General features: G+C 42.4%; 4 protein-coding genes across 6 annotated transcripts; 1 reads left to right on the forward strand and 3 right to left on the reverse strand.

Moving 5' to 3' along the window:
- Window positions 1-14,990: 14,990 nt before the first annotated feature.
- Window positions 14,991-98,662, forward strand: Efr3a (EFR3 homolog A). 3 transcript variants are annotated; one of them, XM_038343354.1, is made up of 24 exons: window positions 14,991-15,196; window positions 40,111-40,253; window positions 43,838-43,914; window positions 47,583-47,710; window positions 48,847-48,997; window positions 53,782-53,903; window positions 62,131-62,280; window positions 64,499-64,636; window positions 68,278-68,356; window positions 69,782-69,917; window positions 71,676-71,837; window positions 72,446-72,560; window positions 73,736-73,787; window positions 75,515-75,687; window positions 76,105-76,180; window positions 77,444-77,605; window positions 78,040-78,171; window positions 80,859-80,926; window positions 81,790-81,917; window positions 87,699-87,790; window positions 92,108-92,156; window positions 92,996-93,099; window positions 93,547-93,596; window positions 96,070-98,662. In XM_038343354.1, the coding sequence occupies exons 2-24, from the start codon at window positions 40,163-40,165 to the stop codon at window positions 96,173-96,175; spliced, it is 2,541 nt and encodes an 846-aa protein (XP_038199282.1). In that variant the 5' UTR covers window positions 14,991-15,196; window positions 40,111-40,162; the 3' UTR covers window positions 96,176-98,662. The 3 variants fall into 3 exon arrangements, with proteins under 3 accessions (XP_038199282.1, XP_038199283.1, XP_038199284.1); XM_038343355.1 differs by lacking the exon at window positions 40,111-40,253; XM_038343356.1 differs by lacking the exons at window positions 14,991-15,196; window positions 40,111-40,253 and having other exon boundaries at window positions 43,850-43,982.
- Window positions 98,663-100,490: 1,828 nt separating this feature from the next.
- Oc90 (otoconin 90) lies at window positions 100,491-129,497 on the reverse strand. The gene is made up of 15 exons (XM_038343683.1): window positions 129,394-129,497; window positions 125,640-125,732; window positions 119,324-119,386; window positions 118,411-118,467; window positions 116,436-116,610; window positions 113,275-113,387; window positions 112,336-112,464; window positions 112,149-112,190; window positions 110,797-110,847; window positions 110,268-110,315; window positions 108,159-108,212; window positions 106,706-106,822; window positions 105,445-105,616; window positions 102,487-102,593; window positions 100,491-100,708 (listed from the first exon to the last, which is right to left on the reverse strand). The coding sequence occupies exons 2-15, from the start codon at window positions 125,683-125,685 to the stop codon at window positions 100,491-100,493; spliced, it is 1,392 nt and encodes a 463-aa protein (XP_038199611.1). The 5' UTR covers window positions 125,686-125,732; window positions 129,394-129,497.
- A 3,562-nt stretch (window positions 129,498-133,059) lies between these two features.
- Hhla1 (HERV-H LTR-associating 1) lies at window positions 133,060-169,684 on the reverse strand. The gene is made up of 17 exons (XM_038341207.1): window positions 169,606-169,684; window positions 168,517-168,576; window positions 166,868-166,924; window positions 166,104-166,163; window positions 165,263-165,343; window positions 160,649-160,732; window positions 160,469-160,552; window positions 153,602-153,685; window positions 152,898-152,954; window positions 152,713-152,799; window positions 150,206-150,443; window positions 147,228-147,481; window positions 144,358-144,426; window positions 143,976-144,050; window positions 140,039-140,195; window positions 134,601-134,683; window positions 133,060-133,103 (listed from the first exon to the last, which is right to left on the reverse strand). The coding sequence occupies exons 1-17, from the start codon at window positions 169,682-169,684 to the stop codon at window positions 133,060-133,062; spliced, it is 1,653 nt and encodes a 550-aa protein (XP_038197135.1).
- A 21,666-nt stretch (window positions 169,685-191,350) lies between these two features.
- Window positions 191,351-462,340, reverse strand: Kcnq3 (potassium voltage-gated channel subfamily Q member 3). Its single transcript, XM_038342986.2, has 15 exons — window positions 461,952-462,340; window positions 228,168-228,258; window positions 227,140-227,266; window positions 225,456-225,628; window positions 222,479-222,634; window positions 221,035-221,145; window positions 218,920-219,015; window positions 217,861-217,955; window positions 213,924-213,950; window positions 201,966-202,168; window positions 200,956-201,058; window positions 198,976-199,107; window positions 196,844-196,942; window positions 193,872-193,956; window positions 191,351-192,085 (listed from the first exon to the last, which is right to left on the reverse strand). Exons 1-15 carry the CDS (start codon window positions 462,338-462,340, stop codon window positions 191,351-191,353), a joined length of 2,622 nt encoding a protein of 873 aa, XP_038198914.1.
- Window positions 462,341-541,279: the final 78,939 nt, after the last annotated feature.

Below are 541,279 nucleotides of genomic sequence, written 5' to 3' on the forward strand. Positions count from 1 at the left end.
ATGGGGGCGGGGGGGAACAATCCCAACTGTTGTGAGGTTGAGAATTGAAGGTAAAATCTTCATATGAGAAGGGAAGTTACACTTGGAAGCTCACCTGTTTGTTTGTTTTTTTTTTTTTTTTTTTTTTTTTTTTTTTTTTTTTTTTTTTTTTTTTTTGGTTTTTCGAGACAGGGTTTCCCTGTAGCTTCTAGAGCCTGTCCTGGAACTAGCTCTTGTAGACCAGGCTGGCCTCGAACTCACAGAGATCCGCCTGCCTCTGCCTCCCGAGTGCTGGGATTAAAGGCGTGCGCCACCACCGCCCGGCTCACCTGTTTTCTATTATAAGTCCCTGACAGATCCTGGTGAGTCACTGTTTATCAAAATGCATAAGTCAAGCAGGTTGGAGGGCAAATTGAGCAGAGAAGGAGTTACTCAGCTCTCAGCCTGAGACCATGAGCCTTTCCTTGTTTTCCCATAACATCTTAGGCAAAACTGCTCACCCTCATTGCTGTAATCAACTTTTAGCTTTCTGTACCACTAGTTCACAATCTGAGCTAAGGCATGGGGCCAATGTCTCTCTAGAAGAAAGTGTTATATGGCCCATTGCCCTTAGGGAGAATTTTACTAGCAGATGTCCATCTCAGAATGATGGTATCCAGTGTGTTCGTCGCCCCAGGAAGATGTGCAAATGTGTGTCAGTGCACAGACATGTGTGTATGAGCATGTGTGTGCAAATAAGACATCAGTGCCTTACTTAGTCATTCTCCATCTTGGATTTTGAGACAGGTCTCTCAATGGGACCTGGAGCCTACCAATGTGACTTGGCTGACTAGTCAGCAAACCTCCCAAGGATTCTCCTGGCTCTGCCACCCTTAGTGCCGAGGATATAGATATGTACCACCGCAACGGCCTTGCACAATGTGCTGGGGGTTCAAACTCAGATACTCACACACTAAGCCACTCTCTGACTGAGACATCACTTGAACCTCAGCCCAAGATCCTTTGTTAAAATGCTCCTCCTCAGATGACAAGAATATTCATGCAATAACATGATAAAGTTTAATATTAATTCACATTTATTTTTAAACAATTTAACACGAATTTTACGGTAGACTGTTATTCAAAATCAGTAACAGTTCATTTAAGAAAAATTCCACTTACTAAGTAACATGCCACCCACTTTGCAATATGCCATTTTGGAATTTAAGCTCAAATGAAAACTCCAAGTGGTCGTGTAATTGAAGGACTTCAAGTTCTGCTTCTTACTCATGCTCCATCACCATTTATTTCAAATCCACTTTTAAATTGCAGGGATATGTTGTGCCACAGAGTGTGAAGACAGAAGTGCGTCAGAATGGCACTTTGAACAATTCAGAACCCCCGTGAACTGGCTCTCAGAAGCAGCATGTTCCCATGTATAGTAAAGCCTCACGCCTTCTTTCCCTCACCTGTCTTCCCCTCCCTTCACTTCCCTTTCTCTTTCCTGTTTCCTTCCCTCCCCTCTTCTCCTTTTCTCTTCTCTATTTCTTCCCTCTTTGCTCTTCTTTCCAAGACTGGGACTAGATGCAATGTCTTAGCTCAAGCAATCAGTCATCTTGCCTCAGCTTGCTGAGCATGTAGGAATGTGTCACTGAAACCAGCTAAGGTCCAATTTTATAACTGGGAGTTCTTTAAAGTAATTTCCATATGGAACAGTAAATTAAAGGCTAAGCATTGGAAATATGCTAATTACACATAACATCTTAAGACTCGACAATAACCTTAGAAATTCATTAGAACCATTTAAACAAAAGTCTTTGCCGGAGAATATTTTATTGCTTCCACTGTTTACAGCAGTCAGCACAAAGTCATAATAAAAGGGCAGGCAGAGTTTAAATGGTTTTGTTATTACTGTCAGGTTCTCTGCAAGTTGTGTACTGCTTTGTAGGCTGCATCTGAAACTGACCTGCCTACTGGCAGCCTAGAGAAGCCATCCAAGCCCTATGGAATAAATAGTTCTCTGTAATTAAATATCTTTTTCCCAGAATACTTTTAGGTAGCTTTATAGCACTTACAGTTTGTAATTATATGTTTGTTCATGTACTTGTTTAATGTCTGCCTAAACACATTGCAGTCACTGTGAATTAGTGACTCTTGTGTCCTGGCACCCAGCCGGGTACTTTAATGTGTACTCAGTACCATTTCTTAAGATTTGATTGTAAACATGTGTGTGTGTTTTGTGTACACACATGCACACATGCATGCACATGTCTTTGCACATGCCTGTGTGCGGCACATCACGCCCATCTGCACTCTATGCGCCGCCATACAGTTCATGAGCTGGGCAAGGAGCTGGAGATTAAAACACACAAAAACATACAGAGACACGGGTCATTCTTGATGCCAAAATGCCCCAAGAATGCTCCCCTTTATTGTGTCCAGGGGCAGCTTAAATAGGAATAGCCATGCCCCAGTCAAATACCAGAAACTATGCCCCTGCCATCAGGAACTCCTGAGGGTCTCATGCTCAGAGCAGCTGTAGGCACTCAGATAAGGGGAAAACAAGTTGTTTACAAAAAATTCAGAATATGGAGGTTCACAGCTCCCAACATGTGTGCATGTGGGAGGGAGAGAGGGAGAGAGAGAGAGAGAGAGAGAGAGAGAGAGAGAGAGAGAGAGAGAGAGAGAGAGAGAGAGAGACTGAACAGATGAATCCCATTGCAAGTATAGGATCAGAAGATAACATTCAGGAGTTGGCCCTTTTTACTGTCAGATTTGGGGATCAAACTCAGGTTATCAGTCACACATCAAACACCTTTCCCACTGAGCCATCTCTCTGGCCCCCAACTATTTTGAATGGATGGATGGATGGATGAATGAGAGTGTTTAGTTAGCACTGGCCATGGTGGTGAAAGATCAACTTGTTATTTTTAAAATGTCACAAGAAGCCATGCCATGCAACAGGGCTCCCATGGGAGGTTTATGGGAAGAGGAGAGAGAAGTGGGCAGAAAAGGGTGCAAAGAGGGGGTACATGGGGGACAGAAAGGGTGGCAGAGACCCATCCCTGGGGACAAGAGTGGCAGAAGAGAAAAAGGGAGAGAAAAAGAGAGAAGAGAAAAGAAGAAAGGGAAAAGGAAGTGGGAGAGGGAGAGAAAGAGAGAGAGAAAGAGAGGGGGGAGGTGGCAAGGCACACTTTTTAAAGGGAATGTAGCAAATGTGCACAGGAGATGCTCTTAGTGGCTGCAGCTGAGGATGTATCCTGTCAGGACCCGAAGGACAGGCCAATGCAGACAGATACCTGAATACTAACATTCCTCCCTTTTGTTTATTATGAAAAGGTGAGGAATTAGAATGGGGTAGCGGGTAAGCCGGGTATGAGGACATTGTGTTCTCAGGACTGCTTCATGCTGACCTGGGAGTGTCACAATTTGGGGGGAACCTGAGAAATCTGGGGTGCTGGCCACATCCTGGGGTATCTGGCTATTTTCACTTCACTGTCCAGGCTCTGAGGAACTGTCAGCTGCAGCTTGGACCTCGCAAAGTACTGTCTGAGGTAGATTCAAGTCGACTGCCTGGATCTTAAATAACCTGATCCTTTCCCATTACCACAGCATCACCTGGACAGCCTCTTTCTATCAAATCAACAGGTGGTTGATTACTGAGGGCAGTCATTGTATGACAAAGTTCCCAAGGATGAGGCAAAGAAAGATTGAGTGGGCACAGTAAGTGTGGTAGAAAAAGAAGATGCAAGGCCTGAATGCACTGGCCTCCCAGGGATCCACAGAGGATCAGACTGAGTGGGCACATGCTGTTTCGTACGTCATTATGCAAGAACAGGGCCAAGGGCTCTAAGCCCAAGAGAGACACAGTCACCTGGTACAAGGATTTCGAGAAAAGCCAGAAAGAAGGAAATAACTGTGCTCGAGAAAGGAAGCCTCATGTCCAGGGGAATGGTCAGAGGTGGATAACGCTGCCAGAGACCCAGTTGTTGGTATTGAATGGAAGACAAAACCATCAACGAACGAGAAAGCAGATTTGTTGCAGGTGGAAGAGAGATCAGAAAGCAGTATCTAGCAGATATTTGAGCCAAATCTCACTGCAAAGGCAGACGAGTTTAGAAGCCCTTAAATCATACACTGAGGGCAAAAATTGGAGTTATAGACGATGCCAAAGTTCCCATGAGTGAGGCAGAGATGTGAGACCCAAACGTCTGTAATTCCTAGCATCCCAGGAATTCAGAAAGGGTCGATTTTGAGAAGGCACAGGCTGCTCAGTGATTCATCAAAAACAAAGCAGAAGCCAAGGGCTCCAAGCCCTAGAGAGTTGTGGTTGCCTGGTACCAGGATTTAATGAAGACAAAAGGCTAAAAATTATGCTTGAGAGACCAGTGCTCACCCGTGGGAAATGGCCAGAGGTGGAAAAGAGAGGGCTCACCAATCATGCAGGTGTTGGATGGAGGGGCCCAGTGATCTGTTAGTTGGAAAAGCGAAGCTGTCCTGTGTGGACCAGGTTCCAGGGTCCTGGTGTGCCTCAAACTACAGGCAGACAGAAGGAAGATCTGGCCAAATTTCATCACATAAGGCCCAGATCGGTAGACACAAATGTATGAAACATGATGAATGGTTGCTGTTTTCCAACGTGAGTCTCAGCATGACTTGTTTGATAGCATTGTTGTGGCAGTAAGTGATGTGCCAGGGTGCTTGTCCTAAACCTATACTGTTCAGTTCTTCTGACTTAGGGCTATGGTTAACAAAGCCAAGTTCAAACTGGGTTGATATTTTGAGGGGCTACCTTCTGAGCATCTTTTGTTTGATGAACTGATGGAGAGATTAACAAGGGAGTTATGTGAGGAAGAGATCCTTCTGCTAATATCTTTGATACACCTCCATTTTATAATCCCAGCCTTTTGAATTTTTGGAGATTCTGCCCATAACTCACATACCCTTATAATAAATTCTCTTCCTTTTTAATGCCAAGTTTTAAGTTAGCTTAAAATGACTGCTAGTAAATATAAATGAAAGCTGTTTAGATGTAGTTTTTTTCAATCTAGACTGTCTTATTTTGATAGGTAATAAATAATGGTTCTTAGATCTGCTAATTCCATCAACATTAGGTTGGTTTTTTTTTTCTCCGTATTTAGCCTATGAAAATTTTAGTCTTGTAATACATTTCATTTACTACTTCGCACAGGGTTTCTCCTCAGTTATGAAATGACAGGCTTGATTAAATCTTTTTGGAAGGAATAAACAGCTTAGTAATGTAGTCCATATTTTAAGACCTAATCAAAAAGAACGTAGACTTACCTATGATGCTACAGAGTATTTTTCTATAACACTAGTCAAAGTTTAGGGTTTTTCACATTTAAGTATTCTTCTGAGATTAGCTGTGCAAATTATTATCAGAAAACATTGTTTTTCATGAATTTTATCAAATAGGAAGTCAAATATTTAGGCTTATCAAAGTTTAGCAGGGTGTGTGTGTGTGTGTGTGTGTGTGTGTGTGAGAGAGAGAGAGAGAGAGAGAGAGAGAGAGAGAGAGAGAGAGAGAGAGAGAGAGAGAGAGAGAGAGAGAGTGTTGTTCCTCACTTACCATCCACCTTGTTTTATGAGTCAGGGTCTCTCAGTGAAGAACAAACCAAGTGATGAATGGACGCTTGAAAGAAATCCCACACTAGCTCAGAAATGAGAAATAGATAGTTCTTTATTTAGGGGTAAACTCACAAATCAGAATTCTCTACTTGAACGGTGGACAGAGATCGAATCCCGTAATCCAACAATCCGAACAGCATCTGGCAAAAAGAAGGAAGAAAAAAGGGGCAGACACAGGCTCTGCAACACATATATAGTATAAGAGGCAACGCGCTCCAGTAGGTGGGTAACCATAAGCTGCAAGTCTTTCTACAGCATCTCAGTGACCTGGAATTTTCCCAATAGGCTAGGCTGACTGACCATCCTCCTTTCTTTACCTCCCCCACGCTGAACTTACAAGTGTGCATCAGCTCTCTCATGTGGGCTGTATAGTCAGAACTCAGGTTCTGTGTGAAGCTCTGTATTGATTGACTCGTCTTCTCAGTCCCTATACTTCAGAGTTTTAACATACTTTATATCTGCTCACATTCATAGCATCCTGGGCTTTTGATTATGTCTTTTGCCTAATTGAATTTTCAACCATGTCTCTCAATGTCAGTTGGAAGCATTTTCAGATGGTGAGAGCTAGTTTCTGCATGAATCAATCATACCAATGCTCTCAGCTCTGATTACATTTTATTGCTATTATTTCCCACTTCTTGTAGTCCAAACAGACCCTGATTCAGAGGCATATTTCTACTATTCACCTCATCATGTACACAAAAAAGCTTTTTGTTTTAATGCTGGATTATACTGTAGCCCTTTGAAAAACCAATGTAAGAGACAGTTAGGAATACAGAGTTTTGCTAAAATTAAGTAACCTATCATCATACTTATAAGGACAACTTCATGAACTGAGGGGCAATTAAGGCATAGGGATAGCTACTACTATGCAGACACTTGAACTTCTCCAAGGCTTACAACTCTCAACTGCAATCAAATGCCAGGAAAACTAAATATAAAAAGAAAAGAAAAAAATCTACGAATAAAATAAATCATATTTATTTATTTACTTGTTTGTTTGTTTGTTTGTTACTTGTTAACATGAGGCCTTGCGATGTTTCTTAGCCTGGTCTCAAACTCTTAGGGTCAAATTGTCTTTTCGTCTCAGCGCCCCAAGTAGCTTGTACTAAATGTGTGCCATCATACCTGACCAATTCTTGTGTTTCTAAAACAAACGTCTAAATTGAAAATCTAGGTCACAAAAAGAGCCACAGAACACTCAAAGTGCTGTTCATAGCCTTGCCTGCTGTTATTCTAATCATAACAGTGGTATACAAATAGGATCCCTCACAATGACTTCAACCATCTTCTTATGAGATATTATTTTACTTTTTCATGTTTCTATGTAAGTCAACTTCTCTTCTCTCCCATGTCATTGGATATGTATAGGACATGGTTGTAACTGGATTTCTACTAAAGCGTGTAGTTCTTGGCTTTTTGTCTACCCAATTTCCCAGACAAATGTGATTAATTATAATAACATATAACCATAATTGTAGTGCCTTGAGGCAAATTAAATAGGCAACTTTTCTACCCTATATCCAAGTGATATTCAAGACCAGAGTATCACAAAGGACAAAAATTACATGTTCTCCTGGAGGCGGTATCTTAAAATTTATTTTTCAGACAAAGGAGAGCATAAATTTAAGTAGAATTTATGAGAAAACAATGGTGAAGGGTCACAACTTTGTATTTCTACCTCATGCCCGCAGGAGAGACTAATGAACACTTATTGTGATTGTTATTCAGCTTCTAGCCTATAAAAGAAGAATCAATATGAAACCTACTAGTATTCTTTAAGGAATTAGAAACCAGTGACAAGCATGCTTTTTTTCTCTGCAGGACCTGGGTATTCCTTCTATAGTAGTGATTGACTGCCAGAGAGTCAATTGTCTCTTTGTCTATACAGACTTCATCTACATCTCCTTTTGGTCACATTTGCTCTTCAGTTAACTGTGGTTAAGAGCTGAGGTTTTGGGACAGAGAGATACAAACTCAAATTTCAAGGCTACTCCTCACTTATAGGAGGACTTTCTGAGACCCTTGTTTAATCTCTACAAGGTTTGGGTCTTTCACAACAATGTTGAGGACAGGATTGTGCATACAACCATGAGGAGTAAAGTTGGGCTGTTCCACTAGCGTCTCACCTTCTTCTGATCCTTCCCTTGTGTGTACTTTTTATTCTTATGCCCTTTAAGGTCATTTGTACTCTCTTTTTCTCTCTCCCTCTATTTATTTCTCTTTCTTTTCCACTATTCTTCAATATTTCTTAAGTACTTAATGGATCCACGATAGGGAATAAAACAATAAATAAGATGTGACTCCAATAAATAAGACGTGACCTTTACTGCCTAGAATGCCATTGTATTTTTAAAGGGTTGTTTTCTCTCCTTTTTAGCAAATTTATTCCACCCTGTGTTAAATGCTAAAGCTAGTTAGCATTTTAGTAAATAGCAATGAGAGATAATGATTCCTTCTAATTGTTGAAAATGATAGTGTTTCTAAGGAAGGCTTTCCAGCTGTTTTGTCTGGTTTAATCAAGAACTTTTAACCTTATTATCTCAGGATTTTGTTCCCTCTCCACTGTGGTTTTCTGTATAAGGAATAGATGACTGGGATGTTGGCTTCCTATATGATCAAGGGTGTGTGCCTTGCACAATGTCCAGGTTGACTCAGAAATTCTGGGTAATGAATAGAAGCCTGCCATTTACATTTGGACTCAGGAGTAATTTCCAGGTATTCTGACTAACGCATGAGTAAGAAAATTGTTCTTGAATTCAGAGGTCTGTAGTCTCAACATGGAAAAGTGTAATCACCCACAGAAACAGCCTCATGTGGTACAGGATTTGTTCTTCAGGTCTTTGCAATGGCAACTGATCTCAATCTTAGTCATATAAACACCCGGGAAAGTTAAAGCCTTTCAATCAGGCTATGTAGATTAAATGTTATCTGAAAGCCTTGGGATTGAGATCCTAATATTGATATTTTGGACCATTTACATGGTGATTCCAACAATCGATACAATCAAGATTGAGAACTACTGCCTTGAAAACCAAGGAAATATTCCTTCATACTGACATTGAGAAAAATTAAGCCCAAAGAGATTAAAAGTATAAAAGGAGCAGACAGGATGTCCTCCAAAAACCGTGATTCACTAACACTGACTAGTTAGTTAGGTTTCTAAAACCAGGCATGGTTTTCCTCTTGTCCAGTTAGAGAGAAGTTGGTTACCACCAAGGTACGTGTGCCACCACTATGCATGTGGGGGTATTGTGCCATGCTGGTGCACCATAGCTGGGTAGGACTGTTGGCTACCTCCCTCTCTTTGGAAGCTTGTGTGGTACTTCCTGATATTATGAAATCTAGGCTTCAGGAAGTGGGAACTCAAGTCATTTCTACAGCTGCTAATTTACCAAACCAGAATAATCACTAACAGCAATCTATAAACATTTGTCCTTCTACCCACAGCTAAGTATAGTATTCACAACTCATCAAAAAAGCTTTTCTTTCCAATAGACAGAAATCACCACAAAACCCCCACCAATCAACAGGCAGAGTAGTGGAACCCAAACCCAATTTGGAGACATCTACAAAATATTCTCATATCTATAGCTCAGGGAACTTAGCAAAAGTTTGTAAGAACCAAGTAGTTAGGGCCTTTGCTGACATTGCATTGCCTAGAAACATCACAAACTATACATCTAAAATCTCACCAACATGTCTGCCCAAATATGAGCTCAGCAAGGAGACACCAATAAACATGCCAAATTCAATGGAGACAAGACCATTAAACCCTCAACTCTATCCAAAGAATGACAGGCAACTGAGGAAAGTTGGGACTAGGGGAGGTAGGTGATCCTCCCCGGGGAAGAGCACACTGACTAGTTGTTCATTGCCAAATAGTCAACCCTGAGAACATATATGCGTACAAGTAACATTATATGAACTCAACAACTTATATCTAGAAATACATATGCATATACAAATGCATATAAGCATGCAATAACAACTAATGGAAAAAAGAAGCCATGAATTAGAAAGCAAGCAAGAAGGAGTATATGGGGATGTTTGGACAGAGGAAAAGTGAGGAAGAAATGTTGTAATTAAAATACAATCTCAAGGGAATGGAGAGATGACTCAGTAGTTAAGAGCACGGGCTTCTGTTCCAGAAGTTTTGAGTTCAATACCCAGCATCCACCTGGTGGCTCACATCCATCTATAATGCGATCTGATGCTCTCTTCTGGCATGCAGGTGTACATGAAATTATAGCACTCATATGCATAAAATAAATTTTAAAAAGGACAATCTCAAAAATAAACAAAGCAACAAACAAACAAACAAGACCAGGTAAGTGGAAGACACAACTCAAACACAGGGATTGTAAGTCCCAATCCACATATGTGTGCCTCCTAAGAACTGGAAGGCTGTATCATTAAACAATGGGGGAATACATAGAATGAAACTTTCAAATGAGGAAAGTTATTGATGTAAATATTTATTTTGAAAAATGACTAGACAATGAGGACATCAGATTACATCATTATGACCTTTGGGAAAGATGTATTCAAAGACTCACACTTATCTCTGATAACTTGCAAATTTGTTTGCAGTTGCCAGGGAAGCACTAAGATGCTCACTAATTAAAAATGAATCATCCCAGGGCAGGTTTCAGAACCTGGCGCACATACTGGACTAAACTTGGAGCAAGGCTATTTTGAGCAACAGCGGCTAAAAGTTAATGCCCTGATAGGATTTGGATCTTTTAATTATTTTCTGAGGAGGAATAAGACACCAAGGGAAAAAGGACTTCTATTTTTAATGGCCTATATCCTGAAAGCATACCAGTAAATATAGAAAAGAAAGTGTTCCTCTACTGAAGTACTAATGAATGTTTTTCTTGATTTGATGCTGTTTTTGAAGACTATAAATATAATAAAAGGGCCTTATTATTAATGGTTTATGTGCAGATTGCCTTTAGCAAATGTCTCAGGTCTTCCCAGCATAGAATTATAAAGAAGAGTGTGCTTAGCCCAAATTCTTTTGCTTCTTCACCCCATTCACACTTGCAGCCCCACTGTAGCTCTTCCCAATATCCTCCCCAGTTATTTCTGGAGTTTCTGCTATCTCCGTGTGTCACAGAAGCCTAGGGGCTTTTGAAAGATCCACTGAAGTATGGTCATAAGAAGTACCTTAAGATCAATTTATGACTCTTGGTATGTCTCTTTGAAATGATTGATTCCATTATAAATACCAATGTGGTTTTGTATGTTCACCACTTATACAAGCGTTACTGTACTATAAATATCAATGATCTTTAGTCATGTCATTCATTTCTATATTTTTCAGAATAAGCAATGTTGCTGATATTCATAATATCATGAACAACCCCACCACATTTTATAAGCGATGAACATTTGAGTTGCCTGCACACCCCACTCATCCCATGGACACAATGAACCTGCTTTCCAATAAACCTATGTACTCTACTAAGAACTTTCCAGGGTATGTGCCCAGGAGGATGATTATTAGGTTTAGAGCATTCTTAATTACGTTACCTACTCATAGGAGCATGGAAGGATGAACAAAAGTTTCCTAGAATAAAGGGTGCAGGAAAAGTTATCGACTGGGAAAACATTGACAAAAACAAAAGGAACAGTGCTATTGCATGGTGGGATCTTGGCTTGTACTTCATCAGGGCCAGGAGAGAGATGAGCCTGGGATGTGGTGATAGAAATCAGATTTTTAAAGGCCTCCTATATTCCTGCAGTCAGTGAAGGAAAGGGATTTGGGTGCCGAGCTATATTGAGTTTTAAGCAAGACAGAGTTATTATGAGATTTAGATGTAATATGTGTGTGCTCTGCCTGCTCGGCACCCTGACAAAAACATGACCTCAAACTCCAGCGGCTCATACACTACAAGGGCGTGTGTCCTTTCCTGAAGAGGGATCAATAAGTTCTCTCAATGATTGCTACACCCACACTCTGTGCCTGGACAAATGCTGAACAGAGCCAGTGTGGATGGGAATGCCTAGCTTTCCAGTCCTGCTTGCTGAGATTTGGTTTCAGGAGAGGTATCATGCCTCAGAGGTGATGAGTAGGGAAAGGTGTCTGCAAAAGGAAACAGGAAAGCAGTTCAGGAGTGGCTAATCATTTGCTCTTAGTTCTTATACTCCAAGAAATGGTAATGGAGTCGTTGTCAGCAGTGTGCGGTGAGGCAGACATTGGACCCAGAGGGCTTTAAAACCAAAACACTGCTCTATGGGAAGAGGGCTACCTAAATCCTACATGCTCTCACTAGGAAAAAGGTATGTAATTCCAAAGGTTATGAAATTCTGCTTCCTGTCTTTCAGCTGTCCTTGCTCAGAATCCTTGGTTGCTGACTTCACTTCTGGCAACAATACAAAAGCTAAGGGGATGAAAAGACAAAGACATCATGGGCCAGGCTCTCAGGGCATTGGGTTTTGTATCTTTTTCTGGTAATATAAGTAGAGATGTCTGCTTTTGGAAATACTACCTTCTAGGGCACAGTGTCCTCTGGTTCTCTGGTTCGTTCTCTCTCTCTCTCTCTCTCTCTCTCTCTCTCTCTCTCTCTCTCTCTCTCTCTCTCTCTCTCTCTCCCCCTTTCCATGTCATCCTTCTCAGAGGATTCTTTCCAACTTCAGTCTCTGGGGCAATGATTTCCAAATATTCCTTCCTGAGCTCTTTAGAATGGGAACTGTCTACCCGGTGTACCCAGCTGCCCTCAGCTCTTTTCACTTAGATGTCTCCCTTGGGTTACTTTTCAAGCTCAGTATGGATCACATCCTTTCCCCACACTTCTCCACAGCAGCGTTCCTTTCCAATTTTCCAACTGCTCTCCTGGAGCCACGAGTTTCCTTGTTCCAACCTTGGAGTTACATAACTAACAGATGCCTCTCCACCGCTTCCAACTCAGCAGCCAACAAATCCTGGGGATTTTTTTTCAGAATCAAGATCTGGGCTCTTTCTCTTTTCACAGCTGCCACCAATGCTAAGATCTGAGATTCTTTTCTGTACCAGTATTGATGCCTTCTAAATGACTGATCATCACCAAGATTTCTCTACCAGGCATCCGGTCTACTCCTCAGAGATCCCCGTTACTGGTGCTATTACTCTGGTAAACAGCACAGAGTGGTTCGTAAAAAGAATAAATCCAAAGTTTGAGTGCAAAGTTGCTTTTTAACTGTTTTTTATCTTTATTGTATGTGAACTATAGAATAAATAAGACCATACTTTCATATCTATAGGGATTATTCTAGGATCCCCCTTGAATACAGAATTGCTCAGATTTCAGATCCATTATGTAAGATTTTATTACATTTGCATGTAAACTACAAACATTTTTCCTTATACTTTAAATTATCTCTAGATTACTTATAACACCAAGTACAATATAAATGTTATGTGAACAGTTGCCACATTGTTTTGGAAAAATGATGACCACAATTCTTTGTGCTCATTACAGATAAAAAAGTTTTTTTTATGTGTATTTTTCAATTCTGTGCTGGATAAGTCTGAGGATATGGAACTAGAAGAGGCAACTGTATGTTCTTTACTTAAAGAATTGTTGAATTAATGTGCTCTAGCTCATGACTGTCTGCCAGGCAGGGATATAGGTGTTATGGTATTCCTATTTATAAATATGAACAGATTTTTTTCTATTTCTTTAAGGCTATGTAGCCCAGAGGTAGAATATCAGTGATTTAACAGTATCATGACTATTGTAATAGAAAGGTATAGCAGCATAGGCAAACAAAGATACTATAAATGTCTTGGGGGGACAAGTGGGACTAGGAAAGAATTTAGAGGTCATAAAACATACCACAGTTCATTGGAGTCTGTCTTAGTTACTTTTTCTGTTACCATGATAAGCAGTCTGATAAAAAGCAACTTAAGGTAGAAAGGATTTTTTTGTTCTCTGTTTCTTTAAATATAGGGTCTCATTGGGCAGCCCTTCCTGGCCTGAAACTTAATATATAGACCAAACCTGGCCTTGAACTCGTAGAGATTAGCCCGTCCATGGCTGAAATTATAGGCATGCACCATCATATTGAACCTCAGAGAAAGGGTTTACTCTGGCTCACTGTTCAAGGTTGCAATCCATCATGTTGGGAAAGGCACAGCAGTAGGAGTAGGTGGCATTGCCAGGAGGCAGGGTGATGGTGCATTCTGTTCTTGAGCTGTCCCTTCACACTTACACGGTCTATGTCTCCCCATCCCAGCTAACCTAATATAATCCTTCATGGGCATACCCAGAGGCCTGGCCCCAAGGACTGATTCTGTCTAACTGACAACACTGCTACCACGGAACCTATTTTAGTATGGACCACATCCTTGATGGTTTGTCCCTCTCTTGTCTCTTACACCTACGTCTTTTTCAGGGGTTTCTATGACTCACTCTTAATTGCTTCTACCTTCTCTATATCCTCCAAGGTCTTAGGTAAATCAAATTCTGCTTACTTCCAAGTTGACCCAAAGATTAATTACCCTCAAATTTTTCTGGCTACTTCATTTTCTTTATCTCCTTCTCTCAGGACTTCACAATCTCATTTCTTAAGCAGAAAGTTGGCACTACACTCCAGGATATAGGTCTCCAAATGTAAGTGCATATTTACATCATCTCATGTGCCATTCAGCAGCATTAGCTCAGGACTAACAGAATTCAGTGATGGAATCCTACATCTCCTGAACCACTTGGAAAACGTAGTGTTAGACTTCTGGGCATGCTTGTATTTCTCCAAAAGGACTGTGTGCAGCCAACAGTGGCTAGCCAATGTTGCGAGTACTACCTAAACTGCTGGACATTCTGACTCTCGGGTTGGACCAGTTTTGGGATTCCTAATAGACCCATCAAGAAGAATATTAATGATACCCAGCGTTAAGAACAGGGCTAACTAAGTGTTCAGAACACTCTCTAAAGGAGGAGACCAAGTACTGAGGACTGGCTGACTTTGAAAGCTACCAGAAGCCCCAGAGGGAGTGACATTTTCTGTCCTCTGAGAAAACGCTCAGCCGCCACCCCAGATAACCCTAGTGCATCTCAAAGGCATTAGGCTTTCAGAAACTGCCAGATGGAAGCTCTGCCAGTTAAAAAGCTCTGAACAGGATCCTGGGCGAAGTTACTACACCCAAGACCATCGTCTTTACCCTCACAATTCTAAGGTGATGCACCGTAAGCAGGCCTAAGCCAAAGTAAGACAGATCACCAGAAGTGAAACGAAAAGGAACCTCGGAGATGATACACGGAGCCTTCTCACTTTCCACCCTGTATATGCTGGTGCAGCAGTAGAGTAGAGCAGTCAGGACCCGGGGGCGGAGCTTGGGCGCCTCGGGGGCGGGACCTCCCGGTGGCGACGCGCTGACGTCACCGGCGTGGGTCGGCCCAGCGCGTCGTCGACGGGACGCGGAGCGCGGCCGGTGGTTTCTGTGGCCGGTCGGCGTTCGCTCGCTCGGCTCTTCGCCCCCCGCCCCGACGAGGCGTCCGTGGCCGGGCTTCCGCAGTCATGCTGCGGTCGGCGAGGCTCGCGCGACTCCTCTGAGTCCGGGAACGGCGGCGAGCACGGCGGGCTCGGGTCGCCATGCCTACCCGTGAGTGTAGAGGGCCGGGCCGGGCGGGGAGCGCCTCCAGGAAGCGCCGGTCAGCCGGCCAGCCCCGAGTTAGTTTCGCTTCACTTCAGCGTCCCCTGGGCGGGGTCCGGGGGATCCCAGTGCGCACTCGGGGAAACTGAGGCGGAGCGTTAGGGGAACTGATGGCGGCCCGTGGTGACAGCGTGCTAACGGGGATCCGTGCGACCCGGGCAGCCCGAGCTAATCCCGGAGGCCCAGAGTGACTGGAGAGCATTATGGCCCTGAGGTCGAAGCCTGTGCTGTCTTAGCGGGTCTGAGGAACCGACTGGAACCCTCCCTACGGCCATAGGCCGGGGTGCCCCCAAGTGTGTCAACCTGATTACCCCTCCACTGTCTTCAAACGCAAGTTTGGTTTGCCTGCTTAGCGTGGGACCCGGGCTCTGCTAATAGCAAGTGTCCTAGCTGTCCTCTAGGGATGCTGGGTTTGAGATGACCAGGTAGTGAAGGCTTTGAGAGAGACACTGTACTACGAGGTACTACAGTGCTACCAGTGACCCAGATCCTCGCAGTGAGCCTTTAAACCCAGTGGCCCACATGGATTACGTGCAAACCGGGTGGCTGATCCCCGACCGAGAGGCAGCATAATGCTGGTGATGGATTTGAGATTCTTTGCAAGTAGGGCCCCTTGAAGTGTGTCCTGATGCACAATCTTTACAGACTTGTGAATGTTTTTCTCGGAATTCCTAACTAGTTCTGCCTGACTTGGTTTCTGTTAGACATACCGAGTGTGTGATTTCTAGACAGTTTCAAATGTCCAGTTTTTTTCTACTGTTGGGAGAAAAAATCTTAAGAATAGAATTATTTACTTCATAGTTGTGTCAAATCTTTGAGATCTTAATCACTTTTAACCCCTCAAACACCAAGTGGGTTTTATTTTCACATTATTGTGCATTTCTTACTTTATTTTTCTACTTGATTGATTCAGCCTGGAGGAATACACACTGCCTTTGAGTTCATGGCCATTATTGTCAGTTTCTTATTTCTAATTTCATGTTCAGCTATTCAAATATTTGAAATTGACACCGTAATAGTCTTTCTGAGAAAAGCAGAAAGGAGAAGGATAAACGAGTTGTCTCAAAAGATGAGACGTCATGGGGGATCGTCTGGGTAAAATGTCCATCCACATTCTGTAAAATTTTCAACCTTTAGCTATGTGTTAATGCTATGTAGTTTTCTAGATAGGATGCTGGAAACTTGTAGTATTAGGATGCTTGGTTTATTTACTCTGTCCAGTGTAACTCAGGTGTCAAATTGCATCCCATGAGCAGAAGGTCAAGGGAAAGGTTTTAGTTATGTGTTAATATTAGGTAGATTCCTTAGAGAGGATGCTGAAAACTTGTAGTATCAAGATGCTTGATTTATTTACTCTGTCCAGTGAGTTTGATGAATTCAGGTGTCAGATTGCCTCCCATCAAGGAAAATGTTTATGTATCATTCATATTTGTTGCTGTGCATCTCCTGTAATTGAGGAGAGACTGATGTGGATAAGGATACAGATCTGAAAGAGTAGCTCTTCTTTTTTTTCTCTCTTGATGCTCAGAGCCCTCAAGATGTCTGTGATAGTTTGGTGGGCAGGAGTCTAGAGTAGACTGATAACATACTAAGTTTATAATAAGCAGACACTTCAACACAGTGTATGATGAATGCTTTTAGGAAAAAAAATGAGGTCTCATAATGTTTTTTTAAAAGATGTTAAGTGCGGGGGCTTATTGGCATGTTCAGCCGGTTAACCTTTAAGAGTTTTATGAAAAAGCAAATGCTTTTCTACAAAATTGAAGGTGTTGAAGAGGGTCACTTTAGGCTCTTGGGTTCTAGATTTCCACAAGCAGCTCATAGATAAATAATTCTACTGCTGGTATTTATTATTCACTCTCAATTGAAATGGCATTGATAGTAGAAGCCAGCTTCACATGCTGGAGCCATGCTGGCCAAGCAATGAATGTGGTTTCGTGAGCCAAGGACTCCTTGAGAAAGCAACTGGAAGGATGTCTGCCAGGAAGGTGCCAACATGAAACAGCTCTTTTTCTTGTCATTCTGTGTTTAGTCTGTTGTTGGCTGACTTTTCAAATCTAGATTTAATAGACTTTAATTTAAGATTTTAATTAAGTAGACTTAAATTTATTTATTTATTTATTTATTTATTTATTTTGGTTTTTCGAGACAGGGTTTCTCTGCAGCTTTAGAGCCTGTCCTGGAGCTAGCTCTTGTAGACCAGGCTGGTCTCGAACTCACAGAGATCCGCCTGCCTCTGCCTCCCAAGTGCTGGGATTAAAGGCGTGCGCCACCACCGCCCAGCTAGACTTAAATTTAATAGCTTTTAATTTTAAAGGGTTTGAGTTGGAAGGAACATTGGGGTTTCTTAGTTCTTTTTGTTTGTTTTGTTTATTTTTGAATATCAGGAGACTAAGACAGATTTTTTTCTTTAAATCATTATTTTATTTTCTTTTTAGACAGTGGCTCATTATGTAACCCAGGCGAGCCTAGAACTTGTGATCTTCTAAAGGGTTGTAGAAGTTTACTACCATGTGTGGGGTTTAGTGAATTTTGATGGCTTCCATGAGGTCATAAATGGAGTAAAACCAGTACCTAAACACAGATCTGGCCTCTTTAACCAGTGTCCACATTGAACACAGATAGTGTTTATTTCCCTTAGCTAAATAAAGTTGAACAAACTGTTTTATTTGTTTGCTTCAGTTACATTAAGACAAAAATGAAAACTTTACCAAAATTCTATGAAAATATCTGTAAGCTTAGAGAGATAACCTCATCATTTGCTTTGATTTAAGTCTTGCCACAGGAATCTGGGAAGAAAGCTTTACATTGTGCCTGTGTGCTAAGTAGATGCTCTGTTGTAAAGGCATGGATTTACATTAGCAAATTGCTTATATGGAAGGGGCTTCCATGTTTATCCACATCTCATGCATGAAAACAGGTCCAAAAAAACATGCTCTTCTATGTGAGAAATGGTTATGTATTGGCTGGGGGAATGTAAACACTGAACTGTTGTTTGCTATTAAACTGTGCTTTCAGTGTGACTAATGCTTTCTTTTGGCATTTAGACATCAGCATTGTTATCTAGTTAGGTTAGTTAGACTGTGGTAATATGGACATCTCCCTGTTCTTGGATAAGGCTAATTATATTTAACTGTTTTTCAGTGTCTTACAGAAGAAGTGCCAAATGAAGCCTGAAGGATAGTTGATAGCTGAAGTAATTTTTCTTAGAAACAAATTACATGTATTAACTTTGTGTTACTGTGACAGGCCTGAGGAAGAAACAACTTGAGGAAAGATTTAATTAGTCTCTTGACTTCAGAGGTGCCAGTTCAAAGTCCACTGAATCCATTGCTGTGAGGCCTGCGAAAGGATAGAAACAGCATGGCCAGCAAGCATGGCAAAGGAACAGGAGACAGGCATAGAGGAAGCATCCAGGGATGAGATGTACCCTTCAGAGGCCCACCCCTCAGTTACCTGCTTCTGCCTCTCAGTAATTCATTCAGTTGTGCCTTCATTGGTGGATTAATTTTATTATTTACTTTAGTACATTCATGTTCTGTTTGCCACATTAAAACTCACAGCTAGCAACCAAGCCTGTGGTTGGTGGTTAGTGTTGCCAATTTAACAGACTCTAGAATCAACTAGAGGACATACCACTGGGCATACTCCTGAGGGGATTATCTTCATCAGGCTGTTGGGATAGAAATACCAGTCCACTGTAGGTGGCATCATTTCTTGGGCAGGGGATCCTGACTTGATAAAATCAAGAAAGCTTTCTGAGCATAGCATGGCTTGATCACTCCCTGCTTTCTATGCCCATATTCCCAAATATTGCTTATAAACGTTCTTTTTACATTTAAAGGGGGATATGATATAGATATAAATAATTTACATTGATATAAATCTTGGTTTACTGATACTAATTTAAGGTCAATTTTGTTATATGCATATTTCTAATCTTGATTAAAGTATTGTGATTGTGTAGTTCATTTAAAAATGTAATATATAATTAGAAAATATAGGTTGTTAGTGGATAGTCAAGCTTGTAGTCATGTTAGATTTTCTAGATATATAGAGATATATTTCAGATAGGCATTCTTCATATCTTTCAAAGACTACAGAATATGGCTTTTTAAATGTTTTAATAACTTAGGGCTTTTCATGACAATGAGACATGTCTGCTCCAGGCAGCATCAATCTACTTCAAGAGGAAGATGAGCATCGAAGAGGCTCTTTAGCCATTTGGGCAAGAAAGTGCTCTTGCCTAGACTGTTCCATAAACTGGACATAAAAACCCACTACAAAAGATGACTACAAAACTTGCCTAAAGGTGAGATGATCCTTCGAGGTTTCTGATTCGTAAAAGAGTCTATGAGACATTCTACAGGATACAAAAAAAAGTGACTGAACTGTCTTTAAAATTTCCTGCTTCATGAAAAAGTCTGCAGGATACTATGGGCCTAAAGGCCAAAGATGGATGCCCCAACTGTACAAAAAAACTTTGGGTGACTGTTCAGACAGTGAGATGTCTCTGTCATTTCTAGAGATTTGGAAGTTGCTTACAATGTACTTCCTGTTTACTTAGGTAATATTATATCCTTCTGGAGTCTTTGATGGAGTTGAAGAATGGATAGTTATAGTTTTCCTTTGTTGTGATAAAAGATAAAATAGATATAAATATTGTAACTAATTCTTGCTTGATAACTGTTTTGTTATATATAATTTTACTATTTAAAATTAAAGTAAAAGCCTTTCTTTTTTGTTTAAACAGAAAAAGGGGAAATATGTAGGAGATTTTTCTGTTTGTGTGTTGCTTTCATTGGTTAAATAAAGAGACTGCCTTGGCCTTTTGTTAGGGCAGCCCTTAGGTAGATGGAGTAGACAGAACAGAATGCTGGGAAGAAGGGAAGTGTGGCAGACGCCATGCTTCTCCTGCCCAAGACGGATGCTGGTTAGACTCATGCCAGTAAGCCACAGTCAAGTGGCAATACACACTATTGGAAATGGGTTAGACCAGTATGGGAGAGTTGGCTAAGAAGAGGCTAGATATAATGGGCCAGGCAGTAATTAAATTAATACAATTTCTTTGTGGTTATGTGGTTATTTTGGGGTTAAGCTAGCCAGGTGGCAGGCTCCCCTCTGCCCTGACAAAAAGCAAGCCTGCCACTCCTACTACAGCATACAATGTATCAGTCACTTCAGTCTCAGACACTTGTTGCTTTGAGTTTTCTGTCATGGAGGACTAATCTCTTGAACTCTGAGCCAGAATAAACCCTTAAGTTGCTTTGTCAGACTATTTTATTACAGCAATAAGAAAAGACACTGAGAAAGAAAACTTTTAACAAAGGTCAGTGATCATTTAAACCATAACCACTTGCAAACTTATGCATTCATATTACTGCCTTTGGAACCTTTGTGTTCATTCATATTTATTCATATTATTGTTAGTCCATTTTCCTCCCTCATATTTTACCTTCTTTCTCTCCAGCCTTGTTCCTTCACCCAGAGTCGTAGCTGGAGTTTTGTATTTTTTTTTCTTTTTCCTCTCACAGTGATCTTTGCCTTGATGCAGCTTAGGAGATCTTGTGTTTCTTTAGTTTTTACACAGAGTCTCTCTGGGTATCCCTGGCTGGCCTGGAACTCGCTTTGTAGACTTGGGTGGGTTCACACTCAGAGATCACCCGTCTCTGCCTCCCAAGTACTGGGATTAAAGGTGTGCATCACCACACCACACAGAATTTTTGCTTCAGTTAGTCCCATTCATGAGTAAGCAGAGCTGTTTTAAAGATTATGTAAATGATAAGACTAGAGGAAAGGGGAGCCAGAAATGGAATGGTGTAATGTGCCATTATAATGCAGAGAAGCAATTAAGGACTGAAAATACACTCTGGCTGTCACAGTCACATTTACATTACTATTTGTAGACATACTAGCAATTTCTAACTTACTGGCTTTTTATAAAGACATGTCATAGTCTTCCTGTATGTTTTTTGATGTGTTAGACTATACTGGTATCTGCCCTTTATACTGTAAATGAGAGATTTTTAGCCTTTGCACCATTGATATCTTGGACGAGCTATTTTAGTGGTGGTGGCTAAAGGAGGGAGTGGTAGCAGGGACCTATCCTATGTTTTATAAAATATTTAGCGATGTATTTGGCTTTTATCTACTAAAGCCAGTAGCAGCATCTACTTCTTTCCTAGGAATCCTAAAATTGTAAGGAAAAAAAATTATCAGACACCACCATATATTCCCCTGGAGGACAACATTAAAATTATAACTTATTAAGAACTGCTCTAGTTCTGAATATTTAAGTATTACAGATCAAGCTGTGCTCAGAGCCTGTCCTGCTTTCATACCATTAGGATGGATGCTCAGTCAGCCTGCTCCCCAGAGATGTGTTCTCTGTCCCGAGAGAGGCTCAAACAGCCTCTAGGCCTGATCTAGTCAGCAGTGATCTATTTGAACTTGACCCTGGAATTGACTCTGATCTGGGTCCTTCAGCAAGCAGAATGGGTAGCATTTCTTTTCCAGTATCTCATTCTTTTCACCAGAATTTTGGATGATTTATACATCTTCCAAGCCATCTGAATCGCTGGGCAGATGAGGCTAGTTTTCTGGGGGAACTTGGTTTGTTTCTACTTTAATTTTGAACGGGCAACTTAAAAACAAAACAACTGAAGTTAGGTTCCTCTGGTTTTCTAGGGCAATCATGATGATGATGATGATGATGATGATGATGATTTATTTTTACCAGTTGTCCCTTACCTACCCACGTACATAAAAGGACAGAAAGCCATTTGTGATTTAGGAGTGAAACATTTTTTTTTCATGTGTGTGTATGTGTGTGTCAAATGAAGAGATATCATTGTTGAACATGGAATGGAATTCCTCTGACATGGAATGATCCAGTGTTCACCTTTGTTTCTGTAGTACTGTGTTGGGCTACAGTGGGCAAACCCAATTCTCCATAGGATATTTATTTCTCCTTAGTTCAGTTACTCTTCTTTTCTTTTAGGAACTAGGTAACCCAAATCTTGATTTTAGTAAAGAAGGTACCGTTACTCATGTATTTTCAGAGTATCTCTAAGTCACAGTGTTCTTGTCTGAATAGCATTTTGGTTAGAGGCTTCATTTTTGTCTGTCTGTCTGTCTGTCTGTCGGTCTCTCTCTTGCTCTCTCTCTCTCTCTCTCACACACACACACACATTGTGTGTTTTAATTATCTTTTAAAAATTTTATTCTCTCATATATTACATTCTGACCTCAGTTCCCTTCCTTCTTCTCCCAGTTCCTCCGCCACCACCTCCCCTCTTCCCCAGATCCACTCCTCCCCTGCTTCCCTTCAGAAAAGGGCAGGCCTCCCAGTGATAGCAATCAACATGGCATATTAAGTTGCAATAAGACTAGGTACCTCCCTTCATATTAAGGCTGGATGAGGTAACCCAATAGAAGGAGAAGGGTCCCAAAAGCAGGCAAAAGAATCAGAAACATCCCCTGTTCCCACTGTTAGGAGTCCCACAAGAAGACTAAGCTACTTTTATGGCATTAACTTTGTCTCCTGGGACTTTCTGCAGGAAAGTATTACCCCATTATTCTGTGGTAGTAGGGATATTTTTATTGAACTGTTGTTGAAAAGGAGTTTCAAGCATTTTCAGAAGTAAAATACATGAAAGGCCCAGGTAGACCACCAGCCACTTCAGCAAAGATGGACAAGAAGATAGGACAGCAGTTTATCCAGGTTAAAGATCTTACAAGTTTTGCTAAGTGAACCCTATTGAGAATGTAATGAAAGTTTTGATGATTCTTACTTAGAAAAATGCAGACTCTTACCCCAGACATTCAGTATAATCTGAAGTGACTTACACAGCTAGATTCACTAGAAAAATCAAAGCAGATCACCATGGGAGTGAAGACCATTAGTACTTGACAAAAATATACCATTCTAAGTATTCTGCTTTTGCTGTCTTCTGATTTTTACATGTTTTTTCCTTTAACTTTTCTTTGCTTATCAAATCTTGTAGTTATATGCTTGAATCCTCAGCATGCCTTTGTAAAGTTAATATGCATGAAGAATTCTAGCTCAGTCATGGACTCCCCTAAGATAAGAATTGAGGGTAGAACAGAGAGAATTTTGAGCTGTAGGATATTCAATCTAGTTGGCAAAGGGGCAGCTGAACCCAGGAAAATCTAGTGTGCAATCCAGCTAGGTCATATTTTGTCCTTAGAATCCAGGCCATCTGAATCCTGGGAGTGTGCTCACTCCATACATCATAGTCCTCCACGAAAGAAATAAGAGGTGAGGAAATAAGAATGCTAGAAATCATGACTAATGAAGGGGCCAAGACAGCTTATTAAATTATAAAAATGACAGCATTACTAATATAACTGAAAGCAAAATACTACCAGCCTTTTGTAGTTAAGCATACACACTTGCACTTACGATAAAAGAGTATCATGATTGATAAAGATTTGGGGGAAACATGGGTCCATTTCATTAATAAAAGAATGCAGATTAAAAGCCAAAGCCAATTTTGATCTGATATTTTGTCAGAAGCCTCTAATAATAACCTGCAGTGGAAGTGTTCAAAACAAATTGTTGGAGGAAGCTACTTGTTGGTTCCTGGCTGCTTAGCCCTGAAATAATCACACAGAAACTATATTAATCAAATCACTGCTTCGCACATTAGCTCTAGCTTCTTATTGGCTAACTCTTTTTTTAAAATATTTATTTATTTATTTATTATGTATACAATATTCTGTCTGTGTGTATGCCTGCTGACCAGAAGAGGGCACCAGACCCCATCACAGATGGTTGTGAGCCACCATGTGGTTGCTGGGAATTGAACTCAGGACCTTTGGAGGAGCAGGCAATGCTCTTAACCTCTGAGCCATCTCTCCAGCCCTTATTGGCTAACTCTTACATATTAATTTAACCCATTTCTATGAATCTGTGTATCGCCATGTGTCAGTGGCTTACTGGCAGTTTCGGCACATCTGACTCTGGTGGCGGCTCCATGGCTTCTCTCTGACTCCACCCTTCTTTCTCCCAGCATACAGCCTAGCTTTCCTCGCCTATTTCTGTTCTTCCCCTACATAGGCTCAAAGCAGTTCTTTATTCATTAACCAATAAAAGCAATACATAGATAGAAGGATCTCCCATACCAACAAATGGCCACAGTGCAGATCTATTTGGAAAGCAGATTAAAAATATATTATCAACTGATCTCGGGTTTCAAAAATTTCAGTTCTAGGAATCTATTCTTAAGAAGCAATTGAAGCAAAGCACATCAAGTTATTTTTGCACCCCAATGTTTTGTCATAGTAATATTTATAAAAAGTGAAAAGCAGAAAACTGTTCATTAATAGAGAATTGGTGCATATTGTTACTAGAAAGCATTTAAACAAAATATTATGCATTTTTTAAAAAAAGGTGCTCAAGAAGCCAGGATGTAATAATCCCAGCTCTTGGGAGGCTGAGTTAGAGTTTGAGGCAACCCTTGCCTCCATAATAAGATCCTTTCTCTAATAAACAAGCTAGACTAAAATAATACCATGAAGACACATATATAGTGTTTTGTCCCATAGCACAGACTGACCTGAAACTAGCAGTCCTTCTGCCTCAGCTTCCTGAATGTCGGGATACAGGTATGTGCTAGTATGCCTGGCAAATCCATTTTCTTAATTTGTGTTTTCCAGATTTTCTATAGTTAGAATTCTGTAATTAGAAAAAAGTAGATGCTTAAGATTACAGATTTAATACAACTTAAAAAAAAAAAAACTAAAACAAGACATTTAACTACTGAACAGGTTCTTCCTGCAGTCTAAAGATTAGAACTTTGAAAAACCAATCACATGGTGCTAACTATATAGGAAAGTAGTGTCTGGTATCTGATTGCTGTCAGATGCTCCGAAATGTAAGCTTCTGGGAATGCTTTGCCAAGTTTAGTGCAGTGTGTTGGTGAATAGGATCACAAGAACAAAGCACATTTATCGCTTGTCTTTTCTGTGTGAGGTGCTGTGTGATTTATTAAGTGGTAGTTTCAGTCTTGAAATCCTGAAGAGGTGAGATGAGTCACTGTGGGGGAGTTCATTTTATGGGAAGTTGATAGGTTTTTGTAGCATCTGTGGAATGATTGTCTTCTGCAGAGTGAATACAGTTTTAGGCAGGTGGGATCACAAAGTGAATGTTGGCAGTTCCTACTGTGATTAATGTCAGCCCTGTCAAAACTCTTTTGTCGCTTATGCCAGGTTCACTCAGCTCTTGAGATGAACTAGCTCTTGAGGATGTTCTTGTGCAAATCGAAGCCAATAATATTTTTCTTCTTTCCATGGGAGGAGTCCCATTCCTCCTTGGCATGTTCATCTCTTACTCTCTAACTTCGGATGTTATTGGTTGGCATAATTCTAAGTTTTATTGAAAAAAGGAACCACTGCTTTGGTTTTTTTCCTGTTGTACCTCCGAATCAAATTTGTCTATTCTAAAATTAGTCGTTAAACCTTTTTGCCCCACAGCCTCCAAGAGGAGTTCTCTCTAACTGCCACTATCCCCTCCTTACTTGATGAGTTATCCAGCTGTACCTTTTCTTCTCACCACCTGCACAACAGTAGTTTTCTGGATAATGCTAAGTATTCTTCATACTACTGTTCTCTAATGGGCATTTTGAACAGCTGTCTTGATAATACACCACCGTGTTCTCTGTGCTGTGGTTGCAAGTTAACTTTAAATGGCTCTCACTCCTGCTGAGCAGACAGATGAAGTACAAGGTACCACGTTTGTCATTATGATTGTTTGAATCTCAAAAACATGCAAAATGTACCTGATGAGCAGAGATCTCAGAGAACTGAGCAGAATGGCCCTTTTATGACATCTAACTTAAACTGATTGATTTTAGGAACTTAGGTAAAAGTATTTTTATTAGATATTTTGACTCATAACTGAGAGATGACAATATCTCTTAGGAATTTATAGATGCAATATTGTATTTATGTAATGGTTTGGTTTTAGATTTAGAAATATTTGTCAACATATTAGGACCAGCATGTTGGCAGCAAATCTTATCTTGACACCTATTTCAGCTTGATGAAAGTGGACATCTGGAGAGAACAGGCATTCAAGACACATGCATAGCTATTGAGCTTCCAGGTCTGAGTCCATAAAGTTTTCATGTGTTCTAGCTGGCCTGTGTAAATTTCAGAAGTCCAGTTTCTCCAATATGCAGTACTGATGAGAAGCAGATAGGTAACTTGTCCACTCTATATTATCTTTCCCTTTACTCCATCCTAAAATGTTGTTTGGCTTTAAAGGATGAAGTATACTTAGCACAGTGCACACACTTAGCCTTGTTATAACACATCAGCTTCACAAAATGGAACAATTTAGATCGCAGAAAGAGATTATAGAAAGATGGGCCAGTTATATTCATAGGAATTTTATTTACAAAAGTTCATTCCCTTGGTCTGGCAGAGGGTGCTTGTTTCTTTTAACCCTTATTGAAGGGTAGAGGAAGGGAAGCTTGAGAAGCCTTTGGAACAAAGGTTTTCAAAATGCCTTCCATGTGGGTGTAATATGGTTGTTGTCTGGTAAAGGTACTGAAGAAACTAAGCAGGTGGCCCACCCAGCTTCAGTTGGATAGCTTTATTCTTATCTCACTTGTGTGTTTAATTTCAGTAGGAAAGTGACATTGGCTACTTTTAAATAGTGAATAGAAAATATAAGATGTTTTAGAGTAAAAAAGCTCAGGAACTCTGAGGCAAAACCCAAAGCAATTTAGCTGATGGTGACTCACCCTTTTGGTCTAACAGTCTCCAGGACTGAATGTATTATAGCTCCTCCTTGTAGTTATTTCTGTCACAGACGATGTCAGTATTCTATTGGACTCACAGATGTTCTCTTTCAATTTTGTTTTTCTGGTAAATACGTTAGGGACATGTTTACTTAGTATTTTAATGCCTACATTTGCAAGGCACTACCAAGGTGGAAAATATAGAGTAGGATGAAGTGGTCTCTAACTTCAGAAAGGTTTTATCATTTATTGAAAGGCATGCATATAGTTATAATAAAGAAGGATATATATTGGGAGCAGTGAGACCCCAGATCCTGAATTTCTTGTAATCCCCTGATCTGAGTGCCTACAGCTGTTATGAGCACGAGACCTTCAGGAGTTCCTTATGGCAGAGTGGTTTCTGGTGGGTTTGGCGGGGGCGTGGCTATCTCTATATAATCTGCCCCTGAACACAATAAAGGGGGCATTCTTGGGGAATTCAAGGATGACCCGTGTTGCTGTCTCTCTGTCTGTGTGTGTCTGTGTATTTTAACCTCCAGCCCCTTGCCCGAAGCTCGGTAACTGGGTAATAGCGCACAAAGCGCAGACACGGGGGTGCGGTGCGCGGCATATATATACATATACACACACACACATATATAAGGATATATCTATCCTTGAGGATGGGGCTCTTGGAGATAAGAGGAGAAAGTGCTCTTGACACTAACAGGAAGATGAATAGATAATACTTTCAAAAGCCAGAGTGCCTTAAATGATATGACAGAAATAGTGAGCACAGCAAAAAGGCTGCTTAGGGGTAAATACTTGAAGCATTTCATATGAGTGGAAAAGAACGGTTAATTGAAAAAAGATTTAAGTCCTAGAAAATGTGAAGCTTAAAGGGTTGTGTGTGTGTGTGTGTGTGTGTGTGTAAATGTATACCAAGACACACACATGGGAGAGGGGGATTTAGTAATTCTGTCTTTTGTTCAACACATTTTTATTCAAAGCCCACTCTGTGTCACTTTTCTTAGACAAGATAGTGCTATCTTCATACTGACCATTTGGATGTCATCACAGCTGCTGTCTTTGTTGGGGAAGCACAGTCTAATGGGGAAGAAAGGTGTTGAGCAAATTTGTACTGACCAGATAGAGAGTTAGATGAGGGCACTTAAACTTGTTTCCTCTGCCAATCAGTCCATCTTTATGGTAGCATTTGAATAGTTCAGAGTAGCAAGAAATAGAAGTAGTGACATTCTTTTCCATTCTGATCTGATGGTATGACAATAAAGAAAACTTACGGAGCATCAGGGAAGGTATTTTAAAATTGTTTTGAACTTCAAAGCAATTGTCATATTTCAGGTCCAGTACATAGAATCCTATACTTCTGTTCTTAACTCTCTTGTCACTGCTTCCTATCTGGGAGAAGGGACTGTCAAGTTATAATCAGTGAGTAAATGCAAACTGACAATTGTACAGTTTGCAAACTGAAGTTTGGGCACCTCAGTGTATGTAATCTAAAATGAAGAATATAGAACCAGACTATTAGTAGCTTATCCCATTGCTGCCTTGCTCAAGTCTCATTGCAGTATGTATTTGTGAAAGAATTGAGTGGTTTTCTGGCAGCAGATGATTGTTTGCATATAATAAAGTTCTTGAGGACATGCTTATTTCAAAGACAGAAGTGAGGAGCATTTAGAGACTCGAGAGCATCATTCAGCTGTTGGGTTTTATTAACATTTTTTTCCCGTTATACTGCTAATGCTGTTCTCTTTTTCTTCCTGGTGTGTTCCTTGGTGTGGTGTGATTATCAGGCCCTGTTTGCTCTTTAACTCTTTTAGGAATATTCTTTCTAGTAGGCCTTCCCTGATAGGTACAGAAGCATATAGATCAAAGGTGGAAAAAAATCACAGTAAAGCTTTGTACAGTGTTTCACAGAACACCAGAGAGGGCTGAATGTTATTACGTGTAGTTTAGCTTTTGTGCTTTTCCAAAATTGCAGTTGATTCAACCACTTTGTCATTTCTATCTAAAATTGCACTGTGACTCAGTGTTTTTAAGTGAGTACTTAATGGTATTTGCACAGAGGTGCGATAATTTTCTATGATCTTTTCCATTTTTAAGAGTAAACCTATTATTTATGAGTATGAAAATTTAAAAGTGCCACAAATACATTGTTTTCTAGATTCTTTGTGTATAATGCCACAGAAAATAGATTGGTTTGCCTTTATTCCACCTTAGACTTGAGATAATTTAATAATACCTTGAAATCTTATGTAGTATAAGATGTTAGTTTTATGATAGTTCAAAAGTATTGATTAGAAAGTTTCTCATTATATTCTTTTTTTTTTTTTTTTTTTGGTTTTTCGAGACAGGGTTTCTCTGTAGCTTTGGATCCTGTCCTGGAACTAGCTCTTGTAGACCAGGCTGACCTCCAACTCACAGAGATCCCCCTGCCTCTGCCTCCCGAGTGCTGGGATTAAAGGCGTGCGCCACTGCCGCCCGGCCTCATTATATTCTTGGAAGTGTTCTTAGATAATATTTTTTACTAATTCTTAGAAAACGTCATATGTTGTATCTTGATCATATTTACCCCCATGCCTCCTCCAACCCATCTCTTCCCAAAACCCTGCCACCACTTGCCACTTGGTGGTGTTGTCATAGTTGTTATTTTTCTCCTCTTTTAGAAGAGACTGTCTCAGAGCAGTTGTCCTGGTCTTCTAGCTCATGTGGTCTTTTCACCTACTCTTCTTCCATGATCTTCCTTGAGCCCCAAGTTTAGCAGTTATTTTGTAAATGTATTGATTAGCCTGGCACTGGGGTTTTTATTGGATAACCTTACTTTCTTGGAAAGACCATTAATTGTCATAATTTCAATTAGACTACACCCAACACTTCTCCCCCAGCCTTATATATAATATTTGTAAAGTAGCCATAAAATAATATAGTTCCCATAGCTTTTTCAAACATCCTTAGTATGATTTATCCCTTTTACTTCTCTCTTCCTATGTGCTGCCATTCCTTCCTCATCCTCAGATAAGTTTCCATTTTTATACTCACTTCGTACTTCAGAGCAATGTGTCCTGAGTTTTGATCAACATACAAATCAATCGTTTGTATATTTTATTGCCACAGTGTGTTTGTGATAAAAGAATATGTCCAAATTTAGAGCTTTTGAACTTCTGACTTCATCTTCTGACAGATCAAATGTATGACTATTGTGGTTTCAATGAAACCATAGGCTCACAGGGAGTGGCACTATTAGGTGATATGGTCTTGTTGGAGTGAGTGTGATGTTGTTGGAGGAAGTGTGTCTCTGGGGGTAGGCTTTGAGCTTAGATGCTCAAGCCAGGCTCAGTGGGGCAGTCTCTTCCTGCTGCCTGCAGATCCAGCTTCTTCTACAGCACTATGAGTGCCTGTGTGCTACTGTGCTTCTCACCATGATAAGAATGGACTAAACCTCTGAAACTGTAAGCCAGTCCCAATAAAATGTTTTCCATTATAAGAATTGCTGTGGTAATGATGTCTGTTCACAGCAGTAGAAACCCTAACTAAGACAGAAGTTGTTACCAGGGACTGGAGTATTCCTGTGATTAGCTGAATGCTTTATGTGAAGCTTAATGGGCCATGCTAGTAGGAGCATGAAATACAGTGGTGTTGAGGGGGATTTGAACTGTGGGGGCTCAAAAGTTTAAGAGGAGAAAAATATTAGTATGTGGCCTATAGTTCATTCTTGTAATATTTTGGCAAAATATGTGGCTGCTTTCTGCTGTTGTACAAAAATCTGCCTGAGGCTAAATTGGAGACTTAGGAATTAACAATTTTGGCAGAGGAAGTTTCCAGGCAACCTAATATTGACTATGTTGATTGGTTATTAGTGGCCACACTTGTGCGATTTATAATGAAAAGGAGGAAACTGAGCAAGTAAAAATACAAAATGTACAAATTGAGGAGAAAAAGGGCATCAGGAAGTGGAATGGAGCTAAATCTTTTACTTAAGGAAATAAACAGATTAAAGAAAAGCCTGACCTTAAATGGAATAAAGGGATTGATGACCCGAGGCTAAGACTGTACCCAGCTAAGCAAACAATTTGTGAAAAGGAATTAAAGAAAAATTTAGGTCCAGGTGTGATGGTACACAGCTTTGTTAATCCCAGCACTTAGGAGGCAGAGGTCTGCAGAACTCTTGAGTTCAAGGTCAGCAGGGCCTGCAGAGCTAGTTTTAGGACAGCCAAGCCCAGCAAGCAATGGAACTTGACAGCTTTAGCCTCTTGGTTCTGGCTTTAAAGTCACAGATACAAGAAAGCGATTATGTACTCTTCCTCAGTGACTAAGGAAAGATACCAAGATCAGGCATGTGTCAGGGATGTCCCTGCATGAAGGCCAAAAGAGACCATTGCATGAAGTTGTGAATGTGAAACCTGGATTACCTTGGAGACCCCAAGGTGTTGGATATGCTAGAGTCATGGGGTACCTACTGAGGAGAGCTGCCAACTGGAGTGGAACCAGGACAAGAGAAAGAAGTTTGTTATTGTCAACAAAGCTGAATGGAGTTGGAAATCTGAAGAATGCCTTGATATTAGACATAGAGATGCAGAGTTTGGAGTTTGCCTTGATGGTTTTTGGTCTTGCTTTGATCCAGTATTTTCTTACTATATTTCATTTTAGAACAGTACAGTATATCCTGTGCTATTATATACTGGAAACATGTGATCTGCGTTTTCATTTTGATTTTACAGGGGATTACATTTAGAGATTCCATGAGTCACAGAAGAGACTTTGAACTTCAGACTTTTAAACAAGTTTGAGACTGTTAATAGACTATAGGAACTTTTGAAGTTGAACTAGTGCATTTTACATTATGATACGACTACAAGCCCATGGTGGCCAGGGAGTGAAATAAGGAGGTTTGAATAAAAATGGCCCCAAAGTCCCATAGGGAGTGGCACTGTTAGGAGGTGTGGTCTTGTAGTAGGTTCAGTGTTGTTGGAGGAGATTTTTCACTGGGGGCTTTGAGTTCTCAGATGATCAAGCCAGGCCAGTGACTTAACTGTTTCTTCCTGTTGCCCATGGATCAAACTATAGAACTCCCAGCTCCCTCTCTTGCACCATGTCTGCCTGCATGCCACTATGCTTCCTGCCTTGCTGATAATGGACTAAATTTTTGAACTGTAAACTAGTCCCAATTGAATGTTTTCCTTTATAAGAGTTGCTGTGGTCATAGTGTCTCTTCACAGCAATAAAAAAACTAAGTAAGGCAGCTGTGAAAGACTTTGAAGACTGGTGATGTAACTCAGTGATAGGTCTTGCCTAGCGTGGACAAGGTCCTGCGTTCAGTCTCTAGCACCAAGAGAGGGGGGGAAGAGAGGTGAGAAGAAGGAAAATATTCAGGTTTCTGTGTTTGAGTTGGAAGTTTGGCAGAATATATCAAGCACTAAACTTTGAAGTTTGAAATTATATTTTTATTGAACTTTTCTTTTATCCCCAGCCTGTTCAACAAATCGTGTGCTATGTTTTTTCCTTTTCTAATTAAAATTTAAGTAATGGAGACATTATTTAAAATGTATATTTTATTTAGACTCATGATTGGAATAATACAATACAGTTTAGACTGACATTTTAATCATTTCAATTAAAAGGAAAAGCTTTTAGCATATGGCAGAGATGCTGTGGGTGTTCTAGAAGAATCAGTGTTGTTGGTATATTAAATGTATTTCTTCTAAGAATAATTTTGGAATTTACAAACACTCCCAGAGATTTAACACTTTTGTTACATTATGACTAACAAGGAAATAAAATGTTGAAATTTAAATAGTTCGGCAATTAGAAATCTGTTTTGAATTTTGCCCAAATACTCATATTTTACTTGTCAAATATTCAGAGGATGTGTGATTTAAAATAACCTAACCTAGCCTCGTCATTATGGCTAGACTCATGAGACTCATGAGTCGTCATGAGAAAGACTCGCATTACTTCTGTGTAAGGTCCCTTATGCTCATAGCCAGGAAGTGTTGTTTTCCTTCAGTTCAAGGGTTCTTACTCGAAGGTATTCTTCCTTGGCTCATTTAACTGGATACTCTACTTTTTTATTTTATTTTTTTAAGTGCACAACTACGGGGTAACCTAGCTAAACTCCTAGTAATGGGGGATATGGAGCATGAACCAGCCATCTCTTGTAACCAGACAAGACTTCCAGTGGAGGGATTGGGACATCAACCCAACCACAAAACCTTAGACCTATAATTTGTCTTGCCTGCAAGTTGTGCTGTGTAAAGGTAGTGCAGAAATTGTGGGAGTGGCCAGAGGGAGCTCATCCCTGACAAGGAGAGCCAGGACCCAGAGACAGAATAACCCAGATACTTAGGAAAGAACCAAACATGAATGGTGGTAGTGGTGGTGGGGGGGGGGGGGGACACAGAATACAGCAAAACTCCATGATATGATTTTGGTCTTTTGTTTTTCGAGACAGCATTTCTCTGTGTAACAGCCCTCACTGTCGTGGAATTAGCTCTGTAGACCAGGCTGGCCTTGAATTCACAGAGATTTGCCTGCCCCTGATGAAATGATTCCTAATTATATTCTGCTATACTCATATTAGACAGGAGCCTAGCATAATTATCACGAGAGGCTTTATCCAGCAACTGATGGAAACAGATGTTGAGACTCAAAGCCAAACATTAGGTGGAGCTCAGGGAGTCCTGCAGAAGAAAGAGAGGAAAGATGGTAGGAGCCAGAGGGATCAAGTATACCACAAAAACCTCCTATAAAACCAACTAACCTGGGCTCACAGGGGCTCACAGAGACTGAAGTGACAATCAGAGAGCCTGCATGTGACTGGCCTAGGCCCTCTACATATGTTATGGTAGTGTAGCTTGGTGTTCTTGTGGGACTCCTAACAGTGTGAGCAGAGGGCTCTCTGATTTTTTTTTTTTTGCCTACTTTCAGGATCCTTTTCCTCCTACTGAGTTGCCCTGCCCAGCCTTGATATGAGGGGAGGTACCTAGGCTATTTGTAACTTGATAAGGCAATGTTTGGTTGGTATCCCTGAAAGGCCTGCCCTTTTCTGAAGGGAAGCTAAAGGAGGAGTAGATGGAAGAAGTGGGGGTGGCTAGGAGGCGAAGAGGGAGGGGAAACTGTAGTTAGTATGTAATATATAAGAGAATAGATTTAAAAAATATCTGCAGAAGAACTCAACCCTGATTTTGCTTTATACTCAGGTCTTCATTATGGACAGTAGAATAGCAGCACATTAATACTACACATATATTTGCAAAGTCACTATAAATATGTATAAGGAAATACATATTTTAATGAATATGTATTTTAATGAATAGCTTTTACAAAACATAATTTGAAAAATTAGCCATAAAATGTACCTGGGTTTAACATGCAGAAAGACATTTTAAGAATTTTCCTCAAAAATTCATTTGTTTATTTATTCATCCATTTATTTATTTATCTATTTATTTATTTTACATCTCAACTGGCAGTTTTCTCTTCCTCCTCTCCTTCCAGCCCCTCCTCCATGCCCTCAATCCACTCCTCCATTTCTGTTTAGGAAGAGCAAGTCTCTCATGAGTATCACCAAAACATGATATATCATGCAGTAAGACTTAATACATGGACTTGCCATGTATTAAGGCTAGGTGAGGTGACCCAGTATGAGGAGTAGAGTCCCAAAAGCCAGTAAAAGAGTTGGAGATAGCCCATTTCCACTATTAGGATTCCCACGAGAGGACCAAGCTATACAACTGTAGCATATATGCAAAATTCCTATTCAGCTGGCTCTTCCTGATTCATAAAAAATGTTATTTCAAATTGGTTTTTCATGATGAACCAGTGTAGAGTTGTAATTTTTAGTTTTTTAAAATAATAATAAAATAATTACTATTATTATTATGTTGTTTTTTCTGTGACAGGATCTCACTCTGTGTAGATCTGGCTGTCCAGAACTCATTCTGTAGACCAGGCTGGCTTTTAACTCTCAGAGATCCATATCCCTCTTCTGGGATGAAAGACATTTGACAGTGTGCCAGGCTAGCTTTTATATAATAGGAATCATTTCTATACACCTACCTTGTGGTACCTTCCAGAGCTTGACAGTAAGACCTTATTGCTCAAGGTACCACATGGTGATTTTAAGCTGGTACTGACCTGGAATCTTCTTCCCCATTGGCTAGCTTTCATGGTGCTGGAAGGTGCTATGCGTGCTACCAGGGGAGAAAGTAATAACCAATCCTACTCAGCTTTGAACCCTGCCAACTACAATAATATCCATTTTGGAAAGATATGCCATGATATAATAGTGCCATGAATGCCCTATATCTTATTATTTTGTGATTATAAAATCAAAGCCTTTTATTGTGGCACAGTGATGCAAAATGAAATTTTTTTTTTTTTTTTTTGGTTTTTCGAGACAGGGTTTCTCTGCAGCTTTAGAGCCTGTCCTGGAGCTAGCTCTTGCAGACCAGGCTGGTCTCGAACTCACAGAGATCTGCCTGCCTCTGCCTCCCAAGTGCTGGGATTAAAGGCGTTCGCCACCACCGCCCGGCTTTGCAAAATGAAATTTAATGCTCTTCACCCAGTGCCAAACACTACAGATTACATTTGAACTCATATATTTATTTTGGTTTAAATTTATTATTAAATTTACTATGTTTTTATTATAAATTATTAAATTTATTATGGTTTAAAAATAACTGAAGCTTTTATAATCATCAGTTTTAACTTTTTTTCCAGATACTCAGTAGTTTTATGCGTTTTGTTTGTAGCTGATTAAAAATAAAAATAACAATGTCTATTCAAGTTAAAACATCAATGAGAACTCTGCATTTTCAGAATTTTAATTTTCTCTCAGAGACAGGAAAAATGTATAGCAGCATAGTTATTTCTAAATGTGTATTCTCTCAAAATCTTTCACCCTGGAGTTTTAAGAAGCTGAATAAGCCACATCCTACCCTCAAGGACTTTATTGACCTCTGGGAAAAACAGATCAATACATTAAACAGATGATGGTACTGTGGCAGAGAAAAGTGGCCTCTGCCCAACTTCAGGTGCAGATGAAGGACTTGCTCGAGAAATAATGCTGGGCAGAGGCTCCAGGTGAGCTAGTGAGGAAGGAGCAGCTAGAGCAGACCTACCCTCATGGTCACAGTGGCTGGTTTGCCTTCCCCAAGGTGACATTGAGAAGAGACTGCACAAGGCAGCTAGCTCTATGCCTATGCAGTGGTAGTGATAGACTGAAGACTCCTTTAAGAAATCTGTAACAAAGACTAAGAAATGTATTTAAGTTTCCTTCACCCAAACTCCAAAACTCTGACAGTGTTTTGTACTCTTTATGGAAAAATGCTGCATGAAGACTTGAAGTCATGTGCTTTATGTCATGTAGTTTTAGAAACAAACACCAATATTAATATGGCATTGATTATAAGGTAGATTTGTATCTATATGTAATGACTATTCAAAATGAAAAGGGTTCCATGGAGACTTCTTAAGAACCTGAATGGTCTTAACTAATAAGGCACAAACCAATGGTTTATTAGGGTCCATGTTGAGCTTATTGATTTGCACTTTCCAACCTTGCCCGTTACCTCTCTCCACTTATTGCAAATTGACTTATTTATTATTTTAGGAGACAGAACTAAAAGAGTGATTTCTGAGAGTTCAAATAAAATAGGTTGTGTTATTCTTTAGAAGTTAGGATTATTCAGTGTTTTATTGCTCTTGACATTGGGTACCTCTGTTTATGATTATTTTTAAAATGTCAAGTACGTATACTATACAACACAGTTAAATGTAGATATCAATCCAGATATAGGGTTTATATTATTTCCTTTAAACACAGATTTTCTAGTGCCCAATATTTTTGTTTGTTTTACTTAGATTACAACAATATAGGGGAAGGTTGTTGGATATTGATAAATAGCAGACTGACTAAAGAAGAAAAGCTAACTTTAAAAAAAAAAAATGCCTGGTGTCTGTCTCAGAATAGTTTGGGGAAGCAACCATTCAGGAGTTGTGTCCCTGCTACCCTATCATAGAGCAAAGCATTGCAGTGCCCTGGAGGCCGTCTTCTAAACAGAGTTGGTGCTTTGGTTCATTCATTGCACTAGTGTCCTTTCCACCTAAAAATTTATGTGTCTGGGAATAAAATCCTAGTGGTGAAATTGAGACCTAAAGGAGAGGTGGTGCATAATTACATGTGGAAAGACCTGTAATAAAATACTCCTCTAATGGATTAACATCCTTTTAAAAGGAACACACTCCTGAAGGTAAGACTGTTTCTTCCCTCTCCTTTGACCTTCATCACTAGACTACACCACATTCTTTCCATATTTCCTTAGGAGTGGGAGTGTTCCTTTCAAGGCCGTGACTCTTTAGAACAGCGTTTTGTTTTTCCTGGGACTACACTTGCCTGCATGCTTCTTCTTTTTCTGTGCAGTTGTGTTTCACTGCCTCACTAATCCTTGTAGTTTGCTCCCGCTTGTTCTTCACTGAGCCCTTGCTGCTCCTGTTGAAGTGCAGGGTCCTTACTTGACTTCACTTGAGCCACAAGTGTTTTCTTTCTGCTCTTAGTTTCTGTGGCACTCATGACTGTGTGGCTCTTTTGACACTGGATATCTTTTGTCCTTAAATGTTCATGTCTCAGTTTAAAACTTAGGTTTTAATTACTGTGTCAAGTGGGTGGCTACCTTTTTAATTTTCACAGCTCTTATTTTAATGTAGGATTGTCTTACATATGGGGCATGTGTTTTGAGTGCAGTCATAGAACTAGAGAGCAAGAGGTGTACTGGAAAAAGACATGGGTGAATACGACTGTAAGATTGCTGTTTTGATTACATAAGGCAAACATCTTGTTCTGACAGTAAGCTAATGACTAACTTAAGCAGTCTCTTCTAAAAGGTTTCAGTACCACAGCAGTGGGAATCTTAAGCTGTTGAAGTTTTTGAAACTTCCAGCAAAACATTTATCTCTTTTCACCTAGGTTATTAATTTTATCATCCAAATTAGTCAGTTGGCAGAGTCACTTGATTATTGGAGGAACTTTATTGTCTGGTATTTGTTTGGAAATACTTGGTGGGGAGAAACTTTCTTTATTAATGTATTTAAAATTTAGTTAACTCTTTGTCCTTGTTCATTTGGTGAATAACATTTTTGTCAATGTCTACTCTATGCCAGAATATTCAACATGAGTTTGAGGGATAGATGTTCTCCTGGTAAAGACAGACGTACATATAAATAAGTGCAATGGTCTAGGTGTTGTGATGAAAATAGAGCACAGTGGGCAGATCGGTGATCATGGCTCTTACTGTTGAAAAGTATGAGTTGGGCTGGCAAGAAGGCTCAGTGAGTAAAGTACTTGATATCCTGATTCTTTTTTTTTTTTTTAAATCATCTTATTTTAAATTCTGGGTATGTGTTCATGTGGGGCTGTATATGCATAAGTGCAAGTGTCCAAGGAGGACAGAGACATTGGATCCCATGGAACAACTGAAGTTAGAGACAGTTGTGAGCTGCCTAATGTGGGTGCAAGGAATGAAACTCAGGCATTCTGGAAGAACAGTATAAACTCTTAACCTCTAAGCCACCTCACTAGTCCTGATGTCCTAAGTTTGATCCTAAGAATCAATGAGAAAAAAACAAAAAACCAGATGTGGTATGCAGAGACAGGAAGATAATAGGGATTTGTAGGAGTTTTGTGGTGGCATCCAGACCAGTGAAAGACCTGGTCGCAAAAGAAAAAAGAAAAACAAAACAAAAACAAAAACGCTGTAGAGGTAGACAACTCCATAGTAACAACTGGAACTGTCCTCTGGCCTCCACATGCATGGACATATAGGTGGACCTACATACATATACCCCCATATATGCACATGAACACATACCACGACAACCTTTAAATGTTTCAGTAAATTCCTAATGTATTATATAAGAATTGAAAATACCTGATATATAAAGGTTTCAATACTGTTTAACAACATAACAGCAAAACCAAAAATGTTTTAATTTTATCCTGCTGGAAATTGTTAACATGAGAAGTAGTTAGTAGTTTTCTTTTTCACTCCCTTAGTCTCAGATTGTCCCCAAATATGTCCACAGGCTACCAGAATATGCTGCCCAGCCCTGTTTTGTTATGTGTTTGTTATTGCTGTTGTGTTTTATTTGTTTATTTATAGGGTGTGTGTGTGTGTGTGTGTGTTCCCTTAAGTAGATATGTGGGAGTGTGATATGTTCATAGAGGACAGAAGAGGACATCTAGTGCCCTCTCTATCATATTGTTCCTATTCCTCTGAGGCAGGGTCTCTCTCTGATCTCAGGCTGTCTCGGGTGGGTGACTCTTCCGTAGGAGCTGGGCTTACAGGCAAGTGCAGGATACCCAACTTTTTATGTAGGTGCTCTTATTTTAAACAGCAAGCAACATTAACTGCTTGCAGAGCCATCTCTCCAGCATTCTGTTTCTGTTTTGAATCATAATCTCCCATTTCCAATGTTCTTGAGTTTCATTTCCTGTTAGTATAGTTATTCCTCTGGAGCCTTCTAAACATATACTAATGAAAATAATGGCTTTTAAAAATTATTTTTCTTATTTTTGAGATGTTATATATTCCCTCTTTTCCTCCCTCCAAAGCCTCCAATATGCCTCTCCTTGCTCTTATTTCTTTATGTGCCAAATTGTATTAATCAAGGAATTAATATTTTTAGACTTCCATTTACATGACATTTTTGTTTTGTTGTTGGTTGTTTATATGCATATTCTCTTTGCTTTTACAGTTAGTGTCCTGGAAAAGTTCAAATAAAACTTTACTAGAGCTTCATTGAGTTTGTTGGAAGGAATTAGAAGCTAGAATCAGTAAGAGGAAGGACTTTTAAGGAAAAAGAATACAAGTAGGATAATTTTCTTACTTAAACTCTAGAAATACATAGTTTTATTAAAGTAGCAACACAAATCTTTTAAGATCTTATTTAAGGCTAATTGGTCTTAGCAGAATTTGATAGGGATATTATCAAGTTCTGGGTAGTTTTGTATTTAATGTCAGCAAGAGCTTAGATAAGCCCCAGCACTCTCCTCTCTGTTAATTAATTAGCAGTAAAGTGAACCAGATACTTCCTCAACAGCAGGCCACAGGATCACAAAGCAGGAAGATGAACTAGAAAACAGTCTTGCAACATGAAGGACTATGTTCAGGTGCCTGCAGCCGAGCTGGAGAAACCTTATGAATTTACTTCACCAAGAGAGTCATCCACATGTCTTTACCTGAGTAGGTCGAGTGATTTTTTTCTTATATGTTCTTGCCATGTTTATGAATACAGTATTCTCTTATTTGAATATTTAGAATAATTCTGTAATTTTTATTGACACATTTTTACTATATATTGCTTTTAATGTAATTGAGTAAGTTGAAATTTTTGACCTAATTTTCTATGTCTTTGTGTGTGTATGTGTGTGTGTGTGTGTGTGTGTGTGTGTGTATACGTCATCTCTATAAATAGAAAGTGCTTGCTTGTTTAGAGCTTCTCTGATGGTCTCAGTGATAATTCATTTCCTAAAGTGGCAGTGCATTCTCCACCTGTGAGGTACACGTGTCACTGCAGTAAGATCTGTAGACAGCTGACGCATTTCATTTTCAAATCCGTACTTGAATTAGTGTGGAAGTTTCTCTGTGAAGCCGTCAGGTCTGGGCTGGGATTCCAGTGCCCTCCACTCTCAAGAGCTCTGCATTTTGAGGCTGTCAGCTGCTATGAGCCTTGGTAGAGGAGTGAGTGATCATGCTGTAAGGTCCTGTGGACAGTGCTGACCAGGTCGTGTTTGGAACATAGCAGTCACCCTTCTTTGTTCCTACTTGTTATTGGAAGTTGTCAACCCTATATGTCATGTGCTGATGATTAATTTACAGCAAAGTGAGGATCAGGCTTATTATTTGCAGCCCAAATTCAAATTCACCTTTCAGGTTCTCTCATCACCAGTGTATACTATCAGAAAGTGCCTCTGTAAGCAAAGTTAGCTTGCTGAGAATCTCACAGGTAATACCACAATAAGTATGATACTTAAGGCACTAAAACCTGTGTGCAGCTGTATTGCCAGTCCTTTGTCATGAGAAGTTGAGTTCACTGTGTCTGATTTCCATTAGAACTGGTAGTGTGTGCCCCAGTCTTCTCACCAGATTGTTAGCTTCATCATAGTCCCTCAGTGTCTGGTGCTGACATGTGCACATTAGATTTTACTTTGTTTATTAGAAAAGAATTTTTGCTTTGTCTTAATTTCGCTGTCTGTACCCTCTCTTACCAGTACTCAAATGATTTTATTGTTTTGGGGTTCAAGTATTATTCAAATATTTTTTATGTTAATCTAAAATTTCGCTTTGTAGTATTTGGAATTTTTTTAGTAGAAAAACCTTTTGAACAGTGGATAACATTTGCTATTATCAAATATACCAAGTAGTATGTATTGCTGAGCTGTTTTTATGACAGTTTATAAATTCCTCAAAAGATACACTTCTTACATTTCTTGTATCTGTGGTGTAGGGAAGAGCTCAGAGTTCTAATTTTATTTTTTTTATTTTATTTTATTTTATTTTTTTTTTTTTTTGGTTTTTCGAGACAGGGTTTCTCTGTGGCTTTGGAGCCTGTCCTGGAACTAGCTCTTGTAGACCAGGCTGGTCTCGAACTCACAGAGATCCGCCTGCCTCTGCCTCCCAAGTGCTGGGATTAAAGGCGTGCGCCACCACCGCCCAGCTTCAGAGTTCTAATTTTAGATAGTACATTCATCCAGCCATTACTGTTGGCCAAGTTACTGATTTCTTTTGCTACAGAATTTTTAACTTTAAAATTTTTATGTTTTTATTTTAAGTATATCTATGTGTTTGCCTCTGTGTGTGTGTGTGTGTGTGTGTGCGCCTGTGTGTGTGTGTGCCTTATGTGCATGCCCAGTACCCATGGAGACCAGAAGAGGATGTTGTGTCCCTAGGACTGGAGTTACAGATGATTTTGAGCCACCAGATAGGTGCTGGGAATGAAACATGGGTCCTCTAGCTAGAAGAATAGCCAATTGTCTGAGCCACTAAATCATCTCTCTAGCCCCACCCTTACAGATTCTTGCCTCTATGAAGTAGTGATGATAATCAAGTCTTGTTTGCTAGGAATGTTGAGTAATATATATATATCCACAGTGCCTTCTGATTGTAAAGGCTAAGAGATGATAATCAACAGCTCTAGACTGTTTCATCGTTGCTTTGATGGTCTCACTTTACTGCAGACCTGAACTCAAGCTTTATACTGATTTTTTGACCTGTGCTGAACACCAAGTTGACATTTGGTAAATAGCACATACCTCATAAAGAATTTGAGATAAGCTAAGCGGTGGTGGTGCCTGCCTTTAATCCCAGTACTCGGGAAGCAGGTCTCCGTGAGTTTAAGGCCAGCCTGGTCTACAGAGTTTCAAAGACAGGCTCCAACAACAACAACAACAAAAAAGTTCTTCAAAAAATTGCAGAGGTTCTACTTACTAAGTAACTTTTCTTCTATTTCAAGTGTTCTCCTGTATCTTGACATAGTTTCCAAACCCAAGTAAATGCAGTGACATAGACTTCCCACCGCAGCTCATAAATCAGGGGAATTCTTTTATCTCAGGGCCACTATTCTTATGAAGTTATTGGTATTCAGGGTAAGAAAACTGATTGATCCATCCAATTCACAGTTCTTTCCAAGTAGCTGACGTGGCCTTACCCAGGACATGTATCTATTCATAGAAGAATTGGCGTGAAGTCTCCTAGGTCATTTAGGCCTTTTTCTGTTTATTAGTCTTATTTCTATGAAAGGTTTATAAGACAGACGTATTGTTTATTTGTTGCAGATTCTCCAATCTTTGTTTCATTTGCTTTGTAGTTTTAAAGTTCATCTATTTTTGACATATTTTCACAGTCTAGAATATATTCTTTTAAAAATTAAACTATTTTAGAATATGTTAAGTTTGTGAAGTATAAAGAATGGTTAGTAACAGGGAGGATATAGGTTTGAAGGATATTATAAAACATTAGGGCATTTTTATATATTTAATCAATTATCAATGAACTCCTGAAAGCATCAGTGTAATGATATTGATAAAAATGAGCTATAAATACCATCCCTGTGTTGGAGCCACAGAACGAGACTAGGAAACCTGCTAGAAAGTCGTGGGGAAAGGTACAGGTAGATGTGACTTCTTAACTAGGTGACAGAAGTAGAAAGCACAGCAGCAAAGGCATTGTTGAGGTAGAGGCACACAGTCATTCAACAGGTATCTCAGTGCCTACTGTGTCTTGTTCCAGTTGCTTGAGATTTATCGTTGAGCAAAAGAATAATTTCTGCCTTCATCTGAGCTTGTATCCTGGTGAAGGGGGGCTAATGATAACCAATAAGCACACTGGCAAGTTATTTTAGTATGTTAGGTGGTAAGTTCTTTTAGCAAAAGGAAGTAGAAAAGAGTAAGGGTTGTTCTAGGCAGAGGAAACAGGAGAGGCTCCTCACTTGCTGGAGTAGTAGGGTCACTGTTATTACTGTAGTAAAGAGCAGATGAGACATAAAGGTAGAGAATGAAGGTAAAGGCAGATATGACCCATGAATTTACTTAACAGAACAAATTTGTGTTGGGGGGCAGTTGCTTATTGTTCATGCAGTCTTAGCCAACTGCTGTTTTTTGAAGAGGGAGAAAAGTTAATTAACTTCCTTATTTTTGAATTTGCATGCCTTTTCACTTCTTGGCAATTTAAACTTATCTTTAAATGGACAGTGAGTATTTGGAAACATGAATTACTGGGTCATTTTACAATATTAATCTTTATACTCTTTTATTTTTTTAAAAAAACAGGAGTGTGTTGCTGCTGCTCCGCTTTGCGTCCTCGCTACAAACGCCTGGTGGACAACATATTCCCTGAAGATCCAAAAGTAATTTGATCTCCATCTACTGATCCTTCTCTTTGCTGACCCATTCTGCCCCTGCTGACCTCCCTAAGGTTTCCCTCATTTCATTTCTCTTTCATCCCCACGTCTTATCACGTGAACTGTTATACTGTTCTTAGTTTTCACATGACTCTTACTCATGTCTCTTTTTAGATTTTAGCTACAAAGCTGAAATGGTAGATACATGGTGTCCTTTTTCATTTAGATAGTTTAGTAACACTTATCAAACATTAGGGATTGTGTGCCATATAGTGTCTACTCAGGATGCAACTGTAAACAGAGAATGGTTTCTGCATTCAATAAGCATATAGATAGAATACCAGCAATTTTAGTATACTGAGGAAAATGTGATAAAGAAATGAAGTGCAGGATGTAGCTTGAATAGATCAGAATGATGGCCATTTTGGGATTAGGAGAAGAAGGCAAAGGAAATGAAGTCTAACCTAGATCCAAAGAGCAATTAGGAATAGGCTTTTTCTTCTCCTCCTCCTCCTCTTCCTCCTTCTCCTCCTCCTCCCCCCCCCCCTCTCTCTGGAAGACAATTGGGATATTGAGAGATATAGAGACAAACTGCCTTTTTCTTAAGTAGTGTTGACACAAGTTAGAGTCATCTAGAAAGAGGGGACCTCAATTAAGAGAATGCCTCCACCATATTGGCTGGGCAAGCCTGTTGAACATTTTTTTAATTGATGATAGATGTGGGAGGCCCAGCTCACAGTTGGCATTGCCACCTAGGCTGGTGGTCCTGGATGGCATAAGACATGCTGAATAAACCACAAGAAGCAAGCCAGTATAAGCAGTACTCCATCATGACCTCTGTGCCAGTCCTGCCTCTAGGATCCTTCCTGCTTTGAGTTCTTGCCCTAACTTCCCAAGATGATAGACTACAAGCTGTAACCCTGTCCTTTCTAAGTTACTATTGGTCATAGAATTTTATCCCAAAAGCAGAAGCCCTGATTAGGGCACTAAATATGGTGCTGTATGATTATGTACTCACAATATTTGTGTGGCTAAGGCCAGAGGAATGTCAGTTTGAGGCCAGCCTGGGCTACATAAGGAAACCCTGCTTCAAAAAGCCAAAATAACCCCCACAACTTGATTTTTTTTTCCACTTAATAGATTAATTGAAATATGTACGAGAGGCTGATAGCTTTCAGGAAGACTGGGTTTGCTGGACAATGCTTACCTTTCCTAAGGCTCCTTAGGTCTCTGCTAAATGGACATAAAATGTTATGCAAATTGAGTTCCAGAAAATTATTTAATTTTCTGTAATCAACTATCTTTTGATTATGTTAACATTAATTTAGGGTTGCTATGTCCTACTTTTGATTAAAACCTACTTAAGTGATCATTTGTATATTGGAAGCTATCCATAAATACTATTGGCCGTCAGTTGTCATCTGTGAGTTATTTAAAAAAAACAAACCTGTAACATGGTAATTGTTTTTAAGGAGTCTGATTGACTCATATTAGACATATAAAATATTAAGTCATGATAAATAAATTAGTGAATAAAGTGCAGGTAGTAATAGTGTTGCCTCTAATTCAAGAAAGTATCATGTTATGCTGGCATTCTCTGGAGGAAGTAAGTTCTGTAAACATTGAAGGATGCCCTCATCTAGAGAAATGGAGATTAGTGTCTCCCTTATAAGTAAAAAGACAGGAAAAATGCATGAAAACTTAGGTATGTTCAAGGTAAAGACAAATTGATCAACTATCCAAATGAAGGTTCTTATTGCCTAGCTATAGGGTATAGCGGATAGTTAAATTGTCAGCCACAAATAGACTGGATATTCAGATTATTGTATTCCCAAGAAGTGTGGGATACATAGTTTTTAAAGCCCAGGTAGAGCTCAGAGTAAGGAGGAACATGAAAACAGGCGAAGGTGTTTATGTCACACTCTTACTGTTATTACCTATTGAGTTCTGAATACTTGGAATGGGGCAGACAATAGGTAAAATGAGAAATGGTTATGAAAAGGATATTTTGTCCTAGGTTCAAATACTATTTGTTTAAATAGCAATCCTCTGTAAAATAGATTTTAAAGTCAGTTTCTGTGAACTTTACATGCATGTAGTAAACACTACTTAGTTGTCGTGTTTGTTATTTCATTGAGCACAAGCATCTTGTAATACATTCAGAATGATTCAGAGCATAGATGCTTAGGTGCAGAAGTGTTTGTGTCCCAGTCCTTGCCTTTAAGGAGTTGAATGAGAGAAATAAATGTTTTCCTATAATTAGCATGTGGCATTTTATGGAAGCCATAGTAGGGCCTGTCTCAGTTCTCATGAACTTTGTTACACTGAGCAAATGCAGTTCTTTGCCAAGCATGGCTTCTGTGATGTTTGTCATAGTGCCTGGCATGTAGTTGGCACTCACTCAGTATTTGTCTTATGAATGAGATGATAGTATGCTAAAGTACAACAGGGAAGATAAGCACCATGAGCTAAAAGATGTTCCTTACAATAGAAACATCCCACCCCATCTCCAGAGAGTTTGTGGAGGGCCTGTTTGAGAAAGTGTGTGAATGGTGTTTAAATAAAGCTGAGAGCTAGAGGAAAGGACCTCTACTACTAGGCGATGAGCCGAGTGGAAGAAGCCATGACCAGCAGAATTGCAATCTGAATGCAGAGTAGCAGGTTTTAGCAAAACAAAGTACAAAATATGCTTGTGTGTCTTCACTGAAGAGGCAGCCAGATGCTGTCAAGTAGCCAGATAAGAGAACATAGCAAAATGATTAATTGTAGATTAATCATCTAACCTATCTTCCCATCTCCCTTTTCACCCCATCCAATAGATATAAGCATAGTTACTTAGACTATACCTGGCAAGAAATTGAGGGTGATGGTTGACTCACTTACATTTAAGAAGGATCATTGAGCTGGGTATAGTGGTGCCCACCTTTAGTACCAGTATTTGAAGGCAGAGGCAGGCAGATTTCAGTGAGTTCAAGGCATGCCTGGTCTAGGTGGTGCCTAACACAACACTCAGGGCTATGTAGAGACCCTGTCTCAAAAAACAAACAAGAGAACCCTTGGAATCATCTTTAGAAGATAAAGACTTATTAACACACATTTGAAATGTGTTGTTGATAATAATTAAACACAATTCTGAATATGTTTTAATTGATAAATTACAACAGATTTTTATGATACTAGCAAATTTTGAATAGTTTCGAAAGCTGTTTGTAGAGGTTTACTAGGCAAGCTTTGGGTTCAGTCCTCAGCTCTGGAGATGAGGAGAAAGCTATATGTATGTTCACTGTTGTAGATATAAAGTACAAACTACATATAACATTCAGTGCATTTAAATTGAAGCAAGTTTTGTTTGAAAAATTTTTAGTAAAACATTTTATTGTCTTACATACTGCCAGCTACTTCTCTATAAATGAAAGTTCTAGAGGCAGTTATTGTTTTTGAAGGTCCTTTAAGCGCTTTGCCTTAGTGGGATATTTCTTTAGCTTTTAAAATGTCCTGATCACATAGATTTTAATATTAGCACCAAAGAGTTTATACCCAGAAAGTTTTAGTAGAAATGTGGACTAATTTACAGTCCTCAAAGAAGAGATGTAAATCAGGCAACACTTTGAATGAACAAATGAATAAATAAATAAGAAAATTATTTATTGTGTATTTCTTGTTATTGTTTTCAGGATGGCCTTGTTAAAGCTGATATGGAGAAACTGACATTTTATGCAGTGTCTGCACCAGAGAAGCTTGATCGAATAGGTGCCTATTTGGCAGAAAGGCTGAGCAGGGATGTTGTCAGGCATCGTTCTGGGTAAGAATACTAAGTACTGCTAATAATCTCTTATCTTTGGAACTTGTAAATTTTTGCACCAGGTAGTCAGGCAAAAACAATATACAGAGGATAAAACCTTACAACAATATGCAAAGAAAAGCATGAGACCCTATAGTTGCTGCAGCTTCTTTATCCTGTGATCATGTTTTATGCAGGGACTCGTTTTATGAACCATTACTGCTAGCTATAGCATGTATCAGTTTTGTTAACTTCTAGTGGGAAATAGTTTTAAAGGTGTGATACTGTGTTTAAAAATCTGTGTCCAAATTGAAAACAAACCAAGATCCTGTTGTCAGGTGGTTTTGACACACCTTCAGCCTTTGCTTTTAGAGGAATGAGAGTGAGCTGTGTCAGGCTGAGATCGTGGAGTTCCAGAACACGGAAGCATTCCTGTGCCTGTTGATAAAGGAGTCCCATCTTAACCATTCTCTACTTAGAAAAGTTAGAGTTTTGCAGTTTGTATTGAAAATACTTCCTATTGTGACATTTTATCACCCTGTTTTTTTAGAGTACTCTGTTCTTCAAGTGACACATTGGCTTGTTGTACCTCTGCTTTGTCACTTCTTAGGACATGTCAGTGGTTTTGTACAGGTAGTTTGATAGTCGATCATTAAAAGTTAACTAAAATGGAATCTAATTTTTATTATATAAAATCTTTTAAACTTGTTGATTTATAAAGTGAATTTTATTGAGATATTCCCTTATATTGCTTTGTTGTTGCTGGCATTATATCTAGGAGTATAATTTATAAATATTCTATTTACAAGTATAAGTAAAATATGTTGGAGATAGAGAGATGAATTGTTGCAATAAATATTTAGAATATATACAAATAAATATGGTTAAAAGCATGGAAAATGTTCATGGTGTCCAAGGCAGATTACACAAAGGTAGTGTCATGGTAGCTTGATGTTTTCAGGAGGAAGTGGAGTAGTGCAGTCTAGCTTTGGGGTACTTCTCCTTTAGGACTTGTATATCTAAAACTAGACTTTACTTAGTTTACTTTGCCTTTCTATGTTCTGTGCATCTAATTAAGCCTAATTATTCTGGTGAAAACAATTTAGAGGATTTAAGAGTGCTGGACATTTTTGACATTGTTTTTTTCTTGAATTTAGATATGTTCTAATAGCTATGGAAGCATTGGACCAGCTTCTTATGGCCTGCCATTCTCAGAGCATCAAGCCATTTGTAGAAAGCTTCCTTCATATGGTAGCAAAGCTCCTGGAATCAGGGGAACCAAAGCTTCAAGTTCTTGGAACAAATTCTGTAAGCTAAGCTATTGTTTTCTTACTAAGTTTAATCAGTGCATCTAGAATTAATCTCTTAGAATGACTATTTGATCAAAGGCAATTTCCCAGTCTGGGCATTTGGACAACTAGTACAGAAGGCAGTGATTAACACACACTGTCTCTGGTATTGTTTGTTGCTCTTCATAGAATCTGCGATTATTAATCTATCATCGTGGAACACCTGCCTCCTAATGAGTCTATTCCTGTCAGTTTTATTTTCTCTGACTTAGCCATTACAGTGCTTAATTTGTATACTACTGTTTTACTTTACTGCTTTCCCAAAAGCAAGAGCTTTATTGAGCAATGTCTGATTTATCATTAACAGTTATGCAATTATCATATGTCTCAATTACGCTGCTTACCTTTTATCACCAGGGTGGAAAACCTATGTCTACACATAGACTTGTAAACCAATGTGCATAATAGCCAAAAAGTGAAAAAAAACTCCTTATGTCCATGTTTAGATGAATAGATAAATTAGAATGTAGTGTGGTGTTTTATTGTGGATTTGTTTTATTGTTGTTGTTGTTGCTTTTTTGTTTGTTTGTTTCCCTTAAAGCTTCTTGGCATTATAGGCTTTCTGCGTGTCTCTAGATAAATGTCTATCCAAATCTTATTTTTAAAATTTAGTTACCTTTTAAAATTCTTCATCTGTTCTTAATACAAGTATTTTATCAGATATGTGACTTGCAGTATTTTTTCCCTAGTTCTTTAGTTTGTTTTATACTTTATTGATGGTTTGCTTTGAGTCACTGAAGTTTTTATTTTATTTTTTTATTTTTTAAAATATTTATTTTATTATGTAAACAATATTCTGCCTGTATGCCTGCAGGCCAGAAGAGGGCACCAGACTCCTTTTACAGATGGTTGTGAGCCACCATGTGGTTGCTGGGAATTGAACTCAGGACCTTTGGAAGAGCAGGCAATGCTCTTAACCTCTGAGCCATCTCTCCAGCCCCTCACTGAAGTTTTTAATTTTGATGAAGTTTAGATTTTTTTCTTTTTTTCTTATGTGCTTTTAATATTCTTTATAAGAAATTATTGCCTAATCCATGGTCTTGGATTTGCCCCTAAGATTTCTTCTATGGCTTTTATAGTTCAGTTCTGTTATCTACTTCAAGTTATTTTGCATATGATTGCATTTAAGTTAGGGGTTCTATATTATGTGAATATTCACTTAGATAGCCCACTGTTGTTTGTTGACTATATACTCTTTTTCTCCCTAGTACTTGGCTATGAAACCAACATTTGTGTTTACCTCCTTAACACTTCTGAATTGTTTCTACTCACTACATTTTTTAAAAACATAGTTTTTAAATAAAAATGGAAAATAGCATGCTGTGATAATGAAAATAAGTGAAGTTTTAGTCTTTCATTTCTGCTTTCATTTTATATTTTCAGTCTTTCTGAGGAAGCTTTAAGTTATTCAGCCTATGTGAATATTTTGCATTCCCACCCATAGTGTCCTAAAATCTACCAGAATTACATGACTTGTTGTTTAGACATGGTCTTAATTACTGTTCTGTTGATGTCAAGAGACACTGTGACTAAGGTAGTTTATAGAGAAGAAAGCATTTAATTGGGGGCTTTCTTACAGTTTTAGAGGTTAGTCCATGATTATCATGGCAGGAAGCTAACAGGCATGGCTGTGGAGCAGTAGCTGAGACCTTTATATCCTGATCCACAGGCAACAGACCTGGGCTTTTGAAACATCAAAGCTCACCCCAAGTTACACACCTCCTCCAACAAGGCCACACCTCAAACAAAGCTATACTACCTAATCTTTCCCAACAGTTCCTCTAACCAGGGACTAAGCATTCAAACATGAGTCTGTGGGGAACCATTCTCATTCAAACCACAACAGGTATAATTTCAGATAAAAGAAGAGGTGATGTAGGTTGGGACTCACACTGTGGATCTTTGTCCAGTTGGCCTTGTTTGTGGTGCATGTGCTAGCCTTGTAGTCTTGGCAGCTTAGCTAACCTTTATCTCAGTTGCTCATCAGTTCTAGTTTGATGAGGTCTCTGGGTGTATGTGAAGCTCCCAAAGCATGGCATATCAGTACAAAAGTTAGGGTATGTAATAGTATAATTCATTCAGAACCCCATCATGATTTTGTCCTTTTGTCTCAGGGATATATAGTGGGTATTTCCAGATGCAATTGGTGATGTGGTGGGTTTAGTTTCGAGCATGATAGCTCCTAGAGGTTTCTCCTATTTCTTTTACAATTAGATGAGAAGTTTAGAGGAAATGGCTTAATAGCTAGGGGGAGGGCCATAGTGTGCATTCCCAGAAGTTTCTTTACTTGTAGCCAGCAATGCCATTAGTATTACTTTAATGAGTCATTTGGGCAAAAGACAAAAACCCTCGTAACCCACCTTTAGTGTGTATTAAATCAAATCATCTTCAAAGTCTAATTTTAATTTTGGAGTAGTGTTGAGTATGTTATATCATCAAATATGATGGACATTGATTTATTATTTTTAATATTTATTCATGGTATTTGTATATTTTATTCTAATTTGTAGCATTTATCTCTTTATGATAATGACCCAGTATGGCAATTATAGACAAAATTTACTTAGGTTTTCCTTTTTGTCAGAAATTGTGCTAGGGAAAAAAAGACATGAAGTTGGGAGTGGGTATAGGGGAGAATTAAGGGTGTATCTCGGAGGAGTGAATGGAGAATGTGATTAAAATATATCTAATTCATATAAAATTCTCAAAGAATTAATAAAATTTATTAATCACTTTAAATCAAAAAAGAAATTGTATCAGAAACTTATTCTTACTCCTTTTTTGCTGTAAATAACTTCAAAAATAAGTATAGATATTTAATTACACCCATATATACATTGTTTCAAAAAATGTTTTAAAATATTCATAAAATAATTTTAAATAGATACACTTTAAACATTCCTAATCAGAAATGCTTCATAACCTTCAACTTTTTGAGCTCTGTGTTAGAATTTTCAGATTAAGGATGTTCAATGGCAAAGTTGAATAAATACTGCATGCATTCAGTGTAAATATTCTGAGATCTGAAACATTCAGGTTCCAAAGCTGAGTAAAGAATAACTTTGTGATCAGGCCTGGAGAGATGGGCTAGTGGATAATAATACATACTGCACAAGAAAGAGGACCGAAGTTCAAATCCCTAGAGCCCATATAACAGGCCTGATAGGGTCTCACGTATGCCTGAAATCACAGTGCTGGACAGGGCTATAATAGGAGGCTTTTTCTGTGGCTTGCTGGCTGCCAGCCTTGCTCCAAATTTAGTGAAAGAGTCTGCCTGCAGAGAACAAACAGAGGGTGATAGAATACCACACCCACACAGATACTCTCCCCTGTATCTGTGTGTACACGCATGGTTTCATTTACATACACTCATACACAAACAGGAAAAAAACTAGAGCATTGTTTGTTAAAAATAATAAGTACATAATAGTTATAAATGTCAACACTTTGCAACATTGGTTCAAGTTTATTTTGTTTGTTCTTTTAGATAATATGGTATATACTAGGCTCTTTAAATATATTACAAAATTTAGTTCAAATTTGGAAATAATATTCCTGTTTTATGTGTGAGGAATTCCAGTTAACTTGTCAATGCACAAAAAGAATGTGGTACCCGTAGGAGGAGTCAGTTCTAGCTCTTGCTCCAGAGCTTGTGTTTATATAGCCTGTGCTATAAAAGTGCCCCATCAGTTTTGTATATTGTGCCTCAGGGAAAGTGTAGATCATTTTCATGTTTTTGCTTGGTTGACCCTTGCCACTATTTCATCCCTCATCTCTAATCTTGATTTTTTTTAAATGCTGTTGAAAGGACATGCTTCCTCCCTGTCTCTCCTCCCATGTTTGACATGGTTTGTTATACAGTGGAGACAGAAGTTTAGGTCTAATCCAGGAGACGGGAACAATGCTCAATATCCTGCAGTCTCTGGAGAAGGTCCTGCAGCAGAAGCTTTATCCAGCCCCTAATTTTAACAGTGTTTAGAATGAGAAACCCTACATCTAAAGTACAGCTGCTACTACCTTGATTATGCCTTTTGAAACACATCTATTTCCTGTTTTAAATTTTATGATTTATCTGCTTCAGTTTTTTTATTACTGCGTGGTATATGTATGTGTAGAGGCATATGAATATATGTGCATGAGTTTCCACACCCATGCATGTGCAGGAGAGAGCTAGACATAACTATCTTTCTCTAGTCTCCACCTCATTTTAGAATTAGCACAAGAGAACTTCAGGCTTGCAGAATTAGAATGTCTGTGAGTGGCCTCATGTTTTATATTCAGTTCTTTATACTCAAGGGCAATTGGAGCTGCCTGCAATAAATGGTTACTTAGATTGTATTTGTAACTTTCAATAAATAGTGAAAGATTGGAAGTTTATCTTCTGAAACGTCTCCCTTACATTTAAGGAAGGTCTGAGTGTCCGTTTTTATTTCCAATCTCTTCTGTTAAAAAAGTATTATATTTATAATAGCAAATTTGAAAAATGAAAAAAGTATAAAAGTAAATTTCTCAGGAAATTAACCAGGTTACAAGGCTCTATTGATTTAGAAAGTTGTATTATCAGTTTCCCAAAAGTTCATTATTACAAAATTTGTTCTGTACATATGCAGTATGTGGTGTTCCATGTGTTCCATTTGCTTATTTGGATGTTGCTTGTTAGTGTAATAGATAAGGAGGATAAATGTGTTTACACACTTTTAAAAAGTGACATATATTGTTTGTATTGTTATTTTTGTTTTTTAGTTTGTCAAATTTGCAAATATTGAAGAAGATACACCATCCTATCATAGACGTTATGACTTCTTTGTATCTCGATTCAGTGCCATGTGTCATTCCTGTCATAATGATCCAGAAATACGAACTGAGTATGTACTGTTTTACTTCATGACTTCTCTTAAGTAATTAATAGTACAAGTTTTTGGATATTGTGCTTCTATACTAGATAATGATTATCAAAAGGCGTGAGAGATGCTCATGAAATAGTTTTCTGTTGTGGTTAGAACACAGAGCATTCGGCTGAAGTTGCAAGATGAGAGTGGTTGGTTGAAATTCAGAATCTTTACTTTTGCCACGAATGTCCCCATCCATCCTGCCTCGGTTTCTGTCATCCTTTCATTTTCTCCTGTTTTCTCTGTCTCAGCCAAATGGATCTCCTTGCTGTCTCTTTAACACGTGAGGCATGCTACTCTTAAGGGCATTTTAAAAGATAAGTTCTCAGTCTAGGGCAGTTCCAGGGACTCCTGACTCAGCATATTTGGGGTTTTCATCACTTTACTCAAGATTCTCCCATCCTACCTCCTAGTTATTCCTTATCTCTTCATTTTTTTATTCTGATTTTTGTTTGTTTTTAATACAGGACCTCAATGCAATCCTGGTCATTCTGGAACTTGTTGTGTAGACCAGGTTAGCCACAAACTCAGAGTGATCCTGTCTCTGCCTTCTGAGTGCTGGGATTAAAGATGTGCACCACCACTCCTACCCAACTTCTTCTTTTTTCCTTCTTCTTATTAGAGAGCAGTGCAGGAGGGCGAGGGCTTTGTTCTGAGGACGTCTATATCACTAAGCACTTCTACAAGTGTCCTGCTCATAATGGACTCTCATTATGTACTTGTACTTTTTGAATGAATATTACTGAATTTTTGTCACTTTGAGGTTGTCCAGACAGCTGAGATGCACAATAAAAAAGTTTATAGTTTCAATTAGTAAAAATCTAGACTGTGATCTCAAATATAGGTCATTTCTATATAGAAACAAAAAGCTTTTAGTTAAAGTAAAATGATGTTGATAAATGATACTAGTTTGAGCATTACTGGTAACCTAATTCAGAATGATTGTGGGAATTAGGTAATGAAGAGTCATTATATTCTCTTTGAAGCAAGCAGTGTACAAAATTGTAATCAGGAATTTGCAGGCCCCCAGCTGCACAGTGAAAGCAAGAATGGAGTTATCTGTCTTTGAAGAAGGGAGGCTGAGGAGAGACTTAACAGTTGTTTTTTCAGATGTGATTTGCCTAACTCTGTAATTAATTCTCCCTCAATGTGATCTAGGGTATTTGGAGTCTTACTGTATATCACTATGTGATATCTTAGAGGGATACTGTAATTGCCATATACCTTCCTGGCCATATCATCAGTACTAAAATGTTATTTCCTAAGGGACATTTTAATAGTGACTTTGAATGTTTTTGATAATAATATAAGAAAATGTATTTGAGTGAGAAATTCAAATGCAAGATTACCTTATTTTTAGGTATTTATTGCCCCCTAGTGGAAAACCTTGTCTTGGTCATACCTTCAGATTTTCTAATTTTAATATCAATATTTTAAGTATGCACATAAGATGTTATTAAATTAATTAAAAATTTTCTTACTGTATTTATATAATTTCCCCCTCCTCTCTCTTCCCTCCAGTTTCCCTCCACCCCTCAAAATCATTGCCTATTTTCTCTTCTCTGCCTCCTTTTTTGTTTTGCGGTGTTTTGTTTGTTTGTTTAGGTTTGGTTTTTTTTTTTTGGTTTTTCAAGAAAGGGTTTCTCTGTGTAGCCCTGGCTATCCTGGAACTTGCTCTGTAGACCAGGCTGCCCTCCACCTCACAGAGATCCACCTACTTCTGCCTCCTGAGTGCTGGGTTTAAAACCATGCACCACCACTGCTCAGCAAGGCCTCTTTTCTTTAATTGTGATTGTTTTATATTTGTGTGTGTGTGTGTGTGTGTGTGTGTACACAACCTGCTGAGTCCATTTAAGGTTGATTATGTGTATTTTTTTAAGACTGACTAATCGGGGTAATCATCTTCCTTTCAGCCTTCATTAAGTGACTGTAGCTCTTAAAAGATGGGACCCTGTACATACTGACATTAACTGGTGCTGTCATTGCTCAGGTCTTCTTTAGGAAGCCATATTGTGATTTCATAGGTACAGCGTCCCTGTGTAATATTGAAGACACAATTTAATAGCAGGCATCCTGGCTCCTGGATCCTGGATCCTGGCTCCTCTGTCTCTTATCATTTTTGCACCCCCTCTTCTGTGATGTTCCTTAAGCCTTAGGTGTTGGAATTATGCTGTAGATTTTTTAAAAATATTTTATATGCACATGTAAGTGTTTGTAATACTTTTTCATACTTCTGGATCTTTCATGTGTGTGTGTGTGGGGGGGGGTATCTTAAGTTCTACATTGCCAACTTTTTTATTTCAATTGCTGTGAAACAAATGAGTAAATTAATATTCTTGAAGGTAGGCATACTTTTTTATTGTTACTTGAATAAATGTCTATTTGTTCAGGTTATTTACGTTTCCTTTCAGGTTCTAGCTTAGGTTCTTATTTTTTAATCCCTTTACATTTTAGTAAAACCCAGTCATACGGAATCTTCAGACTTTGGCAGTAGGAGATAAGGCTGAGAACTATCATCTTCTCCCCCTCCTTACATACCCAGCTTTAATTTCTTTCTCAAAAACAAAAACAAATAAATACAACAAAACCCCCTAAAAGCAAGAAAACTTAAAATGACACCAAAACAAAAAACTTCACCAAGCTGTAATCAAATCCAAACACACACATGCAGACACACACACACACACACACACACACACACACACACCAATGACAACAACAACGACAACAACAAAAAACAAACTGTGGAGTCCTTTATATATTGGTCAACTGCTTCTGGGCAAGAGGCTTGTACTGGAGAGTTTGATATGCTCAGTATCACTCTATTGGAAAAAAAAAACGATTTTCCCTCTCCCTGCAGGTATAATTGACAGTTTAGTTAACTTTTACCCTAGGGGCTAAGTTTTCTTCCAATCCATCCATGCATTTGTTCATTTTTCAAGAATATAACAAAATAATATATAAGGTAAAACAAAAACTATCATATCAAAGTTGGACAAAACAAACCAACAGAAGGAAAAGAGCCCAAGAGAAGGCACAAGTATCAGAGATTCCACTTACTAACACACTTAGGAATCCCATAAAAACTCTAAATTGAAAATTATAGTATATAGGCATAGGTCCTGGTACATACCTGTGCAAACCCTGTGCTTGCTGCTTCAGTCTAAATTCCTGTGACCTTTGTTCAGTTGATTTAGAGGGACTTGTTGTTTTGGTATCTGTAGATGAAAGTTTCTGTCCTGCCTGGTCCCACAGCCATTCAGTCACAAAGAAACACACAGAGGTCTATATTAATTATAAGCTGTTTGGCCTGTTAGCTCAAACTTATTAACTAGCTCTTATAACTTAAATTAACCTGTAATTTTTCACCTATGTTTAGCCATGTGACCTGGTACCTTTTCTCAGTAAGGCATTCTCATCTTGCTTCCTCTGCTTCTGGATGATGCCTGACTCTCTGCCTTTCCTCTTCCCATAATATTCCTAGTCCAGTTGTCCTGCCTATACTTCCTGCCTGGCTACTGGCCAATCAGTATTTTATTAAACCAATGAGAAATCTTTACAGTGTACAAGAGCATTATCCCATAGCATTTCCCCCTTTTTTTTTCTTTTCAAAACAAAACCCTGAATCTAATGGTCTTTGTTTAGCTTTTTTCCTGACCATTTTTAATAACAGCTTGTAACCAACATGCTGAGCAAAGACAAACATCCATTATCCATGTTTTGGGAATGTGGGCATAGTTTTCTAGGCTACTGGTAATCATATGGGAACCTAAAGAAAATTTAAGATTATGAGCAAATCCTGACTGGAGTATTCTGTGAGGCTGGATCATCTCAACCAGCTGTCTTGAAGCTGTTCTGGATGCAGAACTCAGAAGAAACTTCAACAGAGGCACTCTGAGACATTGAATCATCTGCTTCTACTGGAGATTTTTTATGGGGGGGGTTCTTTCTTGATCAAACCTGATTTTTTCTTAACCCAGAATGAATTCACAGTCTCTTATTTCCTATGAAAATAAAAGCAGAACCTCTTTCTAAAGTAACATAACTTTTGACTTAAATTTTGAAGATATTTTTAAAATATATAATTTGGTTTAATCCAGCAGCATTTATAATCAAATGTCTTTTAGCAGCTGTTTCTCCTTCCTTAGCCATCAAACAATTCCAAGACAACACAATAACATAAGTATCCAGGCTCTCTGTATTTTCCATCCACGTGGCTGCTGATACAGGGTTTTTCTGTGGCTGACCTGCAACTCACTCTGTAGACCAGGCTGGCCTTGAACTCACAGAGATCTGCCTGCCTCTACCTCCCAAGCGCTGGGATTAGCCAGCACTCCCAACTATTTTTTCTTTTTTTAAAGGACTTTCTCTAGCCTTTTTCTTTCTCTGCCAAAGCTAAGTATATTTTTAAACACACTGTAAACCATTTAGAGGGTTTTTTGGGTTTTTTTTGTTGTTGTTGTTGTTTTTGGTCTGAATCTCTTTACTGTATATCTCTATCTTTTTCTGAGCACATGAGTCTTTAATCTGCTAGCAGCATGACTAGGATTAAAGCTGTGGCTTTGGCAACTGGCTCTGTCCCATTCCATAGCTTTCTGTGAGTCTAGCTTCATGGCAGAGGTACTGGCAGGAGCCATGTTTATTGCCACAACTTTGTATAGTTTTCAAGGTCCATGCCACTACCAAGAAGCCTGCACAGGCTGCTCATAAACACCATTGAAGTGTTTGGTGGCAGGGCTTTTTAAAAGAGCTGCAAGATTTTGTCACTAATGCTGAGTCAGGAAGCCCTTCTTAAAGGAACTGTGCCTCTGTCTGTCTCTAGCAAACAGAGCCCAACAGACAATGATGCTACCAATAAGCCTTGCTTGACTCTGTTCTTTTGCGTCTAGAATCTTTTCCCAAGTTCTCACAAGTTTTATGTGGATGTAGTTGCTGAACATTGGGTGCCATTTGTAGATGGAAATTTCTGTCCTGCCTGGTCCCATAGCCATTCAGTTCCAAAGAAGCAAAGAGACTTATATTAATTATAAACTGTTTTGGCTTGTTAGCTCAGGCTTATTATTAGCTAGCTCTTACAACTTAAATTAACCCATAATTCTTATTTATGTTTAGCCATGTGGCTTGGTACCTTTTCTTAGTAAAACATTCTCATCTTGCTTCCTCTGCGTCTGGCTGATGACTGTCTCTGCCTTTCCTCTTTTCATAATGTTCCTAGTTTGGTTGCCTTGCCTATACTTCCTGTCTGGCTACTGGCCAATCAGCATTTTATTAAACCAGTATGAATGACAAATCTTTACATTGTACAAGAGCTTTATCCCACAGCAGATGTCCTTCATCCCTTCTGGCTCTTATATTCTTTCCACTTTTTCTGAGGGGTTACCTGAGCTTTCAGGGGAGGAATATGATCAAGACACATCATTTAGGGCTATGTGTTCCAAGGTCTCTCACTCTTTACTTGTTATATAAGTGTAATAAAATATCACTAGGAGTCATTTTATCACTATATTTTTGTTTTGTTTCCTTTTTAGAAAAAAAGGCATTATTATTTGGTTTTATTCTAGGTGCCTGAGCTATCTAGTTTCAGGTTCTTGCAGTGTTGGGTATGGGTTCCATCTCATGGAGTAGGCCTTAAGTCAAATCTGTTATTGGTTGTTTATTCCACAAGCTTTGTGCCACCATTGCCCTAGCATATCTAGCAAGTAGTACACTATTGTAAATAAGGGGTTGATGGCTGCATTAATCCTTTCGTGATGTATTTCTTAACAGAAATGTTGCCACTTGTTTATTTATCACAATTCAATACAATTTCTCTACAACTTTCAGCTATCATGGGCATCCTCCTCCTCCTCATCATCATCATAGTGACTGACATACAAACAGTGTATCCTTGTTGGTTCTTTACTGTGAGGCAGTTCTTGTTCAGACATGTTATGTGAATTATCATTCAACTAACTATTCCTAACATTCTTAAGCTTACATTATACAAATGTTCAAATTTACTCATGGAAAAAGTACATTGTTTTGGGGATCAAGACTAGAACGTACTACTCAGAAGAGGTGTTAGATCTGGATTAAATGCTAACTGTGTAGGTTAAGTGGCTTTTGGTCATCACCAACATGCACTAATACCCTATAACAGAGTCACTACCATCTCCTGCTCCTCTTAGGCTACTGTCCTTTATATAACCTTGAACTTCTCTTTTTCACCCAGAGAGTGGCATCAGGTATGTATAGCAGACACGCTTTATAATGGTGTTTGCTTACTTGTGATATCTTAGTTAGGGTTTGCATTACTACAGAGAAGCACTATGACCAAAACCAAGTTGGGAAGGAAGGATTTTATTCACCTTAAACTTCCATATTGCAGTTCATCAGGGCAGGAACCTGGAGGCAGAAGCTGATGCAGAGGCCATGGAGGAGTGCTATATTGACTTGCTTCCTATGGCTTGCTCAACCTGCTTTCTTATAGAACAGGCCAGGGATGGCACTACCCACATGGGCTAGGTCTTCTCACATTGATCACTAATTAAGAAAATGTTTTGTAGCTGTATCTAATGGAGACATTTTCTCATTTGAGGCTCCTTCCTCTCTGATGACTCTAGCGTGTGTCAAGTTGACTTAAAATCATCCAGTAAATGTGATTGGTGTAGTAACCCTAACCCTAACCCTTCTCTATAAAGTAAGGAAGCCTGTATAGACAGAGCTTTGAAATAGGCAGAATTTGTCTTTAAATTTTCCACTTCACTTCCTGCTCAGTGTCTTATTCCTGTCACCTCCAGTGTCCCCAGTTTGCTGCTCTTGAGTGCCTTGTAATATCCCCATGGGTTTGTAAAGTATTGCCACTCCCTCCTCAACATGTTCCCTTCTTTAAACATATTTATATTTCTGGGGGACAGTGTTAGGTGGGCTGACTAGTACTGTAATCGGTGATCATTTCAGGTGGCAGAAAGAAAGGGAGCAATTGATATTAGGATAAAAGAGGTAATTTAAGGAGAAGAAATACCTTGTAAGAAAGATGGGAAAATTCTACTTGAGACTTTGTGTCCTTCTTGGAGGCTATGAGAATCTAGTCACTTCTCTTTCTTGAACCTACAATTTTCTTTTTGCCAAGAAGCGTGAAGACGACCATGAGGAAATTGGGCTTATGAATTGTGATGGGAGTTTAGGGCAACACTGGTAAATTACAGGTCCTGTGTGCATGTTTGTAAACACAAGTTTTAAATGAAGAAGCTTCCCTTTCTGAGAGGTGAGAGGTTCTTGGAGCACAGTGGGCAGAGTGGGCAGAAGCACAATGCTCACTAGGGGGAGTGAGTACTCAGTTTTGAGCCCTCAAAACAGTAGTTTATTACCATCGTGTTAGAAGAAGCTAGGCTTCTGATTGCCTTTTTATTAGCAAATAAGACGTCTAATAGATATTTCTATAGTTTACAGACTTTTAAACTTCGCTGATGTATAAAGATGGTGTTGAAAGTCTCTTGAATATATCTTTCAGTGTTCACCTTAGATTTTTTTCTCTTTTTAAAACCGTCTTATTTTACATACCAATCCCAGTTTTTTCTCCCTCCTTTTCTCGACCCTACCCCCCCATCCACTCCTCAGAGAGGGTAAGCCCCTCCCCCCATGGGGAGTCAGCAAAGTCTATCACATCACTTGAGGCAGGACCAAGGGCCCCTGTATCTAGGCTGAGCAAGGTATTACTCCATAGGGAATGGGCTCCAAAAAGCCTGTTCATGCACTAGGGATAAATACTGATTCCACTGCCAGTGACCACACAAACTGCCCAAGCCACATAACCGTTACCCACATTCAGAGTTGTAATCAGATTGATAACTACCTTAATTGTCATCGTAGAACCTTCATCCAGTAATTATGGAAGCAGATGCAGAGATCCACAGCTAAGCATTGGGCCGAATTCCTGGAGTCCAGTCATAGAGAGGGAGGAGTGATATTATAAGTAAAGGGACCAAGACCATGGTGGGTAAACCCACAGAAACAGCTGACCCGAGCAAATGGGAGCTTACTGACTTTAAACTGACAACTGGGGAACCGGCATAAGATTTTTGAGATTTTTTACACTATTACACGTTACATTAAAACATTTTATGGTTGAGAGAGCAATATTGACATACATTCTCCTAGGTAAACAAACAGACTTGTTTAAATATCTATTTTCATGGGTCTTTTTCCCCCCTCATCCTTATAGGATCCGTATTGCTGGGATAAGAGGTATTCAAGGTGTGGTTCGAAAAACAGTTAATGATGAACTTCGGGCTACCATTTGGGAACCACAGCATATGGATAAAATTGTTCCGTCCCTTCTGTTTAACATGCAGAAGATAGAAGAAGTTGACAGGTACTGTATAAAGATACTAAAGCTGGGGATGGAGAGATGGCTTAGCAGTTAAGGGGGCATACTCTTCTTGCAAAGGACCTGAGTTCTGTTCTAAGCACCCATTTTGGGCAGCTTGCAGGTGCCTGTAGCTACAGTTCAAGGGGGATCCATCATGGGCATCTGCATTCACGTGCACATACCCATACATGCACACAGACATTTACATGTAATCAAAAATAAAAATCTTTTCAAAAAGATATTAAAGGCTGTGTTGCACTGTATATGTATATATTCATGTGCTTGTTAGGATAAGAATGTTTGGTTTCTATCATTATATAAATGTAGTCTCATAATGTTGCATGAGTTTAAAAATATGTACCTTTCTCGAAATATATGAATTTGTAATTATCATATTAGCATTGGGAGTCACAGTTCCTTATTCATACACTTAGGACTTCATTCTCTACTAGAATACATTTAAACTTTGAGCTGGTGAAATGGCTCACAAGATAAAGGTGCTTGTGACCCAAGCTGATGATCTGAGTTCAATCCCTGAGATGCACATTTAGAAGGAAAACTGACCCCCACAAGTTGTCCTCCAACTTCCACACTTGTGCTGTAGCATGTACACAAACACATACAGGCAAGCACACTACCTAAATAAATGTGATAAATTTTTTAATGAACAAATGTATTTGTTGGTTACTATTAGACATGTAAATTAACTTTAATTAGTACTGCCTAAATTTAACCATGAGAAGCAGAAATTATAGCTGAACTTCTATTGCTCCTTTCAGATCCAATATGCTTTCTCATAGGGAGTCTAAAATAATAATAATAATAATAGCTATTAATTGTATTTTATTGAAAATAATTTTTATACAATATATTCTGATCATAGTTTGCCCTCCCTCATCTCCTCCCAGGTCCTTCTTAATTCCCCACTCATATAACCCCATGCTTTCTTTCTGTCTCTCTTTAGAAAACAGACAAACGAACCAGAATAAAACAAAACAAACATAAAACAAAAGCAAAGGAAAAGCTTGTGAAACACAAAAAAGCTTGTGATACACAAACATGCGCACACACATACATACACAAAAGCCATAAAAACACAACATCAGAAACCATAATATATAAGCAAAGACCAATAAGGTGAAAAATACCCAAATAGCAGCACACACCTTAATTCCAGCATTCGGGAGGCAGAGGCAGGTGGATCTCTGTGTTTGGGGCCAGCCTGATCTACACAGAGAAACCCTATCTCAAAAAACAAAAAATGAAAAGAAAAGGAAAACAAAACAACAAAAAAACAACTTAAGCATAAGCATTATGAGACAGAAAAAAAAATCTTCAAAAGTACCATTGAGTACTCCTGGGCATGGGGCCTGCCCTTAAGTGTGGTTTTTATACCCAGGGAAACTCCACTGGGGGAAAAGTTTTCCTTTGTGTGTTGTTGACACTTGGAGAGATAGCTTTTGGGTTAGGGATAGGGGCTATGTCTGCTTGCCCCACTCGGCATTCCATTCTTTTCATTTGTTCCCAGTTATAGTTAAATAGAGGATGGCTATAGATATTTTTTCTGGACCTAGTGCTCACTAGGATATATATTGCTATGGATGTTGATGTTTTGAGACATTCTATGAAAATGAGCTGTTGAATTTTGTTGTTGCTTTTTTTTTTTTTTTTTTTTTTGGTTTTTCGAGACAGGGTTTCTCTGTGGCTTTGGAGCCTGTCCTGGAACTAGCTCTTGTAGACCAGGCTGGTCTCGAACTCACAGAGATCCGCCTGCCTCTGCCTCCCGAGTGCTGGGATTAAAGGCGTGCGCCACCACCGCCCGGCTGTTGTTGCTTTTTTTTTTTTTTTTTTTTTTTTTTTTGAGATAGGGTTTCAGTTACTTATTGTATGATGTAGACCAAGTTGGCCTTGAACTTCCAAAGATCCTCCTGCTTCTGTCCAAGTGCTGGGATTAAAGGTGGGTACTACCACACCCAGTCTGAGTATTTTATTGGCATAAAAGATATTCTTTCTAGCTGAATTTAGACACTTCTTTTGGAAGATTATATGCTTAACTCTTGTGATACTAAATTCATGAACATTAGAATTAAACTTTAATATTAAAATTATTTGAGAGTAAAGCAAAATGTCTTTTTAACATTTCTGAGAAGTAAAGTGCTTTCTTTTATCCTTTAGAACTAAAATAAGAATCGTGACTCTGACCTTTTTTATTTCTCTTTAGTCGCCTAGGTCCGCCTTCCTCGCCCTCTGTAGCTGACAAAGAAGAGAACCCTGCAGTGCTGGCTGAGAGCTGTTTCAGAGAATTGCTGGGCAGAGCAACTTTCGGAAATATGAATAATGCTGTTAGGCCAGTTTTTGCGTGAGTTCTTCTATTTTCCTAGTTATCTGTGACTTTGCTATGTAGTAGTTGTATAAATTTCTTATGAAGGATAAAGACTTTCCAATTAAATTTTTTCACTTATAGTACCAAATAATGGCTTTTTACATGTCAAGTAACATTGTGAAGGTAGCATTGGGCATTCTATTTTCCTTTTTTTCCTTTAATTAATTATATTATTAAATTTAATGTTGTGTACACATGTGCATTGAGAAATTAGACAGTGCCAGCATGTGACACACATTGTTTCCCTTCCTTCCTTCCTTCCTTCCTTCCTTCCTTCCTTCCTTCCTTCCTCCCTTCCTTCCTTCCTTCCTCCCTTCCTCCCTTCCTCCCTTCCTCCCTCCCTCCCTCCCTCCCTCCCTCCCTCCCTCCCTCCTTCCCTTCCTCCAGTTCTAGAAATTAAACCTAGCACTTTCCCAGGAGCTGTTTCTCTGCCCCCAGCTTTTTTTTTTTACCTTGGCTGGGAGTTTTTGATTCTGTTCACTTTACTGAATGAATTTCGTCTTTTACTCAAAATCTAATAAAGTTAAGAATATTGAAGGCCCCACTGGTCCCCTTACATGTTGTCTTCCAGGTTCTTATGAGTAGTAAACTTCTTTGAATAATCAGTATCTTGCAGGCAGGGCTTCCAAGTCTTGTGCCCCTTACTCCATCATTGGATGGTAATTCAGTCTGCTATAATAAGTATGCTGGCCTTTTTTTAAATTGAGCTTTCCTTTTTAAAGTTCACCATCATCTTCTTTTCACCCTCTGATTATAATAATGGACTTAACATGTGCATGTATATTTTGTGTGTAACATGCATAATTCTTTACTTAGGGCAGGTGTTTTTACTACATGATTCTAAGTTAACTTTTAAAGCAAGAATCATTAAGTCACAAAAAATTTATTAAAAATCAAGAGTATCCAGATGAAGAGCAGAAAGAGGGAGAACATGAGCAAGGAAGTCAGGACCACGAGGAGTGCGTACACAATGGGAGCTCACCAAGGCCAGCTGTACAGGGACTGATGGAGCATGTGATCAAACCGCACTCTCTGAATGTGGCTGACAATGAGGGCGGACTGAGAAGCCAATGATAATGACACCGGGTTTTGATTCTACTGCATGTACTGGCTTTTGGGAGCCTAGACCTGGATGGAGTGGGGAGGTACTTGGACTTCCCACAGGGCTGGGCACCCTGACTTCTCTTAGGACTGGAGAGGGAGGGGGAGGAGAAGTGGGTGAAGTGGGAGCAAAATGAGAGGAGGTGGAAATTTTTAAGAAAGAAAGAAAACAATAATAATAATAAAGAGTTATATGTGAAATGTTCCAACAGTGGATGAGAACTTGTCATTAGAGTGTTTATTTCCATTGTTTACAATAAAATAAAATAAATGTTCACAGAAAAAAAAGAGTATCTTCAGCTCATCAAAACAACATGTGGTCTTCTCTATCACAGTGGCCTTATGGAAATGCTACTAAAAAGTAACATAATTATGTTACCTACATTAAAAGGGAATTATTTTTACTTAAATCCAAATATTTAGGCTTCATTATAGAATTTGAGCTAGCTAGCCTGTAAGTCAGATTTTACCACATTAACTGTACTTGAACAATTTAAAGTAGGCTTGTGTCCCTCCACTTTAATTTTAAGTTTTTCACATAATATATTTTCATCATGCTTTTTCCTTCTAGATTCTCTTGACCTTTGTACCCACCCAACTTTATGTTCTTTCTCTTTCTTTCAATATAAAGCAAAAAAAAAAAAAGAAAAAGAAAGAGAGAGAAAAAAAAGAACTCCCACAAAAATCAAAACAATCTGAAGATGAGTAAGACAAAAAAACGTATCCAAACAAAGCAGAATGGAATTTAAAATCTACAAAAATACCACTGTTTGTTTTTTGCTGACCAGCTACTCCTGTGCATGGGTTCTGTCCTACAGTGTGGTTTGAGAGCCCCAGTGAGACTCCTTTGAAGAAAACTACAGAGAGCTTCTTGGTTAAGGGTGGGCTCTGTGCCCACATCTCCCACCCAGTGATGGGACCCTGTCTGGCTTGAACCTTTCCAGGTCTAGTACATGCTGCTGCAGTCTCTGAGTTCATGTGTGCATTAATCCTGTTGTATCGGGAAGACGTGGTTTCCTTGTGTCTAGAAGACAGTCTTTTTGGAGCCATTCATCACTTCTAGCTTCAACAGCCTTTCTGCCACTCTTTCATAGATCTCTGAGCTCTGGGGAAAGTAGTATGATGAAGATGGTGTCATCTATCACTTACAGCTTTAATAGCCTTTCTGCCTCATCTGGCAAGCCTTGTGGGGGAGTAGTTTGATAAAGACTTCTCATTAGGACTGGATGCTCTAAAGTTTCTGATTTTCTGCATATTTTCCCGTCTTTGTCTCTGTGTTTATTCCCATGTACTGTAAGAAGTTTCCTTGATGTGGATTGAGCAAAGGCACTGATCTATAAGTACAGCAGCATGTTGCGTAACAAAATAATAGTAGTAGGTTTTCCCCCAGACCACATTAGCAGTGTCAGGTATGGGTTCCATCTCATAGAATGGGACCTTAGTCTGGTCAAAAGGTTTCTGGTGACTTCCATATTGTTAGTTGTGCTCTCATGCACCAGTAGATTTTGCAGGTAGCTCTCTATTGCAGGTCTCAAGGTTTGTAGCTAGGTGATAATGATGATCATCTTTTTCCTTTGATAATGTAGAGTACCTTGAATGCTAGTCAGTAGTGATGAAGCTTTTAGTTAAATTCCATCTTGACTTTCTCCATGTTCGATGACCTAAGTAAGTGTTGCCTTCATCAACATGGCCTTGCCCTGTCTAGTAGCTATTTAATTAATTAACTGGATATTGTCTACAGTAAGGTACTGTGTAATTTGGAAATATATGAAAAATATCACCAGATAGGTGAAAGATATGCACAATAATTATAGATTATGAGAAAAGGTCAAAAAGTCATCTGTCATTTAAAAACAGGAAATTCATAGCTATCTTGAGTTTGGAGTAATGTTTTTTAAGTTAGATGTAGGTAAATATAAAAAAACTACTTTGGTGATTTTATTTCCAAAGTATATTTTAGTTCACCATTGAAATAGGCTTTTTTATTTCAATTGTTACTTGATCCATAAAGAAAATGAAAGATTCCCTAAGAATTTGAAATAGCACATTTTCCTTCAACAGTGAGTACAAGACAGCTGGCATGCTGGCTGCAGTGAGGGTAGTGTGAAATGAGATGAGAAAGAATGAACACCAGAGAAATCCCAACATTTAAGTCTTTAGGTGATTATTGGCAATCTTACCTGAAAGTTGTAAAATAGCAAGAATTGCCATTTGAAAATGTTAATGGTCATTGTGTTAGTTGTTAGAGGAATAAAGTCCTATATTAGAAGGTTTCAGGCCTATGTGAGTCACGAACACCATGGACACTTAGTATACTAACAATCAAAGTATACTGTTTAATCACTCTTTGCACTACTGTATGGCCAAGCTTAGCAGTTAGAAATGTGTGCCATAGTTAGGAACGTGGAACCCTTGATTTTCGTTTAGAAAGTTTTCTGATTTTTATATTGTTGAAGGTTTTCAAAGAAGGTGTTATTAAAAGCCAAGAGTTCTTAATTTCTAATTGTTATTTACAGGCATTTAGATCATCACAAGCTATGGGATCCTAATGAATTTGCAGTTCACTGCTTTAAGATTATAATGTATTCTATTCAGGTAAGGTTTAATGAACTGCTTGTCTATTAAATAAGTAACGATTATTCTGTATAGATGTGCATATCACCAAACAAGTGGAAAACTAGGATACAAAGCATGGTTTTTGTTTTGTCTTTGTTTTGTTGGTTTTCTGAGGTAGGGTCTCATTCTGAGGCTCTGAGTATCCTAAAACTCACTATGTAGGCCGGGATAACCTTGAACTCAGAGATCAGCCTGCCTCTATCTCCTAAGTGCTGAAATCAGAGGCCTACACCACCGTAGCTGGCATATGGCATGTTCTTATTTATATTTTTTTCTCATTTACTGCTTGTTTTCTTACTTGCCAAGATGAAACATATCTAATAAGAGGATTAGATAATTTTATTGTGGCACTTTTAGTGCAGTTATGTAACTCACATATTGTGTGCTTCTATTATACAGTTGAGCTGGCATTGGTGTTCCTTTGTTATAGCTTCTGTTCTTTATAGAATCTTAGGAGCACTGTCTTCTACAAAGGACCACTTTTGGTTTTTCTCACCTTAAAATCTGAAAAGATTTGACTAGTTCTTAATTCAAATGTTATTTTATGTCTTCAGTTTTGATTCTTTGACCATGCATTCTTTTTAATATATTAAACTGTTTTTAGCTAATCCCTTGTAAGTAGGATGAACATGGGTCCTAATTTCCCTAGGAAAGCCTTAATGTGTATAGTTGTTAAAAATATCCTCACCCTCAGTTACAGAAGTGTCCTGGTCAGCCAGTAAATTAAATACTTTTAAACAAGGCAGACTTAGCTGCATGTGCTTCATGAGTGTGCAGTTTCCCAGGTAAGAAGTTCAGTTCTAGGTTGTGCTGGTAGTAATAGTACTGATGGTGTGTGTGTGTGTGTGTGTGTGTGTGTGTGTGTGTGTGTGTGTGTGTGTGTTGAATGTAGGCACATGTGTGCCATGGCATGCATGTAGAGGTCAGAGGACAACTCTCAATAATCAGTTCTTAATCTTTCACTTCTTGAGGCAGTATCTCTCTCGCTCTATCTCTTGCCTCTCTCCTTCTTCATGCATATATTTGCATTTCATGAATGCTCAATATCCAGAGAATCTAGAGGTAGACCTCAGATCCATTACAAACAGCTGTGAGCTCCCATGTGGTTACTGGGAGCCATACTCTGGAAGAGCAGCCAGTGCACTTAATCCCCGAGCCATATTTTAAAACACCCCTGCTCCCATCACCACCAACTTAAATACAGTATTTGGTAATTTGCTTTCTTTACTCAAGATGTCATAAATAGTTTCCAATATCACTGTTCTTAAAGGAGTGCTTTGGGTGGGGGAGCTACATATTATAAATATCAGTTCTCTATAATGAATACGATGTACCTTTTCATTCTTACAGATATGCCATGTACAGTTTTTGCTAACACATCTTTGTGCTATATGCTTCCCTTAGGCTCAGTATTCTCACCATGTGATCCAGGAAATTCTTGGACACCTTGACTCTTGTAAGAAGGATTCTCCACGGGTTCGAGCAGGTATCATTCAGGTTCTGTTGGAGGCTGTTGCTATTGCTGCTAAAGGTTCCATAGGTGAGTATCAATAAAACACAAAAGGAATGCATTAATAATATGAAGTGTTTTCCCAGTAGTTGTCTGTGAAGTACCCTTTAAGATTTCTCTACATATTTTCAAATGTTCTGTAATTTGAGTGTATATAATCAAATTTTCCTTCTTTTTTTCTCCCCTCTTTCATTTCCTTTCTCTTGTACTTCTTTTATAAAGGGTTTAAAATATGATTTATATACTGAACATTGGGTGAATACAGATTTCAAAAGTGATATAAGTTGAACAATTGAACAGTTTTTCTTTTTTAAATGTTGCTAAGTATCAACTCAGGGCTGTGCACATCCCAGATAAGTGTACTACTACTGAGTCACATCCCAGCTGTCTTTATCGTTTGAGATGACATTTTACTAAACATTCCAGGCTGGCCTTCATCTCACTATGTTGCTCATGTCGGCCTTCAGCTTGAGACTTTCCTGCCCCAGCCTCTGGAGTAGCTGGGCTTTCAGGACCACACTACTACACCTGATTCAGGTTCAGATTTCCTAGTCCGAAAGTCCAAAATCTAAAATGCTTCAATGTTGAAATATTCTCAGTGCTGACATGTCTTGGAAGTGGACTCCACTTGTTTTAATGTAGGAACACTAAAAACTTCTTACCATCTTTGTGTATCAGAAGTATAGGAAATACTGATGAATTTGGTGTTTGTATTTGAATACTGCCTATAAACTATTTTTGTATACATAGTTATTATCAACACACACAGAAACATATACACATGTGTGCAAACATTACAACAAACATTACTGCAAATAATACCGAACATTTGTGACCGCAGCCATTTCGACGAAGGGCTTCTTCCAAATTTACTTTATGTAGACAATTCTGCATAATTCTCAGTTATAAAGAGACTTTTATCACATGTAGCCTGAGACAATCAGGAATCAGAAAACTGCAGGAATGTGGATTAACAAAAGCAGAATGCTGTGTGGCCCATTTTGCTAGAATGTGTGGGAGAAATGAAAGAAGTATCTTTAAAGTTACAGTGCAAGCAAGTCATTCTGCAGTTCATGAAAGCTTCAAAGACTGATTAGAGATGTACTGCAGTGTAGAACCGGCTGGGAAGAATTGCTGTCATTGTCTTAAGTGTGATGGAAAAAACTCGACCTTGGGCAGCATGCCTGGGAAGCTGGTAGATTGTAGGGGGTAGCAAAGGGAAGAGAACAAGCTCAGTATCTTGCTGTTTCATGCACATGTGGTTAGGGAAATGAGGGAATATGATAGAGATACAGGGGCCAAAAGTACAAAACAGATGGGTCACCAAAATGTCTGGATTATATAGGGAAGAGTCTCTTGGGGGAAGGGCAGCCCATCCCCTGGGCTGGAGAGGTCAGGGTAGAGGGTGGGATATGCTAATCATACCCTGTAACAGATAGACTGAGAGATGCTGGGAGAACCTGGCATCCATTCTTTTTTAATAAGTTAAATAGGTACCTCAGCCATTGTTCTTGGGTTTGAAACTAACAGGTAGAAAGATTGGGATAGTCCATTATGCAGATTGTACCAAAGCCAAACAAACAGCAACTTCCTCACAGATATCCAAATTATGCTTGTAGTGTGACTGTGAGACCTTATTGTTTAGTTATATAACCAAAAGAAAAATGAAGTGGATAGCTCATAAATTATTAGGTACTGTTAACAGAAAAAGAAAGTAACTATAAAGTCTGTTTGGAATTTTGAGAGCTGTTCTTGAGGTTACATCCTCACAAAGATGGTCTTTCACAGGGCCAACAGTGCTGGAAGTCTTCAACACCCTGTTGAAACACCTGCGACTCAGTGTGGAGCTGGAAGCCAATGACAGCCAGCAGGGGTCTGAGGGCAGCATCACCTTAAGTTCCAAGGACAATGATGAGAAGATTGTGCAGAACGCTATCATCCAGACAATAGGTCAGTGTGTCAGTCTGCAAGCCGCTGTGTGGTGATAGGGAAAATGCTCTTGCATAAGCTGTTTGGCGTGGGCAGTGCACTTGCCAAAGTGGAGTGATGGTCTAGACCTCTAGAAATTGTGTTTGAAGGAAACAAATATAAGAACACAGTTCTTTACCTGTTTATATTGATTGTCCACATTTTATGCAGTTCTTTGATTTGTTTTGGTCTTCTCCCCCAACTCTTTATGTACACAAGTTTGTACATGAATATGTGTAACTATATATGTATAAAAGAAGAGTATTCATATACATGCTTTTTTAAAAATAAATTGACTGGACATAGTAAGTGTATATGTCATGGTCTTTTACTACTAAATTTTTTTATTGGAAAAATTTTTCATACAGTATATTCTGATCATCAGAAAACCCAAGTTCAATTCCCAGCACCCACTAACAACCATATGTAACTTTAAATGCCCTCCTTAGGTACCAGGCATGCAAGTGGTACCCAGACATACATGTAGGCAAAATGCATATACACAGAAAATAATTTTTAAAATAGTTTTGGAGTTATGTGGAAAATTTGCCACTTTTCAATCTGTGAAATTTGTTGCCATGTATTTATAGGATTTTTTGGAAGTAACTTACCAGACTATCAGAGGTCAGAGATCATGATGTTCATCATGGGAAAAGTGCCTGTTTTTGGAACATCAACTCATACTTTGGATATCAGTCAACTAGGGTATGTTCTCAGATGTAACTATTGGATTACATGTTTTTAACTCAAGAAAATGTTGGTGTTTTAAAACTTCAGTAATAAAAAGCAACATTGTTTTCTTTGGTACTAGATAATTAGGCTGTTAAATCAGTGCTTATATACTTACATATTTGGATAATTTTTAACTTACAAATTCTCAAGTTTTTTAACTCTTTTATTAATGATGTGGAAGATTTGTTTGGCTTGTGCATTGTGTGTGTCTGCACATTTGTAGGGTGAAATTTCAAGCTTCTTGAAAGCCTTTAAAACATTGTTAATGAATCAGGAATAATGACTTGGGATGGTAATGTTCCCTCTTTATAGATTTGATTTGGTAATATGCTAAAATATTAGCTAATGTGTTAAAATGATCTCATGTCTTATAAATATATGTAACAATTGGATTTTCATCAAAGAAAAGTCTTTAAACTTTTAAGGAGATGTAAATACTGAGTACCGGATTGGATTACTGCATATTTATACATGTTTAGCATACCATAGCCTTCATTCAGTATAGTCAAATAAGTGCAAAAAAGGCACTGTCAGCTGGAGAAAGTAGGGTAGGACTATAAGTGTCATGGGTGAACATGCTTTCTTAGCAGTAGGTGGGTGAGAGTGGTGGCGGAAGAACTAATAAATAGAAAAGGGGTTGTTATCAATGGCACAAAGAGTAAAAGTCAACTAAAGGATATTTTCTTCTTATAATAATTATTATAGTTCTATCCTTTTATGATGAAGAATATGAGAAATTGATATGTGTGTGCAAAATATGATATACAGATATATGAACTTAGCATTTCCATCTCCAAATGTAATCCCTGTAATTATTGTGTTCACAGAGGACAGTTGACATTTCCATACATTCTTGGGTCACCACGTCTTGTACTTGGAGGATTTAATCTTTGTATCAGCACATTAATTTGTTCTAGAATACCCAGTAACTTGACTTTTCTTGTTTAATTTTTTAAACAATTATCTATTTTAATAAATATGAAATTTATTTTGGTGTATAAAGTGAGTCATGGCATAAGCAGTTATAAAAATAAATTAAATATTTAGCCAATAAGAATAAAGTTTTTAAGTCAGAAAAAGATATTTATGTAGATGAAGTTAATATAAATAAATGTAAATTAGTAATGCCAATACTTCATATATTTCAGAGATTTGGGAACCAGGAGGATTCAGATAATGTTGCTGAGATCTTTGCTTATGGTAAGGAGTTTGATAGAAGTGAGGGGAGCATCCCTTAAATACTGAAAAGAGTGTGTCACCGCCAGCTTCAGACTGCTGCTTTTCTCTGTGATTTGTTCACTTGAGTATTTCTCCCTTTATACTCTGCCATTCTTCACTATTCAGTGCTCGCCTGTCCTGTCATTTTGTTTGATCTTTATTATGATCAAGCTCACAGAAGGCAAAAACAACTTACATCTTGTAGGTAGAGATACGTAGGCTCAAAGAAGTTAGATGGAAAGAATTGAAGAGATCCAGGGTCACTGAGCTACACAATCGAATTCAGATAGGAAAACCCATAGTGCCTTCTACATACTCTTCAGACAGTGGCTTCTTGTTAGAGATTACTTGTCATTTTAGATAAGAGTGGGAATAGATACAGAAAAGAAAAAACACAACAGAGGTCCTCTGGTACTATATGCTAAATACACTAATTTTTTTCTTTCTTACATTTTAATTACACAATTTGCCCCCTCCCCTCCTTCTCTGCTTGTTTTCAAATTCTTAAATTATTATTGTTATATATGTATGCAAATATGCGCGTAACTGCAACTTGCTGAGTCCATTTATTGTTGGTTTTCGGTATGACAATTTAGGGGCTCATCTCTGAGGAAGATTATTCTCTCTCTCTCAGCGGTCTTTAATTCCCTGTTGCTCTTCTTCTGGGGGTGCAGCTTTGTGAGATTTCCCCTATCCATGTTAGTGTGTCATCTGGTGTTGCCATTCTTCGGGTCTTGATAAAGACACTCCATTTTTCTTTAACTCCTGGGATCATGTCACGGACAGAGTAGAGACTGGGTCTTTGAAATGTGTACCCTTCCAGCCAGTACGTTCTAAGTTCATTTGAGAGACCTTTTTTGTAAGTGTTATTGCACTCTTTGTTTCATACTTAGGTACAGAAGAATCTGGTTTCAGTTTTAATTCTCTTCCTGGTGCTTGTATAGGATTTTAAATTGAGCTACAGCAATATTTATCAGTTCTTTCCTACCTGTCCTTTTTATTTGTTGTGTCTTACTTAAAATAACATCTTTATATTCCAATGACATAAACACTGTTCACTCACTTTCCTTATAAAATTTTCTAATGTTTGGCTCTAATTCTTTATAGAAAACAAATTTTATAAATATTAATATACCACCATACTTTTTATACTAATTATACCATAAGTCAGCTTTGTGCATTCTTCTATGGTGGCTTTTAAATGTTTAATAGTACTTAAGTATATTCTCCTTCAAAATTTAAAAATTGGAGAAGTTTAAATATTACCATGAATGTCAAATTAAGTAGCAAAATACAATTTTCCAAACTGTAAATGTATTACTGTTCCCAGTGGTTTTCTACAGGGTCAGACTTCACCTGCTCTCCCTGTATCTGTCCCATGTCCTTGTATGATACACCCTGCCCATGCCCTGGCTTTCTGTAAGGGGGAGAGTAGCCTCCCCACAGAGTGTGGTCAGGGCAGAGTTGACAGGCATGCAGTTGAGCCTCACGTGGGACCACATACCAGATTTGTGATGGTCATCTTATTCTTGTTATAAATAATGCTCTTAAAACGCTAACGTCCTGCTACCATACAGATTTCCTTTATAAATTTCATTAGACTTTTGCCCATAGTTCATTAAATTTATGATTAAAAAAAAATAACGTGAGAATTTTGCCTAAGAAGGACTCATGAGAACATCGTTTGTTGATTTTCCCCTTGTAATCAGGTGACTTCTGGATACAAGGCCAAGACAATTGTTACTGCTCTGCCTGGGTCGTTTCTGGACCCTCTATTATCGCCATCGCTCATGGAAGATTATGAGCTGAGGCAGTTAGTCTTGGAAGTAATGCACAACCTCATGGATCGCCACGACAATAGGGCAAAGCTCCGCGGCATCAGGTGACTCGCTGTGCTTCCTGAGAGCTTTTGGTTTTCTCAGTCACCGTGCTGAATTGTGCTTGTGTGCGTGCATGTGTCTGTGTGGGGTGTTTAATTGGTATCAAAATGATTTTTTAATATATTTTAAAAGAACATGATGGACTGTCATTCAGTGTGCTCTACAGAGTGCTAATCTAGAAATTATTACTTATATTAATTAAAAACTGTTTTGTTTTAGTTTTACTTTAAGCCTAAGAATGGCACTATGAATGAAGATGATATAATTCTTAGTTAAGCATGGTAATCCAGTAATATCATTTCATACAAACATTTAAAATGTAGATGTGACCAACTGAGTTCAAATATAATCCTCCACAAAATACAAGGTCTTATAGCCAAACGTGCTATTCATTTAAAATTGTTGATATATTCTTTCAGAATTATACCAGATGTGGCTGACTTGAAGATAAAAAGAGAAAAAATTTGTAGACAAGATACAAGCTTCATGAAAAAGGTAAAGTCATCATTTTAAAGAGTGTCTAAAATGTATCTTATAGCCCTTTAAATGTCAGACGGTTCTGTATTGATCTGTGGGCTTAAAAAGAAGCCATAGAATTTGGAGCGAAAGACCTCTCACTGCCAACTTCAGCCTGCCTTGTATGACCACAGTCCCAACCATGACTCCTTGAGCCTGTATTTGGATGTAAGATTGCTAGGCTGCACAGTTGTTTTGAATTTCCCCATTTGAGGGGAATTCCTGCCCTGCCCTCCTTGTGAACCAAATATGCATACTGTTTTTTCTTTAGCAGCTTTTATGTAGACAGAACTGTACTGGAGTTTGTTGCTTGTTAGGTGTTTTTCTGTATAATGTTTGGGAAATGAGTTAAGCATTATGTCTGCCTTTAACACATGGGTAAATTTAGGAAACTGGTGTCCTGTAAATTGATCAGGCTTCTTGTGTATTTTACTAGTCATGCAAAGCTTGAGCAGGACATTTCATTCTATCACCATCTTTAGTGTTTCTCTCTTTGTCATTATATTGATGCTGTGCTTCAATTTAACATTGATTAATTAATCAGATTCCTTCAGTAAACATAATTCTTTTGGGTTCATCTTTATTGTATTCCAGAAACAGGGATGTAAGTTTTATTTGTTTTATTTCTTGGTTTTGAGTATTTCTCAGTATTACCTATTTATCAAATTTGTCCCAAATAGCTAAGGAACTTTTAACTATGAATGAGTTTTGAAAGCTCAGTTGATAATTTGTAGAGATTTATTATAGTATATGGTGGTCATAAATATCCTTAAACACTAAATCTGGATTCATTTTTTGTTTGTTTCAATAGTCATAGAAGCAATGCTTCTTTCCACTAGACTTCAGCTTCCGTTATCCAGTTTTGTTAATTTTTGTATGTTGAATGAAAAGAACAATAAATCGTATGTTTTTTTATATTTAATTTTTTCAGTTTAGTGGTGTTTTGGTAAAATTCATCTTATCTGTATTGCTTTACAATGTGTGTTGTAATATAATGCAAGTTATTTGTTGGCAGTTATTTGGGCTGGTTCCTGTTGGGCTTCCTCAAATAATGATGCTGCAACCATGCTTGTGCGTGCATTATGCTGTATAATACCCATTTCCCTGTGGCAGTCCCTGTCAGGGATTCTTGAGAAATAACTACAAATGATGCAAATGCAACACACTTCACTTTGTGCAGTCATTGCTCTTTTTTATGCTACATTGTTAACATACAGAAGTATCTTTTTCTGTATCTTTCAGAATGGGCAGCAGCTATATAGGCACATATATCTGGGCTGCAAAGAGGAAGACAACGTTCAGAAAAACTATGAGCTCCTTTATACATCCCTGGCTCTTATAACTATTGAATTAGCCAATGAAGAGGTGGTTATTGACCTCATTCGATTGGCCATTGCTTTACAGGTATGCTTTATAACGTTCCACTAAAGAAAAAATTCTTTTCAGTGAATTAAATATCATTTATAGAGAGGTATGATATTCAAGAACATGAATTTTGAGTAGCAGGGTTTTTGGTTGCATATTCAATTAAAGTGATCAACTCTGTGCTAAGAGCCATTCAAGACCTTTCAGCAGATGATGAAAACAGCAGTCCTGTACCTTTACTTTCGTCCAGTGGATAGGGTGGTCACTAAAATAATTATTATAGGTGTGGCATTGTTTAGTTGGAGTTAAATGTTATATAATAAAAGGACAACATGTAGTACGCGTGCGCACACACACATGCGTGTGTGTTTTTTTTCAGCTATCCAAACTTTCTTCAGTTTTCCAGTGTAATCACTAAGAATATGCTGATGGAGTATGAGACCCTGATCTTTCACATTTATTTTCTACTGAAGGACAGCGCGATTATCAATGAAGATAACCTGCCAATGTTTCATCGGTGTGGAATCATGGCACTGGTTGCAGCATATCTCAACTTTGTGAGTCAGATGATAGCCGTTCCAGCATTCTGCCAGCATGTTAGCAAGGTGAGAGACTTAGGAAAGTTCCTAGCCTGAGTTTTGTGTAAAATCAGCTAATTTCTGAATAGTCATTTTTTTCTAACACACACACACACACACACACACACACACATACTTATATATACACACATATATATTAATCATTATATGTAATTAAGGTAAATATATAATTAAGATAATTCTGCAAAATAAGATTAAGATAATTCTGCAGAAACATGAGGTTATAAATCAAAAGTACAGTTGATATTGTCTATTTTGGTTGTTACAGATTTTGAGGTCTTTGTTGAATAGAATACAGTTTTCTTCTCTCCTTTCCACTGAGCAGTTGTGACTTGTTGTCTTAAGCTTTCTTCAGTTAAATGTTGTTTGTTTATGTTGTATAAGGCAGAGCTGGGGTTGAAGATTAATGCTCTTTTTTGTAATTTTATTACCTTTCAGCGATGTTTAATTTTCTTCAGTGGTAATTCCAGTTACTAACATGATCTCATACATATTTCAGAGTCCTTAATGTGGCAGAAATATGCCACAATTGAAAGCCTTTGTCAAAGAACCCTGTTTTCATGAGATCTTAAAGTACATCATGCTAAAATGTAGGTTTTGGGTGCATTCTTAAGAGCAAAACTCATTCATTTAAAACTCACTTATGCATTGTGTATTGTCAGAATGGTGCAGACCCTTTATTGTGACACCCTCCACCGCACTCCAGGGCACTGAGCTCTGAGCACTACTGAGCACACAGTGGGGAGCTTGTGAGGGTTTTATTTTTTTTTTTTTATTTTTATTTTTCCCAGATAAATTCTTTATTCATAGACCACAAATGAGAAACAAATATTGAAGGCCATGACCAGGGAATAAAGCAATAGTAATGTTCTTTCTTTTGCTGAAATGGTGTTTTAATTTCACTTTTTGATCATAAACTTGATGGCCCAATTCTCACTGAGTGGTCTACATAATACAGAGGATGTTTTTTTTTTTCTTTTTTTTTCTTTTTTTTTTTTTATTAAAGATTTCAATCTCCTCCCCCTTCCCTCCCCTCCCTTCCACCCATACCCCCACCACTCCACCCCTCTCCAAGACAAAGAGCCATCAGGGTTCCCTTCACTATGTTAAGTCCAAGGTCCTCCCAGCTCCCCCTAAGTCCAGGAAGGTGAGCAACCAAACTGACAAGGCTCACAGTGAGCCCGTCCATGCTGTAGAGTTCACATTCATTGCCGTTGTCCTTGGTTTCTCAGTCCTCCTCCACCGTCAGCCAAGTTCAGAGAGCCCGGTTTGGTCCCCTGTTCCATCAGTCCCATTCCAACTGGACTTGGTGGTCTCCCGTTAGATCTGTCCCACCGTCTCAATGGGTAAACGCACTCCTCACGGTCCTGACTTCCTTGCTCATAATCTCCCTCCTTTTGCTCCTCATCGGGACCTTGGGATCTCAGTCCGGTGCTCCTATGTGGGGCTCTGTCATTTTCTCCATCCAATGCCAGGTGAAGGTTCAATGGTGATATGCAAGATATTCATGAGTATGGCAATAGGATCTGGACATTTCTGGCACCCTCTCCTCAGCTGCCCAAGGACCTAGCTGGGGGCGTCTTCCTGGACACCTGGGAACCCCTCTAGAGTCAAGTCTCTGCCAACCCTAGAATGGCTCCCTTAATTAAGATATATAATTCCTTGTTCTCATATCCACTTTTCCTATATCCCAACAATCCTATTCCCCCAAGCTCTTCCCATCCTCCACTTCACACTTTTCTCTCCCCATTCCCCCCTCCCCCCATTCCACCCCACCCCCATGTTCCCATTTTTTTGTCTGGCAATCTTGTCTACTTCCAGAATCCAGGAGGATAACTATATGTTTTTCTTTGGGTTCACCTTCTTATATAGCTTCTCTAGGATTTTTTACGAATTATAGGCTCGATGTCCTTTATTTATGGCTAGAAACCAATTATGAGTGAGTACATCCCATGTTCATCTTTTTGGGCCTGGGTTACCTCACTCAGGATGGTGTTTTCTATTTGCATCCATTTGCATGCAAAATTCAAGATGTCATTGTTTTTTACCGCCGAGTAGTACTCTAATATGTATATATTCCACACTTTCTTCATCCATTCTTCCACTGAAGGGCATCTAGGTTGTTTCCAGGTTCTGGCTATTACAAATAATGCTGCTATAAACATAGTTGAACAATTGCTTTTGTAATATGATTGGGCATCTCTTGGGTAAATTCCCAAGAGTGGGATTGCTGGGTCCTGGGGTAGGTTGATCCCAAATTTCCTGAGAAACCTCCACACTGCTTTCCAAAGCGGTTGCACAAGTTTGCATTCCCACCAGCAATGGATGAGTGTACCCCTTACTCCACATCCTCTCCAGCAAAGGCTATCATTGGTGTTTTTGATTTAGAGATCTGCATTGCTCTGCTACTTGAGAAAATGTGTGCTCTGTTTCTTTGTAGGGTGTTTTAGCAAATATAACACATCATTTTTTACTGCCTCGTATACTTGATTATTAAACTTTTAATAGCTGTTGAATTTTTAGTATCGTGTGAAAACAGAAGGAACTTAGTTTGAATTCAAAGGTACATTCGTGGTGTTTCATGTAAAGGTTTCTTTTTGGTTTTGCTCTTAGTTATTTTGTAAATGTTCACGACAAGGTCTTAAGAAAAGGATTTTTAATTTCAATTTTGTTTTGTGTTTGCTTGCTTTCAGGTTATTGAAACTCGAACTATGGAAGCCCCTTATTTTCTACCAGAGCATATTTTCAGAGATAAGTGCATGTATGCTCATTCTTTATAATTGATGGAAAGGTTGACCATAGAGAGACGAGTCAATAATAATTACACAGGAGTAGCTATTGTTCTAGGTTTATAATTATAGTAATTGTGTCATTACTGGCATCTAATCATGTAACCTTTTCTCTTACATCATACTTTGGCTCTATAGTTGTAGACGTGCATATAGTCCTGAAAATGCAAAGTTTATCCCCCCTTTTAAAATGTGATATTTCTCAATTATGACATTTTGCTCTGTGTACTCATGTAAATGAGCTCTCTTGTAACAGTATAGTTTTCTTATTGAAGATTTCCGGTAACATAACAACATGTAAAATTGTGGTACAGAAACAAAAGCAAATTCATTTGCTGTACCTTCTTCCTGCTATTCCACGGGGAAAATAAATGCACGCTGATAACCCTTTACTCACACTTTGGGCTCTAAGACAGAAGCTCAGGATTGAAAGCCCAGGATAATGGCCACAGTGAGAAAAGAGCAGGCCCCCCCTTGTGACTGGCGTGGGTTGTCTGTCACCATGCTGGCCCTGGGCTTTACATTCACACTCAGCTCAGCTGTGTTTTCTCTCATTACATTTTGCTTCGTGTGAAAATTAGAGACTGAGTCTAGTGTTCTTCGTCTTATAATGTCCAATAATGTCCACACATCAGCAGAGTGGCAGGGCTAAGTTTACTAGTGAAGTCTGACTGGGGAAAGAGCCCTAACAACCAAGACTTGGTTACAAAGCGCATAGGCTTGTCTTTCATCCCCAAGTGACTTGTACTTCCGTCTAAAATATTGAGGCCTTTACTGTAGAAGTTGTTGCTCAGGAACCAATATCTAATGATTGTTGTTTTTATCAATTTGACAGGCTTCCGAAATCGTTAGAGAAACACGACAAAAGTTTATATTTTCTGACCAACAAAATTGCAGAGTCCCTTGGTGGAAGCGGGTACAGTGTGGAGAGGCTCTCAGTTCCTTATGTGCCACAGGCGACAGGTATGTTCAGTAAACGTCCTGCCATGCAATGAGGAGTGAAGGTTAGGTTTGTGGCTATACTAATATACCATGGCTTACTTTTTAAAGGTGACTTTGTATTGTATGTGTGTAAGTGTTGTGCCTCCATGTGTATCATGTTTGTACAGTGCTCATGCTGTCAAGAAGGCAGCTTTGGAACCTCTGGACCCTTTGTGGGTGCCGGGAACGGAGCTCAGGCCCTCTGCAGAGCAGTTAGTGCTTTTACCATGAGCCAACTCCCAGCCCCTCATTAGTTGTTTTGATTTTGTTTGTTTGTTTATTTTTCTTTTTTTAAAGCTATTTTAAATGTTTTCTACTTTTAAATACTGTTTTAGAAACCTTTCTTTAAAGCTGTAGATATAATAGGAACGACTGATAGGAATATTTACCATAAGGGAATCAAGAGGTCAGCTTTCCTGTTATTTTTAATCTATTATTCATGTATTTTAACTTTAATATTTTTTTTTTTTTTTTTTTTTTTTGGTTTTTCGAGACAGGGTTTCTCTGCAGCTTTTTTTTAGAGCCTGGCCTGGAACTAGCTCTTGTAGACCAGGCTGGCCTCGAACTCACAGAGATCCGCCTGCCTCTGCCTCCCGAGTGCTGGGATTAAAGGCGTGCGCCACCACCGCCCGGCAACTTTAATATTTCTTAAACAGCGAAGCAAAGTGAAATCTTTTGTCATTGAATAATACTGTTGCATATTTGTCATTTGGAAGACGGCAGACCATTTCTGAAAAGTAACCTGCCAATTTCTTGTATATTAATTAATGTGTATTTTTTCTGTTTTTAAAAATAATGCCATTGTATTTGAAGACAAATTGCATGATATCTAGCATTTAATTAAAGATTAAAAATCAGTTTTATTCACTCCGATATTCAGTTAATGTATATATATATGAATGTTACCTTGGTGGAAGAAATAGTTTCCTTTTAAGATAGATATCTCTATTATATAAAAAGAACTATTTGATTCCAGTCAGATAATTTTATGTATTAATTACCAAAAGTAGTATAATCTTTATATATAGCTTTTACCAATCTGAAGCTAACCTGGGCTGCATAGCAAGTTTTGCCCAGCCTAGGCTGCATAGTAAGAACTTCGCCCCAAAAAAAGTAACAAAATAACAACAACAAAACATAAATAAATAAACCACCTCAGAATTCTGTGATTTAGTTTTGTTTCTTTTGGGGGGTGGTAAGCATTTAAAATATTAAACAGTTATACTTTGGATTTAGCTATCTTTTTTTCAGTCCCAAAGCCTCCTAAACCCAGGCAGAAATACAAAGGTAACTCCACCTGGTGTAGTGTAGCCTGCCCTGTCCCAAGCCTGCCCTTCCTGTAGGAAAACCACTCCCTGGATGTTTAGAAAATGGAGCCGTAGGCTGTGTCTTCTCCTGCCTGTCATTAGCTGTTAACTCTGTTCTATGTCCTTATCCCTTATGTACTCTATTCCTCTCTCCTTCTCCCTGTTGACTTCTCTGTAGTTTGCAGTGAGAATTACAATGTGTATTTTCACGTGTGCCTTGGCTCTTTTTAAATCCTTCTCCGTCAGACAAGCTCCATTCTTTTCCTCAGTGTCTCTTTATCCCAAGCTAGGAGGAGTCTGAATATTTCAGGGCATAATTAATTATATGTCTGGATAGAAATTTCTAAGTGCAAGTAAACTTTTTTTGATTTATAAGGAATGATGTTTTTAAATTAGTCTGTTGTAGGAGTCCTAAGAGTGTTATTTTATGTGGTAGTCGGTTATACCTAGTTATTACCTTTTTTTTCCTGTGTAATAGCTTTCTACTGTTGAATTTTTAAAATTATGAGCAGTTAAGAACAATAAAACAAAAGTAAAAGCAAAATATAGGACTGGAGAGACGGCTCAGAGGTTAAGAGCACTGGCTGCTCTTCTAGAGGTCCTGATTTCAATTCCCAACAACCACCTAGTGACCCATAACCATCTCTAATGATATCTGGTGCCCTCTTCTGATATGCAGGTGTACATGCAGGCAGAACACTATATACATAATAAATAAATCTTTTTTTAAAAAGCAAAATTTATTTAGTGTGTTGGCTAGCATGCACCACCCACCAGCACTATAATATTAGCTCCATTTATCATATTTTGTGCCTAGCATTGAGATCACTGTTTATATTCCTATTTAATCCTTACACTAGCTTAATGAAGAATGTAGCATTTTCTTCTCTGTGCATGAGGATAGTGAGGTTGATAATAAGTAATTTGATTAAATGGCACACTAAGTTTAACTGTCTCTGTGCTCTTTTAAATACTTAATAATTTATTTGATTTCACAATTTTCAATGAGATCAAAGATTTCGCATGCATTCAGAATGATTGATGTCAGCTGTGAACAATAATCAACAACTTTCCTTCATTTGAGTCTTATGACTGTGAGACTAACCCATGTACCACTCCAAGACCTACAGCAAGGGATATAGCTCAGTGGTAAAGCATTTGAATGCAAAGTGATGTAGATCACATTTTTATTTCTCTGTTTATTGAGAGAATGAAAAAATGAAAGTACTAAGACATTAGCAGAAGGCCGGATATGGTGTCGTATGCTAGTAATCCAGCACCCAAAAGGTCAGGTAGGAGGACTGCTAGTTTGGATTGCTTCTTAACTGATCAGTCCTACTGTATGTTAGACATTGAAGGAGGTGATAATGGGAAGAAGTTAAGGTGTGGTCACTGTTTTCAAGGGTTATATTCTCATGACCAAGCCAGATGAACAAATGAAACAGCTAGTTCTAGAGAAAGAATGGTGATCTGCCTGAAATTGATGAACCACTGGTGTCTGAGCAAGTATTAGCTAAGCATGTATTGCACTTTTTTTTTTAAACAAGCTAGAGTTTGATTGAATAGTGAATGCATCAGTGTGTACTAAATACCACTGTACAGTGAGTACTCAGTGCTTTGTCTGGAATAGCGGTAACTGTCCCATGAAGTAATTCATGAGTAGCTCCAGTTTTCCAGCTTTGTGCATGCAGAAGCCAGAGCAAGCTAGCTAGGTTGAGGTTCTGATTTTCATAAAGCAAGGTTTCAGTATTCCTTTTTTAAGTATGGTTTCTCTTGAACCACAAAGCATAGGTGGTTGAAGGACTTTGTTAATATTATAAATGTAGGGCAGAAGTTTGAATCATTTATAATTAGGTTCTAGTATGACAAGCAGTGGGGCTCTTGTAGAATTTCTTTTTTTTTTTCTTTTTTTGGTTTTTCGAGACAGGGTTTACTCTGCAGCTTTTTTAGAGCCTGTCCTGGAGCTAGCTCTTGTAGACCAGGCTGGCCTCGAACTCACAGAGATCCGCCTGCCTCTGACTCCCGAGTGCTGGGATTAAAGGCATGCGCCACCACCTCCCAGCTCTTGTAGAATTTCTTAAAGGGGATGATTAGGATGTGGAATGAAATCACAGTGCATGGTTGCTAAATTCTGAAGTAACTCTGTGCTTACTGGTGCTCTAAACAAAGGCTTCCCTAATGAGGCTGCTTGTGAAGGTGTCTTGACATTGCTCTCATTGGGTAATTAGACAGTCAACCCAATGTGTGCAGCCTCTTCAATATCTCTCTGTCTTATACATACATCATAATTATGTATTTGCAGTGACACAGAAATCTTAGGGAGCTATGCATTGGTCAGTAGGCTTATATGGCTGTTTATAAATCATAACTAGGATGGAAAGTTCTGTACTTCAGAAACAGTTCTACTAGGGTCCTTAGAAAGACACATTAGAAGGTTATTCCTGGTACTTCTGTAACGATGTATTAGAAGTTGGAGATACTAAATTGACATTCAGAAGAGAAGCCATGGTGCTGAGTCCTGGTGAGCTTCACTGGTATTTGTAGAGTGCCTCCCGGGGTGCCTGCTATAGCCCAGAGTATTATTGGCCAAGGAGATCCCTCGGTGAGAGTAGAACACGGCCCACTTTGGCTATTATTACCACTTGTGTCATCTGCAGCACAGAGCAAGCATTGTGAGCTGTGCTTTCCACACCCTCTCCCTTGTGGAGTTCGGAGTGAGAAAGGCAAAGAAGAACACTCCCCTGGTTCTGGAAGTCAGAGAGAGGGACTCTGTTCTGCAGGACCGAGGTGTTCAGATCAGTAGGCAACTGTTTTTATTTATTTATTTATTAAAAATTTCCGCCTCCTCCCCGCCTCCCATTTACCCCCCTCCCTCCTCCACTCCCCCTCTCTCTTCTGTCCAGAGAGCAGTAAGGGTTCCCTGCCCTGTGGGAAGTCCAAGTTCCTCCCCCCTCCTGAAAAAGCATGAGATAAAACCGGTCTCCCTGAACATGGCAGACAATGAGGGCTGCTGAGAAGCCAAGGACAATGACACGGGATTTGGACCCTACTACACATACTGGCTTTAGGGGGGCCTGGCCTGTTTGGATGCTTACCTTCCTAGACCTGGATCGAGTAGGCAACTGTTTTATAGTGTTTTCTTGAGAATGAGCACTTCCAAAAAGCTACAGTGTCACAGTGTCTGATAGTTGGCGTGATCCATTTTAGCAGGGGTTGGATAAGCCTCTGATTCTGTGCACTGGGATGCATGCTGCTCTCTCCTTATATAACCATGGTTATTAGCTATTTTTCTAGTCTGTACTTTCCTATCACTGCTTAAAAGAAGCATACAGAAGGTCCATAGTTATGTGAAAACCTTTCAACCTTATATCTGTAATCATGATAAAGAAATAACACCAGAGCAAGATGCCATCTTATCACCTCTTAGGTTTGCTTCTACCACAGAAGTAAAAGATGACAAGTCTCCAAAGTGCCCAGAAATGAGCCTTTACACATTGATGGCTCGCATGATTTATGATACTGTAAATTATTATAGCCACTTTGGAAAACACGATTGAGATTTTTTTTCTCATAGTACTGAAAATATAACTACCAAATGGTGTCTCAGTCCTACTTGTGAGCACTCCCAGAGTCATTGAAATCAGTGTTTGCGATATCTGCACACATGTTCCCTGCAGCGTTGAGTACTCACAAACATACAGTAACAGCTGAGGTGCCAGCAGCCTGACAGTGATGTGCATTCACAGTGCAGTACAACTGAAAAACAAACAGTTTTCACATCTGTATCAGCATGGGTGAATCTAGGGGACATTTGGGGGGCATGACAAATACTATATGACTACCTCCAATCACACAGGAAAATTAAATTCTGATGTTTTACTGCACAACAAGGTGACTATCATTAGAAACTTCATTTATTTCAGATTAGCTAAAAGAGGACTTAAAGCTGGCAAGATGGCTCAGCAGATAATTGCACTTGCTGCCAAGCCTGATGACCTGAGTTCCTTATGCAGAATGTACACGGTAGAAGGACAGAACTGGTTCCTTTAAGTTGTGCTCTGATCTCCTTATGTGCACCACAGTGTAGGTATTGGCACATAGGCACACACACTTAATACAAGATAATTTTAAAATTAAATTGGAAGATTCTAAGTGTTCTTACTACAAAGCGATGGTATGTTTTTAAGGATGGTTGTGCTGTTCAACCTTTGATGATTCCACATTGTATACAGGTCCAACATTGTACTGCACCCTAGGAATGAACAAAAGCAATTACTTTGCAATTTAAGTAAAATAGGTTGAAAGCTGAGAACACACTGCTTTAAATGTTTAGAAAGAACATAAACCCCAAACTCAGCTTTCTAAATTTTCTTGCAGTTTTAAATATTTACATGTCTAAAATGCAGCATAACATTTCTGACTAACAAATAATAGAAGAAAACAATTTTTATTTCAGATGAAGATCGTCTTTCTAGAAGAAAAAGTATTGTGGATACTGTATCTATTCAGGTGGACATTTTATCCAACAGTGTGCCTTCTGATGATGTGGTAAGTTGCTGGAAGCTTATGATGGAGAACTGTCTTAATGTAGCCATTATTTTAAAAAAATATTTCACTACACCTATAAATGGAAGAAACTACAAATCTAAATTACTTCCAAGTCAACTAGATTACTAGTAGAAATTAATATAATTTAATTTTTGTGAACTCATTTCAACTGTCTATCAAGATGCATAATACTAATATCTTATTAGAATTTTGCATTGGAATTCTGTATGACAGAAAGACTTTCAAACAGAAGCAAAGTTGTTTGTTTTGTTTTACTTTAAGTATGATATGTTATGCATGACCTCTTCAGTTCTTTAAATCCTGTTTATTTTATTTTAAATTATGAAGTATAAAGTACAGAAGCAGAAGGATCTGTGTACTTCCACAAGGCCAAATCCTCTCCTCAAAAGTTCCTGTGTAAGGAAAAATTGCCACTTTGATCATTAGCTTTTATGAATTTGACAAACCGTCTCAGCAAACTATTCAAGGACTGTGTCTGCTCACACTGTCATGCCCTTGATGTTTCCCTCCTGCTTCAGAAGAGCACAGGAGAGTACTCTGCTGAGTCCTAGAAAGAAACATCAGCCAGTACTCTCAGCGTTTGAATCTCACAAAGGAGTTTTGATAGCCATCTAAAAGTGATAAATGCTAGCCTGCCAACTCAGCCTCCTCTTTGCGATTCATATGTTGTTTTCCTGCCCAGCTATTTCATTATTGCTCATGGATAAAATATAAATAATTAAAGGACTATCCAAACAAGAAAGTAGCAAATTGAGTTGTCTGAATTCATGTTCTCTCATTCCCTTAGCTTCTAACCCTTATCAGTTCATTTGTAATTTCTTAGTGTGCAGGGAACAAGCAGCTTAGACTTTCTTTGCTATTCAACTCTATTATACAGAATTCTTTGATCTTATGGATCACTTGTTAGTGGCGCTCAAGAGCATTGAAGAGGGCTCGGGAGGTAGCTTAGTGAGTGAAGTGCTTATGCATGCAGGAGGCCATACCTTCTGGATCCCCAGCACCTACATAAAAAAACAGGTACTAAGATGTGGAAATCCTGGAGGCTCCTGATAGTCTAGCCCAGGGGAAACATAAAATTCAGTGAGGAGACCTTATCTCCTGGATCACAGGAGATGACTAGGTGAATAAAGCCAGGTATGTATGAAGAATGCAGTTGGGTTCTCTGGTACCTCATAAAAGCCAGTAGATGTGGCATCCACCGGTAATTCTAGCATTTAGAAGGCAGAGACAGGAGCTCTAGGGCAAGTTTGCAAACTTGAAATGATGAAATCAGGATTTACCAAGAGACCCTATTATATAAGGTGGAAAGTGACCAAGGAAGATAGCTGACATCAACTTTGAGCTTCCACACCTGCACACCAGTGACCCCTACACACTTAGGGAATTCTCCATACACATGTGCACACATAAATATGCAGAACAAAAGGGGTAGTGCTGTTCTGATAGAAACTTGCCTAAGATATCGAGGGAATGAAAGAAGGATAGATGATATACAGAAAAGTTGGAATTGGGTAGGCTGTGTACTCACTGATGGAGCAGTACTAATACCAACCAGGCAACAACCCAGAACCTCAGCCATCAGCTAGGGGCGCATTCTCAAATTGTGGTCCTCTAGAAGAAAGAAACTGCAGTTACTAGTTTTTTCACATACTGCCAGTTTCCTGAGCCTGACCCAAAGAAGGCCAGTTCCCAGGGGTCTGAGGCATTGGTCCTTGTGGGCAGTATGCGGTCACTCAGGACTTCATCCATTCCTTACGTATGCACTCAGGGCTTCCTCTGCTCCCCCATACTGAAGATAGAGGAACAATTGAGGAAGACATCCCAGTATCAACTTTTGGCCTCCTCATGCTTGTACTCTCCATCCATGCACACACAGAATTACGTGAAAAGGTTAGAACTATCATCCCCAAATCCACCTCATTCTTCAAAGCCACTTTAGTATATACACTTCTTATTGGTAAAGAGAGATCTTGCTAACTCTTTCAGTGAGTATGATTTTAGTCTTGCTACCCTTTTAATAAAGAATTTGCCGAGAGCCTTGGCTTCTAGGCTTAATGTTAATCAAGAATACAGGATGTTTTAATGTTGTGATTTTTATAGGTCTTTTTGCTTATTTTTTTGTTTTAAAATTAATGTGTTTGATACTTGAGACTGTTGTAAAGAATCAGTCTGTGTTGTTGGGGTTTCTGTCCTGCCTGGTTTCTGTCTTCCCACCAGGTCCCACAGCCGTTTAGCCCCAAAGAAATCACACAGAGGTCTATATTAATGATAAACTGATTGGCCCATTAGCTCAGGCTTCTTATTAACTTATAACTTATATTAGCCCATTATTCTAGTATATGTTAGCCACATGGCTCGGTACCTTTTTCAGCGGGGCAAGTCATATCTTCCTTCTTCCATGTCTGGGCAGGACTGGGGAGGAATGGGTTTCCTCCTTCCCAGAATTCTCCTGTTCTCATTTACCCACCTATACTTCCTGCCTAGCTACTGGCCAGTCAGCATTCACTTAAAACATAATTGACAGAATATAGACAATTGTCCTTCACCAAGTCTGTTATAAAGTAAGCTGAAAAATATATACATGAAGACACTATAAAGATTCTCAAAGTTCATTAATACATTAGCTTCTCAAAGGCAGTATTGTATAAGTCTGTCACATACATCACACACTGGATGTTTGATAAGTACAATTTAATGCCATATTTAGTTGAGCACATTTGAGTTTCAAACTCACTGGAATATACTTTTGTGTATTAGTTGTTCAAATGCCAAAAGATATTCCGTTATTGCCTTATAGATGAAACTAAGTATATATAGCGAGGGCAGGAGAAATCCATATAAGTTAGCTATTTTCCAGTTACCGTTAAATATTTCAGCATTCATCATAAAAGTTATTATAGCAAGAATACCTGCATTCTAACTTTTCTCATGTTCTCTGTCCTGTACTATATATATTTTGTTGTTGTTGTTGTTGTTAAATATGAAGCTATTTATCCCAGTCTAAGAACAGTGAGTCTTGTTTACTTTGTTAAAATGCTAGTGCTAGATTGCTCATAGGTGCAAATGACTAGCCAGAGCCTAATCTTGTATATCTGCTCCAAATATCTAGAATGCAACTGAAGATTCCAAAGTTTAATCTGACTTCAACTAGAAATGTGACCCTCGATAGCAAAGCTGAGGTAGCGGACTCTTGCTGCTTGACTTCCAGCTAAAGCCTTTGTTAAGAGACGCTAAGGTGCAGAACATACAGTCTTGCTTTCGTTAGTCTTGCTGCCTTAGACTTAGCAAAAGACGCCCATGAGCTAAAATTAGGGATGACCGAAGTGCCAGGCAAGTACTCATTGCTTAACTTTCATTCAGAGATACTATAGTAACCATTTATTACTCTTTGTGAAAATGTTTTCCTGCCTCTTAAAGTACCACTGCCCAATTGTCCCAAAATGCTAATCTTTTAAAATCATAAAACATTTAATTTTATAGCTTTGTACATATTTCAGAGCAAGAGATCTGAGATCTGAGAGCCCCAGATAAAGGGTATTTATAGGAAATACAAAACTGGTGGTTACTTTAGAAAATCCAGAATATGGTTGCTTTAGGGTGAACACTTCTCAATATAGTAATTCCTTGAAATCTTCATTTATTCTTTTGTGTGTGAATGTTTTGCCTGCATGTATACCTGGCACCAGAGGAGTGTCAGATCCCCTGGAACAAAAGTTAAGGACAAATATGGGCCACCACATGGGTGCTGGGATACTAACTCTGGCCCTCTACAAGAGCAGCAAATACTCTTAACCACTGAGCCATCTCTGAAGCCTATTCTTTTAACCATTTAAAATCTTAGGTTATTTAATGCTTGACTTGTATGCTATCCACAGTAATAAAATGATAAAGGGTCTTTAATGGTTAGTTATTATTTACCACATAGCAAAAAAATGTATTTGTAATCTCAGCCTTGATTGTTTCAAAGTGCCTTCCTCCTACCAAGCACAAATCAGTCACTGTATCATGTGGCATATCCATACCCTGGAGGCCGTGCCTCATTCAAGGGTGAGAGGTGCTGCCTCCTCTGCCAGGCTAACACCCATCTATGTGCCAGTCAGGAAGCCACTGCAGGAGGCCATTGTTATGGCCAGGGAAGAAGTGCAGAACTTCTGCTGTTTGGAGTATAATCTCAGCTCTAGCCAGTCAAAAGAAGGAAAAAAATATTAGTGAAAATGTTTAAGTGACTTGTATATTGGTAAGAATATTAATTATATTTACTTTTCTTACTCTTTGTTCTCCTTACACTCTGTTTAGGTTAGCAACACTGAAGAAATCACCTTTGAAGCACTGAAGAAAGCAATTGGTGAGCTGTTGAGAACTGTTTAGCTCTCCTAAAATCTCATCTTTACCTTGGTACTTTTTTAGTTAATAGAAAAAGCAAATAAAGCATGAAAAGAAAGAAAAGGAAAAAGATCATTGGTCTCTATATAAGTGGGTCATTTATTTAAATACATTGTTTATACTTTTTAGATTGTCTCAGATGTATGTACACATAAGCAAACATGGTGGTATAAACAAGGTAGACATTTGTTTTTTACTATCTAACATGTCCAGACCATCATGGCCTTCAGTTTAAAAAAAAAAAAAAAAAAAAAAAAAAACTTGCCTTTCTGTTAAAAGACTCTGAGACACACTGGCTCTAAACAAGTCAGCTGTATTTTAGTTTTTTATCCATTGGGATCTAGATGCAGTTTAACAATATTTTAGTGCTTATGTATGTACAAGGGCGGCCACATAGTTAGGCAAAAAAGAAGTATTCAGAAAAGCCCTGGTAGTCTTTTGATTTCTGTTGAGTTGCTGTCCTCTCTTGTATATGTAGGTATGTATGTGTGTGTGTATGCGTTTTTGTATTATGTGTATATCTTTATCTATGTGTGTTTGTTGTGTTTATTTAGTAAGAGGCTGGAGTTCTATGAAAGTAGGCATTGTGGTGTGGAATTTTAACTATTAGATTTAAATTTTCCCCCAAATATTTGTGTTATCTAGTATCCAGTGAAACATTTAAGGAATGTTGTGTACTTTGCCTTTTTCACTATAGAAGTCACTCTTCAATCATTCTTCTGTGGGGGACTACAGAGCATTGGTTCCCGTGGCCTTTGGCATGATTTTATGACACTCTTTCTCTAACTGGTCCTTACACAGATACCAATGGAATGGAAGAACAGGAAAAGGAAAAGAGACGTCTTGTGATAGAGAAGTTCCAGAAAGCACCTTTTGAAGAAATAGCAGCACAGTGTGAATCCAAAGTGAGTGAGTTGACAGACAGTGGGTGGGGAATGACTTTTTGGAGCTTATTCTGGCCACTGGCTTTAGGCATATTGTGACTCCAGCCTCTAACAGCAGAGCTATTGCCTAAAGAATTTCTTTATATGATGGTGATGGTGATGGTAATGGAAATAGCAGATCCTAAGCTGGGTGAATGACAGTCATTGCTGTGGTATTTTGTTCTGTTTTGGTTTGTTTGTATCCAATGGTTTTGATAATTTTACTGTGGATATTTTTTGTGTGTTTCAACTTGTGATTATAGAACTTGCAAAGGGTGAGTGCTGGGAGAAGACCTACATTAAAGTCCAATAGACACTGCAGATTAGAGTATTCAAACAGTCTCATGTCAGCCTCATAGTCACAGTTGTTCTTCATATATGGGTGTCTGGAAAACAAGAAATCCTTACCATTGTTATTCTCCTTTGCAGGCAAACTTGCTTCATGATAGACTTGCTCAAATACTGGAGCTTACCATACGGTAAGGGCTTTGTCAGCACAGAAGTAGTAACACAGAAACTAGAAGCTGTGCATGGCTGTGCATGTATAATAACTGCTTTGTACTGAGCATAAAGAAGATCCGACTGGCAACCCTTTGTCTCAGTCCTCCTCTGTTTGGAGTCTGAACAGTCTCTTGTCCAGTTATCTCCTGGCATTTCTAGCTTTCTCTTAAACCATCTCTTCCTTCGTGCTGGCCTGATGCGTGACTAGGATTTCTAATGTTATGTTTAACTGGAGATCGTTCATATTTAACTATTTTCACACACTCCATCTACAGTTTGCCATGCTTCCATCCAGAGCAGTTACACTGCTACTGAGATGGATCCTTCGCTTTCCTTAAGCTTTCCCATGTACTTTCTGGTTATTAGGAGAATTTTATTTCAGAGTATATAGTATCTCACTGCTGCCCGTCATTCTGAGTTTATCTCTCCTTAAGTAATTCAGTCTAAGAAGGACGAAGGCTCCCTTAAGCCCTCTGTACAGGAGGAGCTGCCACAAGGTCTCCCACTGACATCAGTGTGGAAATCGGCCCAGTAGAGGACACACACAGAGCCTTGCTTCTGGAGTTTTGTTTTCTCCTTCAGCTAAATCCTTTATCTTTTAACTTGACTAATTCTCTTTTTTTTTCTTCAAGTTTATATCTTATGATTAAAAGAGACTGGTAACCATTCTTGTCCACTTGACTTGTTTTTATTCTACTTTGTCTTCCACTATCATATGTGAGACACTTTTTTAAAAAAATCAGTTTCACTTATTATTCTGGATGTTTCCTCACCACTTTACTGTTTCAAAGGAGAGAATTGTTCATTTATAAAAATTCAGAAAAGGACTAAATTATAAAATGTATTGGAGACTTTTATGACTATGAGACTACTTCTTGTACATATTATTAATTAGTGAAAGTACCCATAACCATAGAATACTAATTAACACAGATTAAGAAATAACTGTACATCTGAGATATACTTATTTATATACAGAGAAAAATCACACCTTCTTCTTTTAACATTTACTTAATTTTGTATATATATGGCACATGTAGCAGGGGGGCGGTTCAGTGTTGGCTCTCTTTCAAGTGTTGATATCTCCCACCATGTAGGATCTCAGGCTTGAACTCAGGTCATCAAGCATAGAGACAGATACCTTTTCCCACCATGCCATTTGCCTGCCTCATACCTTATTCACCATGGCTTGGGTACGGAAGAGAAAAAAAAGGAGAATTGCAAAGCAACTGTAAAATGAACGCAGAAGCAGACACAGCCAGTTACTGCACCCTGTACGAAGGGCGTCAGAGATTACTGGAGAGTGCACGTGTTGGAGTAGAGACACACTGGCTCCCGCCCTGTTTCCTGCCTGTGTTTTCTGGGATCTTGCTGACTGTTCTCTTTAAACTCTGATCACTATAAACTTTAACATTCTTATTCAAGTATTAAAGCATAACAGTCAAGGAAATACAAATGCAAATATTTGCACAATGTAGAAGATTGAAATAGTGTCGGTAGCTTTAATGGTCACTGAGAGTGCACAAAAGAGGCTTCCTGTTGTGCCTCCGGCCAGCCTCCCTGCTGCCACTCCCTCATTGTCATCCCATCACCAGCAGCTGTCCTGGTCTCTGTCGTGTCCTATTGCTGCTTCTTTAACTTGATGAAAATATTTGTTGTCTTTATCACACTGTGATTTACCTGTGTATATGTCAGTTTTTATCAACACACACAGCAGATGTGTTCAGAGGTGTGTGTGCATGTGTGCATGTGCATGAATGTGATCTTTGTTAGCTAAAAGAGTTGAGTATTAAATAATGGATTGTTAAAAAGTTTTTGCCCTATGTGACAAAAGTGGATTAATGAGTTTATTTATTTAAAGAAACCAAAATGGATGCCACAGAGATGTTTATCACTAACAGTAGCTCAGAAATTAAAAACAGTAATGGGAACAGGTTCCTTCTTGCCTCCAGGTTAGCAAGCACTGCTTCCATCCCTTAAACCACCATAAATTTCTAGTATTGTCACTGTCCATACTAAGAGTAAAACTGTGAACTTTTACTTATAAGTCTCTAGGCCAAAGATATATATAAAAATAGACTAGTGAGCATGATTAATAATAATGAAAATGAATCTATATTTGTCCAGGAGATAAAATATCTCTATGGGACAGAATACCACACTACCATAAGAGTGATATGTGTGAAGAAGCAGGTTTTTTTTAACTTGTGAATCAAAATAGCCCATAAAATGCACAGTATAATAATAGCATTATAAAATACACATACACAAACAAAATCTGTTTTGGACTTGAAATAGCCAGAATCCCTCTTTTGCTTATACTGTGTCAACAGCAGCCAGCGCCTCCCCTACATCAAGCCCTTCCATGAAGCAACTTTACTTGGCTGTTTGCAGGCAGTGGTTGAATACTGTAAATGCACCTGCTGATAGCACCATGTTCTTCTTTTACAGCCCTCCTCCCAGTCCATCTGGAACACTGACCATTACTTCTGGGCATGCTCAATACCAGTCCGTTCCAGTCTATGAGATGAAGTTTCCAGATCTGTGTGTGTATTGACTGACTCAATGAAAACTACAGCATTTAAAAGAATCTTAAAGCCTGAAAAACAAGGCCAAGATAGTTTTCAGGATTTGCATAATGCTTACTGACATGTCCTGAAATGTGATGGCATTTATCTCTGACCATATACATGTCATTCTGTGTCAAAAGTTTAGGAACTCTGATTGAGAGTACTTCTGAAGGTAAACATGCCACGTTAATTTGTTTTGAGGTTTCTGTTAGCGCTTAAGATTGAACATGTATTGCTTTCACGTTATGCCGTTGTTAAATAGTATGTTTTAAACTTTGCACAAACATGATTTTAAAAAAAAAAAGATTGAAACTGTATGAAGTGTCTGCTGATTTCTTAAGCATCTCCACAACCGCTTGCTTTTGTTTTGTTTTCTTCAAGAGTAAATTTCTTCCTAATTCTAGGGTTGCAAATTCTTTCATGCTTTCTAAATCCATGCTTCAGAGGACTGTGTAGCCCTCTCCCTTCAGTCCTCAGTAGTAAATGTGGCAGGTATTCCTATGGTAGCAGCGGTAGGAAAATCTCCTCAATACTTGCCAGGCCTTACTGGTCTTGGGATACTGTGTTTTCTGCTTCAAGTTGAGCCCTTGAGCCCCGTAGAGCTCACTCTTGGAGCACCAAAAGGTGCAGTGTTTTTCACGTATAATGTGTTAGTTTACAGACTGCACTTTGAAACTATAGTTGTATTTTGCTGTGACGCCATTAATTAAATGAAATATATATTTACTATAGAAAAGAAAGAAATTTAAAACAGCTGTTCACCTGTGCAGAGCCTATACATTTCACTTTCTTTTAAATGAATGAATTTTCATTTTTATATTGTACATTGTTTTAGGTTTTCATAGTAAAATATTTCCCCAGTGAACCTTTTAATTTGTAAGATTTGAACCAAAACTTGTGTGTGTGTCTATTGAAGATGAGTTACATACATTCAAAACAGTGCATGTGTTCTTGCTAAGGTCACTTAGCAGGAGTGTGAGACTGCAAGGACAGTGTGTGCTGCACATGCTACTGAACACCACCTCATGGTGAAAGTAAACCTTCTGCAATTAGAAAATTCTCTTAGCAGTTTTTAAAATCATTTCATGTAAGTCTACTTTTTCCATGTTCAGTTTCTTTTTACATAAAACAGTATTCCTATCAAAAATAATAGCCCAAAAATAATTTGGCTTTAGTTCAGTTTTGTTTTTAATGAAATGAAAAACTGGACGTTTTAAATGTGTGTTTGTGGTTATTTGGACACCATTCTTACGAACAGGAATGAACAAGAAAGGAAATGAACTTAGAATGTCATACCCAAAATTTTGAATATTTACAGCAGAGTAAAAATATCTTGGAGATGGGTCCATTTGCTAAAACCTCTGACAGAACAGTCCAGGCTGCTGCTGAGGGCAGACTCACCAGACCTTGTCCTCAGAGGGACAGTGCAGCTGCCGCTGGAGGACCAGAGCCTGCTCCAGCTGTCACTGCCTGGTGGACTCCCTCACACTTAACGTAACCTGTCACCAGTTAATATTAAGCTTCGTGCATTTTTGTTTCCCTTCTTTCTTCTGTATTTTAAAAGAAGGCTATTTTTGACTACATTTAAAATCTAAACAGGGGGACATGCAAAAACAATCATCATCCACTTGGATGTCATTTTATAAATTAACACTGTGTGCTTTTGTATGGAAAATATATAATTTAATAGTATAAGAAAAAGATATATTCACTTGCATTCATGCAAAACACAAGCTTTGCTCTATAAAGTTTTGCATTTCATAGTGATTTTAAAAAGGCATGCTTTGCATGTAAAGGAAAACCATTGCAGTCTTTTGTTTTGGTTTTTAATCAACCTTTTTCTTGGTTTTTGTAAGCTGTTGGTTTGGGTTTTGTTACTCTTAAACCACAGTACACGTCTGCATCTAGTAGGTCCAGTAAACTGGTCTTGTTGACGAGGGTTCCCAAAACATCCCGATGGATGTTTCTCTGTCTCACTCTTCCACATTTGCAGGGATTGCCCTTAGGCAGGTGTGCAAGCTGTGCTGCAGCTAGTTCAGGAACTGAATCTTTAGGACTTGCTAAGCTCTATATTGGTATATTTTGTCAGGTACGTGATACTCAAATTGTTTATTATCTTTCTTGTCATATACAGCTGGTTATATTCTTCTGTGTGACACTGAACAGTTCATTTAAATGTCCCTCCTATGCTTGTGATGTCTGTGGCTGCTTATATAGTTTCACTGAACTTTACCTAATCTTTCATAGTCTTTCTCTCATGTCCTTTCCTCTTTCTCCTCTCCCTCCCCCAACCCTCCTTTAGAACTCATTATCCTTTAGAGTAAAGCCACCTTCAACCAGCAGTTTAGCTCCCCACTCCCACAAATGGAGCTCATTTGTCTCACTAATGCTGACACATGTATTGATGTAATTAAGTTTTTTAAATGTAAAATTTCATTGTGCAATCAAATGTAAACAATAAAACAGAAATTGCATCTTTTGTGCATAAACGCATTTTTATTATAGCATTACATATATGGAATTAAGCTTTTTCAACATTGGACTTGGAAAAAGTCAAGATGCTGGGAAGATTCCTCATCAGAACCATAGCTTACGAGTATGAAGAGAAACTAGGTTAAGCCTTCTGGGTGCTTCGCATAGTTGCCATCAGATTGCTTTCTCCACCTCCTTGCTCTCTAAATTATACAGTCTCTCTTAACAAATGCAGCTGTTCTCCAGTATCTTATGCCACCCTGGCTTTAGTCTATACCTGCAGAGCTGGGCGCTGTAGCCAGCTGTAGCTCATGGGCTTCTTGGATTAGTCACTAGGATACAGTGACGAGGAACTTGGGTTCTGGTTCAGATCTAACCCAAGCTCCAGGCTAAGCAGTCATAGATAAGTGGTATCAGTCATCTGTGGAATGAGAACAGTGGGATCTGCACTCAGAGCCTAGCTGAGAGGGTGAATGAAACACTGTCATCCCTGCGTTATAGACTAAGCCCCCTAGCAAATATTAATAGCCATCCTTGGGGCCTAGTGTTCCCTGAAACCACTTCCAAAAGTAATACCTGCAGAGAAGCCCTGTCACAGGCTGTGCCTTGGGGAAGCAGAGCCACTGCCTTCCTAATGCAGCAATAGACTGCTGTGTAGACTTAGGACAGTCATTCCACATCTCTGACCGCGTTCCCACTGATATACTGAGAGCACAATACAAATGCTGCCCCAGACTTTCCATTATGACTGATCCCGTCTTCTGACATCCAATATGAATTAGCGAAAAGCAGAGTCAGGTGCAGAAATAAACTGCATCTTTGTTGCGCTGTATTCAGCCCGTTAGCTTACACTTGAGCTAGAGGCAGCGTCACGTCTAGGCCTCCCCGTGCCATCCTGTGGCAAAGCCTATGTACAAGTGATTCCAGAACACCCTGCAAGAGGATGCACAGTGAAATGGAGGAACCATCACTGGTGCCTGGAGAGATCTGCCCTTGACATTCTAGTCTCAACTTCAGAGCTCCCTGCTTATGACCTGAAAGTAGGGAATGCTTTACTATCTGATGGTTGTCCATGACCAAGAGCGGCCCTCTAGCTTTTTCCAACACCCAGATACCGTTTCATGAGCACTGGTCTCTTTGGAAAAGTCATGTAGAATTCAGGAAATGCAGAAATCAGACATGAAGGCTCCACTTCCATGGTTGCTCCATGGAAGGAAGTGTAAGGGGGGTTTAGAGGATATGAAGTCAGGCAAGGGCCTTAGTCATCTTTTTAAGAAAAGACCAGGGCCGGGGTAGTGATGTAGTTTCTCGTGGCGGCTGTGCCGCATGACTGCTCTCCTAACACTGGTAGCAAGTGTGTCTGACCCACAGAGAAGCAGCGTGTCTTCATGAGTCATTGACAATCGCATGTAGTTAAACTCGTGAACGAAAGAAAAGGGAATTTGTAGATCTTACGAAATAGAGCCCTTTCCTGTGTTATTCCTGTCCTCTCACCTTTGCGAGCTGCTCACGCACCCGTATATCTACAGAGCCAGTTCTTAAATACGACACAGGCCATAAGGCATGGAGACTTTATTGAGCTTCCCTAGTGAGCTACAGGAAGAAGAGAAGTCCTGCCATCTGCTTGCTTTCTCCCGTCACATTTGTTTGTGATCTGACAAGTTCCAGGAGGCTGATGGGTAAGGAGCTGACTGTGCCTGCTCCCTTGGAGCTTCTGCTAAGGCTCCTATGGACAGAAGACCTCATGCAGCTCACAACTACTTTCTTGCAGCATCTTATCAAGTGGCCTTGCCCCCAAGGGAATAGGAGGTTTCTCCAAAAATCTGCCGCTTAGGCTGTGGCTTCCTCACTATTCTCCTCAGAACTGGAGCCTGCAGAAGAGGCCAAGTTTCCTCCGATCATGCCATCCTCACAGGATACAGGTTTGCCCCGGCACTCTCGTAGGTCTGGTGACTTAAGGCTTTGATTAAAGGAGGCAGAGGCCATGCACTCGGCTGCCATCTGGTCACAGGCACAGAGTAGCTTCTCACAGAGGCTCTGCCCCACACCTTAGCAACAGCAGAGGAACAGATGTGAGACACCCATGCCATTCCCTTTTCCAGCCCCTGTCTTGCACAGCCCTTCTGGTGTCCGGAATGCAATGTTCCTAATGGTCTAGCCTATTTCCCTTGTTCCTAATGGTCTAGCCTATTCTCTCAATCTCACCTTACCACTTCTCTTAACCTCCCCCCAATTCTCTGCTCTTCACTGCTGTCTCCACCATAAAAATCCTCAACTAACACCCCAAGACAAGCTGCACTGCCTATCGGCCATATTACATGACTTCAGAGTGACCACTGCCTGTTTTCTTTCCTGGCTGTGAGCAATTTGATACAAGAAACACACACATTTGTTATAGTTTGAATCTTAAATGTCCCTCCTCACCACCACCAGAAGCTTGTTTTAAAGGTCTGGTCTGGTTTCCAGCTATGGGATTTAAGGTGATTAGATCCTGAAGTCAGTTAATTAGTACATTGATAGGTTTGTAATTCCATGGTATTAGGGGGTGGTAAAAAATAAGGTAGTGGGGCTAAACTAGAAGAAATAGGTGTGTGAGTGTGAGTGCACAATCCGTAAGGGTAGATCTCATCCATGGCCTGGTCTTTGATCCCTCCATCCATCTCCCGGCCCTCTTCCTCTCAACCTCCATGACATGAGTAGCTTTGCCAAGATATTCTGCCTCTTCATGTGCTCTTAGCAGTCGGGACAAAATAACCATAGACTGAACCCCTAAACCAAACTAAATCTTTCTCTTTTTTTGTTAAAAGTTGATTATTCTCAGGTATTTGGTCACAATCATTTTTGCAGTACCCAATGAAGGGTTTGGGTTTTTTTGTTTGTTTGTTTTTGTTTTTGGATAAGTTTCCACTTATCACTGAGTTGGTGAATAAAATGTTGTGCCATTAGTTATGACACAAAAAAGGGTGTCATGGAGGTCGAAGTGCTGTGCATGACATATAGAATCAGCAAGGAACACAGTAGGTCCATCCAGTTGCTTTCCCAGTTAAAAATGAGGAGAAATGCCTTTCAGAGCACTAGCAAAGCCCCATGGGGTATTTTTTCTTTCTGAACTACAGAGCAGTCCAGCAGCAGCAAACCACTGCTGAGCAAAGTGTCCCCTTGACCCAGTTTTAAGGATGTTTTTCCGTGTGCTCAGGGCTGATACTCACAGGGGATCGTGCTGTTTCACATTGTCTCTATAGGATACTTCACAGCCATGGGTTTCTACCATGGGGAGGAGTGGAGCTGTGGGCGAGACCCACCCTTTAGCCAGAGCCATTCCTCCCTGTCTCTTTGGGTGATCAAATCCAGAACAGGTCTGCTTATTAGAAGAAGGCAGAATACTTTAAAAGCCACTGGAGAACTAAGAGGAAGTTCCAGGTCTGAGGCAATGCTGTTTTCCACCGTAGAACCCAACTCTCCCACTTCCTTCTGCCTGTCGGACTGTGAACACATTTGTTTCTTCTGTGAACTAGAAAAAGTAATGGGTCTGCCTCCTAGAGTCAGTAGGAGGATTACCTGTGCCTTTCAAGGGCTTAAAACATCCCACAGCTTGGGCTCATTAAGCACAGGCTACTGAGATCATTAATCAGCTGCGATGCTTAAGCAGCTGGCTCTGGCTCTTGACCATGAGCCTCTCATTTGTGGAAAGGAATGTAAAGGCTCGTCTTGAAGAGCATGAGACCATAGTACAGATGGAGATACACTAGGAGTAGTATCTGGAGCCCAGATCCAGCCAGAATGTGGACATGAGAGCAGAAGAAGTCTAGGCAGCCCCCACACTTACACTTGGGTGTGTGGTCCTCGCATACCACAGACGACCGAGAACGACTCCCATGCAGGCAGCCCAGTGGTCTCACCTGCTCCAAACAGCAGTGATAGGACAAACAGCACCTAAGACCAAGGACCTTCCATTAGGTCTTCTTTCTCCATTCTGAATGGGGTACAAAGATTTGCCAAGGTCTCTTCTAGAATAAGGCTGCCTACTACACACGCTGAAGGCTGTTCAGGTTTTGTCCAATGCCAAGAGGCTGCCTTCCAACATAACATCAACCCAACTACGTATACCTGGATTTCTATATTTTCTTTTATTTTTATTATGACTCTTGATGGCAAGTATACTCATCTTGGCACCTTTCCATGAAATAGGGGTAGATGCTTCCTCAGGAAGGGTGCCTTTTAGGCTAGCCACAAATGTTCCTTGTCGATACAGTGACCCTACTGCACCCAACCTTTTATTAATAGAATGCTTAGCTTCACACCCATAGGTCACCACTTTAGCCCTCAACCAGAGAAAATATGGGAGCCATGAAGACCTATATGCAGCACAGGGCCTAGCACAGAGTAGGGCCCCAGCACAGAACGAGTCAGTGTCCTGTGTTCAGATCTACAAGTCAGGATATCCTTTGCCAGATGATATCCATAGAACACTCGTGAAGGCCCCAGTCAATATAGATTTACCGTCATTCCCTGGTGCTCCATTTTTAGCTATCCACAGATCTTTAAAACCTATTGGATAGCTAAGGGGAAGTTCCAGGTCTAAGAAGTAAGGTCCGCTTCCTTCTGCCATTCTGATTGTGGGCATAGGTTGTTTCCCCTGAGAAGTAGAAGTAATGGAGGTGCCTCCTAGGATTGGTGTAAGGATTAACCATGTTCTCCCTTCTGGAGACCACAGCCCAACCAAGGGTTGTAATCTTGTAATCTGTCTTACTCATACAACATCTTTATCAATTTTGTTGCCAGGCCATAAGAATAATCCCGCCTCACACACACACATGTTACCAAGTAGCTGAGGTCAATGTCTGTCCCATTTTCAGCTGTCACTCCAGGGGAACCATGCTGTCTAACCTGTGTATTTCCCATAGTTATAGGGCGGGGTGGAAAATGAGCACACTAGCTGCAATCTAAAGTCAGCGTCTTTGGGACTCATAAGTGAGTCACATATTCATGCTAATCACCTGTGCATGACTTACAGAATACATGGCAGTAAGATTCTGTTCTTGCAGACATGACACAGCTATGACAAACTGCCATTCAGGGTTTACAACTGTAGCTTTGAGCTTTAATTTCTTCCTGCAATGTCAGAAAGCCATACTACCTTGTTGTCCAGATCACTCCCATTTCACATTTTTGATAAAATATTGTCAGTGATCAGGAGGCACCTCCAAAATTGCCTCCACTTTTCCCCATGGGAATTAATGGGACATCGAGACTGCTGTTGGTAATGTCCCTGTCTTCGTCATCTCCCTGAAGAGTTCTGTGTACTCTCGAATCTTGGCATTAGTCAAGCTTTCTCATTAATGGAGGACAGAGGGCATGTAGTGGAACCTCATTACATAAACACACCTTTACCTCCATCGCAACTTTAACTGCTAGAAAGAAAATTTTAGTAGAGTCATCTGGTGGGAGGTTCTTTTCGGGGTTGCCCTTGCATTCCTCCATTGACAGCCTGAATGACTCTTCAGTAGACAAAGAATAAAGTGCTAAGATGGGGGTAGCTGGGTAGATGGGTGGGTGAGTAATATAAATAATCAGTCTTCTAGAGCCTATCAACTGCTCTTAGAATATTCTTTCAGCTCAAGGTGCATCCTCTGTAATTGCCTATTTTATCTATGTACATTTGTCTAATTGTCTATCTCTTTCATTATGCCATCTTCTATTGGACATAAGAGGATTTTCATTTCTGTTTTGTTTAGCCATAATCATTTTTGTATATCTACTACTTGCTTGATGCTTGGCACATGGCCAAGCCTCAAGAGTTGTGGACTGAATGCGTCTGTAGGTGAATGGATGTATATATGAAGACAAGGAAATTCCCCCAAAGAGTGATGTTTATAAAATTAGCAAAAATACTCAAAAGTTGTTTTTGAAAAGATAGCTTAAATTTTGCCTTTTTCTGAGTTAACCTAATGCAGATCCCTATTCTCTATGTGGGCCATTGCACAGAGTTCATCTGGAGTCATCTAGAGTCATCTAACGTGTGTTAGCAAGCCAGTCCTAGGACACAGGGTAGGCTGTACTGGCAATGAAACTTTGAGAGATCTGGCTTAGAGGCATCAAACCATGAAAAAACCCAGAGTGAACTAACCTGGGCTCATGGGGGCTCACAGAGACTGAATCAACTACCAGGGAGCTCGCAGGGAGCTGACCTAGGCACTCTGCATATATGTTACAGCTGTGTAGCTTGATCCTCTTTTGGGACTCCAAACAGTGGGAACAGGGGCTGTCTATGACTTTTTTTTTACTGACTTTGGGGACCCCACTCCTCATACTGGGTCACCTTACCTAGATTTAATACACGGGGAAGTGCTTCGTTTTGCTGCAACTTGATATGTCATGTTCTGTTGATATCCATGGGAGACCTGCCTCCCTACCCCACCCCCCCGAACAGAAATGGAGGAGGAGTGGACTGGGGAGTGGAAAGAGAGGAGGGTTGGGGATAGGGACTGGGAAGAGAGGAGGGAGGGGAAACTGTTGCTGGGATGTACGATAAATAAATAACATTGAAGAATGGAGAAAAATACTGGCCTAGCTCAGTTAGACTTGTCCCTTTCCTAGATGAATGACTGACCTCAGCTGCTCACCAGGAAAGCAGGGTTGTAATGTTAACCTGCCACGCTGAGTGGAAACAGGTGTCCAGAGCCAGCTCTTCGGGAAACTTGAATGAAAGTCCAATGCGGATGAGGACCCCAACATATGCTAGCAACCTCACTGCTGTTTGCGGACCACCTTTCCCTGTCCATACCTGTCCAGGGTATCCCTTGGCTCGCCTCTTCCTTCTCTTCCACAGTAGCAGCCATAAGATTCAAATTCCTCCGGGCAGCGGGACGTTAGACAGAAGAGCATCTCTCCAAGCTGCAGCAGGGCCTGCATGCTATCCCCATCACCCAGATGCAGGAAGGCCAATCTGTCACAGGCTAGTTAAGAACACAGAATTTCAGGAGAGCTAGGACGGAGTTCCAAAGATGAGCAGTGTTCCGATTGTACGAGAGCTACTTTGGGAGAACCCTGTACCCCCAGTATTCTCTGCCTCTTTTTCTTTTCTTTCTTTCTTTCTTTCTTTTTTTTTTTTGTTTGTTTTTGTTTTTCGAGACAGGGTTTCTCTGTAGCTTTGGAGCCTGTCCTGGAACTAGCTCTTGTAGATCAGGCTGGCCTCAAACTCACAGAGATCCGCCTGCCTCTGCCTCCCAAGTGCTGGGATTAAAGGGGTGCACCACCACCGCCTGGCCTCTGCCTCTTTTTCTTCATTTTAGAGAACAAGTCTTCTACAGCCTGACTTCTGACACTCCACTGAATTCCTTATTAAATCCCCACAAAGAATGGGGCTCGTCAGAACTGAAGATGCTCTGTGGGCCACACTCTATTGTTTAGAAGAGTCTAGAAGTCTGAAGGGTTGGAGCTGTCCTCTTAGGCTTTGGGGATATATCATGTTAGTGTATCTGGTGGCCTTGTCTTTCTGGCTTTTCTCATTCTGTCTCTATCTCTCTCTTTCTCCTCATACCCCTCTTCCTCTGCCTACAACTGTCAAATGCATTCTACACTGCTCTCCAGTGGACATCATAGGAGGTTTGCTGGGCTGTGTCCCACTGGTGGGGCTCTTCCCAGGTGCAGTGCCTTTAGAAAGGCATCCAAGGGGGACGAGAAAGGATAATCGTTAATACCCAAAGGCTTCGTCTTTCTAGTTAGTCATGTACACACAATGTGGATTGTATCCAACTCCTGGCTTCTATGCCAGTGGAAGCAAGTGATGAGAGGAGATCCAGGGACCAGAACCTCCTGATTCCTGCCCAGCCTCAGCCTCATTGCAGCTAAAGGGCAAAGGGAAGTTTTGAACACTCGAGCCTCAGAGCTTATCTAGTAAAGGGGTTTGGTGGTAATGCCTTCTAGCTGCACCAACAGGAAAGGTCACAATCTATAAGGTACCCTAAAAGACTTTGTTAGTGGCTAGTTGTAAGATTCCAAGGGAAGGGAGGCCAGATCCTCCTGGATGCTGGCTCCTCACCTACCTTTTCCAGTTGTCTCCTGAGAACCATTGCCAGCAGGTGATACTTCCAATCTCAATGATTTAATGCCAGCAGGGATGTGGGTTGCACCTTCAGCTATGGCAACAATCTCTGCAGATCCTGAAAACACACAACTTGATTGTTCAGAGTTAAGGAGTCACTCGGAAACGTTTGCAGATGAGCACATGGCCAAGGTCAAACGCAGTCAGAGACTCTCAGAGCACAGAACACGTAAGGCAAGTGCACCTCGCAATTGTGTTTGCAGACACAGACACAGGTTTTTAGAGACTTCTGAATCCTGCGTGAGTATTTCTGAGCTTCCAGATTTAACACTTCCAGGAGCCTGGGGTAGACCACCTGCATGTCAGCTAATGGACGAGAGCTGTGGCCATTTTTCGGGCCTGTTCACAATTGCACACATCTAGATGCCTACAGAAAGCCAAGAGGCAAAGAGACTGGTGGGGAAAGTAGAGCACCACATGGCAAGCAGAACTCTCACTTAAGTCCTTATACCTTGATTTTCTTGTTGAAATACTGTGGCTGCTTCTCACCGTATTCACGATTATGCCAAGGTCTGTCCTAAATCTTTCCACACTGACTGATTGCATCCTTTGTCCAGTAAAGCTGCTCGGGACAAGGTGTGGTGGTTTGAATGAGAATGGCCACCACAGGCTCATGTTTGAATACATGTAACTATTTGGGGAGGATTTGAAGATGTAGTCTTTAAGAGGAGATGCGTCCCTGGGGACAGACTTCAGTGTGTCAAAAGACTGGCACCATTCCCAGTGAGCTCTGTTACCTGCTTGCTGTTTGAAGTGTGAGCTCTCAGCTGTTGCTCTAGCTGCCTACCCCCTGCTACTTCCATTCTGCCATCAAGGACTCTAGCCCTCTGAAATAGTAAGCCCCAAATAAATCATTCCTTCTATAAGTTTTCTTGAGTATGGCATTATAATACATGAGGCTACCAGAAAATACCTTAAATCTTCAAAATACATGTTTTTAACTAATGAAATGATAAGTAATTTCAGATGGGAAACTAAATGTAATTTCACAATCATGAAACCTTTAACTGAGAACTTCTCATTGCTTTCTGCTAATGTGTCTTTTAATTCCACGTGTGTACTGTATGGGGGAACATAGAGACGTGTTGTGTTCAGTTCTTTCATCTGTTTGGTGCTTGTCTGAGGCACATTTGGTATGTGTTTCTTTCACATTCTTTTTTTTTTTTTCAAGTAACAAAATTTATTTGGTCAAAAGACATGCATTTCAAGTTAATGAATCAATGAAATCCCTACAATGTGTTCTATACAGCAAACAAACCTGGTTTTGGCAAACACGTCATGGGCTGAGTCTCAATTCTGAATCAAAATCTTGTGGGCAGTAAGTTTTTCCTGCTCAAAGCCGATCGTTGCACTTTCTTATATATACAAAGGTAGGAAGGGCCAACTGTGCTCACCTGGAGATGATGTAGTCCTAGCAGCTTCCACACCTTGAAGATCTTGGACAGATTCTGCCCCTAAGAGAAGACAGACAGAACAAGTGTCAACCTTAGCCTATGTGCCTGGGTCTCCAGAGGCATCGCACTGGGCCCAGTGTGACCCTCCTCCCACTCTTGAGATTTTCTAGGGAAGCTAATGCTATCAGGGTCACTAGGGAACCAAAGGAGCCTCCAAATGTGTTTGGAAAATGCAGCAACAGTTTGCATAGCAGAGGAATTTTAAGAAATGTGGTGAGACTATGGATTCTGCAGAATTTGGAAGGGAAAAATATTGAAGAAGAAACATGTTTTTAAACAGAGCAGCAATTCCAGAGTGGTGGAATTGCTTGTTGCTTGTGGTTCTTGAAGAGCAGTTGAGCCATGGGTTTTTGTGAAATGAGTCCTTCTTAACTCTTATAAAGTTCCTACTGTGTTCCAGACGATATGACAACAAGGGCTTTGTTTTCCTGACATACTTTTTTTTCCTTTTTTAAATTTTTTTATTTATTAAAAATTTCCTCCTCCTCCCTGCCTCCCAATTACCCCCTCCCTCCTCCACTGCCCCTCCCTCTCCTGTCCAAAGAGCAGAAAGGGTTCCCTGACCTATGGGAAGTCCAAGTTCCTCCCCACTCCATCCAGGTCTAGGAAGGTGAGCATCCAAACAGGCCAGGCCCCCCCAAAGCCAATATGTGTAGTAGGGTCCAAATCCCGTGTCATTGTCCTTGGCTTCTCAGCAGCTCTCATTGTCCGCCATGTTCAGGGAGACTGGTTTTATCTCATGCTTTTTCAGTCCCAGTCCAGCTGGGCTTGGTAAGCTCTGAATAGATCAACCCCACCATCTCAGTGGGTGGGAGCACTCCTCACAGTCCAGACTTCCTTGTTCATGTTTTCCCTCCTTCTGCTCCTCATTTAGACCTTGAGCTCTCAGTTTGGTGCACCAATGTGTGGCTCTGTCTTTATCTCCATCCATCTCCAGATGAAGGAAGGTTCCCTCACGGTCCTGACTTTCTTTCTCATGTTCTTCCTCCTTCTGCTTCTCGTCAGGACTTTGGGAACTCAGTCCCGTGCTCCAATGTGGGGCTCTGTCTCTAGCTCCATCCATCGCCAGATGAAGGTTCCGTCCAGATGGAACTCCACTGCGCCGGCTTTCCTGACATACTTAATGGCAGCTCACAAATCAGTGTGTCCTGCTTACCCTCTCACAGAGACGAGGAAACAGGAATACAGGAGAGTTAAGACACTCCTCTAAAGTTATAAAGTTAGATAGGATGCAAAGCCAAGTCAGGTTGAGACTCAGGCACTATGCTAAGTTCACATTTCACTTCCCACTGTACCATCATGAAGAGAGATGGTGACTGTACCAGTCTCAGGAAAGGGTTACCACTGACATCAACTTAACATACTCATGGGTCAAGACAATGGCAGTGTTGTATAAAACTCAGGCTTTGAAGCTAACTGATGTGAACACAGTTGCCACATCAAAGGAACGTCTGGACTATCCTCAGCTGTGCCTGCCTGCTCTTTTCAAAGCAAAGCCTACCAGCTCAGACCCAAGGAGTTCTGAACTGACACATTCTGGGTGAGTGATCCCACCTTCAGCGCTTCTCTTTCATGGGATAATAACAGGACTGCCAGGAGAAGGGAGAATCTGGAGCATGTGTCTAATGCCTGCACACTGGAGACCTTCGGTGATGGTCCATCAACTGTGATCCACGCACTTAACCATTCTTAGTAACTAGCAAATAATTACTGTCAGTTACTTACACTCATTAATAAGCTCATGCTAATTACCATGAGCATGTCCAGTTAAGTCAGGCTCACCAATTGAAATTTGGCCTAGATAGTTTCAGGTTTGATGGTAAAATGGTTGCATTGAATTCAGAGGTGAGGCTAAGCCACTAAGTTTTTCTGGCTGAATGTTATAAAATGTTAAGATTCCTGTGCCTCAGTGTCCTACATATTCTGTAAATGGGCACCACACTTCCCCTGGGGCCCTGTTCAGTAGTAGCCACGGGAAAAGAGCACTTGTATTTAGGCAGCATCTCCACCCTGCCCACCACTGCCCTCTTGGGTGTTCCTTCTACTTACTTGTCCTGGAGAGTGTTGTCAGTCTGTCGGCTCTCAGCTCAGCAACCACTGTAGAAAGAAGATAACACTGTATCATGGATCAGGCTAAGCACCAGAGCCAATCCCATGATCAGGGAAACAGACTGGGAGTAAGGGTGAAGGAAAGGGGAAATAGCGGGTTCTCGGAAGGAGGGCCCTGTAGGGTGATGGCACCAAGATCCAGGCACGCATTTAGTATGCCCAATAAATATGGATTTTAGAGGAGCGATACATAATTTCCTGGCATATGGATATCCCAAGCAAGATTTGGAGGGCTCATTGAAACATATGTGTTGCTCATCTGGACAAGTTTCAGCATCGTGCTTTTGATCCTCCAGAGATGGAGACAGAGAGGCAAGAGAAAGCCGAAGGAATAGAAAAGGGCCCCTTGCTCAGGAAGGATCAGGGCCTCGGGGATTACTCAGTTCCACAATAAAGCAGACAGTATGTCATCGAACCAGTATGGAGTGGTGCAGATGAGGCAAGGGTGCTTGGGTCACATTACACTTACCTTCTCCAGAGAGGGCTATCTGACTGGTGTCTGTGGGCTTCTCTGGAACCCCTGGGGAAAGAGAGCCTGCAACAGCACTGGCACCTCAATACACCTCTCAAAATAAAACCTCGGGGGCTCTAAGGTGACCAGGCAGAGTACTACAGGGCCAAGGAAGAAAGGGCCTAAGTAAGGTGTCACCATGCAAGAATTCTCCATTTTAGCTGAGGGTTCCTTTCTCTCACACTTCTCCAGGAGCATAGGCTGCCCAACACTGCCAACTCAGGAAGAATCGCAGCCACTGCTGGGTTCTGGTGGAGGAAGAGGGCTATCTGGGATACAAGGTGAGGATGGTGACGGGGTATGGACCCCGAAGGTGCCCCAAAGTAAAAAGACCCTTACTAAGAAGGCAAAGCTGGAAGAACAAAAACGCTAGGAGTACTGAGTATAGAGGATACACAGAGACACATGTATGTACACAATCCTTATACACACCACCACATTCATACAAGTGTACCCAGATACCCAGGCATACATTGAACTCACACCTATTCATCCACCTTCTACGGCCATGTTCACATGCATGTGATATCTTCATAGTTATGCACTCTCCCACACATATGCCCACACACAGATACACCAACAGCAACACCAACACACACACACGCACACTTCAATTTTCTCCTTAACAAAATTACACAGTTCATTCTAGGAGACCTAAGTCTGAGGAAAGGATAGACAAGATGCCGAAGTGATGTGGGATCCATCCCAGGGACCTAAATGTATTGGCATCGAGAGAGCACAGACACTCTGATGAACAAGGAACGGAAGCCATAAATTTGACTCTCATTTTTTCCTAAGAATCACATTTTAGAGTAAGAATTTTGGCTTATTAAGAGCTCCCCAAAGACTCATAGGATAAACGACCTCTCCTACTGAATCACCTCAGCCAGGCTGTGCCTCTTTAGGCTCTGGGTAGGTAAAGAGGAAATGGAAGGAAGAAGAAGCCTGGTCCATACCAGGGAGGCTTTGGTAGCCAGGAACACAAAGAGTGGGAACCTAATTTATCTGAGCTTAAAATGCTACCCCAGTCCTTAGTGTACCAGACCTCTGACTACACAGAGAGAAAGAACTTGGGATCTACACCCTTGTTGTATTAAATTCACATCCACCCAGTAGCAGGGGTAGAGTTGGCACTAGGACCTTTCCATACTGGGTATTTGTACTGGTCTCCTAGCAAAGGGAGGCAGAGTCGGTGTCAACAATGGCTTCAGTCTCTGAGAGTCAGGCCATTGGCGGATGTGCCTGTGCCAGCTGCCACCATTGTAGGTCCTCTCTAGTTCAGAAAGAACCAGCTGTGTTGGGAACTTTACCTCCAGATAGCAGTGTCATTGGGGTTTTCGTATTAGTTGTCTCTGCAAGGAAACACACAGGGAGGCGTATAGAGAGGTTGACAGGCTGTCCTTAACATTTGAAGACACCTGGCGATACGTGGTCCCATTGCAGCTCCTGCCCCAGCTCAGCCCCACCCACTGTAGGGCACAGTCCTCATCGTCCCACCTGGAGTTTGAGCCAGGCAGAAGGAAGCATCCAGAAAATTCAGGGAAGAGTTGATACCAGACTGAGCCAAGCACTCAACAGCAACCTTGTCACAGGTACACAGTAGGCGCTCACAAGGATCCTCAGACTCTGTGTATACAGCAGGGACAGAACAAAGGTAGAAAGATCAAACTTGGAATCCCAAGGGGCAATGGTGGCCCCACAGGTCTCCTGATCTACCTTGTCAAAACTTGCTCCCCCCGGCAATTTTCTAACGATAGTGACACCTCTTTGGTTCAGTGGAAGCAACTTGGGAGTCCTCCACACACTATGTGTCTCACATGCCTACCTCACCAAGATATACTCTTTCATTCTTCTATGCCTTTGCCTATCTAACTTCTCCCAGGACTACCCAGACATGTGAAATGATATTCCTAGAGTCACAGGGTAGACAAGGTGCTTAGGCAGGAATGTGAGCTTATCTACTTGTCTGTTACAAAGACCAGCCTCCCCGACCTTGACCACTCACTTCTACGTCTATCTCCACACATGACAAAGAGTTCTTACTACGCCAGTCACTGTGGTAACCATTTCTCAAGCAGGCTTAATTTAACTCCCATAACATCTCTTTGAAGGAGGTCTTCCTCCTCCCCATTCTGTGGCTGAGAAGCTAAGGAATCATTCCATTGTTACATGGTGCATAAATAGCAAACTATTTGCCACGTGCAAGCTTCTACAGTCACCACAAGTATAAATAAATTATAAATCCGATGATACTCCAATAAAACATCCTTCAGTAATAAAAAAACACTCATTGCACATTAACTATGTGTGAATCACAAACTCATCAATCAACTACTAACAATGATATTGCTAATGGCCTTGGCAGTGTTAGTGGATCCCACATGGACCACAAGGGTCCTTTCATGCCTCTGCTCAAGGAGGGCTAAAAATGCTCACCGCATGTGATCTGTTTGTTGATGCAGTCCACATCTGCACTGAGCTTGGCAGGGTCCTGGAGACAGTCCATCTCAACAGCCTCCTCATAGCACCTACGATGCTGGAAGCAGCAGCTGCGGCAGGTCAGGCAGGATCGAGGGAGACCATGGTTAGGGCAGAGGCAGGCAAGCAGTCCAGGATCATCCTGATGTCCGGATGGTACCCGGTAGTGATCTTTTTCAAAACACACACATCCCATGCCATCTGCTCTATCTTACATGTTTCAGATGGAAGTGGGCATCACTCCTGCCAGACAAGCAGGTTTTTGTGGCCAGCCACACGGCCCGATTTGAGATGGAGGACATGGTGTGAAAAGAGCTCAGGAACGGTAAAGAGGGGCTTGTACTGGTCCTTGTCTGGGCACTGTCGTTGGATGTTACCTTTGCTGTTGTCAGCACATTCTACACCTATTTGAGTCAACGTTAACAGCAGTAGCAGTCTCTCTGCTTCTGCCTGGGTCGTTCTACTTGACCTCACACAGGAGCTGTCTTCTCTGAGGGAGCCCCAACTCCATTACTCACTTAATTTAACCAGTGATGACAAAGTCAAGACCATTTTTTTTAGTACTCACATCTCAAAACAAAGACACCAACACTGGAAGTCAGGTATGAAACTGCTTATCTATAATTCCTGCACTGGAGAGGCAGGAAGATCACAAGTTTAAGGCCATGCTCGGTTGGAGAAGAAACTGTGCTGCAAGAAAGAGGAAGAGGGTAAGAGGGAAGAGAAAAATAGGAGGAAGAGAAGAAGAAAAGAGGGATACGGTAATGATGAGGAGGAGACAGTGGTGGATTAACCGTCAAATGATTGGGGTTAAGGTGAGAGAGACTCCAGCAGCTATCCAGAAAACAGAAAGAGGCAGGTCATCACACAGTGAGCCAGAGGGCCCTTCACTTTTTGAATGTGGATCTCTGTGTGAGATGCACTTGGTCTCTTACAGGTGGTTTTTAATTTCAGGGTGACACTCTCACTAGAAGGTTAATGGGCTCTCACAGTGAGGACAGGGTCAGCTGGGAACATTGCAACAAACAAAACGTATAAAAGTTAGATGACCATGGATACCTTTTCTTTTTCCGTCCTACCTAAGGAAGATTCCTAGGATTTAAGAAAACATCTATTTCAATAAACAACAACGGGCATTTTGCAAATCTAGTGTGTAAGTTCAAAGAGGAAATAATCTATCTATCTGTCTTCCAGGGTGTTTGGAAACCCCATTGAACAAAGCGTATAGAGTAACTGAAATTAGATTTAGCCCACCATTCCACCGGTGTAGGGACACATGTCCTTTGATAATTCGTTCTGGGTGGGAGACAGTGATGAATGACTCCTTAATTTATTTGCTTTCTAGTTTTCTTGGATGTTCTAAGAATTAAGAGAAAATGCATAGGGGACTTGACAGGAAAATGTGTCCCTAGGAAAAGCCCTGGCCTCACAGACCCTGAGTAACCAGCCCTTTTCCACCTCTGTATCGATTATCTGACTCTGGTCCCTAAAATGGAAAACTAGCCCTGATGTCCAGAGGCAACTTATATCCTCTCCTGTAGGTTTGACAGTGGGGATAATATGCTGTTTAATTGCAAAGCTATTATTCTTCGTCAACCCAGAATGTATCCTTTTCAACTCATCTGTTTTTAAGCTCGGAAAAGGAGTTGGAGGTTGATCACCTCCTCAGTCACTGGTTCTGGGAGCACAAAGAAAGGGCATGGTTCTCTCTCTCCTCGGAGGACAATGAGTGGACTCCAGAGACAGACACTGTGCTCACACTTGCCTGTGTAGCAGAAGCAAGAAAGAGAAGCTCAGAGGTTTGAAAAACGAACCCAAAGACAGCTGAAGAGGGTGTCCTTTGCGGAGAAATGCCAGGGACAGTGTGAACTGCCTAATATGGGAATTACATAGAGATTCTTTCCTACCTTCCCTGAACCTACATAGATGAGAAAATGCACATGTCTCATGGCACTGGGTTAGGGACACAGGATAATGCCAATGGAATAGGGTATTAATCATAGAGTAGAGTTGAGATTCAGATTCAATATTCTACATTTGAGTGTTTTCTGTTGCTGATGCTGTTGCTATGGTTACAGCCACTGTTACTACTGCATTAGCCCGGCTCTTTCTGTGTTGTGGCTGCTGCTATTGCTACTATTACTCTGGTATTATTACACTAAGTATTGATCCTATTGCATCTACCTTTCAACAGCCATTGCTACTCCCATCCCTACTATTACTACTCCTATGAGCCCAGTCTTGCTTCCATGGTTACTGATACTCTTGAACTTCATAACCAGGAACACTCACAATGCCTTCAACTTATATTTAGTCATTTAATCTGAAATAGTGACTATGAAGTAGGCATTGCAATTACCTCCATTTTTAAGGTAAAGAAAATGGAAAGAATACATATAAGCAACGTCAGTAAGGAGCGGAGAACAGGAATTGCTGAGTCATAGGTAAAAGTCCTTGAATTTGAACACACAGCAACAGCTTTCCCGAGTCATTCAATAACTTAGTTGGCCCTCCTATCCCTGTACCTCTTGACCACACCTTTGATTAAGCTTGTTTAATGTTTTAGGTTTACAATGTCATTACCAGTCTTGCTACTTTGTTTCAGAGTGCACTTTCCTTGCCTGTAGGAATGAAGCACATCTTCAGTGGCCATGCACATTTTCTTGTGTTCCACACGAAGGCATGAGAAATGTTATGGTTACCTTAAGTTTAACATCATGGGTTGTTGTTCATTTTTACTGATGGTTGAATGGCAACCTCTGTAATTGCTTTTCCTCTAATGGGCAGAATGGCACTGGATAAAGCTGGTCTCCACCTACATGTATCCTGAGTTGATAGGGCTAGGTTGGGCTCCAAGAATCTGCATTATAACAAGGACCTTAGTGGTTTTCATGCAGGGAACCCCATCTTGGAGCAAGCCCACACTTAATTTTTACCATGACAGAGCCTTTTGGTAACCACTTACAACCACAACACTGGTTACACTGCACTGTGGTGCCAGTTACCTTACAGGAGGTAACAGAATTATATCTCCCCTGAGTCTCTTCTTCCAGGTCACTGTCTTTATTCATTTAAGGTGTCGCCAGGCTGCAACGAGCTCGCCTGTGGTTCCTACTCACCTATCAGACTCATCCACAGGAAGCCCTTCCATCTCAAACCTGCAGGCACAGCCATAGTCTTCGAAGTCGCGGGGGCAGAGGCCGGTCACACACCTCATACTGTTCACAAACTGGAGCAGCAGAGGAAAGTTGGTGAAGACAGCCTGCAGCCAGGTGAAGTGGGAGCCTAGGCAGTCTGTGGGTGGGGAAAGAAGGTCCTGGTATGTAGAAGGAAGCGGCGGGGCTGCGTCCCGCCACCCGGCCACCGGCTAGCTTTACACCCGAAATAATTACACGAAAACTGTATTCTTTTAAAACACTGCCTGGCCCATAGTTTCAGCCTCTTATTGGCTAATTCTCACATCTTCCTTTAACCCATATTTAGTAATCTGTGTAGCACCACGAGGTGTGGCTTACCAGGAGAGATCTTAACCTGCGCCCATCTCGGAGAGGAGAAGCATGGAGACTCACTATGGTGACTGCCTGAAGCATCTCCCCACTCCTGCTACCCAGCATTCTGTTCTGTCTACTCCGCCTACCTAATTTTCTGTCTCTTAAAGGGCCAAGGCAGTTTTCTTTATTAATTAACCAATGAAAGTAACATAGACAGATAACTCTCCTCCATCACTGGTAGGTGCTGGGAACTCTGGTGGAAGTGACTGTCACTCAGAGTGCACAGGACTACAGAAGGAACTGATGGGATAGAGATATGGTCTGTAAGAACCAGGCTCACTTTCCTGTTTTGGTTTCCTCTTACCTCATTCAAACTTCCCTTCTTTTCTCATGTTTTGTTTCCACGAGGTCTCACCCGTAAATGAAGAATGATTCAATGTTGTTGAAAAAGCTTTCTAAAATTGATGTGTACACGAATTCTTACATAGATGTGCATTTTCATTCAAAGACCTCTAGGGTAGCTACTCTGAGTCATAGGCACCATGCTCAGCCTCTTCTAACCAAACAGCAGACTCCAGCAACTTTGCCAACATCAGTATATATAGCACTATTTGATTGGCACTGTCCATATTTGATAGTAGCAACCCTCATGGTAGCCCAATAGTTGTATACTTGATGTGAAACACACATGGATTGCTTGACAATCTTTCAAATATTGAAGATTCACATGTACTTGTTAGTTGGGGAGACAAAACCAAACCATATTGGTATAAGGAACTAAGGTCTAGGCATGAAGAACGTTTCCCTTCTAGCTTTGAGCCTTGAGCAACCCACTTAACTCCCATGGGCTCAGCATCTTCGCTTATGTAACAGGGATACCATGCTCTTCCCAGAAGTTCTATAGTTAGGACATGGAAGTAAGGAAAATGAAGGCATATAATTACTCTCTGATAAACCTTGAACAACATCACTACCTTTTTAGGAGTCCAAATACCTGCTGGCAGTTGGCTGAGGAGGGCAGAGAGATCAGAGAAAGAGAACAAGACCCTAGTGATTTCTTCTACCTTCCTACACCCACTCCATCCTGACACTCAAGGATAAAATGCATTTCATGTTGTAGAATTTTGCTAAATGATGCAAAGATGTGTTGCATTTGTTTGTGTTGCAGAATATTTGTTGAATTATGTAAAGATGTGCTGCTGTTTTACCCTGCCTGCCTAAAGTACCTGATTGGTCTAATAAAAAGCTGAATAGTCAATAACCAAGGAGAAGGTGTAGGCAGAACTTCTGTGCAGGAAGAGTAAGGAGGAGGAAGAATTCGGGATCAGAGAAGAAAGACAAAGAAACACCAGGAAGATGCCAGGGGCTAGCCAACCAGACATAGAGGAAGCAGAGAAGTAGTAAATACAGAATGGAAAAAAAAGCCCCAAGGCAAACAAAATGTAGATAAATAGAAATGGGTTAAATTAAGTTAAAGGGGCTAGTGGGACATGCCTAAGCTAAGGCCGAGAATTCATAATTAATACTAAGTCTCCATGTCTTTATTTGAGAGTTGGTTGGTGACCCAAAGGGAAGTACAACAACAATTTCAGATTTCACTTACCAAAAATTTCAGCCACACTTTCCACATTTTTAAACACCCCATTGAAGAACGTGATATCTAAATGGAAGGAAGACAAACATGAATTAAAGAGTCTTGGCTTGGCCTCTGTTTCTCTTCCTATCCAGAGATGGCAAACCTTTTATCTTCTTCTAAGAACAAATTTGACCTTAAGCTAACTGTCTGGTAACATCGGTTACCATGGAAACCAATACAGATGAAAGGTGAGCAATATTCCTAGGCAACATTGTTCAGTTATTAAAAACAAAAAGCAATGACTTCTGGGTGGTACAGCATGTTTAAACTGAGAGGCGCTATGAAGGAGAAATGCGTGGCACCAAGTCACTGTGCCTGTGGACATACTACTTAGGGTGTCCAGTAGGGAAATGTACTGAGAGTTATCTCACTGACAGGGACCCAGTGTTCTCTTCCCCACAGAACAATCATTGGACCAGAACTCTCAATGTGTCATCCGTCACTTTCTTACCAGAAAGCCTAGAGAGCATTTTTAAGCTAGTTTTCTTCTTTTGTGATTATAATTACATAATTGCTCTCTTCCCTCTCATCCTTCCTTGTTCTGTTTCAAATTCAAGGCCACTTTTTTTTATTAGTTGTCACACACAAGCACTGTGTCGTAACGCTAAGATTTAGCCCCCACGTTAACCCTCAATGTTAGCACATTTACTTTCTTTCCTGGTTCCCTGTTTCCACTGAAATCCGGCTCAAGTGAGAGATTGCTAGAGCAAGAGACATCAGGAGAGAGGCTGGAGAGATGCTTGGGGTACCACCTGCATGACTCCTTGCAGATACTAAAACAGTTAGGATGTTCTATGTTCAGAAGGGTTTTCTCTTCCAATATCCTAAACAACTTTTTTTTTTCTTCTTAGATTTTGGGCAAAGGTCAAAGGATTCTTACTGATATTTTTTGACAGTCCTGGAGGAAATTCCTGGGGATTTGGGGTGTCCAGAGCATGCCCCCCTGCAAGTAAGTCAGAGATAAAGAGAACAAAGTTAGCACAAGCATCCACTGCTTCTCCCTGGGCTAAGGCTAAGGAGGTAATCAATTAGGAAGACAATGAGGATACCCCCAAATTCAATCCCATACCGGTTTTTATAATACAGGTGCTGCACTCAACCTAGGTGGATCTCAGGAAATAAAGAGGTGTCATGGCTACCCCTGGTGTTTCCTAGTGATTGCCCTTAGCAGTGGCATTCTGATAAGGAAGGAAGAGACCTGGTCACTGGTTAATTGTCCTTACATGAAAGGCTCCAGTGTTATTTAGACTGACGGTTGCTTGGAGAATCCTTGAGATAAAGTACCAACAGAAAGAAGTGGAGGCATGGAAGAGACATCAGCTACCGAGGATCTCATAATTAGGACCAAGCTATCCCCTTACTATTAGTATCCAAATTTCTTTGGTACCGAGCCAGCAAACATTTTGATCAAACCAATCTGATGTAAGACTGGCCCAGTTTTCAGCCGATTTTGAAGACATCACATAAAAGCCTTACCTTGAACCATGCTACCTAGGGGTATAACAGAATGGAGTGGGCACCATCTTATCCATCCCAACATGGAAGAAACATGAAAAACCTAGATCAGCAAGCTGGAATGTGATTGGCCACAGACCCATCCTCTGAAACTTCCTGTTCCAATTTTACCTCTTGCACGAGTACTATATTCTCCTTCTCCCTATTTCAATATTTGTTATTCTTTGAAGATTTCATACACTTTTAACTACTGGGCCATCTCTTTAGTCCCTGTCACATCTTTGTCTTTCTTCAAGTTGACAGTGATGCAGTTAGGCCTGCCAGTTTGTCACTGTTTGGAAATCCCACTCATCTGAAAGCTGTAAGACTCAACCCTCAGAGAAGCATGGAAGATTCAGTCTGTTCAGGAGATGCCCTGGCTGACCCTTTGCTTGATTCTTGTCCGGACCCTTGCTTGGATCAGAAAAGGCTTCCCAGCCTTCCCAACCTTACATGATTGGCGCTGGGATTTGGGATGTGTTAGGTGCATAGAGAGGATTATCTTGCACATATATAAGATGTTTAAACAGTGTCCCATTGAATGACAGATGTACCCAGCTAGTAGGACTCTGTGTGTGTGTGTGTGTGTGTGTGTGTGTGTGTGTGTGTAAAAGTATTACCAACAAAAGAGCAAGTCTCTCTCTCTCTCTCTCTCTCTCTCTCTCTCTCTCTCTCTCTCTCTCTCTCTCTCTCTCTCTCCCTTCTCTGGAAGTGCTGCAGATCAAACACTCAGACCTCTGAAAAGCTACTACACCACTGAGCTACATCCCCAGTCCTGCCCTTTCCACTCCTTTTCTTTCAAGATTGCCTAAATTGTGCCCACAATGCCTCTCTTTCAGCATTCTTTTTGTATAGCGGGGATTGCAGGTGTGAGCCACCATGCCCAACTGGCCCTCTTCTCCTGATAACCCTTGACCAAGATTTGAGGGCTGCTGCTTCCGTTGTTTTCTTATTTAGTCTTAAAAGCCTGGCTGAGAGGGTGACTGGAGATTGTTCTGAGTCAGCAGTCCTGTGGCTTTAGACATATTTTACCCTCCCTAGCCTGCCTAGACATATTTTCCCCTTTAAGGACAGAACGGGAGCTAGAGAATTTCCATGGACTTTTCCAGATCAAAGGTCATTGACTTCAAGTTTCTGCCTGTTCCACCTGCTGATGGGGCTGTGAATGGACCGCACGTGTGTGTGTGTGTGGGGGGGGTGCTGTAGGCACCAGCAGAGCATCTGTCTTCTAGGCTAGATGAGTGGTTTCCATGGAGAGCAGATTCCTTCCTGTCTGGGACTGATGGCGTTTGGGCGTGGGCAGGACCCTGCTTAACACAGACTTGAGGGGCAGGAGAGATGCTCAGGGCTTCCTTTCCATTTAAATTCTCCTCCTGGACCTTGAGCAAATTCCTTAGCACAGAAGCATTTGGCACAACTGCCAAACCTGCTGCTCACTCCTGCCGAGACTGTGGAACGCTGACGACAATTGCTGACATCTTTCCTGCGTCTTCTGCGCAAGTAGAGTGGCCTTCCTCCCCAGGGAGCAGGAAATAGCTACTTCCCAGACAGGTTAGTCAGGCTTGTGACCCTCCTCCAACCCACCCACATAGCTTTAAGGATCTTGACACCCACACAATTGCGCCACCAACTTTAAAAACCCTCCTAGATGTTAGAATATTTGTCCTAGACACTAATTTAGATCATGAAGGAAGTGCAGCCAGATAGGGGCAGGCACTGGGGATGGGGGTAGGAGAGAGGACAAAGGTAGATTAGAGGTAGAACACAATTGATGCTGATTCAGGTGAGCTGAGCAAGTGCGGTCCTGTCAGGAGTAGAGACGATGCTGTGGTTTGTATTGTCTGTTTCCCCAGGGCTGCAGGCTGCACGTCATCATTACCACTTTATAGACAATACATATGTAGCTGGGCCATGAGACAATGCTGGTCCAGCACACAAAGTTTCTCTTGATCTGTCCCATCATGCCCTGCCGTACCCTTTATTCCCCTGCAGTGCTGAAGCACCAAAGGTCATGTGCTACTTACCTTAGCTTATGCTGTATCTGGACTTGAGCTCCCTGCTCTGGGTTGGTTGTCCTTGTCTTGTTTCCTACTTAAACTTGAAATTCACAAAGCCTGATTGAATCCTAACCTGGACTGGGTAACAGCTTACACAGACAGCCTTCCCTTGTTGTGTATCTCCTCCATGCTGGAATAATCTATTTATGCAACTATTTCTGCAGTATCCTAGGGACTTATTGAAAACATGTACAGTTACATATCATATATACAATCAAATTTTGCTGCCAATTTGAACTTTTTTTTTTTTTTTTTTTTTTTTTTTTTTTTTGGTTTTTCGAGACAGGGTTTCTCTGTGGCTTTGGTGCCTGTCCTGGAACTAGCTCTTGTAGACCAGGCTGGCCTCGAACTCACAGAGATCCGCCTGTTGCTGCCAATTTGAATTCTTTGTGTAAGAAAACATTCCAATCTTAGACTACTGGTTCAAATTTAAAATAATGTGTTTTGCAATCTCTAGAATACAAACTTGTATATTTTTTAAAAAGTTCTCTATTCTCCCAAATACATATATTCAAAGATATATTGAATATATAAATATATATTATATGTATAATTATATAAAGCATTTAAATATAAACACATATCTGTGTGATGGATGTTATGTATGTGAGGAGAACACGCAGGCCCCAGTATATTTGTTGCTGAATGAATGAATAAATGAATGAATGAATGAATGAATATACAGCAATGGATTTTTTTAAAAGACAGTTTCTCTGAGTAGCCCTGGCTGAGCTTGAACTCAGAGATCTACCTGTTTCTGCCTCCCAAGTACTGTGATTAAAAGTGTGTGCCACCACTGCCCAGCTGGTGGCTCTTTATTTGGGGGAGGGAATAGAGAACTCTTTTTCTAGAAGAAAGGTTTATTTTTCCTATGTGAATATTTGCCTTTATATGCACTGCCTATGTGTAGAGGCCTCGAAGATCAGAGAGGGCAACTGGATTCTCTGGAGCTGGAGTTACAGACAGTTGTGAATCACCGTATCAGTGTTGGGAACTGAACACTCTGCAAAGTGACCAGTGCTCTTAACCATGGAGCTGTCTCTCCAGCCCCCCAATCTATAACTTAAATTAGTTTTCCTCAGGTACTTTTCCATAGAAATGGAAGACCAACACGGGAAAATAAGCTGTTTTGAAATTTTACTTCAGTGACCTCCAGGGCAGACACAGATGGGATCTCTTGGAAAGAGGCAGCTCAGCTTCCTGAGGGCCCTATGGCATCTGCTCTCCCCATTCCTCCTCATCCCTCACTCTCCCTCTAGCTTCTTCCAGCCCGAGAAAGTGGAGGCAGGTATACCACCATAGGCCACGTTCCCCAGGACACAGGACTCCTCAGGTGGACTCCACCTAGATGACCTTGCCAGGGTCTCTTCAGACCAATCTGCAGCCCAGAATGTATGCACAACTCCCCACTCTCCTTTGCTCCAGAGCTGGCCTTCCCTGCTTGTGGCTCCACTCCTTGTGGGCATTTCTTCGGAAGAAACATTTGGGCCCTTGGTAAGGTCTTCGCCTCTGTTTCTCAGGAGACATAGACTAATACATATTTCTCAAGTCTCTAGGCAGAAGCCTCTGAAACATCCCTTTGCCTTCTAGGATCTGGCAAGATGGTTGGATATCGGCAAGATGGCCAGACCCTGTAATACCGGGATTCTGGATAGAACACATTCAAATCCACACACCCACACACAAATTTGTGCATTGGCATTTTGGGTTTCTGTAACCATATTGTTTTCTAAGTCAAGTATTATGTTTGAGAGTAAAAATCTCCTAGGGTAAAACAAAAATATTAGTCAAATGATTACTAATAATAGAGGATATCAGTTTTACTTTATTATTGAAATGGAGCAGTCAAAGAAGGTAAAGGAAAGCAAGAATGACAGGAGAAGATATTTCTTGGTTATAATTTTATAAGGAAAGTATATAAATGGTGCACATCAAAGAACTGTCTTTGAGCAAAAAGAAATTTGCTCCCTAGGAAGAAGGAAGTATTAGCTAACAAACAGAATAAGCTTTTAAAAACCAGGAAGTGCTTGAAGAGGAGGAAATGACAGAGGAGTGAAGTTTCTGGGTTTTTGTTGTTGTTTTTTCTGTCTTTTTATTTTGTTATTGGTTTGTTTGTTTTTGTTTGTTTAATATTCTTATTTGCATTTTTTAATTTTTATTATTTCTTTTTAAGTTTTCCTTTGGGAGGTGCTGCAAGGGTGAAGGGCAGACACAGAGGGACTGGGAAATGAGTGGGATTGGGGTGCATGATGTGAAATTTCCAAAGAATCAATAAAAAAAAATTGCGTTTTCAAAAACTATGAGGGAAGTCGAATCCTGACAAGAATATACGATCTGGAAAAGCATATGGACAGAGGTGATAAGTGAACAGCTGGCCAGTTCTGTCCCAGAGGGAAGGCCTGTGTTCAGGTGAGAAGCCGGAGTCCCCTCTCAAATATTAGCTTGCCATTCCCCACTTTTATGCTTCTGCTCCAGATGCGAGCTTATGCGTTCTGCTGCTATCTCGGGTCTTGGCCAACATAAATGACACACATGATCAACAAATGATGCCACTGTCCCTGCTGTTTGAAGAGATGCCCGAGGAGTCTCTAAGAGGCAGTGTGTAGGTTGGGTGTGTCTCTGAACACGAGAAGAGGAGGAACAAAGAGCAAGGCACCCAGATCAGTGAATGATAGGAGATACCGTGGAGGAAGGAAAGCAATGGGTTTGCATGTGTGAATGAGCAAAAAGTTTGAGTGTCTTCCATTTAGATGGAAGTGGTGTAAGGATGTAAGGTTGGAAGTGTTGGCTCTCGGTGGTGCCTATGCCCACTGAGGTGAAAAGAATGTTGTTTGTGTTGAGAAGGCCAATGTGGCCCAAGGAGTTAGCAAATGGGAGGGGTGTGGTGCGCAGTAGCTCACCATCCAAGGAGAAAAATCTGCACTCCCAGATGGAGGGATCTTGCCAATAAGATGTTTTGCATTGAGCCCATCTCTCCTCCATTCTGCACCCCCTCCTAAACTTCTAAGTTCTGGACAGAGTTTTCTTTTTAAATTAGGTTTTTTTTTACATATAATATTTTTATCATATTTTCCTTCCCCCCAGATCCTCCCCACATCTCTACGCACCAACTCCAGGTTGTTTCTCTTTCTCAAAAAAGAACATAAAACAACAACAACAACAAAAATGGCAAAACAAACATGTGAAAAAAACCAGTAAGACAAAATCTGAAAAGAAAACGAGAAGCATACAGAGAAACATGGAGCCTGCTTTGTACTGGTTAGCTACTTCTGGGAATGGGCCCTGCCCTGGAGTGGCTGATATGCTCAGTAACACTAAATTGGAGAAACCCATTTTTTTTCCTCTTCTGGCAAAAACCAGTTACACAGCTTTTTGGTTAATGCAAACAGCTTTTTGGTTAATGCAAACAGCTTTTTGGTTAATGCCAACTTTCCCTCCTCTGTGCTAAGATTTTATAAACAGGGTTTTTAATAGTTAACATTAATGCTGTAACTTAATATTGGTGTTCAAGCTCCATCACTCATTAGGCACAGGCATAAAGAGGAACTAATATGCAAGACATGTAGATGCTGACAAGGCTTTTCTGCATCTGTGTGACGTTATCAAATGCTAAACTGGAAATACTGCACCAGTAGCGTTACTCACCAACACAGGGGACCAGCAGCATACAAACCGTGAGCAGCGTGATCATTGTGGGAGAGCAAAGGGCAAGGTTTGGGCGTAGACTAGAGCAGCTCCCTGGGAGAGAGGCCAGCAGAACATGACAAGGATGCTTTAAAAAATACTGTATAAGACCCACCGTAAGCTCCTCGCCCGCTTTGCGCCAGAGGCCCAAAGTCTGAAAGTATTTCTGTCCCAGCTTCAATACTAACTAGCACTTTTGACGTGAAGAGATAGTGTTTCCTCATGGAAACTCAGCTTACCCAGCAGTAACATGGAAAATTAGCTGTGTTCTCCCCAAAGACACGGCAGTGTCTTGTTCCTTCACGCATTTATTCCACAGGCATTTACTGCAGACATAGCATGAGGGAGGGAGGTGGGTTTGAACCCTACCAACACCACTCCAGAGATAAATAAACCAGGGGACCACATGGGGGAGCTGCCTGCCAACAAATGGTCCTCTCCTGGAGCAGCTGCACCTTTCGTCCTTAGTTTTTGAGCACTTGAATCATCTGATTGCAGTCCTAGGATGTCAGTGGATATCCTCAAGGGTTGCAAGGGACAAAGGAATAAGGTAAGGAATGAGAGTCCTGGAATCCCATCACATTTTCTTGCGTTCAGATCGCCAAGTATTTAACTTGAATAGGCACTCTAGTGCCCAACAACAGTATGTTAACAGGAGAAAGGAGACCAGAGGGATTTTGAAATACTTTTCTCCCTAGTTATAATTCCCTAAGCAGTGGAAAATGATTGGTTGACTTGTGCTTATTCTGTTTTGGATCCTGATTTAAGGGCATTGTATGAACAACGATGCAGCATAACCCAGACTATCCCAGTAGCACACATAGGGTTGTAGATATTGTGCATTGCACAAGGGTGCTTGGCCAACAGGGCATATGGAAGCCCTTAACCTACTAAGCTAGATTCAAGTGTGCCTCTGCAGAGCCATCAACCTAGGAGAAGGGGCACTTTCTATGATGTGTTCTTCTAGAGGCAAAGGCGGTGCTCCACACATTAGCGGTTGTCATGCTGGAATCACCCTGTCTAGGAACTCAGTTTAGTATGGAGAGTCCTGAGTGAGAAGACCTTGTGGCTCTAAGATCAATGCTGTATGAACCTGCCTCTAGCATGGTCTCGCTCTCTCTCTCTCTCTCTCTCTCTCTCTCTCTCTCTCTCTCTCTCTCTCTCTTTTCCTCTTTTTTTCTTTTTTCTTTTTCTTTTTTTTTTTTTTTTTTTTTGGTTTTTCGAGACAGGGTTTCCCTGTAGTTTCTAGAGTAGCAAGGTCTCTTGTGGCTGCAAAATGAATGTGTTTTGAATGAAAGAAAATCCTGATCGGACTAAGCTGTTGTGTGATTTTCCTTCAGCATAATGCTCTACTTGCAATCATTTAGAACAGATGAGCTCTCAACATCAGACAAGCTCTGCAGACTCAGTTCTGACTGCCTTCTTTTCAGGCTGAAGCCATATTGAAATTAATTGTGAGACAAGTCTCCCAAAGAATTGTGCTAAGCTCTAGGACCTCCACTAGTGTGCAGGAAATGCCTTTCATGGCCTGGAGGCCCCCTTTTAAGTCAAACTCCCAAGAAAGAGGCCACAGACCCTTGCTAATCCAGTTGCCACCTAGCGCTTTATGGCATCTGATGGTTACTGTTCCCATTATCCAGGAGAGAAGACTGTAATGGGGACTTGGAAAGACCATGCATGGGCATCATCCAGTCTAATTGCATGTTTTGCAATGAAGCCTTTGAAGCTTGGAGGCTGACGAATTATGGTAAAATGTCCCACTTCCCCATGTACCTGACTCCTAGCCAATACTGCTACAGTGGTAGAGCCTGCTGGTTAGCTCCTGCGGGGCCCAAGTGAGTTAGCCCTCTACCCTCAGGCTGTGATAACTGAAGAACCTGAGCAGCTCCATAGCACCAGAGATTGAGATTGCAGCAGCTGACTGCACTGCAACAGATGGCTCGTGCTGATCTCTGTCCTGTTTGTATGGGAGCCCCTCTTTGGGAAATACAGTTGAGGGTCTAGTTAAAACCTCTGACCCAGGTGACAAGAGTATACTTCCCCAGCTGGCCATCAGCTCAATCTACATAGGAAGAGGGCCACTTGACTACTACCTCCTAGGACAGCAGTTATCAACCTGCAGATTGGGACTTTTGGGGGCTTAAATGACCCTTTCGTGGGGCCACCTAAGACCATTGCAACATAGAGATATTTACGAGTCATAACAGTAGCAAAATCACAGTTATGAAGTAGCAACAAAATTCACTTTGTGGTTGGGGGGGGGGGGCTCACCACAGCATGAGGAACTGTATTAAAGGACTGCAGTATTAGGAAGGTTGAGAACTGTTGGGTTCTAGTACCTAGGATGTATTTATGGTAACGCAAATGAGAAAAGCACCTGACCATAAGCAGGATTCCACCATAATTCTAGTTTAAGAAAGAAGTTATCTGAGAGGAGAGTGGGGCTGGCAGAGTGGTTTGCTTTGTACAGAGTTTCAGTTGGGGAATTAAAAAACATTCTGGAAGTGAACAGTGGAGAATATGATACAAAAAAAATTGCTTCACACAGCTGTCCTTTGAAAATTGATAAGATGGTGAATACATGTATATTTATATTTATATAATGTTATGTATTCCCTATACAAAGTTTTAACTAGGTTATGAACTTGAGAATCTTGCTCCTTGCCTTTATTGGATCATTATGTCAGGTGCTCCACTGAGTATGCTCCATACACTGTCAAGAAACTAAATCCTAAGACCAAAAAAAAAAAAAAAAAAAAAAAAAAAAAAAAAACATGTCTCCCTTTCTCGATAGAGTGTGAGGCTCAGTTAGGTCTTAAGTTACTCAATTGCTTTTAAAAGAGGCACAGGCACAGGGGAAGCAACATGACTGCCAGTGTCCATGTTTTATACCACTGACCAATCTAGCCGAAGTCTTTGCTTTGTGGATATCACCTTTACTCAGCTCCCTGGTCAGCCACATGATCCAAAATAAATAAGCAGCCTTGTGATTATTGCTACAATTCAGTCAGGAGGCCTGTCTTGTTCCTCAAGGTTGCTCTTGGCAGGCATCTCATGGATCATCCTGCTTACAAGGCTACCTCCTGACAGCTAACCCCGGCCACTAGACCATCTCTTGGAGCCACATCAAGCTGACTGGGCTAAAGTAGTCAGGTTCTGGGGCTGAATAGATGGCGCTTATTCTCCTATGCATGGATTCTTAAGGGATTCATGAAGTTGACCCAGGAGGGTCTTGTTATGAACCATAAGGCTGGAGCTTTGTGCTCAGGACCACCCACCCACATGAGGTTCCCTGTACAGTTTTTGACCCCTACACTTGTGGGACCCTTGCTGGAGTGGGGTGTGTGGTAGGAAGGTTGGGCAGGAGATTTCCAAGTGCATTTTAGCAAGTGCTGCCCACTTGACACTGTGTCTCCTCCTACAAGGACCCAGAGTGCCTTTGGTATTCCTATAACATCCAGAACTCACACAGCATTAAATACCCAGCCCTTCTTCCCTTTCCACTCTTTTCCCCCCTCCCTTTATTTCTCCTTTTTGTCTACCCACTTATCCCTCCATCTATTTCTCTTTTATTTCCTCTTCCCTTCTCGTCCTTCTTCTACTCATTCTCCCTGTCTTTCTCTATCCATTTCTCCCATCTCCCTGCCTCCCCATCCTCCCCCATCTCTTCCTTTTTCTCTATCTCTTTACACCATCGCAAGAAGTAGGTACCTACCGTGAAGTGAAGCTTCACTCAACGGCTATCGAATGATCCAATAATGCTTGGCTTTGAGCAAATGGGAACAGTATTTTATAGCGCAGGCAAAGCCCCCTAGTCATGTGAGCACATCCCTCCACTCACACCAAGAGCTTTTCATGCACTCTGGCAGGTGAGCTGCATCAGAGGGAGGGGGTATCATAATGCTATGTCTTGGCACAGGTGAAGGCTCCATATTAAACAGTCCCGTCTTGAGCCCCACGGGGAGACCCAAGCTCTAATTAAAGGACAATGGCTGCCCTGTTCCACACACCCCACCCCACTGCCATGTCTCACAGACTCCCTGATTATGTCTAAGGGTCACAAGGGAACATAGAGGATGAAAAATATTGAAAGTCACAGACTCCCTTGCTAGGAAAAAGGCAGGCTTTGTCTTCCCTAAATATTGCTATGAGAATATCTTAGGTGACTCTTCAAAAGTCCGTGCTTAGACATGGGAATTTGATTTTTCTTTCCATTATGGTTTTTTTTTTTTGTCCAAGTTTTGGGATGCAGTGAAGTGAAGCTTTAAAATTAAGCACCCTAGGTTCTGCTGCTAGCCCTACTTAGCTCCATCTTGGCTTCCATGTCTGTACATGGAGGTCACCCTACTGGACCTCTTCAGAGTCCTCTCTCTTCTTCAGGATCCTATGTAAAGCGTTTCCTCTCCAACAGTGTGCCACTGGTGTTTGCCAGGACTTGTCCTTCCCCCTTCAGCCACCACACCAGGCTGTTTGTGTAATCTTAGGAGGGGAGAATTGCAAGTGCATGGGACTCAAGCAAGCGTTTTAGACATATTTGTCCCTGCTCACACGTGCTGTTCTTTTAGGCACAGATCAAGTCAGCCAGGCCACGAACCCTCTGAGCTTCTTGTTCCAGCTTTGCCTCTTGAAGGAACAGAACCGGTCAGATTACTATATCAGGGGTCAGTGGAGCCTTCCCAGCAGAGTCCACTGGAATCTCCACAGATGGAGCTGTCCTGGTATGCTGGAGCTTCTGCCTGTAATTGTCATTAGGTCATGTCGGTGCACTGAGGACTGGAGCTACCCAGGCTTCAGTATTTTTTCACAAACCCAGAAGAGTCACTGTTGCAGGGTGAAGGCCTGCTTGTTTGTCCCAGCCGCCCGGCTAGTTTAGCCCCGAAATAACCACACAGAAATTGTATTAATTAAATCACTGTTTGGCCCATTATCTCTAGCCTCTTATTGGCTAACTCTTATATCTTGATTTAACCCATTTTTATTAATCTGTATATTGCCACATGGCAGTGGCTTACTGGGAAAGATTTTAACCCGCGGCGTCCATCTTAGGCGGAGGATCTATGACTTTTCTTTCTCTACCCTTTTTTCTCCCAGCATTTAGTTCTGTTCCCCCCAACACACATACCTAAGTTCTGCCCTATCAAAAGGCCAAGGCAGTTTCTTTATTTATTCACCAATGAAAGCAACACATAAACAAAAGGACCTCCTATACCAAGCCACCATTGCTAAAGTTCCCAAGTCAGTGGGGCATGTGTCTCAATACAGTCAACCCCGTGTTCTCAGCATCTCAAGAGCATAGCTATGGTAAGATGCTAAGGAATTAGCAACCTTAACAGGAGGGTAGTTCTAGACATTTGCAATGGATTTAAAGATTTTCCACCATAACCTCCTCATGTTATAGCCCTGAACAGGCCTCAAAGATGCCCAACATTTGAGGTTTTTCAAGGTTCAGTCATAGTTGGTCATTATTCCTAATGAATGGAGTAGTTGAATCCACCTGGGCTCTCCTCGAGAAAACAACCACCTTCATCTAGCGATGGATGAAGATAGAGACAGAGCCCCACATTGGAGCACTGGAGTGAGCTCTCAAGGTCCAAATGAGGAGCAGGAGGGAGAACATGAGCAAGGAAGTCAGGACCGCGAGGGGTGCACCCACCCACTGAGATGGTGGGGCTGATCTAATGGGAGCTCACCAAGGCCAGCTGGACTGGGACTGAAAAAGCATTGGATAAAACCTGACTCCCTGAACATGGCGGACAATGAGGGCTGCTGAGAAGCCAAGGACAATGGCACTGGGTTTTGATCCTACTGCATGTACTGGCTTTTGTGGGGCCTAGCCTGTTTGGATGCTCACCTTCCTAGACATGGATGGAGGGGGGAGAACCTTGGACTTCCCACAAGGCAGGGAACCCTTACTACTCTTTGGACTGGAGAGGGAGGGGGAAGGGAGTGGGGGGAGGAGGAGGGAAATGGGAGGCAAGGAGGAGGCAGAAATTTTTAATAAAAACAACAACAACAACAACAATAAAGAAATGAAAAGGAAAAAAAGAAAACAGCCAGGTAGTGGTGGTACATGCCTTTAATCCCAGCACTTGGGAGGCAGAGGCAAACAAACCTCTGAGTTCAAGGTCAGCCTGGTCTACAGAGGGAGATCCAGGACAGCCAGAGGTACACAGAGAAACAACCTTATCACGGAAATAAAACGGAAGGAAGGAAGGAAGGAAGGAAGGAAGGAAGGAAGGAAGGAAGGAAGGAAGAAAGGAAGGAAGGAAGGAAGGAAAAAAAAACGACTTCATATGTTAGACTGAGCCACCAGCCCATCTAAGGTGATGAGTTGCTTTCTGGCGAGCTTTGGCCATCCTTTTGTTATGAGACAGTTTCACCAGAGGACAAAGAGACACCCCTAAAGAACAGACAGCCTGTGGTGCTTGCCAGCTGGCAAGCGTGTGAGGAACTTGCCCAAATCATGCATCCCCAAGCTTCATCACTCTGCTTTTTCTGCATATAAATAGTAGTTTTGTTAGCAAAACCAGTGAGAAATAAAACTACAAAAGTCAGAAAGAAAGATTGACATGTTTAGGGACTCCCCTGGGTCCTGAGACTATGGCCTAAGTCTTTGATGGATTAGATCTTTTGTTTAGCAGGTGTTGGGGGCCGACATGCTGGGTTTTAAGCTCAGAATGTTGCTGCTAACATTGTGTCGCTTGTGTTCAGGCCTGTTACACTTTACAGCCAAACTTTGTCCATAAGAAAGGTCCGAGCCAATTAACTTACACATAATAAAAGGGACATCTCTTTGACTTCTATTGAGGTGATCATCCTTTTTGCCCCTAGAAAATTGGCTGTATTTTTCTCATCTTCGCAGACTCAATGGTCATTCCTTGGGAGAGAATCTTGAAGCTGCAGTGTGACAAGCCTGATTAGTTGTGTACAGTCAAGAATTCACCACCAGCACAGCACTGGAGTAGAGTCAGGCCTTTTCAATTTATCCTCTTGTTGTCATCCAAAAGTCCCAAGTTTGAGTCACCTTCAGGAATTTGCACAGGTAGCTATGCTGAACTGCTGTGTGCAGTTCACACTAAAATGGATCCTCTCCCCAAGTACTCCTGGGATCTGAATTGCTGCAGGCATAATGGTAGGTTCTTGAACCTAAATCATAGGTTTCCCTTGCTCCGAAGCAACAGAGAAGCCTGGTGTTACTCCACTGATCGCGAAACCTCTGCCTTTAGTGCTTGACACAGACTGACAGGAGAGAAAAACTTGATGCAGAGGCCCCCTTCCCTCTACAGATGACCTGCGGGGGGCATGGCTGGATTCTGAAAACACAGTCGAGCCAGAACAAAGCCAGGGTGAAGGCTTGGTGCCAGAAGTCACTGGGAGGTGCTCACACGGATTTGCAGACATTCTCAAGGCATTTTTGCTTCAAGGCTGAAAGAGCAAGAAGGGCATCAGGACACTGAGACTGCAACAGGACCAGAGACACAAAAATCGAATAGTACCAGCCATTTCATTGTTCAGGTTCCTCCTGAGGGCAGGTGCACAACAAATACATACTAAGGGACTCCTGTGAGAGCCCCTTGCCAGAGTGGAAGAAGGAACAGCCTTGATTTTTTTTTTTTTCTGTTCTTTGTTTTGTTTTGTTTTGTTTGTTTGTTCTACTTTCAGCCCAGATGCTGATTTTCTGGTACCCAACTGTCTCCAAGTCATCTCCCCAGGTTGCCTTGTGATCATTTAAACTCATTATCATGTTGATCACTAAGCATAGCCTGCTGTCTATTTAGAAGTTGCATCCGGGGAGGGAGGAGAGATGAGATGTTGGATAATGTGCTGATAGGCTGTCCTAGTCTATGCCCATACACCAAGGCAAGGGATTTCTGCCCTTGACGCCGGAACCCTCACCCCACTCTCTGGCTTTTACAGTGTGGAGTGAAGGTGGTGGTAGAAGTAGGAAAGGAGAGAATGAGATGATGGTTGCACATCAGAAATAAGCGACTCGTGTTTGAGGTAGAAATATTAAAGGAAAAAAGAAGAGAAATTGGTGGAGGGCACAGAAGAAAGCAGGGGAGAAAGGAATATTGATTTTTCTGAAAGGTTCTGAATGAAACATTGTAAACAAAGAACAGGGAAAGACTGACAGACAGACATCTGAGAAGTGAAAAATAGTGGGAGCTTAAAAGAGCCAGAGGAGGGTCTAGAAAACCTTGTCACTGATCCTGTGCATCTCATTGGTCCATAAAGAAAGATTTGGTGGCTAGACCTTGTTTGTTAAAGATAACACATTTCAAGATTAGGCCATGTGAACACCTGGCTCATATCAGAAGGGGTTTTCCAAAGATGTAATATAATGCCATGGTTTTCAAAAGGCCAGAGCTCCTTGACCAGAGAGAGTCAAGGTCAATGAAATGATGGGATAGTTTAGTGTTGGTGCTGGGAATGGACAGACCAGTCTAGTCCCCCACCCCTTTTATGTAGGATTGGAAGAGATTTGTGGCATTTCTGTGCATAACTAGGCATCAGGACAAGGATGGAGGGACATGGGTTCACCTCTAGGACGTCAAGTCCTCTGTGCGCTAAATTATTTGCATATGCTTTGGTTGAGAATTCCAGTGTTTGTGTGGGGGTTTTTCTTCTGTTTCATTTTTGTTTGTCTTTTTTAGCTTGCACGGGAACTCAGAAGCCAAGGGATTGATTTGGGTTCACACAGAGGCAGTAGCGTGTGTCAGTTGGCCCCACAGCTTTCTAGACTCCTTGTAAACACTAAGGGGCTGACTGAACACAACAAGTCCATTATTGAACTGATAATGGCTCCATGAGCTACAGCAGTCTTCCGGACCTGGCCAAAGTGAGACAAGCTGTGAGCGTCCCAGACCCTCCTGTCAGATGTTCTCACGGCTGAGCTACCACACCAGCAAGCCGAGTACTCACTGTGAGAGTGGGACACCCTCTTCACTCTCCGACAGATCAGCGTCGAATTCCTCAGGAACCAGGAATAGTAGTCCAGGCAATACCTAAAGGTTAAATCAGAGCTGGGGGTAGTCACTCTCCTGTGAGGACTGCGAGAAGACAGCCAGGATCAAAAAGAGTTAATTACATAAATACAAACAGGACCCTTTATTTACAACAAGGAACCCTCTATTTATCTCTATAGACTATGGGGAAAACACAGAGAAGTATACTTGTTAGGAAAGAGCTCAGCCTTTTGGGGCCAATGAGGTTTATTTTTATCTTTTATCTTAGATCTCTACAGTTTATTAGGATGTGTGAGGTTAGGCTGAGTACTTAGTTCTCTACGCCTTAGTTTCTTACTGTGTAAGTACAAGGCAATAACACACGATTAAGTGAAATAACAGGTGTGAAGTTCCTGAACCATACTAATGTGTAAATGTTCTGGAAGTGAGGACACTCTTTTGTATTTGTGAGAGAGAGTAGAAGAACCCTATTGCTAGCCATACAGCAAATGCTTTGCAAACTGATCCACAGCTTCTTATCTGAGGCACTAAGTGCTGATTCAGAATTCTGCAGTGGAGAGATCATGAGCTTGTTACGAAGACAGGTTTCAGCCTGGACTTTCACTGTCTTGTTGTGATGCATCTGGCATCTGAGGTGGTTGAGCCAGGCATGTCGGAATTGAACCCCGGACTTCTTAAAGAATAAGTAGGTGCTTTTAATCACCTATACCCCGAGTGGTGTGGATTTTATCCTAGGTACTCCAACCTGTGCTAGAAAACACGATCATTCCAATAGTCAGAAAGACCAATATTTGAGTCAGGACCCCGCCAGGAAAGCAGAAATAACTAGGTGCTTTAATAAAGCAAATTCACACCTGAAGTTGGTTCCAAACAGGTTAGAAGAGAAGAAAGTAACAAAGTCAAGAAGAGGTACGCTTATGTCTGCTGTACGGTTACTGACCCAGAGAGCCAGGAGCAAGTAAGCCATGAGCACAGGAGGAAAGAGAAGTCTGAGTTTTGGTGTGGAGCTCTTATAAAGGCTGGAACCTCAGAAGAGACACCTGTATCTAGAATGCAGAAAGATAGAGAAACTTCCTGCCTTCTCCACTCTGCAGGGTCTTTCATTGCATGAACAAACCCAAAACTAGATGGCTAGGCATTCTGGGAAATGTAGTTTGCACAAGCCAGATTGTTACATTTAAAGCTGATCAAAGACAGAGCGGGGGGGGGGGGGGGAGGGGGGAGCATCACAATGATGGACACAGCAGTATCACTCTCCTTATAAACCTGGGCCAGTTCAAGGTGACACTTCAAGAAGAGAGAAATATATCAAACCTGACCAACTCAGCAGAGTTTAGCACAGTACCTAAGCATTTGGTTGCCATAGCCACAACATGGCAAGTGTGCCAGAGAAGGGAATCTGTGCAGCAAGTGCAAGATAGCAATGCACCAGTCACAGCACAGTCATTAGCCCAGCAGCACAGTGTTCCTGGTGCTGGTGAGAGCACCGGGCACATTGTCTCATGTCATCTTCACAACACTGTGACTATAGTAAGAGGGTTGCAGCCTTTCTCTATGATCCAAGCTCTTGGAAAGATGTGACATGTGGCTTGGAATATGAGCAAGAAGGACGAAGTTCACTATGGGGTATATCAAGTAAGGTTCAGAGAGGTATGTGAGTGGTCCCTCAACACCAACACCACATTGCTGGTAAGTTGTAGAACCTAATTTTAAACTGCAGCCTGCCTAACTTACAGCCCAATCTTAAGAAGGGCACAGACAATTAAATGGCAATTTGGGGGCCCTTGGCTCATACCCTAGTCTCAATCCTTCTCAGCTAGCATGAATGTGCATGCAGTAGATTTTCTAACAATTTTTACAAGTCTTATACTGTTTCCAGCACGCTAAGGATGTCAAATTACCCCCAAAGAATGGTCTGCCTTAGAATATGATACTACCAAATGAAATATTGGGCCACCTGAGGTGCCTGGTGAATCTTCGAAAAGGGACAGAACTTCCATTGTCATGTAACCTAGTCTCAAAAGGCCAAGGTTGCCATTTGGGTCCTTAATTCACGTGGTTTGTTGGTTGAATGGAAAGTTTCTGCCCATAATGAGGAAAGATAACATGGCTATACCCAAACTTGGGTCAAAACATGTGGGTTCCTCCCGCAAGAAGTATAGCAAGGCAACTCAATAGTAGATAAGCAATGATTTTTAGGGAATAGATTCAAGGTTGTGTTAACAATTTTGTTTGCTGATTACTTGGAGGATACTTTTCTCATACAGAAAAGGTTAAACCAGTGGTTTTCAACCTTCCTAATGCTGTGACCCTTTAATACAGTTCCTCATGTTGTGGTGAGCCCCAACCATAAAATTATCTTGTTACTATTTCTTAATTATAAATTTGCTATTGTATGAACTGTAACATAAATTTTTTTTTAGAGATAGAGGCTTGTCAAAGAGATTGTGACCCACAGATTGAGAACCCCTGGGCTTAATGCTCAGGAAGGAGAAGCCAAAGTGAAGGTGGTCTGCTTTTCTTGTCTTTGGGCTTTGGTATCAGCACCTGCTTCAGTGCCTTTAGAATGAGCAGAACTGTAAGAAGCATGCATCAATATGTTCCTTCCTCACATTAGAAGTCACAGATACTGACCAGTCCTGGCAATATTAGAATTTGTCAGCCATTAGAAGTGAGAGGGACATAGTTTCTGTCATCCTACAAGCTGGGAAGGCTTGTCCCCAGGATTGTTCTGGGGACTCTAGATTGGAAGTCTCAACAGAAGACTACATGAGGGGAGAGTGTTTAGGGAAAAAAGGGAGATTGGGGAACTAGAGTATTAGAGATGACAGAATGAAAGATTGTCAAAGGTTCTTTATGTTCTATTTCTTCTAAATAAGGGAACAGTTTAGAAAGACACCTGAAACTCTATGACAAGACTTGAGGGGAATTGATTTATAAGCAACAATGTGGGTCATTTTGAATAGGGATAAAGGCCAGCATCAGGGGCCTACCATAGCTGCTGCAGAAATATCTAGTATCTAAGAAGTCTTAAAATGCTTAGGCTGCCTTCCATTACATCTTTGCATATGGTATTTCATTGTTTTCTGGAGTGACTGCTTTAATTTTCTATGCTCATAACTTCTGTTTCTCCATCATACCCTATATGGTCCCCTTCTTGGATTCTATAGCATTCGATTCTGGATCTCTTATAGTACTTGTCATATAGGTTTGAAATTTCTCTCTTCATACTACCAACTTCTCCACTAAATAGATTTCAAATCTCAAAAGTACTATTAGTCAAAAAAGCATACCAAGTTACATTATCCTCCCACGTTGGTATTCTTGTACTATATTTAATGTTTTATAGGAGTTTATGGGATAGTATAGGACAGTGTGAAAGGCCTGGTGAGCAGCAGCTTTATTCCTATAAATTAACCCAGAATTCTCCAGTTTTCCATGGGAACTTCTTCTTTTCCCTCTGATGTGAGATGTGATTTCTTTCTTTCTTTCTTTTTTTCTTTCTTTCATTCTTTTTTTCTTTCTTTCTTTCTTTCTTTCTCTCTTTCTCTCTTTTCTTTCCTTCTTTTTCCTTCCTTCCTTCCTTCCTTCCTTCCTTCCTTCCTTCCTTCCTTCCTTTCTTTCTAGAAAGCCAGGTTTTTTGTATATGTATGCATGTACGTGTGTGTGTGTGTGTGTGTGTGTGTGTATGTGTGTGTTTTCATGCAAAAGAATTTTGGAACCAGCATGACAGACATTTCTAAGCTGCCTAACATAGGTGCTGGATTCTGAATTCAGGTCGTCTAGAAGAGCATGAAGGTGCTTACCTGCTGAACCACTTCTCTAGTCCCTTATGGATATTTTCAGTTGTGATTTATGTCACGGGAGTGTGACTAATATGCTCTTGCTTGGATACATGGCTTAGTCCTATCACTTTCATTTTATTTTAACTTTGATTTACAACTATTACACCCCCAGCTATGACCCAGTTTCTGGATCTATTTATGATTCATCTTCACAACTCCTAATAAAATGCATGACTGGCAAATCATAGAGACTCAACACCTTCAGTCAGTGAGAGAAGAATCTATTGGAGTGGGCTGGCTCTGGATAATACAGAAAGTATTAGTTTGAAGATTTTCCTTTTCCTCACTGTGAAGAAACACCCTTTCCTTGCTTATTCACACCACTGGGTCTGTGAACTTGCTTATTATCCTCTCTAGATAAATCAAACACCTAAGCATATTGAGACATTCTAGATCAAATCTAAAAGTAGATGAAGGGGAAAGGGTGCAAACCTGGGCTTGAGGCTCAGTTGCAGTGGGTAATGGAGATTTAAAAAAATGAAGGACATCTTAGTAAGTTTTTTTTTGTTTTGTTTTTTTGTTTTTTTGTTTTTTGTTTTTTTGTTTTTCGAGACAGGGTTTCCCTGTAGTTTCTAGAGCCTGTCCTGGAACTAGCTCTTGTAGACCAGGCTGGCCTCGAACTCAGAGATCCGCCTGCCTCTGCCTCCCAAGTGCTGGGATTAAAGGCGTGCGCCACCACCGCCCGGCTCTTAGTAAGTTTTTAAGATTAACATTAAGGAATTGAGAAATTAGTCCCCATCTTACTGGGGAATCCTATACATTTCTCTGTTCGCATTTGCCTCTGGATTTCACAACCACGGATACATCTCAGAATCATCTTCTATTGGTATTGAATGGCAGGAGCATATCAATGTCCCTATCATCTTAAGGAAGTGTGGCGGACCTTCTGATTTTATTTTTACAACCATCTCATCTGGCAGGCGACAGCTGGTGTGAATTAAAGGACCTAATTTAGATAAGCAAATGTTTTGATTACATTTTCCTAGAAAATTTCATCAGGTGGAGGACACTGACATTCAAAGTCCACGGTAGAAATTCTACCAGATATACTGTGACTCATCTCTGTTGAACCCAAACTCAACCCAACTCACCTGCCCTCAACTCATCTCATCATCTCATTTAACCTTACTTAACCTGGGCCATCTAAGCACAACTCATCTCTCCTGTGCCCAACTCGCCTTATCCAAAATCATTTCACCTCAACATAGCTCAATTCATGCGATTCAGTTCAACCTAATCAGTTAATCTCAGGTTCACCTGACTCTTCTCACTTCATCTCAGATAAAATCAGCTCAGTGTAGCTCAGCTCAAGTGCATTTACAAGATTCCGCACTTGGCTTTGAGAATGTAGAGATGAACAAAGCTCCGTCATAGATCGCAAGGATATAAACGTTTAGTAAGGGCACACTGTAGAGTACACTCCTTTTGGTCACCTATCACCTGCCTGGGAATATTTCGTGCCTGGCTAGCTAATAATTAACAGGGAGACCACACACAATAAGAAGTCTATAACTAAAGGGTGTGCAGAGGACTCACTGTCTCAGGTTACCTCATGGCTTCTGAACTGAGATCTCTCTTTCGACTGGCACAGAGGCATTGCTGGAAGAAGCGACAGAGCTCCATCAGGCATGGGTTGAGTTTCTTCATGGTCAGGGGCAGGGGAGCTTCTGTAATGGCCCCGTCTTTGAGGAGTGGCTGAGGACACCCTGGAACATGCAATCTCAGACATGTGAAATTAATAAGAGCTCAGCAAGCATTTTTCCCTAAGATAAGGCTGTGACAGGTGAGTTCAGTCTATCCCTTAATTCAGGTAGGTTGGAAACAGACATTCTAGAGAGTGTGGTTTCCTTATTGCTCAGTGAAACTACTGTGGGAACTTCAGGAGAAAGAGAATGATGAGAAGTGGGTTTCTAAGGGAGACCAGGCCTGATTTCTCTGAGGAGCATGCTTTAGAGAGGCATCCCAAGTGTGGGAACAGAGATGCACTGGGAGAAGGGCATCTCTGGTGTAGAGGATATCTTACTATCTTGCAAGGGGGTAGCTGATTGGGGAGAATGGGAAATGCTTTAAATACAGAGGATATGTTGTGAGTGTGTGTGTGTGTGTGTGTGTGTGTGCGTGTGCATGTGTGTGTATGTACATAGATATGCACATGTGCACAACCTGTGTAAGGAGGAAAGAAAGTATTATTGTTAGTACTGATTGTCATCTTGAAAGGATGTCAAATCACCTAGACTGGATTAATGGAGATGCAATGACCCATCTTAAGTGTGCGTGGCTCCACTCTGTGGGGTGACATACTGGACTGAATAAAAAGCAGATAGCATTCTGAGCACCAGGACTTACCTCCCTCTGTTTCCCAACTGTAGACATGAGCACCTGCTCCAAGTTCCCACTGCCATGGCTTCCCTGCCATGGTGGACTGTACCCTTGAACTGTGGGCCCAGACAAACCTCTTTCTTTAAGATAGTTTTGTGAGGTATTTTGTTCCAACAATAAGAAGCTAATACAGAAGGGAATGGTACGATCAAACATGAAGCTAGCAAGCCAGGTCTCTGGACAACCAGTGCTGAGTGCGCCTCCTTGAGGATGAGGTTGATCATGTATCACACAACCAGCTTTGCATTATTGTTTAGTATGTGGCTTTTGGGAAAAGAAGACAAACATTAAGCCAACAAGAAAATAGAGTTCTTAAAGATCTCATCCTATCTGGTCTCCTAAAACTGAATCCAGAGCCTGCACCCAGGTACCCTTACAAGAGAAATGAGGAGACTCAGACCCAGCATGCAGAGCAACTGGGAGGAGTCAGTAAATCCTTCTGCATGGAGCATATGACAATGTTCCTGCTATAAAACAGTTACAAATAATAGCTATTATTGTTGGTTTAGTTATTGAATTTTTTGAGAGTCTACTATGCACCAGACACCAACAGACTAGTAATGCAGCAAGAAACAAGAAGGATCAGAGTCCTCCTCTCACGGGGCTTCTCACCCAGTACTGAATTATATTAGGATGTTACAATCACCCAGGAGGGGCCACCCATCACCATCAAGCAAAATGACCCAATGTCTAGAAATGAGCAGACAGGAACAGTGGCTTCTCTTTATTGTAGCTCTGATTGTTGCCTAGAAAATACTCTGGGGAGTATTTGGCTTTATTGGAGAATGAAGTTTCTGATTTGATTATATATATATATATATATATATATATATATATATATATATATAGAGAGAGAGAGAGAGAGAGAGAGAGAGAGCCTCATGGAGTTCAGGTTTGCCTAAAACTTGCTGTACAATTGAGCTAATTTAGAACTCCTGATACTTCTGCCTCAACCCTCTGATTTGTAGGATCACAGGCATACATACACCATCATGCCCAATTATGTGGTACTGGATATTGAACACAGAGTTTCATGCATGGTAGGCAAGCACTCTGCCAATCAAGTCATCCCACAGCCCAGGAATGGAACTCTTGAACTGTTCTCCCATTGAGGAATATTTTATAGCCCTAAAGGGGTACATGTTAACTGATACTAATATATGACTGCTGTCTGAGAACACTGCAGATAGCTCCTGTTCTTAGCTATGTAAATGACCATTGTCTGACAAGTGCACTGTTGATTTTTGCACCATTTTAAATAAAAGAATTATTGCTATAGATTATCATTTGTCAAGCTTGTGTGAAATCGCTTCCCTGTATTGGCTTGTAAATCTCAGTTTCTGCATCGGTAGAGATTTAAGACCTCTTTTTTGTTTCCTTATCAGTTACTGAGTTGAAGAACATCATTAATGTACTGACTTGGTTATATTATAAATTTTATAAGACTTTTAAAGACTTTTTTGTGGTTTTAAGGATGGAACCCAGGTCTCCATGCATGCTAGACAAGTGACCTACAACTGAGCCTAAACCCAGTCTGGGAATTTTTAAATTATAATTTATCAGTAATATTTAGCAAGTAGAGAGAGGGTTAATAAAACTAAGGACTTTTAAAATATATAGAAACAAAATATTTTTCCCACAGGTCTACTGAAACGTTAACTGTCCCCACACCATGTATCACTGCCAGACTTCAATCAATATTTCATTTAGCATCTACTATGAACCAGGTACTTTCCGATGTCACAGAGTAGGGAGTGAATGATTCTGCAGAGAACTGACTCCAGGTCCATACTCATAAAAATCACATTTCCACTATATAATCAGCATCCTTAAGGACTGATTTCCACATACCACAAATATTTTGGATGAGCAAAATAATATACTCAAAGATGTCAGATCCTCTTTATTTTATGCAGTGACTACTTCATGGGACAGATTATAGACAAAGGATGAAAATGGTACATATTAGGTAGGTAGGCATAGAGTGATCTATCAGACAGGTATTGAAGAAATATCAGCAGAAATGACCAGGGATATATAGACAGATGATATATGATGGACAAGTGGATAGGTGGAAGGACAGATGGATAGAGACAGCGATATAGATACAGCTATAAATGTAAATATAGATGTGTGCATAGTTAAATTGTATTCTAGAACACAACCTGACTATTGTTGGCACCACCTTTGGATGTCCTAGGAGACAGAGACACAATTTCTTGGTAACACAATTGGGTCTTTGTCTGAAAGGCCCATTCACCATTCACTGGATGTTGTGAAGGCTGAAGTTGGTCTGACAATATATGAAACAAGAGACTGTTCAGGCTCCAGCAAGTTAATAATGTCCTGTTGACATATGACTGACCAGCATTTTAACAGTCAGGAAGCTTTTATAGAAAGCTATTCAGGAGGGGGCGGGGCCTGAGGACCTGACCAACTTTGAAGGTCTTACTTTGTCTCAATTTCATTCATAGGGAGCTGACAGCACAGAAAAGAGAAGAGTGTGACAGCCAAAAACTGAGAAAAGAAATTCAAGTCTTGGGAGTTCTGGAAATGCTAGCCTAGGAAGTCTCTGCTTTTCAAACCATGGGAATGGAGTGTTCAGGAATGTGGCCAGCAGGGCATCCTTTAAAACACAGCCACAGTGAGTCACATCCAGTAAATGCAGCTTGGACTTTGGAGTCATCATTTACATCTTCTTCCCTCCCTGCTCAGTTAACAGCCAGACAACCAGCTTATCACAAGAACAGCTTCTGTTTGCAAAGGGATCAGCACAGTTCCCTAGATGTTTGCTCAGTGAACATTGACCAGATTAAATAACATAGAGCTTTAAAATCCCAAGTCAGTCCAGTACACATTATCTTATACAAAACCATGCAGACAGGAATAAGGAGAATAGATGTTTTTAGTGCTCACAGTAATTGCAGTTGTTCTTGCTCAAAATCGGGTGAATGAATCCTGGATACCACACCTCACAAAAGAAGATGAGCTGAGATTTGCATCCTAGCAGTCTGAGTCTACATTTATCAAACAAGCCTATTTATTAGACTGTACAACCTCGTGCAAGAAAATGCAAGCTTAAGCAGTGACTGGGCATTTCTACTCACTTGAGACTTGATGGGCTGCTGGGACCAGGGCTGCCTCTGACACAGGGGTGAAGGGCCGCTCTGCAGGGACAGCATCTGCAAAAAGCAAGAGGAAGATTCTCCAAAACTAAAATGAGATGACCTTGGGCTACTACACATTGAATCAGAGAATCCCAGCACTCTGAAGATAAGAGTTCTTAAAGGAAATGACAGCCAAAGGGACAGGAATCACACAAATGCACAGAGCACCAAGACAATGAAACCACTTCTTCGAGCTTCTTTTCCTCTAATCAAGTTCGGTGACAGCATACTTACAGGTTCTCTTGTCCCACTGTGCCCCTTCCTCCTAGGCTATGCTTTCCTTCATGGTATGGAGTGTCTTGGCTTGGCCATGCAGTCTTACCTGTCTGGGAGTCTCTAGGGGCTGGTGCCTTGGTTGGACTTGGAGTCTGCGTTCCAGCGGTGAGTGTTCCTGAGAGGAAAGGCGAGAGGTGAGCATGCATTTTTCCATTGGGAGCCCAGTCTGAAGAAGATGTTCCACGTCTCACCAGCGCTGCTGACGAGTGAGCTGATGTCAATCAGGATGTTGAAGGTGCAGGGATGAATAAGAAATGTAGCCACAATCATATTCCTCTTGGAGTATGTAAGGGAAGTGGATGAGTCCCATCAGTAGCTGGTGAAGTGTGACAGGGCCATTGGGAACTTTCCAATATCCGTACGATTTGGTGGCACCACAAGGGACAGTGATGGCACTGAACATGGAAGTGTATGGCTATGAGCCCTCTAAGACAAAGTAAACACAACTTGCTTGTTGTTAATCTGAGTCTTGGTATACACATGAGTCTGTCCATATTCCTGATAATTCACCTCTCAATAATTTTAATAATAATGTAGGCTTTCAGTTCAATATCTATTTTCCATGCTCATAAAGTCTTGGTTTTAGGACCACTTCAGGACCTGACCCATGCAAGTCTGGCCTATGGCAAGCTAGCAAAGCAGCTCTCTATTCTAGAAGGTGAGGGAGAGATACGATTAAATTGGCAGCTCCATTCTGTGGATGAATGAAAAGAGCAAGGCTGGGCTACAACCTGGCCCAGTAGATAGGCACCTAATTCAATTCAGCAGATGCCATTGCTGACTGCAATGAGGAACATAGAGTTAACGAGGATAGGCCTCCTAGGCTGAGCAAAAGGCCCATGCATAGACCTGGAGGAGTGAGCAACCGGGACTCTTCTGTGGCTGGACTCCAGAAAATCAAGTAAAAAGTGAGGGGGCTGCGGGGAACCCATGTTCCAGCCTACATTTCTGTAATGCGGTCCACTATTTGTGACCACTCTTCTGCGTGGACTGGGAGTCTTGTGGTGTCCAATTCAGCATGGCTGTCATCCCATGGACGTCCATGTGAGTTGCAAAGATGACTACTACTGTCATCCATAAACAGTCCATAACTGCCAGGATCCCTCAGCACCAAAGGAAATCTGGACATTTTCTCAGGGTGGGGGAAACATCATTTTTTGATTTCTCTTCAGGTATTGATTAGGCTGTAGCCTCCAGTAAAAGGTTACAAGTAATGGTTACTTCCTTGATGGATTTCTATTTAAACCTCGAGCAACCTGAGCCACATCCTATTTGTCTATGACTATTGTCTAACTTGATTCAAAGGCTTTGGGATCACAGAATATTGAACTGTAAGGGACTGGAGACATGGGACTCCTGTAGATGGCAGGGCCAGCTGAGAAGAGTTGCAGGGAGAAATAGCTGTCCAATGTCACAGACTGAGCCGACTGCTTGCAGATGTCACAGCTCTGACAACTTTTACCCAACAGACAAGAAAATGGGAACTTGGAGGGAGAAGAAAAATTTCTGTGATGAACGTGTGTGGTAAAGGCAAGATTTCAGTCCAGCTGTGTCTGAGACTGAGAGAGAACTGAGGTCCATGGTGACTGATGCCCCACTGATCGACGCAAAGTGATTTTTGCTTTAATCTTCCTCCACACTAGTGCAAATGACGGACAGAGCTCGCATCATCGCACCAGGTGTTTATGGGATTAGAGGCATCCAAGTGATCTTTCCCGGATCTCAGTATACAGCTGAAATGTTTGTGTCTGAAGTCTGTTAAATTTCAAGTGCTCTGTTCTATCCCTGTATTTTGTAAGAAAGGCAATCATCTGACAAACTTAATATGACTGCCTCTTTCAGAGAAGCCTGAAGCTGACGACCTAAGACTTTAGGGAGAACATATTTTAGAGGGGAGAGTGTCGAGTTCACAGTTATGAAAATTCCAGCTGTGACGCATGTGACAGCCTATTAACCACAATGGGCGTGGAAGAAGGTTTCTGACCACCCATAAATACCAGAGGAAAGGATTTTTAAAATGAATAGTTAGAAACAAATTTTGTTTGTGAGAAGAGAAATTATGAACAATTCCTGAATATTAAGTAAAGAAAATGAAAATCAGGGTGACTAAAGCCCCCAAATATGATCTGGGAACTGTAAGGTTAGATATAAGGTTAAAATATAAATATATTTTGCTTTGTTTCCATTTTCTGATGTTTCATTATATACACATAGGCATGAACATACATGGATACATATGCAATACAACAACTTATCAAATTTGATAAATTCTCTTTTATAGCTCAAGCTCTCCTCATAACTTGATGGCATAAATCTATATTTATGTATAATTAACAATCATCTTACATTGCATCAAATATGCATGCTGTATATGTAATCAACATAGCGCCATTAATGCTATGCAACAAAGGCAGTTAACCTGTCTGGAGGATTGATTTCTCATGGTACTGCCCATTTGCTTAAGGGGCAATGATACAAAGCAAAAAAAAAAAACAAGGGAAGTGAGTTTACAGAAAGCTAAAATGGAAAATGCTAGGGACATAGAAAGAGAACAGGAAAGGGGTAGAGGAAGTGGGAATAATGAAGAGTGGTAGACAGGCAAATATTGTCAAAACATGTTCTATCCAATATGGCAATGTTATAACGGAACCCTTTATCTTGTACAATTAATGTGGGAAAAAAAGAGGCAGGTGGGAGAATCCTGTGAAGAAGGAGCATTCATTTATTTATTCATAAAAGAGAATAAAGGATTGGAATAGAGAAAGGAAGGAAACTTTGCTTTATCTTTATCATTATTTATTAAATCACTTACTATTTTTTCCTACTTTCAGCATGTGTATTAGAGTTTGAAACTTTAGAAAGATGTTCAAGCCATTTTCAAGCATAATTGCCAAGGAGGTGATTGTTATCTCTCACCTGAGGCTCTGCCGGGCTGTGCTAGTTTGCTGGGTGTGGTCAGTAGCCCAGAAGGATGCAAAGGGCTCCCTGTGCTCCTGGGATGCTGGGCATCTGCAGGTGAGGCTGATGTGGAGGAAAGGCTTGCCCAGAATGGCCCGTTTGCCCAGGGTGGCCCTTTAGATGTGCTATCATTCGTAGTCTGGGACATAGACACTGATTCTGTAGGATCCCATGTCTGTCTGCTTGTCACCCATGGTGTTCTGGTCATGTTCCTCGTAGCTGTGTGTTGAAAGTGACAATCATTAGCATTGCTGTTCTTGATCTCTTTGATCATGTATAAGACTGCAGACATAAAATTCTCTCGAAGGGCAATTGCAATTTGTATATATAAAACACAGACAATTCAGATGCTTATATTTTACTGTGGACTGGAATAAGTAGATTAAACTGAATTTTGCTTTCTTTGGCAGCAAATCAAAAGAAGCATCTGGGCTGGAGAGATGGACTGCTGGTTAAGAACACTTGCTGGTTTTGCAGACCAGGATTTGTTCCTAGAACCACATGGTGGCTCAGAATCTTCTATATCTCCAACTCCTGGAAATCAGAAGACCTCTTCTGGCCTCTGCAGACACTGTATGCATGTGTTGTAGATACATACCTGCAGGACACAGTTACTCATGCATACACATAACATAAAAACAAACAAATCAATCTTTGAACAAAAGAGAAACAAAACTTCTCTAAACCCCTTGGACTCTCAGAAAGTGAGAACATGTGACTGAGGATGAGGGGACCCTATCTCAAACATAAGAAATATATTTCTAATCATGTGATAGGCTGAGAAGATTGTTTGAGGCTCGGAGACCTGGAGGCATTGGTTGCCCTTGTTTTCTTCATACTGTGAAGCATGTTACTTAACACATTTTACTTCTGCTGCTTTTGTGTTCTAGTTTGCAGTGTTGGAGGTGGAATTCAGGTTTTTGCACATTATATGTATTGTTTTAAATGTGAATGTGCTTGAACAGTTGTTCCCCAGCTGATGGTACTACTTTAGAAGGTTATGGAACATTAGCTGCTACCTAACTGTAGATCAGTTGCTTCCTGTTCTGCCACCTTGCCTCCCCCTCTATGGTGGAATGTATCTCTTTGGACCATACACCAAACAGTGCTCTTCCTCCCTTCCATTGCTTCTTGCACTTAGTCATAATAACAAAGAAAGTAGCTAATACACCAAGCCAGTGATTGCCATTGAGATACATCCTCAGTCCTTCTTTTTAGCCTTGGCATTAAATTGGGAATAATAATAAATAATAATAATAATAATAATAATAATAATAATAATAATAATAATAATAATAATTCACAGAGCTTTCCTTAGTTAAAAAAATCTTCCCTAATTCTTTTATTAAAAATGTTAGCGTCATATGTTTGTTCCCATGGGAGAAAGTTAAAAATCTTTCCTCTCAAAGTTTATAAAACTAATACCAGTAGATAATTTCACAGCTGGGAGTTAAGTGGAGCACAATTTCCTCCTTAAAAGTATTCAGACATTTCATCTAGAACACGAGTTGTCCTCTCATGGATTTGAATGTTTTTGTTCTCACTAAAGTTCTGTGATTTTTCTTTTATCAATTGGTGTTTTCCTTTGAGGACCATGCTAGGTGTTTTATTACCTTTTTTACCTCTAGCAATCATCTATTTTTATGTTATATTGGAATATTTTACAATTTTGTGTAGTTTTCATGATGTAAGTTACCATATTAAACTTTTGAAGTTGCTGGAGTTGAATGTTAGTTTCCGCGCACCACGCCCCCGTGTCTGAGCTCGGTGCGCTGGCACCCAGTTACCGAGCTTCAGGCAAGGGGCTGGAGGTTAAAATACACAGACACACAGACAGCAACACGGATCATCCTTGAATTCCCCAAGAATGCCCCTTTATTGTGTTCAGGGGCAGATTATATAGAGATAGCCACGCCCCAGCCAAACCCACCAGAAACCACTCTCTTGCCATCAGGAACGCCTGAAGGTCTCGTGCTCAGAGCAGCTGTAGGCACTCAGATCAGGGGATTACAAGAAATTCAGGATCTGGGGTCTCACTGCTCCCAACAGTTAGTCCTCTCCACTGTGGAGACACACCCTTTGTGTAGCCTGCCTGCCTCCTTTTAATCCTTGCCTCCTTGGGAAAGGCAAGGATGAAAAGGATGCCCTAGTTGGGCTCAAGCACAAAAGAGCTCAGTGTAAGCTGGATCATGACTATAGTGTTTCTCCCTCCTGTCTCTGAGCAGGAGAGAGAAAGAGGAAATTTTAAGAGCCATTTTTGAACAATCTTCTGGCAGGAAGCAATGGTGTCCTTTGATAGGTGAGTGAATTAAAGACTTATGATGATTCCGATCGATTGTTAGGATAGATAAAGCTGACTCTCACTGAAAGAGATCACTCCAGATAGGAAACAACAGGTCTTTGTGCCTTTTGTGTTTGGTGACCATACTATTGATATTGCACAAAATGAGGTAGGATTGATTAGGAAAATTCTTGACCAGCCACTGCTAGCATCATTTTATGCTAGGGTGGAGTCACTAACATTTTTGGTATCAATATCCAGCCAGGTGCTGTAGATTAACCAATCTATGTCATGAAATGCCAACCTAACCATTTTCTGTGAATTTCCAGAGAAAGACATCAGCTTACTTTGTTGAAATAAACATGTCTTATTCCAGCAAATACTATCATTATGTAAGATATTGTAAGTGGGGGAGGCTGGGTTAAGGGTATCGGAGAACTCTTGGTATTATTTTCTGGGCCTTCTTATTTCAATATGGAACTCTGTTAATAAAAATTCTAGAAGTCTATATCACCAGTGCAATTTCCCATCCTTGGCTGACCTTTCTGAACACTGTTTACACTAAGGTGGTGGGAAGAGTTATATGGAAGTATTTTAGTTATGTGTGTGAGATTAAAGAAGTCAGAAGGGAGCCATAGCAGAGGAGAGGGAAAACTGAGAAGCCATCTTACCTGAGGTTGATTGTGTGGCTATGGTCCCAACAGGAAGCTCTGGAAACATCTCTTTGGTTTTTGTCACCTCTTTCTCTGAAGGAGTACTTGTCTTTGTCCAGGGGAAGGTCTTCAGGTGAGATACCCACTGTGTGCTCCAGTGTTCAGGATATGACCTTGAAAGTGACTGCCGGCTTTGGGTGGTGAACTTTGGAGTCCCGACTATTCCACCGGTAGTTGCACCTCAGAGGAAATAGACAATGGCAGCTTTAATTTGCTTGCCACTTTGGGCAAGTAGAACTGTTGAGTCACCAAAAGACAACTAATCAGCAACTCTATAGACTGCAGATTTCATATTACTGGGTACAGCATCAGACGTCGCCAGAGGATGTTCTCATAACTCCACAGAAGTTGTATGATAAACCAGTGTGAACAGATGTAAAGTGGTCAGAGCTAAAAGTGCCAGACTTTGACTGTCTCTCTTGATGAGACCTGGGGGTTTGTCAGAGTCCCTTTGTGACTTTGCAGCCCCTCAGCTGCTCCAGAACTCTGGTACTTGTCTCTTCAAGAGGCTCATGCTATCTGCCTTGCGAGTACATGGAGACTGAGGTCGCACCAAGAAAGCAGGGCTTTGCAGAAGAAACTACTTAAGAGACTGACCCTCAGCAAGACAGACTTGCAGGGTTTTTTGAGAGAAATCTCTCTAGTGCACCTGTTCATCCTACAAGGAATAAGAGAAAGAGGCACAAATGTTAAGTTTGGGAAAGCTAGGCTGAGTAGGTAAGTAAGAGGTACACGCTGTTCCTCCTTCTGGGTGGAGAAGGTCTGATCTTCAGTTTCTGTTGGATTTTGCTTACTAATTGCCCTTTGACAGGTACTGCATATAGGGACTTAACTAGGCGGTTGCAGGAGATGACCCCAAATCCTCCTTTCTTCTACCCTATTTTACATCTAGACCTCAAACACCTCATGCCACCTAAGCCTTGATCCCAAGAGTCAGACATGGGCTGGATCCTTTCGGCCCAGTTGTCACTTACACGGGAAAGGGACTCTCAGATATGTCAAGAGTATTGCTAAAATGTACGTATTTTTTTTTCTTTCCTTGAGCATTTGTTCTTACTGGAAGAGCACTAAAGAGAGACCTGACTGAGATTGGGGATGAGAAGCTGAGATTGAGTTAGTCCTCAGCTCTGTCCTCAGAAGCAAGCAGGAAAGGTGACTTGTGGCATGCTTAGTTCATCTCACAAAGTGAGCCTTCTTCCACAGCACGACCTAGACATGCCCTGGATTATCACATATCAAAGAAGCCCACCACAGTGAAATTGAAACATCATTGACTGTGTTTATCAGTTCAACTGTGGAGACGCTGAGGAAAAGACGACTGGATACAGATGCCACATGAATCACTGAGGCATAAGGCAGTCGGTGGGACAACAGGAGGTTGTCTGCCTTCAAGGTCCATTCACTGAGGAGATACACACATAAATGTCACTGGATACAACCTAGAGTAACACAGAGTCCAGATGATATACAGATACTGGGTTGAAGCACAAAAGTTGGATTTGGGTTGCGTATCTTTAGGACATGAGATTGTAGCATCTGGAATGGAAACCTAAGCACCTTCCGAGCTGTGAAACACAGCTAAGTGGAATAGAACCTCTACTCAAGAGATGACAGAATGAACAAATTTGCACGGAATGGTGTTAAAATGTTTTTCTGTTACCAACATGGGCATTTGATTTCAAACTGAACCTAGCAGAGGAATCATGGAAAAAATAACAAATGTATGAAGAAATGTGTTCTCTCTAATCACTACTGCTGACTTTTTGGGTTCTTTCAGGTAAGGGATATAATCCAACTCACATCCGAGCACCATTGCTCTTGTGGCTGCTAGGGGTGGATAATTTAAAGGGACACAAGAGTGTGACAAAACACACTTGGTCAGAGGTTATTCTGGGAGATGATGAGGGCTTGAAACAGACAGACGCATCAGGTGGACTCAGAGGTGGAGCCAGAATCCAGATGCTACTTGTGGGGAAGAAAGAGATAGCAGTGGCTCCAACACAGCACCTGGTGGTACAGGAGACAGATAGGTAGTTGTTGAAAGTGAAGGATGGGAAGGGCCTGGGAATTACAGGGATCAATGACTCTAGAATAAGGATCGAATTTCCCATAGCTTCAAGAGCCCACAGCTAGCGCAGAAAACAATGTGTAATGCAATAGGGTGGAGAGAGGATTGTGGGAGTAAAGAGACAGGTATTCCTCACTGGGGAGAAAGGAGACAGCAGCTACTCAGTCCCAGCTGTTTGTTGTCAGTGAGAGGAAGATCCACGGAGGCCAATATTTTCTCCTCAAGTACCCCAGAAATCCATTTTGAAATCAAAGAGAAAAATCCTCTGATTTTAGCACCATCTAATTGAATAAGATTCCTGAAGGCAACATCTCTTCTCTAGAGGATCTGAGTAACGTGGGGTGTAGGGGTGCTCTGGCCTCTATAATAGTTTATACTTACCCAAAGCTTGGGAAACACCACTGGTAAATGTGTAGTTGATAACAGGGGATTTCTCCACCATCTCCCAGAAGTCAGAGAGCGCCCTTCCTGAAAAAAGTTACACCACGGAGAAGGAAGCTTGGCTTTGACTGCTGGAGCGTGAAGCTCAATGCTCAGCCATAGAGCTTCCGGTCACTGCTACTCACCTGACTTCCCCGCCATCACACAGATGAAGACACAGTCGGATGCATTGGTTTGACTCACTGTAAGACAAACGGGCACAAAACCAGGTTACAGTTTCTAGGGCCAGCTCTAAGACTATAAAACTGTTTCTGTCTGCCTGGTCCCCCACTCAGCATAGCATCATTGAACCCTCATCACCATCCTCTATGGAAGATGTAAGCACATGTCTGTAGGCCTTTAACAGAGCATCCCCTGGGACAAGTGTGTTTAGGAATTCAGAAGTTGTATGTTGTTGAATGTCTCCTCGAATGTCTGTACCATGCTGACAGAAGATCAGCAAACAGGGAAGCTGCAGCAATGGCACTCATCTAAGCCATTATTCACTCAACAAAATGTTTGACCCTTTGCACTTTGAAGAAAATAGTTACCTTCCCTAAATCTGTCTTTTTGTCTCAAAGGGGGGAGGGCAACTTACAGCCACTGCTAGAGTCCACTGATACCCTCCCTATGTGGATTTTTGTATTTGTCCTTCAATTTTAAGGGCTCTGGGAAGAACCCTGTTTGAATGATGGATTCATCAAAGACTGGTGTTAGAAACCAAACCACACCTAAAGGTTCCTGCAGCCTGACCCATGATAGGGTCTGGGATGCGGAAACCTATCAGGCTTGGCTCGATTCCTTGAGGAGTGCCAGAGTGCAAACCTGCCAGGAACTGCAAGATACACACCCGAGAGGATGGAGGTTGACTTAAAAATCTCAGTGAGGTAGCTAGTAGAATTCCCAAGGATGTCCACCAGCAAAGCTGTGAAATCTGCAAGACAAATTAGAGACGCTCCCTGGATTCGGATGCAAAGACACAAGAGCAAAGAGATTGCATTTGGATTTTTCTTTTAATTCAGAGTAGGCTTTGCAAGTATAATTTAAGTTAATCTGTTAAAGACTATTGGTATTTACACACAGAAAAAAATGCTAATTCAAAAAAACAGTAAAAGTAAATGCAAGCAAAAAATTTTAGGGTCCATTTTTACAATCTAACTCTTTCTCTGTTAATATCCAAGAGCTACCAAAGCTCTTCATTGCTTCATCTAACTATAGTAGACTGTCAAACCTATTCAAAAGGAATCAGGCCCAAAGACATGTGAGGTCACTTTCCATAAAGTTGGAATTTGAAAATGCAGTCATTTTTAATGTTGGGTTGTTAAATACAGACATCAAAATAAATAAGACCTTAATAAAACATCATCAGGAATGTCTCCTTTTGTCCACTTTATTTAGAGCATGGAAGGAAGTCTAAGTGACTCTTTATAACACTTTAGCTTGAAGAACTGTTGAACACTTTCTCTCTTAGCAAGATTTGAATGGGATCCACAACCAGCACGATGAACACCTCTAATCAGTAAAGTTTCCTTTTTTAGACCTAAAGATGAGTTTGCCACATTCTCCTCCACTAACTCATGGCTCTTTGGGACCCAGAAGTTTTTGGTTCCCTCTTAAGAGGCACGCTGTTGTACAAACCTCAGTGATTTCTATACAGGAAGCTCCTGGAGCCCACTGGATAATTTCCTATCATGCCCGATACAGATTCTCCTTTTACTCAGCATGAGGATTGTGAGTTGCTTGCAAGAGCAACCTGACTTGAAGACACATACACTGTAGATGTAGACTAATACCCTTGGCTAATCAGAAGTTGGCATAGCAGGCCAACACTAGCAGGAGGTAGGCAATGCTGTGTGTGAGCCTGAGCTACAATGTGACATTACATGCTTGTGTGGTCACATGGTTACCCTAGCTGGGGAATGGCCATGTTGTATACTTCTGCAGGGGTTGACACCACTCAGTCGGTGCAGAAGGCTGGTGACCATGGGCCTCTTTATATTGTAGAGCCAGATGATGTGTACTATCTCATTATGCATTCAACTATTCCCTGCTACATCTCAAAACTCTCCTTCATTAATTTACTTCTCTAATACATATCATAATGTCTACAGTGTGCCAGATGCCTGCTAGATACTGGAGATTTTTGTGAGATATACAGCATAAGCTAAAATTTAAGGGGACTCAGTTACATGGTTCAGCATGTAAAGGCATTTGTCACCAAACCTGTTAACATGTGCTTGATGTTCAAGACCCACATGGTGGGAGAAGAGAACCTATTCCTGAAAGTTGTCCTCTGGCCTCCACATGTATGCTACGGCACACTGCTGTTGTAGGTACACGCCCCCTCCAATAAATAAATGTAAATGTATATTTAAACATACTTTAAAGTTTTTGAAAAAGGAAGACTCACAACCTGAGTGAAAAAATGCAAAGTTGGAATCACGATTTTCATTGCACAGAAACAGGGATCTGGATCCAGATGCTAAGGATGGGTCCTGATTCTGCCAAAGACTTAACAGAAATGGTGGTACCTGCTCTGAGTCCTATGCTATATTACAGATCTTGGATTTGAGTTGAGATTTGTCTTCAGCCAAAAGTCCTTTGCTCCCAAAGATTCCCACCACCACTCATACAACTCAGGATCTTCTGCTTACTTCCTCTTTGAAACTATGTTTACAACTCTTTCTCTGGGCTTGAAAGAAATTCAATTATTGTTCCTTTAAAGATATTCTTTGTTCCTAAAGAAATTTAATTTACTAATTTACTATCAATGCTTAGAGAGGGATCATGTCTAAGTCCCTTTATATGTAAATAAAAATACAGGAGCAATTTTTATGTCTACCAAATTAAGACAGTCTTTTAATATTTAGAGTGAACAAGGCTAGGGTACAAACATATCTCTGGGCATTGTTGAAAAGAATGTAGATGCCTGAAAGATTTCTAGAAGTTTTAGCAAATTGAATCACAACAAGATTTATTTCCCTGTCAGTCAACAATTCCATTTCAAGGGCTCTATCCTAGAGAGATAATTGGGTTAGTGCTTCAAGCGATTCTGCACAGGTGCTCATCACAGCCCTATTTATAATAGTAAAGTTTGTCAGGATTAGGAGACAGGTAAGTAAGCCATCACCCTGTGATGTGGGATTCCCCTCTGTATGCTATGAATATGCTTTATTGCCATTGGTTATTAAAGAAGTTGTTTCAGTCAATGGTTTAGTAGAGTTAAGTCAGGCGGGAAATCTAAACAGAGATATAGAGAGAAACTGGTGGCGTCAAAGAGATATATGTATGGAGATATATTTCAGATGGATAGGCATTTTTCAAACCTTTCAAAGACTAACAGACTGTGACATTTAAATGTTTAGGAACTTAGTCTTTTCTCAACAATGAGACACATCTGCTCATGGCAGCACCAATCTACTTCAAGAGGATGAAGTGCATCAAAGAGGTTCCTTATGGGGATTGCTGGTCATTTGCGCTTGCCTGGACTGCTTGATGGTATGCTGTATGAACTGGACATGCAGAACCCACAGAAAAATGACTAGTAAACTTGCCTAAAGGTGGGACAGTCCTTCAGGGTTCCTGCTTCATGAAAGAGTTTGCCAGACATTCTGCAGAACACAGAAGAAAGTGACTGACAAACTGCCACTAGAGGCAAAACAGTCTTTCAAATTTCCTGCTTCATGGAAAAGTTTGCCAGATACTACGGGCCTGTAGGCTGAAGATGGGTGCCCCAATGTCACAGAAGAACTTTGGGTGACTGTCCAAACAGTGAGATATCTCTGTTTATTCTAGAGTTTTGGAAATTGCTTACAATGCACTTTCTGTTTACTTAGGTAATATATCCTTCTGGGGTCTTTGATAGATATAATTCTTTGATAGTTATAATTCTAGTTTTCCTTAGTTCTGATAATAAATAAAGTAGATATAAATATTGTAACTGTAATTCTTGCTTGATACCTGTTTTGTTATATGTAATTTTACTATGTTAAAGTTAAAACCTTCCTTTTTATTTAGATATAAAAGGAAAGATGATGTGAAATTCCCTTTTGTATGCCACGAATATGTTTTATTACCAATGGCTATTAAAGAAGCTGTTTTAGACAATAGTTTAGAAGAGTAAAGTCAGACAGGAAATCTGAACAGAGATATAGAGATGAAGTAATTGGAGTCGATGTCATATAGCTGCCAGAGGAGACAGATGCCCCCGGAAACTTACCAGTAAACCATGAGCCTCATGGTAAAATATAAAACAATAGAAATAGGTTAATTTAAAATGTAGGAGTTAGCTAGAAATATGCATAAGCTATTGGCCAAACAGAGTTGTAATTAATATAGTTTCTGTGTTATTATTCAGGTCTGGACAGCTGGGAAATAAACAAGCAGTCTCTGCCTACAGCCCCTGGCTTTCAGTGAACGATGTGTATACATTTGAAGGACTGGGAATATTTCTATATATACTGCAGTTGAATGGATTTTAAGACATATTGTAAAATAATCCTTACCAACTGTACATCTGATGGAGGACCAGAGCATTGATACGCCCTCAAAGAAGCCCTAAATAGAATAACATTATCAAACTCCTCCTCTCAAGACTCGGGAATCTATTTTGATAACTATTGTTGAGAGCTAGAGGTGGTAGACCATGCCTTGGAAACAATGCTTTTCTGAACAAAGCAGAACTGATACACATGAACTCTCAGAGACTGTGACATGACCTGCACAGAGTCAAACTAGATGAGGCCCACCCACTGAGAAGGGGAAGTGAATACAAAGTCCCATCTCTAGGAAAGAAGCTGTTAATAATTGATTCCTTCTGGGAAAGGGAAAAGCAGTTTTCTTCAATCGAGTGTCATTAGGTACATCAACCATATTCCAGAGTACACCCCATGCCCAGAAATAATTGTCCAAAAACAAACAGCAACAGCAACAACAACAAAAATGAATTCTATGTCTGTTTGTTTTTATGTGTTTTTATTTTGGAGGGTTTTTTTGTAGTTTGTTGGTTTGATTTTCTTTTTCTTTCTTTTTTGAGATAGAGAGAGGATGATGTTGGAAGGATAGGAAGATGAGGAGGTTTTGGGAGGAATTGAAAAGGGCTGAAAAATATGATCAAAACATATTGTACAAAAATAGTTTAACAAAAACTGCATAGAGTTAGAACATAAATTTTAAAAAATACACACTCCAGCTGGGCAGTGGTGGCGCACGCCTTTAATCCCAGCACTCGGGAGGCAGAGGCAGACGGATCTCTGTGAGTTGGAGGTCAGCCTGGTCTATAAGAACTAGTTCCAGGACAGGCTCCAAAATGATAGCAAAACCCTGTCTTGTAAAACCAAAACTAACCAACTAACCAATTAACTAACTAACTAACTAAATAAATAAACACTTACTTTAGTCAGAGAATGTAAAATTTGGGGAGGGGGCAAGTTTTGTTGTTGTTTGCTTGTTTATTTTTTTAATATCACAATTACCTCTTCAAGCCTTCATTGCAGGGGTGAGGCCATAGCACTAAATTCTGCACAATGGAATATGGATGGTTTTTTCACTATAAGTGTATAGCAAGTGAGTATGCCTTTCTTTACACTTTTGTCTTATGGCTGGAGTGTGGTAGTAAACTAACTTGCATCCTGAGAACAAAGGCAATACCTTACAGAAGGTGGAGCAACAAGTTAGAAGGAACTTGGGTCTCTATATTTATAGATGGCATAGGTATTTCAAATATTTCCAAAACTTACTAGTATAAAAATATATTAAAAAGTTAAGTAGAAAATGGAAATAGGAAAGGAAATACTCTGTTCTTTTGTAATCTCTATTATAAAAAGTAGCCAGAGGAATCCTTTTATAGATATGGTATAAACCTTGCCATTATTCTTCTGCATGGGAGAATCATACTATATCACTAAGTTCCTGAGTTATTGTCCTTATGATCTACCCGCTGCCAGGTATACACAGTGCCTTCATTTCCTCTCTGTTCCTATACTCTATGTTCCACTAGAACAGAATGGGCCCTCTCTGCTTAGGCCAGGAAGAGCACTTAGGTAATAGTAGATTCTCAATAAAGAATTGTTTCAAGATTTTTTTAAAACCTAACAAACATACAGTACTTTTGGATTATAAAAGTAATACATTCCAAATATTGCAAAGCCATGTTAATGAATACTCTTCCATTTTGAAACATTCCAATCATCTGTCAGAAGGAATAGCCCTTCTAGTGTTCAAATATGTACATATTTTATCATTGATAACACTGTATGCTGTATACTACTTTGAATGTCTTTTCCTATTGAAAATTCTTGGGAACATTATTTTCGTCTTGAGGACAACATCTGGCCAGACATACTCATTTGTGCATTATGTGTGGCTACTTCACAATGTTTCCTGGTGATAGATATTCATGTTTTCCCATGATTTTGCCACATAAACAATGGTAATGAACACCCATCTATGAATAACAGATTTCTCTATAGTAAACAGACAAGAAGTGCGCACACCATTAAGTGTCATAAATATTACTGTTTTATCTTACTATGAGGAAAAAATTACTCCTTTAGCAGGTCCTACACCTCACCTGGGCAGTACAATAGAGCCATTCCTGTTGGCAGAGATGTGGGTGAGTCAGCCCCGAAGTTGAGAGCATGGAAGAGCTATCTCCATTTCTCCTCTGTCTCATTGCATCATGGGTGGGAAGGCGATAACCCCCCCATTAATGCCTGGAGCAGGTGAGAGAGCTGTCCCTGCCCACCACCAGCTGCAGCACTCAGGAAAGTGGACCCTGCCCCTCACCTGCGCAAAACAGTGGAGATGATCCTGTTGGTAGAAATGTGAGTTAGCCAACACTGGGAGCATGGGAGAGATGTCCCCACTACTCATCTGTCATGTGGCAGCATGGGCAGAGGAAAGAGATCCCTACCCCCACATCAATGCCTGAGGCAGATGGAAGAGCTGGCCTTGAGGTCGTAAGAGCGGGAGAGCTGTCCCTGCCCCTCATCAGCTGCAACACTGGAGAGAAGCCTATACACCTCACCTGGGCAACACAGTAGTGCTGGCCCTGAAGGTCTAGGTATGGGAGAACTGACATTGAGGATATAAAAGCAGGAGAAATGGTCCTGCCCTTTGCTCATCACAAGGGGTGAATTAGTTAGGGCAATGCTGGAACGCTCATTCTGGTGGTATAGACAGGGAGAGCTGGTGGGTTGACCAATCCTGCAACTACCCAGGCCCAGAACCAGAGTTATGTGTTGGCTCACCCCAAAATCCACCCCATCTGTGATCTCCTGGAACATGACGATAGGAGGGAGGTATCAGTCCTTCCAACCCAGGACTGTAAGATCTCCATGACATAGGGCAACAAGATGACCAGGATGAGTCCCAGTGAGGACACAGTATCAGTTGTGGCAGAGACCAGGGACCTCAGACCTGACGAATACTTCTTTGGAATGAACGCCTGCTTGTAAAAGTCTATGCATAAAGGGGTTTACTGCATGGCACTGTATCACACTGCAGCTTCCACAGCAAGTTTTTCCCCCTTTTCCTCCCCCTCTTCTTCTCTTAAATTTTATTTTGTTTTATTTTGGGGCTGGGAAGGGAGACGGGTGAGATCAGGAGGCATGACACGAAGACATGATATGAAAGACACAAAGAATAAATAAATATACTCCTAAAATGGCACAATCAAAATTGGAAAAGCTACAAGAGTATGGCGGGCTCTACCTACCTGATAAATCATTGGTCCTATTGTTCAAACAGTAGCAGTACCTGGTTGGGAATTTGGCTGGGTCAACTGTCTTCGGGTTAGAAACTGTGAAAAGAAAATATTTCCTCAGTACCAAGACACTTTGACTGGCCCTGAGCCCCTCACCCAGCACATCACCGCAGGAGAACCGTTATCACTTACTGTTGTAGATGGCCACAGAAACCTTGTGAAAGGCAAAGGAGCTATAAGAAGTGATGCTAAGCACGGAGAAGAATTGCTTGTTGTCTGTTGAGGAGGGAGAGAAAGAAGCACAAACGCTTGCTGATATAGCCTTAAATAAATCAATACTAGCAATGCCTGTGATCTCAGCTCTGGGAGGCAGAGGGAGGAGGGTTCTGTGTTTGTGACAGTCAGAGCTATATAGTAAGACTTTGTCGTGGAAAGCAAACAGAAGAGTATGTGTGAGGGACAGTGAATATGAGCAGGGTGTAGGATGTATTTATATGAAAATGTCATAAACAGACATCTAGACCAGTGGAACAAATAGAAGACCCAAACAAGAGTACCTGCAACTACAGTGACATGATACGTCTTAGTTAGGATTTCTTTTGCTGTTATCAAACACCATGATCAAAATCAACTTGGAAAGGGCTTATTTACTCTTACAGTCAGTAAGATATAGTCCATCATCCAAGTAAGTCGGGGCAAGAATCGAGGCAGTAGCCTGGAGGAAGAAACAGAAGCAGAGGCCATGGAGGAGTACTGCTTACTGGCTTGCTCACTCAAAGCTTTCTCAGTCTGCTTTTGTATAGCACACGGGGTCACTAGACCACAGTTTGCACCACCTACAAGGAGTTAGACTCAATCATCAGTCAAGGATATGTACCACAGACTTGTTTATAGATCAGTCTAGTGGAGGCATTACCTCGATTGAGGTTTACTCTCCCAAAATGACCCTAGCTTGCGTCAAGTTGAAATAAAACTAGCTAGTATATGATATTTGACAAATATGCTAAAAACATACATCAGAGAAAAGATAGTATTCTCAATGAGTGGCGCTGAAAACCAGGATGTCTCCATGCAGAAGGATGAAATTAGACCCTTAACTGTCATCTTGTATAAAAATTTACTCCAAGTGGAGCAAAGATCTCAACTTGAAACCTAAAAGATTAAAATTGTTAGAAGAAAATATAGCCAGTGCTCTACAAGATATAGATGTAGAAAGGGTATTTCTGAATAGGACTCAATTTGTACAGTAATTAAAGACACAATTGACAACTGGTACATCATAAAACTAAAAAGCTCTGGACAGCTAAGGAAACAATCAATCAAGTGAAGGAAAAACATACAGATGGGGGGGGGAATCTTTGTTAGCTATGTATATTACAATGGACTAATATTGAGAATATATGAAGAATTTTAAAAATATCAAAGAGTTAAGAAAGCAAATAACCGCCGGGCCGTGGTGGCGCACGCCTTTAATCCCAGCACTCGGGAGGCAGAGGCAGGTGGATCTCTGTGAGTTCGAGACCAGCCTGGTCTACAAGAGCTAGTACCAGGACAGGCTCTAAAGCTGCAGAGAAACCCTGTCTCGAAAAACCAAAAAAAAAAAAAAAAAAAAAAAGAAAGCAAATAACCCGATTAGATGATGGGCTGTGGATCTGAACAGAGAGTTCTCAATAGAGGAAATAAAAATGTCTAGTAAATAACTCAAAAGTGTTCATCATCCTTAGCAATTATGGAAGTGTAACTGAAACAATTTTGAGATTTCATTTCATCACAGTCAGAATGGCTAGGATCAACAAAACAATTCTCAACAAATATAAGCCACTTTCTTATTGGAGGAAAGAGAGAAAATTGTAAATGAACTTTCTAAGGAACACTATGTGTTGGAAGGAAATGTAGAACCAATGGATACATCTGCAACAAAACTCCTGTGCCTAAGGCCCAGGGAACATTGCAGGAGAGGAGGCAAAAAGATTGTAAGAGCTAGGGGACCAGGAAGTCTGCAGTGAGAATGCTTCTCCTAGATATGACAGGAAAGCTATACCTACAATAGCAACAATATGGCTCTTTCAACAGGACCAGAACAATTACAATATTAATAGACATGCTAAGAAGGAAAGGAGAAACCTCATGGGGATCTACCCCTAGACAAAGAACTATAGGAACTAATGACTCCTGAGAGAGGGAGAACTAACCTAAGGGATGAGGCTCCTAACTGGTTATCGAATACAAAGTCATCTCTGAAATCATGTACACACAAGTTACAATACATTGACTCAGCAGATTATCTATCAGTTATGTGTCTGTCTATCTATCTATCTATCTGTAATATAACAATCAAGGAAGACAAGATATTCACTGAGAGAGAGAGAGAGAGAGAGACAGAGACAAAGACAGAGACAGATATGAATTGGAGGAAAAAAGGAAAGGAAGAAAGAAGTAATATGATTATATTTTAGTAAAAATGTTTGAATAAAATGTCATAAAACATTATTTTATGTAATATCTAAAATCATTAATAAAAACAAGAAAAACAAACATAAAAGAAAATGAAAAAAAAAGTGAAGAAGCTGGGCGTGGTGGCACATGCCATTAGTCCCAGCACTTGGGAGGCAGAGGCAGGCAGATCATATATGAGTTTGAGGCCATCCTGGTCTACAAAGTAAGTTCCAGGTCAGCGAGGGATACTATACAGAAAAAAACTTTGTATTGAAAATCAAAAAAGAAAAGGAAAGGGAAAAAGTTAAGAAGAAAAGAAAAACAGTATTTTGTAAGAAAATAGAATAGCAATAGAGCAGATGAGTGATAAAATAAATACCAGTAAAGAAAAAATGAATATGAACTAAAACAATAACCAGCAGGGCACAGTATCCCCAAAAGTACAAAAGTAGTATGCATAACTTGGTGGTAACTAACAGCTCTCTAATCAGATACAAGGCCTACCCAACAAGAGGGAAATCACACCTGGTACTGGAAACCAGGGTAATTACACAGGGCTAGAACAGTTATGGATCTTGAAGGAGAACCTACACCCACCACTTTACTGAGCTAGTACAGGAAACTATATTATAAACATCTCTCCTTGTACCCACAGGTAAGTATAGGTCTCACTTCTCATCAAAGAAATGTCTTCTTGCAACAGACAGGGCTCATTACAGAAAACCACAACTAATCCAAATGTAGAGAACAAGTGACTACCTGGTTCTCAACCCCAACTGATAATCATAGATAAATACAGATCACAGGCTTAGGGACTGTAGGGGAAGAAGTGGTGGAAAGATTGTAAGAGGCAGGGAACTATGAAGCTTGCTGTAAGATGCTGTCTCCTAGAAATGTCAAAGAAAGTACACCCATGAAGTCTCATCAGCATGGCTTCCTAAACAAGATGTGAACAAGGAAAACCCCAATAAACATAATAACACGAATTAGGAATCTACAGGCAAACAAGGAATGCTGACAGTAGGAGAAATAGTCTTCCCCAGGGAAGAGTCCTCAAATTGGTTTTCTAACACCAAGTGGCAAACCCTGAAATCACATCCATATAAGTAACATAATATGGGCTGAGCAGTGGTATTTACATATTTAGGGGATATATACATATATATCTAATAGCAATTAAAGAAATAGAAGATGCCAATCTGAGAAAGGGTAGTAGGATTTGCATTGGAAGGATTGGAGGGAGGAAAAGGATGGGGGAGTAATGTAATATAATTATGGTTTAATTTTGAAAAGTAAATTAAAAAGAGATAAAGTTAAATCACAAAAACTTACTCTAACAGTAGTTGTCATTGAACTATCTGGTCTACCTGGAAACTCCAGCAAACTCTAAGTGAGTATCTTGGGTATAGTAATTTCTCCAAGTTATTGCAACAGATTTTCACATACTTAGAACCATGAAAATAAGAGTTGTAGAGGCCTGGGAATATGGTATCCAGAATTCTTAATTGTTTTAATAAGTGCCACCAAGTTTCTTTTACTAGTACATAATGTGCAAACCTAGGTAATGCTATTCACATAGTCTTCAATGTTGAACTGGCATTCTCTAGTCCTTTACTCTACTCAGTATTCATTGCCTGTTTATTCTCTTTATTGCTTAAGAATTATGTTTATTTCATTCTTTTTATTCTCCCTCCACCAGAATATAGATGCCCAGGGCAAGAGCTTTTATTTGTTTTGTTCCTTGCTTTACATTCAAAATGTAGGATACTGACTATCTGGCATGTCGTAGGTGGTTCAAAAACATTTACCAAGCACTAGTAAAACAAACTATAAATAATAAAGAAAGTAAAGATAAACCAGAGATTCTTCATGTTCTGCTGCCATTTCAAAAGAATCTAAAAGATTCTTTCAATTCTCGTTAAAATAAATTCATGGATTACCAATTATTAAATATCTTCTGTCTATAAGTTATTTTACTAGAAGCTAAAGAAAATAGTAAGAAGGTGAATTAGTGCAATAATGTAAACCTCAGGACTTTTGTCTTAAAACAATATATATTAAGTTATATAACTTAATAAATGTTCTTTCTTAGGATGATAGCTTGTGACTGCAAATGACAGATCTGCACATTTATTATGCTGGCTCTGCAGTTTGATTTCAGAATGCTCTCAGACCTCCTGCTTTATGTTGATGGGTTTGTTGTCATCATGGGTTCATCGTGTCATCAAATGGGGCAATATGCTCTCCACTTTGAACACAGAGACAATGAGACACAGTAGTAGGATGTGTCCTGCCAGGTCACAGGCAGACTAGAAAATAAGCCAATATAAGAGAAGCTCTGGTCCAGATGGTATTGAAATGGGCGGTTACCTTTTAAAGCTCTACTGAGCATCCCATTCACGAGCTCCGTCAAGTTGAACGCAGACAGATCAACTGACCTTGCTGGGAGTTCTGGAAGAGAATCAAAAACATCTCTGGTGGGATTTTTCTCAGCTGCAGAAACAGTTTCTCATTTCCAAAATTGGATCAGAACTTCTTCAGGCGCATGCTGAACACAGACCAAATGCCAGACACAAGGAGCTCAGAGGTAAGCAGCAACTCATGCCAGGAGCTCAGTAGGTGATAGTCAATGGCACGTACTGTGACTCTCATGGCACTTGTTTTCAGTGACTGTTTTATCTCTGCATTTGGGGAGAGCAGGAATTGACAGACTACCTCTCATCCGTAATGGGAGGGCCAAGGCCATCCTGAGAGTTCTCAGCACCTCTGATTTTGGAAATTGTGTTCTGGTGCATACACAGACCCAAGCCTGGCAGGGCACTGGCATCTACTAAAATATTAGTAAATTTTAAAGTTCCACAATTCCAGTGTATGGGTTTCATCATCAGAAATGCATATTTAATATAGCCCAGACATCAGTACAGAACAATGAAGTCCGGCAGGAATTGGTGTGTACAGCTGTATGGAGAAAGGCTGCCAGTTTTCAAATGTTCTCACCTCCTAGCTGTTACTTCATAGAAACATTAGTTGAGGAGGCTGACAGAGTGGTTGAAGGTCCTCTTTATAGTATTAAAAACATTGTTTCCAAGGTTTACCTCATGCTGAGATGGTGTTACCCCTGCTGTGTTGATTGGGAGTTCTTTTACAAAAGTGGAAATATTGCTTAGCAGTCTAGATTCCCATAGCCCAGCAAGGTTAGTGGAAGACTCACCAGTAGTTGCAAGAACCTGTACCCCCTTTACCAGCTTCTCTTCTCCTTTGTAGACAGACTCTGGAAAAAGAAAACCTTTTATGACACAATGGAAGTCTCTGTTTCCAGCTCCAGGGGTATAAAGAAGGCTTGGTGTGACTCTCAGGCTCAACAGAATAAGGTAATTAAGAGACCCTGAGGAAGGAAGAGCTTCGGTCTTCCTGCGCTTATCGCTAATTCAGTTTCAGTTCTTAGTCTGCCGACTGGCTATGGTTTAGAGAACAATATACTCATAAATAAATACCTAAATGCAGAGTGTCTAATATACCTATCTCATTAACTGAGTCAGGAAACTGGGCTTCAGAAAAGAAACTGGCCTGACTTTGCACACCAAGCTGTGGGGCAATGGGCTGAGAACTCACTTCCCAGAACTGCAGTGCAATGGAGCTCCATAAACATCAGCCTGCTGCCTATGAGTTTCTGGCTTCATGAAGCTTCCTGACTGTGACTTCGGAAAGGAGGAGACTTACGAACAATGGCAGTAAGTGCTGAGAGAACCTCTAATAGGGTACTAACCAGGCCAGAGGGGAGGGAAAGGCCTCTTTGAGGCAGTGGCTGACCTGGAGGACTAGAGGATGGATAATCACACTACTCATGTTGCTATCACTGTTGCAAAGATGACTCGTCACGTAAATTAATATGGAAAATGCAGAAGAATAAAGGTATAGAATCTGAAAATGTGCCCGCCGTTCCTGAGTTGGTGTGACTAGGGCTGGCCTCTGTACCTGCTGTGTAAAGGAAGGATCCATGTTTCTCGTTCTTGAGACCCAAGTTTCCAGACTCTGAAACAGAAGCTTCCATTAGTGACATAGTACCCGAGGGCACCCTCTCACACAGTATGTAACATCCTTAAAGATCATCTTGTCTATCACACCTTTGAAGGACGGAGAGACAAAGACCATGAGAATTTAAGTGAGGGAACCAAGTTCCACAGCAGACAGAATTCAACATAAAACCAAAACACAGGCAGATGAGATCTTCGGTAGGACAACTTTGGGATGATTTTCATCTTGATTCAGATTTCATTATAGTAAGAAGATATAATATGAGATCAATTCCTTTACTGTATTTTAAAAATTTATTCTGTGACAGTTTCATACATGTGTGTATGTCCTGGTCATACTCGTACTTCTATCTCTCTAATCCTCCTCCTACTCCTTCCTCTTATGCTGGTTGTCAAGTCTTTCACATCTTTTTTGTTTGTTTGTTTTGTGCTCCACTTGGCTTAATCAGGGCCAATCAGTAGAGCATGGAGCATGGTCAACTTCTGCTGGCTATATCTTTTCTTTCTTTCTTTCTTTCTTTCTTTCTTTCTTTCTTTCTTTCTCTCTCCTTCCTTTCCTCCATCCCTGTCTTCCTCCCTCTTTCTTTCATTCCTTCCTTTTGATATTGTGCTGGTTGATATTTTTAATATAACATTTTATTAATTCTTTGAGAATTTCATACATTCATATAATGTATATTCATACCCACATCCACACCCCCTTCTCCTAACTCCCACTCCTCTGTTAGGTAGCAGTCTCCTTCGAGATTAAAGCATTCTGTCCTGCAGACAAGTTTATTAAGACAGGAAGTAAAGAATTCAGAAGAGCGTTAGGAAATCCCTTTCACTGTCTGGACTCTCTAGCTTCCTCCCTCTCCAGGACAATATAACAGTAAAGACTACTGAGAGACATTTTCAGACAAGCCCACCTCGCTGGCAGAAGCAGAGACCAGCCGAATTGCCTGGAAGAAGACAACACCTATTATGCTATCACCTTATATTACTTCTGATTTCCTTTGATGTTGGAATTAATCTCAATCAAAAGGGAGAAAATTAGAGGCTCAAGCAGAATGAGTATTTGTGAGAATTTATCACATTCATACACAAAGTTCATACACAAAGTTCATACACAAAGTTCATACAGCTGGTGGCTTTGGAGAAAGAGAAGAGGTTTCTTGAGGAAGCATTTTAACTGCCTGTACATTTTGTGCCATTTGCCATTTGAAGCATTGGACGCTCTCCCCAAAAGTAAAATTTAGAAAATAAAGAGAAACGTCCATTCTCCATAAAAGCCCAAACACATACTGGAGAAGTTATCTTGCTTTTCTTTTACATTCGGAACAGATGTACATGTCTGGCTGCTCTGTGGAGGGTTTTACAAGGCACGTTTCATAGGTGGTTCAGTTTCATAGCAGAAACCAGGGAAGGTAGAGTTGAGTGAGCTATTTCAAAGGTGATGATGTTAAACAACAGTACTTCCATTATAACCTCTTATCCTCTGACGGAATACCATGGTGTGTGCACTTAGAAAGATCCCCAGATGGAAAGATCCAGAGAGTTCTGGGAATCTTCTAGAGGTGAGTGAACTGAGAGGCACAATTCCCCATTTACCTGTTGTAGGTAGGAGAGCCATTCCCTTATCTTTCTTGCCTTCTCCTTTGAGACCAGATGCTAAAATTAAAAAGTTAAAAAAATAGGTTTCACCAGAGAAGTGACAATGTAGACACATTACATAGGATTTAGTCTGAGTTACATATTTCTCCATATGAGAGAACTGTTATCTAGTATTGTGGTATGATCTATTCAAAATCCCCCCATGTGTTTTGTTCATTTAATCGTTAGTCATCGCATATTTACCAAAGATAAATACGATCGAGACTGTTACTCAGCATCAGAATTTGTTAGCTACTGTGTGTGTTGGAGAGGCAGATATGAAAGAAGCAAACAGTAAAAAGGGTAATAATTATAAATGTGAATGCAGATGACAGGGAGCCCGATCACATCTCAGCCACATGGAAGTGCGCCCTGGGTGGGGGGGGGGGGAGGGGTGGCATGGTGAACTGAAATCTGAGGCTGAACAGTATCTGGGTAGGACCTAAGTGGCTGAGGCCTGTTCCACACACAGAAAATACCATGTGTCCCAGTCTACATCATCCATGAGTGTTTCTCTATAGAGCTAGCTAAAGGTCAAGGTGTTGGAGCCTAAAGAAAGAAAGAGGTGGGTATTTACGGGAGTTGGTGAAGATGAAGTGAGCAAGGTCACATGGAGTACACAGAGGACTTGGAATGGTATCCAAGGAGAGTAAGTCATCCCTGACCTTGTAGGGAATAAGTCTGGGAATCATGAAGGAATACTAAAGTGATGTAATCATATATATATATATATATATATATATATATATATATGAATCACATGGGCTGACAGGTAGCGAATGGAAGAAAAGGAGAATTAATGAGCTAATTCAGAATATTTCCTTGGTGGGAGAGCAAACAAAGCATGGTGATGTGAGCAGTGCGCTAGAGGAGTAGAGCCTTCTATGACACGCGAGCACATGATTGTGTGTTTTGATGTTTAGATCCAACGTGTTTTGATCAAAGCGCTTAAGATTCTGCACGAAAATATTGCTGCTGGGATTATTCAAGCACAATAATACCCTCCTGCAACACACAAACACAGACACTAGGACGTGAACGGCCCACCTGTATTCCAGAGAGAAAGGATACAGGTGAGGCCCATGCACAGTCTCACCGGAGGGCAATGCAGCAGGAAGCTCAGCATGCCGGGAAGCTCTTTCCACCTATAGCAAAACACCAAGCACTTAGAGGAAGCCAGGCTTGCTTGTTAGCACTCTGGTGTGGAATCTGCTCTGTGAACAGTGCTGGGGAAGTCACCAGCACACCATCTCGTCAGGAATCACGTCAGTTTGTGCAGAGATAACAAATAGACACCACGGTTTCTTTGGCTTAAATTTGAAACAAAGCTCTCTTTAAAATTAATCTCCATGTTTGATTATGGAGAGAGAGCCCTGGCCCATGAAGTTACTAAAGAACTGCAATTAGTGGACTCTCTACCATCACGTAGTTTTCTACCTAGTAATCTGCTAGTTGTGGCCTGCTTAGCTGTGGTTGTAGTGGGAGGGGATAGCTGGTGGGTTAGGTACCACCGCTCCTGTGCTTGGGCGGAAAGGGATAGGCTTGTTTATAGTTAGAGTCTGTGTCTGAATCATGCCTCTCTGTGACTGAAGGGCATGTGGTAGTATGGGTAAGGTTTGCATGTACATTCAGAGGGGCATTCGCACAGTTTCTGAGATAAGAAATAGCCTCAAAAGATAAAATATTACCTCTAAATGTTACTATTAATATATTAAATGCTACCATTATGAATGGAGGTGACTATTATAACTTGTTGGACTTTGTGGATTCTGTGGTAGCCATCTTGGAGAGTTTATTCTGTAGCATGACAGCTAAGGCAGACAACAATATAGCATGGTTGCTCATGTAGAACATAATAGACTAATCATAATGACAAAAATGTTTTGAGCACTTTCTGTGCGCCACATGCCACCCAAAACATTGATGTACATTTTCTCTCATTGAAGCAAAATCTGACCAGCATTCTCTTCAGCTTAGGGGCATGAGGATGATGGATAGGGAATGAAATACAGTGAACTAAGTGCTCCAGGACCTAGATTATTACATGGCAACGTTTCTGTGCCCTGCTGACCTTTGTATATAAAATGGACAGTTCAAAGTTTATTCTGAAGGTTACATAGGACCATGAGATCCAGGGCCTAGTGCAATTCTTGGTCTAGAATGGTGCCTAAGGATATTATCTGTTCCCCATCCCATTATCTTCTGCTCTTTACCTCTCCCTTTCCTCTTCTGCATTACCACAACCGTAGAGCCACCAAAATGATGAGCAAATACAAGTTCACATCAGGAAAAGTCACTGCAGTTCTACAATAGTTGCACATATCCTGTTGATTACCGATCATATCAAAAATGTCCTTTTACTAAAAGTAAGTATGTTACACTTCTTGACCTTAAGACCACAACTCCTGTTGATTTAGCTCATGGAGGAAGAAGTTAATTTTCCTTTAATTTAGGGTTCCATTAATCTCCATTCCTGGATCAACTACATATTAGGAGGACAGTACACAGAAGCAGATGAAAACAGAGGGAGCACAGTTAAACTGAGTTTGAGACAAATAACAAGTATTATTTTTAAAAAAATATTTATTTACTTATTATGTATACAATATTCTGTCTGTGTGTATACCTGTAAGCCAGAAGAGGGCACCAGACCCCATTACAGATGGTTGTAAGCCACCATGTGGTTGCTGGGAATTGAACTCAGGACCTTTGGAAGAGCAGGCAATGCTCTTAACCTCTGAGCCATCTCTCCAGCCCAACGAGTATTATTTTAGTGTTTCTCATTCAGTGCTCAAGATAAGCCTGGCTTGGACAGGCAGGCAGAGGGTTCTTGAAAGAAGTGCACAGTTTACACAGTAGATGGACTGGACTTGAACTGATCACTTCTGCCCTCTTCAGTCTTCCTTTGCACACCGGGGCTACTGTAGGGCAATTAAGGGCACCGGTAGGGAACACGTGACCAGTCAGGTGCACTCCATTTGACTCTTGAGCTGAGCTTTGTAACCTGGATCTAACTGGACCTTCCCTCCACCCAAAGAAACGGAGACTATGACAAAGGTATTTCAAAGCATGGTGTCTACACTCGTCATTTCAAAGTGTAGTGTTTGGCCTTCATATGCTTGTGTAGTTTTGCTTTCTATTAACTTCTTGTTCTATTGAACTCTTATCTGAAAAGGTATAAGGGATGACTAAGATTCTTCTGTATTTAGTAAAAGTTAATTTGTTGCTTAGAAGGTGATCTATTTTAGAAAAAATTCCATGGCTCTGTTTCTATTGGGTGGAATGTTCCATAGTTACCTGTGAAATCTATTTGCTCTATGGTACTCTTTACCTCTGGGGTTTCCTTCCTGGTTTTTATTTGAATACCTACATGTAGATGAGTGCAGGCTGTTGAAATCACCACGATTACTATATCGAGATCTTTTACATCTTTTAAGTATTTGTTTTTATAAAATTAAAAATGTTAATGTCTGATACATATGTTTTTATGATTATATTTTCTTGATGAAGTATGTCTTTTAGTAATATATAGCATCCTTCTTTATCTCCTCTAAAGAAAGAGAAATCGTGGCATCTAGAGCTAGACTTCTTGAACTTAGTCCCTGGTTCTGCCATTTTTTAGCTGTGTAGGTTATTAAAACTCTTTGTTTCTCAGTTTCTTTCCTCAGAGCTGTGATGAGCATTAAAAAAATATTCTCTGTATGATTCAGTAGACAACATCTCGCAGAGATAGAACTACCTAGCTGTCCAACCAGTGATGTGATGTTCAAGAACATTGGTACTTTAATAATTTTACCTGTGTGATAGATTTATAGTTTTAAGGTTGTATCTTATAAAATCTATATCAGCTATCAAATATTTTTCTTTAAACTATTCTCATTACTCACCACATTCCCCATGGCCATTATGATATCTAAGAACCACTGCTCCTTTAGTGAAACTTGCACAGAAACAGAGCAGCAGTTTTAATGACAAGAGTAAGGTCCCGAGGGATTAAGCCACCTGAAGACATGGCTCTTTGGCAAACATTTTGCTTTGAGCTGAAAGTTATTGAGAATTGAGAGATACAGGAAGTAACTTTTTCAAAGATTCCTGTCTCTGAAACAATGCACCCATTTCCAATAAATGAATTCTGCCATAAATCCCACATCTAGGGGTACTTTCATAGCCATGAAAACTGGCAATGAGTTGAGCCTGCACAAGCAGCTCTCTAAAGTAAGCCTTGTCTTCAGCTTGCTTCCTCTTACCTTCTCATTGCACACTACCTCTAGAAGCTCAAACGACCTTTGCTTTGAATATATTAATTACCTCTTCATCATGGTACTGACCTCTCACTAAAAGAGCACGTGAGTCTCTGGCTCTAGTTGCCTCTTTGGGGTTTTTATTTCATTTCTGGGAGGACTGACATAAGCAGATGAAGTACTCCACTTTATTTAATCTAATTTGTGTTAGCTCAATTTGCAGAGCCCCAGGTGTTGATACTAAGAAGCAAAGTACTGACTGGGAGACTGTCCTCCATTTACTAAGCCTCCATGTTTGGATACAATATCTGTATGTGTTATTATTTTAAATATTAGACAGGTAACACCTTTTATATACTATGAAGACCAAAAGACTGGAGGTGGAGTCCTTACTCATTTTGTGGCCAAATGGCTTCTAAAAGGAGAGCCACGTGGCTCATGTCTATAAACTCAGCCTTCAGGTGGTAGAGGTAGGAGAATCATTATAGGTTCAGAACCAACCTAGGTTACATAGCAAGTTCAGACAAGACTGGAATACAGTGTGAGACCCTGTTTCAAACATATACAAAAATAAAAATAAAAATTAAGCCCCAAACAAATCAAACTTAACCCAACCCAACCCAACCCAACAACATAACACTAAATAAGAGAGCTGGAAATTCATTCCTACCTGCAAAATATCTCCCTAGACTGCCATGAAAACTTCTTCTTCTTTTTTTTTTTTTTTTTTGGTTTTTCGAGACAGGGTTTCCCTGTAGTTTCTAGAGCCTGTCCTGGAACTAGCTCTTGTAGACCAGGCTGGCCTCGAACTCAGAGATCCGCCTGCCTCTGCCTCCCGAGTGCTGGGATTAAAGGCATGCGCCACCACCGCCCGGCTGCCATGAAAACTTCTAATGATGAAAACCAAATTGATGACTTCCAAGCATTTTAATGGATAAAAAGGCCAGAAACCCAAAAACTCTCCAGGAGACATATATAAAAGGTTAAAGCAGATAAAAAGGTTATTAGGACAGATGAAATAGGCTATTGAGTCAAGATCTGCCCAAGAGTCTCATAACGTTAAACCACAATACTTCCTTATTTTTTCAACAACAGCTCTGATGTTGGTGGCATGAGCAGTAAGAACTAAACTTGGAGAGTCTTAGTCATCAATGCATTGCTTCCAGTGAACAAGGATCACAAATCACCCATGTTTAGTTTGAATGGACAAGCAAGTCTACCTTTCCCACTGCATCGTGAGGGACTGAAGATGCCTGTTTACTGCCGAAATTACAGTGAGTCATAGGAAAGAAAAACTCACACAAATATCCAACAGGCATGAGCATCCACAATGATTGTGAGCTATTTAATTCTCCATACATTTTCACGGTTATTTGCTCATCTGATCTCTAGCTCAGCACCAGCTCCCTCGTCTTGGAGAGCAAGTAGAGGCTGAGTAAATAATTGCTTGAGGCCATTAAAACAATGATAACAGGCATGGGTTTAATCTCAGACAGCTACCTCTACAGCCTGTAGAGCAACTCAAAAAGATGTGAGTCGGTCTTTTCAAAATATCTAATGAAGAGCAAAAGTCTCCTGTCAGGACTGTCACATATGATAATCCACTGGTTTTCAAACGCACCCTCCCATTAATTTTTATTATTCATATTCTGGAGTTTGAAAAAACTGAAGCTTAGGCAGTAGCCATTTCAAGGCACGCAGACCAGAAAGCAAGGAATTGTGTGTTTGCTGTCGGTGTCCATGAGGGATTTAAGTTTGACTTGAAACAGAAATTAAAACTTGTCAGCAGCTACCTTGTTGTTAATACTTCTTGGGGGCATTCTTCCTTTATGGCTTCAATTTCTTGTATTGAAGACCATGTTTTCTTTATCTCAGAAGTGAGGACAATCTATCTCACTGGCTCAGGAATGCTTTAAGATTCTAATCAATACCATAAAGGAAATGGGAAGCAACAGATTGGGATCAAAGAACAGAGTCTTTGCTCAACACGGTGGAGATGAGGCAGAAAGGGCTCTCCTAGCACTCAGCCTCCAGGAACCAGAATACAAGAATTATAGCATTCCATTGCTGGCTTCCAGCTTTCGAGGTTAGGAGACCAAAGGCAGCTTAAAATATCTATAGTATATGACTCACCGGTCTCCTGAGCAGGATGAATGACTTCAAAGAGCTTAGACAGCCAAGGAGATTAACAGTGAGGTCAGAATGGCGGGGTTTATATGAGTTCTTAGTGAAAGATACAGGGGGTGGGGATAGGAAAAGGCTTCATAACTCTGCTTTAAATTCTCTGGGGGGAAAAAGGAATAATAATCCTCCCCAAACCTCTGGGCAGTGAGAGGATCATCTCCATCAGAGAAAAAAGCCTGTGTGATAAGCTGAACGGAATCTGTGAGCTGGATGACAAAGCCGCGATTCAACCCGGGATGGGAAAACTTCCCTGACAGCAATTACTGGGTGAGGGGCGGGGGCGTGGATAGCACTGAAGGAAGCAGGTGATGAGTCCCTCTTCCTGTCCTGGATGTCTTTGGGCCCAGCATCAACTGGCACATAGCCATCAGACTTCTGTAGAAGAGGCCAGGCTGAGGTCAAGGTTGCCAGAACCCTAGAGCAGGAAAGTCAAGCCAGCCAACTGCCCCTGTGCACAAGACTTTTAAACTCAGGAAAGAGATCAAGTTTTAATGAGTTTTGGGGGGAAAAATCAAAAGAGTAGCTTTTGACATTAAAAACTACATAGACAAATTTCAGGACTGATGGCTTGTGTGGGATAAAACCACTATATGATATAGATTTCCCTAGATCCAGAACTATCCCAGTAAGCAAGTGAGGGTCCAGGTCTACAGGCCTGATGTCTCTATTTGGGGAGATTGTTGGTTCCCTCAAGGTCACTTGGTTGACCTACAGAATAGAGATCACAAGTGTGGCTATTGTGTGGAATTGTTGTATAGACATAAGGGTCATACAAATCGTCACAGTGGTTTTTATTAGAAATTACCCACTGACAGCTTAGGAAGTCTGCATTTCTGATCTTTTGGTTGTTTCCTATGAAACACAATGCCTGTGCTCATAACAGTCCCAAGAGAGGAAGCAAGAACAAAAGCCACAGCCACTTCTGTGTTTCCATGGCTGTGTGACTTTGGGTAATTCACTTAACCTCTACGCCCCATTTCTTCATACTTGAAAGTGCGTTGATGGTTAACTCTCTCTAAACTAGACATTCATATAATGCATGTAAAACAGATCCACTGTATTGACTCCTAGTACCCTGAGATGATCTACTCACTTCAATGGAGCTCATATCCAAGATCGTAGCTCCTAGCACCATCTCTGGTCCAGTTTTATCTAACCTGAACCCCAGGTCGAAATGACACTAGGCCAGTGCTTCTCAATCTGTGGGGTCATGACCCCTTTGGGGGGTCACATATCAGATATCCTGCATATCAGATATTTGCATTATGATTCATAACAGTGGAAAAATTAGAGTTATGAAGTAGCAATGAAATAATTTTAGGGTTGGGGGTCAGCACAACATGAGGCACTGTGGTAAAGGGTTGCAGCATCAGGAAGGTGAGAACCATTGCTCTCAGCTGTTCGTGGTCTGTTCATCTGACTCAGACAGAGTTTTGCTGTTTGGTTGCAGAGGCATCACACAGCGTCGGGAAGTGCTTACTTACAAGCTATGTTACTGAACATTTAGGTAACGGAGGCTCTAACGCTCCATTTTAGCTTTCCTAAATTATGAAGGAAAAGAGGAATTCATTCGCAAAGGAAAGTCAAACCAGGGAGAGGGAAGAATCTACCTTCCTCTCCATTATGTCTGTGAATATCTCGCAATGTATAGAAAAACAGGAAACTGAGGTCAGACATGTAAATTTAGCTGAGACATCTTGATACTTTCCTGTGGGGAGGTAAGGTTTCAGGCCTGGCAGAATTCTTTCTCCCTAAGTCCATTCCTTTAATTATTAAATTTTCCTTTAGTTATTAAAGTTTAATAGGTGAAAGGTAGAAGGTTTTGTGTCTTTCTCTCTGGAGGACAGTTTCAGTTCCATCCTGCATATCCGCTAAACACAACGCCCAGGTGAAATAAAGGCGAGCGTATGATAGTTGAGGTGAGGGGCATAAGTATCTTTAGAATTCTGCCTTTCACAGGGGCTTCCACAGGGGAGCGTAGTGACTGTGGTTCAACACCCCAAATGACAGCTAAATCGAACATCTAATGCTTGCTGTTTTATGAACAAACAAACCCAACAAGTAGAGAAGAACTGATAAAAAAGAAATATGCTTATTTACAATTTTGGTGAAAACTAGGAAGAGAAAAAAATTCTCAGTTTCTCTCTACTTTTTCTATATAAAAGGCTGCAGTTTATAGAAAAGATGAAACAGAAGCCATATATAGCTTCAGCTGTGAGACAAGTTAGCAGAATCTTTCTCTGGCAGTTCCTGTTTGGCTGCCAGGGTTTCAGGTTGTAGTCACCTCAGCATGGATTGCCTAGAGAAAGTTTCTGTGTGTGAGTGCATGCATTCCTGTGTGTGTGTGTGACATGTTCGACTATGTCTTCACCCGTCACTCTCCACCTTATAAACTCATCCTCATGAGCATGAAGATATGCTGTATTTTTTGAATAAAACAAATGTCTCCTTGTGTCCTCGCATCCCTTACAGCTCTCCATCTCTTCCTTGTCCTTCCTGGTGACAACTCTCAGATGGGCTCCATTTACTCAGACCCTTCAACCCTCTACTTCTTCTAACTCAAGTCACAGCAAACAGAAATGACCCCAGCATGGGTCCCAGGACTTCCAAGTGGCTGCTTGTCTTCTCACACGTTTCAGCAGCACTCGGTCCTACTGACTTCCCTTGAGATACCCAGAGCTTGATTTGCTCAACGGTTCACGCTCTTGGCTTTCTTTAGTCAGGTGTTCACAGTCAGTCCACTTTGCTCGTTCCTCCTCATCGTCTTACTCTCAAACCATAGATAGCTTCTTTTGTTCTCTGTGCTTGGTTGCTAGGTGACTCTACCATGTCTTATGGTTTTATAGGATTTTCATGAGAAATTGAAAAATGATAAACTATATAGAGAAACATTGGTATATCTTTGGCCCTGAACACTCTTCTTAACTTTGCATTCTTTGTGTGAATTTAAACACACATGTGCCATGATATGCACAGGGAAACCAGAGACATCTCAGGTGTCTGTCTTTGCCTTCTCCCTTGTTTAAAACAGGGTTTCTTGTTGCTCTTGTTCTTTCTCCACCAAGCATTCTAAACTAGGTGGCCTGTGTGCTTCTGGGGATACTTCTGTCTCTGCCTTCCATTTTCCTTGAGAAATTCTGGGAGTACAGATATGTGATATTATGTTTAGTTTCATATGGGTTCTGGAGACTGTAACTCAGTGAGTCTAACTTGATGCTTTCCTAGCAAGTACTGAACCCATTGAACCATTTCTCTAGTCCTTATAGTCCTCAGCTGCTCTAAGTACGCACAGTTTTCATATGAATTGTTGCCAACATGATACTGTTCCTGACTAACATCCATGTTTCTATTTTGATCCCTTCAGGCATTTTCAGTAGAGTAGCCACAGAAGCCATTTTCAATATAAATAACATCTCATCATCATCGGCTCAAAGTCTTGCACCGAATCCCTGCTGACTCAGAATAAAAGCAGCTAACAGCCTACCAGCCCTCTATGACTTGACCCCTGTTACTTCAATTTCCCCCCATTGTCCTCCTGCCGCTGCTAATTCCCTTAGCCTTGAACTCATCTGAGACTGATCTGGCCAGAACCAGAAGACCATCTGCCACGAATGTTTTCAGACCTGAGGTCAGGCCAGGATCCAGGACAATCATACTTTTCTTAGGAAAGATATCTTACAGGTCCCCAGTGTGGGGATGTCAGTGCTCATTGTAGGAATACAATCTTGGACACAATAGCAGATTCCCAGGAGCATCTAGGATGGGAAGCTATGAAAGGGCTACTGCTCCATTTATGCAGATGGAAAGGGATTTTCTCAGGGTTATAATTTTTCAGGTCTATCTAAGATGCACTTGATACTCATGGGACAGAGTTTTGTTGGGGAATGAGCACATGGCAGCAAGGTGCATGATGTTCCCATAGCCACAAGCTGTCCATAGGTCCTTCCCTTGCAGCTAGATGCTGACCTAGATTAACAGCATCAGTGACGGCCCTTTTTCCAAGAGACTCCAGGCACTAGGTACCCTTCTGTTAAGAATGGCAGTCAGCTTGCCTAAAGCTGTCCTACACCGCCCTTTGACTCTCGGAGTGGTTTTGTTTTCTTTGTGCAAGCAGGATTTGAAACTGGACTTGTGTACAACATATTGATACTGCCTGCCCCATAAACATTCTGCCTGCCTTCCAGTTCACTGGCAGTTTAAGTATAGTTCCTCATCCTCTCCACCTTCATTGACCGTGTCTCCCCACTTCTCTACCTAATGTCGCAGCACCTTGGAGTTCATTCAGCTGTAGCATGAGTAACTCGAGAGTGCCCCTTAACATCCAAGGACAACCTTCAGCCAGCAAAGGTTAGACGCTAGCAGGCTCCTGGGTGTACCTGGAACAATTATTTGGTCCAATTCATATAACTTCTCAGAGGGCGCTCTATAAACAAAACCCAGTAGGTTGCAAAGATTAGTTCCCTGGGACCTGTAAGGGTAGGAGTGCTAAGGTTTGTGTTTAAAGGTACTTCATTGTTTCTAGCTTTGGGAAATTCTGTTGTTCCATGGTAAAATCCTGGCCTAATCTTTAAACACAATCCCTGTATTAACATCTTAACTTCAAAAGAGCCAGGCACAGCGGCGCATGTGTGTAACTGGGGACAGGACATGCCAGCTAGCCAATCTAGCCAAGACCTGTGAGTGCCAGGTTCAATGAAAGAGCTGTCTTAAAACTACTGTCATGAGCAATTGAGAAAACCACCTGACATCAACCTTTGTCCTCCACATACATGTACACATGCACCTACACAACACACACACACACACACACACACACACACACACACACTCACACACCTTAACTTCTCTAATAATACGGTGACTTGTTTCTTCCGAGTCAGTCCCAGATTGATACAACCACACACGTTCAAGTTGCTGGAGAAGCGAAAGGAAGAGGCTGAGTGAGCAGGCTTCATTCATGGATGTTAACTGGTGTAGTCCATATCTAGTTTCTCAGATGGTTCTTCAGGTGAAAGTTCTTCATGAATTCATGCCCAACAATCCAAGTTCTGGAATCAGCCATCTTGAGTTCAGATTTTGGTTCTGCCTCAGTGACATTGGGTGAATGATGAAACTTTCAGCATCAGTGTTCCAATTTACAAAATGGGCTGGATAAAACAGTTCCATACTCAAGAAGGTTTGCCGTGGCCGGGCGGTGGTGGCGCACGCCTTTAATCCCAGCACTCGGGAGGCAGAGGCAGGTGGATCTCTGTGAGTTTGAGACCAACCTGGTCTACAAGACCTAGCTCCAGGACAGGTTCTAAAGCTGCAGAGAAACCCTGTCTCAAAAAAAAAAAAAAAAAAAGAAGGTTTGCCGTGCAGATGAGATGAGAAAACAAAATGCCTATGTTCCAGAAGAGCTTGGTGGATAGCAGTTCTTAGTCCCACTATGTCTGACAGCACTAAGTTTTGGAGAGGCTTTTAAATAAAAGTCCAGCTCCAGAGATGAAACAAGACCCTTTGTAATGGGGCTTCTTGTGTTAGCCAAGTTCATTCTGTGGGGTAAGCAAAGAACTGACTTTGCTCATCAGGATGCTCTTCCGCCCACCTGCTCCATCCTCTTCTGTTAGTCTTTCTGCATCTACTCTCCTGTCCATCTCTTATACCCTTTATGACACAGTGCTCTTATGAGAAATAGGAATCCAACCATGCTATTTTTATCAGTCTTCTATAGCACTGATATCTCATCAGGGGTTCTCAACCTGTGGGTCATGACCCCTTTGGAGGGTGTGTTGTTGGAGCCTGTTCATTTGTTCCTGCTCAGCACCAAAATAACCACACAGAACCTACTAATTAAATTGCTCCTTGGCCTATTAGCACTAGCTTCTTTTTTAAATGTTAAAATCTTAAGTTTTATTTCTGAATTGCATAATTTTCTTTACAATTCTTTCACTATTTCATATATTTTGTGAATCCTCTTAATTTCACATACATAGGAACAATATAATATGCAATAGTAATATATAACAACTTATCTTTGGTTGGTATAATAGTGCCTTTATCATTACAAAAGAAGCCTCTGGTTTTATTCTTTTCTATATCTTAAAGCATATTCTGTATCATAAATTAAGCATTATTTGTAATAGCCAGAACCTGGAAACAACCTAGATGCCCCTCAATGGAAGAATAGAAGAATGGATAAAGAAAGTGTGGAACATATACACATTAGAGTACTACTCAGTGGTAAAAAACAATGACATCTTGAATTTTGCATGCAAATGGATGAAAATAGAAAACACTATCCTGAGTGAGATAACCCAGACCCCCCAAAATGAATATGGTATGTACTCACTCATTAGTGGACTCTAGCCATAAACAAAGGACATTGAGCCTATAGTTCATGATCCTAGAGAAGCCAAATAATAAGGTGTATCCAAAGAAAAACATATATAGATCCTCCTGGAAAATGGAAGCAGACAAGTTGGGAGCATGGGAATAGGGATGGGGGAAAGGGGAGGGGGGAGAGAGTAAGGAGAAGGGAAGGATTGGGGAGAGCTTGGGAGAGTGGGAGGGTTGAGATGGAGGAGGGGCGGGTATAGGAGCAAGGAAGAAGATATCTCAATTAAGGAAGCTATTTTAGGGTCAGCAAGAAACTTGGCTTTAGAGGGGATCCCAGGTGTCCACAGGGATGTCCCCAGCTAGGTCCTTGGGCAGCAGAGAAGAGGGTGCCTGAAATGGCCTTGTCACATAGTCATACAGATGAATATCTCAAATATCACCATAGAACCTTCGTCAGGCAATGGATGGAAACAGAGACAGAGACCCACATGGGAGCACTGGACCGAGCTCCCAAGGTCCAGTTAAAGAGCAGAAGGAGGGAGAAGTTGAGCAAGGAAGTCAGGACTGCGAGGGGTTGGTCCACCCACTTAGACAGTGTACCTGATCTAATGGGAGCTCACCAAATCCAGCTGGACTGGGACTGAATGAGCATGTGATCAAACCGGACTCTCTGAATGTGGCTGACAATGGGGGCTGACTGAGAAGCCATTAATAATGACACTGGGAATTGTTTCTACTGCATGTACTGGCTTTTTGGGATCCTAGTTTGTTTGGATGCACACCTTTCTAGGCCTGGATGGAGTGGGGAGGGCCTTGGACTTCCCGAAGGGCAAAGTACCCTACACTCTCTTAGGACTGGAGGGGGAGGAAGGAGGGTGAGTGGGGAAGCAGGAGGAGAATGGGAGGAGGGGAGGAAGTGGAAATTTTGAATGAAAAAAAGTCTTGTAGTGTCTCTTTTTGTGTTAGATCTGTTTTCATCCCCTTTTTATTGATTTTTATTGAGTGCTACATTTTTCTCTGCTCCCCTCCCTGCCTTTTTCTCCCCTTCAACCCTCCTCCATGGTCCTCATGCTCCCAATTTACTCAGGAGATCTTGTCTTTTTCTATTTCCCATGTAGATCCATGTATGTCTCTCTTAGGGTCCTCACTGTTGTCTAGGTTCTCTGGGATTGTGATTTGTGGGCTGGTTTTCTTTGCTTTATGTTGAAAAACCACTTATGAGTGAGTATATGTGATAATTGTGTTTCTGTGTCTGGGTTACCTCACTCAAAATGATGTTTTCTGCTCCATCCATTTGCCTGCAAAATTCAAAATTTCATTATTTTTTTCTGCTGTGTAGTACTCCATTGTGTAAATGTACCACAATTTCCTTATCCATTCTTTAGTCGAGGGGCATTTAGGTTGTTTCCACGTTCTGGCTATGGCAAACAATGCTGCTATGAACATAGTTGAGCATATATCCTTGTGGCACGATTGATATGTATACCACCAATAAGAAGACAATTCTTGCCAAATTCTGCAAAATAATTGCTGTCATGCATATTTTTGTAACTTTAGTCACTTCTAGGGGAACATTTTAGCATTAACACCAGTTCTTCAGGCTGAGCTCTACTGAAGACTACAAATCCCAATATCCATTGCAGGTTTGTCAATACCATGGGACAAAATCTGGCCAATGAAAACGTGACTAGAAAGAACTAGTCATTGAATGCCAGGCAGTTAGAGGATGGTATGACTCTTTCATTTTCTCCTTTCCTGGCTGGGCTTGGTGGCTGGAGATAACTGGGTTTATTCCATGCTAGAATAAGTATAGTCCGTGTTAGAAGTATCCTAAATCTTTGAATCACTCGTAAGCATTGAGACAGTCGACAGTGGAATTCCATTTGGACCAGAAATAGATCTTTGCTGTGTTTGGCCATGAGTATTTGTAGGGTTTCTCTGCAGCACCAACAGTGCCTTTGACCCTCAGTAATTCAGCCCTAGAAGAGCCATTCCGAAGCATTTCTGAGACACTTTTCACAGAATCATTGGAACATCTGCTTATTAATAAGTGGTGCAATCTTTATTGATCTTGAGATAGAACATAAAAAATCAGGTAAGAATTGTTTGCATAATATATATATATATATGGAAATCAACCCATTAAAGTTGTCAAATATTGGACAGAATCAGAATATAAATTACACATACAGTTTAAAAATTACAGGAAACCATATTATAAAGAGCACTAAAGGGCACTTGTGGAATAGTTGTGTTCCCGTGTAAGCCAGAATGTGGAGAGCCTACTCATAGCACAGAGACAAATCCAGGGAGCAAGGCACCAGAATTCTATGCCATCAAAGGGGGTGAAAGAAAAATACAAGCTAAAATCAAATACAGTTGTTCATATCATTGGAAACCTCAATTTGTTCTTCCACAGTAGGTGTTTCCCATCACTGCTACATTAGGAAGGGGGGAGGGATAAAATTCATAGCCCATCAGCATGGGAGAGATTGTTTTTCTCTCTTTAAAACAGGAAGGACTGGCAAATCTGAAAATGTGCATCCATCCTAAATAGGCTTTTCGGAACCTGGCACAGGTTCTCTCTCTAACAGTTTACACCTGCTGTTTGATTGAAGGGCTGTCCAAATCCTCTGCTTAGCCCCCAGGGAGGGCCGAGGCTTGAAGCTGATCTCCCATTCCCTGGAACTGGATTCAGAGGGGGGTAAAGAACGTCCCTGTTAGGAGATCCATTTGGTGTCCATGCAGATTCCTGTTCTCTTAATATTGAGAAATGGAGACACAATTGATTTGCCCGTTTGCCTTCTCAGAGAACACGTTCTAAAGGCTAGTTTGTGTCTGCACAATATTTCAGAGCCCTAAAATAAAGATGCAGTCTAGAGGCAGAAGATGACAGCCGGCTGACACTGGGGCACATTTGAGCTCATTCAGATAAACACAGTGACAGAGGATCTGGGGGGGGGGGGGGACACAGAACAAAGGGTGTTTTGTGGGAATATCTGTGGCCACCAAACTCCAAGGGCTAATGGACTCCAATGTGAACCCTGTGAATAATTTATGTGGCATCATTTTCTGCCTCTGACAGCTGAATTGTGAAAACATTCAAAGGACCTGCTGCCTAGCAGCGGGCAGCTGACACAGTCACCTTTCTTCTCTTGGGAGCTTGGGTGGGCGCAGGATCATTTCGCTGAAAAGCTGACTGCACAGAGGAGGGAAATGTCTTCTTGGGGACCATGAAGACTGACCGGGGACCAGTTCTGTTGCCTGGGAGAATTGGTGTAGAGGCAGGGATAGGATAAGCTTCTGAGGTTCATGGTTTTGTGTAAAATCCAGGATCTTTCTTTTGTAATATGTGACATCTAGGCAGCTGTCTTTCTCTCAGCTTCAATTTCTGTGCAACCAATAACAGCCCCCAAGTGGGTTTGCATTAAGGATGCCACATGCAGGCAATATAGCGAAGTTGTATCTCATGCCTGCAACTTCTAAGAACTTAGTGAGAACCGTTCTCCTATCCCAGACCTCAGTTTTGTGGACAGAGTTAGAGAACAGAGCCTTGAAACCAAACTTTTGTTTTTTAGAACTCTTAGGTTTCCAATTTTAGTTGGTGTATTCCTAAGTACTCGGCTAGGTGTGGTTAATTAACTTAAACCATTCTTAGGTTACATTGATCTGTTTTGTTTTGCATTTTTTTTACTATGATAAAAATTACTAATTTTCCTAGCACTTACTTCAATCCAAGAGGAATGCTGTTAAGAAGAAAAAAGACTCAGGCAGAATGACAATTGTTAAAATAATGCAGTCAAAGAAATCCATCCAATAATGTGCCACTTTTCTCTTCGATTCCTTCAGGAGCTTTGGATCAGCCAACACAGGATCACTAACACAGCCTGTCTTACCAATGGGTTTCATCCAAATTCTGGCGGAACACTGTCAAATTCTGGCAAATCTAACCACAGCCCAAGTGGACACTCTAGCGATCTGCACATGAGTCATGAAGACCAGTTTATTCCCTAAGGTGTTATCACAGTTATACAGACATGCTATATTTTAATCAGAACTGATTGTAGGAAGTTTTTGACAAGGGCCCAAAGTGTCTGCCTATGAAATGGCAAGCATGGGGATCCCCCGGGGTAAAGGGAGAAGAACCAGGCATGCTCAGATGAAACCAAGATACTCTGGTACACAGCGTCACCTTTGGTAGAACTGGAAGCTTGTGGCATGTCAGATTCCCAAAGAAATCAGGTCCTACGTAAATCACATCTATAGAGAAGTCTCATTCATTGGACCTCTCTCTGACGATACAACTCAAGGTATGAGTGGAGCTGAATGAGTCCATGGGATGGATAAATCTTGTGTCCAATCTTGGCACAATAAGAGACATGGGGGACAGTAGTCATGGACATGGTTGAAAGGGTATTCTTCTGTCTTTACCTAACTATACTCAACAACACAAGGTTTCTCTGGGTCCTTTGATGATGAGATATTCAGAAGAAGGGACATCTTCAGGACTTGGAAACATCAGTCCTATTCTAGAGTCCCCTAGGGTGATGCTCTCAAAAATTATTTCTGGTTCAGCTGTTTCTCAAGAGAGGCAGGAAATTGTCATTTATCTTCTGGGGTCAACATCTGGACCAGGGTAAGGAGACCAGAGATCTCGGTTCACTCCGCTACTTCATCTTTATTTTCAATATCATGAGACCTGGTTAAGGTCCCTGTCCTCTGAGCATTTATGCCCTGTCCTAAAAAAATATGGGTGACCAAGGTCTTGCTCTGAGCATTTTACAGTCTGTGAAATTGTATCTCCTCAATTCTGTGCAAGTACATCTGATCCTAGAGGGATCAGAGATATGAGACCACGGAAGTCTGAAATCACATCCAAAGGGAAGAATCAGAACAAGTTCGGAGCCTTTTCCTGAAGATGTCCCATTCACGGAAAGGGTGCTACTGGTAGCCATCAGGCCACAATTGACTTTCCTTTCATATTTAATTAGTTTCTCTTTGTCTATATCTCCTATAAGTAGTTTTGAAAAGAGAATATGGCTACATCTGGCACTCTGTTCAACAGCACTTTCAGCACATACCTACCGAGAACCAGCATTCCTAATGCTCCTTCCAGTATTCCTTAACTTCTACATTGTGATGGGGGAAAAAAAAACCAATCATGCTGCAGACAGGTACATGGTTAAAGAGCAACTGAAAAAAAAAATGCCTGGTTTTATCATGCAATAATTTGAATTATATCTCCACCAGCTTCTTTTTTTTCTAAAAAAATATTTTCTGTTGTAAACATAAGAGTCCATAGGTAATATTAGTAATCAGTGTTATGGAGTGTACACATACTGTAAAAACAGACACGGATAATCATGGACAGTTTGGTACAGTCCAGTTACTGTACTAAGGGCTTTATACAGAGTTGATTGTCTCAAGTGAAATTGGAAATAGAATGAAATAGTTCTGAATGTCTCAAAACTCAAATTTTTATACAAGTCATCTCAATATCCTTTCATTTGTTTGATGCTATCATCATCACTCCATGGTTTCAAAACCTATGAAAGCTTCACAAGTATTCTAGTCTCTAACATTGCTGAAGCTGGCAACTACTGAGCTGCTATCTGCTGCCATGTTTAGGGTACAGACGGCTCAGTTATGAACAGGGTAAAAGCAGCATGAGAATTTTGAATTTCTTTTGGATGCAGAAAGCATATGTAGGTTAAAGTTCATGCTGGCAACAGCATGCTTTTCAAGACAAGTGAAGATAAATTCTTAAAGATACCCCCAAACTCTAAAGCAATGAAAATATCAGTGGTCCTGGGTGCCTTGGGAACATATTCATGAGAACCGAAGAGGGTCTATTCAATGCAGCATCATCTGCGGTAGCAATGTATTGTGGGAATCAGGGTCTATGCGGCAGCCTTGTCAAAAGTAAAGTTGACTTCCGAGGTCATTTCTTCTCTTTCCTTCAAGGATTTTGATCTGCAGGTTCTCCCTGGCAAAGTGACTTCCTTCTTTTCGAATAGATGTTATGCCATGACCTGTACCAAGGCATTTTTGGTCAATATGGTGAAACAGATGCCTCAGCTACTTGCCAGGCCTCCAGTGCAGCAGGGATATGGAGGCTAGTTTCTCCAGGAACCTTTCTCAGAGCCCACACGTTTACATCACGTATTTGGTGTTATAGAGTCCGAAATGATGAACCCAAAAGTAAATTTCCCATTCAATGATCTCTGCCTTCCCTGAGGCGACAGGATCATCATCATTTTGGTTCAGTGCTTTTGCTTCCAGTTTCTTCTGTGTTGAACTTCCAATTCTCCCCCCCCCCCCCTGGGAGGCATTCTTATTAGTGGACAGTTGTCTGCAGATACAAAATCAGGTAGGAAAAGTCTAAAAGGATCATTTCTTATAACAGAAACCAGATTCCTGGTCTCTGCATTTCTGTTGCACAATCCTTGGTGTTCAGTGGTACCTCATAAATCTTGCTAAATGAATAACCAAGTGAATACTTATTTATTACACTCTCAGAGTAGCATAAAATTATGAGAATTATTTTGGCAAATTGTGAGTAGATTCTTCTATGCCGTGTTTTCAAAGGGTGCTTACGCTTGAGTTAGGATGTCTAGGAACTGCTTTGTACAGAAAAGACATAATATGCATAATTGTTGGTTAATTAGTTTGGTTTTACCTATATACTTTGGTATTTTCTATTTACTTCATCAAAACAAGATTTCAAAACATCAGTGTCATATTTAGTAAGTCTGAATTCTAAGTTTTAAAAATAGTTATTGAGGAGTTTTCTCAATTCAATATTTTCTTTTTCTCCCACAATTTCAGTTTTTGTATGTTTTTAGCATTTACCTGTATAATAATATTTAATAATCAAACTTATACTTAAACTGACTTTTATTCAGCCCAATATAATTACCTTTTAACTAGCATTGATTCCTCTCATTCATTTTTATCTTGCTAAGATACATCCCCCAAATGTGTGTGTGTGTGTGTGTGTGTGTGTGTGTTGTGCCATGCTAAGAATCAAAGCCAGAACTTTCTGTACGGTAGGCAAGTACTCTACCACTGAGCTATACCTCCAGCCCTACTTCTTAAAAATTTAAATGTACTATATTTTAAAGCATTGCAGCCAAATACATAAAATGAGACTATCCTTTTACCTGAGAAAACTATTTCCAGTTCTTGTGATGGAATTGCCTTGTCGGTATTTCTAGGTTTCTGCAAAAACTGCTGGGATTTCCTCAGCAAGCTGCAGAGTTACTTGTATGATTTTTGGTACATGTTATCCAATGCTTTAGGATTATTCTGTCATTAGATTATTTTTTTTCTTGATTTACAAAAGATCTTCATGGGACATACACCATCATTTCAGTCTCAGGACTAGAACTTCTGCATCCTCAGTGCTAGCCATGGTGACCAGGCAATGTACCAACAGGTTTAGATGAGTAGGTTGTGTTCGCTGGTCTAGAATTCTATAAAAGAATATCACGGTAGAAGGACTCCAGATCATCTTCTTCCTGTTTGTTCTCTTAGATGGGCTCTCCACAGCAGTCCTTTACACACTATGTATTTGGCTGTGCCTATCTGATACAGACAATTGACATCTGCTAAGCTGATAATCAATACAAAACTAATTTCTGCCCCTCTGATTTTGAATCAGGAAAACAAGACTGCTTACTTATAAGCTTGCTTGCAAAATAAATGCAAGCTTCTGTTCACAGAATTCTTGACCAAGAACTCCACTGAACTCCTGAAGAAATGCATCCACGTGTAACATATTGATGCTAGGAAGTTCTGAAGGAATGTGAATACGTTAGGAAAAAAAATCACATGGTAATATTTTTCTCTAACTTCCGCCCCAATCTCATGCACATAAAGAAGGGTAGCATATATTTGGTGCTAGAGAGTACAGCTATTTCTGATGGAAAAAATTCTAGGAAAGTCAGATTCAAGAACCAAGTCCCTTGGAAGAGGTGTAAGTTTTTTTTATAGCCCCAGTGGCACCACTGAAGTCACACTGAAAGAACTGGAAAGACAGGGCCACAGCCTTTGTCTTTCAGATTGTCAGAAAGTCAGTTTGCAAACCACAAGGGTTTGCATCCTATGTGTGTGACTATATTAATATATTGCCTGCCATGAACTTAAAGGTCATTACCCATATATCCATTCATGATACCATCCATGAAAGCTATTCCTTACCATTCTCAGTGCTTGCCATAGTTTGTGGAATTGAAAGATTGGGATTTAAGTACCTATACCATAGGACAAGCTTTCATCATTACTTATTCTCAGCAGTTTGTACAGGACCAATCTCAGCATGTGGGTTGAAAGAAATCAATTGCTGAGGATCTATACCCAGCACTGGGCAAGACCTAGGATCAGGAGTTTATGAGACCATCAGCCAGATGTCTGCCATGGTATCTATGGATCTTGACAACACAACAACAGCATTGGCATATAAACACATATTTAGGGTATTTTTTATCACCTTAATGGTCACCATGGCAATGATTTAAAACCAGTGTTTTGATACATGAGAAGACTGAGACACTAGTAATGTGGCGCAGTGATCTAGCAAGAGTAGCCAAAGTCCAACCTTTTTGATCAGAGGTTTGCAGCATGTAGCAATACCTCCCAGGAGGCCACAGGGTGGCTTGTGCTTAGCATCCATCCTCCTGCAGTAGGGCAGGGATCTCTAGGCTGTTGGCTGACACTCTAGCAGCTCTTTTGATTTTGGGTGGTTCTAGTATTTTCATTTTAAAAATCTGGGGGGCGGGGAGTAAAAGTGAATGATTCTGGGATTTCTCCCTATTTGCATATTCATAACTAGTGTGTATTCCCCACCCTGGATCCCACTTACAAAGCATCACGTGACCGTGCTTTGCACTCAAAATAGATATCCTCCTCTCTTTGAATAAGAGTGGAGATTATATCTCATGGATAAAGAGTGCTGGTGTCTCGGCACGACTTCTGCATCCCAGTGTGCAAATGGGATAGTGGGAGGGGAAACTCAGGCAAGGAGTGAGTCATCTCCAGGCAGAGGCTTTGAGTCCTTACTCTACACATGACAACCAAGTGTCTCTAGGAATGTCACTTGGCTTGTGCCCAAATGTCCCGCTTTTAAATAGAGGACTTGGAAAGATAATCGCTCTTGATTCTAATTTCCACTTTGGATTCAAGTACATAGGCAGAAGAGTGGGTTGGAATCTTATTTTGAAGACGTGAAATACAACTCCTGCCTAGAGGGGGCACCCCACTTCTGGTAAATTTCATTATCTTTGGCTACATAAATTGGGAACTATTTTTCTGTGTTTGTGGTATATATGTAAGACTTCTCCTCAACAACCCAAAACACGTGTGATGTTATATTTTGGATCACCAACATCTTACAGATGAGGAAACTGAGGCAAAGTACTGTAAAACACTAGACCATGTCCCTTCGGGAGTGTTTAAATAATTTTACCAGCCTTCCATTAGTGAAACAATTTCCAAAATCTTGGCTTTGGGTGTTGATTTACTATCTTGTTCCTGTCCTCCTGTTTGCTCAGTAGACAGCCTCATTGGAATGCACTGTATGTTTTAGTTGAGAAAATTATTTCCTTGCTTAAGAAAACAGTTGATTTAACTGGAGCATTTTTACACAAAGGGGAAGTGAGCCTAGAAATAACTTAAACTCTGCTCTCAGTTTATCCAAATCAAAACCCAAACCAGCCAACCAAACAAATAGCACAGCTCACCAATAAGTCTCCCTGTACTTGTTCGATCATGATTGAAAGTAAGAAGAGCAGATAAATGTGTATCTAGAAGAGACTAACAGTGCCGTTTATATAGTGTCAAGTCATGCAAACCATGCTGAAAAGGAAGCGACTCTGTTGCAGTGACACAGGGAGGAAGAAGGCTGTGAGAAGCCCCTGCTTGTAGGGGGGGCCACCGCGCACATGCATGCGCTTGGCACAGCCACTTACACCATTGTAAGTGCTAGGCGTGAGAGTAAGTGAGCTGTACAAAGTCTGTCTACAGTACCAGGAGTCATCCAGTGACCCCTTCTAAGTGGGCTTGTTGGAAGGGGTCCATATGGAATCCGAAATGCCATCCCCAGTGGATGACATAGGCATGGAACCACTAGGCGTGAAGGGGTCTGTGTCTGTGTCCGTCTCCCCCTCAGCCAAGTACCTCTTCTCTCTCATCCAGCTCGATCCCCCACTGGGGCCAAACATATAATCATCTCTGTCCTGGGAGATGCTGAAGCCACTTGGAGACCGCTCCAGCTCCTCGTGGTTGACGGACATGAGGGACAGAGGCGTGTCACTGTCCCTAGTGATGCTGCGTCTCTGGCGGGGTGAGATGCGGTCCGAATAGGGGCCTTGCAGTTCTGTCTGCGAGTGGTAGCCCACACACGAGTCCAGAAGAGTCAAGATGGGCAGAACTGTGGGCCTCTCTGCATATGTACTTCCCGAGGAGGGAAGGGTGGGCTGAGCCTTTGTCGAACTGGGTCCCCCTTGGCTCAGGTTCACGGGGTCACGTGAAAAATACCCATAGGGGCTGACTCTGTCGATGGGCACCTGGTGGAAGCTGTAGGGTGGGTCTGGGGGGCCTGTCTCTGAGTAGTTGCAGATGATGGTTTTCAAATCAGAATACCTGTTGTCCTCTTTCTTCTCCCCTTCTGCTGGGGAGGAGGCCCCCTTCGTCGGATAGTACTCCGTGACCTGGACCTGCAGGCGTTCCATGTGCTGCATGTGCATGTCCACAAGGAAGTCCAGTTTCTTCCCCATGTCGTGAACCTGGAAAACATAAGCACCTGGATTCACTGCTCCTCAGGGAATGAGGATCACCGTCCCTTAGCCATTGCTTCTCAGAAGCGATGCTTTGCAGATCTCAATAATAACAGCAGCGCTAAATGACTCCATGATGTCTGCTAGAAGGTCTCATGAATATATCAACACCCATGCAGAAATACACAGACAAGAGGTCACCTGGAGTCAAAGACCATAATCCCACAGACAGGCTGAGATTAAGTAAGTGTTCCAGGCTTTCATTGTCCTCCCCTGGAAGAGGCGATACTACTAACTCAGTGAAGGAGTGGAGTTCTTGTTTTTTGAGGCTTTCCTCATATGCAAGCATATGGTTATTAGTGTCTGTTATTTAATACCTGATAGGGCAAGTTCTGGAGGCCAGTGTCAGCACTGATGGAGTTTTACAAACCTAGAGACCCAATAGGGGACCTCAGGCAATGATGGAAGCTGCTTCTGCTTTGGTTATGGCATTCTTAAGTTTGAATGTTTATCAGCACGAATGTACAAGTGTGTGCGCATCTATGTGTAATAGAGATGTTTCTTCCCTGATGATTAACATTTGTGCATATACACAACTGTGTGCATTGTTGCATGTGATATTCCCCCTCAGATAGCTCAGTTCACCAAATCAGGTAAGGAAATAACCTCATTGGAAAGATGAGGTTGTGAGAGTTGGGACAGGTCACAGATAAGGTTCATCTAAGCCATAGGTTTAAGGGACACTTTGGCAGAAGCTATGCAACTTTATTTTATGTACTTTACTGACTTACTTAATTGTCACAACCTTACAATGTGAAGGCTGTTGTAATGTCTACTTCACAGGTGATGAAGCAGTGACCAGAGAGATGACAATTTGTGAAAGGTCATAGAGCCAGTACATGTGAGAACAGGGATTATAGATTAAAATTAAAAAATAAGAAGCAAGAGGCCAATCACTGAGATTTTCTTCCATTTACCCTACATGGATCTAGTCTTAGGGGATGGATAAAAGGATTGATAAGAGTCCTGGAGGGAAATGATAGAGTCATTTATCTAGTGAACTACAGAAATGAACTACATGGGGTATAGTGTAGTAAGCCTCTCTTGGTACTCCGAATGGCCCTTCCCATAACTTGGCCCCCTGCTAGGCCACCTCATGAAGGTTACCCACAGATTGGGATTAGAGCAAAAGAGAACAGAAAGGAACATGAAACGATGGGCAGAGAGCTAATATCTGTTAAGGGGCGACCATGAAGCATGCGGTGGACAGCCTTGACCAGCTGTTGACTATTCACTGCACACAGCTAACATTCTAAGTAATTCCCACGAGTCAACTCATTTACTCCTCACGCCAACTTTATGATGTATTTAATTCCCTGTTTGACAGACAAGCAAACCAGAGGTTCAAAACAGCAATTAACTTGCAGCTGATCATCCAGCCAGTAAAAGCAAAACTAGGGAATTAATTTCCATAGTTTTTATACTGGTAGGTGATATTTCTTATGCCTTATCTCCATATGAATAAAATGGAATCTGAAAATAAGTTCTATGGAGCTGGAAGGATGGCTCAGCAATTAAGAGCAAGTGTTGTTGTTATGCATGACCTGGGTTCACTTCCCAGGATCCACATGGTGGCTAATAAGCATCTATAACTCTAGTTCCAGGGACCTCTGCAGGAATCAGTCATGCACGTGATACATATACATATATTCAGGCAAAACACTATATACATAAAATAATAAATAAATATAAAAAAGAAAATAAGTTTACATATTATCGCTTTGGTGAGGCTTACCTGTCTTTCAACTTTTACAAACTTCCCCATCATGCTTTGGTCTTCAGTTTCTGATGTGGCTGCCCTGGCTACATATGGTTCATTCCTAAGGAAAAACCAAAATTCCATAAGATCACTGCATCCATTTTCACCATGAAAAGTCAGTCTAAGTTGGGGGACCATGGTTCTCACACATGCTGACAAAGGGGGGTTATTTTGACATGCTTAGTCAGGACTATGGGTCACATGCTTACCTTCCCTGCAGGGAGATATGAAAACAAACAGGAAGTTGTGGTAAAGGAGGCTTTGCTGTGTTGAGGTTTATCAAGTATCTAAAAATGCCTAGAGTGTTTATTCCTTTAAATTAAATTCCTTTACCTTTCAATCTCAGAGCTTTTACCCTGTGGGGATGAAGGAGCAACTGTCTCATCTCTGAAATTATGTGGAGTTTGGACACACATTTCATCTGGTCCATTTTGTTTAGAATGGCAAACACCAACTGAATCCGGAAAACATTGCTGGAATGATGTTGGCAGGAACCAGGAATGAGGGGAAGGTTGTATTTTCTCTTTATGTACAGTTATGAGCTGCATAAATTCTAGTTCATTCCGTTATGTTTATACCATGTGGAGATGGGATGTTTCAGAGACACTTTCTGTTGCTAAAATTCATTCGAGTTGGACTTTCTCCTGACAGCTGATTTTTTTTGCTCTCCTATGCTGTTGTCTCTAAGTTATTTCTTCATCTGAACAGTCTTCAACTGAAGCAAATTTCAAAAATTAGTGGCCTCGTGCTACATCCAGCCCACTGTGTTTTATTTTATTTTATTTTATTTTATTTTTTTTTTGGTTTTTCGAGACAGAGTTTCTCTGTAGTTTTAGAGCCTGTCCTGGAACTAGCTCTTGTAGACCAGGCTGGTCTCGAACTCACAGAGATTCGCCTGCCTCTGCCTCCCGAGTGCTGGGATTAAAGGCGTGCGCCACCGCCGCCCGGCTTTTTTTTTTTTTTTACTTTTTGAGACAGGGTTTCTCTGTAGCTTTGGAGCCTGTCCTGGAACTAGCTCTTGTAGACCAGGCTGGTCTCGAACTCACAAAGATCCACCTGCCTCTGCCTCCCGAGTGCTGGGATTAAAGGCGTGCGCCACCACCGCCCGGCCCATTGTGTTTTATTTGTCCTGCATAGGCACATTCAATTTGATGTTTAATTAAAATTCATTAGTGAGCATGGGAAAATTTTGAGTGTCCTTTCACCTATTTTTCTGGGCAAATGTTTGGTTACATTACAAATTCTCATGAGACAAGTTTCTAATAGTTACAATCTTCTGTCAAAACCAGACACTTTCTCTTACTAGTTTTATGACTTCAGGAATTAATATCTCTTTGTGTCACTATTATGTGGGATTTCCCTCTGTATGCTTTGACTACCATTAACGAATAAAGAAACTGCTTTGGTCCTATAACAGGGCAGAACCTAGCTAGGTGGGGAAAACTAAACTGAATGCTGGGTGGAAGAAGGCGGAGTCAGAGAGAAGCCATGGAGCCGCTGCAGGAGACAGATGACAGATACACTGAAGCTTTGCTGGTAGGCCATGACGTTGTGGTGATGCACAGATTAATAGAGATAGGTTAAATTAAGATATAAGAGTTAGCAAATAGGAAGCTAGCACTAATGGGCCAAGCAGTGATTTAATTAATTTTCTGTGTGATTATTTTCAGGTCTAAGCAGTTGGGCAGCTTGGAAACAAGTGGTCTCCTCCCTCCAACATCACTCTTATTATATATGATATGAGTGATGTAAAGAGCCCGCCTTGGAGGTCTGCTAGAACACTACATGTGAGAATTCATAGGAAATGGGCCACATAAATATTAATTTTCTTTGTTTTCAGACAGGATCTCCTTTCTACCCCAGGTTACTCTCAAACTCAAGATCTTTCCCATGCCCATTTTTCAAGAGCCAGGACTACAGGTGTGATCTACCGCACTGGACTCTGAAAAACCTCTTAAAATATCCCCAAACACCATCTCAAAAATGAGGAAATTGTTAGTTGACTCTAGTTTTTCATGCCTGCAATCCCAAAGAAGAAGGACTGGAGTGGGTTTAAGACCAGTATGGGATACGTAGTTTGAGGCCAGTTTATGTTATGTAGTGAGACACTGTCCCCAAAACAAAAGTCAAACTAATACCTCCAAAGACTCCAAATTAATTAACTAATTAAATTATCTAAAAGATATTTATTTAAAAATTGATGATATGAAATCAGGGCTCTCTTTGTTAACATTAGCTACAACAGAACATTGGAACAGTTAGTCCCACTAGGAAAATCAGCAGCCTTGGGTCCTGCTATTCCTTTTTTCATGCCAAGCCCAAGGCTGAAGACACCTTCTTTCACCCCAAAAAGCTTCCTTCTAAGAAGAAAGTGCACAATAGTTCATCACTCACTTGTCTTGTTTGCCTTAAAGATGTTTTGGGGAAAAGAGGTGCAAATGCAAAAAATTGACTTTACAAAGAACAATACTTGCTCAAAAATTTAAAACATATTTTGCAGTGAGAATTCTCTGATTTACAGTGCTGTTAGAGGCCCTGGCATCTGAATGCCTTCTCTCACTTTTGGAAGGGATATCAGTTGACCCTCAGGGCACTGTACAGGAGAACGCGAATGAGCTGACAAAGAATGCTTATGCTCCACTAACATAACTGTTTCAACAAAACTCATGGATTTCTTCTTGCTTTATAGCCAGAAAACTGGTTATTTCCTATTCTAAAAACCATAAAAATAAGTATCATTTATGTGTTCTTGGAATAGGAGCAGGAAGTTATCTGCCCAGAGGATTTTCAAATGGTCACAACTTGAATCAGCCTTCCAACTCTCTGTTTATTTCATTTGAGGGAGGGCAACTACACCCATGTAAAAGACCCAGGCTGGGACTGGGGGATAGATAAACTGCACAGGCCTTGTGCTCAACAGTTCAACAGTTCAAAACCACATGCCCCACCTTGGAGACTGCTGGGATGGGTAGGTAAATGCTGAGCCTTTTTGAGACTTCTTATGTTTCGGAGTGGATGGAGGTCCAGGAGTGAAAATCATATCTATTCTGAAAGAAGAAGAAGAAAAAACAAAACAAAACAAGGAGAGATTAGATGACCCAAAGTTTTGTTGTTATAAGAACATAAATTCTTACATTTCTTAATTCAAATGTGGGTTTGGAATGTGTAGGAAAGGGAGGAAAGTCAGAGGATGAGACAGAGTGAGAACAAAAGGAGAGAAATTGCCAGACAGGTTATTGATATCTTCTTCACTCTGGGGGTGCAATGTCTTCTTCAGTTTGGGGTGCAAGAGCATTTTCTCATCCCTGGGAGAGCAGAGTGAGACAATCTACAGAGTTGGAGTGAGGGCTATGTCTTATTTCTTACCCCAAATGCCACACATATACTCCAAGCCTACCTAATCTTCCAGTTCTTTTATTCATCCCCAAACTACCTAATTAGAGCAGTTTAACTGTCAGACTCCAGGCTCCATTTTCAGCAGTACAGACCTCCAGCGCTATGCATGGAAGGATGGTTTAACACTAGCTCTGGCACCCTGCTACCATTTCTGTTCAACACCCTACTCAACAGAAAGATGTTGTTCATCGTGATGTGTGTGGGGCAGGGAGAGAGGTGGGGCTATAAGGATGACCACTAAGATACATTCAGGAATAGTCTTGGGCCACATTTTCCACTGGCAACTCAGCTTCATTTCCAACAGATACCGAAGGCATCATGGGTAGTCAGCCCTCCTTTCTGTCAGACCTACTGAAGTATATAGATGGTGGGGATTATGCAATTCATCATCTTGGCAGACAACCTCTAACCATAATCTCCAGAAACACATTTTTTGATAACTATCAAAAATCACAACAGCGTAGCTGTCTATTCTGTAAACACTAAAACTGACTGATATTTTTGGAGTTTTGGCTATTGTTGGCAGCATGCTGTCTTCCTTTGTCTCTCAGACAGCCTTACTTGTGCAGTTGATAGCATGGATGAATGAAAATTTGTTTAAACATCATACATTTGGTCAGCAGGCATTGAACCCCAATTTTCTATCTACTTTTCTGTGAGAGGCAAAGAAAAGTCATGAATAAACATACGTACAGCCTCATTGGTACAGTTCTCTAACTAAGTCAGGAGGTCACTCTAGTGAGGGGATATTGATTGGATGAGGAAGAGGAAGCCCAAGTCACCTTGAATTGTGTCAGTTTCTTTTCAGGTCTCTCATATGATGGAATAACATCATGCATGCCATGTGTATTTCTGAGACAGCACGTGTCCACTTTTGTGTTAACACCACACAATACACACACAGCACATTAGTTCATATGATTGCTGGGTCCAGGCAAAGTTCATCTTCTAGTCTTGTGATGATGCATCATTGACATACATATATTGACGCTGTGCTTTCAATTTCTCGAAAGGAAAATTTTGGCTTAGGTTTTGACTCTACCATCTTTGGTTTCCCCCATCATTATTAGGGCACTTGTTATGTGATAATTACCTCATAGGATCCTAATGGCATATATATATATATGAAAAGTGCCTAGGAGTTCAATAAAATTGTGGTATGGTTCCAATTTTTCTGTATTTTCACTATTATGTATAACACTTAAAATTTTAACACGTGGTTGAAATTTTATACTTATAATAAATTAGTTGAACTGTCTAGATGACCTGAGTTTTATTGTTATCCAGAGCACCACAGCAGGAAAAAGTTGGACAGATGCACATCTTCTTCTCTCCATGAAGCCCATCAGGGAGTTGATACTGGCCATGCCAATGCCTCTGGGCTTCTCTGCATCATTGAAACACAGGACTAAATAGAACATAGTAACAATCATCTCCTTTGGAGGGGACAGAAGCCCCTGGTCACCATGGTCTCATTATTCTCTCTACCTTGCCAAGCCTGAGTCTGAGAGTAAAATTTATTGGCCCATACACCCACAATGCTCAGTGGGCACTCCCATTCGTGAAGTTTCTCTGATGTATTTTGGATTACTTCTGAATGCCTGTCTCTTAAAACTTTATGGTCATCTCACATGGATTCCCGAGCAGCTGAGTGAGCACAGGCCCTTCCATTCGAACATATTACCTCGTCTGAAGGTACTTTATCCTGGAAAGCATGTCAAGATGTCCTGCGGAATACTGCTCAATCACATCTTTCACATCATAAGGCCTCAAGGTCTCCTTGAACTTTTTTTTATATAGGCGGAATTGGAGAATTCTGTGAGGCAAAAGAGAGACATTTTTTTTCCACAGAGGGAAGACAGCGAGGGAAACCAGAATACACATCTAGCAACCACCAGAGGTGGTAGGAGAAAAGAAGGAAGGGGAAGCTCCTGCATGGCAGAGTGCTGGCCTTCAGCTCTGGTTCTGTCCCTTTGTGTCAATTAGGCTGGCTAGTGCCACTTCTTCAATCATTTGAGCAATTAGAAAAATGGAAGTAATAACAGCTTTGAACAGTTGCTGAACATTCATTACCTAAGAGATACTAAGTATCACTCCTTATGATTAGTCTTTTAATCAATCTAAAGAGGAGCAACCATGGCTCTGAGAATGCCCCGTCTCATAGGTCAGGCTGCCAGACCTGGATCAGGGCCAGGCTTCCGTGTCAATAAGGCTCTTGGTTGCTGTCTCTGCTACACTGCTTTTTAACTGAGGGTGGCTAATGCCTGTCCTTCTCGATAACTACTTGTCAAATTTCTCACTTTCACTGTGGCAGAAACGACTCAGGAAGGACTGGTTTATTTTCGCTCATAGTTTTATGTGAATGTTTGGTGGGGTAGGTGTGGAGGAGAAAACAGATCTAATTGGTACCATCCAGAGCCTAAGGTGGCTGGGTCACATCACAGATCAGAAAACAGAGAGCTCAAGACAGAGCAGGGATAAAGCTATAACTTCTTCAAGGGCCACCCCTATACCATAGACGGAACTTTTGCCTAGCTAAGCCCATGTCAATCTTCCAAAACTGTACCACTTACAGGGGACCAGGTCTGAAAATGCCTGGACTTTCTACTCTCAAATCATAATAGTAGCTAGGCATGGCATTATATGTCTGTGATCCCAGCACTTAAGTGTAGAGACAGAAGGATCAGGAGTTCAAGGCCACCCTTGACTACACAGTGAACTTGAGGTGAGCCAGGACTACATGAAACTCAATCTCAAAATCCCCAAACAGACCAATGAACAAACCAGGTCAAACCAGAACAGCGGCTTCTAATTGTTTTGCTTTGGGCTCCTTAGAAAGGTTCTGTTCTGTGAGTCTGTGCAAGTTCATTATAACATGGGGACTCCTTCAAATACCTCTCCCTGCAAATCAATAACACTCTTAAAGGCTGCTGTCCTCTGAGGACTCCAGCCTTGTGTGCATAGTGCCAATCTAAGCTTACAGTCACTTGTAGTTTCAGGAGGTCCTGCCTTTGCCAGGCTCTTCCAGTCCCCATTGGCATATGTCTCTTGAGTGGCACAGTTCAAGTACATTTTGTCTTAAACCACAGCTGCAGCTACTAAAGACAATTTGGTCATATAGACTAGTTTCCTCATCACAACACAGAATTTAAACTTGCCCTTTACCTAGCTCCCCTGAAGCAGAGCCACTGAATGGTGGTGGCTTGGAGGTCAGATCTGCCTATTGCCTGTGCTTGACCAGAATGTTCTAACGGAACCCAGTCAATGCTCCCTCACTTAAGACACATGTGGTTTTACATGCTAAGATGGCAACACTGAATTCTTGAGATGAAGAACAAGGGATCACAAAACCAATAATACTGGCTATGTGTGTGTGTGTGTGTGTGTGTGTGTGTGTGTGTATGTATATGTATATATAATATATTTCATATACATGTAAAAGAGTTACCATCTCTTGAATTAAGACATCTGAAAGATGGTAAAATTTTGTGTGCAGAGATGGGAGCAAGAGTATCTCAGCAGAGCACCCTCTGGATCAGTTTGATAAACTGGGCTTTTTTTGGGGGGGATGGAATTGATCAGTCAGCAACAAATGTAACAGATGCATCTACCTAACTGCCTTTCTGTCTTATATGTAACTGTAGTTGGGGAGAGGTGCCATTACCTGACAGCTCGGATGGCAGCCTTCAGGGTGGGGATCATGTCTTCAATGAGGAAGTCATTCCCATAGCCCCTGTCTTCTGCCATGGGATCGCCTGTCCCAGCATCTGTGAGGGAGACATATATGTTAATTTAATACATCATAAATGGAAAATATGAAAGACCACGGTGGAACCAGAATCTCCAGTACATATATTAGTCACCCCACATTGTGGACCCCAACTGTGACACCATTTATCCTTCCTTGGCATCCCCACTTTGAGGTACAGAAGTTTGAGTCAGAGCTATGACTAGGTCAGAACCGGCTTGGAGGAGAAGGCCAGCAAGCAATTCTGGTGGTGTCTGCAGGTGTGGGTGATCACATGAGCAGCCAAAAATACAGGTGTGGTCCTCAGACTCAGACACACCTGAGTTAAAATTCTTGTCCTGTCAGTAACACTGCTTGTGACCTGGGGAGGCCACTTTCTGACCATTTTGAAACTTGGAGGTGTCAGAGAGGCAGGGACAACAGGATGAGTGTCAAGGGTTTGGTGGATTCAAACACCTAGAACAACATTTTCCTTCTTGTCTTCCCTTCTGCTAAGTGAGAGAGGTGCTTGAGGCCATCGTTCCCATAGTACCCAACACACACGGTATTACTTCTGACCCTCTTCTCCATCCCTGGGGGGGGGGGGGTATGCATCTTTCCAGATGGCTGTACCTGTTTCTCTGCATCCTTCTTGTTGCCCTCATCATGGTTTCCCTTTCAAGGCACAGTGCGGATCCTAAGACTCCTTGAAAAGGTTTGCACTGGAGCGCAGAGGTGACGATAGCCTAACCCACTGGGAAGCTTCCTCACTTATGAGTCATGAACTATGTCACTGATGCATTCAGCCCACGAGAGACAAAGTGAGACAAGAAGTTGGTTGAGGGCGGGATGGGAGAGATTGCTTTGTGGATGCGGGAGATCTTTAGTGGAGGGAAGGTGAGGAAGGAGACGGACGAGGGGGTGAGAGAGAGATAGAAGGATGTTACCTTCAGAACTCTGCCAGAAAGCGTAGGCTTTCATGCGAAAGGCGGTGCGGAAACGCTCTTTATTGTTTAAGCCCACGGGTTTTGGTTCTTTAGAAGGGCTTTCTTCTATGGCATCTACATTCAGAGGGGTAAATAGCTTTCCTTTAGTATTGCTACCACGAGGATTAGAAAGGCGAACCCGATCCAAGAGACCCAGCTTTTGGCTACAAAATAAGCAAAAGTGAACAATTTTCCTCCTTCAGTGCAGGTTCTTGTAACTTCCCACCCCTCCACAAAGACTCACATTCCCTTCTGAGGATGTAGGGGAATTGTGCGCCTAGGGAGCCAACCTGAGGATGCAGGGGAACTGTGTGCCTAGGAGCCAACCTCAGGATGTATGGGAACTGTGTGCGTAGGGAGCCAACCTGAGGATGCAGGGGTACTTTGCACTTAGGAAGCCAACCTGAGGGTGCGTGGGAACTGTGCACCTTGGGAGCTAACCAGATACAGCAGATAGTAATTTAATAGGGCAGGAACTCATATCTTAATTTTAGCTCAGAGTTTTTACAACTGATTACACTGTGAGAAAATTTCCAGTGTCCCCAGATTTCCATCTATGCTTATTTGGAACCTAAACCTGGGGCAAGATACACAGCAGTATCCTTTACCAAAGCAACTTCAAGGACCTGCAGACAACCACTCTAAAAATTACACTATAGCCGGGCGGTGATGGCGCATGCCTTTAATCCCAGCACTCGGGAGGCAGAGGCAGGCGGATCTTTGAGTTCGAGGCCAGCCTGGTCTACAAGAGCTAGTTCTAGGACAGGCTCTAGAAACTACAGGGAAACCCTGTCTCGAAAAACCAAAAAAAATTAATTACCCTATAGTTGGGTGGGGGTATAAAGTGAGAGCAGGAGGGTACACTCACTTACATGTTTCATAATTGTTTACTGGTTATCTTTATTAGTCTTTACAATACCTAATTGATTAAACCTCATTTTAGTATGCATGTATAGGAAAAAGACAGAACAATAGGATTCACTATTATCTGCAGTTGCTTGGAATGGACCTTCCATGGGCAAGACTGAGTTACTTCTTTCTTCATGCTCTTCTCTATACCAGTAACTTCCCTTTTCTCTTTATAGTGATGCGCACAGGCAAATTCTCATCACACATAAATGAACCAAACATAAACGAATGACATAAATTACACAAAGCAGGGACTTTTTAACCTGCTTTCCACAAACAGATTCCTCTGATAGAACCTAGGGGGTTCATGAGCCTTGATGGGAAAAGAACACTTTTAAATCACTAACTTCCAATCAAAACTTAGCATCACTTTCCATCATTAATGTAACAAACTCATCCCTGATCCAATATGGTGAGCACATTTAACCTGGAACCAGGTATGAAGACCATAAGGTTCACTACAGAGAAGCTCTTGCTTGACTCCATCTCAACACTGGATTTCATAAGCTTTGTTTCAGTACAATGTTTCTCCTCTAACTATACATTACATCAAATATTTTGGGTTTATTTACGCTGTGTGTATGCAACCATGTGTGCCACTGTGTACATGTAGAGGTCAGAGGACAATATGAAGGAATTAGCTCTCTCCTTCTACAGCATAGGTCCTGGAGGTCAAATGCAAGGCACCAGGCTTGTTGGCACATGCCTTTGGCTTCTGAGCCACCTGACCATTTGCAGCATATGTGTTCTGCTCTACATCCCACTTCCCAAGATGCACAACAAGCTTTTCTTGTTTGCCAGTGCCCTTTCTTGCCATGTCAGTCAACCTCATTATTACATGCTTTTTAAACTATAGCTAACCATGCCTTCATGGAAATTCAGGGCTCTGATCCCCCAAAGGCATGTGGTTTCCTCTGTCTGATGTTTAACACATTTATGAAGACTGTGCATTTCCATATCAGTTTTTGCCACAAAGTCATAAAGTAGAAACAGCCCCTACTTGGCACTTGTGGATAGCTGGCCTACCTCAGGATGAACTTCAGGTCAAAATGAGGCTGGGTGGATACAACTTGATAACCCATGTGACTGACGTAGGACATATAACTGCATTTTTTCTGGTTGCCAGATTCCTTATGAGCAAGATGGTGAACTTCTATTTTCATTCACAGGGCTTATTATATGTTAAATGTGATAATGCATGGAAAGTACTTATCCCCATCTATGATACAGGAAGCCTCCACTAAGCACTGGCTGTCATCGCTATATTGGAAAATAATCCTCTTCCCGTAGATGCATTAGAAGGCTGATGACATGTGTGGAAAGGATCAATATAATTCCCTGGGGCATAAAGGCAGGGTTTGGTGTTTTAGTTTAAAAATGTATATGAAGTGAGATGAGCTTAGGGGATTTATTTATATAGCATTTTATATTTACTTAATGCTTGTCTCCAAGCTCACTCTGCCTTGGTAAAAGCTAAAATGTGAAGATCTTAAATATAGATCAACTAAATGAGGACAAAATTAATGACGCCTCTTTGTCCTGACTTGAAATTTCATCATGACCTCTGATCTTCAGAAGGATAAGAAGAAGATCCTCTTCTGCTAGCAGTTCTGAGATTTAGGATTCATTTTCTTGGAAGCCAGATGCTTCACTGCTATTCCTGAGAGTCTGAATTGCTTTGGCCACAGTCATTTAACAGCCCACTGGTCACGGATAACACTTCAGACTGTCTCAGGAATCCGGATACACTGGCACAGAAGCCTCAGCCCCCGCACCTAAGAGGCTTACAAAATTCTTCCTCTAGCAAAGAGGATGCTCAGCTTACTTCTTAATTGGGTTGCCTGAAATCCAAGACCCCACAGGAAAATGAAATGAAAAGCAAAGCTGGTAACTGAAACTCAACACTCATCTCTGCCCTTCTGCATATGGACCCCCAGTGCATACATAATCCAGGCCCTGTTCTTAGAGGAGAGTGGAGAAGCTGCTGACAGCAATTTCCTGGGAAAGCAAGAGTCCCTGATTACATGCAGACAAATAATCTCCACGCCTGGATTTGAAAAACTGGAAATAGATCAAGTGGGGATGGAAATGTAACATCAAGGTTGTCTCTTGGCAGATACAAGTCCTGGATTCCAACAACTGATTGTAAAACCCAGGGAACTCTGTCCCGCTCAGTGTCACACAGCTATCTGGTATTCAGATCTTTGATGAGATCTAATGTCTTCCTGGAGAACCACCATCTCTTCTTACTTCTGAATTACCATTACTCTCATCTGAAACTTTGCCTAGCTCCTGAGTATTAACCTCCAGGATGATATTTCAGCACATCCAGATGTTCAAAACAACATCCACATTCAGTATTCCCCTGGCATGCGCTAAGACTGTCTCCATCCATGGTATTTGGCCCCTGTCATTCAAAGTTTGACTCACTGATGACACATCTGCTAAATAAGATGTTCTCAGAGTTCACCGACAGCATCTAGAGAGAGTTTGGGTAAACAATAACAACGTGGGGAACTCTACTGGCCTCTTGGGGATAGAGGCAAAGGACGGAGTGCAAGACAAAGGACAGAACCCACAACAAAGAATTATCTGTCCCACTGATGGTGCTGGAGGTGATAAACCTGCAAACAAGCTTTGAGGCTGAGATGACCTTGTCCAGTTGCAAATTCAACATCAGCAAGTGCTGGCACATCACCAGGACTAAAAACATTTTTTTATTCTGTTGAATAAAGGAATAAATAAAAAATTGATTTTCTTGCTCATAACATACATATAGCTTCAGTAGAATGAGGGTGTGCTATGTTGTGGAAGGAGGGTAGATGTTGGAATGAGATAAATGGTTCAAATCTGCTCATCAGTGACTAGTTCAACTGGGGTAAGTCATAAGCTCAGTGAACCACGTTCCTCTGTAAAATGAAGCTAATGTATTTTTCTAATTCAGGAAAGTGTGTTCAACACCTTGTGAGTTCTAGGCTCCCCTGATAACTTGCTGAGTGTACACTGGTGACTAAGCTGAACCTGGATGTGGTTCCAATCTGGTTATGACAGATCAAGAAGACATGTCATAAATTGTGTGCATCACTAGAATGCACTGGAGGAGAACAAGGACAAAACTAGGAAGTCAATGAGAAAGGCACTGAAACCTTTACATGCAAGAGATGATGATGGTGTGGACGAGGTGGCCATAGGGGAAAGGAGACAGCGCTTGGACACCATGTGGAGAACTAGCAATTGTCTTTCCTGGGGAATTCTGGACAGGTGTGAGGGGAACCACGCCTGGCATTTAGAGGTACATGTGGGAGAATGATGATGTTCACTTTCAAGTGGGAAATGACTTGGATGTTGAGAGGAAACACAAAATGGAGTTTCACATGTGCTCTAGCTTTCAAAAGACTGACAGGCATCTTGACAAGGAGGCAGATCAGGATTGTGTCTATTTTATTTGTTGTTCTATCCTCAGGTGCTAAATGGTTCCTGGTACAGAGGACAATCTTTTGATTCACGGAATAAGAGGATAAATAGATCTATGATGGGTAAAAGTGTATGGTGTCAACCAAAAGGAGAGTTTTTTTTTTTTTAAAAAAATCATTCATTATGTGTGGTATATGTGTTAGGGTGACATGGGGACACAGGAGGTTGTGTTGGGTAACAAAGAGACTCAAGTGGTTATGTTGGGGTCGCATGTGGAATAGGAGTTAAGTTGGGGTAACATGAAGACACAGAATACAAAAAGAGGAGTCAATTCTAACTCCCATAATTACTGCCTAATTCTAGTACCTGGTTATTTTGAGTCCAAAATACAAAGGACTATGGATCTGCAGGGACCCAGGCAGATGGGTTCAGAATATTGTCACTGTATGGTTCTCTGCTGTTGTGTTTTCATCTCAGCTAAGTTTCCCAGTCTTCACTGGTATGCTGTTATAATGAATACTATCATTGTAAAAGTGTCCACTTCAAGTCTCACACCTTGATTCTGATAGTTCCTGTCGCGCACAAGCTCATCACGCTCTTGTGTAGAAGGAGTGGGATGGAAAACATAGGCCCACATCTCTCTAGGGCACCAAGTCGGTGTGGGATACTATTAAAGCCTATTCAGATCTGCTAAAATTACTCAGTGCTAATGATAAATTATTTAAGTTCTGATTGTCAGCATTCCTTCTGCTACTCATTTTCCTGCATAAAGGCAGACTTTGGGAGACAGGGCAACCCAATTCTCTACTTAGCAGCGAGTCTATCATCTCTAGTTCCCTTAGCTGTTTGGAGCAAAAGGACTGTCAGTTAAGCAGTCAGCCAAAACACCCTCATACCATGGCCAGACATCTTGAACTGCCCATGGATGAACTTAAAAACTACATGACAAGACTCAGGGTCATCCAGGGCTGTTTTAAATAGTTTATATCATTAGCCATGACTCACTCACAGAGGTGCTGACAAGGCAAGGCTATGATTGGGCTAAAACTACTGACTGTGATTAATCCAAGAATGGACTTTCAGGCTATATAAACAAGATGTTCAAGCTTCCTGAGCAAGTGACCAGGAGGGAGTCTCTGAGGACTGACCCGTCTGTTGTCGTCACATTTGGTCCAATGAGGGGCTTCTAGCTGTGGGCTGAGCTGGTAACACAAAGCACACAGCAGAGACAGTACTGAGGTAGTGATGGCACAGGCAGCAGGAAGATCGTGGCCAAAGCAGCACAGGCTAAGAAAGGAGCAAGACAGTGAGGAGACTCCCAGCTGAAGAAGACACAGATGAGTTTGAGCGCGCCAGTGTGAAGGAAAAGCTGCTGGGGTAGAGGATGGTGAGAGAGAGTGGGGAGCTGAGAACCGACAATGGGTAAAGCAGGGAGGAGGCAGAGAAGGAAAAACTGCCAGTCCTGGTCACCTACAGGGTTCCAGAGAACAGCTGAATCTTTAGGATCAAAGATTTCAAACAGACACCTCTCAGGCAGAGATAGGTAACACTGGTTGCTGTCAACCCTGAAGAATCCCCATAGCTAGCCCTTCCTGGAAGGTTCAACAGCCACTATACTAAAGGAATGGAGAATATTGACTTCATAGGATCACACAAGAGTGGTGACACTTGTAGGACCCAATGGTCCCAATACCAGAAGCCTCATGAATCTTCAGTATCAGAGGGTTCCACGCACAGCTACTCTCATCTACCTATTGTTCAACACTCATTGATATCACACACCAAATACCCAGGGAAACAAGAGACACCAAAGACTAACATCTTTGGCCACAGTTTCTATCTGAGTAGAGGAAAAGAATTTTATCCATATGATTGCAACAATAGAAGTCTGAATTGTCTCTTCGTCCAAATAAGTCCAAGACCTAAACTATGCCTATGAGTGTGATTTTTTTTTTACAGATGTAACCATATTTAAGTCATTCTGGAACAGGGCACATCCTTATTCCAATGAGTAGTATCTTTATAATAAAAATAAAATGGAGATTTGGCACAGATTTACTCAGAAAAAAAAATCTGTGAGAAGGTAGAGGCATGGATTGGAATGCCGGAAAACTAAGAATTGCCAGTGACCACGAGAAGCTAGGAAGAGAAGGACCATGCTCAAAAGTCTTTGGAGGGAGCACGGTCCGGGTGACATCTTGAGGTCAGACTTCCCAGCCTCTTGAACTACAGTAAATTTCAGTTCTTTAAATCATTCACTCATCCAGTTCATGGTAATTTGTTATGGCTTGCTAACGACACTAATATATCTATCAGTGACAGCTGGATGGCTGAATAACTATTGCCTTCAGACTTGTGGAACCAGGAGAGCTGTGCCAAGTTCTGCTGTCTTAAGGAATGAAGAGATCATGGGGAGAGACAATACATGAGGCATGTATAGAGAAGAACCTCCTTTTCCACATTTTCACAGACATAAAAATGGGGTTTCCATGCTCTTTGAAGAACCCAGAAGAATTCAATTAGTTTCCTCCCATGGGAGAAGGATCATAAGTGTGAATGGATACTGTTCAGCATTGTTTGATGGAGTAGCTTACATTTTAATGATCACTGTCCTTATGTGATTTTCCTCCAGCTTTCCTTGAATCATGATGCCACCAAGGCCATGACACCCACATCCTTACTGTGGTGGCTGGGGCAGTGTCTAGTTTGTCCCAGTGTTGCTCTCAAAGCCAGACTCGGTGGGGTGTATTATGAAATGTCAGGCCCAGAGTCAGCACTTCAATAAAACCGATGTATTGATTCCTCTCTAACATCTATGTCCCAACCTAATCAGTATTCACTGTAAAGGTGTGTTATAAATAGCCATGATGCCCCAATTATTTCTCAGGAAAAATGGAGGCAAAGCCTCTACAACATGTCAGGGATCACTCGGGATACACCACTTTGGCCCAAATCTCACTTCAGCACCTCTAATATTGGGCTGCTTGAGATAGTGTTGTTGGTCCAGACAGCAGGACAAAATACTAATTGTATGGGGTCATACTCAAACCTCTTGTTTTGCACTGGGTAGCAATTGTCTCATCAGCAAAATTAGGGGATTGGTTAACTGCTATCAAAATTCCTCTTCCCTTTCCCAATCACTGGGAAAGTCTGGACGGACTTTCTTGCCAACAGCACGCCTAACTATGAGTTGAATTTCATGTGGTGATGTCAGGGTGAGAGCTAAAGAATGAATGGCAGCACCGGGCTGAATGCTCTGTTTTTGCACAGCGGGTTCTGGCTCCGTGCCTTTTCGGGCCTCTATAGCCTCCTCTTCTGGCAAGGGCTTCAGCTCTGTGAGCCAAGACAGGGTAAAGGAAAACAAACAAGCAAAGGGACACCTGAAGTGACCAAGGAAGCAACTGCAAGGATTGGTTAGCACTGTGCTTGGGACCAGGACCTGTGGATGTAAACCATCTGAGTCCAAGCCCTTCTTTGTGTATTTCTATTTACAGACACTCTACAAAGATGTTATCTCTTTGAATCTCAGTTATTATGTATAAAATGAGGATTAAAAACAGTTTTATTTAGATCATAGGGTGGCTGTGAGGTTTGATGTACACAGAACCCTACCTGGAAGACAATATTCATTCTTTCTAAGTTAGAGTCATTACTTTAAATCCTTTGATACAAAGAATAATCTTCTGCTAAATGAGAATGACATAATCACCAGGCAAGAGAAAAGGAAGGTTTCTTGGATGACGTTTTTGTTCTTCAAAGACAAATACACATTCTGAAGGATGTTATTCAGAGTAAATTGTTTGAAAATACAAATTGAACAATGGGGTTCAAGCAAGCAGTTGTCAACATAGTTATCTGTTCTTAGAATTTAGAACTTCTAGTTTCTTTCACAAAGACATCCTAATTACCAGCAGGATGCTTGACGCCTATATGCTGAACACTTTACAATTGATGGTTAAAGTGGTGGCCAGAACATAAAATACTAGTCTCTCCCAACACACCGTAGAATAAATGAAGTTTAGTAAGGCTTAATATTGATGTTCCTTGGTACAATATTATTACTAAGACTTTGAAATAAATTGATGGACTTTATGACTATCATAGAGAGTGACTGTTTTTTCCTATTCGCTATGCATTTACCATTAATGGGAAAGGGAAACACCCTATTACATCCAGGAATTTATTTTCTCTATTTTCTCACTTCACCCAAGTGAATGTGATGGAGTTCGTGATCTTTAGTAGTTTACTTCACTCTAACTTGTAGAAACATACAACAGGGATTGGCCAGCAGTAGTCCCTATTCTCTACGGAAAGAAATTGTCCAAGGTATGAATATATGACAAATTGGGTCAACTTGTAGGGTTCTCTGTGTTTTTCTCTGGCTCATGGGTATTAAGTCTAAATAGGAAAGAAGAAAACATATCTTATTTTGGATTTATTAGCTTACACAGATTAATCAGTACATGGAAAGTCAGCTGTGAGAGTGAACTCATCCTGGAATGATCGGAGATAAAATATGAAAGAGAAATACAGAAAGTTCTCTTTATCCTAGTTCCCAGAGGCCTCTGACCCTCCCTCAATGGATATGTCAGCTATTACATTTCTTTTCTAGGTTAAAGGAGTGTAAATTGACTTTATGATACTTGTATAATATAGACTTTGTCCATTAATTCATTCACCCACTACCCATACTTTCATTCACTGACCATTCATACATCCTCTATCCATCGATTTATCTATTGGTTCATTAATTTATCCATCTTATATCTACCCTCTTACCCATCTACATTTAGTAAGGCTTAATATTCATGTTCCTTGGTGCAATATTATTACTAAAACTTTGAAATTAATGGATGGACTTTATGACTATCATAGAGAATGACTGTTTTTTTTTCTACTTGCTATTCATTTACCATTAATGGGAGGGGGAAATAGTCTATCTTTCACTGTGTGTGTACATAAAGGGGACCAGATTTTCAGGTTATGTTTAGGTGACTCAGAGGTATCCAGTCGATGAGAAAAAGTAGTTAAGAAACAAGTATATTTGGTAATCATTTGTACTGTGAAGGACACTGAAGCAGAATCAAAGGAAAAGACACTGATAGAGTGAGAGTCAAGAGTCAAAGAAGGTCACTTTTGGCAAGGGACATCAGGCGGAATCCCAAGAGAAACTGACAAGAGAGTCACATGAAGTCATATGAGAGGAGTTCTTGGACGATGGAGACCGCTCTATACCAGATCATGTGTCCGCTGGGTTAACTGAGCTCACTTTGTATCCAGGAACACCGAGGGAGGGCATTAACGACCTATGCTTTAGGGAGACTCCTTCCTAACAGGGTGGAAGGAGGATGAAAGCCCTACTCTGGCTATTTCTGTGTTGATGACATTGCAAGATGTGTGAGCACTTCAGATCAACTCCTTGAAAGTGACATGGAGATAAAATAGATTAGTATTTATCCACTCATCAAATATTTATGGGGTACATTTATATTTCAGGCATAGATTTAGCTTCAATACTATGTGTGTGCATAATATAATCTCTATATGCATACTTATATGATTTATTATGAAAGTTCTGAATCCCAACCAAGACCATCACAATGGATATATTCAAACCAGATGGGAAGAGATGGGAGGAGCCAACTGCTTCCAATTTTTTAAGAGTCGTGCAGCACGGCATACTAAGTGTTCACCTATCTGTGAGCCAATCACAGGAGTTGTCTCTTTTCATTTGGGTTAATCACAGGATTGTACACACCAAGAAAGAAGCATAACATTATCAGAGGCAACCATAGTCAGTCAACTATATGAACTCAGCTGGGCTTATGTTCTACAAGCAAGTCCACGTGAATCAAAACAATCAAGAAAGCCCCAAATAAACAATCATTTTGTAAGCAGGCAAGAATGTGAGTCCCTACCAATAAGATGACTAAATGATTCCCCTGCTTACCCTTAAGACTATATCTGGATCTGGAAAGAAACAGGAAACAGCTGTTTCCTCAAGATGTCAAAGCAACCTGTGGGCTGTTTGTTCGAGGAGGAAGCAATAGAATGAACTTCAGACCTCACCCTGACTATATGGAGTTAACCATAAAGTAAGAGTGGAAAGCCAATAGACAAGCCGATCAGTGAACAGGAGTAAACTTTCATTTAAAGCATTGGCTTATGTTTGAGCATTTCATTGTCACCTTGTACCCTTCCTTCTTGGATGAAGGAAGTGAAGGCACCCTTCCTCAAGATCCTTGTCTCCTACGCCAGGCTGTGTATTTACATTTGCTCCCTTCATCTCCCTCACCAGTCTACCAGCCCTGCCTGATGACTGTTCAAATAGTGGATAAAGAGGATTGAAAGGCTTCTATCACCAACTATAATCTTCTCTGAGGAGGATGAGCCATCAAACACCTAAGTTCAAACCTAAAAATTTAGGGAATAGATTTTCCTTTGCACCTTGACAGAGAGGAGAGTTCTTGCAAAGGCACAAACATGTTGGTAGCTGTCTTTCAAAGAACCTCTTTCCTACACCCAGAGAAGCACCCTTAGAAAAGACTCGCATGCACCGATTTGATCCCCAATTTAACCGGAACCAGAAAATTAAATACGTATTTGGAATAATATACAGTACTTCTAACCATGATTTCACCTACAGTTAACTACAGTTCAAAGATGCTAAATGGAAAGGTACAGAAAGCACCCCATAAGTTTAAACCAAGTACTATTCTGAGGAGTGTGTTGATATCTCTTATCATTTCACACATTTTGCCAAAGTAAATCATCTTGCTTTATAGCCTAGATCAGGGTCCAGATGCTGGACACCTCCTACAGAGGGGTAAGAAGTTGAGAAAAGCAGTCCTACATAACCCTGAACCTCTTCTCACCTCTGCTGCTACTGTAGTGCACATGACTTACTAGAAACCCTCATGGTTATGGGGATCACGAACTGCAGTCTCTGTTTGTTTTCTGAAGTGTCATCTGTGCCGTGAGCCCAAGACACAAATAGAGAAAAGTACAATGGTAAACTTTTTAAAATATGCGCATTGATGTTGTGCCTTCATGTATGTCAATGGGAGGGTGTCAGATGTTGGAGTTACAGACAGTTGCTAACTGATGTTTGGGGGCTGGGAACTGAACCCTGGTCTTCTGGAAGAGTAATCAGTACCCTTGACCACTGAGTCATCTCTCCAGCACCAGTGGCAAAGATTTTCAGATTTAGATCTGACTTAAAATTTTGGTTTTGCTGCCAAATTGTATGAATCTGAAGGGGTAGGTGAACCTTTCTGAGTCCCAGTCTACTTATCTCCAAAGGAGAATAATAGGGCTTATCTCACATGATAATTGTAAGGATCAAGTGTGATAACCTGCTCAGAGCCCAGCTTGAGGAGACAGACATTCACTATGCAGCTGTTGCTGTTATTCATATTAAGTTATTCTTAACTTAATATGGCACGGAAATGGTAGAGGAAACTGTGTTCAGCAACAGAGTAAGCATCACAGACTAGCTAGGACCAACATCATTATCTAGCAGTTTTCCCCCATGCATAACTGAACCCTTTCCCCAAAACAATGGTGAAAGGAAGGGTTTCATAATCAGAAATGTACCTGGCTGCTGCTTCCAGCTGCTCTTTCCTATAGAACGGGGAGAAAAAGAAAAAAATGTAAATGACATGAAATGGTTGCCTCTTGCCCCACAGTCTGCCTCAGCATTCACTCAGAAGGTAGAACAGGACAAATGGAATCAAGAAATATTCTGGCACAAGATGGTGGGTGTGGAAGGGAACCAAAGAATGAGGCAGGTTTTGTCATGTGCCCCATGCTCCTGTGCTCCTCAGTTTGCCTTAGTTGCTCATTCATTGAGAAAACAGATGAGTGCCTACTCAACCCCAGGATTCATTGCTTGGCTCATAAGACTTCTTTTTTGGTAGAGACGGATCAGGAAATCAAGACTGCCAATAGTAGTTGCTGTACTCCCACCCTCTCTGCCATCATGGTCAATAGCATTACCAGGGTGCTTGGTGACTGGACAGTAAACTATTTCATGTCTCTTCTCTTACCAGATACTACTTTAAGTGTTATTTATGGATTTGTCAATTAATCCTTATAATAACTCTAAGAGGTAAATACCATTATATCATTTTTCTGTTGAGAAGGTTGAGGGACAAAGAAGTTTAAAAATTGCCTGTGCTTTAATCCCAGCACTCGGGAGGCAGAGGCAGGCGGATCTCTGTGAGTTCAAGACCAGCCTGGTCTACAAGAGTTAGTTCCAGGACAGGCTCCAAAGCTACAGAGAAACTCTGTCTCGAAAAAACCAAAAAAAAAAAAAATGCCTGTGGTCTTAGACGTGAAGCAGTAGAGTTCATATCTTACCCTAGGCAGAGCATCTCCAGAGAAAGCCCTATAGTGACAGGGCCCGCTGAACATGCTGGCTACATATTCCCCACTCTGAGTCTGCTCAGTTCTGCCTAGAATCCCCTACCCATTTTCTCTACTTGGAGCAGTCTTGCTCATCCAACAAGTCCACTGGGGCTGGGCCTCAATTCAGACAGGGTGTTCTCGCTATGGTGTTACTCACAGTGGTTTCCTAAGACTATAATTTCAGAGATCAGTGTCTTTCTTTCCCTTTTGCTCGACTTGAATACATAGACATCACCGAGGCAGACTTAATTATTGTCGATTGAATCATAACCTGCCATGAATCAGGTACCAAGACAGACACTGTCATACATACACCTTACTTAGTTTCAAAGTTACAACACCAGTCCCTTCAGAAACAGGCATTGTTTAGACAAATAAGCCTTGACCCATCCTGTGGGATGCAGGTGAGGATGGATCAGAGCAACACTTACTTCTCTCTAAATAGTCATTTCTTCCCAGACACACAATGGAAGAACAAGAGCTTTGGGCAGAAGAACTTGGCTCCAATCTTTCTTCCAGCATGTACTTGCTGAATTTTATCAAGTATTAGGTATTAGTATGGGTGTTTTGTCTCTTCACTTATAAAAATGGCCACAGGAATGGAGAAAAAGAGGACCACGAAAAACCACAAACAAAGACATGATGTCTTTCTGACATAACAAAATTGCTCTGGAGTTAGCGTGTTGAATGATGCCCAACTTTGAGACTATAGTCAGAATCACTATACTGTCTTATCCTCTTTTAGGTAGTGAAATGTATCTCAATAAAATTATTATTAAAGAAGAAGTAAATAAAAGGAAAAAAAATCTTTTGGGAGGTAGGTGAGGACACATTAGTGTACCTGCTTTTTTCTCTGTCATTAGCATATGGTGTGGGTTGGCATTCAGGGACATTCTTTTCCCAAAGGACTGTCTCATTTCAGAGTGGTTGCTAAGTGAGTTTCTCTAGTGACTTTGTACTTTGTCCTTGAAAAACAAAACAAGAAAGAAATGTTCCCTCTTAGTTTAAAAGCCATTCCCATATCACAGCAGCTGTCTGCAGCACAATGTAGCCTTCAAGTGTCTGACAGTCAGGACAATGTTGTATTTATAATAAATCAACCAAAAAGAATAGGCCCATTGCCAAGGCCTTGGGATGCACAGCTAATGAAAATCATCGTGGCTCTACATTTGGTCTGGGTACACATGTTCTTGGATTTGAGCCCAAGGTCATTCTGTTATTTTAAAGGGGGATACTGGCCCATTTTAGGAAGGCTCTGATTTATGATGTCCCTGCTCCTAATCAATAATAGCAGCAGTAGAGGTTTAGAAACACAATTAGCAACATCCGAGCAAGTAAGTTTAATTAAGTTAGAAGATACAGTGAGTAACTCAGACTTACTCCTTTAATTATTCATCTATTGCTCTTACCTCTCCCACAGTTATCAGTCCCCTTTATCTTTCTCAGACCCTCTCTCTTTTCTCCCTTCTTAGCGCTTTTTACCTTGGCTCATGCCATCAGACCTTCCTGGGAAGCGAACGCCCAATGAATGTGAGGCAGGGAAGGTTTTCTGGGGATGGACTTACAGTTCTCAAAGGTCATGGTCTGATTTCACATTTTATGCTATTTCTGATTACTGATTGTAAAAGTTTTAAATAAAGCAATGGAGCACATAAATCCAGGTCCATTCTATTCCCTTAAATCTTTAAAAATAGATTGATAAATGTGTGTGTGTGTGTGCGTGCGTGTGTGCATGCACATGTATGTGGAAGACAGTTCTTTCCTTCTACATGGGTATTACACTCATGTCATCAGGCTTAGTAATAAATGCCTTTAGTCACTGAGCCATCTTGTTGGCTAAACTTCCTTAAATCCTTAGTACAATATGGTGGTGAGAGTGGATGGATCAATAGAAGCCGTATTCATAAACCAGTCATAGATCTTATACTGAGCATGTGAGAGTGTGTGAGAGAGTCACGTAGGTGTTGGGAGAGGCACTTACCAACTGTTGGGTTGTTCACTGAAATGGCAGGTACTTGTTTATGCAACATACTTCAGTCAACATATCTCAGAGTAGACCCTACCCATGGATGAGCTAACTGTGCCTTTACCTTCTCTCCTAAGTCTGGGGTTCTAAAAGTCTAGCATCTGCCTATATCCAGAACTCTAGACTCAGACCATAGCACCAAAACACTGAAAAGGAAGAGCCTGCTTTAGAATCCAGGCAGCAAGGAAAGACTATCAAAATGTCCAATAACTCTGAGTCCTAGGTCACTGATCGGTAAGTAGAACCTAATATCATCAACCATTCATCTTGCTACTCAGTGTTCACAATGAACCCTTATGATAGAATGAAACCACGGTTCCTGGTCAAGATGGGTTTGCCACAATTTTTTTTTTATCATTGCTGAAGGTGTATGTTGGCTCTCTGTGTTCAAAACAATGCCTCCAACTCTAATACATCCCTACATTTGTGACCACTGACTGATCTCAGAGGACCTGTTAGGATGAAATGAAACACAGACTTGGATATTTGGGATGCAATGGACATCACTGCATGTTAAGCTACTTCCTCTTCTCCTGATGCTAGCTATGGGAAGAGGCTATTCACCTCCATGGGCCTTTAGTTCAGCTTTCCAGCTATGAGACCATGAAATACCATTAATAGGTTTCCGGAGGATCCTATGTCACCTTTGCCCTTCTTCCCTCTGTTGAAGTGGTCTGTGAGTGTATGCTATGGTCAGTGAAGGAATCACCCCACTGTTGGATAGCTGCTTGTGCTGGCTTCAATTTCCTCTGTCCCCTGACTCTGTTCATACAGCTATTTCCTAGTGCTGTGCTGTTTAGCCGTGCTGTTTACCTTTAGCTGCTCACTGGGACATCTAGGAGGCTTTGAAAACTAGTGATGTCTGGTTTTACTTCTGAGGATTCAGACTTAACTAGGTAAAGTATGGTTAATATCAAGATTTTGTTGCTTTGTTTGTTTCAAGATTTCCTATGATATTAATATGTGGTTCATATTAGGGGCCATACTGCATTGCCTTGGAAGATACTCTTTAGCAAACCATGAGATCATGACACAAAGAACAGACTGTGCTAAAGAAGGACAGACATATTCTGAGTAATCAGACAAATGACTACTTGCCTGAAAAATGGGAAAGAGACAACTGATTCATAAAATCTCCAGGTTGCCACCAGATCAATCCTATTGGGGTTGGTAGCATAATATCTCCAGGCAGCCTGAGGAGGAGAGAAAAGGGAACAGAATGACGTGGGTACCACATGAAACATTCACACAGCATCCTATGCCATTCAAACAACTGTTAAGCTCTTGACTCCTAAGAGTCTGAATGTCATCTAGTGAGGATTCAGAGAAGCAGAGGCTCTTGGCTTCCGATAGTTTCTTTGTAAAAATAAAAACTTGACCATCTTAGAACTACAGTTGGTGCTGTGGTGAGCTGGGACACCAAGAGATGAATTTGGATAGAGAGAAGAGGGTAGAAAAATCCCTGAAAGAAATGCTGACTATTCTTCCCAGAGAGCTCCTTGAGACTAATCAGTTAATTATATAAGAAAATAAAGTCTCTGTATTATTTCTGAGTTCCAGAGAGCTTGGAAGGTGGCTCTCATAGACTAATCTCCTGGGATGCTCTGATGGCCTGAGGTTTAAGGGCATAAAGGAATAAGCAGACTTCGGATACTGAGATAGGCTTAGAGACCAGACCATGTTGAATGCTACCTGCTGTGTCAGTTCCATAGACCTGCAAAAGTACCTAATGCAATGGATACAAGCTCTGGGTGAATGGCAATGCTCTCAGCACTCAGGAAGGCATGAAGGCATGGGGGATACACTAATTTCCTATTTACTAGGTCCCCTGCTCCCAACAGCCCATACAATCAAGATACAAACTTCCCTTGATGTCTAATAGGGAGTAATTATTCCTGTTTTATTCTGCTATTATTCTTCCTCCAATCTATGGTTGGAGGAGTAATGGTGGTAGATGGAGCCAAGTACCCAACATCTCCTGTGCAATGATTGTTGAGGGGTCAGAACAACTTGTGACATATTCAATAGTCTGTATGCTTTTGGTTTCTACCTCTCTCTCTCTCTCTCTCTCTCTCTCTCTCTCTCACACACACACACACACACACACACACACACACATCCGTGGAATCATCCTAGTTCACTACCAGGCACACAGACCTGGATGAGTTCGGCGGCTGGCTTCCTTCTCTTCTCAAAGTGCTTCTGCCGGTGCTGCTCCTGTACCTTGAGTGCCAGTCCTGAGCCCAGGATGCCCTGCAAGGAGACATCAAACCAGTGTCAGCTGCACCCGGTTCTCTCAGCATTCCAGCCTCCGTTCTGGGGAGAGGAGAATGTAGGGTTCAATGACACTCTGAAACCTGTGCTGTCATTTGAACTAAAATATCACCTACAGACTCATCATGTATTTGAAAACTTGGTCCTTAGCTGGTGGCCCTTTAGGAAGATTGTGGAACCTAGAGGAGCCTTACTGGAGGAATTAAGTCAATGGAGGTGGGTGCAGGTGTTTTGTAGCCTGGCCATATGGCTTGTTCAGTCTGCTTTCGCTCATGTGTTGTGAACAATTCCTTCCCTTTCCTGCTACCACACTTTCCTTGCCACAATGAACTGAACTGTATCTCCTTAAACTGTAAGAAAAAAAAAAACTTCCCCTACTTACACTACTTTTTGCCAAGTATTCGTAACAAGACAAGGGGTTTTTCAGTGCAATACGAGATGAAGGAGAAAAGGGAGAAAGCCTCTTTTCTTTTCCTGAAATAGGGAGTCTGGTTAAGTGAAACCAGCCTGAAGCCAAAAATGTCTGGCTTCCACTCTGATAGCCAGAGTCCAGCTGTGAGACCCTGGGCTTTCATAGGACCTTTGGTTAAGAATGCATACCTCACAATGATCTCAGGAAAAACTTAGATGATAAATAGGAATTGCTCCAGGAAGCGATGTGACACAGAATATGATACAATAATTGAATTTTAATATATTTTAGCTGCTTGAATTGTCCCTGTGGGCGTGTCCTATAGGCAGAGTTTTCAAGAATTGAATCTGCTTTGATTTACAGGTCAGATACCCATGTGGACTAAGTAGATAGACACACACATTTAATATGAAAGAGAATTAGAGATGGCACAGTACCCAGCCCATCCTGTGACAGTTTCAGAGATGAGAAAACAAGTTTAAGAAGATCATGGAAAAAGCTAACTAGCAGAGGAAAATACATGTAAGTTGGCTAATATAGGAGAAAGAAATTCTCCAGGATAGGAATGGGGATGGAGGAGCAGCAGAGGGGTTGTGGTTTAAGAATGCTGTCTTCAAGCTGCATAACAACTAGGCAGGCTTTAGAACTGGCCTGGATTGGGGTTCCTGACTCCCCATCCCAGGAACGTTTGAAGTTTGAAATGAAATTTATGCCCTGGCTATACTGAAGCACTCATGGGCAGCCCATATATGGTGGTTCTGTTGAATTTGTCCATATTAGATTTCATGGTCTAAGTTGATGAGGACAACTGACCAGGTCTCTTCCTCAAGAGGGCACCAGATCTCATTACAGATGGTTGGGATCCACCATATGGTTGCTGGGAATTTAACTCAGGATCTTTGGAAGAACAGGCAGTGCTCTTAACCATTGAGCCATCTCTCCAGCCCCCTAGGAATGTCTACTAACCTTTCATTGAGCCTCAGTTTTTAACTCATACTATTGGAATGAAGACTAAACGAGATGATGCCCAGGAAACATTTGGCATGATTTGGGCACACACTGATTCCAATGGGAGCCTCTCATTTTCACTCTCATTGCACCATTTCGGGGGGATCTCTCATAGGTCAAGAACTACTCTTGAGAGAAATGAAAATATTCAAAAATTAAAGCAGCAAGTGTCAGGTCGAAGAAAGGAAATCCAAATGTGAAATATCTGCTCTGTGTAAGGTTTTGGCTATCAACAGACGAAGACAGAACCCTTGGCCCCAACGACATCAGTCTTTGAGAGCAGACAGAGATGCAAACCAGCAAACGCAGAACAGGAGGGGTACTGACTCAGACTGGAGATAGTACTACTGGTTCTGGACCTTAGAAAACAAGGGGGCATTTGAAGGCACCACTCCCGGAGCAAGGTAGCAACACAAGCCACCATGGGGGAGGGGTGAGACAATCCATGCCTGAGGTAACAGCTGATGAAATGATAGGATGTGGAGCCAAGGATACAAAAGGGTGAAATCTGAGGCCGGGGATTTGAGCTGCGTCTAGGCAGTAAGGGGAACTTCCTGTCGCACACTAAAAGAACTTACGGCTGGAAGGGCAAAAAAGGAGACGCCGATCAAGGAAAAGGTGGCAGCAATCAGACGTCCTTCCCAGGTTTTAGGTGTCTTGTCTCCGTAGCCGATGGTGGCCAGCGTGATCTGAAAAGGAGAAGAGTTCAAACTGGGTGTCCCCAGGTCAGGGACATCAGTGAAAGTACATAGAGTCCCGCATCAGCTTCTGTGGTCTCTCTATCTCCTCTCCCTGTCTTCCGCATCAGCTTCTGCGGTCTCTCTATCTCTTCTCCCTGTCTTCTGCATCAGCTTCTGCGGTCTCTCTATCTCTTCTCCCTGTCTTCTGCATCAGCTTCTGTGGTCTCTCTATCTCTTCTCCCTGTCTTCTGCATCAGCTTCTGTGGTCTCTCTATCTCTTCTCCCTGTCTTCTGCATCAGCTTCTGCGGTCTCTCTATCTCTTCTCCCTGTCTTCTGCATCAGCTTCTGTGGTCTCTCTATCTCTTCTCCCTGTCTTCTGCATCAGCTTCTGTGGTCTCTCTATCTCTTCTCCCTGTCTTCTGCATCAGCTTCTGTGGTCTCTCTATCTCTTCTCCCTGTCTCTATCTCATATGTGTCTGTATGTGTGTCTGTGTGTATACAGTTGCTCCTCTATCACCTTGGGTTCTACATCTTTGGATTTAACCAACTATGCTTCAAAATATTTGACTAAAAAACAAATGATAGCACAATAAAAATAATGCAAATAAGAACTACAGCCCATCAACCATTTACACAGTATTTACATGTCATTAGGCACTAAAAGTAATTTAGAGATGATTCAAACACATAGGAGGATTGTGTGGTTGGTATGCAAATGTTAAACAACGTTTTCTGAAAGGGATGAGAATCTATATATTTTGACATTTTCAGAGAAGTGGAAGCAATTGAAATCAATTTCCTGTTACACCGAGGAATGAACATATTTGTGGATGTATGAATTTAAGCACAGCCATGTTATGAGTTGTGTTTGTGAGTTTATTTGTGTATGTCATCATGTGTATATGGCTCTCTGTTCATGTGTCTGTCCTGAGTAGTAGATTCCAGTGTGTGATTATGTATGTATCAAGACACAGTTCACTTCTATATATGTCTTCGGGTCTGTGTGTAATGCAAGTCTCTAATACTGTATCTATTTGTGTCCCATGGCTTGCCTGTTGACTGCCCATGACTAACAAGGCCAGGTCCCAGGAAACCATGCAAAAAGACTCTTCTGAGCTCTAGTTTCTTCAAGCTCTACAGAAAACTTCTCTAGTTGCCTTCATCATCAGTAGAAGTTTCCTGTCTCCTCTCTGTAGATTTGGAAGTGAAAGTGGTCCACCTTTGGATGCCAAATGAAGCTGACTGAGTTTGCCTACGCTCTGCCTTTCACCTCGCTATGCATCTAGCAGTCAAGATTCCAGGTAACCTCCCCAGGGCTGCCTTTCAACGAAAGTGACTCACCAGACCCCACCACAGGGCATCTGCATAGGTCTCAAACTCCTCTTTCATCGCCTCTCCTTGTGCGTCCACCTCTGGCACATCCTTCTCCACCAGGTAGACAAGAAATGAAGAAAGGATGAGTGTCAGGAAGCCGATGTACCAGGCAGTGATGAGTTCCTGGAAGAGTGAGCAACAGAGGGAATTGGTAGGAAGCCCTCAGGTGGTAGCCTGAGCTAGGCAGGCTGCAACTGGTCTGCGTGTTTACCAGCTTTCTTTTCTGAGTCTCCTCTCTCTGCAGTGGAAAACAGGACTAAGATTACAATCATTTCCACCAGTGACTAGAATGTTGCAGGCTTTGAGAGAAGAGGAAGATTCCACTGTAAGTGACCCAATGTCCCAACTCAGAAGGCTTTATGGAAACGTAAGTAACCAGGAGAAACTGGTTATTGCCATAGACAAGCTGAGAGTTGCTTGGCGGTCTTTATGTGTTACAGAATTGCAGTGAGCAGGGCAAAAGCTCACCTCCATGTATAGATTAGCAACAAAGGGCAGCTAATGTGGTCCAGAAGACAAAGCCACAGACAGGAACATACCCCTGCCAAGGTTTCACTGTATGATCCAAGGGAGAACTACATTCTGTTATCTATATATAATATCCTAATTTTCAAAATTAAAAAAAAAAAAAACTAGACCAAAGGGGCCTGAAATTATCCTGGACATCAATAGTGGAATTCAGAAAAAAAAAACAGTTATATATTGAGTGATCTTACATATTAGAATATATGAAAAGTAACACATAAAAGACATATGAGATCTGTGATTTCATGGGTAATGTCGTCACACAGTAAGATGTAAACAAGACAAGTGATTAAAAGGAAACATTAACGCAAGGAGAATAGAGAGGGCAAAGACAAGCCAATCACTGGAGTTTCAAAAGCCCTGAATGGATGGAAATGATTCCTGGGGGGTCTTTGATGCTTTAAGTGCTCTGATGCTCTCACATAGAGGCTAGCATGGTAGAGTGGGTAAGGAGAAGTAACATCTGTGGGTGAGCAGTTTGTGTTCTTCCTGAAGCATCTCAGAGAGCTGTTGTTGGCACAGCTGTCCCTCCCATGGCGGTCCATTGTCACCCTGCCGCCTTAGGTCATAGAGTCTCACTGACAGAGTTGCCTCTCTTATCACCTTGGCTCACATAGTCCCTGCTGACCATACTACCCTTGTCCCAAGGGCCCAATGAAGAGCCCCCACTCAACTACATTTACCTGTAACCTACATTATGGTATTTTCCAGGACAATTTTATTGCATTAGAGAGAGTGCTATGATCTGAATGGGAACTACCCTCCATAGGTTCAGGTCTGGGACACCTCTCTCCTAGGTGGTTGTGCTAATTTGGGAAGCTATGGAAACTTCAGGAGGTGGGACTTAGCTGGTAGAAATAGGTCACTAAGGGTGGGACTTTGAAAGTCTTCCTTGGTTCCAGATTCCGGGGTCTTAACCTTCAGTTCCTGCTGTGATGTGACCAGCCTTTATCACAAAGCCCTGCTGCCACAGCCTCAGGGGCTCTGCCAAACCTTCCCCACAATGGTGTACTGACACAGTACGTCAAAACGCATCTTTCCTTCCTCTCTGTTTCTCTCAGGTGTTGTGTAAGATTGGTGTCAGGGTAACAGGGAGAGTTCAGTGGTGTCTCTCATAGCTTCAGTGGTTTTCAACCCGTCTGCTTCTCTAACGCTGCTAGGTTTCTCGGCTCACAGCCTGGTCTTCCCCACAGCATCCTATGCATACTGCACTCCTGTAAGTTCACACACACAACGCAGGAGGTTCTCCTCTGAGCGTCTGCCCTGAAGGAGATAGGACAGCGGGAAGGGAGTTGCGTGTTCCTTCCCTAGGGGCTGGCTGAACACCTGCCTCTTGTTTTGCAGGCTACGGCAAGGAACCTTTGCCTCCCAGGCCCCTGCAAGCCGGAAGACTCATTGGTGGATTCTTTAGAAACAGCTGCTTGATCACGTGCAGCACACAGATCCACCAGCTGTGCTGGGTTATTAAGACGCGGTCTACTGGTTGACACTGGCAGCTAAAGTGGGCTCTTCAAGGGAACCCTGACTTTATCTAGTTTTTGCCAGAAGCTCTATGGCAGAGCCTGTTCCCTCACGTGCCAAGGATCCTAGCAGTTAGCCTTGGGATCAAGGAACCCGTGTCCAGTCAGTATTGGGAATCAAGGGAACAAATCCTTTCCCGTTTTTAAAAATGCTTTCTGGAGGATCTGTGAGGCCTTCCTTTCCTGGCTTGGTGACTCAGGGCTCAGTTTTCTGACACGTGAGACCTAGTTAGCATACCTGATGCTAGAAGCAGGAACCAGCATTATACATTAGGTTGGTGGAGACCCTGCGGCATATGTGCCCTGGGAGCAGTGATTGACCTGTTCTAACTATAGGATCAACTTGAAAAGTCTAACCCTAGCCACATGGGCTAGGTCTCTGTATTCCTGAGTGTCAGAGGAGTCAAGCACAGAACTTGGCCCAGAGTGCAAAGAATAAATTTTAAAAGACCCCAAAGTGACACAGAGTTCAGATCGAAATTAGTCTGTGCAACTCCCAAACCTTCCCCTCTTTTCCTTGTTACTTTGTGTGAGCTCTCTCTACCCTTTCAACCATGGGGAGGTACAGGCATTAACTCCGAGCTTTTGAATCCTCAGTGGTCATCCCCACTTTAGAAATGAGGAAACGGAAGGCCAGTGAGGGGTGAGTGATTTCACCAGTTATTTGCACATGGTGGAGTTGAGACCTAAGCCCAGGTCTGCCTGTGGTTCACATCTTCTCTGGACCACACCCACGTAAACTTCTCCTCCCACTTCCCCCTCTTTCTCCTTGCTGTTATCATTACCATTCAGTGTTGGAAGCATGACTACCTTCAGGGACACTATAGGAAGAGGTGACATAGAAAGGAACAGGTAGGAGAGAAGCCTGCATCACATCATAGCTTCTCCATCACACTTACTTTGCTGTGGGCACAGATAGCTGAGCCCAGGAGCTTCCAGGTGCCGCCCCTCCTATCCATCCGCAGCATGCGCAGGATCTGCAGGAAGCGCAGGCTTCGCAGGGAGGTGGCCAGGACATTGCCCTGGTTTCCCACAGCAACCACTGGCACAGAGGCAATCAGCACAAAGATGTCTGGGAAAGAGAGAAGACCATGGTAGGAAACAGGGAGGAGGTCATGAGGAGGAAAGACACCATCCCAAGCACTCGCTGTGTAGTGGTGGATGAACATGTGTCAAGCAGGGACTGACCTAAGCGGTTGTGTTGAATTTGACACCAATCACCAGTAATGGGTTCTGCTGTGAGTAATGAGAGACAGAAACTCCGAGCACAAATGACATCCCAGGAGTTAAGCAAAGACCCCATTAGACTTCAGCTCTGGTTCTAGACTCAGAAGTACGGTTCCTCAAAGTCCCTTGTGTGGCACTTGACATCAGATGAGTTGTGGAGAAGAGGGAATTGGGGTTGCTTGGGATAAAGAAGAAAAGCCAGATTTTTAGAGACTGTTTTCAGGTTTTTTTTTTTTTTCTGAGTAAGCAGGACATGAGATGGGAACTTGGCTGTGATTTATTGAGTGATTAGTGAAGGGGAACTGGATTCCTCTAGAACTGTTCTATTGGGGTGGTATGGTGGTTTAAATGAGAATGGACCCCCCACACACACTCTCATATATTTGATTGCTTGGCCCCAGTTAGAGGAATTGTTTGGAAAGGGTTAGGAAGTGTGGTCAGAGAAGCTGTGGCCTTGTTGGAGGGGGTGTGCCATGGGGGGAAGAGGGCTTTGAGCTCTCTCTTCCTCTCTCTCTCTCTCTCTCTCTCTCTCTCTCTCTCTCTCTGTGTGTGTGTGTGTGTGTGTGTGTGTCTGTCTCTGTCTGTCTGTCTCTGTCTCTCTGTCTCTGTCTCTGTCTGTCTCTGTCTGTCTCTGTCTGTCTGTCTTTCTGTCTCTGTCACTCTCTCTCTCTCCCTCCCTCCCTTCCTCCCTCCCTCCCTCCCTCCCTCCCTCCCTCCCTCCCTCCCTCCCTCCCTCTCTCTCTCTGACAGCTGCCTGCATATCAGAACATTAGCTCTTAGCTACTGCTCCAGCACCATGCACATCACAGTCTCTCCACCATGATGGTTACGGACTAACCTTCGGGAACTGTAAGCCAGCCCCAGCTAAATGCTTTCTTTAACAAGTCACCTTGGTCACAGTGTTTCATCACAGCGATAAAATGACAAATAAGACTGGTGGAATCTGCTGTTCACCGATTACGAGACTGGAAGGACTGTTTTATGAACTTTGGTGTCTATCTCTATAAGACAGGTAAAATGTGGTTGGAGCGAAGGACACTCTCAGTTATCAATGCTGTGGTACTTCCTATCCCTGATGGCCTGGAAGACACTGGTGATTAGAGCTTTATAGAGAGACTGAGTGTGCTACTAGTTTAGGTACTGGGAACACAAACTACCTGGTGCTCTATGGCTTCCTTACAACCCAAACGCTAGTAACCCCAGCCCCCAACCACTGAGACCCACTCTCCTTATCAGATCTCAAGAAACAGTCCCAGGAGATGGAGTTTCAACACCATCTGCATTCATACAACTTCCTTATAGAAACAGTGCAGGAAAGGACTGAGGCCACCACCAGACTCTATTGCCAAGGCTTACCCAACATGCACAGGGGCTTCCTGGCAAACTTCAGCCGTCCACGCCAGCCTTTGTATCGACAGCAACATCCGGCGGCCCAGATCCTCAAAGCAAACTCAGCTCCAAAGATGAAAATAGCAAATGTTTCCTGCACGAAAGAGCATATGGAGTGGGGTTAGCCAGTACCCAGTGTCAGGACCTCTGGGATCAGAGGACCTGGGTTTCTGCTGCTACTGCTCTGTGGTAAATGTGCTGGGGCCAGAGAAGGGAGAAGGACAGGTGGATCACTTCCATTCCGTCTTCAACTCGGCATGTTAACTATCCATGCCGAACTAACCCGCGTCTGTTTCTTTTCCGAAGATTCCATCCCAACCAATTATTTTGGTTTTTCGAGACAGGGTTTCCCTGTAGTTTCTAGAGCCTGTCCTGGATCTAGCTCTTGTAGACCAGGCTGGTCTCGAACTCAGAGATCCGCCTGCCTCTGCCTCCCGAGTGCTGGGGTTAAAGGCGTGCGCCACCACCGCCCGGCTCCAACCAATTATTTTGAAAGTCCCTTGAATTTATTAAAAATCCCGAGGGGGTAAGGTCAAACACAATCTGCCAATCTCCTCCAGGATGCTCAGACACTGGCATGACCAACTGGCCAACGATGCTCACCTTTGCTTTTGGGTCAGTCATTGCCTTGAGAGTTTCTTAGTATTGTCCTTAGTGTTTACATTTTGAGATATCAAAGGGGGCTCAGGGTTTAGGATGGAGTATGGCTTTAGGTGAACATTTGGAGGGCCATAAAGCTATATCTTATCATTTGATACATGATGGTTTTGGCTTGGACTTGTATGCCCGCCCCTTGTTTCTGTCAAGAACGGTGAATCATCATGAGGAAGGCTACACCTACTTTACACCTGGCCAAGCAAGGGAACCATTGCTTTTCCTTGGACCTAAACCTGGCTAGAGATAGTAGGATACTAGTTTCTGAGGTTGACTCCCTACAGCTGAAAGTGACTTAAAGCTTCCATCCCCAAGGACTATGCCAATGGCCCAGAGCTCACCAGCAGCAAAAGCCAGTCTCCAGACACAGTCTCGTACTCCTTGAAGGTGGTAAGCACGGCCAGAATCAAGCATCCCAGGACAATCAGGAACCTAGAGGGATGGAGGAAAGAAGAAAGGAGCTTTAGTCCTGGCTGGTCCAGCAGGTCATGGCAGAAAATGTCAGCCAGTACACTGGGCAGTGTCACACGCTTTATAGGGTACCGCGTTTATTTCCCACATCACCCCAGGAGGTGGATAAGATGATGAACAAGGTTGAAGAGGTTAAGCAAGGTGCACATTGTTACTTAATCAGCTTCTTGAGGGAATCAGCTACTTAGCTCTTTTTGACTTTTTGGTGTCTTGAAACACATTTTCTGATCAATATACCTGATGATCTGCCTAGAAATTTAACCACAATCACCAGCCCCTTGAGTGTGTTAGGCCTTTTATTTGAAATGAAGAACTCCAAAATTCTACCCACTTTGTGGCCCAAATCCTCTTCTCAGGGGATAATGGGGGTGTTGGTGGTAGTGATATTGATGATATCAACACCATCACCCCTCACTACATTTGGTCAGCGTCTGCCTCCTATTACCTAGTTCATCCTTAAAGTGACGCTCAAGGCCAATATGACCATTCTCCCTCTGCAGGATGACCAACATGGTGTAAAATGTTAAATGCTTGGCCCTACAGCACAAAACACCAACCCAGCTCTGAGAGATTTGCCTTTAGTTGGGATTGAACAGGGAAGTGTATTCTGAGGCTGGGTTGGTGCACAAAGATACATTTGGTGTTCCAGAGCTGAACTCATGTGACAGAAGTAGAAGCCTTTCCTCAGGCTGTAGCCTTCTTCCTCTATTTCTCATTGGGTGTGCACGTAAACCTGGGGATGACTCCACAAGACACACATGGCTATTCCCAGTGACTCCATCCCTCGAATGATCACTTCATTCGAGTACAAGCAGACCCCAAGACTCATTCCTTCTCTGCTTGCTTTGTTATAGTCATGCCTGTGACTCTGTCACATTGCATGGGTCCCCATCTACTCAGACTAAAGCTAGACTACCCTTTGCTGGCCTGTGAGGGTTACACGTGACAAAGTGCTGCTGTGGCTCATGGCGTCTGACCTCTGCTCCCAGTTCCTGATAACATGAAAGTAGGACTTGCCCTACAACACCAAGAATTGGTCATCAACATCCAGAAAGAAGCATAGTCCTCCCAATCCTCAATTGATGCTCCGTGAAGCCTCAGCATAGGGCCCAATTATACCACTGATGCTCAGAAACTGTGAGCTACAGAGAGAAATGGTATCATTACAATCCACCAAGATAGTGGCAATTTGTGAGACAGAGTGATAGAAAATTCAGTGTGGGATGGGAATCTGCCACGGGCATCTAACTTTCAGAGTTGGATGACCATGTTGTCTGGGTTGCTTGGACTGTCAAACTCCACTCCTGGGCAGCAGAGAATGTACCAGCTCCTGTCTGTACCCAGTGACGACCTCAGGGCTCAGCACTCTAAGTAACCCACAGCTGTTTAAAGAAGGCATCAAAGTGACTTCAGTAATTCCTTGTTGCTGGCATCAAAGATACAAAACACACACACTTTTTAACAAAAACATGAGCACATAAATGCACACATACACAGGTACAGGTACATATGTACACACACATACAGGTTATTGGATTGGTAGAATACTCATCTAGCATATATCAATTTCTGGTTTCAATCCTTAGTAATACACACGTGCACACACACACATACACACACACACACACACACACAATATCTACGTATAACAGCGTCCCTTTATCTGTGGTTACTTTTTGTGGTTTTACTCATTCATTGTTAGCCTACTCTGAAATTACTAAATGCCAACTCTCGAAATCAGCCATGGATGGATACTAAATTATTTCATTACAATTTATCACTGTAAGTGTTCTACTTTATGTTGGTTATTGCCATTAATCTTCTACTGTGTTTACTTTGTAAATTAACCATTATCATTGGCAAGCAGTATATATAGAAAAATATAGTATGAATAGTTTGGTTTTATCTTCCATTTGGGCATTCACAGGGCATCCTTGCACATACCAACTATGGACAGTGGAGGCATCTGATTCTACATCTGTGGACAGAGTAAGCTGAACAAGGGCAGTGGTCAGGGATTGATGTCCTGGCTGGCAATACCAGAGGGATGAGGAGTTGACAAGAGGCTCCTGAAAGAGAATCCTCCTGCAGGGTGATGGGAAGAGTAAGAGGACCACACTGAGGATCTTGTTGCTAGGGAAATACTGAAAACTGATGTTAGGAAGCTGTGGAGTGGCCTCAGGCCTGAGAAGATGAGAAGCTTCATGTGGATCTGATGCACTTGAGGTCCAAGTGAAATTCCACATTTTGTCAATAAAAATCTAAGTTCAAAGTTTATGAGAGGATGATATCCTGAATAGCCTGGGAGAGGAGGTGAAGTACTTCAGCTTTATCTCACACCATGCAGTTTGAACCTAGTTCTTATCAGCCCATAGCATGCAGAACCTGGACCCTGCCAGCAGGGGGCAGCCAACCACCACAAACTGGTTATGCACGTCCTTCCTCACCAGTGTTATTGGGATCTACTTTCTAAAACTGGAGAAAGACCAGTAATTTATGAAATGGAAATCATCTAGGAAGCCCTTCTAACCTTGAGGAGAGAAGACATTTTTTTCAGCTTCTTGAAAATTTCAAAATGCCTTTAAAAGAACTCAATTTCAGCAGGCAGTCTCTATGACGGAGGCCAGATGTATCTGGGCAGCAACAGTCCTTCCCTCCACTTTCCTTTCTGTCTTGTGCACTCTGGGTGCCTCACGGAGCCCACTTCTCGCTCCCTCTTTTGCCCTTTGTCAATGTGGGCTCCCTTTCCATAGCCCTGACTGCCCCTCCCCTTCCCTCTTACTACCCCACTCATCCCAATGTCTCTTCCTCCACTTTTTCTCTTCCCTCCCACCTTCCACTCTGTGATCACACCCTCTCCCTCCCCTCTGGTCTTCAGGCTCAGAAGGAGAGATTTTGACAGAGTTCCCCATGGAGGTCCCCGAGGGTCTTTCTGTCTACAGTACTAGGCTGTGATTGGGAGCAATGCTGGTCAGTGTCAAGGCGACCCTCGTGCCCACTGTCTCGTCCATGTGTCTCCCTCAGAAGTCTTTTCTCATCCTCTATTATCCTTCAGCCAAGGTGGAGCTGGAGGAGTCTGGTGGAGTCATAGAAGGGTCACCCTTCTAAACTGTACGGCTCCAGTGATCAGTATAAGGCCCAGTGCGTCCTGTGTAGGTCTGCTCAGTGCCAGATCTCCTCCAGGCAGCACAGAGGACACAGACCACTTCTCAGACATGGAGGTGAAGGAAGACTTGCTGCGACTCTGAGCTAAAGAGGTGGAAAATGTCCATACTTATGTCACCATCCCTATGTAGTATTCTTTATTGAAGCTCAGATCAGTCACCTCCTCTATCATGATGTCCCTCCTTTCCTCAGCAAACTACTGGACGATCATTTATTACGCACTAGGAGTTGAGAGCGGGCCATACTTGTCTCTCAAGAGCTTATATTTTATTTCTTGCTTTCCAAACAGTAGTGTGTATGTGTGTGTGTGTGGGGGGGGGGAACCTTCTGATCTTTCACAAAGGATTCTGTTTTTAATCATTATCTCATGCATTCTCTGACATGGGCTGACCACTCTAGGTTCTGGGCATCCAATGCACATCTTAGACTGTTCTAATAAAGTAAAGCCCCTATGATTTCTTTTTGGGAGCAAAGCTCGTGGCACAAGGCAATAGTTAAAGAAACTTTCTGTTTTAGTTCTATTTCAAGCTCTGCTGTCTACCCTCTTTATAAGCTTTGGGAAGCTCTTTCCTTTCTCCATGTCTGTGTGGCTACATCTGCATTGCATGTAATTAAAAGGGAATGGTACAAAAGGTCTTTCTGGGTTGTTTTTTTTTTAAAAAAAAAAAAACAGGATGGAAGAATCTGAGTTCAGATATCAGTTGTGCTCCACTGCTCCATGAGGGATGGTTTCATCATTTAGAAATGGTAATGGCACAGGCTCCCAATTCAGCGCCGCTTTGAGAAGTCAATGAGAGGATGCTCTTAGACCACATAGGGTCATGCTTGGCACATCGTGTAGACCTGACATGTGCTAGCTTCAGCAGGAGTGAATTCTAGCTTGCATGGGTCATGCTAGTAACTGGTTGCCACATGGCTGACAGACTCACTTGCTAGCTCATCATGACTCCACATTACTTATTTAAAATTAGAAAATCGACTCAAAGTTAGAAGAAATGCCAGGAAGACTGTATTTCAGTTCCATCACACACTGCCTTATCCACATCAGTCAGAATCACACTTTTGCTCTTTCTAAGGAGCTTTCTGGATGCATCCAACCTTCCAATAAGCATGCTATCTTTTTGGATGGTGGAGATTCCTGCCTGGCGATAAGCTTTCTTCAGACCAGGCAGCTCTCTGTCTTCTTCTGCACTAGTAAAGCCAGATGAAATAACACCAATTTCATTAGCATGCCACCAAAAATATCTTTCACCCAGTTCACAGTTGACACCTCCATATAAAGCCAGGGTTGTCCTGGTTCTGGCACATCACATTGTTACTCCCTGTGGGACAGTGATAGATGCCCTTAGCTAGGTACTTCCAGCTCCCCATTGTCCCTACTGCATTGCTTACAGAATATGAAGTTTCATATCAACAAAGCAATTTCATTTGGCCCCCAAATTTGCACTCCAGGCTACCAGATGCCACAGAAAAATTCAGGGTTATATTTTAAGGATCTTCTGCAGGCTGCAAGCACCTGCTATGTTTCCTTGAAAACAAAGGAGAAGATTAAAGGCTGTGCAGCAGAGCTGTAGCAAGTAGACCCTAAGATGCCCTCGGAATAGATTCAGCCTAATAACACCCTTGGGGAATTCCCACTGCTTAAAAGAGGCCAGAACTTGTTTCTAGTGGGTAGGATATGGTAAGGAGATAGGATGCTATTTTTTGTCATTCGCTTACTACAGACTGTGAATTTCATCTTGCTGTAGACTTTGCTTTCATGAAGCAAGCTTTTGTGTTTGAGACACCTGCATGGTATTGAAATAAAAATGCCAGTCACCTAACAGTTGGTAAATAAGGAACCCTTCAGAAATGGGCTTCTTCAGACAGTCACTAAGGGGGCTTTGGTAGAGAGAGCTTTCTTTAGCTGAGTCTCCGCAGGCTGATGACATGATTCTGGGAATCATATTTGAACTCGTAAAACAGAGGGAGGGAGGGAGGGAGGGAGGGAGGGAGGGAGGGAGGGAGGGAGGGAGGGAGGGAGGGAGGAAGAAGAGGAAGGAATTAGGGAAGGAGAGGAAGAGGAAGAGGAGGAACAAAGGGAGGAAGGAGAAGGAGAGAAAAGAGCTTATTTCTCATGTGTGATACCATGCTTTGGGGGAGATTGTTATGCCACAAAAGACAGAAGTATAGGCTTATTAGGGGATAGATCTTGGCCCAGCTACAAGAAAACTTTGAATAGACTGTAATTTCTTGAAATCTCACTTCCTTATCCATGAAACAGGAGTAGCAAACAAAGGGACCTCTGCTGTCTGAACACTCTACCAAACTCTTGGCATGTGGGAGAGCTCACACTGCATAAAAACTTCTCATAACTTAAAGGTACCTTCCTACTAGGAGCTCAGGCTAGTGTGATTGACAATTGTCATGGGAGCGACATGGCTTTGCATATCAGCATCTGCTACTTCAGCAGACTCATTGAGTAGCTCAGTCAAAGCCATTGTCACAGTAAAAAGGCTAATCTTACACCGTGCAGGATTGTATGGTGGTTGATAGAAATTATGAGAGAGCTGATGATGGACTGATTGAATGAGAGAGGGTCACTATACACATCCCAGGTTGGCCTTAAACTCACAATCCTACCTGAGTGAGGTAATTTTGGACCTGTGATACCACAACTGGCTGAGGGAGATTTGAAATACAATATAATTAGCAAAGGATGCTCTTGAACGGAAAAAACTGAAGACAAACCAACTGGTCCTTGAAAGGCCTCAAACCTCACACAGTCCCTTGTAGCAGCTCCTCTTTCTAACTCTACAACCAAAACACCAAGAGAGTCATTGAAAGGTGAGGAATTGTTGATTTTAGTATGAAGTTTCGGAAGGTTGGGTCATGGCTGTTTGGCCTTATGCACTTGGGCAGAACATCATGCACGTGTGTCCTAGAGAAGATCTGTTTACTACAGGGTAGCAGAGACGTGAAAAAGGAACACGGGATGGGCCAAAGACAAGATGCAGACTCAGTGACCTAATTTCTCCAACTAGACCCCACCTCTTACATCATACCACTATCAAATAATGTCATCGTATTATGCATCCATTAACGGATTAGTTCCCTCTGGAAGGGAGCCTCATCGTGTAGTTTTCTCTGGTGATGCCCCTATAAAGGCATTTAGAGAAACACTCCTCGCCTAGACGTGTGCTGCTCCACTAGGCTCTCTACATTTAAGTTTATCAACTTAACGATTAAAATTAACCATTGCAATCCCTCCTCTCAGAGGACTGAAATAATGAAACGTGGCCTTTCACAGTCGTGTGGCTGCTGGTAGCGTGCCTATGCCCCAGAAGATACCCCACACCTGTGCACACGGTCAGCACTAATTGGACTCCAGGTTAATTAACAATAATAATAGGAGAAGATGAAATGAACCTGGAAAGGGGGTGGGTTGTGGGTTCTGAGGGAATCAGTATGAGCTAGAAGGAGGTAGATATGAACAAAATACATTGCATATTATGTGTGGAGTTTTCAAAGAACAAATAAAAACAATATTAAAAAAATAATACCCTTAAATATACTTCCAGTTAACACTAAATTCAGTATTTGCCAATTTCAAAAAATAGAACACAAATACAATTCTAATCCATATTTCAACTTTGAGATACAGAAGATAATTTTACATTGCAATCACATATTTTTAAGATAAAATACTTATGAGACATTTCACCTTTTTTGTTTCATGTGAATTTCCAGTCCCCTTGTGCAATCATTCCCTTGAAGTAGAGTTCACAGAGTTCTGGGGTAAGGACTAATCTTTACTCTTCCCTCACTGGACAATCAGGGTACTAAATGACAATAACTCAAAAGTGTCAACATGTCAAAGTGCCTAGAATTTGGCACTTATAGAATAGGGCACTAATCAAATACTAGTTTCTTTTTTCTTGCATTCATAAAAGGTATTCCAAACATTGATTTAACAGTATATAAAATACTGTTGTCATTTAAAACTTCTGTGTTTTTGGAAAGGGGAAGAAATAGCGCATAAATAACAAGTCCTGGCTAATCCTAACTCTACATCCACATCGATGTCCTATGCACAGGCATATAAACTAGTGCAGATTTTGACCATCTGAATTCACAGGTAGCAAATGATGCTCCTCAGATCAGATCTAGCCTGCTGTTTTGTTTCTGTAAATCAAGTTTTATTGGGTCACAGCCATGCTCATTTGTTAATGCACAGCAGCAGAACTGAGTAGCTGCAATGGAGACCTTCTGGCCCACAGTGCTGAAAGTATCATTTCAGTTCTCCAAGAACATAACATATTCATAACAGCCAATGAATAGCATCATCTCGAGCAATTTATATGTCTGATGATAGACAGAAAAAAAAACGATAAAAATAAGAATCTTAATCCTAAAACATCCTTGCTAACCAAAGAACACTTTAAAAAATTGACTATATGAATAAACCAGGGATATTAATGTTTTGTGAAGAACTCATTGAAAAAAAAGGAATATGAAGCCAGGCAGTGGTGGCGCACGCCTTTAATCCCAGCACTCGGGAGGCAGAGGCAGGCGGATCTCTGAGTTCGAGGCCAGCCTGGTCTACAAGAGCTAGTTCCAGGACAGGTTCTAGAAACTACAGGGAAACCCTGTCTCGAAAAACCAAAAAAAAAAAAAAAAAAAAAAGGAATATGAATGATGGACAAAGATTAAGTCAGGTTCTGTACTAGAAACATCTGTTTAAACATCATGGTATGTCACCATTTTGAATTATTTGTTCTTCTTCATGTCTCCTTTTCCCACTTCCTCCTCCTTCTCTATACCCAACTCTTCCTCCTCCTTCCCCTACCCAATTTCTCTCCTCCTTCTCTTCCCTCTCCTCTTCCTTCTGTGGGCCTGGAATTGAACCCAGAGCATCCTTAGCCTTAGGCAATTGCTCTACCACCAAGCAGCTTCCCTCCCCCCCCCTACATAAAGGAACTGGATGGGTTAAGGAGCAAGGATGCTGGAGATCACTCAGAAGCCTAGAATGATTCAAGGGTGATGTGATGGTGGCTTGACAAGAGCACTAGGCATCCTAAGTGAGAGCTGTGCCTCATTATATGAGAATGGTAGGAACTGGAAGATACAAAAGCCTTCATCAGATACATATTTTTCTCGTCTTTACATCTCTAGAAGGAGAGTTAGCACAAATGGCTAACAGAGCTTAACCAGAACTTTCTCCTTCATAGTTATAATGCCTTAGAGTTGACAGTGTGTGAAAGATGCTGACATATAGGTTAGTGTCATTTGGGAGTTCTCCAAAGCTGATGTCTCAATGCACTGACTGAAAACAACTACTTCTAGCATCTGCTAATTTATATGTTCTCCAGACACTGTTTTATTGTAATGATAAAGATAATAATTCTATTCATCATAATGATTGTTAAAACGTGCCAAGGACTAACTTAATATCTTAAGTTATACCTAATTTAAGGTACATTCATTTTCATAACAATTCTTGGAGGCCTTCAAAAGAAATGTGAGGGGTTGGAGGAGCAGAGAAATTAAAGTATCTAGCCAAAGTTACACAACAACCATTAATGAGGTCAGAATTTAATCTCAGTTCCTGTCTGCCTCCCAGTTTATTCTCCCAATTATAAATAATTTGTAAGTGGGCATGCCTTTGTCAGCAAACTGGAAGGAAAGTGGAACTTCCTGAGTGTCTACTGCTTGGTATTACAGATTTTACAGCCATTAACTCCAAATATACTTACAAGGCAGCACTTCATGCTGCTCCAGATGAAGATTCAGAAGACAGTGGGGGGCTGGACCTGCGACTCTGGCATAGCCAATCCAACTCTGAATCCCTAGTCTTTCCATGATGGAAATTCCCCGGAACGTTTGGTGGATCATGAAGAAATTTGCCTTAATGCTCAAGATGGTATACTGCTAGTCCCATCCAGACACAAGCCTAGGGCAACAGTGGTGAGTCCAGACACTGTTGTTTTATTTTAAAAGTATTAATGAGGGGACAAAACGCTCAAGAAGTGACTTGGGCCTGAATCCCAGCTACTTGAGAGGTTGAAGCTGGAGGATCCCAAGTCCAAGGTCTGCTCAACTACAGAGCTAGCTCAAGGGAGCCTGTGGGACTTAGGAAGGTTCTGTCTAAAAAGAAAAGGTTAAAAAGATATGAAATGGGAGGGGCGCGTTGGGGTGGATGAAAGAGTTGGATGAAGAAAATGGGAACAGCAGACATAATCATATTTCACTGCATAAAAGTATAAAATTAAAATTCCCTTTAAATTAAAGGGAAAATTTATAAAAGGCAATCAATCCATGAGGTTGGATGAAAAACCCTCAACCCACTGTCATCAAGACCAGAGGTTACAAGATATTTCATAGGAAACATTGTACCATTGAGATGGAGAGGGGCTGTGGAGTGCTCAGTGAGATAGAGCGGCAATAGATGCATGTCTTCTTTGCAAGTGTCTGTAAAACATAACAAGGTGTCAAAAACAAAAGACAAGGCATCACTTAAAAATCTGTAGCCAAAAAGCAAAGTCCAGTTAACTCTGAAAACAAAACATTCTTTGCTTCATGCTAGACAGTATTTCTGGAGGTCGAGATCTCTTTCCTGTTAGAGTGATGTCAAATCTAAAGAAAAAGGTTCATTCAACACCGTATAGTACCTACTATGAACATTTAGGCAGCACTATATACATATAAGTCAGGAATAAAGGAAGTAGCACACCCTACAGGGAAATCAGTAGACTCATAGTCAGGGTCTGCCTTTGATCCTTGCTTTTCTGCCTCAAGTCAGTGTGAAACAGAATGGGCTATTTGATTTCTCTTAGCCTTAGGGGCCATAGTTTCAAAGTGGCAATAGCACTCTTTGTCTATTCTATGAGACCACAGTAGAGATCGATGGTTGAGGATGTGAAGCCCCTGGTAGATGCTGAGGAAAGAAAAGATATTAACAACATGGTTGAACGACAGAATCAGCATGACTGCAGGCATTGGACACAGTCCTGTATCCTGGAAGATCGTAGCAGAGGTCATACAGGTTGGCTACATCTACAAGTATCCGGGGGTAAAAGTCACCCCGGGTCCTGAAGGGATCTGCTGCTCTTCCCTGGGCCTACGAAGAGGTTTTAAGAGTATGAGAAGGTAGAACAGGGAAACGGGAAGTAAGCAGGTGTTTTGCCTCTCCTGTAATGGAGTATCTAAAATAGAAAGAGGGGAGGCTGGAGAGATGGCTTAGCGGTTTAGAGCACTGACTGCTCTTCCAGAAGTCCTAAGTTCAATTCCCAGCAACCACATGGTGGCTCACAGCCATTTATAATGAGAATTGGTGCCCCCTTCTGGTGTGCAGGCATACATGGAAGGAATGCTGTATACATAATGAATAAATAAATCTTAAAAAAATAAAATAGAAAGAGGGCAGGTACCTAACAAGTTGAGAGTAGGTTCAGCATTTTCTCTCTAGATTTTGTCATCACACAGAGCAGGATCTCCCAAGGGAGTGGTAGGCTTTGCAGCATCTAGTCTAGAGCACCTGCTCTGGGTCGCTCTGGTTCGGGTGGCCTCCTAGTCCTCTGCACAGGCTCCAGCAGCCTCTCCCCATTCTTCTCACTTCGGGCCAAAAGAATTCTATCTGCCGACAAATTCCTAGTTACTGTACTAGTCTACAGACAACTTGATCCTCTGCATGTCTAAGCCTTTGGATTTAAACACTCAATTTATGAAAGACATTGGAAAGAAAAAAAAACAGAAGCAAAAAATCTGAGAAGCATCAGATTGAAGCCTAAACCCAATAAATCAACTACTTTCATTTTCCTCTGTCCTTTTTCCAGCCCAAGGACAGAATCATACATAATTTTAACAAATCTGTATTGTCACAACATTGCACTTGGCATTTTGTCTAATGAAAGAATAAACATTCTTCTGCTTGACAATAAAATATTCAGAACAATCATGTTTAATGAAAGAGCTGCATTTGGTGACATCAGAGCCCTAAATATGCATAACCATTGCCTCATTGCCAGATACTGAGGCAGCACTCATCTCTCTGCTCAGATGACTACTGAAATGGAAAATTCTGTGCATCTAGATCGTCTTTGTTAAAGGCCGAGTCTTTCTGAGAAAGCCCTGCAACGTCTCTCTGAACTTAAGGTCCTAGCAAAACAGCTGTGCTTAGGTTGTGGTCTCACAAGGCTGACTGACAGATTTTAAGACTGTGATTGTGGTGAACTGGAGTGTTGCGGATCCAGAGCTGAATTATCTTGGGCTGTCTTCAGTCCCCTTAAGAGTCATTCATCACCCACTACTGCGACTGACCTAATATTTTTGTTCCTATCAGATAAACCTCCACTAGCTCAACACTAGCTTCCACCAGCTCCAAATCTAAGAAAGCCATCAGATATCATCTGGAACCTAGAGCTGAGATTTCTCTGCTTAGCTTTAACTTGCTTACCTGACACACGTTTTTACAATGCCTTGATTTACGAATTTCTCTTGTTTTGTATCTCTCAAAACATCTTGAACCCTGTCCCAAATTGGCACATGTATTTGAGGAAACCTGAGTGTGTTTTCTGGTCTGTGACTACACATCTTACAATAAATATACATAATGAACCATCTCTTACTCTCTTTGAGGTGAGAGTTAGGTTTTATGTCAACATCTTTAAACATTTGTGATGGCTAACACAGATGATTAACTTGACATGATTTAAAGTCACCTGGGGATAAGCCTATGAGAATGCCTGTGAAGGATTATTTAGATAAGCCTGACTGGGGTGTGGGAGGCCACAGAAGTGGGTCTGTTCCACCTTGACCAATGGTCAGAGAATTAAAGCCGATTCCTGCTCCTTTGAGGATATGACAGGAGATGTGACCCAGGGAGGGGCTGCCTACAAGATGCTTAGTCTAAGGTGTACTTGTCGCATGTCCTGCCTAAACAACAGAATACTTAACTCAGGATATAGTTGTTTGATGCTTCAGGTATTTCCGCAGGTAATTGCTCTGTTTTTTCTTTGTATCACGTTAAAGCAGTCTTTTGCCTTCTTCTCCCCCCATTTCGGATTGGTGTATAAAAAAATATAGAAAATAAACATGGACAAATTCAGTACTCACTGGATTGCCCTCCTGGTTCTATTATGCTGCATCTCTGTTACTTTTCTTCTTTATATCTCTGTTCCTCCTGCCTAATATTCCTAATCCTCACGCCTCCACCATGGAACATGCTGGACCCCATCACTGAGGTGGCAAGACTTACCCACCATGTAGGCAGCACCACTGTATAGTCGGTGATCCTAGACTGCATGAAAAGGAGAAACTGAGCTGAACAGAGCTATCCTCTCCCTCTGCTTCCTGACTGTGTATGATGGGATGTGATATGACCAGCTGTCTCTGACTCCTGCTGCTGTGACTCCACCACATTTGGATTCTACTCTGGAACTAAGAAACAAAATAAAACCCTTCCTTCCCCCAGTTATTCTTGACTAAATGTCACAGGAATAAGACACATAACTAATATGACACGCAGATTCTTGATGTATTTTTGCCAGACTGCTCATCTAAAGGATTGCCCAACCCTCCATTGTTCATGAGAATAGATTAGAAAGCTGTTTCCCCCTCAGTTCCATCGGGATTGGCTGTTCACACTATTAAACATCTTACTGGCTTAGTTAATATACAATGGCACCTGAAAATTGCATTTTAATCAGAAAGAAAAAATGTCTCCCACCAAAGGAGTAAAGATTTCTTAAGAACCTTCCTCCGTGGAACAGAGGATCTGAAAGAAAGGGGAGAAGGACTTCTCAGTAGTTCTGAAGTTATCTAATGTAAGCCATTCCTTTCTCTACCTACATAGCAACCAACTCGGGCTCCAGCCTTTCCAACAGTGCCGGCTAAAGACAGGTGGGTAAAACGCTGGCATGTGCCTGGCATGGTACTTTTCTTACCACACTCTGTAGACTTATTCAGGCATAAGTAATTGGTCCTCTCAGATGTAGCCCAAAGGTACACCTATTTAATATTACATTATCCTGTTTGCTCCTTCCTGCAAATGGTGGTACTGCTTCTTTTTGTACCTGGGCACAACCTAAGACCTGGTTCTCTCGATTTTGTTTTTTGTTTTCGTTTTTTTTCCCAGCAAGGCCCAAGCACGGTGTGCTATTTTTCCATTTTTTTTTCAATTGAAAAATTCACAGGGATGGAAACATTTAGTAGTTTCAAATTTTCAAAGTGGAAGGAGACTTAAAAACACACACGTGTATATCATATAGTCATTAGCATGGTCGAGGGGACATCTGTCTGCCCAGCTGTGCTTCTGAAGACAATGGCCATCACTGACAATTCTTTAAGTAATTTCCTTCACTCTCTGGCCTTTGTTTCATATTCCATCACCCAGTCTTTCACCTAGTAGGTTTACCAAGTACTGCAGCCATTATCAAGGGATAGAAGTGGCAGAGAATCAGTCCTGCACTCAAAATACTTATGACCATACAAGAAAGTCAACTATGTCTAATATAGAATTGTTGACCCAGTCCTGACTGGTTAGGCAGTCATCAGTCACAAATAAATACATAGAGGTCTACATTAATTATAAACTGATTGGCCTATTATCTCAGGCTTCTTATTAACTCGTATTAACTTATATTAGCCCATAATACTTGTCTGTGTTAGCCATATGACTTGGTACCGTTTTTGGTGAGACAGTCACATCTTGCTTGGTCCGTGTCTGGCTTCTTCTCTGTCTGGGTGATGACTGCAGACTGAAACTTCCTTCTTCCCAGAATTCCCATTGTCCCACCTCTTCTTCATGCCTGGTTGACCTACCTATATGTCCTGCCTGGTTACTGGCCAATCAGTGTTAAAATACAAGTGACAGGGTACAGATCATTGTCCCATAGCATTTGTTGACTGAGGTTTCTGTCAACAGCCATTTAGTCCCAAATAAACACATAAAGACTGAAACTTCCCTCTTCCAAGAACTCTCATTGACTGGCCTCTACTTCCTGCCTGGTCACCTGCCTATACTTTCTGCCTGGCTACTGGCCAATCAGCATTTATTTAAAATAAAAGTGACAGGGTACTGACCATTGTCCCACAGCACAGAGTGCCCAGTGGACTTGGCTCCTATGACTGATCCCAGAAAGATGGTAAATCGCATCTAACTAAGTTTCTGAAGGCTACCATCTTCCAATGACATTGCATTTTTAGATGTGAGGGTCCTTTCTATGATCTACCTTTAAGGCTAGACAGAAGTGGGGGAAAGCAAGAAGGTCACTCAGCAGTCACTGTTGAGACCTCAAGGTGCTTCAAGCATGTCATACTATATCCTATATACCCTACTTCTTGAACAGTATCATACTTGTGAACTTAGGCAGTCTTCAGAGAAAAGGGATTTCAGGAAGGGCAGCAGGTTGCTTATGTTTTGATACATGGAGAAGAAAAGAGGGAATGGAACAGTAGAGTCAGACAATATAACCACAGGCAAAATCTCTAGAGGCATACTGGACAGTTGGTTATGAGATTTAATATCCTTTCTGAATGCAAAGTGGGTATAAAGGAGTAACCTCTTAGAGAAATTGAAAGTGTAATCCCAAACTGCTTACACATAAAATTCTTAAACAGTGCCTAGTGTCTTCAGCTCAAATTTGTCCCATGTTCTTCATTAGCAATCACTTTTGCATGTGGACCAGGCTTGGACCTTTAATTACATTAGGGCACATGATTTGCTTCAAGCTATTGGAAAGAAGGCAGACAAGAGTAGAGTCCAAACCATCCCCCGGAGTTCAATTACTTGGGCTATGATGAGCAGCAAGCAGACAACCTCTTTCTCAGGGACCATTTATCTGCATGGCAAGGAAGATGGGGTACTTATGGGTGTTCTGTCTTCTATACACACTGGACCTGTTTTCTCTGAGGGCAGTGGGCAGGTGGGTTTTGGATTCACTGACCTCTCTATAAGGCACTCTCCTCACCCTCTACCCTCTTGCTACCCTCTGAGCCTTTCTTTTCTTCTGTCTTACAGCATTTGTCAGAGTACTTGGGAAGGATATTGGTACCAACCACTTGCAAAATGTCCTCACCTCTGCTTCCATTAGGCAAGAAAAAAAATGCTTGTTTCAAAAGAAACCTGCCTGATTTGGCTATCATGTTCCAGCATTGTCTTTATCGTTGAGCCACAGAATAATGCTTGATATAATGTCAAAAGTACTTGTTTCAGCTCGATTCCTGTGAAAAATACCTTGACAAAAAGTAACTTACAGAAGAAAGGGTTTATCTGGCTTATGATTCTAGGTTACATCCCATTATTGTGGGGAAGTCAAGGCAGAGCACCACATTCCTGGATAAGAGCAGAGAAAGTATAAACTCATGGATCCTTGGTTACTTTCTTGTGTCCCCAACAAGTTTTATCCTCTCTTACACTGCTCAGCACTCCCGGCTTAGGGAATTGTGTCACCCATAGTGGGCTGGGATTTCTTACATCGATTAACAGTCAAGACAATCCCCACAGACAGGCTCACAAGCCAACCTGATCAAGATAATTCTTCATTAAGGACTCCTTCCACAGGTGGTTCTAGGTTGTGTCAAGTTGATAGTTAAAACCAATCAGTACAGTAGGATATATATTTGTATGTATTTGTCCTGCCTCAATGTAAGGGTGTGATTTTATTTTATTTTACATCTCTTCCAAAGGCTTACCAACTAACAAGGACCCACTTGTGGTATATAATGAGGACTTTGATATTCAAGGTATCATTGTTTCTTAGAAAAGTGGTTTGAGAAGCTAAGTATAGATTAAGGTCACTTGGGAGTCTTAACAAAGCAATGATGGCCCTCTCTCCACGTGTTCAACTCTGTACACTGACCTCATACAAACTCTAATAGATGTAAGTGTCATATATGGTGGTACATGTCTTTAATACCAGCAGTCAGAAGGCTGAAGAAGAAAGATCATGAGTTTGTGGTTAGCCTGGGTTAATTAATGAGATGCTCCCCAAACCAAACAGCCAACAGCACTTCAGAAAAATAAAATACAAAAAGCATGAGTAAAATCAGGCTTCGGTAGAAAGCTATGCATTTCTCAGATGATAACATTCCAGATTATTTTTTCTTTGAGCTTTCATACACTGTTCATTGTAAAGAACTGGGTGGCAACTCAGAGCTAATTCTAGCATGCTAATTCTGTTCTGTTTACCTGCCTTTTGTCCCTCGACTCCTTGTGAAAATCCAAGTCTGCCCTCATTTCTTATTCACTATTACTCATTTATGAGTGTGTCTTTTTTCCAGACAGCCCAATGAATCCTTCACAACATCACTCCCCCAGCTCGACCGATGATTCTAAGAAAATCATTTCTTTGCTAGAATCAAAGGTTCACCTTAAAAACGATCTTTTGACAAAAGTTGCACTTGTTTCTACATGGTTATCAAGAATAAGGAGAAGAACAGCATTCAAACCTACCTGAAACTATTTGGTCTCAAGATGCACTCTTGACAATACAGTCACCCCTCGGTATTCACAGGGGACTGATTTCGGTGCCCTTGTTGGTACCCAGTCTAAGTGTCATATATAGAATATTGTAGTATTTGAATATAACCTTAAAACCTATACATTTTATGTTTGGATATTTATTATTTGCAATATCTCATATAATATAAGCTCTTTGTGAATAGCTGTCATGCTCTATTGATTAGGGAATGATACCAAAATGCCCACATATTCAATAGAAACTATACAGATCAATTATATTTTTCTAACTATTTTTCCAACCCATAGTTGGTTGAGTCCTTGGACATATAACCCAACCACAGAAGACAGTGTTAACCACAGTGGAGTGCCCACTGGTTCTTTCTGCGTGTGTTTGGCCAGTTGACCTTGGCTGCCCCTGACTCCTCAAACATGTTGGCATGCTTGTTTCTATTCTCAGTAAGCCAATTTCCTACCCTTTCTGAAGCTTCAAATTCAAAGCTGTCACCACTGGCTTCTTCCAGGGCTTCCACAAATCCTTTCCTTAGAAGAGTCGTCACTCCCTTCTTCAAAGTCTGCCTAGATGATTTTGCCTCCCTTCCAGAAGCATCTGCGATGCCACTCTGTTTCCAGGCAATTCAAAATTTCAAGGCATCTCTTCAAATTTTCTTTGTTCTTTAAATCTGCGACAGACTTTCATGTGTCTTTGCTATCCTCGTGACTGTCTCTAGAATGTGCTCAACTGTCCTTGTATATTGATCCTTAAGCCTTTATATGAACTTTATTTGACCCAGGGACCGAGAAAGGCTTGCGTGTAGACACAAGAACTTCCTCTACCCTTGTATTTCTTTCCTGCTTGGTCTTGCCTTCCTCACTGATGTTGCCATACCAGTTAGGCATAATTCTGGCTTTCCCCTACACAGGCATCCACATTTCAAGGTCCTTCTGCCCAGACCTAGGCCACTCTTCATATACAGCTTTGTAGCCTCCTCCTCAATGCTAGATGAGGACACTCTACTGGGAAGTGTGTTCCTGCTGTGCCGTAACTCTACCATGACAGTGTCTGAAGTCATTAGAGTCTGGGGCACACTCTGAAAGGCAAACTTACTGAGTACCAAAACCCAGCCTGTTTATTTGACATATTTATTGTTATGGAACGGCAGGTCATTTATCAAGTGGCAAGTAATTGACTTCCTCCAATACCTCACACAGGCTTTCCCATTTATCTTTTCTAGGTTCTGCCTTGCGAGTCCAGCCTACATCTCCATCTGCGGCTGGCTTGGAAACAGGTTTGCTGATGGAGCGCCCCGTCACTTTCACTTTACCATCGGGATGCTGGTCCTCTCGGAGCAGCATGGTGCAGGGTCTCACTGGCCAGGAAGTCCTTCAGTTCCGCTGTCTCTCACATATCTCCTTTCAACTCCCAGCCATCTTGGAGAAAAGGGAAGTTTATTCTGGCTGTGGTCTTCAATTTCCTGTACCCCAGGTTTTCAGTACCAGATTTCGATCCTTCTGCGTCTTGGAGCAGCTTCAAACAACATGCCAGGATTGGTCCAAAGAAACAAACACTGAGATCCTACATACCACATCCCTTCATGCCCAGCTGGTCCTGTCTGTCCCTCCTTTACTTATAGGCCAGAGCCACCAAGGATGTGGAGAGGGAGACGGGGAGAAAGACGGATGGAGAGGGGCTTCTGAGGGTCCTTTTGGAGGATACTCCCATCTTGGTAGGGCACTGCAAGCTCTGGTTTGGAAACACCTAGCTTAGAAGAAAGGAACCCAGATCCATTTATGAAGTTCCCTTGACCTCATGGGGTTCTAATAGGAACCGAGTAACCAATGCTTGCTGAGGATGCATTATAAGGCTGAAAGAGACAGTTTGCCATGAGGACAATGACCAGTATTTCACATCTTTAGAGATGACACCAAGTTTTCTCCTTGAAATGAGGACAAGAAAAAAAATACAGAGGAAACATACAGATTCCTTAGAAGGGAACAGACACTAACACACTGGGCAAACTCACACTTGTCTCCAGCAGAAAGATAGAGCAATTTATGGTAGGAAGGATTCAGAGACCTGGGTTCGAGTCCCATTTCCTAGGTGACATAAGTTACGTTGCTTTACCTCTAGGGGCCAGTTTCTTTTGAGTAACCGGAAAGCATTCAAGGCCTTTCCAAGTCTCTTACCAACACAGATATCTTCATGGAAGAAGTGACAGATATGCGTAACAGCAAGCAGGTCTATTTTTGTCCCCAAACTAAAGTCGGGCTTTTTATTAACAAGGTCAATGTTTACACTTTTTCTTTCTTTGTATTGTCCTTTTATTCTCCCATCATGTCCTTTTCTCATTTCTTCACCTAGGGTAAGAATCTTTTCTTCAATAATAGATCGTAAGCAGAAGTATAAAATGATGTAACAGAAAAAAAACGTGGGAGATGTGTGGAGTGTGTGGTCCCCTCTCCTGTTTCTTCATCCTTCATCCTCCACTTCCTTCAACTACTTTAACTCTCCTCCCTCCATCTTTTTTGTTCTCTTCCCTCTTTCTGCTTGTCTCCTTGTTACTTCCTTTTAATTATCTTCTTTATTTCCCCTCTCATTTCCCCTTTCCTCTTTATTCTCCTCCCTGCTTCCCCTTTAATTTCTTCCACCTTTTCATTCCACAGACAAAATATATACTGTGCTGCGCTGAACTTGGAGGAGTCCTTTGTTGAAAGATTCCCTATCAGGATGCATGGGTTGCCTGGGAATAAAAATTAACAAAACCCAACTGCAGCTACAGGCAAACTGTAGGAGTGTGTGTTTGGGGGGGGCAGTCATCATTTATTAACTCTCTAAATGCCACACAAGTAAGTATGTATGTATATGTCACATGGGGCGGTGTCGGGGGAAGTCTTGGTTTTGGCTAGGCCACAGTCCGGATATGTTTGTTTTGCTCCATCTCAGACACCTGGAGAGAGGGCCCACTGAAAACAGCTGTTTATTCTAAGCTTGCATATATCAAATAGGCAAAAAACTGGTATGCTCCAGGCTGATCTGAAGCCACCTGTGAGCCCATTGTCACATGCTCAGGAATTGTGCAATGCTGGCAGTTAAATAGGGGTGCTCCTAAAGACTACATTCTATAAGCTGATATTTAAATAAAGTACACCTGAATCAAAGATAGGAGATGCTTCGCATTTGTTATTATCTAAAGACTTTGCATTTCAATTTTATTTTTGTCTCTATAAGGAAACACTAATGTGTATTTCTCTGTCCAGCTCTGTTCTGTTTAATGACCTTGAAATTTGCCAGAAATATTTACACCAAAGCAATTGGCTCCCATTTATCACATACCAACACACAATAGAGTCTTGAAACATATACAGATTGAGTTCAAAGTCTCATCCAATCCACTGACAAGTGGTTAGTGATGGCTGTCCTGGGTTCATTTCTGTTGCTGTGATTAAATATTAAGAAAAAAAACAACTAGAAAATGTTTATTTGACTTACAACTCCAGGTTACAATTCATCACTGAGAGTAAATCAAGCAGCTAGTCACATCTCCACAGTCAAAAGCAAAGAGAATAAATTCCCCCATGCTTGCTCATTTGGGGCTTAATAGTCAGCTACACTTACACAGTTTGGAACCCCTTGTCTATTGAATGGTGCTACCCACCACAAGCTGAGCCAATTAACAATCAAAACCACCTCTCAAACAAATGCCTACAGGTTAACATGGTTCAGATAATTACTTGCTAAGACTTCTTCCTAAGCAACTCTAAGTTGATCAAGTTGGCAGTTAAACTACCTTGCACATTACCTACCATGTGGACTTGAATCACCATTTTCTCAAGGCTGACTGTAACAACACATTCAAAAAAGATCCCTGGATATCTACCTATTAGGGGAAGAGTCCCTAAGAACACGGGGCATCTAAACCATTGCACATCTTTCAACAAGTGCATCTCATGGGCTTTGTAAGTCCTGGGCAGACTCCAACTAAGCTATCAAAGAGGGGTCTGTCTATTCAGGCCTGTTCTCATACAGAAATAAAGATGCTTTAAAAGCAGCTCATTAAGTGTTTTCATGCAAATGGCTTTGCCAGGCTCCCTGACAAACAGTTTTCTCTAAGGAAGTTAAATATTTTCAGCCTTGTTTATGTTATTAATTTGCTTAGCCAAGTATGTGGTTATGAGTGAATTTTTAACAGAGGATGCAAAGACCTTGTGAAGTGAGTCTTAACACTTAACTGATGGAGGTTTGATAAATCCCACCAAAATGATCACAGATCTTCCTGTAACTCCTAGAGAATAAATCTCTCTTCCATGCAGCCTTGGTAAGGAGGAACCCACAAAAGAGGCTCAAGATGACAAAATGAATAAACTTTAGCTGTTGCATCCTTAATACAGCAGACAAAGCAATACACCTTGTAGTGAATGGAACGTGAGGTGGAAAAGAACAGGATACTATGTATTTCAGCTTTAGGATTCTGAACAACACCTGGCACATGGGGACCACACAGGAAACTTAATGGTCCTGGGCCATAATTTTAACAACAACAAAAATCAAGTAACAGCCGAAAAAAAACAATCGTGGAAGAAGATTAAGAAATGAGGATTTATGAAAAAGAATCAAGATCTTTTCTTGCCATATCTCATACAGTCTTTAAAAACATCTGGAGTATTGTATTATTCGCTTTTCAGATAAGAAAATTCTAAAGCTTATTAAATTATACTTATTATATTTTATTAAACTATACCTTTAAAATATACTTTATTAAATTACACTTTTTAGTGCTGTAACCTAATGCCCAGGGGAAGGAACTCAAAGGAGAAGAGGTTGTCTTTTTTTAACTCATGGTTTCAGAAAGGTCAGTGAATGACCAGTTAGACTGAAGTGCTTGGGCAAAACATCCTTGTATCAGGGGTATGATGGGAGAAGGTAGTTCTTCACCTACCTGTGGACAGGAAGTGGAAGCAAAAAGATGGGACCAGAAATCAGATATGACCTGCAAAGTTAAGCCTCCAGATACCTACTTCCTCAGCTTAGGGGTCACCTGTTTAAAATTTCCAGAACCTCCATAAATAGAGCCACCAGCTGATGACCATCGTTCAACACAAGGACAGTTCATATTAACTGAGAATTATTTTTAGAACAAATCCAGCGCTGCACTGGTAGGAAGTGGAGAGAGAGAGAGAGAGAGAGAGAGAGAGAGAGAGAGGAGAGAGAGAGAGAGAGAGAGGTCAAAATCGGATCTGTCTCACTTCAGTTCCACATCTCTGCTCTTTCCGTGTATTATGGAATGGATGTAAACATGCCTGGAAGTTGTCAATTTAAAAAAGAAAATCTTTCCTTTCCCTCCCAGAACATGTAGTGAATTTCTTTCACAAGACAAGCAAGAAAACTAGAAACTGAACACTGATATTGGAAACCCAATGGGGATCCAACATCTCTTCATCACATTTTTCCCTTTCTTGACCCTGAAGAGATGGACCGAAAAAGGGTGTCTGTCCATGTCCATGTATGCAAGCTCTTCCTGTTTATTTAGTCTGCATGTTAACTTTGGCTAAGCTCAATGCTGAATTCTACTCAAAGGACTTCTGTCCCACAAACTTTTGTTTCAGTTTTTTTTTCCTTCCTGTAGATGAGAAAATTCAGGAAGGAGATTTTGGCCAAAGTTAATACCAATGAAAAAGACAGTTGGGAACCTGGCATAGGCTGTCTCTTATGCATGTTTCAATGAACAGTGAGAGAGTCATTACAGCTCAGCTCTGCTCCACTCTGCTAAGAGAGTTTCCAGTCAGAGCTGTCCATTGCTTCTCTGCTCCACTCCACTCTGACATAAGAAGATCTTTACCCAAATCTCATTCAAGAGAATTATTGGGAGAGAGGAATCCAGGAGAGTGGTTGCCTCTGCCGGAGTGGAAAAAGACAGTTTCCAACTGAACAGGTACAGGGCTTATATAGGGATTCTTAGGGGGCATAGTTTTTCCAAGGTGGAGGTTTCTAGGGTGGGAATTGGTCAAATTTCAATCCCTGAGCTTGGACAAGCTCAGAGACTGGCTGGATTTCATGCTCAGAGATTGGTTGGTCCTGTGCTCGAGAATTAGTTGGTTTTACTACTCAGGGATTGGTTGGTTTTTGTGCTGAATTGGTTATGGGCAGAGTGTGTTTCTTTCACTGGCCCTTTTAAACCATTTGGCTCTTTTTTTTTTTTTTCCAGGACCATGGTGTATTTATTTCTCTGGCTCTAATTTCAGGGCCAAAGTACATTTCTTTGGCTTTGATTTTAGGACCCGAGTGTATTTCTTTGGCTCTGGTTTCAGGGTCAAGGTGTGTTTCTTTCACTGGCTCTGGTTTCAGGGCGAGGGCATATTTCTTCGGCTTTTACCCTAGAGGTGTAGTGTCCAGCTCATTAAATTACACTGGTGATGTAATACAGTCAGATAGACAGCCCCCTGACCTGAGTAGAACCTGGCCCCCTTCCTCCCTGTCTATCACTTCTCTGACCTGGGATATAGCTCTGGTTCCTCTTGTGCCCTTTCAACTTCTCCGCTTCATTCCTGTTTAAGTTTCATGAAGCTGCCTCAATAAATGGCACGTGAGCCTGAAGTCGTGACCATTTCAACCCACCCCTTAAAGAGTCAGTGTTATCTGATTACAAATGATATCATTTCTCAGACTCCTTCAATTCCATCGAGCAAAAGGCACCTATATCCTTCTGTTCCTCCAAGTCCTTTCTAACCACACTATCCCCATCTTTACAGGCTTTGGATACTGTAATTCAACATAATATTTAACAAAGAGGAAAATATTTGCTGCTAAGAAAAATGAAGAATTCATTTCGCTCATTTAATCCATGCCTTCTGTTTTACACATGAGGAAAAGGAGGCTACAGAGGTGAACCTGACATCCGAGGATCCCCAGGAACAACCTGAACCAGCAGGAACTCTAGGACACTATAGATGTTTTCTTAGGTTCTCTGGCTCACTCTGTTGTGCTATGCATCTCAGAGATTCTCATTTATACCCATTCCTCCTCATCTTTCTCCGTCTTCATCTTCTCCCAGATCTACTATCCAATTTGATCATGAGCTGAAAGCAAACTATTCATGTCTGCATGTATGTCTCATCCAAATCTCCCCATGATCCCAGACATAGGGAAGAACAGCTGTATAGATACTGGGTAGACACTGAGCATTTTTTTTCATAAGCAGCTGCTACAAGTCAGGCTGATTGCTTGACCATGAGATTCTGAGCTTAGGGAAAATTAAAGCTACATAAACAGCATTGGTTGCAGCCACTACTGACACGTTTCTCCAAAGCAGAGGACAATGTTTAAGACACTATGGGTAACTTAACCTGAGTCTCAAGGCCTGCAAGAATGGAAGCAAAGCAGATGCATTAGCATGTTTGGGTCTGAGCTCTTGGGCTTGTTTAATGACGTTTTATGCTATTTAAAGAATTCAGTGACTCACTGTTCACCTTCACCTTAGGATAAGGTTAATCCTTCTCTCAATCACAAAGTCAACTAAAAAAAATCCCAATTCATCAAGTTCATGAAAGTAGCTAATATCTAAAATATGTGAGTTTCCACATCATCCCATTGGTCTCAAAACTACCTAGAACAACTGGCCAGAAAATAGATTCACTGTTAGGAGTGCCACAAAGACACAAAGCTAACAGCCATCACATGTAAGCAGAGGACCTGGTACAGACCCATGCAGGCCCCATGCTTGAAGCTCCAGTCTCTGGGAGCCCATTTGTTTCTCTGACTCTTTTTGCCTTCTCTTGAGACTCTTTTTTTTTTTTTTTCATATTGAGTTGCCTTGTCCAGCCTCAATAGTAGGGCTTTTGTCTTTATTTTATCTTGTTTTGGCCTATTTGGCTGTTGTCTCTCGGAGGCCTTCTTTTTTCTGGAGAGGAAATGGAGGGGGATTGGAGAGGGGAGGTTAAAGGGAGCCCGGAGGAGTGGATGGAGGGGAAACTGGTCGGGAAGTATTGTAAGAGAGAAGAATCTATTTTCAATAAAAAAATGAAAAAATAAAATAAAGAAAGAAAACAAACTCTTAACAGGTTATTCCTTGAGTGATTTGCAAAGAGAGAAGCCCATGACCCTAGGGAAAGCAGTGAATATGTGCTCATAGTTCTCACCAAACTGAATAGTCCAGTGAGGTAGAGAGCAGAGTGCATTCTGGGTAGGACAGCAAACAGAAAGAGGTAAAAAGAGGGTTCTGAGCTAGAGGAAAACAGACTATTCCAGGAGGATGCCAAGGGGAGTAATATTCATAGATGGAAGCAGGGACAGGAGCGTTGATGTGGTGGGAATAAGAAAGAAGACACCAGGCTGGAGAACAAAGGCACACCAGATGCGGAGGATTTAAAATCGGAGATGAGCATTCTAATGCAGTCCAGTGGATCTGCCTTTCAGAGAAGCATCGTGTATTCCCGGAACACGACAACAACATATAGGCGGAACTGGGACTTCACAGATCAGGTTGCTTAGAGTTAAGGCTAGATTTCCAAGAGTGAGGACAGGGAGTTCACTTAGAGAGAAAATATCAACCAAAGCCAGCTTGGATGTGACAAAGGTCACATAGGTGGGGCAGGAACAAGCGGAAATAGACAACCACTTGGCTAAAGTTAATGTTCGTGGCCATCCCTGGCTGTCCTGTGTGAAAGTGCTGTATCATTCATGAATTCATTCATTGATTTCTGATGAATAGATCCACACAATCAACACAACAGGTGAAGTAAGATTCTTTTTGAAAATAATGATCAGATTCCCTCAGAAAGAAAAAGGGAAGGGTGGAAGATTTTTAACAACCTTAGAGCTGAGCCATGTCTCAAGAGTTAGGGGGCTCAGATAGGAATGAGGAAGAGCGTGTCTCCTCAAATACTTGTTGTCCATCTGGCAGGAAGGCAAGCAGCTATGAAAACCAACGGAATCCATGAGAAGAGTCCTATAGTGGAAATGTATACAATGTGCATCTAGACCATAGATAGAGCACACGGCATTGACCTTACCATCCTCAGAGGGGGTGGGATTTGAGTTTAGCATGCTCTCTGGGGGAGTATCATCTTGCAATAGTTAAAGGACACTCTGAGCGGGTCTAGAGTCTGGATTCCAGCACACGTCATTGCTGACAAGGTAGTGTGAGCCATGACCATCACACTTCCTTCAGCACATGATGCCACATTTTAGAATGCATGAAGATGGCCTGAAGAATTTTCTTCAGAACACACACTTGATGATTACTCCCCAGCACAGCATTTAAAATATGTGTAGCAAGTTAGTGGGCCTACTTGTCAACTTACGTTGATGCAGGAGGATACGGGTGCTGTAGGGAGGTTCATTCTGTGATAGGGCAGGATCTTATTGACTTCTTGATTCCCTAGCAGGGCACACAATGCCTGGCAGACAGCGGGTGTTGAGCACATGCTTGTTAAACATAAAAAAAAATCAATTATTGAAGTAAATAAAAAATCTAAACTGTAGAAGCATATTTTCTTTTCAGATAGCTTTAATTTATTGATTCCAACTTTCTGTTTGCATCCTTCCAGAGGGTAATGGAGACAGCCTGCAATTAAAACAGACACAGGATGAATTGCTTTTTACAGTTTAATTCCATTGATTGATTAACTGGGTTGGGCTTAGGTCGATACTGACGGCTGTCGTCTGTGCTCCCCACTCCTGGTGGGGCTATTGGTATCTACTTGCCCTTGATCTGGAGAACATGTTCTTCTGAAAGCAACCATCATCAATCCTCCCTGATTCAACTGCCCCCTTACTAATTGGTTTCAATTAGTGGGGTCTGTAGTACCTCTTGCCAATCTGCAGGAACACCCTGCACCTTAAGAATCAAACATGAGGAAAGTTTTCTCATTCTGCCATATTTTCAATCCCCTCAAAAAGTCTTAAAATTTGGTTGATTATAGATAATTGAGTCAAAGGGAACAGGGCAATCCTTAGTCTATGTGGTAGAAAATCAGCCTACACTGAACACAAATATCTTGACTTGGATATTGTTTTGTTTTTATTTTGATTGTTTTTAAGCTTCCAACAATGCTCTGTGCTGTATTTCCATTCTGCTCATTGCAATCTGCTGTTTCCGATCAGTTACATAATGGCAACTCAATTATTCAGAAGGATGATAAGAGGGTGGGAAGGAGGAGAGAGGAAGAGAAGGATCAACTCTCCATAAAAGATAGGATTCTTTTTTTTTTTTTTTTTTTTTTTTTTTTTTTTGCTTAAAATTTCAGGGAGAGGCTGCATTTATCCAAACATTACATCTAAGATTAAGACAGAGTGTTCCTACCAGTCTGTCCTCTTTTGCAAAGAGGTTGAAAGAGATTTGGAATGAATCCTAAAGGGATACTAGAGGACTTGTCCTGTATGAGTCTTGTGAAGAAGACCCCATATTCTTTTGGTAGAAACAGTGAAAAAAGGAGAGTGGTCCCCACAGGAGCAGAACTCTTACAATAGCCTTACAGTAGCGGGTTGAAGATATCACTGAAGTGGAGAGGGCCACGTTCCCATTCGATAGCAAAGGCTAGAGGTCGCTTTGACGCAGAGCTGAAACTGTGGGACAGGAAGTCGGGTGGTCTGCATAGAATTACTGGAGTCATTTTCTAGGAGAAGCAGATTGTGGCTGGGAAAGCAGCGACATGCTTTTAAAGGCCTCACCAGATGTTAGTGCCATGGGGTTGGTGTTAGGAGACAAAAGACAAGATGGGCAAGGGCATGGAATCTAGGAACAAAGCAGAGAATAATAATTTCCTCCTTATTATGTTAGCAAGTTGTTTATTGGTGTAACAAATTACCCAAGACAGGCTTGTTACAGAGAAGGGGATTATTCTGATTCGTGATTTTGAGGCCGTGTGGTGCAAATTCCAGCGAGGGCTCTCCCTCCCCCAGCTGCATTACACATGGCAGAAGGCGTACACAACTCTATCTCTGCATAGTCCCTTTCTCTCCTTGGAAAGCCATCAGGATTCAGTCAGGAACACTTCATCCCAAAGATCTGATCTAATCTAAAGAGCTTTCAGACAACCCATCTCCAAACACTATCGCTGAACTAACTTTATATTGTTTTAATGCCATTAGCATAAGACTTGAGTGATTAGCTTCAGAGATATAGGGGTCACTAACCATATTTACACCATCAGGCCCTGCTTACAAGTGAAGCCAACTGGATACCTTGATATACTGGGGCTGCTCATACACATCACCTTCTGAAAGCCAACAGTGGTCACTGCTTCCTAATCTTATTTCAGATACTTTACGTTCATAGCTTGGAAGTGGGCACAGAAGAACATTCACACTGAATCTGTAACTCTGAGTGACAGAATCTGTAAACCAGGCCTTAGGAAGAAGTCACAAATCATTCACCAGTATGTATCACTGGCTAAAGGGTTCGGGCTGACAGTTCGAGGGAGCTGCACAAAACCAGGCATCTAGAAACTGCTGTGTGTGGTTAACACTAGCTACCGTAGAAGTGGTGACTTTCCCAGCTGAGCCAAGAAAGGGGATTCAAGTACCAGATGGGACAGATCACCTTGAAGGGTACTCCCTAGGATTCTGTATTTCTATTCCAAACATTTGAGAAGGGCACTAACACTGCACTGACAATAATGTGCACGTGAGAATTAGGCCACACACTGTAAAATGTTTTCATTCACTGCCAGAGTTTGAGTTACATGTGTGTTAGGCTGGATGTGCGGATGCAGGAGTTGGAAACAATTTAGAGAATTATGGTTATAAGTTATAATCAAAATAAGTGAAGGAATTGAAAGTAGTGTAAGCAGAAACAGAGCCTGAATACGATAAACTTATACCCAGGCATGCTGTCTGCAGAAATAAGTGTTTGATCCAGCTAAGCAGGGATCCTGCTGTTTGGCAGATGTATAAACAGAAGACGAGGCTCTCATCACTCACCCAGGGAAGTATCACCCAGCATGGAGTCCAGTGTCAGGGATCCTGGAGCAGTCTACGAGCAAAGCTCAGCAGATCTTATCAAGTTCAAACTGACAAACACTAGCTAAGCTAGACAGGGAGGCCATTTCTTTGCGTCCACATTTTGTCAGGTACATTAGTGAGGCTCTGATGAAAGTGCCCCTGGCACGTGGGCTCTGTGTGTGTGCGTATGCTTGTGTGAGTGCGTGTGTTTATGCATTGTTGTGTGAAGATGGCATTCCCTAGATTCCTGTGAGGAAATGGCAGCTCATCTGAGATTCTCCACTTCTTCTGCACTTGGTGATTCTTCTTTATCTTTGGGTTATGGCGAGCACAGTTTCATTGCAATTGCTCTACGGCCTGGACTCATCCCTTGATAACACAGACCTAGTTAGCTCTCCTATGGTCCTATGGCTCTTATAATTTTTCCTTTCTTTTTATGTATATATTTAAGGTGAACTACATGCTATTATATATATATATATATATATATATTTGAATATATATATATTCAAATGACTGCCAAGGTTAAGCAAATTAACCAATCTATCATTTTCTAGGGTTTCTCTCTCTCTCTCTCTGTGTGTGTGTGTGTGTGTGTGTGTGTGTGTGTGTGTGTGCATTAAGAACACCTGAAATCTACTATTAGTAAATGTTCTGGACACAATCCTATGCTGTTTATGTAGCTCTCAGGCTGTTGACTACCTCTCTAGACTTATCCTATGAGCACAACGCTACCTTTTGGCAACTTCTCCCCATTTTATCCATGAGTAACTATCACTCCACACTCTGCACGCTTATATTTGGTGATTGTGTGTGTGGTGGGGGGTGAATACAATATAAGTGGAGTGAACTTCACTTTTACCTATATGAAATGGAAGAAAAAATGTGGTCTAACTCCTATTTCCATTCCCTCTCTCTTGACCTGAAGAAGGGTTATGCTTCTCATGTTGGGATGAGTCCTGACATGAGAGTATGTTTGAAGCAAAGTTGGTGCTGCTGTGCAATCATGGAATGGCAGCTGATGTTCTAAATCACTGAGATTTTAGAGCTGTTTGTTACATCAAACTATACAAACTAAATTTATCAATCCAGTAGAAAAAAACTGTGGACATTTCCACAGAAAAGGCTTCGATACATGTTTTGCATGCTAATGAACCCAGATGCAATGGGACAGAATGAATTGATGTTTCTAGAAAGTTCCCAGTGGAAGAGAAGACAGAAGGCAAAACCCTCAGCAGAAACCTGGAAGCAGCTATGAAAATGTGGCTTCCACTGCTGCTGGGGAAGAAATAAACAAGAGGAACAAAGGAAGCAGAAGAAAGGGGAATGAGACTGTTCTATCATATATTGTATAAATTCTATTTCAAATCCCCGAATTTCATTGTTAAGTCTATTTTTATAAAACAGTGTTGGAACTTTAATAGAAGTTTTTTCTTATAGGTTTGTGTATGAGAGCTACATAACAGAGAAGTGCTCAGAAAAACTAATAAACAAAAACCTAGGCCTGCTGAGGAGCACGGGTGTGGGTTTCTCAAAGAAGAGTCGGCAAAAGTAAGACACACCCAAGTGTGGGTGTGGATTCCTCAAAGGACAGTCACCCTGATTTAAGTCAACATCAGGTGACCCACTTTCTGGTGAAAATCAGTTGCAATAACTCTCAGTAAGCACTGGAGCAGGGAAGGGTTGGGATGGCTCAGGGGAGGCGACATGGAGCATGGGCTGGCAGGATTGCTGTAGAGTGGGCTTCACTCTGGAGCTGGCAGGACTGCTAAGAGCGGGCTTCACTCAGGAGCTGCTTCAGTTACTAGAGAGAAGGACAGAGATGTGGAAGCCCGGCTGCCAACTCACAGTTGAGGCATCTGTGCACAGAGGGTCCAGCTCCCCACAGTCTTGCTTTCTGCATTCATTTCCCCAAATGTCCTCCTGTTTGCAGGAGTTTAGTATGACTTCAGGTAGCATGACATATGGTATCAGATCACAGCTGTCTGGTAGAGATTATTCCTCTGCATTGAGCACCTACTATGTGCTTGGGTGCTTTGTCAACCGCGTTCTGTGAAGTTGGGGCTGTTATGACAACTTTCATTTAATGCACTGGATGTGCCTGAATCACAGTGTGCTGAAAATGCGCCAACAGAGTAAGAACTATGAGTTTTACATGTTAACAATGTTCTAGACATGTTGTAAAAAGAGAAGTCAAAATTGGCACCAACATGGCCGCTTAGTTGTTTCAGCTAACTAGAAGGTATTGTAATGCTAGAAGCATACTGACAAAAATCAGACCTGCTGCAGCTGGTCAATGCCTTTCTGCACAATCAAGACCCAGGCAGTTCTGTTCCTGCAGATGCGTGACTGATGTATGTGCATGGCTTCCAAACTATTGCACTTTTCCCAACAACACAAAATATTTCTATCTCAAAGCGACAAATGAAACATTTTAGTTAAGGGACAGAAGGTTAGTTACAGTGATTTACCCAACCACCTTGCTGTCTGCTTGTTTATTAAGATGACAAGAGCCGGGCGGTGGTGGTGCACACCTTTAATCCCAGCACTATGGAGGCAGAGGCAGGTGGATCTTTGTTTGTTCAAGGCCAGACTGGTCTACAAGAGCTAGTACCAGGACAGACTCCAAACCTAAAGAGAAACCCTGTCTCGAAAAACAAAAAATAAAATAAAATAAAAAGAGGGGAATTTTGGGAATTTGCTCTGTGGTTCAGGCAGCAATGGACAACACAGCAGAACAGTCTGCATACAAAAAGCTCACATGTTGTAATCAGCTTGGAGAATTCTTGTGAAATTTAGATTAATTGTTGCATTAAAACACTTGGGGAAATGTCTAGAACATTGCTGATGTGCAAAAAACATAGTTTTCACTCTTTCAATTATTTTCTGCCCCTTGGGTTCCAGGTTTATCTGGAGGGAATCTTGGTGAAAGTCTGGAAGTATCTATCTTAGCCTGAGGTTCCTAGGGATGTGCATTCAAATCTGTGCTCTCAGTCAATTCTTGAAGAGAAGAGAGGGGTAAGAGTCAGACGAGATGATAGGAAGAGGTTCTACCAGATGAAACCAGGGGGCTGGAGGCAAGATCTGAAACAGATCTCTGCACATTAAGGATCTGAGTCCTTACCAGGCAAATAAAAATAAAGTTTGAAGCTAGCGATTGTGGTTGCAAACCCGGGAGTCATAAGTTCAAGGGCAGCCTGAGTTACATGGTAAGTCCCTGTCTCAGAGAAACAACAAACGAAATTCAATGAGAAGTTTTTTTTTTTTTTCTTTTTTCTTTTTTTGGTTTTTCGAGACAGGGTTTCTCTGCAGCTTTTTTAGAGCCTGTCCTGGAGCTAGCTCTTGTAGACCAGGCTGGCCTCGAACTCACAGAGATCCGCCTGCCTCTGCCTCCCGAGTGCTGGGATTAAAGGCGTGCGCCACCACCGCCCGGCTCTCAATGAGAAGTTTGAGAGGAGGAGAAGGTGTAGCCAGGGCTATACTGCACTCAAGTTCAGAAAGACACGGCTGCTAATGCGGTTTTCCCAGGACAGTGTGCATGACAGATGCAACCAGGCTTAACCACTGAGCCATCTCTCCAGCCCCCTGCAACCAGGCTTATGGTCAACTCCAAATACAATGAAGATAGAAAGTCGAGGATAATAGGGATTCGATATGGTGGGGCCAGCAGACATCCCTCACTGAGTTTTGGTGTATGAGCATGTTTGGAAGAAAGTTGGTGAGTCGAATTCTGGAGGTTGTGTTCACAGTGTCTTTTGGATGGGATCTTCCAAACATGCAGTCAACAAACACAGATAGGAGTTTAACAGACTCGGAACAGGCACCGGAAATTGGGAGGTAGTAAGTAGTGAGCTACCAGGTAGTCAGCTCACCCACAGGAATACCTAGGACCAAGGACAGCACTCCAAACAAGCAGAGACATTCTTCCCTGAGACCTTTTAACAGACATGTTCTTGGTACTAAATATACTAAGTAGGGGACCAAATATAGCATCTCCTTCTTACCTGGGGCAAAATCTAACAGAAAGAGTGAAGTCCTGGGCTGAATTCATTATGACTAATGACATGCCACAGTGTCCTATAGGAGACTTAGCAGAAGGTACTGTCAGAACATTAGTTCACATAATTGGCATCTCCAAGAGTGCATGTGTTGCAGAAGGCTTTCAGGTTCTGGCAAGGCGGGACAGCTTTCCACAGCTGCTGGAAGGACCCTGCATCTAGGAAGCCTGTCTCTCAATAACATTTGTTTCCTTGCTTCAGGGCCATGTGGGGTCTGACTTGCCAGTTACAAGGGGCAGGATTCAACCACATCCACATCTTTCTGCAGAGGCTACTGCCCCCAGAAAAACCCAACTGGTATACTAAGTGGTCCCCTTTCAGGTTTTTAGTAGCAAGTGTCCTTGGAGGATTCATGGCCTAACTGACAGGCGCTGGTTCAGTTTCTCAGGTCAGGACACAAAACACCTCTACCCTTTCTAAGATGGAACCCACATATAGAAAAGCAAAATCACATCGACACTCGGCAGAGAGAGAAAGAGAGAGAGAGAGAGAGAGAGAGAGAGAGAGAGAGAGAGAGAGAGAGAGAGAGAGAGAGAGAGAGAGCTCTTACCACATTAAATAATAGACATTTTCTTACAATGTATCTCCCTACCACTCAGTCAGGAAAGTCCCTATGATATTTTTTTCAGGAAAGAGAAAAATGAGATACTAATAATATCTATCAGAAGGGTATACTTTAGTTGTGATTTTGTTATTTGGATGCTATTTTTGGGAGGTGTCATCTAAACATACATCTACCTAGTATTTACTATGTGCTTTTAGTCCAACAGTATTATTCTTTCCCCTCTTCCTTTCTACTAACAAATACCCAATTTTATTAAGAACCATTCCAAGCACTTCCACGACTTCCCTTATAGCCTGAGTGGTCAGGTGATACTATGTTGGCCATTGAAACATAAGGAGGCCTCTTCATGAACGGTTCCTGTGTCTTCCGTAGGTGCTATGCATGAACTTAATGTGTATGGATACATCATTGCGAGCATCATGAGGCAACCAACACAAAAGTAAACCAAAATGATCATGTAGACAATGGCCCTGGCATTGTTGAGTGGCAGAGAAAGTGTCAGCAGCTTCTTGCTTCACTATCTTATGTGAGAAAAATCTAATTCCCTCTTCTCTGTCAACTTTATTGGGGATCTCCTGTCCACACGCATCAAAGTCAGCTAGTACTGTCTCCAAGGCTGGAACAATTCACCCAGGATACTCAGAAAGTGAGAGCTGTCTATTCAGTTTCTAGAAGAAAAACTGGACTAGATGTGAGAACTTCCCATTTTTCAAATCAAGATGCCAAGTTCAACTGTTTCTTGTGACTTCACTTGGGTTCTGTTAGAAGAAAGTCTTTTGCTTTATGTTCTTTTTACTCCTGCTTTCTAATCTTGATTCCCCTAAACTCTTTCTCTCTATATATAAACCGTCTGTCTACTGGTTATGTTTCCAGCCTAACCTTGACATTCTGCCAATGTGTGGAAAGCCTGGTACATTTAGGATAATTTAGGATATATTTTGGGTTATCTCTGAGCCACAGCATCAACATTAGCACCAACTCAGAGCTGATAACTCACCCAGACAGCCTAATCTGAAACCACCAACGGAGATTTGGTTTGTGCTTCAGACATTTGCTGGAAAGAGGAGGAGAGAGTGGGGGCCAACATCCTGCTCCCTTCCATTCATTTCATATACAAACACATCACTCTCCTTTGCTACTGGGTGAGATACCAGTCCAGACAGGGCTCTTCATTTAGCTTGGCCTTAGTCATAACACATAGAACAAAATAAGAATTTCCTTTTGTTAATATTTAAAGAAATCTATATTAGATGAATACATACATAATGGGGTGTATCTTCTACTGAATTTAGATTATGAGGATGGAGAGGCAGGCAAAAATTCATTTATCAATAAAAAGTCATTTTAAGTATCTCCACAGTACTCTAAGATTTATTTTTTAAATATGTGTGTACATATGAATGCATGTGCTCATGAACAACCTCAGAGACATTGGATCCTCCACAAAGGTGGAGTTACAGAAAATTATGAGCTGTCTGGTGTGGGTGGTAAGAACCAAACCCAGGTCCTCTGCAAGAGCAATATGAACTCTCAATCCCCTTGAATATGAGCCATCTCTCGAGTCCCTCAATCAACTCTTTAAATTGTCAGATTTCAGCATGTTGGGTACTTCAGATGAAGCTATAAAGTAAAAGGTCTAATTTGACTTGTTGGAAAAAATGATGGGGCGAATAAGTTGAGGACCAGATAATTTATTATCTGAGCTAGATCACCTTTGACAATGAATGATGGAGACATGCATAATGATGCCAATGCCCTGGGTGCAACTGAAGTAGACCTGGAAAGCAGTGTATGTGAGCATCCAATAAAAAACTGAAATTTCCCCTAGTGTGTACATCACTCAGTGCTGACCAGATTCATATACAAATATGAAATATCACAGCGCCCATTGTGGCAACCATGACACTGCATATCCAGGAGTCAGTCCTGGCTTTGTAAGGTAGATTTTAATATCTTCCTGGTAAATAAGGAAGGCGTTTGATTAATGCAACACATTACTAGTCTGTGGTGATGGAGTCAAAACTGTGCACAGTTATATCCATATTAAGTGATTGTATACATGGCAAGGAGAACTCCAGCCAAAGCACTTTTTGGGAGAATCATTCAGGGAAAACCATACTGTAGTTCCTAGCCAATTCCAAGCCACAGTTGCCTTCTGAAGGGCAGAGGAAGAGGGATGCAAGAACACAGAAGAAGCAACCTGGGCAATCTTGAGATAGGGCATTTGCAGAGCATACACTTTATCCTGGACACTGTGACAAGCAGGCACACATTGTACCTTACCTAATTTCACAGCAAATATTAGACATGAGCTTATATTCTTATTTTTCATGTAGAAAAACTGAGGTTCGGCTACTTTAATGACTTGTCCACATCTAGGCAGCTAGTAAATGACTGATTCAAAGTCTGTTCTCCTCTCACAGGCTTGATCTGGAAAACCCAGCACCTCAAGACCATGGGTTTCTTTTGAGGACCACTGTTCTCAATCCAGACCCCAGCCAGTCCTACCTGGGCCACTGCAGGGGCTTCATTGCATAGTTTTGTGCATGTAGTTCATTCTCTACCCAACAGAGACATTGGAAAAATAAATCAGATCTAATAGTTATGATTGTATGATTGTATTTATTGTAAATATAAGAGAAATCACTGAATCATACATATTAAGTGACAGATTTTTTAGTATATAAATTATAGATTTAAAAGGTGTTAGGAAGCGTCAGATCCAAGTTCTAAGATGTTTAAGGCAGAGCCCATCACTCTCCAATGGCTTCCTATGATGCCACTGGATCCACAGACACACTCTGCTCCTCTCCATGCAAGTTGCTAAATCCAAGGTCTAATCAACCATGTTCTAGCACATGAATAAATAATCACTGAGCCAGACACGGGGGGAATTTAGCACCTCTGTAAGTACCTCTCAGGTTATTACTTAGAGAATTAAAGTGCATTTCTGGAGAGCCACTGATTTAAGAGGCTGGTGATGCAGGGATAGATAAAATGAGACTTAAGTAATTTAAGGAAGGAGGAAGTAGAAGGGAGGCAGCTAGCCCTCAGGAAGCCTCGGGCATTAGCAGCAAAATCAATGGATAGAAACATATGAAAGACTATGGTGCTGCACTTTCCAAGTGCCATGCATGTAGTGATGTCCAGTGCAACGGACTGCTCAGAGGAATGAGCCAGATCTCACAAACATCCGCGTATAGACAGATTGTTGAATGAGTCTCAGCTAAAGAGAATCGGCACGACCTGAATTTGAATTTGGCTCTGACCCAGGGAAGTTGAGAAGAACGAGGCTGAGTCATTTTAAATTTCCGTGTCTCAGTTTCTCTGTTGGCAAAATACTCTCCAAGTTGTTGTGAGTCGTTAGAGGGGTGATGTCAACTCGCAAAGAACAACCTTCCGCATGGGGTATGGAACCATGAAAGCCTTGCTACCATTCTCATGTTATTTGACTGTCTAAAACATCTGATTGGTCTAATAAAGAGCTGAATAGTCGATATCAAGGTAGGAAGTAGGAGTAGGTGGGACTTCTAGGCAGAGAAAATAAATAGGAGAAGAAATAAGAGGAAGGAGCAAGAAAAGGAGGAGGAGAGGAGGACGCCAGCCACCTAGATACACAGCCAGCCATGGCGTAAGATGGAAAGGGGGGGGGGGGTATATAGACAGAGAAAGGTTAAAAAAAACCTTGAGGCAAAAGGTAGACAGAATAATTTAAGAAAAGCTGGCTAGAAAAAAGCTGAGCTAAGGCCAGGCATTCATAAGTAAGACTAAGTCTCCATGTATTTATTTGGGAGATGAATGACAGGCACCTTAAGAATAAAACAAAACAAAAACAAAAATCAAACAAACCAATTACATTGGTCTGAATGCATTTTTGCATGATTAAATACTCAGGAGCCTATGGTGCTTAAGGCTTAAAGGTACTGTGAAATGTCCCAACCCCATATGTGCCTGTATTTGAGCACTTGAGCTTTTAGCTTTTGGGGCAGTTTTGAGAGGGTGGAGAAGCTTTAGGAGATAGGGCCAGGCTGGAGGAAGTGAATCACCAGGTAGAGTTGGCTTATAGCCTGACCTGAATTCTGACCTGAGATCTTTTTTGCTTCCCTGTTTGCAGAGATATGAGCAAACTGCCTCATGTTCTCAACTTCTTCAGGACATTCTTCCAACGTACGAACCATGCCAGACCTTCCCTGCCAGACTCTGCCATCTTACGTTGTGACTAAAATAAGCCCCCATTCCCTTAAAACATTTGTAACAGGTATTCTGTCACGGCAGTGAGAAAAGTAACAAATACACCTATGTCAAGAAGGCCAAAGCTAGCCACTCTTCCGGGAGCACGTGCTCTAATTCCAGCTTCTCCTCCAACCACTATCCCACCCAGTCCTGCTGTATACCAATTTCCAGTCTCCTCCACCTACCAGCCTGCTCAACTTCCTGTTCATCAGTCCCAGATTTGTACATCCATCAACCTGTCCAACTCTCTTGTACATTAACCCCAGAAAACAGAGCTAGTTCATACAGCTGAAGGCCTGCAGCCACCCCCCAACTACTGTACTCAGTGACTGCTAAGCACAATGTAAAATTCTGATTGGCTTATGATATTATGCAATAGAGACTGGAAAGGGTATGGAGGCCAACTCACCCTAGCCTGCATCAAGTGCCATGGCATAGCCAAGGGCATCTGGGCAGATCAAGGAGATTTTAATTTGCTTAGGAACTCGTCCTTCTCTGAACAACCACTTAACAGCAACGGATTTCTTCTGAGACAGGAAGTAAACTCAGCTAATTTTTGCATGCATTAGTGGAAAAGAGATATCTTTTTAAATCCTGTAGAAAGACAAGTGCCTCTTATGTGGGCGAGTCAGGGTTGTTGACCTGAGAGATGCCTAATGCATCTACTTGATTCTGTCCAGCAAGTTCTTACTAGTCAATTAACAAACAAATAAAATACCTATGGTATGTAGGGCACTGTACAAAGAACTGCAGGGGTGGGATGCATGGCTGGCACTTATATTCCATGCAAGAATCAAGGGGGGTGATGGCATCTATGAGTTTGCATAAATTCTTTGCATCATCCAATCTCCAAGGTCAGTTTAGAAAATTAGTACTGTTATGCTTCATGCTTTTGAAAGACCTGTCCACAAACATACAGTCAGCAAATAGCAGAGTTAGGATTTGAGAAAACTGGAAAAGCAAGTACGGTGGTAAAAGGCAGAACTGGGGGGAGTTACATCCAGCTTGTCACTGTCTGCCTGGTACTGAGCTAGGGAATGCACTTCAAGGTTGAGAAGGATAGGGAGAAAGAAAGGAAGGAAAAAAAGAAGCAAAAGAGAAAGGAAAGGAAAGGAGAAGAGAGAAGAGGAGAGGAGAGGAGAGGAGAGGAGAGGAGAGGAGAGGAGAGGAAAGGAAAGGAGAGGAGAGGAGAGGAAAGGAGAGAAGGAGAAATTAGGGACAGAGGAGAGAAAGGGAAAAAAGAAAAGGAGGGAAAACAGAGGAGGAAGGAGAGTTTGAGAGCCAAGAAAGATGAATGGGAGAGAGTGGGAGTCCAGGTTGAGTGTGCAGAATATACAAACCTTCAATTGAGACTTTCTCCTTTTAGCCAGAAAGATCTAATGAAGGAAAAAATCACAGCCCTGATACAAGGAACCAGTGATATGCAACACCTCTTTTCTCCCTTTGCTCTTCCAAAAGCCCATGTTTGGAAAATCCTAGCTGCAACCCCTCCTTTTGTTTGTGTGAGATTGAAGCCAAGTCTGAGGGTCCATAGTCTGAGTCCTGCTCCACAGAGATGGGCTGGTGTCTTTTCTGCCGCATTTTCAAGGATCACAGAGGCCCATGATGCACTGTTTCTCTTCTTTCTATCCCTGTCATTCCATGATCACACGCTGCCATCTGTAGTCTGAGGGAGAATATTTCTTTATTATGTACTGCTGGTTTTATCATGAAACTACTCTCACCCCAGCATCCAATGATGCTTAACTATGGCAGAAAGAAATGAAAAGCTACCCACAATTCCACTCTCCTATCATGATAGAATAACCTCTGTTGTTTTTTCCTGCATGTATTTACATAATCTCAACCACAGGGGCACATTTTAAAAAGCATTTTGAGTGGCCTTTTCCTATCTCCCAACAGACAGAACTTATAAGTCATACCTATCTAAAGCAAAAGCCTTGGAAAGAGCAGAGTTCCCTCTGTGATTCTTTTCCTGTGACTCAGTTTTGTTTTTTTTTTTATTTAATAAAGGGGAGCAATCCCACTGTACTTATTCAAATAGGGGCTCCAAGTTGACAAGCTCAAATGCCAAGACTGTTTCATGGATAACAGGCTGTTCATGACTTGGGGTGATGGTTCAGTAAATGCAATGTTGCTTGGTAACTATGGAAACCTCAGTTAAATCCCCAGAAGCGCTAGGTATGGTGGTGTACACTTGTAACCTCAATGTACAAGGGAGAAATGGGTGGATCTCTGGAGTTCACTGATGGTCAAGGCTACTGGGTGAGCTTCAGGCCAGTGAGAGACTTGTGTGTCAGCAAACAAGGAAGGTAGTGCTTTGGAAATGATAGCCAATGTCCTCTGGACCATCACATGTCCACTGCATATGTGCATGCTGCACATACACCCCTGCCATGTATTTATACACACATTCACACACACACACACACACACACACACAGTAAAAAATAGTCTCATGTTAAAGTCTCCTCTTTTGCCTTTACTCAGCTGACTTTAGCTAGACCTAGGGCTTTGAAGCTGGAATGGGTGTGGCTTCAATAGTCCCTAACACCTAAAAGTGAGTTCTGAAGTCGAAATTATTGAACTGCTTCTCTAGACACCCTGGCATCTTCAGGATCTAACTCATGATCATATTTGGTTGTGATTCACTTCTATTTAGGAGCATGTTCTATAGTTTCGTCATCATGGGGACCCATGTCCACTCAACGAAGCCCTGTTGAGATGCACTTTCTTAAAGAAGCCCCCTCTTTATCTCTGAAACATTCTTCTGTTATATTATGACTGCAGTTTGAACATGCAACTCATGATGAATTTGTTAAGTGCACTTTAAATATGCAAGAAACGTGTGAAACCATTTATTGGTTAACCTTTTCAGGCATATTTAGAAACTTCTGTCATTTTTCCACCCTTCTCATGACCATTGAGAAAATAATAACTTGGCTGCACACACCAGTAAACTTCCAAGTGAACCGCCAAAGTGATCTTGGTTCTCATGACTCTTACACAATGACTCATCAGAGAACATATCAAGTGATATCAGTGAACATATCAAGGAAAAGCAGATAGAAAGCCTGTAAGAGTCAGAAGATCAAGAAGTCTGCTGTAAGATCTCATCTCCTAGAAATAACAGCAAACCTTCACCTATGATTCCTCAATAATATGACTGCCTAAACAAGACCTGAACAAGCGCATCAATGACGTGCTAACATGGAAGTGGGAACTCTCAAAGAGCTCCATCCCTGAACAAAGAACCACAAGCAACTAGTGACTGCTTAGAGAGGAAGGATTTGTCTTCCCCAGGGATGAGCTCCCTAATTGGAGATCCAAAACCAAGTTGTGAGTCCTGAAATCACATACATACAAAGAATATTAAATAAACCTACCAGGTTGTACTTATTTATGTATGCATACATATATGTAACAATAATGAGTAAAGAAAAAAGGCCATAAATTTGAGAGGGAGTGTGTACGTGCTGGGAAGGGGGAATGGAAGGGTTTGGAGGTGGAAAGTGGAAGAAGGGAAATGTTATAATTGTATTTTATTTAAAAATAAAAAATTATCATGACAAAAAGTCATGCAGATACCATTATGCTTTCTAAGTCATACATAGTATCCCGCAGTGTGTGTCATAAGTTCTGAAGCTTTTCACTACCACATGTGGTGATACTTCCTTGTATATGCCAGTAAGATTGAGGACTCCCTTGAAATATGACCCAAACCATCTATCCCATAATATTTCAGCCTGAAAAAAAATCCCTCCCATATATGAAAAGCACAAAGGGTAGTTGTCAAATGAATAAACAAAGAAAAAAAATAGTCAATGGGTCCTTCCAGGATCTACATACAAATTTTAGAGAGTTCTTAATTCCTCCTTCTCAGTTCCCTAGTTGGAGTCTGGGGCCCTTTCCTGCATTCAGTATGGCCAGGGACCTGAGGCTGATGCAATGGAACGGTGTCCAGCAAACGTACCACCTACCGCCTACGGCATTCTTTAAATCTTGTGCAAACATCCAGAAGCCTATGGACTAGGCAAGGAAGATTTAAATAAACACAGGAAATAAATAAATATGTCCTAAAATAACTGAATGAGAAACTTCCAATAAACTGCTTCTGCACAGGCTCTGGAGAGGAGTCATGTGGAGAGAAAATGCCAACCACTGCAAGTTTACAAAGAGGCTGAAGCAGAAACGGAAATAGGTTTGCAGAGCCACGTGCTGTCTCCGCAGCCCAGCTTCAGGGTTTCTTTTATGAGCCAGTCTTGAAGCTGAAAAATAAATATCACTCTAAATCATTATTTAGCAAAAGGGGAGTGTTTTTACCCCCTTAGGCAGGCTTGGCTGCTGCAGTGGTAATTCCCCTGTTCGATTGTTCTCTTTCTCCAAGAAGCTGAACATTTTTGATAGATTATTCCAGACCTTACGTTTCCCAGGGACTTACTGCATCAGTTGACTTCATGGAGTAGTCCACTTCAAGGGGAGACAGCGCCCCCTATCCGCCTGCCCCGGTCCTTTCATTAGGAGCACTGGTTTTCCCTCTGGTCTTCCCTAATTGTGACTATGGACACCTCAGTTTGTAGGCTAAGTACCACTTCCTCCAAAAAGCCCTCAGGGCCCTGCAAAATTATTCAGGAAGGGCTGTGTTACAGTCTGAAAATATTAAGTGGAAATTTCTAGAAACTATTATAGACTGTTGAATGCGTAAGTCTCAAGGACCCACCATCCTAAGCACGATGATGAAGTTTTGTGTCATCCTCCTCTGCCCTGCCCGGGTTATCAACGTTCCTAACCTAACATCAACAGCGTCTATGTTATCCACCCACCACCCATTTGCCACTCTGCTACTTCGGCTATCAAATCCAGTGTGTTGGGATATCAGTGCTGTGTTCAAACGCCTCTCTTTCAATACTTCACGGCTCCAAAGGGCAAAAGTAGCAATATGAGAAGGTATAACGCTGGCACTGTGTGGGTGCATTATTGGGAACCTGGAGAAATACAGTCTTTAGAGAGTTCAATTTTATGCATAGTTTTGGGTAACTGTTAGCAGCCTTGGCACTTACCTTTCATTAACGGCAGAGGCAGGCTACAATAAAAACCCATTTACTACTAACCCAAGCTAGAAGTAGGTGTTACTATAGTCCCTGTGATACTGGGGTGTAAAGAGAAACATTAAACACTTCATCAAAGCCCACACAGTCAAATTCGGAGCTGGCATTTAAATCCAGCTTCCAGGCTCCAAAGCCACATACCATTACAGCTCTACGACATGCATGTGTCAAAAGTATGTATGTACATGTAGACTAGCGTCTCCCACCCGCCACCGCTCTGACTTACTATGATGAGTGATAAAAGCTATTTTAGGAATAGGGGCTAAAAAGTTGTGACAGTCATTAGCTAGTTTTTAAATTCTAGACAATCTGCTGCTGTTTTTTTTTTTAAATGAGGCCTTTTGCCAGTCAACCAGCCTCCGTATATAACGCAGACGACAGTGTCATTTTTCCCAAGTAAGTGCATAAATACATAGATGAGTATCATATCCTGTTACTAAGGTTTGCCATTTGCCCTCCCTTCTCCCATGAAGATGATAATTTCTTTGAACTGACCTGTAGGGGGAGCTCAAGACCCTCTTTGGCCCATTGTGTAGTAGCAGAGACAGCACAGGTTTTCTTTCCTTCCCTCCCTCCTTCCTTTCCTTCCTTTGTGGACAGGTTTTCACCATGAAGCCAAGAGTATTGTCAAATTTATGGCAATGTTCCTGCCTCAAAGTTTGGATAACAAGTATGAGCCCCCACGCCCTGTTTATCTATCCCTTCTCACAGAAGCACTGACTGTCTTCAACGTGTCTCTCCATATTAACACACTCACACCATGTAGCTCATCCAGACGGCATCCTTCACCTCCACCAAGAAACGGCACAGTCTCTGACCCAACTAACCAGTGGTTGGCAACTGCTCCTTGCCACAGTGATTGGTTGGGGGAGATATAGCAAAGATAATCCCATCAGAAACAGTTCATGGACCATATTTGCTGGGACTTTGACAAGAACTTTCTCTTGCCACTTCATGAGCCAGTGACCAAGTCATATTCGCCCTGGGACTGTGAGCTGCCTTCCTGCTGCCAGGAAGGAGAACACACTTGAAGAGATGTGGAGTGAAGAGAGAAAGAAATACGTGTTTCTTGATGGCATCGTTTTGAGTCCCTGTCTTCAACCTGTTTGGGATGTCAGCAATGCTTGAGTGAAGGAAAAGGAAAGCCGACCCTCATGAAATACCCTCTACAGGTGGCGTTTGTGTCTAGGATGAATAACGCAGTTTACAGTTAATAAATTTATAGTCTGTGGTTATGGTGCATTTTAAATATTTCAGAAAGTCTTCAATATTTCAGAAAGTTTCTGAGACAAGCTAATTAAAGTGACACTTATCTTTAAAAATAGAGTACAACTTGCAGTGTGGGGGGGGGCCTCAGTGGCCTAATTATATCTGCACACGAATGGATCATAAAACACCCCCAGAGAAGACTTGTGACAAGTTGGCAGACACCTTCTCCATCTTCACGAAGATGGGAAGGACTAAAGCAGAGATACTGACCTTTCTTGAGGGTTCTAGCTCCTTCCATCAGGGCATCCTACCACTGGGCTGGATCCATCCTTTTGATTTGCAGTTGCCACCCTCAGATATTCAAATTCATCTCTACCTAAAGATCCATGGAAGTTCAGGCAGAAGGAAACTTCACTGAGTGAGGCTCTTGTGAAGTGAAATTCTAAGATATTTCCTTGGACCACATAGGATAAGTCAAACTATGCACATTGTCCTTGGAAACTGTTTTTTTATTGAAGGGTGTGGAAGCCAGCAATAGACACCAAAGGTAAGGTCTGGATCTGAAATAGCTGATAAACATTTATCCACTGTAAGGACTGTTCCTTGTAAGATGCTATGGAAGGTGGAACATGTTACCCTGCAAATCATCCTTTGAAAACAAATAGAGGAAGCCCTAGACTGGATTACTTTCCCTAAGCATTTGCACGGTTTTGTTTTCTGGTCTCTTCTGAATGATTCATTTTGTGTTCCTCACCAGGTTACTGTCTTTGTGGGGGCAGAAAGCCAAAGCCAGGCTTAACCAACTATAGAGGGTGCAGCTCATTATAGACTCCCCTAGCTCCACATACCTTCAATTATGGTTTCCCTTTCTGATTTGGCACTCATTATCGATGCTAAGTATTGGCAGAGGTTACCGCTAACTGTTCCTGTAGCAAGGGTTCATATGAAATAATTACACCCAGAGCTATTGGCCAGGCCACACAGCCAGCAAGGATGCCAAGCATAATGAAGTGAACTAGCCTCATGTAGCATTTTGCCTTAACAAAAAGATGTCTATCTAGTTCTTTACATGCCCCGGTGTGGGATGCAGGGTTATTATCACTACAAATATGTAAAACTGTTCTGTTCGGAGGTGTACTAACATCATTTCCAAGGTCCTGGGTTTTTCCTAGAAAATCATAGTATCTTCTGCATGTGTGTATGCTAAGTGATGTGGAAGATGATGTATGCTGTGAATATGTTTTATTGCCATTGGTTAATAAAGAAGCTGCTTTCGGCCAATGGCTTAACAGAGTAAAGCCAGGTTGGAAGAGATATATAGAGAGAGTAGGCGGAGTCAGTGAGAAGCCATGTAGCCACTGGGAATAGGAGCCTCCACTGGAGCCTGCCAAAACTTTGCTGGTAAGCCACAACCTCGTGGTGATGCACAGATTAATGGAAATGGGTTAGTTTAGTATATAAGAGCTAGCTAGATATACTCTTAAGCTATTGACCAAACAGTACTGAAAATTAATATAGTTTCTGAATGATTATTTCGAGTCAGGGCAGTTGGGAAACGAACTAGCAGCCTCTGACAACAGATAAGTTTCTCTTTGTTTCTCTCCCAGTGAGGAGGCCCACAGTCCATCATCATGTCTGATCACAAGATGGCATCTTCCGCTATTTCTGTATCATGGTCCCCAGAGGTGTTCTTCAGCACACTCTGATCTGGTGGGTCCTGTCTCATCACAGCTGCTGATGTCCAGAGAATGATGATGTTCCTCTGAGTCACCTTTCCTTACCTCACTGGCTTCTGAATGGCAAGTCAATGTACTTCACCACTTTTGTTAGGAGAACATTGCATGATCGATGGAAAAAGTCCACTTCTTTGTGGGGGAGTTTCTCAGGGCAATTCTCTATCTGTTTCCAGAATTCAACCGCTCATTTAGACATGAGTCCTGTATTGGTGGAGGGCGGACAATGTGCCAGGCTCTGGGTTAAAGAGATCAAACCCCACACGACTCCTCAAGTTTACCTTCTAATGAGAACGCAAGAACAGCTGGCCTTCGGCACCACTCACAGCTTTAAGTATAGCTGCTGGCCTTAAACAGGCTACCTTCTCTGTGTCTCCAAGACCTCATCTTCAAGCAACGATGACACCTCCACAGAATTAGCAGTCAAGAGGCATAGCAAGAGGAAGGACCCAGCAAAGTGACGAGTGACAAAAGCAAGGGCTGCCAACTCAGCCCTACCGACTGCTGAGAATTGGTGGATAGGTCCTGATGGAGCTACCCCATCCTACCAAAGTGGAACTTTGGAACTGAGGAACGAAACTGAGGAATGAAAACAGCAGCCACATTTCATAGACCACCCATGAACACAGTTCCAGGGCTTTTCTCTGGAAGCCACCAACCACCTGCTGTTTACAATTGCTAAAAGATGACAGGTCTCAAATAGGAGTCCGTACATTCTCTCCCGGTCTCCTGCCCTCTGCTTACATGCTTCTATCTCATACCCACTCTTCTTAGTGCCTGTAAACAAACCATCTGTATGAGACAATTATCTATAATTGCTCATGTTTCTCCTTGTAGGGAACCACTACAGCACACTTGGAGAATCTGACCATGATTGACTTTCACTTGACTTGAAAATCTTTCCCCATCTATGTAGAGCAGGCTGACCTTGAACTTGTAGAATTCCTGCTGCCTTTGCCTCCCGAGTGTTGGGATTAAGGTATGTACTGCCAAGCCTAGCTTAAATGCTGAATTTTTACAGTTCATTTTTTTCATCTGTTACAAAAGATAACTAAAGAAAGAACATTAATAAATCTATATTTATAAATATAGAATGTATATAGAGATGTTATTCATACGAGAACAAAGACCCGAGGAAGGACTCTTTTTTGTAAATTATTAAGTTGACATTAATATGAACTAGAAATACTGTAAATTAGTAAGCTTTTTGTATTCCCTCACTAAGAATCCCAAAAAATCATAAAGAGACAGCTATAGAATGAAAGCAAGTAATAGCAAAATATCTACCACAAAAATAAAAAGTAACGCAAGAGGGGTTTTAACTACACTAACTGTGAATGACTTGTTTACACTAACCTAAGAGCAGGGATACGCCAAATGGAAAAATAAAACAGGTTTGAAATACAGGCTCTTTACAAGGGGCACAATTCAGAAATAAATACAATATTACGTTGAAAGAAAACTTCAGGCAAAGACTTTAACTCGACCACCTGAGGGCGGTATAAAGTCACTAGGCAAGGTAGACTGAAGCAGAAAACTGTAGTCACATATAAAGAGGCATGCTGCATGATAATACAACAGTTAATCCACCAGAAACCAGGGCAATTATAAGCATATATGCAAGTAATTTCAAGGCTTCCAACACATGAAGCAAACAGAATAACTATTAGGAGAGCCACACAATTTTGTGCAAAATATTGGCAATTTCAAGACTTTAAATGAAATAATGGATGGAACAACTAGGTGGGAAGACTTACATAACAGTATCAACCAGCTAGACCTGACAGACAGCCACAGAACACTGCACAAAGCAACAGCAGAAGACATGTTCTCTCAAGTACAGATGGACTGTTTCCCAGGATGCCCATATGCTAGGCTATAAAACAAGCTTCAGAAAATCTGAAAGACTGAAATCATACACAACATGTTCTTGAATGACAACATCATAAAATTAGTTATCAATAATAGGAATAAATTATGGATGTCTACAAAAGTATAGAAGTTAGACAATATAAGCCATGAGGCAATGGGTCAAAGAAGAAACACAGGAGGGAGGAGAGATGCTTTGAACTAAATACAAAGATACAACCACACTGAAGCTTATGAAGCACAGCAAAGGGAGCCAGTTTAGGGAGAAATTGGCATTTGTAAATGTCTCTATTAAAAAGAACGATATCAAATACATAAGCTAAACTCCCTCCTGAACAACCTTTAGAAAGAATGACAAAATAGCTCCGAAGCCAGGAGAAAGAAAGCAGTATCTAGAACACAGAAATCAGTGGAATAGAGAACAGAAAAAATGAAAAAAGGAAACCAACAAAACCCAAAGTTCACTCTTTGAAAACATTTACAGAATTGACAAGAGCCATCAAGCTGGGTGACAAAAATGACAACTGACATAAGATATTGAAATTAGGGAAAGAAAGGACACCAAAATGAGTTTGGGTAGAAGCTATGAATTATGATATGACAACACGAAGATAATCTAGAAGTTACAAACAAATTCATAGAAAGACACAAGTGACCAACACTGATCCATGGAGAAACACAACCACACACAGTAATAGAGAGATCGGATCAATCACAATAAAACAGCTTCTCCTTGTAACACAATTATCGATTTGTTGATGATGGTTAGTGAAGTTTATTTAAAATGCTAATAATGCTTTGAGAAAGTACTTTCCAACTTATTTTAGGTCAACATTACCAAGACAAATATAAATAAAGAAACTAAGTGCAAAATTATACACCAATCTCTATTACAAGCACAGATATACAATACTTTAACAAAATCTTGACACTCTGAATCCAGTAATAAATGAAAAACATTATACACTCTGTCTAAATGAGATTTTTTTCTCCTAGAATAGAACATTGATTCAATATTTGAAACCAATCAATAGCATGTATCATATTAATAGAATGGAAGGTTTTCCAAATTATTGCATCAATAGATAGAGAAAAGGCATTAATACAATCTATCATTTAGTATAAGGAAAGTAAACTAAAAAATAAAAAGAAGCTTGTTGACCTTTAGCAAAGTCATGTATAAAAGGACCAGGGCTGTGCTGAGAAAAAAAAAAACTTAGTGGGTAAAGTACTTGCCATAAGTTTGATCCCCAAAACTTAGAAGGAAAAAAATCTGGGCTTAGTGGCAAAATTTGTAATCTCAGCACTGGGGAGGAGGATCCTTGGGGCTCCCTGGCCAGCCTAACGTACTTGGAAAGTCTCAGGCCAATCATAGACTTTGTTTCAAAAACTCACAATGGATGGCTTCTGAGGAACAACAACTGAGATTGACCTCTGGTCTCTGTATACATATGTAGGAGTACACACAGAGACACGAAATGACTCCAGCTAATGTCACACTTGAGACTAATGCAGTTAACTCATCAGAATAATAATTATAAACATGTTTGCCACTAATAAGAGTTCCCAAATAAAAGACAGGATTGAAGAGATACACAATTCAACAAAATGACTTGAGATTCAACATTCCATTTTCAGTATTGGAAAGATCACTTTGTTGGAAGACATCAGTGAATGTGAAGGCTCATGTAACAGTAGAACCCAACCACACAAGGCAAGATAAGGCAATTGCCTCCCTCCTCTGTTCAACTTTGGAACACAAGATTTTACATAGGCAAGTTAGTCAAGAAAAAAAGAAATGAAAAGCTTCTTCACTAGAAAGGAAGGATAAAATCACCTTTATTAGAAACTAACATGATCTTGTGGATCAATTATCCACAGGGACACACACACACACACACACACACACACACACACACACACACACACACACCACAAAAGACTTTAGAATAAATGAGCCCAGATGAGTTATAGCATGTAATGTCAATATTTGAAAACCAATCACACGCCTATATAACATCAAGCAACATCCTCAAAGTTAAGACTATAATTCAATAAATAGCAGCTGCAAAAGGAATAAAACAGGAATGTGTTTCATAAAAATACATGTTTCACTACTGAAAACTGCAGAATATTAATAAAATTCTTTTTAATTAAGTAAATGTCATAACATCCTATGCTTCTAGACTGAAGGCCATAATATTTTTAAGAAGAGGACTCTTAAAATTATCTACACATTTTTAAAAACAATCTCTTTCGAACTCTCAGTTGCAAAAATTGACAACTAAGTTTCAACGTGATACAAATTTTATGGTAATGAATTCCACAACACTGCCTTTTCTGAACTGGGGATGCGAAGGCCTTTTCATTTCTTTCCCCAAGGAATGAGGCTATTCATCCACCTAACCACTATTTATTGAAAACAAACTGTGTGACAAACATTATTCTATGATCTGGGAATGCAGATCTCAAGTGAATAGTTAAAAGTCACCTCCTATTGGTGGATATGCTACTGAGGAGATAGCCACTTTAAAAAATAATGCATACATGCCACAGATTTTGCTAAGTCCTACGGGTATTAAAAGATAAATGAAACAAATATTTGACGGGCTGTGAGGGTATGGGGATGATTCAAAATAAGTGGCGGGGATAAGCATTATCTGGGAATTGTTTTGGTAGTGGGGGAGAATTTTAAGCCATGTTATTCTCTTGCTCCTCACCACGGACTGTTTCCCAGCCCACTGCTACCCTTTATATATCAACAGCTGAAAGGAAATGTTACGTTTGGAATCTCTGTAGGCTTTGTATGTTCCTTTGTTCTTTGATCCACCTAAGTTTCCGTCCTCAACTTAGCAGCCAGCCAGCCAGTCATTCACCTGACACTCAGTCCATTCAATTTGCCATCTATCCAAGCACACATTTACCATCTCACCCATCCAGTCTTTGATTATTGAGATAGAATGCTTTATTTCACTCTTCAAAACTAATACTCCAGTACATTCACAAAGTTGGAACACCACAATCAGCAACCCCCATATCAAGTTACCGTTCCCTGAATCTCTAAAATCCAAGACTACTAAGGAGGCATGCAAGCAATTCCCATCTGGGATGAACTGAAAGAAACAACTGGTCAGTTCAGAAGACTTGCTTTCTTTTCTCTGAAGATAAAGTGACCACTTCCTTGTTGTCATGCTTCCCAGCACTGCCACCTCCACATATGCTCCCTTCTTTGCCCCAACCAAAGCCGCTTGCTGTGCCAAGCAGGGTTCTGCTCTGCTAAATGGACCTGGACACTACACTCAGCTGTGCTTTCTCACTTGGCATGCACAGTCCAGGTCCTGCTGAGATTCTTGAGTTCCCTGATGGGCTCACATCCTCATCCCTGCTCTGCAGCAGGTCTTCCTAAAGGCCAGGAGGAGTTTTGATGTTTGGAAGAGAGAGACAGCGTGCAGTCTCCCCTCTGCTGCAGGAGAAAGGTGGGTGGATGTGTGGGTGACAAACACAGTGGGGACCAAGCTGTCGGGAGCAGAGGCAACTGGGAGAGCAGGAAAGCACAGAAACAGAGATGGCTGAGAGAGGCTCTGACCTTGCTGCCCCTACTGGCCAATCCCTTGCTTCCAACCCACAGATACCAGATGCCCGCATCAACACCTCACATAGAAATGAGGCAAATGTTCTACTGTGACTATATCATGGAAGGAAAATGCTTTTTATGCAGTAAAAGACTGAAGCAAAGTGAGTGAGTGAGACTCATACATAGACTTTAGGAATTGTACTTGGGCAGATAATCATAGGGGCATTAGCCGTAACAGACCACAGAGGGTACAAGCCAACTCTTCATCAATTGCTGAATAGATAAATGTGGTACAACAACAGGATGGAATTTTACTTGGTGATTAAAATAAAATGTGGATGAACCTTGAAGCGTGGTTAGTGGAAGAAAGAAACCAGATACCGAAGAGCAAATATTACTGCTATACTGTGTGATCCTGTTTATAAAAAAAATTCACAAAAGGGGCTAAGAAGATGACTTGGTGTTTTCCATGCAACCATAAAGACTGGAGTTCAGATCTCTATCACTCAGGTAAAAGCAGAGCCTAGAGGTCGCCTTCATAGTCCCAGAACTCTGGAGGTAGAGACATGATGTCTTAGATAGGGTTTCCATTGCTGTGAAGAGACACCGTGACCAGAACAACTCTTATACAAGAAAATATTTAATTGGGGTGGCTCTCTAACAGTGCAGAGGTTGAGTCCATTATCATTATGGTAGGACAAGGCAAAATGCAGGCAGGCTTGACTTAAGCATACATGAGACCCCCAAAATCCCCCTACCCAGTGACACACTTCCTTCATCAAGACCACACCTATTCCAACAAGGCCACACCTCCTAATAGTACCATTTTCTTTCAAACCATGGGATGTCCAGGCAAAGCTGGTTAGTTACACTAGCCCCAATCCCACACATGGGATGGCCAGGCAAAGCTGGTTAGTACATTAGTCCAATCTGTGAGTTCTGGGTTCAGCAGAGACACATTCTCAGTAAGTCAAGTAGAATGGAAGAGGATGACACTCAACATGAACCTTTGATCTCCATGTTTACAGCCACACATGTGTTCCCCATGTATGCATGCATATTGCACATATAAGCATGCACAAAAATGTTCACAACAGGAGGCTTTCTAGACTTCAATTAGTGGTTACTCTCAACAGAAAGTGAAAAATGGGGGGGTGAGAGGTGAAAAGGGAAAGTGCTGTAGGTTTTAAAGTTATGTTCTCTCTTCTTTTGAACAAGTTGTTTAAGTTAAAGTTTAGTGATTGTTACACAGCTCTGTTTTGAATTTGAAACTTGAAAAGCCTTGATTATGCATGATATTTTATAAGCCTTTTTTTTTTTACAATCATTTTGCGTATGCGGGGAGGCCGGGAGTGCACACATGCGCCACAGCATGTGTGTGGAGGTCAGGGGATAACTTGTCTGAGTTGGCTCTTTCCTTCCACCATGTGAGTTACAGGAACTGAACTCAGGTTCTCAGGCCTGGCAACAAGCACCTTTACTGACTGAGCAATCTCTCCAGCCCTAAATTATACATTTCAAGTGGTTAAAACCATATGGAATATGAATTATATGTCAATAAAGCTGCTATGAAAACAGATTTAAGGGGTGTGCTAACATCTCAGAAATTCAGATAAGTAAGATTTAATGTGATATTTATTTGATAACGTATGTTTAATATTTTGGTTTAGCAATTATGATACAAACAGTCTGCAATGGAGGAAATATTAACATGTTATGAAAGTAAGCACTCACCCTAAAGCCATGCATTGTTTCACAACCTACCCCAATCATGGCCTCGGACTGAAAATGCATCGTGCAATCAACTCCACACCTGGAGCAGCAGTTACTTCTCAAAGGGGCTCAGGTCACATTCCAGCACCAATTCTGGAGTTCTGTGGGAATCTGGGGCTGTTTACTGTATTACCCTCTATGTCAGTTTGAACATTAGGAATAATTACTAACACAATACATTTTAAAAATGGTTTTCTCAGGTTTGTTTAAAGGAATAATGGTTATCAAGTAAATTAAAGCATGGGTAATAAACTAATTCCCCCAGATTCTCTCTCCAGGCCCTGGAAACCAAGTGATAATTCTATCTGGAGGTGTCTATGTTAGAAATGCTGAGACAGGACATGTGGCAGGATCTGCCTCGTCCATCCACACACATCTCCTGACGTATCTCCTGCACACCTATTCTACACTAGCTCTTGTACTGGGGACCATGGGTCAGAGGGGTTCAGGGTGATCAGGTACAAGTGAAGAACATGGACAAGGGTAAGAGGCAGGATGAGCAGGCTGTCTCTAAGGGGTAGGCTTATGACATACCCTGTGGATAAAGGCCAGAGCTGGAGAACGTGAAGAGAAAAAAAAAAAAAAAAACAGGAGACACTGTGGTGCCCTTCAACACCAGAGACATGTGATGTCAGCTGATTTCTTGCTGGAGCCTGAGTCGAAGCCCTGATGCTCAACCTCTTACTGAGCTGCACTGTGACAAAGGATCTGCTTATTGTGTTATACCGACAACTATATGAGACTACACTGTCCTCATTTTAGTTAGGAAATCATGGCCCTTAAGCTGAGTTCTATTTCAATCTACCTGATCCCAAAGCTCCATGCCATTGCTTTGTGTCACCAAGTGGGGTTGGAAATAGGACCAGGCACTCAGTTCTGTTGGGTTAGTACTGACCTCACTAAAGGTCTGATGGAACACCATCTACCACTGCAAAGGACCCCTGGTTCTGGTCACTCAGTCACTTATAGCAAAAGGGTCTGATCTGACTTCTGCCAGACAGACTGTTCAACCCTGTTCAATTCCTGACCCCAAGTGTTTTCTCTGTGTATTCTGGGGCTGAATTTCTGTACCTGCCTTGGACCCTGATTCCTAATGGCTGGGCTCGAACAACACCAGGTAACTGTCTACCACTGAAACGTGTAGGAAAGAGTCAGGGCCTTATTCCTCTAGCTCCAACTATCAGGAGCTGATATCATCCTGGGGTCATTGCTCCTGAACCTCCGAAGTCACCCAATATGAAATAGTAAGTTCATCTAGGCAAGCATCCAATAAGCATATTGCACATACAAAATAGAAAATTAGGAGAGTTGACAGGAAGAAACAAAACTTTAGGATTTGCAGTCAGTAGTTCCTACCTAGATTATATCAGAACCTCCAATAGAAAGAAAGAAAATAATACAAGTGCCAGGTGTTCCACTGTAGAAAAGTCAAGACCATCCAGAGACAAAGGGGATGGGCCCCAAGATCCACCTGCCAAGGTTCAAATCCATGAAGAACCATTCTCAAACACCGTGGTCTGGCGTAAGTTAATCTCACTTCTCTGTGCTCAGATTCTTTTTCTGCATTTCAGGATTCAGATATAGGGGCTTTTAGGCTGAAGGTACCTAGGACATAACCTAGTCCTTAATAAGCATGGAAGGCTGTGCTATTATGATGATAATTTCCCAGCCATCGTTTGAAAAGTTCCCAGAAGTTGGAGTTGAGAACTATAGAACAGGAACAGCTGACATGGTAAAAAAAAAACACAGGCCAGAGCAAAATAAATCAATGAATTGTGTGATACGGAACAACACTGACCTCTCTGCTATAACTGATCTATCTAAAATATAACTGCTCCTGGATAGACTTTTAAAGAACTGGCACGAATCAGTCCACGCCTGGCATGGTACTCAGTGCATAGCAGGGGCTCAGAAAATCACAGCATTAAGGCCTTCTAGAATAGGAGGGCTTGGTTCGTTTCAGCCGGATCAGGAGGTTTGGGGTAAGTTACCACTTACTTACCCTTCTCATCTGGATACTATAGTCCCCCTGTTCTTCTACATGAAATTCCCATTTGCTTGCAGTAGCAAGGACACCCACCGTCACCTCTCAGGCTTAGAACCCAAAGAAGGCAGTTCTAATTGTGCAACTTTAATTTGTGGCAGTGACTTCATCTGCCTCTTGGGCCCCGTCAGAATGCAAGATTGCAAAGACAGGCAAAATCGGCTCTGCCTTCCTCATAGAAGGCACTGTTCAAAGGCTTTTACCACCTGCACTGACGTCTTCGGCTCTCTCTCCTAACCTCCAGACTGCGTGGGAAACACAGCCAATTGCCATGGAGATGAGGACTCCCCCTCTCCCCTTGAGGACAACCAGTCAGCTTCCGTGCAAAGAGGCTAAGTGTCGTTATATACCTTGCGTCAGGAAGGCAAATTTTAGCAATGAAAGATACAAATTGTTCAGCGTGACGTCATACTATAGCCTGGTCCCTGAATCTGATGCTCATATGTAATTTGGTTTGCTTGGCCTCTTAAAATAGCATCATGTGATCAGATTATCTTAGAAGCCTTTTCTTTTTCTCTCTACCACAAAGGGCAACACACATACCCCCAAATTGGTCTTTATTGAAATTGTGAACTTTTTCAGTTTTGAAAATCACTTTGTTAAATCCTTCACAGCCCTGGTTATGTTGCTATCCCCATGGTGACCTGCCCAGGAGAGCAGAAAGACTCAGGAAGTCTGCTTCAGCTATCATCTACCAGTGGAGGGGTCTTTTGCAGGTGATTTCCTTTCTTAGGGCTGCTTGGCCTGAGCCCTGCACAAAAGGAGTTAAACAGGGGCACTTTTCAGAATGCAGCAAGGGATGAATGATGCCATGTAGTCAGAGTGTTTTTCAGACAGAAAAGCCTCCTTCAAGTCTGTAAATGCTAAAATCAGCATTTACAGACTCCATACGCTTGTTGATTGAGTTGACTTGTGGACACATTTCTCAGGGAGGATTCGCCTCAGAAATAGACTAAATAATGTACTCAAGCATCATCAAAGGTGGGACACTCGTTCACCTTTGTCTCTCGAGGTATCAGGAAAGGTATAGGAAGAAGATGAAACGTGGTAGCTTTCTCTTGAGCCTGTAGCCAAGCCTAAACTCTGCCTTGTCACATGATCTTCATCATCTCTGCGAAAGAGATGCAGCGTCCCTATTTTACAGATGAGACATGGGCAGGCTACCGTGAAAGTTCATCTCATTGCAACCTGCTTTATTGTTCTGTAGGAAAATTCAGATCCCAATCCCAGTCTGCCTTGCAGCAGGCATAGTCAGTAGAATGGGCAGGAAAATGCCTTGTGCCTGTATAGACTCAGTTAATCAGACCCAGACCCATTACACACACCTCCAACATGCCAGCCACCTTTAAAAAAGTCTACTAAATTACTGAATTCACCAGTGGATTAAACCCTTGATTCATTCAGAGCCTTCACCATCTAATTATCTTTGGAATCACACTCATCGAAATACCCAGAGGTGTGCTTTACCAATCTCCTAGGTGTCTCTCAATTCAATCAAGTTGACATCCAAGATTAAACATCACACTTGAGAGCGTCTCTTCTGGGAATGGAAGAGCCACAAGATGAAATTGACTTGGGTCCCTGAACATGCAGTGACGTCTCCCACTCTGCTCAGTAACTGAAATTTTGTGCTATATAGCTGAACCCTGAGGATTTGCTTATCACAGCGGCTTGTAAGGCATGAAGCATTAAGGCTAAAGAAATTGATTTCCCTGTAAGAAGTGAAATCTACAGGTGAACAAGAAGCCCTGGGTTCTAAAGCTGACATCACCACTTGGATCCTTCAGGAAAACCCAGTCTGGTGTCTGTGATGACCGTCATGATTCCAAGCATCTCTGTCCACAATGAGATAATCAATGATACTATGTCTCACACTCAACCAGGGTTCATACTTAGACAAAAAAGCATTAACACTGGAACTCAGCCACATCCCTTCCTCCTGAGCCCTATTGTGTTTATCTCAGAGCAGGAGCAAACCCTGCTCCTCCACTGTTACCTCTTCACCTGTGTCAGGAACTGCGTAAGCTCTTTGCAGGCAGCCTGGCACTTGATCCTGGCTTAAATTTCCTGGGCATGGACAGAGTTTTTATCTAGCAGACAAATATATCAAAGACACTCTGAACCTGTCACTCCCTAATCAAAATTTCAGGGCCTCTTCACAGCCTATAGGGCAGAGTCTAAATTCCTCAGCATGATGTTAAATTCTCTCCAGAATCTCAGGCATCAAGCTTGTCAACTCTTGACTCAGATTACAGCCCGTATCAGTGATTCCTAACTGCCAGTCCACTTTAGAAATCCCAGCAAGATAGTTGGCAGGCATATTCCCCAGCCCCACACAAATTCCCGGAGACTCGGGAATCTGAGCATTTACATGCATGTATGTGCATGTATTTACATGTCTTGGTGGGTGTATGTGTGTGCATGTCCATGTGGACCCCTGCAGACAACCTCAGTTATCATTACTTGTGTCCTTGTATGCCATTCACCTTGTCCTTTTTTTTTTTTTTTTTTTTTTTTTTTTTTTGGTTTTTTTTTTTTTTTTTTTGGTTTTTCGAGACAGGGTTTCTCTGTAGCTTTGGAGCCTGTCCTGGAACTAGCTCTTGTAGACCAGGCTGGTCTCGAACTCACAGAGATCCGCCTACCTCTGCCTCCCGAGTGCTGGGATTAAAGGCGTGCGCCACCACCGCCCGGCTTGTCCATTGTTTTTTAAGACAGGATCTCTTCCTGGCCTAGCGCTCACTAGATAGTCCAGACTGGCTGACCTTGGACTTGAACCACAGAGATGTGCCTGTTTCTGCCTTTCCATTGCTGGGATTACAAGCACAAGGGGCCTGATCTGTTCTGGAATCTACACTTTTAAAGAACTTAAGTTTCAAGCAAAAATGACAGAAGAGATTTCCTGCACACTTTCTGTTCCCATACACGCATAGCCTCTTCCACTAAGCAGTTTTCCCAGAAGACAGGGACACTTGTTAGGACCAACAAACATGCAAAGATATATCATTTTCAAGGAGAATCCAGTTTGTTCTTGCTGCTGTTCTTTCTAATAGGCTTAGACCAGTGGTTCTCAACCTTTCTAATGCTGTGACCCTTTAATACAGTTAGTTCCTCATGTTGTGGTGAACCCAACCATAAAATTATTTTCATTGCTACTTCATAACTATAATTTTGCTGATGTTATGAATCTTAATTACACATCTGATAAGCAGGATATCTGATATGCAACTCTTGTGAAAAGGGATTTCAATTCCCAAAGGGATCTGATCCACAGGCTGAGAACCGCTGGTTTAGATGTTTATAAAGACTATATTCACCATCACAGCACCAGTCAGAGAGTAATTTTACTGACCTAAAATCTTTTGTGCCCAGGCTGCTCATTCCTCTCTCCGCATCAACATGTGTGCCCTTTTGCAACTCCTGAGTTTCAGCTTCTCATAGAGAGGAAAGCACGCAGAATACAGCTTTTTAAGATGGATGTTTTCATTAGATGATGTGCAGTTTTTCTTCCAAACCTTTTTCAAACTTGGTAGCTTTTGTAGGTGCCAAGTGCTATTTCACAGCAGTTTATGTGTCCATTCGTTTGCTGAAGGGCATCTCGGTTGCTTCCAGTTTGGAGCAATTATGAACAAAATTTGCTATCTGTGCGCAAGGTCCTGCACAGACATGAATTTTCTACTCCTTAGTGCACATACCAAATATATTGTATAATAACTAGGTCACAGTAAGAGTATAATTTTTTTAAGACTGCCAAGTTACCTTCCAGAATGGCTGTGCCATTTTGCATTTTCAGTAGCAACAAAGGAGCATTCCAGTTGCTCCATTTTCTCACCGACATTTGGTTTCCCCAGTGTCCTGGATTTGGGCCATCCAAATAGGTATATTGCTTCACTGTTGCTTGACTGTGCGTTTCCCAGAGGGAATCTGCACAAGCGTGTGATGTGGAGCCTCTTCTCATTTGCTCCTTTGGCAATGTCATGTGTTCAGTCCTTTGGACAACTTACTTTTAGACATGCTTTTTTTTTAAAAAAAATGTATTTATTTTTATTTTATACACATTAGTGTTTTGCCATGGGTGTTGGGTTCCCTGGAATTGGAATTACAGACAGCTGTGAGCTGCCATGTGGGTGTTGGGAATTGAACCCAGGTCCTCTGGAAGAGCAGTCAGTGATCTTAACCACTGAGCCATCTCTCCAGCTCCAACAACTTATTTGTAAGCCAAATGTTAGTTTTCTTACTGTTGAGTCTGAAGACCTCTTTGTATGTTTTTCATAATAGTTTTTTTTTATCTGATAAATACTGAGCAAATGTTCAATACCAGTCAGCTTCTAATCTCATTCTACAGTGTCTTTTTATAAAGTCAGAACATTTAATTTTAATGGGTCCATCCCATGAATCCCTTTTTACATAGATCATTCTTTATGGACTGTGCTTAATCATCATCATCATAAGCACATCTGGAGTTCCTTCCCATTACCTCCCAGAACAGTTCTGTTCTGTGTTTTACATTTAGTCTTGCGATCCATTCCGGGTTACTTTTGGTCACATCTGTACAACCCGTGCCTGGATCAGTCTTTGTATGTGAATGCACAGCAGTTTCATGTCATGGGTAGATATAAAACCCTATCTCATGTCCATAGTATTGCCTTCAATAGACTATACACTTATAACCTGCTCTTATGATGTGTTAGGTCTAAGGACCACATGGTGGAAAAACCCTACTTTTAATACATTGTCTTGCTGTTGCTAGTCAGTATTAAAAACAACCGATCCTCCATCCTTTGTTAAGTGGACTTTCTTTCAGAAACCATCTCTTACTTACATCATCCAGAATTACCTGGATCAAGGGGGTAATCTTGTCACAATGAACTTCTCCTTTTGTGCACTCTATCAACCTCAGATGGGGCAGAGGGCGAGGCAGCAGGGTACTGTTCCTGTCCAGTCCATTCTCCATTCCTACAAAACAGAGCACCCTGAAAAGGTGCATCTCTGCCCCAGAGCTTGCAAGTGGTGTTTTTTTTTTTTTTTATGAAAATCAACTTCCCTAACTTTCCCACGCCCTAACCAAACACCTGCAGCTTCCCTAAGATTTCTAAGCCATATTACATTTTTTTTTCTGAGAAAAAAATTAAGCATATTTTATTATTCAGCTTTGCTGAAGTAATCAAGAAACTCTTCATGTTCACGCCACAACTCTGGTAAATGGTGGTGGATACCGCCAGATTGGTAATAGGTACATGGAAAAAGGCTGTTTTTCTAAAAATCCTAAGTTAAGAGTTCTCCAGTTTCTGACACTATGAAAGAGGACCTCCATCTGCAGGGACTCCTAGGCACAGGCATTTCATTGCAGAACCAGGCACATTTTGTTTTATAAACATACTTGCCAAAGGCTGTACTTCTGTGGGGGACAGAAGGCAGAGCTCAAACCACTTCTTCCCTTTAACTCCTACATGGGCAACACTTAACTTGTTGGTATCCTCGTTGACAACCTAGGGGGTCTATACTCAAAGACTATTGGAGTGGCTTTATGAAGAAAGCTTCATTTGCACACAAGCACATCCATTGTCACCAGTATTGCCTACGGATGTTACTGCATACAATTTATGAAGGCTAGTCCAAGCAGATGTTTTTTTTTTTTTATTGCAAGTATTTGCCACCACATTTAAGAAGAATTTTTTCACAAAATAGTTCCTAACAGAAACTACCAGCTAGTCTCAGAAATACGCTCTTTCCACTGTACAGAGAGATGTCGCACACTCATGTATTCACTTGTGCTCAACTGAGTATTTGGGTTGGGTCCAAGACCATTCTAGTGAATAACTTTCTCGGGAGATCCACATGTGATGAGCACAAAGTTTCTGCCTTGGCAGCTGTGTTGCAGTGCTTCAGGATTAATCTAATAATCAAAACAAGGACTCATGATTCCAATACCCTCAGACTTGATTTCTGCAACTCAGCTAGTTTCTTTATCAGTCGTGGCTACTGATAATTCCGCTCTTCGTAACTTTCTCTGATCTATCCTGCCCTTCCCTCTTTTATGCACATGCACGTACTTCTATATGTCCGTATGTGTATGAATGCATGGGCGGATGAGTGCAAGCATGAGGAAGCCAGCTGTCAAGGTTGAGGGTCATTCTCAGATTCTCAGTTGCCCCCGACTTCACGGTTTGAGATAGTGTTTTCACTGAACTTCTGTCTCACTGATTACGCTAGACTGGCTGCTCATTAAGCCCAAGAGATTATCTCTCCTTTTCTCCAGTACCGCAATTAGAGGTTCATGCTGTTGCATCTGGATTTTTATGTAGATGCTAGAGATATTGATTTAAGCCTGTAGGTTTGCATGGCAAGCACCTTACTAACCAAGCCATCTCCCGGCTCCCCCTACATTGAGCTATCACTCTTTTCTGTGTATTATCACTGTTACACTAACTGATATCATCATTTGACTTGTTCATTACCCTCTAAAAGCAAATTGGAAAGGTAAAACTTGAAAGCAATGAGACGAGCCACTGATGCCCAGGTCAAGTGAGTCACAGCATCTGGATGAGTCAAAGATGACAACAGGCAATGCATGCCTTCATCAGGGTCAGATGGAATGGGCATGGGCTCTTTTGTCATTCTGGCCTGCATGTGAACCTGCTTCATCTCTCTCCAGCTCTGCAGAGCCATCCCAGGAGTCTGTCTACCTCTCTGAATCTCAGCTTTTTGATCTGTAAGATGAGAAGAGCAAAGCTTGCCCATGTGATGCCTTGCATAGAATGGACTCCTGGGAACACACAGGAGTCGGGTTTTCCCTACCTCAGAACAGGGCGGGTCAGCTAGTAGCTGTTGGGATTCAGAGCGACTACCTTCCTGTGGAGGTGGAAAAGACACAAGACTGATCCATGGGTCTAAATGACTTGTCTGCTACCATTTGTACAGCCACTGTTGAGGCGTAAGAAACTCAGGCTCAGATTGTTGTTTCAGGCTAGGAATCCAGTATGCTGGCAGCTCAGTTTCATCATGTGTTCATTGAGACCAGACACCATTTAGCAGAGTTCATGAACTAGTCCACGAGCCCTCGTCTTGACTGTTTTCTGAACATGGAATGCTCTTTTCTATGCTTCCACAATAGCTGGAACTAAGTTCTACCTTCTTCATGTTCCACTTCATTTGTTGCTTAAATACTGGTTGTGCCTGATGTGGCAGGCTTGGCATCTACCTTTCTCCAAGGGACTTGACCTCCAGTAGCAGAGAGATATTTCAACCATTTTGAGACGTATTTTTATCACTATTTACCTCTCTGTGGGGGAGGATGTGCACATATGAGCTCAGATACTTGTGGACATCAGAAGAGACTATTGGATCTCTTATACTTGGAGCTGCAGGCTATACAATGTAGGTGATGAGCCTAGTCAAAATGATGGGGTGCTGGAAACAGAACTGAAGTCCTTTGTAAGAGCAGCATGTGCTTTTAATTGGTAAGCCATCTCTCCAGCCCCAACAAATTAAAAAAAAAAGGGGGTGTGGACTACGAAGGTCTCAGTGGCAGCCTAAACGTCAGTGAACGTTTACACAAAGGATGACCCTGGCTGTCACTTGAAGACTGAGAAGTGGCTAACCATATGGAGCACGGGAAAGAGTGATGACAGCCGAGGGTATCATCACACAAGGATTCTGGAGATCAGAGCAAGGCCAGGGTTGTTGAATGTTTGACTATGGTGAAGAGGATGAGGGAAGTGCAGGGAATGGGGGGATGAGCCTACTCCAGGCTGGAGGTTTTCTGCCAGGGTAAATGGTAAGGATTAACCGGGAGGCAAAACAGAGGACCTGGGTCAAGGGAGAGCTCTAAGTAGAGTTGGGACCTGAGTCATTTTAAATAATAAATTTGGAAAAACATTTGCTGGAAGCACGGTAAATATCCACCATTGTTTCCCTCCCCAGAACATATACGTGGCTAAAATGTATAATCATTCAATAAATATGTATGGAATGAGTAAAATAAAAAAAAATAAAACAGGACCTTGGGGGAAAATGTGAACAGTACTTACTAAATTACAAGGGCTTCTGAATATGGATTGGGGTTACTCCCATTTAAAGATCATTTGCATTCATTTTCAAATCATATGGAAGTGAACTCAATTGGCTTCACTGCATAAGCCCTGGGGAGAAAGCCCCTGAAGTGGCACAGCTGGGTTTGCACAGCCAGGCCCCCCAAACCCCTGTGGTTCTCAGCAATGGCAATCACCTTTCTTTTGGGAGCTGCTAAGAACTGCGGCAATTGTTTATTTCACCCCAGAAGTCCAACGAGAGTCTCAGAGGATCACCATGAGGCTCCGTGGAACATTCCATTTGTTCGCTGTCTCTTGGGTGCTTGATGCTTCTACTGAGTCCAAAAGTAAGACTTAAACACTGCCACTATTGACGGTGATGTACTGAGCACCCACTAAGTGCTGCCTTTGTACCAAACACCTGTAACAACCTACTGTGCACATCAGCTCAGCAGGGGTGATCACACAACAAGCCATGGTCTTATGGATTGCTCTCTAGGCAAATGAGTTGAATGGTAAAATTAGCTAATTTATATCTGTAGTGTACTTGGAGAAATGAAGAAAATGTCAACATCCATATTCATTAACTCACCATCAGAAATGTAATTCCTGTAATTTGACATAGTTTCTTTACTCATTCAACACCACTCAACTCCAGAAAGTACAACCTTTTTAAGGGGTTCAAAGGAGGAAAGGGAGGCCAGAGATGCAAACCACTCAACAGAGGGTACACGGACAGTAGGTAGATGTCAAGAGATCCCAAGCCTCCTAGGGGCCTGGGGGCATCTGGTTCTCTACTCTTTCTGGCCTCTACAGCACAAAAGTTTCCTGTTTAGACTTTTTATGATGAAGAAGTCACCCTGCAAGGCAGCCCCCTCCAGATACAAGCAGGCACAGTGTTTGAAACTGTTTCTTTGTGTTTGGGAGATGGTTCAATGGGTAAGTAGTTTGTCCCCACAAACACAGACACTTGAGTTTGAATTCCCAAACTTCTATAGAAGCCAAATACGCTAACATGGATCTGCTATCCCTGCTCTCCTACAGCAAGATGGAAAGGTGAGACCAGAGAATCTCCAGAAACTTCCAGACCCGCTACTCTAGGATATACAATGAAACTGCAAAGAGGCTCAGGTCAAAAACAAGGTGGAAGGTGAGGACACTTGAGGTTGTCCATTAAACACATGGTATGGCAAGGATGTACCTATACTCACACACACACACAAAGGCACACACTCACATACATGCATTCATCATACACACACTTGTATCACCTCAGCTGTGTCTCATACTTCCAAATAACATTTTAAAATCTAGCCCACTCTTCCCTTGTAGTGAGGAGCTATGGGCCGGCTTCCCGCCACCCTGCTCCCAGCCATCGGCTAGCTTTACCCAAAATAATTACACCGAAACTGTATTCTTTTAAATACTGCCTGGCCCATTATTTTCTGCCTCTTACTCATATCTTGATTAACCAATATCTAATAATCTGTGTAGCACCACAAAGTGGTGCCTTACCGGGAAGTTTCTAGCGTACATCCATCTTGGGCTGGAGCTTCATCGCATCTGGCATCTCTCTCAGGAGAGGCACGGTGGTCTGTCTAACTTAGGAGAGGCATAGCATCTGACTGAGCCATCTACCTCACTTCCTTCTTCCTGTTCTGTCTACTCCGCCCACCTAAAGGCTGGCCAATCAAATGGGCCAGGCAGTTTCTTTATTAGCCAATGGGAGTCCTCCATCATTCCCTAGCCCATACTCTCACCCTTGTGAAATAGCATCCACCTTCACATCAGCACCATCAACCCAGAGATAGTACTGAGTGGACATAACCCAGCATTTTCCCACTCCAGCACTCAGAGCTCAGTGGTTCTTAACAGGCCATGTCACTGTATGGCAGGGAAGACCAATGCCTATGACAATAGTGGCCTCTGAGGAGTGCTGCACAAGCAAGATGTGAGCATAGACATCACACTTGGAAAGGATCCATGAAGGACCCTCCAGCCCCTTCGGCCTCTTAGTAAGTTCATCAATCAATGGAGAAAAAAAATAAACAAAACAGAAGAAAGTTCGAGGTGCTAAAAAGAAAATGCAATTTTCTAAAGGAAAACAAAAATCTTCACTGATATTTTTCAAGGTACTAGATGCTAAGCTTAGCAATCTTATGATTTCTTTTTACATTAAATTTATTTTTATTTCATATGTCATATTTTATATATTCATAGAGTACGATATAATAATTTTAAATATATGCACATAATATGTAATTACCAAGTCAGTTTTATTTCCTCAAGTATCTATCATCTATGTGTGGGGAACTCTTGTAGATTGTGTCAAAGACTGTTATAGACTATAGTTTACCTATTGTGCTCATAAACTCTTTTTGCCTGATAAATTTTTATGTGTTTCAGGTATATGGGTGCATAGAAAAGCAATCAAAGATTTACTGATAGTAAGTCATAAAGGAATTTATTTTCAAAGAACTCTGATACACACACACACACACACACACACACACACACACCATTTACTAGTATTAAAGAGATAGATGCGCTTGCTTCTTCTATAAAACCTAAATAATTTTGACTGAACATTTGAGACTGAATAATGTAGTACACCTTCAGCAATATTTGAATCTTAAAATTACCAGTGTTGACGACTGTGTCTCACACAAATAGGTAGTTCAAAATGGTAGAATTATGTGTAGGGCCATAGAATGGTTAGAAAATCCGTCCTAACCCCAAGTCAAAATCCATTTGATGATTTGTTATGAAGCTCCAATCAGCCACTCAAGCAGAGTCCTAAAATGAAACGTTCTAACACAACACAATACAAAGAGGCACTAAGTTGATGCATGCTGAGGAGTGATGGTAGAGAAGTATTAAAAGCCTTTGTTTTCTGTAATTAAACCGCCATGTTTCCATCATAGCTGCAATCTACTTACGTGACATGCAAACACTGACATTCATAACATGCAAGTCTCAAATCTGGGCTGAGGTATTTTTGGCAGCGTTTGCTAGTGTTGAATGGCGTGACAGTACATGTGGCGTGACGTGTGCATGCTGTGTGTTCAGAGTCAAGGCTGCTATGAAGGTGCACACTGCCCCACGAGCAAGCTGCCAGATCCAACTTGCGTTTATCAAGAATTTGATTTTGAATTAATGTTTGGTCATTATGTGCTCAGAAACCTTTAATTGTTGCCAAGATTTTCTCAACCTTCAATGCCTTCTATCTAATTCTACCTTGTTACCCATTATTTAATTTCTGTCTCTTCTACCTCCTATTCTTCCTAGTTCTTGTGGCCATTTCATACTCTCTTATAAGGTCAACAGTTCCAGCTACCACACAAGAATGAGCACTCAAATTTGTACTTTGTGTTTTGAGTTTATAACGTCTATAATCTCATCAAAAGTCATCGTACATAAGAAAACAACTGGGACTCAGAGATGTCAAATGTCTCATCCCAAATTACAAGCTTTTAAGAGGAAAAAGTAAACTCATGACCAAAACCTAGTTTTATTCTTCTCTCGGAAACATCTGGTCAAGTCAAGGCCATTCGGTGCTTGCTCAACCCTAGAGCAGATGGAGACCACATGGAGATTTACAGATATCTGGAACAAGGGAAGACCCAGGTCTGCAGAGTCAGGCACTAAAAGGATGCAGAGCAAATTACAGGAGGACTCCGGAGAAAAGAAGGGACAGGGAGACCAGCTGGGGAGACAGATTTTTTTGAGCATCTTCTGGCAGAATCTAAAAATTACTAACCTTCTGCATGTTAAAGATATTTTTTGTCAACACATGCAAAAGCACCATGCAGAGAGGAAGCCCAAGTGAGCATATGGGGGAATATACGGACTCAGAAGTTGATGCTGGAGAAATCCCCGCTGACAACCTCCCAAAGACAGACACAGAGCAGACCCCACCGCTCATCTCCCTTCCCAAACTTCTCCTGCCTGTGCTTTAATTAAAGGCCATTCCTGGCACCTGCAGTCTTCTGATCTTGGTTCAGGTAAATCTTGCTCTTTGGAAACCAAGGTGGGTGAAGGGGCTTATATTCTTGCTATATGACCCCACTGGTATCCCTTCTGCTCCTACCTCTCTCCTCTGCATCTTTGTTTTCTATCTGATTGTCCAAAAGAACCTCTTGTCCATGAAGGATGGGGGTTCACTTTACAGTGACAGGCAGGACTTGCACAGTATCACACAGCAGAACTCAAGTCAGAAAGCTGTAACGACACAAAACCTACCTGTCCTCTAAGACCATGAGATTTCTCTACTAGTATGCGCTCTTTAAGTACACAGAGACTCCTCATACATACTGTAGAAATCACATTGCACCATGACATGTACACTAAGTTCACATGGGATGGCAAGAAAAATAGTGCATAAAATCTCTGAGTCATTTTGAATTTGGACTTCAGTTTGACTTTATGGTTCCTGAGGCCAAAGAAAAATAAAGATGGATATACGGAGAGGGTAAGAAAGAAAGAGAAGAAAGAAGAAAGTAAAATGAAGTGAAGGTAGAGAGAAAGGGAAAAGAAAGGGAAGGAGGAAAAGAGAGAGAAATAGCGAAGTAACAGGGAGAAACTCAGGACCTGCTAATAACTCTGCGGTCTCAGTGGCCATGTGGAGGTGGTGAGATTTAGTTTAGGATCAGTTAGAGCTGGATTCCTACTCAACACCAGCTGAACTTGGAGTGGATTTAAAGTTCTAAAACTCACTCTTCTCTAAGCCCAGGCTGAAGACTCCTGATACGGAATAGTGCTCAGAACCTGGCACATGTTAGTTTTTTATTGTTATGTTTTGTATATAAAATGCCTCCATTTTTGAACTCTTTATCTGCAGATGTGGTACCAAAAGGTGATTGCATCACCCTGGATGAGTATGGACCAGTGGGAGGTGGTGTATACTGCAGAAGGCTGTGTCTGGATGAAGGAAATATATGACTGGAGTAAGCTCCCAGGGGGTTTATCTCTTCTCTACCCCTCCTTCTCTACTTTTCTAGGTTCTTGGCTACTACCAAATGTGTCTTTTATGTAGGTCCTAAAACAGAACTCCTATTTTCTTAGAATTTTCTACACAGTGGAAATAAAAGTCTTTTCCTCTAATGAATAAATTCTCTTGGTGGGCTCCTGGGTGGGTAGATCCACAACTGGAAAATCCAAGTGGTATTTAGTATATGGAATTATCTCACCCCCATCCTGATGGAAGAGGGAAAGGAAGGAGCTTGAGCCAACAAATTATTATACTTCTAGGAGGGAGGCCTCATTAACATCTTGAAACTTCCAGAATCACAGAGATTCCAGGCTGTAAGTAAGGATCTTCCTGGTTTGGGTGGGTTGTTTCAGAAAGTCATGGAATTCAGGCAGAAGGGTCTCAGAAACCTCAGATATTTGGCCAAGTTGGAGAAAACTGTGGGTCCCCTGGGCCTACTACTTCAGTATTGAATGATGGGCAGTATGGTGGGTCTGAGTCCCTAATCTGTAGGATCTGACACAGTCTCCAGGAAAATCATGCCAGCATTTATCTAAACTGAGGGGTGCCCAACTGGTATCAGAACGTTGGCTTCCCCCACATACAACTGGTCACAGAAGTATTAAATACCAAGAGGACTGTTGTCCCCCTAAACATAGCCTGAGTACATCTAACCTAATTGAGCCCTACCACTTCATTCAGACATAAATGTGGGCACATCACGGCAGCATTAGCTATGCCTGGGACTTAGTTACCAATGGATATTTTAATACCACAGCATAACTGCATCAGAGGTCTTGAAATAACTTGCACTCTTCACTACTTTGCAATTACGACAGTTATTAAGCCTGTTGCCAGATCCTGTTATTTAAAGAATTAATAATGATATAAAAACTCATATAACAATATAAATCTTATATATCATTATTAAGCTTTAAAATTTTAACTGTATTTCAGTATAATTAGCTTCCTTTGCCATCACATCAATTTTATTTTATGCTTAAAGAAGTTTTTCTGAAAGTTCTCTTGGGCTGAATGCTAAAGGGTGTATCAGAATGTCTGACTTAGAGGCTGGCTCTCCAGGACTACACTTGGAGAGGTTTCTACTTTGTGTTTCTCTAACTCCTAAAACCAGAAGATAAGAGAAAGGGGATAACTGTGAGTCTGAAACAGGATCCAAAAGTTAGGAATTCAAGTAGGATGGAGAGAAAGTATGATTCTCCTTAAGACAATGTCCCCACAGCACCCGAATTGTAATCAAGAATGCATGATACAGTTCAGGAAATGGTCTTCCATGTCTCGTGAACCTTTTTGTTCTTTCTAGCCAATGTGGACTCGGGCTGCAGCATGCTAGAGACATGTTTTTAGGTTAAATGCAGTTGATTTTCTCTACTATGCTCCAAGCATGGGAGGCAAAGAAATGCATGCAAATGCTGGCAGATATGAACCTCTTATTTCCGAGCCTAATTTCCATAAGTACAATGTGGAAATGCTGTCTGTTCTGATTGAGCACAGAGATACTCTCGACATATTCCAAGGACTTGTTGTTCCCCTCCCATCTCACTCTGATGATCTTGTAGCCCTAGGAACTTCAACTTGAGCTCTCTTCCTTGGTCTTCCATACATACTCTTCCTGTATCTCAAATATCTTCTTCCAATTCTTCTCCTAGGGATGGCTTGGGTGCATCTACATCGCAAGACTTTGAATGACCACCCCAATTCATTATATGTCCTCAAAATACTCTGTGAGAGTCATTTGAAACCTCACAGTCAGGGAGTCCCACAGCACCATGAGTCAGACATTGGATCTTTCTTCCTAGGCTCCAGCAGAATTTAAAAACCATACCTGTCGGAATGGATCAAATTGCTACTTCCTAAATAGTATGGTACGGAAAGAGCCACTGAGGGTTTATCTTGCTGCTCTTTCATGGGCAAAGGACATTTTCCACTCCAGAATATTGACAGGGGAGAGCCGTCTTTGCTCAGAAAGTGATTCACAGGGGGACAGCAACCCCTGTTTTTTCTCCATATCCCATCTGCCACTCTTGCCAAGTTTAGGAGGATGGAACATAGTTTAATTCTTGGCATCTATTCCAGCATCTCCGAGGCTCTCCTTTGTCTCATCTTCCTTCGCAGAATATAACTGCCTCAACCCCAACTCTCCTTTCCTCCCGTTCCTGCAGGAGAATGATCCAATTTATAGGACTTCTGCTCTGCCAGCAATACTTGGCATGGGGCTGTCTTCTCCCCGAGATGCCTGCCAGACCAACTCACACACAGGGCAGTGCCACCAGCCACCCCCATTTACTTGGTATCAGATGTCAAGAGCTCTGTTGGCCTGAAGCTGCAAAATAGAATAAGACTGTGGTCTTCACCTACCAGGTCTATCTCCGGATAGGTGAATCTACCTGTTATATCTTAATAGTCAGGCCTAAGGACTGCTAGATCACCCAGGAGCCATGAGGCCAGGAGGATGTTGGCAAGAAGAAGGAAAAGCTGCCAGAGGAAGCCAGCAAGGCAGCAAAGTGGGGGCGGGCGTGGAGCCCAGTGTGTAGCTCAGAGGAGCCTAGACAGAGAGGAGGAGAGAGGTACACAACAGCCAGGAAAGGGACCTCATGGGGAAAAGAGCATGAGGAATGCTGGGAGAGAATTGACAAGAAGAGGGTTCTCTGGGACTGTGTTTTACTTGGTGAAGGAGTCACCAGAGAAATTCATATTACAGATCCACCTCATTGTTCAAATATCTGCTCATAGCTCTTCTCCAGCCATGCGGTATCATCAATTACTATTTCCTAGAGAGGCAGAGAGACTAGATATTTATCTTTGACTGCAGCATACAATCTGACATAGCTTGTAAAGAGGATTTTATCAAGTCTGCTGCAGAAAGATGAATACAGAAGTAGGTTCAGTGGGCCTGGCCCAGGTCCTGTTCTTTGGGCACTACACTTCCTGCATCATTTTAAACAGGACACACATACACCTAGAGAAAACACAGTGCATTTAGTAACCAAATATGACTTATTCACTGGCTAGTGTTCTGTGTTAAGCTGGCAGGGGCTCTGGTCAGCCCAAGGACTTTTCTTCTAATCATTTTTAATCATTAGTAACACGGGTCATGATGGCCTGTGTGCTGCTGTTTCCAGAAGCTTAAAAAAATATTTATTTTTATTTATTTATGTTTGTGTGTGTGTGTGTGCACATACACACACACACATGTGCGCGTGGGCACATCTGTATGGGTGACTGTGGAAGCCAGAGGAGAGCACTGGATGCCTTGAAACTCAAGTTACAGGTAGTTGTGATCCAACCTACTTGGGTGCTGGAAATTCCAGGCCTCTGCAAAAGCTGGAAGACCTGTAACCACTCAGCCATGTCTCCTATCCCTCCAGAAACCCCTTCATAGGTTTGAGAGCCCTCTTGGCCTTACTATTCTATGCCACATAGGGCTCTTGGAAGATGTTATTAGCAGCATGGTGCATAGAACTTGAAAGGGCACCAGAAACACAGAAGTGGGTTGTGGTGGTGACTGTTCTAGTTCGTGTATGGCATTTTGAATGTGAGCTGGGGTGTTTCTGTCATCTACCCTCATAAGCAAGTTTCTCAGAGCTCTAGACAAATGGAATCCAAAAATTCTATGTCTAGTCTTGTGCAGGCTTATTAGGCTTTTAGAGGTATGAATGGGGCTTTTGTGTGCCTAGACTCAGGGAAGGGGTCATACTTTCATTTCTGTTGCTGTGACAAATACCCAGAAAAAAAAGCAACAAGGGGAAGAAAAGGGTATATTAGACTTACATACAGATTATCAACCATTGTTGGGAATGACAACACAGGAAGTAGATGGATCATATCCACAGTCGCTTAAGCATATACATGCAAAGGCCACTAGGATGTGGCATTGGCCTAAAGTCCCAGTGCTCTCTGAAGGGACAGAATAGGCACACTAGCTAGACCAGACACACTGAGCTCTAAGTGGAACTGAGAGACCCTGACCTAATATATAATGTGGCAAAAATTAAGAAAGACATTCAAGTTCAACCCACAGAGAGTAAACAATTGCTTAATGGATGAAAATGTCTTGGATCCTAGAAAGCAGCAACAGTGTCCAACAGTGTGTGTGCTAAGCACACAGAAAGGTAGACCTTAAAGTGCTATGTTTATGCAACGAGAATTTTACTTCAGTTTTTAAACTGGACAAAGGATCATATTTCTGGTTCTACTCCTGACTGTCACTTTGTGAGTTCTAGAATCCCTAACTTGGCCATTGCCTTCCTCTTGCACATGAAAATTTCCTGCTTCTCAGCTGTAGAGCTGCTGCGGGGAACATTTCTGTGCATGATGTATTTATTATTCTGCGTTATTCTTTTGGGATGGGTTTTGGGGGGCCAGCTGTATTCCCAAGTAAAACATGGATATTGCTATAGCTTGACATACCATGTAAATGAGTTTCCTTATGGCTGGGACAAAATGCCCAACAAAGGCAACTTAAGGAAGAGAGGGTTTACTTTGGCTCAAAGTTTAAGAAGGGCTACAACCTTCCAAAACCACATCACCATCTGAGGACCAAGTGATAACATGGGAAATGGTCCCATGGGGAAATTTCACATTTAAACCACAACAATTACATACTGCGAAGTCACTGTCTGATAAAACTAGACCAGCGCACCTCCGCACAGAAAGCACATGAGAGATTCCCAACCCTATAACCCTCTGAGTTCTCCTGTTACACCTTCTATTTGTCATATGCATCTCATGCTCCTTTTTGTCCTGTTTTTTCAATAAATAAGTAGCTTTAAGGAGTTCTGAAATAAAGATGCAAGCTGCTCTATCATTTCTGGGCTCTCTGCTCTTCCCTCCTGCCTGCCCTTACTCTGCTTAATGCTAAACGCGCACCCCACTCCTTCCCGGCTTCGGAGCCTGAAAAGTACTCACAAATCCATCAAGGCCAGGCCTGCCCACACAGCTTCCCAGCACTCCAGCACTGGACTGTTTCCACCTCTCTACTTTCAACCTCTTTGTCCCTGCCTCTTTCAAAGGGCAGCCCATTTTAAGGGAGTTCTTTTCTTATGTGTATATTCTAGTCTCTGGAGTTTGAGATGCCTCAGCACAGCGTGGTTGTTTATAAAAAGTCCTTGCTGAAATGAACCCATTATCATCTTCCCTGACCCAATGTTCCACATGAGTTTTGTATATTGATTGACCCAGGACATCTCAACAGCACAAAGATACAAATAGGATGCAGAAGAGTCTTGGCTTTGATAACCAATCAGGAGGCTTCTCCCTGAAGAGAGAGCTGATTTCCTCTTTCTTAGGAACCCGTAGCTCTTCATCTAAGAGTGGGAAAGCAGGCATTCCTAAACACATACCAATAAGGCCAATACTAAAAGGATACACCAGAATATATATATATATATATATATATATATATATATATATATATATACACACACATATATAGTGAATATATACAATGAACATGTATTCACAATAATTAACGAAGAGGTCATGAATTTGAGAGTTAGTAGGGAGAACATGGGGGAGTTGGCAGGGCAGCATGGAAATTTTGAGTACTCTTGTAGGAAATTCTTCTTCTGAAACATTAAATTAAAAGTGAAAAGTAGAGAAAAGAACGCTAAAGAGCTATTTCAATGAAGGGAATCCGCTACTATTTACCAAGTGGCAAGATTGTATGTAAGGGACATGATTATAGGACTCGTGATGCACACCAGAAGGCAGGAGGCAGACCTGGGCCTGGGACTCAAGAATGTGAGGTGAAATTCCAAGCAGTTCTAAAAGCAAAAATGTAAGCTGAACTGTTGGGGATAAGACATGAGCTACAAAATGAATCATTAAGATAAGTTCCCATCTCAAAGTTACATGGAGACTATGCAGCTGAGACATCACGTCAGATGAGTATGTATCTTGAGGCCTAGAGAGGTAAGGAGGTGCAGTGAGTAATTATGACAGAGTGTCCATGGAAAAACGCACATGTTCTCATATCATTTATATGAAGAAAACCTTGAGTATGAAGTTTCCTGAGGATTCTGCATCGAATTACCAATAATGTGGTGGACTAAAGGAATAGAAATGTTCTTTCCTAGAGTTCTGGGGTTTAGCCCTTGGAAATGAGTAGCACCAAGCTAAAAAAGGGTGCCTATGACCATCTTTGTTCTGTCTAGTTTCTGGGGGCTGAATCCGGGGGCTGATTGAATGTGTTGGTATGTGGCTATCACTCCAATGCCTTTATGGTCATTTGGTGTAGGAGGCCCTTCTGTATTTGTGTTACTTTCATTGGTTAAATGAAGGGACTGCTTTGGCCCTTTGATAGGGCAGAAACTTAGGTAGGCGGGAAAGACAGAACTAAATGCTGGGAAGAAGAGCAGAGTCAGGCAGACGCCATGATTCTCCTGCCTGAGACAGATGCTGTTTAGACTCATGCCGGTAAGCCAAAGTCAAGTGGCGATACATATTAATGGAAATGGGTTAATCAATATGTGAGAGTTAGCCAATAAGAGGCTAGAGCTAATGAGCCAGGCAGTAATTTAATTAATACAATTTCTGTGTGGTTATTTCGGGGGTTAAGCTAGCCGGGCAAAGGGATGCAGCCCGCTCCTCATCCATACTATAGTCATTCAACTGAATATTCCTTTTCTATGCTTGTGTTCTGTCTCTCTACAACCTTGTAAGATGAACATATATGACTGCATTTAGCATCCTGTCTTAGGAGACTCGAGGGTATCTTCTCACCCAAAATCCTTAGTTATACCTGCAAGGTCTTCTTTGCCATATATAAGAATGTACACAAGCCCCACAGATACTGGAAGATTAGAAGCTATAAATAGCCAATTCCCCCATTTACCATGAAACTCTAAGACAAGTGAGTGCTTACATAATCTCCATCTCCTTGTTTATTATGGATCTTGAGGATTTTATTCAACCTGTAACTTCATGCTTTGCTGTAAGCAGGAAAATCCCAGCTTCTCTGAGTGGAGCTGTATGCCCGTCTCATGAGTCTCCCCTCTATGGCCTCTACAGAATCTTCCTTGTGTGTTCAGCATGGACTTCAGTTTACACGTGTGGAAAGGAGATTTTACACGGAGCAGACTTCAATTGAGCCAGCTAGGGTAGATGCCATTCCCAAGCTCATCCATGAAAGTCAGCAAACACTTTTTCATACTAGGCTTCAAATCCTCATACAGAAAACCTGCTCATGACTTTGAATGGACAATAAGATAAGAAAAGGTAAAGTTATAGGTCTCATCTTGGTATTCAATACACGCTAGACAATGGAAGAAGCAAGGGCAGCTAGGCATGGGTCATGAGAAGCAGGACTCATTCCAGGAAGTGACTTCTTTCAGGTCTCTGTAAGGATCTTGTGCTTCATCCAAAGAACAACAGAAACCACTGTAGTGGTCTATGTGGTGGTGGGGTAGGGGAAGGAGTGAGAGGCAACTAGCCCTACATTTTTATATGAATTCCTCTGATTGCAAGGTAAGGGTTCAGATGGATGGGGCAGGAAGTTTGGGATAAATTGCCGTGATCCAGACTAGATACTATGTCAGCTAAGGAGTGATGTTTTTTGCTTGTTTGTTTGTTTTGTTTTTGTTCATTTGGTTTTTCTTTTTCTTTTCTTTTTTTTAAATATTTATTTATTTATTTATTTATTCTGTATACAATATTCTGTCTGTGTGTATGCCTGCAGGCCAGAAGAGGGCACCAGACTTCATTACAGATGGTTGTGAGCCAACATGTGGTTGCCGGGAATTGAACTCAGGACCTTTGGAAGAGCAGGCAATGATCTTAACCACTGAGCCATCTCTCCAGCCCCCTGGTTTTTGTTTTTTCGAGACAGGGTTTCTCTGTAGCTTTAGAGCCTGTCCTGGAACTAGCTCTTGTAGACTAGGCTGGCCTCAAACACACAGAGATCTGCCTGCCTCTGCCTCCCAAGTACTGGGATTAAAGGCTTGTGTCACCACTGCCCAGCAAGGAGCAATGTTAAGCGCAGAGAATTGGAGATATCAGGAGATAAGTGCAGACAGATCAAGGCTGTTGTTTGAGGGTGGAGAATAAATTATGAGATTTCTATGATTCCTTTTTACATTTCTAGGGGATGGACAAAAGGGTTGACAGCTGAGGTAGAGCCTTGAAGCAGGACTAGGCCAAGAAGGAAAGTCTGACTTATTGAAGTGGCCATAGTAGAAGGCAGGTGTCTATACAGACAAAGATTAGATATTCACTTGTAAGAGACACGTGTATGCAAAGAACTGGGGCTCTGACGGCGGATGAGACTTCTTAGGGACATTGTTGCATCTGGAAAAGAGAGCCGTCCTCAAACAAGAGAGAACACACAGTCAAGAAGGGGAGTGACCAAGGGCAAACAGGAAGAGGAAATACAAGAGACCCAATACGGCTGAGGTGTCGCAGGTAGTGAGGACTAGAAAACATCGCCTGCATTTAATGTGGAGGAGTGGGGATATGGACACAGAGCACTTTGGTAGAGGGAAATAACATGAAACCAGGGTTGGGAAGGTTGAAGGGCTACAAAAAGAGCCGAAAACCTCGGATTACAGTTCTTAAGGGTCATGGATGCCAAGATTGTAGCTTATGTACTGCCAGTACCTAGTAGGGGAATAGTAAACTCGTCATGCCTTCTGTTTCCTCGCCCTGAGCACGGGTTTGCTCTCTCCCCTAATACTGTGAGAGATGAACACAAATCCTTGATGTCTTTGGGAAAGCACCAGTAAGAGTGATTTTCTATCCCTAAAATATAGACAATAAAACACATATAGTGGCATTTTTGCACTCCTTATTTTCCAGGACATTTTCACCAGCCAATCATCTAAATCCATATCATAATGAAAACAATTAGCTAACTGTGAGTGTAAAAACGAGTGTGTTTTATGTGTTATGGAGTTTTCAGACATGCTTCTTGACCATTTGCGCCACAGTTCATTCAGATAATATCATCACCAGTAAGTTCATGGATGATTGTATGCAAGGCTCATATCATGCATTTTACTTATCAGAAATCCACATGAGATTTCATTTGGGGAAGCAAGGGGTTTTGTTACTTGAATAAGCAATGTAGAACAATGTAATCAAGTAAAACAAAATAAGCAAAGCATAAGAATGTCATCCACATCAAACAAACAAACAAAAAAAAAAGAATAAAAACCTTGAGTCCCTGGTAAGGAGAGAACCCCACAGTCAGCACCTCAGCCTATAACTAACAGTTAGAGACAGAAGAGGGATTAAAGAGGACTGTGGTAAATATGTGAAAACATTAAGTCTATCAGCAAAAGGAAAAGTTAAATGAATATCACTTGGTCTCCATGGGTTACAGATGGCAGAAAAGGAGGTTGGAAGGACACATCCTACATCCAGTGCAGGGCCTGGGCCACCATGAGCAGAGGCGAGCCCCTACAGAGACTATGATTCTCTGTATGCCAATCAGTCCGCCTGATCTTCGTCATGATGGATGCCTGACACTGGCCACTCCCTGCAAAACAGTTCCAAAGTCTCTTTTTTGTACATCAAGTCATAATGTCTATATGACAAGATTAGCAGGCCGGCTGCTAGTATACAAGACGGACGCGGAAATAACACATTACATAAAAGACCGAGGAACTCCATGTCACTGGAATGAAAAGCTCCTTGCACTCGGGTCCCGATTCCTCACTGTATATAACAAGTGATTACGAATGGTGACAGTGGTTGAGTACCCGACCATATTTCCAGAAGTCCTTGTGAGACTTTATGTTCATCTCAGGTAATTCTCTCCAATACCAGGAGTCTGAAGTAAATATTATCCACTCCCATGTGTAAATGAAGAAAACGTGTTCAGAGAGACCAAGTGTCATGTTCATCACTTAGGCAACTGGACTCCAGACTCGTGTGATCTTACATAGAAATTTAGCTACCTTGTTCTAAGTGTGAGTGGATAGGCGGGTGATTAAAAGTCAGAAGGAAGGGTAGGGCAGGAGGAATGGAGGGAGGGAGAGAGGGAAATAAGGAGGAAGAGGGTTGACTATTAATAGATGCACAGAGGGACAGTGAGGGGGCAGGCAGGGGGATGAATAAGAGCTGCGCATGAGGATATTCATTTGCTAGAGTTCAGGAAAAGCAGTGATTGAGCGCTGTCTCTCAAGGTGTTTAATCGGCGTCACGTAGAGAATGACTCATCACTCGCCATAACACCACACTCTCCTCGTGCCGTGCTGGACCGGAGAAGAGGTTGCTCTTCATTCGAAGATGCTAAGAAGAGAGGCAAGGCCTCCAGCCAGGGGTGGCTACCCACCTGTAGACCTTGATTCTCACAGTTTTGGGTTATGTGTCGATGGTGCTCCAGAGATGTAGGGGTGAAATGCTTTCTACTGGATGGCAGAGAGGGCAAAAGATACAAAGGTCTTGAACTTGGGACAGTGCCCATGAATCCTGGAGACAAAGAGAACACTCTCCTTCCGAAATCATATTATCGAAATTAGATTCCTCATAGACTGTGAAATGATTCCTCTAATATTCTCCCTTGGGGTTCAATAAAGTGTGTATTCATTTGCTTGTTTGTTTTGATAGACAGGGTTTATTGAAGTTACATTAAAAGGAACCTGGGCAAGGAGAATGGGATGCTGGGGCCTTGCTGTGAGGACCAGTGACTAGACCATCTTAAGGAAGACAAGAAGATGTATGTAGGTCTCTTGTTCCTCTCCAGTGGGGCATAACTTGAGGCATTCTGAGATGTAGATTATGAATCTGTGAAACATGCCTAACTTGCGCTGGTGGGAGTTGTCACAGGGGACTCCTTGATGTTCTAGCCTGGGACATCTGCACTGAAAGCTGGCTTCATTACATCATGCTGGCCACAGTGAGCACGTTCCTGATGGGGGTTCCAGGCACTCTTTGTTCTTAGGAGTGTAGACCAGATAAGCATGGTAATTATCAAACTGAGCAAGTCTTCTAGACAAGGTATTTTACAATACCTCTCGCAGCTCATGGGCACTCAAAATATGATTAGTGTGATTTGGGAACTCATTTATACAACTTACTTCTTTTACCTTAATTGGTGTAAATTTAAATATTCCTCTGCCATATGCAGGAGCCACAGTGGATGATGCAGATGATCCAGTTGGGATCTGGTACCTCAGAGCAAGGTTCTATGGACTACATTTGGGTAGAGAAAGAAATTAAAACAAAAGTGCCAAACAAATGTAGCCAAGGTTAAGAACTGAATTTTGGGGCTGGAGAGATGGCTCAGTGGTTAAGAGCATTGCCTGCTTTTCCAAAGGTCCTGAGTTCAATTCCCAGCAACCACATGGTGGCTCACAACCATCTGAAATGAAATTTGATGCCTTCTTCTGGCCTGCAGGCAGACACACAGACAGAAAATTGTATACATAATAAATAAATAAATATTTTTAAAAAAAGAACTGAATTTTGGTCTTTCTGATTTTAAAATCTAAATTATTTTATGACTTGAGCTATGTCTAACTCAGATTGCACAGTCAGTTTATTGGTCAACACTCTTCCTTGTTTCAGAAGGTCTAATGTGGCTTTCCCTTGGGAATATTCACAAACTAAGGGTATTTCATAAGCATACTATGAACTATTTGAATATACACCTACCTACATATTGCAGAGACCAGTCATGAATAGTTAATGGACCAGCATACAATATCTACATCTCTGTAGTTTATGAATGTTGATTTGTATCTTATTTGACCCGTCATAGCTTTTACCACTGTCGCTCTGACACACTGGTTCTCAAAGTTACTAACCAGGAATACATGTGTTGGTTCCATTCACATCACAGTCCACAGCAGGGTGGGGAACTAGTGGAAGTTATAATGAATTCTTCAACTCACTGTCTTACAGCTTTTTCCCTTTTCTAACATAGGCCTTTTGGTTGCTCAGTTTATGCTTTTCAGTGGGCATCTGGGGTCAAGGGATCTCCTGAAGCAGTGTGGTTCCTATCCACACACACAGGACCAAGCTGTCCAGGGGAGTCACTACAGCGAACTGACCATCTGAGTTTGCCCAGGACTGAGAAGTTTCCTGTAACTTCAGGGGAAAATGAATACACTGTTCTCTTTCTTTGCAGCATGTGAGGCTGAGTGGGTCCTTGAACAAGTAAACAGGTTACTTATTTCATCCTGTTCCAAGGGTTTATGATGGAGGAGAAAGGGTGCTTTGGAAACAAAAATGGGTCACTTAACAAAAGAAGGTATTGCTTTGGAGTTATCAAGCAAGTACTGGGGAAGGAACCAGAGAGAATGGACTGCACAACCAAACATCGGGGGCCAGAGAGGGTGTGGCTCACACAAGAACTGTAGATGTTTACAAAGCCTGACTTGTGTCTAGAATTGGAGTTGAAGATGCTATTTCTTGGTCATTCAGGATGACTAAAAGGTGTCCTAGCTAGCTTGAACTGTCAACGTGACACAGCCTAGAGTCATCTGAGAAGAGAAGCCTCAGCCGAGGAATTGCCTAGATCAGACTGACCTGGTGGGAATTCTCTTTGTTAATTAGGTAGGAGGGCCCAGCTCACTGTGGAGGTGGCCATACCCTAGGCAGGTGTGCCTGGGCTGAAAGATAACTAGCTTAAGCCTGTTACCTAACTCATGCTTAACTAGCTAAGCATGGGGCAGTGAGTGAGCCGGCATGCCTCAGTTTGGTTCACAGATGTGAGATTTTTCCATTTTGACTAAAGCTCAGAGACTTTGAGCTTATTTTTGTTCTTTCAAAGTTGTTGACAACAGGTGTGGTTGCAAACAAGAGATCCTGACCCCGGGGCGTGGTTAATTTGTATTTTGAGTATAGAAGTGGATCCGCTCCACCTGGACCAAAGGTTGGCGAATTCAAGTCTGTTCCTCATATCATGTTACTGAGGTCTGTTGACTCCCCTCTCCCCTTTTGGAGTGAAGTATATAAGCGTGTGGAAAATAAAGGATTCAGGATTCAGTATCCACTATTTTCCCTCCTAAAGCTGTTCTGTGTTTCTGTCTCTTATTTCTCTCATATCTCTGTTCCTTTTGCTTAATAATTCTAATCCTCACGCTCCTACCCTGGAATGTGTGAATGTCAAGTTCTAGCCCTGACTTCCCTCGGTGCCAGATTAGAACCTAGAAGCTGGAACCGATCATTTCCCTGCATTCTTTCTGGTCATGGTATTTGTCACGGCAACAGGATGAAAATAGAACAGAAGGGGGAATCTTCAGTTCTTTTGAATTCATGGACCTTTAACTGGGGTATTTTCAAATGGAAATAGGACTGTATGGCTGAGTCCAGTAGGGTGTTCCCCCTCCTGCTCTGTTGTCGAGAGAACTTGTCCTCTTCCCACAAGCAGCCGGTGCTTCTAGTATCTTCCACACTCCTCTAGGCATTCTGCGTAGATTTTTAAAAAACATGCATAGATATTATTAGATAAATGTTACCAGACTGAAAGACAAAAATACCTGAAAGTAAGAACTCGGGAGGCAGAGGCAGGCGGATCTCTGTGAGTTCAAGACCAGCCTGGTCTACAAGAGCTAGCTCCAGGACAGGCTCTAAAGCTGCAGAGAAACCGTGTCTCGAAAAACCAAAAAAAAAAAAAAAAAAAAAAAAAATACCTGAAAGTAAACTCCAGAGCTGCGGTGACCGCCAGAAGCAAGTCTCCCCAAAGAGTCTGTTGGCCATCAGTGTTAAGACCCATAGGGGAAGTTTCTTGTTTGATCCATGCACCCTATGTACCTGGGGGTGTCATGCAAAATTCTAATCAGATTGGATCCAAGGAATGAATGAATAAAGAATAAAGGGAGAGAGGGAAATGTGCTTTTATAGATGATAAGAATGGAGAAGGGATGGAGGGGCCTGATTAGTACTGAATCCGTTAGAGGGAGGGCTTTTGCTCCAAGATGTAAGAAATGTCATGTCCTCATTTTGAAAAACAGAATACAATTGGGTAGGTGGTACCCTGCTTCAGTCCCTCAGTCCCTCTGCCTCCTCCGCAATCAGTCAGGTAACATTCCTAAAGTCTCCACCAAGCCATACTTTCCTGCTGCCCTGACAAATGAAGCAATTTAAATTCTGTTTATAAGGTCACAGGAACGTGTTCAAGACCAGACGATGACACAAAGGCACCTCTGCTGGCAGAGGAGATGCTGGCTTGTGGAGCAAATGCCCTTTGCTCTGCTCTCGCAGAACCCCCTCAAATGTCAGTGTGTGTCTGTTTCCCCAGAGAAGGCCCTCTGAAGATAAGGACTATGTCCCCGTTGTTTTCTCCAGTAACACACCCACAGCAGAGCTAGCACACTCAAACCCAAGTGCTTCTGCAGTCAGACATAAACTAAACAAGATATCAGGGCAGGGGAGGGCAGGGAGGGGCAAGAAAAAGAAAGAAAAAGCAAGGCAGAGCATGGATCATTCACAGTTTGGTGCATGCTCCCCCCCTCCCCATCAAGGAAAGCCCTTGGTTGCAGTTTCCCGTGACAGAATGTTGGAAGCTCGGCTGGCCAGAAGACAGGAATGCCCTGCACAGAGCTAAGAATACACAGACTGGTTTCACGATTTCTATTTTTTGCTCCCAGTAGGAAGGGCTATTTCCATCTCAGCTTTGAGGGGCTGCTGAAGCAAACTCACTGCGGCTCTCACTGACTGTTAGAAAGTAACACATGTGCGAAACAGCTACTCACATGAGACGTCCCCTGAAAGAATCTCAGGTCTGGAATGGTGCTGGGATATCCCCAATTCGGGAAACATCATGAGTGGGCACTGTGACCCGATAACAGCAACATTATTCAGATAACAGTAGCATCATTTGGCATTATTATTTTGGTTTCCAAAACTACGTGGGGAGCTAGTTCCTCCAAAATGCATTTGAGCAGAATCACTGGGAAGCCCCCACCCAGGATATTATATCCTAAACTGTACCGAAGGCCATGCAAAGTGCTCCTTACCCAAAATCTTCCGTATGGGAATCAGAGCTAATACAAGCAGTTTGTCACCCATAAAACAACACAAGGGAACAAGGGCTCACCAGCCTCAGGACTGGGAAGAGAGTTCACTAGACACTTCAAGAGGGAACAGAGATGGACAGGAAAGAGTCTTGCTTCCATCCTCATGCTTCTCTGATACCCAGAGCTTCTGTCACAATGCTGCCCCTAACCAGATGCGAATTGGTTTCTAGGTAGCTTCTGGCCAACCCAGTTTCCAGGAACCTCCAGCCCTATCTCTATGTTCTGAGCCACCACCATCTTTAAGGCCTTATCTTGTACAAGGTGACTTTCTCCCATGCACAGACTCCCTGCTTCAGAAACAGCCAAAGCTCCCTGTCTCCTGATGCATGGCCCCCAAGTACCTCCTTCAGTCTTTCAGACCCTTGTTATCCCCTTCTCTCCTGCTTTCTACTATAAAATGAATCCTTCCCACTTGAGCTACTCAAACTTGCTGGCCTTTACTTCTCAGAATTTTCCATGGCTGTGACTCCCACTCAAACTGGAATGTTCTATTCAATCTCATTTTCCTTAGGGAGCCTTCCCTGATTGCCACAGTCCTAATTGTATGTATTGTAAGATCTTAAATGATAATAGGCCCACAATCAGAGAACTAAAGATGTGTGTGTGGTTTTTTTTTTTTTTTTTTTTTTTTTTTTTTTTTTTGGTTTTTTGGTTTTTTTCGAGACAGGGTTTCTCTGCAGTTTTAGAGCCTAAAGATGTGTTTGTAACCACCTACTCATGACAACAGGGCCAATGCTGGTTGAATGTGAATGCCGGAAGGAGGTCTTCCTTGATGGTTGATGGTATTAGGAAGGGGGGAATCTCCTTTCTAGCTTGACACTTGATTGAGGGTGCAATCACACAGTGAGAGGAAGTAGGAATGACATCAGAGAAAGCCCCCATGGCTAGGGGATGAGAATTTCAGGCAGATTGATTCTGAGGTTGCTGTAAAGCACAAGGAGTAGGGCATGCTGTCAATTAGCTATGGAGATTGTACAGTCCTGGATTTCAAGAGCTCTCTGTCTAGTGGAGAAAATGCATAGACAAGTCCATAAATTATAAATAGTAGATGCTATGGGCCAGGTAGAAAAGAACCAAAGAAACCAGAAGAAAGAGCAGAAGTAGAGAAGCTGGGGGCTTTCAAGACAGTGATCCTGCCCTGGCCATAGAAGGGCTGGTGTAGTCAGTCTTCCATGGTATGGTGGTTAGTCTTGATTGACAGTTTATTGATGTGGGATTCTCCTCTGTATGCTGTGAATATCATTGGTTAATAAAAAAAACAGTCTTGGGCCTATAGCAGAGCTATAGAGGAACAGAACTACACGGAGAAAACTAAACGAATGCTGGGAGAAAGGAGGTGGAGTCAGAGAGAAGCCATGGCGCTGCCGCTGGAGACAGACATGACAGAACTTTGCTGGTAGGCCACGACCCATAGTGATGTACAGATTAATGGAAATGGGTTAAATTAAGATGCAAGCATTAGCAAATAAGAAGCTAGAGATAAAGGCCCAAGCAGTGATTTAATTAATATAGTTTCTGTGTGATTATTTTGGGGCTAAGCAGCCAGGCACCAACAAGCGGCCTCCTTCTAGTTTATAGGATTTAGAATTTCCATGGAAAAATGTGTCGGGGTGTCTGTCATGGAATTTTTAAATTGGGTTAATTAAGGTTGGGAAGACTCATCCTGAAGGAAGCAGACACCATCCCATGGGCTGGGCTCCTGGCCTAAATAAAAAGTAGCAAGCATCCTGAGTACAAGGATTCATTTTTGACTCAGAGTGACAGCTGCCTTGTGTTCCCACCACCAAGCCTCACCGGCCATGTTGGAATCTTCAAACTGTGAGCCAAAATAGGCTCCCTTCTTCCCTCCCCACGCCTTCCTTTCCTCCTCTTTTCCTTTCTTCAAAGCAATGGTAAAAGTGACTGATAAGCATAAAGGGGGACACTGCTATGACACTGTGCACAGGCTCCAAGGTGGCCATGAATAGGGGTGTTCTAGAAACAGCATTAGGTCAGCTGTAGAGAAAGGCCCATGTGGGAATCCAGAGAGAAGCATGGAGGCCGATGGGAGGACTGCCAAAGACAGCCTGTAGACCTAAGGAATGAGGTGTCTTACACACGAATCCATATTCTTCTCTTCCACTGAAAAGAGAAAGAGACGGGCTGAGCAGAGAGGCTGCTCCTTGTGAGAGCCATGGCATTCTTGATGGCTACATTCTGCAATGTGCTGCCTCATTCTCTGGTCCTTGCCATACCTAGAGAACGCTGCTGAAAGGCTCTGGATTTGTTTCTAGCTTCTCAGGGTGGGGATGCCCACGTCAAACAAGGTCACTTCTGTTGAGTTTTCTCCTGAAAGGGGTGACCTCAGCTGATAATCTGCAACTGATAACAGACTAACAAATGGCTCTGATCTTAACCATCTATTTCTCTGTATTGCATTCTCTCCATTCTTCTGCTCTGCTCCCCCCTCACTTCTCCATATGTATCTGTGCTGTGCCCTGGCTTCTCACTAAGAATGACTCTGCCTAATTTTTTCAGGAAATCTGGATATCCTAAACCTAGTCACAAGGTAGTACTTTGGCTCACAGATATCAGGGGCATCTAGAGAAGCATTGATCTGTAGGAGACAGTGTATCATCCACCTGCGACTAAAGAGAATCTACTAAATGTTATCACAATCTTCAGGTACTGTTGGTCCACTACTCTTGTAGAGGGGCATGCTGGGAAATGTGGGACTATGTAGAGGGGTGGGAGAAAGACTTGAGTCAAAAGAACATCAGGCTTAAAATACTTCCAGACATAGAAATTGATCTATAAATTCTTACCAAGGAACAGAAGGAGGAAGAAGCGATGTAAACAGGCCTGAGGTTCCTCCCTCAGAGATCATGCTGTTCTGGGGAATTTATACCCATAAAGGAAACAGAGGAGACCCAGCAAAATAAAGCCTATGCTTAGAGAACCACCAATTAGAACATAGGGAACAGCTGGGAAAGCAAAGGTGATGACAAAATCCTCATTTGCTAAACTTTCCTTTGTGCCTTGTGTCTCAGCTCCTGCCCTCAGCAATTCAGTCCACGGAGAAATATATCCAGTAAGACAGAGACCATAGTGAAATTGAGGCCATTACCAAGAATGAGAATGGTATACATTAAAAACACTGGTTTGATGCTAGAGGATTCATGGAAGGAGGGAGGGTGGAAGTGGATCATGAAGGATGAGTAAGAGCTAAGTAGGTCTCAAAGGCAGCACACCCGGGCAGATGGAACATCTAAGGTAAGATGCTGAGTCTCTCGGACAAGTGAGGACACATTTCTTGTCCTGGTCCATCATTTATCATCCAGGAGACCATGACCATCTTCACCTTTTTAAGACTCATCTTTCCCATGTGGGAAACATGGATGTTAAGAGAAGCGCCATGTAAATTACTTAGAGCAACACTAACCAATACTGTTGCTGGCACCCCTTGTGACCATGTATGCATGTGTTAATCAAAATTATATAAAACTGAAAACTCTAGTTTCTTACACCTAACCATGACAATATAGATGCCTCGTAGTCAGGCTTGACACCCAGCAGAAGACTGGACAGAGCAGATATGAACTATTTCCATCATTGCAGAAACGATGGTTTTGTTTGTCTGTTTAGAGATGTGGTCTCATGTTGCTAAGGTTAGTCTCAGACTCATTATGTAGCTAAAAATGATTTTGAACTTCTGATCCTCCTCTGCCTCTTGAGTGGTAGTATTACAGGCACGTACTATCACGCCTGATGGTTTATGCGGGGTTGGAGACAGAAGACAGGGCTTTCTTTGCACATTCTAGACAAGCACTCTACCAACTGAGCGACACACTTAGCCACATTACAGAGTTCAGTTGGGCAGTGTCTTTTATGCAAAAAAGACAACTTGCAATAATTTTTGGCACAAAAAGTTTAATAATCACACATGTACCTGCCTATACCCAAAGCCATGTAAAGTGTTTAACAACAAAATATAATGCCATCTATGTAATAACTATAATATGTAAAGGCCTGGGGCACTAATTCTCAAAGCATGAAATGAACAGAGGAAAGAGACTCCCAGATTAGGAAAAATCAACATCTATTTGGAAACATGGCCATGAGGGAAGAAGGGGAGAAAGAGAGTGAGGAAGGCAGCGGGAAGCTGGCAGCAAAAGTGTCTACTCTTCCACACTGATGCTACAGGGCCTTGTCTGCCTCTCTCCGCCCAGTGCCCGCTCTGATCTCTGCACACTCCCTCTCAGAGATGCCTTGCTGACTGGCTTCTGGTGGGGTTTGGTTAATGGAAGGAGGAAATAAAACAGAATCCTATTTGCAGAATGAACTATGACCTGCAAAAGGATAAGCAGAACTACCACTGATACGCCACATAAATTAAGCTCCAGAAATTTGGAACACCAGCTCCTTTGGTCCTGTTTAGCCCCTGATAAGACCACAAATTATAACAATGTCTCCAGCTGAGCTCACAGGCGTCACAGATAAGATCATAGACTGCTGGGGCAAATCGCCTTGTTCCTGAGTCTTGACCAATCCTTGTCCAGACTACTCTGGTGCACATCTGCCCTAAAGCCATTCTTACCAACCACAGCCCAACAATCCTGCAATTACAGTCCCTAAATCCCCTGTTTAGATACTTTACTGAGATTGTGTTTCAGAGCCTCTCTTTCTTGTCCTTGGTGTTTAACAAGCCCAGCTTGTTGAGACACCAGCTCTCCACAGTATGGGAGATGTACCAGGAGGCAGGGGGCAGGCTGGGGAAAGAAGGAAGCCACAGTAGGTGTTAATCCCACTTCCTGGCCTCTTAGCTTTGGCCCAGACACAGTTAAATCCCCACCCCTGCTTCAGTTTCTGTTTGGTGGCCCCTGTTTACACACAGTCCTGGTCTTGTTTCCTCCACCTGGGGAGTGGTAACAATGGCTTTTGCAAGTGCTTATCTCCTGTGGCCAGGAAACCCTCATTTATTCCTTTTAATGCTTCTGTCTAATCCAACTCCTCTTTTTAAATAAACCTCTGATTTACATCAGGGTGAAGGGTGTGTGTGCGTGTGATGTAGGTGTGTCTTCTATCTATCTGATGATTCTATTCTATCATTCTGTAGTGCGGAGCTGCAGGACGGCCTGCTTAGCTTATGCCCCGAAATAACAACACACAAATTGTATTCTTTTAAATACTGCCTGGCCCATTATTTTCATCCTCTTACTCACATCTTGATTAATCCATATCTAATAATCTGTGTAGCACCTTTACCATTTAGTTTCTAGCATACGTCCATCTTGGGCTGGCGCTTCATCGCATCTGGTTTCTCTCTGAGGAGAGGCACAGCGGTCTGTCTAACTTAAGAGAGGCGTGGCATCTGACTGAGCCATCTACCTCACTTCCTTCTTCCTGTTCTGTCTACTCCACCCACCTAAGGTCTGGTCTATCAGATGGGCCAGGCAGTTTCTTTATTAATTATCCAATGAAATCATCAGATAGATAGAAGACACACCTACATGCGTGTATGTGCATGTGTGTGTGTGTGTGCGCACGCGTGTGTGTGTTGTGATCCATTCACATGAGGGTGTAAGTACACACAGTACACACATGGAGGCCAGAGGAAGGTGTTGGAGGTCTTCTCCTATCACTCTACCTTGAAACAGGGTCTTTCACTAAACTGAAGCTGGCCATTTAGGCGAGGGTGGCTGGCCAGTAAACTCCTGCAGTCTGACTGTCTCCCCACTGAAGGCCAGGGTTACAAGGTATGCTCGGTACTGCCCACCTTAGTAATGTGAGTGCTGAGGACTTGAACTGAGGTCCTCTCATCTGAGCAACAAGCACCCTTACCCACTGAGCCATCTCCCCAGTTCAGGTTGAAGACCTTGATTCATAGCATTTCTGGCCAAGCAGTGTGCTAAAACCTGCTTTCTGGGTTGTTCTCATAAGTAACTGAACAGTAGGCAATCAGCTGCATCTCACACATGGGGAAACTGAGGCACGGGGTCAGGTGCCCACAGGTGTGCAGGGAGGGAACATGGCCCTCCCGTAGTTCAATCTGTGATTTCTTCAGATCTGAATGGACCACTTTTGCATATTTGAAATATGTCTCTCTTCTCCTCATAGGTTCTTTTGGTTTTTAGTGGTTGTTCCCAATGTTTATGCTTTTGCTTTTTTTTCTTTACCCATTTCAGTAACACTCAGTTTCAATTAAGCTTTCATGGCTTTTGCTCAAGGATAGATATATCTCTTTACTTCTAAGAAGCAAAGCCACCAAATAAGTCATCTCCTGCAGATCTCTGATGATCCATCTCCAGCTTCAGACTTGGACATTGGTGTCCTGAAACCCAACACTGCAGGCACCATGTGTGACACCTAAGGAGGGCAGGATGCATGGGGAACCTCTTTCACATTTTTCTATCTGTTTTCTATCTGAGTGGGCCTGGGTGTAAATCTATAGCAACACACGTGTATATAAAATCATTATTCATACATACGGTAAGAAATGGGCAAGATAGCAGGAAGTAGTATGAAGAGAAGTCAGTATTAAGGGTGCTTATGGAGAAATCTCATAAGTGATCATTTTAAATTGTGAACTCACATGGGTGTGCATGTACATGGGTGTGTACACATACCTCCCTTCTGGGGAAGAAAGCAGAGTGTTCCCTGACTTCACAGAGGCAGACCTTGATTGCATCTTTGTACATCCTGAGCTGCTTATTGAAAAAAAATCAAATAAGGAGGTTTGTGGGGGATCATAGATGGGGACAACCCAAAAAACAAAGGGATTTGGAAGCTGAGAGTGTCCTGGTTAGTGTCACTGATTTTGTTGACCTGGATGTGGTTGAGGCTGAGTCAGCCACTTAAAGTGGAATTTTTCTTTTGAGCATCTATCCAGCTAGAACTGAAGAGCTGAAAACACATCTGAAAAGCAAGGGCAGGGTGTGGTCAGCTGTTGTACTGTGTTAATTAATCAAACAACCACTGGACAGCATGAGACCTGTGTTCAGCACTGCCCCCGTGTGACAGAGAGCTATTATAGTAAGGGTGTGTGGGTGGAGGAAAATGTTCCAGGTTTCTTCAGAGAAGCCTTGAGTAAAGATACTCTCCTTTCTGAACGACACAAGCCCCAGACACTGCAGCTGATTCAGTGAGATGACCATGATCTTCCTGGGGGTAAATGATGGTCCGAGAAGCTGACAGAAAGTAAGTTTACAGAAATGACACTGGAGAAAAAGGGGGAGGGGGTAAATTCTAGAGTTTTCCCTTGCTGTATGTGACTGGGGCCTCGCCATGCCGTATTTCTCGTCTTAGTAATTTTATTTTGAAGCATCCTTTCTGTATCCAAGACTCTCTCAGGACTGTACACTCTTGAACAACAGGGTTAACGTTCCTGCACTGCAGAGTCCCCTGAGCCCAGTGAATAGTGTCAAGTATTCACTCATAACTGCTCATTTAATTGAACTGAATTAATGAGCCCAAGTACGAGCTACTTCATAAGTTCAGCTTGGAGGCAAATGCAAAAGAGTAATCATCTTTGAGTCAGGGGGCTACTGGTCACTAAAGGAGTTGCAGGAGTGCTCCCTACATGAAAGAGAACTCCCCAGAGAGAAGGCAACACACATCCTTTTATAAGAGATCAGAGATGTTAAGCAACACGGGGAGTCTCACAGCCACCATGCTTCCCTGGTGACAGAAACTAGTCTGCCAGTTTCCATTTTCCCTGGGCCAGCTGGCTCCTCCTAGGAGAATCTGCCTCTTCCCTGAGAGCCCCTGGGGCCAGCAGCACTTGTCTCTGGTCCCAGAATGGAGAACTAAAGCTTCCTGGGGCTCCCTAAGTGTTTTCAGTGTCAGGCCCTGCAGGAAGCCAAGTTAGGAAGGAGGGAGAACAAAGAACTGTACAGGACATCTCCAGGGGCTCCCAGGGACATCTCCAGGGGCTCCCAACAGCAGCAGTGCCAGCATTAAAACCCCAAGCTGATAGCTTAGTCTCCACTAGGCTCTAAACTCTCTGAATCCCCTCATCCTTCCTAGTCTCCTGGGCCTGGGCTTTCTTCCCTGCAGTGTAGGACCCCACCAAGCAGCCTAGTGAGGGGACAGATAAGTAAGGACACAGCTTGGAGCACTGCAAGCGCCACTGGAATGAGATGGATTCAAGACACGGTTGCCAGGGAAGGAGGGCACCAATTTCAGACTCAAGATGGACCTAGTGAGGTCTCTTACTAGCAAATACTATTGGAAGATAAATATGAATGTGTATGCTGGATCTCTGTGAGTTCAAGGCCAGCCTGGTCTGCAGACAGAGGTAACTAGGTCTCCAAATTCTTGCTGAAGATCCTTGTGAAAGGCACACATAAGAGAGAAGCAGATAATGTGGGCCATACATAGGCCTCTCACTTTTAAGGCCCCAGTCACTCTAAGAGAACAGATCCAAACCCCTGTCAAAGAAAAAGCACAATTTCCACCACAAAGGGGCTAAGAGGTATTTTAGTCTAGAGTCAAATGAGTGATCATGGCCCCAGACATGGCCCTTTAGAGGACTAGTCATGGCTCGAAGTATATTGCAGCTTGGCTCTCGACCTGCAACAGGTCCTACACAGGTCTCCACATCATGAAGTTCTTATCAGTCAATCAGCCTTGTAGACGATTTCAGTATGAGGATGCTGCTCCTTCCTGGAAGTTCCTATTCACAGTCTGGAGAAATCAGGGCATACCACCTGTGTGGCTCTTACAGGAATAGGGCAGGGTTTTTATAGACAAATGTATTTGCTTGGCTCGGGTGCATGAAGCAAACATAGCAGCAGCCTTGCAGTTATGAAAGGACTCCCCACCCCTGGGAAGCAGTTATACAAATAAGGGATCTCCGGCTCCCTCTTCCTTCTCTTTGAGGTTCCCCTGACATGCTGCCCATGGTGGCTGTGGCTACCTTTCTCTTTTTACTTAAACTACCTCTCTTAACGAAGTTGCTCTCCAGGGTTTAAAGGGCAACCTCTACGAATGGAAAGAAAGCTGTGTCTGCAAAGGCTGGTGAGCTGATTAAACCATCAGTGATGTAGAGATACTGAGATGTTGCCAGTCCATAGCCAAATTATCTTGGGGCATCTTTAACTTCCTTAATAGACATATATTGCTCTCTTATTCACATGTTCTGATAATTCTTTGCCCATTAGGCAAGTCCTTTGGACTCTAGACACTAACTCGTTGGTTTCCAATAACCGAAGGGCTAAGAATAGCATCTGAGGCCTACAGCAGAGATTTCCTGCTCCACCATAACCCGCCTGTCTGATGTGCCCACCGATAGATTGGAAGAGGGCCATGGTTTGTGTCTTTTTTTCGTTCAACTACTATAAAAAAAAACATCAAACCGTTACTATGTTGGAACATGGTATTTAGGGCAACTTTAATCTGTGTTTCCAGGCCATGGCAACTCACATTTAGCTCTGGAATAAACTATCTCTTATCCCCTTTGAGTTGAGTTTCTTGTGTCAACAGAGCTCTTTACCTTTAAGGCTCAGTGACACTGTCTCTGCTATGATGCCCTAGATTTCCCAACTCCTCTCCCACCTCAAGGCTCATCATGGCTCCCATGGTCACGAAGCTGTCTTTCCTAACGAAGTTCATTTTCATATTATGATAGCAGATGATGAAGCCATGTCAATGTTAACATGAAAGAAAACAGTGTGTGGAGGATGCCCTTCCTTACCCGGGCATCGCCTAGTGATAGAGTGCAGGTGAAAAAAAGGCCACTCATACAAACGGAGCAGCAAGACAACTACAAACAACTCTGCCCTGTGTGGAGAGATGCCTCTGGGGCTCTTCCTAGACTTCACTAGCCTAATTTTATTCTTGGGAGGGCTTTTCTCATTTTTTAAAATAAGCCTTCTCTATTTCTATCCCATGCCTCACTGGATGGCTTTTTCCATCTCTCCTCCCAGTGGCTGCCTGGATTTTTACCTAACCTGCACCATCTTCCCCTCACACCCTAATGAAATGATCTGTGAGCTTCCCTTTGAGTCGGTTTCTAAATTATTTTATTAATGAGACTAAGAAGCACCAAAGAGAATCTCAGTTTCCCTGGTAACGGCGTCAACTCCTTCCTCACAGCTGCAGCTCTCCATCGTCTTCACATTAGTAAGGGCGCAAAACAGATTTTTTTTATAATTAGCATAATCAGTGAGAGGACTGATACCCATGAGAGGGTATGGTTACTTCGGGCTTCCAACGGGGTACATCCTGTGATTGACACGGCTTACTTGCTAATACAGTTCTCACAACAACCCAGTGACTTAAGACTGTTATCTCCAATTCGCAGACACACTGAGGCTCGGTGAGTTTAAATGAGCCTGTAAATCACCCAAGATCCCACAGTCACCAAGCAGCATGTCAGGGATCCGAGATCAGGTCTACCTGACTACAGAGTCCAGATTGCTAATTATCACCACTGCCTATTCATCCATTCATTCCAGAAATATTTATTAAGCACCTCCTATTTGGCTGGATACTGTTCCATACTTTATTGTGTATATCTCCTGCTAAAAGATTGACAGACAAATTCCCACGGCCCCAGCTACTACATGGAACAACATGCACACTGGAAGAGGTAAGTGAGCTAAGAGGAATGGGTCAGCTCCTCTGTAGGCCTGGCGTGCCCCAAACAGGGACCTGGTCAACAGACATACTTCAAAAAAGCAAACAAATTCCCAGACTCTTGGACAGTGAGCTGCAGCACCCAAGTAGCAAGGTCCGCACATAAGATCTTCCATGGACATCAGACTGAAGCCAAAGGAAGGAACTGGTTTTGCAAACGCAAAATGTATAGAAGAAGTAAAGGGGTGCAGCCTAAGCATGCATCCTACCAGAAACATGTCCACATTCTGGGGAGCTAAACCACAGTTGTCTCACAGAGAAAGAAGGGGAAAATGCTAACCACCAGAAGGGCCCTAAACCCCGAGAGACAGTTCCTAACAGCAACTAGGCAAACTCCCCTGCCATCACTTGGGCTTTGTCTGGAAAGCACCTCTACTATCAATTACGTTATAAATGTATCTTAAATGAATCTTCCTTCCACATAAATCCAATCATAGCATTGGCAAAGGGAAATTTATATCCTAACATGTAATAGGAAAGCCAGACCCTTTCCTGCTATAAAGGAATTATCTCAAGGATGAATGTGCTAGACTCATAATGTTACGAAGTTCAAACATCTTAAAACTGAAGTTAACAAATTTCTTTTTCACTGACATTGGCTGGAAGACACAAGCAACACACAGGGATGGGCGCTGCTCAGAGCCATGGTCTCACAAAGATGGTAGACTTTTTGTCCTCACCCAGGCCTCTTCCACTTCTGTATCACTGAACGGTGGCTGCTCATTGCAATTCTGGCTGCTTGTCTGTCTGATTAACTGTGCAGCTTCAGGCTTGTCTCCATTCTGCATAAAAATGGCCCACTTTCCTTTCTCTCTAAGCATGAGTGTTCTGTTAAGGACCACCGGGCATACCCCTCACTTCTGGCCCTGAGAGGTGCACTGGTAGGAATGGGGCTCTTCAGTGGGACCACATAAGAGGAACCACCACAAGAGCAGGCAGGACCGTTCACAGAGCCAAGCCCTACTGCCTGGGTAGCCTTCTGCTTCTGGAGCCAAGGATGTAAGTCAGAAATATATAAGCTGAGTGGACTCTCTATAAAAAGTGGTCAGAGTAAAACTACCTCTGGATAAATATCAGAACCAACTTTTTAGGGGGAAATCTACATGGTTTCTTAAAATTTTAGAGAGAAAAAAATAATAGATCACTGGAAATCAGACTTACTGGGAACCAACTGTATTAGAATCCCAGATGTCTGTCTTTAACAGGAAAACTAGCCTGGTACATTGTCTATCCATTTATTCAGCCAGCCTTTCTTGGAGATCTATGACATGTCTGAGAGTTCTCTCAGTGTGTAACACATACCACTGACTTCTATTGCTTTGATGTGATTTGCTAGGGAGCAGGTGCAGAAAATAATCTGAGAATTGAGAAATAAGTCCGTCCTATGACTACAAGTTTATTATAAAGGTTAGCAAACAGAATGTATACATATATACATATACAGAATACATACATACACACACATATATACACATACATACATACATACATATATACATGCATTTCCTTCAAGGAACCTAAAGGGTTAAAATGATGTATAATTAGCAGATCCTGTCCGGGCTCCTACCATGTTTCATTAAAATACCAATGAGTATACAAGAAAAAGTCAAAATTTCCAAATTCATAACTGCACTGAAAATCAGAAGTGATGAGCCAATTAGAGCCTGAATCAGGAAAGAAATCTTGCTAACCTTGTTGGTAAATTCACACATGTGATGTGCTTAGGGCAGTGTCTAGCACATGGAAACACTGAGTAATTGTGAATTATTGTTTGCTTAAATGAGAGACATAACTGAGTATTGTGGTATAAATCAGCAGACACTATTTTTAGTCACTTCTAATCTTAGCATATGCCCCCCCCCCAAGCAAATAGTAGAGAAGATTTAAACCATGGTATAAAATCAGGGACCCACCATGACATGGTGCACCCTCGGAGATGTGTCAATCACAGACAAACATTCCACTAGGGGCTCAGGGGTTCTGTCTTCATGTCTCAGGCTAGGTTATCTGTCCCCACACTGCAAACTGATGGACTCGAGCCTGTAGAGACAGTAGCTCCCACTACAGTTCATCAAGACCACTGTCAGGAGCAGAGCCTCTGAGACCATAGAACCTGGACTGTGGACTTTGCACACCAACGTTCCAACTTCCCATCTGAAAGAGGCTGCTGGTGGACAAAGACAAGGGAAAGGCACATGACTCTGCTTGTTGGCTAGTGCTGGCCAAGACAAATACTTCCTTTTCTTAGATCAATGAAGACGAGCCAAAAGTGACTGTGAAATCTAGGAATAGAAGAGAATTATCCTGAAACCTCGGAGAAGACAGATCTGGAGACAGAGCCTTGAAGGTGCTTTGGGAAGCAGAAAAGATTTTACAACGGGGTAGAAGATAATCGGGCTACTCTGCACTGGAAATGGTCACAAGAAGATAACTCATAAAGGATCAGGGCAAAATTATTAGCTGGGAAGATGGATAGAAAAGCCCATCACGAAGAACCTGACGTGGAATATGAGGGATAAATTTTTCTTCACAGTGTAGGTTAGGTTTTACTTATGGAAAATGGAATGGTGCACAGACACACAATTCAGTAATATTTTTACAGGTGTCTACTGTCAATCTATTTGAAGGGGTAATTTATGAAGATCAGAATCTATTGTTTTCTTCCAGTTCCAGAGGCTGTAAAGTTCATGTTCAGGTGAAGGGATTTGGTAACGGCTTTCTTGCTGCATCCTAACATGGCAGAAAACACAAAGGTGAGTAAGACCAAGTCCATTCCACAAGACCAGTGATAGCAACATGTCTGTGTTCATGAGGGAGCAGCCTAAACACTTCTCAAGAGGCTCCACCTGCTAACACTGAAGAATATATTCGAATTCCAATTAAATTTCTTTGGTTTCTGTCTGTGCTGACTACTTTAGGCAGATAGCTTCTGCTAGCCTCTTGGTTTCTTTTTAAGTTGTCTGTCCCTTCCCTGTTGGCAGAGGTTCTGTCCCACCCAGTCCTGCAGTCATTCAGTCCAAAAGAAACACACAGAAGTCTACATTAATTATAAACTGGTTGGCCTAGTAGCTCAGACTTCTTATTAACTCTTTTTTCTAACTTTATTTAACTTTATTTCATGTGCATTGGTACATTGATGTCAGATTCTCTTGAATTGGAGCTACAGACAGCTGCAAGCTGCCATGTGGGTGCTGGGAATTGAACCCGGGTCCTCCGGAGGAGCAGTCAGTGCTCTTAACCACTGAGCCATCTCACCAGCCCCTTATTAACTCTTATAACTTATATTAGCCCATAATTCTTGTCTCTGTTAGCCACATTGCTTGGTACCTTTTTTGGTGAGGCAGTCACATTTGCTTCCTCTGCGGCTGGGTCACGACAGCAGACTGAAGCTTTTTTTCTTCCCATAATTCTCGTTGCCCTGCCTCTACCTCCTGCCTGGTTGCCCCGCCTATACTTCCTGCCTGGCTACTGGCCAATCAGTATTTTATTAAAAATAATACAAGTGATAGGGTACAGACCATTGTCCCACAGCACTACCCCCCCCCTTTTTTTTTTTTACCAGAGACATTCCCTATGAACAGGTATCTCATACTTTGATAAGATCTCCTTTCCTGAGACATCTCAGAAATAAATCACAGGTCATTTCCCCCGAGAAATTCAATGGACAAAAGATAATGTATTGATCTAGTGTGTCAGAGAATGGCCTCTCTAGTTTGGGGCCACTAGCGATGGCCACAGCAGTAGGTTCTATTGAGTAATATGGATGAGAGGGCTGTGCTGGGTTAAGTTTATTAGAGGAACATGGGCATCAAGTCAAACCATCCCTGTCCTTAAGAGACAACACCCTGGGAAAGTCCACATGAAAATGGGGTAGGGTCAGGGAGCCCTGAGGGTTTCCAGCAGGAAATATCATCCCCCACCCCCAACCCCTGCTTTCAGAGAAATCATCGCCTGACAAATTAAGTTTCCAAAAGAAGGATTTGGGGGGATATGTTGACACAGCAGCATCTAGAATCCACAAAAATACTGACTATTTCTACCTCACCAGAAAGTTCTACGAGGACGATTTTGAAAGATGAACTCACCATAAATTAAGCAATGTTCTCAGAGCCACAAGGGTCTGACATCACCAAGGAAATTAATTGTTTGCCTCAATAAAGCATTTGATCAAAGTCATTTTTCACTCTTGGAGAAAAAAAAAACCCAACAACGACAGCAATCTGAAGCTAGGTTATTTTGTTGATATTAGAGAATGTCTTGCGAGCTATTAGACAGAATCCAATTAATGTTCTTGAAGAGCAGCAAGGCCCACATTATCATCACAGTAACCTAATATCGGCCTTTTAGAAGCTACAGTCAGTAGAATTAGAACCAGAAACAAGAGAGTTCAGCTTTTACAAACAGGGAGATAAATGTGCCATTGGGTCCGGCGACCTGGTGTCTCCAGAAGGAGAGGCAACACTTAATGAATATCCAAGAGGCCAAGACATCAGTTTTCCCCCTTGCCTGAGTTCCCAGCTGAAGTCTCTCCCGGACCATAATGAGGGAAGCATTCAGGAATGCAGTCAACAAGCAGAGAAGGGAAACAAAAGTTGCCTAAGATTTCAGGGCATGAAGTAGAGCAAGTGCACGTGTGTGCTGACTTCTGAGCCTCATGTCACCAACCAGACCAAACCAAAACAGAACCAACTAACAGCAAACAGACCAAACCTCAGCATCACAACAAGTAAAAAAAAGATTACCCAGCGGCTGTATCCAAATGTAAACAAACACTCCCAGGTGTGGGACTTCCCACATAAACAGTTATGAAAGATTAAACTGAAAAGTAAGAACTCTACTTAAGTAAGTAAGACCACTCCTGCTATGATTCCACATAAAGGGAAGGAAAGGCATGACATCAAGTTCCGCTCTGTCAGAAAATAGGCCCTGGGAAAACACCATCCTGAAGAAATGACTAAAGATTTTGATCAGTTCCCAGTTAATTTTATGCTAATATAATTTCCACCCAAATCCAGACATTTTAGTGGAGATATGATTTAATGGACTGGATCTAAATTAAATCTGTGAGAAAATACCAGAAAGTTTAGGAAAACAGAGAAGCAAGAGGGACCTTGTTGTAAAAGTTACTCAGTACCATTAATATTAAAACAGCAGAGCACAAGGTCTGTTACTTTTACCACAAGAGCACCAAGGTAATTTGCGGGGTTCTAACATCAGTTCTATGATGTTTTCGAGAAGTCCTAAATACGAGCAGATGCACATTTATCAGATGCACAAATAAGACAATATTCATAACCAGCAGAGAAGATAAATAAGTGTCTTGAGGTATTTGTAAGAAATTGGTTGAATAATAGGGGGTGGGGGTGACAAGAAAGAAGGGCATGGGGTAGAAATTGGGCTCCATGTCATATGTCACGGAGAACCAGCTGCAGAATGATTCCAAGCAGGCAGATGACACGGACAGGTTAGGGTTTGGGGGATCAGCTGACTGATTTGACTGTCTTACATTTTGGGAAGGCCAGTCTGAAGCAGCTGGAGAAATGGGAAATTGACTGTAATGACGAGGTTTCTGGAAGAACCCTAACACAGCAGGCTGGGTTCTCAGAGAGCCAAGAGGGCAGAGCTGAGAGCTGTATAAAGAGAGAGGGATTAGAAAAATGGCCACCTGGAATGGCAGGGCATCCATAAGACAGCAGGGTAGGACGGGAGTAGAAGGAAGCTGTGAAAACATGGGAGAGGGAAGGTCTTGGCTTCTGATGGAGTGGAAGCAGGCTCCCTGATAGAGATGAAAATTCCTGTGGATAGTTGATAGGTAGAACCCAGGGATCATGAGCTTCCTGCTCCCTCAGGTGCCCGAGTCACTTCTCAGATCCTTCAGTAATATGGCACAGGAAATCTTCTCTACCTCAACCCTGGATTTGATCATGCCCAATATCCACAGAAAGTCTGGAATATCCCATAGCTCACTTATTTAGGGGTTCTTTTAAGTTGTAATATGGTGTCTATAGCGTAAGTGGTTTTTTCCGAGTCTTCTATTTCTTATTGCTCATGACAACCCAGTTCCTTTCCCCACCCCTCCAAGGGCAATCTGTGTCCTTTTTTTTTCCCCTATATCTGAACTATTCCTATTCAATTAGCTAATTTCTCCCTGAAGTCACATCTTTCACTTTAAGAAGAGGAGAACGAGGCTGCTCCATGTATTATTAAGCTTCATTTCAGGCTGAAATTGAATCATACACTACCAGGAGCTCCTCTCTGGACCACAAGCCAGAGGTCTATGATTCATGCTTCCGACTGCCTTTCAATCTTTCGGAGGCAGTAGGGGAACTGTCTTAAAATAGACTGAATGTAGCTCAATGAATGTTTGAAAAGTCTATAATTTTGGCAAACTTTTTCAGAAATATATACATATATATACATATATACTAATAATGACCCCAGCACAGGGAGGCTCCTTCGATTTGTTAATGTGTGGGCTGCTGTTGGTTTCTTTGTTTTGTTTCTGTGAATGTAGTTTTAGTCTTAAAACCTCCATTTATTCCCCAGAGGAGCTATGGTTATTAAAGAGGTCTCTTCTATCCAAACTCCACCAATTCAAAGGTATGGGTTGGCACCACCCTGTCCTCATAGATTGTACTCACATGCTCATCTTGCTCATCTCTCTGGGTGATCACCACCTTTTTTGTTGTGAGTCTGATGATCACAACATTTCTCATCACAGAGTGGCCGTTAGGAAAGAGAGGGCAATCAAGAGTAGCTATTAACTAGAAAGGGCCTGGCCATCAGGCAAACTTAGAACCCCGCCTTTGATACATGCCTGACTCTGTGATTTGGGGTGAGTTGCTGATGTGCCCAAGGCTCTTATTCCTCATCTGTAAAGTAAGGGAAGCAAGAGTTCCCTGGATGTAGGTCACAGGAGGTCACAATGAAACTCTCTGCAGGAGCCTGGAAAAGTGCTGGTATAGCATTCACCCAGAACAAGACTTCAAGAGTCACAGTATTGTAAGTCTGAGATTATGAGCTGCTGCAGACCAGCCGTGTGGTCTTTTATCACTGCCTTCTCTGAATGTGTACAATCAGTGTCAGAAGGAAAACAAAGGATACCATCAGTCAGTGGGAAGAGAAAGGGCTGCCAGTCAGCCCCATGAAACATTGTGTTAGGCACAAGAACAGTGTCACTTCTGTATGAATTTGTGGACCCAGGAATCCAGGCTTTCTAATATTTAGGTATACTTAGATCCCATGATGTTGGAGAAGTACCTTGGATTGGAAAAATGCCTGTTAGGAACAGGAAGCTGGCAAGGGATGGAGAGAAACATGGTAATGAGCACGAAGGAATGGGGACTAAATTACAAAGAGAGGGAATCATGACTCCAGTTGAGGACTCTGGGGAAGTTCACAGAGTGACATCAACTAAGGAGATCCAGAATGAGAAGTCGAGAGAAGAATGTTCCTGGGAAAGGGTGGACATTGTGATGGTACCATTCGTCTGCTTACCCAGCATCAGGCAGTATTCTAGATGGTGATAACTCCCTATCAAATCACAGGTACACGCTGCTGGCAGAAACTGAAGCTCACACTTGGGGTTACTTGCTAAGCCCATGTCCACAAACCTCATGTGATAAAAATTTGAATTTCTTTTTTCTATCACTGCCTTTTGTGGACATTTTTCTTCTCACTCGTGAGAAACTGAAAGTAATGGAATCACAGTCCTTTTCCTTCCCTGAGTAGGGAGACCAGCTATCCCTGAACGCTGTATAATGGGGAGGTAGTCTTGCATTGACCATGAAGTCACTGAAGGCTTGGAGGTGACATCTCTTTCACTTTGAGCCTGTGTAGGTTGCTGGTGGCAGTGAACATAGGCTCAATCACCTAGCATCCAGCACCCAACAGACACAGTACTTCCTGGTGAGTCAGGTAAAAGAATCAATCAGCATTTAGGGCGCCTTAAAAGCTCTTGGCACCGCAGCAGACAGCAAAGGCTGACGTCTAGTCCATCTGAGATAGACTGGCCGTGATGCTGCAGACCCTGAGGGTGATCTGACCCTGGTTTGATGGCCTCTACTAAAACGAGGTCCTAAGCTCCCACTAGGAAGCAGCTGGTGGTGACCGATGATAGCTACAAGTCTCTCTGGATTCTGGCTTCCTTTCATGCCCATCTATAATCCTTGGATCATTGACACAGCATGATGTAATGGGCTTTCCATTGCTCTAATAGTCTGGCCTGTCAGGGTGAATTTATCTCAGTGTGTGCGGGGACATGGGGCCTGAAGACTGCTCAGGGCTTTGTGGTAGAGGACCTTTAGCAAAATGAATAGTTCACTTCAGCCACTTTCCTTGACTTACATGTTATCTTTTTGGTTCCTGGAGAATGGCCCCCTAGGCTCCACAACACCTACGGTGAGCAGCCTTGAACAGAGTTAACTGCTTTCCTGAACTAGAGTGCAAGAAATAAAAAGGGAATATATAACAGCTTTGATTTCTAATAAACCCAATTTATTTTAAATAAAGCTATTGGTTCTGAAAGTAAGAAGGAATAGTATACATACGTATGCACACATACAAACACAAATGCACACATATGCATGCATGGCTGGATTTATGCAGATCTCAGTTTTCACAACCTTCTTATGCATTTTACCTGGTAGTTAAGGCAGAACTCTGGGGTCCAAGAAACATGATTAGATCCATGGTATCTCACAAAACCCATGGCTTTAGCTAAGTTCCTGCACTTTCAGACCTATGTTTACTCATCTATTAAATGAAAGGTACAGGGGTACCTCACACCACACAGGTGACCAGTTGGAATTACCGTCCCATCTCAGCACTGACCTTGTCACATGGGGCTGGTAAGACCTGATTGCTGTATACAGATAAGACAACCAGACTCAAGGAGGAGGTTATAATGCCCGATGTCACAATGCAACCAAATCTAGATAATCTAGCTCACCCTATCCCCAGCCAAGCCCACTTTGAAAGTTACCCAAATTTCACTAAGGGAAATCCTGCCACCCATTTCACTCCCAGCTATTTCTGAGAGCAAATACTTTCTAACACTACTGTGGAACTCAGGAGAGCTTGGCTTCCAGAATGTTACCCAGCACATGCTAGCAGCCCTCTTGATGGAGTTATAGTCACCAAACAAGAGAGAAGACATGGTAAGGAATCGGGGCTGCTGTTATTTACAACAGAAGATAAAACTAATAAGCACTGGTGCTTAGTGCAGCTTATAAATATGCACATCACTGTGCTGGTGGAATTGCCCTGCCACTGGCACCTGTGGAAGTCCCCTGCTCATTTATACCCATGGAGCCCTTCAGTTCACACACACTGGTGAGGCACTTTTACTGGTCCACGGGTTTCAGCAGTGGCCTTACTACTACCTGCCTGGAGTCATATTGAACAACAGAACTGTATATGGTGGCTCATCCCTGTATTCCCAGCACTTTTAGGAGACAAAGTCAGCAGGATTTTTTTTAAGTTCAAGACCAGCCTAAGCAACAAGTGGATGACACTCTCACTCTCAAAAAAAAAAAAAAAAAAAAAAATGGCAGAGATGATGAATGAAACCCACCCACAGAGAATTCAGATACCAATGGTCCAGGGTTGAATCTTATCATTTCAGATCTTTGAAGATTCCAAGGTGACTTAAATGCTCCACCACAGTTCGGGTGGGAAAAACTGCTGTGGGCTGGGGTCACTGAGAATGCAAAGTTGGTTGTCTAGAAATACAGCATGACCTCATTTTATAAAGATTTTATTTCAGGAGTTGGTCAGTCACAGGCACTCATACTGGCTAATATGTGCACTATTTCCTGATTTTCAGCCTTTTTCAAAGCTTGCGAACCTATCACCCTGCCTAGACCTCTTTATTCTGCCCTTGTTATTCCCAGCTATGACATGATATTTTGCTATGCTAGACATTAGCATGCCACTAAGATCTTGCAGAATCCATAGCTTTACCATAAAAACTACATCCTCCCCAACAGTACATTTGGATACCAAATACATCCCTGGAGCCTACCTCGTCTCTCTACCCTCTTGTCTCTGAGACTACATTAGGCTTCATGCTTCTATCTCTCTTTCTCTCCATAAAAGCTCACACAGATGCATCTCAGGAAAGATACCCCAGTGCTATTTTATGGGTGAATTCTAGATTGTTCAGGATAAAACCCAAAATGCCTCACAAGGTCCACCATTTCAGCGGGGCCCTTCCAAAGCTCACCTTGTTTCCTTACCACGCTACACAGCTTCTTCATGTTATTTACACTGGATTCAAATTCACCCTACCTGAATTTTCTGAAAACACCATCTCCTATAACACCTCTGAGCATATGCCCAGGCTATGCTACTCCCCAGAAACACCATCCACATCTGTACAGGAGTAAACAACACCTGTTCTTTTTTTTTTTTTTTTTTTGTTTTTCGAGACAGGGTTTCTCTGCAGCTTTTTTAGAGCCTGTCCTGGAACTAGCTCTTGTAGACCAGGCTGGCCTCGAACTCACAGAGATCCGCCTGCCTCTGCCTCCCGAGTGCTGGGATTAAAGGCGTGCGCCACCACCGCCCGGCTACAACACCTGTTCTTTAAGACCTGTGAAGTATGGACAAAGGATGTGGCATCATGGAGAGTGGGCTGAGTAGATAGTCCCCACCAGCCTGGCTTCCATCTGTGAAGCAAGCCCTGGGCAAGGACTATCCTGATAGTATACATAGGGTTCCAACTATGTGATCAGTGCTAACATCTGTAATACAGATGGAAAGAAAAGAAGCAAGGAGACCTTTGTTGTAGTTGTTTGTCTTGTTTTCTGCTCCAAACTACTTTTGTTGACAATGACTTGGGCTCTGCCTGAGGGCATGGTGTGGTAGTTCAGAAAGGAAATGGTAAAGTGGGGTGGTGAGAGGATGAGCTGATTAGGCACATACAGTAGGAACTGGGAAGAAGAACTCACACAAAGATTTTGGACACTGGGCAATTCTTAGCGTTGTGCTAATCACACAAAAGAGATGTCTAATGTCCGTGTTTAGTGGGTCATTGTCTAACACAATGCAAATTGCTCCTATGTCTTCTAATATCCCAATGGGATGGTTCATGCTGATTGTCGACAGGGTTGGGTAGGAGGTGTCTGGGAAGCACATCTCTGGGAAGGTATTTCCAGAGAGCACTAACTGAGGGGGAAAGATTCACACTGAATATGGGCAACACCATCCTATAAGCTAGTTACCTGGATGGGATCAAAGTTTAAAAAATAAAAGGAAGAAAAAGTCAGCAGGCATTATCTATCATCTATCTATCTATCTATCTATCTATCTATCTATCTATCTATCTATCTATCTATCATCAATCTATCTATCTCTTATTTATCTACTATGATCTATCTACTATCTATCTATCTACTATCTATCTATCTATCTATCTATCATCTATCTATCTATCATCTCTTCTCCTTCTCTCTTTGCCTCTTCATCTCTCCATCTCCCTCCCTCCATCTCCCTCTGCTACCATGTCATGTGAGCTCCTCTGCTTTATTCTATCTCCTCCACTGTGATGACAGAAATGTCTGAAACCATGAGCCAAGTGAGTGCCCCTTCCTTATTCTGCAAGGTACTTTCTCACAGCAACCAACTTACAGTCTCCACAGGCGGATACCACAAGTCTCAAAACAGTGATTGGCACAGCAATCATAGTCAGCGAGTTTAACAGGACCTCAGAGCAGGAGATTGAATGGGTGAAGCAGGTGATACAGGGTTCACAAGAGCAGAAACTCAAGCGCCAGGTCCAATGAGCAACATGTCTGACTCGCTCTTTTCCCCATATTCTGTGAGTATGGATTTCAGTGAGAATAAAAATAATGGCTCAGTGAATTTCCCAGCATGTGCAGAATAGAAGTAGGCTGGTTCTACTTGTATTTAAAGGACATTAAAATGTCAGTGACCCAAGTGGCATGTCAAATCATGATTCCCACGAAGACCAATGACACAAGCATGAAGACGACATACGCTTTTATACATGCCCACTCAGCTCAGACCCATCTGAAAGGGAATTTGGGGAAATCATGGCCTCTGATCATGGTCCTTTCCCCATTGAGAACTGACTTAGTATTCTCACTCTGCTTACGTTCTTAACATTGGCGACCAAGGCCCCAGTCTGAGCTGTGGTTCTCCCTCTAGCATCCTTTCCAAGCTGCTTTGGTACTGTGGTGTATCACTCAGCGACAAGCTGTCTGGTCTCTCTGACACTGCTGCAGCACTACTTCTTGACTCGACATCTTGCCTCTGTCTGTTACACACTTCTAGACACTTCCCATCTGAAATGGCCTTCTAACATCATGTTCACCATCTACCCAGTTCCAGGAAACCCTCAGGGACGCCAGGCCTTTCCCCAAGGACATAGACAATGCACCTATTTCCTACTCCAGATTGGACCTTGATTACATTTCTGTATTCCTACTTTGCTTTAATACCTTTCATCATGTTCTCTCTTCTTGGAAAAATTACATAGTTCTGGAGGAAGGAGCTATTTTATTTATTTATTACCTCTAAACCCAGTATGTCCATATTTGTTAAGTGAATGAATGCATGAATGTACAAATGAGGGCAGACAATCTGAAGTCCCCACTCTGCCACCCTCTCCAGGTTTTCCATGATCCCATTATACCATACACGGGGGGAGGGATAGAAAAAGGGGAGGGGACACCTAGATCCCACAGGGTCCAATTAGTGTTGCCTATATTTATAGGAGTATGAGGCCATCCATTTACTAAGCAGCCATTTATTGAGCAACTACTGTGTCCCACATATCATAATCAATTAATGTTTTTACAGTTTCATTTTAATTATTGTTTGTCTGACTGGATATGCGGCTGGCAGTCCTATAGGTCAGAACAGGAAACTTGATGCCCTGGAGCGGGGGTTCAGGCAGTTGTGAGTCACTGTGTGGGTGCTGGGAACCAAACCAAGTCTTCTGAAAGAGCGACGGTCCTCTTTAACCCTGAGCCTTCTCTCTGGTCCCTCGTACTAAATCAAACTCTTCATATCCTTAAGTCATCACAGGGTGGGAAAGCACAGTGAAAGCCACAGACTCTAAGGTTAGTTGGTGACATCTCAGTGTCACAGCTGTCCATGGGGGTTCTGAGGCTCCAGGTCCCAGTTGCTGCCTTTACCTACAAGACCCTATCAATCTCTTCCCCAAATGTGTCCCAGTTATGGTTTTTCTCTTTGGAAAGCAAAGCTAGAGGCTTCCCAGCCTGAAGAAAATGAGACATAATTCTGCATCCATCGTCCTAGTTAAATTAAAAAAAAAAAAAAACCCACAGGAATCAGGGCAGCATGTTCCCTGGCCTCAATCTCATTGTTCTAGGTCTGCTGCATGTAGCTCCTGGGAGCCTTGGAGAGCCAACACCACACACTGGCTAGCTGCCTCTCTGGTATTTCCCTGAGGCCTGGCAGGTGCAGATGAGGAGGAGTGCCATTGGGACAGCAAAACAGGAGGAATTGGCTGATGCAGAGGGACATAGATGGGTTTGGGCAAGCATCCATCCTGTGGGAAGGAATGGAGAGGCGGTCGGGCTCAGAGACCTAGATTCCTCTAGGCTCTAGCGCAGACTCTTCTGGGCTGCAGCTTTTACAGCTGAGAAAGGAGATGGCTGAATGATGTTAAGGACTATATCATGTGTCTCAAAATTCACATATACCCATGATATGGACTTCACGGACCTCAATTCTCAGGAACTTGGAATTCAACTGTGTTTGGAGGTAGCTAGAGCTTTTAAAGATGAAAGATGCAATTAAATGAGGTCAGGAGGGTGATGTGGTCCTTATATGAAGAGGAGATGTGGACACACACACACACACACACACAGAGAGAGAGAGAGAGAGAGAGAGAGAGAGAGAGAGAGAGAGAGAGAGAGAGAGAGAGAGAGAGAGAGAGAGAGAGAGAGAGAGAGAATGAGAATATAGTAAGAAGACACTAGAAGACCTCATGGCAAGGAGAGAGCCTCAGGAGAATACAGTCCTGGGGACATCTTGTTCTCAGACTTCCAGCTTCCAGAACTGTGACAAAATGAACTTCTGTTGTTTATGTCTTGCAGTATGTAGTCTTTGTTACAGCATCACTAGCTAACTAATACAAAAATCCCAGTTCTGTTTAGGCCATGCCACTGAGTGGGTCTGTTCTTCTGTGGTCCCAGCTGGAAATATTAGATACACAAGGCTAGTCAAAGTAAACAGAATAGATCAGAGAAGAGACATGGGTACAAAGAATATATATGGGGCGCCCTCAGAGGGAACTGGACACCAACTGCAATGAGCAGAAAGAAAAGTTACCCCAGCATGGTTCCGCAACAAGAATTACTCAGGGACCTAAGTGTACCAACTCTGGGTGTCTCAAACAAAGCAGCCTATCCAGGAATCCACAAATCTGCACTTACGTCAACCTGTCTATCTCTGTGTCTATGTTTCACAATTCTGTACTACATATCTTCTATAATGCTATACTGGGGATGCCACTGTAGAATCCTTTAATATGGTGGATGCTCTATAAACATATTTTCAGAGATGAAGAGGAGGTGAAGAAAGAGAGAAGGAAAGGAAGAGGGGAGAACAAAACAGAAGTAGGAGCTCCACAGGCTATTGTTTTCTTCCTCTGCTTATTGTATCGGACAACTAAAGTTTAGTGTTTATTCTTGTGTTCAGCTACTTCAGTTTCTATGACAACCCTTTACCCTCACCCCCATCCCAAATTCCTTAGACAAGGAAAGAGTCACTCTGGCTCATGGATTCAGAAGTCTTAGTTGACTCTGATGTTTGGGCACCTGAAGTGAGGTTGAACATCACCCAAGACTCCCAGGGTGGTTGCTCCAGGTCTTAGGGCAGAGGTCTTGAGAGACTCCTCCAGGGGTGCTGGCCACCAAAATATCCTATGTCAAAATACAGGGTGTTCCTGCCCTCCAGGGTACTGATTCCACCTCTGATATGAAAAGCATACCATTCCTCATCCCTGGGATCTGGTTCTAGTCTTCTTGGACCACATGGGGATAATGGACCAATCCTTATGTACAGGGGCCAGAAGTTGGTGATCCAGCAGTGAATTCTTCTACTGTTAGTTTTTTTTTCAGATCTATCTGAACTTTTCAATTTTGTTCTTGAAGTCTTTTTGATCTACCTCTTTCAGCATCTTACAGTGTGACCTGGAAGTCAAACCAATCTGACTGCCTTGTTTATCACTACAAAGCCTTTGCTCAAGATATACCTTCACTAGAACCCTTTCATCCAACTAATGGCCCAACCTGGCATACTCCCCCTCAGACACCTTACTGATGAGTGTTTGGAAGTCATATGGTTCATCTTTGAACCCAGTTCTTATTCACAATAAGAGGAGAAAAGATGGATGGATGGAAGGGTGGGTAGATGGATGGATGGGTAGATGGATGGATGGTTTGATGGTAGATGAATGAATAGATTGATGATGAATGAAAAAAAAATGATAGACAAAAGAAGAGAGGATATATTCCTTATGAGAAAAGGTTTTATTTTCAGGCATCTATCATGACACCCTGCAAAGAATGTTCACTTTATAAACAGGTTTTGGTCACCTTCAAGATGAGATTTCAGCAACTTTTCCTGAACTGAGGCATTGCCAGGCTTACCATGTGCTTCTCTGAGGTCTCTGAGGTACTATAACCATACCCTGACTTCATCAATGAGAAAGTTCTGAAGGAGGGGGAATATGAGAAGAAACAAGCTTGGATGAGAGTCTTTCCTTATTTCCTGACTTCATGACTATGTCACCGGTCTGACACTGCCTTCCTCATAAATGCATGCTCAGGAGAAAGCATCTCAGGAAAGCTGGAAGTCATCACTTCAGAAGCTCCATTTCCCTTTAGAAATATAATTCCTTCTCACTATTAATACAGAAGAAAGGTAACTGCATTGCTGAAAGTCTCACCTGCTTTCACTTGCTGTTTTAGAATCTGGTGCAAGTTTTTCTATGGACAGGAATGACTGGATAATCCACAGCATATACCATTGTGTCTTGATTTTTGTTTTTCCTCCTAAGCACAACGACTTAACCTTTTTCCTATGTTGTCCTTTTTAAAATGTAGTATCAACAACCACATAGTACTACATCCATGAATGCACCACCTTGAAAGTCCTCAAAGTGTCTGCCATCAGCAGTGGAGACAGACGTGGTTGATATAAATCTCAAATTGTTGATGATTTGGGTTACTTCAGACTTCCTTGCTGTTACACATAATGTCACAGGGACCCTGTGTAACATCAAATACCATCTCAAGTCAGCTTCCTAGAAACACAATCAAAGATCAAGGGGGAGGACCTTTCTCTGGCTCCTAACACATGGTTCCAATCGTTTTCCAAAAGGATTGTAACCCAGGCTTTCCCGGCAGATTCTGGGATTGTTGTTCACACCATCTGTAAAATGGGAGTCATGTGACAGTGTTTATAATGGAAAAAAGGTCAGGAATATCTAATGCAGGCAGCACAGTAGCTGGAGCCCCTCCCTCACCTGAACTCCCAAGGGGCACTGCCTACTGAGATTTCCATACCATTCTTTACCCAGGCATGATTCTCTCCACTATATACCAAAGTGACACGTAGCTCTCCTTCTCTTGAATCCCATTGCTTCTTTCTGATTCCACGCCCTTACCATCCGTGCCTACGGTCACACAGCTGCTTCCTTGCCATCTGTTCCAGGTCACAGGGCAGCCTACGCACTGGTGTTTCCATCTGTCCCATTTGTTATCCCCCCCCCCCACCTCTCAGCCAACACTGTCTTTCCAAAGTTACGAATTCAGTATCTACATCTTAGACACTTGCTGACCACCCACTCCACATTGGGCATGTTTCCCGTTTTCTATACATTTTCCCTGGGATGTAGGGATTATCAGCCCCCTTTACATATGAGGAGCTGAGACAGCAGTAACTAAGGCACATAAGAGACAGAGATAAGACCCCTGTGCCATATAACAGGGACCTCAAAGCCAAAGAGCCAGCTTATGAAGCTGTACCCAGAGAGTCCCAGGTACCCCCTCTCTGCTCATCCGAATCCCATCTGCCCCAGAAATGTGAGGCATTTCTTGCCAGCAGAAGCTGATGTGGTTCAGCTTTTTTCCCTCCAACTAATTATCCCATCTGACAACCATTAGTTCTATCATCTATTACATCATTTTCATACATAAAGGCTCAGACACAGCCCCTAGACCCATCCCTTTAAAATGATTACATGTGGACAAGAAAAAACGTAGAGGTATGCATTGCCAAAAGGATCTGGCAAAAGGACTTCCGGTGAGGCTGAAATGCATTCCATACTCTGTTCTTTGCAAAAAGAAAAAAAAAAACTCCCATTGCAATTCTGCCTTCTAATAATTTAGAATGCCCCTTTTTAATTAATGTATAAGGCATTGTTTAGGAGCTAATGCTGGCCGTAGCATATGCAAGTCATTCTAAGGTAGGTAGACCATGGAAACGCATCCAGAGACCCACCAGTGAGGGGAAAGGTTTTGAGTATCATGATACAATATGGTTGGAACTACCTCATGAAGGGTGGGCTGAGCCAGAAGACAGGTATTGGTCAGCACATTCCTTCAGGCAAATCATAGTACCCAGGGAGCAAAAGGCTCCACTGAGGCCTCCAAGTCAGCTGGCCTTGCAGCTGGGGAGTCACCGTGTAAGCCCCGCTGCTCTAGGTAAGTGCGTTCTGGCTCAGTTGGGGTGAGGGTAATAACTGATGTGCTGAGGCCCGGGTCTGGCACATACAAAATGCTTAATTTACACTACGCTGATGACTTGGAGGTCGACTCTGCGCCAGAGGGCTGTGCTGAGAAGATTGACAGTAAAGAAATGAGCTTTGCAAACTCCCCAGGAGGGAAACTTCATAAAATTCATGTCAGAACCTTATCAGCCAAATATCCTTTAAAATCAATCCAAGGCAGTGAAGATGGAAGCAGTCTGAGGCCATGCGGAGAGGAGCTGGGTAAAAGGAAGCACTGAGTGGCGAGGCCTGGGGAGCCAGGGGGTTAGAGAAACTCATCTTCAATAATGTCTCTTCATTTTTCTATGTACTAAAGACCTCTGCAGGGCTGAGCAGGGCACAGTGAGTACCCTTTACAGTTCTCATCCACTTTAATTTTTCCACCTGCCTAGCAAGAAGGCATTGTACCATGGCTAAGAAGATCTGGAGGTCAGGGGTATAGGAGGGGCATCAGGATCACACACTAGCATACAAAAGCAGAAGCTGTACTGGACCCCAAGACCTACTCAATTGTCTTGCCTACTTGGTTGTGGAGAAGCTCATGGCCTCTGAGAGCCCGAAAGTGGAGGGATCTATGGCACTCACCCAGAGGTTTCTGGGTAGCTGTGTAACACAGCTGTAGGATGGCTTTCCCACCTGTGAGCTGCTCACTTCTGTGTTATGGATGCTATGGGCTTACGGATGGGAAGTTCAGTATCACCCCGAGCATTGCTGGCTAGTCCAGCATTCTGATTTGAGCTCACAGGAGTATACAAGGTATTTGTCAACAAATGACCTTTTCTGTTAAGGGGATATTGACACAGAAAATCGAGCTGCTTCTGGCAGTAGGCAGCCAGGAAGGGAACTGATTCCAGAGGGAACAATGACTCAGGACAAAAGAGGAAAGTTAGGGCCTAGTAGAAAATAGAGCTCCCGGGCTTTTTCCATGGTCCCACACTGAGCCTCCTCTTCCTGGGGCTTTCCATGGGAACAGGGAGAGTGGAAAGATCTGCTGAATTGAGAGAACCTCTGCAGAGACCTGGATAGAGTCCACGGGGACCAATTGCAGGGCAAGCCCAGTAAATAATCTACACACTAAAAGCCCCTCTTCCAGTATTATAAAACCCCTATAACCCCTGGAACAAGAAGGGAAATACATCAAACTTGGGGGACCTGGACTAAAGGACTGTCTTGTAGCTTCAAGTGAGGTTCTTCTCTGGCCAACATAATCAGTAATGCTATGCTTCCTCCTGGCATTGAGCCATCATTGCCTCTTTCCTCATTCGGTCTCTACTATCACTACCCACTGTGATGGTTGGCTTTATGGTCAAGTTTGAGCAGTCTAGAGTTACCGAGTCAACATTGAGAGATTGCCTAGATTGCATTAGCCTATGGCATATCCATGGATGATTATCTTGACTGCATTAATTGAGTTGAAAAGACCTGCCTGTTGTGGGTGGCACCATTTCCTAGGTAAGGGATATTGAACTATATAAAAATAGGGAAAGTGAGTCTAAGCATGCACACATTAATTCATTGCCTTCTGCTCTGGATTGTGGATGAAAAGGGACTGCTATATCACATTTCTGATTCCTTGGCATTACTTCATGACAGACTGTAACACAATTGTGAACTAAATAAACCCTTTCTCCTTAAAGTTGCTTATGTCAAAGTATTTTAACACAACAGGAAAAGGAATTAAAATACCCATTATCCATAAATTCAAATGGACAAGCCTTATTATCTTTTTAATATACCCTACACCAAACGATGATGCCCAGATCCCATGCTCCCATAACCCTTAACTCTTTAGTTCACCACTAAAGCAATTTCAAACATTGGTATAATTTCACTTCTCATTCATGCTAAAACCTGTTCTTGGCCCCATCTTTTGACATGTATTTCAATGGACCACTGTCTCAGCTGTCATTACAGAAACCACCATTGAATTTCCCAGATTTTCTCCTTCTTCAGGCAAGCAGACAGATGAACTGAGCAATGCCATCCATGGGGTAGCCCTCAGGCAGGACTAGGGCTTGTTGTGTTTGGTGGACAAGGTATTTCAGAACTGGGGAAAGTTTACAAGAAGTCCAGGTTTGCCTCATCTGATGACAAACAAGGCTGATTACACTCTGCCCCTTGCCCACAGCTAGGAGCAGCAGGTGTTCCCTTTGATGAAGCTGGAGTTTGCTAGCCCCTTGTGAGCCCCTCTCCTCCCTATTTCCTCTTTTTTGTGACCTGTCTCATTTCTTTATTCCCCAGTGCCCCATGGGTAATTCGGCTTGTTTCTGCCAGTCCGTAAATTTCAAATTAATAATAGAAATTTTTTTTCTTCATGTTCATTTTATAATAAAAGTAGTTCGCTGCTTCCGAATGCACAAACATAAACAATGTAAACACAACTAAATGATAGAGTTATATCTAGTTTTTCTTCATGAGCTAGGATCTTATCTCTGCATCACTTCCAGCTCTATCCCAAACTTTGTCACATTTGACTTTTTTGTCTTTCAACTTTTTTTTGGAAAAAAAAAAGTCTTAACTCTGCAGCCCAATCTGCCCCGAAACTCACTATTTTGGTAAGGTTTGTCTTAAAGTCAGAGCAATCCTCTACATCTGTGAGCAGAAGGCAAATTCTCTCTATTGCACGTACTTCATTTCCAAAGTCTCCTCTCCTCACATGACTCCTGCCCTGAGTTTCATCCTTCCCATGCCTGCCACACCCACAGGTTTTCCATCTCGGGTCACAATTTTGCATATGTATCATACGGCCATTTCATCTATGAGCTTTCTTCACTCCCATTACAGAAGTTCCATGAATGAATAAGGGACTAAGATAAATGAGCAAATAATTAAATGTACAATGAGGTAAGAGCGCACGGTGGCCCATCCCAGTGTGGGTTTATTACAGACCTCGTGTTCTGGGATCACAGGTAGGCAGCCTATGTGCTGCTAGCTGTTCATTCTGTCTGCAGGAGTCGGAAGTTACTTCTGCAAGGCGAATGTGCAGAGCGATGCAGATGCTGCCTTCAAGACGACTCCTCTGCAGGAGCATGCTAAGCCCAGAGCAGTGTACACCGGGTATCCAGCCAAGCCTGCTGACATGACAGCATGAACATGGCTTGGACTGCCCAGCTTTCAGTTTTGAATACCCTTCACCGTAATGATCTGTTATTGTGTTCAGTGGCTGTGATTGCTCTCTCAGTTTCATTCGGTCATTCAATCATTTTATCTCTTACTTGTTCTTTATATTCGCCACATTTTTTGAAAGAGTGCACAGTACTACACATTCTAAAATGCTTGTGTGTGTGTGTGTGTGTGTGTGTGTGTGTGCATGTGTATGTGTGTGACATCAACATCACACTAAGTGCCTTTTACTTGGGTTAAGCACTTGACACCACAGTTTAGAACCAGAACCTAGGAATAATCTGTGTCCTTAACACTAAAATGGGGAGACGCACCTAGACAAACTTAGTATCTGTCTATAAAATTGGACTGGAATCTCAGACCCATAGCTGGCAGAGGCGGATAAAGATGGGGCCTCTCTATGACTTTTCTCGTTGTAATTTATTACAAAAGACCTAACAAAAGCAATTTAGGGAAGGTAGGGATTTAGCTCCTAGTTTGAGAGTACAGGAAGACGTGGTATGGTGAAGGTGAGGTGGCCGGTCATGTTGAAACCATGTCTGTTTGCTTGCCCTAACTTTCTCCAATTCCCCTTTTCATTCACCCTGAAATCCCAGCCAATGGGATGGTGCTGATCCTATTAGAGTGATTCCTTTTTAACCACTATGGAAATACTCTCACAGACATACCCAGTGGCATCTCCAACAAGATTTTAACTCCAGCCAACATGACAATGAAGTTAACCATCATATTCACTGTCATAGGGAATATCTCCAAGGCTCCAGTTGGACTCATCAAGACCATGTACAGGTCAAGATGCCCTGAATCAGTCAGAAAGGTAAGACCACCCCAGGAAGTGCTGAAAAAGGAAATAGTTCTTAAACTAGATATTCTTAAACTAGATAGGCTTAAAACTAAAGATATTCCCTCCTAATGTTCCTTTTTTACTGGAAGTGACATCCCTGAGTGGATGGCACCTGGTGTCCTGGATGCCTTTGCTTGTGGCTATCTTGACCTCCACAGTGTTCTGGCCTTGATCTCATTTATTTTTCTTTCCTACCCAGCAATAAAAGGCATATCTCTGTCCAATCTGATCAACAAAAGAAGACAGGAAATGAAATAAGAATTGCAGCCAAGCTATTTCTTTCTATAGTATGAAGATTGTGGCTGACCAGGGGAAGATATACTGAGAAGTAACACAAATTCACTGTGCTTAAATAAGGCTTGTTGCTTCTCAATATTTGGCCTATGCAGATAGGGGCTTCTGGCTGGATGTCCAGGGTTCTTTGAGACCATGGTTTGAGTACGTGAACAAGGATTTTGTAAAAGATGTCCAAGACAAAAAGGCTTTATCTGCAATGTATCCAAATCCCATTTATTGCACCCATCCAAGTTACAAGGAAATCTCTAATGTTTCTAGAGTATTGTGGGATTAGTAAAATAGGAACGTGTACCTAGATCTTGCATTTAATGAACACATAACAGTCTCTTACATAATATCTAAATGTGTCACATTCAAAGGCATTGCCAAAGTTATATCTTTGCATGGTAGAGTAGAGCAGAGGGCATCTTCCAGGTGTCTCAGAAGTAGCTACATATTGCCCTTCCCCTCTTATCATCTCCATTGGATCTAGTCCATCAGGATGGGAGGGAGCCTAAGGCCAAGTTTGGGCTGTATCTTGAAAGTGCTAAGGAGACAAATTGAAAGTGTATTATTCATAGGCTCAAGACTTGAAGTGAAGAAAAAACAGTCATCAATGGGGGGATGAACCCAGAACTGATAATATGAAAAAGCCATGACTGAATACTAGAAGGAACTGATCTGGGTTTGATGCATGAGATCAATGTTAAAGTTTTGCTAGGTTACATTTCACTGAGTCGTGACCCAACCTCCTGAAAGGCTATGAATAAAGTCCTTTCTGAACCTCAGAACATGGATATATGTGACCTAAATGACACTGAACACTACTGACTCAGAGACCAGAAATGAAAAAGAGGGAGGGGTTTGGTTAAATCACTGAGTAACCACATTCACTCACTCTCTCTCAGTTCTTTAGTGGAACCACGCATAGCCACCCTGCCATCCTTAGGTCTGCTTTCAAGATTAAAGAAATACGGCAAAGATGAATCTATGTGCAACCTTGGGAATTGTCCACTCAGAGGGTGATGACCTATGAATCTATTCCAGAAACCTGTGGGTACTGAGAACATGCATCAGCAGATGTCAGTGAGGCACTAGGGAAGTTACAAATAAGATATCCCTGACTCACCATGTCAAACCCAGGCCAGTGAAGTAACCACAGGGTGAGTTACTTGAGCATAGTTGAGATAAACTCTGTGAGGAAAAAATCCTGTGCACATTGAGGATGCACCGAAGTAAGGAAAATCTGAGAGTGGGTCCTGTCTTGACACTTTCCAGATGAGAGATGGGTTCTACATTTACCCTGACATTCAGTGACTCATTCTGAGTCTCAGTGCTCAAGACTTGGAAATGCAAGACTCCATGACATGGAGTGGAAAATGGGCTCAATAGTGCAGACCCTGGCACATAGAAAGAGCCCATTAAATAGCTTATACCAACAGGGACAAAGATAGTTATGGTAACAGAATGATGGCAATGCTGAGGGTACCGAAACAGTAATGACTGTGATGGGTTGTGACAATAGAGCTGGGGATGTTTTGTTGCTGATGGTGGGGATGATGCGATGTCAGTGATGATGATAACAGTAATAACCATGCTGACTGTGATGATGACAATGATGGTAATGGTAATGGAGATGATGATGTTGGTTGTTGTGATGATGATGGCAAAGATGTTGATGATGACAACAAGGACTCAGGATGCCAACAGCAATGATGCTTACATCTGGCTGTGACCATAGCTAGTACTACTCTCCCAATCTCTAAGGGTCCATGAGTCTACTCTGCCAGGGAATTTAGAACCTGAAGCTATGTTGTTGTCCCGCTCTGATCTCCAATCCCCACAAAGAGGATTGAATAGCATTTTCATACTGGCATCTCCAGCTCTTTCTTGTGGCCTCTGTTCATGCAAGTGTCACCTCACTGAGAAAATACCAGGCTGAGCTGGAGCCTAGAGAGGTGGAAGCCCGAGTATTTCTAAAGGTCATGATGACTCAGGCATCCCCTGAGAAGCCCTGGTAACAGGGGATGGTGATGCTGTCAGTAGGAGCAAAGACTAGAGCCCTCTCTGCTACTCAATACTGCAGCTACAGCTTGCCTCACCATCCCTTTAACTTGCTTTGCAAGTCAAATAAGTGTACCGCAATGCCTTCTAGATATCAACAGCAACTAACATTCAACTTCAAATCCTCTGAGCTGACTCTTCCATGTCTGTCTAGACAAATCTCCAAGAGGCCCACGCTGGGAGGCAAACTTGTACCCAAGAAGTCACAGTATCTAAGTCAGAGCCTGGGAGAGGACACAAGCATGCTCTCTTGACACCCATTGTTTTAGCTAGGACTCTTTGAGGGGAGAGAGAATAGAATAGACCTGCCTAAGCTAATATGAGGGATGACACATAGGCACATACCGTATTTATACATGTGATTTGAATTGAACCCATTTAGGCAGAGATGCTGAGATCTGCTTTCTCGGCCATTGTTCTGCACTGGCTCATTCACTTCTATCTGCCTGGGACCTGTAGATAATGGAATCTGTGTCCCTGAACCGGATGTTGGAAAGATCCATTTTGTTCCCAGATGCCAGGATTCTAGGAAGGAAAATCATGTGCTTCACAGAGGAGCAATGAAGCAACAGGCCTGGGCTGCAACAAATAGCAAGAGCCTGCCAAGCTCCTGCCTGCCTTCATTATCAAGAGTTCCCAGAACCTGGTAAGCCCCCTTCCTTGACATCCCAGCCCACACTGCAGTAGGGCAAGACTGCGTCTGTTTATGCATCCCTCTACCCTTATGACAGATGATGCTCCTATGCTGGGAATCCACGATCAAGCAGGAATGTGTTCTCTCAGCAATGGAAGGAGCAAGGAAGGTTAAAAACGAGTTAAACAACAAAATAGCAAACACTGACAAACGCAGTGAGGTGAAAGGACAGGTCTCAAGGAGCAAAAGACACTTGCAGCCCCATTTAGTTAAATGGTCAACCCAGAGACAGTCTTAATGAAAAGGAGTGATCTTGAGTCAGAGACTGGAAAGGCTGCATGAGTTACCCTGGGAAAAAGAGGAAAGACAGTGTCCTCAGTTTAGATGAGCAAAACGGACCTTGTAACTCCAAGGCAGGGAAGGACAGCTCTTTGGGTCCCTGTTAAGACTTCTATGTTCCAATTTACATTAAAATAACACATTATAAAGACTGATCCTACAACTTAACTAATTCACAACCTGGTGGGAAGTGAATTGCTAAGCAGGAAGCAGTGCTGGGTGAATTAAGCACCCAGGCCGGAACTTTCCTGATGGGGAATCAGCACCTTCAGAGGTGGCTACTTAGCACTTAAGATTTCTCTGCGTAAATTTACACCAGAGGTTTTCTAATTTGCATAAAAGCTGTTAGGAATAAATGTTTTATGAGCGAAATGAATAGGGTTTGCATGAGAATCTGGCAGGTCCTACGGTCTAGAGTGTCCCTGCTATGTAAGAAATCCATACAACTTTCTGTGATTAGGCAGAAGTTCTAGGGTTTGTCCTGGCCTTGATCCTTGCATGAATCAGTGGAGAACCACAGTTGGTCAGTGGCTGGCTTACTGCAGACTGACCTTGCCAATGTTCGGACCCCACAGAAGGCAGGTTTTACTTCCAAATATCACATCATGCCTACCCCAAAGCAACACTCTCTTGACATTTGAGGCTGTCAAGCAGCTTACGACAATGTTCGTGTATTTCATAGCTTTATACGTGTGTGACATGCTTACAGAATTTACTCCTGGTTTTGCTGCCATTTGCAACATCTCCTGAGTTATCCAGGTTATAGGAACAAGATGGCAAACATACCCACTCTTCCCCTGGATCTGACCCGTTGCTAGCTACAAGAAACCACTGGTGCTGTGTGTAGCTTGTGGTTCAGTAGCAAAGCACCTGTGTAGTAAGAGGAAAGCCTTAGACTTGTTCTCCAGTGCGCACACGCACACACTCACATTCACACTCACACGCTATCAATTTCCCTGAAAGAATTTGATATTTATAGAAGAGCCAGCTTGAGCTACGTCCATTTTCAATAGCACCAGATTAAGTCATGTCCATTCTCATCACTATGGTTTCCCATCTATATAAAGAAAAGCAGCTGAGCCAGGCAGTCGGCAGAAGCCCCTTCTCTTCTGCCTAGGTAGCTCAGTACGGAAACCTAGACTGCCAGAGCCAGAAGGATCTCAACCAAGCCCCAAATTTTAATGGGGTGCTGATGCTGATGCTTCCTGACATCACATGACATCACGTGACATCACATGACATCACATGACATCATATGACAAGTCAGTAGCTTGGGTGGTACCTGTGCCTACCTCACCCAGTTTCTATTTCACTTTATTGAGTTTGGAAAATGTTTCAGGTTCCATCAAATGATACTGCTAGAAAACAACGTTTCCATGATGTAACCTTTCCAATCACAAGCATGAACAAAACACGAGCCGGGCTTTACACCAGCCTGTAGAAGGCGGGGATCCGGAACAGAAGGGAACAGAGGAAGGTGTTAGCCAGACTTGAGGATATCATGGGTCACACAGATGCTCCTGTCTCTTCAACCTGGGCCTCTCAAACGACTTGTATTGTGCCAAGAACCCAACAAGGATTTAAGCAGGTACAACAGGAGCAGGGTTCACTACCCAGGGCTGCTGTAGTGGTTACATGAAAAGCTGCCTTATTGGGCATAGCTGTCTCATCATGTTTGTGAGGTGATTTATCTGAGGGAGTGACAGATCCAACCACAAGATGGCACAAGAAAATGACAACTCCAAATGTGTGTCCTTGTGTCTTGCCCCCCCTGTTGATTTTATTCTTCATTTTGATGGACATGGTGCTATTTTAACAGCATGACGGCAGAAAGCTGGGTGACTCATGTGTTTTGATTTGTATAGCTGATCACATGAGCCTTTTATGGCTCTGAGGTAGATTCAGGCTAGAAGTCTTCCTGTGTTGGGGAGTCTCAGCGTAATCTGTGCTCAGTCCCCACTTTCCAGTCTCACCAGTTCTACAGCTGGCTTAACAACTGGTAAATGCTAGGTGCATGTGAATACAGTTTGACACAGCCTTAAATGAACACAGAGAGAAGAAAAAAAAAGGAAGGGAAAGGAGTGAGCCTTCTGCAGGACAGAGGGACTACCAGAAGAAACAAGGGCTGTTCATCTCATGGGTTTTGGACAGGACTGTTTCTTTCTGATATGGAAAGCACTGAAGTATGTGTTCCCTGCACACCAGAGGCATCCTTCAGATAGATGCGAAGTGTCAGAACCAGGGTAAGGAGATGGCTAGATACTTCACTGTCCAGTCTTAGCTTTTCCTGATGAGAGGGACTTTGGGTGGACCTGGCAATCACCTAAGGTCCTTTTGTCTCATCTGTAACTTGACTTAATTGCTTCTGCTTAAAAACAAACAAGCAAACCAAAAACTCTTGGATATTTGTAGCAATGAGGTCGGAAGTGTCTTATGAGACAAGGGGGTGGGGGTTGTTCGATACTCACGGTCACCACAGTGTGTCCCCATCTGTTCATTGTGCCCCCAGATCTCTGCGGGCTGTAACTAAACCCCTGCTCTGTGTATTCCTCTACAGGACCTGGATGGCATGTCTAAGATACAAGGGCTCTGATTCCACCTAGTACTTGGATCATGCCAAGATCTCACCAAACCTCCAGTATACAAATCTGAGGGGGGAGGGGAGAGGAAACCCAAAGAGTATTTACTGGAGAGGCAGCTGGCCTCTATGCTCTCTCCCATGACAGAATTCACCAGAATTGTATTTACACTCTCAGGGCCGCCCCTTTCCATAGGTAGACTCACACGTACAAACCTCAAAGGCATTGCCCTGTGACACATGGCAGCTACCTACTGCTATGGTGAGAGCGAACAGACAGCAAACCAGCTGTAACTTGCAGTTACCAAGCATTGCAATGTTTCCTGGCACTGGGCTTCTAGACAGCCCGGCATTCCTTCTCTACCTCAGGGATGTGAAATTGCTAAACCCAGACAACTTGTGTTCTTGAAGCAGCACATACTGCTGGCCCTGTAGCCAATGCTCAAAAGGCCCTGCCCAGCCTTCTCAGACTCCATAGTCAGACTTCTAAATGAGCCTCTTCTACTTTTCGTGGCCATATTTTTTTCTTCAGAGTCATGGGTAGCCTGGAAGCACCTTTGTTCTCCTCTGGACCAAGAGTTATTCTGACTTGAAGACTTTAGATCTCCTTCTTTGAAGGCTGAGGCCTAATGAATGCTTCACCTTTCCTTGAGGCTGGTTCGCTCACTGACCCCTTTACCAGACAGCTCCCTGCAATCTGGTAATCTCAATAACCAGTGACTGACCTATAGGTAGTATGGGTGCTGGGGTCCATGCTTCTGCAGCTTCTAGGAGGTCGTTATCCTATTGTTCCTGATCTTATCGCCAGAGCAATACCCTTGTGGGTAGTGAGCAAGAACTGAGCTTCCAAAACAGTCATCAGGAGAGCTAAAGCTTTGAAAAAGACAGAAATATACCTTGTTCTCTATGCTACTTAATGAAGAGTGGGTCTATTTACGGAAATGCCACACCACACCTCTGAAAACCAGACTGAGGTCAAGGCTTAGAACACTTCCTTTCACCTCAATGCAGAGCTGTGGGCTCCGAGTGTATAAATTACTGTTATAAAAAAAAAAAAAAAAGACCCTCAGGTTGTTTGTTACTCAGCAGTGAGCCATGGCAACACTTCTACGAGCACTTCTCTTTTGTCTAGTAAAGACTGGAATGCCCAGCCAGGTCTCCTTAAGTACCTTCTTCACAACCACAATGACCTGCAGTGGCGAGGGCATCTTCCCACATCCCTCCTGACTTAAACTACCCCAAAGAGGCCACGATCTAGGTAGAGCCGGTCAACACCCTGCCACTCTCCAAAGTGATGGGAACAGGGTTGGCATGCAACCTGGAGTCAGTGGATCAGAGCTATTGCCTCAGAATCTGCAGTAAATTAATCATGAGCACCCAGAGAAGTAGCTTATGAATCATGAGCTGTCACAACTTCATGTTCTGGCTGTGGAAAACTGATGTGGTGAAGGACAGATGCTGGCAGGCATAGAGAAGAGGAGTGGGAGGTGCACCCTGGTGCAGTATCCCGTGGTTTGGGGTCACAGAGTCCTTTCTGTGCTTAGACTAGGCTATGAAGATGCTGTCATTTAAGATCGTGATGTCTAGGCTGCATGGTCATACATTCACTTGCCAATCATGCTTGATCTCAGGCTTAGTCACCTGGAGCATGAACCAGTCTTGGGAAACACCAAAGATCCCACAGGTTTTGAATGGCACTAGGCCTGGTGGCAGGAGGGATAAAAAGCAAGCAGAGCCCTGTGTCAGGAGGTGATGAAGGGAGGGCTGTGGATAGCAGCTATGGAAAGGAACAACACATTTACAGGCTTTGGATGGTGATCCTTCTTGATCTAAGCTGGAGGGACCCCAGTACTGTGTGTCGATCTCATGGAGATATCAGCCAAAGCCTGGCACAGCTGAAGGCTCCAAAAGTATTAGCCCCTCCCTATTTGAAACACAGTGAGAGATGGGCTTCTGTTCTTCCCATCTCCTGGCATCACTGATAAATGTCTGTGTCCATAAAAGCACTCTTTCCATAGGGAACATGTGCCAAAAGAACTGGCCCGGAGCAGCAGATCTTGCTCAGAATCTACCTTACTTTGTAAACTGAAGGACTTTATCAGATAACCACTCCCCAACCCCTTTCAACTCTCAAATACTGTTTTCTTGGTAAGTGATATAATAATTACAAACAGCGTTTAAGAAGTTGAAAAATGCTAAGGACTTCAGTTTACTGCCTTATTTAGTATTTATCACAAGTATCTGAAGAAGGTGATCAAGGCACAGAGAGGGTAAATGGATTTTATGATGAGCACCAAAAACATGGTGGAACCAGGATTATGTTCTGGTGTGGCTCTAGGATGTGTACCTTAACTATTCTAGTGAGCGAACACGTGGACATACATGATAAATGTGCACATATACCCAAAGAAAGTAAATATATACTTAGATTCAGACATCCACTGCACATATGTATATGTCTACTTGCACGCGCATGAAAGCACATGCATCCTTTTATGTGTGCTCTTTGTGAGATCCACACATATTCACAATGCATGTGTATACACATGCCCTCATTCCTGTTCTGTTGAATGTGCTGATGAACAGAACAGACAGTACCACTGCTCATACCATTCACCAGTCCCTCCTATAACCTGGGAAGATGATGCCCATGCCCTAGGTATATAATCCAGCTGAGTGTTCCTGGCCCAGGGACTCTGGTGAGGAGAGTCCATCCGAGCACACAAACTAATGCACCTCACCTCAGGCATGGCATGTCTGATAGCCCAGGATTAGCTTCCTAGACTTTTCTTCATCTCTCTCCTCTGTCTGACATCTCTTGGAGATAGCTCTCCAGCATATTGATAGAGGAGGCCCTTTGGGGGATCAGGAGGAGGTCACCCTGATTCTAGCTTCTGGTTCTCTCCTGCCAGATTTGGGCTAGTGTGTTGCCTCTGATGCTCTCAGTTTCTACACCCACAGGATGGAGGGAAAAGGTTTGTTTCAACTAGTGATTGGGGACCTCTGCTCTTTTGAAATTTAGAACCATGTAGTTCCCTGTCATGGAGAGTTGTTCTACATATACCAGGGTATTGATCATAGAAGCATCTCGCTCTTAGTCAGAATTATTATTGCTGTAACAAACCACCATGACCAAAAAGCAAGTTGAGGAGGAAAGAGTTTTGGCTTATACTTCCATACAGCTGTTCATCATGGAAGGAAGTCAGGACAGGAACTCAAATGCAGCAGGAACCTGGAGGCAGGAGCTGATGCAGAGGTCATCAAGGGTGCTGCTTACTGATCTATAATCCCTGCCTTACTCAGCCTGCTTTTTTTTTTTTTTTTATAGATACTAGGACCACCAGCCCTGGGATGGAACTGCCCACAATGGGCTTGTCCCTCCCCCATCAATCTCTAATTAAGAAAATGCCTTACAGCTGGATCTTATGGAAGCATTCTCTCAGCTGAGGTTCCTTCCTTTCAGTTGACTCTAATTTGTATGGCAACTTGACATAAGACTAACCAGCACCATCTCTGATACATCACCACTAGATGCTAGTAGCAACCCATTACCAAGTTGTCACAATGTCTATGGACCTTGTCATGCTCCCTGCAGTAACTATCACCTCTCATGAAGAACTGCTGGGTGAAATGGCCTCCAAGAAACCCCCAGATCTACCGCTCTGGGCTCACTGTCATTGCCATGCCCACACGGGCTACGATATTCTGTGTCTTAGTCCAGACAGGCAAGGCTGTTAGCTACTTGTTCCTCCAGGCTTTCTCACCCGGTCCTAGACTGGGGCAATTCACAGGGTCCAGACTACTTTCTTATCTGCCCATGAGTATGACACAGTCTCTAGGAAGAGTGGATCCATGATTTCTTCTTCCCTGTCACCTTCAATCCATGGTAACAAGGCAGTAACTGAATCTGGAGAGAGCAAACATAGGACAAGCAGGTCCTTGTTTTTCTCCCTACTCCTTTCTTGATTGAAAGCATAACATGTAAGGAGGCTGCGTTTTCCACTAAGCAGAGGGATGCTTTGTTTAATTTTCAAATTTTTATTTTTACTTGTGTTTGTGTGTGTGTGTGTTTGTGTGTGTGCGCGTGTGCATTCAAGCATGCAGGTGACTGCAGAGGCCAGCTGAGGATGTCTGATCCTCTAGCCCTGGAGATACCAGTGGTCGTGAGTTGCCTGATGTGAACGTTGGGAAGTGAGCTCTGGTCCTCTGCAAAAGCAGCCCTCACTCTTAACTGCTGAGTCACCTCCAGCCTCAGGATTATGCTTTCAGGGCCACACATTCAGGGATCTCCTTCATTTGGGTATCTGGGTTCTCTGAGCATGACAGCTGTCAGCTAGACAGACTCTAGTCCTCCATGGACTTTGCTGGGTGTGTGCTCAATTTGCAGGCTTCATTTTCTCTTAGGAATGACCCGTGTGCTAGACTGGGAAGCAAAAGGAAGGCCATTGCCTCTGAAGCAAAGACCCCCACTTCCTGATGTGCCAAACTGATGCTTCCCGGGCCCCATCTACTGTGCTGTTTCTTAATCGCTTTGAGATACAGGTGGAGAAGACCATGATTAATGTCTCTCTCAAAACTCCAGTTCCTGACTCTTAGTAGATACTAAATAAATATCCATTGAGTTGCTTGTGTGATTGATGGGCCAGAAATGGGATGGGCTGTCTGAGAGGAAACAAGTTACTCATTAAAAGATATTTATGAAAGAACAAGACAAAAGAACAGAGGAAGAAGACCGGCTGACAGATATGCTACAGAGGCAATTTCTCTCTGAGTTGTAGACTGAATTAGGTGTCTTTTAAAACATGTGCTAGGCTTGACGTTTCATAGTCCTGTGACTTAGGAAAAAATAAAGTCTTATGAATGATAACAATTAAAGAGCTTAGAATTCTGGGAGCTGAGTCACTTTCCCTATGAGGTCCATGAACATCTTGAAAATCGTCCTTCTTAAATGAGCCGGAGAATACCATGTTGTTCCCCCACATCAGACCATCTGGCATGAGATTCACTTGACTTAAAACAAAAATAACACTCACTTGATTTTTTTATCTGTCTTAGTTTGGGTTTCCCCCAAAGCAGAGTCTAAGCAAAGGGCATGAATGGTTCACTTTGGAGCTGATGCAAGAAAGCAGGAGGGAGAAGACAAACTGGAAGAGGGAGGCAGGCAGATAGGACAGACAGCGTGGGGGTGTATGGTAAAGGAACCTTATGTTCCCCAAGACCACCTGAGATGCTCACAGAACCTACTAGAAGTATCTGTATGAAGGGACAGCAATCTAGTCTGGGGTCAGTTGCTGCTTTGCATCAACCAAACCACCCACAGTGACTCTGAGACTATGAGAAAGCTGCTCCAGGAAGCTACAGCCACACTAATGGAGGGGACAGGAGAACCAAAGACAGCTCCAGTCCCCAGTCATTTTCCCACATCCTCCAGGACTCCCCTATCTCCAGCCTGTCAGCTCTAGGATCTTCTGAAGGCAGTCTCGCTTGCTCAAAGTCTGGGTGACTCTTAGAGAAGTTCAAAACCACAAGTTGTGCTTTTGAAGCCCCTCATGACAATACCCCATGGCATTGGTCCATCTCAACCTCTGGTTGTTCCTTTGCTCCTTTGCTCCTCAATCACCTTCCCTGTTCTCATGCCTTCCTTGTAAAGCCTTTGTCCTTTCTTCCTAAAGTTCTCTTTTCCAGAAACACCGTTGATCTTCTATCCCCATCCATACATCAATCGCCACCCTCTCCTCCCCAGCCTAGCTAAAACAGCACAACTACAAGAGTGTCCCCTTTATGAATACTTACCAAGTTTGCTTGCAGTGTGAGCAAATGTCTGTGCCTCCTCTTCAGAAAAGCCTCTTGAGGCAAAGAGAGGGAGGGAGGGAAGGAGGGAGGAAAGGAGGAAGGAAGAGATAGAGGTGGGAGGGAAAGAGGGAGGGAGGGGAGAAATTAGAGGGAGGGAGGGAAGGAGGAAGGAAGAGAGAGGGAGACAAGAAGAGAGACAGAAGGAGAAAGAAAGGAGGGAGGGAGAGAGAGAGAGAGAGAGAGAGAGAGAGAGAGAGAGAGAGAGAGAAAGAGAGAGAGAGAGAAACCTAATTCTTAGTCCAAGTATAGATCTTGCCATAGATGTTGAGGGAGCAAATGAATTGCTCTACTAATCCTGTATCTTCAATGCCTCTGAAGCATCTTCCACTTGAGGATGAAGGGGAATGAGATGATTTGCTTCCAGAAGCACTTTATATGTAGCTGTAACTTGTAAGATGCATCTAAGGAATGCATTCTGAGGCCTAACTGATAAGGAAGTCAGTCCACCTGGGAGCTCTCTGGGAGTCACCTGCGTTCCTTACAGAAAGCACAGTTCTGTTTAAGTCAACAGCAGGCAGAATTGTTCAGCATCTTCTCATAAAGCTTTCATGGTTATTTCAGGGACACTTTACCCTTTGCTAATTATCATCCAAAGGAAGTAGACTTTTAAGGAAGACGCATGTGTAATGTGGACCTTGAGATGCAATTGGTTCCTTACAGCACAAACCTTTTACATGAGTTATCACCTTCTGGTCAACCTAAGAGTGACAAACACTTGTCTGAGTCAGAGGAGAAAAAAGTTGACCTAGAATTTCCCAGGACAAGGAGGCCATAACCAGAGTTATTGAGAAAGAATGGTCAACCCTCCACGGGAATGGATGAATCCTGAGATAATATCTGAATTTGTGTGGTTGCGCTCAGCTTCCCCACAATGACTTCAACCCATTTGAGGGGATCTGTTTGCTCTCAAAGGCTAAAAACATATGATCTAATTGATGACCCTGAAACATCCCAATGCCATCAACTCAGGGAGGAAGAGAGCAACAGGCCAGGGTTGTTCTCCCACTGTGTAATCCCTAATCTAGCACTTGCATTTAAGAATCGCCTACAGTAGCATCAGGCTTGTCATCCTTTTTACCTTTGCCCCAGAGCTGACCTTTCCACATCCCATTTCTCTACATGTTCAGTGTTAACAACACAGTGTCCCAGAGAGTCAAATAAGATTTTAAAGTGCATATAACATGCTGGTTTAATAGGAAGAAGATGCTATTACAAATAATGCATCATTAAAGCACAGGGAAATCCTTGCCCGTGTTATTATGGAAAATCATGTTATCTTTTCCCATGATTAGAGAAACCCTGCTCAGCAACTTGTAACCTCCATTTCATAACTGACTCACACACTCTTCAGAACTACCTTCATATTGGTTTGCAGTTCATTACCCACCGTCTCTGACAGGTTTGTCAGTGTTGGAGCACTGTCTAAGTTCGTGTCTCCCGCTGAGGGCTCAGGAGAAAGGGTGTGCTTCCTCTCTGCCTCCTCTGTTTGGGATGAGCCACCAATGACACCTTCTTGGACGAGCCTTGAGATGCTGCTCCGACTCAATGTTAGTTGCATTTTAGCAGAGTTGGAGATAGATCTGTGCACAATGACGGCAGCTATGTAAGGATGACATATCTTCTATGTATCTTCAGGACTTTCTCACCCTACTTTGAAACCCTTACTCTGACATCATCTATGGCATAAAGCATTAGCTCTCTTCTCCCACCAGAAGATAGGCTGAGGCCTTTCATTATTCACAGCTAGCGCTCGGTGTAGGCACAGTGCCTGGCACACAGGGAGTGCTGAGGAACTTGTAGCGGGATGTCTGAAGCCCCACAGACATGCTCAGACGAGAGCCCAGACCCTGCTCATCACTGACTACATTCCTGCTTCCAAGAGGCTTTAGATTCACTAGGAGAACTGGTAGTGCCCAGGATGCACTTCTCCCACCCATTTCAGGCTTCTTCTCACACCCTTCGTAGCAGTTTCTGCAGTCCGTGTACTTGCCAATGCTTTACTTTCCTACTTTCCCCCTGTGCCATGCTTTAGAACCTCAGTGGCACAAACATGAAGGAGGGAACTTGGGATATTTTATGTATTCAAGGCCCCAATACTGCTGGGCACAGAGTACCACCCCTGAGAGTTACAAGAGGAGAAGGGGCAGCGGTGTGGCTCCAGCTTTGATGCTGACAGCCACCATGATATTTTCACGGGCCTTCAGCTTCTAGAGTGTTACTCTGCAGTCCCTCACACTTCAGTGGTTTCCACTATGGACGCTCCCATCTGGTAACCAATGAGAGTCGCTCACATCTCGGTCTCTGGTCAGTTTACCAGGGCCCCATTATCCAGAATCAGAGAAAAAAAAAAGTCAAACCATGATGCCAGTGATGGATGTGGGGGATGGAAAGCCATCAGAAGTCAAATTATTTGATCATAAGCAAAGCTGCCCCAGGGAAAACCATACTCAAAGCATAGCTAAGACTCACTGACCCATGCTGGATAACCCAGCACAGCCCTCTCATCCATATTACTCAATAGAACCTACTGCTGTGGCCATCGCTAGTGGCCCCAAACTAGAGAGGCCATTCTCTGACAGACCTTCTTACATACTAGATCAATACATTATCTTTTGTCCATTGAATTTCTCGGGGGTAATGACCTGTGATTCATTTCTGAAGGTTTCTCAGGAAAGGAGATCTTATCAAAGTATGAGATACCTGTTCATAGGGAATTCTCTGGTATAAAAACAAAGGGGAAGGGACAGACCACTTAAAATAAGAAGAAACCCAGAAAGACAATTATCACATGTACTCACTCATAAGTGGTTTTTAAACATAAAGCAAAGAAAACCAGCCCGCAAATCACAATCCTAGAGAACCTAGACAACAATGAGGACCCTAAGAGAGACATACATAGATCTAATCTACATGGGTACTAGAAAAAGACAAGATCTCCTGAGTAAATTGGGAGCATGGGGGCCTTGGGAGAGGGTTGAAGGGGAGGGGAGACACAGGGAAGGGAACAGAGAAAAATGTATTACTCAATAAAAATCAATAAAAAAAAATGAAGGAACCAAGAGGCTAGCAGAAGCTATCTACCTAAAGTAGTAAGCATGGGCAGAAACCAAAGAAATGTAATTAGAATTCAAATATATTCTTCTCTCTTCTACAAAATCAGAGAAGTCAAGAGGGCAGGAAAAACAGGTTTCTCTATGATTAGGAAAGAAAGAACATGCTGGCAATTACATTTTAGGAATTATCTCAGAGAAACTATATTTAGACCATTAAATTATCCATTCCTACGTGTGAGTCAGGACCACAAGCCCAGTAGCCTTTCAGGAGTGCTTATAATAATGTAAAGTTGAATGCAATCACTTCTTCCTCATATGTCCAGGGGAAGAAACATTGTGCAACCACCAGTATAGTAACATAACCATGATGCAAATACTAAATAATTACATTGCAAAACATTGATTTTTTTGTAGAGGAGGTAAGCAGTGCTTTGAATTATCTGGTGAAAATATTAAAAAAAAACTGTTCAGGAAACTCTAAACATGCTAGATATGCTTTGCACTCTGTGGGGGTCTGAGGCAGTTTTCTTACATGCATTTACTATGTGTGTGCACACGTATGGGGGTGAGAGGACAGCTTACAGGAGTAGGTTCTCGCCTTCCCCCATGTGGGCTCCAGGGCTTGAACTCGGGTCCTCAGGGTTGGCAGCAAGTGCTTTCACCTCCTGCATTGTCTTGCTGATCCTTGGACAGTTTTCTTTATCGGACTTTTTCTCTTTTGCAATATTTCGCAAGGATCAATTACTATTAATTTCCTACTGCCAAAAGAAGTCTCATCCTTAAGATCTCAAAATGTGATCAGAATTCACAGGTGGCCTTTCTGAGTCTTACTTCAGCTCTGCCCGAAGATTCCAAACACTGTACCTTCTATTTTCTCAGAAGGTCACCTTTGTGTGACCTCTACATTCCCTTTCACTTATCCGTATTCAAGCCATGCTTTAAGGACCTGCCAAAATTGTACTTTGCCAAGTCATTTGTAAACAGCTCCTTAGCTTCAAACCAACCAGCTCCAGTAGAAGCAGAAAGGAATAAACAGAAGCTGTGTCCTTGAAAAGTTCAGGTCAGTTGGGGAAATCAATGATCAAACAAACAAGAATATAACGACAGGCTGGCCAGTCCTCTCCCAGGAGTCTGTGGTGAGTGTCTACTCTTGAGTAAACCTCAGATGGCCTGGCTGGACTGGAACAGTCACTATGCGACCTGGACATCTCAAAGCAGACCAAGTAAGTCAGAGTGGAATGAGGACAAGGGACTGGCCAGACAAAAAGGGGGAGAGCATGAAAAAGAAAAGGAAAATGTGTGAATGCAAAGGCAAGCAAATTTGGGGGGCGTGTGCTCTAGTGATCATGTTAAGGAGACACATGAGGATGTCACATATGTGAGGACACATCATAAATCTGGTGTTTTGAGACTAAAAGGAAGCCGTAGGTAGGAAAACTCATCAGCCCAAGACATCATTAATGAAAAAGCTGCAAACATGGGAACCATAGAAGCCTGAAAGAGAGACAACTTCTATTACTGTGTCAGGCAAAGGGAGGGTTTAGGGGTAAGGGTCTGGATTCTGCAGCCAGTCACTTGTTTAGGCAATCCAAGACCTTACAGGAGAGCCAGCAAGAGGTGCTTATTGAGCATCTCTGAGTACTGAGTACTATTCTCTCAAAGGGTAACTCTAGTTCCAAAGGATATTAGTGAATATACTATAAATCTCGAAAGGGTATCAGATGGCAAGTGGATTTGGGGATGACTCAATTAAGGTAAAAAAAAAAATCTATGCTATGCTACTGGAGTTCTCAGAGCCAATGAATAATGCAGCACTCCTAATGACAGACAAATGTTTTCCTAATTATTTTGGCACTGTACCCTTTTCCCATAAACCAGTATACCCTTCGGAATGTACTTTGAAGAATCCTAGCAGTCCATATGGTGGCCTGTGGAGGTGGAAGGGGTATGGGAAGCAGACTGGGTACCTATGCAGTCACAGAGAAAATATCCAAGGGATTCTGCAAAGCAGCATTTCAAAGGGTGACTGGATGCTGCTGTACTCAGTTGCCACCTATCTTAAACTGTTAGCCCACAGGAGTACTGCAGCTCCTAGCAGTGGACCCAAAAGATTCTCTTCACCAATTCACTTGCTTTTATAAAACATGTTTTGTGACAAGATCATTCAGCATCTCCACGGCCCATTTGCTCCCAGATCCTGATTATCTTCTTTCCTCTTTCATACATCTAAGCACCCACTTATGTCACAGATTGGAGAATCCCAAGCTGGGCCATCCATCTTTATTCCTTGTTGACTATATTTAAGGCTGGGATCACTAAAAGAAACACTTCTCTCTTCTAAAAAAAAATCTTGTGGGTGACATTGAAGTTTACGTTTTGCTCCTGGTGAAGGGACACATAAATTTACCTCTTCATTGTGACCCTGATAGGCACAGGAAAACATTGTCCCTAAATGCCGTTAGTTTCAACTCCTCAATTCATCTTCTCTGACACCTAGTCAATGAATTTGTGGCTTTAATTCATCACATAGGCATAATGCAAAAAATTGAATTAAAACATTTCAGGGCAGGTGAAATGTAGATGATGGTCCAGGATGTGGTTGGAATTGGGAAAGGCAATTCTAGCAGAGATGAACTTGAGATGTTCCTGCAAGTAATTATCTTTGGCAAGAGAGGTTTTAGATCTAATCTGTAGCAACCCAGGTATGTGAGTGACAGTTCATCACTCTGGGTTGTCAAGGTCCCACTACAAAAAGTTCCCTACTATCCTAGAGGGGTTCCAGTCTGTTTCTGATCCAGGAGTCCCAAGAGTTAACAACATGAGAGTCTACCATAGGAGGGAGTGTCATTAATGCCTTTCCATAAATTACAGAAGGGAGGGAAGATCTGGGTGTGTTTGCCTTGTCATGTGTTCAGGACCTGGGACAGTTCCTCATAGCCTCTGTCTTTCTATATATACTTAACTTATATCTGAATTCAGTGAAAGGATGGGCAAATGGTCAGATAATTGACATGCTAGAGTCAGTATATGGTAATTCCAATGTTGGTAGCATTATTATTACCATAATAGCTGCTATTTACCATAGAATAACAACTCTAATACATTGCTCATAACATTTTCCTGTAATTTTCCTCTCTCAACAAAGCTATAAAGTGGGTATAATCTTCCTCCTTTCAAGTAGAAAGAAGGCCAAGAGTGATGATTTGAAAACTGTAGCACTAGGAACTGGATGTCTGTTCTCCACTTTTATCTGGTGATATAGAATATCAAGAGCCAACACTACTCAAAATATTCATTGTTGTATTTTTCTTCTTGGTTTGCTAATTCTATTTTTTTCACTTACTCACTTAATATTTACTAATTTTTTATACCAAGAGCCAAGCATGAAGTCTGGCACTCTATAAAGGTGAGCTATGTCTTGTTGAACATGTCAATGGGCAAATTCTAAGTGCTCTTTTCACTGAGCACCAAACCAAGCACCCCTGGGTACCCACTCTGTGCTTGGCACTGGCACATTGTAACACTTGAGCCACTTTAATTCCTGCAACAATCCCAGACACTTTCTCTACAGTCCACCTACCAGGAAAGGGCAACGAGTGTGGGCACCTGCTCATGCTCTCCCTATCATAGTACCTGCTTCTAGTTACTCCATTTGTAGATCATGGTTGAAGGGCAAGAGGGCACTGGAAGTGGGATGCCTGTGGTTTCAGGCTGGGGCTGCCACTTTGAAGCTCTGTGCAGGGTGAAGCAAGCCCCTCCTTCACTGTTTCCACTTCCTAGGCTAGGAAATGGATGTGGTGATGATATTGGCATATACCTCATGGTTTGTTGTGGGGCTAAGCAGCAAATGCTGATAAGGAGAAACAAAACCTGAATATCATGTCAGCATGCAGCATGGGAATCTGCTGTCTAGCTTAACGAGTTCTGCAATCTTTATGTTAGGTTGATTTTTGTTAATTTTATAAGTGAATATAAATGCAATAAGCACTGTTGAGCTTCTTAATTAAAAACTGCCAAGTCCTCCCATTTGCTAAGAGCTTTTATTGCCTATTTTTAGAGTATTTTGATATTTTCTTCATATAGTTCTTACACATTTTCACTAAACTTACTTCTAGGAACTTTAATGTTATATATATTATTACAATGGATAGCTTTCTGTTTCATTGTTATTTGTATGACAAGCCCTGTATACCTGTGTCTTGGTCTCTATTTTAGTTTCCTTCCATGTTGCTGTGCTTTAAAAACCTTGAGGGCAAATTAAGATTTAAAAAGGCTTGGTTTTTGGATTATAGTTCAAGGCTATGGACCATCATGGCAGGGAAATCAAGGTACCAGAAGCTGGGAGTAGCTGTCACATTGCATCCACAGTGAGGAAGAAGAGAAAATGAATGTTTGTGTTGTGCTCACTTTCCCCTTTTATCCCAGGAAATGGCGTCAGTCACGATGCGCATGTTTCCCCACCTCAATCAACCCAATCACAATAGCCTCCAATAGGCATGCCCACTTATACTCTAGATGATTCTAGAACACATGAAGTTGATATTGAGACCAACCCACAATGAATTACCTTATTGGATTTCTTAGTAATACATTCAATTGCTTCAAATTGTCCAGCCATTAAAATATTTTTATTACTTCATTACTAATTTCAAAAGTTTCACTACTATATACTCATATTTGTTAGTATGTCTTGCATAATGTCAAATGCCAGTGTAGACAGTAGTTGCTTTTTTGCCTTTTATTCCTCTTTAGTCTGATTGCCCCCATTATTTTCTCATTAAGTATGATACTGGATATTTTTTAATTACATTTATTCATTTATTTGTTGTGTATGTACACAGGGTGTATGTGTTCATGGACATATGTCAGGGTGTATAAGACAACTCGCTGAAGCTGGTTCTCTCCTTCCAGGTATTGATGCTTATATCTTATATGTGGGTCCCAGGTATTGAATGAGGCTTGGCAGAAAGCGCTTTGAACTGCTGAGCCATCTTTCCAGCCCTGGATTTTGAATTAAGGCAATACACATTTCCAAGTAAAAGAGGATACATCAATGCCAATCTTAGTAAGAAATATTTCAAGGGATAGATATTGAATTTTGCTGAACAGAACTTCAGCATCTATCAAGATGAGCTTCTGCTTGGTTTCCATAGACTAATTTACTTAGATGAAAATGTTATAGATCACCGACTGTTGTGTCCCAGAACAAATTCCATCTGATCTTTGGCAGTTTCTTTGGAAGCACTGATGTGCTCTGTTTACTGATATGTTATTTTTGAAGTCTATTTAGTATTTATAATTGAGACTGAACTCTAATTTCATATTTGGTGAGTTGGAATCACCATTGTGATAGCCTCATGGAAATACTTTAAGATTATTCCTTCTTTTTCTATTAGAGTGATACATCTTGAAAAACTGGAATTAATTAGAGGGAGGAGGTCGGGGAGATTTACAAAAAAAAAGGGAGATGATACGAGGAAGACAAATATAAGACACAAGCATCACTGTGCCTCAGACTGAGAGCACACCTCACAAAGCCTGAGGCTTCCACTTATCTCTTAACCCCTGAAACCCGAGGCAGCTAACAATACATGACATTGTCTTCTCTTATGCGCAGGTTATATTGACCCAAGATTATTTCCTATATTAGTATCATATTTTTCCTTTCTTAACACAATTATACTTCATGTTTGACCTTGATAAGTCCTTGAATTAAACTCTAGCAGAATACTGGTATTTAAAAGAGCTAGCTCAAGGCAACTCACTATTGAATTAAGTCATTCACACATTTATTCTCTAGCTCAATTGTCCAACATTCAGTCTACTGGCAACACCTGGAAAAGTAAGATACAGCCCCTGCTTTCAAGATCTCAAACTAGATCATAAAACCATAGCAAGTCTAACCTTAATACGCACAACAAAATGACACCACTCGATGGCCTTTTTTCCCCAACTGCAAAAACATTTTCCCCCAGTGATTTTCTTTAAACCACTAGTGCCTGCCAGCAAAAGCTCAAAGAGAAAATCAGAAGATGAGCAGGATTTCTGGGACACTTTCAAGGCACAGCACTTGCTGAGTTTTACAAGCACTCTGGCCGATCCAAAACAGTAGGGTCATCATGCACTTTCTGCTAATGCTTTCCTCCTGGGTCCCTTCCCAGAAGAAAACAGATTTCGGTGTCACAGTACTGTACCCCTGCATGAAATCACAAGCTCCCAAGAGCTCTGTCTTTCCCAGAATGTTCAAAAATCAGAAATCCCAGAGAACCAGAGCAAATGGCTATGTACACTGTAGTTGCTAAGAAAAGTACCTTGCTTCGTCATTTAGCCGTTTGTATCCTGAGTTTGTATGAGAAGACAGTTGAACCATTTAAAAGGCAAGGCAATGGGCAGAGAGATGGCTCAGTGGTTAAGGGCACATACTGTTCTGGCAGAGGACATAGAATCAACTCGAACACCCAAAGCTTACAGCCATCTGTAATCCCAGCTCCAGAGGATCTGATAAACTTTATGGACAGTTGCACTCACATGCAAATAACCACATAGAGATATAAACCCATACACTTAATTACAAATAAATCCTTTCACTGTTAGTGAGATGGTTAAACAGTTGAGATCAATTGTTGTTCAGAGGACCAGGTTTTAGTTCTCAACATGCACATCACAGCTTACAATCTTCTCCCCATGTTTTCATGGACATATAAATTTAAACTCATGTGATCTGAACCTGAAAACAGTTTCAGAGGATCAGACGCCCTCGTCTGGCGTCTATGGGTACTGCATGCATACAACCCAGGCATGCTGGAAAAACACCCATACAGATAAAATAAGACCAAATAAAACTAAAAGGAAAAAAAAAAAACTTTTTGAAATGTAACAAAATAAAAGAGGAGGCAATTCTACCTTTCTTAAAGGGGCATGAGGGGACACAATTGCTTTCATAGGAAACTGGTGAGCATAAAATAATGGCAGTGTTGGACTTTTTGGCTAGCATAGCGTTACATTTACAGACAATTAAGGCAACATAACCACTCTCAAGTACCCATCCCCACCCATTCCCTCTGCTGGTGACGTCTTAACATTGCTGGGGGTTATCTGTGACAGCTATTGGGTTGTACTGAAGCATTATACTAAAAAGTCCTATTTTATGTGGACTTCACCAGATTACAGTCCTTTCTTTCCTGCTACAGGATCCCAGTGTGACGTCCGCTTTGCTTACTCGTCTTATTCCTTAGGATTCTGGATCTTATGACAGCTTTTCGCCATTTTCTCATGACTAATAATCTTGGCTGTCTTGAGGGATAGCTCAGGCAGTTTGTATGTCCCTTGAGTGGGGGCTGCATGGTATCCTCCTCCCCATAAGACTGGGGTTGTAGGTGCTGGGGCGGTAAAATGGAAATGCCGTTCTCACCCCATGGCATGCGCTGTTAGCATGACTGACTACTGCAAACACCTGGCCCTGGCGGGGGTCGCTCCTGTCAGGGATTTTCCTCTGGGAAGCTGTTCTTATTTCCTGCTGGGCTAATTGGAAGGAAGTTACTATGAATATCTCGCCCTTATTAGGTTGTATTTTATGCTCTTCTACCTCCCAGAGGGAGAGTCCCCTATATGAGTGTTCTGGAATTCTTCTGAATGGGAGACTCTTCTAAAAGAGCTTATTCTCAACAGTGGCTCGTACACTGACCAGTCAACCACATTGTTATTTTTAATGCCGTTGACCAATTAAAGGAACCCGGGTCCCTGAGAGCAACAGTTGAGACAAGTATCAAGATGGAGACTGTGAAGACGAGTCTAGAGAAACACAAGAAAGTATGGTGATTGGGGGTGGGCGGGGTGAGTAGGGGGAAGGAGAAGACAAGGGGGTGTGGTAAAGGATAGAAATGAAAGAAACACCAGTACCAACTAGAGTATCTTATACAGTAAGATAAATCATGGAGGATGAGTTCATCACTCGAAATACAAAGTAAATCATGAGTCCATATATACATGTAAATATACGATTTTTTACTAGCTGTAACTGGTGACTTGAATGGGTAATGGCCCCATAGGCTAATATATTTGAATGTTTCATTCACAGTTGATGGAACTGTTTGAAATGGATTAGGAAGTGTGGCCTTGTTGGTAGAGCTGTGTCACTGGGAGTAGGCTTTGAGGTTTCACAGAAGTCGACGCCATTCCCAGTGAGCATTTGTCCTCCCCCTTCCCTTACCCCTCTCCTTCACTTCCCTTCTTCCCTTCCGCCTCTTGTCTCGGCCTCATGTAAACTCTCAGCTGCTGCTCCCACACGTCCTACCTATCTGCTGCCATGTGACTCGACATAATGGTGAACTCACGATCTGAAACTGTAAATCTCCAATTCAGTCCCTTCTTTTGAAAACCGTCTTGGTCAGGATATCTCCTCATAGCAAGAGAAAAGTAGCAGCCCAGTGATGGTGGCATACACCTTTGATCTCAGCACTCAGGAGGCAGAGGCCGAATGCTTTCTGTGAGTTCAAGGCCAGACTGGTTTACAGAGTGAGTTCCAGGACAGCTAGGGATACACAGAGAAACCCTGTCTTGAAAAACCACAAAAAAAAAAAAAAGAAAAAGAAAAAAAAAACGAAAGAAAAGTAGCTAAGCAAATAACTCAAAAGTTCAACTGCCAATTGCTCATAATTACACAAAAGATAAAGGGATAGATTTAAACTCATACCATCTCAACCTGAAAACACAAGCTTTTGAGCCATAGAAACATGGGCAGAAATGGTCCACTGCATATAAGAAGGCTTAGAGTATAACAAGGCTTCCAATCAGTGTCTGCTATCGGAATGTATCACTGTGAAGTTTCCCCAGCCACAGTGGGCTCTTACTTTCCTAGCACTAGGACCTCTGCAGGCTGTTCGATTACCCAGGGACAGTTCCCTTCCCCTCATCCTCTCCTGTTGAATCCCACCCACCTCTCTAGGTTCAGGAAATTTGGCGGACACTTAGATAATTCTGACATTGGGACTTCCTGAGCCCCTCCCTCGTCTACACACTTTCTCTAGTGCAGAACCCAAATTTATCAAACTCCAAAAAAGTCAGAGAAAATGGTCACACAAGGCAAGTTTTAGATTAGTGTATATTGCAGGCATGAGTAAGTAAGTGAAAGAATAAACTTGTGTTTGTGAACTCTTACATATAAGCAAAGCCCAGTGTTTGAGAACAGGAAATACTTAATGCATGAATTAAATTTTGGAGGGAGGATGGATGAAGATTTGCAGAGACCCAACCCTGTGGGAAGTACAGATACATTATCAGGGTGTCCTGTGGTAACCTGTGATGTCACCTAGTCCGAGTCCCCAACACTCCTGGCCTGCAAGGGACAGCTTTTCTGGAGCCACCAGGCTATTCCCCTGACAGACTCTCTGTGCCATTAGAGCCCTGTGTTTGCTCCTTGGCCTCAAATGGTCCCAATCAATGAAAGATGCTTAAGTCAAATCCAGCCACAGAGTAATGGGGTATCCAGTTACACCGTGGGAATAGCCCACTGAACATATCCAATCCAAACAGATGCTGGGGCACAGAACCCAATGCCAGGAATGCCCTTCTGCCTGGTTCTACTGGAAACAATAATTGTATCAATACCAGGAGGCAGCATCTCTCCAAACACTAAACAACAAGCCTGGCACTACACCAAGTGCTTTTCAAACTTGATCCCACTTACAACACCTCGCCACATCCAACCAGTTCAAGGTCATCTAGACTCCTTTTTATGGATCGGAAAACAGGGACATAGGAAGGCAGTAATTTGCTAAGCAAAGGTTTGAGCTTCTGAGGCCAGGGCTTTCAATTAGGGTTCCAGGCTTATCTGCCTGCTCCAATAGGCAAATTCCCCATAGGGTCTCTCATTTGTCGGATGCCCTGCCCCTCCACCATTTCTCTTTCGGCTGCATGTGCATTGCGCAGAAAGATCTGTGCATACAGGAAACCTCTTAGAAGTTTTCCATAGCTCTTCTCATCTCCTATTTGACAGGGCAGAAACTGAGGTTTCTGGAATATGAGGTATTCAGTACACCCCTAATGCGTCCCGCATGTGCACTGACCATCTCCTCAGGAAATGATAGCCAATGTGTGCAATAGCAATGTGATCTACTGGAAATGGCAGTGAATCAAAAACAAACACTGAGTAATTTGGGTAAGTGACTTATTCTCCCTGAAATGCAATCCTTACTATAAGTGAGACTAACAGCCTTCCTCTTGGGGTTGTGGACTATGAACACCGAGTCTGGTGTATGAGGAGCCTGTATCTGAGCAGTAGGTGAACATGCAAACTATGGGTTTCAGCTAGCTATGGGGAGAGCAAATATTCAGGCAGGGGGAGGGCTGTGGAGTGTGCAAGAAAGCTCCAGAGCAGCCTGGGTAGAGGAAAGAATTTTCAATGGAGAAATTGCCTGACTCAAGGCAGCAAGATGAGATAGGAATGGCTGACCAGTGTCACATGTGACTACCTTGAAACTCCATGGCCATGAGAAAAAAGTAGGGCCATCAAGAATAGACCCTTGGCAGTTTTGCATTGTTAAAAGTATGAAGAAGCTTGGCATGGCTCCCATCTGCAATCCAGCACTCAGGAGGCAGAGACAGGAGGGCAACTACAAGTTAGATACTAGACTGGACTACACAGTGAGGTCTAGCCTCATAATGACACTGCCTCATAAAATCAATAATAAATAATTAAGGTGGGGTATGCATTCATGACATGGAAGACAGAAGGTGGCAGGTGGCACTTGGCCACTTATGAAGCAAAGCCAACCAAGAGAAACCCAGTAGTGTCTTCCATGAAGCTAAAGTCCCGTCCCTCTAAAGCCAAAGAAGTTCAGGCTGTATCCCACCAAGAATAGCTCCCTTGAGAGCCTGGTGGCCTAGCATACATGGCAGGGAAGAGGCTTTGTGTCTCCACTACATACAGAGAATGCTTTCTTTCACTGCACTCCAGTGAGCATACGTCTTTCAGCATTGCTCTGCCATCAGACCTGGAGGGCTACACAAGGGGGCAGGCAGTCACTGAAGTTTGTGAGATGCATGTGATTATTCAAGCCTTAGAGGAAAGAGTGGCCAGTCTTCCAGAAGCATTTAATCCAGGGTTGCCAGTGCTTCTCCCTAGAGCCTCCGGGCTTCACACTGCAGCCCTAGCGCTAGGAATGAGTTCACATTTGTCCTTTGGGTCGTTTATTCTGAGCTACCAATAACCTCATTCTGTGTTTAGAGTTTCTCACCCACAATACAGTCCTCATTTTTCAGCTCATACCACCAGCTGTGCCCTGGGCTTTTCTCTCCAAGACTACTGCTCTTCAGGTAATGTGGAATCTCTGTGCCTAATACTTCCCACCTGATACTAAGTGTCCCCAGATGATTCTCTCTACGTGCCTAAGCTCTTAGGACAGTCCCCTAGCTGTCCTAAGATGGAGTAGGTAAGGACGCCAACAGCCATGGGAACAGAGCCTAGCAGGGTGGGCTTAGGCAGGAGCCAATGGGGCTCTGTAACTCTCATTCAAATGCTGGTTGGAGATATCATTCGTGCATTGATAGAGGTCAGAGGCCAAATCATGAGAGGAGTCAGATCTCTCCTTCTACTATGGGGGTTTTGAGGATCAAGCTTAGGTTGTTAGTCTTGGCAGCAAGTGTCCTTACACAGTGAGCCATCTTGCTGGAGCAGTGAAGGTTAATTTTGTTTGCCAATTTAGTAGGGTTTAAAAGCAGCATGGAAACAAACTTTTGGGTGTTTTCCTAGATTGAGTTTGTTGAAATAGGAAGGCACTCACTAAATGTGGGAGGGACCATTCCATAGGTTGGGCCATCCATCACTCCCTGCTTCCCGACTGAAGCCGCAATATGCCTAGCTCATGCCACCATGCTTTCCTTGGCATGACGGAGCGGATCCCCACACATTGTAAACCAGTGTAAACCCATCCTTCTTTCCTCAAACTGCTTCTTGTCAGGCATTTTGCCACGACACTGAGATCAATGACTAATACGGCAGAGTAATTGATACAGAAAAGAAATTCATTCCTTTCGATTCTAAGCACTTGTAGGGAACCCTGATGGCTCCTTGGCCTGGAGAGGGAGGGAGGGGGGTATGGGTGGAGGGGAGGGGAGGGAAGGGGAAGGAGGAGGGGAGGAGATGGAAATTTTTAAATATAAAAATATAAACCATAAAAAAAGAAGGTATTAACATCTGGTGGATTTCTTCTCCCTATGTCATCCTCTGTTCAAAGGCTGAATGAGTGCTTGAAAGAGAGCAAGAGGGGGGCTGACATCCTTTCTCACATCCCCTCCTCCAAACTGTTCCTGTGACAGTGTCATTTAGGCTCCTGTGAAGAGAGAGCACTCATAACCTCAAAAGTCTGGATTGCAAGAAGGCACCAATGTGTCTGCTTCCATAGTTAATCTTTCTTGGTCACAAGTGCCTTGTGGCCTCTGAGAAACACCACTGTATACTCAAAAGAAAATGAGAAGGAAGCAGGTACGTGGAGTATGAGCATTATTGTAAAGACAGTTTTTAAAAGGTACCCGTACTCCGATATTAAGTCTCTCTGCCAACACAATTAAGTCAGACCAGGTAGAATTAAAAGTCCAGGTTTAATGAGCAAAGCACAACAGGTGATTCTTGGGGAAAGAAAGTAGGTGAAAAATCACCCTGCAGGTCTAGGGCCAGGTCTTAAATACCCTGTAGGTGTGGTCTCCACTAGTTCCAGGGGAGGAGCCAACCCTTGGCTTTCTAAGAAGGGCAAGTTTTGGAATGGGGGAGTGAGATCAGAGCTGAGATTCCCAACAGTTTTGACATCTTGGTCTCTCTGAAAGGGTTCAGAGTCTCTAGGTGCCGTGGTGCCAGGGTTCCTGGATCTTGCTTTGAGAAGAATTGCATTGAACCTGCCTGGTCTTTTACCCAGCCCTGTTGTCAGTGTATTCAGACTTGCAGCTAGTGTGATTCCTAAAGGCTCCCACAAAGCCTAGGGTTGGTCCAGTCTCTAGCTGTTGGGCATCCAGTGCCTTCTCCCCATCCAGTGCCTTCTGCCAGCAGGGACACCAACTCCCTGTGCTAGGTCCTCTATATGAGGATTCAGGCCCTTGTTGCCCACTCTTTCAGCTCTGTTGGTGTTGATCCGCCTTTCAATACCACCCCAGCATCTTCTCCCAGGCTACTTCCTGCAGAGCCCGTCATAGGCTCCGCTGCCTGTAGGAATTTTCGTCTGGTGTTTCTCCAGCAAGTCTCCCTACTGTTCTCCAAACTAATTGCTCGCAAGTGATCTCCTAGAATATGCTGCCTTGACGCCAATAAGTCAATAATTCAGATTAGGAATCAGTTTCCTTTGCTGACCTTGGGCTACTTGAGGACAGGAGAAGACTTGGTAATGTCTGTGATTCAGACAGAAGTCCAGCCCTGTCTCATTCCAGATCTTACTTGACTGGGAACATGCCTCTCCTACCAAAACTATTTTCTTTCCATAACATGACTCACCCAATTTTCCACAGTTATTACCCTAATTCTCCAACTATAAGACACGCTCTCCTTTTTCTCCACATTACAGTTCTATAGTTGGAATGCCTTAAATGGATGGGTACTTTTAATGTTTATGATTTTTACTTCTTTTCCAAAGTTGTAGTTAAATTGATAGCCTCTCTTACAATCAGTGGTACTTTACATCATAATCAGCGCAATTCCCCTATTACAAATAGGAGGCTGGCGATCCACAGTCTTGCATTTAACCAAGTGCCTCCCTGCCCTCTGTACATTGTTATTCCAATAACTATCCCAGACCTCGGTGCAACTGCTCATTGGTCTCATTAACTCTAGTTTTTCTTGCTTTTTTTTAACAAAGAGAAAGAATGGAAAGATTCCAGAAAAAGAAGGCTACAGGCTGAGAACGGAGACAGGAGATCCAACATGTTGATCTAGAAAAGATGGTTTCTTAATGCATGTGCCTATGCAGACATCTACAAGCTGGCTCCCAACCTCCAGGTTTCTGATCCTTCCATTGCTGGTGTCTCCTTCACATACATCCTACTGTTTGCAATGTCTTGCTTTACTCTGTTGGGTGTCTGACCATCCCTGCCATTCTTTGTAGACATGGGCAGATATTTGCCCCATTTGACTGAAGAGGCATCTGATGACCTGGTAGGTAAACAACTTAAATTAGAACACACAGCACAACCCAAATTGCAGGGCTCTAGTTCTGTGGTCCTGCACAGGACTCCACCATACGACTGCCACCAGTCTGGGATAACCAGAAGCAGCTAGTGAAAGAGGATAAGGAAAAGGTTGAACTATTTAAAAAGTAGAGAGGAGACTGAGGACCAAAATGGCAGCTTGCCTGTAATCCCAGTACTCTAGAGGTAGACACAGGGAATTCCTGGCTCCCTCAGAGATCTGTCTTTCTATACTAGCAAATCCAGTGAGCTCTGGGTTCAAAGGAGAGACTCTGCCTCGATACATAAAAGTGGAACCTAATTGAAAAAGACCCAGTGTCAACCTCTTACTTACACATGCATGGGCAGGGACATCTGTGTACCCCTGTACCCACACATGTTCACACAAAAAAAAAAAAAAAACCAAAAAAACACACAAAACAAAAACATGGAAGAGGGGACATATAAATGAAAATACATAAAATGGTTAATTTTGCCAACTTGCTTAGGCTGGAGATGCCCAGACAGCAGGTGAAGCACAGCTTGTAGGTATGTCTATATGACCATTTCTAGAAGAAACTAGAATTTGATTGGGAAACCGAGTAAAAAAAACATTGTCCTCCCCCATGGGTGCTGCCCTCCTATCCACAGAAGGTCTGAATATGGAAGAAACAGGGTAGAACAGGTTTGCTTGGTCCTATTGAGTTAGGCTACCCACCTTCTTCTGTCTCCAGGTATGACTTTTTTTTTTTTTTTTTTTTGGTCCTTGAGTCTGAGCTATGTCTACACAATGGGCTTTCCTGGATCTCTAATTTGATAACAGTGAGTCACATATCTCCTATTATGCCTCAGCCAATCTAAATGGAGCCCTTTCAATACAGCTCCATATCCTTGGCTCTCTCTCTCTCTCTCTCTCTCTCTCTCTCTCTCTGTTTCTCTCTCTTGAGAGCCCTGATCTTTGTAGGAAACATGGTTGAAAGAAGATAAAAGACCAGAAAGCGTGAACTAAGGAAGAGATGGTGAGGGTAGACCTGGATCCCGTTTACCTTGCTCCCACTTCACCATAAGACTTGTCACTTGGCTGAAACTGCCACGTTTCTCAACCTATCTATTGTTGAGATCACAAATTCTATGAGAGAAGAGGCAATGCTTGACTGTAATTTATTCCCAGAGCTGATCAGAGCAACAGACAGACAAGGGCTCCTTGATAAATATTAGGGAAATAATCATCATATAGGATTGACCTTGGATCCAGAAAAATCATTGAGTTGATTGGTTGTCTCTGGCCCAGCTCAGTTTTCTAGAGCACAGAATAGGAATAACAAGGTCTTACAGGATTGTGTTAAGGAGTAAATGAAAATATTCCATTGAAAGCACCTGGAACTTCATACGTACTGCTATTGTTAGAGTCCAGACCAAAATTTCCCACCATCAGCTCCTCATCCGAGGCCGGTCCTGAGAATGAGTTACCATCACCTTGAAATGCCTGGGGATGACAGTTCTGTCATTACAAGATACTGAATAAGAATAGCTCCATAGACGCAAATATTTGAATGCTTAGTCACCAGGGAATGGAACTGGTTGGGAGGATTAGGAGGTGTGGCCTTGTTGAAGGAAGCCTGTCACTAGGGGATGGCTTTTTCTTTTTTCTTTTTTTTTTTTTTTTTGAGGTTTCAAAAGCCCAAGTCAGGCCCAGTCTCTCTCTCCCCCCACCCTCCTGCCCTCTGCCTGCCACCCCGCCCACTCTGGAATAGGATGCAGCTTTCAACCACTTCTCCAGCGCCACGCCTGCGGCCGTGCTCTCAGCCACGATGATGATGGGCTGAGGCTCTGAAAGTTGTAAGCAAGGGCCCAATCAAATGTTTTCTTTTCTAAGAGTTGCCTTGGTCATGGCAACAGACCGGTGACTAAGACGGCCAGTTGCAACTTAGCAGTGTTTACTTAAAGTAAACACATCTTTCAAAAGTTTCAGAAATATGGAAAAAAAAAACCACGGGAAGTAAATGCACATGCCACTCTGGTCCTACAACAAAACAACACCACCACACGACTGCCACATTGGTGTCCCTCTTCTCGGGGACATGTTCCACTCCATGTCGTCCATATGTCTTTGCTATCTGGCACCATGTACTCAAGCAGATGCCTTTGCCTGCCCACTCCCAAACTGTTCTTCTGTTTCTTTCTAGCCAAGTATTTCTGTTTGTTTGCAGGATGGAGGGACCATGTGCTTCAAAGAAGGTCCCTCCTAGTCTCAGAAAGCAAGGAAGGTCAGGGCCATCCTGTTCATCTCCATAATGAGCAGGTGCTTACGTCTAGACAATAAGGCAGGAGGGGCAGAGCGAGGGTGGGTAAAGATCTTCCAGACTTGCAAAAGGGACCTGTGGGAAGAGACACTTTCTCTCCTGTTTCTAAATGTAGCAGCAGACGGATGTGACATTTGGAAGGGTAACAGTCATTTCAACCACCAAAGCAACTCATGGTAACTTTGAAAGAATCACTAAATAGCCAATCAGAGGCACGGAGTCAAGGCAGGATTCTTGTACTATGGGATTAAAGAGCGGTGCCCTTGAGGTACAACTCCTCTGCAGATGGAATTCAGAGGTATTTTAACCTATAAAGGGCCTATGGTGACCTGTTTATTGTAAGGATCTCTGCTGCATGTGGATGTCTCTGCACCCTAGTGAGTGCAATCACAATCTTTAAAAGTCTAACTACTTCCCAGTGCAGTCATCCCTCAGTGTTCATGAATGTTTGGTTTCAGGAACTGCAGAGACACTCAAATCTTTGGATGTCCAACTCTCTCCTATAAAGCAATAGAGAATTTACCTACACATGCTTCTGTATGCTCTAAGTTACCCCTGTGATAACTACTTATGATAGGCAAAAATAATGGAAATAGGTGTTATACTGCATTGTTAAATACTAATGCTAAAAATCCATACATTTAGTACTGATGCATTTGTTTTTAATACTTCCATCTTTGATTGGTTGAACGTACAGAACCCCCAGGCGCGAAAGACTGAATGTACTTCAGCAAGCACATTATATGGATCATTTCACTTCTAATGCTCACAGCAAATCTAGAGGGTCAAAATGATTAGCTCCCCCTTCCTTTTTTTTTTTCAAACGAGAAAGCAGCCAAACAATGGAAGGAAGAAGATAAACACAGGGAGTAAATGGAGGAACTAGAAGGTGACAAGGGTCTATCAGTGGTATTTCAGTTTCTGTTCTATGGTTACAACCCCCACCATTCACCATTGACAAGGACTCCAAAGTGTGAGAAGACTACCAACTATGACTCACAACCAGCAAGGTGAGTCGTTCTCCTCCCCCTACTCAACCTCCTGGCTGGCCCTTGGTGTTTAGCACATCCTAATTACCCCGATTCTGGAACCTGAGAAACAATAATATTCTCTAATGGCTTCTTCCTATAATTCTGTGTAGCGGTCCCCGCAACAGAAAGTGCTTAATTTTAATTGCATATTACGTTCTCTTTCTGAGGGCAGACAGATATTTATTCATCCAGCTAATTGTTCCCGAGACAAAGACATGGAACATATCACACCAAATTAAGTGTTTGCTGGTTGTTGCTGTGGCTGGGACTCGGCTTTCTTCTGATTTTCTTTCTGGGAGCTCCTGAGGAAATCTTGGCATTTATTTTTTTAAAGCATTTTCTGGCTCAGCCCACCTATGATTATACAAAGGCCAACAAATCCTGAGTTGTATTATTACTGGAGATAATAACATGATTAAGACAAATGTATAGATGTGCCAGACATGTTTTACATAGTGCAATGGGGAGCAGTGTTAAAACGGTACTTATTAAGTGCTGTTTACCAGGTACTTGACTGGATAGGAGGAAAATCAACTCATTTCATCATTTTTCCAAGATCTCCTGGGGCAGAGACTTTCAGCCTTGCTTTGACCAATGAAAAGCAAAGGCTAGGGTAGTAAAGGCAAAGACTGCATGGCATCGTGTGGATTTTGAGCCATGCCAAGGTGAGACATAAATAAAGGCAGCCACGAAGACAGTGAGCACTCATAGCATCATAGCACAGACATGAAAGTGAAGCCAACGTCTTAAATCCTGTTTCATTGACACAGTAACCTCTACTGACATGAAGGAAGTTTTCCAAATGTGAACAGATCAAGATAACACCAGAATCCAGGTAAAGAGATACTGGTTCCCACACAACCCAGCCCATTCCTCTGCTTCCAAGTGGTAGATAGTGCAGATTCCATCCTGCACATATCCTGGGCCCCTCATCATCTCCCACTCTGGTCTATGTGCATACCCACACCGCAGAGGAATAAGAGTCAGTGGTGCAGGTGAGTGAGAAAAAAGATGCTCATCCATCTGCTTAGCCAATTCTCACCAAGTCCAGCCAGTTGCTTGTGAGTGCAATGCACATGGAGATGTAGCAAACACTTCCTTACAATCCCTCAGCCCTGAGAGAGAGCACCAGTTCATCAAGACTTACTACAAGGCAGGGCTGTAAGGGGAACGGACTGGTAACAAAGGCTTGGTCTCCACCTCAAGGGAGCTGAGAGCCGAATACTAGGGAGAGAGGAGGGCACTGATCATCTGTATAGAAGACTGGGACATGGAGAAGACACCAGAGTAAAAATGGTGCGCACAGGTGCCAAGATGCATCATAATCCAAAGGCCACCAAGTGTCATTTGTGCTGCAGATGTTAGACACATACACTGAATTCACTCAGCATCCTTAAATGGTTGGCACACTGGTCCTAATTTTACAGGGGTGGAGAATGAGACTCAGGGAGGATAAAACTACTTGTTTAAGTCGGCAGAGCTGAGAAGGGGCAGTGTCAACCTTCAAGCCCACATCAGTCTGACACAACCACTTCTTCTATGAGACAGACAGAATCTGATGCTGGCCCAGGTAAGCATTTGTAGGAGCTCTGCAGAGGAGACACCACAGTCACTGACGCTTGAACCAGATGCACCCAAAGGGTTACCTGGTCTTGCAGTTCTGGGGGTCAGTTCTAGCTCAGGTTACCACTAAGAAAAGATAGCTTTCTTAAAGTAGAATGACCCTAGGTAGCAACACATCCTATCTCAGACTCCAGGCCCTCACAATGTTCAAGAGCCAGAGCTGTTAGAATGAAAGAGGGAGGACTTTGCTGTGGATGGAAAATTCCCCCAGAGGCAGATGTCAGGATCAAATGGAGTAGCTTATGTTATAAACTGTTGGGGAGGAGCTGGAGTGGGGGAGGGAGGAAGAAAGGAGAGGGGGAAGTAAATGGAAGCAGAAAGTAGGAAGGAGGTGCATGCTTTGGGATAATTAATCAGTGAAGGAACAAATGCTGCCTCATTGGTGTTTTTGAATCCCAAAGCCAAGCTGTGAATCCCCAAAGTCCAGACACACGCAGTACCCTTTGCTGAGCCCTGGGTGGCTGGAGGGTTGTGGAGGCCAGTGGTGGAGATAGCAGTCTTCCCACAATCAGACAAACCAACAGGGAATTGGGAACAGAACTTTCTAGACATGAGGATGGAGCCCGCTGAGACATAGCCCATATGGGGACCAACAGTGAGGGATTCTTTCACCACTGTTGCCTCTGCCCCCTGTGTTACCAAGGCAATACAGTAACACAAATCAGCAATGCGGTAACACCTCCTTAGCAGATTGCATTGTTCAAATGTAAATGTTGCCTACTACAGTATCCATCAGGGTTTTGAGGCTGCTTATATGAGGGTCAGATATAATACTACCTAAAACTACAGGACTCTGGAGCCTAGGAATGAGCTAGGCTGTGGTACCTACATGCTAAGCAGTGCTACAGAGGGGAGATAGGCAGGATCCTCTTGAAGATGTTCGGAGTCAGATAAGGCTCCCAATGGAGGAGGAGCCTCAATACAGTGCCTGTTCCCTATTTCCAAGCATGGGTCACAGAACCAAAAATCACCTCTGTCAAACTGACTAACTCCTACACACCCTACAAACCCTACCAGAAGGTTTGCCTCTCTGAAAACCTGCCCCACGGTTCCGAATCTTTGTTCTGATTCTGTAACATACACAGTCTCACTCCTTTGCAGTTTGCTTTTATGAGGGTCTCCCCTTCCTGTGTGATGCTGTAGGTGACTTCTCTCTGTGTGCCCAACTCCCACCATTGTGTATTATAGGGACTGAGCACCACTGTACAAATAAAATGTGAATAAATGGTTTTCCCCATGGGAAGAACAGACAGAAATATACAGTCATAGGATTTTTTTTTTTTTTTAAAAATCTGGATCTGGACAGGCTCCTAGGAGCACACAAGAAGAAACAATGAGGTTCAGGTTTAACAGAAGATAAGAGAATCAAACCTGAATACTTCTCTGCACCACACATTAAACCTCAGAAGCTACAGGTCATCCAAGCAGGGACTTAACAGGGAGATGTTGAGGCCAGATTTCTACACCTGTGAGCTGCTCAGTGATGTTTAAGGGAAGCCCAGAGACACAACTAAGTAGTCATTTGGGGAAGACAGGTCCAAGGTTCTTAATTACTTAAAAGTAAATGCCAAGCAGATGAAGAGAAGGATTTACTCTTCCATAGAAGAAGTATGTTGATGTCAGAGTGCCTGGATTTTAATATGAATTCTGACACTCCAGTTTAGAGGCAAAATTTAATCTAAGGATACCCTATTGCCCATTTTTTTTAAAAAAAATGGGAATTCGACAATATAGTGCCTATTTCATAAAATTTTCAGAGCTGACGTTGAGACACAGACCAGCCATGCAAACTCATAGGTCTTTCAAGAACAAAACACCTCCACTCAGGTGCATCAGGGATAGTAGTCACCTTAGTGACCAGCCTGCCCTCCAAGGGGAGCCTTAGTTGAAGAACACTCCTCACCTGCAATTGTGTCTCTTTGCAGAAGTGGTCAACAGTTGATGATGGCTCAGCATGAGAATGCAAACCCAGACTCATTGAATTTGGGGTGAAAATGCAAGATGAGTAGAGACTCTGAGACCACCAGGATAATGGATGAGGAATCTGTAGGGATTTAAGTGTTACTAAGTTTCTCCCTATGTCTGAGTAGTGGCCTCTCCATTCTCTCTGCACATACAATAATAGGATTCATCTGGGTACTTGCTTTCTGCAGTCAACGTAACAACAAAGAGACAAATGACCCCAACAAGGGCCATAGCCTGACACAGCCAGCCACTTCAGGCTGAGTGAACATGCTGCAGCCTTTCTCATACAATTGTCTCCACCTCTGACAAGACCAGATTTCTCATTACCAGCAAAGGTAGCCCTGTCTAGCTTCAGAACCTTGGCCAGCAACATTACCTAGGGATTTGTCAGGTGGTAGCCTTGGCAAGGAGGTATAACTCAAGGAATCCCTCTTAAGGGAAGTGAGGTGTGGGATATATCCACAGGCAACACCCAGAGAGCAAGAAAATACAATGTTCGGGAAAAATAAAGCACATGAGAGCTGGTGTAACAAGGCTGTGAACATAGTGTGAACTATGGATGGGGAAGAGAGCAGAATGATCTTCTGACAAGGGGCTTTCTAGAAAGAATTGTGTAAACTATGGTAAGCAAGGACAGGGAAAAAATGACCTGGAACACCCACATTACTTCTGTGGGAAAGGCAAAGGCCTGGGGCAGGGAATATTCTTGGCTCTTTCCACATGACCAAAGATGATAAGACAAAACCAGGTGTATTCTCTCCCTGTACTTGGTGTTTGCTCAAGCTCTCTGTAAACATCATCTTATTATTACTATTTTGCTTTAATAATATAAATGAGAAGAGTTTGTTTGCACCACTTGAGTTCAAATGCCTGGAGTCTCCTGGTTATGTCCACACGCCAGACCTCTGGAATATTCTTTGACTCTCAGAGACTTAGTCTCATTGGCCACAGAGTGGGCTGGCAAACTACAGCAAGGTGGTCAGGAGTGTCAGTGACCAAGCACACTGGCTAAAATAAAGAACACGAGTAAACACAAAACTACGCTTACCAATTTACTTCATACCTCTAAAAGAGAATTGCCAAGAAAAGGGAAAAAGTGAAATTAAAGAATCTGGAAGAGGCTAGGCCAGTAAGAGTCTATTCCAGTTATTGTTTGCATTGCAAGATCTTTCAGTGACTTTTGGTGAACGTTGTAAGGTAGCAGGCTCCCCTGAAACACAAGGAACAATGAGGACTTCTTGCTACACTCAAGGATGACATCTTAAGCCACTCATAGCAGACAAGGCAGCACCACCATTGCTATCACCCCTGAAGGAGGACAGATGAAATCAGAGGCTTCGACTGAGCAAGATGAAAATATGTTAAAGTTAGCTTAATCAAAATAAGAATATAAATCCAAGTCAGGTGGTGGTGGCACACGCCTTTAATCCTAGCACTCAGGAGGCAGAGGCAAACAGATCTCAGTTCAAGATTTCTTGAACTCAGTGAGTTCAAGGCCAGCCCTTCCTATAAGAGTTAGTTCCAGGACAGGCTCCAAAGCTATGAAAAACCCTGTTCCCATCTTGAAAAACTAATATATACCCAAAAATTAAGGATAAAATTGAGCTGGTACAGTGATACAACTAGCTACAATTTCTCACTTCAAATATTGACTTTAAGATAAGTAGCCAAATCTATACTTACATAAATCACCTACTAACATATTTCTCTAGGCTGATTTCTCACTTTTATTCTCTTTTTCCAGTAATTTGAGACAGAGTCACTGTGTAGCTCATGCTGACCTCAGACATGAAATTCTCCTACCTCAGACTCTTCAGGGTAGAAACCAGCTCAATTTTATCTTCAATTCATGATTTTAAATCTTGCAACAAGTTATTAAAATACACTGTTTTAAAATAATATGTGAACAGCCACAGCAATTTTAACTCCCTACCCAGTACTAAGATACCATAAAAATGAGTTCTCCTAAACTTTTGAGGAATAGAGCCTGAATCATTAATTCTCAGGAGCCTGGGGACTGGCAATTCTCTGATGCATTTTGAGAAGCATTGTGCATATTGAAAAGGGGACCGGAATAAATTTTTTAAAAATAAAAAATGATACAGCCCCAAATGCTTATAGACTAGTATAAGAATCAAGTAGCTGAGGAAAAAGAACATAAGCTGTCTTGCCCAAACAGAATTATCACATCTAAAAGTGTTCCACTAGGGCTTGTATCAGTGGCATAGGAGAACCCTATAAGAGAAAGGTTTCTAACACAGCAGGTGAGTTTGAAGATAGCATGGTCTACATAATGAGTTCCTGGATAGCCAGAGCTACATAGTGAGACCCTTTCTTTAAAATAAAATGGAGATTGCCACACACACACCCCAACCAACAAAAGTATGAAACTTTGAAAGAAGAGAAGACGGGGGCCATTAAGGGAAGTGACAGCTTGGGAAACAGTCACAACATGTCTGGAAGTAATGAGAGATGCTTGACATGGAGTCTGCAGTAGTTATGGAAGCAGAAGCAAAGGGGTCATACAAGTAACATATTCAAGGTCAGTGGAAATAAACAAATTGGAAAATCAAACTGTAACGTGAAGAATGTGAAGTAGCTTTTTAATCTATCAAATTAGCCAGTGTTGTAAAAAATGAATGGGGTGACCTTTCTGGGAGATAGGCAGTGCGATTATTTGTTTGCCAAGACCACAATGAATTTGAAAACATTTAAAAACAAGTTTCAATAAGTTTAAAATATATAAGTAGTGCAGCTTGGCCCTATGATTCTGCTTCTAACATATTCTGAAGAAAGGAACTGAAATGCATGGGAAGAAATCAGGACAGAGAATGATATTTACTCTAGATCCAAAGCAGAAAGAGGCCAGGGGTGGGTTCATCTCAGTGGCAGAAAAATCACTTAGCTTAGGAGAACCCCTTGGTGCCCCTCCACACTAGCAGTGCACACACACACACATGTACAAGTACACATGCAGGCACACATTCAAGCATGCACAAACATAGGGCAGAAAATAGCTATGTCCTCAACATCAATGTACTAGCTAAAAGCATTCTTTGTTTATTGGAAAACCTATTAGAAGCATCAACTTGAAAGAATTCACTACCAGAAAGTAGACAGGAGCTATATACTTGAGACTGGGCCCTGTTTCCAACATACAACAATGTTCAAATTTTTAAAGGTAACAAAGAAATGGTGGGAAAAGGGCAATAGTTGGCATTCATTCACTCTTCGTTTCTTTAAAACATACTGGCTGTGCATCTAATGACCAGGCCCGATTCCAGGCATTGCCTAGTAAAAGACAGGTGAACAAGGGATAAGGTTCAATAGGATATTATCTGCTAGCATGTGTGGAGCCCTAAGTTTGATCGCACAGAAACAAAACAAAAAGAACAAACCTAAACAAGACGCTGACTAGGTTCATCTTTCATCAAAACAATATGCTTGCTTTTTAAATTTTATTTTATTTATTATATTTTATAAGCATGAATGTTTTACATGCATGCATGTGCACCCCATGTATGCCTGGTGACCACAGAAGTTAGAAAAGAGCATTGGATGACCTGGGATTGAAGCTGGAGGTAGTTGTGAGCAGCCACATGGGTGCTGGGAACTGAAATCAGGTTCTCTACAATAGCAACAAGTGTTCTTAACCACTGAGCATTGCTCCAGCCCCATAATGTGGTTATTTACTAGTAATGAGGTTAATAGGAAGTACAAAAGAATACCAGCAAACATTCATAAATTATTCTTTTCAAAAGATGTTCCTGTGAAAAAAATCACATCAATTAAAGAAAGAGGGCAAGAGGGAAAACATGAAAATTTAATGTCTACCTCATGTTGTAAACAGAATCACTTCCAACTTTCATATTGATTGTAGGCTTCAATATGAAAGAAAAGAATGAAAGTTCTAGAAAAAAATTGAGACGTCTCCAGGGCTTCCCTGTGAAGAATGTGATTTATTTTATTCATTCCACTTCATTAAAAATGAGAATCTTTGTCCATAAAACAAAGAAATAACAACAAAAGCATCAAGGGAGAAGAACCACAGACTGAGAAAAATTATTTGGTACACATACAATTATTAATAAAGGGCTTTTATCCAGAATATAGGAGAAAAACACAGGCAATTTAATGGAAAAGTAATGTCAAACCTGGAGTACCTACTTTGTGAAAGAGGATCTCCAATGGCTTTTATCCAAATGAAAAGCAAGCAACCTCGGAAGCCACTAGGGAAATGTAAATTCAACCCACAAGATAGTTCCATACACCCACCAGAATGGCTAAAATAAAAATGACTGGCAATAGGAATGGTTGGTGAGATGTGGTTGGGACAGAATTCTCAATACTTTGGATAGCAAAGGTACCATATTAGAAAACATACAGATATTTTGTACTATATTTGAAGATAAACATATCCTTCCCCCCAAAATTTTGCTCCAAAGTATAAACCTTGTAAAACACACACACATACACACACCCCAAAAATATGTACCCCACATTCCCAGCTACCTTACCTAAAATACTCCAATGTAAGACTCTGTTAAAATGTCCACCCACAGCGATTGACAATCTTTCTGGCCATGCAACAGAATTCTAATCAGCAATAAAACAAATAGGCTGATGCATATGGTTTAACACCACAAGCACAGGGCTAGACACAAAACAGCTCAGTCTAGATGGCTTTATTGATATAAACATCCGAGCAGATAAGGACCAAGCACAAGCTGAAGGATGAATACTTTTGTGGGAAAATGCCAGGAAAAGTAGTAGAGTGGTTAGCGTGGGGTCCATGGTGGAAGGGGGAGAACATATTTGCATGAGCTGCTGTCTGGCCTTCATAGATATGCCATAGCATGTGCACAGCTGACATCAGCACAAATACACACACACACAACAATAACAACAATTATAAATGTAATAAATAAAAAACACAACAAAAATAATGACGCCTTGACCTCATCCCTCCACAGAAACCAGAGTCTCTTCAGGGACAGGCTGACTCCTGAGCTTTGAAAACACTTTCCAGGCAGCCGTGTATTGTAAGGTCTGGGAAGTATGGGTGTCAAGTCTCAGAGGCAGAACATGCACTCTGCAGGCCAGAACTTCAAGAGAGGCAGCGCGTGGCTTGACCTCTGGAATGCTGGACATGTCTCTGTGCTTTACTTTCTTGTGTAAAATGGGTGCACAATCTGATGAGGTTCTAAGGAATGTATATAGACCACCGAACAGGATGAAGTGCCTTAACATTCAAATGCCCAATAAACACTCTCTGGAATACTGTTAAGGACAAGTACGCTTTTCAGAAGTGGGTAACATGACTGGATGTGGTCAACATAATTCCATTTATTGGCACTTCCACACAACGTTCCTATTAAATATCTAAATTCCACAACTTAAGAACAGCCATAAAATGCTCCACAGTTGTGAAAAATGTTATCCTTTCAGTCTGCAAAAACATGGATACAATCAGAAAGCAGACAGACATCATTTGGAAATAGCTTAAAGCTGTGGGACTGAGTGGACTGGATCACAGGAGATACGTTCTACACTGCAGAGTCTATGACTTTTAACTCAGCGTATTTCCCAGAAACAAAACCCAGGCCCTTCTTGTGTTCATTCTGCCAGTGACAATGGAAATAGGCAGCATGCTTCTCTAGACTGAGTCTTATTTGTTTTGCCAGCCAGGGGCTACCAATGGTTGACTCACACTTGTAACCGCAGTATTCAAAAGGCTGAGTTAAAATTTCTGCAAGAAGCCGGTTGGTGGTGGCGCACGCCTTTAATCCCAGCACTTGGGAGGCAGAGGCAGGCGGATCTCTGCGAGTTCGAGGCCAGACGGTCTACAAGAGCTAGTTCCAGGACAGACTCCAAAGCTACAGTGAAACCTTGTCTCGAAAAACAAAACAAAACAACAAAAAAAAAATTTCTGCAAGATGGAGGTCAGTCTGTACTACACTTCCTGAACTGCAGGCAAGCCAGGGCTCCAGGCAGCGTGAGAGCATGTTTCAAAGAAATAACAACAAAACCAAAACTGCCTCCAAAATGTCATCAAAAGGCTACACCTTAAACTTTCTTCTTGCCAATTTCTGGCCCCTTGACTTGCTGAGGCACGCATCTATGTGGGCTCAGCAACTCTAGCTACATAGGGAGAGTTTAGGGCAGGTATCACCCACTGTCCAGATGTATTGGGGAGGTGGTGCCAAGAAGAGAGAGGTCTGCAAAAACATTAACACGCCGCACCCAGATAAAAACTGTTTGATAATTCCATGCCGAGAAGATGGATGAAAAAAAAAAATAGATAAATTACATCCTGCTGACAGATTTGTACCTCGGGAGTCTCTGCAGCCAAAACACCCCCCTCTCCGAATCACATGGCCAGTCTGCACTTGGGTACACGGTGCTCAACAAAAGGGAATCTAGAAAAATCTTTTCCCACTGGTCCACAGCCATCAGAAAAGGAAAACTGTGCCCCATCCAACAGCAGCAGACTAAGAAACATCTGCTCTGATTTTTATATGGTATCTTGTTCAGAATTCTGGTCCACATGCAGCCAGCATCCGCAACACACAATGTGCGAGAAACAGCCTTCTGCGGCCTCTGCTCATAGGGCCTGGGCAGCTTCTGTCTCGGTAACTGCCACCCACAAAGAGGGGGTGTGGACAGTATGTTTTCTGGAGTCAGGGAAAGGAAAGCAATCCATCCTGACAGGGCCCCAAACACACGCTGTGACTGACACAGACACAGCAGGTGTGTTTCACTGTATCCCCATCTGCATCTGTAGGCTTGCACTCTGATTTGTGTGTGTGCCTCTTGCCATCCCATAAAACACCCTGGACTTTATTACCCATGGCACTATGCCTAAGCTTTCAATGCCATCAGCATCTGGAGAAGGATGTAACATTTCCGACCTACACTGAGTTACTTTTTGGTCTAGGAGAAAAGCCAGCCTTCTGCCTTTAGGTCAATTTGGTTGACTTTTCTTCAAAAGAAACCCTTTCGATTTTCCCTTTTGTTTGTTTTAGGGTTGAGACTGTCTACAGAAGAACTTACCCTGTGTGTTGAGACCTTCAAAGCACTGACCCCTGACTACTATCAAAGGTACATGGCCTCTCTGATCTCAGCAAATAGCACTTGGCCACCCTCTTTCTAACTGCCCATGCCACCCTAGCTTCTTTACTGCTTGGAAAAGGTATCAGATGCATTAATGCTCCTGTGCACTAATTACATTACTTCATACCTAGAGGTTCTTAACCCACATGACTGCACATCTCACCTTTATCTATCTCAACACGATGTTCAAATGCTCCTTTGCACCTGCCTTAGTCCCCAATGCTGTAAATATCACAGCACTTCCTTTATCTTCACTACTTTTACCCCATGGCTACTCCAGGATATTTGTCCCCTGCAATAACTTAAACGTTTAAAGGAATATTCTTTTGTTTGTTTTGTTTTTGAATCTCCAGCACCCACTTAAGTGCTAAGAGTTGCAGCATGCATCTTTAACTCCAACACTAGGATGTAGGGACAAGCAGATCTTCAGAGTTCATGGTCCAGCCAACCAGTGAGCATCCAGGTCAGTGGGAGACACTGTCTCAAAAGAATAAGGTGGCCCAGGCAAAGAACACAGCTGTCACCTCAAAGGGAGTAAGAGATAGTTTGTTCTGGAACCAACTTTGAGTGACCATAGCTATCTGATAGCATCCCTTCCACAAGAGGAGAATAAGATCTCCTTAAATTTGTATATTTTTATCTGTTTATCAGGATGTTTAGCCTGATATGGATGGAAAAGAAATGGCTCTATCGGGAGCTAAAGATAGCCCGAGAGAAACTGTTATAAGGCCATCTGATCAACAAAAGTCCAAACTCTCAATAACCGTTGAAGTTTAACCAGTCAATCAGCCAAGACAGACAGCTTCCTTCTAGAAATTCTCTTTCTCTTTTACAGTGGAGATCAAAAAAGAAGGCACTGGATGTCAACTTCTAGTCTCCATAAGGTTAGCCAATACAAGAACTTGCACACATACACACACACACACACACACACACACACACACACACACACACACAAACACACACATCCACCAAAAAGACAATCTGTCTTATCAATATCTCCTACATGTAAAATCTACCGTATTAATAAATTAATTTTCTAATTCCTTTCCACTTCTCGATCCCAGTATGAAGCAAGTAGCAGGTTCTTAATTTATCCCTCAGCAGGTGCTGCTTCTCACCCTGCTCCTTTTGAAGCCTTCTGTCTTTAAGAAGCGAATGGTTTCACAAGCTGATCTCTTTCCAAGCTACACCTAAAGAAGAGGAAGCCCTTCCTCAGTATGTATCCTCGTCCCCTCTCTGCCCACTATCACGGTATGTCTTCCTTCAGGGCCATCATAACCTGATATGGTACAAGGAAGAAAGGCAGAGTAGGGGTTGGAGAGATGGCTTGGAGGTTAAGAACACAGGCTGCTCTTCCAGAGGTTCTCAGTTCAATTCCCAGCACCCACATGTTGGCTCACAACCATCAATGATGGGTTGTAATGCCCTCTTTTGTCATGCAGGCATACTTGCATATAGAACACTCATATGCATAAATAAATAAATCTTTTAAAAAACAGTAATGTCTTTGCTCATGATCATAGCTCTCTTCTAATTATTTAAAATGAGAGTTGAAAGTTTTGAGAAGGGACAAAGGGGCTAAGAAGAAGAGCATGGGAAAGCCTTCACGTCTCTACTTCAGCACCTCAATCCTGCCTTTGCGGTATGGAGGCTGTACCAGAAGAATGTAAAACAAGGAGGGCTATATTCCTATGTAAAACTTCAAGTGCACAAGCTGTTGGGCTTGGGTTTGGCTTGTAGGCCACAGCTGCTGTGGTCTCCTAATCCGGACCAGTGTTCAGCAAGTGGGAGGTATTCCATTAAATCTTCCCACATGAATGAGCTGAATGTCTGACCTGGCACCTGCTTGACGTCAAGCCCCAGTTACGCTTCCTTTGTATGTGTCGTCTCATCCACAGACCAACGTAAAAAGAAAAGCACTGTTTTCACCATTCACTCAGAACAAAGAGCTGAGGGGAGGGAGGTGAGCCACTGAAGTTTGTCCTAAGTCATCCCTATGAACGGCAAAGTGAGGGTTGACTGGTGCTTATGTCTCCCAGGGTCCTGCGTTTTCCATCACCAGACATCTATTTTTTATTCTAGTTGTGCCTCCTTTGAAAACCCCCAGATCATGTTGAGGCCAGTGGGTCTGATTCTTTATCACCCAACTCTCTGTATAGTTTTTCATTCAACTGTCCAGGCAGGTTTGCCTATTTCCTGGGGGTGTATCTGTGCTTCCAGACAGAGTGTGATGCAAATCTTGCTCGGATACGGGATATACGTTAATACAAAGAAGCTAGAAGACCAGAATAGTGATCACATTGCAGCCATCCCTCCATGGGCATGAGAAGCCTGGTTATGACTCAGGAGGAAAGGTAAGGGTGGCGATAATGAACGAGGTCTTTTATAGTCTAAGCTTGATAAGTACACTTTGTGGCTAGGGTAGGTAGAAAGTAACGACCACTAATGGGGAATGCCAAGATCAGGAGACCTCCACAGAGAGACAGTGACTATCCACCTCAGGATTCCGAAAATGCAAAAGGCCACAGTTACCCTGCGGACTTGTGGGAGATCCACTGGTGACTATGTGTTCTGCATCCATTCCAGCCTGTAGCTATACAGACATTGAAAGCGTTACTTAGCCTCCCCGTGTGTCGGTGCACAGCCATAAAAACGGCACAATTTTCCACTCCCCACTTGTGCTTAACAATATAGTGGGTTTGTGTATTTAAAGTAGTTGCCTGATCCATTTCAGGGAAATACAACTTGACCACAATGATCACCTGTCTGTCCTCCAGGAGTTATGAAGGTTTCAATACAGGTCATAAGGACAAGGAAGGAAGAAAGCTTGTGGACTTCCCAGATCGTGAGGCTTCTGTTTACTAAACGGTCCAGGGTCATAAAAGTCCACAAACTGGAGCATTTGTTTCTTTAACCAGCACTGACCAGCAAGAATGAGTTGTGGATAATGCCAAGAACCAATTTAAGTGCTCCTTGTTACAAACACACAGGCAGAACTATAATGTAAGTGGATGGTGCCTCATCAATGATCCTTTCTAGACCCTGATAGCATTTTTTTTTGGAACTTTCCATTCATACTGTGCCCTAATAGAAGCACGAGGGAGTTTAACACAAGAGAAAAGAGATGGCTGAGAGTCTGTTCTCACATAACGCAACTCAAATGAAAAAGGTTCCTGATTCCACTCAGTGCATCTCTTGCTGCCATTAATAGTCTCTTCCGAACTCTCCAAGCAGCTCAGCTGAGGGAAATGCAGAAACATAAAACAAACCGAGGGAAGCTATAAGAGTTTCCATCACACAACGACAGAGCCTTTTGTTTCTGTGCCCTCCAGAAGAGGTATGCTGGCTCTGAAGAAGCACACTTCCCAGAAGATTTCACCACTGCAGTCTAACAATGATGGAAATAGGTTCTCTCATACAATATATCCACACCATAGTTTCCCTCCCTCCAGCCTTCCCAGCTCCCCTCTCATCCCCCCTCCTCCAGATCTACTGGTCTCTTTTTAATCGTTGATAATTTCTCAGCTCCACTGACCAGCATTGAGAGTCCGAGAAAGGTGGAAGTTTCGCTTCAGCAGTTCTGGTATTTTAGTAAGCACAGCTGATTCTTCAGCCCCAGCTAACCAGAACCACAGGATCTTAACTCAGTATAGCAAATGGCCCTGAGAGAGCCTTTAAACTCCCCTCTGAAACGTCACAAGTCAGACCTTCATCCTGTATTACTCTTAACATTTTTATCTTCCAAGTTCCTACGGAACAACCCGCTGAGCTCTCAACAATCAATTACTTTTCTACCCAAAGTTCCTAAGTCTTTCCACAACCCACACAGCAATACCCACTCTTGGTACCATTTCCTGTCCTAGTTGGGGTTACTATTGCCGTGATGAGACACCATGATCAAAAGTATAAAACCCCTTCCTCAAAGGGCTTGTTACACATGGCTGTCCATCATTGGAGGAAGTCAGGACAGGAACTCAAGTAGGCAGGAATCTGAAGGCAGGAGCTGTTGGAGGAATGTTACTTACTGATTTGCTCATCATTGCTTGCTCATCATTGCTTGCTCAGCCTGCTTTCTTACAGAACAGAGGACCACAAGCCTAGAGATGCCCCACCCACGATGGGCAGGTCTCTCCAATCACCAATTAAGAAAATGCTCTACAGCAGGGGTTCTCAACCTTCCTAAAACTGTGACCTTTTAATACAGTTACTCATGCTGTGGTGACCCCAACCATAAAATTAGTTACATTGCTACTTAACCGTAATTTCGCTAGTTTTATAAATCATAATGTTAATATCTATGTTTTCTGAAATGGTCATTCAACCCTCAAAGTGTTGCGGCCCACAGGTTTAGAACCACTGCCATACAGGCTTACCAATAGTCCCCTTTTAGGAAACATTTTTTTAAATTGAGGTTACCACTTCTTTTATCACTTTAACTTGTGTCAAATTAGTAGCCAGATGCTGTGTTCCAGAGGTAACTACTGTTGCATTTTGTGTTGACAGTGCAAGAGTCACCCAGGTGCTGCTGGTTTTGAAAGATGTGAAGAGGTCATGAAAAGCAGCTGAGGTTTGACACTGTATGGCACGGATGGAATCCCCCCAAAAAAACCTAAGAGAGGCTGCTGATGAAAATGGAGCCCAGGTGCGGCAGAAGACCCAGCATTTCGGAGATGCTGGTACCATGGGATGACAAACAGGCACAGCAGCAGCAGAGCGGAGTCAGGGGAATCTCAAAAGATAGGCTCATGCGATGCAGAGGGAAAAGCCAGAGAAGTGACCACGGACCCCTTGGAGGAGTCCAGATGATCAGGAGTGAATCCCAGATATTAGACATTGAACTGTTTACATTGTTGGAGTTTGGTTTTGTTTTATTTCAATTGTGACTGTGCCTTGGTTCTTCCCTCTTGAAGTCAGATAATATTTATTTTTGATTTTGAGAGACCTTGAATTGTTTGGATTAAAAAAAAAGAGTGGAATTTGAAAGTGTTTGAATTTGTAAAGACTGTGGGGACTTTCTAAGTCTGTAAAATGTATTATATTGTGATATTGATGTTAACGTGTGATCTTGGGGATGAACAATAAAAGAAAGGTTGTGGCTTTGCAGTGATGTGTTTATATGTCAAACAGACAAGGGGTCAATTTTTCTGGACAGTTTTATGTCAACTTGACACAGCTAAATGAGTGATGGATGGGGGAGGACCCCACCCACTGTTGATGGTTCCATCCCTGGGATGGTGGTCCTGAGATCTGCAAGAAAGATGACGGAGCAAGCCAGTAAGCAGTACTCTTCCATGGTCTCTGCATCACCTCTTGCTTTCAGGTTTCTGCCCTGCTTGAGTTCCTGCCCTGACTTCCTCCAACGGTGAACAGTAATTTGAAAGTGAAAACCAAATAAACCCTTCGCTCCTCAATCTGCTTTTGGTCACGGTGTTTCATCTCCGCAATAGTAGCCCTAACTGGGACAGAAGACTTTAACACACTAAGCATTTTGAGAGGCTGAGATGTATCTCGGTTGGTACAGAGTTTGTCTAGCATGCACTAGACATGGGTTTAATTTCCAGCACTGTGAAAACGACAACAAAATACAACAGAATGGGTATGGTGGTGCGCTCCTATGCTGACCCCTCAGGCGGAATGGGTAAGAGTGTAGTGGCATTTTATTTATATGTCAATAAATGAAGCGTGCTCGAAGATCAGAGAGTAAAACAGCCGCCCTGATCAGCCTTACAGATCAGGCAGTGGTAACACACACCTTCAATCTCAGTAGCCACACTAGGATTATAAAATGGGAGGAGACAGCCCTCAGTCTCAGTCTCATTCTGAGATTCCTGGAGGCAGGCAGAATCGTCATTTTCAGTCTGAGGTCGAGGTAAGCGTCAGTAGCTGGAGCTGCTGGCTGTTTTGCTTTTCTGGTCTTCAGGCAAACTTCATTTATTATAATACAAATGAAATGTATTTTATTTATTTATCCTCTACATAAGCAGATAACAAGGACTTAAAGGTCATCCTTGGATACACAGAGAGTTTGAGAGTAGCCTGGGCTGCAGGAGACTCTTTCTAAAGAAAAGAACAATAACCAAAAGCATTTTGGAACTTCTGCAGTGGGTCTGGGCTTTCCCTAGGTTTTCTATCAGTGGCCTACTCTCTGTATGGTCTGAGGTGGAACCCTCAGGGCTTTAGGGATTTATGTAAACCACATAGGTAGTCCACCCCTTTCCCACGGGAATGCCACATCTCACCAAAGACAAGCAATAGAGAATTGCTCTGGCAAAAGAACCGGCTCCAAGCATTAGCAGTGACTAGAATCAACAGCCAGGTTTACCTGATGATGAACCCACACGCTCTGCATGGCACCAAGCCCTTCACCTAAATTGCATTCACTTCCTCTTCTACTCAGCCAGGGTTACAGCTCCTTTTCCCTCAAGTTGTTTATGGTCCTGGCCTATCGGTATGGAGAACAACTCCACAAATCATACATTTCCTGATAACAAATCATGACCAAAAAAATCATTTTAAACCAATTTTCTGGGATAGGTATAATTTTACCATTTATTGAAGACAGAAGCAAATTTGCATACTGATGAAATGGGTGTGCTTGCTTGTTTAACACAATGCAATCTAAAAATACTCTAATTTGATACTTAAATACTGGGGAATGCTGATAGACAAATATTAAATTCTTTGTTTTCTGTAATTAATGCATTATGTTTCTATAAGCAAAAGAAAAAGAAGAAGAACATTGCAAGTACAGTAAAACACTACAGGTCATAACAGAGTAGTCTCCAATGTGTGCTTTCAGCAGTATTCACTGATACTACGCCATGTGCGCGTGCAATGCAGAGTGGGCATGTTGTGCGTTTAGAGCCAAGGCTGAGGGCTGGGGTGTTTGCTCTGCAAGTACAAGGGTCTGAGTTCAAATGCCCAGAACTCAAGTAAAAAGCTAGCCATAGTTTGTGTGCCTGTAATGGAAGGTCTCGGGAGCCGAGACAGGCAGACCCAGAAGGCTCACCAGCTAGCAGTCTAGATTCACCGAGAGAGCCTGTCTCAGAAGAATAAGGTATAGCACATTAAAGGAAAATACCCAAAGTCGACCCCTTGTCTCTGTAAGTACATGAATAGTATGAAATTAATAAACACACACACACACACACACACACACACTTGAAACAAGGCTGCATTGACTATGTGCAGGTCAACGTGAGCAGTGAGCGCTGCTAAACACTCTTAGATTTATTTACACACTTGACTTTGAATTAAATTTGGTCACTGATGCTGATTCATCCTAAACCCCTATTGAGATTCAATGGTGTGACCCACGCAGGTCAAAAGGTAGTTTAAGAAGCTTTTCCATGAGATGAAACGAACTTGCTTCTACTCCAGGGATGCTATGTGGACGGAAGGAGATGGTCCAGAGTGATCCTCAGCATGAGTCATCATCACAATCTTGATTTCTAAGCAGAATAGTCTGCTTTAACCTTCTGAATGGCTCAGGATTTGCCCCATATTATGGAGTGGGTAACAGACACTGGGGGTCTCTCTCCAGGTTTTGTTTCCATAGAAACCAGTATCTAAGCCATGCTGCATGCTGAGCAGTGGTTTTCTGCAACCTACAGTATATCTTCATAGAAACCAAATTCATGTTTGGTTTTTGGAAGGAAATTTCCACTCACACTGAAGGAGTAAAGCAAAAAGCAAATGTCAACTTCAAGAAGCCACAGAAGTGGTGAAAATCAAAACCAGCTAAGGCAGCAACTCCTGTTATTGCCTCATAGAGGCTTCTTCATCTTTACATTTTCAAAGCTAGTCTCTGAATTGGGAAAGGGAACAAACACTCCCAACCTCAGGAAATACAAAGGAGACAGGAAGAACAGTGGTGAGTGCGATCTAAGGCAACCCAAGAATCCGAACCCCACAGGATACACTCTCTCCTGGAGATTCAATGTAAGCCTTTTGGAGAGCTACTGAAAAAGATGTGCAGATGTAACTGAGGTTAAAAAAAAAATTAGCTGATCATGAAGGAACTTGGCTGAGTGAGCCAGTCCAGATCATGAGATCAATTCAAAGCAAAGGTCACAGACGTGTGGCCAAAAGACTGGGGATAGCTGTATGAGATGGTCTAAATCAGGGATCTTGTCCAAGGAGGCAGATGTAAAAGAAAAGAAACTAGGGAAGGATGAAGAAAACGTGTGTGTGTGTGTGTGTGTGTGTGTGTGTGTTTGTGTGTGTGTGTGTGTGTGTAAAATCTATGGGTGTCAGGAAGAGCCCCTCTGTTGGTGCCGCTGATTTTTCCAATTAGGTTTCTCATTATTGGACTTTTCTGAAACAACACTACAGCCTAATCTGATGGTTGTGTGGCAGACCGAAATAGGACTTAACCAAATCACCACTTCAGACTTCATTACTCAGACAGGTTGAGCTGGGCCTGCTGGATGCCATGCGCTCTTGCCTCACATGACAACCACTTCCACCTGAACCTCCCTAAGTCCTCAGTATCGGTGCACTAGAGGCTGGGAGCCCTGCACAAGAGGTTTCTCCCTTTGGACCTCAGTTGCTTCTCCTTTTTTGATTCACTACTCTGAATAAAATTATGCCACACAAGATGGGGTGGGAGAGCTCACAAAATCCCATATACGGTTATGCTGGGTACAAAGTTGATTTTCACACAATGCTCTGATTTATAATCATGATCCTCAGAAACCAGAACACTCACTTTTAATCAGCATAGGTTTTCAATAAATGGTGCTCAACAAGGGCTTATGAGCAGTAGATGATTTGCTGTAGTTCATTGGATATTTAGTTCAAAATATTAATTTCTGTTACCTAATAAAATATATTAAGGTAATAATAATAAGAACAATAGTAATATATTAACATAAATCCCAGATGATCGAGGGTGCATACAAGAATCCAAATATGTTACCTTACTCCAAGAACTTATTTTTTTCAAGTGTCAACTACCTGCCCATCTCTCTGTCTGTCTACCTCTGCCCCTCTGCTCATCTGTCTATGTATCTCTCTACAACTGGATCTCAACACAAATTGGATTGCTTGTTATTTAAGAAAAGGTAGGCTGTGAAAATGGAAAAAAAAACTCACCAAATTCACCCACTCGAAAATCCCTCACAGCTCTGTGCATTGCCATGTTTCAACAATCACATAGACAAGCAGGTAACTGTTATGTTCAAAGGCAGACTTTGAGAATCAGAACTCTAGCAAACTCCACAGAGATTTAAAAGACAACGAAGTTTCAAGAGGACTTTTATTTTTAATGAAATCAAGCACAACCCCCAGTCTCTGCACTCCATGAGCAGCTCTCAAGGGGCCAAGAGACAGGAGCAATAGGATTTGGACATCTCAAGCTCCTCGCCACTTGCTCAAATTAATTTCTGTCTTTCAAAATTTTGGACTCCCTTGGTTTTGTATTTTATTTTACATATTTTTTTCAAACTGTTAGAATCAAACGGAATAAGAAGAAGCTGACTTGTGGCAGCTTTGATTTTGTAAATGGAATTTTGTAAAATGATTTGTTCATTATTCCCATTTTTCTAAATTTTCTGTGTACTTTCCTGTGTCAAAAAAAAAATCAATTGTCAGAATCTCATTTGGGGGTGCCCCAAGAACTCAACATTTTTTGGTAAAGGTTGCTTGCATAAGCCTTTCCCCCTATTAAAATGCTATTTTAGCGTCTCTGGAAATGCATGAAGAGCATAACTCATCGCAGGTTGAGCAGCTGGATATGGAGAGACAAGCAGAGATAGGATTGGTGGTAAAGTGCATGAGTGGGAGAGATGGAGGAGTGGAAAGCCAGGAAGGGGAAGGAAACCGGCAGATATGCAAGAAGAAAAGAAGCAAGCATAATATTGAGTGCCTGAGATATTGGATAGGCTTGCTCAGTCCCCAAGTGATGCTGGCATCTGACAAGAGAGAAGAGAAGATGGATTTCAGGGTAGAGGGCCCCAGGCAATACTTCAAGGCAAGTCTCCTTAGACATCCACCAATAAAATGTGAAACTGCTTCGGTCCCACAACGTGGGAGATGGCTCACAGAGCTGTGGAAAGACAGGCCAGCCGACACAAAAAAGATGTATATGCAACATCATCATTCACTCAGAGATCATCTTGGAAGGCAGGAGGATCGCACCACGCTGCTTCATAGATTTGTGTTGGAACAGCTGAACTAAGAATTCTGGTGAGTTACAGGAAGATATCTCATCTCTGAGAGGGACAGAGTAGATGTCCCTCAGCTTTTTGGAACAGTGTTTCTTCTAGTACATTTGATGGTGTCTGCCGCTCTAACGAGGAGCAAGGACGTTAGAAAGCTAACAGCCTGTTATGAAGAAGCTTCTCCAACTGTCTAGTTCCTCCAAGCCCTAGCCATCCTGACATTCGCAGACATTTTATATCTGAAATCAAGGGAGATGAAATAAAAGAGGAACGTATGTGGAGGCTGGGTGGGAAATGTCAAGTCCCAAACCTATGGTTTTTATAACTTCTTACATTGCCCGAACTGTGAAGCACAAGGACCTTGCTCCTTCTGAATTGCTACGAGAGCTTTATTGACCCCCTCACCATAGCAATCACGATTCACTGTCACACTTGTGAGGTGGCCCTTCTTTGGTGAGACACTCAAAACCAGGGGTCATTCTACTCACCTTCGGGATCCAGGTAACTCTCTTCTAGACACAGAAGCCAGGAAATTCTCAAACCCATGCTAGCGTTTGTCATTCCACAAGGCTCCAGGAACTCAAAACTTCCAGAATCCAGGTCAACGACTGTGTAGCTCTGAGACCTGGGCAACTTGGGTTCCTGACAGTCTCTTATGCCTCTGATTCACAGCAGACTTCATGATATAACCACTTGGACTCTGCTGTCGTTCCAGAGTAACCTAATTCTTCCTCAACACTTCTCATGTGTGTATGTATATATATTATTGATAGTGTTACTGGAGTGACTCAGTCAATATCAGCTACCATCACTGTGATGTGATACATGAATGAAGGGATGAAAAACTGGTTGATCTAAGCTAACCACACTGAGCTCAGATCTCCAAGGAAGTAATTTTATTTTTCATTTCTAGTGGTCCTAAGAGAAACAGGAGGTGTTATGATGCTATGGTTGGCATTATGGTTTGTCCCTCACAGGCTCATGTGCGTTGGCACTTTCTGACCAGCTAGTGGCACTATTTCGGGGAGTTTATGGAACTACCAGAAGGCAATGCAAGAAGTGAGCATTGTTGGTGTGTGGGGGGGGTCTGTTCTTGATGGTTACAACTAAGGATATTTCTAAGGGAGAGCTCTTTCCCACCGGCTGCTAAGTTGTAACAAGCCACACCATAAGCTCCCACTGCCGTGTCTTGCATGCCATGATGGGTGGATATTCTCTGAAACCTGTAGACCCAAATATACCCTTCCTTCTATAAGTTGCTCCAGATAGGTCACAAATTATAAAATTATAAGTGGGATGGTCCATTCATTTTGCTTATTTTGCCCGATGTACTGCTGAATGCTATTTCATGCTTTAAAGAGAACAGACAGATCAAGAAATGGCCCTTATTACCAGTCCACTCCATATACTACATTGAGTCCTGTGGTAAATAACTTATTTCCACTAAGCAATTAGACCAACTGTGTTCTCTCATTCTCTTTCCTATAAAACAAACCTTAGCTAAACGAAATCTGCCAGCACATTCCAATTCAGAGAAACACTAAAAACTGTTACTATGGGATAAAACCTTTCATATGTTGAGCTCAGAGTTACCTAATAGCTTGTTTACCAATGCTCTCCTTGGAAGGCTTCATTTCTAATAAGTGGAACAGAGGGGGGATGGTTAAGGTAGTGAAACTATTTTACAGTTATAAAAGTAAACACATGACATATGCATTTTCCTAACCTCTTACAAATGATGACACAACAGAGTAAGCCACCTTTAGTGAATGATAATATACCAATACTGGTTCAGCACTTAAAGCAAACGTGTTACCCTAAGACAAGTTGCTAATAATAGGGGAAATTGTGTGTGGATGAGGAAGGGGTTATGAGAACTCTTATTTCTGTTTAATGCTTTATTTTTATTTAAACCTAAAACTACATTGTAAGATAAAGTGTACTAATTTAAAAAAATTAATTCCAGTACAAAAAAAAAGGAATCTAAATGAAGACCCATCTCAAAGTCACTTGTTTCCTTAGGGTGTCCTGTAGCTCTCTGGAAGCCCTCAAGCCTAGCTGTCCCAGTGACTGCTCTGATCCAACCCCTACCCCATGCAGCTGCACTATCTCTAGAAAACAACCAGAAAAGGCATGTTTGGAAAGTCAGTGATACTGGATAGACAGAAGAGCCCCACATCTTCAAAGAAAGGTGGTATTCTGCCCTCCGTAATAGCACAAAGACAGAGAAGCTCCAAACTAGGAAGATTAATAAGAAAGGGGAAGATGATAACAGACTCCAACGATACATGGAGAATCATTGGGGAATACTTTAAAAACTTGTATTACATAAAACTAGAAAGTTTGAAGGTAGAAGAATGGTTATTTAGAATGCAGTTAGGAATTGTGCTATTTTAGTAAAATAGAAGTCGTATGCTCTTTTCTAAGATTCTTATCTCACAAACTTCGGGTGTTTGGCTAGGTTTCCAGCACAATCCATGATTTTCCTCTGGTTGAGTGGAACTTACCTCCAAATATAGAGCTGTTGGTTACTGCCAAGATGGGAGTTGCCATTGTTGCACTACTACTAGTAGTAGTATGTCATGCCAGTCATCCTTGTTTCTGCAGGTAGCTAGAACTATAGGTTGCTTAGAGGCGTGGATAACACCTTGGAGTACTATGAAAACTAGTCCTTGAAGAACTCGGATTCTCTGGGTCATGTGTCTGAAGTGCATGTTGTCTTCAGCAATAGAGAATCACAAAACCCCACCTAAGAACTGGACACAGCTTCAGCTAGGCTTCAGTTCCATTCCAGAAGTATCATACCTTCCTCCAATAGAACAAGAACACCATGAGGAAAGCGTGGGTGTGCTTGTCTGACTCCCAGCCCAGCTCCTAAGCCAGTAGCTCACAACTGCATTGCTTTTACTAGCTAGAAGGACTATAAAACTTCTGTTTTCCCGGCACCACCTCCGAACAGCTAAATCGAGAAGTTATATTAAACAGGGCGAGTGGAGCATCACTGGTTGGTTCTACCTCCAGCAACCACTGTAGGATGGAAGGGGGTGTCGATGCACACAAGATGAATGGTAAACCACCAAACATCACTGGATGGGTAGCTTAAGAAATGAGTGGATAAATGCACTAAATTAGTAATAATGGACTCATTTATCCACCCACCCATCTGCTTAGTGAATAATTAAGCTACATACCAAAGGCTATAAGGTATCTCACAATAAGCTAGAAATATACATATAAATATAGTACGTAAATTTTAGTGATAAATTATAAGTAAATATTATTAAAATAGAAATAGCATAAATAATTTATATATTATAAATACATCAACATTCGTTTCATTTTAATTATCATGTATTAAACTCAGAGGTCTCCTCCAATGCAGGATGTGTGGAATAATTTTTCCAAAATTCTCCCTAGAAAGCCCTGTCATGTCACTCGTGAAGATGCTTTCAGGAATCAAAGATTTCTTGAGTATTTGGGAAAAAAAAAAACTGGTACAGTGAGTTTGGGTCTTCCATTTTGAGCCACTGTCTAGAGTAAATTTCTAGGTTAATTTCTGTCTTTTACGCCCAGGTAACTGCTAAGCTTTTAAAACAGTCTATGTCTGGCCTTGTCCCCTGGGTCATGCCTAGAAGACACAGAGATGAGATCACATGGCCCCTGCTATAGGCAGGCTTGTAAGATGATTGCATAGGATCCTGACTCATAGCATCTGTGTTCAATGATCTCCTCTAAAAGAGCAGTCTGAGAAACAGATAGGCCAGCCTCCTTCAGCCAGTATGTTTTGCATGGGTGAAAGAACTTTAGAGCTCTAATTAAGGTCAAGTTGATTTTTAGCTAATCACAAAGAATTCTATGATGGTTGAGTCTTCCCTAATCTCAAAAACAGATGAATCAAAGCAATAAAGGAACATGCCACCATGTCATAGAGATGATATGAGTTACAGCAAATGTCCAATGGTGTTCATCAGAAGAAAATTAACACTAGTTGCCAGCCAGCAAGAGAGCAGGGTCTCAATCTTACACAACCTGGAAAATTATTTTTGCCACAATCATGAACTAGGCAGAGATCCAATGACTTAGATGAGGTTCAGCTCTGCAGAAGCCCTTCATTTCTGTCTCCTGAGACACTGGTAGACAATGGTACAGAGACTTCCAGCCTGCAGAATCTGTAATGAATATTTGAACCTACTCAATTGTGGTGATTTGTTCTGCAGCTGTAAACAAAACCCTAGTGTCTCTTTCTTCATGAACTCGTAAGTGTCCGGGGTGAGGACAAAGGCATGTCATTAGTGCGTGATACTGTCTCCAAGGGACAGTGATTCAAAGTTTTATCACTTTAAAAAATCTAGCCCAACTTGCATTCAGAAACACTTACTTACTAACCTCTAAACCGATCTCATCAATTTAACCAATGACCTTGTATTAATTTCCAGTATTGTGTCTGATGCTAAGCTATACCACAGGGACTGAAAAACATCCAAACACAGGTCATAAATCTCTCCAACTTTGGCCCAAAATGTCCTTTCGAACTTTTGGTACTAAGGTACCAGACCTAGTGTGGATGCTACTTTGTCCATCTGTGTTCCTAGATATTTTTGTCAAAATAAACTGCTCTTTTCTGAACATTCCCTCGAGGTTTCTGACTTGCTAGGTAGTGCTTTTAATCCCTCTTTAAATTCAAATCGCATTATTTGCATATACATTTCACTAATGTACTCTTTGCAAAGGTAGGTAGTGCTTCATTTTCTAACTTCACAACCCAGTGCCTGAGAGGTGTAAGAGACTCAGAAAATACCAGATGAATTATCAACTGCTTATCCAAGTCATCCTGCATCTTTTTGGAGACTAGCCCTAGATTCTACCAGTGTAGAGGTATGGCTGAAATAGAGGAAAAACGGTTCAGGTGTGATACTTCCACAACTAGATACGTAGCCTCCTTAGAAGACCAGGCTAGCCTGATATCTTAATCAACCAGATCACTGGAAATAATTATCCCTAGCCATAATTCCCCCATGCCCTTTGCTCTGGTCGATTTCAGAAATGTTGGGATTAAATGGAGAGGGGGAAGACAAACAGTGGTGGTATAGGCCTTTAATCCCAGCATTCAAGAGGCTGACGCAGGCTGGTCTCTGTGAGTTTGAGGCTAGCCTGGTCTACAGAGCAAGTTCTAGAACATCCAGGGCTACATAGAGAAATCCTGTCTCGAAAAACACAAAACAAACAAACAAACAAACAAACAAATAAATAAATAAAGAAGTATGGGAGGGATGAGGGGAATAAGGGATTGACCATGAAGGAGGAGACTTAAAACTAAGGGCCATTTGAGAAGTGGTATGAAAGCCTAATACAACAGAAGCCTCGTAAAATATATACATATATGGAAAAATCTAAATAGAATCACAAGATAATAAGAGAGACAAAAGCCCTAATGAGATATCTCTCACTATCAACTGAAACCTTCAGTGCCAGGAATGGGTGATATCTAATTGAGCTCTTAGCCCCATGGAAATACTCAAACAACTCAGGCTATTGCCAAGATTCTTGAGCACTCGCCACAAACTGATGGTAAAGCCCTAACGCTGAAGAAAACACCTACACGTAACTCATTAAACATGGAAAAGTCAAGCTGCTGCCTATTACAGCTGTCGACCCTACTGACTAGTTTTTCTGGTACAGGAAGGTACTCTGCAACCTACCAGAGGAGAAAAGTAAACACTGGCCCAGCTGCAAAGACTTTGATCTACAATGGAGACCTGCCTGTCAGATACGCTGGTGCAATAATGGCACAAATGTTGTGGAAGTAAGCAACCACTAACTGACTGGATTTAAGGCCCATTCCATGAAATTGAAACCATGCCTGACATTGCTTGGGTAGCCAAGAACTTGAACTAGGAAGGCCACAGACCTAGGAGAAAAACAGTACTACTATTCTGCTAAAGGAACAGAACAATAAAATGATTCCTAGTGATACTCTATTTTCCTTTGAGATCGGTGTCTTGGTCAGCAATCATCAGAGAACATTCTGCCTGCTTCTGCCTGTAGCAGACAGGGACAAATACAGAGACCCGGACACCCTGAAACTGCAGAGGCATGGACAGGGCCTGCACAGGTTCCAATGTTGACAGGGGAAGTAGTCACAGCCTGCAGATCTAATCCAGAAGCTATCTCCAACTGACAACTGCTCTCAAAAAAAAAAAAAAAAACCCAAACAAACAAACAAACAAACAGTCTGTCTTCAACTGTGTCTACTGGATACATAAACCACACTTTAGGGCAGGCCCAGGCCCACAGTAGATGGCAACCCAGAACGGACTCTCTGAGGTTTGTGTTCAGTTTTTTGTTTATTTGCTTGTTTGTTTTTGTCTCCTAACACTTTGTCTGAGTTTTTCTTTCTTTTTTTTTTAACCTTGAAGGTCTTTTGCTTAGACGTTATGGTTTCTAATTCTGTGCTTATAGGGGAGTCCTGTGCTTGTCAATGTGTTTGTCTCTGTATGTGTTTCTTGTGTTTTTTTATTTGGCTCTTTTGCTTTTCTGTTTATTTGTTTTGTTCTATTTAGGTTTTTTGTTACTGTTTTTAGTTGCCTGTTTGTTTTCTAATATGAGAAAGAGGGAGAGAGGAGAGAGGAAAGAGAGAGAGAGGAGAAAGGAAAGAGAGAGAGAGAGAGAGAGAGGATTTGGGAGGGTAGTGAGGTCGGGATGAACTGGAAGGAGGAGTTGGGGAAGGGGAACTATGATTAGAATATATTATATGAGAAAAATCTGTTTTCAATAAAAAAGAAAAGAAATAAAATTTCAAAAAGAAAATAAGTTTTTGGCAGAAATTCATATTTTTATAGTGAGGGACACATCATTTTTTGTGATGATGTGTGTCATCAGAAAACCACTACTAATTTGAAAATGAAATAAGCCAAAATAACTAAAGAATATAAGGTTGAAATGAAAATTTTTTTTCAAAAGGACAGAATTTAAAAGATTGGCAAGAAAGAAAAAGACTAAGAGTTTACAACAAAATAAACTCCAAGCTTCTTGAAGACCTAGATGAAGAGGAAAAGACCTTGGCTTCTCACAGCCGAGGCCCGTGAGAGGAGGCCAACTTGGGCCCTTAAGAAAGACGGGCATTTGGGGTTCAACTGTGAGAGGCCGATGCACAGATTCCATGAGCAAACGCCCTGCAGGGAAAGTACCTGCTTCAGTGTGCGGCACACAATATCACCCAGTCACTGTTACCAGCGACAGGAACTGCCGTCATTTTCTTTTTGTGCAGGTATTCGAGGAGAGCCTGGAGCAGGTAGCCATCCCCTTTCTCTGCAGCTCTGCAGAGTCCTATTTTTCCAACAAGAATTTGGGATGCGCTCAGTTCCCCAAATGTCAAGGTCATGTCATCAACTCGGGAGAGGTATTTTTAGAAACTGCTTAGCTAATTTATAGACAGTGTGACAGATGGCAAAATGGGACTCCTTTGCCTCGGTTTCAGCCGGGCCTTCATATAACAGCTACCACCACTTTTTCAAGAGGAGGCATGGACCAAAAGATCTCTGGCCTCACTGTACATAAAAAAACAAAAGAAAACAAAAACAAAAAAAAAAAAAAAAAAAAAAACAACAAAAAAAAAACCCTCAGACCTCCTCTGTCAATAGCTTCTGAACCATTAGGACTGAGGTGAGCCTAAGAATCCCGTTTCTGAAAAGCTGAATACTGTGCTGATGCCCTGCAGGAGTGGTCACTTCCAGTTGCAGGAGCAGGTGTTGGGCTAGTTAAGCGGGCTTTCCCAAAGCAGGCAAAGTAAGCATTAGCTCTGAGACATGAACCCATAAACCCACCAAAGTAAATTCAAGAACTTTGAGGATGTGGCATTAACAGGAAACTCTGAGACTTCATGTAAGTTCCCTATATATCCTTTAGGGGCGCTAAAGAGACCTTTGCCCTCCCCTACTTCCCATCCCTTCCATGTGAGAAGAGCTACAGAGGCAACCTGAGAGGTCCATTCACCAGACTCTGGAGAAGGGCTGCAGAGAGGAGTTGGTCAAGAATAAAGTACTTGCAAAACACTAGTGTTCCCAAAGCTCAGTGGTCCAGCAAGCCTGGCTCCCAGGTAAATGTTGGAAATCCAGGAGGTAGGAATGACTTACCACTGATGTCAATAAGGCCTTGCTCGGTTGGACAGGCTTTCTCAGTAGTAATAGGAGGGGTGGCCCTGGGTGTAGCAGCTGGGAGGACCACCCTGAACAAACACTATCAGAAATGGAAATTGAGGCATTGGACATTTGTTACTAAGTTTAATAAAATGTTGATTGGCCAGTAGCCAGTCAGGAAGTATAGTTGGGGTGACCAGACTAAGAGAATTCTGGGAAGAGCAAAGGCAGAGATGCAGTTGCCAGCCATACGCAGAGGAAGCAAGATGAGAATGTCTTACTGAGAAAAGGTACCAAACCACGAGGCTAAACATAGACAAGAATTATGGGTTAATTTAAGTTGTAAGAGCTAGTTAATAATAAGCCTGAGCTGATAGGTCAAACAGTTTATAATTAATACAAGTCTCTGTGTGTTTCTTTGGCACTGAATGGATGTTTGACCAGGTGGGACAGAAACTTCATCACAGAGACCAGCTCTCAGGAAACCTTGAAATGCCCATAAAAGGACTCAGAAGTTCTGAAAATACACCATGACCAGAGAAACAAACCACCATGTCATCAACATTATCACTATCTTGACTACATGCAGAAAGTCTTGCCTGCCCCATTTCCCTGTCTCTCCATCTCCCCACTCATATGAGCTGGAGATAGCCAGGGGTTTGGGCAGGTGGCTTCCTACACTGAGCATTTCTGAAAGGCAACACAATCTAAGAACTATGGGTTTACTAAGAACACAGGCGAACTGTTACTGACAAACTGTCATCAAGGCGTGGAGCCCCAGCTTCCTGGGATGTAGCAGGGTAGAGATGGCAACGTGGAGACGCGAACACAGCTGCTGCTTCTGCCCCGAGCATTCATTCTCTTTAACAAACAGGTCACTGGCTTTGGGGCAGCTGGCCCAGCTGGCTTTTGTGGGATATAAGTCACCAAGATTGGGACCTCAGCTTCACTTCAGTCTCACACCTTACTAGCTGTTCCTCTCATGATGCTCCAAGCCTGCAGTGAGAAGGAAGCACAATGCTGACACGCAGCAAGCGCTGTGCGGCTGATAGTCCCTGCTTGATAGCAGAAAAGCTCTTGGAGCTATAGAATGCTGTGTCTCCAACCTGAAAGAGCTTCAGAGTCACTAAGAATGGTGATTAGAAATGCAAGCTCCACGGCTTCTCCCTCAGGAAATTCTAATTCAGTAAGATTACATGAGGCGCAGGAACCTGCCTGTTAGCCTTCCTTCTGGGGGATTCTAACTAAAGTGATCTACAAAGCATAACATCTGAAGAAAAAAAATTCACAGTAAGGCTGCCAGGAGGGCGGGATGTATTCATAATATGCTAAGGCTTCTTGGACCCAGCTCCTGCCTGTATTTGAGAGATCAACCTACTGATAGCTGTCTGGAAACACTGTGTGCTATGGTTTAACTGTAAAATGTCACTGGGATATTTAATTGCGATAGTGTTGCAAAAACGCCCCTGATAAACATGTACCCCACACATACACTAACATGCATAACACACCAGAATGTCTATGGTGTTAGTGAAGTACATCTTTAGGTGTGTCAAGGATTTTTTCAGAGAAGATTAATTGGAGAAGAAACCCTGTCCTGATGTGGGTGACACCAACCCATGGTTTGAGATCCCAGAGTCAATATAAAAGAAAAAGGAGAAAGTCAACATTTATCTCCCTCGCTTCCTGGCCTACTGAGATATGAGCAAGCAGTCCCCACCCTCCTACTGCCACAGCCTTGAATTGCTTCTGCCACCATACTGCCATTTCATATGTCATATATCATAATGGACTGTGCCTGCAAACCATGGGCAAAAGAAATGCTTCTTCTCCTCCTGCAATTATCAAGACGTTTCCTGACAGAACTGTGTCACAACCACAAGAAAAATAATTAATAGTTACCCACCCCATGGGCTCTCGTGTTTGAATACTTTCCCTGGCTGGTGGTGCTGTTTGGGCAGGCAGTAGAACTTTTGAGAAGCAGGTATCATTTGGAAAAGGTGGGGTGCTTACTGTCTAACCCCATTTCCTGTTTGGTATCTGTTTCCCATCCTTCCCAAATGAGAGCAAGAGGCCACCAAGTCCTGCCACCACAAGGAAGAACATGCCGCCCAGACTGTGATGACCTGTGCCCTCAAACTGTGAACCAGAACAAATCCTTCCTCCTTCCAACTTGCTTTGTGTAGAGTGTTTGTTCACAATGGCAAAAATAATCAATGTTCTGTTTCTCAAAAATCTCTCCTTGTCTTTATCAAGTCATCGCTAGATGTCAGTTAAATTATTATCTTCTCTTGGAAGCCTTCCCTGACTGCCTCAGCCTGGGGAAAGTTGCTGTCAATCAGCAGCCACTTCTTAAATTCCTACTCTGTCAGTAACCTCAACCTTTATGTTTTTAAAACATTCTAAACAGGTCTCCATTTATCTCATCTCTGTTCTCCCACACCTAACTCTGGAACCCAGTAGGGATGGAACAATTGTAGAAAGAATTAATAAGCTGATTCTGTGATTCCCGGGAGATGGGTGTTTCCCAACGGTTAACTCGTTGCCAGGCAGGCGTTGTCAAGGATACTGCAAGATGGAAAATACCCTTTTTTCTTCCAGAACAGAACAAAGCATTTGCCCCATATGGTACAGGCAGCAGATCCACTGCCTCCGTTTGCAGAAGCTGAGGCTCCCTCCTGTCTCCTCCAAGAAGCAGGGCTTCCTCGTGTGTCTGTGTGTCCCGCTGTCTGCAGGCACACGTGACTGGGGAATCCCATCTGCCTGCACACACGCCCACCCGTGACAGATGAATTCATCTACAGTGTTGCCAGGAGCAGCCTCACAGCCTCGTGAGCAAGAAGACAGTGATGAATTATTCATGTAGGGAGGCTGGACCCATCCTTCCAGGGTGGGGTAGCCTGGAGAAGCAAACCCCTCTACTGCAGTGTTTAATCCCTTACATAAAAGGAACGGATCTAGTGGAGCGCCTGCCTCATACTCCTTTGGAAACTTAGACTACATACTGTGTCATTAATTTCATTTTCCTATAGAGAAGAAGTAGCCATTGTCCCATTTCTAAACAAGGAATCAGCAACACAGAGTTGGGGACACCGGGCATAGTCATCCCTGCCAGGATCCTCTGGTCTCCGGAACAGAGAGTTTCCCCTGCACAGCAGCAAGGGAATTAGGGAAACCCTGGGAAAGCCCGGGGATACCCCACAGCAGTGCTGGGAGATGCCAGAACTCCCCTCACCCCACTGCCATTAACATTCAGAGGAGCACTCCATCATGCAGGGGGATGCTGTGCAAGTCCTAGCCAGACCCTGCCTGTCAAATGCAGCTGCTATTTCTAGCAGCTTCTCTATCAGAGAAACCGTATCACATTTGATATGGTCGAATCCATGATTCCAGAGGAGGGCATGCAGCCAATGAATGGGAGTCACAAGGTGCTGCAGAGGAAGGAGAAGACGTGTGAGCAATAGCCCAAGAAGCCTTACTCGGCACGGCTGGTAACGTCCAATCTCATGACTCCATCGTGGGAAAAACAAAGGGATGGGCGATGCAGTCCTCTCCAGAGAAGAACAAAAATTAAAGTGGGCATGAAGCAAAAGACGCTATGGAGGGTGCCAGTAGGCACTGATGCTTGCTAGGGATTTGGGATGATCTGAAGTCACCTAGGAGGTGGCACACACAATGGTGAAGCAGAAATGAGCAAAGTCAGAGGTGTGATAGATAATGGAGGGGGAGGGATAGAGTGGCTGTGTCAAGCACCACCTAGGACCTGGGATCATGCTTCACCCCAAAAGCTGAGTAAGGACACAGATCAAGTCACTGCATTGGTCTGCTGTTCTCTGGTGGGAATGTCACCTCACCAGATGAAAGGAAACTAAAAGCCCCCAAAGCAAAAGTTGCTATGGAAATATACAGGAGTGAGTCTAAGCCACACTGACCCATGCCCGACCTCTGCCTCACACTGCTTCCTTCCTGTGAAGCATGCATACCCCTGCCACACAGCCCGAGTTCCATTCACCTCTGCTGCCCAACCTGATGTCCTTGTTAGCTGGGGCTCCAGCAGCTCCCACTCCAGCCGAGCCCAGGGTAGTAACCAACAGAGGAAGTCACTGACACTCTGGTCCATGGAGAGTCCCTGTCCCCTTGGATCAAACATGCTGCTTGCTCTCTCTCAATTTGTATTTCTCTCAGTTCCCTTAGCAGGGGCCAGTTCTTAACACATCTAAATTCCTGACAGCAGTGACAGCCCCCTTAGAGACTGGAGTCACCACAGTGATGGTACCTAGGGATCCCAATGGCTCTGTTGACACCAGGTTCTGATAAGATTCTGTCTCTGACAGTGCTGACTTCAAACTTTTAAGAATGCATCTAATTCAGGATCTGACTCTACCCAAGGTCCAAGATAGTTCTATTGTCCCCAAAGTGGGGAGAACCACCGGGACCATGCTTTTTCCATGCAGAGGGAGAAATAGCTCTGAATGATGGCTCATGGTCCTTCCAAAGGTGATGGTGTATTTGTGGAGTGAAAACTCTGGGAAAGTTCCATCAAGGCTCACTGGGATGATGGCTGTGCACTGAGAAGTGCTAATTTGTAGCACACACACACACACACACACACACACACACACACTGTTGTAGAAGGAGTTGTGTCTCACCGCCTGGCTAGCTTAGCCCCCGAAATAACCACACAGAAATTGTATTAATCAAATTACTGTCCGGCCCATTATATCTAGCCTCTTCTTGGCCAACTCTCACATCCTGATCTAACCCATTTTCATGAATGTGCATCACCACTTGGCTGTGTCTTACCGGCATGAGTCTAACCAGCATTCTTCTCAGACAGGAAAACCATGGCGTCCCAACTCTGCCCTTTTTCCTAACATCCAGTTTTGTCTACTTTGCCTATCTAAGTGTTGCCCTATCAAAAGGCCAAAGCAGTTTCCTTACTCAACAAATGAAAGTAACACAAATACAGAAGGACCTCCCACACCAACACACCATCTGGCTTTGGCTTTCTGACTGTGTCCTAGTTCCCAGAAGAGGAATGCCTCACCCCACATCACAGCAGTCAAGCTGCAAAGGCCCTAGGCCTGGGAAAGCCTTCCACCTATGGGGAAGGAGGTGTTTGTCTTCGGACACTCAAGCTTATTGTTTTGTTTTGCTTCATTAAATGCTTTCAATGAAAAAAAAGAAGAAAAGGATTTCTCCGTTTTTTTTTTTTTTTTTTTTTTTAAAGGAATGAAAGGTCTTTAAGTCTCCATTACTAAGATGCTATTTCTTGAAACCTTCTCTTTAAGTTCCCAGCTGAACTTTTTTGGAATTCTGGAATTTGTCTTCTTGGAATTCCAAATTACCCAGTGCTTAATAATTCATAAATTCACTCACGGGTTAGAAGCACTGAGTGGCTCCAGAACCTCTGTTACTGAGCAGAGGGGAATACGATGTGGAGCCTGTCCCCCCCCCCCCACCCAGAAGGATTCAGTGCAGCGGGAGGAGGGCTTAGAAGGTGGAAAGGACAGAAAGAAAGGTGGGGGCCACTGAGTGCTTTGCAGCAGGGCCACTTGATACTGAGACTGCAGAGCAAACAGAGTTTTTCTGCTGGGTTAGACAGAGAGAGTTTAAGTGGAAGGGCTGCTTCCCACAAGGGGGTACACGTGAGGAGGGAATGGAAGGCTGAGAAGTAATCAGTTATCAACGGAGAATTAAGTCTTAGAAACTTCTGTTATTGGGTTCACTCTGCCAGAACAAATTGGACAAAACAAACCTTGTCCCATTTTAACATAATGGGATAGGTATGCAGGTTCTAAATTTTAAGTATAAAAACTGGGGGGATTCAGTAAGGAGAATAATTGCCAAAGGTGAGAGAGGGGGTAAGGAAATCAGCAGGAAAAGGGGAAGGTCTGTGGGACTGGCAATAGCAGAACAATTAACATCCTTTATCTACAGCAGTGGCTCTTAACCTTGTGAATGCTGCAAACTTTTAAAACAGTTCTTCATGTTGTGATGACCCTCCAACCACAAAATAATTTCCTTTGCTACTTCATAACTGTAATTTTCTGCTGTTGTGAGTCATAATGTAATATCTGTTTTCTGATGGTCTTAGGTGACCTCTGTGAAAGGTCATTCAATGATGTACCCCACAAAGGGGTAGAGACCCATAAGTTGGGAATCACTGATCTCTATAGGGAACGGAAAGAGAGGGAGCAGGTGCCCAAAGCAGGGCAGCTGTTAAACTATACGGAGAGGGCTACCAACAGGGGACCAAGCCAGTAGAGAAGTGCAGTATCAAGCTCTCTTCTAGCTGCCATCTGTACCCCTCTTTTTCTAGAATCTCTCATGCTCTGTATCCAACCAGAACTCTTAGGCAAGGGGGCTGCTGGTAAAACACAAAGTGAGTCTTTGGGGAGGTGGCTGGAGCACAGATTTGGAGATGCGAATAGAAGATTCTTAGCAGCACACAGAAGGCTGTGAAAGGCCTATTTTCTTCATTAGCCTGCTTGTGATTTCTGTCCTTGTAATGTGTGTGTACTCCTGTGGTTGGAAGGGGGCATGATCCCTAAGGAACAGGAAGGTCCTATGACAAGGGCTGGGCAAATCCATCCATCCATCCATCCATCCATCCATCCATCCATCCATCCTGGGCTCTGCATCAAATATGAAAGTCCATCTGTGTGAATGGTATGGATCCTATACATCTTATGTTAAACTGAGTTGAATTTGCTGTGTCCACTTTCTTTGGGCAGATGGAAGACCAGATAATAGGGATGGCTTCTAAGAATTGTCTCTCTCCAGAGAACTAGTGACTCTGGTCTTCCACACTGCCTCGTATGTGGTTGGTGCCTACGGAGGAAGGCTTCTGCTTGCCTTTCCTGTTTCAGCCAATGGGAAAAGGCTCCCCTCCCCTATCTTTTAGTATTCCTTGTGGAGTCTAAGCAACATACCAAAGAACTCAGGTATCCCATTCAAGCTGGGATGGGCCGCTCAAATGCTTGGGTTACAACCCTTTGTGAACCATAGTTGTGTCATAGAGTTAAGAGGTCACGAGTCTATAGGCCCATGAGAAGGCTGGCTAAACAAAACGAAGAGCTGGAGGTAAGAGCTAAACTGCGCAATGCAAGCTCCCTTTCTCACCTTCCAGAGCTTTCTTAAAAGCAACGATTAGGGGCAACAGGGGGCATCACTGACCACTGGCTGCTGTACCTGGGAGTAACAGCTGCTGCTGGGCCTCTCTGCCTGACAGTGACCCATGGGGAAAAGGAGGAGAAAACAATTACTTTGAAGGCCTAGGACAAGATAAATATAAGCTCAGATCACAGGCTCTTGACAAGGACTGGCAGCCAGAGGAAGGATCCGTGACAAAGCGGAGGGCCCATCTCCAGCTTGTGCGTAGGAGTAATGAGGCACTGGGGGATGCAAGGTGGGAAGACATGGGGGGTGGGGCAGCAAGCCATGGAATCTCAAGCCAGGCTTAGCTTCAGTGGACCTGAATATAGGGAGATGTTACTCATCCCTCCTCACTCTCAGGTTTAGTCCTATCATTTGCAACAAAAGTCCACAGGAAGCCGTGAGCAGGGGTGTGAGGAAAGGTGGAGAAAATGGAGATGTCATGACCAGAATTCAATCTCAAATTTTACTTGAAGCTGTCAATGCCACATAACCTAAGGCTGGCTTTGTCCACCTGTGAAATGAATGGGGCATCATTGCTACACATGAGGGCACCTTCTTGCAGGTCAAGAAGGCCAGAAAGGATCTATCTGTCCAGAACACAGCAGAAACACCAGAAAGGGTAGCCTCCAGGAGAAGGGTCTGGCCCAGGACACTCTGTAAAATGTTCAGTGCTAGGAATAAGGGAGCAGAACTCGGACACCCTTTGGAGTGTGAAGGCATCTCTTCTCCAAGACTCCCTGTTGAATCCCAGGGCTCTGGATGCTTAGCCTGCGTCCTCTCATTCAAGGCTGTCACAGAGTTGAAGAGAACCACTTTGGTAAAACCGAGTAAGAAGTATAATTTTTCATGTGCACAGTGCTTTGAAAACCATTCTCTCACACCACCTTGCCACTGTGAAGTGATTGAAGCCACACACGGAGTCCAGCATCTCGGGTCCCGGGACTCCAGAAGGGTGTTTTTCTCAGACTCACAGTATTTGCCAGGAAAATCTTCTTAGAGGTCATAGAAAATATGGTTCACAGCCACACTGTCTTCTCTACTGATGCCACCAACCCCAGGGCTCTCAGGGAACACTTCGTACAAGTAGGAAAAGTGAGAACTGCTTTCCAAGTGGTCAGTATGCTCAGAAATTATCCTAGGTGCCGCACGATGACTGCTGATCTTTGGGAAAAAGATCTGCAGTGGTCAAGATTTGAACCCACTTTAGAGATAGCAAAGTGGAGACTTAAATATCCCTACGTGGCTTGTCCAGGAAACACCAAAATGCATCAGTAGCAGTAACTGAAGAGACCAGTGTGCATGGTCAAGCCTGACTAACTGGAGATTTTCTGTGTTCCTCCAAACACGCTACTTTCTCCGAAGAATAAAAACAAACAGCTGTCACCCTGGAATATGCACGTTCCATCTCCATCAGTCTGGTCTGTGCTCTGGTCACGGAGGGAAAACATTCTGTGAAATGCCCTTGGTGGGCCCCCAGAATCAGCTCAAATGTCCGATAGTTTGTTGTCAGAAATCACAGCTCTTGCTCTTAGCTGATTTGAAAATCACTATTTTGAGAGGTCGCAGCCGAGCAATGTATCATTAGTTTCCCACGAGCTCTCCTGTAGATAACACTTCTGCTATGTGGTTTATGATAACAGTGGCCTGGGCTACTTTACTGAGAGCTAAATGCTGATTTTGCTGAAAACTCTGACTCGTAGGCCTGCAGACATCCGATGGATAATGAAAACAGGATTTAAAACTTGGCATCTCTGCCTTCATCTGAGTGTCCCTCTGTTGCCATGGCCTTTGGGTCAGGCTCTACTCCGTTTTGTATAACGACCCACCGGCTATCTGAGAGGGGGTTTATCCAAGAAGATAACAGAGTGAACGTCACCAACTACCTGTCACAATGCTTGTTTCTTCTGTCCTGCGCTTGTGAGCTTTCATCCACTCAATACCTAAAGACCAAACTGTGATATTTACACAGAGGACTCCTGGGTTAACTCAACCGCGTGTATCCACATGCCTGGCCTCACAGCCAGGATGACTGGGCACAAAAAGGAAATTTTGGAGTTGTGTCTATGACCTGTTGAAAGTTACCAGAGAGGCCACCCCAAACCAAGTCACTATAAAGCCTGGCCCTTCCTTTGTGAAAGGTGAGTCTGGACTCCTCGTCTATTAGTCTTGGGGCCTCTCCACTCATGAGTTACAGTCCCAGGAGAGGAGCCTTGCCTATCTTGTTATAAGGTTTGGCTTGGTAACATTTCTATTGTCTCCATGGCTAAAGATCCTGCATCTGGTCTCACCAGGGGTTCAATGTATCGCTGAAAAGTCTTATGCTAAAAACTTCATCCCTAAATTCATATGCTGATGATATTTGGAAATCGGTCTTGGGGTAGTGGTTAGGAATAAGTGGGATCATAAGGATGAGGCCCTGTGTGCTCGTCCCATCTTCCCATGTGACACCATTGTGTACTGCAGCAGCAAGGAGGCCCTCTTCATTAGACAAGGGCAACACACTCTAAGTTCTCAGCTCTAGAATACTGTTGACATAACCTTCTACTTTAAAAAAAAACTACATGGCCTCAGGCATTTTGTTCTAGAAACAGACAACAGAGTACTATAACAAAGCACCATAGCCTAGGGGCTTAAATTAGGGTCTGGTTGTGAAATGTCTCCCACAGGTTCCTGTGTTTGAACCCATGATTCAGGTTTATCACTCTGTTATTGTAGATTGTGGCTATGTAGGAAAGTTTAACTGGAGGAAGCAGGTCATTAGCGGGCAGGCCCTGACATCTAAAGCTCAGTTCCACCCGGATTTCTCTACTTCCTGATGGTTGGTGAGAGGTAACCAACACATTGCCCTCCTAAGGCCACAGACAGAAGCCACTCTGGCTGCGGAATCTTCTGTATCATGCTGGACTATGTTTTCTCAAGTTACAGGCCAGAATAAACCTCTCCAGTCTCACTCTGCTGCTTCTCAGGATTTCCTCACCATCATGAAGAAGGAGACAAACACAGCTTACAACGGGTAGAGAGGGTCACATCCCAGTTCTGGCCACCGGGAGTCTGAGATCAGCTGCAAGGATGGCTGGGTTCCATTGAGGGGCCTTCCCAGGGGCCTATTGCTTTTAACAAGAGAACCCATCCAGTTCACAAGGCCACATCTTCAGAACCTAACCATCTGCTAAAGGTCTGATTCTATGGTCTCACACTGGGCCTAGGATTCCAACACATGAATGCTGGGAAGACGTAACCGTTACGTCCTTTAATGGTGCCCACTCAAGGGGACACATATTTGGCTATGTAAATACTATTGTATCTACAAGCACATTGGTCACCACAGTTTCCCAGACAGGGAAGACAGGGTCTTTCGGCCCTGTTTGCTGTCACAGCTAGGAGCCTTTCTGTGAAGCCAGAAGCATCAACCGCCAGCACTGCCATCTCTTGCTGCCATACAGACATATGTAGGCTGCATTCCTCATTCATAAGAAGAGACAGAGCAGAGCCAGTGGTATACCCAGAGGTCACCAAAGTCAGAAAAGTCTAGGGAGGAAAGATCCTGCAGACAGACACATTTGTCTAGAGAACTGCGTTCTGCCTCGATGAATAACTAACTTGCAGCAAGCCTCCATGCATGCACTGAGTCTGCAGAGACCACGCCAGTTTCTCAGTTGAGGCTTTGAATGCCTGCCATCACAGCATGGCACACACCTTCATTTCTCCAGGGCAAGGATTATGCTTTATTCACCTGTCACTGCAGACTCCTAAACCAGCCCTCAACACGAGTTCTATCATGTGGGCTGAGACGGTCTGAAAAATACATAACTTTCAATCACAACCCAGTGATTGAATGCTATGTGCTATTTAAAACGTAAATAAGAAGGCAAGGTTGAGCTAGACCAATAGGAGGCCAGAGGAGAAGTGGGGCGGGGCAGTGGGGAATGGCTAAAAGGCTGAAGCAGTTAAGGTTTGTAAAAGACTGTGTGCTACATCTTCTAACTTTTCCAATCGTGTGTGTGTGTGTGTGTGTGTGTGTGTGTGTGTGTGTGTGTGTGTGTGTATGTGTGTGTGTGTTTGGATTTGACACACTATCTTATGCTCCAGTTATCTGTAGCTAGGAGTGTTAGTATATTTTTAGATATTTGAAGACGAAATATATTCACACGTGTGACACATCAAAGCCCTCCATGAAGGGGTAATTTTTCTCAGCCAAGAAAAACTCCAAGAAAATGAAATACCCAGTTTAGTCACAAATCACTTGATAAGAAGTCTCAAGCAAACAGTGTTGAGAAATGGAAAACGTTCTCTGATAACAGAAAGGCAGGTGATAAAAAGCAAGGAGACATGAGATGCTGAACACATTTGTGAGTTCTTCGGATCCACAGGAAGAGGCCAGGGATGGAACGGACCCACCACAAGGAGCCAGAGAAACAAGAGAGGTTATTCAATGGCACTGACTACCCCATGGGGGGTCAGGACACAGAATGGGATGAGCCTGGGTACGAAAGACCTTAATAGGTAAAAAAGAGAGAAGGCCAATTTCCACCTCAGTCTGATGATTCTTTCTCCAGGAAAGGTGTAATACTCAGTGTTAGCATGACTGACAACTTGACAGAATCTGAAATCACCTAGGAGACAAGGCTCCAGGCACACCTGTGAGGGATTATTTAGATGAGGTGCAATCCTGGGAGGATTATCTTTGAGTTGGTGGATTGAGGTGGGCAGACCCTCCGCCTGTGGGTTGCAATCCTGCACTGAATCCAAAGAAGATGAGTTGAGCCCCAGCTTCACCACTACCTGTGTCTTGGCTGTGGATGCAGCCTAGGCTGAGGCTATTCAGTGATTTCCAGCTGCTCAGCCTTGTTTCTAGGCCTCCTCCATCAGGATAATTAGCCACGTGGCTCCGGGATGGAGCTACCAGCATTTGGGAGAAGAAGGCTGTAGCTGCCGCTCAGACGGGCCATGCTACTTTTTTCCAGCAGCTGCCTCCTCAGAACTTTCAGCACCCAACCTGGCAGGCAATGCACAAGAATGCATGTTCTCACATGCAGATCCCGGCTGCAGTGTAAAGCATATGTTATAAATATGCACTTCCCTCTGAGCTTCCCCTTGCTGGAGCTCTTCCGTACACACCTCCAACTCTTCTCCCACCATGTGGGATACCCTGGCCCCTCTAACCTCCTAGAACTTCTAGGAACACATGCTACAGAACATAGGCCAGACCAAATCCATGGAACTGAACCAGTTCTCAACGATCCTGTTCCCCTCTGGACCTCAGAGTGGGCAGGGCTTCCGTTAGTAGCAAATGGCACACCCATCTGGAAAGGCATGGGGAGGAGAGGTGAGGAGCGTAGATACCCTCAAGCTTGACTCCTGCTCCAGCCACTCCATCATCCTGGGATCCTTATAGCAACACAGAGCAGTGACAAATCTTCACCCGCAGCCTGCGGTTTATTAACAGCCTCTCATCCCAGGAATGTTGCAAAGATCAGAAACAACAATTCCTGAGAAGGAAGAAACTTTTTTTTTTGTTATTTTGTGAAGCTGGATAGTCTGGGGTTCAGAGAGGTCAGTAATGAAGCCAAAATGCCCTAGATCCAATGGATGTCTTCCAAGTCTTGTCCCAGTCCTACAAGTCAAGCCTGGCCTACAGTCCAGTGACCTGCTCATTTCAGGTGGAATCCAGCCGGGCTCCTATAAGACCCAGGAGACAAGCAGCGCTAAAGGTGGCTGGGGTGTGGGGAAAAACAGTGTACTTTGGCTCCGCTAGACACACACTCTCCAAGAGTGACAAGAACTAGGCCAAAAGAATTATTCCTGGGGGTGGGGAGAAAGCAAGCTTAACTGTCCTGAATGTACCCTGTCACTTGCAGCCAAATGGCCCCACTTGACACATCCCCTCCATCTCCCTGCATCAAATGGCTGGCTGGTCCTCACTGGAGGGAGCTTCTTCCTGTAAGCAGGCTGCACACCCCCACACAGCTGTCCCCAGGAATGATGAAGTGACAGGGGACAGAATTAGCTCTGGCTTCCAAAGGCACCGACACCCATTATTCCGCCTCATCGGCGCATTTGAGAGAGAAGTCAGGCCCCTTGGGCCTCCACCTCTTCCTCTCTCTGTCCCACTGTCCTAGGGACCCTGGCCGTCTCTGAGTAAGGCAACTGCGTCATGACTCCAGCCTCCGCAGCTCCTAGGATCCTCACCTCCACCTGGGCAGGCTGGTTATGAGATCTCCAGGCAGAGGTCTTCCTCTGAAGAACTTCTTCATGAAGTTCCAGAGTCCATGCATCCTGTCTTCTCTCGGCTCTTCTTACTTCCCGGATGCTACCCTAAACTTCCCAAGCTCACAGGCATCCCTTTCCCCAGCTTCTCCATCTCCTTCCAACCCTGCTGTTTCTGCTCTGCTGGTCTTTTTTGTCTTCACCTCTCAGTCTCCATCTCTCTACCGTTGTGCTCTGCTCCTGCTTCCCTCGCAGCCAGGTCCAGTCTGCCAGCCATGTTCATTCTGCTACTTGCCCTGTCTGCTCTGGACTCTTCAGGATCCTCTAGCTGGTCTCGCTCTTGTATCCACAATAAAAAAAAACCCTTCTCCTTAAGCACAGCATGTAGCAATCATGCCATCAGCTTATACAGTAATCAACATTCTACTAGCTACCTCTGTCAGTTTGCCATGTGGGAGTCTCCTCAGTGTGCTGTGATTACCATTAATGAATAAATAAAACAAACTGCATTGGACCTATAGCAGGACAGGACTTAGCTAGGTGGGAAAAACAAACTAAGCTGAATGCTGGGAGAAAGGAGGCAGAGGCAGAGGCAGAGGCAGAGAGAAACCATGTAGCCCCGCCGGACACAGATGCTGGAATTTTTCCTGGTAAGCCACAGCTTCGTGGCGATACACAGATTAATAGAAATTGGTTAAATTAAGATATGAGTTGACCAATAAGAAGCTAGAGCTAACGCACCAAGCAGTGATTTAAATAATACTGGTTCTGTGTGATTATTTTGGGGCCAAGCAGCTGGAACAACCAAGTGGCTCTCCAACAAGTCTGACTTGTAGTTTCTATATATAAAGCAGTATTTGCCTCTGATCTGTCTTATTCACTTAGCATAATGTCCTCTGGATTAACCTGTGCTGTTGGAAATGAGAGTTTATTTTAAATAAATATTATTCCGTGGTGTGTATATACTTCTTCTCTATGTTCCTTCCTCCTCTAGAACACCTTTATGGTTTCCAAGTCTTGCTTCCTGTAAATAGTATCACAATGGTCATGGGAGCACATGATCCCTTGGCACTCTGGATTCAATTCCTTCGGATATATACTCAAAACAGGATTGTTAGATCATACGATAGTTCTATATTCAGTATTTTTGGAGGAACATCTGTACTACTTTCCAAAATGGCTGTACTAATTTACCATCTTAGCAACAGTTATGTTCAGGAGTTCCCCTTCCTCTAAGTTCTTGTCAATGCTTATCAAAGATTGTGACAGGTGAGAAGTGATATCTCATTGTGATCTTAATTATCAGCACACCACCGCAATTACAGCCAATAATAATACACTGAATATTTGTATGTGCATAACATTTGCATGTGTGTTTACATGTATGTACAGGCATGCACACTACAGGCATGTGTAGAAGTCAGGATGCCTTCCTCAGTTGTTTCTCCACCTTTTCTTTGTGAGACAAGATTCCTCACTGAATCTACAGATTACTGTTTGGGCTGCACTGGCTGCTCAGGGGCCCCCAGGGTTCCTCCTTATCTCTGTCCTCCGTTTATAAGGTCTTAGGCACACACTGTTACAACTGGCTTTTACATGACTGCTGGGCATCTGAACTCAGGCTTGCGTGTTTGAACAGCAGGAATTATACCTATGGTCAGTCTCCTCAGCCTTTTTAAATGGCTACAAGGTTGACTTCCAAATGTCGCACCACAGACAAGTATGTCAGGAATACACTAATGAGCCGGATTTGGTCATTCTACAATATATCCATCACATTGTGTCCCACAAACAGCTACCAATTAAAAATAAGACAGAAATCTTAAAATAGTAAAATTGATATGTGTTTTCAGAAATATTCATGCAGCCCTATGGCACAAAGACACTCAGTATAAATCTTATCACTGGGAAACTTCATGATGGAATTTCTCATTGTCCAATGTCCACATCTGATGTTTTAACAAAAAATCATGCTGTATCTCTTTCCATAACAGTCATGACCTCAAAGTCTGCACAAGATAAACATAGTAGGGCTACACTTGAAAGACAGGGAGTTTGTTGTTTAAAGGAATCCTTGGGGGGTTCATGCCATAAGCTCTGAAATCCTGTGGCCTTATTAGTCCCCCTAGGATATCTGCTCAACTCATTTGCATATTTGGTCATGTCCTAATTATTAAGTGGGGCACAACTCCCCTCAGTTCAATGACTCTCTGTTTTCCAGCCCCAGTCCTATTCAGTCCCATTGACTGGTTGTCTCATTCTGTGATTCTGAGACAATGCCTGAATTAATTCAGAATGTTTTGGTTCTCTCAACCACCACAATGTGACAACACAAATGGAAATTGAGAAGGAAATGAATTCTCTCCTTAAACAATGCCCAGGTGCAATGCAATGCAAACACATACACAGCAGGGAAAGTGGCTGACAAGACAAGAGAAAGGAAGGAGCCATAGGCATAACAAGATTCCGCTCAGTTTTACTAAGAGTCTCGAGGTTCAGGGTGAGAAAGACATAGGCTCCAGGGTCAGGCAGACTGGGTTCAAGCCTCAAGCCAAGTAGTATGAATTAGTGGGATGTGCTGCCTTGAAATCTGGAGAAATGGAAGGAGGGTGCTTCCATGAGCCCCTCCCTATTCCTTAGACAAACAGCTCTTCTTTGCAAGGTTCCAGGCAGAGTCAATCACAACCTCTTGTAGGAGCTGGAAGCGGGATTCCTACCTTCTGCTACCACAGAGCCTGCTTCCCACAAAGCACCATGCCCCCTTGCTCACTGGCAGACCCAGTGGAGTTGTCTCATAACGTGCATAGAATGGTGGTGTCCACCATCATACACTGAGGAGGACACACTGCTATTGACCATATCCCACAGCTAGAGGGTGGGATTCTCTCCTTCGCCCCTGAGGTGATTCAGCTACCAACTGTGGGAACTTATCCAAACTCAAAGAGCAAAGTCTTCAGCATCGTCCAAGTTCCTCTCTGTCAAGAACCAAAACACAAATTCCTAGGCTGTGACCTCTGGTGCTCTCCAAAACAAACATAAATGCAAGGAAATAAATAGCCATGGAGACTGGCCTATATACTCCCTCCCACTCCCACATAGGAGCAACACCCATCAGACTCTTATGGAAGGGACAGACTCGCCTCGTTTTAACTCCAATATTATATATGTTACCATGAACCAGAGAACAATCCATAACACTAAGTCCATCAAAAAGCCACACAGGGCACCAACCTGTTATGTAAAGCAGGAAAGACTGGAGTTTTCATCCTGTTTGCAGAATTCAACTGACTGATGGTGCTTCCCAGCACTGTCTGCGGTTCCTAACCTTACACGGCAAGACAGTGCAGAGGTTCCTCCATCTTATACTCTTGCTGAGGCCATCTTAGGTCTAACTAGAATTTGGTCTTTCCTGATGGGAGGCCCCATGGAAAATCATCAAACTCTATTCTAAAGACCAGAGGACAAGATGACCCAGCTAACTTACCTTAATTTTTGTTAAACTGCTTGCTTGTGCAAACATCTCCCTGTAGCTGCTATGCAAGATAACAGGATGTGAATATTTTGCCCTTAAAAATCCTTTGCTCTATACCAGTGGTTCTCAACCTTCATAATGCTGCGAGGCTTTAGTACAGTTCATATTGTACATGTTGTAATGACTCCCAACCACAAATTTTTTTTTCGTTGCTCCATCATAACTGAAATTTTGCCATTGTTTTTAATTTTAATGTAAATACCTTTGAAAGAGTTGTTTGACCCTCAAAGGAGTCACAGGTTCTCAAGTACTGCTCTTGGGTCCTGAATACCTGAGTGTAGTCCCAGACGGCTGGAATCAAGACTTCCAAATGACTATAGAGGATGTACGAAGTCCAACAATACACGATAGTGTCTTACTATATCCCCAGAGATTCATCAGTTACAAGTTTGGTCTTTAGTGTGGTAATTCTAAAAAGTGCCAGATTCTCTAGCAGGTAGAGTTCAGCACAAGACAATTAGTTGTGGGGGCAAAAAGCTTGGCAGAGGTTAATGCGGATCTCGAAATAGTGAGAGGCTATAGAAGAACAAGCCTGGCCTCTGTGTGCTTCTTGCCTTCCTGTCTTACACTCTCCTTCTCATACCTCCTTGCCATGATGCCATGTGTCCTGCTGGGGTGTACCCAGGTTGCTAGCACCATGCTCCCAACCCTATAGAAACATGAATTCAATGGATTTCCTGTCTTTATAAAGTGCCCAGCTTCTGGGACTTTGCCATAGCAACAGAAAACGACTAACATGAAGATGTATGATAGTGTTGAAAGTGGGTCAAGACAGTGCGGAAAGCCTAGGGCTCTCCATTCTTCGAACGCCCAGCTCAAGTGCTCTGCTGAGCCCTCCTCTCAGGGCCTCAGTACCTGGATCTGTACAGGGAAAGCTCAAATATCTCTGAGATCCTAACCCCCGGTTTTCTTCCCTGCAATCTGTAGCCTGTTTTCATGGTGAAGGCCATGATGGGACCATTCATCTCAGGAACAAGACATCAGTGAAGGGACACCAGCCTGCTAGAACATGTGACTCAGGCAGGCCTTATCTTTCTCCCCATTCCCTCTGCCTTGCTAAAAACAGTTAGACTACATCCCTAAAGCCAGCCAAGGTCTATTCCCTTATTTGGTCACTTCCTCCTCCTGAGGCTGACCACCAAGTCCAGCAAACAAAAGACTCTGCTCAACTAATTAACATGCCCAATTAAAATTAAGCATATCATCCTAACACAGGATTCCTCCTTGTTCATTTAGAAACTGCCATTCCCCTATGTGCCATGTCTGTCTCCTCTCTACCCAGAAACTGTACCCTGTCCCCACCCTGACAAATACTTTTTCCCCTCTCTCTTGTTCCTTCCCCTTCATTCTGTACCTCCTATCTTTGTCTCTTATTCCCTGTCCTCTGTTCCTTCAAGGGCAAATAAATCTTTGTGCTGACTTGGCTTGGGGGTCCTGAGACAATACTTTTCCTTACAATCAGGAAATGTCCCAAGCTATTCCAGCCCTCTCTGCTATTTGTACTATTTGCTTGGTTAGCCTTAAATTCCTGTTTGTACTATTTGCTTGGTTAGCCTTAAATTCTTGGCAGGTTTGACTCCAAAGAAAAACCTCAAAAGTGGGGGGGGGGGGTTGGGGGTAGAGGTTGTGCTGCAAGCAGCATTTGCTCTTTGCAAGAGCAATTTAAAATGTAAAAATAACACCTTTTGTTCCAGCAGCTTGGGATCTGAGCAACAAAACCTAGGAATCCAAGGCCTATCTATGATCCCCTGAATTTCTTGGGGCTGGGGCAGCGCCCCAACTCTACCCCAATGAGCAAATCCACACAGCAGTCCCCCACGAACAGGGGGAGCAGCAGCCTCTCAGGCAAAAGGGAGTCTTCCCAGACTAGTCTCTCTTCACCAGGAGCCCGGATCTCTTTTCAATCAAATCGCATTTAATCAGTAAATCTCCCCATGGACCAATTACAAGCAATGCTTCCTGGTCATAATGTGTCCAGCAAACGTGCCCATTCTGCCTTTACTGTCATTTCATCCTGGACCTGCTGTCATGCCTCACATGACATGTGTCTCACCCCACAGTGTTGTCTCTGCATCCTGGACTTGACTATGTGTGTGCCTCCACTCCCGTTTGCTTGTAGCTGCATCCATGAACTTGATATTCCTCCTCTGGACCTCCACAGGCTCATACCTACTTTATCTAATGGTTTCCGCCTTTATCTGCCTTCACTGCAGCTCTCCCCCCCCCCCCCCCCCCCCCCCCCCCCCCCGCCACCTTCCGACTGGCACTTCCTCGTCTTCTCTCCGGGCCTCCTTCCTCTGAGTCAGAGAAAGGTTTCTTTTCATTACCTCAGCTTCTGAGGAAGTCTTTTCCAACTCTTCCTGGTTTGTGAGAAATTCCTTGGAAACATACCCTCTAAGCTCCTTGTGCATAAGACAAATTATTTATACAACATTATTACAATAATTAACACAAACAATTTAAAATAGCAATCACAGCCTCTGGTCCCTGGAAACGAGCACATAGAAATTAGTCATTTTTCTCTCCTTGCCTGCCTGATCCCAGAGAACAAGACACACATACGTAGGCACTCACATACATACACATGCCACAGCTTCCTATTCTGATGCTCATTTAAATGACGAACTCTTACTTACAATGCTACCAGCTCTGTGATTTCTTTTGTTACATCTCCATAAAACAGCGTCTCAAGCTGTATATACAAATTCTCATTCTGAAAAACTATGTAGTACCTCCTTCAGCAAGACCACCACTTATGTGCCTTTGAGAACATTGTTACCCTGGCCACCAAACTACATTCCCATAGTTAAACAAGCAGTTATGAAGAATGTGTTGTTTTTCAGGAGCTGATGAATGAGTAAAGGACCACCGCTGCTCTACACATGCAAACAGAGCATCACTGTAGAAATGACAGAAGGGACAACTGGGGGTAGTCAGGAGGAGTAATTCCATGGGTTCTCAGCTTATCTCTTGAAGGGTGGGTTAGCTATTACAGGTCCTCTGTGAGGGGGAGGTATTGGCATTTGGATTAAAGCTTTCCATTTGTCAAAACATTTGAAGACACCCACTGTCACTATCCTCACAAGCACAGGGCCAACACAGCGTTGGCACAGGGTATATGTCTGTCAATGAACCTAAAGGAGTGAATAGTGCTGTCACATTTGTGCAAGCAAGCATCAAACCCCGTTATCTCTGCATCCACAGCACATTGACTACATCCCAGCCCCAACAGAAGGACCATGTGACTTTATTAAATGGGTGTCTGGGAGACAAAGCAGAGGCTCCCGTATTCTTATTAGATAGACAGTGAAACCAGTACGGAAAATATACTCCCTTATACAGTCACCATGACAACTAGGAGGATGGGTGGCAATATAGCAATGGCCATTCTGAGACCTGGCTACTCAATTAGACATGTCTGATTCTCAACAAGAGGGTGGTTTTCTCTTAACCCAAAGAGCAAGCACTTCTAGATCCATATCACAGGTTTTCTTAGAGTCGACTCATGAAATTGAAGAAGAAAGAGTCGTAAATACGGGACACTTCCCATCACTCTGATGAATGAATTTCTCTTTTCACAACTTAGAGGCTTTCTAAACTAAGTGATCCAGTTCATTGACCTACCCATATGTCCATCCATCCATCCATCCATCCATCCATCCATCCATCCATCCACCCAACACTCATGCTCAAAACCCCCATCCCCACCAGACGCTGACCCACTAGGCAGATAGTTAAGACTTGTTTTGCCATGGTCAGGGACTATCAGTGAAACTTCATCTCAACAAGAGAGGCTTCTTGCTTCCTTCATGAGCTGTTTCTTCATAGGAACCATGTTTTGTGTATACTGAGATTAAATTTCTAATCAGATATTCCTTCATAAACACCATTTAGAATTAGTTAAACTGAATCAATGGTCCTCAGCACTGAATAAAGAACCACCAAAAGATGTAAAATACTATCTCCGTCTTTATTCCAGAGCAAGTAAGTGAGAAACCTTGAAGTAGGAAAAGGATTAGGCAGGCATTGCATCTAAGTGGTCTAGAAATATGGCTCTGTGGGTAAAGGTTCTTGCCAGGTAAACCTGACAGCTTGAGTCCAATACGCAAAACCCACGTAAGAGTGAAAACAGAAAAACGATTTTCATAAGTTGTCTTCTAACCTCCACACATGTGCAGTGGCATGTGTGCCCACATACGCACATCAAGTGTGCACATACATACATATATGCATGCACAAATGATCAAACACATGCACACATACACCACCATACATATTAATAAACATGTTTTAAATTAAGAGTGCTCAATCAATTCTAGCAAGCAAGCCTATATAGAATCATAAGCAAGTCATTCTATAGGAACCTCTCAATAAGATGGATGTCACTGAATCAAGAATCGATGACCTTAGAGTCAGTTTGCTATGGCTTTGGGCAACTTGCTCAGCTTCTCTGGTCTCAGTTTTCTCCCATTGGAAATAAAGTTGTACTCCAGGCTGGGAAAGACGCTCTCAGCCTATTATGTCTGGAGCATTTCTGCAATCCCCTGATCTCAAGCATGAGGTTCAATCACCTGAATCCCTCACTCCTTAACTTATGATCAGGCTACAGACTAAGGCATTGGTTTGGACTATCCCTAGTTAGTGTCAAATTCACTCTTCTGGGCTCTCATATCCCTTGTACCACACAGCAGGATCCTCCCTTCCTGCCAGGATCTATGAACATGACAACCTCTGAGAAGATTGTGTCCTCAGCCCTGATAGAAACTTTTTCCAGGCATGACTAGTCCAAGGGGCATTCCTCAAATGCTGCTAGAATCATATTCTCCCAGGAGCCAGTAAGAAGATAGACAGCAAAAATTAGTTTTCTAATTCCAGAACTTAATTCCCTGCTATGACATTCCCTCCCAGTACACTCCCAGGTTCCTGGGCGACAGTGGAAAGATGGGTTTCCCTAGCCATCTCTGAGTTCTGAGTAGGTACTCTTGTTGCACTGACTATCCTGGCCCAGCTTTTCTGAGAGCCAGAAGACTGAGGGCGGAACATCTTCCCCAAAGAATCTGGCTTCTACTTTCTAACAGAACAGAACAGATGAAGCTAGGCTCACCTGCTGGGGGATCATCATACAAGTTCATTCATGAGAATGATTATATGCTGTGGTCCTGAAATGATGGATACAACAGACAAGGACGGAGGCAGAGAAATAATTCATGCTTTCACAGTGATGCTAGGGATGCCTCATTCCCACAGTACCACGGAAACCCAGAATAGTGCCAGCATTGGGCAGGTGCAACCTTACACAGATATCCAAAGATGAGGGAGTATAGCTGTCAGCATTGCATTCCCCCAACCAGACATATGCTGGGTTCTTTCCAACCAGGGCTTTCAACCAGATCCATAGCTTGGATTCAAATCTCCATCACCGACTTAATCACCTTGGACAGGTGTTGAATAAAGAGCTTGAGGAGGTCTCTGAAGGATAAGGAAGGCAGTCAGGAAGCTGGCAAAGACCTTTCTGGAATATATTAGATTTCAGGAAGTTGTGTACACTGCTAGCATTCAATTTTAATGTATTTAAATAAATTCCTGATTGATTTCAGCCCTGGACTTGAAAACAACATGTCCAATATTTTGACAGATTGTAGTTTTGTTATGTCTCAAGCTCTTGCCATATTCATTTCCTGCCTTAAGCCCCAGATGTCTTGGCTGGTCACATCTCAACCACTGGGGAGCTGAGTTGCCATGGATTTCCACTCCGGCCCTGATTAACTCAATTCCAGTTCACTTCACAAACATGCAGGCAGAGTCTGCCAGATGCCCACCCCACCCCAGACACAAGAGACATAATGAGAAATGTGATATGGTCCCTTGGGAGTGTGAATTACTGTTATGAGTCAATGGAGAATTCCTAGGAAAACTCGGGATATGAATTAAGTCAAATGAAATCCTTGAGGGATCTCCTCGTGGTTCCTCGTGACTTCACTCAACAACCTCCGGAGGTGGGTTTCATTAAGACCATTGTAGACAAGACAAAATTGAAGCCTAAGGATGTGAGGCTCTGACGCTCTCACACACCCTGGACAGGGTTACCCCCTTTCTTCTTCCTTCGTAGGATGTCAGAACTCCTTCTGGCCTGCCCCTCAACACATAGACTGATACAGAGTGAGGGAGGAAGGAAGGGAGGGAAGAACGGAGGGAGGGATGGAGGAAAGGAGGGGAGAGGGAAAGAAAGGGGCGGAGAAGGGGAGAGAGGAGAGAGGGGGGGAGAGAGAGATAGAGAGAGAGAGAGAGAGAGAGAGAGAGAGAGAGAGAGAGAGAGAGAGACTCCTTTGTCCCGTGTCTCCTATATTCTCTAATTCAACTTCAAGTTGAGCTGCATGACTGGCAATTATGAGGTTTTTGGACCTGGACGGAACCACATAACCAACCACTCTCTCAGGGTCTTTAGCCTCCAGACAGCCTACTGTGGGACTTCTCAGTCTCTATAATTGAATGAGCTGATTTCCTAAAGAAATCTCTCATGTATCTCTACCTACATCCGTGTCCACTTCTCCAACTGCTTCTCCAGAGAACACAATTACTCCTAACGAGTTACTTCGGCCCTCTAGCATTCCCCAGCCAGTAAGCATGGCTCTGGCTCTTCTTACCATCTAATCCCTACCTAGCTCTCCCGAATACATCTTATCTCTATCCTCTCTGGACACACTGCCCTTAGCTAGTCTTGATTATAGTTGCTGATTTAAGTATCTGTCTTATTCAAGTGATTGCAATGAACTTGACAGTTAAAAAAAAAAAATCATTGTGAATTGCTCACAGCCCTAAGAGCCCACATGGAGCCAAGCCCAGGAAACAGTTCAAGGCGGATTTCTGAACAAATAGTGTAGTCCGCACTGATAACCTGTCAATCCTTGAAAACAAGTTCAGCAGCTAAAGAACTCCCAAATCTGGTTTAGACAGATATCATTCCTGACAAGGGAGGTACAAAGTGCTGCTTGGGGGTTACTGTGCTTCTCGGTCTTTTCAGCGTCAAATGCACTGACCCACACCCCCCATTTTCACTCAGAGACAGTCACACATACACAGTGGTCCATAAGACTGAATGACCGAGCTGTGTCATAAAGTAAGTATGCTCCATGACAAGTGACCTAGTGACATGCTATTCACGATACATTTCTCAGAACGTACCCACTGTACATGACACATGGATGTAACAGGGGCTGGAGAATGCTCTGTTACCTGAGGAAATGATGATCTTCTCAGTGGGCTCTCTCAATTCTCAGTGCCTGTGGCTACAGATGTCCAAAGAGGCAGCTCCTTTATTTCAACGCTTTGTCCCCAAAGAGTTCCAAAGCAATGAAAAGCCATCACACGCCTTCTGCCTGTGGGGAAACATCCTGTACCCACCGCTGAGTATGCAGTGTGTGAGGTGTCGCTGACTCAGCAGAGAGAGATGGACACGCCTCCCTTTTCCTTCTTGTTTGATTTCTTTACCAGCCAATATGAGTGGGGGGCTGGGCACTACCTCTGGGACCTGGAAGAATGATCAGTCACCTTATCTTTGTCAATATAGTCTCAGTGATTAGGCCACTATTTCCATAGTGTTTTATGCTTTTATTCTGTGTGTGTATAGATAGATGTATATGTGTAGATGTGCAAATGTGTGCGTGTGTGCGTGTGTGTTTGTGTTATTTGCATGTGAAGGACATGTTCACCCTCATGTATTGCTGTCCAGGAGTCATTCACCTCATTTTTGAAGAGAGAATCTCTCGGTGGAACATGAGGGTTGCTGAAAGGCTAGGCAAGTCGGTCACAGGACCCCAGGGATCCTCCTGTTTCTGCCTCCCCAGCACTGGGATTGTAAGCACAAGCACACACCATCTTTTGGGATATACTTTTCTATGTGGGTGCTTGAGACTGAATTCAGAGTCTCTTACCTGTGTGGCAAGCCCTTGACCAACTGGGCTCTCTCCCTAACCCTTCACAGTATGCTAAAGATGCTAATCTGTAGGTGATTTTTGTAATATCTATTCTGCTTTTCTTTCTTCATCTTTCTTATCACTGTTTAACATGCTATAATTTTTTCATGTTTACCCCCTACTTCCCTAACTCCAATGTACATCCCATAATAAACTTCTCTTTTGTTCACAATATATACTCAACCTTCCTTCAGGGTACTGGGCTGGGAAGTGAGCTATGACCATCAGTCAGCCACAGTCAGGAGGAGAAATGGTCCTTACCCTAGAGGATGGTGCGTGACTCCGCTGTGATGCAGGGTGTGCTAAAGGCGCGTTGGAGTGATGACTGCATTTACAATAGGCTTATTAGGAAGCAACCCAGCCAGCTGTCAGTGGAGCCCCAATGGAACTCCAGCAGGTTGCTTTTGGTGCCTTCAATCTTAATGGTAGTGTCGGGGAGAGTTTATTGTATTTTATATCTATTTCATTGAGAAGGGAACTGAGAGTGATTGACTAGAATTAAAATTTCAGTCTCATATTGATAATCCTAAGGACTTAGTACAGACTTTTTTGTTTGCCCGACATGGAAGAAGGTCCCTGTACCTCATTCACACACCCATCCTGCTCTTATTCTCACTGCCAGGTACTGTTCAGCTCTGTCGGCTTCTCCACTCCACCCCATCCTGCCAGAGTCAGTCCCTGATAAGCAGGGCAGAATCCAAATGTATGCAGTAGCTTTATTTTAGCAATTCACAATTGTCCTGTGTTTACTCCATACAATGTCCTTGCCTTCCTTCCAGCCAAAGCATTAATTATGCTCTCCAGTCAAAGCAGCCGCCCAATAGGCACGCCATTGACAAAATGCCAAACGAGGCGACTTTGCTTGAGTCAATGTTACAGTTGCTGAGACAGTTTTTAATTAGCTTGCATTTGGAGAAGTTTCGTTCTGTCTAGGCAGTGCCCACTAGAACTGTCAATAAAGTTTCTAAAACAATACTTGCATTTGGAAACCAGCCACCCTCACACAGTGAAGAAGGAGTTACCTGCCGCCATATACAGAAGATTTTGCCAATATTTAAATTTGTTCACGCAGATCTCCATCATGAACAGAGATTTTTAGCATTTATTACTCAGTATCTGAATCCATATGGAGTACTTTAAGCTGTTTTTTTTTTTCAAAACATACTGCTGTCATTTATAGATAATACTAACAGCATCCATGTATGATTTTTGCCTTGCTTAAGTCTCTTCGGATGAGATTGTGTGTTCACTTCTAATTGGAAGGAAAGCAGCCCATGTAAATGCCAGTTTAGGGATCATAGGTAAATGAACCTTCTGTAGGTAGGGAAAATATTTTTATTTCCTTGTTTCGATTCTCTTACATATTATATTAACGCTGGTATTATGCATGTATTGCATACTGGGAGTTTTCAATTTTCATACATTTATTTGGTCCAGGGGGCAGAGGGCACACACACCACAGTGTGCTTGTGGCCAACATACAAGCTAGGCTGGCAGGCCAGTGGGTCCCAGGGATCCACTTATCTCTGTGCTCCCAGCTGTGGGATTGAATCAGTGCCTATCAAAGTCAGCACTCTGATGACTGCGCTTCTCCCCAGACTTGATCTTGTGCTTCTAATACCCTAGCCTCCACCTTCCAAGTGCTGGGATTACAGGCATGTGTCACCACGCCCAGATTGTGTGGCGCTTGGAATTGAACCTAGAGTTTTGTGTTTAGCAGCCAAGCACTCTACTAACTGAGCTATACCACATGCCTGAGCCAAAGCCTTTCACAAAGATGAGAAACTTGGAGTAATGAGTGCACAGGCTTCATCCAGCAAGGAAGGATGAGGTTATATTCGGAAGAAAGCAGAGAATACTCTTCAGCATCCAATGATCCATGCACCCACCAGGCAGGGACCATGTGACACAGCACAACTTTCAATTCTCCTGGACCTTGAGCAGGGACTCTCACAGTAGTTACAGACCACTACCTGCTCCTGGCGGCCCAGGTAAATCTCCAGCTCTACCCTTATCTGATGGTCTTCAATTCAGGCTTTGTAGGAACTGCCTCCCCTGCAGGAGAGGTGGTGTGAGGGTTGAGGAGAAGCCCTGGAGTGCACCCACACTGCCAGTTTTGGTCCTGATGTGCATCTTTGGCTGGGTTCTATAGCTCCATTTTCCACATACAAAATGAAGACAGCAATTTCTCTCCCTAGCCAAACATGGTATGCTTGGTATTAAAGGCAAATATAAATTTATTAAAATGAATTAATTTTGTTATTGTGCAAACCTCATGCTGAATACACGTGATCTTTTTTTTCTATTTTCCTTTACTCATCATGGGTTCACTTTGCTTGGAGGCAGTGACGTCTCTTCCTGTCTGGTGGACCAAACTGTCACCATCCTTGGATCTCCTTGTCTACTTCCAAACATTAGAGAGAACACTGAAGGTCTCCGAAATAATCCCACTCTATGTTAAACCCTCAGTTGTTTAACTAAGGAAGAGGTTTTTTTGTTGTTGTTGTTTTGTTTTTGTTCCAGAGTGAGTTACCTACCATCTTGCAGTTTTAAATTGTCAGCAGAAGTGCTCAGAGGGAGAAATTCGCCTTGCTCCATACTCACTGGTGATAGACCATTGTGTCTTTGGGAATGAGGGAGACAGACATGGGTCAGTGAAGGTGCCTGTCTTGCTTCATATCACTAGGGGGGGTTTAAGGAGGAAGAGGCTCCATATCATATATGAAGAAGGTTTCATGAGATGAACAGAGATCCAACATGGACAGATGCGAGATTCTATTTAATGACGCCTTGCATTGCCACCATGTAATTTTTATAAAGATTATTTTTATTTAATGTTTTAGGCTTCATTTTTATTTTATTTAAAAAACTATCTTTTCTCATTTTACAAAACAATCCCAGTTCCCACTCTCTCCCCTCCTCCCATTCCATCCATATTCCCCCCACCCTGCCCCTCATCTACTCCTCAGAAAGGGTAAGGCACATTGCTTTGAGGAAGGACCAAAGACTTCCCTATTATATTTTGACTGGATGAGGTATCCCTCCAAAGAGAATGGGTTCCAAAAAAACAGAAGAAGCAGTAGGGATAAATTTTGGTTCCATTGCCAGTGCCCCTGCCATCTGCCCCAGCCATACAACTGTCACCCACATTCAGAGGGCCTAGTTGGTCCTCTGCTGGTCCCTTCCCTGTCCAGCTGGAGCTGGTGAGCTCCCATTACCTCAGGTAGACTGTTTCAGTGGGTATCTCCACCATGGGCTTAACTTTTTTGCTCATATTCTCACTCCTCCTACTCTTCCACTGGACCTTAGGAGCTCAGCCCAGTGCTCCGCTGTGATTCTCTTCCTATGTTTCCATCAGTTGCTGGATGAAGGTTATATGGCAACATTTAAGATAGTCATCAATCTGACTATAGGGCAAGGCCAGTTTGGCTACCCTCTCCACTAATGCTTAGGGTCTTAGCTGGGGTCATCCTTATGGGTTCCTGGGAATTTCTTTAGTGCCAGGTTTCTTGCTAGCCCCTTAATAGCTCCCTCAATCAAGGTATCTCTTTCCTTGCTCTCTGTCCCTGTCCTCCCCCTATCTTGACTATTCTGTTCCCTGTAGTTCTTTACCCTTCTCCTCTCCTTCTCCCCTTCTGCCCTCCCTTCACCCCCACCCCCATGCTCCCAATTTCCTCAGGAGATCTTGTCTATTTCCCCTTCCCAGGGGGATCTATATATGTTTCTCTTAGGGTTCTCCTTGTTACTTAGCTTCTCTGGGGTCGTGGACTATAGACTCATTATCCTTTGCTTTACAGCTAGTATCCATTTATGAGTGAGTACATACCAAGCTCATCTTTCTGGGTCTGGGTTACCTCGCTCATGCAAATGGATGGAACTAGAAAAAGTCACTATGTATTCTATCTAGGTCAGCCATCAGCCGTGCTGTGATGGAAGTTAAACGCAGCTCTCTTTGTACCTTATTCTATTTAAAATTCCATTAGCCCTGCCCTTCCCGAATGCCTGCCCTTCCATCTCTCTTCCTAGACCTCCACACTCTATACCAAGTTCTGCACCTATTTTCTCATCCGGCTTTAGACTTTCCATGTTCCTAGCCATTTCATACAGAGTCAAAACTTAGCCATCCTCAGAAACGTCACTCCTGGAATGAGTGACAAAGAGTAGCCAGAATAAAGAAGGCCCGATAATTGGATTCATTTTTGGGTACATTCTGGAGTCCGCTGCACAGTCACGAGTCGGAGTTTCTATATCCATTTTAAAGAAAGCGAACTGCAGCTTAGAATAACAAAGGAGTCACCAAACTCAGATCAGTTTCAAAGCAAAGCAAGATCTGCTTTCGCAGCTGGATGAATGCAGATGCTGAAAGAGTGGGTCTGGGGTGCTGGCAACCTTTCAGCTCCCTTCTTTCTTCTCTCATCTTGTGGGTTCCTTCAGGCACCTGTGTTCCTTCCACTCAACACAGGCTGAAACCAGAGAAGGTTCTCACCGGAAATGGAACAGGTGTTAGTGCTGATACGCTTTCAATTTCCAAATGCTGAGCTCAAATCCACTTCTTTCCTTTACAGATGGCCCAGCTTCGGGTATTTTGTTACAGGACCAGAGCGTGAACTGAGAGTAGTGAAAGAACTAAAGGATATTATTTACCACGTGACCTTAAAATAGACAATCCTGGATTACCCAGGTGGGCCACATGAAATAGCTAGATTTGTTTAAATAAAAGCGGGAGGCAGAAAAGGAAGCTGGAGTCAAAAAGATACTTGAAGACAATATGATGCTAAAAGTAGAGGAAGGAGCCATGGGCAAAAGGCCTGTGGGCGGTTTCTAGACGGCAGGAAGGACAAAGTCAAATGGGCTCTTCCCCAGGATGTTGAGATGGAACACAGTGCTTTATCCAGTGAGACCCATTTTGGCATTCTGACTTTCAGACATGTAAGGTAATCGGCCTAGATTGTTTAAGGCTGCTACCGCTATGTGATACACTGGAAAACTATGGGCATAGCCGTCGATGACACTCAAGCCTCTCCACAATGTCACCTCAAAAGAGTACCTGCAGGAAGCAAGAGAAACTGTGTGTGACCTGGACGCTTCCAATCTGAATTTGGACCCACCTCTGCCATTCACCACCCACAGACCTGGGACACCTCATCCTCTGCCCCAGCTCTTACCTCTGAAATATGGAGGACAGGATGGGCAAGTGGAGTCAGACATAATCAAATGGCCCAAGCCTTGTGTGTTCTAAAATTAAGGTAACTGTTTATCACAGACGATAAAGTACAGGGGCTTCCACACTGCCTGTAAGACCTAAGACTGTGTTTCTCTCTCTCAGGTCTGTGGTCTTCAAACCCCCTACATGCTGTGACCACTCATGGTCAGCACAACCAACCACAGACAGCTCTGGCTAGCCCCATTGTAGACCACCGGACTTCTCAGGAGGTATAAAACTTAAGAAAAACTCAAGTATAGCACACCGAGGAGAAGTCAAACAGCAAAGGCAGTGTCCAACTCCCTTTTTGCACCATAACACCTCAGACCTCAGAGACACACCAGACTCTCTGTTTCTGTTCCATGGTGCCTTCTAAGGAGGTGACACCTTCATACACATGCACGGTCTACAAGGGATGCTGTTTGTCTTTTCCTTTCTTTCTGTTCTTCTGTGTGTATGGTATATATTTGAGGACGTGTGTGCATGAGGACATACGTACATATGCATGTGGAAGCTTGAGGCCAACATCCCGTGTTCTTCCTCACAAACCATTCATTTTGTTTTTAGAGGTCAGGTCTCTCACTGAGATCTAGGACTCACTGATTAAGCTAGGTTGGCTGTCCAGTCAGCCCCAGGGATCTTCCTGTCTCCCCCTCACCAGATGTGGGGATAGAAGCATGTACTGCCATGTCTGATTTCTTTTGCATGGGTTCTAGAATTAAACTTGGATCCTCATAATTGCACAGCAAGAAGTGTATTGACTGTGGTATCTTCCAAGCCTCTGGAGTGTTTACCATGTAGGTGATGCCACATTTACTTCGTGACAGGTGCAGTATGTGTGTCTCCTTCATCCCCTGGGTATAAATGGCTGCATATGAGCTAATTGGTTTGGGTTCTCCCTCGTACCCCCAGTACCTGGCACAGAGTCTGCCACATGTTGGGCTAAAGTGTATTTGTGGCAAACCTCCATGGCTGCTTTACCAAGCTGCAACCTCGACAATAAATTTCTCCAAGAATGACTTCAATCATGTTGGACCAGTGTCCCTCTCCAGGTAGGTCTCATACTAGCTACCTGGAAGCCTATGTGTCTCTCAGTCTGGGGAAGTAGGTGTGAGTGTTCCCAACAGGAACTGCCAGCCTTTAGCTGACCCCAAGAAATCAAAGCATTCCCCATCCTGAAGAAGCATCAGGGTAGCAGGCCCGCCTCATGGTACTGAAAGCAATTCCCTCTTTCAAAAGCTTCCCTGCTTCTTATTTTCTTCATCACAGGCAACCTGAAGTCACAGCAGAATGTGCTCTGTGTTTTTCTTCTCTCCGCCAGATTTAGAAAAAGAAAAAGAAATATTTGAGGTATTTTTAACTGAGAACACTCAGTCCCTTCCCCCACCCTATACCCTCTCTGTGCAAACATCCAGCTCAACTCCAGAGATTGGCTCCTGCCTTGAGAGGCTAAAATGGCTCAGGCTATGAATCTTCATCCGGGACTGATAATCCTCACAGCAAGCAATGACAAATGCTCTAATTAGCCCTATTTCCAATGGAATTAGAATTACACATCGGAGCTGTGCTAAGACCTACTGGGGCATAACCTTTGGAAAAACAAGTGGGAAACACAGGGAGCCTGGCATTTGACTGGTGGTCACTGTCAGTTGGCTACTATAGGAGTCTGTCCCCGTGATGGGAATCACCCTATCTCCACACATGCAGAGCCAATTAGGGGCGGGGCCTGGAGCAGCATTTTGGGTTTGTCCCCCAAAACACATCAAACCAGATAAGCAATCTCCCAGTGAAAGTAATTAATAATAATACCAAATAGTAGTAATAATTAATAATCATTTCTTTCATTGGAGACTAAGAGTGATCTAACTGTAACACAGCACTGATGAGAATCAAAGGAGTTTAAAGTGGCCAGAACAGACATATTCACATGTCAAAGATGACCCAAAGCTTTTACTATGCAGAAAAGGGCTACACCTAGTCCTGATCCCCAGAACCACCCATGCTGCTTCCCACTGACCATGCTTCCCTAATCTCGCTCATCCATAGCCTGACCGGAGTCCTGTGAAAGCCAGTCCCTCACTGCCAAAGTACGGAGGCCACTCTTGCTGCACTGCAGTTCATTTTCTTGGTTTTTTTTTTTTTTGTCACCGGCCAGGTGTGGGCAGCATGGACTCATATGGCTGTGGTCAAAGGGTCGTGGGTTCAGGCGCTGCCCCATCATGAACCTGATGACATCAGCAGCCCTTTCAGATTCTCCTTCATCTACTTCTCTTTCACTTGCTTTACGATTTTCACAGCCGAGATTTATAAACTCAAACTAACGCAATCCTCATCCCAAGCTGAGAGGCAATGTGTGCTACCTTTGCTTTAGATCAGAGCCTTGAAGTTCTAGGATATTGCCCAAAGCAGATAAGTCGTGGAGCTTGGCAAAACCCAGGGAGGCTGGCCTGTGTGTACCCATGTTAATAACATGGGGATGCTATCATTTTCAGCCTCTTTCTCAGAGACGCCACAGGAATGCTTGGGAAAGATGGGACAAGTGGCTGGGCACGCCAATGTCCTGGTACTTAGCCCAGCCTATGAGCCTCTTATTTGGTCTACGTGTTCCCCTGCCAGTCCTGCTCATGCAGGTCCCACCACTGGCTCCGGCATAAATCTGGTTCTATGCTCTGTACAGACACTCTATGGTTTTGGGTTACAACCTAGGTCAGGCCTCCTGCTTCTGATGGGAATCTTCCCTGGATATAACATGGCCAATCTTCTTGTTCCAACTAGTGAACCAAGACTCAAGAGGAAGTGTCATTCTGCAAGGAGAAGACAAGGATCCTTCAACCGCAAGGCATGAAGAAGCTTGTGAAATCATTCCTGCCGACATCAGTAAATCTATGGCACTCTTGCTGGGAGCTAGGCTTCTCCAACCCAGAATCACATTCAATCCTGAGGATCACTCCTGTACAGATGAGGTGTTCTGACTTTTAGAAAACACAGAACCAATCTCAGGTCAGACAAGAGCCTCAAAGCTTACTAAGGCCAAGGCTTGGTTTCCAGGATGGAATTCAGTTGGTTTTCAGGAATTCTAAAACATTTCCAGCCAGATATCTGTCCAATGGGGCTGGTGACCCCAGGACCTTACACAGCGTGGGACAAAGATCTGTGAGCTTCATGGACATTTAGAGGTCAAAAGCCAAGGTGATAATTAACCTTTGAAGTCGGAAATCTAGGCAGTGATATTAAAGCATATGCTTAGTCTTCTGGGTTCTGGAGCAGACTCTGTAGGCCCCCTCTCCACATCCATCCTTATGCCAAGGCAATCTGCAGCCAATAAGGTTAGTGCCCAATTACCCACTCATTTGGGGAATACTTTGCAAACCTAGCTGGCAAATCACATGGTGCCACACACTCATGTGATGTGAGGCACTTTGCCTGGAAACAGCACAAAGATGCTGAGGGGAGGCCTACACTTAGGCCTCCTTTGCCACTAGCAAGCTGTGTGTTCTCAGGTAGTCCCTCTCTCATCCCCGAGCTTAGGTTCTTCGTTCTTTCAAATGGAAAGCACAGGGTGTGATTAAAGCCAGGCAAAGGCACCAGGCTGTGCCACCATGTCAGCAGAAATTCCCAGGGAACACATAATGACTGGCGCTTAAGCAACCCGTAGTTAACTCCGGGTAATTTCCCGAGGATTTACTGCAACTCCAAAAGCTATTTTGCAAGGGAAGCGATGTATGTGCAGTATCAAGAATACAGGAGTTCTCTATCTGAGAGCCCATAAATTATCCTGACATCACGAGGATGAAACTGCCGGTGGTTTGTGATGCAGAAGCTGCAGAAAGCCCGTGAATAGGAGGCTGCAGAAGAGGTGTGGTGGGCCATGAGTTGAATGCCATGTGAGTGGAGTATGAATGTATGTTGGGGTTGGGGGGGAGTACACACTACCCTAGGAACAAAACACAGAAAATATCCAATACTTTCCATTCTGACTGGTGTGGTTTCTTTGTTTAATCGTAATCAACAAATGTATTTTTTTAAAAGATGGTAAATACTTTACTCGTCTTTTTGTGTTTCAATGTTTCCTTAGCATGTATTATGTATAATCTTGAATTTCAACATGACGCTTGCATACATGTAGATAATTTACTGTTATCTTGTCCACATACTCCACTACCTTCTCTTGTTCCCCTCCTACTAATCCCCTTCCTCTTCCAGAGCAGGCCTCCATCCACTTTCAGGTTTGTATGTGTGCCCAGTGGATTTCACTCTGTATCCAGTAAGTTTAGTACCCAATTCGCCACTAATCTGGGGAGTACTTGCAAAACTAAGTTGGCAAATTTCATGGTGCCACTCATTCACATAATGTGAAACACTTTGCTTGGAAATAGTACAAAGGTGTTGAAGGGGGGGCCTGGACTTGGACTTGAGCCTCTTCTTCCACTAGCAAGCTGAGTGTTCTCAGGTAGTCCCTCTCTCCTCTCTGGGCTTGGATTCTTTGTTCTTTAAAATGGAAAGGGTTCTTTACAAAAGAATGGATGAGGTTTTTCTTGCAGGACCTTGGGTACTTACCAATAGCTTTATCACTGAAAAAAAAAATGTCTCTAGGTTAACCATTAATTTCTATAAATCCTCAGAGAGAGGTATGGTCCCTCTCCTTTGACAGGGTTCAAAAATGCTCTTCAGGTCTTCTGAGCACAGAGGGAGAGGAATAAGAGTCACATGAAGCTAGGTTGTGACCAAGCTCACATTCGGGTACCTGTTCCTCACTGTAGACCTCTGAGTCCTTTGAAGAATTCTTTCAATGCTCACATCTGATAACATCAAAAGAGGACCCGAAACTGTATGCCACAGGGTAAGGTCATGGTCTCATAAGCAACCCATGTAGAAAAAGATGTTCATTAATAGTTGTCCAGTAATAGCCGTGACTTTAGGTAACTATAATCCAAAGAGCCAAGAGGGCATCCAGAGTCATCAGAAAGGGGGAAAAAAAAGATACTTGTTGGGCCATCAAGATGACTCAGTGGGTAAAAGCACTTGGTGACAAACATGAGGATCTGAGTTTAGTCACAAGAACCCTTCCCATGTAGGCAAAGTTAGGCACCATAATAACTATGCGGGCTCACTGGTGAGGTGGAAGCTCTGTGGCTTGCTGGACTATTCAGAGATCTTCAAGCCAATGAAATGAAAACACCCGTGTTTTTAAAATATGTACAAGGTGGGCAACTCCCTAAAGAGCAACACCTAAAGTTAACTTCTGCTGTACACACACAGAGAAATGGGGGGAAATGAGAAGATGCCCGAAGCCCTTGGATCAGAGGCAGGGAGAATTCATTGTAAGAGAAGACAAAGAACATGCTGGCAGGATGCACAGGAGAGGCAGAAAGAAAAACAGGAGAAAGCAGAGGTGCCACATGAAGGGTGCATCGTGGGTGAGTTAGGACAGAGAGAAAAGCGAGGACAGGCCACAAAGACACAAGGAAGAACAGAAAATCGTTGAAACTGCCTAAAGTTGACTCATCAAGAGATAACGACACAGAGACATCAGTCAGAGACAAGGTGAGAAAAGCGGTTCCCTCTTGGGAAGGAATCTGGATGACACCGGGAGAAAGCGCTGTGGATTTTTACTTTAAATCTGCGTTATGTTGGGGCTTGAATGATGGGTACGTGTTCCTCTGATTAATATTACATATTTTTATTTGGTTGCTTGAAGTTGTAAAGTGGGAAGCAATGCAGGTAGGGGGGACCCAAAGTACTTGCAGCAGCCAGGAAGGACTCACTAGTTACCTGTCTCCCATGCACCCTCCCAGCTTTAAATTCTCTTTGTTTGCCAGGTACCTTCACCCTCCTAGGCTGACTGGGGGAACGGAAGAGCTGGTGCAGGTGGAGTCTCTGTGACAGCCATGCTCAGTGCAAGCTCTTTTCTGTGAATGACAAGCCTCCCACCCTTTGCCTGAGAACTGCTCTGTATTGCTCTGCAGCACCTGGCATGCCTCCTCGTGACCCCACCTTTGGGACACAGCTGTGGAAGGATGGCACCCCACCCCGGTTAAATCAGTGAGTCTCCAACCTCAGAAGCAAAGAGCTAAGGTGTGTCTCTCACAAGGGATGCAGAAAAAAGTCAGATGCTGCAAGTGACCACGGCTCCCATCATATGGGGACCCTACAGGGACACAAATAGCCATCAGCTGATACCCACGCTACCCTCCACTCTCCTCCAGTCTGGATTCTTGGTATCCCTGATTGCCAGGCGAAGTCATGCCTGCCTGTCACTCCATCCCGCTCTTGACCTCCTTTGGGGTCCATGAACCAACAGTCTCCCTGGGGTGGTTTATTTATTTCGCCTGGGCTTGTGAAAGCAGCCTCGGAAGTGCCAGGAGGACTCTATATCCAACCTCGTACAGGGCTCTAGGCATTTCCCAAATCAAAGAGCTGTTCTGCAGTGTGAAAAGCAGAAAATACAGGAGGAGGAGGGGTGAGAGGAAGAGGAAAGGGAAGACTAAGCAGGGAGGGAGAATGAAGAAATGGAATAGGAAGTGGGGGAGGGAAGAGAAAAGGAAGGGAGGAGGGGAGAGGAAAGGCGAGATCCATGTGCACACTTGGGAGAGATTGCATTTTACAGCCAGGAAGACAGTCCTGAAAGCCAGCCTCTGGTCACAGCTAGCAAGCTATTCTTTGCATTTCTATCTTCCCAGCCCACGTTCTGTGCCATTTGGATTTCATGGTCTAAAAATATCCCCCAAACTTCCCAGTCTGCTGGCATGGGCTGGTGGACTTGCGTTTTAATCCACTTGCAAATGTTTTTACGCAGCTCTTTCCCCTCCAGTCCTACTTCTTGCTGAATCACTTCCATCATCCAGCCTGGCGTTCACTGTGAGCAGGAGGCGAATCATCTTGAGCACAAATGTCAGACCCCGCCCTGAAGGCGCCTACCAGCTGCAGAGCAGAGAGGGCTTAGGGGACGCACGGGCTGTAGGGTGTGCTATTCTAGCTGGGTGGTTCTGGGTAAAAGATGGCCTGTCCGACTGTTTTCCTCACCTACACTGTAAGAATAATGAAATGTAAGTGGAGCGTCTGCAGAGACTTGGTGGGTTACAGCAGCCCAGGAACAAGGCCTAGAGTTTCAGGAACAGCCTCTAAACACCTGCTGCCATCTTGGAGTTGCCTTGTGCAATGACCACACACACACACACACACACACACACACACATCTTCCTCGGCCCCTTCCCTCTTCTATCTAGTCTATAGAAAGGCATCCTTATAAAAACACACATAGGACCACATCACTTGCAGATGTAGATCGGTGAGGTTTCAATGTTCTCTGTGGTCTCTGCAGCTCGTGAAGCTCTGTGCAGTCTACTGAGTCCGTCTCCCAAGCCACAGTGACCTCCCTGTATCTCCAGCCACGAGCCCATGGATGTTCCTGCTCATGCTCGAAAACCACCTGCCTTTGTCATCACCTCTCTCCCACCTCCCCAGATCCCTATATGACGAAAGTCCTTTGTCTGCATTTTCTTCTCCAGTGACTCCAGATGGGCCTCATGCTCTCCTCTGTGGCCATCCCTATGGCAGAGGAAGGCAGGCTCAAGATTGATTACAAACAGTGCCCCTCTCTTTAGTACAGCCAGAAAGTGATCTTGGCTCCACATGTAGCAAAGTACAAGAGAAATATCCCAACAGAAAAACACGTAACTGGTGGGAAGGGTGAGGTGTCATCTGACAGCCTGAGGTGGGGTTCCCTGGTGTGTCACTTCTCCACCACGTCCTCAAGATCACCCTTTCTGCTGGCAGCATCTAGCTAGGTTGTTGTGTGTGGAAGTTGTTAAGCGTTCAAGTTGGCTGACATCTTTACACAAAGACGGCAGTAAACAGGCAGGTAAGGACTGACACAAGCTTTCATTGGATGTGGGTGGGAGAAGTTAGCAGGCTTGAAGAAGAAATAGAAAAAAAAAAGAGTCGTTGGCCTCTGAAAAGATAGGATCCCCATGTGTGTAAAGGGGACATCAGAGCAGCTCAGACCCCAGAGACAGGAAGAGTCAGGCTGGACAGCTGGCTGGGCTGTGGTGTACCCACTGGCTTAGACAGTCCCTTCTACTGTTACGGGTGCACAGTGCCCATAGCCTCCCTCCTCTCCTGCAGCACCTGGCTCTGTCCTGGCTCTGTCCTGGCTCTATCCTGGCTCTGGCTCTTCCCCACTCATCCTTTCTATGGCAGGAGTACGTTCCAGGATGAGTTGGATTAGTCCCACACTGGAAGCCTTTGGCACTGTCTCTTAGCCTTGGAACCCAACTAGCTCCTCGAGGTTAGCAGCAGCTCTTTCTCAAGATGCCAGGCTGGCTCCTAAGCAGAACTATAAGATGCTTACAGAAGCCAGGCTTCCAAGAGTGGCTTCCAGCACCGTGCTTAGAGCTGGGGTTTTTCTTGAAGCTTGTGTAGGGTGGTGCAAGGCCAATGGGAGGAGTCTACAGCGTTTCTTCAGCAGGGACCTCATGGCCAGACTGCCTAGCCACTGGGGGCCTGCGAAGGAACAGGATCTGGTTGATATGTTCATAAAGGACCAGAAGAGGACGGGGGTGAGGAGTGGCATCTGTCCTTGGGTCCATCAGGGTTCTGTTCCAGCTCCACAACTTGCCAACTTTGTGCCCCCGGACAAATCATCTGGCCTTCCCACGTTTCTGTCTAGAGACGTCCATAGGTGACTGGCTGCAGTGAGGTTGAATTCCACAGAAGGAGTCTGGAGGGCTGTGTTTTAATAGAAGTTCCCATGTTTTAGGGTGTACCGTGTGTCATTGCTGCTACAGATTCTCTAGAGTGAACTCATTTTACCCTGGGAGCACCCTATACACAGGGAGCAAGAGATCTCCACCTTGCAGATGGAACAGTACAGACCCTGAAGAAGGAAGAACCTGTCCAAAGTGACTCAGCACAGACGACAGCAGGAGCCTGTCCTCAGCCAGCAATCAGGTGTCCCCCCACTACCCCATCTAGCCCTTCTCCCTGCCCACTGCCTACACAGAACAGCAAATGCAACAGGCTTAAGAAGCCAGAATGTCTCAAGAGAAGGGCTGGGTGTGGCTAATAACACCAGTGTGGTTTGTGCACCCATGTTCACAGAAATACAACTCAAAGAGGCTAGTCTGGTAAGGGAGGAATGTGGATTGTTACACAGGCATTAATAGGGGCATTTTGATGTGCACCACAGAAAAGCTGAATTAATTTGAGAGCACTATGTTAGCCCAGTCACAAAGGCATTTAACCCCATGTAACAGCACTGCTACACTGTGGCGGCCTCCATGTGAGATGTCCTCCACAGACTCATGTGTTTGAACACTTGGTCCTCAGCGGAGAATGTGCCTCGAGGTGGGGCATAGCTGGAGGAAGTGAGTCACCCTGACAGGCCATGAAGCTCCTTAGCCCACCTAACTTCCTGTCTGGTCTCTGTTCCTTGACTTCTCATGCTTTTGACACCATGCCTTCTCCAAGAGAATGGCTATACCGTCAAATCACAACCCAATGTAAACCTTCCTTCCTTAAGTCACATTTTGCTAGGTAACTGAGCCCATCAATAATGAAAGGTGACTGACATATATGTAGTGATTGCAGCATTTAAAAGCACAGAGACAAAAATAAAAGTAGAATGGGGAGACTAGAGACTGAGATGAGGTGACAATGAGGGTCACTGTATAACACAGGGAGTTTGGTTTTTTGCAGGATTAAGATTGCAGGGTTCTCATATGTGGATGGTGGTGAGAGCTCATGGCAATGTATCCTTGGGGTCTGTCTGACTTTTTCTGCCGCTGGGATAAAAATGCACCAACTTAGGAAGAAAGGAGTTATTGTGGCCCTCAGTTCAAAGGTATAACCCATTCTGATGGGGAACACATAGTGGTAGGAGCTTGAGTCAACTGGTCACGTGGCACCCACAGTCTGGAAGCAGAGAGAGAGGATGCCAGGGCTCATCTTGCTTTCTTCTTTTTATTCTGAAGCTATAGGCTGCAGGATGGTACTGCCCACAGGTAAGGTGAATCTTCCCACACCAGCTAATCCAGCCAAGACATGCCCTTCACAGACATGCCCAGATCACAGACATTCTAGACCTTGTCAAATTGATAGCCACTTTTAACCATCACAGCATCAATGAACTGTACACATAGAAAAGGCTAACTGACATATTGTTTATAAATCTTCCTATAATTTATAATGCACAATATGGAAAACGGGAGGCTAGGCTTCTGTGCAGAAGATGCTCTCTGATCTCTGCTTGATCCTGAGTCCTTCATGTTTCCTTACATCACTGAGTATGGGGAACTGGGGCACACATTCTTCTTTTATTAACTGACACCATCTCCACAGCCACCCTGCTATTGGATAATACTGATTTCCCCATCATACTGATCATGAAACTAAAATTCAGAGAACTGAAACAACTCCTCTGTGGTCACACAGCTAGACACAAGCCTCCTCCTGTCTTTCTACTGCCTTTTAATCTCCGCCCCAGCTTCCACAGTTAGCCTTCTTTCCTGAAATACCCGTCATGTTTGCAATCTCATCCTGGCTACCACCCCCACCAAACCAAAGGGCACTGGCTCCTGAAGCAGAGAACACCCTAAGAGGGGGTGAGTCCTGTCCTGTCCTGTCCATGCGCCAGTAACAGCAGCAGCATTTCGGGATGCTCTTCTCCCTTTTCTAGGTGGCAGCAGCAAAGTCCCCAGCTCGATTTGTTTCATGCGGTGACACTAATTAATGTTCCAAACACCAGGTCCTGGGGATTGAGGTGTGTTTAAACATGTTCGCCATGAACGCATGCGTACTTGTGCCTATGGTCTGTGTTGTATGTGCATGTCCTTCCTTCAACTTTTTGTGTGCATGTGTGTGTGTGTGTCTGTCTGTCTGTCTGTCATGTTCCTGAGTGTGGAGGTTCATGTGTATGCATGTATTTGTGTGCGCGTGTGTATGTGTGGACTAAAACTTTGGAGGTTGTTCCTCAGACCTTATACAATTTATTTTGAAGTAAGCTCTCTCTGTGGCCTGGAACACTCCAAATAGACAAGCAAGCCCCAAGGAATCTCTTGTCTTTGCCTCCCCAGTGCTAAAGTTACAAATATACACTACCACACCCAGTTTTGTATATTTTTTTCCTCTGTATATGCATTAGGGTGGTTTGAATAGAATGCCCCCTAAGGTTCATATATTTGAATGCTTAGTCACCACGTAGGATTAAGAGGTGTGGCCTTGTTGGAATACATGTGACCTTCTTGGAGGAAGGAAGTATGTCACTGAGAGTGAGCTTTGACATTTCAAAAGCCCATGCCAGGCTCAATCTCCCTCTACTTCTACCTGCTGCTATGTTCCCTACCATGATAGTAAATTAAACTTCTGAAACTGTATTGAAGCCCCCAGTTAAACACTGTCTTTTACAAAAATTGCCTTGGTCATGGTGTCTCCTCACAGCAATTGAACAGTGATTAGTACAGGTGGTGTGTGTATTCATGTTCATGTGTATGGGAATGTATGTATGAGTGTGTATACCTATGCCCATGTTATGATTACATGTGTACGGAAATGCAATTTCTCACGCATGTATATGTATGTGTGTCCCAGGATTGATATCCTGTGTCTTCCTCAGTCATTACCCAACTTATATATGGAGGAAGGTTCTCTCACTAAAGCCAGAGCTCAGCTTTTTATTTAGTCTGGTTTCTCCATGACTCTGCCTTCCACAGTATGGGATTACATACAGTCTGCCACTCCCACCTGGCTGTAACACGGGTTCTGGGGACCAGAACTCTGGTCCTCATGTTTGCAAAGGGAGCACTTTATCCAACGAGCTGGCTCCTCGGCCCAGCCCAGCATTTGCTCACCCGTGTCCTGGGGACTGCATTCTGGTTCTCATTTGGTCAACAAGGCCATCTCCTATCCTACTCTCCCAACTCTTTAAATGACGATGCCTATGGGAGGTTTTTCCTGAGCCAAATTATTTATAGTTCAAAACACAATTTAGATTTTCTTGAAGTCACAAAAAAAAAAAAAAAAACTGCAAAACTCCTACATATGGTCAAGCTTCAGCCTCCCACATGTGCCATTGTTCTGAATCTTCACCCTCCATATGAAGCACACTGTAAGACCCGGAGAGGAGCGCCATTATAAATGAGACTAAGAAAGAGAGAGATGGGAGAGACAATTGTCATGAAGAGGGGTGACAAGAAGAGGCCAGAGGAGACCTTCTTCAGAGAATAGCTTCAGGGCAGTCTTCCAAGTAGTTTTCTTGAGGAGTCTTCAGACCAAGCCCAAGAACAAGGAAAGATCTTACTTTCTTATAGTTATTTTAGCGTTAGTGGGAAGTTTTACACCATGTGGTTTAGTTGAGTGCCATGGTGTGAGACAAAGAATGTGGAGGGAACCAGCTACTACTTAAGACCCCCGGGGCTGACACAGGCCACAGCAGAGACAGTTATAAGAGACGTGGCCAGCTTCCAGATGTTGGATCTGGCCTAAAGGAGAAGGCCTGTATTATAAACACAAAATATAGAGAACACCCACGTAACCTGCACTCGGATACCTTTATTACTGGCATCTTATATTAGCAAGCCATATTGTTATAATTGATGGATATTAATCTTAATGAGTAATTATTGACTAACATTCATATTTTACTCAAATGACCATGTTTTGTCACCATTACCTTCTTTTTCTCTCCCTATCCCATCAAGAACATAACATTCAATTGTCTCATTCCCGGAAGCAGCTCAAGGCTTGCTATGATTGTCTCTGTCTTTCCTTGTTTAGGTAACCATGACTGTTTTGTGACCATGGGTGGAATATGTCTCTTTTGGGGGTTTTATACCCATTTCCAGAGTTAAACTAGGATGCGGGATTTAGGAAGAGAAATCTGAGCACACTGTCTTTTTTATTCCGTCATGTCAAGGGTGACTTGATGTGATGTGTAACATCACTGGCTACAGGGGACGCTATGCTGAATTATTTGGCTGGGGGTTAAGCTTCTCCTCTTCACTTTTTTTTTTTTTTTAATTTTGTTTTTGTGGTTTTGTTTTTTCAAAACAGAGTTTCTCTGTGTAACTGCCTTGGATGTCGTGAAACTCACTTTACAGAATAGGCTATCCTCAAACTCTCAGATCCACCTGGCTCTGCCTCCCGAGTGCTGGGATTAAAGGTGTACAGCACCATGCTAGGGCTCCACTCCATTTTTTAATACCCTCCTTTCTATATCTACTGTTTGGAAGGAAGAGACCATATACCATTTGCATTATATTTCTCTGGGGACAAAGAACCCACAGAAACAAACAGAATTTCCCCGAGAAGCCCTGTTTCTCTTCCCCGGCCCATCCATTTGATCACTTAATTGTGGCAGCACACACCTATGGACATTGACTTTTATCCTGTGGTCAGGCAATCATGCTAGTATGGATTCATAGATATTTATTTTATCCTGCGGTCAGACTCCAATATCACCTCCTTTCGCTTCTCAAATTGTTCTGGCGTTTGATCATGGGAGCTCTTTTTAATTTGGCTACAGAGTCCTCTGGCACATTACCAAGAACGTGGGATTTTTAAAGAGCAGTTTTTACTCTCTGGCTATGCAGGATGCCTGAGGCCACTCTTGCATATGCCCTGTACACGCCTTATAGCCAGGCATTTCTACAAGAATCCATTGCCTTCTCTTGCACAACGGTATTAGACTTCAAGACCTTGGTGCTCCAGATACTGTTTCCAAGGGTTTAAGTAGTCAGGCTTTCTCAAAGCACAAGGAAACGTACCTAGCCCATGTGCACAACACATGTACTTAAAACATTCATACATGGCCATCCACACTAATACTAAACTGAAAACAAGTTTATATGCTTGTTATGCATAGCTTCAATTCTAGTCCTTGCAGCACAGATATTCGAGACTTCTCTTCATTTTCTAGAAACTCTTTCTCCAAGAGTGTGACAGTGAGCCCAACTCCACCATTCCAATCTTTCATTTAATTGCTACTCTTTGTGGGTGACAGTTCTACCCAAATGCAGGAAGTCACACACCCAGCACTGCAGTGCTACATATAATCGCTTCACCACCAGAAGAATCATCTGCTCTTCATTCAGTCAGCCCCATCCCTTCCCTTCTAACTCCTGGCCATCACCAGTCTTTTATCATAGTCATTCCTTTGGTTTATCAAAAGTGTCAGATGATTGAAATCACACAGCATGTCACCTTTCCAGATTAGCCTTTGTCACTTAACATTATGCAATGCATCCAAGGTTCATCCGTGACTTCACAGCTCATTTATTTCCTTCTCTGTATAACAGTTCATGGTGCTGATTAAAGGAAATCTTGGATACAACATTTCTGTCAATTATGAAAAATACTTCTATAAAAGTCTTCAGGAAGGATCTGGTTTGGATATAAAACTTCAAATGAGGAAACACCCAGGATAGTAACTACTGTGGTGAGCTTACCTTTAGCTCTGGAGGAAACTCTCTTTCATGGTGTCTATCAGTTTTTCATTCCCACCAGCATGAACTTAGTAGTTCTACTGCTCCACATCTTTGTCAACACTTGCATTTGTCTTTATGGCTTTTAGCCACACTCATCGTAACCTCTCAGTATTGCTTTAATTTTCAATCTCCCAGTGAAATCACATTGGGCATGTTTTCATATGCATGTCTGCCACCTGACTATTACCTATAGTAAGGTGTCTGGCTTAGGTGTTTTGTCTGTTTTTAATAGCTGTTTTCTATTGCAAACTTTTAAGGGTTTGGGGTTTTTTTATTGTTGTTTTTGTTCATTTAAGTCAACATCAGATCTGTTTTTCACTTATTTCTTCCAACAAAATTTGTTGCTTTTGAATTTCACCAATCCTGGCTTGTCTGAGACTTCAGCGGTCATATATGTGTTTTACAAATTCTTCACCTACTAGTATCGTGCCTTCTAATTCTCCCCACAGTGTCTATCCCCCATTAACTTCCACAATGACTCCTTTGCTACTGAGCAAAGTAGAAAGCTATAATGGTTGGCTCTAACAGCATCATGATAGTGTCGTCTTAACTAGTATTGACCTTGGAGATGCACGAAGAGCCACTGGACTGCCCATTTGGCTGATGACACCTACAGAGTTATGTTTCAACTGCAAAACAGCTGCCAAAGTCATTAGGCAGTGAGTGAGAGAGGACAGGAGCTGGGAGAGGGGACAGGATGGGAGCTCAGAACCTCTAAGCCCAGGATTGTCCCTGCATTCAAAATGTCTGAGGCCACATCCTGAGAAAGACTGAAAATTTTTCTGGCTCTTACTGTCCTCCGTGGTAAAACAAGGGCCATTCTTAAATGTCTGATAATACTGTTACAGGGATCAAACGTCAGTGTTTTAAATGGCTTGCCTAGCAACCAGGGTAGAGCAGATTAATTTTTAAAGGCAGTGGGGCCGGGAGGGGATTCCTATTATGGTTGTTACCTGGAAATTGAAGTTTTCTCTCTCCCTCCCTCTTTTCTACCTCCTCCACACATCCACCCACCCAAGCCTACACATACATCATGTGTGAATAGGTGTGCCTAGCTCAGCTCACGCAGTTTTATTTTTTAATTTTTTTTTTTATTTTTTTTGGTTTTTCGAGACAGGGTTTCCCTGTAGTTTCTAGAGCCTGTCCTGGAACTAGCTCTTGTAGACCAGGCTGGCCTCGAACTCAGAGATCCGCCTGACTCTGCCTCCCGAGTGCTAGGATTAAAGGCGTGCGCCACCACCGCCCGGCTCACGCAGTTTTAGATTCTGGAGAAGACATAAGAACTGTGTGAGATCATTGTAATTTGGTCGATATTATTTAGTATTAACTGAGTTCCTATTATGTGCCAGGCTCTGTGTTCATTCAGAACAGCCTGTTCCTGCAGAGAACTAAGGCGCATGGGCAAAATAATAAAACACAATGGTGAGTACAAAGGGAGACAGGGCCAGCACCAAAGAGCATTTGGAACAGGAAGAGCAAGCAGTCCATGAAAACAAAGGAGAAAAGTGTCTAGAGAAAGAAGGCTACTAGAACTAAAGTCTACAAGGTCCTTACTCCAGTCGAGTCAAAACTGACCCACAATCCTGGCAGCCAAAGCAAAAAGGCAAACAAGTATTCCACAAAATAAATGAATAAATAAACCAAAAAACCAAAACTGTTTTATTTCCTTTTTAACTCAAAGAAAAAAATCTGTTTGTATTTCAATGAAAAGGATATGTTTGTGTACACAAATGTCACAGTGTGTGTGTGTGTGGTGTGTGTGTGTGTGTGTGTGCGTGAATAAATATAAGTGTTGGTTCTCAATGTCCACCTTGTTTGAGAGTCTCCTGTTCACCACTGTGTATGCCAGGCAAGCTCTCCAGGAAGCTTCTGGGAATCTCTTGTCTCCTCCCATCTCAGAATTACAGACATCACAAGGGTTCTGGGGATCCTAATTTGATCTCTCATGTTGACACTGAAAGTACTATACCCACTGAGCCCTCTCCTCAGCTCCCAATACACATTTCTGATGAAGTAAAAATCACTGCCATTCATTCAGGGAAAGTCGCCAATTAATCACTCAAGTGAAGCTAGAACCTTGTAGTTGCCTCATCTGCTTCTTAAGGCGCAGAATACTGCATGTCTGTAAGTTAATCCAGCTGTATAAACTCAGCCCCAGGAGCCAGGGAGAAGGCCCAATGAGCAACACTCCTTCAGCCAAGTCCAATGGCTTGAGTCTCTCTCTCTCTCTCTCTCTCTCTCTCTCTCTCTCTCTCTCTCTCTCTCTCTCTCTCTCTCTCTCTCTCTCACACACACACACACACACACACACACACACACTCATGAAATAAATGAATAAAAATGCAATTAACTCAGTAGTCCTGAGCCACCTGAAGGTAGTCTGGTTAGGACAAGTGTTTCTTTCAAGCACCTCTGATTCCTTAGGAAACATGAACCAACTGTAGAATCCTTGCAAACCTCTCTTTCCTCCACGATGGAAGAAAATCCAAATCCGTGTAGTCTAACAGAAATGTATCCTACACTGAAAGTAACCCTTAAAGTAGAATAAAGTTGAATTTTGACTTCACCAGTGCTTTTATTCACCAAAATTATGCCTACCTTAGCAGATTCTGACAAGAATAGGAAAATGATGGCCATTCGTTGAACCCTTAACCTACTAAGTCCACCCAAGGCTTCGAACTGCATGAGCCCATAGTGTAAGGAATCTGCTTTTGGCTGGCTAGTGGTTTATTCAGGGGTGCTGGGCTAAACCAGCACACAGCCAGAATTCAAATCCAATGTTTGTTTATGGCATGTCAGCCCTGAAACTGGCTCCGCACAGCCCTCAAGACTAACATCACGTCTGTATGCAGCAAGACTGAGGATGTGGTGTGCTGTGGGCTGCATTGAACTCCGAGGGGGGGAAATGAAAGGTTTCTAGCATGATATAAACAGCTAGAACCCACATCTACCTTTTCGAATAGTTCAATCCAGATTTCACAGGGCTCTAGGTATAAAACTCCACATCCCTTACTGCCACTTTTAACTTTCATGAGGCAAACCCAGACTTTGTTTGGAAATATGAAGATGGTCACAGTCGGCTAATGATTATCAACCAAGCCAGCAATCAACACTGAGTGGCCAGAGAGTCTAGCTCCAAGCCTGAGGAGCAAATTCAAAGGTTTATGATTTTCCCATGAATTTCCTTCCCAGCCAAAGAAAGTGTTCTTGATACCAAAGAAGAATTCAAGAAGAAATCCAATGTTTCCTTTAGCAGCCCTGAACTATGAAGGGGACTGTAGTTACCCCAGTGCCAGAGTTTAGGCAAAGGAGAGAAGTGCCCGCCTCTCAATTCATCCCCAGGATCCTGTTATCGTCTCAAGAAAGAATGCGCAAACACAATCTGAGCCACTAATGTATTCCGTGTTATAAATTAAGAAGACGTTTCATTCTCTGAAAATATCACAAGGCCATTCAGAACCAGAGCTGTCCGCACTTGTTCAAACGTCTCTTCTGCTTCATCTGATGAAAAGTAGCCATGTATGGACATCACAGATCCCAACCAGGGGATGACTTCTTACCCCAGGGAAGCCATGCAGGGGCCAGCCTTCATGGTGCTTTTGAGAACGATTTGCCGTGGCCTTCAGGAAGAGTGTTGGCTAACCTGAGACACCTGGCAGCAAATCCACATATTTCAAGATACTTTTAATTCTGACCCTATTTTTCCCTCCTGAATGAGGATGCTAAATGAAACATTAATGAAGGGAAAAAACACCATAGAACAATCATGGCCCTCGAGTCTCCAAACTTCCTTGACTCAAGAACCACAGAGAAATCAGCCCTCACTGTGAAGGTGGAGCCCCGAGACAAGAATCTTCCTTTAGGAGCCAAGCCCAGAGCAGCCTATCATGTCCCTTCCAGCACCTGCCAGACACGGTGTCTGAAGAAAACAACATGGACATCTGCTGAGCATTTCTGACCAAGTGATTTCGCCTTATCTCCGCCCTAAACTGGGTGGAGTTCAAGGGTCATCCTGGGCAGATGCACACAGCCTCCCCAAGTCAGCAAGAGACTGAGCCTCAACACGCCCAGGGTAATGTATTTGTTGGCATATACCTTTTTCTGCTTCCGCCTTCCTCCCTGATTTCACCCTTTCCCCAGTTTTACTCATTGAATTTGTCAGACTTCGAGCATGTGACAGATCCCTGAGACAGTTCAGAAGATGGAACAATGTGACTTATGATTTCAGAGTTTCTAGGCCACAGTCATCTGTGACTTTGGGCCTGAGGTGAGACAGAACATCGTGATAGCAAGACTGAGGACCTGGTGTCAAGTCAGGAAGAAAAGAGACAAGAGGAGATGGCAAGACAGTAGTTGAAAGTCCCACCCCTGGTGACCTACTTCCTTCAGTAGAACCCCAACTGAAAGCTTCCACCACCTCCCAAAATAGCATCGCTTGCTGAGGACCCAGCCTTCAATTCATGAGCCTATTGGGACACTCCATAATCAAACTGCCATACTCCTTTCTCCATTTGTCCTTGGATTGGCTTCCTAAATCACACCTTCCCCACAGGGACACCATGAGCTCTGAGAAGAAAAGGGTGACTCTTGGAGGATGGAGAAAGAGAAGAAAGGTCTCTTTTTATCTCTCAAGCCCAGAGACACTATTCATAAAGACAGGCACAGTGTGGCTGTCCTACCATAATTTCAGGGAGGAAAGGAATTGGAAAGAATCCATCTAAAAGGAATTTACAATGGAGAGAGGGCCACTGAGCTCCAGTAATCACTAAGTTTTCCTCCAGTGGGTTTCTGGGAACAACCTAGCGCCCACATCAACATGAGGCAGAGAGCCATCACCACTGCCTCCTTCGACCCCATGTACAACCAAGAAAACAGAGGATACTTTGTCTATTTTCCAAAGTGGAAACTGAGGCTATAAATAGAAAAATGAGACTTCCTGGAGACTACAGAGTAAATCATTAGGAGACTCAAGCTGAGAGTTTCCTGATGGCTAGCCCAGTCCCCTAGGTTTCTAGGCACACCTTAAGAAAACCATCTAGGGGGTGTACTCAGGGTGTAGAAACCACCACAGAAGTGTTATGAGTTGTCCCTAATGTCAATAAGTCAAGTCTCCTTGAAGGGAACAGATGGATAGTATCAACCCACAGATGCCTTGAGTAGGATCCAAGTTGTCATTACTATGAAAGTTTCAAATGCCTCAACAGTGAAATTCAGTGGGACCACAGACTATTTAAAAGGACTCTTGTAGAGTGCTGTGTTAGAGGAAAGAGAGAAGAGGATATCAGTCATAGGCTGTCAACAGGAAGAGCGGTCCTCTTCAAGAAGGGGTCAACTGGAGCCATGTACATGCATTCAGTCACTCGGCCAGCAGCTGCCTTACTTACTCATTCATAAAACAATGCAAGAATGAAAAAGAAAGCACGGCCCTGAGCACTGACCTCCTGCTTGCTCTTGAAAGAACACATTCAGAACAAATAGTCTTTCTGTGGTAAAACAGAAGACCTCATCATAGAGAACAGCACTTTGGGTGGGATTTGAGTTTTCTCACTAGACAGTGGCAAAGCCAGAGGAAGAAGGCTTTACTAAGAACCCTCCAAGGGTAACCGCCTTGGAAAGGAACAGCAGAGAAAGCTGCATTCTTGTTTGCTTGTCTGCTGCTGCGATAAAACACTGACCCAAAACAACTCTGGGAGGAAACTGTTCACTTCGTCTTACTTCTTAGAGTCCATCATTGAGGGAAGTCAGCTCTGTTGTTTGCTTGTTTGATTAGACAGCTAATTTAACTGACATCCTCGAGAGGAAAAAACCTCTGTAACTGATCCATGTAGGATGAAATTAAGTGCAAACCAGAGACTGGGGTTTGAGGAAAAGGGACAGAGACCCATGATTGGATCCGTAGCTTCCCATTAGGACAGAGCTCAGGATGCTAAGACTTGTTATGTAAGATTTCACCCCACATGTTCCAGAAGACAACATAAAGAAATGAGCTTAAACCCCAGTGACAAGTTGACAAAGAAACTCCTAGCTTGTCAGCTCCTATGGCACAACTCTGGCTCCAAAAAACCAGATCCAGGGCATCTGTGACGAGTACCTGCTCTTAGTGTCATGGTGACTAAGCCAGTAAATGGGTTACCCTGACCCTGAGCAAATGGTGGTACAACCCAGGATGTGATATTAAGAGCTACAAAAATGAAGTGACGATGTGCTGGTATTAATACCCAAGTTGGCTACCTTACAATATGGCTGTGCTCTTACGGATTTCGGATGATTTAATTTGCCTCTTGATAAAGGAGGAGAGAGAAGGGAAAGAAAAGTCACCAGTCCTGAGGTCTTGAGGAAGCCAACAGCAGAGCTTCTGCATGGGGTACTCTGTAAATTAACTGCACAAGGAATTATTCATTATCTACAAATTACATCTAGAATCAACCGTGTTCTTGACTCATCAGGCAATTTGTTCTCTGAAGGAAACATTGCGAAATCTTCAAATCCTTCTGTGACTGAATGAGAAGTCCCATTCCACAAGGCTACAAATTTGTGATGTTACAACCTGCAGGTCTGGTGTTAAAACTTCATGGTCCATGTGATGGTATTAAGAGGTGGGAACCTCCAGAAATGATGTCATAAAAGTCCCCTCTACACCGCCGCCTTGTCAGTAAGAGTAATACCCTTATAAGAGAAACTTGGTGTGTTTGGTCCTTTTAACCTTCCATTGCTGCCAATGAGGGCATGGTGTTTCTCCATAGCTTCAAGACATCATCTTGGAAGCAGAGACAAAATTTTCACTAGAAAACTGTCACCATGGGGGGTCTAGAAACCCCAGTCTCTAGAATTCTGAGAATCATGTTCCTTTCTGTAGAAACTGCCCAAACTAAGGTATTTTGAGCCTCTGTCTCCAAAGACAAAATCCTGCAACTCATCTCCACTAACAGGCACAAGACCTGGCATGTGTGGAGGGTTTGGCTTAAGCATTTTTGAAACAAGCAAACAAGTGCACCAAGCTGCTGTGCCTTTTGCAACGCATTTCTGCCATCATAGCACAAAACCTGATGCTGAGAATGGTGGCATGTTCACACAGAAGATGCAGGGATCTAAGAAAACCCATTCAGTTGACCAAAGATTCTCAGCTTGGCTTCAAAGACTCAACCAAGGAAGACGCCTTCATTAGTACATGCTCATATGCTTGTACTGGTGTGTTTTTTTTTTTCATTTGAAAGTATTTTAATTTTTTTTAATTCAAAAGGCAACACAACACACCCATATGTTCTCTTTACCTGGAATATTCACACAGTAAATTACATCAGGAGAAGAGGATGGAGTAAATTGTGTGTCATCGAACACAAGCTTATTAACTTCACTTTAGGTGGAGCTTATCAGAGTTCTCATTTCAGGTGCCATCGCTCCTGGATGGTTAACGAATGTGGCAAAGCTGGGAAGGTCTGGGCATTCCCCGTGGCTTCCCATGGGAACGTAGATTGAAAGCGCTGGTGCAAAGTGAAGACGTTTCGGTTCTCTTCCTTTACCTGTGCTGCATACAACTATGACACGGTGGACATAAGCCTAGCCACACCCAGACTAAGACTCCTATGTGACTCAAGCTCTAGTGGTCCAGTGCCTCCACTAGCATGGACCAGGGATGTAGTTTCTTAGAGCCTCCAAGTAATTTGTCCAAGCAAAGCTCTGCTCCCCCTCCATGCCACCACAAGCCCCAGTGGACTTGGGCCCATCACTTAGACAATGAGGCAACATGTTTGTGAGGATCACCAACCTCCTACTGCCTAGAGATAAGATACCATGGGATGACCCAGAGGTCCCTAAGCTGGAACTGACCTTAATTCCCCCTCCCCGAGGACTAGCTTTTCCTAAGAGCTTCCAAACGAGGGAGGCAGCCAACAATTCTACCCAGATATGATTGATGCCTATGAACCACACCAACAACCAGGATGGCACAAAAACCCTACAGGGGCAAGAGAGGCACACATACCTTGGCGGTAACCAACTAGTCTGTAATTGGACTTAAGACCCATTCAATAAGAGGGATACCACGGCTAGTACTGGAAACCTAGGGTACCTAACCAGTGCTAGTGAATTCGTAGTTATTGGAGGAGAATCTACATCAAGATTTTACTAAACCAGCACAATCACTCAGGAACAATCTTTTGTCTTTATACTCACAGTAAGTCTTCACCTTTCATGAAGGAAACTTCTCTGTGCAAAAGATGGAGATCACACTACAGAAAGCCACAAGCAAGCCATATGGAGACGTGGGGAGTACAGTGCGAATGGATGCATCTTTAAACCTTCCCACATCTAATGCTCAGGGAGCCCTGTGGAGGAGGGTGTGAAAAGATTGCAGGAGTCAGAGGGTTAAGGACTTCGCTGTGAGACTGTGTCTTCTAGTAACCTCGTAAAGTCTTACCAAGATGACCACCCAAACGTGAGCTGAAAAAGGAGGACACCAACAGATGTGACAAACTAAATGGGGACAAGCCCATGAGGTCTCAACCCCACACAAAGAACTAAAGGCAGCCGAGTAAAGCTGGGAGCTGGAGATAGAGTCCTCCCCAGGGAAGAGCACACCAATCGGTTGTCCAGTGCCAAATGGTCAGTCCTGAAAACATACAAAAAAGTAACACTATACAGACTAGACAGGTTATATTTCGGAATACATACGTGTATACAAATACATATATAGATTCAGTAACAATTGATGTAAAAAAGAGACCATAAATTTGAAGGAGAGCAGAAAAGGGTGAAGAGTTTGGAAGGAGAAAAGAGAAAAAATAAATACTATGATTAAAATACACTCTCAAAACTAAACAACAACAACAATAAAATACTACAGGCTGTTGATACCATCACCTTACATATCCCCTTCGTACAACCTAAGTAGCTTTAAAATGTCCTAAGAGATGAGCCAGGAGGAAGGCAAGAAGGTGAGAAAATAAATATAAAAGTAAAGTGAGATTGTCATAAAACAGATTGTGGTATGGAGACGTGCAAAACAGTGGTAGGTTAAATATGATCAAGAGACACAAAAGAGGCGGTGGTGGCGCACGCCTTTAATCCCAGCACTCAGGAGGCAGAGGCAGGCGGATCTCTGTGAGTTCGAGGCCAGCCTGGTCTACAAGAGCTAGGTCCAGGACAGGCTCTAAAAAAGCTGCAGAGAAACCCTGTCTTGAAAAACCAAAAAAAAAAAAAAAAAAAAAAAAAAAAAGAGAGACACAAAAGAGAAAATACTTGTCAAATGCCAATAATTACATGTGTAGGTAGTTTTTGTTTGTTTGTTTGTTTTGTTTTTTTTTCTCAATCTCGTGCCCCAGGTGAACTCTCCAGGCTAAGTCCACCAACCAGGCTGAGTCAATGGATCGAAGCAACTAGTCTTGCCTGCCAGATGCCTGAAGCCAGGCTCCCTTAGAAAGCAGCAGCAGGTCTTTCTCCAGATCCTTCCCTTTGGGTTTGCTAACAGGTGGCAAGGGACAGTACCCAACTGGCTGCAAAGACATGGCCAGAGCAACAGTATGCCTTCAGAGTGCCAAGCCAGTACCAATGCCAAGATGAGGCTAGCATCTCTCTACTAACAGCACAGGACAATGACAGTGTCAAGAATGTATGACTTCAAAGTAGACTCCTATACAAAATCAACTGAATACAGAGACCCTAATGTGACTTATTATATTCATAAATGCTAGCATAGGCTTGGAAACCATTCTTCAATGGGGCTGTACCACCATCCTCAGCTTCCAGGTCATTCCTACTTAGCTCCTGCAAAGCCATATATGCAATCTCAGAAGTCAGCATGTTTTCTGTAATATCAAAGTTAGCCCAAGACAGGACTGCAGTTAGCTTTTCCTAAAGCCAAGCAAGAGTCCTACCTTGTCCACCCCTACCAAAGCCCAACGTTCCCAAGGACTACTCTCATTAAAACCCTGCGATGCTGACTTCAGCTGCTTACTGCTGTCGCCATTATAACAGTTAAGCAGTTACAGCGAAGTCTTGATTAACTAGAATCCTGAGAGAATTCTGCCAGGCATCCACACAGCAAATGCTTACTTAGTAGCTACCATGGGTTCTACAGCCTCCTGTGGATTGAAGATACTAAAAAAAGAACAATACATCCTCCCTCCCCACACTCTCAAGTAGCTCTTGGCTCCTTAGGGCAGGCATACAAGCAAATCAACTCAAAGCAGTACACAAAATTCTACAGCTGGAGAAGACACAGGGGCAACTTGAGTCCAGCCAGATGGGAGTTTGGGAAAAGGTTTCTGGGAGTAGTGAAACCAGTTCTGGGCCACTGTGAAGGTAAACAGCTAGGAAAGACATAGGAAGCAAGTTGGGAGAGATGATTGATTGATACATCTCCTGAATTTTATCTTTAGGACAGAGGGGAGAAAGACACTCACTTCATGGGCCTGGTTAACTTACATAAGAAAAAGAATACACTAGACTGTGAGCTCATGGTCAACTTAATTTCTTGGTCCCCTCCTGCCATTAGCCACAGGCTAGCACAGAATAATGGACACTTTAATGTCTGAATTTTAAACCCTTGCAAAATCCTGAATCATCAATGAAGAGTCAGCTGTGTTCCCTTGCCCTGGCTCCTCCTGAGCTTGAGGACGGATGTAAAATGCATCCATTTAGTAAGCTTGCCTAAGTAATAGGAGCTCAAATCCAGCCCAAAAGGAGTTTTCCTTATAAAGCATCAGAATCCACATCAGAAGCTACAAATCCCAGCACCAACCCAACCCACCTCACATTTTCCTAACACTTTGCCTCCTATCAGATCCTATTAGGTTCTGATTAGATCTTATTAGGATTTCCTGCGTAAGCTAGAAAAACAGATTTCCAACACTCCTGTGTTACCAGTGGGCAGTGAGCGCCCAGTGATGCTCAGCAAAAGATCCCGGGAGTCAGAATTGGGATCTGAGGCTATAGGCTTGGCACTTACAAACCTGTTTCTCAGAGATAAGCAATTCTACAGTAGTAACACTGTAACAAAATAACATTTTAGCTACATAGGCTTTAGCTAGTGTCTCTGAAAACTGGGCAAGGCAAGGCTGCAGGTGCCTACAGTTGGGAAAGGTGGGAGGAGAAGAAAGAAGGATTGGCAAGCTTCAATGGAACCCCAGGTTCCAATGCCATCATATACACAGAGAACACATCTTTATGCAAAAGGACATGGGAGCTGCACTCAGATGTGTGTGGCCTTTTAAAACTACATATACTCTATCACTTATTTCACTTCAATTTGAACAAAGATGCTAGAGACCAAGGGACAACTGCAAGTTTAATCTAATTTCACCATGAAAGAACAACAAAGGTTAAGCTTTGGGTCAGACGCTCCCAACACCTGCAGCTACACGGGGATCAAAGGTTTGACCAACCCGAATCCAAGTCCCTGGCAAAGTGCTTCATCCTTCTTCCAGCTGCTTCCTGAGCTTTCAGGGATGCAGTCTTTTCAAGGCTTTTGTAACCTGGAAGAAACCTGTTGCACAAATCTGAGGCTCTGTGTGGACGCCCCCACCTGGTGGCCAAATCAGGGAAAGCGCTTCCAACCATAAAAGAGAGATGGGTACTTAGTAAACAGAAGACATTTCCCAACCTCGTCCCCTCTTTGTCAGTCAAGGGTCAACTGGAAGGAAATCGACTGCCTAAAATAGGAAGGACCCAGGGTCAAGGTTATAGCCAATTTCCTGCCTAAACCCTGACAGCCATACAGCTCCTAAACCAAAGCTAGGGTAGCAAGAAGCACCCTGCCACATCCCAGGTGTTCTGACAGTCAGAATTCCGGTCCTAGGTGGGGAATCCCTCAGCTAGGATCCTCTCTTCCTCCTTAAATATGGGTGTATTTTCCAGCCCCGAATCGGTACATCTGGAGTTCCATTTTCCCTGTGGCCTGGCATTTCTCTCCTGGCTAGCATGGAGATTATTTCTAGGGGAGTCCCTGGGGACAAACTTCCCACCAGGACTCTCAGGTGCCCAATGCAGTGGTCTAGCCAAGCTGATAAGTGGGCAACAGTTGAAGCTACGGAGATAGCAGAACCTAAACTATGGGATGTTGAACCCCGAAATCATAGGGATGTTCCAGCCTTAAACAGCCTCACCCCACCTCTGACTCTGCTAAACCTCAACCCCTTGGACTAAGGTTGGAAATCCCACCCCTCTCCTATTCTATTCCTTTTCCTAACATAACACAAAGACCTGCATTTTGGCCTGTTCAAGCCCCCAGTTAGAGCAAAACCGAGTCCTTTTTGACATCAGCCTTGAGCCCTAGGAAGGGCAGCACACTCATGAAACACACGCGTACACACACATACACACACACCACTATGGGCAGTGTGCACACTATAGTCCTCAACTCTGGGATATGTCATCTAAATTGAGTGACGATCGCAAGAGAAGCAAGCTAATCACTGTAAGCACCATTTTTGTCCTACTCAACTGCTACATTCATTAGAAAAATCATCTAATTCTTTTAAGCTTCCGTATCAGCATCCCAGAAGGTACAACAAACGCGCATCCGCGCGCACTCGCCAGTCCAAATCTCCAAGTCAGCTCGGGAAGCACGTTTGGTTCATTTAAACCCTCGTGTCCAAGGAGCTGTTCTCAGTCACACAGCAGAGAACCATGGCTAAAGCGCTGCTGGTGCCCCGTGCCTACCCCCAACCCAAGCCAGAGAGCGCTTCTGAGTGGCCAAATCACAAACACTTCCTCAGCTCCAGCCCTGGCCCCGAACCCCAAAGTGCACGACCGCCAAGGGGCGCCTCGAGCGGTCGGGTACTCACACGAGCGCGTGGTAGAGCAGCGCCCAGCCCCGCGGTCTCTCCAGGGCGTCGTAGATCAAAGTTTGGATGCGCCTGTACTTGGCGTTGTTCCTCTTGACTGGGCGGCTCAGGGGGGTCTTGGCCAGGAGCCCGATACCCTGCGGGGTCCTCCGTTGCCCCTCTTCGCGGCCACCGCCCTCCAGCAGCAGGGTCCCGTCTTTGTCGGCCCCGGCCCCCAGCGCCAAGGTGACTTGCTCCACGTCTCCTGGCGCCAGCCCGACTTTCCGCTCCTCGTCGCCAGCCACAGCCGCGTCCCCTCCGGCGGGGTTAGCTGCCCCGCCGCCTCCGCCGCCCCCTTCGCCGCCGCCGCCGCCGGCCGCCCCCGCCGCCCTGCGAGCCTTGAGCCCCATCTGCCTCGCCCCCACAGGGCGCTTCGCCTTCTCCGCGGCTGCTGTGGGAAGAAGGGGCGCTTGGGGTGTGTGGACGAGGCGGCGGCGGAGGCTGCAAACCCGGGAACTCCAATGCCATGATCCGCGCGCCCCTCCCCGCCCACCCCCCCCAAAAGCAGGCAAAGGCGGGCCTCCCGGGGGGCAGGGGAGGTCGGATGGGGAGTCAAGGGGTCACATCCCGAGCGGGTCCGCCTCGGGACCCCGAGGGGCGCGGGGAGCCGGGATCCGCGGGGAGCCCGGCGAGGGCACGGGAGGATGGCGCGGTGGCACTAGGGCGCGCGGCGGCGGGAGCCTGGCACCGAAGCTCCCGGGAGGCGGCGGCGGCGACGGCACCCGGGCCGGCGAGCCCGAGACAGCATAGCAGTTTATTTACAAGCCCTGTGCCAGCCGCCCTCCCGCCCGCCCGCCTGGCACACGCGCCGCCGCCTCCTCCCTCCTCCCCGCTCCCGCCCGCGCCCAGCCCGCCGCTCCAGCCCTAGCCCCGCTGCAGCGGCGGTAGCAGCAGCAGAAGCAGGCGCGCCTGGGCGGAGCGCTCACCACCCGCAGCGCTCTCTGGTTCCCTCCCTCCTTCGCAGGGGTGGGGCTCCAAGGTTCCCGCCCCATGGTTGCGGGAGGCCCAGGCATTGCCTTGCCTCTCCCCGCCGCCCCCAACCCAAGCTAACCTTGGGCACCCGCATCGCCTGAGCTGAGCCCTCTACAGTTTGCTTCTACTGGTTCGTGAAAGCTGCGGCGTTGGCGCAGGAGCTCCCCAAACCAAGTGGGCGTTGGGATTTCCCCCTGGGCAAGAGGAGAAAATAAAAGGGGGGTGGGTAGAGACTGACTGCAGCTTTATGTTCAGCCTCTACCTTCCTCTATCTCCTCTGCTTGTCTTTGGAGGTAAAAATCCAAGTCGCTGGGTTAGGCAAGCAATGGCTCAGTGGTGGCAATGTTCGTGTTCAAGGCTCATGGAGGTTACTGCTTGGCAGCCCCTTGGAAGTGTAGGTGTGCAGAGAGCTGTGGAATGCATGTAACACCAGGATCAGTACCCTAACTTCTGCTTGGCTCCTAACTCCTGCTGAAGGGGAGCCAGTTGTGCCCTCTGACACCATTAGGCTCCTTCGGGGAAATCAATGAACCCAAAGCAGTGACTGTCCTGCGAAAGGGTACTGCTCTCAGCCCAAGGTTTGAAGCCTTTGTGCTCATAAAACTTGAGTGACAGATAGAAGGCCAAAAGGAAAAGTAAATGTGAGCCTAATTATTTCTAGTGTAGAAATAGAGTCAGAGGAGCCATCGAGTCTGTGATTTGGAGAGTTGGTCCTGAAGACCCCGCTAATGAGGGGACATTTTCAGGTGAGATACAAGTGAGAGCAGCTATGACAGTGTCCAGAAGAGCCTTTTAGACAGCAGTTTGGAAGAGGAACGTTCCTGTACTGATGGCAGAGGAAGCAATCTGGTCAGTCATCGGCAGCACTGGCAGAGGGCAAGCGTCCTATCATCCACCACAGGCAGGTTAGGGGAGCCCGCCTGCTGCCCTCGGGTACCTGACTCCTTATTGCCAAGTCTCCTCTCATGACTGACAGGTGTGGTGGTAAGGACAGTAGAGCTGTAAGGTTGGGAATCCAGTGTTAGTTTACAAGAAAAAAAAAAAAAAAGCAGGCACCTGCTTAGGGAAGTTGGGTGATAAGATCAGGAGCAAAGAGAAGCTAAAGGGCCCAGGCACGTGTGGAGCAGGGGAGAAGAGAGATCAGGGGAGGAGAGGAAGGGAGGAGTCTCCAGAAGATTATCTAGGATAAAAATGTTAACTGTGTAGTATTGGCACAGCAATAAGCTGCTTGTTGCCTCAGAATAAATTTCCTAGAAGCTGACTAGTATGCGAATGAGAACGAGACAGAAAACTGGAAAACTCAAGACAGGTGGTGGTGGCGCACGCCTTTAATCCCAGCACTCTGGAGGCAGAAGAAGGTGGATTTCTGTGAGTTCGAGGCCAGCCTGGTCTACAGAGCAAGTTCCCTGTTTAGAAAAATCTTGTTTAGAAAAACAAAACAAAAAGAAAGAAAATTGGAAAACTCATGGCTATCCTCAATAAAGATACTTATTGGTTAGCTGAGGGGGGGAGGGGGCTGAAACAGCCTATGTGACCTGAAGTGAGTTCACAGCAGGGTAATCCTGGCTCCATTATAAGTAGATTAATGATCCACAGTGAGCTGGAGCATAGTAACAAGTCAACACAATTTCTAAAGAGGAAGGACCAAAGGAAAGGGGATTACCTGATTAGAAACATGCCCCTCCCAAAACAGCAGCATGCTCCAGCCTACTATATTGGGCCCTGCCCAGCCATTCCAGCCAGACACATATGGCTGTGCTGTAGATAGAAGTTGAGTATATCTCCCAGAGGTCTCTGTGTTCAGATTTGATCCCCACTGTGAAGTATTCAGAGAGTGGAAAACAATGTTCACCAACCTCTAGTGTTTTGGATCCAATCAGGATTAGAAAGGACGACAGGGTGGGGTCACCATGACTGAATCCTGGTGGCTTTGTAAGACAAGAGGAACCAGAACACACATAACACACATCTTTCCTTTCCCTTGTTGTGAGCTGCCCTGTGGCAATGCCGCTCTTACTGATTAAGAATGCTAAGCCAAGATCCAGGCCCTTGCCTGTGAACAAGACCGCAGCCCAAACAAACCTCTTCTCTTTGTAAGTCACCTAGCTTCATAGTCTTTCTGTCCCAACACAATGACAAACACCTACAAAACAATCTTCTCTTATTTAGAAGTATCTTTTTGAAAGTTGTCGTTTCTTCTCAATTCCTTCCTATTTTATTTGTTTAATAAAGGCTTGTACTTGTGTGGCCTCCTAAAGCTATCATATTTATATTATCTCCTGGTGTTTGATTGTTATGGTTTGATTTTTGTGTGTCTTCCATAGATTCATGCACTGAGTGCATGGTCCCCTTTTGATGGCTGTATCTTAGGACTTCTGGAAATTTTAGGGGAAGGGAAGACCTACCTAAAGGAAGTAAATCACTGGGGATGGTGTTCTTGGGCCTCCTGTCCATCACTCCTTCCTGTACCTCTCTGTGCTTCCTGTCCACCATGAGGCCAGAACTTCACCACCACATGCTCCCGTTACCATGACGTTCTTCTGCCCAGATCCAGAGAGTTAAGAAACTATGAACTAAACCCTCCAAATCGGAGAGTTGAATAACATCTTTCCTCCCATAGGCTGATGAAAAAAAAAAAGTAACATGATCACTAAACAAAATCAAGACCTCAGTGTCCTCTCCCCAATCCTACAAGTATTTGTGCCCCACAATAACCTCTTCGTTCTCCCGATAAAACATAAAGAAGTGAGATCTATAAAGGAACCGTGTCAAGCTGCCAGCACATATTCAACATACGTTTTGATGTGAAAATTTGGGGGGTTTTGTTTTGATTAACTGGGAAAATCTTCATGCTTAATAAGTCTCAGTAATTTAAAATTAAGACTTATGTATTCATGACGATGGCATTCAAAAAGACCTGTAAGATAAGCACCCAATATGAACCTCAAGACATGCAGAAAAAAAAAAGATGTTATACGTGGTCTCAATTGACTCACCTGGTAAGAGGGAGCCTCAGCTGAGGAATTACAGAAAGCAAGTTGGCCTGCAGAGCTATTTATGGGTCCACTGTGGGTGGTGCCATCCCTATGCAAGGGAGCCTGTGGTGTATAAGAAAAATAGCTGAAGGTAAACCTAGGAGCAGGCAAGTAAGTATAATTCCTCCCATGGTTTCCTCCTGCTTTGACTTCCCTCAATGATGTCCTGCAACCTGTAGTATGAAATAAACCCTTTCTTCCCCCAAATTGGTTTTTGTCAGTGTTTTAGCAATGGAAGCAAAACTAGGACAGAGACATGATACTTTATTACTCATCATTTAATAAGCATTGTAATCTTCAAATAATGGTACCTTGGACCTTCAGGTACATGAGGAGTTTTGGTGGAGACACAAAGACCATTTCCATGCCTCTCATAAAGGATAAAGCAAACTCAATATCAAAGCCATGACTCTGATCCAATTAACCCAAGGGTAAAGGAACTGCCAGGTAATTGAGTCTGGAAAATTGACTTATTTCAATGGTTTTATAATCCAATGGAGAGAGCTATTCAGATTTCTAATAGAGGGTTTGGAAATGTCATAAAAAGCATGATGCACAGTAAGTACCCTTTGAGGACCATGTAATCACAACACAAGGCCAACTCTAGCTAAAGGGAATCACGTGTCCTATATCCCTGAAGTCCCTGGGATCATGAGATGCCAATGGGACCTTAGAGCTTCTACCCCCTTTCACATGTGGAGCCAAACTTTCAACATTTAAATTCTGTAAGTACAAAACATTCCCACCATCAAACTAGCTCATCATGTTTTCTAATCTTTATCTCATATATAGAAGTGGCATACAGGTGCCAGAGAAGGTGCTTCCTAGAAATGAGCAGAAAGGATGAGACCCAGGGGCTGACTCTGAGCCTCAGACATTTTCCCCAGAAGTTTTGCTTTGGTTTGCAAATATCCAGTGATGAGCTGGATGTGGTTATCATGACTATAATCAAATGAGCAAAGGCTCATGTTCGTGGGCATACGTGATGGTGTTCCGGGCTGGCCTGTCACCTCCTTTCCAAAGAATATCTTGTTATTGTTGCTGACCAATTTTAATTAGTTCTGGTGGAAGTATAAAGCACAAATTGGGCCAAGCTGCAATGACCACAATTTTATCATCTTGTTACCCACAGATACGGTTAATATTCCAGGGGTGATAACTGCCAAGGCCACCACAGAATGTAAATGACAAAGAGGAACACCTTGCCTGGAGGTGGAGCCCGTCACCAAGGTGAATACACTGGATCTTGGCTTACCTGGTCACCACCCAAAAAGATCACACAAGGCCACTTCTCAACTGTGTTACTCCCCAAATGCTTGTTCTGTACCTGGGTATTAATCAGCTCCAAGAGGAACTTGAGAAACACAGACTTCCTTACAGCCATGGAGTACACCTCTTGCTTAAAGGAGACAGGGCCTGAAGCAGTGGTGGCGCACGCCTTTAATCCCAGCACTCGGGAGGCAGAGGCAGGCTGATCTCTGTGAGTTCGAGGCCAACCTGGGCTACAAGAGCTAGTTCCGGGACAGTCTCCAAAAGCTACAGAAGAAACCCTGTCTCGAAAAACCAAAAAAAAAAAAAAAAGGAGACAAGGCCTGGTGGTGTAAACTCACATAGTTGGACACTTTTCCCCACATGGTGGCACAATTTAGGGAGGTTATGGTACTGTTAGGATATAGCACCTTATTTGAGGAAGTACATCCCTGGGGGAGGCCTTTGAGGGCTATAGCCTCACCCCACTTCCAGTCATCTCCCTCCGTCTCTCTCTCTCTCTCTCTCTCTCTCTCTCTCTCTCTCTCTCTCTCTCTCTCTCTCTCTTTCTCTCTCTCTCCCTCTCTCTCTCTTTCCTTCCTGCATGTCTGCATGTAGGTAAAAATGTGATCCTGCTTCCACGCCATGCCTTCCACACTATTATGAACTTTATCCCTTTGGACACATAAGGCAAAATATTCTTTTTAATGTTTTGCTATAACTTGTTCTTGGTCGTGGTTTTAATCACACTCATAGCAAAGGAACTGCTATATGGGGCAAGCTGCGAGTGTAAGTTTATGATTGATGCAGGACAAAAGGAAATCTGTTTGGAAAGAAAGGATTCCAAGACAGCCTACACACACTATTCTTCCTAATACGCAGTAATTTTCCCAGACACTGATTTCCTGATTCCCTCCCCTTCTCCACGCCCTGCTGTCTTCTTTCCTCTCTGGACCTCTCTCTACACTGGGGCAGAGCAAATCTTGCTTCCTCATCTGTAACAATCTCCCTGAAAAGGCAAGAGAAGCTACCCAAGAGCATCCTCGAACTTGCCACTCTGCAGGGGATGGCAGCCCAAAGCATAGCCTTAAGAGGGCCCTGGTTCTGTGACACTTCACTGGACTCAGTCTTGCCTTAGTTTCCTCATCTGTGCAGTGGGACAACAATCTATCGACCATATTCATCCTTGGTTCACATCCCATCCCCAGGCTCGGCACCTGTGATAACAGCATTGCTCCAAGGAATAGCATCGTAGACTGCAGCTTCACACAAAGGGAGTGAATGAGCTAAGTGGCACTCAGCTTCACTCTATATGGCAATAAGAGGAGGGCTTTCCCTTACCTTGTAATTGAAATATTTACATTAACCTTTAAAGCAATTTTACATGTTCATTAATAGTAGTTTTGTTCATTTCCTTTAAATACTAAGGTTGTGTGAAATAATGTATACAATGAATAACCACACTCATCCATCCTTCCAGTGAGCATTTCCTCATTTCCTGGTCATTCCCTACTTTCCATCTGAAGAAAGGAAAGGAAAAAGCAAAGAGATTCAGTAATTAATTCAATATTAGTTGTAAAGATGAGACATACAAGCGCAAAGCAATTTTGCCAGGTACGTCATCATGGCTTTTCAATGTCCTGGTTCATGATAGATGCTCATCGCCACTGTCACCATCAACATCATTGCTTTGAAGAGATTATTTTATTTAATCCTTATAACAATCAGGAGCTCATCATTATGTTTTCTGTTCCCCATATTAGCCACGAAGAGAATGAGACCAAGACGTTAGGTGCCCGACCTAAAGTTACATGGCTGAGAAAGGACAATCTTGGGAAGCAAGCCTGAAGTACCTTATTACATTGTCTGTGCTTTCAGCTGCAGTATTGTGCTCGTAGGGCAAGCTGGGCTGGGTAGGAATTTGTCATTAGCAAACACTTGGAGGTGAGACAAAGCGTAGAATTCCCAGCACTAATGAGGGAGTTAATTGGAGGTAGGCTTGAACAGAATGGGGGCTTCGTGGGGAGACTTGCGAATACTCTATGGATGTGAAGAGGGCCCATGAGGTGCTCTGAACATACACGGGTGTGATCCAGTCTCGGCGATTCAAGAAAGGGCCAGTGGCTGGAGCATAGAGCAGGAGTGGGGGAACAAACTCAATGAGACCAGCTATAAAGCTGAGTCCAGCTAAGAAGCTCTAGAACCAGCAAGAAAGTCATGGGATCCTGGAGGGAAAGGTCAACTGAAAATGTATTTAGGGAGGGTTGTCACCAAGATTTAGCACGAGAAAAAAATAAAGGGTCACTTACCATGTTGGAAACAGAAGCGAACCGGGCGATGGTGGCACACACCTTTAATCCCAGCACTCGGGAGGCAGAGGCAGGTAGATCTCAGTGAGTTCGAGACCAGCCTGGTCTAAAAGAGCCAGTTCCAGGACAGGCTCCAAAACTTCAAGAGAAACCCTGTCTTGAAAAACCAAAAAAAAAAAAAAAAAAAAAAAAAAAACAAAAAAAAAAAAAAAGAAAGAAAGAGAGAGAGAGAGAGAGAGAGAGAGAGAGAGAGAGAGAGAGAAAGAAAGAAAGAAAGAAAGAAAGAAAGAAAGAAAGAAAGAAAGAAAGACAAGAAAGAAACAGAAGCGAGTGTACCCAGTGCCACAAGCTCTCTTCCTCCTGACTAGGCTCCTTGTCCCTCCTCTGGCTCCATTAATTTGCTCCCTGGGCAGTCTGCTCCTTTCTTTCACTTAACCAAGTGCCTTTTCTTTGGGTTTTAATTGTTGAAACCCCCGTTTGTCTATCTAATTTACATATTCCAATTACCCACTTTCATTTCACTGCTAATGAGCCCCTAGACCTGAGTTCAGGAGTACCTTGCCCTGAGTCTGCTTGTGGGAGATGAATGGACACTCAGGCAAAAACGCCATTCAGTGCATTTGAAAGAGAGACATCAAAGGCACACTCCCCACCTCCCCTGTCTGCTGGACCTACTCTGTGGAGAACAGATCTCAGGGCCTCTGTGCTTTGCCCTACAGACCCAAGGCTTAGTCTGCCTAGGTGTTAAGAAGAAAAGCACCACACCACCGGGAGAGTTTCCTTCCGCCTTATTCTGGTTGTAAAAGGTTCATTGTACCCATGTCAGTCACAGGCTTACACTGCATTAAATTCAGGGTTTATTTTCCTTCTCTGGCAAAGGTCTTTCCAGAAGGAAGCTGGTGTGTGCTATTAGTGAAACAGGAGGTTGTGGATAGCCACCTACACAGTGATGCTCAATAGGCTGAAGTCAAACTTTTGAAACAGTCTGTTCTGGGAATGAGTATTGTCCCAGAATTCCAAGTGTTTGTCCCTGGACAGGTTAAATGATGAGTCTCAGCCTCCTCTGTAAAATGGAAATACTATTAATTACTCAGTGTTGAGACCTGAGCACCTGTCATGTTTGCCACAAAGACTTACTACCTGCTAACTGACAAACTACGAATGTTACCATATTAATTATTACCATTACACCCAGTTCAGAAGAGAACTTTTGGATGCCAAGCCCAACGCTGATTCACCGTTTGTAACAGTGATCCACATTTCATGTAACAGTTCAGTTGCATATTATGGTATACATGTAACAAACTGAAGTGTTTTCTACTCATATGTATAGAATGCTGAACGTAGATATCATTAGTTTGCTAGGGCTGCCTCGTGCAGACACAACTGACTGCCGTAAGCCACAGAAATAGGCTTTTCACAGCCCTGGAAGCTGAAGAGCGGCTTCAAAATGCAATGCTGCTGGGGCCTCCAGGGGCTGCCTTCCTTGGCTTTCAGGAAAGTGACATCCTGCTTAAGGTCTCTCCACTGGGTTTCGTGTGTGTGTGTGTGTATGTGTGTGTATATATGTATGTATGTATGTGTATATATGTATGTTTTTGTGTGTGTATATATGTGTGTGTATGTATGTGTGTATTTTTGTGTATGTATATGTGTGTGTATGTGTATGTATGTTTTTGTGTGTGTATATATGTGTGTGTATGTATGTGTGTATGTATGTATGTTTTTGTGTGTGTATATATGTGTGTGTGTGTATGTTTTTGTGTGTGTATATATGTGTGTGTATGTATGTTTGTGTGTGTGTGTGTGTGTGTGTGTGTGTTGTGTCCGGGAGTGGAGAATGCATATGTTACAGTATGCACGTGGAGGTCGGAGAACATTGCAGAGTCAGTTGTCTCCTTTCACCTCTATGTGCATTCCGAGCACCAAACTCAGGTCTCCTAATTTGTGTGGAACGCTCCCTTACCCACTGAGCCATCCTACTCTCCCATCTGTTGCTTCTTTAATGGGTCCTGTCTGCAGATGTAATTACATTCCAGGCTCTGGAGATCTGGCCTTCAACGTATGAACTGGGGATGAGACACCATTCAGCTAATGGCATAAACACACGGCAATGATCTTGTGTTCCAGCGAGGGGTCATTAATCTAGGCTATCAAATGTTAACCTAGCTTTATGTCTAGTCAAGTCCTTTTCATTCTGCTTGAGTAGCTCTAGAAGAGTGCCGAGGGCCACCCTGACCCCTCCCCAACTCCACTGTGCAGTGAGTGATATAAGTTCACTATGCACTGGAGATACACACCTTTGGAGTTCAGACTCTGAGCAAAGCATCTTCCCTTCTTCATCTCACTTAGTCAGCATAGCCACCAGATGCAGCAGGTGCAACCTGAAGGGTACATTCAGCATGCATGTGGACTGCATGATCTCAACGCAGTCACCAAGCAGGGAGTCAAATCGGTGCTTTTTCTCCAGAGCCCGGAGGATAGCATCCCTGATATTGGAAAATTTTCCACCTGGAGGAAAAAAAATGCCCCAGCTAACTTAAATATCACAAAAGATACAATTCAGGTGTTTCTTGGGAAGCCCGTGATGGCACAAGCATTTGTGCTTAAAACCCTTGGGTTTCAATCCCAGCCCTGTGTTTTTCTCAGTGGCCTTTGGGAAGCTCTGTTGGCCTCTCATGCTGGATGTGGGGGAACTATGAATGACGGCTGCCTCTAGTAGGCTGTGGTGTGCCCCAAAGCCAGAGACTCAAAGTCCTTATCATCGCCTCACGGCTGGCTTTTTGGGCCACCTTCTCTTGGTGGCTGCACCCATCCCTGATCTCTGCACTTCGTTTTTCTTATTGTTATTAGCCCTGTGTTAGATTTCATCTCTGTAATAATAACTGGCTTCTTCGTGAGATTAATGAAATATGTGGTAACTTAATATGCATGGTACTGGATTAGTCAGAGTTTAGTTGTGTCTTGCTTTTTCCTTAGATGTTACAAATAGACCTTGAAAAAAAAAGTATGAAAAGAACATCTATCTTCCTCAAACAAAGAGAAATCTCTTGGTCTTGAGTCAGTTCTTTATATATGTACAATATTCTTTTTTAAAAAATAAGTTTTTGTGAGTGGAAATTTATAGGTCAGGATTTGCAAGACAATTTTGCCTTCCAGGAGACCAGACAGTTTGCAAGTCCCGCTTGTTTAAAGCGCTATGTACAGCACCTGCCACAAGAGGGAGCAGCTCATGACTGGTAGCAACAGGTGTGATTGTGTGATGGTGACGAACAGAACCAGAGAAAGAAAAGGGAATTCTGAGAAAGAGAAGTCTCTTGGCCTCAGGCTCTGGGGAAGCAGGGACCTTACTGTCTGTCCTTCTTCATCTGCCCACACACAGGGCCACATTTTCAAACAGCCTGTTCTAGAGATGGCTCCTGGAACCATGATGTACTTCCCACCCTGGCCCCAAGTTCTATCTAAGCATAACACACCACGTGCTTGTTTACAGATGTTGCAAATTTCTTCTTCCTCCTCTTTAGCTTTCCTTCCCACAAAGTGCTGGTCATATTAATTATTCGTGGCAAAATAAAAACAAATATATAAAAACTGTAAATTAATCCACAAAAATATTTTATATCCCTTCTGGTCTGTGTGTATTGGACCATTGCTGTGCTTGTAATTGGCAAACTCTGGGTAAAATCTGCCCAGAGTGAGCATCCTGTTGTATTGTAGCTCCCAAACAATTCTGCTCACCAGAGGACTAGATGCTTCTAAATAGCCCAGCATGCATTTGCCACTCCAGATAAAATATACCCATAGTGATCTTCCCCCACTACCAGCATATGAGGTTACAGACTCAACAGACTCAAATACCAGGTGATGTTTGCTTCCAGACTTGACCATGGGCTACACAGCCATGTTCTCTTTCACCTTGGACAAGGGGCATAGCGTCACAGCAGAGTTCCTGTGTGCTTCTATAATGCTTGTTTTTCAAGTTTCTTTTTTCACTTTCAGCAAAACTTGTTATGGACTGACAATCAAGAGAATGGTCACTGCTTATAAAATACATATTCACTTAGGTCTTGAGTGGGATGCTTTCAACTGATGGTTGGTTTGTCCCCCTACATTGCTGTGACTGGTAAAATATTTGCAGAAATGAAATGAACCATTTGCAACCTTAGGCAGCGGAAAGATCACATTTCTGTTCTTGCTTCTCCACCCACACTGAGAACAAGATGCCCCAAGCGAAGCGACGGGGAGCAGAGCTGTCCTACCTTTCCACACATCTATGATAAGATGAAGAAAGAATTGATGGAAAGTCATCCTTTTTTCTATGGAAAAAATATTATTTGTCAAAAGTTATTCTCTGGAGTTCTTTCAATGGAACACCAAGATCTTTCAGAAACTGGTGTTTCAACAGGTGTTGTCTGCAGCTGAGGCTGATTCCTGTTGGGGTTGTTATTTGACAATGCTGAAGGCACAGGGTGAGCCTCTAGAATCCCCAAAGCCATGCAAGTGAGTCTCATCCAGGAGAGAAGCCGTGATGGAGGCCCATGGGAAGGACAAGAATAAATGTTGTATTTTATGACCTTTCATAGATTAGCCTAGTAGGCATCTTCTAGCAAGTTTATCTCAGCACTTACATTCATCCCCTCTGTTCTACGAAGGTTCCTCAGAGTTGGTCTTATTGATTCCCTAATATTTGGCATGTTGGAGCAAAATTATTGATATATACTCCTATGTAGATATACATTTATGAAAATTGTTTAGTTTTAAAATAAACTCTAGCATTTTTTATGGAGTGGGTTTCAGGTTTGGAGGTCTCAGTGCATAGTCATAACTGAGTGGGCAATTGGAAGAAGTCACACATGCTGACAGTTTCAAGGCCTGTGATGTAAGCTGAGGACATGGGACAGGTGCTTTCTTGACTCTGATCTGAAGTTGGTTCTCCCGTGGTCTCGTCGGGTGGGGAGAGGCTGTGGCAAACCCATTTTACAGCCAGATATGCTAAGAAGTGGAGAGCCTCAGAGATTTCCTCAAAGCACAGAACATGTGAAAGCCATTAGGGACTGTGGCTGCCCAGATGGAAATCTTTCACAGACTGAAGCTGAGATTCTATCTGCAAGAAAACAGCGCATGCATACACACACACACATACACACACACACACACACACACACACACACAGAGAGAGAGAGAGAGAGAGAGAGAGAGAGAGAGAGAGAGAGAGAGAGAGAGAGAGAGAGAGAGAGAGAGAGAGAGAGAGCCTCAAAGATTGAACTTGAGTTTTGGCTTCATAAATCTATAGCTGTTTAACATAGGTGAAATATCCCTAAACCTCAGTTCCCTGGCATAGAATATGAGAATAAACATATGTGATTTATAAAGCAGCTGTAAAATCACAAAGAAAGTGCACCCCTAAATTCCCTGGTGCACAGGAGCTGCTCTGTGAAGGCTGCGTTATCTCCCTTTCCTTTCAGCCAAGTCAGAGAAGTCAAGTCAGCCCAAAGTTCAAATCCAGGCTCTTCTTATTTCTGCTTGAGTCTCTAAACAGTTTAAAAGCCCCCCTCCATGAGTTAGTTCTACCATCTGCAACATGGAGATAACAGTATGTCAGACGTAAGAGCTCCCCGTGGCAGATCTAGGACTGCTGGCCACAGGTGCCACACTATAGTTACTAGAGCCATTGCTCACCTCGTGAGTAGATTAGGAAACACAGGCAGATAGAAGGTCAGAGGAAGAACCAACAAGCAACCTTGGTATGGCATTTTGAGCCAGCCTTTCCATAATGGTCAGACTCACATTAACAGGGACTTAGACCAGGAATTACAGATGGGGTGGGGAGGAACAAATTAACAGGTGGAAGGAGCAGAGCTACGTTACACGATAAAATTGTTCCTATTTGATCAAAAAATTATATGAACCCTAATTTCTAAAAATGTTAATGGGGAGTATTTTATATTCATATGCAGTTCTAGAAGATTTATGCCAGTCTTAATGTCTGGAGATGCCCTTCAAATTTTCCATCTGCCCTGGAATAGGTCTAATGTGATAATAAACAGGAAATTGACTGGGCCAGGGGACATGCAGTTCTGTTTTGTACCATAAAGTATAGGAGGCTGCTGATGCCGCATATTAATTAGCTGATCCTTCCTTTCCAAATTAAGAGCTCAGTTTTGTATTACTTGCACGGATGCAGAACTTGGCTCTTTGATTCTGAGTGCATCGGATCTCATTCACAAAAATATTTTTGGAGCAATTAATTGTTTCTAGGACCTTCTAGGCAAAGGATGAGGTAAAAACATAAAGTTCATCGTGGAAAAGTCTATCTCCATCTAGGAAGCTGGCGGGGGGATAAGAATAAAAGTGTTTATAGGAAATTGTTCTTGAAACAGCTTGGCTTTTCCAGAACATCCAGAATGACTTTACCTCACAGTCTTTGGGAATCTATGGGATTTTGCCTCCTTCTGTTTTGGTCAGAATATTAACTAGGTTTTTTTTTGTGTGTGTGTTTCTTTGTTTTTTGTGGCTATGCTAAAATCTTTTGTTAATTTTTTTAAATAAATAGTTGTTACATAGACACCATGTGACAAGTATTCTTTTAGGTGCAGAAGTGTATATAATCACATCAAGCATGTACTCAGAAATCCCATGTTCAATTAAGCCAGAGCAACAGTAAACACGGCAAAGCAGAGGTGTGCCGTGTTACATAAGCATGAGATGGCTCCTGATGTTACCCGTGGCTGTGAAACTCACGTCCCCAAACTCACTGCTACAAAGGTACACAGCTCTTGAATTCTACTGAAATCTGTGGGTCAGGAATTTCAACAAGACAGCACAGGATATGGTGGCATGTTTCTGTTCTCGAATGTCTGGATTTCATCTAGAAAGACAGGAGTGTCTGCCAGTGACTCAGCTGGAAGGAAGTCCACTTCTGGCACACGTGTTCCTGAGCTAGCTAGCCTGCAGCTGGTGAGCGGAAAACCTACATGTCCTTCCCTAGTGTTGTCATACCAGGACAGCAGGGCTCATATGTGATGAACAAGGCTCCAACACATGACCTAAGCTACAGAAGTTACCTCGTATCACAACACTATGCATTGGCGGGAAGGAGTTACATTCATGAAGATGAAACACAGGTTCAGAAGAAACACATCTGCACTGAATAATTTGTGATTACGTTTTATAACCAGCAACCTACTCTGGGTTAAACCCATTACCAGGTAAAGAGCTTTGGATTTGGAGCTAAACAGATCCAAAGCAGGCAGTAGAGCTGGTGTGTATTCTGATATTTAACACACATCATTGATGGTGGTGTAGGTCAGTCATTATGCTGGATGCTGTAGGCTGTGAGGTCAATCCCTCAGGAATCATGGTTGAACAAGAAAGTCAGGTGACTGGACCTGGCCGTAATAGTCTGATGAGTGCAAGCACACAGATGACTGTGGAAGCATCTGTTGTGTTAAAGAATTTGTTGAGAGAAAGTGAATGCGTGGTATGCTATAGCTCTGCCTGTGTTTGTATAATAAGAGCTGTCTCAGAGGCTGGTGCTAGGATTTGCTGAACTGTATAATTGGAGGCAGCCCCAGCCAGTGACTTCCCAGCACTCTGCTGGACTGAAGAAGCCTCTCATCACTTTCTGCTCTCGTCCTGTTTGCCCGTGGGTTTTGTTGTTTACTTACCCACTACCTGGGCTCCCCACATAGAAGAAAAGACAAGCAACATGTTGTCCTGGTTTTTCGACAGGAAAAAAAATGTGCTTCTGTTCTGTGCCCAAATAATGCTTCCCTTCAGGGATCTGTGTGTAGCTCACTCTCTCACCGTTCACACAAGCTGCTGGGATCGTACGCTCTTCTGTTTGCAGCGACATCCTAGAGCCCTCGCCCCGATCCTCTACTAGATTTTGTTTTCTAATCCACATACCTCCCAACACATATGCTGAGAACATGTCACATTTACCCTGGTTGCTGTCTCACCCCCCGAAGCAGGTAAATTTCATAAAGGCAGAGACCTTTGTTTTCCTTACTGACACACTGTGAGCATAAATATGCCATTTCATGATGGAACTCATTTAAGAGAGCTGGAGTGGGGTCTGTACTGAGTCACCAAGGGTCCTAGTCAGCAGAGCAGTGAGGAAAGTTCAGCCTCTTCTCCTTAAAAATCCTAAGAGAACCAGGACAACTTTTTTTTTTTGAAGGAAGTGGACATGATTTGCCTTATATCTTTGTGTCTTGTGAGTTGCCATGGAGAGAACTGGAGAGTTCAGGAACGCATGGGAAGAGGTGAGTGGGAGTCACTTCAGGAGCAGGGGAGATGAGATGTGGGTGGCTTGGATCCAGGTGTGAAAATTAGAGACAAGGAGATTGGAGCAGCTGTCGGCAGACTTGGAGCTTTCAGGACGTGCTGACCCGAGGAACACAGGGTGGACCGAGGAAGAGACAAAAAGGGCACTGGTGAATTTAAGGTAGCGTTGAATTACAGGATATAATTTACTGATAGGAGTAAGGCTGAAGGTGTGTGCATGTGTGTGTGTTTTATGTGTGTGTTTATGTGTGCATATGTGTTAGAGCGGCATACAACGTACTGTGTATGTACGTGGGATGCATAGTGTACATGCATGTGTACAGAGGCATGTGTGTGATGGACAATGTTCTGTGTGTGTGTGTGTGTGTGTGTGTGTGTGTGTGTGTGTGTGTGTCATACTGGTCTTACTCTCCTCTAAGATGCCAAATACATATTGTACAATTAGCAAAGCTAAAGTAAGATCTGGACTTCCTGGTCACCTAAAACCACACTGTACACACACAAACGCACAGCAATTTTAGGTGACCGGAAAGTCCAGCTCTTACATCATCTAGAATCCAGCCGAAGCAACAGTCGGCAGGCTCATTGTCATTCAGAGAGTTCTCCTTGCATTATTCGTGCTTCAATCACAGGAAGCTGCTACGCATGCCCAATACTGTGAAGATGGTGTTGACCCTAGGCTCCTCGCAGGATGGAGGGTGGCTAGCCTTCAGAGTGCTGCTTGCGGGAAATTTTTATTAATTAAATAGCTGGGTACGAATTTACTTAATGGTGTGTGTGCCCATGAGTAGGGAAATGTCCGCAGACTGACTATACGTATGGTAAACTGTACACATTTCAATTTATAATGGAAAGAAATGTCAAAATCATCATTTCAAATCACCTGCTGTATTTAGAAGCAGGAAACTCTAGGAGGAATGAAAGGTGGGGATGTCCCCTCCTGCTGATGAGGAAGACTTGAGCTAAGAGTGACTTGAGCCTTAGTCACTGACTTTATCGCTATCATTTTCCTTCGTGATAAGCATCATGAGATGCCTTGTCCCTTGTCTTATTTTATCAGTTAAAGAGACAGGTGACAATTACCTGGACTCTGCACCTCTCTAGGCCTCAATGGTTTGAATAATATTTTGGTCAGTGTTCTATTGCTATGAAGAGACACCATGATCAAGGCAACACATGTAACAGAAAAGCAGTTAACTGGAGGCTTGCTTACAGTTTCAGAGGGTTAGCCCATGACTGATAACAGCGCCCCCATTCAGCAGGAAGCAGTTTGGAGAGAAATAACTGCGCCCATTTTCCCAAATATTGTTTATAAATGTTCTTTTACATTTAAAGGGGGATATGATATAGATATGAATAATTTGCATTGGTATGGATTTTAAGGTCAATTTGTTATATGTATATGTATTTCTGATCTTAAGCTATTGTGATTGTGTAGTTCATTTTAAAAACTGTAATGTATAATTAGGAAATATAGGTTGTTAATGGATAATCATTGATAATAGTTAAGCTTGTAGTCATGTTATTAGATTTTCTAGATATGTAGAGATATATTTCAGTTAGATAGACATTCTTCATATCTTTCAAAGACTGCAAAATATGGCATTTAATGTTTTAATAACTTAGGGTTTTTCATGACAATGAGACACGTCTGCTCCTGGCAGCACCAATCTACTTCGAGAGGAAGATGGGCATCGAAGAGGCTACTTATGGAGTTTGTTAGCCATTTGGGCAAGAAACTGCTCTTGGCTGGACTGTTGCATAAACTGGACACAAAGAACCCACAGAGAGAGGACTGCTGAACTTGCCTAAAGGTGAGATGGTCTCTCAGGGTTCCTGATTCATTAAAGAGTCTGCGAGACCTTCTGCAGGACACAGCAGAAAGTGACTGAACTGTCTTTGGAATTTCCTGCTTCATGGAAATGTCTGCTGGATACTGTGGGCCTGAAGCCCGAAGATGGATGCCCCAACGGTACAGAGGAACTTTGGGTGACTGTCCAGGCAGCGAGTTGTCTCTGTCATTTCTAGAGTTTTATAAGTTACTTATTTCTTGTTTACTTAGGTAGCATTATATCCTTCTGGAGTCTTTGATGGAGTTGAAAAATAAATAGATAGTTATAGCTTTCCTTAGTTATGATAAAAGATAAAATAGATTTAAATATTGTAACTGTAATACTTGCTTGATAACTGTTTTGTTATATGTAATTTTGCTATGTTAAAGTTGAAGCCTTTCTTTTTTGTTTAAACAGAAAAAGGGGAAATGATGGAGGAGAGTTATCTGTCTATGTTTCTTTCATTGGTTAATTAATAAAGAAAACTGCCTTGGCCCTTTAAGAGAAAATTAGGTAGGTGGAGTAGACAGAACAGAATTGTGGGAACAAGGAAGTAGAGTTGGGGAGACGCTTCAGGCAGTCTCCATGTGAGTCTCCATGCTGCTCCTCTCCGAGATGGACGCAGGTTAAGATCTCTCCTGGTAAGCCACACCTCGTGGTGCTATATAAATTACTAAATATGGGTTAAAGCAAGATATGAGAATTAGCCAATAAGAGGCTAAAACTATGGGCCAGGCAGTGTTTAAAAGAATACAGTTTCCGTGTAATTATTTCGGGTGTAAAGCTAGCCGTTGGCCGGGTGGCGGGACGCAGCCCCGCCGCTTCACACTACACATGATCATCATGGTGGGGAGCATGCAGGATGTAGGAACTGAGAGCTTTACATAGGAGCCACATGCGGGTTGGCAGACAGAGAGAGATGGGGTCGGGAAAAGAGGATCTGACAAAAGCCCACTCCAGAAACACTGTTCCTCCAGTGAAGTCACACCTACTCTAATAAGTCCATACTTCCCAGGCTTCCTAATCTTTCTCAAACAGTTTCCCTCTTTTGTAACTAAATGTTCAAATAAATGAGCCTATAAGGTCATTCTTGTTAAACCTCCACAGGTGTGGCTAGCTTCCTTCCAGCATAGGGTTTCATTAAAGGAAGGCTTAGGGTTTCTGGTTCTGTGCACACATAGTTCAGCTCACGTGGAGAAGGCAGGAAGCCTGCCCAAGGGTACAACATGCTTCTTTGGATTTCAGTTTATAGATATAGCAAAAGACACAGAAGCAAAAGAGGAGGCAAAAAAATGGACACAAGAAAATCTGATGATGAGGAAAAATCAATCAGCCTTAATCCAAAAAAAGAGCCAACTTCAATTTTAATTGATTTCAAATAAAATGCTTCTATCTGTATTCAAGAGATGTCTTACATAATGGAAAGTTATGCTTGCATTAGATATTAGAAAAAGTGGCCCTATGCAGTTCTGTCTCCTACATCTTGTATCAATCATCCCCACTTAGGACATCAAAACCAAGTTTCTACAAGTGAAAATGTATTACATCATTGCATCACTGCATCCTGTCACACCTTAGCAAGGTGGTGCTTCTGATGCCCCAAAGGCTGCCATTTCCCATGAGACAAAGGATAAAGTCCAAAGCGTAGCTCTCTCTCACCTACCTAAGGATGAGACTTTTCTCATGACCATGACAGAATACCTGATCATAAGCAGCCTAAGAAATGAAGGGTTTATTGAAGAGGATACAGGTCTTCATGTAGAAGATACAGTGGTGGGAGCAGATCTGGAAGCAATCCTGGCTTACAGCTGTCTTTCTCCTTTATTCCACTGGGATCTCCAAACCATTGGATTGTACCACCCACATGCACCACGTGTCTTTCTTAGGTAATCCTCTCCGGAAACACCTCTACAGATGTGCTCTGAGAGACCCTGCATCCAATGACGCTGACTATAAAGGTTACACTCCTCATTCCAGCTTTTGTCTACTAGTATCAACCCATCTGCTCCCCATCCCCGTCCATGCTGCCCCACCCCAAATACCAACTTGTTTCCCTATCTTTCCCCTTTGCTTACACTCTGCCCTTGCCCTTGAAAGGCTCCCTTTATTTGGTTTCCTAAGAACACGGTAGTGACTCATCTTTCCCAATTCAGCTGAGCATGGTCTTCTGCAGAAGTCTCTTCTGACCTCTCCCGCCCTAGATGAATTGTCTGGTTTACTCCTTTGTAAATTCTTACACTGAGCCTGACACAGGCTTCCCTTCTTCCCCACAGAAACAGCACGGCAATTCTTTCTTTAAGTTTCAATTCCCCCCAACACAGACTAAAACTTACTTGAAACCAGAATATATGTATTTCAGCTTTGTAGCCCTATACTTAACACAATATTGTCATTCATTCATTTTAAGAAAAATGGCAAATCCCTTTCAAGTCCCTAGTTCCTTGTCCTGCACTAGTAGACATAGTAGAGGCAAGGTGGGTAGAGTAGCAGAGGGCATTTTGGATTTTCGATTGTTATTGTTTTTGTCAAATCTGCCTCTTATCTGTTTATTTTTTCATTCTCAGTATCTTAAAGATTATGAATATCAGCCTTCCTTGCAAGGATGTGTTATGAGTAAAGCACTCAACAGAATGCAAGTCGTGTGAGTGGTTGGAATGTGGATAGAAGTGATGTGTGCACCTTCTGAGTCATTATTTTAAAGGAGAAGGGACACCTTCCTTCTCTCCCCCCTTCATGTGGCTTGAATATAACCACAATGGTATGAGACAGAGCTGCTGCTAAGGGTCATGAGATGGGAATTTTAGTTTGAGAATGGTAAGAAGCTACAACCCTCATGCCTTCCAGCCATTTCTGCAGTGCTTCTAAATCTATACGAGGAAGAGAAATTGCCATGAAGCTTGTTTAAAGGATGCACTCAGAGGGCCTTTTTGTTACAGCAGCCTGTGCTATGCTTGCCTATGTAAGCATCACCTAAATCCAACCTTGAATTCATCAAATACAGACACGGAACACACGAATAAGTGTATATGTGAGTAAATAAAAAGCTCAAAGCCTAGCAAGAACTAATTAGAAAAAAATAAGAAATAATTTGTCACAAGAGGCAGAGCGAGCATTGACTGCTATTACTTAAGTGACATGACACCAAAAGCTATGGGTTGAGTTCTCTGTTTACTCTTCCTTCTGCTGTTCCCACCACACATAAATCATGACGACTCTTTACGTGTCCCTCTACCCATGGCCTTATTTGTTCTGGTGTAGGGTTTTCCCAAGCCATCACTTTCATTCGTATCCTTATTACCTGTTCTCTTAACCATGGCACTGGAGAGTGAGCTAGCCACTCTGCCCTGCAGGCTTCCCCAGAACTGTTGCCATGGCAATCTTCCCCTGGCATAGTCCTGATCAAAACCTTCAAGGGCTCCCTATTGATTTCAGGTAAAAGGCCAGCCTCTTTAAATTAGCTCTGTGCTTTGGACTACCCCACCTTCCCAGCCTCGCCTCCCACTCTGTCCTCACTCATGCTGTTCCTCTGTCCTGCCACACACTTGCCATTTCTGTTCTTGAGACCTGTTTTCAAGACAATCTCTTTACTTAGAATGCCTTCAGCCACCCTCATTACCACTTGGGACTGTCAAAACTGTTTTGTTTCTTCAAAACAACAAAGCCCGTTTTATTGTTTTATTTTATGTTGTATGAGTCATTGAATTTTTAAGCATCTGAACCAAAAGATCCTCATCAGTTCTAGGACAGCCTTCATCTTTGGCATTCCCCAAATATCTTTTAGCACAGATAAATCAGGGTCTTGTGCATGGTAGAGTGGAGAGACAATAGTATTATCGATATTAACACTCTCAGCCATAATCACTCAGCCATTGTAGAGTGCTCATGAGATATCCGGTCCTATCCCAAGTGCATTATGTGCAGTAAAACATATCAGCTCACAGTAATGCTGTAGGTATAGCACCACTTGGGAACTTATGAAGGCAGCAGCCAGAGTAATTAAGTCATCAGCTTGGAGTTACCTGCTGGAATTTTGAATCCTAGACATGTAGCTCAATGCATCTTCAAGCCATGTCATCTTACCCAGGCTTACTCTTGGCATCTCCCAACAGTTGTATTGAGAATTTTTGCATGCCATGGTATATGGGAAGTGTCCATTTCAATTGGTACAGAGTAGTTGCTTAACTCATGCTAGATCCTTCTCTTCAGAGCTGCATCTCTTGTGTTTTATGTTTCTCTGGAGAGGATGCACGCTTACAAATGGTTGTTTATGCTGAAAATAATATCTAGTGTCAGACACAAAAGTACGGGTCATAGTCTGCTCAGTACTTCTCAAGAGCAAGCCTAGCAGTATACCTGACTGGGACATAGGGTATAGAAGTCCGTTGGCATTTCTTTCTTCACTAATATATTAGTAATCCCTATAGTACATGCTAACAAAAAACATTTTTCAACTCATTCACATGCTTTTCTTGAAGCCAGACATGACCAGGAATTGCAATCTTGTCCTTTGTATGTGGGCAAAAAAGACATGGGCAGTGTGTCTTCTTCCCATTCCTTCTTCTTGTAACCAGGGATGAAGATGGCATAGTTAGTGCTTAATGGACCATGCAGAGAGACAAGTACCCTAAAGATGGCATAGTGCTAGGTGCCATAGGAAGGAGTCTGTCCACAGTCACATACATGAAAAGAGTGGGTGGAGAAAAGATTGACTTTGATTCGTTTAAATTTTGGTGCCTAAACTTCTGTTACAGACACCCTAACTAGTATTGTCACAGGATCTCAGGGGAACGTCACTGCATTGCTTGCTGAGTGACCTTGAAGAGGGCATATCAGCAATGCCACCTATGCTATAAGGTTGAAATGAAGAGTAATGAAACAATATGTATTTAATGCATGGTTCTTGGCACATGTTAGGAGTGGAATACATTTAAGCAATTATTATTATTATTATTATTATTATTATTATTATTATTATTATTAAAGTCAGCCCCGATTGCAGCTTTCCAGATGCCCCTGTGTCTGGCTGGGGTGCTGATTTCTGCTCCTGAAATAGCTGGTGCGATGATCTCATCCTCCCATGTTTACTAAAGCCCTGCACAAATCCGCTTCTCTCCAGTCCCTCCTGTTGATGTCATCCTTGCCCTCCCTCCTTTGGCTTTGTGCTAAAGCACAGCATGGCTCATCTCATCCCAGAAGGAAAGCAGGGAGGAAAGTCACACCCCACTGTCACCATGACACATTTTAAAATGGCCGATGGACTGGATGCTTTATGCTCAGGGAGGATGCATTTTTACAGAGCTTGCCCCAGAGCCTGGAACCTCTGTGAGTACTACAAACTCATGTCATCCCCATGCACCCCTCTTTGGTCATGGACACAATTGTCCAGATGCTGAAACTGAATATGAGAATGTGAAATGATTACCCCAGGGCCACACAGCTGGACAGTGATGCAAGGAACTTAAGAGAGCTGTGCCTTCCCCTGATTGGCTTGTCATCTGAGAGTAAGAGCACCAATATGCACAATTTGGACTCCTTTTGGAACTTAGGGGAAACCCTTCTTTGGAAAATGGTTTTGTTCTCTGTCGTGTGCCTTTAAGCAATGAAACTCCCAGAGATCCCTCTCCCAGTGAGAGCTGAGCATGAAGGAACCCGAAGGAAATAGCCCCCAGGCTCTCCAGCTGCTGCTCACAGCCTCAGCTTCCAAGCGGCATTCTCTCCACCTCTCCAGGTTATATATGAGTTTAAGGAAGAGAGACACCCCTGGTTCTATGAATGGAGATAGAATAATAGCACAAGCAACAATAATAACAACAAATAGCTTATGAGAGCTGCTGTTCATTAGACTGAGCTCATGAGAGAAGGTGCCAGTGTCCCAAGATCAGAAAGCTCTTGCTATGGGAGACCAGGGGATGATCTCAGGCCTGCAGCAGAGAAAGCAAGAAGATACCATCAGGGCTCAGAGATCACACAGAGACCACACAGGCAAGGGGCTGTCCTCATGTACCAAATTCCACCCTAGCATCTTAGTTATGATCTTTGACTTATATTGGATTTTATTTGACATCTCATGAGAACATAAGAATCACTGTTGGTAGAAACAAAAGATCTGAAAAGCATGAAAGTGCACAGACATATAGAAGACACCCGAGCAGGGTAGGAAAGCCCTTGGCTCTAAGTCTTGCTCCCCTCTTGTGAGTTCTTGGACAGATTGTCATACCTCTCAGAATCTCATCTCTCTATTTGCAAATGAGAAGCCAACTCTCCCTTTAGAGGCATGATGTCATTGTTCTTATATCACCTTCAGAATTCTTAGAGAAGAACTAGCTCTCATCCTCTTTTCTGGCAGGAAACATAAAAGAAAACCAACATTCATAAGTTATGCAGTAAGGGCATACGTAAACCAGAGTTTCTCAGAATAATTTCTGGATTAAGAAGTGCTTGCTGGACCAGTGTGTAAAATGCTTGTGTAATCCTGACGACCTGACTTAAGATCTGCAGAACACAGGTAAAACTGGATGCAGTAGATTTTGTCTGTAGTTCCAGGATGGGTGACTCATAGGCCAGCTAGGCTGGCATACAAAGCAGAAAAGAAGAGAACATGTCTCAAATAAGGTAAAGATAAGACCAACACTCAAAGCCTTCTGTACTTCATACACACTCGGTAGCACATATGAACCCTCACTCATACAGGCAAACAATGCACGATGTGTGCGTGTGTGCACACACACACACACATCATGCATAGATATATACAAACACATATCCCATACATGAGTCATGCAAATATTCACTACACACACACACACACACACACACACACACACACACAAACATACACACACATCTCTCACAGGCAGAGAGAATTTTTAAAATGTGCTTGTTGGCTATATAAATCTTAGATCTCAATTTATAACAGATACATGGCAATTTATCTATCTGTATCTCTGAAGCTACCTTGTAGGTGAGCATATTGGGATGGCTTGGTTAAACTATTTTATCAATATGACTGTTGTCTTAGTTAGGGTTACTATGGCTGTGATGAAGCACCATGAGCAAAGTAACTTGGGGAGGAAGGAGTTTATTTGGCTTATACTTCACATCACCGTTCATCATCAGAGGAAGTCAGGTCAAGAGCTCAAGTAGAACAGAAGCCTGGCTGCAGGAGCTGATCCAGAAGCCATGGAGGAGTAATACTTACTAGCTTGCTTTTGTTGACTTGCTAAGTTGCTTTCTTATAGACTCCAGGACCATCGGCCCACGGATGACACAACCCACAATGGCCTGGTCCCTGCACCTGTAATCACTAATTAAGACAATGTCCCACAGCTGGATCCTTTGGAGGCTTTTTCTCAGTTGAGGCTCCCTCCTTTCAGATGGCTCTGCTATATCAACTTGACACACAACTGCATTTGGAGTTATCCACATGGCACAACTCTGGCCTGTCTGTGGAGTTTTTACCAGAGGAGTTTAACTGGGAAGAGAAGACCCACCCTGAAGGTTGGAAGTGTCATCCCAAGGACTGACAGTCCCAGAGGACTTAACGGAAGAAAACAGTAATACCAGGGGAGCAGCAGCATTCTCTGTCTCTGCTTCCTGACTGCAAACACAACGTGACCAGCTGACTCACACTCCCACTGCCACACCTTCTCCTCCCCCTCCAAGATGGGCTGGACTCTCCAAGTCTGAATCACAATAAGCCTGTCCTTCCCCACATTGCTTTTGTGCTGCCTTCTGTCACAGCAGTAGGAAATCTACTAGACCTGCATAGGTAGGAACGTTCTGACTTAAGTGGTGCTTTAGTTAGGGTTTTTATTACTGTGAAAGACCCGATGACCACAGCAACTCTTACAAAGAAAACATTTAATTGGGGTGGCTCAGTTACAGTTTCAGAGGTTTAGTCTGCCACCATCAGGAAGAGGGGCATGGGAGTGCGCAGGTAGAAACGGTATTGGTAGCTAAGAGTCCTACATCCTGCAGGCAACAGGAAGGCAACTGACACTGGGTTTTATCCTGAGCATAGGAAACCTCAATGCCCTCCCACACAGTGACACACTTCCTCCAACAAGGCCATACCCAATCCAACATAACCACACCATCTAATCCACTCCCAGTGAGGTTGTAGGAGCCAATTATATTTACACTGCCACAGGTTAAAATAGTTTACACTCTTACGAATTCCACAAATGGCTGAATACGTAAACCACCCAATATCAACAAGGAATCAGAGTGACTAGATTTACCACAGGCATTCAGCAGTGGTTTGAAGTAGTATAAAGGCCGTGGAAAATTGAAAGTGTCTACTAGGCCTCTTTCTCTTTCTGTCTCTCTCTCTCTGTCTCTCTCTCTCTGTCTCTCTGTCTCTCTGTCTCTCTCTCTCTGTCTCTGTATCTCTCTCTCTCTCTCTCTCTCTCTCTCTCTCTCTCTCTCTCTCTCTCTCTCTCTCTCTGTCTCTGTATCTCTCTCTCTCTCTCTCTCTCTCTCTCTCTCACACACACACACACACATACACACACACACACACACATGCATTTCTCCTCTGATCCCATAATCCCACCACAGGGACCATACTGAAGACAAGAGAACGTATAAGTCAGTAGCAAGACATAGGAAAAAAATGATAATAATTTAATAATTCCAAACTGCAAATTGCACAAATCTCTGTCAATGAGCAAATTGAACTGTGTCCACATAAACAGAGTATTTTCTCAGTCTTGGGAAAAGGCCAATGGGATCTGTAGGTGTCTCACAGTGCAATCCAGGGTCATCTGAGTGAATGAACGTGCACACATATTTCTATAGTGTAAGGACCTGACAGCTCCTGAGGGACAGGAGTGAAGTTAAAAAATAACTGTCTGTGATGCAAAATTTCCATATTCACAGCAACACAAACAAATTCTCTCAGAACAGATTATTTTAATGTGTCAGCTCTCATCAAAACCAATAATCGAGCGTTTGCTGAGCTACTCGTTAATAATGAGGTGGGTAGAATATTTCACACGTAATCTCTGTTTAGCCCAGGTTGGCCTGAGACTCAAGATCTTCTCATTTCATGCAAATGAACACAAGAATTTCACATTGGTCTCTCTCCATACATGGTGCAAAATAACTTTGAAAGAATGGGAAGATAATTCTTTCCCCTCTTAGCAATGGTCCTGGCCTAAAACCCTGCTGTAATTAAATTGCTTCTAGTCTCCTGAACCCCAGAACAGGGTCCATCAGGAGGTGAGGAAGGCAGCTGTCCCGTGGCTGATGGCTCTATCCCAGAGCTGCTGCCGCAGAAGCTCTCTGACCCGGGCCTCCTTAGCCGCAGCTGGTAACACTCCGTCACTCTAACAGCCTCGTTAAAGAGGCTGAGGGCTGAAATGACCCCAGGTCTAGAAAGCTGGGAAAAGATAGATGCTTCTCATTTTAAAGCTCAGCAAAATCGGTTTGAAAGAAGCCCTAAAGAGCTTTACAAGGAAACTCTGTCAAGAATCATCACAAACATCCATCTCTGGAATGGCCCCATCAGCAAGATTTTTTTATATATATACAAAATCATATCAACAAAGAATCCTTGCTTGGCAAGAAAATGTCCAGGAAACCTTAACAGCAGTTCCCATCGCAGGCATCCATCCTCAAATCTCACAGGAAGATCTATTCCCTAGGGCATCCAGCCTTTACTCCTGGCAAGGGAGCCTCTTTTTTGCTCAGTATTTATACTTACGTTTTGCTCAACAACAGGCTACATATATGATGGTGGTGATGATGGTTCATAAAGACAATATGACCACGTGATATACATGTAATACTTTGTGTAAGTAAACTCTGCAGTGCTGGAATAATGATGTCATTGCCTAATGATGAAGCCATCTAGCAAAGCATTTCTCAGAGTACACTTCCATGATTAAGCAATATGGAACTTCTGCTAGAACATACTGAAGGGTTTTCTCTGCTCCACGCCACAAACTTCCCACAACTCAATGAGGTGACTAGGATTAGTATCACGCCATCATAGCCAAGCAAACAGGCTTACTAGGTCAACTAACTTGCACAAAACCATATTGCCAGTGACAGGGCCAGTTCAATCACCCCGTAGCTAGGCAAGACTACACCACGTGACCTCCTCGGCTAGTTTCTCCTTCTAATATCCACCTGGGACTGTGGCAATATTTAGAAAGCTTGTCTTCCTCATGAAGACAATGTGTGTTGACACTGACACTTCCTCACAGAAATCAAGCTGTTTTTCCTGTGCCCCCTAAGCCCCATGGAGGATCTGTTCATCTTACATCCCTGTCTTCTCTTGAGTCTCTGCTTTTACATAGAAAACACGGATAGGTTTTGCTTCCTAGAATCTAACCATCTGGGCTTTCTCCAGGATTGAGAGGGTCTGTGTGGTGAATTCTAGTGCTAAGACTGGGACAACCCTAGGAAACAGGTGTTGGTCATCCTAGTATTCCGTGTGTGCTAATATACACTGTTTAGTTGTCTTTACAAGGTATGTTCTTAACAATGAACAGTCAAAACTGTTGTATATGTGTTTGTTTATTTGTTTTTACTCCTGGGGTTGAACTTGCGACCTAGTGCCTGCTAGGCAAGTTTTCTACCATTTTCCCCATTGTGAGACAAAATTTCACTAAGCTGGTGAGGCTAACCTTCAATTTGTGATCCTCCAGCCTGGCCTCCTGAGAAGCTGGGTTTACAGGCCTCTGCCACCACTCCTGACTAGTTCCAACTTGCTTTTCAAGTTTTCAGCCAGATTCGTCAAGGGATAGAAAGCAAGGGCTCATGAATCCAAAGCCTAGGTGATCCAGACAGTTTAGGGCTGTGGTCCCCAACCTTCTGAAAGCTGAAACCCTTTAATATATTTCCCCACGTTGTACTGACCCCTCCAACCATAAAATTATTTTCATTGCCACTTCGTAGCCATAATTCTGTGACTGCGATGAATTGAATTGTAAAGATCTGCATTTCCCTGTGATCTTAGACAACCCCTGGGAAAGGGTCATTCTTGAACCACAGGCTGAGAACCACTGGTTTAGGGTCTAAGCACAGATGTCTCTTCTTATCTCTCGCACTTATTCACACCTCTGGAATTTGCCTGTAGAAAACCTCCTTGTCTTTCAAGGCTGTTTCTTTCAAAGCGTGTACACAGCAAAACTTCCATCTCGATGGACTGTCTTCTGTGTTACCTGTCTCCCTGACACAGTCTTTCATGAGAGCAGTGATCATTCTCTAAGGAATGCATCGTCTACACGGCTGTCCTCCTCTTCACACAGTGAGTCCTGGACACCAGAAACTATGTTCCAGTTGTCTCCATCTCTATCCCTGTCACCTTGTCCTCCTTGGAGCCCTTGGCATTTGTTGAATGGGTAGCAGTTGTCTGATTTGTGGGAGAGATGGCTCACTGTCGCACAGCGCGCAGCTTGCTCTCCTTCATCTCGGGCACAGGATTTCAGTTTCATTCAGTGTGGCAATGTGCCCAGCTAGGAAGCAGCATTTCCCAGCTGTCCACGAGGCACAGGGAGGCCAGGAGACTAACTTACAGCCAAGGAGATTGAACTGGAAGTGTCACAGGGAACTTCTTGGAAAGTTGTGTCTGGGAGCCGAGCCAGGAGGGAGCAGCAGCCGATTCTCCTGCTGTCTGCTTGGAATGGGAACTCCATGTTGGACCTCGGCAGAGTTCCTGAGGTATGATTCATTTGGAGGATGGAAGCCATTCAGTGAGGCAGACCGATCAGCTAGACAAGCAGTTGGCTCCCCGAGGCAAGTGTAAAGCTTCAGTTACAGCCTCAGTGTCTGTTCCCCACACCATCTATGTGAGAAATAAACTCCCGCGATTGTTGGTTTGTGTTTTTGTGTTGTATGTGCTACAGACAGCTGGCTTTCTTTTGGTTGATAGCTACTGCAGGCTTGAGTAAGGAAGTTGCTTAAATGGTAAGGATCAGGCTAGCCTTCCTGTTAACTGACCTTGAAACTGAAGCTGCTTTGTTCACTTTCTAGAGCTACAAATCTTTCCCGTTCTAGTTGAGTCATGGCGGCAAGGTGCATCTTGTTATCAAAACCCAGTGCAATGAGTGTGAGTACCTTCCAATATAAAGATTCCTGGAAAGTCTGTTGGAAAAAAAAAAAGTGGAGACATATTCTCCAGGGCAGGTTAATAGCAGCTCTGACTCATAGGACACAGGGGAAGCCTCTTCCCTTAGAACAACACAAGTCTGCCTGTGTCTAGACCAAGGCATGTGCTGCCCGGCTTGGACTAGGTAGCAACTGACCCTCTGTTTCAGTAGAAAGGTGATAAAAGGGAGAGATTTGAGAGAAAGTTCTCAAAATACCCCTCTTCAAGCAAATACCTTATGTTCTGCCCATGTGAACGGCATGTAAAATGTTTTCTGCTTTCAAGAGAAGAAAGGATGCTGGGTCATCTGTACAACTTTATGAAAGTCCTAGGACTTTCAAGCCTGAATATTCTCAAGACCCAAGTCTATCCCAAGCCCCCAATTCCACTCTTTATCATAGCCAAACATTTATGTAGGAAACCTGGCAAAACTACATAGTTTCCTAGGAAACTCTCAGGTTTTTGTTGTTGTTATTTTGGTTTTTTGTTTGTTTTTGCTTTTGCTTCCTTTTCTTTTCTCTTCTTTGAACAGAGATGGGAGCATCCTGATATGCAGCTCTGCTTCCTGAACAGCTGAAATCAGAGAGTTCACACCATGCCTATCTGGGAAACGAGTTTTTGAAATAAAGAGATCCCAGGTCCTGCTTTCAGCAGAGACTTTCCCTTGACCATAGGAGAAATTTTCCTTTAAAACTACGTTGAAAAGAGTCAGTCTTTCCTGGGAGTTTTATACTAGCAACTAAATGTTTTAACTTTATTTTTCTCAGTTTTTGAAGACCACAATGCTATCAAAAACAGTCAATCTTTATCAAACTTTTCATAGTTACTCTTGTCTCCACATTGAACATGGGGCAGCCATTTGACCACCAAGGTCTTGCTAGAATTCTGCTTGGAATTCTGTCCAATTCATGGTGAGACTTAGTAATAGTGACATCATTTTATGTATGGTTGGGGGTATAATTACTTAGCAAAAGTAGTAGAGTTTTTCTTGGCTTTAGACTAGTGAGAAATTCAACTGAAAAACCTCCACTGGAAATTCTGTTTTTTTTTTTTAGATAACTTTTGGACCAATTTTCTTATCTAGGATTCCCTAGAAAACAAACTGAGACTAAACTTAATTTGATAGTGTTAGCCCAGGAGAGAAAGAGAGATGCGGAGAGAAAAATAAGGTAAGTGCATGCTGGGTATATCTTCTTGAGAATGTATGGTTGCAGGGTCTGAGAACAAGGGATGTCCCTAGAAGGACTTTAGAATCAATTCACCAAAGTAAAGAACAAGTGTGTATTTTTTTGCAAGCTTCTTATTTCATGTTTCAAAATCCATACCATAGATGAACGAACACATTTGAATTTTTAATTAGAATTTTTAGACTCTCAAAGGCATCCATTAGGAAAAGTAGGGTCTGGATGCCTCTTGGCTGGGACTTTTATATTGCACAGCTCCAGTTACCCCCAAGGAAAGTTCTGATGAAAGGCTTAAAAAGCGGCCAAGACATTATTAGGGCATCGCTTTAGGTCCACAGTGGCTCCAAGCCATAGAAGGCATTAGGTAGGATCAGCCTGGACAATGGCCACAGTGTCTTCCTAGTATCACACAGATAAGGCTAGGATCCTGATGAGACAGATGACCATCCTCTACTTCTCATGCCCCACCCCCATTTTTGTTTGGTTTGGCCTATGCCAATGCCATGAAAGGTGGGCTCTAAGGACTTATCCTGGATTTTTTTTTTTTGTTACTGAGATAAACACTACAATCAAAGGCAAATTGGAGAGTAAAGGGTTTATTTAGCTTACAAGTACCAATCACAGTCCATTATTGAGGGAAGTCAGGACAGAAGTCAAGAAGCAGAGGTAAGAATCATGGACGATATCTGCTTAGGAGTTTGTGTCTAAGCTCACATTCAGTTTCCATTTCTTTTTTTTTTTTCTTTTTTTTTTTTTTTTGGTTTTTCGAGACAGGGTTTCTCTGTAGCTTTGGAGCCTGTCCTGGAACTAGCTCTTGTAGACCAGGCTGGTCTCGAACTCACAGAGATCCGCCTGCCTCTGCCTCCCGAGTGCTGGGATTAAAGGCTTGCGCCACCACCGCCCGGCTCAGTTTCCATTTCTATACCTCACAGGACCACTGGCCTGGGGCAGTGCCATCCCCAGTGGACTGGACCTTCCAGAAGCAGTCAGGCTTCAGGAAAATGTCATCCCATATGCCCCCAGGGCAAGTATGGTGGAGGAGTTACTCTGTTAATGTTCCATCTGTCCATGTGATTTGAGTTGGTGCTAAGTTGGCAAAAACCTAGTTAGCACAGGGCAGTGTTAACTTGCCGGACTTCTGCTTTCTTTTCTATTTGGGTTTAGCTAATAGCGGATGCCAGCAGTGGATCAGAAAACAGAGGAAGGGTTTTTCCTACCTTTTCCCCTCTGACTCTGCCTGTGCTGAACTTAAAACTGATTGCATTCTTCTGGGTCTTTCTCCTGTGACCCCACCAACTATGGCTTTTTTAAAAAAAATTTGCATACCTCAGGTTAGTAACAGCTACCTGTCACTAGTTCCTTTACCCAGAACAGGTCTCTGTAAGTGTGTTGAAGGAAGCATTAATTTCCCTTCAAAGTCCCACCTGAGAACCTTCTCTTTTCCATCAGGACTACCTTTTCCTTTTCACATTTTTCTGTTTTTTTTTTTAAACAAAAAAAAAATAAATTCTCATTTGCATTTTAAATTTTTAAATGTTCTTTGTAAATATTTTATGGTATAAAGCACTATAGGCTCTCTTTCCCTTCCACTAGTAATGCTGTGTTCTTTTCTTGATGGCATTTCTTTCTTCTTCACTGGGCTTGCTTACTCATGGTGCCGTTCCTTTTCCATCTGGGCACCACACGTGCTGCTGTCTGCAGATGTTCTATTTCCTCTAAAGCTGTGGGCTGATTTATTCACCTTTCTCCTGTGCTGTGTACTTGAGTATGGTCAATTTTCCCTTTAAGGTACTGTGATAGTTTCAGCTGTCACCTTGATGCCCTCGGGTGACCCCAGTTGAAAAATTGTCTCTCTCAGAAGGACATGTAGCCGGGCGGTGGTGGTGCACGCCTTTAATCCCAGCACTCGGGAGGCAGAGGCAGACGGATCTCTGTGAGTTCGAGGCCAGCCTGGGCTACAAGAGCTAGTTCCAGGACAGGCTCCAAAGCCACAGAGAAACTCTGTCTCGAAAAACCAAAAAAAAAAAAAACAAAAAAAAAAAAAAAAAAAAAAAAGGACATGTAGGCATGTCTGAGGGACATTATCTTGATTTCGAATTGATGTGAGAGGGCCCAGCCCACTGTGGGCAGTACCTCCCTGGGCATGTGGGCCTATAGCATACAAGAAAGATAGCTGAACCAGTCAGAACAAGCGGGCCCGTAAGCAGCATTCCTTCATGGTCTCTGTTTCAATTTCTGCCTCTAGCTTCCTGCCTTACCTTCCCTCGGTGATGGATTATAACATGCAAACCAGATAAACTCCATCATGTTGCTTTTGGTCAATGTTCTATCACAGAAACAGAAACAAGGACAGGTATACAGTGTGGGCAATGGGTGTTTGGTTGTCTGTTTTCAAAAACAGGATGCCAGCCGGGCGGTGGTGACACACGCCTTTAATCCCAGCACTTGGGAGGCAGAGGCAGGTGGATCTCTGAGTTCGAGGCCAGCCTGGTCTACAAGAGCTAGATCCAGGACAGGCTCTAGAAACTACAGGGAAACCCTGTCTCGAAAAACCAAAAAAAAAAAAAACAAAAACAAAAACAAAAAAAAAACAAAAACAAAAACCAGGATGCCTGAAATTAACATGTATGTACAAGTGAATGTGCTCTCTCTCTCTCTCTCTCTCTCTCTCTCTCTCTCTCTCTCTCTCACACACACACACACACACACACACACACACACAATTTGTACACTACAGCTCAGTTATTGTCTATTTTCCATTAAATCTTAGTCTCTCTATCCTCTTTCCACTCTCTCATTGGAGTATACATCACCTAGTTCTAAAGATTTGGAGAAAAAAATCCTGGGACTTGAAGGCTGTCTCTAAACCACAGATGTGTAGCTACTTGTCAATCATTCGGTCTTCTGATAAGTACATCTGCAGCTAAGCTGAGTATTAGTTTATGAGAACTCTTATAACAGATCACACAAACTGCAAGTATACAGGGAAATGCAAATTTATCTTCTTATACTCCAGGATCTAAAAGCACAAGGCAACATGCCTTCTAGAAGTCCTAGGGACTGTGCTATGTTGAATAGTGCCCTTATCTCCCCAATGCCACACCTCTAATGTGACTTAACTTAGAAATAGGATATTGAAGATGTAATTAAGACAACTTCATGTTAAGTTGGGCAGGCCTTAAATCCAGTGTCTGATTTCCATACAAGAGGCAGGAGATTCAGAGACACAGAGAAGAGGGTGAAGTTGAAGGCATGAATTGGAGTGTTATATCTGCAAGCTGACGAATGCCAAGAATGGCTACTGACCACCAGAAAAAGGCAAAGCAGGATTCGTGGAAGCATGAGGGCCTCAACAATACTCTTGAACTTAGAATTTAAGCTTACTAACCTGGGATAAAAAACAATTTTAAGCCCCCTGCATTGTGATACTTTGTTATGGCAGGCCTTGTACACAATTGTAGAGTGAATCCATTCCCTACATTGCTTATTATGAACATGATAAATGGCAACCAAAATATTTGTCATTATTTATAATGATAAATAATTGAGAGTTGACAAGAAGGTTGATGTCGGACACCTCAATGGAAACCCGAGTCTTCATCAAGTTCCATCTTCTATAGGCATCCCCTTTTTTGGTTATATCCCCAAAGCACTCTAGTCTTTGTTCCTATTGCTGCATGTCCTTCAGACTCTGACCTTGACATTGTCTGTAAAGACCCTGTGTTTACATTGGACCAGTCCAGGTAATCAATGGTTTTCTCTCTTTTATAAACTTTTAAGTTAATCACATATACAATGACCTTCTGTCAAGGAAGGCACCACACAAGTTTCTTGGATTAGAACACGGAAATTGGGGGTGGGGACAGGACTGCTAAGGAAATACTTAGCCATACCAAATACTTGATTGGCTTACTGAAGGTCAAGATATGCCAATACCCTATAGCAAATCAGTCAACCCAACAATAAAATTGTAAGAAAAGGGTCAGAAGGCTCAAAAGGGTAGAATATTGTGACTGCTGTACAACATGAAATCTGAGTTTAAAACCTCTGTTCATGAGTCTTTTCACTAAAGGAATTTATCTTAGTTGGGGCTCCTACTGCTATGAAGAGGCACCAAGACCAATGCAACTCTTATAAAGGAAAACATTTAATTGGTACTAGCTTACAAATTCAGGTTTAGTCCATTATTCTAGTGGGACATGGCATTGTGTAGGCAGACATGGTGCTGGAGGAGTTAGAAATCTACGTCTTCATATGTAGCCAGTAGAAAGAGTCTATGTATTGGGCATAGCTTGAGCATACATGAGACCACAAAGCCTGCTCCTACAGTGACACACTTCCTCACACAAAGTCAGACCTACTCAGAGAACACTATACCACCTAATAGTGCCACTCTCTATGGGTCAATCATTCAAACACATGAGTCTGTGGGGTCCATACCTATTCAAAGCATCACAGAATTCCATAGAGAAGTCCTATTGGTTGGTTACAGTATGAGGTTGACAGTTGGAGATACTGCCATGGACCTCATATTGCTGACATCAACAGAAATGATGGAAATACTGAAGTAGTGACATTTAGCTTCTAGGGAAAAAGGGAACTTACTTATTTACTCTGACAGCAAGGGTTATGATCTGGGTACTTTGACCCACAGTAATCCTTGGCCCTAGCAAAGAAGAAATCATGGGCAAGACCAATGGGTTGCTTACTATGTAGAATAATAAATAGCCCAGCAGAAGTAGTGCTTACTATTTATAATAATAAATGAGAGCTGGCAGGCAGTAAGCTGATGTCAGCCACCTCAGTGGAAATCTGAGGTCCCCACGAAGTTTCCAAACTTAGTTACAGATACCATCTAATTGATTAAAGGAGAAACCAGGCTCCTTTGAGAAAGGACCCTGGAAAGTCAATGTAAACATATACTATAAATACTCCTTCAGTGCTTCCTGAGAAGTGCCAAAGACTATTGACCAGAGTAAATGCCCGTCAGAGTAAGAGGAAATATTCTGGTCTTTGCAGGCTATTGCATATAGAACACCAATACTTGGATCTCTATGTCTCTGAAGTCAAATGTCACTATGGTTCTCCTCCTGTTAGGATGTGGGTATATGAAAGGAAAGCTGTATATAAATCAGTTTTGAGCCCTCTTAATGTTCCCACAGGACCCCATTATGGCCACACAATTAGTCACCGATGTCCTAGAAGTTATAAGTACACTTGACATAATGCTTCCTTGATCCGTGGAAAGGGAATCATTAAAGTAGAAAAAAATGGGCATATTTTTTCCCCATGCAACAGCCAAACCAGTTCAGATACTCTATGTGCTTATGTCTGCTGTTTCAAGACACTCTGTTCTCTGAGTGTACCATGCAAGTTTGCTAACTAGAAGTTATTCTGATGGGTGGGGTTCAGGTAAACATTGAAAATAATCTTATTGGACAGCTGTTTCAAGCCTTATTTGTTAAACTATGCCCACTCTGGAGAGTAAAAATCATCTTCCCGTCTGGATTATAGACACAATGATGGGAAACATCAGTCCCTTGTGAAACATATAAAGGAGCCACCTAGTAAAGACAGCACAGCAGCTGGGGATAAGGATCCTAGCACTGTTGGGGAATCTGAGTTGGTCACTTTTCATCCCTGAAACAAAATAGCTAAAGAAACAACTCAAGGAAGTAATCATTTAAAGGTTTCAACCTATTGCTCATTGTTCTCTGGGCCCACAGATGGCAAAGCAGAGCAACATGGCAGAGAGTATCCCTGTAGCAAAATGGCTTATGACACTGTGAAAGGGGAGGGGAGTAAGAAGGACAGAAGTAAAAGACAGATCCTTCAAAAAATATTCCCAAATCACCCCCTCATAGCAATCCATTGGGCTGTAAACACATTCATGAATTAAGCCTTTTGTGAACTTAAAAAACATCAGGATTGACTGAGCTCTCAGAAGCCCATGATCTATCAGTGAAACCTTTTACCCATGAAACTTTTGGAAAAGCCCCCAGTGACATACTTCCTCCAATAAAGCCATACCTACTCCAACAAGGCCACTCTCTAGGGATTCATGGGGGTCATTTTTTTCAAACCACCACAGATTTGCCACCAAATCAAGCATATTCCATGCTAACCCCATGAACTTCTACAATGTAAATGTTCTTTTTCTCTTTAGAAGCCAGAAGATCACACTTTCCAGAGTCACTTTTCATTTTTTAAAGATGTATTATGTATATATGTGAATATATATGCATCTCTCGGTGTGTATGTATATGTCTATGGGTGCACATATATGAGGGTTCTTGTGTTGGTCAAAAGAGAGAATTGGATCCTTGGACTTGGAGTTATAGTTGTGGGCTGTCTGATGTAGGTGCTGAAAACCCAATTCCAGTCCTCATCAAATTCTCTTAACTAAAGAGCCATCCCTATAGCTCTACCTTTTTCTTTAAGAATTATCTGTCAAAGAAAATACATAGAGTACCAAAAGCTTAATGTTCACAAAAGACTTTCGTGAAGTATGGTCCTCCTATGTCTTCTTCAAGACCTACAGTAAAATGGCTTATTTTCTTTTATCAGAGTAGGAAGTGGGGGACTGAGTCAGGAGAACACAGGCCTAGATTGCTACAGAACAGAGTGGGGCTCATTGACTGCTTTCTCAGGTCTTCAGACTTTTGCCATGGACCTGAGAATGACTGGAAGTCACAGCTTGGTCTCAGAGCACAGAACAGAAGTTGATCAGGAAGCAGAAGCTCCAGCCGGCCTCTAGCATGATGTGAGCCTGGTATATATGGGTACCTGTGGCCTGATCATCTGAACAACAGGGTCCAGTGGCATAGAGCATCATCATATCTTCCTTACCTGGAGAGATGCTGTGGGACAACGGTCTGTACCCTGTTGCTTATATTTTAAATAAATGCTGATCAGCCAGTAGTCAGGCAGGAAGTATAGGCAGGGTGACCAAGCAGGAAGTAGAGGCAGGGCAACAAGAATTCTGGGAAGAGGGAAGTGCATTCTGCAGTCGTGATTTAGCCACAGAAGAAGCAAGATGTGACTGCCTCACCAAATAAGGTACTGAGACACGTGGCTAACATAGACAAGAATAATGGGGTAATATAAGTTATAAGACTTAGTTAATAAGAAGTCTAAGCTACTAGGCCAATCAGTTTATAACTAATGTAGACGTCTGTGTGATTTCTTTGGGACTTAACAGCTGCAGGACCAGGCGGGACAGAAAACCCTCAGTCAACACGGATAGACTCTGGCAAATGAAGTTTAGCACTGACCTCCCTTTCTGGGTACCTTCTCTGAGAAGTTCCCGTACCCCTCACTAACATCTGTAGTCAAAGCAGAAAGCTTCCCCATCTTCCTTTCTTACAGGTAGGTATGAAGCTAGATACCCCACCCTTAGTCTTGGAATAGCAGAAGTCACTGAGTGACTGTGTCCAATATCAGAGACTTAGTCCCACCCTGAGTTGGGAAATTGAGGTGCAAGCACAAAAGCAAGGTGCTCTGGGAAGGAGACTTGACTCCCTGTTTTTGACAGTAGTCGTACCCTGCAGGTCACTGCAGCCATTGTTTCTTACTCTCCCATCCTGTTAGAGCACCACTGGCAGATCAGGAGCAGGAAACCAGAGCCGGGAGATATCAGGTGTCCTACCCAAAGGACAGGAGAGGGCAGAAAACCAGATTCAAGCTCTGGTGTGCTTCTGAGCTGGGTTTTTCACTCGTGGCTAGAGAATACTGAACAAAGGTGCAGAATGTGACCAAATAGCTTAGGAATTACAGGCAAGCTCTTCAGCACCAGAGTTAGCTTTGCTTCTTAAAACACCTAAACCTAACTGGGCACCAAGCGTAACACTGTGACAAAGCAAATCAATGATGCCTGTAGAAGTGTAACTGAGGAACCCAGTTCAGGGTCAATGCTGGCACCCCAGCCCAGTTCTGGCTACACACCTCAGCTATCACCCCCGGCGAGAATGGGTTGAGAAAGGCTTGAAGCTGTGTGCTTAGTCACACAAAAGATCAGATAAAGTCTGCATTTGGAGGCAAGTTTCCTATTCTACAGGGACCTGAAGAGGTGATTCAGGGAGAGAATCACAGTCAAGCAGATAAGAGGCAGGTGAGCCCCGCCTCAACCTGGGGTGCTGTGTGGCCTCTGTCAGTTTTCTCTTTCTTTCTGGACATTGCCACCTCCTAATTTATCTACTAGTCGTTTGAGTAACTCTAGTGGTTACTGTGTTGGAATGCCAGGATTGAAACAAGCATCAAATTGCGAGGCACAAGCCATTATGCAGGGAATTCAGTCCTGCAGCATAGTAACAGGGAGCTAAGTGTTCTCGGATGTGGGCAGAGAGCCCCCACAGCTGGTCTAATATGAGTCTGACTTTTCAGTGGCAATTAGATTTTGCGTGGATTATAGTCTGGTTGTTATTCAAGTCCCAGTTGCCGACTGGTTCTGACTAGCTGGCATTGGTATCACCGGAAACAGAAGTAGAGTGCCTTGCATGGGATGTGTCCTTGCTGGCATGTCACAAGTCTGCTCCCCATCTTTACTAGTCGTAAAGGCATGAGGACATTCCAGCTGATATCTCCAAAGAAGACTCTTGGCTTGTCTTGCTAGCTTACGTCTGCATTTCCTCCCGTCTCTCCCTCACTATGGCACGAGAGGGAAGCTATAATTTGCAGGCTGTCCTTTCATTGTAGTGTGAGCCATACAAATGCCTTAATCCTCTCTCGCCCTGCAGTCCATGCCCAGCTGCCAGGCTGCCGGAGGGGCTGGAGGCCAACGTGAAGGGGATTCTCTCCCATGCATTATTCACACCAGTGCTTCCCTTTCTATTTTTAATGTTCAGCGTGGAGCGGTTCCCTCTGCCAGCTATTTTTAGCATCATTGCCGCCAGCTGACAGCAGAGACAAAGGCACCGAGGCACCTTGAGAATGACAAATGGCGATTTCAGGGATGAAAATAGAAAGGCTATTTTTCTTCCTGGAAAGAAACGGAAGAAAATGTCTGTAGTTGCAAAGTTGCTGGGGCTTGAACTGAATGTGTAATTTGGAACACATAGACTGCATGCACAAAGGGAGTCACACACACACAAACACACACACACACACACACACACAAACACACACACACCCTTACCCTTTGTCCAGATTTTACATACTCACCCCTCTGTGCAGTTTTATCTGATGCAGTCCTCTGCCCCCTCTCTCACTGACAGCCTTCCTGTCTCTAGATTCAGTAGCTCTGTTATTGTGATTCCCACACGGCATTGATTGTATTGGCCCCCCAGACTCTGATCTCCCAAAGGTAAAGATGTATTCTTAGATTGTCACACCCAGTGCTAACCCAGAAGCTTGCTGGGACATTACAACAGCCATCTCTGTCTTCTATCAGACACAAACAACCTCATAAATAGCAACACAGGTTTAGCTACTCGGAGCATGGGAAATGAGAACAGAAAAGTCTGTTCCATGAGGAGTTTATCTGAGCACAGATGAAAAGAAGGCTACTGTGAATCCTAAAAGAGAGCAAATATCTCCCTTTCATGATCCGAATGATTGACTTCCACTTCCTTACCTGTGCTTACGGCGTGCTCCCCTCTCTAGTCTGCCTTCTGTATAGATGAACTTACAGCAAGTAGTACAAGTGCCCGCAGCACTTGACAGTTCCAAGTCTGAAATAACCTTTGCTTCCTTAGAACTGTTCCTAACCCCAACCAAGGCCCGAATTGGCTAAACGGTACTTTCTAGAACCTTTCTATGGCATACCTTCCCCATTGGTGTAATGAGTGATTAGCCTAATGTGCTCAGTTGCCTGTGTGTCCTCAGAGTCTTTGGCTGGAGGGTATTGGCAGCACAATCAGAATGACAGTACTTCCAGGCACTGGCATGTCTTAGGCACCTTACCCGAGGCATTCCTGTTCCAGGATTGGAGGCACCAACCAATGCCTTGTGTAATTCTTTGGTCTGTTCATGTTTAGTTCCATCTCTCTAGGGTCATGTGAGATAGGAATTATTCCCATCAATTTGGGGATCAAAATGTTAGGTAACTCCTTATCCTTTAGACCTTGAGGGGTTCAGAAGGGACTGTACTAGGTTCGGATTTCTTCTGCTAGTTAAAACATACTACCTGTATATACGTGGAAGTGGAGTGATGGATTTAAACACATAGAATTAAATATTATCATAGTAATTGCATTTTGAGAATGATACCTGCATATAAGATCATGAGTCAGCTCAGGAGAGGGGGCCTGATCTTGATTTGCCCTGTAGTCAGACTGATGAATGTCTTAAATATCACCATAGAACCTTCATCCAGCAACTGATGGAAACAGAGGCAGAGACCTGCTTTGGAGCTCTGGACTGAGCTCCCAAAGTCCAGTTGAAGAGTGGGAGGAATGAGAATATGAGCAAAGAGGTCAAGACCATGATGGGTTCACACACTGAAACAGTCTACCTGAGCTAATGGGGGCTCACCAACTCCAGTTGGACTGGGAAGGAACAAGCATAAGACCAAACTAGTCCCTCTGAATGTGTTGACAGTTGCATGGCTGGGGCAGACTATGGGGCCACTGGAAGTGGCACCAAGATTTATCCCTACTGCATGTACTGACATTTTGGGAACCTATTCTCCTTGCTCAGCCTAGATATAGTAGGGAGGGCCTTGGACCTTCCCCAAAGGAATGTGCTTTACCCTCTCTGAGGATTGGATGGGGGTGGAGTGGGAGAGTGTGTGGAGAGAATGGGAGGAGGGGAGAGAGTGGGAACTTGGATTGGTATTTTTAAAAATCTAATAAATTAAAAAAAGATCATGAGCCAGATGTAAGATACAACACAAAAACTTATAGAATAAAGTCACTCTTGATGGTACTGCATTGACCAGCTCAGGTTCAAGCCACTGTGCAGTTCTATACTTGCTAGTGACTCATTCATGAACATATTTTCCCTAATCCAAGGAACTGGGTCAGTGGAAGGAAACCTTCTGTGAGCCTTGTGAGAAATGGTTCATTCTCCCTGTTTTATGAATCCCAGGGTGAACTTGTTTTCCTCCTCTCTATGTTATCTTGTTGAAATGTGATCAAAAAGGACATAGTTGCAGCCCCAAGGTCATCTCTGAGTGTGATTGAACTACTTTCTCCCTATGTGGAGTGTTCCTGTATTGATTGGACCAACTACACTTGGCATTTCTATTATTTGTAACAAATTCGTATCCTCAGACCTCTATGCAAACATTTATCCATTGCTTCTCCTTTCCTTTGATTCTCTAATTCTCACAAACGGCATTGATAACAACCTGGAATATCCTTACTCAATTAACTATGTACAACCCAATTGCCTGCTTCCGCCATTAGGAGGCAAGCTCCATTAAGCAAGGCTCATCACTGAATCAGCACATCTACAACACAGGTACAACTCAAAGAACCTCCGTGCAAGGGCTGAGTGGGTGGATGGATATCTGCACCTTCACACAAACTCAAAGTTTAATTATAAACTCTGTTCTTTGGGTGCATATAGTGGGGGTGTGGACAGCCTGAGTGCCTTGTGCAATAACACAGTAAAAGAGGAGGTGCTATGAGCCAAAGACCATAAGCCTGAGCCCAACATCTTTTTTCCTAGCCAGTATGAAAGTCTGTTTTCATTGTGTTTAACCCTTAAACAGTGTGCAGTTTGTGTGCAAGACTAGAAATGAAGGAAGAAAAGGAAGGATCCATGTATTCTGTTGATCAGTCCACATATGGACACTTGGGATATATTCCCAATGCTATGTTTTTTTTGCAGATAATATATTTAGAAGCAAGAAACTTGAAAGGTAATAGATGAAAAGCTGTCAGGGAACTGGTCAAAGGGGAACTTCAACAGGGGTGTTAGGTGAGAAGGAGAGGGAGAGGAAGAAAGGGGATTTTCAGTGTATTTGCTGAATATCTATTCATAGATAAGGGAATCAGCCATATTGGTGTGTGTGTGTGTGTGTGTGTGTGTGTGTGTGTGTGTGCATGTTTGTGTGTTTATGTAAAGGATATATGAGTGAATACATGAGTAAGAACCATAATACTGAGGAAGGACGATTTCCCTATCTGAATTCCTTAGGATTGGTGGCTATGATTAAGTCCTCTCAAACTATGTAGAAATACTAGTTCAATGGTTTATCTGTGCCTACCTCCAGCCACTTTACTCACTGGGTGAGTAAATTCTTCATGTTATTTATTTCATACCATCCCAAGTTCCTGGGGCACAAGCAGCCTTGGGGCTGATCCTTAGTAGTTACTTCAGGCTCTGACTTCTGTCCTCCTGTTTCACTGATAGCTATAGTCCTGTTCAGTTATGGGTTCATCATCTGTCATGTTTCTTCTCATGCAGTCCCCTTCTGTGCCCATTTATCCTGGGCCTAAATGGGTGCAAAGTGTGTGAGTGTCAACATCAGTGATGTGGGATTCTCCTCTGTATGCTGTGGTTACCATTAATGAATAAAGAAATTGCTTTGGACCTATAGCAGGGCAGAACTTAGCTAGGAAGGGAAAGCTAAACCGAATGCTGAGAGAAAAAAGGAAGAGTCAGGGAGAAGCCATGTAGCCCCACAAGAGACAGACGCCAGAACTTTATCCAGTAAGCCACAGCCACATGGCGATACACAGATTACTAGAAATGGGTTAAATTAAGATGTAAGAGCTAGCCAATAAGAAGCTAGAACCAGTGTGCCAAGCAGTGTTTTAAATAACAGTTTTGTGAGATTATTTCAGTTCTAGGCAGCTGGGACGAACAAGCAGCCCCCCCACAACACATCAGGAGGACTCTCAATGAAAGACAGTTACAACTGTCCCCAGTGGACTGACTCCATGGGAGAATACACAGAAATTTCAGAGAGAGTTTGCAACTTAGCACGAGAAGAAACATCAGTATTAGAAAAGGAAAAGGAGAGGAGGATGCCAGGGGCCAGTTACCTGTCACACAGCCAGAGGAGTAGAGGAGTAACAGAAAGAAAAATATACAGAATAAAGAAAGGTAAAAAGCCCTGAGGCAAAAGGAAGTTAAAGCAAACCAAGATAATTTAAGTTAGAAAAACTGGCCAGAATCAAGCCAAGCTAAGCCTGGGCATTCATAAGTAAGAATAAATAAATCTCCATGCATTTATTTGGGAACTGAGTTGTAGACCCCCAAAGAGATAAAAAAAAAAAACAAAACAAAACCAACTACACATGTCTGCATGCATGGATTTGCAAGCCAGAAGTTATTGAAGTTGGGAGTCTTTCTTACACAATTCTACTTTATCTATTTCTGTGTCACAGCTCCCTGATTCTGGAGAGTCTAGTTAGGCAGCTTGTTCCGGAGACTGGGATTCCCTGCTCCTGCCTCTATAGTGCTGGGATTACAGGAGTGTGGCTTTTACATGGATTCTGGGGACCCAAATGGTTCTTGTGCTTGCACAGAAAGTGTTTTGTCCATTGAACCATCTCTTCTAATCCATATAAAATTGTATTTTTACCTCAAGAGTGACTTCTCACTGGGTGGTGGTGGCACAAGCCTTTAATCCCAGTACTTGGGAGGCAGAGGCAGGTAGATCTCTATGAGTTCAAGGCCAGCCTGGTCTACAAGAGCTAGTTCCAGGACAGGCTCCAAAGCAACACAGAGAAGTCCTGTCTCAGATAAAAAGAGGAGTGATTTCTCATTCATGAGAAAGTTTAGAACTGTAGTTATAATACATCCAAATGCACGTTGAGAGCAAGGGAGTTGTAAATTTTATCTTTCCCTGCTATGCCATGAATGTTTGTATTCTCCAAAGTTCACCAACTGAAGCTAAACTTTAAAGATGATGAGGTGGGTTTTCTGGGATATGATTACCTCTGGAGGAAGTATTCTTCAAAATGAGACTTGTGCCCTTATAAAAGAGGCGCCAGAGAGCTGCTTTGACTATCGGCTATGTGGTGCTGTGCTGAGAGGGCACCATCTATAAAACAGAACATGAAACAGGCCTTCAGCAGGCATGACTTTACTGTCACATATACTTTAGACAAATACATTTATAATATTTATAAGTCACTGTAGTTCATGGCATTTTATAATTGTGTTTTTGTAATGGACTAAGACTCTTCCAGACCAGTGCTTAGAACCTTGCCATTAATTTATAGCATGACATTATTGCACAAAAGAAAAACAGAGACATAAGCAATTAACAATAATGAGACTTGTGCATGCAATTTAATTAGTCACTAAGAGATAAAAGATTTGCAAACATATAATGAGTAAGTCTATTAAAAAAAGAAATTGTATCTCAAAGTCAACATCCATGTAACTGTCACTGATATTCAGGATTATTTTGAGTCCATTTGAAGGAGCTGAGAACAGTTCCTTTGTTTAGGCTTGGACTTCAGACATGAACTAACCTTGTATAAGTTCATGAGTCACTGGGGGACAGGCTTTGAAGTTCTGAAAGTCCATACTCCCCCCCCCCCCTGTGTGTGTGTGTGTGTGTGTGTGTGTGTGTGTGTGTGGTGTGTGCATGCACACATGTTTATATGTACCTATGCCTACAACTTATGGATCAGATATAAGATCTCAGTTATTGTTTCAGCATAATTCCTGCCTGCCTACTGCCATGCTCCCTGCCTCCACGATCATGGACTCACCCTATGAAAATGTAAACTCCTAGTTAAATGCTTTCTTTTATACATTGCCTTGGTCATAGTGTCTCTTTTCAGCAATAGACCAGTAACTAAGACACTTTCTGGGTTAGATATTTAGCCATATTTATCTCCACTAGCAATCCGGAGAAAGCAAAAGCAGCAACTTAAGCCTACAGCAGCAATTTTAAAACCAGCCATAAAGCAGGACTTTTTGAGCATGGATGTCCAATTCCACAGGTCTTGCTGGGTGGGCTGAAAGGCTTCTCGAGAGATGAAAATGAATTCTCACTTTGTAGAGTATGTGTTAGAGAAGCTCACTGATTAATAAAGATGAGAAAACTTAATGAGGCAAGTTTTAACCATATTTTTTCAGGGAGAAATGATAGAACTTGCATCTTTAGGTCATGGTGTGTTTCTTGTGCTTTTTCCTTGTTGTTTTTTGTTGTTGTTGTTATTATTATTATTATTATTATTATTTGTGTTAGCTAGGGTTGCTATTGTTGTGATGAAACACCATGACCAAAGCATATTGGAGAAGAAAGGATTTATTTGGCTTACACTTTCACATCATTGTTCATCATCAAAAGAAATCAGGACAGGAACTCAAGCAGATCAGGAACCTTAAGACAGGAGTTGATGCAGAGGCCCTGGAGGGACATTGCTTACTGGCTTACTCTTCATGTCTTGCTCAGCCTGTTTTCTTATAGAACCCAGAACCACTAGCCCAGGGATGGCCCCACCCACAATGAACTGGGTTCTCTCCATAGATCACCAATTGGGAAAATGCTTTACAGCTGGATCTCATGGAGGTGTTTTCTCAATTGAGATTCCCTCCTTTCAGGTTTCAAGTTGACAAAATGACTAACCAGCACAAATGACCCCTTTTCATCTTGACACACAAACATAATACTGTTACTCCATACCTTCCCCTTCCTGTTCATCCCCAAGATCATTAACATCAACATCACAATATCAAACCTTATAAAATTTTAAAGTCCTACAGTCTACTAATTCAAACACTTTCAAAATTAGTCTCTTTAAATTATCCAAAGTCTCCTTTAAAACCTGACATTTCTTTAAAATTTAGTACTCACACTTGTGTGAACGCATTGGCACAGGAGACCACTTCCTAAATATAACCCTAGTAGCACAGATGGGACCTCTTGAAACTGAGAAGCTTCTGTAAAGCAAAGGACATGGTCAACAGGACAAAATGGCAGCCCACAGAGTGAGAAAAGATCTTCACCAACCCCACATCAGACAGAGGACTGATCTCCAAAATATACAAAGAACTCAAGAAACCTGATATCAAAAGAGTAAACAATCCAATAAAAAATAGTGTACAGATCTAAACAGAGAACTCTTAACAGACGAGTGGCTGAAATATACTTAAGGAAATGCTCAACATCCTTGACCATCAGAGAAATGCAAATCAAAACAACTCTGAGATTCCATATTACACCAAATATGGACCCAAAGCAATGATGACAGCCTATGCTGGAGAGGATGTGGGGTAAGGGCAACACTTCTACATTGCTAGTGGGAGTGCAAACTTCTGCAGCCGCTTTGGAAATCAGTATGGCGGTTTCTCAGAAAATTAGGAAACAATCTACCTCAAGACCCAGCAATACCACTTTTGGGTACATACCCAAAGGATGCTCAATCATATCACAAGGGCATATGTTCAACTATGTTCATAGCAGCATTATTCATAATAGTCAGAACCTGAAAACAACCTAGATGCCCCTCAACCAAAGAATGGATAAAGAAAATGTGGTACATTTACACAATGGAATACTACAGTAAAAAAAAAAAAATGACATCTTGAAATTTGCAGGCAAATGGATGTATCTAGAAAAAAAATATTGAGTGAGGTAAGCCAGAAAGACAAATATAATATGTACTCACTCATAAGTGGCTTTTAGACATAAAGCAAAGAAAAATCAGCCTACAGTCCACAACTTCAGAGAACCTAGACAATAAAGAAGATCCTAAGAGAGACATACATTGATCTTCATAGGAAGGAGAAAAAAATCCAAGACCTCCTGAGTAAACTGGGAAAGAGTAGAAGGGAGGGGAAGGAAAAAAGGGGGAGCAGAGAAAATGTGCAGCTCAATAAAAACAACAAAAAGTCAATTAGCACAGGAAAAAATTAGCATTCAACTATGGAATCTTATAAAATAAAAAATAAGTTAAATACTTCCTTACTTCAAGAAGAACAAACCACGGTATGGTAACAACCTGAAGAAAGGAAAATTAAACCCTAACAGTATAACTATCTCAATGCCCAATGTCTGGGATCCACTCATGGTCTTCTGGGCTCCTCCAAAGGGCTTGGGTCTCTTCTGCAGCTCTGTCCTCTGCAACACACAGCTTGTCTTCTAAGCATGGGAAGACTCCATTCCATTGCTGCTGCTGTTCTTGGTGGTCACTCTGTAGCACTAGCATCTAGCATCTCCAAAATACTGGGGTCTTCTGCTACAACCAGGCTCCTCTTTCACTAACACTCTCTCGTAAGTTCTATTCATGGTGCCAAGTCTCTGCATGGCCCCTTCAATCCTGAGCCTTCAACTGTCACTTAGGCTGCACCTTCACCAATGGTCTCCCCTGGCCTCCTACAGTGCCAAGCCTCAGATGCTCTCCCTGACCCCTTCATGTCTTCCAAACCAGTACCATCTGGGTGACTCTTATACATCACCAAGTCTAGCTGCCAGCATGAGGTATAACCTTAAGTGTCCCTGGAATACAGCATCTGTGTACTGACCCTCAATATTTCACCTCAAGAATGCTGGCGCCTTCTTAACCATTCCTAATCTCTGAGCTCCAGATGACCAGCATTAATTGTCCAAGTAAGACAAAGATTGTCCTTTAGCGATTCTGGTCTTTTGTTAATTACAGCAGTCTCCTCGGCTCCAGCTCACCAGATACCACAGATTCATCACACATAAGGCCCTCTAGAAACTCTGCCTCTCTCCAAAGTGTCACAAGCCAGGCCTCAATCATCTTTGCTGCTCTCAGTATTCTTATCTTCCAAGCCCCTACACGTATGTGAAATTCCCAAAGAATACATAAAAGTATTACATGAAAAATTGGGGAAATGACCTGACCTTCTTTACAAACTGGGAAAGCAATGGTGTCCTGCTTTCTCTCTGTGAGTCTTCTTTAGAATTTCTTTATATAATTACAGGCTGCTTCTGTGTAATGTGCTTCTCCCAGGATAATCTAAGTTCTGAAATCTTGTCCTCCAACCACTCCATACTCCATCAAACTCACATTTCACCAGCAAAGCTATGTTAGGCAAGTAACAACTTAGTTCAATTAACTTTTCAAACTTGAACTGTCGACTTTGTTTTCATGGGTCTTTTTTTTCCCCACAAGACAGCGTGGGAAGGCTCACGCACACGGCACACAGACACACACAAACGCGGGACACGGAACCGTTCCGTGACAGAATCACATGGACCAGGGCTTCAAACTCGGGACCTCACTTGCACCAACGCCGCGCAGGCTGAGCTATCGCCCAGCTTGCTTCCATGGGTCCTTTTAAGGCTCTTCATGTAGTTTTAAAACTGACAAAGTGTATATAGACTCAATACAGCAAATTAAACCATAGATTACAAAGATTTATAATAGAAAATATAATTATATTCCCCATCTCCCTGAGGTAAGAATTATTAGGAGTATATCTTTTCCATAATTCTTACAAATATTTGACACCACAGAAGGTTTATCTTTGCTAACTGAAATCCTATCATACCCATAAGTTGGCAACTTATTTTTTTTTACTTTAAAAGGTATCATGAGTATCTCTAAGTCTATGGAAGAAACACATCTAATCCAAGTATTATCTTTATATGCAAATACAAAGTATCAACATCCACAAATACACACATCAAATTACCCAAAGTTCCATTTGGCTGCATTTAAGACACATGCATAAGTAAGATTCAAGTTTATTTTTCATCATTTATGTGAGGTCCAGATGTAGGTTGCTCAGTAATATAGCATATGGGGCTAGTGTGGTGAATTAATTATTCCCAAGATTCCAGTTTTGGGTTTTTTTTTTTTTTTGCCATTCTGACCAATCATTTTACATATGCTGCCTCATGACCCAAATTACTGTCTGAGCTCTAATCATAGCTTTGCCTTCCAACAGAATGTTGCAGTGTTTTAAAAAGGTACATCACTTTCTCTTTAAGGTTATTTATTCAATGATTCACTCAAACTTTCTTTTTATATCTCAAAGATCACAATAGTACATAGAGTATACGAAAGCTTGAAACTGTTTTTTTTTTTTTCTTGATTTCCCAAAGAAGTCATATGCCAGGATAAAAAGTCTTTTGTTCTATTACTAAGATAAAAAAGAATAGACTTGGGAGTCCCACGTGAGTACGTGTGTGCATACATGTGTCCATGTGCACCTGTGTGCATGAGTGTGTGTATATGTGCATGTATGTGTGTGTGTAAAATTGTATAGACATGGGATCATAAGTATGTGAATGTCAGTGGGTGGTGACATCTTGAGATTGAAGGGAGAAGTTCTTAAGAACCTATCTGGAAATAAATTCAGCTAAACTTTGTTTTTTTGTGTGTGTCTAGAATTCCTTTCCAAGCCTTCTCAGATTTTATGTGTATTTAACTAGCACACTTTGGTGTGCCAATTTGTTGTAGGTGGCTGCTTGTTCGTGTCCCGGCCCCAAAATAACCACACAGAAACTATACTATTTAAATCCCTGCTTGGACCATTATCTCTAGCTTCTTATTGGTTTACTCTTACATCTTAATTTAACCCATTTCTATTAATCTGTTTATCACCATGAGGCTTACTGGGTAAAGTTTCAGCATCTGTCTCTGGCAGGGTTACATGACTTCTCCCTGACTCCGCCTTCTTTCTCCCAGCATTCAGTTTAGTTTTCCCCACTTAGTTCTGTTCTGTCCTGCTATAGGCTCAAAGCAGTTCTTTATTAATCAATGGTAATCATAGCATACAGAGGGGAATCCCACATCACATAATAATCATATAAGCCTACAGTTTTGGGTTTTTTTTTTTTTTTGGAATTTCCATCTTTGATCTAAGCAGAGTGGAAAGCCTTGGCTTGTAGGCTAGGGAACTGGAGTTTCCTGCTACTGTGCTTTGGTTTCTGAACAAGTTTCCTCCTCACTGGTATCTAGTCTCTGCCTTCAAACTGTGAGAGACTTTAGATCCTTTTGTATAGACAGTGAAACGAAATCATGTCAGCTCCTCACAGGCACAACCCCTTAAGCCTGAGGCAACAGATTATTATGAAAATATCTCTTACATTCAAAGAGACAGGTAATTTTGCTGGAACTCATATCTGAGATAAGACTATACACTAAAGTCACTTAAAACTACTATCCAGAAAGGTGAGCAAGGGAAGGGAGGGGAGGGAAGGGGGAGGAGGAGGGGAGGAGATGGAAATTTTTAATAAAAAATGAGGGAAAAACTACTATCCAATGGCAAGGTATGGTATTATATGGCTTTAATCCCAGCACTTGGGGGGCAGAAGCAGGTGGATCTCTGTGGGTTCCAGTCCAGCCTTCACAGTGAGTTCCAGGATTGACAGAGCTACATAGTGAGACCCTGTCGCAGAAAAGCAAATAAAATAGAGCTGGATATGATAGCACATGCCTTTCATTCCAGCCCTTGGGAGGCAGAGAAAGGTGGATCTCTGTGAGTTTGAGGTCAGCCTGGTCTACAAAGTGAGTTCCAGACAGTTTGAGTTATTGCACAGGGAAACCTGTGTTTTCAAACCAGTCTGGAAAAACCAATTGATATATATATATATATATATATATATATATATATATATATGTGTGTGTGTGTGTGTGTGTGTGTGTGTGTGTGTGTGTGTGTGTGTGTGTGTGTGTAGATAGATAGATAGATGATAGATAGACAGACAGATAGATAGATGAAAAGACTACTATCCTACAGTGTACTAGGCCTATTTAGTTACCTACCTTTGAGAGAACAATATTACAACTAACCTTAGTTGCTTTTGATTTCCTATGTAGTCATCTTTTATAGCCTAAGATAATTCCTGGCTTTGATCTTAACTTATGTGCTTTTCCATGCTCCTCACCCATGAGTAATGCATGTGTGAATACATGTATTTAAAAATGCTAAAAACATCAAACAGGTTGAAAACAACATTACAAGATAAATATTAACTAGAAATATTGGAAGCATAGGTTGATAAGTATTGTGCAGTGATGTTTGCAGTATTGTTTGATATCTGGGTCAGCTGGAGTCAGTAAAGTTCATTGTCTTGTAGACTTCTGCTAAAGATGTCTGTAAAGTAATCGTTACTCCTTCCCCACATGGTTCTTTCTGTACTATTCAGTGAAAGAAAGCAGAAATCAGTTAGGGACACACATAATAAAATGATGTTCAGACAAGCAAAGGGACACAGATTTAGGCACATTCAACAGACAGGAGATTACAGAAAACACGATGGAAAAGAAATAGAGAATTCAAACTGGGGCTTGCTAGTGGTTAAAGTACTCTAGAAAGAAGCCTTTGGTTCCCTTTTCTTAATGAAACACTGATGCACTTCAGGTATTCTAAGGTTATTAAGAATGCACTTAACCATAGTAAACGCTACCATTGTCTTAATAGTCTAGAAAGGAAGAGGTTTAAGTAAGTTTTCTCTTCTATGAAATTAGTCTAATTTCAACTGCCTGCTACAATAGTTACAAGGATTAGAGGCTGTCACATGTTATGTATTGAGCAGAGTGCCAGATACATACATGATGCTCAATAAATGGGTTCTTAGCCCCTTGAAGCCTTGAAGTGCTTCCATGATTGCTTTGTCTTTCTAAGTCACTCTTAGGTCAGTCTTAATTCTGAGTCCTCTACTCTGTATGGACTCTTAGTGATGGCTGCTGCAATGAGGATGTAAGACAGCACTGCTTAAGCAGTATGTTCAGTGGAACTGACCAGAGGAAATTTACTGATTTTGCAACCAAACAGCATGGTAGATTTATTTTGTAGAATTGAGATATATTGTTAATATTTTCTAGGCAGTCGGATATCATCCTAAGCTAGTGGTCTGGAGAAGGAGATCTTGGTGTGGTTGCAAGAGTGGGACACACAATGGATGCTCACTAGATATTTGTTCTCATTCCCAAGAAGCCACTTGGAATTGGCCTGTGTGAAGAGGAGGCTCCTCCTGGCACTGAACTTCTATGTTGCCTTTGTTGACAGGACTTGTCCCTCTGTTGATACCAGGGAGAAAAAGTCACACGTGAAAGATGCTCAGAAATCATAGGCAGAGAGACACAGGGCTTGCAAGAGAGGAGTTGAGAAGGTCTTGTGTGGCAGACACAAAAGACACAAAAGATAAGGAGTCTGTCTGTCGTCAAGAGCATTTGTATTCTGGGAGGCTTAAGCATCCTAACGCGTAGGAAAATCTACCATGGGGCTTAGGTAGGAGTTTCTGCGAATAAATATACAGTGGAGCCACACTGTTTTTCTTCCTGCCTGCCACTCATAGTACACTGCAGGAAGTCTTAGAGCAAGTGAACAGGAGATGATGTTTATTGAAAACATATTGTAATGGGTAGGTCACAGGAATGGCTTCACTGTTTATCATTGTCACCCTAGGTGGTGAAGATGCTCATCTTGGAGATGAGGAAAATGAAGCCATAAGAAAAGAAGAGTCAACCAGAAACATTTATAAACTAGGCAGATAACACCAGTTAAAATAGTATAAAGATGAAAGGGAACCCATTGGTCCAACCAGCAGGGGGCTATTTTGTATGCAGCGGTATAAGAAAGAGAACTGAAGCCTCGTGAAGGATTTTGTCAGATTTCTGCCTGAGTGTTAGCTTCCTGAGCTACATATGATTTCCATAACTGCTTCCCCTTGGGTTTTGGATTCGCTACTTTTAACAGTTTCGTAGCCCAGATACATACACTTAGCACCTGAGTTTCACACACTTCCGTGCCGGAGCTTCCCTGCTCCATGTCACCATCCGAGTGGCAGGATTTCCACCTGGATGTCCCACAAAAATAACACGCTCATATCCAAACCCATCTTTGTCTTATGTTCTTCCTTACGTCCAAGTCTACTTCTGTCTTTCATCTCCCAAGCCATGAGCACAAAGCTGCCTTGGGCTCCTCCCCATGCCTTCTCTGCAGTCCTACATTTAAGATTCCAATTCTATGAGTTCTTTGGGCATTAGCTTTCCTGTACAGTAGCTCCCTTTTCCTTCTCTGTTACTACTCTCATTCAGATTCATATATCTTACAATTTATACCTATGCAAAAGTATACTTTAGCCTTCTTTTGTCCTGGGAGAGGCCACTGAGTCAGCCTTTTGTTTTTAGTAAATTCATACTCTAACAAATGAAGATGGATTTCTTTCTCCAGAAGCATATACTGACACAGAGATTTATGGGCAGATGGTTTTATGGGAATGTTCCCAGGAAAAGGGAGGAGATGAGTAGGGAGAAGGAACCAAAAAGGTTGCAAAACTGGACCCACACTCCAGCTTGGTCTTGCAGGAAGCTCTGAGGGAATAAAGGATGCTCCAGAGAGTTTGTTCCACCTCAAAAGAGGAAACTGTACTTTCAGATACCTGCATTAGCCCTTGACTTTTGCCAAGGACCACCCAGGAAGACTGAGCTCCCAGATTCTTCCTGCTCATTGAATTTTCCCCTTGGAGGCCAAGGGCAGAGAGCTGCAGGTAAAGACCAATAGGAGTCAATGCATGGAGTACTCAGATGGCACAGAAGGGATCACAGAAACAGTATATGAAGTTTAAGGGTATGTGTCTGAGCACTGAGACATCTGCTACGCAAATCATCTAATTTTAGAGACAAAAGATAGCCAGTCTTTTTTGAGTATACTGTACATTCACAAATGCTCTGTAGGTGGGTGTCCTTGTTTTCATATTATTAGAATGGAACAAAAATAATGTCTTAAGCAGTAGCTCCAGAGCCTCTCAAATGAAAGGAATATTTTAAAAGATTCTCTAGACGTTTTGTCTACATGTATGCCTGTGTGCCATGTGCAATGGCTTGTGTCTACTGAGATCAGAATGGGGGTGTCAGATCCCCTAGAGTTGGAGTGAACTAAAGCATGGATGTTTGGAACTGAGCTCCTAGCATTGACATTCCCTGTAGCTATTCCATGGTTCCCCCTGATATTAGAAGGGGTTGCCGCCTGTGTTAGTGTATGCAGAAGCAGAGCCTCTAAGGGACTGAGCAGAGTTTGGGATACAGGAAGACAGAATAATTCCATAGTGTTCACGGGGGAATAGTAGCTCAGGCAGCCTGAGTCACGGTGACCCTACACTGGCCCTCCACTTTGCTCACACGTGTCTGTGTCTGCCACACATTCCTTGAATCTCCACAGCGGGCATTGGACTGGGAGGATGCCTGCACAGAGAGCACTCTGACTGCTTTGTGCTAATTTCAAGAATGAGTTCTAATATTATCAATGTTTGCACCTCAGGACAAATGACAGCTGATTGAGCATTTGGTGAATTTGCTGAATGATACATTATAAAAAGGATTCTAGGTCATCAGGGAGGCAAAGGTGCCATGCAGAGGCATTTAGGAGCTCCTTTCAGAAGAGAATAGAGACACTTCAGCCCTATGCGCAAACGTGCTCTCCCTCCCTCCCTCCCTCCCTCCCTCCCTCCCTCCCTCCCTCCCTCCCTCTCTGTCTCTCTGTCTCTCTCTCTCTCTCTCTCTCTCTCTCTCTCTCTCTCTCTCTCTCTCTCTCTCTCTCTGTCTCTCTCTCTCTCTCTGTGTGTGTGTGTGTGTCGACAGCTCAAACAGTTCTTCACATAGCATGCCATGCTTCTGTAACTTTGGCCCAAGTCACCCTGAACACACAGCCTCTGCTCCTCTCAGACCAAACACTGATGTGTGCAGAATACATGCTCCTGCCAGTGACACTCAGTCCTGCTCTTCAAAGACCCAACTGTGAGAAAATTTAAACACCCTTCTCTGATCATCAGGGCCAACTTCTCAATATGTCTAACACAAACCCAATGTCTTCTACAGCTTCCTCATAGGTTAATTTTTTTTAACCATCAACTTTCTGCTCTGTTTGAAACATTGAGTTTGTTATTCATATTACATCAGGGCCAAGGAAGGCTAAGATATGTAACATGAATACAACATGTTCTACTTGTGCTGGGATTGTTAAATGAACCCCATGGGAACTATGGGCAGGTGTAACCTGAAAACAAAAAATCTCAGCTAATTTTTAAATGTCTCAGATATTCACAGACCCGTATACTGAGTCTCACCTCTGAAATTAGCTGATAAGTGTGAAAGGAGCTAGCTAGCAGGGTTTGCAGTATGAGGCCGGAAGTGTTACTTATTGTGTCAATCAATAGGCAATTTCAGTAGACACATTAAAAATATTAAAATAGAAATTTGGGATAATCAGTAGCTGAATGAGAAATAAGAGGTGGGAGAAAGTTTTTGTTTTCTGAGTTTCCCTTTTCAAAACACCTTTAGCAATCTAATAGAATAAATCATTCCCTTAGTGGTTAATATTTAGTGTCTCATTGACCCTCTACACATATTTATATTGACTTAATATATATACAACATACAATATATTTCATTAGAAGTCTGTCACATAAAGGAAATATAGTTTGCCTTATATTCATTTGTTTATTCCTGTTCATTCATTAAACAGATGCTCAGTGAATTCCTAATATGTTAAAGACCTTATACTAAGGTAATGCAGAATTTACTACAGTTCAGTGAAAGATAGAGATTCAGACGCAAGCATAAGGGAAATGCTATCGATGGCTATCAGAAAAGTGAGAATGCTTTCTCCCAAGTCATCAGTTGCACTTGGTCTCCTTTATACCTCTTTGCCGTGTTTAGGGAGATAAGACATAACTGTTCTTGCTGTCCCAGTATTTTTGCCTGTTCAAGCTCACATCAACCCTCCCGCTTGCCACATTCATGTGCCTTTGCAGGTCTCAGAGAGTAGTCACTTAGACACAACTGACCCTCATCTGCCAGTCTCTCCCCCATGTCTCTGCTTCATTCTCTACCACTCTTTTCAGTCTTGTTTGTTTTCACCAAATTCCTTTCCTATGCTCATGCCTCCCACAGGAGAAACTTGACTATATAGAAGAAAGAACTCTCCAGGATTCACCAAATACGTTTTACCACATGACTATTTTTTAAATCAGTGTTAATAATGCCAACAATATTTGTAACACACACACACCAGATGCAAGGGAATGAGACTAGAGGCACAGAGTGCTGTATCGATAGGGTAGCCTATCAACAGAGAGATAATGAGATGGGATCTGAAACCAGCAATCACTTCCCCACTAAAGATAAAGAATACACAGGGGTATGCACTTGAAGGTTGCTTGATCAGAGGGCATAACATAGAATTGGGTATTATTTATGGACTCCTGGGAAACTTTCAGGGATAAACATTTTAATATCTTGCCAAGTCTCCAGAAGATAGAATGACTTTATGGCCCAGGAAGCGCAAAGCAAACAATACTACATTTGTCTTCATTAGGTTTCTTTTGGTATGATATACACCATGACCAAAAGCAGCTTAAGGAAGAAAGGGTTTATTTCATCTTATGGCTTTCAGGTCATATAGTATCACTAAGAGAAACCAATGTTGGAATTCAAAACAGGAATCCAGAGTCACAAACTGAAGCAGGGACTTTTGAGGAATGCTGCTTACTGACTTGTTGCTCAAGGCTTTCTCAACCTGCCTTCTTAATACAACTGAGGTCCACCTGCCTATAGGTGGCATCCCTCACAGTGGATTGGGTCCTCCAACATCAATCATTATAAAAATTTCTCTACAGACTTCCCTATAGGGTAGTTTTGTAATTGGACATATCTCTCTTGCCTGCCAGTTTCCAAATAACAACTCAGAGGCTAAATATGAATTATAGATGCTTGGCTAATAGCTCAGGCTTATTACTAACTAGCTCTTACATTTTAAGTTAACCCATTTTTCCTTATTTATTCTTGGCCACATAGTGGTACCTTTATTAGCATGGCACATTCATCTCCTATTCCCTCTGCATCTGACTGGGGCTCCTGAATCCACCCTTCTCTTTTCCATCATCCTTAGTTTGGTTCCCCCACTTATACTTCCTGCCTGGATACTGGCCAATCAGCATTTTATTAAACCAGTTTAAGTGACAAATCTTTTTTCTTTTGGTTTTTTCGAGACAGGGTTTCCCTGTAGTTTCTAGAGCCTGTCCTGGAACTAGCTCTTGTAGACCAGGCTGGCCTCGAACTCAGAGATCCGCCTGCCTCTGCCTCCTGAGTACTAGGATTAAAGGCATGCGCCACCACCACCCAGCTTTAAGTGACAAATCTTTATAGTGTATAAGAGGATTATTCCACAGCACAGTTTTATGAAGGCATTTTTCTTAGTTGAGAGTCCCTCTTCCCAAATGACTAGCTGTTGTTGAGTTGACATATAAAACTAACCAATACAATAGTATTAGTCATGATGCTGCTATCACTGGCCAGGGAGTAAGGAAGGGATGGAAAGCCTTAGGGAAGCAGACATGATGGATTGACAGACCACGATGATATTGCGAAGACCTATTAGATAATACATAGAAGGCATTTACAGAGAATTTTCTAGTAAGAGTGTACTAGAAGTGGATTGCTTGTGCAGGTTGGGGAGACCCTTCAACTATTTAAATAAAGACAGAAATGAAGATAGCAGAGTACTAAAACAATAAATATTGGGTTGCCACCAGGGCAGCAAATTTCAGGCAAATAGGCTTTATATACAGTGGGATACAAAGGTGATTGATAAAATACAATGTCCATAAGAGGAAAACAGATGGACGAAGAGGAAAACAGATGAAGAGGAAAACAGATGGAGGGGAATTGGTTGAGGAACAGCTCACACCAGCTGAGTTATATGATAGTCAGATTTTTTCCCATTGAAGCAAAATTTGCAATGAAACAACTAAATGAAACTATCTAAATAGTGCCATCATATGGGGCACAAGTCTTCAATAAAAGAGCAAGTTAAGGGAACATCTCACAGCCATATCATTAAGTGTGGCTATCCAAGCAATAGCTGAGACTGAGTACCGTGTTACTAACTTTCCCACCATATTTTCCCTTAGAAAAAGGAATCAAGCATGGGGATCCAACTCCCTTAAGTGCAGCTGCCAGAATAGATCTGAGCAGGACTAGATGTGCTGTCCATATCCCATGACCAAGAAGAACCTGCTGCCAGAGGTAGAGGTGCAGTTAGCATACAACCTCTGAAATCTCCCCCTTCTAGATTTGTTGTAAGACTATGCCTTCCTGTGGCAGCTAGTAGCCTGGAGAGGGGGCAGTTAGCCTACTGTTACTAGTTAGTGCAGTTTCTCTATAGGCTTCCCACACCTTTAGAAAGGTATTCCTCAGCCTGAGTTTAAATGGCATAATTCCTGCTGAAACTACAGTAACCCAGACTGGCATACCTTTGGGAATTCCCATAATGAGGAGATCAAGAGGAGATGTATTTTAAGATCCTCCTCAATGTAACAAGTTAATGTGTGGAGGCCTAAAACTGTGAGCCTATTTCTACCTTGTCTGATAGTCAGAGTTTGGAGGTTGCTAAAAATTGTTGACAACAACCAGGGCTGCACATCTTGACTCAGAATGTGGTTACTTGGTTCTTTTGACATTAAGATGGCTCATACAGGTAGATCTACTCCACCCTGATAGATGGTCAGGATATGTAAGCAAACTTCTGCTCCTTCTTTGTGGTAGGAGGTTACCTGGGGAGTGGCTGCTTTCAAGACATTTGGCCTAGTGTGGGTTCACTACCTAAACAACAGAATGCTAATGACTTGATGTCTCAAAGTGGTGAAGCAATTAACTGTTCGAGTTGTTTTTTGTATCATGTTAAAGAAGTCTTTTGCTGCCTTCTTACCCCTTTTGTATTGTGGTATAAAACCATATAAAAAATTAAATGTAGGGATTTTCAGTATCTACTGGAACTCTCTCCCAATACTATCCTATGTTTCTGTTTTATTATTTTACTCTCATCTTTGTATTCTTTACTAATTTTTATGATGCCCATGTCCCTACCCTGGCAAGTGATATTTTTGTCGTGGCTGGTCCCTGACATTGCTACAAAAGCTAGAAAAACCTAGTCTTCAGACATAAACACAGACATGCCACATGCATTCTGCTTTGAATTTTCTAGAAAGTATTCCACGTGTTCTTATCATCAGCTCATATATGGTACATTTTGTTCTCTTCCCAAGCAACCAACTGCCTGTCTTTAATGCCACTCACTGAATGTGGCACTGACTGGCTACCATCAATCAGCCTGGAGATACTCTATTTTCAGCATCCCAGCTCTTACCAGGATCAAGAAAGCATTTGTTCTCTGGGGGCTTCCAAAAAATATTGACAGTTCTTGGATGAAATTCAACACTAATTTGGGGACTTTCTCCTTTTCTTTTTCCCTGGTGACAGCTTCCCTGACAGCATGAGGCTGAGCATTTCTGCTGTAGAAATGGTGGTGATGAGCTCAGCTCTGTGGCTCTGTTTGGGTAGTGTGAGTGACACAAGAGATCAGGATCTAGGTTGTGTTCTGAGCTCTTGAGAGAGGAAAGACTCATCCCACCACCCCACTGCTAGCATGATTGTGCACCTAGGGTCTGGATTCTCTGCATCCAGGAAGTCTCTGTGCTCTTGCATCAGAGGCATTGTTGCTTCTGTAACTGGCATCACCGGCATGTTTGTCACCAGCTGGCACCCCTCCAGAGAGATTCTCTGTTGAGCATATGCTTTCTTCTCAAGGTCCACTGCACATGTCACTACTAGATGTGCCTTTTGCTATATGGTTCTGACACGTGCCGTGCCTACACCCAGGATGCCAGCTTCCCCATGCCCAGTTCCTACTTATTTTTCCCACCGTCATCATCCATATGGAGTTACCCATCTCCTAATTTCTCATGTTGGCTTTACTATCTCCCTTATCTAAACATCCATAACATTATGATAATCCATTATGATTATCTTTATCCAAGAATTGATCCCTATAGAATGGTCCACATTTTCCAGAGTGCTTTACACACACATTATTTAATCCTTAAATAATTCTTGTTGCTAGACTAATCTGTTTTGCTAGCAAATATACCTGGTTCTCTTGGTACATCATAGTGCTGCACTTTCCTGGCCTTCTGAACTTTGGAGTAGCCACATGATTTGCTGTGGCCAAAACCCATAACAGCCACATCATCAATTCTGAATTAAAGCTTTCAAGGCCAAAGTGCAATTGGCCCTTCATTTTATTTTTTGTTACGCGTGTCTGCATGTTCACATGTATGTACAGGTATGCATGTATATGACTGTGCCTGCATGTGAAGGCCAGAGGTTAATGTCAGAAGTCTTCTTGGATTGATTCCCACTTCATACATGAAGGCAGGGTCTCTCATTTGAACACAGAGTTCATGGATTTAACTATTAGATCTAGTCGGTTTGCTCTAGAGAGTTTCTGTTTCCATCTTTCAAGTGCTGGAATACAGGCCGGCTACCACACACCTCCTGGCATTTACATGGGTGTTGAGAATCTGACCTCTAGTCTTAATACTTGTGCAGTAAACATTTCACTCACTAGGCCATCTCCTAAGCTTAGATTCTTTATTTCCTTCAAACAATGAGGATGGAACAATGTTTCTGGCTGGATTGTCTGCTAGGCAGTGAGTGCATGTAGTCCTGCCTGTGGCTGTTCATGGGCTAGGACAGGGTGCTAATACAGCCGATGACACATTGCTGGTGCTGGTGCATCAGGGACTAGGATGAAATGAAATCTGAACTGTAGTGAGAAGATGTTAGAAATAGTCTAGGTATGTAGAAAACAGATCATACATTTTTTTCCAGAGAAATTAATTAAAATTATCACCTTTGAGTGGTTTCTCACTAGGTGAATAGCGTTAGCCAGGCTGAGAAGGCAGGGGTGAGTGCATTCAGAGAGAGGGGAGATATGGGAAAGGGGAAGACAACTGTCCCATCTGTCTCCCCAGGTAAAACTCTGAGGGTTCTTTTTTATTATTTACTTTTTGAGCTGTATGGGGGGAGGACATGGGCCTGAATGTCACGGTACACCTGTGGAGGTCAGAGGACAACTTTTGGGACCTCTGCAAGAGTAGCAAGCACTCTTAACCTTCCCTTCAGCTCTACTTCTTCATAACCAGAAAATCCAAACTTACAAGGGTACCTTCAAGATCATCATTTGTAATCTGCCTTCCACTTAGCTTTTTCAGCAAGGAATTGTATTTTTCTGGCTACAGAACCACAGGTGCTGAGCTGTGAACTCTGGGTCATTACTGCCTCCACCTTGGCAGTCTCTTTGCTCCTTTTTTATACCAAGAAATTTCCTACTAATGGTTCAGTTCTAACTCAGACATCATCTCCTGGACACAGTCATGTTCTTCCCAGGCCTCCTGCCTTTCTTCAATAGCATGGGTTGCCTTCACACATGGATGGACTTCTTTTTCCCTCTGGTTTGTAGGATGCTACACAGTTTTATTTCCTTCCATTTAAAGGTGATGTGCCAACGTAATTTACTTCTACTTCATCCTGATTTGGGTTTATAGAGATTATTAGCTCTTTATCTTTTTTAATTGATTTTATTGAGCTCTATATTTTTCTCCGCTTCCCTCTCTGCCTCCCCCCTCCTCTCCAACCCTCTCTGAAGGTCCCCATGCTCCCAATTCACTCAGGAGATCTTGTCTTTTTCTACTACCCATGTAGATTAGATCTATATATGTTATCTTAACATTTTTGTCAGACTTAGAAATTGGTACTCCTTTTCTCTTTAGTGTTATTTCGATCTATTTGCTACCTTCTTTACTTTACAGGCCCGATTTTCCTCTCTTGTATATTGTTCTGCCTTTGACTCCTCCTTTTTCTCTTCCTTGGTGTGTTTTAATATCAAAATCCTCTCTCAACTTGTTTTAATATACTGTTGATTCAGTGGCTGAAAAATTTCACTTCTAAAATTCTGTAGTTTCTGATCCATAGGCAAATCCTTCTTGCTTTCTTTGCCTTTTAACAAAGTCTTGGGCATGTTTGTCTTCTTATTTGTTGAGGGCACCTGTGTTTCCTATAGTCGATTCAAAACAGGCTTGTTTTGTTCTCTCTACACACTGGTTTGTCTTTTTGTGTACTGGTTTATTTCATTGAGTTTTGTGAACTATATGCGAAAAACTATGTCAAATGATAAAAGGTATTGTATAACTCTGATCCTGAGAGAAAAGAAGCATGTGGTGAGTCTGGTGCCTGTTCCAGTTTTTTGTGTAGAAGGACTTTTGACAGCGTGGTAGAAAGAGAAGCCCAAACAGTGTGAAATGGTTTGGCAACCTAGAGAAACATATCAGAGTGGGGATCAACTAAAGGCTGGGGCTTGTAGAGTTGGAATTCTAGAACTGAAAAAGAGCTCCAGAGATAAGGGTTTGGTCTGCTTACATTTTAAACCAAATAGTAACCATGTATACAGAGAAGATGACTAACAGAAACCAACAACAGAGGGACAATAAGTCGAGAAGAGAGTTGGAAGATAACGTAGTGCTGGCGGCATAAGCATTTAACTAGTGGGAAGGGCCTAGAGGACACACGAGATCACTCAGGTGACACCCAGAAGTGCAGTTTTGACTGAAAGTGCCTGTGTTAGTTTTTCTAACACCTTTCTATCACCTGTGTGTGCTGAAGTAGAGAGAAAGCTAACCAGTCTTTTCCTTTTAGTTCGCTTTCTGTAGGTTTGGAAAGACCACACATGGAGAATGTAATACATCCCATCTGAATCCAGAGCTGACTCGGGTGAGGAGAATCCAAGCCTCAAGCTAAGGCTTCACCATGTAGAATGAATGAATGGCTGAACTCTGTGTATGGACAGTCTATGAGCAGAAGACGTCTCTAGTAAAGATGACTACACATTATTTGGCACTTCTCTCACTGGGTGGTGGGATATGCCTCCTTCTCTGACCACTGATATCAGCTCTCAGGTAAACAGAAGTGGTCAGGCCTTATTCTGTCTGTCTTGGGGACCTTGGATTCACAAACCCCTTAAATGACCTTTCACAGTGTCTGCCTTTGACCATTTCTGGGCAGACTAACAAATATGGCAGGCAAACAGGACAACAGCGACGAATCAATTTTTCTTTGTGTTGGGTGACTACTTATTCTTGTGTGTGGCCCCTCTTCACTTTGGTTTTGGGAGAAGAAAAATGTCTACCATTCTCTGTTTACTAGCAAAAGGACATGAGTAGGATTGAAATAAATAAATATAACCTCTGTGAAGTCATTGCCCCCTTCCCCCCAGGGGTGTGTGTGTGTGTGTGTGTGTGTGTGTGTGTGTTCAGGTATGTGAGTATGTACATGTAGGTTTGGATGGGTGTTTTTGTGGAAGTTACGAAGTCAGAGGTAACCCTTGGGTGGTATTCTTTTCTCAAGTACTATCTATTCCCTTGCTATCTTTTGATATATGGTCTCTCATTTGCCTGAGACGTGCCAAGTATGCCAAACTGCCTGAACACCGAGCTTCTGGGATCTGCTTGTCTCTGGTTCCCTAGCTGAGCTTGAAATCACATACCAACATATCCAGCTGTTTTACACTGGGTCCAAGGATTAGGCTTAAGTCTTTGTGCTTTCAGGGCGAGCACTTTACTGGCTGAGCTATCTACCCTCCTCACTCACTTGTATTTCTAGGGCGACTCTTCTGTTCTTAAGATTCCAGACTTATGAAGGTATGTGGACTGCATAAAAAGACAGTGTGAAGAACTGTTCTACTGAGATGATACTGCTCGACTCCGAGCATATGGAAGTGGTCAATTAGAACAGGAGCTTCCTATACTCTTTTGTCTTCAAGTGTGCCCCTGAGTGTCATTCCAGACAAAGAAGCAAGGCTCCACCAAACCTCCAACATCTCCTAATCTATGTACACCACCAATAACACAATGATTTTCTTAAATCACAAAATACATGTTAAAACTATACAAAATATACTCTTGTTAGGGACAATGCTGGTTTAGTAAGATAGTGGTTGTGGATTCTCCTCTAATAACCATAATTTCACTAGCATGGAGTAGTCAGTTATACTTCTAGTACCAGGAATGGTATCCTTCTTGTTGAATGGGTCTTAAATTCAATTAGAGAACTATTAGTTTCCACCAATATATGTATGCTGTTACTGCAGCTGTAACATTATCACGTCGTGCTGGTTGTTGATGTGGTTCATAGGCATCATAGATGCATAGGACTATTGGTTGTCTCCTTCTGTGGGAGGCTTGCATTGCACTTTCTGTGACCATTGGTAACACCAGAAGCTATACCTGTAGAGTCTCCAAAACATGAATTCCCAAACCTGACATGAACAACGACACCAATGAACACACCAAACTGGACAAGGAAATGACCATGAGGCTTCAGCCCTACACAAAACTTCAAAAAACTGAGTAAAGCAGGACTTAGGAGTGGTGAACATCCCCAGGGAAGAGCACACCAACTAGTTTTCCAGTGTCAAACTGTCAACTTGGTTAGCTCTGAAAGCATACTTACAGTGTGTGTGTGTGTGTGTGTGTGTGTGTGTGTGTAATACTAATTAACAAAAAAGTGGCCATGAATTTGTTGCTAATCTGGGAGGGGTATATGAGAGGATTTGGGGGGAGGAACAGGAAGGAACAAATAATGTTATTAAACTACAGTCTCAAAAACGAACAAAATTAAAATAAAATAAAAAAGGCCTATATAAAATACAATGTTTCATCCTGCCTGGCCTCGAACTCAGAGATCCGCCTGCCTCTGCCTCCCGAGTGCTGGGATTAAAGGTGTGCGCCACCACCGCCTGGCCTGAAACCAAACATCTTAAAGATGTTTTTTTTAAGATTCTAATATAATTATGCTATTTCCCTTGTCCCTTTTATTCCTTCAACCCCTTTCATATACCTTTCTATCCAGTTCCCACTAAAATTCATGGCCTCTTTTTCTTTGTTTTTATGTATGTGAATGTGTGCATGTGTGTGTTTGTGTGAATGTGTATATATTATTAAATATATTAATACAACCTGCTAGTAATATATATACATATATATGCATATATGCAGGCATACACACATATGTTTTTAGGGCTTACCACTAGGTATTTGATGGTTAATAGTGTTCTTTTTGGGCTGTTTCTCTGGATCTCAGCAATCCTTAGTTGTCTGTAGTTCTTTGTCTAGGATTGATGCCTTGTAAACGTCCCCCATCCACATTAGCATGTCTGTTGATGTCATATCAGTTCAGCTTATGGTTATGGTTATGCAGCCATGTTAGTGAGACTTGACGGGTGTAGCTTCTGATATTTCTAGGGGACACAACCTCCCAACAAACTCTTTGTTCTTCTGGCTCTTAACAATATTTTCTCCTCTCTTTCACAATGATCCCTGAGCCCCAAGTACTGGAGTTGTGCTATATATGTGTCTGTTGAGACTGGGCTCCACAACTTTGCATTTTGATCAGTTATGGTTTTCTTTTATGGTCTCCATATGTGGCAAAGAGAATGCACTTCAATGAGAGGGGAGAACTCTTCTTATCTTTGAGTGTGACTATAAATATTTAGCGTGTAGTTAGGGATTATGCTCATTAAATAGAATAGCAGTTGTAGGTTCTCCTACAAGATCCAGGATCTCACTAGTCCTGGATAGTGGACTAGCTTCCAGTAACAGTCATGATTTCCCTCTTGTTGAATGTGCCTGTCCAATTAGAGAGTTGCTGATTACCATCAAGGTATATAGTGCTGCACACCGCTCACCCCCGTCTGCACTCTATGCACTAGAACCCAGTTTGTGAGCTTCGGGCAAGGGGCTGGAGGTTGAGGAAACACACACACAGACAGACCGACACACAAACCTTCCAACACTGGTACCAAAAGCCCTTCTTTAATAGCACCATGGAGGCTTAAAAACCCTGCAGTCAATGGCCAACAGGTGAAAATCCCATCCTCTGATTCTCTAAGCTAGGCACAGTTTCTAGTAACTTCAATTAGAAGGCTCTAGACAGGGAAGAGCAGCTGAAGGCCAGGACTTAATTAGTCCCAACAATGTGCCACTATGTAAGGTATACATGCCACCTCTAAGCCCTTAGAGGTATCTTGCCATGCTGGTTGCTGTTGGGGGTCAATAGATGTCATACCTGGTAAAACAATTAGTTGCTTCTCTACTTTGGTTTTTTTTTTTTTTTTTTTGATTTTTCGAGACAGGGTTTCCCTGTAGTTTCTAGAGCCTGTCCTGGACCTAGCTCTTGTAGACCAGGCTGGTCTCGAACTCACAGAGATCCGCCTGCCTCTGCCTCCCGAGTGCTGGGATTAAAGGCGTGCGCCACCACCGCCCGGCTGCTTCTCTACTTTGGAAGCTTGCGTGGCACCTCTGATAATCATGAAAGGTAGTTGTAATATTTTTTAGAAACTATTTCCCATAAAATCAAACTTCATCCAAAAACAATTATTGATGTGTAAAATATACTTAATAATATCTCCCTTGAGATATTAGGTCGTCTAAAAGATTCCAGTATTGTCATTAGAGCCAGGAAAACCACCCCCACACTGAGGTATTTTCAAAACCTGATCATAGGACATAAACAAATATTATGATCTTGCTGCACTTCCAAAATCTTTCCCAAAGTGCTGCACCACTCATGCTGCACCCAGTGGCAGGCAGTGGCACCCAGGTGCAATGAGTTTGAAGGGGAAATCAAAGACACATAGGGCTTTCCCTGTCCTCAGAGAATGACATCACTTCTTGGCATGCCTGCCAAAACCAACTCTCTGTTGGGTGGACTGTGAAGCGTGACTTTTTTTTTAAGCCAAGGAAAGGCTGTCTGAAAATGGGATTTTAATTTTTTTCAAATGAGTGGGAGGCCAGCTGGCTCTTGTCTCAGTTTAGACAGAGTAAAAAAATCGACTGAGCTACAATTTCTTTTCCTCTTAAATCGGAGATTGACAAGAGGATTATCTCCTTACATCTGAAACCTTCTGCAGGGCAAGTGGCATGCACTGAGCACCCGAAGATGCCTTCCAAGCTGCTGGCTCATTAGCTGGGTGATCTCAAGTGCTGTACTTAACCTCCTGTAACAGAGTTTCTCTGTTGGTGAGGTCACTGAGTGTTGGGAAGGATTAGAGATAGTCTAATATCGCCCGCCCCATCCTCTGCTCTGAATTCTGCACCCCATCTGCAGGACAGCCCATTTCCTTCTATGCTCAAGATTGAACTTGTCAGTTTCTTGTGCTCCAGAGAATGAGCCCAACACAAGCTTCCAGATATGAAGGATACAGTCCCCCAGTTTCTCAAGTGCTTTCTTGTCACCCTTGATTGTCTCCCCTTTAGAAACACATGCATGCTTCACGTATCTTTCCTAAGGGAAAGAAAAGAAATCCAGAATCCAGTCTCTGTTCCCAGCCTTTACCCTCACCTCTAAGCCCACAGTCCTGTGCATTGTCACCACCACTTCCCGTGTCCTTGGCTTTTCTCCTTGTTCTGTGAAAGACCTTACAGAAAAGTCTTATTTATAGTTTTCCTCACTCCCATCTTTCAGTGCCTTCTCTCATTGACCTTGGATTTCTTTGCAATATAAGTTAAAGAGCTTGGAGTGAGAGGTATGGCCCTATGAACTCTGGCTATCTCTTTCTCTCTCTCTTCTCCTGCATCCCTCCCCCTCCTTATTTCTTCCTCTCCAGATATAAGGCCTCCTGGTCTAAGTAATTTAGTTCATTCTCAGTACAGGGCCTTTGTATCTATTTTCCCCTCAGTGTTCTTAGAGCCCTCTTCCGTAGGAAGTTGCTTTGACCCTGATAGCACTGAAGTCTAGGCTTATACCCTTCCTAACCACAGAAGTAACATCGCTCCTCTCACTTTTTCTCTTTTGTTCTCCCTTTACACCTCGCACAACATATGGTTGCTTTCTTTATTCATCTGCTTGCCTATTTTTTACATTAGAATACAAATCCCATAAGAAGAGATTCTTGTCGTTTTCGCTGGTTGCTGTATCCTCAGCTGGGAAGCCATCAAGTGCTCAGTATTGGCTTGAAATAATAAAAGTCATACAGTCGATACTTAATCAATATTTGCTATCATTATTATCAATTTACAGGATTAACTAGCCTTACTTAACTAAATGTGTCATTGAAACAGTGCTGCTGAGACCCACTGTAGTTGGACTTTCCTTTGGGCTGTCAGCTCACAAATAATGACACAGAGACTTATTAATTATGAAAGCTTGGTCATCATCTTAGGCTTGTCTCACTAACTCTTATAACTTAAATTAATCCATATTTTTATTACTCTATGTTCTACCTCATGGCGTTTACCTCTCTCCCATTCTGTGTGTCCAACACATTCTGTGTCGCAGTGGTGTCCCCAGAGTCCTCTCTGTCCCCAGAAGCCCTGACAAACTCTGTCTGTTTAGCTATTGGCCATTCATTTCTTTATTAAACCAATCAGAAGGAGCCTTGGCAGAGACACACTCTTTTACAGTATAAACAGATATTCTTCAGCAATCCATTTTCTATTTTTTCTGTGAGTTGTCATTTTAATAGAACATATTTAAAGTCATATTTTAACAACTTTTCCCTAAAATGAAAGGCAAACTAAAGCAACAGTTCCTAGCTTAGTTAACACTGTTGGCTCGTGGACTAGCCTTCATCTGGTCTAATTAAAAAGTCGGGCATAATTGCATGCCTGTTTCGGAAAGGGCTTCTCAGGAGCTCTGAGCAGATGTAAGGATGAAGAAGGCATCATAAGTCAGATGAGCCCTCCTCATCTAGGCTTCTGAGAAGTCTTTGTTCTCCTCTTTGCTGTGTAGGAACGACCTGGATATATTCCTATTTGTTCTGTGATAACCAACTTCTGTGTTATCTGTCTTACATGTGGCCTGTGCACTGAAATCTTGGCTCCCGTGACTACCTACTGGGTGATTTCTAGGTCAGTGGTTGTGTCTTTTCTCCCAAGTTTGTTTATCTGTAAAATAAGAAGCTCAGCAGTGCGTGGAATTGTTAGAAGGGGTTATCGAGTGCTGCAAACTCAATCCAATCACCTTTCCCTTTCAGGCCCTGGTGAAAACTCCACCCAGCCTTCGTAATTTCAGGTCCTGGCATATGGGGCTACAAAAAGATCATCATAGCTATGTGGGATGGAAAGTAATCACTATATCTCCATAAATACTCTTTCTCTGGAGAAGGGCCATATGTGAATTAATTGTGCCCTGACTCTAGGGTGGGTGCATCAGTTGAAGTTGGAAGGGTAATGGCCTGCAGGGCACATATTGAATCTGTCCATCCCCTGCATATGCAGACTGACAAGAAGGTCTACCACACCATCCAACCCAGAGAGTCAGATGTGTGGCGTGGTGGATGACTTTACTGTTAAGGCTCATCCCATAGCCGCCCAAGCAATATCTCAAGTGGAAATAAAGGGGCCTGGAGACTGTACTGTGTGAGCTGAGGGAAATAAGACTAAGTAGCTATATTTAACATGTTAACAAGATACCTTGTCTCATTCCCTGTTAAAACATACCTCAAGGGGGCCTGCTAGTTATTCGAGATCAAATTAACCCAAGAGTATGGAAAAGCTCTTTCAATTTTGCTCTCACCTTGTTTACTTTTACATATACCAGCTATGTTATAGGCGTAAATTTTTTGCATATGATTAGAGTTAGATTTAAATTTCTCAGTACAGACATACACTTGACTCAGTGCCATTTGTTGAAGAAAATAAATGCAGAGAATCCACCACATAAATACACTCACACAGGCATATTCTTCTGTTGCTTTCTAGCTCTTTGTTATAGATTGTGTGTCTTAGTGGGGTTATTTCTATAGACAGAAGTTTCTGTCCCATCCAGTCTCACAGCCATTCAGTCCCAAACAAAGACACAGAGGCTTATATTAATTATAAACTCTCTGCACTATTGCTCAGGCTTATTTCTAACTAACTCTTATGATTTTAATTCACCCATATAGCTTAATGCCTTTTCTCAGTGAGGCATTCTCATCTTGCTTCCTCTATGTCTGGCTGTTTAATTCTTTATATACATCTTTATTCTCCATCTTCACTTTAAATGAGCAAGAATAACCACCACCACCATCATCATCTCTGCTTTCATTGTTATCATCACCACCACCTTTACAGTTATACTAATAATTTTTCTCTTGCTATGATGAAACATCCTGACCAAAAGGAACTTACGAAAGAGTTTATTTTGGCTTACAATTCCAGAGGGATAGATGCCCAACATGGCAGAGAGACCTGTTAGCAAGCAGTAAGCGATCTGGCCAGATCAGTACAGTGACAGATCACATCTCAGCTACAAGGATGAAGCAGAAAGAGCAAAGTTGAAGTAGAATGAGGCAATGAAATTGCAAAGCACAACTCCAGTGATGAGTTCTTTCAACAACCTATATCTCCAAAATCGCAGAAAGCATCACCATCAGGAAACCAAGTGCTCAAATATATGAGCATATGTGGGGGGCATATCTCACTGAAGCCACAATTCCTAAAGTCATTAAGTGCTTACTGTATGGCCAGTATCCCTAATATACTTAATCCCTACACCCTATGAATTGCTCATTTCTATGAATCCTGTTTTACATATGAGGATTTTGAGGTTCTGAAGCAGGATGCAGCATTTCTAAGATTATACTGTTAACCGGTGGCTACATGATGATCTGTCCCAGTTCTGAAAGACCTAAGGGGGAAAGGCTTGGATTTAATCACTGTCTCTCCCAGAACACCTCCAATCAAGTATATAACCTGGCCTTGGTCCGGAGAAGTCTATTTTTCAAGACAGGGTTTCTCTGCAGCTTTTTTTTTTTTTTTTTTTTTTTTTTTTTTAGAGCCTGTCCTGGACCTAGCTCTTGTAGACCAGGCTGGCCTCGAACTCACAGAGATCCGCCTGCCTCTGCCTCCCGAGTGCTGGGATTAAAGGCGTGTGCCACCACTGCCCGGCTGAAGTCTATTTTTTGATAATGAAACTATTTGATCTTTGGGCTTACTGCCTTTTGTGAAGAGCTGGATGAGTGGATTTCTTCACAGATAGAAATTTTTGTTTTTTTGGTTTTTCGAGACAGGGTTTCCCTGTAGTTTCTAGAGCCTGTCCTGGATCTAGCTCTTGTAGACCAGGCTGGTCTCGAACTCAGAGATCCGCCTGCCTCTGCCTCCTGAGTGCTGGGATTAAAGGCGTGCGCCACCACCGCCCGTCTCCACAGATAGAAATTTTAACCTCTGTATAAACATTTAAAGACCTGTCCATCAGTGTAATCTATACTCAGAAGCAAAAATTCTCAATATAGGAAAACCTAAAAACACTTGGACCTGCCTGTAGTCCTCATTGGAGAAATCACACAATTCCCCAGGGTTCCCATGTGCTCATCTCAGAGTTCCCACACATTCATACCCTTCTGAGAGCATGAGACCAGGAAGGCATGTATGTTTTACTTGTAAGTACATAGATTCATATTTTCAAGCAGAATTTTCTGGAAGGCTTAACAGAGGAAGAGAAAATCCAGTGTAGAAGGTAGAGTGCCCAGGTTGGATGATTGCAGCTGCAAGGTTGGGGGACTGAGGCAAATGGGAAAACAATGAGAACGCACCAAATGTACGCTGTGTTTTCAGCTGTGAACAGATATAGGAGAGAGGAAGAATAATAGGAAGGAAAAAAAACAGATAAACAATGACAGATAAATAGATAAATAATAGATGGATAGATAGATAGATAGATAGATAGATAGATAGATAGATAGATAGATGATAGATAGATAGATAGATAGATAGATAGATAGATAGATAGATGATAGACAGAATGGGAGACAGAAAATACCTCAGTGAATATACCAGGCAAGAAATAAATGGCAGGCTGGGTGTGGTGGTGGGCACCTTTAATCCCATCACTGGGAAGGCAGAGGCAGGCAGGGATGCTTGAGTTCAAAATTAGCCTGGTCTACAAAAAGAGTTCCAGAAGAGACAGGGCTGTTACACAGACAAACCCTGTCTCAGAGAAAGAAAGAAAAAGAAAGAAAGAAAGAAAGAAAGGAAGGAAGGAAGGAAGGAAGGAAGGAAGGAAGGACAAAAGAAAGAAAGAGAAAGGAAAAGAAATTAATGGCAGGAGAGAGTTGGTATAAAAAGGGGGTAATAAGAAAAAAGAAAGGAAAGAAGAAAAGTGGAAATAAGGAAAAGAAAGAAAGATAGACATATTCAAAAAAAATCACATTGGACTGTTCTAGGATATCTGCAGTGTAACCAGACGGTGGTCCTGGGTTATGTACATAGCATACCAACTGTAGAAAAGTTCTTTTTTCATGGTATTTGATCATAGTGCCTGGTAGGAAACCAGTTTGAATCCCTCCTGTCTGAGTTTACAGTTTTAGAATATTAGGAGTTGAAAGAATGAGGTGGAAACTGGAAAAAATACAATGGATTAACAAATCATTGTGCTGGCTCTTGGAAAGAACAAGCAAAACAGTCTTTTTGTTGTTTTAGCCAAAACAACCAAATAAAAGACAGAGAAGACACCAATTAATAAACTAGACATGAAAATATTGTACAGATACAAGGCGAATCCAGAAGTTCATTAGGTAATATTTGCAAACTTGATACTTGGAAAGTTAGAAAGTTTATAAGAAAATAAGAGTTCTAGATGCATAGAACCTAACAAAATTGAAGCAAGAAAAAAGCACACAACTAAATAGATCAATGATGAATAACACACTAAAAAGAGTAATAAAAAACTCCCAAGATGGATTCAATTACTGTTGAATTCTGTGACCTTTAAAGAAAAACTGACATAGTGTTTTTTAAATTATTTTGTAGAAGAGGATAAATATTTGAAATCTCATTCTAAAAAATCAGGATTACCCCAGTACAAAACCCAAGTGAGGGCACATGCAAAAAAATTACAAGCCAATTTCCTTAATGAACATGAATGTAAAAATCCTCAATGAAATACTTGATAACTGTATTCAACAATGAATTAAGAAATCATATATCATGACCAACTTGGATTCTCTCCAGAAATGCAATGATGTAACATATACAAATCAATAGATACAAAATATTATATACAGAGGGTCAAGAATGAAAATCGAACAATCATCTCAACACTTACAGAAAAATCCTTTACCCAAACCCAATGTCCTTTCATAATGAAAGTCATGAAACACTAAGAACAGAAGATCATACTTCAACATAGGTTGACTACATACAACAGAACCATGAGCACACAACAAGTGTGGTAAAACTGAAAGCAAATCCTCTAAAACCAGGATTGAGACAACGTTGTTAATGGCCAATATCTTTCTCAATGTATGTTTGATATCTTAATGAGATCTATGAGGCAAAAGGAAGAAAGAAGAGTGATACAAATAGAAAATGAAGAAGTCAAATCATCTCTGTTTGAAGATTAACATTTAAAAGACCATAAAGATTCTCCCAGAACAGTTGGATACAAATAATAGTTTTAGCAAGGAGTGGAATACAAAATCAGTACACAAAAATAAATAGCTTGAGATGGAGAGATGGTTTGGTGATAAAGGTACTTATCACTAAGTTTGAGTTAATTAGAACCCACTGACTCTGGCCTGACAGTGAAGGAACCATTATAGGATCAAACTAGGGCCTCTGGATGTGGGTGACAATTGCATGGCTGGGGCAGACTGTGGGACCATTGGCACTGAAACCAGAACTTATCCCTATTGCTTGTTCTGACTTTTTGGAACCCATTCTCTTTGGATGAATACCTTGCTCAGCCTAGGTATAGTGGGAAGGGCCTTGGTCCTGGCTCAAAGCAGTGTTCTAGACGTTAGTGACTTCCCATGAGAAGCCTTAAACCCTTTCTAAGGAGTGGATGGAGGATGAGGTAGAGGAGATGGTGGAGGGAAGGAGTGGGAACTGGAATTGGTATGTAAAATGAGAAAATATAGTTTTTAAGTAAATTTTAAAAATTAAATCAGAAAAAAATATCAATGTGGATTTTATCACCAGGATCTACATAGACAGAAAGAACTTACTTAAATGGCATTTTGGCCTCTGTTATGCACACTGTGATATATATGTGATATATAGATATAGATATATATAGAGAGAGATATAGAGATGTACAAAATTTAAAAATAAAAAGATTAGTAGCTTTTAAATATAGTAACAATAGATTTGCTGAAAAACAATTCAGAAAAACAATCCCATTCTTAATGGTTTCAACAAACTATAAGACCAAGGTATTGACTTAACCAAAGAAGTTCTAGGTCTCAACAATTAAACTACAAAGGACCAAAGACAAAAATTACAAAAGGCATCATTTTTCATATATATATATATATATATTCCCCCAGATTATCTGCAGATATATCTGCAGAATTAATATTGTGAGAATGGTTCAGAAGGAAAAGCAACATACCAATTTTATAAAATCCTCATCCAAATTCCAATGAAATTATAAAACTAGAGAAGCAATCCTAAAATGACACCAAATAGACAAGTAATCTTGAGCAACAGGGTGATGCAGTAGTCACCAAGTATCTGCATTTAAACTAAAAGACAGCATGGTGTTGCTAACAGAAACAGACATAGAGACCAACAGGACTTTGAAATTCCATTTCACACATGTCCTGATGGCTATCATCAAGAAAACAAACAGAAGTGCTGGTGAGGATCCAGAAAGTAGGAACACTTACATCTGTTAGAAATGTAAATTATTGCAGCTACTGTGGAAATCAGTATGGAAGTTCTTCAAGCAATTAAAAATAGAAGTTCCATCTGATCTAGATGTGCCACTTCTGGATATATAGTGCCCACCCCCAAATAATGTATGTCAAGGAATTATAGAACATTTATTTCCACCCTATTCACAGTAGCCAGGATTTGAGCTCAGCCACAGTGCCTGCCAACAGAGCAGATAAGGGGAATATTTTATATATATGTAATGTAGTTTCATTCAGCCACAAAGAGGAAATTATGTCATTTGAAGGAAAATGGGTAGTACTGGAGAACATTATGTTAAGGGAAACAAGCTGGTCCCATACTGTGGGACAATGGTCTTCTACCCTGTAAAGATATGTCACTTGCATTGCTTTAATAAAATGCTGATTGGCCAGTAGTCAGGCAGGAAGTATAGGTGAGATGACCAGAACAGGAGAATTCTGGGAAGAGAAAAGGCTCAGTCTGCTGTTGTAATCCAGACATAGAGGAAGCAAGATGCAATGCCTCACTAATAAAAGGTTCCAAGCCATGGTGACACAGACAAGAATTATGGGTTAATGTAGGATGTAAGAGTCAATAAGAAGCCTGAGCAAATAGGCCAACCAGCTTATAGTTAATATAGACCTCTGTGTGTTTCTTTTTGACTGAATGGCAGCAGGACCTGGCTGGACAGAAACCTCTGTCAACAGTCCCAAGAAGCAGCAATAGGTGTTTTGTCTCATGTGAAGAATCTTGGAAAAAGAACAAGGTCTTGAAACTGAAGACAGACTACTAGAAATATGGAAATTAAAAGAAATAGAAGAGTGGGGGGGGACAGGAACCAGAAAGAAAAACAGAAGGGGTTGAATTGAGGTACATTATGCTTGTATGGAAATGAAACCCTCTACTTTGTACAAACAATATGCATCCATTCAAATTTTTAAGTAGAGATTCTAAAACAGCAACAAGAACAAACAAAAACATGAGCCAGAGACAGCAGAATTCTAGACTAGATGAAGCAGACTTGGTGACTAAGGGCACTGACCTCTGAGAACTGTAGGTTCTCTGAGAGGAGGGCAAATGAGGTGGGCAGAGAGATGGGAAGGACACTGGGAGCCAGAGAGGGCTTGGCCTCCTCTGACCCTGAGACTGCACTGCTGTTTCTGCTGAATGACTGACTGACTGTTCTTGGCTAAAGTCAGCAGTGGAGGGGGTGTTAACCACATTCAGGCAAGGCTTCAGAAGGTAATTTCACGCCCCGCCTCAGTGCTGATGAGGCACTATTAATTTGGGGACACTTTAACACCACTTCACTGTGACAGCTTAGCAAGCCAGTTAATTAATAGGGCAAAAAGAATAAAGAATTTATTTTAAGAGACACCATAACAAAAATCAGTCTTTGCAATATTTCTATAAAATGAGGCAGTTTGGGATCTGTGTATGTCCTTGATGAGGCTATGATCACGTTGACACTTATCCATAGAATTTTGGATTTTCTTTTTAAACCAGTACGATAGAATGCACATTTAAAAATATACATAATGAGAAGTACATGGGTCTAAAGTAAGCTGGATCTTGGCTTGAATTCAGACTCTTTTTTTTTCTCCCACTAAAATTGTTAAATGTCATTAAAGGAACCCTCTCCCATCCGTTAATCAAAGAAAGTGTCTATATTTTGGCTTATCTTGGGAATATGAAAGGGGAATATATGTAGCATTTGGCATCATCTTCATTGCCTCATGAAGCTGTTGTGTGGTTTATTTCATCTGTGTGTGTGGATGCATGGTTCAATGATTTTTTTTCTATCACTCTTTTGGCTTCCATTCCACTCCCTGAGTCACCTGAGTTACATTATTTTCTCTCCTTCAGATTCTTTGTCTTCCATTTATTCTGGTACATGTATGTGTTTTTTTGTTTGTTTGTTTTTCGAGACAGGGTTTCTCTGCAGCTTTAGAGCCTGTCCTGGAGCTAGCTCTTGTAGACCAGGCTGGTCTCGAACTCACAGAGATCTGCCTGTCTCTGCCTCCCTAGTGCTGGGATTAAAGGCGTGCGCCACCACCGCCCGGCACATGTATGTGTTTTAAAAGCTAATGGGTGGTTGTGTGGTTAAGAGAACTTGCTGCTCTTCCACAATATTCATGTTTGTTTCCCAGCACCCACATGAGGAAGCTTCCCAAATGCCCATAACACCAATTCCAGTGGATCAACACTCTCTTCTGGACTCCACAGTCACTGTACACACACATACACACACACACACACACACACACACAATTTTTTTTTGAAAAATTAAATTTCCTGAGGCAAGTGGTCTTAAAATTTTATAAATACTTTTATTGTATGAACTTCAATTTTCACCCCATCTCTTACTTTTCATTGAAAACCTCTTAAAGATCTAGGCCTGCTTTTGCACACAGCTCTAGCTTGTGATGTTTGATCCTACAAAACATAGCATTTGAGGTACACATCATTCTAAACATCCATTTTCCTTAGCACCAGGCATAGATCCCTCTCCTGCTTTTCTATTGCAAACATTAGTGCTCTCCTACTGCTGGTTTATAGAAAGAAAAAGTCCTCCGAAGGTTAGTGGTGGCATACATTATCTACTAGGTACATTCTGTCCTCAGTGCCTATGGTTTTACTGTCTTTGTCTCCTTGACAAGTTCCCAAATTGCAGACTCCCAGCATGAAACCAGGTGTTTGCTATATACCATCTTGTTTGCACAAACTGTTTAGGAACCCCGAGCCATAATATAGTACTGAGAATATTTGTTAATTCTCCTGAAATTTTGGGGTCCAACTACTAAATTCAAGCAGGCTTTTCTTTGGACAGAGGTCTCAGGCTTCTTCTGGTCACTCATTTGGATCTTAAGAGTGTCTCTGGAGAGAAAAGAACATGCTGTGGCCAGGGACTGGTTTTAGAACTGTTTCAGGAACAGATTTCAAACTTCTAGAACAGTGCTGGCTCAGAGTATAGCCTGGAGACTACTCCCAACACCGCTTTAACAGTTTAAGAGCTTTTAGGGGAAGCTGAGTGACTCCTAATAAAAACAGGATCTTTTTACAAAGTAAAAACTGTTATATAATAACATATATATATATATAATATATAACATATATAATATATATATATATATATATAATATGAGACTTAGGGTTGAGAATACTGGTGGTTTTTATTATTAAGCACAGAATGCTTGTAAGGTATACAAAGTTCTTCCTTTGATGGTGGAAAGGAACTGACGGTCAACATGATTCTCTGTAGCCATGGGTGTTCTGGAGGGAGTTGATAGGTGGCCATAGTCAGTGGTTTCTGCTCTGAGAGCAGCATGGACAGTGTACTGGTCCAGCACAACTGTAGCAGTATGGTAATACATCCTGTCAGGATTTGTTTCTTTTTGTAAAGGATTCCATTTGGTCACAATTATTCTAGCAGTGGTAGCCTTTGTCAAGTAAATGGTCCTTGTAAGCTTTGTCCAGATTTTTCCTCTACCACTGAGACCACCACTGTGTCCCTCCCTGGTCCATGGAGGTCCTACAGTGCCCTTGTCCCAACCCTGAGGTGAGTTTACATTTCAGGTGTGCCCCTCTTCCCCTTCAGTTCTGTCATGGTTTTCATGTAGGTCAGGAACATTCAATGACTCTCTGGGTGTTTGAGGTGGCAGGATTCTTGAAGGTAGGGTTAGATGAGAATATAAAATTGGCTTCTCCAGAGTTGTCGTCAAGGTGATGTTCAAAGAGAATGTTTATAGGGATGGTGTGTAGAAAGGCAGAATCATGGCAACCAGACATTAGAGGATTAAAGTAGACAGGGGAAATCGGTTGGTAAAAAGACAGAGATGGCCTTTCTGGGGGAGAATCGAAAGGTATGAGTTGCCACCCAAATGTTGAACATAGGAAGTAATGGTGAGGTTTTTAATCTGGATAATTAAAATATGAATACCTAAAACAAAAGTCAGAAGGTGAGATAAGAAGCCATAAAGCATAGGAAGATGAGACTCTGAGTATT

The sequence above is a fragment of the Arvicola amphibius genome, chromosome 9 (assembly GCF_903992535.2).
Source record: "Arvicola amphibius chromosome 9, mArvAmp1.2, whole genome shotgun sequence".
In the NCBI taxonomy this organism is placed as follows: domain Eukaryota; kingdom Metazoa; phylum Chordata; class Mammalia; order Rodentia; family Cricetidae; genus Arvicola; species Arvicola amphibius.

Bases quoted from the DNA above. Each gene is read 5' to 3' on its own strand.
- Efr3a (XM_038343354.1), top strand. From the start codon at position 40,163: ATGAAGGACTATGTTCAGGTGCCTGCAGCCGAGCTGGAGAAACCTTAT. The intron at 68,357-69,781 runs GTAAGGTTTAAT...TGCTTCCCTTAG, and splicing joins TTATAATGTATTCTATTCAG to GCTCAGTATTCTCACCATGT. The intron at 77,606-78,039 runs GTATGCTTTATA...TTTCTACTGAAG, and splicing joins GATTGGCCATTGCTTTACAG to GACAGCGCGATTATCAATGA.
- Oc90 (XM_038343683.1), bottom strand. From the start codon at position 125,685: ATGATCACGCTGCTCACGGTTTGTATGCTGCTGGTCCCCTGTGTTG. The intron at 119,387-125,639 runs GTGAGTAACGCT...ACTTACTTGCAG, and splicing joins GCTGCTGGTCCCCTGTGTTG to GGGGGCATGCTCTGGACACC. The intron at 118,468-119,323 runs GTAAGAATCCTT...CCTTCCATTTAG, and splicing joins AGGACTGTCAAAAAATATCA to ATATCACGTTCTTCAATGGG.
- Hhla1 (XM_038341207.1), bottom strand. From the start codon at position 169,684: ATGCTGAGCTTCCTGCTGCATTGCCCTCCGGTGAGACTGTGCATGGGC. The intron at 168,577-169,605 runs GTGGGCCGTTCA...TTTTAATTTTAG, and splicing joins CCTTTCTCTCTGGAATACAG to CATCTGGTCTCAAAGGAGAA. The intron at 166,925-168,516 runs GTAAATGGGGAA...CTTCTGTTTCAG, and splicing joins GGCTCTCCTACCTACAACAG to AGTCTGGAAACTTGGGTCTC.
- Kcnq3 (XM_038342986.2), bottom strand. From the start codon at position 462,340: ATGGGGCTCAAGGCTCGCAGGGCGGCGGGGGCGGCCGGCGGCGGCGGC. The intron at 222,635-225,455 runs GTAAGTGTGATG...TCACTCTTCCAG, and splicing joins CTATCTGTGCCCACAGCAAA to GAACTCATCACTGCCTGGTA. The intron at 196,943-198,975 runs GTAATATGTTCG...TTCTTCTTTCAG, and splicing joins ATAAAGTACCTTCAGACGAG to AATAGATATGATTTTCACTC.